Below are 576,716 nucleotides of genomic sequence, written 5' to 3' on the forward strand. Positions count from 1 at the left end.
AAGAAGAAGAAGAATGAAAAGAAGAAGAAGAATGAAAAGAAGAATGAGAAGAATGAAAAGATTCTTCTTCTTCTTCTTTTCATTCTTCTTCTTTTCATTCTTCTTTTCATTCTTCTTTTCATTCTTCTTTTCATTCTTCTTCTTCTTTTCATTCTTCTTTTCATTCTTCTTTTCATTCTTCTTCTTCTTTTCATTCTTCTTCTCATTCTTCTTCTCATTCTTCTTTTCATTCTTCTTTTCATTCTTCTTTTCATTCTTCTTTTCATTCTTCTTTTCATTCTTCTTCTTCTTCTTTTCATTCTTCTTCTTCTTCTTCTTTTCATTCTTCTTCTCCTTCTTCTTCTCATTCTTCTTTTCATTCTTCTCATTCTTCTTCTTCTTCTCATTCTTCTTCTCATTCTTCTTCTTCTTCTCATTCTTCTTCTCATTCTTCTTCTTCTTCTCATTCTTCTTCTTCTTCTCATTCTTCTCATTCTTCTTCTTCTTCTCATTCTTCTTCTTCTTCTCATTCTTCTTCTTCTCATTCTTCTTCTCATTCTTCTTCTCATTCTTCTTTTCATTCTTTTCATGAAGGAGAAGAAGAATGAAAAGAAGAAGAAGAATGAAAAGAAGAATGAGAAGAATGAAAAGATTCTTCTTCTTCTTCTTCTTTTCATTCTTTTCATTCTTCTTTTCATTCTTCTTTTCATTCTTCTTCTTCTTTTCATTCTTCTTCTTCTTTTCATTCTTCTTTTCATTCTTCTTCTTCTCATTCTTCTTTTCATAAAGAAGAAGCAGAAGAATGAAAAGAAGCAGAAGAATGAAAAGAAGCAGAAGAATGAAAAGAAGCAGAAGAATGAAAAGAAGCAGAAGAAGAATGAAAAGAAGCAGAAGAAGAATGAAAAGAAGAAGAAGAAGAATGAAAAGAAGAAGAAGAAGAATGAAAAGAAGAAGAAGAAGAATGAAAAGAAGAAGAAGAAGAATGAAAAGAAGAAGAAGAAGAATGAAAAGAAGAAGAAGAAGAATGAAAAGAAGAAGAAGAAGAATGAAAAGAAGAAGAAGAATGAAAAGAAGAAGAAGAAGAAGAAGAAGAATGAAAAGAAGAAGAAGAAGAAGAAGAAGAATGAAAAGAAGAAGAAGAAGAAGAAGAATGAAAAGAAGAAGAAGAAGAAGAATGAAAAGAAGAAGAAGAAGAAGAATGAGAAGAAGAAGAAGAAGAAGAATGAAAAGAAGAAGAAGAAGAAGAATGAAAAGAAGAAGAAGAAGAAGAAGAATGAAAAGAAGAAGAAGAAGAAGAAGAAGAATGAAGAAGAAGAATGAAGAAGAGGAATGAAAAGAAGAATGAAGAGAAGAAGAAGAAGAAGAAGAATGAAGAGAAGAAGAAGAATGAAGAGAAGAAGAAGAAGAAGAAGAATGAAGAGAAGAAGAAGAAGAAGAAGAATGAAGAGAAGAAGAAGAAGAAGAAGAATGAGAAGAAGAATGAAAAGATTCTTCTTTTCATTCTTCTTTTCATTCTTCTTTTCATTCTTCTCATTATTCTTCTTTTCATGAAGAAGAAAAGAAGAATGAGAAGAATGAAAAGAAGAAGAATGAAAAGAAGAAGAAGAATGAAAAGAAGAAGAATGAAAAGAAGACTGAAAAGAATGAAAAGATTCTTCTTCTTCTTTTCATTCTTCTTCTTTTCATCTTCTTCTTCTTTTCATTCTTCTCATTCTTCTCATTCTTCTTTTCATTCTTCTCATTCTTCTTTTCATTCTTCTTCATTTCATTCTTCTTTTCATTCTTCTTTTCATTCTTCTTTTCATTCTTTTCATTCTTCTTTTCATTCTTCTTTTCTTTCTTCTTTTCATGAAGAATGAGAAGAAGAAGAATGAAAAGAAGAAGAATAAGAATGAAAAGAGGAAGAAGAATGAGAAGAAGAATGAAAAGAAGAATGAAAAGAAGAATGAAAAGAAGAAGAAGAAGAAGAATGAAAAGAAGAATGAGAAGAATGAAAAGATTCTTCTTCTTCTTTTCATTCTTCTTTTCATTCTTCTTCTTCTTCTTCTTCTTCTTTTCATTCTTCTTTTCATTCTTCTTTTCATTCTTCTTCTTCTTCTTTTCATTCTTCTCATTATTCTTCTTTTCATGAAGAATGAGAAGAATGAAAAGAAGAAGAATGAAAAGAAGAAGAATGAAAAGAAGAATGAAAAGAAGAATGAGAAGAATGAAAAGATTCTTCTTCTTCTTTTCATTCTTCTTTTCATTCTTCTTCTTCTTCTTTTCATTCTTCTTCTTCTTCTTCTTTTCATTATTCTTTTCATTCCATATATAAGGAAGCAGCGGACGTCACGGTGTGATAGGCAGCTCCCTTCTGAAGACATGCGTGCGCACGAAAGGCATTAGGGGGAGCCTCATCACGCCATTGACGTCACGCCGCCGAAGCAACGTGGAGCTCCGGCGGCCATCTTTAATATCAGACGGTTAGTCCAGTGCACCTATATTTTACCACCTGTTTTTATTATAGCAAATTTGATGCATCAATCTTTTAAACAATACTGGAATAAAAGTTTTTCATTCAAATCGTACTACACTATGGGTATGTCCCTATTTTATCTCCCTGGGGGAGTTTTAATTTTCAGACACCTGGCCATCATATATCCAGAGAGGGGATCTCTCCAGGGAGCAGCACCCATGTAACCCCTTGGGGGCACTCTGGCAGATGCGGATCACCTTTTATCAGCCTTGGGATCCATTTGATGACAACCCTTCCCTTAGAGGGAAGACACCCGCCATTCTTGGCTTACTTTGATGTCCTTTTGGATTTAATACAGGCGCATTTTATATGTGCGTCCGGTGAGTGCGCATTCTCTATATCATTTGCACAGTCACCGATCCCAGGAAGCAAGCACCTTAAAAGAGCACTTTAGCACTTTTTGAACTGTTTATGAACTGGTATTACCATCATTGATTTGTCATTTTAGGTTAATTATTTATTCAATTATTTATCTATTTATTTTTAGCGCTGCACCTATCTTATATTGCTTATATTAGGGGTTCTTTGGTTACCTTTTGTGCATAGTGGCTTTCATTGATTTTTAGAGCGCTCACATCCCGTGTATAAATATTTAGGAGGACAACTTCTGCTTCCGATCGCCTAGGCGATCACAGCAAAAGTGGGAGCGGGTACCTGACAATTTCGGGTACCCACTCCCCCCAGCTCCCCAAAGGTGCCAATCCTTAATGGGGAGTGGGGGACCAATCTTTAAAGCAGAATTTCCCCTTTTGGGTGGAGCTACGCTTTAACTTTAAATGTGTCACATACAAAAGGAAAAAGAGAAGGACATGCAGCAGTTCATTAGACAAAGTGCTTTTATAATGTCCGTGTAAGGCTCCATGCACACTGGGCGTTTTAATGACGCTGGTAACGTTAGCTGTGTAGTCACATTAGAAACATGAGTTTTACAGCGTTTTATAGAGTTTTTGCATTAGCGTTTAGACACTTTTTTTGCATTTGCAGCATTTAGTATTTTTTTTGCTTAAATAACATCCAAAATTGCTGGTTTGCTGCATTTAAACCGCAATTTTCCACATTTGTCATTGTTTGAGCGTTTTACAGCTAAAAAAACTCCTCAAGAAACCCACTAGTTCTGGGTTTTTTTCCAGCCAAAAAACACTGATTACAGTCTATGTGTGCATGGACACATAGGATAACATGCTGGGGGGTTTACTGGCTGTAGAAAAAAACACCAAAAGCTAAAAACAGCCGCTGTAAAAATGTCCAGTGTGCATGAGTACTAAGTGTTCATGAGTACTAAGAGTTCATGCGTAGGGCCATTTTACAGGTATTCTATATACCGATCATAAATTTCCTATTGCTATCTTGCACCCAGGAAGCCACAGGAGCCGCGTACCACCTGACAAGTAAATGGCTGTGCACGGCCTCTGCGGCTTCCTGGGAGAAAAGTAAAACTGGGAAAATTACATGGACCTGGTAAAACCATTACTTTATCTAGTGAACTGCTGCATGTTCAATTGTATTTATTTTTTGTATGTATCATGTGCAAAGTTCAGCACGCATAACAGAAAACAGATTACTTGCTGTGAACTATTGCAATATACATGACGCTGCTCTTCCTAAAGCAAGGGTTTGTTTTATCAGGTGGACATTTGCGGAAGGTTCTGAAAGGGGACTGGCACACTACACATCAGCACTGATCTTGGTCAGATTAAACCGGGTCGCTAACACTATCTACCGCTGTCGTTTGCCGACCGCATAACTAATAGTAATGCATAAAATAGCTCCCCCTAGGCTTGTCGGAGAGGCGGAACCTTTTTACTTACGGCACCAAATTCACCAGTAGCCAGGTTAGCAACCGAGACGGTTTTGACAGCACACACTGAAGTGTCTAATAGGAGGCGCTGTTTGGAGAGAAGCGTACAGTATGGTGAGTAGTGGGGGGTTCAGAAGAGAAGTGTACAAGTCAGGAAGAGATTAGCGGCTCACTTACTAGTGACAAAATGAATGATGAAACAGGATTTAAAAAAAAAAAATGAAATGCTGATTTAGAATATTTTTATCTTTAGTGTGGATATATATGTGTGTAACTACTGAATGTCCTTGTTTTGACCTGATTTCTTCTGTCTCTCTGTTATACACAACTCTCATCATTTCCTGTAAGATGTCTGTACATTTTATGTTTGTAGAATATACCACATCAAAGTGAACCTGGTCATTGCCCAAGCAGAGAGAAGTAACTGCTTCACTTTAATGCTTCCTTTTAAAGTGTTACTAAATTCACAGCAGTAAAATCAGTCTGTATATGCAGTAAAGCATGCTTGTTATACTCACTGTGGAACCTAACAGGTTAATTCTCCACATTGTGTAAAAAGACCATTTGATCCTGATTTCTCTGCCCCTCCTCTTGTTCAAATGTCCACCTCTTATCTCCTAAGACAGACTGAACCCATAGCTACATGCTCAGTTTGGTGTGTATTGCTAGATAGGTTTTTTCTTTTGGAGAGTGCATGTGATCAGCGCAGGGCCAATCAGCACTGTCCAGACAGAGGTCTGGGGTTCTGCATTCTCCTAGAGCAGAAAGAATACTCCACCAACACACTTTAAACAGTGCTCTGCTGAAGTCACAAGACTGCTCTAACTGCTGATGGGAAAAAGTATTCAACAGTTTATAGTCACTAAAATAATTGCACTTCCATGTTCTGTGCACTGCGGAAGACCAGATATAGTGAATGCAGGATCCTGAAGTAACATTTTAAGGGCTGTTTCAAGAAACCATTTCTGCATTCCGGATGCATTACTGATGTGTTCCAATGTTTTTTGTTTTTTTTTTTCTTCATCTCAACTAAGGACATGTGCATTTTTGGTGTGTTTTGCTCGTCCCAGATTTGTTCCATACAAAAAAAATGTCCTATGTTCTATTTCTGTTGATTACACTGGAAAGACCTGCACTGATGTGAGCTAGCGTCATTGGAATCAATGTTAAACTCTGTCCACACATTTTTGATGCAGAATCCGGTCACATCGGGTGTGACTTGGAATGCGATTTGCATGTTATGCGACTTGCAAATCGAATGCCAAGTCGCGCCCTACTGTCCGCAATTACAGCGGTCATGTCGGTGCGGTTCTGACTTGGTTGGAGCTGTACCGGTTTCTAAAGTAGTACATGCACTACTTTTGGTGTGATTTGCATAGACCTATTCACTGTAAGTCGCACAATTTCGAAGTCAGGCTTAATGTGATCAGGGTATAAGTGTGAACTAGACCTTAATATTTACACCTGTAGGTGTATACTGCAAAATTTTCTCCAGGTGTTAAGAGGTTAAATAAAACGTAGGCGCACACAATAGTGATATTTTAGGTATAGCTTGAGTTGGCTTCCTTTACATGTTTCAGTGCCTCATATTGTATCCCCCATAATATAAAATAAGAAAACAGAGTTGGGCCTTCTTGGAATTGCTAGAGCATGTATACAGGCTAGGTAATGTAGAAACAAAAATCTCACCATTTGAGTACTTGCAAGAAATAAGTATTTGATGTGGTTTAAAGCAATTGTAAAGGCAAATTAACCACTTGAAGTCCGGACACTTTCACCCATTTCCAGTCCAGGCCATCTTTCAGTGCTGTCACACTTTGAAAGTCAATTGCGTGGTCATGCAATACTGTCCCCAAATTAATTTTTGGTGCATTTTTTTTAGACCGATAGAACTTTCTTTTGGTCGGTGTTTATTCACCACTGGGATTTTAATTTTTTTTGCTATATAAATTAAAGACTGAAAATTTTGAAAAAAATGTGTTTTTCTTATAAAATTTTTGCAAACAACCTTTCTTCATAAATCTTGGCCAAAATGTATTCTGCTACCTTTTTGGTAAAAACCATTGAGAATTACTTTGAGAGCTGTAATTGGTCACAGCTTATCACATGGTACAAGGCTGCTATGAATGGCCTTCTACCATGTGACCTCTGTGGTCATTCACAGAATTCACAAGTAGTAAACAATGATGTTCATTAGTGACATCTTGATTTCTACTGTTTATGTGATCACTGATTGGCTAATCAGTGATCACATGAATTGGGACCTCACTCAGCATACCAGAACATTGCCTGTGTGCTGCATGCTCCCAGGAAGTGCGCACAGGCAGTGGATGCGGGGGGATGTGTAGAAACGTCCGCCTGCGTTTATCGGCATGGGCCGGATGGGAAGAGATGAAAAAAAACAAGCAAAAAACAAAAACCAAACGTCATACTTATCAGCTCAGTGCTTCGTTCAGGAAGCCGCCCCTCCCCTCCTGAAGACTCCTGGGAAGTATGACATTCGACTAGAACCGGCAACCAGGACGTAACAAGAATTGTAAAAAAAAAGAAAAAGTTTAAGCTCCATGCACACTGTTCCTTGAAGAGTTTAGCGTTTTGCCTGTGGAAGAAAGTAAGGTGGACCTATGTGTCCATGCTCATTAGGTAGTCTAGAGACTCAGTGTTTTGAGACAGAAAAAAACCCCTTCTGTTTTGCGTTTTTGAGAGCCGGAAAAAACACTAAATGCTGCTTAACGCTAGTACAAAAACCCGCTCAAAATTAGCATTTTTTTAAAGCCAGGGTGCATGCAGCCTAAACCCAGGACCCTTCATTCACTACATCTGGTCTCCCACAGTACACCAAACAGAAATGCAACCACTTTATTAAATATAAACTTCTCTTTTCTCATTAGCAGTTTGAGCAGCTAAATACCTTTTCTCATCAGCAGTTAGAGCAGTCTTGTGACTTCTATCAGTGTCCAGCAGAGCACTGGTTAAAGCTTGTAGGAGAAGTTTTCATTCTCCCTTGATTGTCCTATGAGGCTGTAGGGCCCCTGACCCTCTGTCTGGACAGTTCTGGTTGACCCTGTGCTGATCACATGCACTCTCCTAAGAAATAAAAAATACTCTAGCAATACACACCAAACTGAGCATGTCCCCAAGGCTCTGTTCTATCAGCAGATGAATTTGAGACTGTGGAAGAGGGGGAGGATCAGAGAAGGCAGAATCAAACATCCTCTTTACACAATGCATAGGATTAACTCTTAGGTTCCACAGTGAGTATAACAAGCATGCTTTACTATATACAGCCTAATTCTACTGTTGTGGATTTAGTAACAATTTAAACAAGTAAATATAATATAACTTTTTATGTTATTGTTCGAGAGTACTGACCAATTGGAGATCCAGGGAGGCACCACCTGACGACTTGTTCAATAATACTCAGTCAAGAAGCAGCCAATCCTGGGTGAGCCAGAGGGGGTAGGGGGAGCAATATGTGAGGAAATGCTGTACACAACCACCATCTCTCATGCTCTTGGATGAGAACTACAGGATCTGTCAGTCACAGAAGCAGGGGCGTTACGGCACACATTTTTGGAATGTGTCGCTTTTTAACACTGCTGGAAGGCATAGAGGATTTTGGAGTGCTGGATGATCCTTTCTTGGCAAGAATGGGGACAGATGGCTTCTGCTGCTTTACTGTACTGTATAGGTAAACTGCTTATTTTACTTTTGAATTATCTCATCTTCCAGGACAGCCTGTGAGACATTGAGCTCCTCCAGGAGACACATTAGTTCATACTCCTTAAGAGGTGGTCCTCCAGGTCTCCCCTTCAGTTTTTGTGTTTCCTCCGGCCAGGAAGGAAGCATGTTTAGGAACCTGCTTGTCGAGCTCCATGTCTCAGGGCTATCCTTTGTGGTAGCTTTCCGGGAGTATCTTCTCCTTGCCTGGCGCGATCCCTCCGGTTAGGGTGGAGTGGGGCTGCGCTCCCTGTCACTGCCTGTGCTTGGGTAGAGAGAGGACTTCCTTTAGGTTGGCAGTGCCCGCCACGCTGCTTGCTGGCTCAGCTTTCCCCACTGGGCTTTCAAGGGCAGTCTTCTGATGGAGTGACCTCATTAGAGGGCACCAGAAACAGTGTTTCCAGTCTCAATTGGCGCAGCGGTAGGACAAGGAGGGAGAACGCTGCGCCTTCCCAGGCAGTGGACTCTGGTTCCTCAGGCACCAGCACCCCTCGGGTAAATGTGGGGAGGATTTCTGTTTGCTAACCCTTGGTGGTCTTTGATTTCCTACTCCCTGGGGTCTTTATTAGCCCAGCACAGTGGTGGTCTGGTGTGCAGAAGCCTGACTTTAATGGGGTCTGGTTGTTTGGCTTTTAAGTTAAAGCTCAGGACAGAGCCAGAGCCCAAGTGCAGGTTCCCAGAAGTAAGTATGCTGTATGTGCAGCAAAGTTAAGCTTATGTGCAGCAAAGTTAGGCTTATCTTGGGAAAAGCCCCTTAGTCTTGATTGTGTTAATAGCCTAGTAAAGATGAGTCAGTGACAGCATGTCACAAGATTCTCTCTTCAGTTAAAAATGACATTGCATCTACCTTCTAGTCTTGATAGATAGGATGCAGAGTACCCCGCAACCCTAACCCGAGCCTCCAGTATGTCAGCTGCTTTAAGATGGGGGGGGGGGGGGTGACAGTGATAGCCCACAATCTGGACGATCCTTTTCACCGCCAGGACTTATCAGTTGGAGATAGATCTTCAATTTGTGCAAGTTTTTCTGCGCTCTCGGGTGGCTTATCAACAGAGACAAATCTCATCTTGCAGAAGATGGTCTATCTAGGCTATACAATTTCCTTGGTGATGAGAAAGATCTTTCTTCCGGAGGAGATTAGGAAGATGGATCAGTCAGTTGCTTGTCTACAGACCAATGTAAGCGTCCCTGTCAGGGAGGTCATGAAGGTGTTTGGCTTTATGACATCTTTTTTTCCTGCCCACTGCAGCATTGTCTTTTGCGGTGCTGGAACAGGAGGTAGGATATGCTAGATCTCCCAATCCACCTTACTGCCAGGATCAAGAGGTTGTTATGGTGGTGGTAAGTCTGCCACAATCTTTGCAGGGTTCTGTGTGGGCCACACCAAGCCAGCTGATTGTCACGACCAACGCCAGTTCATTCGGCTTGGACGTGCACCTAGGCAGCAATCTGCCCCAGGGATCCAAGTTCACTCAGACAATATGCCAGTAGTGTCGTACATCAACAAGCAAGGGGGGACAAGGAGCCCATCCCTTCAGTTAATTGCAGACGATATTTTTGGGTGGACTGAGCAGAACCTGGCCTCAATATCAGTTATCCACCTGAGGGGGGCTCAAAATTCTCTAACAAACTTTCTCAGCCAGCATCAGGTAAAGCAGGATGAGTGGTCATTCAACCAAGGTGTTTTCAAGAGCATCACCCAGGAATGGGGCAAGCCGGAAGTGGACCTTTTTGCAGTGGGGGGCAACAAGGTCGCTCTGTTCTTTTCCCTGTATTCCCAGGATCGGGCCTTGGGAATAGATGCCTTTGCGAAGTTCAGGCTCTATTATGCATTTCCCCCAGTAAATAAATATAAAAAAAGTAGCGCTACTCACATAAATAACATAAAATTTAAACAAATAAAATACACATGTGAATAGTGACACACTGTGTAACATAAAAAACATATGTGAAATAAACTAAAAAATGCTCATTCAATGCCACAATAAATATATTAATAGGTGAAATACCTGTGAAATAATACACAATCATGCAATGTGACACATAATGTAATACCACAAATATTGTGTTTTACAGCTGGACCAAGAAGTGATGGTGAATAATAGTCCAGAAAAAAATAGATCTAAACCACTGCAAACTCAATAAAAAGCATAAACATGCAAAGACCTAGTGCATATATACAGCTGTGTTCAAAATAATAGCAGTCAGACATCACTTACCTGATCAATCACTGTTTTTGGTAGAAATTATATTTCTACATGGCAAATAATTTACTAGCAGGTGTAGTAGAGTAATAGAAATCCAACAGACCCAACAGTCAAGACATTCATGCTGTTGATTCTGTGTAAATGAATCACTAATTGAAAGGGGCATGTTCAAAATAATAGCAGTGTGGAGTTCTATTAGTGAGGTCATTCATTCTTTGAAAAACAGGTGGCAATTATTGTCCTTATTTAAGGAAGGCAGGCAGCAAATGTACATGCTGATTACAGTGCATTTCTTTCTGACATTCCGAGGAAAATGGGTTGTTCCAGACATTGTTCAGAAGAACAGCGTACCTTGATTAAAAAGTTGATTGGAGAGGGGAAAACATATAAAGAAGTGCAGAAAATGATAGGCTGCTCAGCTAAAATGATCGCAAATGCTTTAAAATGGCAACCAAAGCCTGAAAGACGTGGAAGAAAGCGAAAAACTACCATTCGAATGGATAGAAGAATAGCCAAAATGACAAGGACTCAGCCAACAATCAGCTCCAGGAAGATCAAAGAAGGTCTAAAGTTACCTGTGAGTACTGTTACAATTAGAAGACTTCTATGTGAAGCCAAGCTATCTACAAGAAGCCCCTGCAAAGTCCCTCTGTTGAAAAAAAAGACGTGCTGAAGAGGTTACAATTTGCCAAAGAGCACATTGACTGGCCTAAAGAGAAATGGCGCAACATTTTGTAGACTGATGAAAGTGAGATTGTTCTTTTTGGGTCTAGTGGCCGGAGACAGCTTGTCGGACTACCCCCAAACACTGAATTCAAGCCACAGTACACTGTGAAGACAGTGAAGCATGGTTGCGCAAGCATCATGATATGGGGATGTTTCTCATACTACGGTGTTGGGCCTATTTATCGCATACCAGGGATCATGGATCAGTTTGAATACATCCGAATACTTGAAAAGGTCATGCTGCCTTATGCTGAAGAGGAAATGCCGTTGAAATGGGTGTTTCAACAAGACAACGACCCCAAACACACCAGTAAACGTGCAACATCTTGGTTCCAGACCAACAAGATTGACGTTATGTAGTGGTCAGCCCAATCCCCGGATCTTAATCCAATAGAAAACTTGTGGGGTGACATCAAAAATGCAGTTTCTGAGAAAAAAACAAGAAATAGAGAAGAACTGTGGAATGTAGTCCAATCATCCTGGGCTGGAATACCCGTTCACAGGTGCCAGAAGTTGGTTGACTCCATGCAACACAGATGTACAGCAGTTCTCAGAAACAGTGCTTATACAACTAAATATTTATTAAGTGATTCAAAGGAAAGCAAAATCTTCAAACATTTTTCAGTTTATATAGTGAATGTTTGAGTTTGTAAAGAAGAATACAAACACTGCTATTTTTTTGAACAGTCTAATATTCACTTTTCTTCAATTTTTTTTAGAGGAACAACACAAATTTGATATATTTTTCTTCATGTTTTGATTTGGAATAGAATCTGTAGTGTTCCCAATGCATTTGTGTGTATGGAAATAAAAGCTATTAGAAGGATTTTCAGCTTTATTCACTTTTTTCAACACACTGATATTATTTTTGAACACAACTGTATATACAATAAATATCTAAAAGTGCCACAAAAAAATGATAACAAAGGACGTGCACCCCCAATAAGGTACAATATATATAAATATCTCAGTCAGTGCAATAAAAATACATAAAACAAAATAATCAGCATCCAATATTTGTGCAAATACTGTGCAACAACACACAAATTAGATCAAACTACAACGTCTGATACATGCTCAAAAAGTCCAACACGATGTGGATAATGCCACTTTATCCAATTCAAGATGACACTCGTGCTGATAATAACTGATAGTGGGTAACTGTTGGCATGTGACTTCCTCAGACCCTGAGGAAGGCGCATGGGATTGTGACGCAATGCATAGGCCTGACGTAGTGACGCACTTCCAGCGTGGACGCCATTTTGGCACACCTCATTCCTATACCCATGCATGAAAAGTACACCCAAAAGCATGAGGTTCAATGCTGATATATGCTGAAGATCTATGTGAGTGTGCATTTTATTATATTTTGCCCTCTCCGGTAAAATAAACACATTACACTATGGGAGGATGTGTTTGTTTTTGAATGAGATATTGGCACTTACCCCAGCCCTATCTGCGGAGGAGCCACTACCAGAGTGCTGACCCTCTGAGAGGGAGATTTGTTTGCGGTGAAAGCAGACCAGTGGAGAGGCTGCATACTTGAAGGATCTGAGGGTGTGATCCCACAAAACGCTTTGATCCTCACGGGTTGAAGTTTTGAGGTGAGAGGCTAATCTAGCCAGTGGTTGGATTGTTCTTCGCCAGCAGTTACCCACTATCACTTATCAGCACTAGTGTCATCTTGAATTGGATAAAGTGGCATTATCCACATCGTGTTGGACTTTTTGAGCATGTATCAGACGTTGTAGTTTGATCTAATTTGTGTGTTGTTGCACAGTATTTGCACAAATATTGGACGCTGATTATTTTGTTTTATGTATTTGTATTGCACTGATTGAGATATTTATATATGTTTTACCTTATTGGAGGTACACATCCTTTGTTATAATTTTTTTGTGGCACTTTTCGATATTTATTGTATGTATATGTGCATGTATATGTATGTATGTATGTATATATGTATATATATGTATATATATATATATATATATATATATATATATATATATATATATATATATATATATATATATACATATATATATACATGCACTAGGTCTTTGCATGTTTATGCCTTTTATTGAGTTTGCAGTGGTTTAGACCTATTTGTTCTGGACTGTTATTCACCATAACTTGTTGGTGCAGCTGTAAAACACAATATTTGTAGTATTGCATGATTGTGTATTATTTCACATGTATTTCACCTATTAATCTTTTTATTGTGGCACTGAGTGAGCATTTTTTAGTTTATTTCACATATGTTTTTTATGTTACACAGTGTGTCACTATTCACATGTGTATTTTATTTGTTTAAATTTTATGTTATTTATGTGAGTAGCGCTTCATTTTTTATATTTATTTATATCTACAGATCATGGGTATATGATTTAATGTTAGCTTCTCTTGGTAGGTCACATATCTAGGATTATTAGCGCAGGAGGTTCACACCACTATTTCCCCCAGTAAGGCTGCTGCCAGCAGTCCTTCAGAACTTTGTCAGAAAATACAAACCTCATTATAGTAGCTTCATTCTGGCCAAGGAGACCATGGTTCTCCCTGCTGAAGGATCTTTTCTCGATCCCTCTGTTTCTTCTTCCAGAGAGGTAGGATCTGGTCCAATTCTTCACCCTCAAGTGACATCCCTGAAATTGACTGCATGGTTTCTGAGAAACGGGGTTCTCAGAAAAGGTAATAGACTTTGAAAAGCTGCCTCAAACCCATAACAAGGGCCATCTAGGCTAAGATATGGAAAAGGTTCAACTCCTGGCTGAAGGAGCAGGACCGGGAGCCCCCAGATGTTCTGGCAGTCTTAGATTTATTCTTAACTGGGGCAGATCAGGGTCTTTCGGGGAGTACTTTAACCGCCTCCCGCCCACCATTTAAGGTAATGATTGGAGGGCTGCGTTCTCTCGTTCTGGCGTGCGGCGATCGGTGGTGCGCTGTGTCCCTGGGACACAGTGGATCACCGATTACTACAGAGCCAATGACGTTTGCTCTTTATCTGATCAGCTGTGTCCAATCACAGCTGATCACATGTAAGTAGGAAATGCCGGCAATCCGCTGAGAGCCGGAGCCAGCTGCTCCCGCCCCCTCCATAGCCCAGTGCTCCAGTGACAGTCACCAGCTCTCTGCTCACGGAGCACTGAGAGCTGAGCAATCAGCGTTCTTTGATTGCTCAGTTCTCAGTCTTAGAGCCGACGGGGGACAGGTAAGTATGATTTTTAAAATAAAAAAAAACTCAACTTCTCTTTTTAAAGTAACCTGTGTTTTGCCCATGCAGAGCAAAGCAACAGGTTTTTTTTTTTTTGCTTTTTTTTAAGCCATGTCCAGCTACACAATCTGTTGGGGGGGGGGGAAAAAAAAAACAAAAAAAAAAAAAAACAAAAAAAAAAAATATATATATATATATATATATATATATATATATATATATATATATATATATATATATATATATATATATATATATACACAAACTCATGCTGCAAAGGACCTCTGGTTGAACTGGTGACATCACAGGTCCTTCCTCTTTTCCACCATTGGCAGTAGTCTGTCCCATAGGCTGGCTACACACTTGTCTGCTTCAGTGTGTTGCGTTAACGTGTGTTTTATGGTTTGTATCTGAGCACACCACAACACATGGTATTACACTAAACAATTTAAGCCAAACTGCAACAGTTTTTTTTCCTTTGGGATAAATGTTTAATGTTGAAATTAAAGCTGTCATTGTAAGCATCACTGCACGTGGTAAGTGGTTTGTCTCAAAACTGTAAACTACTACATTAGCAGGAGAGCTTGTTCAAGATAACCATGGCTAGAAATGCTAGGGGGTGTATTTCAACGTGATTTCTCGCCAAAATAAAGTATGGAGACATGAATGGATGGGTGAGTTTGCTTTGAATATTAAAAATGAATTAAATGGTGTTTTCAGGGGAGGGGGGTTGAAGGACCTAAGCTATGAGGCTCGATTACACAGATTACAGATATTAACTCTGGAGAAGAGGTGCTTAAGGGGGAATATGATTACAATGTAGAAGTACAGTGCCTTGAAAAAGTGTTCATTTGAAATTTTCTTCATTTTGTCCTGTAACAACCAAAAACGTAAATGTATTTTATTGGGATTTTATGTGATAGACCACACAAAGTGGGACATAATTGTGAAGTGGAAGGAAATTGATAAATGGTTTTCCAATTTTTTTTTTTTTTTTTTTTACAAATATCTGAAAAGGGTGGCATGCATTTGTATTCAGCCCCCCTGAGTCAATACTTTGTAGAACCTTCTTTCGCTGCAATTACAGCTGCAAGTCTTTTTGGGTATGTCTCTACCAGCTTTGATTTAGAGAATGACATTTTTGCCCATTCTTCTTTGCAAAATAGCTCAAGCTCTGTCAGATTGAATAGAGAGTGTTTTGAGAACAGCAATTTTCAAGTCTTGCCACAGATTCTCAATTAGATTTAGGTCTGCACTTTGACTGGGCCATTCTAACACATGAAAATGCTTTGATGTAAACCATTCCATTGTGGCTGTATGTTTTAGGGCCGTTGTCCTGCTGGAAGGCGAACCTCCACCCCAGTCTCAAGTCTTTTGCAGACACTAACAGGTTTTCTTCTAAGATTGCCCTGTATTTTGCTCCATCCATCTTCCAATCAACTCTGACCGGCTTCCCTGTCGAAGAAAAGCATCTCCACAACATTATACAGCCACCACCATGTTTTACGGTGGGGATGATATGTTCAGGGTGATGTGCAGTGTTAGTTTTCCGCCACTGATAGCGATTTGCTTTTAGGCCAAAATGTTAAATTTTTGGTCTCATCTGACCAGAGCACCTTCTTCCACATGTTTGCTGTGTCCCTCACATGGCTTTTCGCAAACTGAAAACAGGATTTCTTATGGCTTTCTTTCAACAATCGTTTTCTTCTTGCCCCTGTTCCATAAAGGCCAGATTTGTGGAATGTACGACTAATAGTTGTCCTGTGGACAGATTTTCTCACTTGAGCTGTGGATCTCTGAAGCTCCTCCAGAGTTACCATGAGCCTCTTGGCTGCTTCTCTGATTAATGCTCTCCTTGCCAGGCCTGTCTGTTTAGGTGGACTGCCATGTCCTGGTAGGTTTGCAGTTGTGCCATACTCTTTCCATTTTCGGATGTTGGCCTGAACAGTGCTCCATGAGATGTTCAAAGCTTCGGATATTTTTTTATAACCTTAACGCTTCTTTAAATTTCTCCACAACTCTATCCCTGACCTGTCTGGTGTGTTCTTTAGCCTTCATGATGCTGTTTGTTCACTAATCTTCTCTAACAAACCTCTGAGGGCTTCACAGAACAGCTGTATTTATACTGACATTAAATTACACACAGGTGGACTATATTAATTAGGTGACTTCTGAAGGCAATTGGTTCCACTAGATTTTAGTTAGGAGTATCAGGGTAAAGGGAGCTGAATACAAATGCACACTACACTTTTCAGATATTTATTTGTAAAAATGTTTGAAAACCATTTTGTCATTTCCCTTCCAGTTGATAATTACGTGCCACATTGTGTTGGTCTACCACATAAAATCCCAATAAAATACATTTAAGTTTTCGGTTGTAACATGACAAAATGTGGAAAATTTCAAGAGGTATGAATACTTTTTCAAGGCTGATGCTTGGTTTGAACTTCAGCAAGTTGTCTTCACCACATCCAGTTGCTCAAAGTTCCACCACATCCAGTTGCATGAATTGCTGCCATGTTATTAGCTGATTAGCAATTTGTGTTAACAAGCAATTGAACAGGTATACCTAACAAAGTGGCCAGATACATACAGTATCTCACAGAAGTGAGTAAACCCATCACATTTTTGTAAATATTTTATTTTATCTTTTCATGTGACAACAGTGAAGAAATGACACTTTGCTACAATGTAAAGTAGTGAGTGTACAGCTTGTGTAACAATGTAAATTTGCTGTCCCCTCAAAATAACTCAACACGCAGCCATTAATGTCTAAACTGCTGGCAACAAAAGTAAGTACACCCCTAGGTGAAAATGTCCAAATTGGGCCCAATTAGCCATTTTCCCTCCCTATTGTCATGTGACTAGTTAGTGTTACAAGGTCTCAGGTGTGAATGGGGAGCAGGTGTATTATCGCGCTCTCTCTCATACTGGTCACTGGAAGTTCAAAATGGCACCTCATGGCAAAGAACTGAGGATCTGAAAAAACAATTGTTGCTCTACATAAAGATGGCCTAGGCTATAAGAAGATTGCTAAGACCCTGAAACTGAGCTGCAGCATGGTGGCCAAGACCATACAGCGGTTTAACAGGACAGGTTCCACTCCGCACAGGCCTCGTCATGGTTGACCAAAGAAGTTGAGTGCACGTGTTCAGCGTCATATCCAGAGGTTGTCTTTGGGAAATAGATGTATGAGTGTTGCCAGCATTGCTGCAGAGGTTGAAGGGGTGGGGGGGGGGGGGGGGGGGTCAGCCTGCAGGACTCAGACCATATGTCGCACACTACATCAAATTGGTCTGCATGGCTGCTGTCCCAGAAGGAAGCCTCTTCTAAAGATGATGCACAAGAAACCCCGCAAACAGTTTGCTGAAGACAATCAGACTAAGGACATGGATTACTGCAACCATATCCTGTGGTCTGATGAGACCAAGATAAACTTATTTCGTTCAGATGGTGTCAAGCGTTTGTAGTGGCAACCAGGTGAGGAGTAGAAAGACAAATGTGTCTTGCCTACAGTCAAGCATGGTGGTGGGAGTGTCATGTCTAGGGCTGCAGGAGTGCTTCCGGCACTGGGGAGCTACAGTTCATTGAGGGAACCATGAATGCCAACATGTACTGTGACACTGAAGCAGAGCATGATCCCTTCCTTCGGAGACTGGGCCGCAGGGCAGTATTCCAACATAACGACCCCAAACACACCTCCAAGACGACCACTGCCTTGCTAAAGAAGCTGAGGATAAAGGTGATGGACTGGCCAAGCATGTCTCCAGACCTAAACCCTATTGAGCATCTGTGGGGCATCCTCAAATGGAAGGTGGAGGAGCACAAGGTCTCTAACATCCACCAGCTTCATGATGTCCTCGTGGAGAAGTGGAAGAGGACTCCAGTGGCAATCTGTGAAGCTCTGGTGAACTCCATGCCCAAGAGGGTTAAGGCAGTGCTGGAAAAAAATGGTGGCCACACAAAATTCTGACACATTTGGCCCAATTTGGACATTTTCACTTAGGGGTGTACTCACTTTTTTTGTCAGCGGTTTAGATATTGACTGTGTTGAGTTATTTTGCGGGGACAGCAAATTTACCCTGTTATATAAGCTGTACACTCACTACTTTACATTGTAGCAAAGTGTCATTTCTTCAGTGTTATCACATGAAAAGATAGAATAAAATATTTACAAAAATGTGAGGGGTGTACTCACTTCTGTGAGAGATACTGTAGCACCATGCTTGTGAGCTGTCGCCACAAATGTCAGATCGAGGGCAGTAATTCAAGCTCTAGACGTCCTGTGTAAATATAAAGTGGCAACCTGTAAAGGCTTTTAAAGCATCACCTATGGATATTAAAAATGTACACAGCCCAAACTTTTGCAGACGCCATTTTTTTGTTTTCTGTTATTTTGAAATTGTAAATGATGGAAATAAAATATAACTTTTGTTGACATATTATAAGAATGTCTAATCTGTAATTTGATGCCTTTTGGAGATTTTTCCATCTTTCCTTGGCTTCTTTATGCACATTAATTCAAATTTTTAGCTGGGGTGCCCAAACAAAAAAATGGCGTCTGCAAAAGTTTGGGCACCCTGCAGAGTTAATATCTTGTACTGCCCCCTTTGGCAAGTATCACAGCTTGTAAACGCTTTTTGTAGCCAGCCAAGAGTCTTTCAATTCTTGTTTGAGGTATCTTTGCCCATTCTTCCTTACAAAAGTCTTCCAGTTCTTTGAGATTTCTGGGCTGTCTGTCACGCACTGCTCTTTTAAGGTCTATCCATAGATTTTCAATTATGTTGAGGTCAGGAGATTGTGAAGGCCATGGCAAAACCTTCAGTTTATGCCTCTTGATGTAATCCCCCGTGGATTTCGAGGTGCGTTTAGGATCTTTATCCATTTGTAGAAGCCATCCTCTCTTTAACTTCAGCTTTTTCACAGATGGCATCAAGTTACCATCCAAAATTTGCTGACATTTTATTGAATCCATTTTTCCTTCTACTCGTGAGATGTTCCCTGTGCCACTGGCTGCAACACAACCCCAAAGCATGATTGATCCAACCCCATGCTTAACAGTTGGACAGAGGTTCTTTTCATTAAATTCTGTGCCCTTTCTTCTCCAAACGTACTTTTGCTCATTCCGGCCAAAAAATTCAATTTTAACTTCTTCGGTCCACAGAACTTGTTTCCAAAATGCATCAGGCTTGTCTATATGTTCATTTGCAAAGTTCAAACGATGATTTTTGTGGTGAGGACGTAGAAGAGGTTTTCTTCTGATGACTCTTCCATGAAAACCATATTTGTACAAGTATCTCTTTATAGTGGAATAGTGTACCACAACTCCACTGTTTGCCAGATCTTTCTGGAGGGATCGTGCAGTCAAACGTGGGTTTTGAATTGTTTTTCTCACAATCCTGCGAGCTGTTCTGTCTGATATTTTTCTTGGTCTTCCAGATGTTGCTTTAACTCCCACTGTTCCTGATGACTGCCATTTCTTAATTACATTCCGAACAGAGGATATTGACACCTGAAAACGCTTTGCTATCTTCTTATAGCCTTCTCCAGCTTTGTGAGCGTCAACTATTTTCAGTTTCAGTTTTCTAGACAACTGCTTAGAAGAACCCATGGTGCTGACTGTTGGGGCAAGGTCAGATGAGTCTGGGCATTTAAAACCTTTGAGATTGACATCACCTGGTCTTCCCAGACGATGATTGAGAACAATCCATGACACTGGCAGGTCTCAGCTTTGCAAGGGGGCAGTGCATGCTATAAATTCTGCAGGGTGCCCAACCTTTTGCAGACGCCATTTTTTTTGTTTTCTGTTATTTTGAAAGTGTAAGTGATGGAAATAAAATATAACTTTTGTTGACATATTATAAGAATGTCTAATCTGTAATTTGATGCCTTTTGGAGATTTTTCCATCTTTCCTTGGCTTCTTTATGCATATCAATACAAATTTTTAGCTGGGGTGCCCAAACTTTCGATCCCCACTGTGTATATGTATATGTGTGTGTGTATATGTGTGTAATATATATATATATAATCTATATCCCTTTTATTGGTTGAACTAGATGGACTTGCGTCTTGTTCAACCACACTATCTATATACATTATATGTAACTGTATTTTTTTGTCATTTTGAAATCAATACATGTCCACTATGGCAGTGCCTTACCTCTCATGTTGTTTATATTTTGTAACTATAGATACCAGTGGGATTTACCGATATGTATGTGTATTTCAACGTTTAATGTTATTCAGCTTGTTTAATTTTCATTTGCTATTAAAAACTGCCTTTTTGTTTGTCCTTGTGTTTTGGCAGAAAACATGAAAGTAATGCCTTTGGACATTTGAAAACTAGACTGTGCGTTTCATAGATCTGGCATTCAGGGACATCCTACTACAAATATTGTTTGCAGCCTTCATAAGCAGATTGTTATCTCATGGTGGAAGGTTGTGTAAATCTGGGTAAAGGAAGAATGTAGCTTTCTACTTTTTAGCTGTATGCAGTCTGGTTGATGATAAGCCTTTACAAATAAGTTCAGAGGTCTTTGCTTAACTTTTCTGACATGAGCTACATTGGGCATTTTGAACTGTAGCCTTTAAAAAAAAAAAACATAATCCGTACAGTGTTTAAAACAAAATGTATCAAACTGAGAACCGAACCTTGTTTTTTGGAGTTTTTGTTGGAGCAGCAGGGGTCAGCTTTGCCTTGTTATGTTGGAGAAGATATGCAAAACCTGGCTACTTTCTTAGTTTGCAAGAAAAATGGGCCACTGCTATAGATGATGATACTCAAGACAATAAAGAAGCAGTCACAGTTCTACAGTGTCGACAGCTGCAAATCCTAGAAAAATTGGGCAGCTTACTAAAAAATGTAGAAGAGCTTAAAGAGGAGATCTGGTTTTTAAAAGAAACTATTGCAAAATTGGAAGAGCAAATCAAGGATGAACTTGGAGGAAAGAATGATGCTCGGAAGGTCAGTCCCCTACACAGAAGTCTTAAAAAGAAGAAGAGTGAGACAAATAAAGTGACAGTGGAATACCCCAGCTCTGAGGAAGCAGAAAGTGAAGGAGGGTAAGAAAAAAAAAATCTCTTTAAGCATGTTAAGTTGTAAAATTTGTATGCTATTGACTGACTAGGTATTTTTTTACATGTCTGTCAATTCATAGATGCTATTCTTACAGGAGGATAGTTAAGCATCCTGAACTGCAAGAAGTGAATGTAAAATGTTAATTACACTAATTTCTTTGATCTTGAAGCCCTTCTGATGAGTCCAGAATTTCCATTTTTATGCACCCAACAACTAATATGGGGGATGTCACAGAAAAAAACAAATGTTTAGAAATACATTTTTTAAAATGCAGTTTTATGTAATTTGTGTAAGTTGTATTAAATTAACCCCTTCAATGCTGGGCACTTTCACCCCTTTCCTGCCCAGGCAAATTTTCAGCTTTCATCGATGTCACGCTTTGAATGACAATTGGGTGGTCATGCAACACTACACCCATATGACATTTCTATAATTTTCTTTTAGACAGATAGAACTTTCAGTGGACACAGCGGGTGACGGATTGCACCGCTGTGCCTGGCCATGGGGTGTGAGTGAAGCTCGATCCCGAAAAGATGTCATATGACGTCCACCCAGGATAGCAGCGCTCCCACTCAGTCGTCATATTACTACAGGCCGGGCGGGTGGAGGTTAAAGATATTTCAGCTAAAGGGATTTTAAGACCTTTTATAAGGCATTAAAAAATTGACTTTCACTTCTGGCAATGGAAGATGAGAAAATATACAGTTCAGAGCCTGACACAATTATGAATTCTCATTCAGCCATCGTCTGGAATGGAACTTTTTTTTTTTTTTTGGGTCGGTGGCGGTGGGCATCGTGATTGACGTTGGATCTACTGCGGGGGACATTCTATTAGTTCTTTCTTTTAATAAAGGACTTGTCAAAGACCATGACCTGTCTTTTTTCACACTACACTTTTTGTTTTTTTGTGAATGGGTAGCGGTACCATGTACCCCATACTCATTCACATGGGGGGGGTGTGGGATCTGGGTGCTTCCAGATTCCGATAAGCGCCCTGCCCGCAGACCCCCACAACCACCGGCCAGAGTTGTGGAGAAGAGGCCCTTGTCCCCATCAGCATGGGGACAAGGTGCTTTGGGGGGCTCCCCCTTCCTCAACGCACCCCCCCCATGTTTAGAGCATGTGGCCTGGTATGGTTCAGGAGGGGGGGGCGCTCGCTAAAAGAGAGAGAGTTTTCTTATAGTTTATTTTCCCAACTTAAAAGAAACAATGTTTCCTTTTAGTTTCTTAAAAGAAACAACTTCGGGGAAGGTGACAGCTAAATCCTGTGAGCTATAGTGAAGAAAAAAAAAAAGTCGGCAATTGCATTTAAAAATCAGCACCAACATACACTGCGTATTGCGAAAAAAACTAGTAAACAATTCGTAACCGAGGCATTAATGGATTTTCATTCGTAATCCAAAAATTACATTAACCAAGGCTTTCGTAAATCGAGGTACCACTGTACAATTTATTTATTTATTTTTTTTTGCACACATTGTGGCTTTTAATTTAATTATGACTTATTGTGACTTTTATAGGTGCAGCGCTACAATGCACCACCGTCCTTTCACCTTGTACCACAATAGTCCGCAATTGGTAATGCTGTAAATTGATATCAAATGTTAAAAAATGTATAAGGTAGAGGAAGGTCTGTGGAGGTAGTATATTTAGATTTAATACACTACCCCATAAATGCTTAATTTACAAATCGGGGTCTTCTGGCATTGGTGATATTGTATGTACTTGTATAGAAAACTGGTTGCAGTAGTGTATTCAGAAAGTAGCATATTTTCTGAATGTTCTAGTGTTGTGGGCGTGATTGTCACGTACCTGATTGGAGACTGAAATGACGACGTCGGCCTCACTTGTGTCACTAGCCCTGACCCCACTGGAAGTGGAACAGAGGGTGTCTAGGAACCAGGGGGACAAGAGCGCCAGCAGATGTTGTCTTTGGAAGACTGATGAACCTCCGATTCAGGAACAATAGCAATATGCAGAGCTGGTATGGTAGTTCGTCAGGTGTGCACCAGAGTAAGGCAGGAAGCTGGGATGGGAGGCAGGAGCAATGTCATAGGAATAGCCGGGGTCATCAACAGGCAGACAATGAGGTACCAAATCATAAACAAGCCAAAGTCAGGAGCAAAGCCGAAGTCAGGAATAAGTATCAAGCAGGAGAGTAATCAGAGTCAGGTCAGGAACAAGCCGGGTCAGCAACAAGGAAATCACACAGGAACGAGCAGGAAACGAGGAACAGCTGAAGACCAGTCAGCACAGGTAGAGGCACCTTTTAAATAGTCCGTCTGGTGCCAATCTTCGACGTGCGTGTGAACATGCGTCTATTCGCCAGCCGTCTCACGGGAATTCCCTCACATTGCCCCCCCCCCCCTTAGGGGAAGCCTCCAGATGCCTACTAAAGCTTGTTTTTCAGAGTGAAGATGAAGGTAAGCTTGCACTAACCGTGAAGCATGGACATTAGCGGATGGTTCCCAGGAATTATCCTCTGGACCGTAGCCTTTCCATTTGATGAGGAACTGGGTCTGACCACCCCTCTTTCTACAGTCCAGGATGACTTCTACTTCATATTCCTCATTACCTTCGACAAGCAGTGGAGCAAGAGATTCTGGACCTCGATCCGGAAATAGACTTGGTTGGTTTTAATAAAGAGACATGGAATACCGGATGGATCTTCATATTCTTTGGTAACATTAATTCAAAAGCTACAGGATTAATCTTTCTTTTGATTGATTGTAAATGGCCCCAGGTAACTTGGACCAAGCTTCTTTGAAGGGCAGCTCAATTTCAAGTTTGTTGTGGATAGCCAAACCTTTTCTCCTGGTTTCAGATTCCCCCTTCTTTTTCTGTCAAAAAATCTCTTATTTGCCTGAGCCTCCAAAATAGTTTCTCGTAACATTTCACCATTCCTATTGAGGGAATACAGCCTTTCTTGTACTGCCAGGACAGCGGGTTCCCCTGGCATTTCAGGGAGGAAGGAAGGATGGTATCCATAGTTGGCATAAAAAGGGGACTGTTTGGTAGCAGAGTGGATGGAATTGTTATATGCAAATTCTGCCAATGGAAGGAGAGACACCCAGTCATCCTGTGAGTAAGAAGAGAAACATTGTAGATACTGTTCAAGTGTCTGGTTTGTCCTCTCAGTTTGCCCATTCATTTGTGGATGATATGCAGAAGAAAAGTGAAGTTTGATCTCTAGTGCCTCACACAGAGCTTTCCAGAACTTAGAGGTGAACTGCACTCCCCAATCGGATACGAAATTGCTGGGAATACCATGTAACCTCACAATCTCTTTAATGAAAGCAGAAGCAGTCTCAGCAGCAGAAGGAGTCCCTCTCAGAGGTATGAAATGAGCCATTTTTGACAGACGATCAACCACGACAAAGATGGTGGTGAACCCTTCAGATGGGGGGAGCTCTACAATAAAGTCCAGAGAAATCATACTCTGTGGTTTTTCAGGTACTGGAAGGGATTCTAATAGGCCCCAGGTTTTAGCTCTATCAGACTTGTTTCGGAGGCATACCGAGCAAGATCTAATGTAATTTTTACAATCTTTCATTAAGTTTGGCCACCAGAAGGAACTGGAGACCAAATTTGAGGTCTTGAGGATCCCGAAGTGACCCACTAAAGGATGGTCATGGCATCTTTTAAGAATGAGACTCCTGAGTTGTTCGGTATATAAATCTGTTCTTTATGTAGATACAGGCCATCCCTTAGCTGAAGATGCATTTCCAAGGGGGGTGGATGGTCATCAACCGCTTCCTTTATTTGTGATACAAGGTCTGCTTGCAGGAGTAAAAAGTTTTTAGCTGGCAGGATCGTGCCAGGTTCGGATGGTACTATTGAGTCATGATACATGTGTGAGAGCGCATCGGGTTTGCCGTTCTTTGATCCTGGATGGTATGTCAAGTGAAACACAGTGACAGAAGAAAAGTGCCCATCTTGCCTGCCGTGGCCTTAGGCGTTTTGCAGTTCTCAAGTATTCCAGATTTTTGTGATCTGTAAAAATGTAGATAGGGTGTGAAGCTCCCTCCAGCAAGTAGCACCATTCCTCGAGGGCCGCCTTGATGGTTAACAGCTCCCTGTCTCCTACGTCATAGTTCCTTTCAGGGGAGCTTGACTTTCTAGAGAAGATGGCAACAGGGTGAAGGAAGGACTTAAGTCCTTGTCATTGAGACAATATAGCTCCAACAGCATTTTCAGAAGCGTCCACTTCGAGAACATAAGCTAAAGCAGGATCTGGGTGCTTCAGGATAGAAGCAGAGGTGAATAAGGTCTTTAGTTGTTCAAAAGCTGCTTGAGCCTCGGGAGTCCATTAGAAAGCAACATGTTGCCTGGTTAACTGCGTGACTGGTGCAATGATACCAGAAAAATTCTTAATGAATTTCCTATAGGAATTAGCAAATCCCACAAAGCGTTGTGCCGCTTTCCTGTCTCTTGGGACGGGCCACTCTAATACAGAGGTCACTTTTTGAGGATCCATAGCAATGCCATCGGGAGTAATCACAAGTCTGAGGAACTGAATGGTCTGTTTCTCAAATTCACACTTTTCAGCTTTGGCATAGAGGTGATGTTAGCGTAACCTACCTATTATCTTCTTCACGTGGTCCTGGTGTCGTTCTATTAAGCTTCAGAAGACTAGGATGTCATCCAAATAGACAATGATCAATAAATCAAGATAGTCCCGGAATATATCATTAAAATGTTGGAATGTTGCTGGGGCATTACAGAGGCCAAATGGCATCACCAGGTATTCAAAGTGCCCAAAGCGTGTTCGAAAGGCCGCCTTCAATTCATCCCCTTCACGAATTCTGACTAAATTGTATTCACCTCTCAGATCTAGTTTTGAAAAGACACATGCCCCTCATAGCCTTTGGAACAATTCGGGAATCGGGGGAAGAGGATAGCGGTTCTTGACTGTTATCTTATTCAGATCACAAAGTCCACACATGGTCTAAGAGTGCCAGCTCTCGCTGGTGATTGTAGAGGGCCGAATAAACCCTTTTTCCAGGCTTTCATCTATGTAATTCCGGAGGACCTCTAGTTCCAATTCAGAGAGAGGGTAAATTCACCCAAAATGGATCTCGGCACCGGGTAGGAGTTCAATAGGACAATCATAGTGCCGGTCCGGGGGAAGAGCATTGGCACTCAATTTGTTGAATACATCCAAGTAATCATGGTAGGCAGCAGGGACAAGTTTCATCATCTCAGGATGGATGCTAAGAAGAGGAGTCACTGCGCACGGTTCCTTTGGAATGCAATGAGTCTGACAGTATTCGGAGGAAAAGAGGATTTCCCCAGAGAGCCAGTTGATGGATGGGTTGTGCGCCCTTAGCCAGGGCATGCCGAGGATGACCGGAAACATTGGTGAGGTTATGACATCCAGATGTAGAAGTTCCTGCTGTCCCTAGGATGAGTGGCAGAAGATTGACATAGTCTATTGCGTCACTGGGCCAGAACTGATACCAGAGCCATCAGCCAGATGGACCGAAAATCTTTGTTTCTTGGTACAGAGAGGGATATTGTATTAGCAAAGGTAGAATCCATGAAACAGCTACAGGCACCAGAGTCTATAACTGCTAAAACAGAAATAGTTATTTCAGCAAATTGCAAATGAAGGAGGAAGGAGAGGTGTGTTTGACTTGTTCCTTGGAACCAGCTAGGGAGGGCTTAGGAGGTCTCACTGGACATGTCAGTACATAGTGACCCGCATCACCACAGCAGAGGCAAAGGTTGAAGTTTTGTCGTTGAAGACGTTCAGCAGAGGATAAAGGTGGTCTCCAAAAACTTCTACGAGGAGAATTACGATGCCCCCTTTTGCTGGAGAGTATGTCTGATGTGACAGCAGTGGGTGAGGGGATAGGAGTCTCTATTTCATAGCAGATCAAGACACCCCTGCTAGCTCTTTCACCCTGCCTTTCCCGGAGCCGTCAGTCGATTTGAATGGCTAGGTTTATCAGGTCCTCTAGTCTGGTTGGTACCCCAACTCGGGCAAGCTCATCTTTCGAGATGTTAGAGAGACCAAGGCAAAACTGATGGCGGAGAGCAGACTCGTTCCATTGAGTGTCAGAACTCAGTGACATATTCCTCTATAGGCCTTAGGCCTTGCTGTAGCTTGCTAAGCATAGACTCTGTACTCTGGCGACGGAAGGGATCAGCGTAAAGTTGTGACATCGCTGAGAAAAAAGAGTCCGTAGAAGTCAGAGCCGGATCGTGTTGCTCACGAAGGTGGTGTGCCCAGGATTGGGGTTTATTCTGAAGGAGTGAAATAAGGAATCCCACTTTGATGCTTTGTGATGCAAAGGTTCTTGGTAGCAGAGAAAAATATAGCTCACAGGAGTTACAAAAGGTTTGGAACTTCCTGCGGTCTCCCGTGAAATACTCAGGTATTGGCACCCGGGGTTCCGTAGAGGAGAAGTTGCATGAATCATTCTGAGCTCTGTCTGGGTAGTTATGCCTGAGACTGCAGAGGGACCCATGGCTGTTGAGACATCTGACTTAGTTGGTAGTTGGTTTTCCATATGCTCAAGGTTTCTTTGCAAACTCTGCACCATGTAAGACAAGGCAGAGATTGATTGACAGATGTCCCCCATTGCAGAGGCCTCCCTTTCAGACTCCATCACTGGCTGACTGGTACTGTCACGTGCTTGATTGGAGACTGAAATGACGAGGTTGGCCTCACTTGTGTCACTAGCCCTGGAAGTGGAACAGAGGGTGTCTAGGGACCAGGGGGACAAGAGCGCCAGCAGATGTTGTTTGCAGCTGGAGACTTTGGAAGACTGATGAACCTCCAATTCAGGAACAGTAGCGATATGCAGAGCTGGTATGGTAGGTCACCAGGTGTGCACCAGAGCAAGGCAGGAAGCTGGGATAGGATACAGGAGCAATGTCATAGGAATAGCTGGGGTCATCAACGGACAGACAGCGAGGTACCAAATCATAAACAAGCCGAAGTCAGGAACAAGTATCAAGCAGGAGAGTAATCCGTGTCAGGTCAGGAACAAGCCGGGTCAGCAACAAGGAAATCACATTGGAACGAGCAGGAAACGGGGAATAGCTGAAGACCAGTCAGCACTCAGCACAGGCAGAGGCACCTTTTAAATAGTCCATCTGGCGCCAATCTTCGCCGTGCGTGATCGCGCATTTCTGTGCGCATGTGCACATCTATTCGCCAGCCATCTCACGGGAATTCCCTTACAGTGGTTCCCCAGAGCTTTGTTTTAGGACCAATTCTGTTTAACTTAAAAACAGGATATAGCAATTTCACAAGGATCTGAGGATCCTAATAGATCACTGGCTCAGCAATAGCATGCAATGCCAAGCTGCAGCATGCAAGGCCAGCAGAGTATTACCATGCATTAAAAAGAGGATTTACTCAAGAGATGACACTATCATTCTAAGAGCTTACAAAACTTGGTCACATCTTGAGTATGCGGTCCAGTTTTGGTCACCGATTTTCTGGAAGAATGTCCTTGAACTGCAGAGAGTCCAGAGAAGGGCAACAAGACGAGTAAGTCTTCCCGCTGATGTGGCGCATATATGCGGCCTCTCAGTGGTTGGGCCTTAACGCCAAGTGGCTGCAAATATGCGTCTATTGGTAAAAAAAATTTACCATGCTGATAGCATGCACACTGTTCACTCCAGACACAGCAACTAACATGTAGCCGAAAGTTCCCGAACTTACTTGTGATTGGGAGCTTTCCAATCATCTGACTGCAGCGAAAGCCATTCATATAACATTTTTGTAGCAATGGATTTTTTTTCTGGGCATATAGGAAATGATACCACAAAGTAAATTCATAAAATCATAAAGATTATTATACAAATATTAAAATTTTATATAGCACCACATCTAGTGTATGCAAAGTTAAGGTCACAAATCTTATTTCAATTCAACATCCACATGTTAGCTTAATGCGTTTCGAATGTTTCTAATAACTTCATCAGGAACACATTAACAGTACCCATATAGGAAAACCCAGTAGCTTAAAATCAAAAGTTTCCATACAGTTTGCTGGAGTGGAGATTTTCAAATCCAGAAGGGGACAGCCAAGGGACATGAAAATAATAGTCCAAAAAGTGTGATAGATCTCTACTATAGTCCTCAACTTTTTTACATAGAAAGCAAAGCGCTTCAAAGATGGGGCGCAAGATATTCAAGCAAGAATCCAAATCAGTTCTGGTCTGGAGTGCAAATCCTGCTGGCCATTGCAAGGTCCTGGTGGTACATCTGTTAGGTGTGTTTCTGAAATCTTTCTTGTAGAGAGTCCTTTTTTGTTTTGCACAAGGTTAAGGTGCTCTTGAGACTAAAACTTTCTTTCTTACCTAAGGTGGTCTCTTCTTTCCACCTCAAGGAGGATATTGTTCTTTATTCCCCTTCTCTTGCTCTTTGGCAAGAGAATGGGAATATGACAAGGAATATACCCTACATTGCTTGGATATTGTCAGGAATGTCTGAGTCTTTTTTTGTTTTGACTGTGGGACCTCTTAAAGGGCATCCTGCTTTCCACTATTGCTTGGTGGATTAGGCAACTTATCTACATGTCCTACACCTTTAAGGAGTTCTTAATTTCACTATCAGAGCCCATTCCACCAGGACTGTTTGTGTCTCTTGGGATTTTCAGCATCAAGCATCTGCTTCCCAGATTTGCAATGTCACCACCTGGTCCTCTGTTCACCTGTTTTCCAAGTTTACCAGATGGATGTTCAGGCCTTGGCTGATGTGATCTTTTTACCAGGAGGTTCTTCAAGCTGTTATAAGAGTGTTTTATTTGGTTTCTTTAACCTATGTTTTCTTGTGGGCATCTTGGCAGTTCTGTTTCCTGTGTTGTTGCCCACCCTCATTTTCTTGCTTGGGTACATCCATGGTATGTGAACACAAGTCCTGTACCCTGTACTATACAATTAAGATAACTAGGAATTTTTACTTACCTGTAAATTTCTTATTTTGGAGTACATTACAGGTCCCAGTACTGTACCCCTTTTCTCTGACTCATAATCACTCCTTATTGCTTGCTAAAAGAAAAAAATGGATTCTGATAGATCATAGGAGTACGCTCTAGGACAGGGGTGGGCAAACTTTTTGACTTGAGGGCCGCAATGGGTTCATATATTGGACCCGGGGGCCAGACCAAGAGTAGATGAATGATGTGTATGTGTCATCCATAGTAAGTATAGTAATATTCCCCCATAGTAAGCATAGTAATTAATCCCCCATATAGTAATTCATCCCCCATATAGTAATTCATCCCCCCTATAGTAATTCATCCCCCATATAGTAATTCATCCCATATAGTAATTCATCCCCCATATAGTAATTCATTCCCCATATTAATTCATCCCCCATATTAAGTCCCCAAGTCCCCCCTGTGTCAATTCACTTACCTTTGCTCCGCGCGTTCCTCTCGCCGTGTTCCCGCGCCATTCCGGTGTAGCATGAAAATCTGTCTTCTATGAGGATCTGTCCCCCTCGACGTATCTGCGCGTGTGCCAGTTTCAGGCATTAGCAGCCGATCGGCGATCTCCGGCACATGCGCAGATACGTCGAGGGGGACAGATCCTCATAGGAGACAGATTTTCATGCTACACCGTTCTTCAGGGCGGAGTGTGAGAGGAGCCTAGCTCCCCTAGCGTTCGTCACGCTGCCCCGCCTACACACATCCTGACAGTATCACGCTCCGCGGGCCGGATTAAAAGGTCCGTCGGCCCGTATACGGCCCGCGGGCCGTAGTTTGCCCATTGCTGCTCTAGGGGCTGCCCTAGCAAGTTTTTTTTGCCAGTGTCCAATCACATGAAGGTAGTCTGCATATAACCCATGGTCTACGAATACAAGTCCTGTAGTGTGCTCTGTAGTGTACTTTGCAGTTGTCCAAATCTCTATTTTTTTGTAGCAGTTTAAGCAATCCCGTATCCTGTCCCATATTTTGCCAGAGGGACTCTGATGTGAAGCGGGGACTTCCCCTGAGGTGCCAGTGAGAGAATAACCTCAACATCCAGTGCAGATGTCGGTGTCCTTTAGTCCATTAAATATAGAATATGCATCACTATTAGCCCCACCCTCTATTCCACCCCCTGCTGCACCCTCTGTCCTGTATTTTGCCAGAACAAAGGTGGCAACCTAGTTTGGGGATTGGAAAGATATACACTGTTAGACTTTTGCAAAATCATGACTTGTGGATTACTGACCCCTGTGATTGCAATCAATACAGATTTCAGTTGAAAGCTTAACTGATGTATAACTTACCAACAGTAAATAGTAAAAAAAAAAAAAAAACATGTTGAAAGCTTTATTACTACTCAGAAAGCTTTATTAAAGTGGTATTGAACTAAAAAAATTTAATATATTCCAACTTACCAATTATTATATGTATTGGCTATATTGGTTTTCTTTTTTTTTTTTTTAGGCTTTTTCCCTCTGTTTTCATATGGTAATTCAGTCAGTAACACACCTCCTGTATTATTGTGCAGAGCTACATAGACACCTCTAGACAGCAGCATTGTCAGTCTGGGGGAAGGGTAGTTTTAGATGCACTAGCAGATTTAGAAACACTAACAAATTGAAGCCAAACTCCAGATAACACTTTTTAAAGTGATATTAAAGGCATTTGTTTTAATACACACGTTATACTTACCTGCTTCTTGCGGTGGTTTTGCACAGAGCAGGCCTGATCCTTGTCTTCTCAGATCCTTCTCTTCTCTCCCACTCCGGTGCTACTGGCCCCTTTCTCCTGCCAAGTGCCTTCACAGCAAGCTGCTTGCTATGGTGGCACCTGGGCAGGCTCACTCTCAAGCTGCTGCTCTGCATGTCCATTCACACACAGAGCCATGGCTTGGCCCCACCCCCTCTCTCTCATCATTGGCTCACTGGCTAATGGCTCCCGCTGTTGTCTCAGCCAAGGAGGAGGGAGAGTCCCCAGAGAGCCGGGGCTCAGGTAGGTGTTTGGTGGGGCTGCTGCACACAGAATGTTTTTTACCTTCATGCATAGAATAAACCTTGAGCCTTTACAACCACTTTAAATAAAAATAGCTGAGCATTGTAAGCATCCCTGTCAGTGGTAAATAGTTTGCCTGTATCCCCTAACTGCTATTTCTGCAGCACAGCTTGTTCTCTTGAAAAACAAAAAACTGACAGGATCAACAGGTGAGAATAAAGGAAAAGAAAGTCTAAAAAAAGAAAACCACTGCAACCATCACATGTAAGACTTAATCTGCAATATAATAAATGTTTGGGATAATTCCACTTTAATGCTTTCTTGAGCTATTTTTTATTAGGTAGAGAACACAGGTATTATTAGGTTCTGAGTATCTCACTGCTATCAATATAAAAGGGGATACAGTAGCATCTAACACTTAACCACTTCAATTCTGACAATTTCACCACTTCCTGCCCAGGGCAATTTTCAGCTTTCAACAATGTCAAACTTTCAATGCCAATTGCTTGGTCATGCAACATACAATATTTTTTTTTCTTTTCAAAAGCAGAGCTTTCTTTTGTGGTATTTAATCACCACTGGGTTTTTTATTTTTTTGTTAAACAAACGAAAAAAAGACCAAACATTTGGAAAAAAAAGGGTTTATTTTTTTTAAATGTGCAAATAAGTAATTGTTCTTCACTGATGTGCGCTGATGAGGCTGCACTGATGGGTGCTGATGAGGCTGCACTGATGGGTGCTGATGAGGCTGCACTGATCAGCGCTGATGAGGCTGCATTGATGTAAACTGATGGGCACTGATGAGGCTGCACTGATTGATGGGGCTGCCCTGATAATCAAGCCACTGATGATCAGTGCCCTGATTATCAGTATAAACAATGTACTCGCTTTGCCCTGTCAGACTGGCCGGTGAGGAAAGGAAATGCCGATAACTAGCAAGTCTGTTTTTAGATGACCAGCTGATCACATTGTAAAGTGCCACTGTGATTGGCCCTTTACCACGATCTGTGATTAGCTATGTCCAAAGGACACAGCGGTCACAGAGTGCACCCTCGTGGGAGGGCGTCCATGGACAAGACCCCAAAACCGGAGAGCCACACTGTAGCCGTGTTTCGTCTATAGCATGGTTGGCAAGTGGTGAAAGCTGAGCCCCGGGCACAAAAACTTTCATCTAACTTTTTCCCTAATAGCTACAATTGATATAAATCCATTTTTTTTTCTCCATCAAATGCCTTTGGAAACCTAGATATTACCCTTTTAAAGTTGCAGTCACATCATCAGTGTGGTGTACATAGCCTGAGCAGAGCTGTGGAAGGGGCCCCACAGACTCTGCCCCCTTCTGTAGTTTTCTTCAAGCAGCCTTTAGTGGGTGGAGTCTGTGCTCTCTCTGTCAATGTGCAGGGTGACTGGTCTTGTCTCTGCCCCCTTCTGTAGTTTTCTTCAAGCAACCTTTAGTGGGTGGAGACAAGACCAGTCACCCTGCACATTGACAGAGAGAGCAACAGTGACCAGTCTATATTACAGGAAGTTCCTGCACAGAGGCAAAGTTTCGCACTGGATTACTGCACAGATCTTGAAGAAATGCACAACTCTTGTATTTAGACAATATTTGCTTATCCTGGAGTTCAGCTTTATGAAAGTACATTGGTTGTTTACAAAGAGAGAGTCATATTCTATACAATGAACGCTACAATTTTGTTATATGTTTATGCAGACTTGGCAGTTCATTATCATAGCCAAGATATAGCATACAGTAGATGTGCTAAATACTGTATATGTTTATTGGTAAAGAGTATTTATTCTAGGTTTTTAATACAAAAAATTAATGGAATAAAAATAATGGTTCCATTTTTACACAACTGTTTGACTTACACAACTGTTTGACAAAATAACCTAATATTGTTTTTAATGATAAAAAAAAAAGTAAACTAACAAATCCGCAGTAATTTTAATTAGATTACATACAGTTGTGCCCAATGTTTGCATACCCTGACAGAAATCGTGACATATGACTGATAATCACAAAATACTGTGTTTTATTTAACCCCTTGGCACTGAGTGTACGCAAATATGCAGCCCCACTGGACTGATTTTTTTTCCGCGGGGCCGCATATTTGCATATTTGTGTTTGTGCTGGGAGTGCGTCACACGTTGCACTCCCAGCACAGAGACCGGGGTCTCACCTAGAGCCCCAGGTCCGTACTAAAAATCGGGACCCAGAACTCCCGATCCTGGGACACCTGATCACTGTGATAGCCTCTGATTGGCTATCACAGTGCTTAGTCAGTGTGAAGCCCGCACTTGTGTTTCTCTCTCTGGTGTGGTTGTTTTAAGGAGTATAATACGATACTTGAACAAAAATGTGCTGCATGCCAGAAAGAAGCCTTTACTGCAACAATGCCACAAAAAGCCAGATTACAATATTATTATTATAATATACAGGATTTATATAACGCAGACAGTTTGCTCAGCGCTTTACATTTTGGGGGAAGACAGTACAGGAGACAGTACAGTAGCAATACGATTCAATAGACGAGGGGTTCGAGGGCCCTGCTCCTTGGAGCTTACAATCTAGGAGGGAGGGGATAGTGATACAGGAGGAAATAGCTTAGGGTTTGGAGTGGTAGGAAGAGTGGAGAAGTTCAGTAATTCGTTGAGGGCGGGGTAGGCTTCCCTAAAGAGAGAGGTTTTCAGAGTGCGCCTAAAGGTGAGCAGAGTAGGTGATAGTCTGATGGATTGGGGTAGGGAGTTCCAGAGGATGGGGGAAGCCCTGGTGAAGTCCTGGAGACGAGCGTGGGAGGAGGAGACCAGGGAGCTAGAGAGTAGGAGGTCTTGTTAGGAGCGGAGAGTACGTTTTGGGTGGTGTTTGGAGACAAGATCGGTGATGTAGTTTGGGGCAGTATTATGAACAGCTTTATACGTCCGTGTTAGCGTTTTGAATTTTATCCGTTGGGCAATCGGAAGCCAGTGGAGGGATTGGCAGAGGGGGGTGGCAGATACGGAGCGGTTAGTAAGGTGGATGACTCTGGCCGCAGCATTCAAGATAGACTGAAGCGGGGATAGCCTGCGGTGAGGTAAGCCGATGAGGAGGGAGTTACAGTAGTCGATGCGTGATATAATAAGGGAGTGAATGAGTTGCTTAGTGGTTTCCGAGGTTAGGAACGGTCGTATTTTGGAGATGTTGCGGAGGTGAAGTCTACATGAGTTTGTCAGTGATTGGACCTGGGGCTGGAAGGACAGATTGGAGTCTAGGATGACACCTAGTACTATGGCATGAGGTGTGGGACTGATGATAGTGTTGTTGGTCTTGATGGAGAAGTCGGGGGGGGGGGCACGGGCTGGGGGGAAAACTAGGAGCTCAGTTTTGGAAAGATTTAGTTTGAGGAAGTGGAGTGACATCCAATCCGATATGTCGCTCAGTAGGCTTGTGATACGGGCGGAGACTGAAGGGGTGAGGTGAGGGGTAGAGAGATTTGCATGTCGTCAGCATAGAGATGGTAGTTGAAGCTGTGGGAATGTATCAATTGGCCAAGGGAGGAGGTGTAGATGGAGAAGAGAAGGGGCTCGAGGACAGACCCTTGAGGGACCCCAACAGAGAGGGGGAGTGAAGAGGAGGTGGCAGCGTTATAGATAACACTAAAGGAGCGCTGTGATAGATAGGGAGAGAGCGGAGTCTCTGAGGCCAAGAGAGTGTAGTTTTTTGAGGAGGAGGGGGTGGTCAACCTTGTCGAAAGCCATAGAGGGGTCGAGGAGTAGGAGCACTGAATAGTGGCCATTAGTTTTGGCGATAAGCAGGTCGTTGGTGAGTTTGAGTAGGGCAGTTTCGTTAGAGTGTAGGGGGCGGAAGCCAGACTGTAGGGGATCAAGGAGGTTGTTGTCGGTGAGGTTAGAACTCAGGCATTTATAGACTAAGCGCTCTAGGAGTTTGAATGTAAATGGCAGCAGGGAGATGGGTCTTAGGTTGTTCAGGTCGGTGGGATCCAGGGTGGGTTTTTGAGTATGGGAGTGATGTGCGCCTGCTTTAGAGGGGAGGGGAAGGTGCCAGCAGAGAGGGAAAGATTAAAGATGTGAGTGAGGGAGCATAGGATGGAAGAAGAGGGTGATCGTAGGAGTTGAGGGGACAGGGTCAAGGGGGAAGGTGGTGAGGCAGGCTTCTGAGAAGACTATAGTGACCACTTCAGTAGTAGCGAGGTTGAAGGAGTGGAGTGTTGAGGGGGTTTTAGTGTGAGGAATGCTAGGTGGGGTGGAAGTCTGCGCAGTGGCGATGTCCCTACGAATTGCGTCGATCTTGTTTTTGAAGTGGTTAGCAATCTCAAGGGCGGTGAGTGAGGTACTGGGTGGAGGTGGGGGCGGAGAGAGTAGAGAGTTAAAAGTAGAGAAGAGCCGGCAAGGACTGGAGGAGAAGGTATTAATGAGGGTAACAAAGTAATCTTGCTTAGCAGCGTGAAGTGTATGTTAGGAGGGCAGTGTATGTTAGGAAGGCAGATTTATATCAGGTGAACGCTTGTTGGGATTTGGTTTTTCGCCATAGTCACTCCAGCACACGACTGCATCGTTTGAGATTTTTGGTGTGGTCAGTCTGCCAGGGTTGTCGGGGTCTAATGCTTCGTGTTGTTGGGGGTGCTAGCAAGTCTAGAGTGGCTGACAGCGAGTTGTTATAAACAGTAGTGGCCAGGTCAGGGCAGGACAGAGGAAGGATACTGTCGTAAAGTTGGTCAGCTGCAGAGTGGAGAGGGGCAGGGTTCAAGTTGCGGAGGTTTCTGCTGGTGATAGTTTGATGTTTGGAGGGATAGGTGTTTGAGGATGAGGAGACGGAGAAGGTAATGAGGTTGTGATCAGAGAGAGGAAAGGGGGTGTTTGTGAGGTTGTAGGGAGTGCAGAGATGAGAGAAGACAAGATCTAGGGTGTTCCCGTCGGAGTGGGTGGTGGACTGTATACATTGTGTGAGTGCAAAAGAAGAGGTTAAGTGGAGGAGTTGGGATGTAGCCGGGTTATCGATGTTGATAGGGATGTTGAAGTCTCCAAGGATGATGGTGGGTAGCTCGGAGGAGAGAAAGAAGGGAAGCCAGGTGGAGAAGTCGTCGAGAAAGCGGGACACGGGTCCAGGAGGCAGATAGATTACTGCAATCGTCAGAGAGATTGGAGAGAATAGCCGGATGCAGTGGGTCTCAAAAGAAGAGAAGAATAGAGAGGGAGGGCTTGGGAGGACTTGGAAGGTGCTCTGTGGTGACAGGAGCATACCAACCCCACCACCTTTCCAACTGCTGGTTCTGGGTGAGTGGATCCAGATGAGACCTCCATAGGAGAGTGCCGCAGGGGAGGCAGAGTCAGTAGCTTGGATCCAGGTTTCGGTGATTGCTAGGAGGTTGAGGGAGTGGGAGACAAAAAAGGTCGTGGATGGCAGTGAGTTTGTTGTAAACCGATCAGGCGTTCCAGAGTGCACATGAAAACAGGAGGGTGGTTTTGGGAAGCAGAGAGACAGGTATTAGATTGAGGGGGTTGCGGCAGTTCATGGAAGAAAGAGGATGCCTTGTGTGTGGGTGAGGTAGTGGAGGACTAGGGTTCAGGGAGATGTCCCCAGAGGTTAGGAGAAGAAGAAGGTTGAGAAAGGTGGCATGGGATCGGGATGTACATGACGCGTATGTCTACCAGTGATGGTGTTCAGGTCAGTGGGAGAGTGGAGTATCAAGAGGAGGTGATAAGAGCAGTAGTAGGGAGATGGGAACAGTGAAGTTGAGATGTACAGTTGTTTGGGTGGAGCAGAGGGATATAGAAAAGAGATTTTGGGAACGGAGGAGAGGAGTATGAGGAGTAGAGGAGGCATTTTAGGAAGGTATACGGAGTGGCGGTCAGGTGTGGTGGAATGTTTCTCAGGGTGCTTGATTGCAGATAGTCCAGCGTGCAGTAGAGTATCTCTTGTGTCTACCTGCAGCTAGAGTTCTTGTGCTTAGGTTCAGGATGGGTTGAGTTCAGTTAGATAACTTGTGGCCAAGGGTAGTACTGGCCCCAGGGGATCCATGGCCCCTGGTGCCGGTGCAGGGGGGTGGTAGCATGGTTGTAATCAAGCTACAAGTTCCAGTATGTGCAAGTCCCAGATTGTAGGATGAAGTTTGGTTTGAGGAGATGAGGGGTGGACGTCAACTGTAGAAGTGTTTCCCAGGTAGAGGAGATGAGATTTAGTAGAAGGTTGTGAGGGGTGGGAATCCGCTGTGGGAGTTGGGTGTAGTAGGGGGCTAGGGGACCATGGAATCAGCAGTCGGGTCCTCTCCCATGCTGGCTGTACTCACGGGGGGTAGACCGATGGGCTTCAGGTCTGGGTAGGGTCGCGTCGTGGTAGGCCTCACCAGGCCGAGATCATCTGCTGGGCTCAACTGCATGGAAATAGGCCCGCTTCGGTTCACTCTTTCCAGTGGCACTGGTCTCTTTCTCCTTCACCGGGCGCAGGTAGGGTCGGGGAAACCACCGGTGTCCTCCCCCTGCCCTCTACTACCCAGGAGGTTGAATTATATGGTGGGGGCTGAGTAGTGTGGTTGGCAGGCCTGGTGGCCTATGTAGCGGTGGGCCCTGCTAGGTTGGCGTGTGGCTTTGATGCGGGAGGCCGCGGCGGGCTCTGTCAGGACAGATGCCTAAAGTTGTGGGAGGCAGCGGAGTAGTGGGCGGTGGGGAGGCTCGGGCGGCCGCTCCCCCTTCTCTATGTGTATCCAGAGCCTGGCGGGCTTGGTGGTGGCAGGCCACGGCTCGGCGGGCCCTGTGTGGACGGACGCCGCAGCGATGGAGCTCTGGTGGTTTGGTAATGATGGAGCAGTGGAGAGGCTCGAATGCGGACGCTCCTCCTTCTCAGTGTGTATCCGGAGCTTGGCGGCGACAGGCCATGGCTCGGCGGGCCCTGGGTGGATAGGCGCTGCGGCGATGGGGTTCCGGGCTGCACGGCGTGAGGTCGGCTCGGCAAAGCTCCCCCCTCCTGCGGCCGCCGTGAGCCCGCTGCTCCCGGGGTTGGCGGACGGGAGTGAGAGGGAGTATGGAGGCGACTGGAGCTGTGATCTAAGCCCGGCAATACCTTGACAGGTCTCACAGCTTCTGGCACACTGTAATCTGGAGTGACAAGACAAAAATAGAGCTTTATGGTCCCAACAAAAGGGCTATATTTGAAGAGAGGTCAACAAGGCCTATAGGCACAAGAATAGCATCCCTACTGTGAAGCATGGTGGTGCCTCACTGCTGTTTTGGACTGTGTAAGCTCTAAAGGCACGGGGAATCTTACGAATATTGATGGCAAGATGACTGCAGCTTGTTATCAGAAAATACTGGCAGACAATTTGCATTCTTCTGCTGCGTGTGGGACACTCTTGGACTTTCCAGCACCACATTGACCCTAAGCACAAGGTCAAGTTGACCCTCCAGTGGTTATAGCAGAAAAAGGTGAAGGTTTTCGAGTGGCCTTCACAGTCTTCTGACCTTAATATCATGAAGCCACTCTGGGGAGATCTCAAACATGCAGTTCATGCAAGACTACCTAAGACTTTGCATGACCTAGAAATATTTTGCCAAGATGAATGGGCAGCTATACCACCTGCAAAAATTTGGGGCCTCATAGACAACTATTACAAAAGACTGCATGCAGTCATTGATGCTAAAGACGGCAATACATAAAGAACTAAGGTTATGCAGACTTTTTAACGGGTCATTTCATTTGTTTACTTGTTGCAATGTTTTGTTTTATGATGTGCCATTCTGTTATGACCTACAGTTGAATATGAATCCCATAAGAAATAAAAGAAACGTGTTTTTGCCTGCTCACTCATGTTTTGTTTAAAAATAGTACATACTGTATAATTACCAATTCTCCAAGGGTATGCAAACTTTTGAGCACAACTGTATGAAAACCTACAATAGTTCAGATTTCTGTATGACAGAAATCTGAACTATTATCTACTTTCTCCAAAAAAAATAGTTGGCTAGAGTAAGGATTTAACACTGGATACTGCAACTGTAATTTACACAATTCCTATCCCCCAGATCTGCCCACCCCTCTCCACCAACTGCTTTCATTGGTGCTTGCTCCTTGCATTTTGAGTCACAGTAGCTTAATACATGTTGTTTATATTTCTTCATTTTTATCAATGTTTTTGAGACAATAGGAGTTTTCCTTTTAAGCTCTGAGGATGTTTCTATACGGATGTAGTAACCCCGCACAAGTGAATTGCTTGTTTATACTGCAGGCTCCATGTTCAGACTGAAGTTCTGGACACAGGCACAATTTTCGTTTTTTCAGGTATTTACCAAAACATTTTCAAGCTATAGTTATATAATGGATATGGGCTTAAAGTTCACACTCTCAGGTTTAATTTGAGGGTATGCACATCCAAATTGGAGGAAGAGTTTAGGAATTACAGCTCTTAAGAGTAGCCACCCCCCCTTTTTCAAGGGACCAAAAGTAATTGGACAATTGAAACAAAAGCTTTTTCATGGCCAGGTGTGGGCTACTCCATTATTTCTTCATCAATTATGCGGGTAAAAGGTCTGGAGTTGATTCTAAGTGTGGTATTTGCATTTGGAATCTATTGCTGTGAGCCTACATCATGCTTTCAAAGGAGCTGTCCATGGAAGTCAAACAGACCATTGTAAGGCTTTAAAGACTAAACAAATCCATCAGAGGATAGCAGCAACATTAGTAGTGGCCAAATCAACAGTTTGGTACATTCTGTGGAAAGGAAAATGCACTGGTAAGCTCAGCAGCATAAAAAGGCATGAACGTCCACGGAAGACAACAGTGGTGGATGATCGCAGGATCCTCTCTATGGTAAAGAAAAACCCATTCACAACATCCAGACAAGTGAAGGACACTCTCCAGGAGGTGGGCTTATAATTGTCAAAGTCTACAATCAAGAGAAGACTTCAAGAGAGCAAATACAGAGGGTTCACCACAAGGTGCAAACCATCCATAAGCTTGAAGAATAGAAAAGCCAGATTAGACTTTGCCAAAAAACATCTAAAAAAAGCCAGACCAGTTCTGGAAAAGCATTCTTTGGATGGATGAAACTAAGATTAATCTGTACTAGAATGACGGGAAGAAAAAAGTGTGGAGAAGGCTTGGAACAGCTCATGATCCAAAGCATACAACGTCATCTGTAAAACATGGTGGAGGCAGTGTGATGGCATGGGCATGCATGGCTTCCAGTGTCACTGGGTCATTGGTGTTTATTGATGATGCAGCAGAAGACAGAAGCAGCTGGATGAATTCTGCAGTGTTTAGAGATGTACTGTCAGCCCAGATTCAACCAAATGCAGCAAAGTTGATTGGATGGCGCGTCACGGTACAGATAGACAATGATCCAAACCACACTGCAAAAGCAACCAGGAGCTTTTAAAGGAAAATATGTGGAATATTCTGTAATGGCCGAATCAGTCACCTGATCTCAACCCAACTGAGCATGCATTTCACTTGCTGAAGGCAAAACTAAAGGCAGAAAGACCCACAAACAAAGAACAACTGAAGACAGCTGCAGTTAGAGCCTGGCAAAGCATTAGAAAGGAGGGAACCCAGTCTTTGGTAAAGTCCATGGGTTCCAGACTTCAGGCAGTCATTGCCAGAAAAGCATTCTCAACAAAATATTAAAAATGAGCATTTTATTTATGATTATATTCATTTATTCGATTACTTTTGGTCCCTTGAAAAAGGGGGATGGCTACTTTTTAAGAGCTGTAATTCCTAAACCGTTCCTCCAATTTGGATGTACATACCCTCAAATTAAACCTGAGAGTGCACTTTCAGCCCACATCCACTATATAACTATAGTTTGAATATGTTTTGGAAAATACCTGATAAAATCTAAAATTGTGCCTGTGTCCAAATATATATAGACTTTACTGTATATACGTGTATGGTGTGTTTGGAGCACTTTTATAGTGCATTTTTTTGGCAGTATTTATCTTTTTTTACTAAGTTGTGTTTGTATACATTCGCAGAGCATTCACATGCAATCCAGTGTGAAAAAATGCAGCGTGCTGTAGTTTTCCTTTTAAACACAGGTGAGAGCATCATAATGGTACAAACTAGTCTTCTTGAAATACATTAATTTTGTTTTTACATATGTGCTTTTACTAAAAACCCATTCAACTGCATGTGATGTAAATTAGTGCTCAGAGAAAACCCTCCAAACTCCATACCCATGGTGCTTGCTGAGGAAATAAACCTAGGGTGCCTAGTACAGTAAGGTAGCAATGACCATTTAGTGATTCTGATCTTTTTCTTATAGATATATCACTGCTCAGACTGACACAGAAGTAGAATCAGAAGATGAGCCAGGAGTGGCAAGTGTTAAAGCAAAGAAAAGTAAAATTTTAGAAGAGGAAGCTGAACTACTTTGTCTCCTCCAGAAAGTTGATGCTAACCATAATGGCTCTGTATCTGAGAAAGAGGAAGGATTCAGGATGATGCTCAACATGCAGGATAAGGTACCTCTTTTACTGTACAGTGCTCTGATAGCAAATTCCACACTTTGTCACTAAGTGTTCTTGCATGGCAAGACCACTTACTGTTATCTCACATATATATTCTTATTATTATAGCCAAATTTACCACCCTAACTCCTCCCACAGTTTTTACACTACATAGACAGTAATATACCGAAACGTGCGGATTGTTCCCGATTGGTGTGCTATTACCTTGTGGAACGTTTCGCCGAATGGTTCACGAAATATCAGCGTTTTTGTGGTGAAATTGGTCCCATAGGAATGAATGGCGGTATGTTCAAAACTAGAGTGGGAGCTGACAAAAGCTAGAGTGTGAGAAGAAAAATCAGGACATGATTTCTAAACTGCCATCACTCCCTCATTTTCAAGCCCACCTACACAAATCTTATATCAAAACGTTCAGCTATCCCTGCTGCCACTAAGCCATAGTCCTGATAATTTTCACAATATGACTATTTGTTTGCAACACACGCCGCCCATTGACATTAATTGAAACTCCACTCTAGCCACCTCAAATTTGAAGGGCAATGTCTAAACTGCGACTGTGGCTTCATTTTTAATATTGCAGAGACATGCTATGCATCAAAATGTAGGTCTGGGTCTTGTGATTCTCACAATATAAAGCTCTTCGGTGCAAGATTTATAATTTTTAAACTACAACCGTTTGAAGATGGCAACCGCCAGTGAAGTGAGCAAGTTGGAGCAGTTTGTTTTTAACCACTCTTCTCTGCCCTTGCTGTAGAGTGTGTTGCCATAGGAACCCAGGTGTGTGAGCAGGCAGCAGAGTGACAAGCCACTCCACCCAGTTACTCCGCCCACTCCAGTTGTAGACTACTGGTGGAGACAAGAACACTTTACACAATTTCCCCAGAAATTGTAGCTTTTCTAGTTATAATGTGCATTTTCCTAATTACATTGCACCTGCAGACTATATACAGTATATACTGTATATATACACTGCTATAAAAAAAAGTATTTGCCCCTTCCTGATTTTTTTTTTTTTTTTTTTTTTTTTTTTTTGCGTATTTGTTACATTTAAATTATTAAGATCAGCAAAAAATTTTATTATTACACAAAGGTAATACAAGTAAATACAAAATGCAGTTTTTAAATGATGATTTCATTTATTAAAAAAAAAAGCTATACAAACTTGCCTGGCCCTGTGTGAAAAAGTAATTGCCCCCTAAAGCTTATAACTGGTTGTGCCACCGTTGATGGCAACAACTGCAATCAATCGTTTGCGATAACTGGCAAAATGGGTCTTTCACATTGCTGTGGAGGAGTTTTTGCCCACTCTTCTTTGCATAATTCTTTTTATTCAGCCACATTGGAGGGATTTCAAGTATGACTGGCCTGTTTAAGGTCATGCCGCAGCATCTCTATCCTATTTCGATCTCATGTCTGGGCTTTGACTAGGCCACTCCAAAACCTTAATTTAGTTTTTTTGATGTTTTGAGCCATTCAGAGATGGACTTGCTGGTGTGTTTCAGATCACTGTCTGTCCTGCTGCAAAACCCAAGTGCTCTTGAACTTGAGGTCACAAACTAATGGCCGTACATTCTCCTTCAGGATTTTCTGGTAGAGCGCAGAATTCATGGTTCCGCCAATTATGGCAAGTTATCCAAGTCCTGATGCTGCAATGCAGCAACAGGCCATCACACTACCACCACCATGTTTGACTGTTGGCATGGTGTTCTTTTTATGAAATGTTGTGTTAGTTTTACGGCAGATGTAGTGGGACACACACCTTCCAAAAAGTTTGCCCAAAAGTCTTGGGGATAATCAACATGTTTTTTGGCAAATAGGAGATGCGCCTTTGTGTTATTTTTGGTCAGCAGTTGCTTTTGCCTTGCCCAGTCTCTTTCTTATTGTTGAATCATGAACACTGACCTTAAAGTGTTACTAAGCCCAGGAACCTGCATTCACTATATCTGGTCTCCCACAGTACACAGAACATGGAAGTGTAATTATTTTAGTAAATCTAAACTGGTAAATTCCTTTTCTCATCAGCAGTATATAGCAGTCTTGTGACTTCTATCAGTGTCCAGCTAAGCACTGGTTACAGCTTCTAGGAGGTGTTTTCATTTTTCTCTCGCAGGATGCAGGACCCTTGAGCTCTGTCTGGACAGTGCTGATTAGCCATGTGCTGATCACATGCACTCTTCCAAGGAAACAAAATGCCTCTAGCAATGCACACCAAATTGAGCATGTGCAGAGTGACTCCAAACGATGTCTTATCTGGAGATAAGAGGGGAACACTGGAAGAAGGGGAGGATCAAAGAAGTCAGGATCAAAGAGCGTTTTTACACAATGCAGAGGATTAACCCCTTAGGTTCCACAGTTAGTATAACAAGCATGCTGTACTGCATATACAGACTGATTTACTGTTGTGGGTTTAGTAACACTTGAGGCAAGCAAGGCTTGCAGTTATTTAGATGTTGTTCTGGGTTCTTTTATGACCTCCTGGATAAGTCGCTATCATGTTCATGGAGTAATTTTGGTAGGCCGACCACTCCTGGAAAGGTTCACCACTGTTCCATTTGTGGATAATGGCTCTCGTTGTGATTCGCTGGAGTCCCAAAATCTTACAAATAACTTTGTAAACCTTTTCAAACTGATACATGATACAGACTGATACATGTCAATTACTTTGTGTCTCATGCATTTTTTTATTTCTTGTTCAAACAATTTTTATTAATAGTAAACCAGAGTAACATAAACTGGGAGACATTACCATTATACATTGGACATTGTAGAGATAGCAAAACAGAAGAAGTGAAGATCACGGTACAAATGTCCATACATTTCCGACAAAAACAGGTAGTTAAGAATTTATGACAAATAACGTTATATCTTTGGTCAATCAGGGTAATGGCTCACAAGGGCATTAAAGAGAGAGGGAAGTTTAGAGGGGGGTCAAACAGGGGAAGGGGGGCAGGGGAGTAGGAATAGTAACAATGACTCCATGAACTTTATCGAGTGTACGACAGCCCCTATGAGCTACGTATGAAGGGCTTTTAACAATACCCATGGGGCATAGCACACAAATCAAGGAAGGAGGAGTGATTCGTCAAAGTTAGGTGGAAGGAAGCGTTCTACCCAGGGAGTCCATATGCACAAGAATTTAGGGATCGTGTCAAGAATTGTGGCTTCCACCTTTGCATGTATCATGGCTTGTGTTAATTTGGTTTTGACAGCCGCAACACTTAGAGTGGGGGATTTCCAGGATTTCGTTATAACTTGCTTAGCCGCCGTTGTGACTTGCATAAGGAGCTTGAATTGCGAATTGGAGATGCCATGGGGGCGTTGATTGAGTAGGGCTGTTGTTGGATCAGGTCGTAGAGTGATAGTACTGAGTGTGGATAGTATGGTGAAAATTTCAGCCCAAAAGATTTGGGCTACTGGGCAGTCCCACCAAATGTGGTAATGTGTTCCTGGGTCCGCACAGCCTTTGAAACAGTTGGGTGAATAGCTAGGTGTAAATTTTGCAACTCTTGCCGGGACTAAGTACCAGCGAGTTAAGACTTTATAGTTCGTTTCTAATGCTATGATGTTCTGCGAAGATGATTTTGTATTGGCCCAAATGTGGTCCCAATCTGAGTCGAGTCCCTTGCCTAAATCCTTTTCCCACCTATGGGTGTAGGGAGGGGGGAGCGCAGTAACCGAAGTAGTGAAGAGTGAGTATAGGCATGAAATAAGACCACGTCTGTAAGGGTCTTTACAACACGCCCGTTCAAAGAAAGACATGGCATCTGGTTGATTGGTTACTGTTGCGAAAGGGGCATAGAAATGTTGTAGTTGTAAGTATCTGAATATCTCAGAAGCTGGAAGACTATGCGTTTCCCGCAGCGAGGCAGGATTTAAACTTATTCCTCTGTAGGAAATGATGTGTACGGAGCAGGTTAGCAGAGGTCCAGGCTTTGAATAATAGGGGTGTCTGCCAGGCCGGGGGAAAAGCTGGGTTTCGGAGAAACGAGAGCATGGGATTATGTGGCGATTGGAGGAGATAACGGGCTTTCAGTTTGTCCCCTAAGGATAAGAAGTGGGAGGTGATGGGGTTGGTTATAGAACAGCGGTCTATTGGCCTCAACCAGAGCAAGTTAGCTGTAGATAGGGGGTCGCACTCTATCGATTCGAGGGCAACCCATTGAGAGATTTCAGAGGTTGCATGATACTTAGGTAACTGAGCTAAGTGCGCTGCTTGATAGTACTTGCTAATATCAGGTAGGCCTAGACCTCCATTAAGCTTAGGATGATATAGGGTGGAGCGAGGTATACGAGGGTGAGTATTGCCCCATACGTAGGAAAAGATGCGATGCTGCAATGTGCGGAGGTAGTGAGGGGGGACTGGGACTGGGAGGACTCTAAATAGGTATAGGATTTTTGGGAGAATTGACATCTTAATAACTGTTATTCTGCCTAGCCATGCGAGGGGAAGGGAAGACCATTTGGTCAGAAGAGCAGAAAGATGGTTTAGCATCGGTAGGTAATTAGCTGCGTAAAGGTCTGATAACTTAGGTGTCAGCTTGATTCCTAAGAAGGGAATATGACACTGTGACCAAGGGAATGGTAGGATCTGCTTCAGACGTGCCAGCTCTGTAGGGGGGAGAGAGATGTTAAGAGCAGTTGATTTATTTAGATTTATTATTAAACCACAGAGCAAGCCAAATGCCTCGAGAAGCTGGAGTAGGGAAGGAGAGGAAGTCAGTGGGAATGTGAGGAAGAGCAAGGCGTCATCCGCAAAGAGACAACTTATGATGTGTGCCCCCTATCTCGAGTCCCCTGACATCCGGATTAGCTCTGATTAAGAGGGCCAGAGGCTCTATAGCCAAGGCGAAGAGCAAGGGGGACAGAGGGCAGCCCTGTCTCGTACCTCTGGAGATCGGGAACTGGGCTGACCTGTGCCCCAAATACCTAATTCTGGCCGAGGGCTCTCGATACAGCGAGAGAATCCAGGTTAAAAAGTGTGGGCCAAAACCCCAGCGGTGTAAAATGTAGTTGAGGTATGGCCATGAAACTGTATCAAATGCTTTCCGGATATCTAAGGACAGGAAACAGGCAGGAATATTGCAAGACTTGGCTAGATTTGCCAAGAGAGATGCACGTCTGACGTTCTCTCCTGCTTGTCTAGTTGGGATAAAGCCCACTTGGTCGTTATGGATTAGAGAGCCAATACACATATTAAGACGTATGGAAAGGATTTTGGCTAACAGTTTGATATCAATGTTCAGGAGAGAGATTGGCCTATAATTGGACCATTGCGTGTCATCGCAGTTAGGTTTTGGGATCATTGAAATGTTCGCTTGTACTGTTTCAGGGTTGAAGGCTTGGCCAGATAGCAAAGCATTAAAGGCATTAGTAAGGATGGGTGTAAGGAGATGGGCAAATTTTTTATAGTAAGTGGCTGAGAAACCGTCCGGTCCCGGGCGTTTACGCAGTTTTAGGCTTTTAATAGCATCCAGGGTTTCGGCTGGGGAGATGGGTTGCTCTAGTGTCGCTATTTGGCACTCTGAGAGTTTCGGGAAAGAAATGGAGGCTAGAAGGGTATCGGCTTGTGTGGAATCAAAAGGTGTGGAGGAAGAGTAAAGCTGTGACAGATGCTTTTGGAAAGTCTGTAATATGTGCTCAGGATTACTAGTGAGGTTACCAGAAGAGGTGCGTATCCGGATAGGTCTAGTGGGCTGGTTCAGCCTGCGAAGTGAGAGGGTTTATTTGCCTTAGTATAATACTTGTGCCTAGACCTACGAAGTGAGAGTTCTGCTTGGTCCGTGAGAAAGAGATCCAACGCCAATCTAGATCGCTCTAGGGCCTCACGGTTGGCAAGTGAAGGGGTCGCCTGGAAGGCTTGATGGGAACGATCATAGGTCCTCGCTGTACCGGTTTATGTGCTTCCCATAACAGGAGAGGAGAAATATCAGGCGATTGGTTAAGAGAGAAATAGTCCTTGAGGGCGGCTTCGATTTCTAGACAGTGCGCTGGATTTGCGAGCAGGTTATCATTAATGATCCAAGAGAATTCTGCGGGGGATGGGGCTAATGAGGCCATAGACGTGAGTACGGCGCAATGGTCAGACCAAGGGATTGGAATTATTTCAGATGTCAGGAGCCGGGGAGAGGAGGCGGTGGTAATGAAAATATGATCTATCCTGGAGAATGACTGGCGGGGGTGAGAATAGAAAGTGTGTTGGCGTTTAGCCGGGTTGAGTTCCCGCCACGTATCTATCAAAGAATGACGTTGTAGTATGGCTTGGAAGGTGTGTTTAGAGGTAGGGGCAGGGGAGGAATGAGGAGATTTGTCAAGAAAGGGATATATTACACTATTAGAGTCTCCGCTGACAAAGTACCGCGCTTATGATGGTCCATAACCGAGAGTATGTGGGAGAGGAATGGTAAGGGATTTTGGTTTGGGGCATTGTATGCAACAATAGTGACATCCACATCTAGGAGTTGCCCTACTAGCAGGAGGTAACGACCCTCCGGGTCTTTGATTTCGGTGTGTAGCGTGAAAGGTGTTGTGCGATGAAAGGCAATCCGTACCCCCCTACGTTTGGTGGTTGCAGAGGCTGTATAGACCTGAGGATAACGGGGACCGAAAAATTTGGGGGTGGAGTTGGGGGTGTAGTGTGATTACTGTAGACAGACGACGTGAGCTTTAAGTGTAGCAAAGGTTCGGAAAGCCTTGTTACGCTTCTGTGGGACATTAAGGCCCTGTACATTCAGGGTGAGGATATTTAGCGAGCCCATGGGGAGAGTGCGTAGTGGCTTGAGTAGCGTGGCATCACCAGCTGGGATGGAGCCTGACGATTACCGTGGGAGATGAGAGCGTTGCGGAGTATGTTGCGCAAAGTCATGGAGTCATGTTGGGGGGAGGGAGGGGGGTTACGGTATGGGAAGGGTAACATGGAAAAAGGGCTGTAGGAGGCCAGTTAAGGCCTAAAAGGTGTGTTCCCAAGGACACCCTGAGTCAGGGTGGGCGAGGGAGCAATAGTAGCCCAAGTGTTATTAAATAGCCAATAACACAGGGGCTAGGGTGGAGTGAGCAGGTACGTGGACCGTAAGGATGACAGCTATATGGTAAATAAATGGTGGTGAGGTCCCGGTAGAAAAAACAAGCACAAAAAACATCCGAGGAAATCAGGATGTCCTAGGCTCAGACGGCTCCAGCAGCGCTGGTGCGACCCCTCGGGCGTGGAGGTGCAACAGCGCACGCCGTCAAAGCCCGGGCTCCCGAATGCAAACCAAAATAGGGCCCAGGAAGGGAAGACCAGGACAATCCCCAAATTGTGTGGCAACCAAAATCCAACAGGGAAAGGGAGAGATGACATCAAGGGCACCAACCGCACAGACAGACAGGAGAGTACACCACTTGGCGTGTAGAATAAAAAGAGAAAGCGTAGGACATATTTCAGTCCATGGTGTCTTGTAAGGAGAGGCCCGGTGACGAAAAACGCCCTCTTTTGTGGAGACTGAGTTGGCCTTCAGATGCATGTGTGAGGCAAGACTTCCGCGGCGAGCAGGATGTGGACCTCCGCTTAGCGCTCTCTGGAGGCATCGCTGGGGAGAGTAGTTGTAGGATCCGCAAGGTATCTAGTAGGTCCTCAGGAGTCTTGCAGGTGTAATCCTGGGTTTGGTAGCGGAATCGCACAGCAAAGGGGAAGCTCCACCTATACGGTATGGCGTGTTGTTGAAGTACTTGTAGGTGGGGTTTCATAGCCCTGTGCTTGGAGATAGTTGTGGGGCATAAATCTTAGAATAATTGGTAATTATGCCCCTGGAATTGTAGAGATTCTGCGTTACGGGCAGCTTGTAGAAGTTGCTCCTTGGTACGGAAAAAGTGGAGCTTGGCTATGATGTCGCGTGGCAGGCCATCTGAGTGTCGTGGTGCTAACGCCCTGTGGACTCTATCCAATTCCAATCTTTCGATTGGGATAGCTGGGGCGAGCTCTTGGAACAGAGCTGTTATCGTTGATTGAACGTCGACGATCGTTTCTGGAAGGCCACGGATACGTAGGTTTGAACGCCGTGCTCGGTTTTCAAAATCCTCCAGTCGTGTCAGCAACGTTGCGTTTTCGTCATGCAGGAGGTCAAGGTCTTCCGTATGTGTCTGAAGTGAGGCGTCAAGACCGTCCACTCTCTGTTCTAGGTCCGCAGTGCGCTGTCCTAATTCACGGATTTCCCTAGATAGTGTGGCAGTGATGCGGTCCGAGGTTTGCTTCAAAGCTTTGTGTAGCATTTTTTCGAAGTGTGATAGTAGGTCAGGGGGCGTGAGGTCAGGCGTCAGGGTGGGTGTAGGGGCATCTGTTTCAGTGTCAGACTCACCCTCAGATGTGCAAGGATGGCTGGGCTGCGTATCTTGCAGGGCTGCATATGTCCTTGCAGCTTGCTTGCTTCCATGAGCTGGGGCGGCGGCCATCTTTGTGGAGGCCTTCGCCAGGGCCTCTTTAATTGTTTTAGTTGGAGGGGGGACCTGGTGCCGGGGTGCCCCTTTAACCATTTTGCTGCTTGTCAATGGGGGGGGGGGGCTGTTTTTCAGGTCTCAGCCCCCCTGTGCTCTCTGCAGCCTCAGATGTGTTGGCTTTCGTGGGCGGGCCTGCGGGTGACTCACTATGGGGACAGGGTCCCCTGTCGGATTTCTCCGACTTGCTGCATCTGATCCGCCGTTGGGCAGGGCGGATCAGACCCTGGGAGGGTCACCGTGCAGATCGGGTCCCCCTGGGCTGGATTGCGGGCAGGGACCCGCTGCTTCTCAGCGCTGTCACCCGACGGGGAGATGGAGCCTCTTCAGGACATGTCCGTCCCGCCGGCCACGCATGCGCACTCTCGCATTTTTTAAGATCGCAGCATGATGTGTTGGTTTTTTTAGTTCTTTCAGCATGCTTCACTTTTGCACATGCAATTCATATATATATATATATATATATATATATATATATATATATATATATATACTGTTTGTGGCAGCTATAACTTTCTCACAGACCAATACACTTATTGGGATTTTTTTTTTTTACCAAAGACATGTAGCAGAATACATTTATGACGAAATTAGATCTTTTTTTAATCTTTATAAGATGTTTTATAACCGAAAGTTTGAAATATTGTGTTTTTTCTGAAATTTTCTGACTTTTTTATTATTTTATATAATACAAAAAACCCAGTGATGATCAAATAAGAAAAAGAAGATTCTGTGTGAAAAAAAAATATAAATTTAATTTGCGACAGTTGTGCATGACCGTACAATTGCCCGTTAAAGTAGCGCAGTGCTGAATAGCAAAAAAAATGCTCTGGTCATGAAGGGGGTAAAACTTTTCTGGAGGTCAAGTGGTTAAGAACCACTTGTTTGAGCCTACTAGATCTCTCAAAATGTCTGAGGATTCCTTAAAAGCACCAGAACACGCTATATCTTCTGAAAGCAGAGACCCTGAAGAATAAACTATTAACAGTTGCGTTTTTTTAATGACCCAAGATATTAGTGCAACTGTTAATAAAACCCATATTTTCAGTAAAAATTACACCAAAGTTAACTGTAGGACATGTAAACATTACCCAATTTTTTTTTGTAAAATATAAAAGATGAAGTTGTAGTAAATAGCTTTCAGACATGTCATTAAAACTGCATGCATGTGTGACCCAAAATTGTCCATATGTGACACTTAAAAGCCTTTACAGGTCATTAGTTTAGAGTTACCATGCTCGAAGGCCCTAGAATTATTTACATGCAGGACAATACAGTAATATCTCGGTTTACGAATTTAATTAGTTCTGCAGGAAAAATTCATAAACGGTTTTCAATGCATTCCTATGGGAAACAAATTACTCCATTCCAGAGGTCAGAAAAAAATAAACGCTATTAAAATACTGCATGTGACATCAATGATGTCACATGGGGCAGAGTCACTCGAGTGATGTCCCCGTGTGGCCTCGCCCCTTACATATTTAAGAACTGTCAAACCACCAAAGCAGGCAGAAGGCTGGAAGCCATCTTCGGGAACGGAGCCTTTTTTAAAAACTATTTCCTCGGGTCGGTGGCGGCAGCAGCAGCAGTGACGGTGGGCACCATGATTGACATTGGATCTACTGTGGGGGGCATTGTTTTAGTTTTTTCTTTTAACAAAGGACTTGTCAAAGACCGTGTACTGTCTTTTTTCACACTTTTTGTTTTTTGTGGATGAGTACCCCATATTCATTCGCATGGGGGGACTGGGATCTGGGGGCCCCCTTGTTAAAGGGGGCTTTCAGATTCCGATAAGCCCCCTGCCTGCAGACCCCCACAACCACCGGCCAGGGTTGTGGGGAAGAGGCCCTTGTCCCCATCAATATGCACCCCCTCCCCAAAGCACCCCCCCATGTTGAGGGCATGTGGACTGGTATTGTTCAGGAAAGGGGGGGCTCTCGCTCGCCCCCCCTTTCCTGACTTGCCGGGCTGCATGCTCGGATAAGGGTCTGGTATGGATTTTGGGGGGGGGACCCCCACGCCATTTTTTTTTTTTTTAATTTTGCCATGGGATTTTCCCTCAAATTCCATACCAGACCCGAAGGGCTTTTTTTTTCTTCACTATAGCTCACAAATTCAGCTGTCACTTTCCCTCCCAGCTAAAAGAAAGAGAAAGTTTTCTTTTAGTTTTATTTCCCGGAGTTAAGAGAAACAATGTTTCTTTTTTGTTTCTTAAAAGAAACAAAGTTTTTATTAACTCCAGGGAAAGTGACAACTATTTCTGTGAGCTACAGTGAAGAAAAAAAAAAGCCAGCAATTGCGTTTAAAAATCAGCACCGATATACACTTTGTATTGCAAAAAAAATAGATTCGTAAAAAATGTATAAACTGAGGCATTATTTTCAATGGATTTTCATTCTTAAACCGAAAATTCCGTTAACCAAGGCGTTTGTAAACCGAGGTATTACTGTACCTTATATGTGAGGCACAATCTTCTTTATGCACTATGGGTGGAAGGAAAGGAAATTGCTTCATTCCCCATACACAGTCACTGTTAATGGGAAAATGCCTTCAGCAGTGCTATTGTTTTCTGCCGGCAGGGAGCCTTCCCTGTCAGCAGAACACAATGATTACTGTTGCTGGCTATAGCTGGTGGTACTAGTTGTTTGGGAAAAACCCGAGAGGCTGGTTGTACCCAAGCCAATCAATAGACTTCTTTGGGCGCCCATTCATGGATCAAAATTTCGCCTGCCCCTTCTGAACAGGACCAATTTCGATCTATGTACGGCCAGATTAAAGCGGTATTAAACCCAAAAGCAAACATTATATTGCAGCTTACCAATTCTTAGATGTGATGGCTGCATTAGTTTTCTTTTTTAGGCTTTCTTTCTTCTGTTTTCATCTGGCGATCCAGCCTGTAAGTCTGTTGTGTTTCAACAGAGCAAGCTGTCTTGAAGATGTAGAAGTTACTGGGATGAAATAAACAGGATGCGTGTTACTGGCTAGAACATCAAGTGAAAACAGAGTAGAAAAAAGAAAACTGATGCAGCCGCCACATCTAATGATTAATAAGCTACAGTATATTATAATTTTGGTTTTGGGTTTAATGCAACTTTAACAGATGAAAAGGTAGCAAATAAGCTGCATAGCCCGTCACATAGCTGTACCATCCTACCCTTTTAATCTTGAACCTTTATTCAGAAGCTCAGGGTGGGTTTAAACTAAGTAAAAGGAGAACAAAAAAATCAATAGCAACACATTTTGTGTGTGTGAGCATGCTTTAGACACCCTAAAGAATTTAAGCTGGTCTTAATTACCCCCAGTTACCTAATCTGCGAACTGGCCATAGTGACAGGTTCTTAAAGGGGCAGTAGTAAGAACCACCTGAATTTGTTCACACTTATCAGTATTGGTACCGGTGCAAATACTTGCCTGACCTAGACACCGGTAGTTTTAAAGGGAAGTGCTGCCAGACATTTGTTATATCTGCTTTATTGAAGTCCCTGAGTATGTACAAATGCACAGCAACAAGGTTGTGCTGAGTAAAAGTAAAGTCAAGTTATTGCCAGGGATGTTGCCACTAAGAGGAATCAAAGTTATAATTCTACACTGAACATGCTCCAAAGCTGGTAGCTGGCATATGCAGGTGTTTGTCCTTTACATGTGCTAAGAAAAGAAAGGAGAAGGGAAGCACCATCTAAATGTACCTTGTAGGAATAGATTTGGATAAATGCACTCACTTCTGAGTCATGATCAGCATTTGAATATATCCCTCTGAGAGATGCAGAGATTGGCAGGCAAATGACTGGTAGATGCAGAGGTCGGCAGGTTAGCGGCAGACCTCGGCTAAGAAGCTGCTGGATAGTAGATAGAAAGGATTGCAGTGCTTCCGGCTTCCTGAAGTCCTTGGCTGGCTCAGCTTGGATTGGAATGGCTGTTTGTCCCACTTTTTGATTTCTGGAGGCACTAGTGATGTAACCTCACAGATGCATCCTGGGAAGTTCCTGTCACATGTTCAAGGAGGCCAACCCAGAGTTTCAGGAAGTAAAGGGAGATGGGTCGATTTGCACCCTCACGCTCCAGCACCTTCCTCCTCCAGGCTTTGTGCCCTGTACATGACGGTGACCTAGGTGTAATTCAAGCTGCAGCTGCTTCCCATCACAGTACAGGACACAGAGCCTGGAGGAGGAAGCTGCTGGAGCAGGGGATGCAGATTGATCAATATCTCTCCTCTGGCCTCCAAGGCATCTGATGAAACTGAGATCCGTATGTTCAGATGCTTTCACATGCTGGTAACGGCTTATTTACAACAGACTGAAACTGGAAGTGATGAAATGCTCATTGCTTCCGTTTTCTTTTCACCATCAGCTCCTCCCATTGTGTGCCCAGAAGCCGATGCCCTCAGTAGCATCCTTACTGGGCTCCCCGATGGGACAGTAGATCCAGTTAAAGATTGCGGCTGGAGGGGGGCCTTTGGCCTCTTTTAAAATAAGATCCAGTAGCTATATAGCCACTAGGATCACTTTTATGTGATAGAGAATCGCCGGCTGAAAAGAACAACACCAGGATCATTACTGTAGATGCCGTTTAACCATTTCCTGTCCCTTCACTATTTATAAACAGTATTGGTCATGTCAACAGAGGACAAACTGCTGCAGGAGACAACTACTGTAAGTTCTTGCTACAATGAAAAGATGACTGCCTTGATTGAAAATAATGGCATGATAACCCAATTTTAAAATTACAATGCCAAGGCATGCAATAAACAATCTCCCTCTGTGTAATTACTTGTAATTTTAATTTTTGTGAACTTATTACTTCAACTTGTACAGAGAGAAATATGGAGGCTGCCATGACTCGCTGCAAAAGCTATCATGTTTTTTTTGGCTTTCGTAGCTTATTAAAGTGGACCTCCAGTCTTCGGCGAAACAAATAAGTCAGCAGCTACAAAAACTGCCACGCACCTGTCCTACAACCCAGCAGTGTCCTCACCGCATCCGGTTTTACCGGCTGTCCTGTGTCCCCGGCGCCAGCATTGCCAGAACTTTAGCTCTGTGAAAATAAAAACGTATATACTGTGCCTTATAAAAGTATTCATACTCCTTGAAATGTTCCAAATTTTTATGTGATAGACCAACACAAAGTAGCACATAATTGTGAAGTGGAAGGAAAATGATATATGGTTTTCAAAAATGTTGACAAAAATCTGAAAAGTGTGACGTGCATTTGAATTTAGCTCCCCCTGTGACGATCGCGCGTCAGACCCCTGACCTCACCAAACTCGTGACCGAAGGACTAGCCAATGTGAAACCGCGATGTCACGTGTGTAACAATGCCACGCCCAGCTACCCCCTGCACAACGATTTTCCAGCTCACTGGACCTCAAATCGATGTACCGGCAGCCTGAATGCGATGGTTACTGGGTCAGGTTAATTAAGCAATTAAACCTTCACTCTGCCACCGCCTCCTTTTTGTACAGTGAAAGAGGAAACTCGGTAATATCAGCTATAACACTATGATGGTTGAGATCATCTATATTACACGGTCACCGCAGACAGGTTAAACAGAGGGTTAAACAAACACAGTAGAGCTCTTTTAGATGCAGGAATTCGTAAGTTGCAATAAAGAGCTATAGAAACAGTTCAACACTTTCAGAAAGAAAGGAATATTTATTACTAAATGGTCAAAAGGGTGCAATAAAAATATTTACAGAGAAAAGATGTAACCAATATATACAGTGGGGATCGAAAGTTTGGGCACCCCAGCTAAAAATTTGTATTAATGTGCATAAAGAAGCCAAGGAAAGATGGAAAAATCTCCAAAAGGCATCAAATTACAGATTAGACATTCTTATAATATGTCAACAAAAGTTAGATTTTATTTCCATCATTTACACTTTCGAAATAACAGAAAACAAAAAAATGGCGTCTGCAAAAGTTTTGGCACCCTGCAGAGTTAATATCTTGTACTGCCCCCTTTAACAAGTATCACAGCTTGTGAACGCTTTTTGTAGCCAGCCAAGAGTCTTTCAATTCTTGTTTGAGGTATCTTTGCCCATTCTTCTTTACAAAAGTCTTCCAGTTCTTTGAGATTTCTGGGCTGTCTGTCACGCACTGCTCTTTTAAGGTCTATCCATAGATTTTCAATTATGTTGAGGTCAGGAGATTGTGAAGGCCATGGCAAAACCTTCAGTTTACGCCTCTTGATGTAATCCCCCATGGATTTCGAGGTGTGTTTAAGATCGTTATCCATTTGTAGAAGCCATCCTCTCTTTAACTTCAGCTTTTTCACAGATGGCATTAAGTTACCATCCAAAATTTGCTGAAATTTTATTGAATCCATTTTTCCTTCTACTCGTGAGATGTTCCCTGTGCCACTGGCTGCAACACAACCCCAAAGCATGATTGACCCAACCCCATGCTTAACAGTTGGACAGAGGTTCTTTTCATTAAATTCTGTGCCCCTTCTTCTCCAAACGTACCTTTGCTCATTCCGGCCAAAAAGTTCAATTTTAACCTCATCGGTCCACAGAACTTGTTTCCAAAATGCATCAGGCTTGTCTATATGTTCATTTGCAAAGTTCAAACGATGATGTTTGTGGTGAGGACAAAGAAGAGGTTTTCTTCTGATGACTCTTCCATGAAGACCATATTTGTACAAGTATCTCTTTATAGTGGAATAGTGTACCACAACTCCAGTGTCTGCCAGATCTTTCTGGAGGGATTGTGCAGTCAAAGGTGGGTTTTGAATTGTTTTTCTCACAATCCTGCGAGCTGTTCTGTCTGATATTTTTCTTGGTCTTCCAGATCTTGCTTTAACTTCCACTGTTCCTGATGACTGCCATTTCTTAATTACATTCCGAACAGAGGATATTGACATCTGAAAACACTTTGCTATCTTCTTATAGCCTTCTCCAGCTTTGTGAGCGTCAACTATTTTCAGTTTCAGTTTTCTAGACAACTGCTTAGAAGAACCCATGGTGCTGATTGTTGGGGCAAGGTCAGAGGAGTCTGGGCATTTAAAACCTTTGAGATTGACATCACCTGGTCTTCCCAGATGATGATTGAGAACAATCCATGACACTGGCAGGTCTCAGCTTGGCAAAGGGGGCAGTGCATGCTATAAATTCTGCAGGGTGCCCAAACTTTTGCAGACGCCATTTTTTTGTTTTCTGTTATTTTGAAAGTGTAAATGATGGAAATAAAATATAACTTTTGTTGACATATTTTAAGAATGTCTAATCTGTAATTTGATGCCTTTTGGAGATTTTTCCATCTTTCCTTGGCTTCTTTATGCACATTAATACAAATTTTTAGCTGGGGTGCCCAAACTTTCGATCCCCACTGTATATAAATATACAGAGAACAACAGAACAGCAAAGAGGTAACAGAAAGGAGGTTAAAGGGTTAAAGTACTTGCCAATCAGCCTTGGGTTAAGCAGATTAAGTTTCAGAGCGAAAGGGCACAATCTCCCACGGTGGTTCTGATGTTAAAAGGGACAATTCTTCAACTTCCTCTCTTAGGCCTGACAGCCTATTTTGTAGTCCCACAGCAGGGGGTGTTTCTAAAGCCAAGGACCAATGCTTCATTTAGGGAGGAATGGTCTGGGCGGAGACCTAAACTAGAGCCAAAATCTCTCATAGTTCATATTTTGACTCATAACTTTTCCTAGGCACAAGTGACATTCCACCCTCGGTAGATTACTCTGCAGACGCATCTGAGGAATGGTTAGATATGAAATACATACTCAAAGGGTTCCCAAACTGTCTTCTCGTGGGCAACCTGAAGATAGGCCTGGTTTTTATGTAAGTCTTTCATATTCCAAGATATGAGACATAGGGGAAAAAATAGATTTTAAAAGTGTTATCTATCTCTACTCTGGAATGTGTTTGAACTCAGGGGAAGGCTTGGGTTATCTTTTTAAGATGTGCTAGATTGCACAGGTTCTTTGGACAGCGAGGCCCTAGCTCCCTTGGGGTTTTTATAGCTCGGGGCTTCCTGCTGTGCTCTGGCCTCCTGTGACACTGCCAACACACAGGCCATATGTCACTGTGGCTGAACAGAGAGGAAGAATGAGGGGGATATGTTTGTACAAGATGGAGGATCGTTTGCCAAGATGGAGATTGGAGCCAAAATGGTTGAACCGCATCCATCTTTGTGGGCATGATTGCTTCACCTCCCCCCTTAGGTTGTTGCATAGGAGGGGACTGCAATTTCCCTCCTGACGCAACCCACTTCTGCCATGGGCTTGCCTGACCAGGGCACAGAGCCACTGTGCCCAGGGGTTCACCTTGGGGTGATATGCACTGCGGGAGAACCAGGTTCCTTCTGAAAAGGAAGCTGTTCTCCCCGGCAACACTGCTGTGCCAATCAAGTGAGTTGTCACGGGCTGCCACCAATCTGTCACAGGTGTCATGTGCTAACATATTAAGATGTAGCTTCTTGTCGAGGTAGAGAAGGAATTTCCCTCTCCCATCTTCTTCCTCAGGCCTAGGATGACATCTGACCCGAAGGTAGTGGCGCCTGTGGGTACCGGAACTGGACAGACGAATTCTGGAACTTGCCTCCCAGATGTGTCCACAGGTACCTTCATCCAAGATGAACAGTCCTCTTTACCTGCTAGCATCCAGGACACCAGTTCCACCACTTTCCGGTCTGCCAGGTCAGTCACAGGTCCAGCTGAGCCAGGATAGTTGCACCCAGGCGTCTTACCATAGCCAGCTGCACCCACTACTGACGTAACCTGCTTTTTGGCCTGGACAGTAGGCCAGGCCACAACTGCCTCAGTCTCCCCATGCCCAGACCTCTGGGGGTCTCTTCCTACCGGTGGTTCTCAAAGCTGAACCACTGACAGGCCCCTCTGACAGTTACCATTCTCGACTGTCAGACTAGGCACGGGCAGTTTGTTCCTGACTAGTGTCATGGGCCCAAGTTGCTCTGCCCAGACAGGGCCGAACACCGCAAAGCCCCTAAAGTGGGCAACTGCACCCAGTTCCACTCCGCATTGTAGGTGATTCCTGACCTCTGGGGAGGTGGTTGGTGCGTTCTCAACCCCAACTAGCTTTCCCGTGAATTCAGGTAAGCCATATGGGGTGGTGAAGGCTGACTCGTCCTGAGCCTCCTGGGTTAGAGATGGTGGCCCATACCCTCTGCTCAGGTCCATGATGGTTAAACAGCGGGCACCTTCCATTGGCTTCATTACCTCATGGCCCCTGGGCATGGGGTGTGCCACACCCACAGGGCTGGCGCTCAGTTTTCCAAGGTCCTCAAAAAGCCTGGTCATCTGATCCTGTTTGGGGATCGAAACTACCGGGGCAGCCCGGACTCGAGCTGACCCATGGATTCCTGACTGCACCATTCCCTCTGTCTCTTTGGCCCATTCAGCCTGCACCTCCTGGGAGATGAGGTTGGCGGAAGGCAGGAGGGAGACATAAACTCTGCCGTCTAACTCCTGAACAGCACGGTGAGCTCTTTCCGAGTTTTCCTGAACAATGACACCATCTACCATAGGCATTGCCAGCAGCTTCTATACCTGAGTGGAAAGGAGAGGTGCTGAGATCCGCTGATCAATTCCAATGAGGTCCCTCGCACTTCCAATGCAGGTGTACTGTCACTGCCTAGGACACACGTTTGTCTGCCTGGTGACACACCAGGTCAGATCAGATGACATGCTTTCAGGCTCCAAGCCCCCTGCTGATAGGCCATTTATTCCATCCTCCCTGTCAGGCCTTTGTTTACCCTTCTCAGCAGGGAAGCTCACAGCTAGCTGGCCTCTGAAGTTCATTTGTCTATCCCAGTGCTCCTTCAGTGTTACCTATAATGCTGCCACCTCCCCCTCTCTATTGGGGTCCCCCAAGGCTCTGTCCTCGGGCCCTTCTCTTCTCCATCTACACCTCCTCCCTTGGCCAACTGATACACTCCCACGGCTTCAACTACCACCTCTAAGCCGATGACACACAAATCTACCTCTCTACCCCTCGCCTAACCCCTTCAGTCTTCGCCCAAATCACCCGCCTACTGAACGACATATCAGATTGGATGTCACTCCACTTCCTCAAACTAAACCTTTCCAAAACCGAGCTCCTAGCTTTCCCCCCAGCGCGCGCCCCCCCCCCCCAACCTCTCCATCACGACCAATAATGCCATCATCAGTCCCACCCCGCAAGCCAAAGTTCTACGTATCACTCTAGGCTCCAATCTGTCCTTCCAGCCCCATGTCCAATCGCTGGCAAATTCATGCAGGCTCCACCTCTGCAACATCTCCAAAATACGTTCGTTCCTAACCCCAGACACTACTAAACAGCTCATTCACTCCCTTATTATCTCGACAACTTCAACTCCCTCCTCACCGGCTTACCTCATCACAGACTATCCCTGCATCAGTCTATCCTGAACTCTGCGGCCAGACTCATCCACCTTACCAACCGCTCCGTATCCGCCACCCCCCTCTGTCATTCCCTCCACTGGCTTCCGATTGTCCAAAGCATAAAATTCAAACTTCTAACATTGACGTACAAAGCTATTCATAATACTGCCCCAAACAACCTCACCAACCTGATATCCAAATACCACCCAACACGTACTCTTCGCTCCTCACAAGACCTCCTACTCTCTAGCTCCCTGGTCTCCTCCTCCCATGCCCGACTCCAGGACTTCTCCAGGTCTTCCCCCACCCTCTGGAACTCACTACCCCAATCCATCAGACTTTCACCTACCCTCCCCACCTTTAGGCACACCCTGAAAACCCATCTATTCAGGGAAGCCTACTCTGCCCTCACCTAACTGCTGATCTCCTCCACTCCTCCTAACACTCCATCCCCCACAGCCATTTCCTCCTGTACCACTATTCTCTCCCTCCTAGATTGTAAGCTCCAAGGAGCAGGGCCCTCAAACCCCTTGTGTATTGTATTGTTACTGTATTGTCTCATGTACTGTCTCCCACTATAATGTACAGCACTGAGCAAACTTTTTTGTCGCTATATAAATACTGTATAATAATAATTTGTGGATTGCTTTCCAGTGCTGCCTTATGCGTGGAACTACAAGTCCCAGCCGGCTGCCCAGTACCATGCGGCCAAGAGCTGGGCACTTATCAAGGCAGAATCTTCTGGGCCTGGGAAAGGAACAGGCCTATCCAGGCCATCCCTTTGCTCAGCCCCCAGAGATTGTACCTCTGCCTCCTTCACAGCACTGTGGGTGACCACCAACAATGAAAATGCATCATTTGTATCATCATGAGCATCATAGTCATCATTAGCATTACCAACATTATCATCAACATTACTGACATTATCAATATCAGCCTTATCGTCATCATTATCATTATCGTTATCAACAGTCACGTTTATAATATCAATGACACATGCGTTTGAAACCTCCCCAGGCAAGGGGATTTCTTATCGTTCTCCAGCTAATGGAGAATCCTGTTGCCCCACTCCATTCCCAGCCCCCTCCCTCTGTCCATCCACAGGTTGCCCAGACATTACTCCAACATCTGCACACAGTACCTTGGCATGTCTAGAGAGTTCCAGGGGGACCTTCTGGGTATTCTCGGCAGGGGCATAATAGGAAATAACAGTGCCTAGATCAGCACCCAATAAAACAGATGTGGGAATTTCATCCGAGACCCCCATCTCCCTCATCCCCCTTCCCGCACCCCAATCAGTGAATACCTTTGCACAGGGTATGCGTGAACGGGTCCCCCCAACTCCTGTGAGGGTAAGGAACTTTCCTGGGATGAGGTTCCTTTGCTCAATCACCTCTGGCTGGATCAAGTGACTTCTGCCCCGGTGTCCCGGAAACCAGTTACAGACCGATTGCCCACAGTGACTGGTTGCAAGTTGGTGGGGGTTAACCCCATCTTCCTGCGGACGAGCAGCACGGAAGAAGAGTTGCTGGCCGGCTGGCCAGATGATGTTGTCTGCTTCTGCTCAGGACACTGCGCCCTGAGATGTCTGGCTTTCCCACAGGTGAAACATCTGCGGTTGTCAGGCAGGGATGGCTTGGCTCAGTGCTGCAGGTGTGGGTGGACGGGAAGCTTGACTCACCGACGTAGGAGGGGTTGCTAGGGGCGATTTCCTTCCTTTCCAGCCATTCAGAGGAGCCTTGCGAGGGTCAGACACCCACGTAGGAACGTAGGTATCGGCCAAATCGGATGCAGCTTTAGTAGATGCTGGCTCTCTCTCCAAGACCAACTGTCTGACGTCTGTCAGGCATATATGCAGGAGCTGATCTCGTATCATGAGATCTTCTAAAGACTTGTAGGAGCCCACTTTCAATCCTTTAGTCCACTGCCGGAATGTGGTGCGTAAGCGACTCGCCACATCCATGTAAGAGTCCCCAGGTCCCTTTTGCAAGGACCTGAACTGCTTGCGGTACACTTCCAGGGTCATCTAGTACTTCCGGATGATGGCATCTTTTAAAACTTCGTAATCGTCGTCCTGCCCCTTTTTCTCAAAGGACAGTAAATACGTGTCAATGTCACTATCTTTTTCCATCACTGGAAACTTGGCGGCTGTGCCCACGGCCAGAGTGGTGTCCCTGTGTTCTAAGGACCCAAGGTTCTGAGCTTGTCGCTGCTGCTGAAGCCTGACCATCTCCAGCTCGTGCTGACGATCAGCTTCCGTCTGCTCCTGGTGTTCCTCTCTCTCAGCCGCTGCTTGGCGTTCCGCAGCCTCTCTGTCCACCGCTCTCTCAGCTTGGCAGTCAAGGAACTGCAAGTATGTCATAGGATCTGTCTCCATGATGCGTTTCAGGGCTTCCTGCATCTGAGGAGAGTCTCTGCTGGTTACAAGCACTCTGTTGCTGGCCCGCTCAGGCGGTGGTGTGACTATACCATTTGGTGATCCTCCAGTGTCAGTCTCTGTATGCCCATCCTGCGAGTCCGTCTCTGAGCCACTGGGAATGTAGGTAGCTGGAACCCCGTCATGGTCAAGTTCCCCTGAGTTCTGATCTGCTCGGCTATCATGCTCCTGTAGGTCCCAAATCAAATCTTCACGAGTTTTGCGACCCACGTCCATTCCTTGTGAGGTACATTCCGCACTCAAATCACTTTTGCTCATCTTCTTGTATTCTGCGTCACCAGGCATAATTGCAAGCAAAGATAGTATAGGAAGTAGAAAAAAGGAAGGAGCTGTTGCTATATGTCTGTCTCTTTCTCTCTCTCTCTCTCTTTCTCTATATACAGTGGGGATCGAAAGTTTGGGCACCCCAGCTAAAAATTTGTATTAATGTGCATAAAGAAGCCAAGGAAAGATGGAAAAATCTCCAAAAGGCATCAAATTACAGATTAGACATTCTTATAATATGTTAACAAAACTTAGATTTTATTTCCATTGTTTACACTTTCAAAATAACAGAAAACAAAAAAATGGCGTCTGCAAAAGTTTGGGCACCCTGCAGAATTTATAGCATGCACTGCCCCCTTTGCCAAGCTGAGACCTGCCAGTGTCATGGATTGTTCTCAATCATCGTCTTGGAAGACCAGGTGATGTCAATCTCAAAGGTTTTAAATGCCCAGACTCATCTGACCTTGCCCCAACAATCAGCACCATGGGTTCTTCTAAGCAGTTGTCTAGAAAACTAAAACTGAAAATAGTTGACGCTCACAAAGCTGGAGAAGGCTATAAGAAGATAGCAAAGCATTTTCATATGTCAATATCCTCTGTTCGGAATGTAATTAAGAAATGGCAGTCATCAGGAACAGTGGAAGTTAAAGCAAGATCTGGAAGACCAAGAAAAATATCAGACAGAACAGCTCGCAGGATTGTGAGAAAAACAATTCAAAATCCACGTTTGACTGCACAATCCCTCCAGAAAGATCTGGCAGACACTGGAGTTGTGGTACACTATTCCACTATAAAGAGATACTTGTACAAATATGGTCTTCATGGAAGAGTCATCAGAAGAAAACCTCTTCTACGTCCTCACCACAAAAATCATCGTTTGAACTTTGCAAATGAACATATAGACAAGCCTGATGCATTTTGGAAACAAGTTCTGTGGACCGATGAGGTTAAAATTGAACTTTTTGGCCGGAATGAGCAAAGGTACGTTTGGAGAAGAAGGGGCACAGAATTTAATGAAAAGAACCTCTGTCCAACTGTTAAGCATGGGGTTGGGTCAATCATGCTTTGGGGTTGTGTTGCAGCCAGTGGCACAGGGAACATCTCACGAGTAGAAGGAAAAATGGATTCAATAAAATTTCAGCAAATTTTGGATGGTAACTTAATGCCATCTGTGAAAAAGCTGAAGTTAAAGAGAGGATGGCTTCTATAAATGGATAATGATCCTAAACACACCTCGAAATCCATGGGGGATTACATCAAGAGGCGTAAACTGAAGGTTTTGCCATGGCCTTCACAATCTCCTGACCTCAACATAATTGAAAATCTATGGATAGACCTTAAAAGAGCAGTGCGTGACAGACAGCCCAGAAATCTCAAAGAACTGGAAGACTTTTGTAAGGAAGAATGGGCAAAGATACCTCAAACAAGAATTGAAAGACTCTTGGCTGGCTACAAAAAGCGTTTACAAGCTGTGATACTTGCCAAAGGGGGCAGTACAAGATATTAACTCTGCAGGGTGCCCAAACTTTTGCAGACGCCATTTTTTTGTTTTCTGTTATTTTGAAAGTGTAAATGATGGAAATAAAACTTACTTTTGTTGACATATTATAAGAATGTCTAATCTGTAATTTGATGCCTTTTGGAGATTTTTCCATCTTTCCTTGGCTTCTTTATGCACATTAGCATCCCCGTACTATCTGTCAGAGGGAGGGGGGCGGCTGCGGCTATGGAAACATGTTACACGTTCCACCCAAAAAAGGGTGGAACATGTAACATTTCCCCAAACGTGAACTTATCCTTTAATTAGGTACTTATTCACTTCATGCAATACTAATACAATTGACATTTTTGGTTAAAATATTCCTATCAAATAATACTAAACACCAAATCCAATGTAAAGTTTAATATGAAGGTTCATGAAAAAAGAGGGAAAAAAATAATCATCATGAATAGTTTGTTGTCTTTTGTTCAATTGGAGACATAGAACCTCAATAAATCATGCAAACTGGTATCGCGTCGAGTCGTCATCTCTTAGGCTGTCTGGTATAACTATACTACACCCCCCCCCCCAAATTTACAAGCTGGGAAAGTATGCTGTATGAACCTGTGAATGTTGCTGTTAAGGTCTGTGTTCAGAAACCTTGTATACTAATAGAATATACAGGAAAAAATGGCTTCCGTTTGAATTCTGTGAGCACAGAATAGTTCCGACTGCATCTGAGGTGCGGGCACCCGGCTGTGATAGCTTGCAGCTTCACAGCTGAGTGCCTACTGCGCATTCACGAGCAGTGCTGTGCATTGTGAATGGTCCCGCAGTCTTCTGGAACCTGTCACATGTCCCAGAATAATGCTGGGGTGGAAGAGGGGGAGGAGAACATCCGCTTCCGATAGCCTAAGCATTCGCAGCAAAAGTAGGTAACTGTCAAAATCAGCTATCAGCTCCCCAAAGGTGCCAATCCTTAACGGGGAGCAGAGGACAAGGCCTTAAAGCGGAACGTCCCCTTGTAGGTGGAGCGCTGCTTTAATGACCCAAAACAGACATGCTATCATTTAACTGCTTCCCCACCTCCCTATAGTAGAACTACTGCTACAGGGCATCAGGGCTGTGCAAAATCACGTACAGTGGGGCAAAAAAGTATTTAGTCAGCCACCAATTGTGCAAGTTCTCCTACTTACAAAGATGAGAGAGGCCTGTAATTTGCATCATAGGTAGACCTCAACTATGAGAAACAAAATGAGAAAAAAAATCCTGACAATCACATTGGCTGATTTGGAAATAATTTATTTGCAAATTATGGTAGAAAATAAGTATTTGGTCACCTACAAACAAGCAAGATTTCTGGCTCTCACAGACCTGTACCTTCTTCTTTAAGAGGCTCCTCTGTCCTGCACTCATTACCTGTATCAATTGCACCTGTTTGAACTTATCAGTATAAAAGACACCTGTCCACAACCGCAAACAGTCACACTCTAAACTCCACTATGGTGAAGACCAAAGAGCTGTCGAAGGACACCAGAAACAAAATTGTAGACCTGCACCAGGCTGGGAAGACTGAATCTGAAATAGGCAAGCAGCTTGGTGTGAACAAATCAACTGTGGGAGCAATAATTAGAAAATGGAAGACATACAAGACCACTGATAATCTCCCTCGATCTGGGGCTCCACGCAAGATCTCACCCCGTGGGGTCAAAATGATCACAAGAACGGTGAGCAAAAATCCCAGGACCACATGGGGGGACCTAGTGAATGACCTGAAGAGAGCTGAGACCAACGTAACAAAGGCTACCATCAGTAACACACTACGCCGCCAGGAACTCAGATCCTGCAGTGCCAGACGTGTCCCTCTGCTTAAGCCAGTACTTTTTTGCCCCACTGTATATATACGTGATTTGTATTTCCGGGTAGGGGGCACACCGCCATTGGCAGCTACAATGCAACCACTGGGTCCCGGCCGAAGATTCCCCGCCGGCACCTGGCGATTGCCGTGTAGAACTGACAGGTGAGAGACCTGTGTGTAAACAACACAGGTCTCTTTCCTGCCAGCAAGGACATGTTGCTGTGTATTTCTCTGCACAGCAGAGAAATACAAAGCAGCATGTCTCCCTAGTAAAACACACACGCAGCACATCATGTAAAACAGCACACTGTTAATAATTTGATCGCCCCAGATGTTAACCCTTTCCTGCCCAGTGTCATTAGTACAGTGTCAGTGCTTTTTATTAGCGCTGATCACTGTATTAGTGTAATTGGGATGTTAGTGGCAGTTAGCCAGTTCCCACCCAGTGTCAGAATGCAGCTTCTGTCCCACTATAAGTCGCTGACTGCCGCCATTACTAGTATAATGCAAATAATTCCAAATATATATATACCGCCATTTGTAGATGCTATAACTTTCACGTAAACCAATTAATGTGGTATTGGGATTTTTATTAGCAAAGACGTAGCAGAATACATTTTGGCCTTTATTTTTAGGAAGAAATTTGATGTTTTAAATTTTTTTACTGGATATGCTTTATACCAAAAAATGTTTTTTTTTTTCAAAATTGTCTTTTTTTTGTTCATAGTGCAAAAATAAAAACAGCGCACGAAATACCACGAAAGAAAGCTCTATTTGTGGAAAAAAGGCATAAATTTCATGTATGAACAGCGTTGCATGACCGCGCAATTGTCAGTTAAAGTAATGCATGGCCGTATCGCAAAAAATGGCATTGTCAGGAAGGGGGGTAAATCCTCTGGAGGGCAAGTGGTTAAGTCAGAATGAAGTCTACATCCTTGCCAATATACTTTTTCAAGTTCACTGAATCAGAAATTGTTGAAGCCATTGGATTGGTATGACAGCCAAGCATTTGGCATGTTGACAAGGAAAGTTTTCAGAATGAGAAGTCAGCAATTGGAGAATGTGTGTTTTTCTGGATTTATCCTCTCTTGAGAAGAGGAGATTAAAGGGGGATATGATCAACATGTATAAATACATCAGTGGTTCATATAGTAAACTCGGTGTAGAGTTATTCACCTTGAGGTCATCACAAAGGACAAGGGGGCACACTTTACATCTGGAGAAAAAGAAATTTAATCTCCAAATACGGAAAGGTTTCTTCACAGTTAGAGCTGTGAAAATGTGGAATAGGCTCCCTCAAGAGTTGGTTCTGGCCAGCTCAGTGGATTGCTTTAAAAAGGACTGGATTCTTTCTTGGATACGCAGAATACAGCAATACCTCGGTTTACAAATTTAATTTATTCTGCAGGACTTTTCGTATAGCGAAAAATTGGTAAACCGAAACGCCGTTTCCCACAGGAATGCATTTGAAAACCAATTAATCCGTTCCGGAGATCAGAAAAAAGTGAAAGCTACTAAAATACCGCATGAGTTAGTAAAGAAAGGTAACTGACGTCTGGCAATAATTGCAGTTTTGAAGTAGTCACTTTGTTGTTGGCCCTGGTCAGTTAACACAAGAGACCAATGGTCTCAAACCAACAGGTCTCAAAACAAGAGGTCATCAATGTATTGTGGTAGTCTAGTGCTGCCATACTCGGGCATCCAATTGTTCAGTACCTCCTTCAATTTGCCACTGTGTTTTGGAAGGGCTTGTAACCACCCCTGCACTAATTTGGTCCAGCAAAACTGCCAGCTTCCAAAGGTAAAGGCAAACAGGTACCACAAATCCAGATGAAATGGCACAGATAAGAAGGCATTGGATAGGACAATGACCATAAAATTTACACTGGAAGGTAGTATACCTCCAAGTAAGGTATGTGGATTTGGAACTACCGGCGTATCTGCAAAAATGATTTTATTAACTGCCTTAAGATCATGAACCATGCGGTATGTTTTAGGTTCCCCTTTAGCAGTTCTTGTGGCTATAGGGAACAGGGGGTCTGTTTACTGGTGAATTTTGTAATACAATGACCCCAGTTTCCAACAGCTGATAAATGTGCACCTTAATACCCGCCGTCTGAGCAATGCTAAGTGGGTATTGGCAATTTAGGCACTACTGCATTTGGTTTGATCTTTATTTGCACTGGTGTTACTGGCAGCAAAACCACTTCATATTTGTCTACTGCCCACAATGAAGATAGGACCCCAGGTAAATTCAAATCAGTTGTGGACTCAAAGGTATACAAGTAATTAATCCCAGTGGCAGCATTCAGAATTCCCTTAGTTTGCTAACCTTAACCCCACTCGGCGTGTAATCATTGTTGCCTAGTATGGCTTGGAGCATATCTGCCCCCAACAGGTCTATGAGCGCTGTGTCAGATACCAATATTTTCATGACTACTTCAATGTCTCAATGATGGGAGGGCAGTGGCTCTGTCATTCTGGGAGGAAGTCAAATGATGTCCTCCCACTCTAGTTGCACGTACGCGCCCCCCGGGGGTGCACGGCGATCAGTGGTGCGCTGTGTCCCTGGGACACAGTGGATCACCGATCGCAGTAAAGAGCTGATGACACAGGCTTTATCATGTGATCAGCTGTGTCCAATCACAGCTGATCACTTGTAAATAGGAAATGCCAGTCATCGGCAGTCCTCTTCCCACGCTGACAGCATGTGAGGAGAGCGGGGATATCTACACTGATGATCAGTGTAGCCCCATGAGTGCCACCTGTCAGTGCCTAGCAATGCCACATATCAGTGCACATCAATGCCACATTGATATGTGGCATTGATGTGCACTGATGGGCACTGGTGCCGTATTTTTCGCCGTGTAAGACGCACTTTTTCTTCCCAAAAACTGGGGGGGAAATGTCAGTGCGTCTTATGGAGCGAATATGGAGCGGCCGGTCCGGTATTTCCACCGTGGCCGTGTCAGAATACCGGGCCGGCCGCTCAGCTCTGCAGCGGGACCTTACCTGTTCCTCTATCCAGCGGCGTGCTGTCTTCCCGGCTTCTGTAGTGTGGGCACTGGGCATGACAGCCGGGTGCCAAGTGCGCATGCGCAAGAAGCGGTGCTTTTTGTGAATGGTAAGGCGGTACCTGGGACATATGACAGAAGCCGCCGGACCAATCACAAAGCGCAAGTGCTTCTCGCTCATGCGCACTGGGCACCCGGCTGTCATGCCGAGCGCCATTACAGAAGCCGGGAAGACAGCGCACGGCTGGATCGAGGAACAGGTAAGATCAAACAAAAACTCTGCGGAAGTAAGAGCGGGTACCTGTCAAATTCAGGTACCCGCTCCCCACCTCCCCAAAGGTCAGCAGTCATCTGTGCTGTCCGCAGTCTCTGGTCATCCCTGTGCTGTCCGCAGTCTCTGGTCATCCCTGTGCTGTCCGCAGTCTCTTGTCATCCCTGTGCTGTCCGCAGTCTCTGGTCATCCCTGTGCTGTCCGCAGTCTCTGGTCATCTCCTGTACTGTGTCTGCAGTCCATTAGTTCAGAATTTTTTTTTTCCTGTTTTCTACCTCTAAAACCTAGGTGCGTCTTATGGTCAGGTGCGTCTTATACGGCGAAAAATACGGTATGTGGCATTGATAGGCACTGACGGGTGCCTTTCAGTGCTGCCTATCAGTGCCAGTCAGTGCCCACTTGTCTGTGCCATATATGAGTGATGTCTTTCAGTGCTCACCAGTGATGCCTGTCAGTGCTCATCACTGCAGCCTCATTAGCGCACATCAGTGAAGGAGAAAAATTACTTATTTACAAAATTTTATAACAGGCACTAAGAAAAAACTTTTTTTTTCAAAATTTTCAGACTTTTTTAGTTTAGCAAAAAAATAAAAAACCTAGTGGTGATTAAATACCACCAAAAGAAAGCTCTATCTGTCTCAAAAAATAATAAAAATTTTGTTTGGGTACAGTGTTGCATGACCACGCAATTGTCATTCAAAGTACGACAGCGATGAAAGCTGAAAATTGGCCTGGGCAGGAAGGGGGTAAAAGTGCCCGGTAGGCAAGTAGTTAAACATGAAATGCCCCCAAGTGGAAATTGTAGTTCATCTAGAAAAAGGTTAACATAAGCTTCAGGACCTTTATTACAGGTTTTGATACAGGTTTTCCCATGTCCTAGTTTTGCTTAGGATAAACATCAGTCAAATATTAACAGGGACATAACCTTCTATCTTTGAGTAGTTGGGAGGTCCTGGAGTCTGCCCTCTCCTTTTGGGATGGGGGCAGTTCCTAGAAAAGTGCTCTAATCCCTGACAGTAGCAACAGACCACAGGCCCTGCCCCCTTGTTTCTATTTCCCTGCCTATTGTTTCCTTCCTTAAAATTGTTCTGTTGTCTACACCCTCTTCTATTTCTATTGTTAGTAGGGTGGACCACCATTAAGTTTGTGGGCTTGGTTTTTCCTTTGTGTTTAAAAAATTCTCTATAGCCAGGATTATGGGCAATAGGGCCTTTATCATCATTGTTCCTGCTTCTGGCCTACTAGCAAGCAACCTTTCCTTTACCTTTGGTCTAATCCTTCCAGAAATCTGTGCTTGGCTAGTTCTGTAGAAGCAACTTTCCCTTTATCCTTGCTTTCCTCATCTTCAATTATTACCAATCCTGCATCCTCTGCCACTTCTTTCAGTCTTTTCCAAAAGGCGCTAGCTAGCTCCCCCTTTGCTTGCACTCCTGCCATAAAGTCTGTGTAACCTACTTGAACCATAGATTGTGGGTAACTTCTCCTTTACACCCCATTCACATCAGTGCAACTTGGCATGCGATTTACATGCCATGCGACTTGCAAATCGCATGCCAAGTCGTGCCCTATTGTCCGCAGTTGGAGCGGTCATATTGGTGCAGTTCCGACTTGGTCGGATCTGCCCTGATTTCAAAAGTAGTACATGCACTACTTTTGGTGCAATTTGCATAGACATCTGTATCAGATGTCTTGCAAATTGAACCTGAAATTGTCGGGTCCCCCAACTTTGAAATTGTGCGACTTCACTGTAAGTCGCATGATTTCAAAAGTCGGGCTTGATGTTAACGGGGGCTTAGGGCTGTACAGAACGTATCTCTACCCCCCAACTCTGATATATCGCCTATAACGCCTTCCTTTATTTCACATTGCTTCATAATGGACATTGCCATTGCCTCTCCAACAGCAAGCTTTAAAATAGTTGCACAGTCCTTCACAAATGCATTGTATACTCCCTGCTTGATATCTGCAGTTATTGCGAAGCCCTGTGGACCTTTCTTAGTGTTCAGCAATCCTTTGAATATCAACCTGATCTCTTTCGGGGAGAACTAGACATGCCATCTTACATTCTCATCTGATGCTTCATCCTTTTTGTAAATATGCTGCACTGTAACTGGGTTAGTCTTAGAACTACTCACCTGTTCATTGGTCTCCAGCTGTGGGCATTCTACAGCTGTGTTCAAAATAATAGCAGTCAGACATCACTAACCTGATCAATCACTGTTTTTGGTAGAAATTATATTTCTACATGGCAAATAATTTACTAGCAGGTGTAGTAGAGTAATAGAAATCCAACAGACCCAACAGTCATGACATGCATGCTGCTGATTCTGTGTAATTGAATCACTAATTGAAAGGGGCATGTTCAAAATAATAGCAGTGTGGAGTTCTATTAGTGAGGTCATTCATTCTTTGAAAAACAGGTGGCAATTATTGCCCTTATTTATGGAAGGAATGCAGCAAATATTGTACATGCTGGTTACAGTGCATTTCTCTCTGAAATTCTGAGGAAAATGGGTCGTTTCAGACATTGTTCAGAAGAACAGCGTACCTTGATTAAAAAGTTGATTAGAGAAGGGAAAACATATAAAGAAGTGCAGAAAATGATAGGCTGCTCAGCCTAAAATGATCGCAAATGCTTTAAAATAGCAACCAAAACCTGAAAGACGTGGAAGAAAGCGAAAAACTACCATTCAAATGGATAGAAGAATAGCAAAAATGGCAAGGACTCAGCCAACAATCAGCTCCAGGAAGATTAAAGAAGGTCTAAAGTTACCTGTGAGTACTGTTACAATTAGAAGACGCCTATGTGACGCCAAGCTATCCGCAAGAAGCCCCTGCAAAGTCCCACTGTTGAAAAAAAGATATGTGCTGAAGAGGTTACAATTTTCCAAAGAGCACATTGACTGGCCTAAAGAGAAATGGCGCAACATTTTGTGGACTGATGAAAGTAATATTGTTCTTTTTGGGTCTAGTGGCTGGAGACAGTTTGTCAGACGACCCTCAAACACTGATTTCAAGCCACAGTACACTGTGAAGACAGTGAAGCATGGTTGCGCAAGCATCATGATATGGGGATGTTTCTCATATTACGGTGTTGGGCCTATTTATCACATACCAGGGATCATGGATCAGTTTGAATACATCAGGATACTTGAAGAGGTCATGTTGCCTTATGCTGAAGAGGAAATGCCCTTGAAATTGGGGTTCCAACAAGACAACAACTCCAAACACACCATTAAACGTGCAACATCTTGGTTCCAGACCAACAAGATTGCCGTTATGGAGTGGCCAGCCCAATCCTTGGATCTTAATCCAATAGAAAACTTGTGGGGTGACATCAAAAATGCAGTTTCTGAGGCAAAACCAAGAAATAGAGAGCTGTGGAATGTAGTCCAATCATCCTGGGCTGGAATACCTGTTCACAGGTGCCAGAAGTTGGTTGACTCCATGCAACACAGATGTACAGCAGTTCTCAGAAACCGTGGTTACACAACTAAATATTCATTAAGTGATTCAAAGGAAAGCAAAATCTTCAAACATTTTTCAGTTTATATAGTGAATGTTTGAGTTTGTAAAGAAGAATACAAACACTGCTATTTTTTTGAACAGTCTAATATTCACTTTTCTTCACTTTTTTTAGAGGAACAACACAAATTTGATATATTTTTCTTCATGTTTTGATTTGGAATAGAATGTGTAGTGTTCCCAATGCATTTGTGTGTATGGAAATAAAAGCTATTAGAAGGATTTTGAGCTTTATTCACTTTTTTCAACACACTGCTATTATTTTAAACACAACTGTACATTATGCCTGTCTCATGCTTGCCATAGCCTAGTATGGAACTCCTCCCTTCCTCCTGTGGCATCCAGTTTCCTTTCTATACACACTTATCTTTAAGCCCTTTTTGCTCACTAAAACAGCTTTTCCTTGCTCATAGTCATCCCTTTCTAGCAAAACCTGATATTGCAAACCCTTCAGGTTAATGTTTTGATATTTACTGTCAGAAGCTGATTCAGGATGTCCTCCCACCTTAATATCCCTTTTAGTGAGGGCAGCTGCAAAAGGTGTAAGGTGTTCATCGTCTGGAAGTATGCTTTCATCAGGCCGGGCCTAGAAGATAGTTACCTTTTTAAGATTACACATTTCAGTAAGTCTTTTTCCTGCCATTATCTGACCTTCCTTTAACCATATGTGGGCTTGTCACCAGGTGCCATCACTACAGAGCTGTAATCCATAATCTTGTATAAACTGCTCCCACCGTGATACAGCAAAGGTTCCCTCTATTCTGATTGTCTGATTCCTAGTCCACTTGACCCATTTAGAGTGACAAACAGCTAAGCCATGACGTGCCTTCATATAAGCTGCAGCTGTCATTTGTCTCTTGTTAGGAACATCCTCATAGGGTCCCTTTATGCCAGGTAAACGTGTTCCTCATTTTACGGCCTCTGAAGTCTAGTCACTATTACAAAGTCTCTGGTATCTCCCTTTCTCTCTTTCTTTTTTGCAGCCAATCAGGATAGATTTAAAAACGCTTATGTCTAAAATAGGTGAGTAGATACAGCACGCAAATCAGAGTAACTGTAACCGTACTGAAGTTTTATTCCGTCTTGCGCTGAATTTATAGTGGTGGGTTACATAAGCAATGTAGAGCAATAGCCTTCTTTAAGTTGTACAATCCTTACATCACATAAGTTGTGCATTGGTCATATCACAATCCTTGTGATATGCAGTACAATCCGTTCATAAATATCGATCTTCATTAATTTATGTACAGGGAAAGACTTTACATAAGCTATACAATGGTTTGTCCCTTTACAAATGTATCATGTGATGCTCAACCAGTCTATACATTTAATGAGTTATTCATGATGAGTTAACCATGCAAATTACCTTATAAGTAGCCTACACAAAGTGGGTCACATAGACAAGTCACAAGATAGTCTTGTTACTTCTTGAAAAAATATCTTTAAGAAACATATACTTTATGAGTTAGATACTAGGTGAAATGCCTCTAGCTGGGCTAACGACTGTATTAGATATATATTTAGATGCATTATACTTTAATCACAGTTTAATGGAACTCTAATTAATGTATATCTATAATTTCTTTAACACCAGCACCTTCAATGACTTTTCTGCCTGGCTACACTATGTTTTTCCCTCTGAAGTGCCCACTATCATCTGATTTTAGCAACCCTGTTAATTTTAACAACTCAACTTATCAACCTAACCTCATCAACTTACTTAACTCAATGGATACACACTTTTACTCCCTGATAGGCACACCCCACCCTTGACCGGTATTCTGCCAACTCTGCACTTCTTGCAGCTTCTCAAACACCCCTTTCCTCTCTCTGACACAATCTTATGCATTTCGATCTCTCCCCATTTTAACACCCTATCCCTCCAACCAGCCAACAGTTACTTGTAGAAACCTTTGCCACTTTAACCCTTTAACTCTTATTTTCTATGAAATAGATAAAATATCACCCTCTCATGTCCTGACCTTCCCCCTGCATGCTATAGCTCCCTCCAGAACAGTTTCTCCTGTTGTGCTCCCAACAGACCCATTTGGTCACGCTTATCAACTCGCTCTCTTTCAGTCTTTGCCAGCTCTTTTATACCTTCAACTCTCTACATTGTTCTCCACTTCCTCCACCCACTAACATACCCACTGCCCAGGGGACTGCCAGTCATTTCAAAAACGAGATTGATGCGATTCATGATGAGATCTCCACTGTCCAGATCTCTCTCACCTAATATTCTATGTCTACCAACACATTCAATAGCTACCACAGAGGAGGTGGCTGGACCTCTTTCTGATGCCCACCTAACCTCCTGCCTCCTGGACCCCATTCCACCTTATGACTACTGAGCTTCAATCTCTCCCTGTCTACTGGCATCTTTCCCACCTCTCTAAGACATGAACTGGTCACCCCATACTGAACAAAAATCCTATGCTGAACAACTCCTGCCCATACATCTTAAGACCCATCTCCTTGCTCTAGTTTACCTCCACAGTTCGTCTAGTCTAGGTCACTTTAAAGGTGGAAAAAGTTCTGAAATGATTTATCTTTGTCCCATTTTTTTACATCACTATCCACTACTGTATGCGCTGCTGTGCTCGTGTGTACAGCAGTGGTATTGTAAACACTAGTACAGTGTACAGACAGTGTACAGTCCAAAAAAATAGAAAATTTTGCACGTGGTTACGATATACTGCAATATACATACAGTGGGGCAAAAAAGTATTTAGTCAGCCACCAATTGTGCAAGTTCTCCCACTTAAAAAGATGAGAGAGGTCTGTAATTGGCATCATAGGTAGACCTCAACTATGAGAGACAAAATGAGAAAAAAAATCCAGACAATCACATTGGCTGATTTGGAAAGAATTTATTTGCACTTATATGATGTTGCCACCCCCATGCTTCACAGTAGGTATGGTGTTCTTTGGATGCAACTCGGCATTCTCTCTCCTCCAAACACAACGAGTTGTGTTTCTACCAAGCAGTTCTATTTTGGTTTCATCTGACCATATGACATTCTCCCAATCCTCTTCTGGATCATCCAAATGCTCTCTAGCAAACTTCAGATGGGCCCGGACATGTACTGGCTTAAGCAGGGGGACACGTCTGGCACTGCAGGATCTGAGTCCCTGGCGGCGTAGTGTGTTACTGATGGTAGCCTTTGTTACGTTGGTCCCAGCTTTCTGCAGGTTATTCACTAGGTCCCCCCCGTGTGGTCCTGGGATTTTGCTAACCGTTCTTGAGATCATTTTGACCCCACAGAGTGAGGTCTTGCGTGGAGCCCCAGATCGAGGGAGATTATCAGTGGTCTTGTATGTCTTCCATTTTCTAATTATTGCTCCCACAGTTGATTTGTTCACACCAAGCTGCTTGCCTATTGCAGATTCAGTCTTCCCAGCCTGGTGCAGGTCTACAATTTTGTTTCTGGTGTCCTTCGACCGCTCTTTGGTCTTCACCATAGTGGAGTTTAGAGTGTGACTGTTTGAGGTTGTGGACAGGTGTCTTTTATACTGATAACAAGTTCAAACAGGTGCCATTGATACAGGTAATGAGTGCAGGACAGAGGAGCCTCTTAAAGAAGAAGGTACAGGTCTGTGAGAGCCAGAAATCTTGCTTGTTTTTAGGTGACCAAATACTTATTTTCCACCATAATTTGCAAATAAATTTGTTCCAAATCAGCCAATGTGATTGTCTGGATTTTTTTTTTCTCATTTTGTCTCTCATAGTTGAGGTCTACCTATGATGCCAATTACAGGCCTCTCTCATCTTTTTAAGTGGGAGAACTTGCACAATTGGTGGCTGACTAAATACTTTTTTGCCCCACTGTGTGTCAATGGCAGGCTGTATTCTGAACTTGCGTTGTCTGGGCAGTAGAAATACAATGGTAGTGCTCATCAGTCTCAGCCTGCCTGTATATAATAGTCTGTAAGCTGATTACTTCCTGTACTTCCTGGGCTCTCTTGTATCTGTACTGCACTGTGATCAGTTTTTCTTGGCCCTTTTTTGAGTACTATAAAACAACTCTCTTTGGTGTACTTCCTGTTCTAAGTTACAGTTTTGTTTCTCCATATGATTTTTTCCTGATGTTTACATAAATAATTTTTTTATACTTTTAAAAAAATGCCTTCTGGTCCTGCCAGACCATGTACTGTATACATAGTAAAAATATTTTTTTTTTACAAATGTGTGTGTGTGGATATGCAGTATTTGGGGGCTTGCATGACAACATGCTGAGCTCTAGCAGCAGGACACGATACCACAACGATACACAGAAACGATAGAAGATCCAAGAAAGTTGACAACATCTGATGTCATAGATGATTCTATGTTTTCATTGGACAAGGAAAAAATGCCTCAAGGTTACAAAACATGCGTAAAATGTTTCAAAAACTTGTGTAGCGAGGCAAAACACAGCAAAAAATCACTTGAAACACTCTTTTCAGGTAAAAATACAGCTTGAGGGCCACAGCAATGACCCTGCTAGAGTAAGCCGGGAGGCTAAATTAAGTATTTGGAATCATTGCAAATAAGGGTAACCTGTTTTGTGTCAGACCAGAACTTTTTTGGAAAAAAAAGTGGGTGAGGAACTCAAAGGACAATTTGGCAAGTTCTTTACCTTTTGAAGCTCGTTGCCACAAAACCCATAGTAAAATTTTAACTTGTGCAGTGCTACTGTGAAAATCCTAGAAATTTGATAGGCTTTACTTCTATGAGCTAACTGTAATAGAGTGATTTGTGCCAGCTATATTATTAGCCTAACCTATACTTTATCAGAATCAGGGAAAAATTCTATTTTTTGAGTGTGTCTTTTTAATTTGCCTAATCCTTAAAGTGTATGTTACCCCAACATTTCATATTTCTGATATGTGTTAACTTGTACTTGTATTAAAAAGTATCCTTTTCTCTTTGCATTGTTTCCTTTGTTTGAAGTGCTTGGTGATCTTGCTAGTCTTCTTGCTTTTGTATTTCAAACTGACTACGCCAGGCACAGAAGCACATCCATCCCAGCTTGTTCAGCTGGCTTTTTTGCATTCTACTTGGAAGCACAGCCTACCTCTACTCTGGTGTTCACACGTCTGCCGACATGCCCCCTGCACAGTTATTTACTGGGAAGATCAGTGTACTGCTCTTTCTCTACCTCCTGCTGATGCCCCCTGCCCAGCTTCCTTCTGTGTGTTAATTTTACACTGGACGGTATTTATGCTCCGTTCAAGCTGCTGTTGTCATGTTCCCCCTTCATCTCTAAGCCCGTGTGCAGATGAAAACAAAGGTTGTGTGATTATGTAACACTTATGTACAAAAAAAAAAAAGTACATCTACAGAACGCATGTTTATGTGTGTGTTTGTGTGTGTGTATATATATACAGGACTCTGTGCAGGCCAGTCAAGTTCCTCCACCCCAAGCTCGCTCATCCATGTCTTTATGGACCTTGCTTTGTGCACTGGTGTGCAATCATGTTGGAACAGGAAGGGGCCATCCCCAAACTGTTCCCACAAAGTTGGGAGCATGAAATTGTCCTAAATGTCTTGGCATGCTGACGTCTTCAGAGTTCCCTTCACTGGAACTAACGGGCCAAGCCCAACCCCTGAAAAACAACCCCACACCATAATCCCCCCTTCACCAAACTTTACATTTGGCACAATGCAGTCAGGCAAGTACTGTTCTCTTGGCAACCGCCAAACCCAGACACGTCCATCGGATTGCCAGACAGGGAAATGTGATTCTTCACTCCAGAGAACATGTCTCCACTACTCTAGAGTCCAGTGGCGTTGTGGTTTACACCACTGCATCCAATGGTTTGCATTGCACTTGGTGATGTAAGGCTTGGATGCTGCTGCTCGGCCATGGAAGCCAATTCCATGAAGCTCTCTTTGCTCGGTTGTTGTGCTAATTTAATGGCCACACGAAGTTTGGAGGTCTTTAGCTATTGACTCTGCAGACAGTTGGTGACTTCTGCGCACTGTGTGCTTCAGCATGCGCTGACCCCGCTTGTCATTTTACATGGCCTACCACTTCAAGGCTGAGTCGTTGTTGTTCCCAGTTGCTTCCACTTTATTATAATACCACTAACAGTTGACCATGGAATATTTAGTAGCAAGGAGATTTAACCTATTGCACAGGTGGCATCCTATCACGGTACCACACTTGGATTCACTAAGCTCCTGAGAGCGACCCATTCTTTCACAAAAAAAAAGTAGAAGCAGTCTGCATGCTTAGGTGCTTGATGGATACACCTTTGGCCATGAAGGCGATTGGAACACCTGTATCCAGTGATTTGGAGGGGTGTCCCAATACTTTTGGCAATATAGTGTGTGTGTGTGTGGTGGGAGGTTGGACTTGTTTGTCAATGTGGCACATTCTTCAAACAAAGAGTGCAGGAATGTCAGTGATATGAAGTTCCATTGCTGTTTTGCATTATCTTGTTTGATGACTTCCTGTAAACCGTGTTCCCTAGGGATAGCTATGGTATGGTAAGTATGTATGTGTGTATAAGTGTGTGTGTGTGTAACAAACATTTTTCTTTGCATCTCTATTTTAAACTGGTTGTTTTGTAAATCAGATAGTAAGAGGCTTGTTAACCTTACATTTTTTATTTTTTGTCAGTTTGGAGACAAAGTGGAATTCCTGTGGAGGTTCGCACGGGCATACAGTGACATGTTTTATCTTACTAATGACACAGAAGAAAAGAAGAACTATGTTACTAATGGTAAGATTTATTTTTGTAAAAAAAATAAATAAAAGCTGCATTCCAATGACATAAGGACCATGGATTTTACTGGGCAAGCTCTGTAACCTCTGCATACATATATATTGTTCAGTATTAATTGCTTCATGACTAAATTTCCATTTGAAACTAGTAGCTGGCAGCAATTCAGGCCCCTAGTTTGTCATTGACTGCACTGATCTCGCATTAACATTCTCCACTGACAATGGAAGCTGCCAGGATGCAGCTGTTAAAGTAGAATATAGTCTGTAAAAGGAAATTAAATTCATTAAAAATTGAGAAAAAGAACTTGAAAACTCTTAAGTGCACAATACCTTTTTATACATTTTTGTCTAAATTTAAGTTTTAAAGACTTTCATATGTCCTTTTAAAAACAATGTAACAATTACTTAGGTGGGTGAATTGGTCATGGGGTTATTCTCAAGTTAACTGACACAAACTGGCACCAATCATTTTTGTGTGGGCATCTAGGCTCTATGTCCTCTGGTGGCAAATGGGTTATCAATATTGATTAGCCTCCTACTGCAACTATCACAGAGCAGGCTCATTGGAGTATGATTCTAAAAGCCTTCCCTGACATTGCTGAAAATTCTAATAGTTATGATGATTAACATGAGACTTGAAATTCAACCCACTGCCTCAGAAGGACCCAACATAAGTGGCTGTCTTTCAGATAAAAAAGTTGGGGCACAGTGGTGAGAAAGAGAGGGGGTTGCAGATGCATTGGCAATTGGTGCATTCATGGGTAGCTATCATTTGCAGCTCTAGATACCGGCATCAGTACACCCAGCTGGATGGTTAAACAGGCAGTTGGTGGCCAGAAATTAGAAGGCCGCATCACATTGCATTGCAGCCCCCCTTCTGTAGGAACTGCTCTAGAAGTGCTTAACTCTGGGTAAGGCTATTGTGGATGATGCTGGTCTACATTTAAATGTCTAATATATATAAATGGTACGATATCCGGTACATGTGTTGTAGCAACACAATGTTAAAAATGCTGCTACATTATTCCTAGCGTGTATTTAGCATTTAGTGACAGTGCTGTTGATTTCTTCTAATCTTAAGCAATCTTCACAGATAACAGCAAGTACCTACCAGCACAGACACCCCTCCCTTCAGTAATAATGTCACTTCCAGTCCGGGCACTTTTACCCCCTTCCTGTCCAGGCCAATTTTCAGCTTTCAGTGCTATCACACTTTGAATGACAATTGCGCGGTCATGCAATACTGTACCCATATGAATTTTTTAGCATTTTTTTTGAGACAGATAAAGATTTATTTTGGTGGTGTTTATTCACCACTGGGATTTAAAATTTTTTTGCTATGTAAATGAAAAAGTCCAACATTTTTGAAAAAAGTGTTTTTCTTATAAAATTTTGCAAATAAAAACTATTTTATCATAAATCTTGGCCAAAATGTATTCCGTTATCTTTATAGTAAAGAAAAAAATAACCCAAATTAGTTTATAACCAAAAATTATCATTTTTAAACATTTTTTTTATTAATTTATTTTTTTTAGATTATTTAGGTTTTTTTTTTTTACATACTGTCACCCTAGCAGTACAGTGTATCTGACACTAAATAGGGCAATAAGCAGACTGTCTGGCCAACTCATGCCAGTCTCTTGGGCCATTTTTAGCATTCTGGCTTTCAGAGTGCCATAAATTCCTTCTACTTTTCCACTACTTTGGGGGGTGATAGGGGGTATGGAACGCCAGAGTGACTCCTAATGCCGCCCATATTTCTTTGGTTACTGAAGCTGTGAAAGCGGGGCCCTGGTCACTCTCTATCACCTCTGGAAGTCCATATCTGCATACAACCTCAGTGAGGAGTTTCTTCGCAGTTGTTTTAGCAGTCATGTTGGTTACAGCAAAGGCCTCTGGCCAACTGGAAAACATGTCCACCACCACTAGGGCGTACTCAAACCGCCCACTCTTTGGCATCTGGATATGGTCGATTTGTATCCTTTGAAAAGGGTATAGGGGTTTGGCCAAGTGTTTCTGTGGTGTCTTCTCTGTGCGTCCCGGATTACATTTTGCACAGATGGCACATGTTTTGCAAAAATTATTTGTCAATGTGGTAATTCCAGGCGCTATATAGTACTTGTTGATGAGAGAGTTCATGAGGCTCTTTGACAGATGGGCTGCTTCGTGTGCCCACTGGACTACAGCTGGAAACATATTCTTGGGTAAACAAAACCTCTTGTTGCACTCAAACAGACCGTCTTTGAGAATAGCTCCTCTCCGTCTCCTGCTCTCTTTTTCTTCTGGACTTGCTGCTTCTTGGAGTTCCTTGAGGTAGTTTCTGTCCACAGGTAAGGTCTGTAAGGTGAATATTGGTTCCCACTCTCTGGTCGCCTCTCCTTCCATTTCTGGTGGTGCCATGGCCGCTCGTTTTACCGCCAAATCTGCCAGATTATTGCCTTTGGCTTCTGAGGAGTTTAATTTCCCATGAGCTTTACCTTCAGAATAGCCACTTGAATGGGTAGAAGGAGTGCTTCCAGCAATCGTCCAATGGCTGCTCCATGTCTTATGGACGTACCTGCCGCAGTCATAAATCCTCTTGCCTTCCATATGGGTCCAAAGTCATGGGCCACCCCAAAGGCATATCTGGAGTCTGTGTAGATATTGGCCCTTTTTCCTTCCATCATCTGGCATGCTGTTGTGAGTGCTTGAAGTTCAGCTCCCTGTGCAGATATTGCTGGCGATAGGGCTCTTGCCTGTAGGACTGGGTCTGCAGTAGTGACCGCAAATCCTGTATGATATTTGCCTCCATCGTCTGCATATCTGGAACCATCAACAAACAAGGTGAAGTCTGGGTCCTGCAGAGGTGTTTCACTCACTGTGGGAAGATGGAAGGTTTCCATTTTCATCACTTCAAGACAATTATGAGGCTCAGTGGCTCCATTATCCTCTCCACTTTCTTCATTACCTTCATTACCCCCCTCAGCAATTGGGAGGAGAGTGGCCGGATTCAGGGTTTGGCAACGTAGGAGAGTGACGTTATCAGGAAGTTGGAGGGAACATTGTAGTCTAAGATGCCTCGCTGTGGACAAATGTTTAGGTTGGACTTGGTTTAAAATGGCAGCAATGTAATGCGGCGCCAGAAGAACAAGTTCATGTCCCAGTACGATATCAGAGGTCTTATCCAGCAGAGCTTGAGCAGCGAAAATTGCACGCAGACACGACGGTGCTCCTCTAGCTACTGGGTCTAAACGGCATGAGTAGTAGCCTACGGGTCGTAGGCGGTCGCCATGGGACTGGGCCAATACTCCTGTGGCATGGCCTTGGCGTTCAGACACGAACAGTTTGATAGGTTTCTCTTAGTCTGGTAGACCTAGGGCTGGGGCTGAAGAAAGTAAGCGTTTTAGAGCCAAAAAGTTGGAGGCGGCCTCTTCGGACAGATAGAAGGGCTCAGACTTGAGAGCATCGTAGAGTGGTTGCATAAACCAAGAAGCATCAGGAATCCATGACCTACAGTAGGATATGAGGCCAAGAAAGGCATGGAGTGGCTTCTGGCCTAGCGGCAGTGGCAGATTTTGGATGGCCTTAACTCTTTCCTCCGTAAGATGCCTTGTTCCATGTGAGAGGCAGTGGCCCAAGAATACGACTGTTGTAGAGCACCATTGCAACTTCGGTTTAGAAGCCTTACAGCCTTGGTGTGCCAAATAACATAGTAAACTCTCTGAGGCTTCTTTAGCCGTGGGCAGGTCATCAGCACAGAGGAGAAAGTCATCCACATATTGAAGAAGGACCACTGCCGAATGTTACTTTTGCCACGTGCCCAGTATGGTGGTCATGGCTTTGGCAAACTGGCTCAGGGAATTTTGCGCCCCCTTGTGGCATAACTTCCCAGGTGTATTGCTGACCCTCATGGATAAAATGAAGAAGTATCTGCAAGGAGAATACAAGGGAACACTGGAGAATGCATTTGCCAGGTCCACCACGGTGAAATACTTTGCTGTTGGAGGTACCCCTGTGAGTAAAGTGTGGGGATTTGGAATGATAGGTGTCTCTAAGACAGTGGCTTCATTCACTGCTCGGGGGTCCTGTACCATCCTGTACTTCTCTGGTTCCCCCTTAGGTGTCTTCTTTTTCACCGGGAACAAAGGTGTGTTGCATGGAGAGGTACAAGGTATGAGTGCACCATTTGCCACAAGGGACTTGACCTGCTTTGAAATGGCCTCGGATTGCGCTGGTTTCAGTGGGTACTGTGGTTTCCTGGGTAGGGGGGCTCCTGGCTTCAATTCCACCATAATTGGGGGTACCCTTAAATATCCAATATCTTCGGGTCCTGTGGACCATAGGCAACTTGGGATTCTGCTCAGCACATCCTCTGGGATGGTGGTGGTAGAGATCTCTTGAAGTGCCATCAGAAGGGGAATGGAGCACAGTGCAGACATGTCCTCTACTTCTAGTGGTGATGAGATAACCACCTTGCCATCAGGAGTGAATGTGATAGAGGCCTGGAGCCTAGATAGCACATCAGCTCCCAGGAGATTCAGGGGACATGTTGAAGACACGACAAACCGGGCCAGCAAGTCTGGGAATAGACCAACCTGTAAAGGTCGGGTAAGAGGATTAGACTGTGGGGTTCCATCTACCCCCACGCAGGAGATATCTATATCAGAAAGGTATGAGTGGTCTAGGAGGTCTTCTGATCTGATCACGCTCCTGGCTGCACCTGTGTCAATTAGAAATGTCGTTGGGTGCCCTTCAATAGGTAAGGTCACTTTTGCTAACGGGCCCCCTGAACCAGCTGAAGACACTGCCAAGATAGGGGATGACACAGGCTTGCCCACTTCCTAGCGCAGAAGATCCAGGTGATTCGCACTGGGCCCAGGAGCTTGATGTTGCTGTTGTGACTGTTGCTGGTTGTATGCGTCCTGGTTCCACTGTGGCCGTCGACGTCTGGGAGGGGCTCTACAGTTCCTCTTGTAGTGTCCTGGGCGGCCACAATTGAAACAAATGGGCTTATTTTCTTCTGAGGCCGTTGGCCAGGTTTGTGTCCAGGGATCTGCTACCATAATAGGGGTGGACTTCTTGGTAGCTTGTGATGATTCAAGGCCTTTTGCCACCAACAGCAGAGTGTCTAGGGGCACCACACAATACTCAGGCCTAGCCATGATAAGACCCTTCCGTATTTTTTCCCTCAGCCCCGCAACAAAGGCTGATGACAGCATCTGATTATGGGCTTTGTTGTATGCGCTGAATCCCAGGTCTGAGAAGACCTGGGACAATCTGGTATAGAATTTTTCTACTGACTCCGCCTTATCTTGGGTAATATCTTGAAGGGTGGTGGCTTGATCGGCCAGTCTCTCTTTGGACCAGTCATGCAATTGCGTACAAAATTCCAGTCCAGAGGAGAAGGCTTTGTCATCGACAAGCCAGGTGTTGTTAAGACTTCGTGCCATTATTGGCCAGTATGAGTCTCCTGCCTTTATCTCACATAGGCTGACTAGGTCTCTCCAGGCTGCCGAGTATGTCTTCTGGATCTGAGCTATCCTGCGATAAAAGGGCATGGGCTGCTTTTCGGGTCTGGCAATGTGGTCACCAGGGAAGAGGCCTGGGACGGAGTAAAGATGACATACAGGACCGGTGCATCTGCCGGGGTGTGGAGTCTTCCTGCCTGAGGAGTCCTTCCTGTCACCTGTGGCCTAAGAGGGGCACCTGGAGAGGCATATGCATGTATGTAGGAAGTTCCGGACCTGCGGCCTCCTCATCCAAAGAAGATATGTCTGACCAGGTTGACCCTAAGTGCAAATGTTTACTTCCTTTTGGTCTATTGGAGACAAAACTGTCTCTCGCGGGACCAGCGGTCGTGTCAGGTTCAAGCACTGGCATAGTGGGGACACGCGGCACATCCGGCGGTACGTAGAATGTACCATCGGCTTGTAAAACCAGACACACTGGGTAGAGGCGGCTCACTTGAGGCATAGGCCCTCTGGAAATCTGATTTGGTGTACCAAAATGGCCACCTCCAGGAAGTGTACTGGGCTGGGCAGGAAATGACAGTGCAGGTGCAGCAAGATGGCTGCCATCAGGAAGTGCACTGGGCTGGGTAGGAAATGACAATGCAGATGCAGCAAGATGGCTGCAATCAGGAAGTGCACTGGGCTGGGCAAGAAGGACAGAGGAGAGGGTGGTAGATGAAGGGTGGAGCCCAGTGTCTGCAGACCAAATATAGGGCGGTGGGTGTTCCTTCACAATGTCAACACATTGGTGGTATACATAAACAGTTTTCCCTCCCTGTTGCAATACCTCTTCTGTCCACTGCTCTTTATGTATAGCTTTAGCTACATTGTACCAAGCTTCTGCTGTCTTCAATAAATTATTATCAACTAATACACCTTTCTTTTCTTCTTTTTTTTTTTTTTTTTTCCCGCCATTCTTCTGGCTGTAAACGACCCCCCTTATCTGTGATTCCACATACTTTCACTAACTTAACTAATCCCTTCACATACTGCTCCCCCTTCCTTTGTGCAACCAGGTCACATGCTAACATTCCTTTCTCCGATTTTATCAGCGTCTGACCCATCTCCTCCTGTCTCTGGTCTTCCTAAAAGAAACCCAAGACTCTTCACGGGCTGCTGCTCACTCTGTTCACAATCTTCCAGCTGTTCTAATTGGCAGGGGCACCTTTCTATACTGTGCCCCCCCTCTCTCGCCTCTGCTTCTATCTGCTGAATTGATTTCCCAATACCCCCCCTTACAGGGTAATGCACATTAAGGCGGAAAACTAACACTTCAGGCAAATCAGAAAACAGAGGATGACGTCCTAACAATTCCTGACTATATCCTATCTCTTTAACCCTTAACAAACCCCAACCGTCTTCATGAATGGCAAACATTAAACCAGACACACATTTAGGACATGACATATCAGTCTATCTTGGTGGGCTAAAGTACAGATCACTGAGTAACTCTTCGTAACCCACACAAACACGGTTACAGCACCCGCTGTCACACTACCGTGACGTGTACCCGACACCTCCTCTCTTGTGGTCAACACACAAGGTTACCACACACCCAAGAGAAATTGTGTCAAAACCCTCAGTAGGTCCACTCCTCTTCCACCTCAAGACTGATACATAAAAACACACAACAGAGACCCAGGTAACAGATAAGCACATGCAGGTATATTTAAATAAACTCCGGGCAAGCAAGGTTACCTGCTTTTAGTGACCTTTAGCAGCCGTACTAGGCACATGTATGAATCAACAACAAAGACAGGATAAGCAATGGTAAGATAGTAAAATATATCGTACCATGCTCCAGAGGTGATCAATCTCTGTCCCGTCCAGTTTGACTGACACTTAATGCCCTTTTAGGTCGGCTGGCTGCAGGTTCATTACCCAGAATTCCCGGGTTTCGGCACCAGCTGTTTTAGTTGAGGACTTAATCGTCCAGTGCTTATCTGTTCCTGTCCTAATTTATGATGCTGGCCAGCTTCTGGAATGTGCGCACATGAAGAAACTCACACTGACACGTTTGGTCTGTGAAAACTTCTCTCTAATTTATTGAAATGAAACCGTGAGTTTATATATGAAAAATGATGCGAACATCACGTGATAACAGCATAAGCATTATATTAGTCTTTGATTGGTCACTTTACACGAAAACAATCTCCGTCATGGTATAGGTGTGATCTTCTTCAGTCTTATCTTAAAGAGAGAAAAACATTCTTTTGTCTTCCAAATCACACGGTGGGAGGGGGTCTGTGCCCGTGAGCAAACATTTCTTAAGCAAGGATTTCTTAAAGTACCACAAAGCCCAGCAGGCAGAAAATATTCACACAACATATATATTCATGCTAAACATTTATAAATATGTGGAAAGAAATAGTATTAAAGTATAAAAGTAAATATGTAAAAAGATGTGTATAAAAGTGTGTGTGTGTGTATATGTATATGTATGTGTATATATATATATATATATATATATATATATATTTTTTTTTTTTTTTCAATTTGAAATGAAATAGACATTTTACCAAATCCATCACAGTGTCACTATGGTGACACTGTACTACTTGTGGGGGGTGATGAAGCCATTGAGAACTACTGTGAGCTGTGATTGGTCACAGCTTATCACATGGTACAAGGCTGCTGTGAATAGCCTTGTACCATGTGACCTCTGTGATCATTCACAGATTTCACACGTAGTAAGCAATGATGTCAGAAGTGACATCTTGCTGACTACTCTGCATGTTATAACTGATTGGCCAATCAGTGATCACATGATCGGGACCTCGCACAGAGGCCTTTCCGACGATCGGTGTTCCACTGTGTCCGGAGGACACAGCGGGCACCAGATCGCGGTGCTGTGCGCTCCCAGGGAGCGCGCACAAGCAGGGGGCGCGGAGGCCGTTTAGAAACAGCCACCCACCCCTGCACTGCCACTGTCCGGCCGTTTATATACAACGGCCGGACAGGAGGTGGTTAAAGCTTATACATACCACTTAAGCTACTGATAAGATCTGCTAATTCATTTTTAGTGATGGGAGACTTCCTGTGCCAGGATTGCTGGTATGTGCAGGGATTGGTGCAGGTTAGATGACATCAGCAGTACTATCACTAACTGCCAGGTCTCAGAGTGGGAATGAGAGGACGAGCTGGCCCTAGGTAAACTTTAAGGCAGAACAACAGTGGAAGGGTGGCTGAAACAGCATGGTAGTGGGGATGGGGGAGCAAAGAAAATTCTGTTTAAAGTCACTTAAAACCTATGGAAAGCACATGCTGCTCAATTTTGGGAAGCACCCTTCTAGGTCCTTATAGTCCATACATCTAGCCAGCTATGCAGAGCAAACTATTAACATTGTTCCTTTGCAGTGTGTTACTACATACACATTAATGTGCACTATTGTAATAGTTTAGTGACTATAAACCCTAACAATAAATTTCTCTTATTTGCTCTCTTTGGTCTGTTAAATATACTAGTGAAATCTTATGAGCTGATAACTTCCTGTGCTCTGTGGGCCTCTGGACTATTAGCATTTAGCATTTTCTCTTGTTATCTCTGAAGACTGCAAAACACCTCCCTGGTTATGAAGAAAAGAGGGAGGTGTTATGTAATCCTAAAACAGTGTTATATAGTCCTAAAGTGACAATACTGCTCAGTATGGGTGTCACCCTAGAACAGAAAGTGCGCTAATGACAGGATTACAAGGTTAAAATAAAAGAAGAAAGTGTGGAAAAAGAAAACTAATGCAGCCACTACATCTAAGGATCGCAATACTATAAATTTTAGTTCTTGGGTTTAGATACGTTTTTACTCAATCTATTTTTATTGAATTTTTAATGGACAGAAAAAAGTAGTAAAAAGGAGACTACAAAAATCTTTTAATATCCATATTTCCTATTCCTATTCCTTAAAGCTAAACATATATAAAATCTAATCATATGTATTTTCATACCTACCTACATACAGTATCTCTCCTCACTTTCTTATATAAATACTAATAATATTTTTTCTAAACAAAAAAAACAAACAAAAATAAGAACAGTAAGAGAGGCAGATCCAAATAGGGGGGCTTATTTCGCTTTACCACCTTAACCAGTTTCACACTCACACTTCCCATTCCCTTAAGTAGTACACCTTCTACGGTTGTTTTGAAAGTAATAAGAGAATGGGGAGGGTATTTCACCTGAAATGCATTTCTATTCAAGCATAGTGAGCTTATGATTTAACAGCTTGAGCGCCAGAAGATTTCACCCCCTTCGTGACCAGGCCATTTTAGCTGTTTGGCAATACACTACTTTACTGATAATTGCGCAGTCATGCAACGCTGTACGTAAACAAAATTTATATCATTTTTTTCACACAAATAAAGTTTTCTTTTGGTGGTATTCGATCACCACTGAATGTTTTATTTTTTGCAATATAAATGAAAAAATACCTGAAATTTTGAAAAACGGATATAAAATGTATCTAATAAAAAAATAAAGCTTATTCAAAAATTTGAAAATGTATTCTGGTACATGTCTTTGGTTAAAAAAAAATCCCAATAAATGTACATTTATTGGTGTGCGTGAAAGTTATAGCTTCTACAAACTATGGTATAGATACAGGAATTTAAAAAAAATTCATACTAGTAATGGTCATAATAATAATATTCAGTGACTTATAGGGGGGCCATCATTAGTGCGGTGGTCAGTCTGACACTGGAGGGGGGTACTAACTGCCACTGGCATCTCCAGTGACACCAATGCAGTGATCAGTGCTAATTATATACACTGTCACTGTACTAATGCCAGTAATGGCTGGGAAGGGTTAACATTTAGGGCGATCAAGTGGTTAAATGTGTGCCTAAAAATGTTTAGTGTGTGTTATGTGTGATGTTTTACTAAGCAATGTGCCGGTTTTTACTGCCTGCTTGCCAGGGAGAAAAAAACAGCACTTTGCTGCTGTCTGAAGAGAGCTCTGTGATGTTTACCACTGCAACACTGTACCCATATGAAATGTTTGTCTTTTTTGAGACAGAGCTTTCTTTTGGTGGTATTTAATCACCACTGGGTTTTTTATTGTTTGCTAAGCAAACAAAAAAAGACTGAAAATTAAAAAAAAAAAAAAAGTTTTCTTAGCTTTTCTTATAAAATGTTGCAAGTAAGTAATTTTTTTCTTCACTGATGTAAGCTGATGAGGCTGCACAGATGGGCACTGATAGACACTGATGAGGAGGCACTGATTGTTGTCATAGATAAAGGATGAAGAGTGATAATTACAATTGTTGTTGAGACGAGATTTTGCTAGCCAATATGGAATGCAAAACCTCTCTATCCAGGAAATTAATTTTCCCGCAGCAACTTGGTTCATCCAGAGAGATGCATTTATTAGGTTCATGTTTTAACTGAGAAAATGGTATCCAGGTCTTGGACTTTCAAACTTTTATATTCAGTAGGAGTTTTGTAAAATGTGCTCTGTTTTTATCTGCTAATATTGATTTTAGTGTATTTTCAGCAAACATTTTGCTTACATTTGCGCAAATATCGCGGAGCAATAAAAAACCAATAGCACTTTTTTTTTTTTTTTTTTTTTAATTCTACTGGTCATTTGTTTTCAGAAAATTTGGGGTTTGGGGGGATATTTTACAAATTTTTAAAGCTCAAGGTGAAAACTGAAACCTTCAGATTTTTAGAAAGATTTTGGTATTACGTTCGCTTTTCACCATTTTGCAAAAAAGCGCAATTTAAAATTGACAAATACTTGTTAATTATGAACTTAATACAGATTAAGCTTTTACAGTCAGGTCCATAAATATTGGGACATTGACACAATTCTAACATTTTTGGCGCTATACACCACCACAATGGATTTGAAATGAAACAAACAAGATGTATTTTAACTGCAGACTGTCAGCTATAATTTGAGGGTATTTACATCCAAATCAGGTGAACGGTGTAGGAATTACAACAGTTTGCATATGTGCCTCCCACTTGTTAAGGGACCAAAAGTAATGGGACAATTGGCTTCTCAGCTGTTCTATGGCCAGGTGTGTGTTATTCCCTCATTATCCCAATTACAATTAGCAGATAAAAGGTCCAGAGTTCATTTCAAGTGTGCTATTTGCATTTGGAATTTGTTGCTGTCAACTCTCAAGATGAGATCCAAAGAGCTGTCACTATCAGTGAAGCAAGCCATCATTAGGCTGAAAAAACAAAACAAACCCATCAGAGAGATAGCAAAAACATTAGGCGTGGCCAAAACAACTGTTTGGAACATTCTTAAAAAGAAGGAACGCACCGGTGAGCTCAGCAACACCAAAAGACCCGGAAGACCACGGAAAACAACTGTGGTGGATGACCGAAGAATTCTTTCCCTGGTAAAGAAAACACCCTTCACAACAGTTGGCCAGATCAAGAACACTCTCCAGGAGGTAGGTGTATGTGTGTCAAAGGCAACAATCAAGAGAAGACTTCACCAGAGTGAAAACAGAGGGTTCACCACAAGATGTAAACCATTGGTGAGCCTCAAAAACAGGAAGGCCAGATTAGAGTTTGCCAAACGACATCTAAAAAAGCCTTCACAGTTCTGGAACAACATCCTATGGACAGATGAGACCAAGATCAACTTGTACCAGAGTGATGGGAAGAGAGCGTATGGAGAAGGAAAGGAACTGCTCATGATCCTAAGCATATCACCTCATCAGTGAAGCATGGTGGTGGTAGTGTCATGGCATGGGCATGTATGGCTGCCAATGGAACTGGTTCTCTTGTATTTATTGATGATGTGACTGCTGACAAAAGCAGCAGGATGAATTCTGAAGTGTTTCGGGCAATATTATCTGCTCATATTCAGCCAAATGCTTTAGAACTCATTGGACGCCTCTTCACAGTGCAGATGGACAATGACCCAAAGCATACTGCAAAAGCAACCAAAGAGTTTTTTAAGGGAAAGAAGTGGAATGTTATGCAATGGCCAAGTCAATCACCTGACCTGATTCTGATTGAGCATGCATTTCACTTGCTGAAGACAAAACTGAAGGGAAAATGCCCCAAGAACAAGCAGGAACTGAAGACAGTTGCAGTAGAGGCCTGGCAGAGAATCACCAGGGATGAAACCCAGTGTCTTGTGATGTACTTACCGCCAAAGGCGACAACTCTGTCCTCCTTCTCCTGGACCTCTCCGCGGCCTTCGACACAGTTGACCACCCCCTCCTCCTTAATAAACTACTCTCCCTTGGCATCAGAGACACCGCTCTCTCCTGGTTCTCTTACCTATCCCGACGCTCCTTCAGCGTTTCCTACAACGGTGCCACCTCCCCTTCCCTCCCCCTCTCTGTTGGGGTCCCCCAGGGCTCCGTCCTTGGACCCCTTCTCTTCTCCATCTACACCTCCTCCCTTGGCAAACTCATACACTCCCACGGCTTCAACTACTACCTGTACGCTGATGACACTCAAATTTACCTCTCCACCCCTCACCTCACTCCCACATTCTCCGCCCGCATCACTCACTTCCTAAACGACATCTCAGACTGGATGTCGCTCCATTTCCTCAAGCTTAACCTCTCCAAAACCGAGCTTCTCGTCTTTCCCCCTGCCCGCGCCCCCCCCCCCATCCTATCCATCACTACCAACAACACCACCATCAATCCCGCAAGCCAAAGTCCTTGGCGTCATTCTGGACTCAAACTTTTCCTTCCAACCTCATGTCAAATCACTTACAAACACATGCAGGCTCCACCTCCGCAACATCGCCAAGATACGCTCCCTCCTTACCCCAGACACTACTAAACTACTCGTACACTCCCTGATTATCTCATGCCTTGACTACTGCAACTCCCTCCTCACCGGCCTACCCCAGTGCAGGCTCTCCCTGCTTCAGACCATCCTGAACTCAGCGGCTAGACTCATCCACCTCACCAACCGCTCCACCTCTGCCACCCCCCTCTGCCTATCCCTCCACTGGCTCCCTATTGCCCAACGCATCAAATTCAAACTACTCACTCTGACCTACAAAGCCATTCACAACACTACCTCACCAACCTGATTCCCAGGTACCACCCTACCCGTACCCTTCGCTCTTCACAGAACCTCCTTCTATCTTGTTCCCTGGTCTCCTCCTCCCACGCACGACTGCAAGACTTCTCCAGGTCCTCCCCCATCCTCTGGAACTCACTACCCCAATCCATCAGACTGTCACCTTCCCTCCTCGCCTTCAGGCGCTCCCTGAAAACCCACCTCTTCAGGGAAGCCTACCCCACCCTCACCTAACAGCCGTTCTCCTTCATTCCTCCTACCACTCCAACCCCCACAGCCATTTCCTCCTGTACCACTACCCCCTCCCTTCTAGATTGTAAGCTCGAAAGAGTAGGGCCCTCTAACCCCTCGTGTGCTGTTTGTAGTTGCTGTACTGTTTCATGTATTGTCCCCCCCTCTATTGTACAGCGCTGAGCAAACCCTTTGGCGCTATATAAACTCGATGTAATAATAATAATAATAATAATGTCTATGCATTCCAGACTTCAAGCCATAATTGACTGCAAAGGATTTGCAACCAAGTATTAAAAAGTGAAAGTTTGATTTATGATTATTATTCTGTCCCATTACTTTTGGTCCCTTAACAAGTGGGAGGCACATATGCAAACTGTTGTAATTCCTACACCGTTCACCTGATTTGGATGTAAATACCCTCAAATTAAAGCTGACAGTCTGCAGTTAAAGCACATCTTGTTTGTTTCATTTCAAATCCATTGTGGTGGTGTATAGAGCCAAAAATGTTATAATTGTGTCGATGTCCCAATATTTATGGACCTGACTGAATATTAAGTAGGAATTTAGCAGGAGTTTTGTAAAATTTGCGGTGTTTATATCTGCTAATAATGATTTTAGGGTATTTTTAGCAAAAATACTGTTTTGATAGACATTTGCGCAAATATCAAGGGGCCTTAAAAATCAATAGCACCTTCTGTTTATTCTACCAATTATGTGCTTTCAGAAAAGACATGGTTTGGGGGGTCTTTTATAAACTCTGAAAGCTGTAAGGTAAAAATAAAAAGCAATGGAAAAATTGCAAAAATGGTCTGGCCAGCTGAGTTTGAAAGTGCAGCACAGGGCCTGGCACTGCAAGGCTTAAAGGCTAACCTTCAAATAACTTAACTGTAGGGACCTCCCTCCCCATAAGAACTATACCACCCCATAAGAACTATACCAACTAGCCTCCCTGCACCCATGACTCTGAAATGTCCTGCTTCCTAGCACCCCTAGCCATGCCGGCAACACCCCAGACATGGCACTTTTCTGCCTTCCCAATAACCCCCCCTCCCCAATCACCCAACAAATGCCCTTTAAAGGGACATGTAGACAGCAGTTGATGTTGAGCCTGGAGCTTCCAGATTCTCTGCCCATTTGGTGTCTGGCTCCACCCACTTTCTCCTGCTGCTCACATTGCCTGCTCCCCAATGCAGCCTCTAGATGCAGATCATGTTTCAGAGACTCAACAAGATTTGCTTTAGCCGCAGGGAAACCTGACCTCCAATCCAGATCTCTCTCAAGTTTACTCTGTGAATTGGCACTTGACAGCTTTGCAATTGGTAATGATGGCAGGCAGGTCAGGCAGTCAGACCTCCGGTCTCTCAGGGGTACTGTGCATATTGTGTGTGTCCCATGGGAATGAATGTGGGAATTACATCTGGGCTGAGAGAAAGAAGTAAGCCAAACACTGAGATCGAACCCTATGGCTACGTTTAGACTTGTGTCTAAATCGCTGCTCTTCTGAAAAGCTATACAAAATCACATAGCGGTGACTATTAGTAGGCTTTATGGAGGCTGATACAGGAGTATATTAATGGGTATAGTATATAAAAACATCTGTAAGCCATATATGTGACAAGTTCCATATCATCAGACCAAAAAAAAAAAATATATAGATTAAAAAAAAGGAGGAGGAAAATAAGAGGAAGGAAGGAGAGGGTTTCATTATGACCTCTGTTTGTGTTGGTAAGGCATATGGCAACGATCACTGTGGAAGTGACTCTTATTAACCACTTAAAGACATAATCACATTGTTAGAAAAGCTGTTATGAATCAATCTGGTTCATAACAGCTTTGTTTCTCTTTCTAGTGGGCTGTGATTGGCCCACAGCTCTCACATGGTACATGGGCCAATCACAGCACCCTGTACCATGTGATTAGCTATAGCCAATCACAGATCACTATTTTGAACTGCCATGAACTTAACCCATTCATGACCATTCAAAGCAAGCATTGCATTGCAGGAGCAATAATCTTTTTGCTCCTGCAATGCAAAGTTTAAAAAAAAAAATCCCCCCCCCCTCAGAGTAGCACAATGTTATCTGATGAAAGTATTTTTTTGTTTAAATAGTAGAAAAAAAAAAGAAAAATGTTAAAAAAAGAAAAAATATTGAGATTTTTTTTTCTAACTACTTGCCGCCCAACCACCTGCAATGTGCGGGTAAGCGGCAGCTCTGGGCAAAGTGACGTACCCTTATGTCGCTTTTTCTTTCCGGGTGTGAGCGCATATGCACCCCCTGCTGCCCCCCCATCAGTCCAGAGAGAGAAGAGAGAGAACACAGTACTGAGTAAAAGCACTACATTGTACACACGTTAGATTAGCACATTTATCCCTTTTGATCGCCCCTATTAATCCTTTGATCACCCCGTCACCCAGCCAGTACTGTTAGTACAGTGTCAGTATGAAGAATTTTTCACTGATCACTGTATTACTGCCACTAGCGACATTAGATAGTGTTAGGGTTTGTAAGCCAGTGTCAGCTAGTGTTCAATTGCCCGTACACTATCGCACTCTGTAGGTTGCTGATCACCGCCATTACTAGTAGAGTGCCATTACTAGTATAGTATTTGTATGGATCAATATAATGATCACGAACAGAACTATACTAGTGCCCCCTTAGTATAGTGTCCCCAAAACTGCAGTGTTAGCAGGATCAGCCCTGTTCGCTGCCAGCACTAGTGTTTAGCCCCTCCGCTGTGTTTCACAGATTTATTTCAATTGATTGTGGGCCAAAGCAATTTATACACACAACAATACATCGAGGTCCACCAAAATTCAGCTCTTGCCAGACGATTCACATGGAAACCTATCACAGTTTCCAAATGTAAAGCTTTTTTGGGCCTAACCCTCAACATGGGCATTACAAAAAAAGAATGAATTGTGGTCAAATCAGTCCACAGACCCAATTCATCTCATTCCCTTGTTCTCAGCTGTTACATATACATATATACAAGAAGGATCAGCAACATACTTGTACATCACTGGACTTTGAGTGGTAATACCAGGATGATGCCTGCAGCTACGGGCATCATCCTGGTATCGATTTTTTTTTTTCAGCTGGCTGTCAGCTTTCATGTAAAAGCAATCCTAGCAGCTAATTGGCTGCTGTATCGCTTTTACAAAAGAAGGGATGACCCCGCCACCTAAGCAATATGATAGTGTGACAAGGACACACCTATCTGAAAAAGAAGGTTTCTAAATAATCCACGCGGAGTAATATGAATTCAAAGGAATTTTAACAATACTTTATTTGATCACATAGATCATAGGGAGGTTAAACATGAGCACGGTGTACATATGAAAAAAATAAAATCATGTTAAAAAACACTTAGCGTCTTCAATTTAGGGTCATCTTAGCCAACAGAGCACCATATAAGGCAGAGTTGTGTAATGATGAAATAGTTATTCTGGGTTTCCGTAGGTTTCCCGCTTTATATTTGAGTGAACCATGTATTCAATAGGTGTGTTCCCAGTATATGTCAGGGACCTCCTGGAATGTACAAGCTGGAACACAAAAATACATAGTATATGTATAGAAATATGGAACCCAAATCACATCCAAAATTTACCAGGCCTCCCTCCACAATAGTCAATGGATACTGCTGTTACCTTCTCAATAGTGAGACTATCATACCCGCTTCTCACGTGTAGGGACTTCCTGGATAGCCACCCCAAATGAAACAAGGTCCCCAGTACCAAATGATTCTGAGGATATATATAGAAAAAGATAATAAATGTATAGATCATGGGCATCAGGTGACCCCGAAAACAAAACACACATAAAATGTGGATATATTACCATCAATAAGGATCAAGAAGACTCCTGTCGACTTGAAATAAGATCAGGTCCTTGATGCTTTTTCAAAGATGCATATGGGGGTGAGGAACCAGGTATACACGATGCGTGGATTTCAAACACATATAATGTGTATGTAGCATATAGCAGTCCGTAGATACCTGAGTTTAATATACCCAATAAAGGGTTTCCAAAAATTGCTCAATTTGGGAAGGTTATTTGCGGTTTTATAAGGATGTGGCTATGTCACAGCAAAAAATACCTGAATAGGATAGCGTATATATATATATATATATATATATATATATATATATATATATGTATATGTGTAGATTCTCCTCCAAAGAGGATTTCCAAAGAATTCCCCGAGTATACAGGGTAAATTAGGCCCATAAAACATGCCCTATTAACACCATGTAGGCTCTGTAAATCTCAACAGCCGTAAGCTTTAAATAACTTGCCACCGGTGGAAGGTATGTTTCCCTGAGGGATTGCCATTTGCAAACCGCTGTGATAATAGCCCACTGGTAGTTCTCAGAGGGTCTTGGGCCTACCTAGCAGGGAGCTGTGACACCGCCGTTCCTTCCCGCCTCGTGGGCGCCGCACCCAGTGAAGATGCCGAGCGTAGTGACGTCAATACGTTGACGCGTTTTGTCCGCCAATCACCGCAGACTTTGTCAGAACTGGGAGGGGACTTCAATCCTTTGCCTTATATGGTGCACTAATTGCATACCAAAAAGTCTCCACCTCGCCATCTTGTGTTGAAAGAATATCACTACATTGGGAATATCCAAAGTGGATTAAAACATATATCTTGAATTTTAAAATGATTGCTGGATGTAGAAGAGGAGCCTAATTACTGTGGATCAAGTCATCTTCCAAGAGGATAAAAAGAGGAGATTATTATTAGCATATTTCATGTTCACATAGGGAAACATCAAAACCAGGTCCAGCTACCAGAATTTCAAAATCAATCCTATTATTCTATATGCTCACCACCCAATAGGAGTAGAGAAGATTGCATAGTTAGATTCATATTTTGTCCCCAGAGGCCCATATTTAATTCATATATATGATATCGCAATGTAGGTTATAACTCAGGGTATATAAAGAGTTCAAGGGAATTCATTTCAAAAATACCCCAAAGTTGAGTTCTGTATTTAGTCCAGATGGGACGAGTGCCCCTAGGGTATAAATCCAGAATTTTTCTTTTTGTAGGAGGACTTTGTCAAAGTCACCCCGACGAGCCGAAATATTCAGCAGAAAGATCCCTTTTACTTTTAGACCATCTGTTTTGCCCCCGTGTACTTCTTTAAAGTGTTGCGCCAGTGGGTTCTCTTTTTCTCCCTTTCTTACATTTCTATTTTTATTTCTAATGTCTCTCAGATGTTCACCGATCCTAGTCCTAAGGCTTCTTTTTGTTTTACCTATATATATCTTTTTACATGGACATTCTATCATGTATATCATTTTACTACTAGAACAATTAATGAAGCTTCGTATTTGAAATATCCTAGAGTTATCATTGTTGAAGAACTGATTGGACTTATGTACAAATGGACAAATCTGACAATGACCACATGGAAACATACCATATACGCCAGTCTTCCTAGTTAGCCAGTTTCTTTGTGGTGCCCTCTGAAATTCTGATTGTACTAATATATCATTTAGATTCCGAGTTCGTTTTGCCACCATATGGGGGCTCTCTCCTACCACTCTCGCTATCTGCGGATTTTGAGTTAGTAAATGCCAATGGGAGTCCAGGGCCTTCTTGACTTCATCCCATTGTTGTCCAAATTTAGTTATGAATCTTACCGGTTGGTTTTCAGTATTCGCAGCTGCCTTTGGTTTTGATTTATTAATTAGTTCCTCTCTTGTTTTACCGAGGGCTCTTCTTTTTGCTCTTCTTAGGGTTCTATGTGAATAGCCCCTCTCTCTGAACCTTTTATAGAGCTGGATAGATTCATGTCTATATTCTAATTCTTCTGTACAATTTCTTTTTATTCTCTGGAACTGACCAATAGGAATTCCCTGTTTTAAACTCCTTGGGTGATAGCTATTAGCATGTAGAAGTGTATTGGCCGCTGTTTCCTTTCTAAATGTTTTAGTGACCAGTTCATTTTCGTGGACAGAGATTGACAAATCCAAAAAAGTTATCACCTCTCTATCCACTGTGTAAGTGAGTTTGATATTTCTATCATTCTTATTCAAAAATTCCATAAAGCTTTTAAGCTCATCCATACCTCCATCCCATACCATTAGGACATCATCAATGTATCGTATCAATGCGATACATTGATGATGTCCTAATGGTATGGGATGGAGGTATGGATGAGCTTAAAAGCTTTATGGAATTTTTGAATAAGAATGATAGAAATATCAAACTCACTTACACAATGGATAGAGAGGTGATAACTGTTTTGGATTTGTCAATCTCTGTCCACGAAAATGAACTGGTCACTAAAACATTTAGAAAGGAAACAGCGGCCAATACACTTCTACATGCTAATAGCTATCACCCAAGGAGTTTAAAACAGGGAATTCCTATTGGTCAGTTCCAGAGAATAAAAAGAAATTGTACAGAAGAATTAGAATATAGACATGAATCTATCCAGCTCTATAAAAGGTTCAGAGAGAGGGGCTATTCACATAGAACCCTAAGAAGAGCAAAAAGAAGAGCCCTCGGTAAAACAAGAGAGGAACTAATTAATAAATCAAAACCAAAGGCAGCTGCGAATACTGAAAACCAACCGGTAAGATTCATAACTAAATTTGGACAACAATGGGATGAAGTCAAGAAGGCCCTGGACTCCCATTGGCATTTACTAACTCAAAATCCGCAGATAGCGAGAGTGGTAGGAGAGAGCCCCCATATGGTGGCAAAACGAACTCGGAATCTAAATGATATATTAGTACAATCAGAATTTCAGAGGGCACCACAAAGAAACTGGCTAACTAGGAAGACTGGCGTATATGGTATGTTTCCATGTGGTCATTGTCAGATTTGTCCATTTGTACATAAGTCCAATCAGTTCTTCAACAATGATAACTCTAGGATATTTCAAATACGAAGCTTCATTAATTGTTCTAGTAGTAAAATGATATACATGATAGAATGTCCATGTAAAAAGATATATATAGGTAAAACAAAAAGAAGCCTTAGGACTAGGATCGGTGAACATCTGAGAGACATTAGAAATGAAAATAGAAATGTAAGAAAGGGAGAAAAAGAGAACCCACTGGCGCAACACTTTAAAGAAGTACACGGGGGCAAAACAGATGGTCTAAAAGTAAAAGGGATCTTTCTGCTGAATATTTCGGCTCGTCGGGGTGACTTTGACAAAGTCCTCCTACAAAAAGAAAAATTCTGGATTTATACCCTAGGGGCACTCGTCCCATCTGGACTAAATACAGAACTCAACTTTGGGGTATTTTTGAAATGAATTCCCTTGAACTCTTTATATACCCTGAGTTATAACCTACATTGCGATATCATATATATGAATTAAATATGGGCCTCTGGGGACAAAATATGAATCTAACTATGCAATCTTCTCTACTCCTATTGGGTGGTGAGCATATAGAATAATAGGATTGATTTTGAAATTCTGGTAGCTGGACCTGGTTTTGATGTTTCCCTATGTGAACATGAAATATGCTAATAATAATCTCCTCTTTATTATCCTCTTGGAAGATGACTTGATCCACAGTAATTAGGCTCCTCTTCTACATCCAGCAATCATTTTAAATTTCAAGATATATGTTTTAATCCACTTTGGATATTCCCAATGTAGTGATATTCTTTCAACACAAGATGGCGAGGTGGAGACTTTTTGGTATGCAATTAGTGCACCATATAAGGCAAAGGATTGAAGTCCCCTCCCAGTTCTAACGAAGTCTGCGGTGATTGGCGGACGAAACGCGTCAACGTATTGACGTCACTACGCTCGGCGTCTTCACTGGGTGCGGCGCCCACGAGGCGGGAAGGAACGGCGGTGTCACAGCTCCCTGCTAGGTAGGCCCAAGACCCTCTGAGAACTACCAGTGGGCTATTATCACAGCGGTTTGCAAACGGCAATCCCTCAGGGAAACATACCTTCCACCGGTGGCAAGTTATTTAAAGCTTACGGCTGTTGAGATTTACAGAGCCTACATGGTGTTAATAGGGCATGTTTTATGGGCCTAATTTACCCTGTATACTCGGGGGATTTTTTGGAAATCCTCTTTGGAGGAGAATCTACATATATATATATATATATATATATATATATATATATATATATATATATATATATATATATATATATATATATACGCTATCCTACTCAGGTATTTTTTGCTGTGACATAGCCACATCCTTATAAAACCGCAAATAACCTTCCCAAATTGAGCAATTTTTGGAAACCCTTTATTGGGTATATTAAACTCAGGTATCTACGGCCTGCTATATGCTACATACACATTATATGTGTTTGAAATCCACGCATCGTGTATACCTGGTTCCTCACCCCCATATGCATCTTTGAAAAAGCATCAAGGACCTGATCTTATTTCAAGTCGACAGGAGTCTTCTTGATCCTTATTGATGGTAATATATCCACATTTTATGTGTGTTTTGTTTTCGGGGTCACCTGATGCCCATGATCTATACATTTATTATCTTTTTCTATATATATCCTCAGAATCATTTGGTACTGGGGACCTTGTTTCATTTGGGGTGGCTATCCAGGAAGTCCCTACACGTGAGAAGCGGGTATGATAGTCTCACTATTGAGAAGGTAACAGCAGTATCCATTGACTTTTGTGGAGGGAGGCCTGGTAAATTTTGGATGTGATTTGGGTTCCATATTTCTATACATATACTATGTATTTTTGTGTTCCAGCTTGTACATTCCAGGAGGTCCCTGACATATACTGGGAACACACCTATTGAATACATGGTTCACTCAAATATAAAGCGGGAAACCTACGGAAACCCAGGATAACTTATTCATCATTACACAACTCTGCCTTATATGGTGCTCTGTTGGCTAAGATGACCCTAAATTGAAGACGCTAAGTGTTTTTAACATGATTTTATTTTTTTCATATGTACACCGTGCTCATGTTTAACCTCCCTATGATCTATGTGATCAAATAAAGTATTGTTAAAATTCCTTTGAATTCATATTACTCCGCGTGGATTATTTAGAAACCTTCTTTTTCAGATAGGTGTGTCCTTGTCACACTATCATATTGCTTAGTATGCTGTTCTTTGGGTTTATGTATCCACACTTATACAAGTGAGTCGGAGATATGCTAATGACATCAGTAATTCGTGTCATTTTTGGTGGCCTGTTTTTGCTTTATTGTTGTGATGACCCCGCCACCCCCCTCCTTTCTCTGCTTTCTTGGGCTCTCCCGTCCGTCCAGGGAAACAAAGAATGCAGCCGGCAGTTCCACCAGCTGACTATAGAGCTGATTGGAGACCGGAATGGTTCCAATCATCTCTATGGTCTAAGCAACCGGAAGCTACGAGCATTTCATCATTTCGGTTTCGCTGAATATAAACAGCGCCATTTTAAAATTGGGAAAGCATCTGATCACACCAATCTTGGTGTGATCAGATGCTTTAAGGACAGAGGAGAGATTTAGAGTCTAATAGACCCCAGATTTCTCAGAAAAGAGTACCTTTCACTGCCTATTGATATTTACATTCCCTGTGATAACAATAAAAGTGATACAAAAGAAAATGAAAGTAACAGTGTAAAAATGAAATAGAAGCAAAACAAATAATTAAGAAAATAAAAAATTCCCCCCGCTCCCACCCCCGTGCTCATGCGCAAGGGCAAGCAAAAGCGTCTGTCCCGTGTTGGTATGTAAACAGAGATTGCACCATGCATGTGAGGCATCACCACGAACATCAGATCAAGGGCAGTAACTCTAGCACTTGACCTCCTGTGTAAATCTAAAGTGGTAACCTGTAAAGGTAAATAAATGAAGTGCAGCGCTAAAAAACACAACAAGCAGAAAGTTCAATCTAAAAAAATTGATCTATAAATACGTTATCAAATGTTCGTAAATATTTCAATCAGTATGAAAGCATAGTAGACACAGCTATGAGGGATCCGGAAGAAATGGCAGAAATGCGCACTCACCGACCGCGTATAGGAAATGCGCATGTGTTTATTAAATCTCACAAATGTTGTTCTCCCTCAGGAAGGGGTGTCATCAACCGATCTGCTGGGCTTACAGGGCCTCCTTAGGATCAGGATGAGTCAGCCGGGCAAAGGTTCCCTCCAGGTGAAGGCTTCCCTCCTCTGGATGTAGTATGTAGCTGTGTCTGCTGACCCCTCAATGAGGGGCAAAAAGTGGGAGAGTACCCATAGTGTAGTATGTCAAGTATTTTATTAATAAAAAACTCAGGGCAGGTTAGTAATGGTGCTGGCAAGTGCCAGAAAACACAGAATGAAGGAAAGTGTATTACTGACCTAGAAATCAGGTGGCCGCCAGACCTCCTCGTGGTCTGAGCGGCAATGAGGCGTCACAGGCTGTAAGTTCCTCCTGAGGCCTTTCGTGCTAAGGCACAACATCAGAGGGGATACTGACAGCTCTGTGACAGACGCCAAATGCTTAAATAATAAAAAACGGGAGTCGCGCATGCGCACTAACTCGCCGCCATTTTCGGAAAGACCAGGCAACTGCGCATGCGCGCACGTCAAGGCGCCATTTTACTGTGGATACACAGAACTGTCAGCCGAGGCACATTACACATCGTTGACAGAGCACACTGAAAGGCGCATTTGAGCCAGAGAAAGTGGCTCATGATCCCAAGGGAGGTGATTAAAGTAATAACTCCAATTCACATCAGAATATTATAACCACAAACCTCTTCCCAGATAGTTCAGCACCAAAGTGGTGATTGGTAAGGGGAATAATACTAACATACCCACGGCATAAAAAGGTGCTCCGGGTGCACAGGTCTCCAATTTGGTTTAAAATATTACATAAAATGTAACAAAAAATAATAATAATAAAAACATTATTACGTACAGTTATATTAGGGGCCAGGCAAAGAACGGGGATAATTACTAATATACAAAATTCCCCACCGCTATCGAAAAGGACCGGATTATCTGCATTTAGAGACACCATTTCTTTGCCAAGGAGATAAAAAAGATAGCTGAGGTATATCTATGCACAGCCATCCGAGCGTATACAAAAATGCTTGTGTGCCACAAATAGTGGCTCTCAGTCCCAGGGAGGTAATAATAATAGCAAATCCCCCTATTCAGTGATTTATCACCAGGATTGGTGAATTTGTGGGGGAAATGACACTAATTTATCCATGGCATGTGCAGGTGCTCAGGTGCAGCAATAAATAATTTATGTAATAAAAAAAAAATATACTCAGATGCATAAATATAAGAAAGGAAATATATCCTTATATAAAATAACCATTACTAATTCACTAAAAAATATATTCATAAAATAACTGGATCCCATACTGTATAAAATCTTGCCTGACAAACCGGAGATTATTTTCCGGAAAGCGACAGCAGGCACTTGGGTGGATCCCAACATTATTGTCGAGATCCCTGTACTGACTCTTTAACATCACCCGACAGCAAGGTTTAACCTGCTGTCGGTTGAATCTGGGTCACAGGAGTGCAAAACTAAGTGCATTGCAGTAACCCAAGTGAGAAGTATGACCAAAAGAGCTTTGGCCATACTTCTCCTTTAGCCACTTCAGCATCCCCCTTCATGACCAGGCAATTTTTTGCTATTGGGCACTGCGCTATTTCAGTGTTAATTGCATGGTCATGCAATGCTGTGCCCAATGCTGTACCCAGAGGAAATTTTATGTCCTTTTTTTCCACAGTAATACAGCTTTCTTTTGGTAGTATTTGATCAACATTGGGCTTTTTATTTTTTGTGATATAAATGAAAAAAGGCTGAAAATTTTGAAAAAACACCCAATATTTAATACTATATACTCGGTTATAAAAAATGTCCAATAAACTCAAAGTTAGTCATAAATTTAGGCCACAATGTATTCTGCTACATGTCTTTGGTGACAAAAATCCCAATACATGTATATTAATAATATTATGAATAAAGTGCAAAGTCTCAAATTTACAGTAGAGCTGTGAAAAAAAGTGAAATCAAATTACAAAAAATAAGTCCATTGCAATAAAAGTCCACAATGAATATGTGCAAAAAGTACTTCCTTCCTTCTCAACCAACAACTTTTCACCACATCACAAAGGGCTCATACAGGTTCTTCTCCCTTACAGTAAGACTCATCAACTCCCCGTGCCTTCTACTCTCATGGTCGGCATGGCTAGCTTTATATACTCGACATCTGCTCTCTGATCCTAGTTCTTCCACTTTAAACCTCCTTACTCTGCTCCACCAAGTACCATTACAATGAAAGAAAAAGATAAGCATCCAATGTTACAGTAACCAACATCACAAATATTTTATTAACATTAGAAAGCTACTCACAAAGTGTAAAAATGGAAATGCATTCATCTAAAATTCAAATGGATAGGCATCAAGTGCAGTATTGATACGATGAAGTCTCACAAACTTCAGAATATTCAGATCACGCTATTGCGTCACTTCCGGTTCCTGTCCTGACATCACATCCGGTCGCAGCACACCCACGTCCCGACACATTTCGTCACAGGGCTGCATCGCACGATGACCAGCAAAATATACCCTCCTCCTTACTTTAACTCTTCAATTCCCACAGTTACTAAGCAGACCAACAATAAAACTCGTGCCTGACTGTCCATCTGTGCATTTAGCCCATGTTATCATGGAAGGAATTAACCATCACTTAAATTACATTAGTTTAAATGCACCTAAAAAGATGCATAATGATGTTATGAACATATTCATAATCATGAGGGTATATATTGGCATACAAATGATATATAATACTGTAGTACGTAAATTAACTTACAGTCAACATATCAATAATGTTAAAACCCACCAAAAACATTAATATAAATCAAAATACGTACTAACTAAAAAATAGTTACCGTACAGCAGCCAAATAACGATAAAAATTTAAAATTTTAATATATTACACACACACGCACACGCACACGCACACACACACACACGCACACGTTGCTACTACTATCCTGGCATTTCAAGGCCAACATTAGAAGCTTATGCCACATATCACCCACTCTTCTAACCACTTGAAGACCAACACTGTTTACGTGAAAAGAAAATGTTTTTTTCTAGAAAATTACTTTGAACCCCCAAACATTATCTATGTTTTTTTTAAAGCAGAGGCCTTAGAGAATAAAACGGTAGATGTTGAAATTTTTTATGGCAAACGCAAATCTTTTGGAAAAAAAACACTTATTGACTTTTAATGCACAAAAACACAATATACAGTTGCAAGAAAAAGTATGTGAACCCCTTGGGATTACGTGGAGTTTTGCATGAATTGGGCATAAAATGTGCTCTAAACGTCATCTAAGTCACAACAATAGAATAACACAGTCTGCTGAACATAATACTACACAAACATTAGATGTTGCCATGGTTTAATTGCACATAACATGTAAACATTCACAGTGCAGGGAGGAAAAAGTATGTGAGGCCCTAGCTTAATGACTTCTCCCAGAGCTAATTGGAGCCAGGAGTGAGCCAACCTTGACTCCAATCAGTGTGATGATATTGGATGTGTTGCTGACAGCTGTCCTGCCCTTAAAAAAAACACCTGTTTTGGGTTTACTGGTTTCAAGAAGCACTGTCTGATGTGAACCATGCCTCGCAGAAAAGAGCTCTCAGAAGACCTACGATCAAGAATTGTTGACTTGCATGAAGCTGGAAAGGGTTACAAAAGTATCTCCAAAAGCCTTGATGTTCATGTGTCCACGGTAAGACAGACTGTCTACAAATGGAGAAAGTTTAGCACTGTTGTTACTCTCCCTAGGCATGGTCGTCCTGTAAAAATGACTGCAAGAGCACAGCGCAGAATGCTGCATGAGGTAAAGAAGAATCCCAGAGTGTCAGCCAAAGACCTACAGAAATCTCTGGCACATGCTAACATTTTTGTTGACACATCTACAATAAGGGAAACATTAAACAAGAATGGAGTACATGGGAGGACACCACGGAGGAAGCCATTGCTGTCCAAAAAGAATATTGCAGCACGTTTGAAGTTTGCAAAAGAGCACCTGGATGTTCCACAGCACTACTGGCAAAATATACTGTGGACAGATGAAACCAAGATTGAGTTGTTTGGGAAGAACACACAACACTATGTGTGGAGAAAAAAAGGCACAGCACACCAACATCAAAACCTCATCCCCACTGTAAAACATGGTGGAGGGAGCATCATGGTTTGGGGCTGCTTTGCTGCCTCAGGGCCTGGAAGGATTGTTGTCATTGATGGGAAAATGAATTCCAGAGTTTATCAAGACATTTTGCAGGAAAACGTACAACCATCTGTCCGCCAACTGAAGCTCCGCAGAGGAAGGGTGATGCAACAGGACAATGACCCAAAGCATACAAGTAATTCAACAAAACAATGGCTGCAACAGCACAGAATACGCCTTCTGGAGTGGCCCATTCAGAGTCCTGACCTCAACCCGATTGAAATGCTGTGGCATGACCTTAAGAGCGATTCACACCAGACATCCCAAAAATATTGCTACACTGAAACAGTTTTGTGAAGAGGAGTGGTCCAAAATTACTCCAGATCGTTGTGCAAGTCTGATCTGCAACTACAGGAAATTTTTGGTTGAGGTTATTGCTGCCAAAGGAGGGTCAACCAGTTATTAAGTCCAAAGGTTCACATACTTTTTCCTCCCTGCCCTGTGAATGTTTACATGTTATGTGCAATTAAACCATGGCAACATCTAATGTTTAAAAGATGAGAGAGGCCTGTAATTGGCAACATAGGTAGACCTCAACTATGAGAGACAAAATGAGAAAAAAAATCCAGACAATCGCATTGGCTGATTTGGAAAGAATTTATTTGCAAATTATGGTGGAAAATAAGTATTTGGTCAATATCAAAAGTTCATCTCAATACTTTGTTATATATCCTTTGTTGGCAATGACAGAGGTCAGACGTTTCCTGTAAGTCTTCACAAGGTTGGCACACACTGTTGCTGGTATGTTGGCCCATTCCTCCATGCAGATCTCATCTAGAGCAGTGATGTTTTCGGCTGTCGCTGGGCAACACGGACTTTCAACTCCCTCCAAAGTTTTTCTATGGGGTTGAGATCTGGAGACTGGCTAGGCCACTCCAGGACCTTGAAATGCTTCTTACGAAGCCACTCCTTTGTTGCCCAGGCGGTATGTTTGGGATTATTGTCATGTTGGAAGACCCAGCCACGCTTCATCTTCAATGCCCTTGCTGATGGAAGGAGGTTTGCACTCAAAATCTCACGATACATGGCCCCATTCATTCTGTCCTGTACATGGATCAGTCGTCCTGGTCCCTTTGTGGAGAAACAGCCCCAAAGCATGATGTTGCCACCCCCATGCTTCACAGTAGGTATGGTGTTCTTTGGATGCAACTCAGCATTCTGTCTCTTCCAAACACGACGAGTTGTGTTTCTACCAAACAGTTCTATTTTGGTTTCATCTGACCATATAACATTCTCCCAATCCTCTTCCGGATCATCCAAATGCTCTCTAGCAAACTTCACACGGGCCCGGACATGTACTGGCTTAAGCAGGGGGACACGTCTGGCACTGCAGAATCTGAGTCCCTGGCAGCGTAGTGTGTTACTGATGGTAGCCTTTGTTACGTTGGTCCCAGCTCTCTGCAGGTCATTCACTAGGTCCCCTTGTGTGGTCCTGGGATTTTTGCTCACCGTTCTTGTGATCATTTTGACCCCACGGGGTGAGATCTTGCGTGGAGCCCCAGATCGAGGGAGATTATCAGTGGTCTTGTATGTCTTCCATTTTCTAATTATTGCTCCCACAGTTGATTTGTTCACACCAAGCTGCTTGCCTATTGCAGATTGTCTTCCCAGCCTGGTGCAGGTCTACAATTTTGTTTCTGGTGTCCTTCGACAGCTCTTTGGTCTTCACCATAGTGGAGTTTGGAGTGTGACTGTTTGAGGTTGTGGACAGGTGTCTTTTATACAGATAACAAGTTCAAACAGGTGCCATTGATACAGGTAATGAGTGCAGGACAGAGGAGCCTCTTAAAGAAGAAGGTACAGGTCTGTGAGAGCCAGAAATCTTGCTTGTTTGTAGGTGACCAAATACTTATTTTTCACCATAATTTGCAAATAAATTCTTTCCAAATCAACCAATGTGATTGTCTGGATTTTTTTTTCTCATTTTGTCTCTCATAGTTGAGGTCTACCTATGATGCCAATTACAGGCATCTCTCATCTTCTTAAGTGGGAGAACTTGCACAATTGGTGGCTGACTAAATACTTTTTTGCCCCACTGTATGTTCAGCAGACTGTGTTCTTCTATTGTTGTGACTTAGATGACGTTCAGAGCACATTTTATGCTCAATTCATGCAAAACTCCACGTAATCCCAAGGGGTTCACATACTTTTTCTTGCAACTGTATATTGTGTTTTTGTGCATTAAAAGTCAATAAGTGTTTTTTTTTTCCAAAAGATTTGCGTTTGCCATAAAAAATTTCAACATCTACCGTTTTATTCTCTAAGGCCTCTGCTTTAAAAAAACATAGATAATGTTTGGGGGTTCAAAGTAATTTTCTAGAAAAAAACATTTTCTTTTCACGTAAACAGTGTTGGTCTTCAAGTGGTTAGAAGAGTGGGTGATATGTGGCATAAGCTTCTAATGTTGCCCCTGAAATGCCAGGATAGTAGTAGCAACACCCCCTGCTATGGTATGATATGTGTGTGTGTGTGTGTGTGTATATATATATATATATATATATATATATATATATATATATAATTTAAATTTTAAATTTTTATCGTTATTTGGCTGCTGTATGGTAACTATTTTTTAGTTAGTACGTATTTTGATTTATATTAATGTTTTTGGTGGGTTTTAACATTATTGATATGTTGACTGTAAGTTAATTTACGTACTACAGTATTATATATCATTTGTATGCCAATATATACCCTCATGATTATGAATATGTTCATAACATCATTATGCATCTTTTTAGGTGCATTTAAACTAATGTAATTTAAGTGATGGTTAGTTCCTTCCATGATAACATGGGCTAAATGCACAGATGGACAGTCAGGCACGAGTTTTATTGTTGGTTTGCTTAGTAACTGTGGGAATTGAAGAGTTAAAGTAAGGAGGAGGGTATATTTTGCTGGTCATCGTGCGATGCAGCCCTGTGACGAAATGTGTCGGGACGTGGGTGTGCTGCGACCGGATGTGATGTCAGGACAGGAACCGGAAGTGACGCAATAGCGTGATCTGAATATTCTGAAGTTTGTGAGACTTCATCGTATCAATACTGCACTTGATGCCTATCCATTTGAATTTTAGATGAATGCATTTCCATTTTTACACTTTGTGAGTAGCTTTCTAATGTTAATAAAATATTTGTGATGTTGGTTACTGTAACATTGGATGCTTATCTTTTTCTTTCATTGTAATGGTACTTGGTGGAGCAGAGTAAGGAGGTTTAAAGTGGAAGAACTAGGATCAGAGAGCAGATGTCGAGTATATAAAGCTAGCCATGCCGACCATGAGAGTGGAAGGCACGGGGAGTTGATGAGTCTTACTGTAAGGGAGAGGAACCTGTATGAGCCCTTTGTGATGTGGTGAAAAGTTGTTGGTTGAGAAGGAAGGAAGTACTTTTTGCACATATTCATTGTGGACTTTTATTGCAATGGACTTATTTTTTGTAATTTGATTTCACTTTTTTTCACAGCTCTACTGTAAATTTGAGACTTTGCACTTTATTCATAATATTATTAATATACATGTATTGGGATTTTTGTCACCAAAAACATGTAGCAGAATACATTGTGGCCTAAATTTATGACTAACTTTGAGTTTATTGGACATTTTTTATAACCGAGTATATAGTATTAAATATTGGGTGTTTTTTCAAAATTTTCAGCCTTTTTTCATTTATATCACAAAAAATAAAAAGCCCAATGTTGATCAAATACTACCAAAAGAAAGCTGTATTACTGTGGAAAAAAAGGACATAAAAGTTCCTCTGGGTACAGCATTGGGCACAGCATTGCATGACCATGCAATTAACACTGAAATAGCGCAGTGCCCAATAGCAAAAAATTGCCTGGTCATGAAGGGGGATGCTGAAGTGGCTAAAGGAGAAGTATGGCCAAAGCTCTTTTGGTCATACTTCTCACTTGGGTTACTGCAATGCACTTAGTTTTGCACTCCTGTGACCCAGATTCAACCGACAGCAGGTTAAACCTTGCTGTCGGGTGATGTTAAAGAGTCAGTACAGGGATCTCGACAATAATGTTGGGATCCACCCAAGTGCCTGACCGACAGCTGACTCATCCTCTCACACCCCCCCCTCCCCTGCCCACTGCTCCAGGGAGTGACAGTCACCTCTCTCTGCTCACTGAAGACAGAGAACCGAGCAATCTAAAAGTTGCCTGTACACACTGTGTGCTACAGTCTCTTTACAGACAGTGGCCTGCACCACTATGTGTAACTGCTCATTTGAGTGGTTATGTGTGACTAAAGCCTCTGTCCTTCCTGCTGCCACTGTACGCCCAGGGTTGGAGTTTTGAGCATCGGGGCAACCTGAGAATGCAGTTGGTGTTTCTGCTAGCTGACCATAGAGCTGATTGGATACCAGAATGGTGCCAATCATCTCTATAGCCTAAGAAATCGGAAGCATTTCATCACTTCGGTTTCACAGGATATAAACAGCGCCATTTCTAAATTGGTAAAGCATCTGATCACACTGATCTTGGTTTGATTAGATAATGTAAGGGCAGAGGAGATATCTAGAGTCTGATAGAACCCAGATTTCTCAAAAAAGAATATATGACAATGCCCATTGAAGTTATAGGGGGTATTTGCATTCCCTGTGATAGCATTAAAAGTGATCAAAAAAAAAATAATGAAGAGGACAGTGTAAAAATAGTAAAAAAAATCAAAATGCATTAGTGAGCATTGACCCTGTGCCAGTTTGGAAACAGTGGGTACACCTTGCATGTGAGGTATCGCCATGAACGTCAGATCAAGGGCAGGAATTCTAACACTAGACCTCCTCTGTAAATCTAAAATGGTAGCTTGTAAAGGCCTTTAAAACGTTGCCTATGAATATTAAAAACGTATGCAGTTTGTCGCCATTGCACGGGGCATGCGCATTTTTAAAGCATGTCATGTTTGGTATCTATTTACTCGGCATACCATCATCTTTTATACTTTACCAAATAATTGGTCAATATTTAGTGTTTTCATGCATTAAAAGTAAAAAAAAGTGTATTTTTTAAAAAAAAATTGTGTTTGAAAAATCACCATGCGTGAGTACTGTGACATAAAAAAATTGCAGCACCCACCATTTTATTCACTAGGGAGTTTGCTTTAAAAACATATATAATGTTTGGGGTTTACATTAATTTCCTAGCAAAAAATACTGATTTTTTTCATGTGAACAAAAAGTGTCAGAAAAGGCTTGGTCTTCAGGTGGTTAGAAGAGTGAGTGATGTGTGGCATAAACTTCTAATACTGGGCATAAAATGCCCCCACCCACCAAAATGACCCCTTTTTGGAAAGTAGACACCCCAAACTATTTGCTGAGAGGCATGTTGAATCAATAGAAGAATTTATATTTTACCACAAATTTTTGGAAAATGACAAACAAAAAATGTTTTCTTTTTTTCACACAAAATTGTCACTTAAATGATTTTTGCTCACACATGCCATGGGTATATGTGGAACTACTCCCCAAAATACATTCTGTTACTTCTCCCGAGTATGGGGGTACCACATGTGAGAGATGTTTTGGCAGTCTAGCCAAGTGCAGGACCCCAAAATCCAATAAGCACCATCAGGCTTTTAAAGGGCTTTATTTCCTCATTACACTTCCTGACTACCCATCACAGTTTCTGAAGCCCTGAAATGCCAGGATAGCATCTACCCCCCCCCCCCCCAAATGACCACTTTTTGAAAAGTAGACACCCCAAGGAATTTCATCAGAAGCATGGTGAGTATTTTGCAGATCTCATTTGTTGCCACAAGTTTTTGAAAATTGAAGAAAAAAAACAAAAACATATTTTTTCTTTTTCTATATTTAAAAACCTTGTGAGGAAAAAATTAGATCTGCAAAATACTCATCATGCCTCTTTTTAAATTCCTTGGGGTGTCTACTTTCCAAAAAGGGGTCATTTTGGGGGGGGTTGGTGCTATCCTGGCATTTCAGGGCCTCCGAAACAGAAAGTTATGCACCTTCAGGCTTTCAAAGTGGTCATGGGATTTCAGGCTCCTGTATGTGACTAGGCTCCCAAAAAGTCTCACGTGTGGCATCCCCATACAAGGTAGAAGTAGCAGAATGTATTTTGGGGTGTAATTCCACATATACCCATGGCCTGTGTGAGAAATGACAACTTTGTGTAAAAAAAAAAAAAAAAAAAAAGTTTGTCGTTTTCCAGAAATTTGTGGAAAAAAATAAATCTTCCATGGACTCAATATGCCTCTCAGCAGATAGCTTAGGGTGTCTACTTTCTGAAAAGGGGTCATTTGGGGGTGTTTGTACTATCCTGGTATTTTAGCACCTCAAGAAATGTGATGAGCAGTCAGAAAGTAAAAGCTGTGTAAATTCCATTATCTATACCATAGTTTGTAGATGCTATAACTTTCACACAAAGCAATCAATATACACTTTTTTGGATTTTTTTAACCAAAAACATGTAGGAGAATACATTTTGGCCTAAATTTATGACAACATTTTAGTTTTTTGGGATGACAGAAATGAGAAAATATTGTTTTTAAAAAAAAAAAAAAAAATTTTCTCAAAACTTTTTTTGTTTATAGCACCAAAAATAAAAAGCGCACAGGTGCTAAAATACCACCAAAAGAAAACTATTTTTGTGTGAAAAAAAGGACATAAATTTCATTTATGTACCGTAATGCATGACCACGCAATTGTCAGTTAACCATTTCAATACCGTGCAATTTTACACCTTCCTGCCCAGGCCATTTTTCAGGTTTCAGCGCTCTCACACTTTGAATGACAATTGCGCGGTCATACAACACTGTACCCAAACTAAAATTTTATCATTTTCTTCACACAACTAGAGCTTTCTTTTGGTGGTATTTAATCACCGCTAAATTAACAAAAAAAGACCAAAAATTTTGAAAAAAACCCACATTTTTCTTTGTTTCTGTTATAAAAGTTTACAAATAAATAATTGTTCTTCATAAATTTAGGCCGAGATGTATTCTGCTACATGTCTTTGGTGAAAATAACCCAAATTAGGATGTATTTTTTAGTTTGTAGGAAAGTTATAGAGTTCACAAACTATGGTATAGATCTGAATATTGATCAATCCTGAAGTACTGACAGCCAATCTAATTTCTTGAGGTCCAAGAATGTCAGAACAGTACAGATATCCCACAAATGACCCCTTTTTGCAGAGTAGACAGTCCGACGTACTTCATAAGAGGCATGGCGAGTTTTTTGAAGTTGTATTTTTATGTCATAATTTTTCGGAAAATTAAAAAATTAAAAAAATTATTTTCACTATTTTTTTTTTTACATACTGTCACCAGTGCAGTACAGCGTCATCATATAACTGGCATGGTGGTTAACAGGGACACTGACTGGTGACAGTATGGAAAAAAAAAATATATTTTTTTTTTAAACTTTTTTTTTATTTTTTTATTATATTTAATTTTTTATTACATTTTTTTTATTTTTTTTAAGATTTCTTTTTCATATTTTACTATGACCAAAGTAGTACAATGTTACCATAGTAACACTGTACTACTTTGGGGAAGTGATCAGTATTTTTTTTTTTTTTTTTTTTTTACACACAATTTGCTTATAGCAAAGAATTACTTTGCTATAAGCAAGCATTTACCTGAATGAAATCGATTCATTCAGCTTTTTTTTTTTTTTTTGTGCTTAGCTGTGATTTGGTCACAGCTAATCACATGACATGTGCATGTGATTAGCTGTGACCATTCACAGCTAGGCACTAGTATACAATGGATGGCATCATGAATGAAGGCATCCATTGTATACAACTGTCATGTGACCTGCTGTGATTGGTCACAGCAGGTCACATGGTACCAGCAACGGGAGCCGGTACTCGGATCTGTCATCGGCCGTGTCCGAGGTGCACGGCCCGTGACAGATCCCGCTGCTGCGTTGCTCTGCATTACCGCAAACGGCGCATGTGCGGGAGCACGCCAAATGGCGTGCACCCGGAATGAAGAGGCACATCTGAAGCCGCCAAACGGCCATTGATCGGGCGGCTAATGGTTAAACTAGTGCAGTGCTGTATAGCAAAAAAATGGCGTAAATTGCAATATCTATACCATAGTTTGTAGACACTATAACTTTCACATAAAGCAATCAATATACACTTACTGGGATTTTTTTTACCAAAAACGTAGCAGAATACATATTGGCCTAAATTTTATAGCTAACTTTGAGTTTACTATAAATTTTTTATAGCCGAAAGTAAAAAATATCGTTTTTTTTGTTTATAGCGCGAAAAAAATAAAAAGCGCACAGGTGATCAGATACCACCAAAAGAAAGCTCTATTTGTGTGGAAAAAAAGATGTAAATTTCGTTTGGGTACAGCATTGCATGACTGCGCAATTATCAGTTGAATGAGTGCAGGGCCGAGAGGCCTGGTCATTAAGGGGGTAAATCCTCTAGAGGGCAAGTGGTTAAAAAAGAAAGTAAGTAAACAAAAAAGAGGAATGGAAAGTAGGACACAAAATTGTAAGAGTGATGGTCCGCTCTAAGGGGTTAATTTTAAAACCTCAAGTCTGCATTTTGAGCTAGTATATCAAGCTCCATCTAAATACCATTTAACTCTTCACAGGAAGGAATGTTGCTGGGAAAGCAATCCAAATAGACAACTGTAGTGCTGCTGGTCATAGATGGTAAGTAAATGATTTAGAGAACAGTGCATAATTTCCGTAATTTGTATTTTCTACTGCATGAGGCATAACTGAACAAGCTAGCAATGGTCGTGAAGACAAGCAGCAGTATACAGTTGTTAAATGCCTGAAAAATGTTACAATGGTATTGTTTTTACCTACATGTTATGTTTTCTTTTACATCTTTATAATACAGATGTTAAAGAACATTAAATAATATCAATAAACTACTGTGTAACTACAAATGGTGCAAAGGGATCACCTGCTCATGTAACCATGGGGCCCAACCTTGACAATTTATCCTTCATACATTCTCTATTCTATGGTCTTACATTTGCTGCAGCATGTTTCTTGCTTCATTTTGTCATTTACAAGTTGAGCCTGTAGTAAGGTACCTAATGAATAGACTGAAACAAATTTTTATTAAGGCTAGGTTCTAATTTATGCAGGTTGCGGTTGATGCATTTACCAACACATTTTGCATTTTTTCACAAGCGTTTTTGATGCGTTTTAATGAGTTTTGCATTCCTGGGATGTATTAGAGGAGGCGTCTGTTGTCATGCAGAAAAACACATCAAAAATGCATGTACATGTGTTTTTCATACATTTTGTATGCTTTTTCATTGAAGTCTGTAGAACCAAAAATGCAACCTGCTGCGAGTAAAAAAAAATATCCTTGACCCTTTCCAAAATCGCACTGGTTGAAAATGCACAGATGTAAACTTGACTCATAGGAAATCATGTTAAATGGACTGTAGTGCATTTCTGCAAATCTGAAAAGGCACTGTAAAATGCATAGGTGTGAACCTAGCCTAAAGGCTGAAATGGCAAATGAAATAATGGAAAACAGAATGCTACACCCAGTGTAATTTTAACCACTGTGTGGTTTATGCGTTGCTTATGTGCAGTAAGTAATAATTTCTCATTATGGTAGTTTTCTTATTAAAACACACACACACACGACATCCTTATTTGTGTTATATGATTATTCTGTTACAATTAGCATACTTTCAATTCTATTTTACAGTATTCTGAGGCTGAGATGCCATCAGTACTAATGGGAGACACTCAAAATAGTAAGGCAGAGAGGAATTTTAATGATTGCAGTTTCAAGGTACAAATTGCATATGAATCACTGTAGCAGTGTTGCCAAGAGATCTGCACAGTTTTGACTAAAGGCAAAAGTACCTTCTAACACTTTTGCAGGTGTTGTCAAAATATTTGTATTTTTAGGGGAGCTGTTTGAATATCACTGAGCTTTTCTGAGGGTTAACTTGAGCACAGCGCTTTACATATATATTGTACATTCACATCAGTCCCTAACCCTCAAGAGGCTTACAATCTAAGGTCCCAAACTCACATTCATACATACATATACTAGGGCCAATTTAGACAGGAGCCAATTAACCTAGCAGCATATCTTTGGAATGTGGGAGGAAACCAGTGTACCCGGAGGAAACTCGCGAAGGCACAGGGAGAACATATATTCACCCTTAAAACAGTTTTTGTTCTCACACTCACACAGACTGCACCAGTGATGAGCAAATCAGACAGAATTTGATTTGTCCAGTGTCAAATTTTTTTTTTTTTGCAGAAGTCTTTTACGAATTGCATTTAAAGTGGTTGGAAAGGCTCAAGGCTGCATTCTATGCATGAAGGTAAAAAACCTTCTGCTGCACTGCCCCCCCCCCCTCCAATACTTACCTGATCCCCATCACAATCCAGTGATGTGCACGAGAACCTCGGATGTCCTTGGGTTTCTGCCTCCTCATTGGCTGATACAGTAGTCAATCACAGCTAATGAGGAGACAGAGGGGGTGGGGCCGAGCTGCGGCTCTGTGTGTAAATGGCTTGGGAGCGTGCCTGCTTGGGTGCACCCATAGCAAGAGCTAGGCGTGCCAGCCAGGGACTCAAGAAGGATCCAGGCAGCTCAGTGCAAAACCACTGCACAGAACAGGTAAGTATAGAGATGTTTGCTGTTTAAAGAAAAAAAAACTGAATCTTTAGTTTTGCTTTAAGTCAGTTGGTTATTTGTGATTAATTTGAGTGGGAGCCAATGGCTGCCACTGCTGTCTCAGCCAATCAGGAGGGAGAGTCCCCACAGAGCTGAGGCTCTCTCTCTCACACAGAATCCAAGCCAGAGATCTCCAAAAGGAAAGACTATTAGAGTCCTGGGAGCAGACCCCTTAAAGGGAAAGGCGCAGTTGACCTATTGTTTTTTGATAATAGGTCCACATCAGGGGCGGACTGACAACTCAAAAAAGCCTATGAAAGGTACCAGGGGCATCTCATGGGGCCCCTCACTGACTCCAGGCCCTTGGGCAGTGCCCGAGTTTCCGAATGGTCAGTCCACCCCTGGTCCACATGTTAAGGTGAGAGTATATTATGAATAGTGATGGGACTCACCTTTGGTATTAATGGTGGTGAAGGAGCAAGGAAGATACACTGATTGCACAAGATTTGGAGAAAAGCACACGTGAAGAGATTTATTTTGGTGGTCATTTGTGTTTTATTCATATGTGTACTGAATTTTAAGGATATTAAGGTTTGGACTATGGTTCACATTTTCACAATGTACTGTATGCACAATAATACACAATTTGTATCATTTTTTATTTTTATTATTCTTTTTCTTTGTGTTATCCATTTTTGTCTATAGTCCCTGAAACAAATGTTCATGGGTAATATTGCTGTATATAAAGAATAGACTCTATATAACATACTGTATGTTACAAATGCAAACCGACACAGTGGTGTTGCTTGGAACTTTTTATTTGTATATAATTTATTTATTTTAGTTAGAAAAAGCTTTTATCTTCTTGTAGTGACAGGGGCATTATTATTAAGTGGTACTAGGCCTGTACCAGCAGTCTGTAGTATAAAGGTGAAACAGGAAGGCGCTTCTAAGTGCAGTATTCCAGGTCAACGTTAATAAAAAGTGGTTAAAAACACTTACAATGTAGTAGTACAAACAGGCTCTAATGTAATCCGTCAGTAGCAGGGCTCTGTCCTCTGAGCGATGGAGCCACTGTGCCAGACAGCAGCTGCAGGGGGAGCTTGAGCAGAGGTCTTAAAGATGGCCGCCACTCTGTTCGGACTGCTGGAGAACACCCTGGAATACACGCTGTCCATGGACCGGAAGTGACGTGAGCATGGAGTGGTGACGCGTTTTGGAGCATGAGCAGAGCTCCTTCTTCTAGACCAATGTTCAGGCTTAGGGAGAGCCAGTTAAATAGGGTAAAGAGGCAGGAAAAGGGGTGGTCAGTGGGAAGGAAGGTACACGCCTCCCAAAGACCAAGCTAGATGTAAATACGGAGCGGACTGTTTGGTGTGAAACAATAGGAGACCGGGAAAGCAAGAAAATAAAAAACAAAGAGAAATAAAAACGGAACTATGTTTGTAAGGACTGAGTGGGGGTGTATAGCATATTGAAGATTAGTTAAAAATGGGATTTGAAGACCATGGACAGGGGGGGGAATTGGCTTGCCCGGATCTATATATACCTATTACCTTGCGGTGTTGCTTTCTCAAGCGCACAACTGGATAGCGGCTGATGAGACCAATGCAGCTGTGGTGTTGGAGGAAGCTTTCATGGGCTCTTATGAAGCCCATCGTAACCTACTATACAGGGGTCCGGCCACACAATTTCCCATTACGATGGCTATGAGAGCGGTCCTTAAGGCCTGGCCGTTGTACTTTCCTATAGAGCCCCTAGTTTGGTCACCCCACACTCCGTTATGGCTGAACTCCTCATTAAAAGAATTGTTTCTCTTCCCTGACCCCCGGGTTTGGGCATCAAAAAATGTAAGTATTTACAACAGATATGTGAGGGTGGCACGCTCAGAACATTTGATTCCTTAAAGGTTCATTATACTCTTCTAGAGGAAAGAGAGAGGTGCGCCAGACTAAGTGCAGTTAAATCATAACAGTTTATTGCACACAAGATATTAAAAACTCACAGGACGTGGGTAAATATCAGGTATAAGAAGGAGGACGTCATCTGAGCTGCACATCACGGGCGGATGGCTGCAGTGCCAGGGTATTCACAATGGCTGGCGCTCTAGGCGGGTCCCACAGGAAGGAGCGAGGACGGCAGGCGCAGTTACCGGGAGTTGTGGTGCTGGGAAGAACCGTGCTCAGGGCGGGCGCTGCTGGTCTCTCACATCAGCGTGGGTGATGGGGCCAGCTTGAGAGGCATCCAAGATTGCCGCCGAGCGGAAGTGACGTCAAGACGTTGCTGGGAGTCGTCCAAGGGGGCGGTGACGCATTTCAAGGCAACCAGCCTTTTTATCAGAGGTCTGATGAAAACCTTCAATACCACATACAAAGCCTACACTCTCACAACCCTTCCAGATATCTAATGGCACCAGACAGGTTTGCCCCTTGTCCCCCATAATTTTCACCTTATTAATTGAGCCTTTGGCATCTAAACTCAGAGATGATCCAACGTTCACAGGTATTAATCATCTTAAAACGGATCATAAAATTAGCCTCTTCGCAGACGATATTATCTTAATGGTTACTAATCCTTATAAATCGCTCCAAACTATACACATGCACCTCCGCAACTATTTAGAAGTCTCCTACTATAAGCTTAACGAACCTAAATCCTCCATTTTGAACCTTTACACTCCTCCTAAGATCCAAAATATGATGACCAAACATTTCCCTTATATATGGGCACAACACAGCATTCCCTATCTGGGAATCAAACTCACAACCGCAACTAACCAATCATACGAAACTAATTATAACCTACTACTCGACTCCATCCCACAGGAACTTAAGCAACTGCACACACCAACATTATTGACAATGGGTAGAATAGCAACCCTAAAAATGTGCATATTACCTAAAATTCTCTACATATTCCGTACTCTTCCTATTCCAGTTCCTAACTCAATTTTCTCCAAACTTCAAGCGATCCTAAATAAATTCACATGGAATTCAAAACAAACCTAGGTGCACAACTAGTTTACTAATCAGACCTTTCTCCAGGGGAGGAGCAGGTCTCCCACATTTAAAGTCCTAATACAACGCCACGCTCCTAGACCAGCTCTTTTGATGGCATCCCACCATAGACAAAACGTGGACCTATATGGAAATTCCCCTACAACTTCCACATACTCCAGACAAATTTCTATTTCTCCCTTTACATACCCAAAATCTCCCTCTATCCAAACATCCGTGTATAAAAGCCTCCTTACAGGCCTGGTCTGACCTCTTATCCCCTAATCGCCCAGAAAATGAACAACAAAAATCCCTACCCCACTTGCTATACTACACATCATTATTCCCTCTTTAAACCTGACACAATGGGAAAATCGAGGTATAGCCCATATTCGAGACTTGTACTCAAACCATAGACTAAAGTCGTTTGCTGATCTTCAAGAAAAATTTCACCTTCCTGACAATGAAAACTTCATGTATATAAGAATAGCTCACGCCATACGTAAAATAGACTTGCCTTTAGTACTAACAATCCCCTTCACTGTGTACCTCTTCTTCCACAGAACGCAATATCCTAAAAAGGGAATCTCAACCTTTTATACGATTATAAATAAAACTCAGTTTGATATCCATACCACTTCCCTAACTAACTGGGAAAAAATCCTTCTTCAACCGGTGTCTCTACACACTTGGGCAAAAACCTTCAATACCACATACAAAGCCTCCAAATGTAGCTCCCACTGGGAATCATACATGAAAACCTTACATCAGTGGTATTTAACGCCCGTTAAACTTAACCTTTACTACACCCAACATTTGCCCAAGTGCTGGAGAAAATACGGAGAATTAGGAACAACCCTCCATATACTCTGGTCATGTAAATCTCTCAAATCGTATTGGAATAAAGTATTCCAATTGATCTCCTCCATATCTGGAATCCAGACGACTCCAAGTCCTGCCTTAGCCCTCTTACACATAGGAATAGACAACTTTCTTCCAGTTTCACGTACTGTTATAATCCACGTACTAGCAGTGGCAAAAAGCAATATCACCAAATTATGGAAATCCACCACTACCCCCTCGCTCGCAACCCTTACTGCTGAGCTCAATCTCCATTGTGAGATGGAGAAGAGAACAGCAACTCAGAATTTCTCATACCACAAATTCTGTTCTCAATGGCCTCGGTGGCTTCAAGACCCTAACTGCTCCGTCAAGTGACACATATAATAACATAATATACTATAGCTAACGCATCTGACTGGTGCCTCCCTCCCCCTCCCCCCCCTCACCCCCTCCTCCCTCCACTGTTTATCACACTTCCAACCATAGTAGGTTCAAAAGGAACTGAGCATACCTCTCATATATCCGTGGCCTTGTTATATCGTCCCCAGCCAAATGGTGGGGACTCGTTTTCTTTAATATGTGTCTATTTTCCTGCTGATGCATTTCATTGTGAATACTGCTCGTTCCTTATTTTCTTTTCGGTCTGTCATAATATGTTTGTTGAAAAAGTTTCAATAAAAATATTTGAATATAAAATGGATTTGGGAATGGAATGGGGAAAATAATTATTTGATCCCCCTGCAGATTTTGTAAGTTTGCCTACTTACAGAGAGAAGACGGGTTTATAATTTTTTATCATAGATGTATTTTAAATGATGGGAGACAGAATACCAACCAAAAATCCAGAAAAAACACAATACAAATGTTATAAATTGAATTGCAGTTCAGTGACTAAAATAAGGATCAACCCCTACCAACCAACAATAATTCTGGCTCCTACAGACTGGCTATGTCCTCATGTGGTATACAGATTAGTCCTGTGATTTTAAGAAGGTGCTTCTAACGACAACTCTTTATGTGTATAAAAGACACCTGTCCACAGAATCTTTTTCTTCAATTCAAACCTCACCATCATGGCACGAGAACAAATAGCTGTCAAAGAACGTCGGGGACAAGACTGAAGATCTGCACAAGGCTGGAATGGGCCATCAGGAAGAAGCTTGGTGAGAAGGAGACAACTGTTGGAGCAATTTATTGCAAATGGAATAAATACAAAATACCCATTAATTTCCCTCGGTCTGGAGCTCCATACAAGATTTTGCTTCATAGGGTAAGGATGATCATGAGAAAAGTGAGGGATCAGCCCAGAACTACACGGGAGGAGCTTGTGAATGATCTCAAGGCAGTTGGGACCACAGTCACCAAACAGGTCATTGGTAACACAATACACATCCAATGATTTAAATCGTGCAGCGCCCGCAAGGTCCCCCTCCTCAAGAAGACACAAGTACAGGCCCTTCTGAAGTTGCCAATGAACATCTTAATGATTCAGAGAAGGATTGGGAGAATGTGCTGTGGTCAGATGAGACCAAAATTTAGCTTTTTGGCATCAACTCGACTCGCCATGTTTGGAGGAAGAACAATGCTGGCTATGACCCTAAGAACACCATCCCTACAGTGAAGCACAGAGGTGGAAACATTATGCTTTGGGGTTGTTTCTGTGCTAAAGGTACAGGTCGACTTGGCCGCATTGATGGGCCATGGGTGGGGCCATGTATTGTAAAATTGTATGTGCAAAATATTGCAAAAACAGCTTTGGCAGCGAAAGGGTTAACATGGGGCTTACAAAATAACACCATTACATGCCTACTAGCCTGCCAACCCCATCCATCACATGCCTATTTAGTCTTTTAATGTCCAGGTCATGTTATGACATGATCATGCGATTCCTGCATTTCAGTGATAACTAACAGTGCCCTCCCTGAGGTCATTCCAACTATGACAATCTATACGAAATCCACCCACTAATAAATTATTTTTCTAAGAGATTTGCTGATTAGATTAGATTTAACTTTGTCATTGTGCAAAGTACATGTACAGAGCCAAAGAAATGCAATTAGCATACAACCAGAAGTGCATAAATGGCCCATTTACAATAAATAACAGTATAACTAAAATAGGGTTATCAAATATACAGTAATACCATAATCGGTGCAATGAGTAGTGCATTAATGGATTAAATATTCAGTAATGCAATGGTGAATAAAATATACAGTAATGCAATATTGTCTAATAATTAGCTGTTCAATGCTTTAACAGTCACAGGGAAAAAAATATTTTTCAGTCTATTTGTACAGGCTCTACACCTGTATAATTTGCCCAATTTGTCCCTGACCAAAACCTTTGTGTGGTGGATCCCTTGTTTACTTCACTGGTCGGCTGGGATTCAAGCAGTAAATTCCCAGTAAAACAGCCAGGTATTGATGGAAGCTCAACAAGCTTTGTGAAAGAGCCACAGAATATGTGCATGCCTTCCGTGTGTACGAAGGAAAAGACTCCCAGCTCCAGCCCCCTGAGTGCCCCCCCTGAGTGCCCAACCTACATCAACACAAGTGGAAAAATTGTCTGGGACCTAGCATTCCTACTGTTCAAAAAAGGTTATCATATCTACCTTGTTAACTACTATACCAGTCTACCCCTTTTCCACCACCTGTACCATGAAAAACCTTGGCCTGCGGTACCACCCGAAATTGGCAAGTCTGAGGAACGACAATATCAAACAACTCATTATGCCTCATAGAATATACGTTGGGGTGTTTGCTTTTCAAAATGGGGTAATTTTGTGGGTGTTTCCATTGTGTTGGTGATCCAGGGCCTTCAAAAATGTGATAGGTAGTCAGGAAATAAATGTGTAATTTATGTCCCTAGAACGCTTGAATGTGCTACTTGGATGTTGGGCCTCTGAATGTGCCCAGGCTGTGTAAAAAAAAAAGTCTCACACATGTGGTATTGCTATACTCAGTACGAATAACAAAATGTGTTTTGGGGTGTAATTGCAAATATGCATATGCCGTGTGTGAGAGATAACTTAGTTATATGACAAAAACAATTAATTTCTTCATTTTCTCAAGAATTGTGGGAAAAAAATTACAACTTCAAAAAACTCACCATGCCTCTTATTAAATACATTGGACTGTCTACTTTCCAAAAAGGGGTCATTTGGGGGTTATTTGTACTGTTCTGGCTAAGGCTGAAACAACAAATCGACCTAATCTATTATCTTTGATTACGAAAATAGTTGGCTATTTTTATAACCGAGTAGTTGGTCAGCCAATTAGTTGGCCTGCATACAGAATGCATTATTTGTTTACATATCAGGAAATACAGTGCAGCTCAGTACACTATTCATACATGTCAGTATTTCACAGTGCAGGACACTTGTTGCAGTTACAAATGTTTAGGCATTCCCATGTTTATTTCTTTTGTTTGTATTGGTATGACAAAAAAAGTGAAGAAACAAAAAGCCAAATCTGACACATTCCACGCAAAGCCCCCAAAATGGACTGGAAAAAATTATTGGCACCTTCTCAAAATTGTAAGAAATAATTGCAAGTTTGTGATGCTCCTATAATTTGTAATTAAACTCACCTGTATCAGTTAACAGGTGCTGACAATATAGAAATAACACCAGCAACTAGTTAAAATGGTGAAAAACTGACAAACTTTCTGGTGTGTGTCTCTGTGTGCCACATTGAGTATGGAGAAGAGGAAGAGCAGCGAAAAATTTTGAGAACAAAAATTGTGCAAAAGCATGGATAATCTCAGGGTTACAACTCCATGTCCAGAGATCTTAATGTTCCTGTGTCTACTGTGCGCAACATTATCAAGAAGTGTACAGCCCATGGCACTGTAGCTAATTTCCCTGGACGTGGACGAAAGAGAAAAATTGATCAAAGATTGCAACAAACAATTGTTCGAATGGTGGCTGAAGAACCAATCAACTTCAGACAAATTTAAGCTGACCTTCAGGCATCGGGTAAAACTGTGTCAACTCGCAATATACATTGCCATCTGAATGAAAAGGGACGCTATGGTAGGAGACCCAGGAGGACCCCACTGCTGACATAGAAACATAAAAAATCCAGATTGGAGTTTTCCAAAACTTACCTGAGGAAGCCAAAATCCTTTTGGGAGAATGTGCTGTGGACAGACAAAACAAAATTACAGCTTTTTGGTAAAGCCCATTATTCTACTGTTTTCAGAAAAAAGCAATGAGGCCTTTAAAGAAAAGAATACAGTCCCTACAGTCACACATGATGGAGGTTCACTGATGTTTTGGGGTTGCTTTACTGCTTTAGGCACTGGATGTCTTGACCGTATGCATGGCATTATGAAATCTGAAGACTACCAAATTCTGGGGTGCAATGTAGAGTCCATTGTCAGAAGTTTGGGTCTTACAGCAGGACAATGAGCCAAAGCACACATCAAAAAGCACCCAGAAATTATTTTAAACAAAGTGCTGGAGAGTACTGAATTGGCCAGCAATGAGTCCAGATCTCAACCCCATAGAGCAGTGGTCTCCAAACCATGGCCCGGGGCCAGATGCAGCCCTTTGCTTGCCTTTATCTGGCCCATGGGGCGCTATTTCATCCACTGATACCAACAATCTGGCATAATTCCCCCCCTGCACCAATGAAGGGGGCACATTGCCTTCCAATGACAGCAGTGATGGGGCACAATTCCTCCCAATAACACCAATGATGGGGCACAATTCCTCTGACTGACACAAACCATAGGGCATTATTTTTTCCCCACTGATGTCGGGACCTTTTCTACTCTCACTGGCCACAGTCTGGCTAAAGTCTGAAGGACAATAAACTGGCCCTTTGTTTAGAAAGTTTGGAGACCCTTGCCATAGAGCATCAGTGGAGAGATCTCAAAACAGCAGTTGGGAAAAGGAACCCTTCCAATCTGAGAGACCTGGAGAAGTTGGCGAAAGAAGAGTGGTCCAAAATTCCAGTAGAGAGTAGTAATAAACTCATTGATGGATACAGGTAGTGATTGATTTCAGTTATTTTTTCCAAGGGGTGTACCAAATATTAACCAGCTCAATACAGGGCACTTTTACCCCCTTTCTGCCCAGATCAATTTTCAGCTTTCAGTGCTCTCACACTTTGAATGATAATTACTCAGTCATGGAACTCTGTACCCAAATAAAAATTTTGTCCATTTTTCACACAAATAGAGCTTTCTTTTGTTAGTATTTAATCAGCACTGTTTTTTTATTTTTTGCGCTATAAATGAAAAAAGACCGAAAATTTTGGGGAAAAAAATACACATTTTCTTTGTTAAACACTTTTTGGTATTACAGGCAATACACCTCGATTGGCTAACACTTTTTGGTATTACAGGCAATACACCTCGATTGGCTATTACTACATCATTGGCCGGCTGTATTCTGCCATTTCATCTGGTTCCTATACTATATGGTTAAATCTGGGACCCCGGTTGGATTGGGTGCCTGCATGCTAGCGTTTTTTTCGCTGGCGTGTTATGCAGGTTGTTCCCTTTGAGTACAACATCTTTAATTATTCTATCCCACTAATGTATGGTTGTTCTGCAGGCCTATTAATGTCTCAGCAATCCTCCATCTGTGATCTTCTCCATTTTTTTGTGGGTATAGGGATTTTATGTCCTTGCTGGAAGTAGATAACTTGTAGAATTACTGTGAGTACTGGCCAACTCAAACCATATTGGTTTTATTTATGCGACTTTGGGATGTCTATGTTACCTGTTGGTGTAGTCTTATATATTTCCTATTCTAGTATTTTTTCATACTACATTTGGCATTTGAGTCCTTTTTCGGCCCACCTTGTGCTCAGGCCCCCTATGCCCGCCCGCCCTCCAGATTTCCTTGCCGTTTATCCGCCTTCTCCATGTAAGCCTAGCTTGACTTTATATACATGTATTTTGTTTACTATATGTATATTTATTTTGTATTCTCTTATATATGCAGTGGCACTATTCTCCCTGATATTCAAGTTTAGGTCCTGAAGAAGCCAAATGCACAGGCAAAACGCTTTGACCGTTTTTTGATGAATGTATATTGCATATATTGTAGTTATGTGCTTAGTGATCTACATATATGCGAGGGAGGCACTGTGCTCATAATTATGATTTCTTTTCATCCCTTTTTTCAAGGGCATGTTTGTATTATGGGTCTTTCAAAGAGTATATGACTCTTTTATGTCAATAAATGGCTGTATATATTTTACTGTGTGGTCTCTTACTGTGCCCAAAGAATCCAATATTTTTGCCATACTTCGTAGTCCGTTTTTTTTCTTCTGTTTCCAGTAGGATTTGGCACTAGGAAGCTCTTTTGGTTATTTTACAAACAAGTAATTTTTCTTCACAAATTATGGCCAAAATTTATACTGCTATATTGCTTTGGTAAAAATAACCCCAATCAGTTTATATTATTTGGTCTGTGTGAACGTTCTAGAGTCTACAAGCTATGATACCAATCACTGAAAATTGATTACACTTGATCACAACTGATATACCAATGGCCTATTTCATTTCTTGAGACAAGCCAGGACAGTACAAATACTTGCTAAATTACCCCTTTTTTGGAAAGAAGACATTCCAAGGTATTTAGTGGGAGGCATGGTGAGTTTTTTGAAGCTGTAATTTTTTACCACAATTCTTTGGAAAATTAGGAAAGTAAATATTTTTTTTTCACACAATTGTCATATTAACAGGTTATTCCTCTCACACGTTATATGCATACTACACCCCAAAACACACTCTGCTACTTCTTCTGAGTATGGGGATACCACATGTGAGACTTTTTCACAGCCTAGCCACATAGAGAGGCCCAACATGCAAGGAGCACAGTCAGGTGTTCTAGGGGCATAAATTACACATTTAATTTCCTGACTACCTATTATACATTTTGAAGGCCCTGGAACGCCAGAACAATTGAATTTCCCATAAAATTAATCCATTTTGAGAAGCAAACACCCCATCATATATTCTATGAGGCATAATGCGTCTTTTGAACATGTCATTTTTTTCAACTAATTTTCGGAAAATGTCCCTTTATAAGATATTTCTAACAAACAGCATGTACATACCAAGAATTACACCCCAAAGTACATTTTGTTACCCCTCCTGAGTATGGGGATACCACATGTGTAAGACTTTTCCACAGCCAGGCCACATCCAGTGGCCCAACATTCAAGTAGTACCTTCAGGCTTCTAACACATAGCATGTACATATAAAGAATTACACCCCAAAATACATTCTGCTGAGAAAAGTGTAAACAAAAGATTACTTGTGGTTTTAGTAGTGCAGCTCTCCACAGCATTGGTCCAAGCAGCGGGCATTGACATGGTCAGCCACAGTGAAAGGATTCGCCCAGGCAGTAGGCAGGAATACTGTCCATATTCAGTACAGGCAGCAGGCAGAGATATTGCCAGCACAGCCAAAGCACTGCTCCAGGAAGCAGGCAGATATGTGGTCAGCTAGAGCCAAAGGATTTGTCCAGGCAGCAGACATGGTCAGCACAGCCAAAGTATTGGTCCTGGCAGTAGGCAGGAACATGGTCCATAAGCAAGGCAGTACAGGTAACAGGTAGTGGCATGTTCTGTTCAGGTGGCAGGCAGAGGCATGGTTGGTTAACAGGCCAGGGTCAGATGGCAGCAGGCAGAAATATCAGGCTTAGGGACTCGGTTAGGTACAAACTGGGCACAAGGGTAGAGGCTTCTTCCCAACCAAATCTCGTCGCAGCCTCTGGGATGCAGACCCTAATCTGAGAATTACAAAACCTGGAGAAAGCCAAAAACTTAGTTTTCTCCACTCCAAACCACTATCCTTGAGCCCCCTCACATACATGAGACCCCTGTGTTGTCTTGTATCCCACTAAAACAGTGGAAGGGCAAAAGATCATTTCAGGAGGCAGGCAAAAATCATGGTAGATTACCAGGCCAAGGCCAGTTCACATGGCAGGAAGAAACATGGTTGATCATTCAAGTGGCAGGTAGAGACATCATCAATAAACAGTCCAGGGTCAGTTCAGGCGGCAAGCAGAGGCATTGTCGATAAACAGTCCAGGTCATACAGGGAAATAGCAGATAGCTGATATCTTCCCTTCACATATACTTCACTAATAGTGTAGTGACATGTGATAGATCCGGAAGCACTCTCCAATACATAGGCCTGGCTAGGAGGGACATTGGGGACAGTAGTATCGAGTGTGATGGCAAATTCCGTTACTGGAACATACGCAACATTTTTGGGGGGGTTTGTGGCCTGTTTGGGTAAGAGGGAGGACATAGGGGAAATGCCTGTCATGGAGTCTGCTCACTGAATCCGAGCAAATTTATTCAGGGACATGGCCATGAGGATAGAGAAGGCCTGTAATAATATCCTCTTCGTATTTCAGGTAGGTTAGGGATCTTTGTGTGCACTTAGAAAAGATGACATGCAAATTGTACAGGGCTAACTGAAACAAGTAGATGGCAACCTTTTCATACCAATAGATTGATCTGCTGGTGGCTAAGTAGGACTGTAACACCTGGTCGTCCATATTCACCCCCCATGAACTTATGTGTATGCATTTTGGTTTCTGGATGGGACCTTGTCTTATTTGAAGTTCCACCGAGGTGTCATCATGAATGGAAAAGATATAGACATCTCTTCTATCTCTCCACTTTAGGGATAGTATCTCTTCATTCCGCAAACTGTTGTCCCCAATTTTAGTTTTGTGGTGACCAATCTTTGTGGAAAGCCCTTGTGGTTGGCCCTTGCTGTTTCATAGGCCACAGGTTTCTTTAGATGTAGATGTTATAATAGTGGGAGACTTGTGTAGAAATTATCTACATACAGATGGTAACCCTTCTCGAACGATGGTTCTATAAGTTGTCAAACAATTTTGCCACTTATAGGTAGTTTATCCGGGGGGGGGGGGGTCTAGCTGGCTATCCTTTCCCTAAAAATTTAGAAGTTGTAGGTATATCCTGTGGCCCTGTGGCATGCCTTGTAGAATTTTCCCCATATTTGGCCCGTTTACTAGGGATGTACTGTTTAATGCCAAGCCTTCCAGTGAAGAGGAGTAGGGATTCATCCACACAAATATTTTTGTCGGGAGTAAACATTTCCTTGGAGGCACAGCAAAAAAAGTTGATTAGTGGCCACATTTTGAATAGTTTTTCATAATCAAGATGATTTCGAGGAGGGCATTGGGTATTATTATTGAAATGGAAAAACCTTATTATCATCCTGTAGCTTGTTCTTTCTTGGCATGCAAGATGAATAGACTGGCATTTGACGTATAGGCTCGGTAGACTAGTAGGCATGGACTTCATTTTTTTTTTTTTTTGTCAGTCCCATGTTCAAAGTCAGCCCAAGAAAAATTTTAAATTCCTTCACGGTGAGGGGTTTCCACACAAATGGGCGGGCATATGACGAATTAGGATTGCTGACAATATATTTGCTGGAATACAGTTTCCACTGCTTCACAAGGTAATTTAATAGATCATCAGTAAAAATAAATGAAAAAAACAAACTGGGGCAACATTTTCTGCTTGTATCTGAGGGCCTGGCTGTGCTATAAAAGGGGGAATTGTAGGTTTTGCCGAATTAGCGGGCCGCCATATGGGATATAAAAGAACATCTGGGAGGCTAGTATGGGGCCTACCTCGTTGTTGTGAACGGGACACCCCAATACTAGTGCTTGGCCTATCATCTGGGAATGCGATCCTGCTTGTACTCGCTACTGCACCATGATTTGCAGTGCTACTGGTGGATGCCGGCCTAATTTCTTGGAGTGCTGCGCTGCATGTGCTCGCCACTACACTACTGTTTGGACTCAAAAACTGTTGCTGACCCACTGCTTCTCAAAATCTGCTACTTGGAATCTGATTCTGACAGAGAGAGTTCCTTGTTACTCTCGTCCGTTATACTCAGTATCTGGAAAGCCTCCTCACTGCTGTATATTTTTTTTAGGCATGTTGATGCTGCACTGCTGATGTTGATTTTCATGTTCATTGGTACACTGTGACAGATGTGGATTTGACACTTGTACACAGTGACAGATTTTGATCACTGGTACAGATGTGAATTTGACACTGGTACACTGTGACATATGTTGATCATTGGTACGCTGTGACAGATGTAGATTTGACACTGGTATTCTGTGACAGATGTCGATTTGGCATTGGTACGCTGTGACAGATGTTGATTACTAGTACAGATGTAGATGACCACTGGTACAGATGTGGATGGCCACTGGTACACTGTGACAGATGTGGATCACTGGTACACTGACAGATGTGGATGATCACTGTGACAGATGTGCGGGGGACACTATCTGGGTGATCAGTGTTTGTGTGTTTGAAAACTCACTGGATCACTTGATGGCAACACAGATCGGCCCTGCTTCTCCTCACTGGCAGGCTCTGTGTGAGGAGATGCAGAGCTGATCAACTGACAGGCAGCCATGTTTACATTATATGATGGCTGTGATTGGACACAGCCATCATGTTATCAGAAGAGCCAATCACAGAGCCCTTCTACCGAGCTGTGTAAAGCTCCCACCTGGCTGTTTCAGTGCAGTCTCCAGGTAGGAAGCGGTTAAATTGAGGGTGCCAATAGTTTTGTCCAGTCTATTTTTGTGGTTTTGTGTGGAATGTCAGATCTGGCTTTTTGTTTCTCCACTTTTTTGTGTCACACAATACAAACCAAAGATATAAACGTAAAAATGCTTAAACATTTATAATTGGAACTATTTTCTGGGTGAAGTGGTGCATTATCTGAAAGAAATGCAGGGGTGCCAATTTTTTTTAGCCACGACTGTACCTGTAGGCCTGTTGCGATACCCCCAAATTCTGTCTAAAAAACTGCCATTGCCTTGTGGCTAGGATGCACCAGCATCACAAGAAGAGCTCTCCCTTATGCAAAATCAGTGCACGTGCAGTGCACTCTTTTTCCCACTGTAGCAGCAGTGGCTGAGCTAAGCATTGTTGTCACAAGGGGAGATGAAGCACACTGTGCATGCGCACAGAGAGAGAGTGCTTTCTCCTGTGATACTTGGGGCAAGCTTTCTTGGCACACTGCAAAGCCAGTCTGGTGACCTGACCTTTCTCTGCTGTAGTTAATATCAAACCTCTGCAGACTAAGACAGGTAATTTCTGTCATTTTAGGAGTGTGTCTATGGGAATGTTTGACCATTCTTCCAGAAGCCCATTTGTGAAGTCAGGTACTGATGTCGGACGAGAAGGCCTGGCTCGCAGTCTCCACTCTAAATCAACCCTATCAAGGTCAAGACTCTGTGCAGGCCAGTCAAGTCCTGCCACCCCAAATTTACTCATCCATGTGTTTATGGACCTTGCTTTGTGCACTGGTGCGCAGTCATGTTGGAACAGGAAGGGGCCATCCCCAAACTGTTCCCACAAAGTTGGGAGCATGAAATTGTCCAAAGTGTCTTAGTATGCTGACACCTTAAGAGTTCCCTTCACTGGAACTAAGGGGCCAAGGCCAACCCCTGAAAAACAATCCCACACCATAATACCCACTTCACCAAACGTTACACTTAGCACAATGCAGTCAGGCAAGTACCGTTATCCTGGCAACTGCTAAACCCAGACATGTCTATCGGACTGCCAGACAGAGAAGCGTGATTCACCACTCCACAGAACACATCACTGCTCTAGAGTCCAGAGGCAGCGTGCTTTACACTACTGCATCCAACGCTTTGCATTGCAGTTGGTGATGTAAGGCTTGGATGCATCTGCTCGGGCATGGAAACCCATTCTATGGAGCTCTCTATGCACTGTTGTTGCGCTAATCTGAAGGCCACTCGAAGTTTGGAGGTCTTTAGCTATTGACTCTGCAGACAGTTGGCAATTTCTGCACACTGTGCGCTTCAGCACACGCCCACTTCTCTCTGTCATTTTCTATGTGGCCTACTACTGCATGGCTGAGTTGCTGTTGTTCCCAGTTGCTTTCACTTTGTATTAATACCACTAACAGTTGACCGTGGAATATTTAGTAGCAAGGAAATTTCATGGATGGGCTTATTGCACAGGTGGCAACCTATCATGGTACCACGCTTGAGAGCAACCCATTTCACAAATGTTTGCAAAAGCAGTCTGCATGTCTAGGTGCTTGATTTTACATGCCTGTGGTCATGGAGGTAATTGGAACACCTGAATCCAATGATTTGGAGGGGTGTCAATACTTTTGGCAATATAGTGAATGTGAATTGAGATTGAAAATTGTAGATCATACAACAACAATGTAAATAATTTTAGAGATGTTACAATGTCTTATGAAGTGACTGCAGTTCACAATAAATACATTCCAAGAAGATGTTTGGTTGACATGAAAGAATAAAGCAATCCCTATGTTTAAATTACATTTTAAGTTGCCTAAACCAGAACAACAGAGCCCTCTGCTGGAAAATGTGCACTATACAAATTCAATGATCTATAAGCCAGTGTTCCTCAACCTTCTCCAGTCAGGGTACCCTTGTATCTTCAGTCTCGAGGCACCCCAGTCTAAGGCTTGGTTCACATTACTGCATATAGAGGAACATGTGCAAAACTGTGTGCATTCCTGACACGCAAACAAATGTGTTGCTCTGTAGCAGACAAGCAGGGGGCCATTAAATCTTAATTGTAGCCCCGTGCATTGGCAAATATCGTGCATTTTCAGTGCAGCGCGTTTTTAAAAAAGGATCTGGGACTTCTTTCCCTAAATTTCTCAATGGGCTGTCCTACCCTTTACTTCCTGTCCAAAAGATCTTACAGAGAGTAGAGGCATTCTCTCCAAAGCGAGGGGAAATCCCCTCTTAAACAGCTGTCACTCAAACAGGTGTCTCAGATGGAAGATTTTCCCTCACCTCCTTTTCCTGAGGCAACCCCATTCCTGGTGTGTCAACAATGAACAATTTGAAAGAAAAAGAGAGTAGAGAAATGACCTGTCATACCTAATCTACAGTATATAGTTGGTAATCATCACAATGCAATCCAGCGCGAGTGTGCAAATGCACTGTTTGCTACCTGTACTTGGGAGGTTGTTAACTTAGCACTGACCCCCGCAGCAGCTTTCCTGCACTGCATTCACAAGAAGTGACAAGGATACTACATTCAACAGGTATATTTTTGTACTTGCTGAAAACGTTCTTGGGCTGAAAAGTAAAACAAATGCAGTTACTACATCTAAGGTCTAGTAAAGGCTGCCAAACATGTCTCGATTTTCTCTTGTGCAGCCTGTGGGATAAAGGATAAAAAGTCAGCTAATTCATCCATCTACATAACAGTATGCAAGAAGGCTCTCCAATAGCTGCTATGTACTCAGGCAGTCATGGTGTTGCCAAACACTGACTGCAGTGAAAAGCGAACAGTGACCATCTATGAAGGGCCTTGAACTGCAATATATTACATCTTTGTATTTGGGTTCAGTACTGCTGAAAGTTGAAATATAGAATTTAAATATTGTTGGTAAAGTTTAGCTCAGTGTCTATAACAAATCTGACACTGTATAACAAGGCAGGAGGATTAAAAAGACTTAAATTTAGATCAGTTTAAAACATATTTCACAGGCACAAACTCATGTGAACAATTGATTTGTTTGTATGTAGCTTGTCTGCAACCTGCACTGTAACTACAGAGAAGGAGAGCGTGGAGGATGGAAGGTGTTGCTTCACATACACTATATTGCCAAAAGTATTGGCGACACCTGCCTCTACACGCACATGAACTTTAATGGCATCCCAGTCTTAGTCTTAGGGTTCAGTATTGAGTTGGCCCACCTTTTGCAGGTATAACAGCTTTAACTCTTCTGGGAAGGCTGTCCACAAAGTTTAGGAATGTGTCTGTGGGAATGTTCTTCCAGCAGTGCATTTTGTGAGGTCAGGCACTGATGCCGGATGAGAGGGCTGCTTGCAGTCTCCGCTCTAATGGGTTGAGGTGCAGGCCAGTCAAGTTCCTCCACCCCAAACTTGCTCATCCTTGTCTTTATGGACCTTGCTTTGTGCACTGATGCGCAGTCATGTTGGAACAGGAAGGGGCTATCCCCAAACTGTTTTCACAAAGTTGGGAGCATGAAATTTAGTTCCCTTTACTGGAACTAAGGGACCAAGGCCAACCCCTGAAAAACAACCCCACACCATAATCCCCACTCCACCAAACTTTACACTTAGCACAATACAGTCAGGCAAGTACCATTCTCCTGGCAACTGCCAAACCCAGACACCTCCATCGGACTGCCAGACAGAAAAGCGTGATTCGCCACTCCAGAGAACACATCTCCACTGCTCTAGAGTCCAGTGGCGGCATGCTTTACACCACTGCATCTGACAATTTGCATTGCACTTGGTGATGTAAGGCTTGGATGCAGCTGCTCAGCCATGGAAACCCATTCCATGGAGCGCTTTATGCACTGTTGTCACATTAATCTGAAGGCCACACGAAGTTTGGAGGTCTTTAGCTATTGACTCTGCAGACAGTTGGCGACTTCTGCGCACTGTGTGCTTCAGCATGCGTTGACCCCGTTCTGTCATATTACGTGGTCTACCACTGCATGGCTGAGTTGCTGTTGTTCCCAGTTGCTTCCACTTTGTTATAATATCACTAACAGTTGACCGTAGAATATTTAGTAGCAAGGAAATTTCACGGATGGACTTATTGAACAGCTGGCAACCTATGACGGTACCACGTTTTGAATTCACTGAGCTCCTGAGAGCGTCCCATTCTTTCACAAAGGTTTGATGAAGTAGTCTGCATACCTAGGTGCTTGATTTTATACACCTGTGGTCATGGAGGTGTCTGGAACACCTGAATCCAATGATTTAGAGGGGTGTCCCAATACTTTTGGCAATATAGTGTACCTGTTTGATCCAATGTCTTTATTGCTGAGAAAAATAGGATAACATTCTTATACTGTAATGTGCACATCCAATAACTACAAATCACAAACTGTTCAAAGAAGGCTGCCCTTTCGTAAGTTAGTCCTCATTGCATATGATTTAGGTAACTGATAATGGGGAGCACGTTGCACAGCGTTTCTTAAATGTTTAGCAATATGAAATATACATAAGTTATATTACAATTTCTATGAGTCCACAAACTAAAAAAAACAAAAAAACCTGCTAATATTATCATTGTCATATTTACCTAGTATACACTGTATACTACTGCAGTGTTTCTTAACTTTTTTTCAGTCAAGGCACCCTTTAAAATTCTGCACAATCTTGAGGTACCCAAGAAACAAACCTAATAGTTTTACAAAATGCAGCAATATCTGCACATGTAGGACACCCAACGTTAGAGGTGATTTAGTCTTCCAAAGCAAATACACGTTTGCACACTTGTACTGACCATCATTCTATTGTTTCTCTTCTTCCTCACCCCTGATGTAGAGGGGAGGGGCAAACAAGGATGATGTGCTGGTGCCCGATGTCCTCCTTATCAACTGATAATGACATTGGTTATGTTGCCAGTGGCTATAGAGTTGTAATGGTGCACAATGAAAACCCGTGGAACTCAAAGGCAGGCTTTTTTTTTTTTAAATATTTTTTGGATTTTGTTATTACAAAACAACAAAGATCAAACAATGTGATGTAAAAATACATATCATTGCAGCGAAGATACTGCTAAGAAATTGGTTCTCTCTGGTTGATAGATAAGCAGTGAAGGGGTTAGTTTTGTTTTAAGAACCTTGAAAGTGTTACAGACTGAATTGAGCATGAATGAACAAGACATTTTGTGGCTTGAAAAGGAGAGTGTATGCTATGTCAGGGTATGAATACTGTATCTGCACCTCAAAGGTGCAATGACAGGCATGCTTTGATCCGAGAAACATGGGAAATCAAGTGTTGTGTATAGGGAAAAGTTGGGGGGGGGGGGAAGCCGAAGAGAGAAGGGAGAGAAAGAATAAAGGAAGGAGAAGAAATAAATTGAAAGAACTGAGGAGTTTGTCTAGTACTGGTTGCATTGAGATGGAGCTAGAGGCAGCATATGAAGAGGATGTCTCATGTCATGTGCCATTGGTGTATGGTTTGGGTCCTTGAGTAAGGTGTGACAGGAGAGCAATTTAAAGTTAAACATAGTACATATGTGACAATAAATATATATATATATTATTATTATTATTATACAGTGTTTATATAGCACCAACAGTTTGCTCAGCGTGTACATTATAATGGGAGACAGTACACGAGACAGCACAGCAGGAATACAATACACGAGGGGTTCAAGGGCCATGCTCCTTGGAGCTTACAATCTAGGAGAGAGGGAATAGTGGTACAGGAGGAAATGGCTGTGGGGGATGGAGTGGTAGGAAGAGTGGAGGAGATCGGCAATTAGGTGAGGGCGGGGTAGGCTTCCCTAAAGAGATGGGCTTTCATGGTGCACCTAAAGGTGAGGAGGGTAGGTGAAAGTCTGATGGATTGGGGTAGTGAGTTCCAGAGGATAGGGGAAGCCCTGAAGAAGTCCTGGAGACTGGCATGGGAGGAGGAGACTAGGGAACTAGACAGTAGGAGGTCTTGTGAAGAGCGGAGAGTATGTTTTGTGTGGTAAATGGATATCAGGTCGGTGATGTAGTTTAGGGCAGTGTTATGAACAGCTTTGTACGTCAATGTTAGTAATTTGAATTTTATGCGTTGGGCAATCGGAAGCCAGTGGAGGGATTGGCAGAGGGGGGTGGCGGATACGGAGCGGTTAGTAAGGTGGATGAGTCTGGCCGCAGAATTCAGGATAGACTGAAGCAGGGATAGCCTGTGATGAGGTAGGCTGGTGAGGAGGGAGTTACAGTAGTCAAGTTGTGATATAATAAGGGAGTGAATGAGTTGCTTTGTAGTTTCTGGGGTTAGGAACGGACGTATTTTGGACATGTTGTGGAGGTGGAGTCTACATGAATTTGTCAGCGATTGGACCTGGGCCTGGAAAGACAGATTGGAGTCTAGAATGACACCTAGTACTCTGGCTTGTGGGGTGGGGCTGATGGTGGTGTTGTTGGTCCTGATGGAGAAGTCAGGGGGTGGGGGCGGGCTGGGGAGAAAACTAGGATCTCGGTTTTGGAAAGGTTTCATTTGAGGAAGTGGAGTGACATCCAATCTGATATGTCGTTCAGAAGGCTAGTGATTCGGGTGGAGACTGAAGGGGTGAAGCGAGGGGTAGAGAGATAGATTTGCGTGTCATCGGCATAGAGATGGTAGTTGAAGCCGTGGGAGTGTATCAGTTGGCCAAGGGAGGAGGTGTAGATGGAGAAGAGAAGGGGTCCGAGGACAGAACCTTGAGGGACCCCAACAGAGAGTGGGAGTGAGGGGGAGGTGGCAGCGTTATAGGTAACACTGAAGGAGTGCTGTGATAGATAGGAAGAGAGCCAGGAGAGAGCGGAGTCTCTGAGGCCAAGAGAGTATAGTTTTTTGAGGAGGAGTGGGTGGTCGACCATGTCGAAGACCGCGGAGAGGTCGAGGAGTAGGAGCACTGAGTAGTGGCCATTAGCTTTGGCGGTTAGCAGGTCGTTGGTGAGTTTGAGTAGGGCAGTTTCGGTGGAGTGTAGGAGACGGAAGCCAGACTGTAGGGGATCAAGGAGGTTGTTGTCGGTAAGGTGGGAACTCAGGCGATTTATAGACTAAGCGCTCTAGCAGTTTGGATGTAAATAACAGTAGGGAGATGGGTCTAAGGTTGTTTAGTTCGGTGGGATCCAGGGAGGGTTTTTTAAGTATGGGAGTGATGTGCACGTGCTTCAGAGGGGAGGGGAAGTTGAGAAGTGAAGAGCATAAAAAAAAAGGATTTAAAATGCAATCAACAGCATAGCTTTCGCCAACTGTATGGGATCAATAAGTAACTAAGACATGGGTAAAACTTATAGCTCAGCTATCGAGCTTAGAGTCCTGTAAGAATGATTGTTGTTCCAATGTGGAGAGGTTTCTGGTGATATATAAATGCCATTTTTGAATGAAAGAGTCAGCTCTGCGAGTGCTAGATGATGATATTAGGTCGAGTCTGTCCACACGGAGAAGGTAGTTGAGATCCTGTTTAATGTCCGATATAGTTGGGGGTGTAGTTGAGACCCATTTCTTTAAGATACCTCTTCTTGCAACTAACCTACAGGTTGTCAGCCATGGTTTGTTTTTCCTGAGAAATGAGAGATGTATAGGGGAAGTGTCAGAGGGTGTTTGTTCCAGGTTGCCAAAGAGAAGATGTAGCAGGTCTTTAGTCAGTTGTACACTGGCGACAAATGTTGCAAAGCTGTTTACTTGGTCCCAAAAATTGGTATGAAAGGGCTGAGCCAGAATCTGTGCTTTAGAGTTGGCATATAGCACTTGCAGAGCGGGCAATGGGATATAGACGGATTAAGTTTCGAATAAGCACAAGGCATGTAGGCACAATGCATGATCTTGAGTTGTTTACGCCAGAATTCATTTGTTATGAAGGCACAAGTGGTGTTGAATCCCGTTAGTATTTGGTCTGTGATTGCATCGTGAAAGTCTTTGACCCAAAAAGTAGCTGAAGAATTTTCCAAGGGTTTCGTATAATGTAGATTTAGTGGGGTGTAAATATCTAATATCTTGTACTTGTGATTTCGCATTAGGGTGTCTATTAAAGATTTGCAAAACCTGATGGTTTTGTCTGGAGCAATGGAATTTACATAGTTCAGTACTTGGAGAACATACAGTTGTGTTCAAAATAATAGCAGTGTGTTCAAAATCCTTCTATTAGCTTTTATTTCTATACACACAAATGCATTGGGTACGTTACACATTCTATTCCAAATCAAAACATGAAGAAAATTATATCAATTTGTGTTGTTCCTCTAAAAAAAATTAAAGAAAAGTGAATATTAGACTGTTCAAAAAAATAGCAGTGTTTATATTCTTCTTTACAAACTCAAACATTCACTATATAAACTGAAAAATGTGTGAAGATTTTCCTTTCCTTTGAATCACTTAATTAATATTTAGTTGTATAAGCACTGTTTCTGAGAACTGCTGTACATCTGTGTTGCATGGAGTCAACCAACTTCTGGCAACTGTGAACAGGTATTCCAGCCCAGGATGATTGGACTACATTCCACAGTTCTTCTCTACTTCTTGGTTTTGCCTCAGAAACTGCATTTTTTATGTCACCCCACAAGTTTTCTATTGGATTAAGACCTGGGGATTGGGCTGGCCACTCCATAACGTCAATCTTGTTGGTCTGGAACCAAGATGTTGCACGTTTACTGGTGTGTTTGGGGTCGTTGTCTTGTTGGAACACCCATTTCAAGGGCATTTCCTCTTCAGCATAAGGCAGCATGACCTCTTCAAGTATTCTTATATATTCAAACTGATCCATGATCCCTGGTATGCGATAAAAAGGCCCAACACTAGTATGAGAAACCATGCAACCATGCTTCACTGTCTTCACAGTGTACTGTGGCTTGAATTCATTGTTTGGGGGTCGTCTGACAAACTGTCTCCGGCCACTAGACCCAAAAAGAACAAGCTTACTTTCATCAGTCCACAAAATGTTGTGCCATTTCTCTTTAGGCCAGTCAATGTGCTCTTTGGCAAATTGTAACCTCTTCAGCACATGTCTTTTTTTCAACAGTGGGACTTGCGGGTGCTTCTTGCAGATAGCTTGGCTTCACATAGGCGTCTTCTAATTGTAACAGTACTCACAGGTAACTTTACACCTTCTTTGATCTTCCTGGAGCTGATTGTTGGCTGAGTCCTTGCCATTTTGGCTATTCTTCTATCCATTCGAATGGTAGTTTTTCACTTTCTTCCACGTCTTTCAGGTTTTGGTTGCCATTTTAAAGCATTTGCGATCATTTTAGCTGAGCAGCCTATCATTTTCTGCACTTCTTTATATGTTTTCCCCTCTCCAACTTTTTAATCAAGGTATGCTGTTCTTCTGAACAATGTCTGGAACGACCCATTTTTCTCAGAATTTCAGAGAGAAATGCACTGTAGCCAGCATGTACAACATTTGCTGCCTTCCTTCCTTAAATAAGGGCAATAATTGTCACCTGTTTTTCAAAGAATGAATGACCTCACTAATATAACTCAATGCTGCTATTATTTTTAACATGCCCCTTTCAATTAGTGATTCAATTACACAGAATCAGCAGCATGCATGTCATGACTGTTGGGTCTGTTGGATTTCTATTACTCTACTACACCTGCTAGTAAATTATTTGCCACGTAGAAATATAATTTCTACCAAAAACAGTGATTGATCAGGTTAGTGATGTCTGACTGCTATTATTTTGAACACAACTGTATATGAAGTGGTGGGAGGTTAGGTTGAAGCTCCGCAGAGTATGGTAGAGAGGCTTAGGTGAACCAGAAGAAGTATCAAACAGTTGTATTAGATTTACAAGTTCATGGGTGACCCAAGTTGTATATGTTGCATATTGTTGCTAGAGAGGAAAAGAAGTGTTGTTGTGAATTGGAAGGTAACGGGATATCCATGTGGAGACCCCTAGCTTATGTCTGACCTCTCTCCATGTTATGAGGGTGTCACGTATAAGTGAGTTATGTTTTAAGTGAGGTGGAAGTGAGTTGCTATTTGAGTGTAATAAAGCCGTTCGACTGTATGGGTAAACCATATCTGTTTCAAGCTGGTAGTTGGAGTATTTGGATGACTGGGTTAACCAGTCTAAGCAGATTCGTAATAAGCAGGAAAGGTTGTAGATTCGGATATTAGGTAGCCAAGTTCCCCCTTTGCTCCGTGGAATAGAGTTTATGTAGAGCTGTGCGAGAGCAGCGGCCTTTCCAGAGGAATTTGGAGATTGTTCTATTTAGTTCTGTTATGTCTCCATGTCTGAGTAGGAGTTTTGAAAAGCTAACCATTTTAAAGAGATGTGATCTTCCAAGGAGCAATAATGTCAGATCTTTCCCCATCTCGAATTCCCCTATGATTCTATCTATTGCTGGTGTGAAATTTAGCGTGTATAATGACGAGGCAAGTTTCCCTATCTTTATGCCTAAGTATGTGATGTGACGTTTGGCTAATTTAAATAGCGAGGTCTGGGCCCAAGAGGGAGGTCTAGCATGGTATACAGGGAGTATTTCACTTTTGGAAAAGTTTATACGAAGACCTAAGCAGTGGTGAAAATCGGAGAATATATCGCGTATATAGGGTATATCCAGGGCCCGGATTTTAAATGAAGATTAATATGTCGTCTGTAAACAACGTGATACGTAATTTTTGTTGGCCTATCTTAACTCCATGAAGTTGAGATTTAAATAGTAAGAAACGTGCTAGTGGTTCCAGGGCTGGATTAAATATTAGAGGGGATGAGGGACAGCACTTGTCTCATCCCCTTGTGTAGGCCAATAGGGTTAGATGTGCATCCTGCTGCTATGACCTGAGCCATGGGTGTGGAGTGCATCGATTGGATCATATGCACGAAGGGGCCTGAGAAGCCAAATTTCTGTAAAATGAATTGAAGCCAAGGGAAGTTCACATTATCAAAAGCCTTCTCGGTATCGAGGGATATGAACGCTAGATCTTGGAGTGGGTTGTGTTTAGCGTGTTTAACGAAGGTTAGAACCTTGCGAATGTTGGAGGCAGCCGATCTTCCCTGAATAAAAGCTGCTTGGGATGGGTGGATGAGCGATGGTAAGATGGTGGCCAGTCTGTTTGCTATTATTTTGGACATTATTTTTGCATCTAGATTCAAGAGGGAGATCAGCCGGTAAGAGCCAAGTCAGTAGGGACCTTGCCGTTTTTTGCTATCAATTTTATATTTGCTTGGAAGACTGTAGTCGCCTCCTTCCTGAATTTTGTGGAATACTGACTGTAGGGTCGGAGTAAAGATTTTAGCTGTGAGTTTGTAAAACTCTTCAGTGTAGCCGTCAGGGCCAGGGGCTTTGCCATTTGCTAAGGATTGGATCGCCAAGGTGTTCTCTTTCTGTTTTATTGGGGCATTAGGAGATTGTAGTGCAGTTGGGTCTACTTGTGCAAGGGTAAGTTGTTCCAAAAATGCGTTGGCTTGTGTAATGTTTATTGGATCTGGGCCGTATAATTGAGTGTAAAATAGTTCCAGAATGGATATAATTCCTTCTGGTGTGTCTTAGAGGGAGCCCTGAGAGTCCCTCAAAGCTGTGAAATGGGTGGAAGTGAAGGGTTCTCTGCATAGGTGGGCCAATAGTTTGCCTGGTTTGTTCCCAAATTTGTGATATTAGAGGTTGAGGTATGATTGGTGTACAGATTCTTGGGCTGACGCCCAGGAGTCAAATTGATTTTTTGCTTCTAGCCAGATTTTCCTGTTTTCGTGTGAATTTGATTCTGTTTCTCTGAGCCTGTCTTAAATGGTTGCTAGCTTCTTTAAATTTTTGTAGGAGTTTTTTTTTGTAAGTAGATACGAAAGCGATTATTCTGCCTCTGAGCACTGCTTTGCCTGTTTAACAGAATAGATTCAGGGTGGTTTGGTGGGCCTCATTGGTGGTCATAAAATCTGCCCAGGTTGAAGCTAATATCTGGAATAGCTCTTGATTGTCTGTCAGGTAAGATGGGAAGCACTATAATCTAGGTGGGCGGGTTGTGTTTAGATGGTTCAATGAGATGGAGATCGGGGAATGATCGGAGATGGCCATATCATGGATGGTGGACTCTGTAATGTGGTTTATCGAGTTGCAGAAGAAATAGTCGATTCTGGATAATGTATGATGGACATGAGAGTAAAAGAGTGTAGTCTTTTCCATCTGGGTGAGATAAACGCAGATGTCTGTTAGTTGTAATACTTCTACGAAATTGGCCAATAATGTGGGAGCAAAGGGTGAGGAGGAAAGAGGTGACCAATGTCGGTCGTTACTTTTGGATTTATCTTCCTGCCAGTACATATAAGAATTAAAGTCTCCTCCTATAATGAGGGGGAGATGGATATAATTTGATATCTGTGAGGACATCGATTGAAAAAATTGTTTAGTGGGCGAGTTAGGAGTATATACAGTGAGGAACAGAAGTGTTTGAACACCCTGCGATTTTGCAAGTTCTCCCACTTAGAAATCATGGAGGGACTGCTTAGACCTGAAGAAGGGGACATTCCCTGAAAGCTTGTCCTCAAAATTGTATGTTAGTGCAAATAAGGTATCACGGACAGTTCTCAATTGTTCCTGTCGCAAATGCACTAATACGGCTACAATCGCCTCAAGCAAAATGGAGGGGTCTGCCATTCACATTGTAGGTACATTCCCACTCTGAGAGACAGAATTTTAAAAAAAAATTCAGGAAATCACATTGTATGATTTTTAAAGAATTTGTCTTGCACTGCTGAACATAAGTATTTGAACACCTGAGAAAATCAGTGTTAATATTTGGTACAGAATCCTTTGTTTGCAATTACAGAGGTCAAACGTTTCCTGTAGTTCTTGACCAGGTTTGCACACACTGCAACAGGGATTTTGGCCCACTCCTCCACACAGATCTCTAGATCTGTCAGGTTTCGGGGCTGTCGCTGAGCAACACGGAGTTTCAGCTCCCTCATAAGATATTCTATTGGATTTAGGTCTGGAGGCTGGCTAGGCCACTCCAGAACCTTGATATGCTTCTTACGGAGCCATTCCTTGGTTATCCTGGCTGTGTGCTTTGGGTCGTTGTCATGTTGGAAGACCCAGCCACGACCCATCTTCAATGCTCTGACTGAGGGAAGGAGGTTGTTGCTCAAAATCTCACAATAAATGGCCCCATTCATCCTATCCTTAATACAGTGCAGTTGTTCTGTCCCCTTCGCAGAAAAGCACCCCCAAAGCATGATGTTACCACCCCCATGCTTCACAGTAGGGATGGTGTTCTTGGGATGCAACTCATCCTTCTTTTTCCTCCAAACACGACGAGTGAAGTTTAGACCAAAAAGTTCTACTTTGGTCTCATCTGACCACATGACTTTCTCCCATGTCTCCTCTGGATCATCCAGATGGTCATTGGCAAACTTCAGACGGGCCTGGACATGTGATGACTTGAGCAGGGGAACCTTCCGTGCAATGCATGATTTGAAACCATGACGACGTAGTGTTCTACCGACAGTGACCTTTGAAACTGTAGTCCCAGCTCTCTTCATGTCATTGACCAGCTCCTCCCTTGTAGTTCTGGGCTGATTGCTCACCTTTCTTATCAGTGATACCCCACGAGGTGAGATCTTGCATGTAGTCCCAGTCCAAGGGAGACTGACAGTCATCTTTAGCCTCTTCCATTTTCTAACAATTGCTCCAACAGTTGATCTATTTTCACCAAGCTGCTTGGCAATTGCCCTGTAGCCCTTTCCAGCCTTGTGGAGGTCCACAATTTTGTCTCTAGTGTCTTTTGACAGCTCTTTTGTCTTGCCCATGGTAGTAGTTGACGTCTGACTGACTGTGGGGTGGACAGGTGTCTTTAAAGAGCTCAGACAGGTGCTACTAAGTTAGATTATTGAGCGGAGTAGAGGTGGACTTTTTAAAGCCACAGTAACAGTTCTTTGAGAGCCAGAATTCTTGCTGTTTCTTAGGTGTTCAAATACTTATGTTCAGCAGTGCAAGACAAATAAATTCTTTAAAAATCATACAGTGTGATTTCCTGAATTTTTTTTTAATTCTGTCTCTCAGAGTGGGAATGCACCTACAGTGTGCATTTCAGACCCCTCGATGATTTCTAAGTGGGAGAACTTGCAAAATTGCAGGGTGTTCAAATACTTCCTCACTGTATGTTAGATAGAACTAGATCATTAGTACCTATTTTGATGTCTATGGCAACGAAGCGTCCTTCGTCATCTGTTTTGGTGAATAATATTTCGGGGGCGAGTCGTTTGTGGATAAATATTAGTACTCCTGCTTTATTGTTAATCGATGGGGAGCCAAATACCTGGCCCACCAATAACTTTTTCATGCGAGTCAGATGAGTTTCTTGAAGTAGTGCTATGTCTCTTTAGGTGGCGTAATATAGCCATGCATTTGTGGGGTGATCTTAGGCCTTTGACATTTCAGGAACTTATGCATATCATTTTGATATAATATTTAAAATGTGTCGGTGGGCGTAAAAAACATAGTTTTGTGATATTTTTATCCCTGCCCTGACTCTAGCTGTCAGTATTGACTGGGGGCAGTGAAGCTCCTGTGGTGGCTTGAGTTCTCCAGAGAAGTGTGATAGGATAGAAAAGTAGAAGAGTAGAAAGAAAGGCACAGGAAAGGCCCAACAGGGGCCTGGTAGGTAATCAAAATATACATCAAACCAATGCAGTAGTCTGGACTGCACATTTTTCCGCATGATACTCCTTAACCAAGACCAGCGTAACCGGAGAAATTAAGATTTTAACTCGCAATGGGAGTTTGATTGTGTTGTGGTCGAGATCTTCCCATTCTTTAATTACAGTAATTTAGAGTGGGATCTAGGATTCCCAAATCTCATAGGTTGTATGATGTTCGGGGTATGGATGACCATGCAGATAGTGAAATCATAACAGATAATATATTAGGCTTATGCGAACAGTTTGAACAACATATAAAACGCTTAAGAAAACAACATGGGGTAGAAATGCGTCTTCTGATGCTGAATAGATAGCGTTAGTTGTCTCTTGTAGAGACGACGTAATGATTAAAGGCTAAGTGGCCTGGAGGTTTCTGAGAAGTGAGCTAGGTGATGGGGTAGAGGCCCGGTCATGGTGGCCGTAGTTTAGCAGAAGAAAGATTTACTCTTTGCCTCTTTGAAGGATCTTTACGAGGACTGCGTTGGTCCCTGGGACCTGTATCGTGATTGGGTTGTAGGGGATTTGACGAGGCATTTGTCTTGTTTAGGTGGGTCTGCAGAAATTGTAAGGCTTCCTCCGGGTGATTGAAGGTTTTTGATTCTCATGTATGAGTGGTAAGTCGAAGTATAGCAAGATGGTGAATTTAATGCCTTTTTGGGTATAAGGAGGCGCACGAGGGTGAATTTAATGCCTTTTTGGTATAAGGAGACGCAGATATGTTGAAAGGCTTTTTGTTTGCGTGACACCTCTTGTGAGTAGTCTGCAAATAAGAGCAGTTTATGTCCATCTATTTGTAATGAACGGGAGTTGTGGAATGAGTTGAGGATAGCCACTCTATCTGCATAATTAAGGTATTTGGCAATCACAGACCGTGGCATGCGTCTGTTGTTAGATGGTGCCCCAAAGTGGTGTGCTTTCCATTTGGCACTGTCACGCTAGGCCCAGGGTCTCAGGGATGCATAACTCTAGGAGGGCACCTGCTGTAGGATTCAGGGAGGCCTATAATGCTCAAATTGTTTCTGCGTGAGCGTTTTTCCAAATCGACCAATTTTTCCAAAATGGTTTGTTGCGTACACGCAACCTGATGTGCCCCCGCTTGAACAGAATGGACTTCATCCTCCAAGTCTGAGAGTCGCTGTTCCATTTCAGATAAACATTTTGCATGGTCACACAAATCTTTTCTAAGTTGCTGTATGCCCATTGATACTGCTCTGTCCACAGCTAGAGTAATAGTAGGTGAGAGTAAAGTGGCAACAGCCTGTGCTATTTTCTCATATTGATCTGCTGGGAAATGAGTGTCAGGTTCTGCTGAGACTGCTGTAGTCTGTGTCTCTGTAATACTTGTTTCCATGCCGTCAGCCATCTTGGCTGTAGGAGAGGGAGAGCTGCACACCTCAGGCCGTGGAGCAGGAACAGAGCCAGGGGGAGCCGGCAGCAAGTACCGGTCCATGCGGGTTGGGGATTGCCTGTGTGCAGGGGGAGCACTCGGATGGCTCGTGGCGGGTGTCCCAGAAGCAGGAGGCCATATTTATAGGCAGATGGGGCTGGTGCCGCGGGTCCCATGTCTGCTACAGGCGGTGCTGGAGCCGGAAGTCTAAAGGCAGGCTTTATCCACTTGCTGGCTTGTATACAATTTTTGGCCAATTTTTAGGCATTTTGCCAAGGCACCCTTGAAGAAACCTGGCAACACCCAAGGGTTGAAAAAGGCTGTGCTAGTGCACACAATATACTTTTTACCTGGTATGTTGAAAAGTCTCCAGCTAGCTAGTAGAAGTGACATTGCGTGTTTGTTAAAGCGGTAGTAAACTGCAACTTAAAAAAAAAAAAAATCCCCTGAAAGGTAATGTCATAATGTGCTAATATGCATCGCATAACTAGCACATTATGAAAGATTTACCTTAAAATAAAGCCCTCCAACGGCGCGCTGTCACTGCTGCCAGGGTTCCATTGTCACCCAGACTTCCTTCCTGGGTTTGCGGGCTCCGGCTATCTGACTGGCCAAGCCGCAATGATGTCACTCCCGTGCATGCGTGCGGGACTCTCCGCCACAGCACAGTGCGCCGGTTGTCATAAATAGCAAATATCTCCTAAATGGTTCACATTTAGGAGATACTCATTTACCTACAGGTAAGCTTTATTATAAACTTTTGCAGGCCATAGACGGGTCGTTTATCGGCCTGAATTTTCGTCCGCACAAAAATCGTCTGATATTCACACTGTTAGTGGGGCAATGCTGTCAACCGTTTTTTGTGGATCTTCTCGTTTCTTTTTATCAGTCATGCTGGAAAATCCACGAAAAATGTCCATTTTTCGTAGACATTGGTGGCCTCATCGGCAACGGCAAAGACCGATTTTTCGTTTATCGCCCGACAATTCGGCCCATCTATGGCCAGCCTTACCTGTGGGTAAAAGATACAAAAGTGGGGTTACTTCCACTTTAGTGCTGGAGCAAATTGGATCATGCTTTCTTGGTTTTTTACCTTACTCTGGATCAACTGTGGGTGTAGGATTATAACTTTTTTTTTTCTTTTATGGTTGAATTGGATGGACTTTTGTCTCTTTTCAGCCAGACTAACTATGTAACTATATATGACAACCTCTTCAGACCACACATCATAATAACCTTAAACTCCATCGGCCTTAAACAGTTTTAACTAGTCTCATTTATCTCCTTGTCATGCAAATAAAGCTGTGTTAGATAATCCTGTTCATTTTTCATTGCTTTCTTTCTAGTGCAGTCCATTTAGTTATGGTATGTTGATTTTACGTTATTAGTTTCTGCAGTGTAAGGTGATCAGTTGCAAGGTTTTCAACTAAAAAACTGATGTGATATTGTAAGTGAACCTTTAGTAGCTTAATACATTTCTTTATTTACCGCTGTTATAAAAAAAAATAACTGTACTGAAGGAGGAATTCCCTCTGTCTCCGCTCTGCAGTGACTAAACTATACAACATTGTAGCAGTGATTTCTGAGAGAGGTAATAAATATCCTTAGGTGTTAAACGTGCACATTACTTAGCATGCATTAGCATGAAAAATTATATCAGATGCTATGTCCAATTTACTAATAAAAATTATGAAGGGCCACGATAGAGTTTTTGGTGTCCTACTACTTCCAGTGCTTTACATCCCAATAAAAGAAGGCAGATAGCTTCTAAGGGTATCTGCATTGTAAAATAATACATTGGAGTCCCCTCCCCCCCATATCTGGGTTCCCAGAGTTCCCTCCCCCCCTTACATCTGGGTCCCCGGAGTCCCCCACTATCATCCGCTTCACTGAGTCTCCTCCCAGACTTGCGTCAGGTGCCCAGAGCCCCCTCCCTCCTTTACATCAGGGTCCCCAGAAATCCATTGCCCCCATACGCCAGGGTCCCCAGAAATCCCTTGCCCCCATACGCCAGGGTCCCCAGAGATCGCTTCCTCCCTTACGCCAGAGTTCCCTCCCTTATGCCAGAGTCCCCAGGGTTCCCTTCCCTTATGCCAGGGTTCCCTTACGCCAGGGTCCCCAAACTTCCCTTCCCTTACGCCAGGGTCCCCAGAGTTCCCTCCCTCATGTCAGGGTCTCCAGAGTTCCTTTCCCACCTTACAGTTGTGGCCAAAATTATTCAACCCCCACTGAAATTGAGTGTTTTGGCCAGTTTGACATTGCTTTTGATCATTCAGTCATCTTGCTTACATTTACATTAAAGAGGCACTTGTAGGTCAGACAAATATAACATAACAGTTATAATGAAATAACCACAAATGTCTTTTCTGTGCTCACAGCATTATCAGTTTTATTCAACCCCCAAGTGACATTCAATCTTAGTACTTAGTACAGCATCCTTTTACAGTTATAACAGCTTTTAAACGTGAAGCATAGCTTGACACAAGTGTCTTGCAGCGATCTACGGGTATCTTCGCCCATTCTTCATGGGCAAAGGCCTCCAGTTCAGTCACATTCTTAGGCTTGCGCACTGCAACTGCTTTCTTTAAGTCCCACCAGAGGTTCTCAATCGGATTTAAGTCTGGTGACTGCGATGGCCACTCCAAAATGTTCCAGCCTTTCCTCTGCAACCATGCTCTAGTGGACTTGGAGGTATGCTTGGGATCATTGTCCTGTTGAAAGGTCCAACGTCTCCCAAGCCTCAGGTGTGTGACGGACTGCATCACGTTTCCATCCAATATCTCCTGGTACTGAAGAGAATTCATGGTACCTTGCACACGCTGAAGCTTCCCTGTACCTGCAGAAGCAAAACAGCCCCAAAGCATGATTGACCCTCCACCATGCTTCACAGTAGGCAAGGTGTTCTTTTCATCATAGGCCTTGTTCTTCCTCCTCCAAACATAGCGTTGATCCATGGGCCCAAACAGTTCTAATTTTGTTTCATCAGTCCACAGAACACTATCCCACAACTTTTGTGGTTTGTCCACATGGCTTTTGGCATACTGCAGTCGACTCTTCTTATTCTTTGGAGACAGCAAGGGGGTACGCCTGGGAGTTCTGGCACGGAGGCCTTCATTACGCAGTGTGCGTCTTATTGTCTGGGCTGAAACTTCTGTACCCACATCTGACAAATCTTTTCTCAGTTCCTCAGCAGTCACACGGGGACTTCTCTCCACTCTACGCTTCAGGTAGCGCACAGCAGTCGAAGTCAGCATCTTCTTTCTGCCACGACCAGGTAGCGTTTCAACAGTGCCCTTTGCCTTGAATTTGCGAATGATGCTTCCTAAGGTGTCTCTTGGTATGTTTAACATCTTTGCAATCTTCTTATAGCCATTGCCCTTCCTGTGAAGAGAAATCACCTCTTCTCTTGTCTTCCTGGACCATTCTCTTGCCTTCACCATGTTTGTAACCACACCAGTAAATGTCTAGAAGGAGCTGAGTATCACAGTCATTTTAAAGCTGCCTAATTGGTGCTTATTATGCTTGATTGCTGCTCGGTGACATCCACAGGTGTTTTCAATACCTGATGGAAAGCACCTGTATGAACCTCTGTTCTTCAGAGTGGTAGTCTTTAAGGGGTTGAATAATTGTGGCAATGAAGAAACCACATAAGAACCATTTACTACTGTATTACATAAACAATTGATGTCATTTTAGTTGCATTTGGGTAGTTACAACGTCCTTGTAGGATTTGATTCTGAATACAATTCCAAATGTACACTATAGTCCCTAAACCCCTTTACAGCATTGGGGGTTGAATAATTTTGGCCACAACTGTATATCCGTGTCCATTCCGTTTGTGGTGTAGCAGGCAGCTACAGGTGGAAGCTGAGGGACAGGGCACTGGAAAAAGGTCTAGAGGAGGAAGTTTTGTACTCCTCCTTTAAATGCTGGTGCCAGGGGGCAGAGCAAGAACATGATTAGTTGCTATTAGCAACCAAGCACTAGAGACTGCAAAGGTGGTGGGTGGAACCTGAGTTGCAGATTTCTTCTCCTTTGTTCCAATAAATCACATGATCACATCACAATTCTAATACATTTTTTTCTTTATCATTTAGGAAAGCTAAGGGAGGGCTGTCAGTTTTGTTTGCCAACCGTGTCCCATTGGGGACATTTCACTTCACATTCTGTTTCATAGCCACAACAGGAAGTGAGAGGTGATCCCTTCAAAGTGAGGCAAATCCCTGATAGTCAACAAGGTTACCAGAACTAATGTCCCCATTGGAAGATTTCCCCTCAACTCCTGTTCTGTAGTTGTTCTTTCACTATCATAGATAAACAGTCACCAGGACAGATAGAGAGAGTGAATCTTCCTAACAGGAACACAGACAGCAAGAAAAACCTGGCAGGTGTTTAATCTCTCTCCACTCATATCTAAAACTAAAATAAAAGCGTTTGCCTTTAGTTATGCTTTAAAACTTATCTAAACCCCCAAACCAAAAATCCTATGTATTACAGGTTACTAGTCCTTAGATGTAGTGGCTACACTGGTTTCCTTTTTTTAGGTTCAGTACATTTTCTGTAAATACAGAAAAACTCCTTTTGATCTTGCTAGGAATCCAGTGTCCTTGTAGCACTTGTCCTGAACACTGAACTGAAATCTCAAACAATGTTCTTAGCCTTACCGGCTATCTTCTGTGAACTAAAAACTACCCACTGTCAAATGGAGATGAGGAGAAAAGGAGGTGTTTGTAGTCCAAATCAGGAGAGCTGCCTGAGGGTGACAACACCAATCCATACAGTACTGTGAGTGGGCGTTGTCACCCTAGTACAGAAAGTGTGCCACTGGCAGGATTGCCAGGTGACAATAAAGCCTGAATAAAGAAAACTAATGCAGCCTCCACATCCAAGGACTGGAAAATTGCAATATATTGGATTTTGTAATTTTAGTTACATAGTTAGTCTGGCTGAAAAAAGACAAAAGTCCATCCAGTTCAACCATAAAAAAAAAGTCATAATCCTACACCCGCAGTTGATCCAGAGGAAGGCAAAAAACCCAGCAAAGCATGATCCAATTTGCTCCTGCAGGTGAAAAAAATCCTTCCTGATTCCCCGAGAGGCAATCGGATATTCCCTGGATCAACTTTATCTATAAATGTTAGTAACCAGTTATGTTCTGTGTATCCAAGAAAGAGTTTATCTGTCCCGATCAGCATGTCTCCCTGCAGTACACACCCCTGCCTGTAGTAAAACACACCACTCACACAGTTAACCCTGTCATTGAATAAAAATGTTAACCCCTTCCTCTCCAGTGCCATTAGTACAGTGTCAGTATTTTTTTTTTGCACTGATCACTGTATTGGTGTCAGTGACCCCAAGTCAGTTCCCCCCAGTGTCAGAATGTCCGCCGCAGTCCTGCCATAAGTCGCTGATCGCCGCCATAAGTTGCTGATCGCCGCCATTATTAGTATAAATAAAAATTAAAAATCCCAGTATCTTTGCCGCCATTTGTAAACGCTATAACTTTCACGTAAACCAATTAATTTACACGTATTGTTTTTTTTTTTTAGCAAAGACATGTCGCAAATTACATTTTGGCCGAAATTTATGACGAAATTTTATTTTGACATTTTTTTACTGGACATGTTTTATAGCAAAAAGTCCAAAATATTGTTTTTTTTTTTCTCAAAATTGTCAGCCTTTTTTTTTTATAGCACAAAAAATACAAAAAGCACAGGCGATCAAATACCACCGAAAGGAAGCTCAATTTGTCGGAAAAAGAGGATGTAAATTTAATTTTGGTGCAGTGTTACATGACCGCGCAATTGTGTGTTAAAGTAACGCAGCGGCGTAACACAAACCTCTTCTGTAACCGCTTCCTGACCACCCTATAGCAGAAATACTGCTACAGGGCGGCATGGGTGTGCAAAATCACATATATATATATACATGATTTGCACTCCCATGGTTTTCACGCCCCTCCCAGATAGCATCAGATTGCTGGTCAGTACACCAGTCATCACATTTAACCCCTTGATTGCCAGGAGCACGCTCATGTACAATAAACCTCCATTGCTAGTATAGTGTCTGAACGGGTCAATATCTTTGATCAGGTCAGCACTATACCACCGTTCACATTAGTATAGCGTTCCCAAAAACGCAGCGTTAGCGGGATCAGCCCCGGCACCTGCCAGCACCTGCGTTTAGCCCCTACGCTTACCCCCCCTTCTCCCCCAGCAAGTGCAGTGTCAGTAGGTCACTGTCACTTGATACATTGCACACAAAACAGCAGTGTTGGCAGAATCAGGCCTGATCTCTGTTAGCACTTGCCGGTAAATTTTGATGACTCTCATATGCAGCAGAGTGTCAGTACTAGTGCCGCTCTACCTTTTGGTGAACTGGCGAGTACCAGCGGTCTAGTACATCTTGGTCTTTCACATACCTCCTTGATTTTTGGCGCTGTTTTTCACATAATATCTGTATGCGTTGATTGTGGATCAAAGCAATTTATATGCACAACAATTTATCGCCGCCAACCCAAATTCAAACCTTGCCAGACCATTCGCATGGAAACTCATTACGGTTTTCAAATTTACATTTTTTTGGGCCTAACCCTCAACATGGGCATTACTAAAAGAAATGAATTGCGGTTGTATTGGTCCGCAGACCCGATTCATCATATGCCCGTGTTCTCTGCTGCCATGGCCAGGCATAGATATGAGAGTATAGTGTGTTTTATGCATTTCAACGACAATACACTCTGTCACCCTCAGGGTAACCCTGAATTTGACAGGCTCCACAAAATTCAGCCCCTCGCAAATCACCTTAACCAAACATTTGCAGATGTCTATACTCCCCAGCAAAACATCTGTGTTGATGAGTCCCTCATTAATTTTTCTGGCCGCCTTGCATTCAAACAATTTCTCCCCTGCAAGCGTGCCAGATATGGGGTCAAGATGTAGAAGACCTGTGAGAGGACAACAGGCTATACTTATAAGTTTCGGATTTACGAGGGAAAAGATAGTCACGTGGAGCCCCCCGGATGCCCAGACTACATGGGGAGCAGTGACAAGATAGTTTGGGACTTGGTGTCATCATTTCTCCATATGGGGTACCACTTATACGTGGACAATTTTTATTCAAGCGTGCCACTATTTAGACATTTGTACAATCTTGGAACTGGCGCTTGTGGCAAATTGTGACCTAATGTGTGGCCACCATTAGAAGTGGGTGGATGCAGGGTGGTATATTCTAATGGTGGGCATACCACACACTTTTTCTGGCAGAGATTTTTTCTCATTTTGGTCATTCAGTCCACAGGCTGCATACAAAAACAAAAGAACATAGTATATATACCCAACAAGGACCAGCGACGTACTGGTACATCACTGGACTTTGGTTATACCAGGATGATGCCTACAGCTGCAGGCATCATCCTGGTAATTTTTTCAGCCGGCGATCGGCTTTCATGTAAGTGCAATCCTAGTGGCTAATTAGCTGCAGGATTGCTTTTACAAGCATTGGGAGTTGATGCCCCCCTCCCCCGCTGCCTTCCACGGCCTTCTCGGGCAGTTTTGTGCCATCGGGGGAACCTGAGAATGCAGCCGGTGTTTCTGCCAGCTGACCATAGAGCTGATTGGAGACCAGAATGGTGTCAATCATCTCTATAGCCTAAGAATTCGGAAGCTACAAGCATTTCATCACTTCAGTTTTGCAGGATATAAACAGCACCATTAGTAAATTGGGAAAGCATCTGATCACACCGATTTTGGTTTGATTAGATAATGTAAGGCCAGAGGAGATATCTAGAGTCTGATAGAACCCAGATTTCTCAAAAAAGAATATATGACAATACCCATTGAAGTTATAGGGGATATTTGCATTCCCTGTTATAGCATTAGAAGTGATCAAAGCAGAAAAAAAAATGAAAGGTACAAATGTAAAAATAATAAAAAAGAATCAAAATAACTAAAAAAAAAAAAAAAAATCGCCCCTCCCATGTGCGCACACCTATGTGCACAAGCCTTGACCCTGTGCCGGTATGTAAACAGCAGTTGCACCATGCATGTGAGGTATTGCCGTGAAGGTCAGATCAAGGGCAGTAATTCTAACACTAGACCTCCTCTGTAAATCTAAAATGGTAGCTTTTAAAAGCTTTTAAAGCGTTGCCTAAGGATATTATAAATGTTTGCAGATTGTCGCCATTGCACGGGGCATGCACAGTTTTAAAGCATGTCATGTTTGGCATCTATTTACTTGGCATACCATTATCTTTTATATTTTACGAAATAATTGACCAATATATTGTGTTTTTGTGCATTAAAAGTAAAAAAAAAAGTGTTTTTTTTTTTTTTTTAAATTTGCTTTTGAAAAATCGCTGCACGAGTACTATGTGCCATAAAAAATTGTAGTACCCACCATTGTATTCACTAGGGTGTCTGCTTTAATGTTTGGGGTTTAAATTAATTTCTTAGCAAAAAATACAGATTTTTTTCTTGTGAACAAAAAGTGTCAGAAAAGGCTTGATCTTCAGGTGGTTAGACGAGTGAGTGATGTGTGACATAAACTTCTAATGCTGGGCATAAAACACCCCCACCCCCCAAACCGACCCCTTTTTGGAAAGTAGACACCCCAAACTATTTGCTGAGAGGCATGTTGAATCAATAGAAGAATTTATTTTTTTACCACAAGTTTCTGGAAAATGACAAAAAAAAATTTTTTTTTTTTTTTACACAAAATTGACACTTAAATGATTTACTGCTCACACATGCCATGGGTATATGTGGAATTACTCCCCAAAATACATTCTGCTACTTCTCTCGAGTTTGGGGGTACCACATGTGAGAGACATTTTGGCAGTCTAGCCAAGCACAGCACCCCAAAATCCAATAAGCAACTTCAGGCTTTTAAAGGGCTTTATTTCCTCATTACACTTCCTGACTACCTATCACAGTTTTGGAGGCCCTGAAATGCCAGGATAGCAACTAACCCCCCCCCCCAAATGACCCCTTTTTGGAAAGTAGACACCCCAAGGAATTTGATAAAAAGCACGATAAGTATTTTTTAGATCTCATTTGTTGCTACATGTTTTTGGAACATATATTTCAAAACCTTGTGAGAAAAAATGAGATCTGCAAAATACTCACTGTGCCTCTTTTTAAATTCCTTGGGGTGTCTACTTTCCAGAAAGGGGTCATTTGGGGGGTTTGGTGCTATCCTGGCATGTTTGGGCCTTTGAAACTGTGATCGGTAGTGAGGAAGTGTAATGAGGAAGTTACGCACCTTCAGGCTTTCAAAGTGATTATTGGATTTCAGGCTCCTGTATGTAGCTAGGCTCCCAAAAAGTCTCACACACGTGGTATCCCCATACTCGGTAGAAGTAGCAGAATGTATTTTGGGGTGTAATTCTACATATACCCATGGCTTGTGCGAGAAATAAATCATTTAAATGACAACTTTGTGTAAAAAAAAAAAAAAAGTTTTGTCATTTTCCAGAAACTTGTGGAAAAAAAATAAATCTTCCATGGACTCAATATGCCTCTCAACAGATAGCTTAGGGTGTCTACTTTCCGAAAAGGGGTCATTTGAGGGTGTTTGTACTATCCTGGTATTTTTGCACCTCAAGAAATGTGATGAGCAGTCAGAAAGTAAAAGCTGTGTAAATTCCATTATCTATATATATTTTGTAGACGCTATAACTTTCACACAAAGCAATCAATATACACTTATTGGGAATTTTTCAATCAAAAACATGTAGCAGAATACATTTTGGTCTAAATTTGACAAAATTTTAGTTTTTTTGGATTTTTTTTATGACCGAAATGAGAAAATATTTTTTTTTTCAAAAAAAAATGTTTTCTTAAAAATTTTTCTGGTTATAGCACCAAAAATAAAAAGTGCACAGGTTATCAAATACCACCAAAAGAAAGCTCTATTTGTGTTAAAAAAAGGACATAAATTTCATTTATGTACTGTATTGCATGACCGCGCAATTGTCCATTAAACTAGCGCAGCGCAGTGCCATAGTTTGTAGACGCTATAACTTTCACACAAAGCAATCAATATACACTTATTGGGATTTTTTTTACCAAAAACATGTAGCAGAATACATTTTAGCCTAAATTTATAAGTAACTTTGAGTTTACTATATATTTTTTATAGCTGAAAGTAAAAAATATCGTTTTTGTACAAAATTTTTGGTCTTTTCTTGTTTATAGCGTGAAAAATAAAAAGCGCACAGGTGATCAAATACCATCAAAAGAAAGCTCTATTTGTGTGAAAACAAGGACGTAAATTTCGTTTTGGTGCAGCATTGCATGACCGCGCAATTATCAGTTGAATTAGTGCAGCGCCGAGTAGCAAAAAGAGGCCTGGTCATTAAGGGGGGTAAATCCTCAGGAGCTCAAGTGGTTAATCTCCTTTTCTCAAGAGAGAATAAATTCACTTCCTCTAATCTTTCCTCATAGCTGAGCTCCTCCATGCCTCTTATCAGTTTGGCTGCCCTTCTCTGTACTTTCTCCAGTTCCCCAATGTTCTTTTTGTGAATTGGTGCCCAAAACTGAACTGCATATTCCAGATGAGGTTTTACTAATGATTTGTACACGGGTAAAATTATATCTCTCTGTGTGGAGCCTGTACCTCTTTTAATACAAGAGAGGATTTTTCCTCGCTTTAGAAACCACAGCTTGACATTGCATGCCATTATTAAACTTGTGATCTACCAGAACTCCCAGACACTTCTCCACCATTGATTCCTCCAGTTGTACCCCACCTAGTATGTATGATGCATGCATATTCTTAGCCTCCAAGTGCATTACCTTACATTTATCAACATTAAACCTCATTTGCCACATAGTTGCCCAATTAAACAGTACATTGAGGTCGGCTTGTAAATTGGTGACATCCTGTAAGGATGTTATTCCACTGCACAGGTTGGTGTCATCTGCAAAGACTGAAATGGGAATGGTAATCTCAGACCCTATATCGTTTATAAATATATTAAAAAGTAAGGGTCCCAACACTGAACCTTGGGGTACACCAATAACAACCCTAGACCATTCAGAGTATGAATCATTAACCACTACTCTCTGAATGCAATCTTTTAGCCAGTTTTCTATCAATTTACATACGGATTTTTCCAAGCCTGTAGACTTTACTTCACACATTAGCCGTGTGTCAAAAGTTTTTGCAAAATCCAAGTGTACCACATCCACCGCCACCCATCTATCTAATGTTTTGCTCACCTCCTCATAAAAAGAAATCAGATTTTTTTTCTGTCTTTCATGAATTCATGATGTCTGTTGCTTAAAATATTTTTTTCCAGCAAGAACTCATCTATGTGGTCTTTTATTAAACTCTCAGGTATCTTCCCAACTATAGAAGTTAAACTAACAGGTCTATAATTATTTGGTGAAGATTTTGACCCCTTTTAAAATATAGGCGCCAATCCAGTTGTACTATGACAGTCATTAAAGAGTCCCTAAAAATTAGAAACAATGGCTTTGAAATGATAGAGCTCAATTCTTTAAGGACCCGTGTATGCCATCTGGTCCAGCTGCTTTATTCACCTTATTCTGCCTAAATATTTCTGGATCATATCAATTGTGAGCCAATGTGGATCATCTTGGGCTGTGTTAATACCATGCCCATTAATGGACAAGAGCTCCCCCGTGCTCTTTAGATACATTTGAAGAAAAAAAAAAAAGGATACAAAGTGCAGTGTAAATTGTGCTTTAACAGTAGGCCCAAAAGGTCTTCAGTGGGTGAGCTATATTTTTTAGTTTCCGTCCATCACTAGCCTCAGCATGCCTTATATGGCTATCAGCAATTCGCACGGGCGGCCTGACCATTTGGAAACTTGGGCACTGACCGAGGGCCCGGGGTCAGTAGGGGGCCCCATGAGATGCCCCTGGTACCTTTTTCATAGGCTTTTTTGAGTTTGGGCAAGGACACAGGGGCCCGGGGGCCCCATGAGTTGTCAGTCCGCCCCTGGCAATCCGTTCCCTTTTTTGTTGAATCTATGAATTAAACCTCTATTTTGCCAGAAGCGATAAAAATTGTTTCCATTATGCATGAATAAAAGTAAGAACAAGATGGCTCTGCATCGAAGAGCGTTATCCTTTGATATTCCCAGCTAAATTAATTCTCTAAACCTTCTGTATGCTCCACTGTATGCTTTCTCTTCGCTCTCAACAAGTTTGGGTATTTCCCCTCCCTCCAATGCAGTAGCTTCTTGTTCTTATTTATTTACCATGTTTGTTTGTAACACCATTTGATACTATCCAGGTATCATTACTCTCTTTTATTGCTCTCATTTGTCGTTTCCTGCATTGCTACTAGAAAATTGAAATTACCGGTATATGTTATCCATATATGATAAAAACTGTTATTGTATTTCTCATTGGAATATACTGAAAAACATGCGATTTTCTGTATTATCATATATTTTCAATAAAAAAAACTATTGAAACAAAAACAAGTAAGAACAAGAACTAGAGTCAATTTCTTTGTCCAACAGCACAGTGCCATCACAGTATTAGTGGGTAACACACAGAATTTGCTAGAGTTTGAGAAGACTGAGAGGAGGATGAGTAAGGTTCACTGGTGGGGGACCCGAGAAGAGGAAAGTTAAGTTCTTGTCAAAAACTGTGTGTGTTTTTATTCACCACTGACTTTTTTTTTGGTGAATGAGTAGGGTGCTTTGTATCCCTTACTCATTCACATTTGGGGGGGTAGTCGGGATCTGGGGGCCCCCTTATTGTTAAAGGGGGCTTCCAGATTCCGATAAGCCCCCTTCCAGCAGACCCTCACAACCATAGGGCCAGGGTTGTGGGGAAGAGGCCCTTATCCTCATCAACAGAGGGACAAGGTGCTTTGCCGGGGAACAGTCTCCCAAGAAAAGCACCCCTTCATGTTGAGGGCATGTGACCTAGTATAGTTTGTGGGAGGGGGGACATGTTCCTTCCCCTCTTTTCCTGGCCTGCCAGGCTTGCATGCTCATAAAAGGGTGTGGTATGGATTTTTGGGGGTACGTCACATCATTTTTTGTGGCGTCTGGTCCAAGTTGCCTGTGGATGGTGGGGGGACCCCCACAACACCTTTTTGTTTGTTTTTTTTTTTTTCTGTTTTTTTTTAACTGACAGACTCCTTTGTTTACATTCTGCCATCAGCTGGGACTCCCTGACTAACAGCAGAGATGAGTCACTAGTTGTCAAGATGTCAGTGGGTGCTGGCTCCTTAAATACTTCTACACTGGGCACTTTCACCCCTTTCCTGCCCAGACCAACTTTCAGCTATCAGCGCTGTAGCACTTTGAATGACAATGCGCGGTAATGCAATGCTGTACCCAAATAAAATTTTTATAGTTTTTTTGAGACATGTAGAGGTTTCTTTTCATGGTATTTAGCTGGTTGCTGACCAGCCACAGTACATTTACTGTGGCAGGGTAGTACCGCTGCGCAAAATCACTTGTATATATATGTGACTTTGCATATCTGGCAGGGGGCGCGCGCGTGGCATCAATCACCGGGTCCCAGCCGGTGGTTACCCGCCAGAGCCCAGCGATTACCGGCAAACACTGACAGAGAGGATGGCTGCAGTGTTTACTCTGCAGCTCTCCTCCCTGTCATTTTCCAGCACACTGATCCGGAGAGCAGAGCTTAGCTTTCTGGGGCAGTGTGTTCCTGTGAAGCACACCGCCCCCTAGTGAAACACTCCCCTCACACAGTTAACCCTTTGATTGCCTAAAAATGTTAACCCCTTCCTCCCCAGTGCCATTAGTACAGTGTCAGTGTTTTTTGTTTTTTTTCTTGCACTGATCACTGTATTGGTGTCACTGGGGATGTCGGTGACCCCAAGTCAGTTCCCCCCAGTGTCAAAATGTCCGCCGCAGTCCCGCCATAAGTTGCTGATCGCCGCCATAAGTCACTGATCACCGCTATAAGTCGCTGATCGCCACCATTATTAGTATAAAAAAATACAAATTCCAGTATATAGACCGCCATTTGTAAACGCTATAACTTTCATGTAAACCAATTAATTTACTACGTATTGGGATTTTTTTTTTAGCAAAGACATGTCGCAGAATACATTTTGGCATAAATTTATGACAAAATTTGATTTTTACATTTTTTTTACTGTACATGTTTTATTGCAAAATGTCCAAAATATTGTTTTTTTTCTCAAAATTGTTGGTCTTTTTTTTTATAGCACAAAAAATAAAAACCGCACAGGCGATCAAATACCACCTAAAGAAAGCTCAATTCATGGGAAAAAAAGGACGTAAATTTCATTTGGGTGCAGCGTTGCATGACAGCGCAATTGTCAGTTAAAGTAACGCAGCGACGTAACACAAACCACTTATGGAACCGCTTCCTGACCACCCTATAGCAGAAATACTGCTACAGAGCTACAAGGGTGAGCAAAATCACACGTATATATACATGATTTGCGCTCCCGTGGTTCTCTCGCCCCTCCCAGATAGTGTCAGATTGCCTGTCAGTACACCAGCAGTCACATTTAACCCCTTGATTGCCAGGAACATGCTCATACACAATAAACCTCCACTGCTAGTATAGTGTCTGAACGGATCAATAGTATAGCGTCCCCAAAAATGCAGCGTCAGCGGGATCAGCCCCGCCACCTGCCAGCACCTGCGTTTAGCCCCTACGCTTACCCCCCCTTCTCCCCCATCAAGTGCAGTATCAGTAGGTCACTGTCACTTGATACATTGCACAAAACCGCAGTGTTCGCAGAAACAGGCCTGATCTCTGTTAGCACTTGGCGGTAAATTTTGATGACTCTCATATGCAGCAGAATGCCAGTACTAGTGCCACGCTACCTATTGGTGAACTGGCGAGCACCAGCCTTCTAATACATCCTGGTCTTTCACATACCTGTTAGATTGTAAGCTCCAAGGAGCAAGGCCCTCCTAACCCTCTTGTATTGAACTGTGTTGTTGCTGTATTGTCTCCCGTTATATTATAAAGAGCTGAGCAAACTGTTGGCGCTATATAAATTCTGTATAATAATAATACCAGCGCTACAGTATCACTTGGTGATGTGGCGAGTCCCATAAGTGCAGTATAAGCTGGTGCAGTGACGAGCACAAGTATTGTTCCACAACCACCAAGAATTTGCACACAGCCACGTAGAGCCCCTAGTATCTTTCCGAGTGTGCTTGCAAATCCCGATTGGCAGCCCACATATTCTGCAGCACCCGTACTTCCCCCATTCACTGCCCAACCTGGAGTTCAGGTGGAAACAGCAAATTTACCTACTCCCCTTGATTTTTTGGAGCTATCTTTCATGGAAGATCTGTACGCATTGATTGTAGATCAAAGCAATTTATGTGCACAACAATTTATCGCCGCCAACCCAAATTCAAAAATTGCCAGACCATTCGCATTGAAACCCATTACGATTTCCTTATTTACATTTTTTTGGGCCTAACCCTGAACATGGGCATTACTTAAAAAAATGAATTGCGGTTGTATTGATCCACAGACCTGATTCATCATATCCCGTGTTCTCTGCTGCCATGGCCAGGCATAGATATGAGAGTATAATGTATTTTATGCATTTCAACAACAATACACTCTGTCGTCCTCTGGGTGACCCTGAATTTTGACCGGCTCCACAAAATTCAGCCCCTTGTAAATCACCTTAACTTTGCAGATATCTATACTCCCCAGATAAAAATCTGCATTGATCAGTCCCTCATTAATTTTTCTGGCCGCTTGCATTCAAACAATTTCACCCCAGCAAGCGTGCCAGATATTGGGTCAAGGTGTATAAGACCTGTGAGAGGGCAACAGGCTATACTTCTAAGTTTTGGATTTATGAGGGAAAAGATAGCCACGTGGAGCCCCCCGGATGCTCAGACTACATGGGGCGCAGTGGCAAAATAGTTTGGGACTTGGTGTCATCCTTTTCCATATGGGGTACCACATATACGTGGACAATTTTTATACAAGCGTGCCACTATTTAGACATTTGTACAATCTTGGAACTGGATATCGTATGTACTCTCCAGCGCCTCAGGAAATGCACAGCCAAAAGGGAAGCGAGGGGTACCAGGACAGCGACAACCAAAGGAAATGCTTCAGGGGTGCAGTCCTCCTCAGACGGGGAAATCAGCCACTGGATAGAGAGAAAACAGGTGGCGCACACACCTAGTACATTATCCAAGATGGCCGTTGTGGCCATTGTAATTTTTCTATGCTTTTTAGATACATGCTTCGTTTGTGAGTATGTTTTTATTATTCTTTCACTCCTACAATAAATCTTGGATAATGCATTAGGTGTGTGCGCCACCTGTTTTCTCTCAATCTTGGAACTGGAGCATGTGGCACCGTGTGACCTAATGTGTGCCTACCATTAGAAGTGGGTGGATGCAGGGTGGTATATTCTAATGGTGGGCATACCACACACTTTTTCTGGCAGAGATTTTTTCTCTTTTTTTCATTCAGCCCAGAGGCTGCATACAAAAAATAGAACATAGCATATGTACCCAACAAGGATCAGCGATGTACTGGTACATCACTGGAATTTGAATGGTTACACCAGGATGATGCCTACAGCTGCAGGCATCATCCTGGTATCATTTTTTTCAGCTGGTGATCAGCTTTCATGTAAAAGCAATCCTAGTGGTTAATTAGCTGCAGGATTGCTTTTACAAGCAATGGGAAATGATGCTCCCCCTCCCCTTCTGCCTTCCTTGGCCTTTTCGGGCAGTCCCGTGCCATCGGGGGAACCTGAGAATGCAGCCTGTGTTTCTGCCAGCTGACCATAGAGCTGATTGGAGACCAGAATGGTGCCAAACATCTCTATAATCTAAGAAATCCGAAGCTACAAGCATTTCATCACTTCAGTTTTACAGGATATAAACAGCGCCATTTGTAAATTGGGAAACCAGCTGATCACACCGACCTTGGTTTGATTAGATAATGTAAGGGCAGAGGAGAGATCTAGAGTCTGATAGACCCCAGATTTCTCAAAAAAGAATATATGACAATGCCCATTGAAGTTATAGGGGATAATTGCATTCCCTGTGATAGCATTAAAAGTGGTAAAAAAAATGAAAGGGACAGTGTAAAAAAAATTTAAAAAATCAAAAAATGTGTTGCAACCGTACCAAAGTACCATCGGACCTTTTTCCAAAAAATGCGCTATGCTGTGCTGCATAGATGTCAACGGGCACCACAGAGAATAATGTGATTTCCACTGTCATGTAATTCTGTGCGACTCAATTTGCATTTGAAATCACACTAGTATGAACCAGGCCTAAGAGGACATTTTAACTCACTGTGTGTGCTTTCCTTTTACTTTAGTTTCTCTCCTGTAGACACAACAGAAAGAGAAAGCTCCCCAGTTGAACACAAATGGTAAAATACTTGAGTTTTTACTTTTTCTTACTCTATGCAAAATGAAGAAAAAGGTTTTAGCTTTAGACATATGTTAAAGCGGAAGTAAAGGTAAAACCTAACTAACTCTAAACCTACTCTCAGCCACATTCTAAGCCAAATCTATCTAACCCTGTAAGGCTAGGTTCGCACCTATGCAGGCTGCGTTTGAGCTGTTTCTGCATTGCGTTTTGCATTTTTGCACTTGATTTTTTTTTATGCATTTTTGCCGAATTTTTTTGCGTTTTTTGCTGGTTATTTCCATTTTTTTATTTTTCCGGTAGCTAGGCACATGCAAAACGCATCAAAAACGTGGCAAAAATACATCAAAAATGCAATACATGCTTTTCCACAGCATTTCCATTGCAGTCTATAGAACCAAAAATGCAACTTTTTACATCCAAAAAAGTCCCTAACCTTTTCCAAAACACGCACTGGGTGAAAACGCTCAGATGAAAACATGTCCCATAGGAAATCATGTTAAATGGACTGTACTGCGTTTCTGCAAAACGCTGCAGAAAGCGCTTGGGTGTGAACCTAGGTTAAAGAAAAAAATCACCATACTTACCTGTTCTGCAGCTGCTCCGGTCCAGTCTAATGCTTAACTGTCAGTGGCAGCTTCAGTGTGTAGGAGTGTGTGGGAGAGGCAGCCGACAATAGAAGCCCCATAGTAACTCTAAGGATAGGTTCACATCTGTGTGGGTGGTGCCGCTGCAGATCCGCACAAAAATCCATGCAGCCACGCCACCCGCACAGAGGACTGCGGACCCGCGGGCGGGTGCCATTAGTCCTAATGGCATGCCGCCCGTATTGGAAACCGAGGTTCCCGTGCGGACTGCGTTTTCGGAAGAAGACCTCTTCCCTGCGTGTTACGGGCCACGGGAGTCCATTCACATGAATGGGCTCTCATGCCCGCGCAAAATGCGTCCCACACGGCCACATATATGTCAACCAGGGCTAAGGGTGACGTCACTTCCCAGGCATTTTCCAGCCATTGTCTGCTGTCTCCTGGACACAGAGGGCGCCACTGGAGAACGGAACTGGAGTGGTTGCAGAACAAGTAAGTATATAGATTTTTTTTCTTTACAGGGCTAGATTTTGGCTGTGTAGGTTTAGATGTAGTTAGGTTTTGCCTTTACTTCTACTTTGAGTATTACGTATTACTTGACTGACAAAATACTTTTCAAAACTGTACGTGGCAATCTCAAGGACCTCAAATTTTGTTTAGAAAATTAGAGACAGACCAGCCATTCACTTTTGCTATATAAAGCATTCCTTAATTGAAATAAAAAAAAACAAATACTCAACAAAAATGGAAAATATCAAGGCAATTTTTTCTTTTGTCTTTGTAAAGATGACACTTTTCCCTCTTTTGAACTTCGCTGGGACTTTTTTCTTCTTTTATACATTTGCCTTTATGTTCTTATTGCCTTTTAGTTTTCATTTTGACAAGCTTAAAACGGAGTTCCACTCAAAAGTGGAAGCTCCACTTGTTTGCCTCCACCCCCCCCTCCACTGCCATATTTGGCACCTTTTGGGGGGGAGGGGGATCGGATACCTGTTTTTGACAGATACCCGCTCCCACTTCTGGTTCAGTTCCCTGTGGCAAAGTGAGATGGAAGTTCAACCCCCTTTTCCCTCCTGCAGTCTCCGGGGAATTTTCACAGGTCCCAGGAGACTGCCGGACCAATTAGGAAGCACAGCAAGCTGTCACAGCCTGGTACCCACAGCTGAGATGCTGGCGCCGTGATGGGGAGAAGGGACCAGGGAGAGAACATAGCTGGACCCTGGGACAGGTAAGTGTGTGTTTATTAAAAAACAGCAGCTACAGTTTTTGTAACTGCTGAACTTTTAATAAACACTAAAATGGCTGGAGCTCCACTTTAATTATAGGCAAACCACAATCATCACCCTTCGGACTACTTCATATTTTTAAATGAAACCTGCTTCGTAATTGAAATTTTAGCATATAATGCATATAATAATTTGTTCCCCTCTCCCCTGATCACCATGGGGTTAACATTTTTCACAGGTCTTTCTGCTGGCCTTTGTTTCATAGCAAGCTTGGTTTGAGTGGGAGGGGCTGGCTGGCTTCTGTAAGCACCATAGTACCCTGCCTCACTTGACATATAAAAACTCCAGTTCCTTTTTTGACATGCATCCTTGCTGGACATAGGGTGCTGAAGAACTTTGCTGTGAAATCTACTGGGCAGTTGTTTCCTTATACCATAGAGGAAGTCGGGGATGTCTACTTCTAAATAAAGCTTAGAAAGAGCAGTCCTGTAACCTAAGATCACACCCACATGTAACAAGGGGCAAAAATTATTGAGGCAGATAAAGTGAGGAGCGCCAACACCATTAAGGATCAGGAGGAGAGATGATTGATGATGACTCAAGGTAGCTATGGCAGCTTCAAAGGGTGGTGAGACAAGTTTGCAGGAAATTGACAATATTCAGTTTTAACACCAGAAAAGAATTGCTAAAAATGTGAGAACAAATAACAAGGCTATAGTTCAGTTTTAAAAAAAAAGTTTTCACATTATTAAATATTTTATTCAACTCTCCAGAGTAACGATTGCACATAACACTTGTTCTAATTGTTTACCCCGTTTATGTTAAAACACATCTCTGTATGCTGGCTGAAGCACCACCCCCTTTTGAAGGCCAAATTATGGGTGTTCCTCTGGGTGGGAGGTATATCTAGCACAGAGTTTATCTGGTGTGACCTGAAGGGGGTGGTAACCTTTTGAGAAAGGGCAGGAAAAGCTAGTGAGGACTGCTGATTTCCCTTACTGAAGATGCTGGCACCTGAAGACGATTGGAGAATCGGCTCGGGTGAGGACATTGCTGGATCCCTGAACACGTAAATGTCCTTATATTAAAGTCAGTATTTGTAGCTGCTGTCTTTTTTTTTTTGTGGGGGGGGGGGGGGGGGAGCCTGGAGCTCTGCTTTAACCCCTTCCTCTTAGATCCACCAACCTAGCAGGTCAACCTAACAAAATAGCACACATATACACATTGTAACAGTTTAGTTGAACAAATAACACAGTTGACCTGATGAACCCCAAAGCATGAGCCAGTCCAAAGGAAAAAGAAACTTCAACCCTTTGCTGGAAGAACCTGTGTACACGCTGATAGACACACATAACCACGGGGAGGAGTTGTCATCACTGGTCTCTAGGGTGGCCCCTGCTGCCACTAACCAGAGCTGTCCATCACAAACCTGTCTCCTTATTAGCAGCGTGGTTGGACACTTGGGGGGGAAAGGACACTTGTCTGACCACACTGCTTAGAATTTAAGGGATGGTTTTGAACAGGACCTGTTTAAGTGCTATATGCATGTGGTTCCTTGTGGCATTCAAACATACCGTACTTTATTTTAAAGATCTTCTCTAAGGAGAATTTCTTAAAACCATGCCTTTATGTCAAAAGTTTTTCTAAGTAATTTTATGCTTTACTTGTTTATTGCTCATATGGGACAACTGCCCCTGTAGAACTTTTAAAGGGTTATTGACTTTTATTGCAATACTGCTGTCCTAATCACCAGTTCATTTTTTGGTCTAAGCCTATGGATTTATCCCTGATGCAGAAGTGAACATCCTTTGCATTGATGCTATAATGTTGTGACTTTTTAAATAATCCAACTGGGATATTTAAAATTCATAAATCATAAGCCAGGTCAGATCCAAACATGTACAGTCAGGTCCATAAATATTGGGACATTGACACAATTCTAACATTTTTGGCTCTATACACCACCACAATGGGTTTGAAATGAAACAAACAAGATGTGCTTTAACTGCAGACTGTCAGCTTTAATTTGAGGGTATTTACATCCAAATCAGGCGAACGGTGTAGGAATTACAACAGTTTGCATATGTGCCTCCCACTTGTTAAGGGACCAAAAGTAATGGGACAATTGGCTTCTCAGCTGTTCCATGGCCAGGTGTGTGTTATTCCCTGATTATCCTAATTACAATGAGCAGATAAAAGGTCCAGAGTTCATTTCAAGTGTGCTATTTGCATTTGGAATCTGTTGCTGTCAACTCTCAAGATGAGATCCAAAGAGCTGTCACTATCAGTGAAGCAAGCCATCATTAGGCTGAAAAAACAAAACAAACCCATCAGAGAGATAGCAAAAACATTAGGCGTGGCCAAAACAACTGTTTGAAACATTCTTAAAAAGAAGGAACGCACCGGTGAGCTCAGCAACACCAAAAGACCCAGAAGACCACGGAAAACAACTGTGGTGGATGACCGAAGAATTCTTTCCCTGTTGAAGAAAACACCCTTCACAACAGTTGGCCAGATCAAGAACACTCTCCAGGAGGTAGGTGTATGTGTGTCAAAGTCAACAATCAAGAGAAGACTTCACCAGAGTGAATACAGAGGGTTCACCACAAGATGTAAACCATTGTTGAGCCTCAAAAACAGGAAGGCCAGATTAGAGTTTGCCAAACGACATCTAAAAAAGCCTTCACAGTTCTGGAACAACATCCTATGGACAGATGAGACCAAGATCAACTTGTACCAGAGTGATGGGAAGAGAAGAGTATGGAGAAGGAAAGGAACTGCTCATGATCCTAAGCATACCACCTCTTCAGTGAAGCATGGTGGTGGTAGGGTCATGGCGTGGGCATGTATGGCTGCCAATGGAACTGGTTCTCTTGTATTTATTGATGATGTGACTGCTGACAAAAGCAGCAGGATGATTTCTGAAGTGTTTCGGGAATATTATCTGCTCATATTCAGCCAAATGCTTCACAACTCATTGGACGCCGCTTCACAGTGCAGATGGACAATGACCCAAAGCAGACTGCAAAAGCAACCAAAGAGTTTTTTAAGGGAAAGAAGTGGAATGTTATGCAATGGCCAAGTCAATCACCTGACCTGAATCCGATTGAGCATGCATTTCACTTGCTGAAGACAAAACTGAAGGGAAAATGCCCCAAGAACAAGCAGGAACTGAAGACAAGGAGGCACATATGCAAACTGTTGTAATTCCTACTCTGTTCACCTGATTTGGATGTAAATACCCTCAAATTAAAGCTGACAGTCTGCAGTTAAAGCACATCTTGTTCGTTTCATTTCAAATCCATTGTGGTAGTATATAGAGCCAAAAATGTTAGAATTGTGTCGATGTCCCAATATTTATGGACCTGACTGTAGCTCTTCTGTGGAAGTCATCTGTGTCTGTTTAATACGTAGCAACTTAAATAGCTTATGTTATTAAAGGGCGGTTCTGGGTAAATATATGGGGATAAAGCTGCAGTCTGCCTGGCAGAGGGTACTGTCTAGAACCAAAGAACACACAGGCTTTGATTTTGCCACCTATAGTTCAGGAATAATGTGATTGTTTTTTTTTCCAGGTATGCAATAATGTGTGGTTATATGTCTGAATTTGACAGTGTACAGAATAAAATCAAGAATGGCTACCTCTTTAAGGTTTGTTTTAATCTGTTTAATAGGCAAAATAGGCTTAAGGTCTCGGATTTATTGTATAACTAAACGCAAAACTTTTTTTTAGTTTTGGACATAGTGGAGAGTTATTAGAACCCCTGTCAGGTTTTTATTGCAATCTGTGCCCCCATTAAGGAGATTCATCCTGTCTATTTGTCCTGCTTACTATTATAATGTAAAGTGAAAGTAAAAGAAAATCCCAAATTTTGGTTTGTCCCTAGAAAAGTAATCGAGGGTGAACCTTCCAATGGGGACACTAGTTCTGGAGACTTGGGGGTCCCCAAGGAATTCCCTTAATTTGCCGGGATTTCCTCTCACTTCCTGTTTGGCTATGGGACAGAAAGTGAAGGGAAATCTCTCCAATGGGACCCAGATAGCAAAAAAAAAAAGCCTGACAGGGATTATAACCCTCCCTTGCTCTGTCCAATATGGAAAAAAAGGTTTTGCCTATAGTTCTACTTTAAAATGTAAAAGTAAAGTGGGTTGGTTTACGTATGCTAATTACTCATATATTTGCTGGGATTGGTTGTCCTGGGGTCTGTTGTATTTATTTGTATGATATTTCTGAACATTCACTTTTGTTCATTATTTATACCTTATGTTATACAATTATTAAATATGTTAGAAATGTGGCTGCTTCTACCGACGGCCAGTTTCTTCTGCATCCATTTTTATGCAATAGCTATTCAGTATTTGTTAGCACAATATAAGTAAAAAACACTATCTCTAGTTAGCATCTTCCCGCTGAGTACAACTTTTATGTAATATTCACAAATTTCTACTTTATATGTGGATTACCCCAGCTAGGAACTTGTGTTTCATTAAAACATGAATTTGCAAAAATACATATTCATAATGCATAAACCAAAGGAATTTTTGTTTCTTTTCCTCAGCCTCCTGCAATTCCAGGCCAGTGAATATGGCATTCCTGTGGGCAGCCATGTACCAGTAGGTTAGGCTTGTTTGGCTTTTAGGAAAGGAGATTGCTGCACTAAGCTATATTCCCCAACCACTCATATTGATACTTACCATTACAGTACATTGCTTTTGATACAGTTGGTGTGATACACAACATACAGTGTCCAGTAAATAATCAGTCCAGAAAGTGAAAAAATCTCACACATGGTATTGCCACACTCTGGATGTGTTTTGGTGTGTAATTCTAAGTAAGACCATGCTGCGTGGGAGAAATATCCTATTAAATTGTCAACTTTGTTTTAAAAAATTTTTTTTCATTTTCATTCTGCATTTTCCAAAAACTTGAGCCAAAAAAAAAAAAGATGATATCAAAGACTCACTATTCGTCTTAGAAAATGCCTTGAAATTTCACTGTCCTGGTGCTCTAGGGCCTCCAAAATGTGATGCATAATTTATGCACCTGTAACCCCTGAAAGTGCTCCTTGGATTTTGAACCCCTCTGTGTGGCTACGCTGTGAAGAAAAATCTCAGCAGCTACCACCATAAGAACCTTTCTTGACCCACCCAGCCATGGCTCAGGCACTGGGAGACACACAGCTGTAGCTGGACGCTATTTTGCCTGCTTCTCCCTCTCCGCCAGCAGCACAGCACACACATACAATGGAGGCTACTGCAGCCACTCATCTCTCCACTGGATCGGCATTATCCTCTCCACCTTTCTCCACAGCTGCCTCTCCTCTTCATCAGGATTCTGTCAGTAGAGCTGACCCAGTGATCTTCCCAGCTCCCTCATAGGGATCTCTTTGCTCTTCCTGCTTGGAAACTTTACAGGGAGGAAGGGAACCTGCTACAATGAGCTACTGCATTGTCTCCCCACCAGCTCCCTCTCATCAGGGCTCAACTGTCCTTCTCTGCCTTATACTCATTGGCACCTCCTTCCTCTGAGCATCCCTACCTTGCTGCAGACATCGGGAGCAATTTATCCACTGCTGCAGCATTCTGTTATAATGGACTCGCAAATGTTCTCTTCTGCTAGGGCCCTGCTGGACAGTATGGAAGCCACTGCCTCCCCTCAATCTCTGCCACTTCACCTCTCCCAAGGTTGAATGTCTCCACCAGTATGGCTGACAACTTCCTCCTCCTTGTCAACCACCACAGCCACGGGGGTGTCATTCCCCCTCACCAGCTGCCACAGGGACATCGCCTACCACCATGCCTGCACCATTGATCTCCCCTCCTCTGACTGTACTTCAGGACACTGTGAGTACCCTATCAGGGATATTACCTTCTGCTTCCTCTCCATCCATAGCTTCTGGTTGCATCCAGGGCAACCCCTTGGGGATTGGTCCATCTACCCCTTCCACAAGTGGACCTCCTTCCTCACAGGTCTCTCATTTACAACACCTAGCTCTACAGATAGCATTAGCTCTTTTTTCTGACTCAGACTTAGGAATGATCAAGTCTTCTACATGGTAAGACTTTGTGAAATATATTCCTATAAGGAGAGACTTTCATCTTTTAATCCAAGAAGTTAAAGAAACAAGCCAAGCTGAAATTGGTATGTTGTGTGGCTGACACCATAATTGATGAACTAGTGAATGTGTGGTCAACAAATATATATTTAAATAAATAAACAAAACGTGACACAATAAATAAGTCCCAGATTAAATGTAATTGTCCCAAGAACAACAGACTCGGTGAATCTTCAGCACAAGCCGTGAGACCAGTGGTGTATTTAGGTTTTGTGCTGCCCTAAGCAACACCGAAATTGTGCGCCCCCCCGCTTTCCCAGTGAGAGAGAGACAGAGAGAGAGGTTGCATGGTGACAGTAGTAACTAGGGTGTAAAGGGTGGTGACAATGAAGAAGGGGTGCATACAATATATTATGGGGCATGATGGTTGTATACAGGGTAGGATGGGGGAGCCATAGTTGTAGGAAGGGTGTGATGGGTGTGAGAAGGAATAGTGAAGTGTGATGGGTGGTGAGAGGTGAAGCAGGGTTTATGTGACTGGTGTTTGCAGAGTATAGTAGGGTGGGATCTGAGATGTGCTGGCAGGGTATGTGGGGTTTTGATAGGTGTAATGGGGAGTGTCGGGTGACTTCAGATCTGTGCACGGAGTGAATGGGTGTTTGCAGGTATGGTGGGATGTAAATTCCCTCCAACTCACAGACTGAACCCCCCAGAGTGATCTCCCCCCCCCCCCCCAGAGACTGCCCTCATATACACTGATCCCCCCCCCCCCCATAGACTGCCTTCATATACACTGATTGCCCCTCCCAACAGACTGCCTCCATATACACTGATCTCCTCCCCCAACAGACTGCTTCCATATACACTGATTTCCCCCCCCCCCATACACAGACTGCCCCCATATACACTGGTTTCCCCCCCCCAAATACAGACTGCCCCCCGTATACACCGACCCCCCAACACAGACTGCCTCCATATACACCGATCCCCCCGAAACACAGACTGCCCCCATATACACTGATGTCCTTATAAGGCTATAGCCATAGATCTCATTCACTTCCTTGTAGAAGATCTTTGTTACACCAGTTGGGTATACATGGCAATCGGTACCTTGTAATGGTGGGCTTACATGTTGTGGTTGCAGTTTGTAGAAAGGTACTGATTGCCATGTATACCCAACTTGTGTAACAAAGTTATTTTACAAGGAAAGTGAATGAGATCGATGGCTATATCCTTATAAGGAAGGACATCTGAGTTATGCCTGTGAGTGCTTGCCATTTTTTACCAGAAAGGAGTCCTTGTTTTGTTTATTACTGAGGTCAACTCTCACTGAGATCATCATTTGAGTGTTTTATATGCCTTTTGACCCCTGGCAGGTCGCAGTCGGAAGGTGAGCGTTCACGCTAGCTGGTGGAGGATTGTCTGTTTGCAGCGACCACAGGATGTCTCACGGCTTGTGCTGAAGATTCACTGTGTCTGTTGTTCTTGGGACAATTACATTTATTCTGGGATTTATTTATTGTGTCATGTTTTGTTTATTTATATACAGTCAGGTCCATAAATATTATTGGGACATCGACACAATTCTAACATTTGTGGCTCTATACACTTCATGGAACAGCTGAGAAGCCAATTGTCCCATTACTTTTGGTCCCTTAACGAGTGGGAGGCACATATGCAAACTGTTGTAATTCCTACACCGTTCACCTGATTTGGATATAAATACACTCACATTAAAGCTGACAGTCTGCAGTTAAAGCACATCTTGTTTGTTTCATTTCAAATCCATTGTGGTGGTGTATAGAGCCAAAAATGTTAGAATTGTGTCGATGTCCCAATATTTATGGACCTGACTGTATATTTGTTGACCACACATTCACTGGTTTATCAATGATCCTTTGAATACACTTTGTGGCTATGTGAATGGTTTATATTAGGTAGTTTTGGTCACGTTTTTACATCTGTTGCTGTTCCGTTGTTGTTTTATTATTTTTCCATCTTCACACTTGAGGATGGGGTATATTTCATCTTAACACTTCATGACATTCAATACATTTATGTATATAAAACAAAAGAAAAATATTCCTAGATTATGTGGCTGGTTTTCATCATCAGGCTGTCATGGGCTTAATAAATGTGCCTTTTACAAGCTGTTGAAATGTGAGTGGCCTGGATTTTGTCTTTTGGTATAATATTGATGTGGCAATATTACACTATATAAGTTTTTTCTTTGATGATATGGTGGAGCAAACTAGGAAGCCACGGTGAGGACCTGAAAGAAGATCTTAACTTGGAGGGGCAGGCTATCATTGAGCTGATGAAAAGAGGGTTTAGGATTCCCCAAAATCCTTAAAGGCTTTTCACTCACCAAAATCTGGTGAGTGTATTTGATGTTGGTGTGCACGGGTGATGGGTGGAAGGCTATAAACATCTTTGGAATCTTCAGTTTTCATCACAAGGGACTTTATGGTGTTTTTTCTGAAGATTTTTTTATATAAATATGCACTAATTAAGATGGGACATTTATATTGTGTGATTTATTAATATTTGTATTCAGGTCTATTTTGCGCTGTTTATCTATATATTTAACATTTATGGATATGTTTATTGTTTATTTTTTTATGCACTGAGAAGCGCAGCACCAATCCACTATTAATTTATCGGTTTCACTATTTGGAATATAGTTAGGTGTCTGCGGCCACTTGGTGGGGGTTACAGCCATTTGGCAGCTCAGGAGGATTGTTTCTTTTTTCTCTTTTTAAATGATGAACTGCAGCTGACTAAGCAATTGGCCTCAGCCCTACATGTGCTAAATTGAGTTTGATGGTGCTGTATGAATTTATCTTGGATCAATCTTCAGCACAGACAAGCTTTACAGCCTTTGATAACTATGCTACGTGATTATTCTATCTCATATTAGTGGGATTTCTAGTTGACCTAATGGCTCATCATGATTTATTATTTATTATTATTATTTATTACATAGAGTTTATATAGCGCCAAAGGGTTTGCTCAGCGCTGTACAATAGGGGGGACAATACATGGCACAGTACAACAAAAACAGACCGCGTACGAGGGGTAAGAGGGCCCTACTCTTTCAAGCTTACAATCTAGGAGGGAGGGGGTAGTGGAACAATAGGAAGTGGCTGAGGGGAATGAAGTGGCTGAGGGGGATGAAGTGGTGGGAGGAATGAGGGAGGATGGCCGTTAGGTGAGGGTGGGGTAGGCTTCCCTGAAGAGATGGGTTTTGAGGGAGCGCCTGAATGTGGGGAGGGAAGGCGACAGTCGGATGGATTGGGGCAGTGAGTTCCAGAGGATAGGGGAGGACCTGGAGAAATCCTGCAGTCGTGCATGGGAGGAGGAGACCAGGGAGCAGGATAAAAGGAGGTCCTGTGAGGAGCGAAGGGTACGGGTAGGGTGGTACTTGGGGATCAGGTTGGTGAGGTAGTCAGGGGCAGTGTTGTGAACGGCTTTGTAGGTCAGGATTAGAAGTTTAAATTTGATGCGTTGGGCAATCGGGAGCCAGTGGAGGGAGAGGCAGAGGGGGGTGGCAGAGGTGGAGCGGGTGGTGAGGTGGTTGAGTCTGGCCGCTGAGTTCAGGATGGTCTGGAGCGGGGAGAGCCTGCACTTGGGTAGGCCAATGAGAAGAGAGTTGCAGTAGTCAAGGCGTGAGATGATGAGGGAGTGTACAAGAAGTTCGGTGGTGTCTGGGGTGAGGAAGGCAAGTATCTTGGCAATATTGCGGAGATGGAGCCTGCATGTGTTTGCAAGTGATTTGACATGAGGGAGGAAGGAGAGGTTCGAGTCAAGAATGACGCCAAGGACTTTGGCTTGCGGGGCGGGAATGATAGAGGTGTTGGTGGTGGTGATGGATAGGCTGGGGGGGGGGTGTGGGCAGGGGGAAAGACGAGGAGTTCGGTTTTGGAGAGGTTAAGCTTGAGGAAATGGAGCGACATCCAGTCTGAGTTGTCGTTTAGGAGGTGAGTGATGCGGGCGGAGATAGTGGGGGTGAGGAGAGGGGTGGAGAGGTAGATTTGGGTGTCGTCAGCATAGAGGTGATGATGAAGCCATGGGAGTGTATGAGTGTGCCCAGGGAGGAGGTGTAGATGGAGAAGAGAAGGGGTCCAATGACAGAGCCTTGGGGGACCCCAACAGAGAGGGGGAGGGAGGGGGAGGTGGTACCATTGTAGGTGACGCTGAAGGAGCGTCGGGATAGGTAGGATGAGAACCAGGAGAGAGCGGTATCTCTGATGCCAAGGGAGAGTAGTTTATTAAGGAGGAGGGGGTGGTCGACTGTGTCGAAGGCCGCAGAGAGGTCCAGGAGAAGGAGGACAGAGTAGTCGCCCTTGGCTTTGGCGTTTAGTAGGTCGTTAGTGATTTTGAGGAGGGCAGTTTCAGTGGAGTGTAGGGGACGGAAGCCGGACTGTAATGGGTCAAGGAGGTTATTGTCAATAAGGTGGGCGCTTAGGCGATCGTAGACTATGCACTCAAGGAGCTTGGAGGTGAGTGGCAGCAGGGAGATGGGTCTGAGGTTGTTGGCGTCCGCGGAATCCAGGGAGGGCTTTTTGAGGATGGGGGTGATATGTGCGTGCTTTAGGGGGGAGGGGAATGCGCCAGTAGAGAGGGAGAGATTGAAGATGTGGGTGAGGGAGCGGATGAGGGAAGAGGGGGGTGACCGGAGGAGTTGAGAGGGGATAGGGTCCAGGGGGCAGGTAGTGAGGCGGGCTTCTGAGAGGACCTTGACGATTTCCTCAGTAGTGACAGGGCTGAGGGAGTGCAGTGCAGGGGGGGTTATGGTGGGTGGGGCCTTGGGAGCGGTGGAGGGCAGTGCGGTTGTGAGGGCAGAGGAGGGGGGAGAAGAAGGGGTGACGGGGGTGGGGAGGCTAGGTGGGGAGGTAGATTGCGAGTTGACAATGTCCTTACGGATAGTGTCAATCTTGTTACGGAAATGGGAGGCAATCTCGTGGGCGGTGAGTGAGGTACTGAGTGGAGGAGGGGGGGGAGAGAGCAGGGAGTTGAAGGTGGAGAAGAGTCGGCGAGGGCAGGAGGAGAGGGTGTTGATTAGGTTAACAAAGTAGGCCTGCTTGGCGGCGTGGAGGGAGGAGGTGTAAGTGAGGAAGGCAGATTTGTAGAGGGAGAATGCGTGAGGGGACCTGGTTTTGCGCCACAGTCTCTCCAGTGCGCGACTGCGACGTTTGAGGCGTTTAGTGCTGTCATTCTGCCATGGTTGAAGCAGTCTGGGTTTGATGATGCGTGTGGTTAGGGGTGCCAGAGAGTCTAGGGCAGCTGACAGTGAGTCGTTGTACAAGGTGGTGGCTATGTCAGGACATGACAGTGAGAGGATGCTGTCGTGTAGGCGGTCGGCGGCTGAGTGGAGGGGGGCCGGGTTCAGGTTGCGAAGATTGCGGCTGGTGATGGTTTGGCGGTTTTGGGGGGGGGGGGGGAGTTGGGGGAAGGGGAGATGGAGAACGTGATGAGGTGGTGGTCAGAGAGAGGGAAGGGGGTGTTAAAGAACTGGTTGAGGGTACAGAGGTGGGAGAAGACGAGGTCCAGGGTGTTCCCTCCGATGTGGGTGGAGGATTGCGTGTGCTGTGTGAGCGCGAAGGAGGAGGTTAGGTGGAGGAATTGGGAAGTGGCCGGGTTGTTGTCGTTGATGGGGATGTTGAAGTCCCCGAGGATTATGGTCGGTAGCTCAGAGGAGAGGAAGAAGGGGAGCCAGGCGGCAAAGTTGTCCAGGAAGTGGGGTATGGACCCAGGAGGTCTGTAGATCACTGCGATCCTTAGGGGGGTGGGTGAGAAGAGTCGGATGCAGTGCGCCTCAAAGGAGGGGAAGGATAGAGAGAGTGGGTTAGGGAGGACCTGGAAGGTGCTCAGCGGTAAAAGGAGCAGGCCGACACCACCACCTCTGCGATCGCTCAGTCTTGGCGAATGGGTCCAGATGAGACCTCCATGGGTGAGTGCCGCAGGGGAAGTGGAGTCGGTGGCCTGTACCCAGGTTTCGGTGACTGCTAGGAGGTTTAGGGAGCGGTAGCTGAAGAGGTCGTGGATGGCGGTAAGTTTGTTGCAAACCGAACGAGCATTCAGGAGTGCAACCGAGAGAGGGGGGATAGGTATGGGGAGGAGGGGTACATGTATGAGGTTGAGGCGGTCACGTCGGCTGGCGTGAGCAGGGGGGGTGAGGTGGTGAGGGGCCAGGGTTCGGGGAGATGTCCCCAGCTGATATGAGAAGGAGGAGGGTGAGGAAGGTGGCATGGGAACGGGAGGTGTAGGAGCGTGTGGGTCTGGACGTGGTGGCAAGTGGGTCAGCGGGGAAGTGGAGTAGCAGGAGGAGGTGGTGGGTGCCGTAAAGCGGAGAGGGGAGAAGCGAGGGGGCGATATAGAGCTGCTTAGTGGGGGTGGGCGGGTAGAGGGAGGCGGTTTTAAGGATGGAGGAGAGGAGGACGAGGAGGAGGAGCGCGGGCGGGGTGCTGGAAAGGTCAGGGGGGTGAAGGGGTGCTGGTCAGGGATGGCAAAGCGAAGTGTCCGAAACGCCGTGGGAGGTGAGGGGGTGCAAGTCCGGGATGGTGAAGCAGAGCGTCTGAAGCGCTGTGGAGGAGACTATTGAGTTCTTCTGGGAGGGGAGAGGGAGAGTGGAGGGCAGCAAGGATAGCAGCTGGTTGGTAGTAGTCTGCGGGTGAAGTAGGTTGGTGTCCGTGGGTGCGGCGGCACGTCATCAGTGGGTGCGGTGGTTCGTTGAGCGGAGGGGTCGTAGGGCGCGACGTCTGGGGTGCAGTAGGCGCGGCATCTGGTGATGCTGGTGGCTTGGAGACCGGAGAAGTTGAGGCCAGGTGTTGAGGGCTTGGCGTCGGGAGGCGCTGAGGGTGCTGAAGGATGGAAAGTCTACATATTTACATAGTAAGGCTGTCCATCTAGTTCAACCAGAAAACCAAAAAATATATTGAAAACCCCCATATACACAATCCTGTACCCACAGCTGATTCAGAGGAAAGCAAACAAAACTTTATAAAGCATGATCCATTCACTCCAGCAGGGGAAAAAAGATTCCTTCCTAATCCCCCTGGATGCAATCAAATATTCCCTGGATCAATTACCCCTGGTGTTATTACCTCTAAATAATAATACGAAATTATAGTACGTGCATTTAGGAATGTATCCAGGCCTTCTTTTTAAAACAATCTACTGAGCTGGCCAGAGCCAGTTCTTGAGGGAGTCAATTCCACATTTCACAGCTCTTGTGAAGAAGCCTTTCCATATGTGGAGGGTAAATCTCTTTTACTCCAGAAGTAGAGAGTTCTCCGTTGTCCTCTGTTATAACTTGAAAGTGGTAGGTGTGTAAGATTGCCATGATTGCATGGGCATTTAGGACAGCAGGGTTCTGACTGGATACCCATTCTATGAAAATGCAGCAGGGTATAATGCACTCTGAGTAGAATATATAGTTGTGACAATTTTTGAGACACATTAAGAAAACAAGTGGTAACCGCTTCAAAGGCCTCCTCCCATTGATCACCTAACATGGGGCCCAGATCTCTTTCCCACAGTGCCAAAACCTTTAAGGGGTATTTCTTAAGGCATTCAGTCAAAAGCATGGAATAACAATGCAAAAAAAAAAACCCTAGGAGGATTAGCCAGTAAAGATCAAGTTAAAGAGTGATGTAGGGGATTAATGTCAATCAGCAGTATCTCCCATCACCCTGAAGGCGTGCTGTAATTGTACATAAAGTACATACAGTTGCAAGAAAAAGTATGTGAACCCCTTGGGATTACATGGAGTTTTGCATGAATCGGGCATAAAATGTGCTCTGAACGTCATCTAAGTCACAACTGAACATAATACTACACAAACATTAGATGTTGTTGTCATGGTTTAATTGCACATAACATGTAAACATTCACAGTGCAGGAAGGAAAAAGTATGTGAGGCCCTAGCTTAATGACTTCTCCCAGAGCTAATTGGAGCCAGGAGTGAGCCAACCTTGACTCCAATCAGTGTGATGATATTGGATGTGTTGCTGACAGCTGTCCTGCCCTTAAAAAACACACACCTGTTTTGGGTTTACTGGTTTCAAGAAGCACTGTCTGATGTGAACCATGCCTCGCAGAAAAGAGCTCTCAGAAGACCTACGATCAAGAATTGTTGACTTGCATGAAGCTGGAAAGGGTTACAAAAGTATCTCCAAAAGCCTTGATGTTCATGTGTCCACGGTAAGACAGACTGTCTACAAATGGAGAAAGTTTAGCACTGTTGCTACTCTCCCTAGGCGCGGTCGTCCTGTAAAAATGACTGCAAGAGCACAGCGCACAATGCTGCATGAGGTAAAGAAGAATCCCAGAGTGTCAGCTAAAGACCTACAGAAATCTCTGGCACATGCTAACATTTTTGTTGACACATCTACAATAAGGAAAACATTAAACAAGAATGGAGTACATGGGAGGACACCACGGAGGAAGCCATTGCTGTCCAAAAAGAAGATTGCAGCACGTTTGAAGTTTGCAAAAGAGCACCTGGATGTTCCACAGCTCTACAGGCAAAATATACTGTGGACAGATGAAACCAAGATTGAGTTGTTTGGGAAGAACACACAACACTATGTGTGGAGAAAAAAAGGCACAGCACACCAACATCAAAACCTCATGCCCACTGTAAAACATGGCGGAGGGAGCATCATGGTTTGGGGCTACTTTGCTGCCTCAGGGCCTGGATGGATTGTTGTCATTGATGGGAAAATGAATTCCAGAGTTTATCAAGACATTTTGCAGGTAAACGTACGACCATCTGTCCGCCAACTGAAGCTCCGCAGAGGATGGGTGATGCAACAGGACAATGACCCAAAGCATACAAGTAATTCAATGTAATGTTTACATGTTATGTGCAATTAAACCATGGCAACATCTAATGTTTGTGTAGTATTATGTTCAGCAGACTGTGTTCTTCTATTGTGACTTAGATGACGTTCAGAGCACATTTTATGCCCAATTCATGCAAAACTCCATGTAATCCCAAGGGGTTCACATACTTTTTCTTGCAACTGTATATTCAGGTAGCTGAAATTAATTTTGCAGTTCAGAGAAGGATAGTAAGACCCAGCTTTAAAAATGTGGTGCTGATGGGTAATTCCAAAGTTTTTTCCACTTGGTGCCCTGCTGCAGTTTAGCAATCTCAAAATAAAAGGCATTTTGCCATATTGGGCTATATTTAGTAATTCCCGTTACTCTCTGCAGGTACCTAGCCTTATTCTAAATCTTCTTCATCAAGTTGTAAGCAGGGAAGCATTTATTGGGTTTAACAAAAGCCTGAGATTCCAGCCCCTCAGGAATCGAGTCCCTGTGGGTATATGAAAGGGCTATCCTGGCAGTAGAGCTAATACATGAGAACGCCTCAATTACAGTCTGTGCATCCCACCAGATGTTGCAATTGTGCTGCTAAGTAATAAAGCCAAGGACTGGGAAAACGAGGCCTCCATCATCCTTGGGGCGCTGGAGATGTTTCAGTCAGACCCTCGAAGGACAGTCATTTCAGAGAAGGGAGGGGAAGATGGAACTCACAAGTCTAAAAGTTTTTAATGGGATCACAACAGTGGTGTTGTGCAAGAAGTAAGGAAGCTGCAGCATGAGAATCATCTTTATCAAATTTATTTTACCTACTACAGACACACTATGTTGCCAAAAGTATTGGGATACACCTACAAATCATTGGATAATGGTGTCCCAATCACCTCCATGGCCACATGTGTATAAAATCAAGCACCTAGGCATGCAGACTGCTTCTACTAACATCTGTGAAAGATTGGGTCGCTCTCAAGAGATCAGTGAATTTAGGCTTAGTACCGTGATAAGTTGCCACCTGTGCAATAAGTCCATCCATGAAATTTCCTTGCTACTAAATATTCCACAGTCCACTGTTAGTGGTATTATAACAAAGTGGAAGTAACTGGTAACAGTCACTCAGCCATGAAGTGGTAGGCCATATAAAATGACAGAGCAGGGTCAGCATATGCTGAAGCGCACAGTGCGCAGAAGTTGCCAACTGTCTGCAGAGTCAATAGCTAAATACCCCCGAACATGTGGCCTTCAGACTAGCACAACAGTGCATAGAGCGATTCATGGAATGGGTTTGCATGGCTGAGCAGCTGCATCCAAACCTTACATCACCAAGTGCAATCAGGGCGTTGGATTCTGTAGTGCAAAGCACGCCACTACTGGACTCTAGAGCAGTGGAGACGTGTTCTCTCAAATGATGATTCACACTTCCCTGTCTGGCAATCCGATGGACGTGCCTGGGTTTGGTGGCTGCCAGGAGAACGGTACTTGCCTGACTGAATTGTGCCAAGTGTAAAGTTTGGACAAAAAATGGAAAGTGCAGCGCTATAGAAGAAAACAGATAAATTGCATCACCCCTACTGGAGACGTGTATTGACACGAAACGCGTCTAGGAGGAGCCTACGCACGCCTTGACGTCACGCCACCGGATCAGGAGGTCCGGCAGCCATCTTTTGATCTGTACTGGTTAGTGCTTTAGGTGTTTTTACTGACGATTTCATTCATCTACAGGCTACAGGCACATTAATGTATGTGTTTTCTGCACAGTGGTTTTAATAAACTTGTATTGAGTAATACTACACTATAAGCACTTCTATTTTTTACATCTGGCACTGAGCCTTCATACCTCAGCCCCAGCATTTCAGGCTTCTGTGTGTGGATCTGAGGAGCTATGTGATCTGACCAGTCCGGTACCCCCATACCAGTGAGGAGCCATCAGTGTATCTCCAGGCAGTATCCATACAGGACCTCGGCTACACATGATCTTTACATGCACTTTAAGATTGCGCTTCTGGTAAGTGGGCAATCTTTCTATTCCTTTCGTATTGGGATATTGGATGACATCAGAGCTGTCTGAAGCTGTTTTCTGGACCACTCATTTAATTTGATACGATTATATCGGACATTTACTGTTTGTCATTTTAAAAGGACAATTTATCTGTTTTCTTCTATAGCGCTGCACTTTCCATTTTTTTGTCCAATTTATACAGAAAGGTCTTGTGGTTCCTTTTAGTGCAATTAGCTGCTTATGAAAGTGTGCTCACTAATCTGCTTATATACAAGTGTAAAGTTTGGTGGAGGGGGGACCATGGTGTGGGGTTGTTTTTCAGGAGTTGTCCTTGGTCCCTTAGTTCCAGTGAAGGGAACTAAATTTCAAGCTCCCAACTTTGTGGAAACAGTTTGGGGATAGCCCCTTCCTGTGAGGTGGGGTGGAGGAACTTGACTGGCCTACACAGAGTCCTGACCTCAACCTGACAAAACACTTTTGGGTTGAATTAGAGCGGAGACTGTGAGCCAGGCCTTCTCGTCCGATATCAGTGCGTGACCTCACAAATGCGCTTCTGGAAGAATGGTCAAACATTCCCATAGGCACACTCCTAAACACCTGGCTCGCATCTCCATCCAATGACATTAGGGTGGATTTGGTCCAATTAATATTTAGGCCTGAAAAGGTTTCAAAGTTAACTATAGTTCCCATAGCTGCTTGTAAGGATGATGTGTCTCTAAGCATCAACATCATATCATTGGCATATAATATGATTTTCTCATGTTAAGGCCATAACGAAAGCCAATGATGTCAAGATTAGAGTTAATAGGAGCAGCCAGCAGCTCAATGGCAAGGGCAAATGAGAGGGGTGGTAGCAGGCAGCCCTGCTGAGTTCCTCTATCTAAAGTAAATTGATCCGAGATTCTGCCCAATATGCTAATTGTAGCCTGAGGGTTACAGTATAGTAAGCAAACCCAGGAGGTAAAAACTTCACCAAACCCGAATTTGCCTAGTACTGCCCACAAATCAAAAGCCTTGTTGGCATCAAGTGATAGCAGAGCCCTCTGTCCCATGTTTTCGGAGGGGGTTTGCATATTCATAGAGATCTCAGATTGACAGCAGTGGATTTGTGCAGCATAAATCCCGCCTGGTCTAGGTGGACAATTGAGGAATGGAGCTAGTACTTTGGCAATTATCTTAATGTCACACTGTAAAAAAGAGATGGGCTTATAAGAGCCAGGTTCTAAAGGATCCTTTCCGGGTTTTAACAGTAAGATAATTTGTGCTCTATACATCGTAGGAGGAAGACACTTGGTGGCATGGGTTGCATTATATACCTTAAGTAGAAATGGCAGAATTTGTTCCTCATAGCGAGCAAACACCTCCATTGGTAAGCCATCATCTCCAGGTCCCTTGCAGTTTTGGAAAGAGCTGTCTTCTGTGTATCAGATTGAGTAGGGAGGGAGATATTCTGTAAGTACCGTGCAGTGTCAGGCAAGGACCGCTCACAATGGAATCTGTACAGATTCTCAAAAAGCTGTTAATTCAGCAAGCACTTTGGTCTGGTGCATTTACTATATGGCCAAGTTTGGATTTAATAGCCCCTATTGTAGGGGAGACCTGGTGTGAGTGTACAAGTCTATCTAAGAGGCAACCAGTCCTCTCCCCCTCCTCAAAAACGTCAGTTTGCTACGAAAAAAAAAAAAAAGCTAAGTTCAACTGCGGAGGTCGTCAGGTGATCCAAAGCGGACTGAGTCGACATCCACACCTCACGTGCAGCATCTGAAGAAGTAAAGATATATTCCAGCTCAAGCTGATGTACCTGTTGTTCCATTTGTGCATGTAGTTCTGAGGAAGAACATTTAAAGTGATCCTAGACCTAAAAATGTTTTTTACCTCAATGCATTGATTGCTTTAAGGTAAAAAATGTTTTTAGCTTCCCCATGTGAAGGAGAAGAGAGTGGAGAAGAAATCAGAGCTGTGCCTGGCTGCATCTCTTCTCCCCTCACTTCCTCTTCACACATGGACTCGAACAGCAGGAGGAGTCATTGCTCTTGCTGCTCTCAATCAAATGCTGTGAAGAGGAATTGTGGGGGGCTATGTCCCCGTTGTGTGTGTCTATGGAGCCCAGCTCCATAGACACACAGGTCAGGAGCAAGCACGCAGCATGTGTCCCCATAGCAAATGGTTTGCTATGGGGACACACAATGAAGAGAAGGAGCCAGGATTGCTGGTGGGGGAACCAAAAAGAGGAGGATCAGGGCCGCTCTGTGCAATATCACTGCAGAGAGCAAGTGAGTATAACAGGTTTGTTATTTTAATTTTTTTTTTTTAATTGCCTTTAGTAACACTTTAACCCTATTAATTTCTGCTATAGGAACACCTTGTAAAAAAAAGGTTTTAAACTCCTCCCACACCAGTAGATTGTCGGTATGGTGTTCATGAATTTGGCAATAGGAGGAGTTTTGTTGTGAAATCTGGTCATGTGAGGGGAATAATTGTAACCAGTAAGCATTACATTTCCAAGGGGTTTTAAGTAATCCAGTTGATGGCTAGGCAGTAACCCAGACCATCAGTGGAGAATAGTCAGATACCCTACGGGGATATTCAATTTTAGACAGCATCGACCCATAGATAGAGTACCCACACATATATCTATTCTGAAAAGGGATAAATGTGTCTTGGAAAAACATGAAAATTGTTATGTCAGAGGATGCCTATGCCTCCAAAGGTCTTGCAAACCTTCTAGGAAGCAGGACAGAGTAGTATCCTGAGGATTCCCCCCAGGTGGTACAGGGGGGGTGCCTATATAAAGTGGGGTTGACATATCCTTTAAAATCCCCCACAATCAATACCAGAACATCAGGGTTGTCAATCAGGTAGGTCAGCAATGCATGAAGCACTATTTTGGAGAAGGGTGGTGGTATATACTGTATGTATATAAATATATATATATATATATATATATATATATATATATATATATACACACATACATGCAAGAACAAAAGTAACAACAGCTTAGCGGCAATAGAGGACAACATATCTATCCTCAGAATCTAATAGGGAGTGGTATACTTGAAATTCCAGAGCAGCCTAGTTCTTTAAATTGATTCTTAAGAAGCCTCCACCTGCCATTTATTCTGTCATTGGTTCCAAAATAGACCAAGACAGCTGGGTCACAGTAATTTATTAACTTGGGTCACTACATGCCTAACCCTGGCACAAGGGAGACAGCAAACCATTCGGTTCAGGCCGTCCTAGCGACAATTTTTTTTGTCAGTCCTTCTGATTATAGGATCCTCTATTTCCACCAACTGTCTAGGCCTACCCACAATACCCTCACTGCCCCTACTAGATGTGCTGTTAGAGGTAGCAGTGACATCCAGGGCTGCCACCTCCATATCTTCATTCAACTTGGCAAATTTGTTTTGGTCCTTCAACACAAAGCTATCCTTCCATTTCTGTGAGTTCCTACGACTCCCCTCTAGCTACACTAACCCATCTTACTACCTGACTTACCCCTCCACCCCATACATCAGCCCCATTGAGCACCTACTCAGTGAGGAGAAGGCTGCTTTCAAGGTTGTCCTTTCTGCTCCGTGTTGCATTTGTGCTTCTCCAGATCTCTAATGGCAACCTGCCCACATCTGTCACAGAAGTATTCATTCTAGAGAAGTTGCACCATTTTTGCATACGTGTGGCAGTTTCTGAGAGGACATACTACGGATCTCAACTTGACCTGCCCAAAAATCGCGGATTGGGATCCATAGATGTCCAACCATCATGTAATTTTCCATTATAAGCTTGGAAAACCATCAATTAATTCAGCAAAAATGCTTATTGATGGTACCAGGCTTGTTGCGTTTCCTGGATAAAATCCACTTCCTCAGGAGCTAAAACATGGGTGACAAGACTTTTCTAAATAAAAAAATATCATATGCAAAATATACATAGAATAACAATTGCCTGGTATTGTCTTAAGTGCTCATGCACTTGCATAGCTGTGGTTACCTGAAACACAATAGGAAAGAAGGAATGAAACTCTCATGCCAGAATGAGGCCCACAAGGAAGTCCATATACCAAGGGTTAAAGCCACCTTGGACAGCACACCACCTAGACATATCTACCATATTTGATACTGTAGTTGACTTGTATAGTCTGTGTAAAAATAATGTAGGGAAACATTTGATAGAGTCCCTCCAAGCACTTATAATGCGGGTCTATACCTTTTTGTATCTAACATAATCTCAATTCAAATTCATACATGGGGCAAGTTGCAATTACCTTTGCTAAAATTCTCCAATGGGTTAAACAACTTCCAAACAACTTCCAAAGCTCAAACAAAATTCAGAGACCCGTGATCTATAAGAGGAAAGAAAAAAGGGCTGTAAGGAGTTTGCTGTTAGACCAGGGAGCTTACATCAGGACAGCAACTCCAAACCAATGTGCATACTGTATATCCTGTCTCATACCTGAAAAGGATGTGGTCTCTAGATCTCAATACTATGCTGCTCTGTCAGTGTTGCCGGGGTCTGGCTCTGGTGCCCAGCCTAGGCCACCAGCAGAGGGGCTCCCCCAATCGGCCACACATGAATCCACGGTTGTGCATTACAAAAACAATATGTTACAACACTTACACATATTAAAGCAGAACTTTACCAATAACAACTTGGTAAAAAATAATTTTCTTAAGCAAGGAACATACATTCCACATTAATAATTATGCTACCAAAATTACAGTGTGCTGTAAATTGCCTCCAGCATTGTTCCTGTTTCTTCTTGCTGGAGGTTGCCATTTTGCTAAAGCCCATAGTCCTAAGCAGCATTAGTGTGTTACTAGACCCACAACAGTAAAATCAGTCTCTATATTCAATAAGCATGCTTGCTATACTCACTGTGGAACCTGAGGGGTCAATCCTCCGCATTGTGTTAAAAAAAATGTTTGATCCTGTCTTCTCTGATCTTCCCCTTCTACTGCCCCTAAACCATCTCCTGATGGAACAGAGCCTTGGGAGTAAGCTGCACATGCTCATAGGGGAGAATGAAAACTCCTCTTACAAGCTTTACCAGTGCTGTGCTGGACACTGAAAGAAGTCACAAGACTAATCTAACTACTGATGAGAAAAGGTATTTAGCAGTTTATATTTACTAAAATAATTGCGTTTCCACATTTTTGACTCTAGTAGAGAAAATGCCTTAAAGTTTTGAATATCTTGGTCTAAATATGCTACAGCGGGCCTAGTGTGTAATATAGAATTAAAATACACAACCAGTTAAACTGTAAGGTGAAACCCCAAATCTGCATGTAAGGACCATAGGTCCGTAGATTGGTTTAAAACAAATTAAATTGTTTAAACCTAATGGAGCAGTAGCCTTAACATACTCTATCTACCTCCTGTTCAGGTACAGTCAGGTCCATAAATATTGGGACATCGACACAATTCTGACATTTTTGGCTCTATACACCACCACAATGGATTTGAAATGAAACAAACAAGATGTGCTTTAACTGCAGACTGTCAGGTTTAATTTGAGGGTATTTACATCCAAATCAGATGAACGGTGTAGGAATTACAACAGTTTGCATATGTGCCTCCCACTTGTTAAGGGACCAAAAGTAATGGGACAGAATAATAATCATAAATAAAACTTTCACTTTTTAATACTTGGCTGCAAATCCTTTGCAGTCAATTACAGCCTGAAGTCTGGAACGCATAGACATCACCAGACGCTGGGTTTCATCCCTGGTGATGCTCTGCCAGGCCTCTACTGCAACTGTCTTCAGTTCCTGCCTGTTCTTGGGGCATTTTCCCTTCAGTTTTGTCTTCAGCAAGTGAAATGCATGCTCAATCGGATTCAGGTCAGGTGATTGACTTGGCCATTGCATAACATTCCACTTCTTTCCCTTAAAAAACTCTTTGGTTGCTTTTGCAGTATGCTTTGGGTCATAGTCCATCTGCACTGTGAAGTGGCGTCCAATGAGTTCTGAAGCATTTGGCTGAATATGAGCAGATAATATTGCCCGAAATACTTCAGAATTCATCCTGCTGCTTTTGTCAGCAGTCACATCATCAATAAATACAAGAGAACCAGTTCCATTGGCAGCCATACATGCCTACGCCATGACACTACCACCACCATGCTTCACTGATGAGGTGGTATGCTTAGGATCATTAGCAGTTACTTTCCTTCTCCATACTCTTCTCTTCCCATCACTCTGGTACAAGTTGATCTTGGTCTCATCTGTCCATAGGATGTTGTTCCAGAACTGTGAAGGCTTTTTTAGATGTCGTTTGGCAAACTCTAATCTGGCCTTCCTGTTTTTGAGGCTCACCAATGGTTTACATCTTGTGGTGAACCCTCTATATTAACTCTGGTGAAGTCTTCTCTTGATTGTTGACTTTGACACACATACACCTACCTCCTGGAGAGTGTTCTTGATCTGGCCAACTGTTGTGAAGGGTGTTTAAACATCAGGGAAAGAATTCTTCGGTCATCCACCACAGTTGTTTTCCATGGTCTTCCGGGTCTTTTGGTGTTGCTGAGCTCACCAGTGCGTTCCTTTTTTTTAAGAATGTTCTAAACAGTTGTTTTGGCAATGCCTAATGTTTTTGCTATCTCTCTGATAGGTTTGTTTTGTTTTTTCAGCCTAATGATGGCTTGCTTCACTGACAGTGACAGCTCTTTGGATCTCATCTTGAGAGTGGACAGCAACAGATTCCAAATGCAAATAGCACACTTAAAATGAACTCTGGACCTTTTATCTGCTCATTGTAAACGGGATAATGAGGGAATAACAAACACCTGGCCATGGAACAGCTGAGAAGCCAATTGTCCCATTACTTTTGGTCCCTTAACAAGTGGGAGGCACATATGTAAACTGTTGTAATTCCTACACCATTCACCTGATTTGGATGTAAATAACCTCAAATTAAAGCTGACAGTCTGCAGGTAAAGCACATCTTGTTCGTTTCATTTCAAATCCATTGTGGTGGTGTATAGAGCCAAAAATGTTAGAATTGTGTGGATGTCCCAATATTTATGGACCTGACTGTATGAGGCAGGATACACTTACTGGCCACTTTATTAGGTACACCCGTTCAATTGCTTGGTAACACAAATTGCAAATCACATGGCAGCAACTCAATGCATTTGGGCATCTAGATGTAGTGAAGACGACTTTCTGAAGTTCAAACCGTGCATCAGAATGGGGTGGTGCCAGATGGGCTGGTCTAAGTATTTCAAAAACTGCTGACCTACTGGGATTTTCACACGCAACCATCTCTAGGGTTTACAAAGAATGGTCCAAAAAAGAGAAAATATCCAGTAAGCTTTAGATGAAAATGCCTTGTTGATTTCAGGGGAGAATGGGCATTCGATTCCAGCTGCGACATTCAGATGGTAAGGTCAGAATTTGGCGTAAACAACATGAACGCATGGATCCATCCTGCCTTGTATCAACAGTTCAGGCTGGTGGTGGTAATGGTGTGGGGTATATTTTGTTGGCATTAGCAAGGTGTACCTAATAAAGTGGCCGTTGAGTGTATATGCACATTGGTTTGCAGTTGCTGCCTTGATGTTAGCCCCCTGGTTGGACTGCAAACTCCTTACAGCCCTTTTCTTTTATATTTAGATCATGGGTCTCTGAATTTTGTTTTGGAATTTTGCTTTGGAAGCAGTTTAACCCCTTAGAGTATTTTGGCATAGATAACTTCAACTTGCCCCATGTATGGATTTGAATTGAGATTGTTAGATATAATGCAGGTCTATACCATTTTGTGAGTGCTTGGAGGGACTTTATCAAATGTTTCCCTAAGTTCTTTTTTACACAGACCATAAAAGGTCAACTACAGTATCAAAGGCGGTAGATATCTATGGTGTGCAGTCTGGTGTGGCTTTAATCCTTATTGTATCGACCCTGTAATGGGCATCGTTCTGGCATGAAAATTACATCCCTCCATTCTTATTGTGCTTCTGGTAACCACAGCCGTGCAAGTGCATGAACACATAAGGCAATACTAGGCAAGTGTTATTCTATGTATATTTTACTTATGATGTTTTTTTTTTTTTTGTTTAGAAACATCTTGCCACCCCTGTTTTTACTCCTAAGGAGGTGGATTATATCCAGGAAATGGATCAAGCCATGCACCATCAACAGGCATTGCTGAATGAATGTGGTGGTTGTCCACCAAGCTCATAATGGAAAAGTACACAGGGGTTGAACAACCTGTGTTCTAAGAGATTGTATGAAAAAGTGTGGTTTTTTTAATGCGTATTTTTGTACTCATGGTTTTAAAAGGCTAACAATAATTAAAAAATAATAGTTGACTCTTATTGTAAATGTGAAAGATGTGCCTCAAAAATCCCACCAATACTTGTATGATTTTATCCGAATGATTTGTTGTAATTTAGGGGTGTGCCAAAGAATAAGTAAGTTTTGATTATAATAAAATTACGGTTATCCTTTAGTTTATATACTGGCTTATTGCTTCAAGCAATGTATGAATGTCTTAATTAAATTAAAGGAAGAAACTGGCTATACATGTGAAGATCAGACTCTCTTAACCTGACACCGAATTGGCCACAAGAAGCCTAGGCCTTCAGATTTGGCCTACAACAGGGTTTGCCATTTCTGGACAATCCAGACATTGTGTGTTAAAGCATTTTAAGGTGATAATAGTGAGGGCTGCATTGTGACTGTAAACATATGTAGATGTCATGTTACAGATTTCTCCTTTTGTCTTCAAAATATCTTAAGCACCTGATCATTGAGCATTGAGTTTGTACATTTGAGGAGTCCCTTGTGATACTTTTGACTGGAAAGAACATTTAAATAATGACTATAGTTGTGGTGTTTTTAGGTAGTGCCCTAAGACTAAGCAATATAACTATACATTAGTGGCAATGATGGCAAATTGGGATGCAAATGGCTCAAGGTTTTCAGTAAAGCACTGTGAAAAAGTGTCAATTCTATAAGTATGAATAATGTAACTAAAAAGCCAATAGGTATGTATTTGTGATTTTATTGTTGGTGAGCAGTGGTTCTGAATTCCTTCTGTTTATCTTTTAGGAGCATTTGGACAAAGCAATTCAACTCTATCCTAAGGATCCTCTGCAGTACTACCTTCTAGGCAGGTGGTGCTATGCTGTAAGTAGTCCTCAGTTCTGTATATAGAATTTTATACATTTGTCAGTGCCTTTGAGCACATAGAGACTAAAAAAAAGTGGATTAGTTACTCTTTTCAATCAATCGAGTGTTAAAGCCCATCTCCAGGCACAATTTATGGTTGTAGTGAAGGGGGAACCTAGAAATCAGCTTTTATCTTACAAAGATGCAAATATTAAAGAGGATATCCTCTCTTTACATAAATGTGTTAAATAAAATATTGCACTTTGTAAAGCAGTAAACTTTACTCAACATGCATGTGCACTATGAAGGCCCTCACACCTATGAAAAGCAATCAAATCAGTGAAAACAAATAATAATGTATACACTTCGCTAATGACTAGAATAATGAATACATACACTATGAAGACACTCATACCTATGAAAGGTGATCAAATCAGTAAAAATCAAAAACCAGTGACATGTTATCCATGCATACACACAGTAAAGTCCATATGGAAATAAAGTTCCGCAACCAGTAATAACGCTGTATTTCAATGCCGTAAATGTAGTGTTGATATCGTGGGTAGTATTCCTTCAGGTATTCACCAACATGTGCACCACCACCAAATAATTAAATGGAGGCTTACCAGAAGCAGAGACCCCTTATTTATAGGGGGCCTCAACCAGCATTGCAAAATGGAATATTATCCAATTCTCCATGTCATGCCCAGATCAGGGATTTTCTAAACCTAAGAGCCAAAATGTGAACTCCAGAACGGTGCCAAATTATATCATAAAAGAAAAAACATGCCTCTCACAGTGCAAAACGTATAACAATCCTATATTTGCGCAAGTAAAAAATCCTACTTACAGGCTGTAGAATAATATAAAACATTCAAAAAGACCGCTTCCAAGATAGCTGACAGCGCAATGATGTCAGAGGGAGGCTCTTTCCGACGTGTTTCATTATCAAAAGACGTCTCCTAGGGGCTATGGAGCCGCCCTCTGCCACTGCGCTTAAATAGAAAATAACCAAGTCTCAATTTCGAGCATAATCTGCCTGAACTGATCGTAGGAAGTGGGTAACACAAGAAGTGAATCCAGTATATGATACTGGAAGGAGTCGGTTCACAAGCCAGACCTCGATTAGAATGCAAAGAAAGAGAAACAGAGTTATACAAACGGCCAGGTCCACATCTCAGGGGCAAGAGAACCCACTTAAAATTGCTTTCTATTGGTACTATAGAAACAATTGAGTACTGTCCGTGATACTTTTTTTATTTGCACTAACATACAATTTTGAGGACAAGCTTTCGGGGTATGTCCCCTTCTTCAATGTCTAAGCAGTACTATTACAAATCACAAAGTTTAAGCAGAATGTTAGAAGGGATTGAAAAAAAAAAAAGGCTACAGATAAGATACAGCAAAAGCGAGGGGGGGGGATACTACACTCACACAGAGGGGGTCAAGCTTTAGCTAATAGATAGTCATAAAGCACATATTGGTACTATAAAAATTTTAATATGTTTATTAATTATCTGGATCAAGTTAAAAAATGTCAATGCTCCAAAATCTACAGAATATATAAAAAAGATTCACACATATACACCGCCATCTAGTGTGCATAATTGAAAATTCACATAACTCTTAATAAAATACATAATGTATGAACGCACTGGCACTGGGGAGTTATCTACTCTCACTGGCCACAGTCTGGCCCCGCTAAGGTCTTAGGGATAGTAAACCAGCCCTTTTTTAAGAAAGTTTGGAGACCCGTGTCCTACAGAATAAATTTGTGGTACTTCCAGTTTTTTATGTAACATGATCCTAGCTCAGCAAGTGTATAAAATACAAAATGTTTGTCCAATAGTCCTCTATGTGATAGCATATAAATGACAGATCCTGTTTGTGGGGGTGGGGGGCGCACACCCGGCGATCTCCGTGATTGCTGTGTCCTACGGACACAGCTGATCACGTGATGACGTAAAAGGCCAGTCACAGCAGCCTTTTACCATGTAATGCCGCCAGTCAGGGCTATCAGTCAGCGCCGCACATCAGTGCCGCCTATCAGTGACCATCGTTGCTGCCTCATCAGTGCCGCCTCATCAGTGCTGCCTATCCATGCCACATCATCAGTGCCCATCAGTGTTGCCTATCAGTGCAGCCTCACTAGCGCACATCAATGAAGGAGAAAAAATACCAGTTTGCTAAATTTTATAATAGAAACAAAGAAAAAAAATGTTGCTCTTTTTTTGTTTATAATGCATAAAATGAAAAACTCAGTGGCGATTAAATACCACCAAAAGAAAGCTCTATTTGTGTGAAAAAAATGCTAAAAATGTCATATGGGTACAATGTTGCAAGACTGCACAATTGTCATTCAAAGTGCGACAGCGCTGAAAATTAGCCTGGGCACGAAAGGGGTATAAGTGCCCAATAGGCAAGTGGTTAAGGATGTTTCAGTGTCATGTCTTTGGTTAATCCGGGACCATTTACATTTCAGGTCTTGTTATTATTGAAACATAAAATGCAAACAGAATTATGATTCTAGTACACAACATTGCAAAGTTATTTATAAATGAAATGAAGGGGTTAAATAGGAACGCTTATTTTATTTTACTGCTAGGGTTAATGTTCTATTGTATATTTGAATGATGTTTCTGAGCAGTGTTTACATTTGTATAAAGTAATCTATATCAGTGGTAAAGATCCACGTGTTATCCTCCAGACTTCCTTGGTAGCACTTCTTATCGTCATACTGTCACACCCCCCTGCTCTGCACTCCAGCTCTGGGTCTTTACCTCTGTGTGCAGCCACTGGCTTTCTGCCTACGCCGGCACCACAGCCAGTCACAGAGGGGGCACTGTCTTAAAGGGCTAGCATGCGGGTTGCTCATTTTTCAAATATATGCTAGCAACCAGCCCCCCCCGGTGTTCCTTTAAACCTAAATTTGTATCAGTGTCCCCAGCATTCTCCAGTGTTGTCAGTGCCTGCATCAAGCCTAGCGATCCCTGTGTATTTTAGCCTGATTCCAGCATAATGATCCCTGCGTATTCCAGCTTGTACCTGTAATCACGATCCTGGTTATGTGTTCCCCACTCTGTATCCTGTTCCAGTGACCCCTGGAAATCCTGCCAACATCCAGTATTCTTTCACCACTGTGTCTCCCTCTGGTGCAGAGGAGCAGGTAGCTGGTTGGAGTGCAGTGTGCTTCCCTGTGAGTTCCAGTCATCTTCTCATTAAAAAGCACATGTGCACTCCCAGTCTGTGTCTCCTCTCTGTTCCTTTTTGTGCTTTCATGCACTCCTGCTCTGGTGATTCAGAGGACTGCAATCTGGGAATTGACTGCAGTGTAACATGTCCACTGTGACAGGATGAACGGCGAGGTGATAGAGGGACGCTATGTGTCACCTCGCATATGCTCATACCTGACAGTTTAGGTGGAGTCCACTCCAGGTTTTCGGGGCCACAGTTAAGTAGGTGGGTCCGGACCAGAGTTTGGGCTCCACTGATGACCACCAACAGGTGATACAAAAAGGGCAGGGCTGGAGCAAGGAGTCGCTCGTGGCCTGGGACTCAGAGAGGTATTCTGAGAGAGCTGTATGTGTGTACTATACCTACAAGAAAAGGTTTGCTTTTGTTTTGTTTTGGGTGACAGGGAGAAGCCCTTCATCTCTGAGAGAGGAAAGTATTCTGTTTAGTTAGTGCCTGGATGGCAAGGGTTTATTTTGATGTTTTGTTTATTTTGATATTTTCTGCAAACCTTTTAAATAAAACTGACAACCAGTCAGATTTTGACGAAAGCCTGCTGTGCGGTCTACCTTTTTCCCAGGGAAGGAGATCCCCACCTGAGCTAACACCACATATGGTGGAGGATGCGGGCAACTTCCTGAGCAAGTGGGAAGATGGAGGAAATAATAAGAGCCTTGCTGCAGGCCAATGCAGCACAACGGGGAACAAATCGCCAGTTTGCGGAGGCCCAAGAAGCAGACCGAGAGCTCCTTAAGCAGGTGGCCCAACACCTATTAGAATTAAAGAAGGAATCTGCAGATCCGCTGCCAGTGGAGCAGAAAATGGCATGGGCCAGCTATGTTTTGCAGAAGATGACACCTGCGGATGATGTGGAGGCCTACCTCACAACTTTTGAAAGGGTTGCTGTTCGGGAAGGATGGAAAAAGGAGCAATGGGCAGGACTGCTTGCACCATTTTTGACAGGTGAATCCCAAAAAGCCTATTATGACCTGGAACCAGGGGATGCCCAGGACTATGAAAAACTGAAGGCTGAGGTCCTTGCACGCGTGGGTGTCACCATAGCAGTCCGGGCTCAGCGGGTGCATCAGTGGCATTACAGGGCTGACAAACCACCCAGATCTCAGATGTTCGATTTGATACATCTCTCCAAAAAGTGGCTCCAGCCAGAGGTATTGTCAGGCCCTCAGATTGTGGAGCGTGTGGTCATGGACCAATATTTGCGTGCACTCCCTGCCACTTTGAGGAAGTGGGTCGGCCGTGGAGACCCTAAATCTGCAAACGAGCTGGTGGACCTGGTGGAGAGATATGCAGCCGCTGAGGATTTTTTTAATTCACCTGGGCCGTACCCCAAGGTCACTAGGGGTCGAAAACTATCCGGAGGATCCGGTAGGACTGTTCCATGGGCCAAAGGCTCAGGAAAAAATGATAAAGACTATTGTGTCAGATAATGAGACTGTAGGCTTAGGACCTAGAGACTGGCCAAATAGGTCAGGAAGGTCCCCAAAGCCGTTTAGAGGTCTAAGCACTGAACATATAATATGTTATCGTTGTTATGCGTTAGGTCATATTGCTGCAAACTGTCCGTTAAATGATGAACCTATGCAATGTGAAAATGCTTATCTAGGAAAACGCATGTCTCTTTTTGCACAGGTGGTATGTACTGCAGCATGTCAGAAACGCATGGAAAAGCAAATGTGTGTGATTGCCATTGATGGAAAGCCAGTAACTGCTCTGCTAGACTCAGGTAGTGTTGTGACCTTGGTTAAGAGTGATTTGGTAAACCCTGCAAGCTTACACCCTAGCACGATTGGGGTTATTTGTATTCATGGTGATACACGTAATTACCAGACTGTTATGGTGGAGATTGATACCACCTGGGGCCCTGTGACCCATTCAGTGGGGGTGGTGCCCTCTCTGCTTCATGAAGCCATATTGGGGAGAGATTTTCCCCATTTCTGGAAGTTATGGGATAAGGAGGGGAGTCAGGAGGACCGAGCTCCCCCTGCTGGGGAAACACTGAAAACTCCTGAACTCACTCCTGACCCCTTTGACTGCCGAGTGGAAGTGGAAACTGTGGATGTGTCCGAGGAAGGCGTAGATCTTTTCCCTTTCTCTGTAATGGCTGGGGAGCAGGAGGAGTTGGATCCAACCCCAGACACTGAGGATGTAGAACAAGAGATGATCGCTGGCTCTAGTAAGAGTGGACAGAATGTGGTGCCTGACCTAGAGGTCAGAAAAGAGGATTTTTGTATGGAACAACTGAAAGATTCCACACTTAATAGAGCCCGTGAAAACATTAAAATAATTGATGGGGAACCAGTTGAAAATGACGTAGCGGTGTCTTTTCCCTACATGGCTCTTAACAATAACTTGCTGTATCAAGTGGTAAAGCAAGGGGAGGAGGTGGTAGAACAGTTAGTGGTCCCCAAACCCTTTCGCCGGATGGTACTAGATTTAGCCCATGGGCATATAATGGGTGGACACCTGGGTGTAGAGAAAACAAAGGAGAGAATAACCCAGAGATTCTTTTGGCCAGGCTTACATGGAGACGTCAAAGCGCATTGTGAGTCATGCCCGGAATGTCAATATTCTGCGCCCTCACCCCATTTTCGCAGTCCGCTAGTACCTCTACCCATAATTGAAGTACTGTTTGAAAGAGTGGGCATGGACCTAGTGGGTCCAGTAGTAAAGTCTTCCCAGGGCCATCAGCACATACTGGTTATACTTGACTATGCCACCCGGTATCCTGAAGCCATCCCCTTGCATAATATCTCAGCTAAAAATATCGCCAACGAGCTTGTCTGGGTGTTTAGTCGTGTAGGTATTCCAAAGGAGATATTAACGGATCAGGGCACGCCATTTATGTCTAGAGTTATGAAAGAATTATGCAAATTGTTCAAAATCTCCCATCTCCGTACCTCGGTCTACCACCCCCAAACCGATGGGCTTGTGGAAAGGTTTAACAAGACCCTTAAGAATATGTTAAAAAAGGTGGTGGACAAAGATGGGAGAAATTGGGATTTTTTGCTACCATATCTCATGTTTGCTATACGAGAAGTACCTCAGGCATCTACAGGATATTCACCTTTTGAATTACTGTATGGTAGACATCCCAGGGGATTGCTAGATGTTGCAAAAGAAACCTGGGAGACAGAGCCCACGCCCTATAGAAGTGTCATCGAGCATATCTCACAGATGCAGGATAGAATCGCAGCTGTCATGCCACTTGTTCGGGAACACATGGAGCAAGCCCAGGAGGTCCAGAGAAGGGTTTATAGCCAGGATCCGTACCTTCAACCCTGGGGATAGAGTGCTGGTGCTAGTCCCCACCGTGAAAAGTAAATTCCTCGCAAAGTGGCAAGGTCCCTTTGAAATTAGGGAGAAAGTGGGGGAAGTAAATTATAAAGTTTACCTGCCAGGAAAAAGGAAACCCGAACAAATCTATCATGTTAATCTCTTAAAACCTTGGAAAGACAGGGAAAGTTTGTTGGCAGTACCAAGCCCCCAAAAGGACGTGGTTCCCGTGGCCCCTCAGGTACCTATAACGGAAACCTTGTCAGTAGCCCAACAAAATGATGTTAAGGAGTTTGTGAGGAAAAATGGAGATTTCTTCTCTCACCTACCTGGACTGACGATGGTCATACAGCATGACATAGTTACCCAGCCCGGGGTCCGCGTAAATGTCAAGCCCTATAGAATACCCGAGGCCAGGTGGGAGGCGGTGGCAAAGGAAATAAAGGACATGTTAGAGTTGGGAGTGATTGAGGAATCTCACAGTGAGTGGTCGAGTCCCATAGTGTTGGTCCCAAAACCAGATGGAACAATTCGTTTCTGTAATGATTTCAGGAAACTGAACAGTGTGTCTAAATTTGATGCGTACCCGATGCCTCGGGTGGATGAGCTCATTGACAGGTTGGGAACGGCTCGGTACATAACCACCTTAGATTTAACCAAAGGCTATTGGCAGATTCCTTTAACGGAAGCTGCAAAAGAAAAGACGGCATTCTCCACCCCCGAGGGGTCCTTTCAGTATAAGCGGATGCCGTTTGGTTTGCATGGGGCTCCTGCATCATTCCAAAGGATGATGGACAAAACGTTGAGACCACATCGCCAATATGCAGCTGCCTATTTGGACGATGTCGTCATCCACAGTCCAGACTGGGAATCTCATTTATCCCGCTTGCAAGCGGTCGTAGATTTGCTGCGGGAAGCAGGTCTTTCCGCCAACCCCAGAAAGTGTGCCATAGGCTTAGAGGAGGCCAAATATCTTGGCTACATCATTGGTCGAGGTCTCATTAGGCCTCAGATCAATAAAATTGAGGCAATTCAAAAGTGGCCCCAACCTGTAAATAAAAAGCAAGTCCGGGCATTTCTTGGAATCACGGGATACTACAGGCGGTTTATCCCCAATTTTGCCACCATTGCAGCCCCACTGACAGATTTGACAAAAGGTAGGGGGTCGGTCATGATTAAGTGGAATCCTGAGGCGGAGACCGCATTTTAAAGGCTGAAACAAGCTCTCTGTGCTCAACCTGTGCTTGTGACCCCAGATTTCACAACAGAGTTTGTGGTACAGACTGATGCCTCTGACGTGGGACTAGGTGCTGTCCTGTCCCAAATCAGAGAAGGGGAGGAGCACCCTGTGGTCTTCCTAAGTAGAAAGCTCAACAAACATGAGAGAAACTATGCCATTGTGGAGAAGGAATGTTTGGCCATCAAATGGGCCTTGGAGGCCCTGAAATATTACCTGTTAGGAAGACCATTCAAGTTGGTTACTGATCATGCCCCGCTCAAATGGATGTGTGATAATAAGGAGAAAAACAGTCGAGTGACAAGGTGGTTTCTCGCGCTACAAGTGTTCAAATTCACAGTGGAACACAGAGCGGGGGAACTGCAAAGTAATGTAGATGCCCTTTCCCGGGTCCATTGCCTGGTTGGGACAGTTGCTCAGCCGCAGGGGCTTGAGCAGAGGGGGGGGATATGTGACAGGATGAACGGCGAGGTGATAGAGGGACGCTATGTGTCACCTCGCATATGCTCATACCTGACAGTTTAGGTGGAGTCCACTCCAGGTTTTCGGGGCCACAGTTAAGCAGGTGGGTCCGGACCAGAGTTTGGGCTCCATTGATGACCACCAACAGGTGATACAAAAAGGGCAGGGCTGGAGCAAGGAGTCGCTCGTGGCCTGGGACTCAGAGAGGTATTCTGAGAGAGCTGTGTGTGTGTACTATACCTACAAGAAAAGGTTTGCTTTTGTTTTGTTTTGGGTGACAGGGAGAAGCCCTTCACCTCTGAGAGAGGAAAGTCTTCTGTTTAGTTAGTGCCTGGATGGCAAGGGTTTATTTTGATGTTTTGTTTATTTTGATATTTTCTGCAAACCTTTTAAATAAAACTGACAACCAGTCAGATTTTGACGAAAGCCTGCTGTGCGGTCTACCTTTTTCCCAGGGAAGGAGATCCCTGGAAAGGAGAGCTAACCCCACACCACCCTTAGGAGCACCAGTGAAGACATGGCAGTTTTTTAGACCTTGCGCCTCAGCCCTTCTTATGGCTCTCATTACAATTGAGTGGAGACGTCAGACTCTCTGTTTCTTTCTCTTTAGCAATCACCACTGTCTTCCCCAGCTACTGTAACCAAGCCCTAGTTAGCTAGGCTGACGGCGGATCCAAACAATTGTCTCTACCAAAGACTTTCTGCCTGTGAGGCCACCCGAGTTCAGATGCTGCATCACCTCTGTCACCAATCACCTGGATCAAATTCAGGCCTTCTTGCCTCACCTCTGCCACATCCTGCCCAGCTGACAGTGCTTCAGTGGTGTCCACCCTGCATCTGTTGCCATCTTCTTGCATTTATGGAGAGCCGAGATCCTAACTTGGCTTTGTGAGCTAATGTAGCATTCACATTGAACTACAGTCACAGATTTTTCTTTCTGACCCTGCTAAGGTGGCATATGTGGTGTCCTTGCTCACTGGGGATGTGTTGGTCTGGGTTGTTCCACTCTGGGAAAAGATCGATCATTTTACTAGTAGCATCACAGCATTGCTGGATCTCATCAGGAAAGTCTTTGATGAACCTACTGTGAAGCAAGTGCTCCCTTTAGGCTCTGTCATTACGGTGGGGTAGTTTAGCATTCAATTTCACACACTTGCAGCAGAGCTCTCCTGGATCAATGACATTCTCACAAATACTTTCTTGCAGGGTCTAGCAGAGCATATCAAGAGTGAACTGGCAGTGAAATTCCTACCAACTTGGATGCTTTGGTCTCTCTGACCATCCAGATTGACATCCATTTCCAAGAGCATACCCGCAGGACCCTACATGCTTCATTTGGCTTCAAAGTTCCAGTGAGCCTTGGAACCACCTAAGGTCATTCACTTGTCTCCCCAAGAGAAGCCTATGCAATTGGGCCACTCACACCTTCCCTTAGAGGAAAGAACCAGATGCCAGTTTCAAGGCCTCTGTATTAACTGTGGCCAAAAAGAACATTTCTTGTAATATTACCCTACAGCAACTGAGAGCGTACCCCATCTAGTGTGTGTTGAGAAGGGCACACTAGACTGTCAAACCAATTTTTTCTTTCAGTGATGTTCCATTCTTCTGCAGTTGCTCTTCCCTACTTCCATTACTTCAATCCACAGACTGTGGTGCAGCTGGAAATTTTGTCTCATTCTTGTTTCTAAAGAAACTTGCCTGGATCACTGAACCCCTTCCACAAATCTTATGAGATTCAGCAATCAATAAATCTATTCTAGCTTCCATGCCTATTTGCTCCTATACCATCCCCATCCAGATGATACGGGGGGAAATCCTCCAAGAGACTATATATTTGGCTTCAGCAGCATTCTCTGGTGTTATATTTGTCCACTTCTCATCTCTTGCCCTAGGGTCCATATTGCCACTTCAGGTGCCTTGTCGAGGTGAATTCAGTGAAACCTTCACTTTTTGTTACTTCTAAGGTTTCCAGCCTAGTATTTGCTACTTACCCGACTTCTTGGATGTTTTCTTTAAACACTCAGTAGACCAGCTACCATCCCACAGACCATATTATTGTGCCATCAACCTGTTTCCAGGTTCCAGCAATCCATGAGGTCAGGTGTATCTCCTCAGCCTACCAGGGACCAAGGCAATATCAGAATCATTGCAGAAAATCTTGAAAAGGGGTTAATTTGTAAATCCTTCTTTCCTTTTTCTACAGCAGAGATGGACTGCACCTAATTGGGGAGGGTGCAGCTCAGTTGTGGAAGAAGTTGGTCAGACACTTGGAGGAACTTTTAAATGAGGAATGTGGGTAGGGGGGAGGGAATTGGTGAGAGGTATACTGCACACTGTACAAGGGTCAAAGTGAACACTGAATGCAGATATGGGTCCAGGACCAATGCTAGTAGGTTTGCTGAATCTACCTGTAACCTAAGAGTGGGCAATGTTAAAATATTATGCACTTATACACAACTATGTACACAAGTGCTATTAGTCTGGTAATAAAATTTAATAACTGAAACTTCTGATACTTGAGGAGCATATTGACTTTTTGGGAATATCAGAAACTTGGTTTGACAGCTCACATGAATGGAGATACAGGGTAGATGGAAGTATTTGAGTAATCTTCCTGGCTAAAGTGTGTGAATCATAAAAGTGAATGGGCAGAATTACAAATAGTTTTGGAGAGAACAACGATACATATTGTATGAATGTGCAGTGCTGTGAAAATGAATATGCCCTCTTCCTGATTGATTTTTTTTTTTTTTTTGTTGCATGTTTGTCACACTTAAATGATTCAGATCATGAAATAAATTTTATTTTACACAAAAATAACCCAAGTAAATACAAAATGCAGTTTTTAATTGATAATTTCATTTATTAAGAAAAAAAATTGTCCAAAGCTGCCTGGCTCTATGTGAAAAAGTAATTTTCCTACTCCTTGCTAAATCATGAATGAACTGTGATTAACAACAAAGTAGTTGACATGTATCAGTCTGGAAAGGTTTACAAAGCCATTTCAGTGAACCACAGTGAGAGCCATTATCCAAAAATGGCGAAAACTTGGAACAGTGGTGAACCTTCCAAGGATTCAAAATTACTCCAAGTGCACAATGACGACTCATCCAGGAGGTCATAAAAGAAACCAGGACAAGATCTAAAGAACTACAGGCTTCACTTGCCTAAATTAAGGTCAATGTTCATGATTCATCAATAAGAAAGAGACTGGGCAAAATTTGCATCCATAGGAGAGTTCCAAGGTAAAAATCACTGCTGACCAAAAAGAACAAAAAGCTCATTTCACATTTGCTAAAAAAAAAATTGATTATCCCTAAGATTTTTGGACAAATATTCTGTGGACTGATGGAACAGATCTAGTGTAAATTAACACAGCATTTTATACAAAGAAAATCATGCCAACAGTCAAACATGATGGTGGTAATGTGATGGTCTGGGGCTATTTTGCAGCTTAAGGACCTGGACAACTTGCCATAATTGATGGAACCATGAATTCTGGGCTCTAATGAGAATGACTGGCCATCAGTTTGTAACTTCATGCTTAAGTGCACTTGGGTTATACAACAGGACAATGATCCAAAGCAAACCAGCAAGTCCACCTCTGAATGGCAAAAAAAAACAAAATTAAGGTTTTGAAGTGACCTAGCTAAAATCTGGAATTAAATCCGATTGATATGCTGTAGCATGACCTGAAACAAGCTGTTCATGCTCGATGTTCTGCTCCGCGTTATTGAACTGTTGTATAACACTAGTCAGACAGTCTAACAATAATTCAGAAGTCAAGAAACGTGAGACATCAGATCTGTATGTATTCTTTGTTCTGAATAACTTTGTAAAACTACAACATAAGCACAAACAAAACATATGTGTCAGTACATTAAACATTATACAACAGCTTCATCCCATCAGTGAGTGTACTCACAGACAATTCCACCATAAGTCCAGGAATAGCTTGGAGCTCCACTGTATGCTACTTGCTAGTTTCAGAAGCAGTCACGAAATGGAGGACAGGAACTTCCAGGTTGAAGGTTACTGTATGTGAAAATTACCACTTCCTGACTAATCCTGATATAACTAGGTATAATAACTCTAACCAATAGATGGCAGCAACATCACATAACATTACAGTATATTACATATATTATTTTCAACAATATGGGCAGAACACTCCCTGTCTGGCATAATTTATTATTCCACTACCTATGTAACAACTGCTATGTAGAAAAAACACACAAACAGGAAAATGGAATCCTAGCTAATATGAGACTAAAAACTATAATGTCATAGTTCAACCATTATCCCACGAAAAACGGAGTATATATACGGTATACCAGCCTTTCTCAACCTTTGGAAGTTCGGCAAGAGACAAACGTCCACCCACTCTCAACAACCCATTCTTGTCTACAAAGGGGATGAGCTTCCTAAGACGGCTTTGTTTTGGGAATGTCTTTTGTTTTGTGATGCAGTCAATTTCCTTCTGGAAATGTTTGTTTTGAACAGAAGAAATTATAACAGACTTTGCCTGTGAAAGTTCTTCTAGATTGACCTGTTCATGGAAACTTTCCCACCTTCTGACCTGATCGCTATTGGTTTCCCTCTGGAAGGTTTTAGCAACGTGGATGAGTCTGGCTAGGGTTTTCCCAGCAAGAAAATCTCTCAAAGCAATGTGAATGAAGTGCTTCAGAAGCTTTGGTACTGAAACTTGTAATTTCCGATCTGATTTCAGGGTCAGCTTCGGGCTCTGTGAGTGGATAAACATTAGCAGTGTCTCTATCCTTACAGTGTGGTTGGTACAGAAAGGATGGGCCTGAGAACCATATAAATTTCTGCAGGCATGCTGCTTGAGTAGGTCTAGTAGCAAAATCTGCAGGGTTTTGCTCTGTAGATACATAGAACCACTGATCTCGGTGTGTAGATTGCCGGATTCTATTCACTCTGTTGGAGACATACAGATAGAATCTCCTTGTGGTGTTGCAAATGTACCCCAGGACAGTCTTGCTATCAGTGAAGAATTTCACAGCATTAAAGTCAGTGTCTAGTTCATAAGTGATTAGTTCAGACATTTCGACTGCAAGTACAGCAGCACACAACTCTAAACGAGGAATTGTGTGGGCTGGTTTAGGGCTTAGTTTGGACTTTCCTATAACAATTCCAACATGGCACACATTTTCTGCATAAATTACTTTCAAGTAAGCCACTGCACCTATCGCTATGGTGGATGCGTCTGAGAAAATGCACAGTTCTCTCCTGCGAGCTGTTGATAGAGATATGGGAACATAACATCTGTCTATCTTTAGGTGCTCTAATGCTTGCAAGGATTCTGTCCATTGAACCCACTCACATAGTCTCCCTTCTGGAAGCAATGCATCCCATTCACTTTTCCCAGATGACAGTTCCCAAACTAAGGCCTTACCCTTTATTGTCACAGGTGACACAAACCCTAGGGGATCATAGAGGCTATTTACGGTGGATAGAATTCCTCTACGTGTAAAGGGCTTTTCCTCTGAAGAAACTCGGAAAACAAAACTATCTGTTTCTAGATCCCAACTCAGGCCTAGGCTTCTCTGCAGAGGAAGGGTGTCTGTACCTAGGCAAAGATCTTTAAGGTCCTTAGCTCTGTCTGCTACAGGGAAGGCTTCCATTATTCTTTGGCTGTTGGAAGCGATTTTATGAAGACGCAGATTGGATTCTGCCAGTATTTGCTTTGCTTTACTGAGGATGGAAATTGCATCTTCAGGAGTGCTAGCAGAAGCGAGTCCATCATCTACATAGAAATGCCTCAATACAAAGTGTTTGACTTCTTGTCCATAGAACTCCACATTTTTCTGGGCAGCCTTTTGCATGCAGTATATAGCGACAGCAGGAGAGGGCCTGTTGCCAAATATGTGCACTTTCATTCTGTACTCGACAATTTCCTTGTCTATGTCATTGTCTTCGTACCAGAGAAAACGTAGAAAGTCTCTATGGTCTTCTCTGACAAGAAAGCAATAAAACATGTGTTGCACATCTGCTGTGAAAGCAATAGGTTCTTTTCTGAAGCGCACCTAGCAAAGTATTGTTTAGGTCAGGGCCACTTAACAGTACGTCGTTTAAAGAAACTCCTTCATACTCTGCGCTGGAATCAAAAACTATTCTGACTTGGTTAGGTTTGTGTGGATGGTAAACACCAAACATAGGTTGATACCAGTGTTCCCTGTCTGTCTCAATTGGTCCTGCAACTTCAGCGTGATCATTGTCCAGCATCCTTTTAATGAATTCAGTGAAATCTCTTTTCGCTTCTGGCTTTCTCTGTAGTGTTTTGCTGAGTGAACGCAAACGCTTCATGGCTTGCTCCTTGTTACAAGGCAAAACACGTCTGGGTGTGCGAAAGGGTAGAGGGGCCACCCAACTGTGATTGTCATCTTGGTAGGCCTCTCTATCCATAATCTGTAAGAAGGTCTGATCCTCTATAGAGAGGGCCTGTTTATCATCATCTTTAGTTTTCTGGAACACTGTAATCCCTAGATTATCTGTCTCAATGTCAGAATTTTGCCTCTTCTTTGTGCTATGACAGGTTTCTTAGCTGCTATCTCCTGCATCATCATGGCTTCTTTTTCTGCGTACTGTAGCTGGACACGGGCAGCTTCTGCCTTGGCACGAGCTCTAACTGCTGAAAAACTTGCTGAGGACATCTTACTAGATCGTGTAGATCTGGACACATGTGACTGTGCATCGTCTTGCTTGGCACTGGGGATGTTATCCCTACCTCGCTGTGTCGGCAGTAGTGTGTCATCAGCCTGATACTTTGTTCCTGATCTTAGACTCATGCTGCAGTAATGGCGTCTCCGTTTATTCCAGACTGCCACGTGGGTGTCCTTTTACTGTTCTGCTTCGCGTTATTGAACTGTTGTATAACACTAGTCAGATAGTCTAGCAATAATTCAGTCAAGAAACGTGAGGCATCAGATCTGTATGTATTCTTTGTTCTGAATAACTTTGTAAAACTACAACATAAGCACAAACAAAACATATGTGTCAGTACATTAAACATTATACAACAACTTCATCCCATCAGTGAGTGTACTCACGGACAATTCCACCATAAGTCCAGGAATAGCTTGGAGCTCCACTGTATGCTACTTGCTAGTTTCAGAAGCAGTCACGAAATGGAGGACATGAACTTCCAGGTTGAAGGTTACTGTATGTGAAAATTACCACTTCCTGACTAATCCTGATATAACTAGGCATAATAACTCTAACCAATAGATGGCAGCAACATCATATAACATTACAGTATATTACATACATTATTTTCAACAATATGGGCAGAACATTTGAAAACCCTCCAATATGGCTGAATTAAATAGAATGTGAACTGGTGCACCCAGTGATGTGCCTCCATCCTTTCATTAATATACACATACGACCAATTAATAACTCGTTTCCAAAATTGTTTAATAAATAAACTTCTCGTTACATACAGAGGATAAAATGGTAACAAGCTGTAATGAATCCATATTAATGCATTTCATACCTAATTAAGTATACTGTTGACCCTATACAATCATAATACATAGAGTAATTCCAACCTCAAGGGTCAAACCAGCTAAGAATAGATATGACAGTTTTTCCAAATGGTGTTCGCCAGGGGAGTCTCACCCGGGATCTGTGGAAGTGTGACTCAGCGAAAACCCAAGGGGGAAACTGGAAGCAGATTCAACATGGGTAGACAATCCATGATGTCACCCAAATTAGTTGCTATAGAAAGAGGTTTAGGTATGGACTATAATAATAAGTGAATAATAAAGTCAAAATGGGTGATCAACAAAAATAACGTGCAAAGCTGGTTGCAATATAGCAGTAAATAGGGGAAAACTATAGGGGTTGATTTACTAAAATTGGATAGCGCAAAATCTGGTGCAGCTCTGTACAGAAACCAATCAGCTTCCAGGTTTTATTGTCAAACCTTAATTGAACAAGCTGAAGTTAGGAGCTGATTGGCTACCATGCACAGCTGCAACCTAAATTTTTACACAGACCCAGGCTAATAACCAAATCGTCATGATAAGATTAACAAATCAATGGCCAAAACACCATAGCCATAAAAGAATACGCGATTAAAGGCAATGATATGCCCCCCAGAGGTGAACCAGATCATTACACCTTTTGGAAAATGTAATTAATGAAATAAGTTGATCAAATCATTATCGTATCATGAAAATAAGCGATTAAAGGCAATGATATGCCCCCAGAGATGAACCAGATAATTACACCTCCTGGAAAAACTCATTAATAAAATTAAAAAAAAAAGTTAATCATATCATTATAAAGCAAATTAAATGAAAAATTATCAATTAAAAAATGTATTTTTTTTTATCAAAGACCATCCGGCTGTCTCAGTACTGATCCATGCAAAAACAGAAATTAAATATTAAGAATAATAGTGCTAATTCTTATTAATAAAACAATTAATATCCCAGTCAACATTCAAACTGTATGGATCATAGGTCTTAAAGTAATAAATCCACTTGACCTCAAGATGGGATATCTCTCTCTTGGCGTTACCTCTACAATGGGGAATGTACTTATCAATGGCGAGGAAAGCAATTCCTTCAGGATTCTTATTGTGGGAAAGCGCATGGTGACATGAAACACTATGCCATTTAAAAGCCTTCCTAGTGTTCCTAAAGTGCTCATTAAGACAAATGTGTAATTCCCTAGTAGTACGTCCAATGTATTGTTTACCACAAGTACAGATAAGCAAATATGCTAAATTTTTAGTATGGCAGGTAATAAAGGAGTGAATAGCATAAGTCCTCAAAGTTTGAGTAGAGTGAAAAGTACATATTTTTTTATCTCCAGGTTTATTGAGCTTACACATATTACACTTCCTACAAAGAAAGAAACCTTTATAGTCATGAAAGAATGTTGGACATAAAGGGGGATCGTAAATATTAGGAGCCACCCTATTTCTAAGGATTTTCTGGTAAGATAGGACCCAGTAAACAATAATTTTTTTAATACTGGCCAGTGCTTCTTGATAATTTGTTTAACCTTATAATGTTGTTCAGAAAAAGAAGTAATAAGTGAAAGACCAGAAGAACTGAAATCAGCAGGCACCTTCGGTCTTTCAACCAGTAGAGAGTTCCTTTCAATTGCAGTCACCTCCAATATAACCCTATCCAGATATAGCCCTCTTCTATAAATCTGGATTTAAGGAATTTAGCCTGCTCCAGAAAGTCTTGAGTGCGGGTGCAGTTACGCCTCAAACGCAAAAACTGGCTCTTTGGCACCAAGGCCAACCAAGAGGGATGATGACAACGCCCCTTTGGTATGAGGCTATTCCTATCAGTAGGTTTAAAAAAGTGGAGACGTTAATGGTTTCACTCTGTATACTAATTTGAAGATCCAGGAATATCAACTGATTGGTGCTAGCCTCGTAAGACAAAGATATACCCCTATCATTAGCATTAAGAAGATCTATATAAGAACTTAATGAGTCCAAATCACCTTCCCAAGATAACAGTATACAGTGATGTAACATCAGCTGTGCCTAAAATTTAGCTAGATTTCCACTGTATTTCTCCCAGAATATTAATTACGTTTCTAGTATCTTTCAAATAGGCGGGGGCATCAAGCACTAGCAGTTGTAAATAGTAATCAATATATCCCCCAGATTGGGATGTGATGGAATCTATCCCGCTAATGATGGGTCTATGGGGGGGGGTGAGTTAGAGATTTATGTATCTTCGGCAGGCTGTACATCACTGGCACCCTGGCAGCTAAGGGCACCAGGAATGCTTTTTCTTTCTTATAAAGAATACCTTCCTTGAAACCTTTATATACCAGAGTTTTAGGTCCTTCGTATACTGAAAGTGTACTGTAAAGACACTTACAGTACTGAAGCTTTTTGATGTGCTTTTTAGCACATACTGTACAGTACTGTACTGTACATCCCTGTGCACACTTGCTGTAAAACGTTTTTGTGTGCTTTTTAGTACATACTGTACCGGACATCCAGTATGGCTCCAAAGAAAATTCAGAGCAAGCATCGTGGTAAGAAGAAAGTGCAGAGTGGTAATGAAGGTGACGAGAATGTGCAGAGCAAGCATGGTGGTAAAAAGAAAGTGCAGAGCAGTAATGAAGATGAAAAGAAAGTGCAGAGCGGTAACGAAGGTGACAAGAACGTGCAGAGCAGTAACGAAGGTGACAAGTACGTGCAGAGCAGTAACGAAGGTGACAATGTGCAGAGCAAGCATGGTGGTAAAAAGAATGTGCCGAGCGGTAATGAAGGTGACAAGAAGAATGTGCAGAGCAGTAATGAAGGTGACAAGAATGTGCACAGCGGTAGTGAAGGTGACAAAAATGTGCAGAGCAAGCATAGTGGTAAAAACAAAGTGCAGAGTAAGAATAAGGTTTTGAAGAAAATAACCATTGAGTTGAAGAAGGAAATTGTAGAAAAGCATGACCGTGGTATTCGTGTGACTGATCTGGCCTCGGAGTACAAGATGGCAAAGTCACCAATCTCCACTATTTTGAAGAAGGAAGCTGCCATCAAAGGAGCTGATGTGGCAAAAAGAGTAACGATGTTAACCAAGCAGAGGACACAAGTGCTGAAAGAGGCGGAAAAACTTTTGTTAGTGTGGTTGAATGACAAATAGCTGACAGGTGATAGTATTGGTGAAGCTATGATCTGTGAAAAAGCCAGGAAATCTACAAGAGCAGCAAGTGAAGAATTTAAAGTCAGTAGAGGGTGGTTTGAAAAATTCCACAAGAGAAGTGGCATCCACAGTGTGACAAGACATGGTGAGGCTTCTAGTTCTGACCAGGCCGCTGCAGAAGCCTACAAGAAAGAATTTGCCGAATTAGTGACGGCAGAAGGATACATCGCTCAACAAGTTTTCAACTGTGATTGAAACAGGGCTCTTCTGGAAAAAGATGCCGAACAGTACCTATATCACGCAGGAGGAAAAGGCACTTCCGGGGCACAAGCCCATGAAGGAGATCTCCCCAGTGTCCTTATGGTTATAGAGGGAGACTCCCCTCCGAGCAATAACCGCCTCCCACCCGCCTTTCTGTCCTCTAGAAGTCGTCTCAAGCAAGGTTAGTGTTCTCCCTCTTCATACTGTACTATACTGTACTTTGTTTCATGATTTTGTGTTTGAAAAACTAAAAAAAAAAATAAAGTTCAGAACGGATTAACCTTATTTACATTGAACCTTATAGGAAAGTTTGATTCGGTTGGCGACCACGTTCGTAGAGGTCAGAATGAATTAACCTGATTTACATTGAAACCTATGGAAAAATTTGCCTCGGAAGTCATGGAACAAATTAAGTTCCTGAACCGAGGTATTACTGTATATGAAAGGTGCAAAAGACTGCACCTAGTGGTATAAGGAAGGAAAAGACACTTATGTATCAAAGTCCAGTCCACAGAAAGAGGAATGTGCCAGTAAAAAGTAATATTATTATTATTATACAGGATTTATATAGCGCCAACAGTTTGCTCAGCGCTTCACAATATAAATAGAACACCAAGTACCCAGAGTCGAATGTAGAAACAAAATATAGGCAGCCAAAGAATGAACCACCATGAGTCGAGAGCTCCCATTATAATATCAAATTAATATTTGCGTCAGAATAATAGATAAACAACAAAAATACAATTAAAATGCAGCACTGGTTGCAGTCTAGCAGTAATTAAAGGAAACACATGGTGAGTTTATGAAAAGTACAAAAACAATTGAGTACTGTCCGTGATACTTTTTTTATTTGCACTAACATACAATTTTGAGGACAAGCTTTCGGGATATGTCCCCTTCTTCAAGGTCCAAGCAGTACTACTCACAAAGTTTTAGCAGAATATTAGAAGAGATGTGGGGGATGAGAAAAAAAAAGGCTAAAGATAAGACACGGCAAAAGCACAGACTGGGGGGGGGGGACAACACTCACATCACAGAGGGAGTCATGCTTGAGGTGATAGTCATAACACTGTTGGATAATGATTGAGGAATCCCATGTCCAAATTAAGGCCGTTATCTCTTGTGTCAAATAGAATTATCATTCTTAGTTCAAAAGTTTTTCTTTCCTGAATGGATTTGAACTTTCCTTTAAGAACTAAAATATTTAGGTCTCCCATTGTGTGGTCTGGTTGTGCGAAATGGTGTCCCACAGGTGTGCAAAAGTCATCTTCTTTATGTTCCTTGATGGTATGTCTGTGCAAATTCATCCTTGTTTGCAACTTCTGTCCTGTTTCACCAACATAAGATCCTTTGCTACATTTTCTGCACTGGATAAGGTACACAACATTACTGGAGGTGCAGCTGTATGATCCGGAGATATTGAAGATCCCTTTTGAGTGTCTGACACTTTTTGATGGATTGATTTGGTTGCACAGTTTGCAGCGTTTTTTATATCAGGGTTTGCTTCCATTATTTGTGAAATCTTGATCAGAAGGACGTTTCCTACCGATTAGTTTATTTCTGAGGTTGGGGGGGTTATCTGAAGGCCAGTATTGGTGGTTGCTGGAATATTTCTTTCAGAGTTCCATCCTCTGTTATGATGGGTTGTAAATCTTTGATTATTTTTCTTATTCCTTCTAGTGCTGGGTTGTATGTGGTTACTAGAGGTACACGGTTGTTTGTTTTTTTTCCTCTTTGTACTGAAGTAGATTTTCTCTTGGGGTTTTCAAGGCTGTGTTTATGCTGGTGTTGATAGTTTTGTCCTTGTAACCTTTCTTATGGAAGGAGTCAGCTAGTGTCCCGAGATGTTTATCTCTGTCTCTTGGGTCAGAACATATTTGGTGATATCTAATGGCCTGACTGTGTATGATGGCACGTTTCGTGTGTTGGGGGTGGAAGCTAGAACTGTGGAGGTAGTTGCATCTGTCAGTGGGTTTCCTGTATATTGAGGTGTGAAGCCTATCATCCCTGATGTATACTGTGGTGTCAAGGAAGTTGATGTGTGTGTTTGAGTATTCCATTTTTAGTTTGATTGATGAATTAAAAGTGTTGATCAATGAGTAAATTGTTTTCGGTATTCCTCACCTTCTGTCCATATGATGAAAATATCATCAATATAGCCATAGTATCTGTATAGTTTTTGTCCCATGCTGTTCAGGAATATTTCCTCCAGGTCAGCCGTAAATAAATTGGCATATTGGGGTGCCATTTTACTTCCCATCGCAGTACCCATACATTGAAGATAGATATCTTTATTGAAAGTAAAGTAGTTGTGTGTAAGTATGAATTCAATGACATGTAATGTCATTGAATGTAACATCCTCAGCAGTGTATTTGTGGTTTGGTGAGGATGATAAAGATCTGTGACATGCAGCTAATCCATCCTTGTGAGGGTTATTACTATGCAGGGATACTACATCCATAGTCACTAGAAGTGTATTAGATGGTATTTGCTCTATGTTGTTGATCTTGTTTAGAAAGTCAGTTGTGTCTTGCAGGAAACTAGTAGTATTCTTTACTAACGGTTTTAAATTTTTTTCTACAAAGCCTGAGATTTGTTCGGTGAGTGTGTTCATACCTGTTATGATGGGTCTGCCTGGATTTCCTGGCCTGTGGATTTTGGGCAGCATGTAGAAGTCCCCGATTTCTGGATGATCCGGAATCGCATTTATAAGTTCTGAATGTAGGTGGGCTGAAAGTGTTTTAACCACTTGAGCTCCTGAGGATTTACCCCCCTTAATGACCAGGCCTCTTTTTGCTACTCGGCGCTGCACTAATTCAACTGATAATTGCGCGGTCATGCAATGCTGCACCTAAACGAAATTTACGTCCTTTTTTCACACAAATAGAGCTTTCTTTTGGTGTAATTTGATCACCTGTGCGCTTTTTATTTTTCACGCTATAAACAAAAAAAGACCAAAAATTTTGAAGAAAAACAATATTTTTTACTTTCAGCTATAAAAAATATATAGTAAACTCAAAGCCGGTTATAAATTTAGGCCAAAATGTATTCTGCTACATGTTTTTGGTAAAAAAAAATCCCAATAAGTGTATATTGATTGCTTTGTGTGGAAGTTATAGCGTCTACAATCTATGGTATAAATACTGCAATTTACGCCATTTTTCTGCTATACAGCGCTGCGCTAGTTTAACGGACAATTGCGCAGTCATGCAATACGGTACATAAATGAAATTTGCATCCTTTTTTTCCCCACAAATTGAGCTTTCTTTTGGTGGTATTTGATCGCCTGTGCGGTTTTTATTTTTGCGCTATAAAAAAAAAGGCTGACAATTTTGAGGAAAAAAAAACAATATTTTGGACTTTTTGCTATAAAACATGTCCAGTAAAAAAAAAAAATGCAAAAATCAAATTTAGTCATAAATTTCTGCCAAAATGCATTCTGCGACATGTCTTTGCTAAAAAAAAAAACCCAATACCTGTAAATTAATTGGTTTACGTGAAAGTTATAGCGTTTACAAATGGCAGGAAAGATACTGGTATTTTTAATTTTTATTTATACTAATAATGGCGCCGATCAGCGACATATGGCGGCAATCAGCAACATATGACGGCGACCAGCGACTTATGGCGGGACTGCGGCGGACATTTTGACACTGGGGGGGGAACTGACTTGGGGTCACTGACATCCCCAGTGACACCAATACAGTGATCAGTGAAAAAAAACCACTGACACTGTACTAATGTCACTGGGGAGGAAGGGGTTCACATTTTTAGAATTTGCTGTGTAAGGGTAGTGTTTTACTAGGGGGCCGGGGTGTGTACTGGACGGGGGGAGGGAGGGGGGAGCTGATCGAGGGAGAGAAACTCTTCTCTCCCTCTGCAGCTTGTCGGCGAACTGTCACAGAGCAGGGCTGTGTGTAAACAATGCAGCCCTGCTCTGTGTCAGTGATCACCGCTCATCGCGGGAAAACGGCCGGTAAAAACCAGCCGTGACCCGGCGGCGGAGACCCGCTGCTGACACCCGCGGGACAGGTAGGGCGGGCGCGCGCCCCCTACCTGTTTTGAAGGCAGCCATTTTAAAACGTGCTTTTGCCTACGAGCGCCGCCCTGCCGCCGTTTATATGCGGTAGCTGGGCGGCAAGTGGTTAATGAGACCTTTTAATTGCTTTGTAAAGTCCTGGGTCGGATCATAATCCAGTTTTTTATAGTAGATGGCATTTTCCAGCTGTCTCTGGCCTTCTTGTATGTATTTGTTTGTATCCATCACAACAACTGCTCCCCCTTTATCCGCTGGTTTGATGGTGGTGGCCTGATTATTGCACAAATCGTGTATAGCTCTTTGCTCTAGTGGTGAAAGATTGTACAGAATTTTCTTTTGCTGGGTGGATATCAGGGATGTAGCTCGCAATCTGAAGCTATCAATATAGGTGTCCAGTTTGGGGTTGCGTCCTTGTGGAGGTTTGAAGCAGCTGTTCTTTTTTCTTTGTGTAGCACTCCATTGTACTAGGATTCCTATCATTACTGTGGAAATATTCTTTGAGCCTTAGTCTCCTGAAGAAATCCTCCATATCTGACAATAATTGTAAATGATCCAATTTGGTGGTTGGGCAGAATGTAAGGCCTTTGGAAAGGATGGTTAATTCTGGTTCAGAAAGTTTATGATTTGACAAGTTGATGATTCCAAGTTCCTCTGTTATATCCACATTTTCAGTTAGGTTAGCACTTACACAAGGGATACCTTGGGATTCCGGATTGGATTCCAAATTGAAATTACAATTGAAAAGTACAAAAAACTGTACCTGGTGGTATGAAAAAAGAAAGAGAGGCATCCAAGTCTCAGAGTCCAGTCCAAAGAAAAAGGAATATATTAGTGAAAAGAAGCAGACCACCAAGCACCGAAAACCAAATGCAGAAACAAGAGCTATAAGCTAAAGTGTTGCTTCTCAGTCCCTCCAAACACTATGTGTATGCAATCAAAGAGGAGAGGTGCTCAACAAGTGTGGCTACTCCGTATCCTCATGGAAAAAAACACCATCTACTTCCACTATTTATCCCCAAGGGCTAGTCACCGGCCCTCCCAACACCATGTGTGTGCAGTCAGAGGGGAAGCACTTAACAACAAGATGGTGCCCACCATCATGCAGGCAAAATGATGCCGCAAGCGCAGTACCCCTCAACACTGCAGCAAGATGGAACAAGGCGCACCAGTGTTATGATGCCACAGTTGAGCTGACATCACACACTGAGCGCAGACATGGTGCCAATGTGGCGCAAACCCCGCCTGTCTCGTATGAGCAGGCATGGACAGCAAAAAGAGGAATGAGCCTCCTCAATGCATTTCAGCTACTGAGATAAGGCAGACCCAAAACAGAAATGTCATATTGATGTAGTTTACATAATCTGTGCAGTAATACAATAAAATCTAGTCAATATATCACAATGTCATTATTATACATTTGAGGAGTATTGCGCTTGTGGCGCCATTTTGCCTGCGTGGCAGTGGACACTGGCTTGTTAAGCGCTTCCCCTCTTTGACTGAGTCTATCTCATATATTAGTTTCAACTTTTAAATTGCATTACTGAAATAAATGAACTTTTGCACAATATTCTAATTTTTCGAGTTTCACCTGTATACATGCATCTACTATTGAAGAAGTGAACAAAGAGTCACGAAACGCATCAAGGTTTTGGATGCATTTTTATTGACATCTGGATTGTACTTGGATGAAATGCATTAATATGGATTCATTACAAATCCGCTTGTTACCATTTTATCCTCTCTTTGTATGTAATGAGATGTTTATTCATTTATTAATAAAAAATGTTGGAAACTAGTTATTCATTGGTTCTATGTGTTGTGCCTCATTTAAAGTCCCAGGACAAATAAATTGGTTGTATGAATGTGGCTGAATTAAAACAATTATGCAAAGAAGAGTGGGCCAAAATTCTTCCACAGCAATGTGAAAGACTTATTGCCAGTTATCGCAAACGCTTGATTGCAATGTTGCCGCCAAGGGTGGCACAGTCAATTATTAGGTTTAGTGGGCAATTACTTTTCCACATAGGACCAGGCAGGTTTGGATAGCTTTTTTTTTTATCCCTTATCCACTTGAGCTCCGGAAGGTTTTACCCCTTCATGACCATGCCAATTTTTTCTATTCAGCACTGCACTATCTTAACTGGTAATTGCATGCCATAGTGTACCCAAACAATTTATACCATTTTTTTTCACACAAGTAGCACTTTCTTTTGGTGGTATTTTTTCACTACTGAGTTTTTCCTTTTTGGAAGAAAAAAGGCCAAAAGTTTTGAAAAAATACAATATTTTCGACTTTCTGTTATAAAAAAAATATCCAGTAAACTCAAATTTTGTCATCAGTTTATGTCAAAATGTATTCTGCTACATGTCTTTAATAAAAAAAATCCAAATAAGTGTATATTGATCGGTGAAAGTTCTAACGTCTTCAGACTATTTTATACACAGTAAATACTGAAATTTACGCAGCTTTTAATTTCTGGCTGTCTATCACATTTCTTTAGGTGCTAAAATGCCAGGGCAGCCAACCTCAGAAATGACCCTGTTTTGGAAAGTAGACACCCTAAGGAATTTGCTGAGAGGCATGCTGAAGATTGTAATCTTTTTTTATAAACTTTGTGCCAAAAAAAAAATTTTAATAAAATATTTGTTACACATGCCTTGTGTGTATGTGGAATTACACCACAAAGCACACGCTTCTACATCTCCCGAGTATGGGGATCTCACATGTGTGAAACTTTGTAGGGGCCTAGCTGCGTATGTGGGCTGAAAATCAATGACCACCTTCAGGTTTTCAAAGGCAGAAATTTCATCATGTAGCTTCCTCACTACCTATCACATTTTTGGAGGCATTGAAATGCCAGGATAGTAGAAACATCCATTCAAATTACCCCATTTTGGAAAGTAGACACCCCAAGGTATTTGCTGAGAGGCATGTTGAGTTCATGGAAGGTTTTCTTTTTTGCCACAAGTTTTTGAAATATGACAAAAACTTTTTTTTTACACAAAGTTGTCACTTTAATTAGATGGGTATATGTAAAATTACATCCCAAAACACATTATGCTACTTCTCTTGAGTATGGGGATATCACTTCTGTGATACTTTGTGGAAGCCTAGCTGCATTGGGAGCCGAAAACCAATGACCACCTTCAGGCTTTCAAAGGGTGTAATTTCCTCATTTCACTTTCTCACTACCTTTCACAGTTTTGGAGGCCCTGGAATGCCAGGATATTATAAACTCCACCCCCCCCCCCTTCAAATGTCCCCTTTTTGGAAAGTAAAGACTCCAAAGTTTTTCTAAGAGGTATGGAAAGTCTTTTGAAAAAGAATGTAAGTGGAAATAGCGCCAAAATAGTGTTCTCATCAATCAATTAACATAAACTGCTAAACCTTACCCTTAAAATAAAGGTTACAATCATAAAACAAATAAAGGTAGCGCTAATAAATTAAATGTTCAAATTAATTAGTGATAAAATTAAACAGTGAAAAATTATATTGTGAAAAAAAATAGTCTTTGAAAATTTCTTTTTCTCTTTTTCCATCAACAGTGAACAGTGTCCATCACCACAAAAACAGATTTGTGCAAATCCACCACCAACAGAAATGAATAAACTCACCAGAGCAAATTGCCAGTTAAATTATAAACCAGCAATTGTACTCTTTTGCTCTGGGAGCAATACTCTGCAGGCAGACACAGCAGTGACCAGCTTTTCAAAATATTCCTCTCTCAGCTTGTAGATGTAAAATCTGTAGGTCAGGGAGACCCAGATATCCAGACACTTTTCACGTACCTGGATAGTTAGCCTGACGTGAAGAGGCAGGCCTCCCGTACAACTCCGGCTTAAGGACTGCTGATGGTGAGACAGCGGTCACAGGGGCACGGTGGGGTATGAGTGCCTGTGCTCAGTCCATTAATAGCTGAAGAGCTGATGAGTTGTAGGCAGGGAGCAGGGTTCTGATGTAGCCGTGCTGGATGGATGGATACTTGAGAGCTGCGTGCTGAGGATGCAGGGTCAGACAAGCCAGGTTCGGTATCCTTTAGGCAGATCAGGCTTAAAGCGGAGGAAGAGTAGTCAGGTCACAGGCCAGGTCAGCAACGGAAGATCAATCAGACAGGAACAGAGACAGAAGAATAATCCAAGACAAGCCAGAGATCAGGGCAGGAAGCAGTCAAGTGGAGATCAGGAACAGGCTGGTTCGATATCAGGAGTCAATCACAAGAATCACTAGTGTCGGCCATGACACTGTTCCATGTGAGTGGATTACGATGTATGGATTAACGTGTCGTACGGTATCACACAATTGTTTTTTTTGTTTTTCTTTTTTTTCTGAGCCTGTGCATGAAGTTCTTGGATTTCGGTTTGGAAGTTTTCGCTGCTGAGTTATAGATCTGCAGAGTATTGCTCCCAAGGAAGATAAATTAAGTGTCTGGATATCTGGGTCTCCCTGACCTACAGAATTTTACATCTACAAGCTGAGAGGAATATTTTGAAAAGCTGGTCACCGCTGAGTCTGCCTGCAGAGTATTGCTCCCAGAGCAAAAAAGTGCAATTGCTGGTTTATAATTTAACTGGCAATTCGCTCTGGTGAGTTTATTCAATTCTGTTGGTGGTGGATTTGCACAGATCTGTTTTTGTAGTGATAGACACTGTTCACTGTTGATGAAAAAAGAGAAAAATAAATTTTCAAAGACTATTTTTTGTCACAATATAATTTTCACTGTTTAATTTTATCACTAATTAATTTGAACATTTAATTTATTAGTGCTGCCTTTTTTTCTTTTATTGCAAGTCTTTTGCAGATCTTGCTTGTTAGATTTGGAAAATAAAGAAAGTATTCTGTATTTCAGAACCTTGTAACAAAAAATGAGATGTGCAAAATACTCACCACATTTCTTATCAAATTCCTTGGGGTGTCTACTTTCCAAAAAATGGGTAATTTGGGAGGGTGTTGGTACTATCCTGGCATTTCAGGGCCTCCGAAACTGTGATAGGTAGTGAGGAAGTGAAATGAGGTAATTGTCCCCTTTGATAGCCTGAAGGTGGTCATTGGTTTTAGGCTCCCAAAAAGTCTCACATTTGTGGTGTCCCCATGCTCAGGAGACATAGCAGAATGTGTTTTGGGATGTAATTCCACATATACCCATGGCATGTGTGAGGAATATCTCATTAACCACTTGAGCTCCTGAGGATTTACCCCCCTTAATGACCAGGCCTTTTTTTGCTGTTTGGCACTGCACTAATTCAAATGATAATTGCACGGTCATGCAATGCTGTACCCAAACGAAATTTACGTCCTTTTTTTCACACATATAGAGCTTTCTTTTGGTGGTATTTTAACACCTGTGCGCTTTTTATTTTTTGCGCTATAAACAAAAAACACACAAAAATTTTGAAAAAAAACTATTTTCTACTTTCAGCTATAAAAAATATATCGTAAACTCAAAGTTAGTCATAAATTTAAGCCAAAATGTATTCTGCTACATGTTTTTGGTAAAAAATCCCAATAAGTGTATATTGATTGCTTTGTGTGAAAGTTATAGCGTCTACAAACTATGGTATAGATACTGTAATTTATGCCTTTTTTTGCTATACAGCACTGCACTAATTCAAATGATAATTGCGCGGTCATGCAATGCTGTACCCAAACGAAATTTACGTCCTTTTTTTCACACAAATAGAGCTTTCTTTTGGTGGTATTTTATCACCTGTGCGCTTTTTTTTTTTTTTTTGCGCTATAAACAAAAAAAACACAAAAACTTTGAAAAAAAACATTATTTTCTACTTTCAGCTATAAAAAATATATTGCAAACTCAAAGTTAGTCATAAATTTAAGCCAAAATGTATTCTGCTACATGTTTTTGGTAAAAAAAATCCCGTGCATTAGCGGGCAAACTGGCGCTATATGGGAGAGGCGCTAACACTATCGGAAGTCACCAGTGACACTAATACAGTGATCAGTAAAAATCTGTTCACTGTAATCAATGACACTGGTGACAGGGCAGTGAAGGGGTTAACTGGGGGGGGGGGGCGATCAAGGGGTTAAATGGGATTACTGGTGTACTGGCGGGCAAACTGGCGCTATCTGGGAGGGGCGCTAACACTATCGGAAGTCGCCAGCGACACTGATACAGTGATCAGTAAAAATCTGTTCACTGATCAATGACACTGGTGACAGGGCAGTGAAGGGGTTAACTAGGGGGGGGGGGGGGGGGCGATCAAGGGGTTAGATGGGATTACTGGTGTATTAGCGGGAAATCTGGCGCTATCTGGGAGGGGCGCTAACACTATCGGAAGTTGCCAGCGACACTGATACAGTGATCAGTAAAAATTGGTTCACTGATCAGTGACACTGGTGACAGGGCAGTGAAGGGGTTAACTGGGGGGGGGGGAGAGATTAAGGGGTTAAATGGGATTACTGGTGTACTAGCGGGCAAACTGGCGCTATCTGGGAGGGGCGCTAACCCTACCGGAAGTCGCCAGCGACACTGATACAGTGATCAGTAAAAATCGGTTCACTGGTGACAGGGCAGTGAAGGGGTTAACTGGGGGGGGGCGATCAGGGGGTTAAATGTGACCTAGAGTGTTCTAACTGTAAATGTGTAGTGTTTTACTCACTTTTACTGTTTCTTCTTCTCTATCTGGAACAGAATGTGTCCAGGCAGAGAAGAATGACATCATATCCTGTCCTGTGTAAACTTCAACACAGGACAGGATAGGACAGGGACCGAGCATCTGATTTCAGCCAGACATCACTGGCTGAAATCTAATGATTGATCCCTCCGGGATCGAATGGTGTCATCCGCGGGTCGGCGGGAGCACGTGCCGGCGAAAACGTCAGGAGCGCGGAACCCGTTTTAAAACGTGGTTTTGCGCCTGAGTGCCGCCCTGCACACATATATATACAGTGGCAGGGCGGCAAGCGGTTAAAGTGAAAATTTTTTTGTGGAAAAAATCTTGTTTCAAAAAATAAAATGTTCCATGAACTCAACATGTGTCTCCTCCTGCTGCTTGTAGAAGCAATCTAGTAGCTAATCAGCCGCTAGGATTGCTTTAGCAAGAAAACCGATCGCCGACTGAAAAAAAACAATATTGTAATAACCACTCAGAGTCCAGCAATGTACCTGTACGTTGCTGGTCCATGTTAGGCATACATGTAATGTTCTTTTTTCAGGCACCTCATGGGCTGAAAGAAAAAAGAAACCTAACAGATTCCTCCATTCACATCGATGTGAATGAAGAAATCTCTGCCAGAAAAAGTGTGTGTTATGCCCATTCAAATCTACTGCCCTGCATCCACCCACTTCTAATGTTGGGCATACATATAATGTTCTTTATTTGATTTAGAAAAAAAAAATACATATATGCCAAAGCATAGAAGCGATCCACCACTGACCACCCCAGGCCCCTCATGTTTGGATTTTTTTTTTTTAATTTTAACTGCGTGCAAGAAATCTCCTCCTGCAGCGCTGAACACACTGACGTATATATTCTGAGACCAATACCCTGTTCCTGTCAAAATAAACAGATCGGTGCTGCAGCTGATTGGTATTTCTGCAAAGCAAACAACAACGGTTAACAATAAAACACAGTAACAATATAACATTAACTCGATAAAACAACATTATTTTTGACTTGTTAAATTTTTTTTGGTTTATTTTTTCTTTAACTTTTTTGTAACTTATCAGAACCATAACCATAAATCTAAAACCTTGGAGACCCTTGTGTGTGAATTATATATATATTATGCCCTACACTGTGTTGTGCTGTACCCCATACTAATACTCCACTAGTGTGTGGTAGCGACAGAAGCAGTCCTTGAGGCATAGACCAGGTTGGCCAGGACAGGAGGGACAAAAAAAAGTGGGGGGCCCAGCTATGGTGGGTGATGAGGGAAGAAGGCTGCAGGTGCGGTAGGTGGTAAAGCAAGGAGGGCTACAGGCACAGTAGGTGGTAAGAGAAATAGGCCCACGCATGATGGATGGTAAGGGAAGGGATCTGCAAGTGTGGTGGGTGGTAAGGCAAGGGGAGCTGCAGGCACAGTACAGTGAGGGAGGGGATCACAGGATCAGTGGGTGGTTAAGGAAGGTGGGGCTATAGAGAAAATTTTAATGTAGCATACAGGGCAAGGGGCTTCATAATCCAGGGCCCACCAAAAAAAAAATGCTCGCCACAATTCTCAGTACCAGGCCCATAATGCTCTTAATCCAGCCCTGGGTGGAATGCTTTGCGAATCCTAATGAATAGAAATGAATAAACGCATATTTTTTTACCTGCAAAAAAGATGTGCATTTATTTATATATCTTAAAAGTGAACTTATCCTTTAACATCCTTCCATAACTGTTTTATTCTTTTCAGGTTTCTCAGCTATCCTGGATTGAGAGAAAAGTTGCTGCTGCTCTTTTTGGAAATCCACCCACTGCAACTGTGAACGAGGCCTTGCACCATTTTCTTAAGGCAAATATTTATTGTTTGTTTTTCAGTACTATTGACATAAACATGTGACATAATTTTATTAATTGGACACATTTTTAAAACCCAACTCTAGCCAAAACCTGTTTCTTTATTGTACATCATGGGACACAGAGCAGGCTATTCATGACTATGTGGGTTACAGGCCACCTATAGGTGAATGGACACTGACCGACTAATCGCAGAGGAAGTCCTCCCCTATATAACCCCTCCTATACAGGAAGTACCTCAGTTTTCTTGCCAGTGTCTGTAAGGTGAATGGTCAATGTAAGTGTTGCTGTGCTCTTGGAGCATACCTGAAAGTCCAGAACAGTTCCATTAGAGAATCAGGGACTTTAATCAGATCCATTCAGAAGACTATGAGCAAACATGGATGCTACCCAAGCCTTGCTGGATAAGGAGAAGAATCCTCAAGGTTTTGCCTGTAATGCAGCCTTACGGCACTGGACCCCACGCAGATGAAACCCTGTGCATTTGTAAATCTAACCAGCGGGGTGCTATACGGGTCCAAGGCAGTAGCCCCTCAGCATGGGGACTAAGTCCTTGAAGGTCTGTATGACAGTGCTCACTGTGATGGGTGAAGGTTGGTGCCTGATGGAAGTCAGAGACCTGCGACAGGACTGGTAAGATATCTCTATTTTCTCTCTGTAAGAAGAAAAAAACAAAAGCTGTAATTTGGAGGGAAAAGGAGAGGTGTTGTGACTGAGTTTCCACCAAGGGGAGTGTTCACTGTTGTTCTCGAGATGTGCTTGCGGTGTTTGTTTTCTGCTACTAGAGGGAGTGTGGCTGGAAACAGAAGTCAGCCATATTTTGTTTATCTAGAGGACAGGACACAGAATGGGCTATTCAGTAGGGGAATGTGAGTAATCCCCTGAGGGGGAAGCATGGACCAGTCAGTCAGGAGCTGCCCTAGGTGGCTCATAATTCAGCATGTGTTAATAGTAGAGCTGCACAGGTTTGCACTATCTGAAGTGATGTCTTCCAGAAAGCAGAGTGGGGAGGTGCAGCAGGAAAGGGCACTAATGCACCACCACCAGGTCCTGAGGAACCTAGCCGAAGGTCCGCTGTAATATCCTCTCCTGACAGGCCAGAAGCGACTGGGCAGTCTGAGCCGCTCCGTCTATCTGACATTGTGACTACTACTGGGGCTTCTGCCCTAGCGTATGTAAACAAGGATGATCTTGCTTCAGCCGTAGTGGGTTTAGAAGATAAGATCGCTGGGATGATTGTATCAGTTTCTCAGGGGACTATGAAGTGGGATAGATCCTCATCACTAGAACCACCAATCCTGGAGCAGGAATGGTTGGAGGATGAGGAAGAGCTGGAGGAAGGTCAGGCAGTAGAATTGGTCTGAGGAGTCACAGCCTGAGATGGAGCAGGAGGTCTCTGCATCTTAGTCTCAGAAATTTTTAGTCCAGGGCCTCACTGATATGGTACCATCTGTATTCAGGCTACTTCCGATAGAAACATCTGAGGTTACTTATTCTTCCCTGGGATCTTTGAAGCCTTCACAGAGTAATCAGGCCTTTCTGGTGCATCCTCTTCTGGAGCAAATTATGTATTCTGACTGGTATCACTCAGTCAGGGTTTTTTTTCCACCAAAGAGGTTCTCTTTCTTGTACCCCATGGAACAAATGTTTAAGAATTGGGGGTTGCCTGTATTGGATGCAGCTGTTTCATCCCTGAATAAATCTATAACATGTCCTGTGGATAATGTACAGGTTTTCAAGCACCCAGCGGATAAGAAGCTGGAGTCTCTCCTTAACCCCTTAGCACCGGTGCCTCCCGGCCCTTTAAGGGTTTCAGAAGCCAGGAGGTGGGGCAGGGTTTTAGGTCATGTGATGGCGAATCATGGTGGTCACATGATCGGGAAAGGTCCCAATTGAAAGAGGAGATCAGGATCTTTCCGTGAGTACCAGACGTGTGCTGGGAGCGCGCAGGGCACGCGCTCTCAGAATATATGTTTTTCTTAATTACACACAAATGTGCGGCTGCTTGGCGTCTAGGCCCAGACGCTGGGAGGCCACACATTTGTGTGCGGCCGGCGTGAAGAGGGTAAGGCATCCTTCTCCCTGACAGGTTCTACTGCATAGCCAGCTGTGGCAGCTATTGGCATTTGCCAGAGTGTTTCTCACCGTGTCAAGCAGTGGATTGGAAGACCATCAGTGCAGGGTAAATGCTCGGCCGAGGATTTGGAGGATGTACCGCGTGCTTTGTGTTTCGTAGTTGATGCTCTTAAGGATTCAGTTCAGCAAATTTCTCGCTTGGCCCTCTTATTAGTGCACATGCGCAGGGTTTTGTGGCTGAAGAGTTGGTCAGCAGAACTGCCATGCAAAAAATTGTTGGCAGGTTTTCCTTTTCGTGGGGAACTACTGGTTGGGGAAGATTTGGACATAATATATCTAAAAGATTTCAAGGGGTAGAAGGTGTCGTTTTGCCACACACAGGTCCCAGCCTCCCAGGGTAGATCTCAAAATCAAAATCCAAGGTGGCCCTGGTTGCAAAAGTCATCTAAGACAGTTCCAAAGTCCGCCTCCTTATGAAGGGGTGCCCCCGCTTGTTCGGGTGGGGAGAAGGCTTTTGAATTTTGTGGTCGCATGGAGGGCTCTAATCCAAGTCAAATGGGTCATTTCCACGATTTCTCTGCAGTACAGACTAGAATTTCTGGTATTTACCTCTCCCCGTTATCAAAGATCAAATGTACCAACGAATCCAGAGAAAATAAGAGCTTTATTTCAGGCACTCAATTGCCTTTTGGCTCAAGGAGTAATCACGGAGGTTCCAGTGGATGAAAGGTTTCAGGGGTTTTATTCAAACCCGTTTACAGTCCCAAAACCAAATGGGGATGTAAGACCCATTTTGGACCTCAAGCGGCTAAATCAGTTCCTAAATGTCCAATCCTTTCATATGGAATCGGTTTTGTCAGTAGTGGCTTCCTTACAGGAGGGAGATTTTTTAGCGTCCATAGACATCAGTGACACATACCTGCATGTACCAATATTCATTCCTCACCAAAGATTTCTGCGGTTTCTGGTAGGGGCTTAGCATTTCCAGTTCATAGCACTACTGTTTGGGCTGGCCACGGCTCACAGAGCTTTCACAAAAAAAAGTTCGGTGTTGGGGCTACACAGGACTCGGGGAGTATCGATCACAGTTTATCTAGACGATCTTTTGCTCAGAAATTGGTCGGTGCCAATCTGAAGCAGGATGTGGTCCTTTCGATGCAGATCCTGGAACAGCTGGGCTTGGTGCTCAACCTCAAGAAGTTGGCCCTGGAACCAGTGCAGACCCTGGAGTATTTGGGGATGGTCTTCGACACGGTTCAGGCAAAGGTATTTCTGCCTCCAGGGGAACGTTGCCCTGAGGAACAAGATTTGCAGTTTGAAGGCCAAGAAGTATCCTTCATTTCGCATCTGTATGAGGTTGCTAGGTAAGATGGTGTCCACATGCGAGGCATTCCCTATGCTCAATTACACTCCAGACAGCTGCAAAGGTACATTCTGTCTGTTTGGAACAAAATGATTCTGGCCCTGGATTACTGCATATCTCTGTCTCCAGAGCCTGGTGGATAACTCACAATTGGAGAAGGGAAGATCCTTTTGGCCATTGGTGTGAAAGTTGGTAACCACCTATGCAAGCCTTTCATGTTGGGGGGCTGTTTCTGGAGGAGGCCACAGTTCAGGGAACATGGCTTCTATGGGAAAGGGTTCTTCCCATCAATTTCCTGGAACTTCAAGCAGTGAGGCTAGCTCTGACGTATTGAACATCCAGGCTTCAGGGTTGACCTGTAAGTATTCAGTCCGACAATGCCACTGTTAAGGACCTGCTGGCAGTAGCCTCTAGCGTTCCACAGAGCGGAATTCCTCAAAGCATGGAATCTAAGCCCCGACCTGCTTGTTCACCAGGGCCCCTGATGGTGGGGATGGACTTGGAGCAGGCCGAAACCAGGTCGCGGCCCCTGGGTGCACCCAGCTGTGGTAGAAGCACTACTGGAGGTGTATAGCAGGTGAGAGCCTAATGTAAGGAGGTAGAGAGAGCGGCGTCGGGCAGGCCGGGTCGGTAGTGGTGGAGGCAGAACGGTGCAAAAACAGTAGACAGAAGGATAAACTGGTCACAAGCCGGGTTTGGTAACAGGAGATCAAAACGTGCAGGATTAGACAGGAGAATGGTCAGACAAGCCAGGGATCAGAGCAGGAGACAGTCAGCAAATCAAGGTCAGGCAGGGTTGGCAACAAGGCAATCTAATTCAGGAAACACAGGATACAGGTAAGACCATATGGCAACTAGAACATAGACCTGACCTGTTTAAATAGGGCGCCATGCACCCTCATTGGTGCCAGGTGCGCCTCTGCGATTGCGAGTGTGCATGCGCGACCGCTGCTGCCGTCGCGGGTGCCCAGGTCCTAATGCTCGCATGCTAGTGCAGCCCGGCATACCGCGCATGCGCAGACCCATACGCCGCGGAAAGATCTGGGGTCCCTGACAGCCACAGCAGCCTCATACATCAACCACCAGGGCTGTACCAGGAGTCAAGGTGCTCAGAAGGAGGTGAACTACATTCGGACCTGGGCACAGAGATATGTTCCAAGTCTGTCAGTAGTGTTCATTTGAGGTGTGGAAAATTGGCAGGCGGATTATCACAGTCACTGGTAGTTGATTCCAGGGTAATGGGCCTTGCATCTTGATGTTTTCAAGAAAACCAGGTTGCCCGGATGTAGATCTATTGGCATCCAGGTTCAACAACAAGGTCAGTCTTTTTGTGTCCAGGGTAAGGGACCCTCGCGCAGCAGGGGTAGAGATTCCACTGGTCCTGTTGACTAGTAAAGTGTTGTTTTTAGTGGCAATCACTTCTGCGAGAAGGGTGTCAGAGCTGGCAGCTCTATCTTGCAGAGAACCATTTTTGGTTTTGTGTCATAAGGTGGTGTTGCAACCTCATCCGTGCTTTTTACCAAAGGCGGTTTCTGGTTTTCATTTCAATCAGGACATAGTTCTGCCTTCATTCTTTCCTAGGTCTCAGTCAGCAAGAGAAAGATCTCTGCATACCTTGGATGTGGTTCGTGCTGTCAAGGGTCTTGTTGAAGGCAACAGCACAGGTCAGGAGGTCAGATGCTCTATTTGTGCTGCCAGAGGGGCCTGCGGCATCCAAGGTGACTATTTCTCATTGGATCCGCCAATTGATCATTCAAGCCTATGGTTTGAAAGGTAAAGTCCCACCCTTTCAGGTGAAGGCACATTCCACCAGGAGTGTGGGGGCATCTTGGGCAATATGCCATTAGGCGTCAGTGGTTCAGGTTTGCAAGGCCGCTACAAGGTCTATAGTTCACACATTCACAAGGTTCTACCAGGTGGATGTCGGAGCCACAGAGGATTCTGCCTTTGCCTGCAGTGTTTTACAGATGGCTGAGTAGGTCCTGAGGGATTGACGGTGGCTATCATGGTGTCACCCTCCCCTCAAATTTCTTATTGTTTTGGGACATCCCACATAGTTATGAATAGCCTGCTCTGTGTCCCTTGATGTATGATAAGGAAAATTAGATTTTTTTTCTACATACAAAAAAAAAAGTGAGGAGAAATTTAAACCCCTATTAGGTTTGTGTATACATGAGAAATTTTAATTCCAGTCCTACTGACAGGGTCCCACAAGTACATTATGTAAAATTAACTTTCCAATGGGGGACAGCAGCATGTGTTTTTCATATGAGTGGGGAAGGGATAAAACCTCATACCAGGTCTGAAGTGTTATCCGATGCTTTAAGTTCTACTGACACCCAATCCATTTCTTCTCCTGGTTTTACATGGGGGAAATAGACACAAATGAAAACATTCAATGCACTTTAACTAACTAACTAAGCTAAAAATAATGCCATAACTGAAGTTGGAATTTGAAACAAATCTATGCTCCTAACCCTATTTTGCTATCCTTGAGTTCTAAAACTGATTTACTATGCAAATGTAGTAATTGCAAAAGATCTTACTTTCTGTGCTCATATGGTCTATTTAGAGGTCCCTTTTAGGTCACTCTTTAGAGAGCACCTCAAGTGTTAACAAGGCTTTAGGGTGTATCTCACCAAAAATGTAATTCCTACAGCAGAGGATGTCTGAAGTTTTATTGCATCTTGGTGCGGACATCTCAGTAAATCAGAGCGCCAATCACAAAAGCAGAAAATTAGATTTGTAGGGGCTTCCCATACACTAACGGTGTACAAAACGCCTTCAGGTTGCCATATTGCATTACATTTTTGTAGTTTTTTCATTAAAAATATATTTAAGTGAAAATTACAGTGGCTGCAGATTGAAATGGACAGTATTTTCAATAACATTAAATTACAAAACGACTTGTAGCAAATATAGCAATTCTATATGCTATGTTTTTTTTGTTTTTTTTTTACAAAAGTCAAATTCCCCTTTAATTGAATATACACTAACCCACCCATTTCGACAATTTTATAATTTAATCCTCCAATTTCTAACCTACCTCAGGAAAACTGTTGCAGGCTTTCATAAAGAAGCATCTTTCTTTACCACCTATGTTCTTTTCAAAAAGCTGTGCATTTCCCAAGCTAATACTACCTTTAAAGAATAAGTTCAACTCTGGGAACATGTTACATGTTCCACCCATTTTTAGGGTGGAACATGTAATATGTTCCCGATCCTACAGCTCCCCCACACAGCCTCGTCATTCGTTCACAGTGTTCTGTGAATGAATGGACTACAAGTCCCGACAGTCTTAGCGGTTGTCAGCTTGTAGTCCTCCGTGAACTACCACGGTGCTGAGAGCACTGTGTAGTTCATTGAGTCTTCCTGTCAGCAAGTATCGGTACAGGATGTACAAGTAAGCATATACATTGACAGTGTGCAGGAGACCTGCATAGCATCAGCGATCTGCTGATCACTGGTGCAATGCGTTACAGGCTTCTAACACAAAAATAATAAATGCAAATCTTTTTACCTGCAAAAAATGTGTGTTTATTATATTTGTGGAAGGGTGAACTTATCCTTTAAGGGTATACTGTATATGTAAAGCAGAGAATGTGGAGTTTTTTTTTATGAGAAGGGAGTGATCCATTATGTCAAAGGTGGCAAAGAGGTTCAGGAGTAGGAGTACAGAATAGTGTCAATTGTTTTTAGCCATTAGTAGATTGTTTGTTAGTTTTAAGAGAGCAGTTTCCGAGGAGTGTTGAGAGCAAAATCCAGACTGACAGGGATCAAGAAGGTTACTCTCAGTAAGATGGTTGCCCAGTCGGTTGTAGACCAAACATTCAAGGAGTTTGGAGGAAAAGAGGAACAAGGAAATGGGGCGCAGGTTGTTAATGTTCAAAGGCTTTTTAAGTATAGGGGTGACTAGTGTGTGTTTCAGAGAGTTGGGGAACATTGAAGAAGAGTGGGAGAGATTGAAGATGTGAGTTAGAGAGTGTAGGCTAGAGCCAGAGGGTGACCATAGCATTTGCGAGGGAACAGGGTCTAGAGAGCAGGTGTTCATTAGAAAAAAAGTTTATCAACCTCATCTATAGTAGCAGGGTTGAACAAGGAAAGTGTTGAGTGTACCTTTTGGACATAGGGTGTTAAGTAGAGGAGATATGTGTACAAAGGAGATCTCATCACAAATCGTATCAATCTTATTTTTGAAGTCAGCAATGTCCTGAGCAGTGAGTTAGTTGGTAGGTTGAGGCAGTGAAGGACAAAGTAGAGAGGAGTTGACGGGGGGCAGACTGAGAAGGTGTTAGTGACAGTGATAAAATAGGTCTGCTTGGCAGTGAGAGGGCAGACATGTATTGGTTGAAGTCTTTCTGAGACTTAGTCTTACACCACAGGTGCTCAAGAGCATGGGTACATTTTTTCAGACTTCTGATATCATCTGTTTGCCAAGGTTGTAGGGGTCGGAGCCTGATTCTGTGTGTAGTGAGGGAGCAAGCTTGTCTATGGAGGATAACGATTAACTGTTGTAAACAGAAGTGGCTAGGTTGGGGTAGGACAGGGATGAGATTTTGTCATAGAGGTGGTCGGTAGCAGAGTAGAGCCTACATATAACTGTTTGGCAGGGAGCGGAGGTGTAAGACAGGGAGAGAGTGAAACTACTAAGGTGATCAGTGGGAGGGAAAGGATTATTGGAGAGGTTGCATGGAGTGTAGGGGAATACAAGGTCAAGGGTGTTGCCATCAGAGTGAGTAGAAACGTTGCTTCAGGTCAGGAGAGGAGGTTAGACAAGTGGGTGTAGAATTATCAGGAGTTGGTGAGTGCAGTAATAAGGAGACGATAGAAGTGATGGTGATATCTATAAGCTGTGGGGTGGAGAAAATGGGTTAAGTATAGAGGACACAACATTCACAGTCATAGTGAGCGCATGTTACAGAGAGGAAAGAGAGCTGGATGAAGAAACAAGGTCACCTGCAGCCTGTTCTGTGTTTTTCAGAGCAGATTGCTGTGTATTTTTGATTTGTACATTCACTCAAGTGCAGAGCCTGAAGTGCATATCACTTGTATAAAGAATCATTATTGGAATGAATCCCAACAATGTGCTCCCCCCCATAAAGGTGGTTTAGCTTTACACTGTGAAGGGTGGGGATGGCTGTTTGTCAATTAATTAATCAAGAGTTAATAAAAGCATGCCTGGCTAGCAAAGCATACCTTTCACATCTGAATAAGGCTTGCAAGAGGGTATAATTGTAAAAGTAAGATCAGCCCATAATTTAGGTAAGACACTACAGAGCAACATAAATATCATAATGATGCAGACAGGGCTACTTATGTGAAGGCAGAGAAAGCAATCAGTCAGTTTTTAGTTTTGGATGGAGGAAAGGCAGCAGCATACCAAAGCACTAAGACAGAGAATGCAATCAGTACATTTTCGGTTTTAGGTGGATGAAAAGCAGCAGCATACCAAAGCACACAGAGAAAGCAATCAGTCAGCTTTGGGTGGCTGAAAGGCAGCAGCATATCTGTTGAGGGACAGATGAGCATATCACTTGTATAAAGAATCAATTATGAAAAGAACCCCAGCAGTGTGCCCTGAGCCATGAGCTTCAATAAGGGAAACTTGCTCATATACAGTATGTCACTATTCTATTTATCCTCGAGCTGTCCATTGTGTACATGTTGCACGCTGTGCACTGAGCAAAAACCTTTATCCTTGCTAGCACCCAGTATTCCATTTACAGTATTAAAAGAGACGTTTGGCCAAAGCTTGTTTATTCATACTTGTCATGTGGGTCACAGGCATGAACTTGATTTCTCTTTTGTTCACTGACGGACACAGCTTCATGTTCTTATTATTCTTGACCACAGAATGTAAAGCGCCACCTGCAGGAATATGATATTAGGCAGAAAAGAAATTTGACACAGCCTATGGGCAGTCCTAGTTGGTATAAACCCCTCTCTGCTTTCAGCAAACCAGTTATTTCTGCCCAGTGTTTCAGGAGCAAGGACCTTGTTTCCCGCTGGGACCTGTGGTTCCATAGTCTAAATCAAGTGGTCACCCCAATCTGGCTATTGAGCACTTGCAGACATTTAGGTACAAACTGGGTCAGCTGCAACAACCCGGTGGCCATTTTCTCTGAGCCATATGACGGTGGCTCCTCCCCCATGCGGTTTGAACTGCATCCAAACCACATGACATGTGAAATAACATTGCTTCCTATGATGCCTTTTCGCATATGTCCAGCACACGGCTGATGCGGATTCAGTGTGGTTTTAAAAAGAATCATGTCTGATTTCTGAGCAGTGGCCTCAGGTTCAGGTGCAGATTACAGGCTATTGACTTCTATGTGAACCGTTCCTAAACTGCATATGTGTGAATAGGATAAGATCCTGAGCTAATCCTGTCCTGAACCTGATGTAAACCTGACGTGAACCTGTGAACAGCTACTGTATCAATTAGCTGTGAAACCTGAGTTTCAATCCGCAACGCATATATGTGAATCAGCTCTAAGTGTTCCACCCCTTTAACAGTTGCTGTTCATTGTCAAGTTTAGAAGACGGGACTTGTGCTTTAGCATTGCTTGTTATATTCCCAACCTTCCATGTTGCATAATCAGACCTGAGATAAAGCGGGCTATTTACTAAAACTGGAAAGTGCAAAACCTGGTGCAGCTCTGCATAGAAACCAATTTTATTGCCAAAGCGTAACTGAACAAGCTGAAGTTAGAAGCTGATTGGCTACCATGCGCAACTGCACCAGATTCTGAGTGCACAAGTTTTAGTAAATCTCCCTCAAATTGTGGTCCTGCTTTACATTGCCCCACTCTGCTGCACCAGGTAATGTGTACATTCAATATCTGGCTTTTCTTCTAATCTCTTGGAGGCGCGCGGCGATCGGTGGTGCACTGTGTCCCTGGGACACAGTGGATCACTGATCACTGTAAAGAGCCAATGACGTCGGCTCTGTCATGTGATCAGCTGTGTCCAATCACAGCTGATCATATGTAAATCGGAAATGCTGGTTATTGGCAGTCCTCTCCTGCTGACAGCTCGTGAGGAGAGGAGAGCCAGTAGTTGGCATTCCTCATAGGGGACATGTAGACTGATCATCAGGGCACTGATGATCAGTGCCCTGATGATCAGTGTAGCCCCATCAGTGCCACCTGTCAGTGCCCATCAATGCCACCTGTACGTGCCACATACCAGTGCCCTTCAGTGCACATCAATGCCACATATCAGTGCCCATCAGAGCTGTCTTTCAGTGTCGCCTATCAGTGCCACCAATCAGTGCCACCTATTAGTGCCTGTCAGTGCCGCCTAAAAGTTCCAATCAGTGCCGCCTACCAGTGCCCACCAGTGCCATATATGAGTGCTGCCTTTCATTGTCCATCAGTGATGCCTGTCAATGCCCACAAGTGACGCCTGTCAATGCCCATCAGTTCCTCCTATCAGTGCCTATCAATGCCCATCACTGCAGCCTCATTAGCGCACATCAGTGAAGGAGAAAAATTACTTCTTTACAAATATTTATAACAGAAACTAAGAAAAAACTTTTTTTTAATTAAAAAATTTTCAGTCTTTTTTAGTTTGTTTAGCAAAAAATAAAAACCCCAGTGGTGATTAAACACCACCAAAAGAAAGCTCTATCTGTCTCAAAATAATAATAAAAATTTTGTTTGGGTTCAGTGTTGCATGACGACACAATTGTCATTTAAAGTGGGACAGCGCTGAAAGCTGAAAATTGGCCTGGGCAGGAAGGGGGTAAAAGTGCCCAGCAGGCAAGTGGTTAAAGCAATCTACTGAGCTGACCATAACCAACTCTTGAGGAAGTCTTTTCCACACTTTCACAGCTCTTACTGTGAAGAAAACGTTTATTCAAATATTTTGAGATTAAATCTCTTTTCCTTCAGATGTAAAGAGTGCTCCCTTGTCCTCTGTGATGACCTCAGGGTCACAGTATGAATGGACAGGGATATCTCTGTACAGAGCTTCCTGTTCATTCCTTAGCAGAAGCATAGTAAACACAGTTTACTACACTTCAGTTATGAATGGACACCAATTGGTACTGATCACTGACTCTCCATTCAGAAAAGGAAGGGGCTGGTAAATGACATAATTACCAGCCCATTCCCTGCTCTCCATCTCGACAGTATCCCTCGCAGCAGCCGGTGGGAGAGGGTAACATGGCAGCACTGTGGGGGAGGAGGGGGGCTCGTGAAAGAGTTTGGGGGAGAGGTCACCTGAGAGCATGGTGGGGCAGCACAAAGAAGCTGGATAGGAGGAGCGATGGGGGCAGCTGCATATAGAGTAATCAATCTCTACATGTTCCACCGGCAGCGTTTAAATGCCGGCCTCTCACCCTCTCCCTCTCTCCCTCCCGCAGACATTCAGTGGCATGGGGTCCCTGCAGCATGGGGCCAGGTCGCAATTGCGACCCCTGTGGGTAAGCCCCTGATTAAATATTTCTTAGCTCTTTGTATCCTTGCCACCTCCACTGTCCCAGAATAACCTGCCTCAATTTTAGTGGATCTGTTTCCTGGACACAGATTTTGACCTCTATTCCTCCTCTGTAAGACGTTCTGTGTGAAGAGCTCAGCTCCTATGCTGCTGCTTTTTAAATTGGTGCTAAATGCATTATGGGGACAGATTTCTCTGTGTCTCATTCACCTCTATGGCTATGACCATATTTTTGTTTTTGTGATTTTGTTGCTAAATATGAAAGTATCAATAACCACCATTTGTGAGTCAAAAGAATAACTGTCCAGTGCATTTTGAATGTGTTGTTACACATTTCATATCATCAATACATTCTTTAAAATGAAAGATTCGAGCTTTAAAGCTCTGGACACCCTGATTCTGCAATGTCTCAAATTCAGTTTCCCTGAATAACAGGCAAATGTATTAATTTTTGAGTATGGTGGTTGATAATGGAATGGCAAGTCTAACAGACTCAGCATCCATTCAAAACCTAAGTGGCAGAGGGATACTTGGTTTTTCATTTAATGGGAGGCCTTAAGCATTGTGCATAGAGGACTATATTTGAAGCAAAAAGGGAAACGTCACACTGCAGTCATGCAGTCTATTCACATCACACCCAATCTTCCGTCTCCCTCAAACACTTCACTTTCCATTTCTCTTCACTTCACTTTCAACTTTTGATCGTGCAGAGGCTCAGAATGGCCTGGAACTTTACTGAAGACTTAAGGTACATCATTAACATTATATTAATAACATCTTGATCAACACTCTTGCAACTTGAACAACAACAACTCTTCAGTGGTTGATGCACTAATTGGCTGCTTAGCTGGTACAGTATTTCTCCATAGAAGTCTCTTTAAAGCTCCCAGAGGATAGCTCTTATTCTCCACACGCCCCCCCATCCACAAATTAGAAGCCCCATTGCAGACTGCCATGGCTGATTTTGATCCCTCTCTCTACTAAAAAGAAGATATTTTTTGCTCAGCTGCCTCCAAGAAAAGACATTCACATCTAATTTGGCTTGTGATTAGGCAAAACGTTTTACCAGAGAACTAAACTTTTGGTACTATACTATGGTGGCAAATGTAATGATTCTGTTACACCTCCTTATACAGAGGTGTACATAGCTCAGCAGCATTACTTGCCCATAGTACTGGCTGTAGTGCAATCAAAAGGTATGTACTGGGAATAAAGGAAATAGATGATACAGGGTTCTGCAAAGTCTCTGCAATCAGTCAGGTATGAAGGAACCTTGAATAACAATCTGTAGGGCCAGTATGGTTTGTGACATGTATCACCCTTTCATGTGCTCCTTGCTGCAAGAGCCAGATACAGATTGGGGTGGTTGCCATTTGTTTGTACTGTTGGTGAATCGCTGAGGGGATGCACTGCATACCTTTGCTGCCATTGTGCTATTGCTGAGTGTCCAAATCGTTCCTATACCTTTAAGGAGGGGTTGGCTCCCTCTAGGCATACGTGCCCTCAGTCTGTACATTATTATATACTGTATGTGCTCTAACTTTGGAGTCTCTCAGAATTTATAGAGTTAGGACATCAGATACACTTGGTTGCCATGAAGTGGCTTCTGCAGCGTACGCATGTATTTGCAAATGTGTACAAACTAAACCACTTGTTTTAACGTGAACTGTTAGACAGGGTAATTCAGTTTGTTGCAGGCTGGCTGGTAAGTGAGCTGGGAATTTTTGTTTGTTTTTTCATTATGGTTCTAGACCTAATGAGGTAGCAGTGAGTGACAGCTCTTCATAAAACTTGCACTGTCACCTACAGTATGTCAATGTCTTGTAGTGCTTATCTATCAGTTGTGCTTGGCACACCCATAATTGGCAGTTTGTCTGTTCTATTTTATTGATGATGATCTACTACATGCCACTTCATTCTGTTCTTAACAAGGTTCCGCTCTACACACTGTGCTGTATGTTCTATACAGTACACCCCTCTGCATTGAATGTTGCATTCTACTTTCCTTGGTACACTGTGCTGTGCATTATACACTTAAATAAAGTTGTAAAGGCAAATTATTTAAATAACAAAGAGGCTTATAATTACTTGCTCTGTGGAATGATGTTGCACAGAATGGCCCTTTACCGCCTCTTTTGGATGTCCCCGATGGCACTTTCTGTTCCTCCTTTCTTCCATGTGCCCCCATAGGAAAGCTGTATGCTCTGGGGCACATGTGCATGTATGCTCCTGAGCTGGGCTATGTGCGTCCATAGACACAATGCGTGGCTCAGCCCCGCCCCCTTCTCACAGGATTTGACTGACAACAGTAGGAGCCAATGGCTGCCACTGCTTTCAGTGAAGCTTGTGAGATCAGGGAGAGAGGAGAGAAGAGCTGCAGGCGGGCACAGCGCTGGATCAATATAGGAATCAGGTACTGTAAGTGTTTAGGGAGGGGGAGGAGAAGGAGGAGTAGCTAGTTGAAGGTTTTTTGTTTTTTTTTACCTTAATTAATAAAATGCATTAAGGTAAAAAAACTTTAACTTTGGAACCACTTTATGACCTTTGTATTCTATACACACACTGCCCTACTCTGTACTACTGTTTTGTGCTCTTTACTTAAGATCATTTCACTCTTCTGTATACCACTCTAGTATATACCCTGTCATTTGTTGTCCCCCCTCACTGTCACCAGACAGTAGATTACATTTATTTTCACCAACCTTTCCTTACCCAGAACATTGTTGGTAGTGGTTACATTCATTGACCCATACCTTTTATTTGCTCAAAACACTTGCTAGTAATGTTTGATACATTGTATTGCCATATTGTTACCATGTCATGTTTATTTTTTGTGCCTAATATTACAGGCGGAAGAGATGCAACCTGGTTATTCAAAATACAATTATGTGTTTCTAGCAAAGGTAAATAATGCAATTCATTTTAGCATCTGTTCATCAGCACCATATACATCAGTGCCTAAGTTATAAGTTAAAATGTAACTGTCATAATTGTTAAAAATATTTATTGTCGGGCAAACTATATAGACTGCAAAGGTTACAACAAATGCACATTTGCCTTCACATGTCAATTTTAGACTGACTGATGGAATGAGAGGGTCAGCTTTTTTATCACCACTTGAGAAATCTCAGTGTTGTAGGAAAAATCACACTATCTTTATTATTTTAACTATAAAGAATAGAAAACATGGCATTTGATATATTGTAAAGAAGTAATGTATACTTTTGGGTCGTTTTAAAATCAGAGCAGCTGCAGATTAAAATTTAAAGAGAATTTTTAGTAGTAATTTGAAAATAGCACTTATATACCTTATCTTTTTTAGTGGCAGCATTGAAGATTTCCTTTAAGTCTATGAAATGTTATTACTTTAGATTTTGTTGATTTATGGTAGCCACTGGCACCTTATATATCTGGTGACAGCAGACTTCCATACTCTGCCCTTTCTTTTTGTTAATACAAACCAAGCACATCTTATATTTTTCAACTTGTCTGGTAATGTTGTGTGTTACTTTTGTAGTAGTTTTATTTTCATGCTGTATGTTTATTCCTAGTGCTATAAAGATCTTGGACAGAAAGCTGTAGCTTTGAAGTACTGTGATGATGCAACAACAATGCCATCGGTTTCTAAAGAGGTGAGCAGTCTGAATATTGTGCAGTATAACCTACTGTGTAAGCCTTGTTCACATAGAAAATTGGTGAGTCTGGGTGCATTGCCAGGTCTAAAATGAATGGGTTGCCTTAACGCAACACATTGTGTCAAGCATTACGGTGCATGTGATAACGTACCATAGCCTACCGCAAAGTGGACCAGAATAACATTTATAAAACACATTTTCCAAAAATACCTGTATAGGAATTTTTTTTATTTCTGAAATTAAAATGGCTAGAATATGGGAAAATGTTTGCTCTACAATAATTCCCCTGTGCTCTGGAAACCTATTTCATTTTACAACTCATTTGCTGCTGGCCACTGATGTCAAATTTTATACCTTCAACCCAATTTTTAATAAGCTGACATTTTTTTTTTGTAAATCCTGAATTACACATGAAAAACTAGGAACAAACTAAAAGCCTAGTTCCAGGCACCTTGATTTTTACACTATCAGGCGCCTACATATTTTCTACCTCTTCCCTGTAAACAAGTGTTTGCTCACACAAGAAATCCTCTAAACTCTGCCTTTAGCTTGTAATAAACCTAAAATGTACACGTAACGTATAATGGATAAAATCTTATTGATTTTATTCGGTATACTCCAGCCGCCCCATCCTGTCATCCGCTCCGCTGCAGGTCTCTGCTGTCAAGGTTCAGAGAGTTTGTGGATGCCACTTCGGAGTCATCCCCTTGGAAGTAATTGCATATTTTTGAGGCTTAGTCACCTATACTACACTACCATTATTCATGTGAGTGGATGTTTTGTTTTTAAGTTCTTTTTAAACTACCTTTTTATTAACACTGTTTGCACCTTCTCTTCTTCTTATATGGGTACCCTAAACATGGGAATCACAAATAAAAAGAAAAAATTAACTCTGCCTGTGTTGGTCCACACACCCAATTCACCATATATCATTATACTCCTCAGTTATGTTCAGGACATGCTATAAAATAATCACAAGCAGGGGCGGACTGACAACTCATGGGGCCCCCGGGCAATAGGGGATCATGGGGCCCCTGTGTCCTTGCCCAAACTCAAAAAAGCCTATGAAAAAGGTACCAGGGGCATCTCATGGGGCCACTCACTGACCCCGGGCACTCGGGCAGTGCCCGAGTTTCCAAATGGTCAGTCCGCCCCTGATCACAAGATTCTTGCATTTCAATGACAATTCCCTGTGCCCTCCCTAAAGTCACCCCGCATATGTTAGGCTCCAAAAATTTAGGCCACTTTTTTCATGTCCCCAAAATTTTCTGAAATATATAACCCCACAAAAATGTCTGTATTGATGAGTCCCTCATACATTTCAGAGTTAAACAAACTTTGTGAAAGGGCCACAGGTTACATACTTTGCCTTGAAAAAGTATTCATACCCCTTGAAATTTATTTTATTGGGATTTTATTTAATAAATAAATAAATGTACCTGTCTGATTCTATGTGCTAACACAAATAAAGCCCTGACGCCAAAATATATACTTTCTCACCCGAAAGTCCAAAATGCACAGTCCAACTTTTAATCAGCGTCTTCGTATTCTAAACACCTAGTACTGCCAATATCTTCCTCCACTTACTGCCCTCAAAGAAATATAAATCGCATATAGTGCATTATCTATAACGCATGGTATCCAACACACAAAAACAGTGCTAATACGTGCAAAAATGACTCCACCATTTGTGCACTTTTAACCATCCTTCATCCTTACTCTTACCCTCTCACAAATTTGAAAAAGCTTCCACAAAATCCACCTTCCTTCATGGTTGGGATCCTAGATCCGTCCACTTTTGTATAGGAAATATACCTCCTAAAGAATTACATATAGTATCATATCTTCAAAACAGTACTTTCATTCTATTCTTGCTTCCCTTACAACATAGACTTACAGTGCTAGTGAACACACTGATCGCCACCTCCTTACCAGACAATAAAGTCCACTTGCATAGAAAAGAGGGCTCCCCCTGTGAAGAGGCTCTGCAGCATACACATGTGTTTGCAAATGTGTGCTAACTAAACCCCTGTTTTTAACGCATACTGGTAGACAGGCTAATTCAGTTTGTCTGTAAGCTGGTTGCCTCAGATGAAGTCGGAAGTGACGAAATGCATCAGAAATTGACGTCGGGCGTAAACTGGAAGTTACGGAGCGGCCATTTCGGAAAAGGTTTTTCATACTGCTTGCCATTTGTATACATGCTGAGACACCTTGTCTTTCTTGTAAGTGCAATTTTATTATTAAATAAGTCATATCCTTATCATTGCCTACTACACTATTTTGGTTGTATTTTGCTACATGTTATGATGCCAATGAGAACTGGATGATCTGTAGAGTGAGAGGAGCCCTCTTTGCTATGCGAATGGACTTTATCGTGTGGTAAGGTGCATAAGATAGGAGGTGGCGGTCAGTGTGTTCACTATCACTGAGAGTCTATGTTGTGAGGGGAGCACAAATAGAGTGAAAGTACTGTTTTGAAGATATGACATTATATGTAATTCCTTCAGAGGTATATTACCTATACAAAAGTGGACGGATCTAGGAGCCCAACCACGAAGGAAGGTGGATTTTGTGGAAGCTTTTTCAAATTTGTGAGAGGGTAAGAGTAAGGATGATGGATGGCTAAAGGTGCACACACGGAGGAGTGATTTTTGCACATATTAGCACTATTTTTGTAAGTGCGTTTTTGTGTTTTGGATACCATGCGTTGTAGATAATGCACTGTATACGATTTTTATTTACTTGAGGGCATTAAGTGGAGGAAGAGGATTTTTATCACTTGTGGAGGAAGAATATTCATTAAGAAGATATCGGCACTACTGGGTGTTTAGAATACGGAGGCGCAGATTAAAAGACGGTGTTCATATTGCAGCTATATATATTTATATATATAATTTTATTTCTTACCACACCCCCCCTCCTGCCCATTACTACCTGAACTATAAGACTCCTCCACCATTTGAACTATTCAAGCTGCAAAACCCTTCCTGAACTACCATATACTTTATATATTTTTCTCTCCCCACCCTCCCTTTTTTTCCCCCCCGCGGTCGTATGGAGAAGCCTATAACTGAATTTTTTACACACCTCTTAAGACTCTTTATAGTCCGCATACCCACTACTACCTCTCTCGTGCCAATACACACTTTTGTTTTGATTAAAAGTTGGACTGTGCATTTTATTTAATAGACCAACACAAAGTGGCACATAATTGTGAAGTGGAAGGAAAATGATAATACTTTGTAGAACCACCTTTCACTGCAATTACAGCTGCAAGTCTTTTTGGGTATGCCTCTACCAGTTTTGCACATCTAGAGAGTGAAATTTTTGCCCATTCTTCTTTGAAAAATAGCTCAAGCTCTGTCAGATTGGATGGAGAGCGTCTGTGAACAGCAATTTTCAAGTCTTGCCACAGATTCTCAATTGGATTTAAGTCTGGAATTTGACTGAGCTATTCTAGCACATGAATATGCTTTGATCTAAACAATTCCATTGTAGCTCTGGCTGTATGTTTCAGGTCGTTGTTCTGCTGAAGGTGAACCTCTGCCCCAGTCTCAAGCCTGACTCTTAACAGATTTTCTTCTAAGATTGCCCTGCATTTGGCTCCATCCATCCTCTCATCAGCTCAGACTAGCTTTCCCGTCCCTGCTGAAGAAAAGCATTCCCACAACATGATGCTGCCACCACGTTTCATGGTGGGGATTGTATGCTCAGGGTGATGTGCAGTGTTAATTTTCCACCACACATAGCGTTTTGCTTTTAGGCCAAAAAGTTACATTTTGGTCTCATCTGACCAAAGCACCTTGTCCCCCACATGGCTTCTCGCAAACTGCAAATTGGACTTCTTTTGGCTTTCTTTCAACAATCGCTTTCTTCTTGCCACTCTTCCATAAAGGCCAGATTTGTGGAGTGCACGACTAATAGTTGTCCTGTGGACAGATTCTCTCACTTGAGCTGTGGATCTCTGCAGCTCTTCCAGAGTTACCATGGGCCTCTTGGCTATTTCTCTGATTAATGCTCTCCTTGCCCAGCCTGTCAGCTTAGTTGGATGGCCATGTCTTGCTAGGTTTGCAGTTGTGCCATACTGTTTCCATTTTCGGATGATGGATTGAACAGTGCTCCGTGAGATGTTCAAGGCTTGGGATATTTTTTAATAACCTAACCCTGACCTGTCTGGTGTGTTCCTTGGCCTTCATGATGCTGTTTGTTCGCTAATGTTCTCTAACAAACCTCTGAGGGCTTTACAGAACAGCTGTATTTATACTGAGATTAAATTACACACAGGTGGACTCTATTTACTAATTAGGTGACTTCTGAAGTCAATCAATTCCACTAGATTTTATTTAGGGGTATCAGAGTAAAGGGGTCTGACTACAAATGCACACCACACTTTTCAGATATTGATTTGTAAAACAATTTTGAAAACCATTTATCATTTTCCTTCCACCTCACAATTATGTGCCACTTTGTGTTGGTCTATCACATAAAATCCCAATAAAATACATTTATGTTTTTGGTTGTAACATGACAAAATGTGGAAAATTTCAAGGGGTATTAACATTTTTTCAAGGCACTGTATGTATGAAGGAAGAGAAAGCCATCTGGAGCCCCTGAATGCCCAATTTATTTGGGTAGCAGTGGAAAGATAGTGTGGAACCTTATTTCAGCCTTATTCCATCAGTGATACTGCCTCTTTATTTACAATTTCTGTTCCAGTGTGCCACTTTTCAGACATCTTTTGATGCAGCAATCTGTAGCTTGTGGTACAATGCTACCAAATCACAAGGACGTTCTGCAAAGATGGATAAGCAGGATGTCTATATCCTTTTATCCTTCCAACAAGACACCTCAGTAGAAATGAAGGTCCAGTCTGGTCTAAAAGCCTCTTTGCATACATGGATAGAATTTATACAAGTGTAGATTTCAATGACCAGATGCTGAAGCCCTACCTAGGAATGTGAAGACCCGTTTACTGGTATAAAAAAGTTGTTTTCAATTGTCCACGTACAACACATTTGCCATCTATAAGTCCGCAGGAAGACCTGGCTCCTTCCTAAACTGTCAAGAAGGAATTGTAACAACCCTAATTTACCAAGAAGGCCCTGCATCTGAAAACCTTTGATCTGAAGCAGTCAGCATCCTTTGACTGTTTGCTAACCACATCTCTGCCTGCTGCCTGTACTGACCCTGGCCTGTTTAACTGCTTCCCCTCTGCCCACAGCCTTTAAACAGCAGACGGGAAGAAGTGCCAACAAGCGGGTTAAATGTACCCATACATCAGCCCGCATTGGAGGCTCCTGCACGGCTCACATACTTCCCCATACTCAGAGGAAGTATCTTAATGTATTTTGGGGTATGGATCTAAGTATACCCATGCTATGTGTGAAAAATATCTTATTAATTGACAGCTTTGTTTACAAAATAAATAAATACATTTAATTTATTATTATTCATTAAGTCTTTAACCACCTCCCGTCCGGCCGTTGTATATAAACGGCCGGACAGTGGCAGTGCAGGGTCAGGTGGCCATTTATAAATGGCCTCCCCGCCCCCTACTCCCTGGGAGCGCGCAGCACTGTGATCCGGTGCCCGCTGTGTCCTCCGGAAACAGTGGAACACCGATCGTCCGATGGGACCTCTGTGTGAGGTCCCGATCATGTGATCACTGATTGGCCAATCAATGATCACATGCAGAGTAGTAAGGAAGATGTCACTTCTGACATCATTGCTTACTACGTGTGAAATCTGTGAATGATCACAGAGGTCATATGGTACAAGGCTATTCACAACAACCTTGTACCATGTAACAAGCTGTGACCAATCACAGCTTGCACAGTAGTTCTCAATGGCTGCAAGAATGCAGCCAGAGAGGAGGAGAAATGATTGCTTTTACAGCCTTTATGGGTGTAAAAACAGTCAGTGTAAAAAAAAAAAATCTTCATCACCCCCCACAATTAGTACAGTGTCATCATGGTGACACTGCTAGGGTGACAGTATGGTAAAAAAAAAAAAAAAAAAACATAAATAATATAAAAAAAAATTTTAAAAAAAAAGTTTAAAAATTATAATTTTTGGTTATAAACTAATTTGGGTTTTTTTGTTTTTTACTAAAAAGATAACGGAATAAATTTTGGACAAGATTTATGATGAAATATTAGTAAATTTGCTAAATTTTATAAGAAAAACTTTTTTTCTAAATTTTTGGACTTTTTTATTTACATAGCAAATAAAATAAAAATCCCAGTGGTGAATAAATACCACCAAAATAAAGCTTTATCTGTCTAAAAAAAATGCTAAAAAAATTCATATAGGTACAGTGTTGTATGACCGCGCAATTGTCATTCAAAGTGTGATAGTACTGAAAGCTGAAAATTGGCCTGGACAGGAAGGGGGTAAAAGTGCCCAGACTTGAAGTGGTTAAACGACTCATTTTTCCTTTTAGAAAATACCTCAGGGAGTTTAATCACCAAAATGTGGTAATATTGTGTCCTGGTATATCAGTGCCTCCAAAAATGTGATAGGTAGTAAGCAAATGAGATGCATAATCTGTCCCTAGAATGCCTGAAGGTTTTCTTTGGATTTTGGGTCCCTCTATGTGGCTGTGAAAAAGTCTCATGCATGTGTATTTCCATACTCGAGAGACGTAGCAGAATGTGTTTTGAAGTGTAATTCTAAGTATGCCTATGCTGTATGTTAGAAGTAGCTTAACCACTTGCCCTCCTGAGGATTTACCCCCCTTCCTGACCAGGCCTCTTTTTGCTACTCGGCGCTGCACTAATTCAACCGATAATTGCGTGGCCATGCAATGCTGCACCCAAAGGAAATTTACGCCTTTTTTTCACACAAATAGAGCTTTCTTTCGGTGGTATTTGATCACCTGTGCGCTTTTTATTTTTCACGCTATAAACAAAAAAAGACCAAAAATTTTGAAGAAAAACGATATTTTTTACTTTCAGCTAGAAAAAATATATAGTAAACTCAAAGTTAGTTATAAATTTAGGCCAAAATGTATTCTGCTACATGTTTTTGGTAAAAAAAATCCCAATAAGTGTATATTGATTGCTTTGTGTGAAAGTTATAGCGTCTACAAACTATGGTATAGATACTACAATTTACGCAATTTTTTGCTATACAGCGCTGTGCTAGTTTAACGGACAATTGCGTGGTCATGCAATACGGTACATAAATGAAATTTATGTTCTTTTTTTCACACAAATAGAGCTTTCTTTTGGTGGTATTTGATCACCTGTGCACTTTTTATTTTTGGCGCTATAACCAGAAAAAGTTTTGAAGAAAAAACATTTTTGAAAAAAACTATTTTCTCAATTCGGTCATAAAAAATATCCAAAAAAACTAAAATTTCGTCATAAATTTAGGCCAAAATGTATTCCGCTACATGTTTTTGGTTAAAAAATTTCCAATAAGTGTATATTGATTGCTTTGTGTGAAAGTTATAGCATCTACAAAATATGGTATAGATAATGGAATTTACACAGCTTTTACTTTCTGACTGCTTATCACATTTCTTGAGGTGCTAAAATACCAGGATAGTATAAACACCCTCAAATGACCCCTTTTCGGAAAGTAGACACCCTAAGCTATTTGCTGAGAGGAATATTGAGTCCATGGAAGATTTATTTTTTTCCCACAAGTTTCTGGAAAATGACAAAACTTTCTTTTTTTTTTACACAAAGTTGTCATTTTAAATGATTTATTTCTCGCTCAAGCCATGGGTATATGTGGAATTACACCCCAAAATACATTCTGCTACTTCTACCAAGTATGGGGATACCACGTTTGTGAGACTTGTTGGGAGCCTAGCCACATACAGGAGCCTGAAATCCAATGACTACTTTGAAAGCCTGAAGGTGCGTAACTTCCTCATTACACTTCCTCACTACCTATCACAGTTTCGAAGGCCCTGACATGCCAGAATAGCACCAACCCCCCCCCCCCCCCAAATGATCCCTTTTTGGAAAGTAGACACCCCAAGGAATTTAAAAAGAGGCATGGTGAGTATTTTGCAGATCCCATTTTTTCTCACAAGGTTTTGAAATATAAAAAAAGAATAGAACAAAAATATGTTTTTGTTTTTTTTCTTCATTTTCCAAAACCTTGTGGCAACAAATGAGATCAGCAAAATACTTACCGTGCTTTTTATCAAATTCCTTGGGGTGTCTACTTTCCAAAAAGGGGATCATTTGGGGGGGTTAGGTGCTATCCTGGCATTTCAGGGCCTCCGAAACTGTGATAGGTAGTCTGGAAGTGTAATGAGGAAATAAAGCCCTTTAAAAGCCTGAAGGTGCTTATTGGATTTTGGGGTCCTGTGCTTGGCTAGACTGCCAAAACGTCTCTCACATGTGGTACCCCCATACTCGGGAGAAGTAGCAGAATGTATTTTGGGGAGTAATTACACATATACCCATGGCATGTGTGTGCAGTAAATCATTTAAGTGAGCATTTTGTGTAAAAAAAAAAATATATATTTTTTTGTCATTTTCCAAAAACTTGTGGTAAAAAAAATACATTCTTCTATTGATTCAACATGCCTCTCAGCAAATAGTTTGGGGTGTTTACTTTCCAAAAAGGGGTCGTTTTGGGGGGAGGGGGTGTTTTATGCCCAGCATTAGAAGTTTATGCCCACATCTCTCACTCTTCTAACCACCTGAAGACCAAGCCTTTTCTCACACTTTTTGTTCACATGACAAAAATCAGTATTTTTTGCTAGGAAATTAATTTAAACCCCCAACATGATATATTTTTTTAAAGCAGTCACCCTAGTGAATAAAATGGTGGGTACTACAATTTTTTATGGCACATAGTACTCGTGCAGCGATTTTTCAAAAGCAAATTTTAAAAAAAAAATACACTTTTTTTACTTTTAGTGCACAAAAACACAATATATGCAATGGCAACAAACTGCAAACTTTTTTAATATCTCTCGGCAACAATTTAAAAGCCTTTAAAAGCTACCATTTTAGATTTACAGAGGAGGTCTAGTGTTAGAATTACTGCCCTTGATCTGACGTTCACGGCAATACCTCACATGCATGGTGCAACCGCTGTTTATATACCGGCACAAGGTCAAGGCTTGTGCACACAGGTGTGCGCGCATGGTAGGGGCGATTTTCTTTCTTTTTTTTTTTTTTTCTTTTTTATTATTTTTACATTTGTACCTTTCATTTTTATTTTTTTTTTTTATCACTTTTAATGCTATAACAGGGAATGCAAATATCCCCTATAACTTCAATGGGCATTGTCATATATTCTTTTTTGAGAAATCTGGTGTCTGTCAGGCTCTAGATATCTCCTCTGATGTGATCAGATGCTTTCCCAATTTACAAATGGCGCTGTTTATATCCTGCGAAACTGAAGTGATTAAATGCTTGTAGCTTCCAAATTCTTAGGCTATAGAGATGATTGGCACCATTCTAGTCTCCAATCAGCCCTATGGTCAGCTGGCAGAAACACCGGCTGAATTCTCAGGTTCCCCCGATGACACGAGACTGCCCGAGAAGGCTGTGGAAGGCAGCGGAGGAGGGGGGGCATCATCTTCCGCTGCTTGTAAAACCAATCCTGCAGCTAATTAGCCACTAGGATTGCTTTTACATGAAAGCCAATTGCCGGCTGAAAAAAACGATACCAGGATGATGCCTGCAGCTGTAGGCATCATCCTGGTATAACCATTCAAATCCAGTGATGTACCAGTACGTCGCTGGTCCTTGTTGGGTATATATACTATGTTTTTTTTTTGTTTTTTTTTTTTGTATGCAGCCTGTGGATTGAATTACAAAAATGAGAAGAAATCTCTGCCAGAAAAAGTGTGTGGCATGCCCACCATTAGAATATACCGCCCTGCATCCACCCACTTCTAAAGGTGGGTACACATTAGGTTACACTTTGCAACAAGCACCTGTTCCAAGATTGAACAAATGTCTAAATAGTGGCACGCTTGAATAAAAATTGTCCACGTAAAAGTGGTACCCCATATGGAAAAAGGATGACACCAAGTCCCAAACTATCTTGCCACTGCTCCCCATGTAGTCTGGGCATCCAGGGGGCTCCACGTGATCTTTTCTGTCCTAAATCCAAAACTTATAAGTATAGCCTGTTACCCTCTCACAGGTCTTCTACATCTTGACCCCATATCTGGCACGCCTGCAGGGGAGAAATTGTTTGAATGCAAGGCGGCCAGAAAAATTAATGAGGGACTCATCAACGCAGATGTTTTGCTGGGGAGTATAGACATCTGCAAATTTTTGGTTAAGGTGATTTGCGAGGGGCTGAATTTTGTGGAGCCGGTCAAATTCAGGGTCACCCCGAGGATGACAGAGTGTATTGTCGTTGAAATGCATAAAACACATTATACTCTCATATCTATGCCTGGCCATGGCAGCAGAGAACACGGGATATGATGAATTGGGTCTGTGGACCAATACAACCGCAATTCATTTCTTTTAGTAATGCCCATGTTGAGGGTTAGGCCCAAAAATAATTTAAATTCGAAAAACGTAATGAGTTTCCATGTGACTGGTCTGGCAAGGTTTGAATTTGGGTTGGCGGCGATAAATTGTTGTGCATATAAATTGCTTTGATCCACAATCAACGCATACAGATATTCCGTGAAAAACAGCTCCAAAAATCAAGGAGGTATGTGAAAGACCAAGATGTACTAGGCTGCTGGTGCTTGCCAGTTCACCAAAAAGTAGCACAGCACTAGTACTGGCACTCTGCTGCATTTGAGAGTCATCAAAATTTACCGGCAAGTGCTAACAGAGATCAGGCCTGATTCTGCCAACACTGCGGTTTTGTGTGCAATGTATCAAGTGACAGGGACCTACTGACACTGCACTTGCTGGGGGAGAAGGGAGGGTGGGGTAAGCGTAGGGGCTAAACGCAGGTGCAGGCAGGTGCCGGGGCTGATCCCGCTAACGCTGCGTTTTTGGGAACACTATACTAATGTGAACGGTGGTATAGTGCTGATCTGATCAAAGATATTAACCCGTTCAGACACTATACTAGCAATGGAGGTTTATTGTACATGAGCGTGCTCCTGGCAATCAAGGGGTTAAATGTGATGACTGTTGTACTGACGGGCAATCTGACGCTATCTGGCAGGGGCGTGAAAACCATGGGAGCGCAAATCATGTGTATATATATATATATATATATATATATATATATGTGATTTTGCGCACCCATGCCGCCCTGTAGTAGTATTTCTGCTATAGGGTGGTCAGGAAGCGGTTAGAGAAGAGGTTTGTGTTATGTCGCTGCGTTACTTTAACTGACAATTGCGTGGTCATGCAACACTGCACCCAAATTAAATTTCCGTCCTTTTTTTCCCACAAATTGAGCTTTCTTTCGGTGGTATTTGATCGCCTGTTCGTTTATTTTTTGCGCTATAAATCAAATCAAATTTCATCATAAATTTCGGCCAAAATGCATTCTGCGACGTCTTTGCTAAACAAAACCCCAATAAGTGTAAATTAATTGGTTTACGTGAAAGTTATAGCGTTTACAGATGGCGGGAAAGATACTGGGATTTTTAATTTTTTTTTAAACTAATAATGACGGCTATCAGTGACTTATGGCAGGACTGCGGGACTGCGGCAGACATTCTGACACTGGGGGGGAACTGACTTGGGGTCACTTACATCCCCAGTGACACCAATGATCAGTGCAAAAAAAAAAACACTGACACTGTACTAATGGCACTGGGGAGGAAGGGGTTAATTTTATATTCAATGAAAGGGTTAACTGTGTGAGGGGAGTCCAATTGATGATAGAAAGAAGAGAAAGTTGGGTGGAGTTGAATCTAAATTAGGAGAGTTGAGGAAAAAAGTGGAGGTATATAAGGATCAAAAAGAATATAATGAATTAATGAAAGTATTACATGAGCAATTGAATAAAAAGGATATTGAGATTAAATAGAAAAAACATAAAAAATTTCTCAGAGATATGGGGGACTATCAATGTAAAAAAATTTATAAATGGCAGGATGTAGTGATGCCACAATGTGTTTCAGCAGAATCCTCACCTGCCAATTCACCGATAGGGGGGAAAGAGGACAACAGGCACCCCCCTATTATGAGTGGTATTGGAAAGAAGGATCCCCCACCGTATAAGGGGAAACAAGGAGAGGGGAGATCACCCTATAAAAATCATGGAAGAGGGTATCAGAAACCGATGAGCCCATATAGACAAATGTATAATGTCCCTGTATTTAATAGATTCCAGCCCTTTGAAGGATGAAATGGGGGTTATAATAGTCCGAGAGATTATAGGAATATGGAAAATTTTCAAAGGGGTGACAGAGGACGGCCCCCGTGGGGTCCGCCTCCCCAGAGGAACTTTTACCATCCACCTTATTGGGGGAAAGGAGGACAAAGATACCCACCAAACTTTTACAAAGAAAATTGGGGAAGACCCCCAATGGGAATCCCGAAAGTTTAGAACAGGGGAGAGGGAACGAAAACAAAAGGAAAAGGAAAGAAACATAGGAGAAGGAATATACAATCTGAGTTCATTTCCCCTGACAGATAATGAGATTAAGGTATTGGATAATGGCTAAAGTTTGCTCCAAAGGCTAATCTGAACAAATTTGAAACTTATATTGATATCAATAAATATATTAGAAAATTGAATATCAAAAAATATTTTGCGTCTTTACCGGGCCCTTCCCAGTCGGCTAATCACAATAGTAGGTCAATGTATGTTCATAGCGATTTAAGAAATAAATCCACATTTAACCCTTCGAATTCAAAAAATCAAAACTTGGAGGTCTTTAAACAGATGGTTGTGGACGATCTCTATAGTTTGAATTATCGTAAATTCAAAGAGGAGGAAACTTTTCATCAAGGGTTGCTATCACTTAAGAAAAATAAAAATATTGTGATCAGACCGGCGGACAAAGGTGGAGGGGTTGTTGTTATGGATAGAAGTAGTTACGAAGAAGAGATGAAGCGAATTTTAGATGATAGTGAGACCTATAAAAAAATAAAGAAAAATCCTCTTTGTGAATACAAAAAGCAGCTGAAAAAGATAATTAATAAAGCCAAAGAAGATTCCATTTTGAATGAAAAGGAAGTGAAATATCTTATTGCCACCTGTTGTAAAACACTGTTTATTTATATATTGCGCAAAATTCATACGAGTCTTGAAAAAACCCCTGGAAGGCCTATTATAAATGGTATTGATTCTATACATTCTAGAATCGGAGAATATGTTGACTTTTTTTTCCAACCAATAGTTAAAAATATGCCCTCATATTTAAAGAATAGCCAGGATGTAATTGACATACTAGAGGGATTAGAGGTATCGGAAGAGACTAGTCTTGTTACTATAGATGTGAACTCTTTGTATACCAGCATTAATCATAATGATGGTATCGCAGCTATTAAATGGGGTTTGAAAAATTATACGGACTTGCAAAGGAAACAGAGAAAATTAATTATTCAACTGTTAGAATTTAGCATGGGAAAGAACTATTTTTGGTACCAAGGTGAATTTTTTTAACAAATAAAAGGCGCAGCAATGGGCGCAAAGAGAAATGTATGGAAAACAGTGGGAGGGTCTTAGAATCTGGAAAAGATATATCGATGATATATTGGTGGTATGGGATGGTACAGCTGAGAATTTGGATATGTTCCTGGATTATATAAAAAGAAATGAATTTGGTTTGGGTTTTTCAGAAATTAGTAGTAAACAATTGGTAAATTTTTTAGATTTAAGTATTTTTTAATTTAATAATAAATTATTTTTTAAAACTTATTTTAAAGATACTGATAGAAATGGGTTTATCCCAACGAGCAGTTGCCATCATCCACAATGGATCGAAGGTATTCCGAAGGGACAGTTCTCAAGGATTATGAGAAACTGCTCCAGACTTGAAGATTACATTGTACAATCTGATATCATCAAGGAAAGATTTATTCAGAAGGGATATGATCCTAGTAAGCTAGAAAAAATAAGGTATAAAATTAGCTTAAATTACTTGGGTGAAGGAAAAATTAAAAAAGAAAATACTGTTAAAAAAAAGGATAATAAAGATAATAGATAATAAAGATAATAGATAAAGATAATAAAGCAGCGTTTGCATTAATTTCCCGTTTTAACTGCCATTTTAAAGATATAGAAAATATTTTTAATAATTATTGGCCCATTTTAAGGAAAGATGCTATTCTGGGACCCCATCTTCCTAAAAAACCACCTTTTATATATAGGGGAAACAATAATTTGAGGAATAACTTGGTGAAAGGGGCTTTATCACCTCCCAACTTAAAAGGTATGAAAATGTCTGATCTAAAAGGGTTTTACCCCTGTAAAAAATGTAAGATATGCAGAACCACCAATATAAAAAGTAACAAAATCTCTAGCTTTGAATCATCTGAGACAAAAGAAAAGTTTGAAATAGAGAAATTTATTACTTGCAGCACGAAATATGTGACCTATTTGTTGTAATGCCCGTGCAAGCTTCAGTATATTGGTAGAACTAAAAGACCACTTAGTGAAAGATTAAAAGAGCATGTTGGAAATATTGTGAAAGGGAAAAAGGACCACAGTGTATCGAGACACTTTAAGGAATTTCATGGTTCGGATCCGAGTGGTTTAAAGTTCTGCGGGATAGATACAGTAGAAGCACATTGGAGAGGTGGGAATAGAGTTCAGATGCTTTCTAGAAATGAGACATTTTGGATATATCAGCTGCGTACTTTGAGACCTAGAGGTTTAAATATAGAATTAGATCTAAATTGCTTCATCTCGGATTGGTAATAAGAGAAGAGTATCATACCCCTGTGACTGTGGGTGTTACCCTAGCTAGAGTACAGGGGGATATGATGGTTTGTATTTTAAAGGGAATTAAATTTAATGGATTAACTGAAAGATTTTAAAATATTATGTTTTATTTATTTTATGTTATTTTATTTTTATTTAAACTAGTTATTTGTAAGAATAAAGAGTATTTATATAAATGGGAATGAGATTTATACATAAGTAACAATAGAGAGGTATTTAGTTGAGTGACCATTAGAGGGTGCTCCTATTACCTAGTACAGTGGTGGGCAACCTTTTTTTTCAACTGAGCCAAATCTCGCCAAAACCACGATTGAAATTTATTTTGAGAGCCACATTTTTAAAACTGAAAATACATCCCCCATATAGTAATTCATCCCCCATATAGTAATTCACCCCCCATATAGTAATTCATCCCCCATAGTAATTCATCCCCCATAGAGTAATTCATCCCCCATATAGTAATTCATCCCCCATATAGTAATTCATCCCCCATATAGTAATTCATCCCCCATATAGTAATTCATCCCCCATATAGTAATTCACCCCCCATATAGTAATTCATCCCCCATATAGTAATTCATCCCCCATATAGTAATTAATCCCCCATATAGTAATTCATCCCCCATAGTAATTCATCCCCTATATAGTAATTCATCCCCCATATAGTAATTCATCCCCCATAGTAATTAATCCCCCATATAGTAATTCATCCCCCATAGTAATTAATCCCCCATATAGTAATTCATCCCCCATATAGTAATTCATCCCCCCTATAGTAATTCATTCCCCATATTGTGTCAATTCACTTACCTTTGCTCCGCGCGTTCCTCTCACCGTGTTCCCGTGCCTTTCCGGTCTTCAGGGCGGACTGTGAGAGGAGAGGAGTTCGTCACGCTGCCCCGCCTACATCCTGACAGCCAATGTTTGCCACGCTCCGCGGGCCGGATTAAAAGGTCCGCCGGGCCGTAGTTTGCCCATTGCTGGGCTAGCTGCAGAGTCCTGACTTTTGGGGCGGCCGCCCGAGAGGAGGGAGGGGAGCGGGCGCCTGGCACACAGAAGAGCCGCATTAAAGTGTGCAAAGAGCCGCATGTGGCTCGCGCGCCGCGGCTTGCCGACCACTGACCTAGTATATGTATATTTAGGATTGAGATAATTTTATATTTTTATTTTATTAATGATTTCCATTTAGTGTTTATTATATTAATTTCAGATAAGAAGTTCATTTTATTTGATTTTATGTTATTTTGATTATTTTAATGGTGGGAGTAATAAAAAGAATATTATTAATTAATAATTGTTTTATGTTTAGAGGGATGTTTAGTAATGTGTATCGTTGTGTAGGGGACTAGAATGTGTATGGAGATATGATTTTATAATGCCTAGTAGTTTTAATAATTCATGTCTATAGCCGTTCTGTTAATGAGATCGCACATTGGTATTTGATGCCCATATTTGTAATGGCCGTCTGGACGTCTGGATCCCTTAAGAAAAAGTCGGAAGTGACGAAACGTGTCAGGGTCGTGACGTCAGACGCAAACCGGAAGTAATATCGTGGCCATTTTGGATGTGGTCTGCTAGTGGTTGGATAGTCCTTTATGTAATGTAAGCAGATACTATTTTTATTAAATTCTTGTATTCTACTCCGCTGAGTTTCTCTCTTCTCTATTTTGTGAGGAATGGTGAGACTTCGTTGTACTCCCCTCTAAAGAGGAAAAGCCACCTGTTCTGCGAAAATATGAAAATGCCTGCTTAATTTGAATGAGGGTAATAGTGTGTGATCTTAACACAGAGTGTGGGCACTCATTTTCTTTAAGTGCACTGTGTCACTGATTGCATTTGTGTGATGTGTTATATTATACTTGGAGTAATTAATTCACTTTATCACCAGTGTGGATTTTGAATTTGAATTTCACATTGTGTTTTAACACTATACAATATAAATTTATTTCATATTTTTTTTTATTTTTTTTTCTCTTTTGTGCTGTTATATTCTCACTAGTGTTTGTGCATGATTTCACAGAATTTTATTCAATTTTAAAGGGTAATGCACTATATTTAGTTTATATTTTGTTTGAGGTATTCTGGATTGGAATGAAGATTTGGACATCATTTTGGAAGATTTGATATTTGTGGACACTTTGGACATTTGTGGAGATTTTTGTTTTTTGAAAAGGTTTATACTAATGTGTGAGGGGAGTGTTTTACTAGGGGGCGGGGGTGTGTACTGCACGGGAACACGCTGATCCGGAGAGATAAACTCTTCTCTCCGGATCAGCATGTCAGGAGCTGACAGGGAAATGACAGAAAGCAGAGGTGCAGTGTAAACACTGCAGCCGTGCTCTCTGTCAGTGATTGCCGCTAATCGCCGCAGGTAATGACCGGACTTGACCCGGCGACTGACACCTGTGGCCGTGATCGGCGACGCAGGTAAGGCGGTGGCGTGTCTTGCGCGTGCCCCCTACCTGTTTTGCAAAAGCACATGTTAAAATGTGGTTTTGCGCAGCCATGCCGCCCTGCCACCGTATTTCTACAGTGGCTGGTCGGCAAGAAGTTAATAATTGACAACTTTGCGTACAAAAAAAAAAAAATTCTTTACATTTTGCTAAAAATTTTGTCATTTAGTGGGTGTTTCTACTGGGCCTCAAAATTTGTGCAAGGTAGTCAGGAAATTAGATGCTTTATGCCCCTAGAAAGCCTGAAGGTGCTCCTTGGATGTTGGGCCCCTCTCTGTGGGCTTGGCTGTTAAAATGTTGCACATATGCGGTATCCCCATACTCGAGAGGAGAAGCAGAATGTGTTTTGAGGTGTACTTCTAACTATGCTAATGCTTGGTGTACGAAATATCTTATTAACTGCTTCCTGACCACCCTATAGCAAAATAACTTCTACAGGTCAGCAGGGCTACCCAAATCACGTATATATATGCGATTTTGCATTTCCGGGTAGGGGGTATGCACCACCATTGGGGCTACTGATATCGATCACCAGGTCCCGGCCAGAGATTCCCCACTAGCACCCGGCGATTGCCGAGTATTGCTGACAGGAGAGAGACGTGTGTAAACAATACAAGTCTCTCTCCTGCCAGCAGTAACATGCTGCTGTGTATTTCTCTGCACAGCAACATGCTGCTGTGTATTCCTCTGCACAGCAGAGAAATACACAACAGTATGTTTCCCTAGTAAAACACACACATCACACTTAGGTAAACATAACACAGTTAACCCTTTGATCGCCACAGATGTTAACCCCTTCCTGCCCAGTGTCATTAGTACAGTGTCAGTGCTTTTTATTAGCACTGATCACTGTATTAGTGTCATTGGGATGTCAGTGGCAGTTAGCTCCCTCCCAGTGTCGGATTGCCCACCGCAGTCCCGCTATAAGCCGCCGATCGCCACCATTGCTAGTATAAAAAACAAATTCAGTATATATACCACCATTTGTAGACGCTTTATCTTTCACATAAACCAATTAATTTTTTTTTATCAAAGACGTAGCAGAATACATTTTGGCCTACATTTATGTAGAAATTAGATTTTTTTTACATTTTTTTTACTGGATATGTTTTATAGCAAAAAGTCAAAAAAATTGTGTTTTTTTTCCAAAATTGTCATTCTTTTTTGTTTATAGTTTGAAAAATAAAAACCGCACAGTTGATCAAATACCAAAGAAAGCTCTATTTGTGCGGAAAAAAGGACATAAATTTAATTTATGTACAATGTTGCATGACCGCACAATTGCCAGTTAAAGTGACACAGCGCCGTATCGCAAAAAATGGTTTGGTCAGGAAGGGGGGTAATCCTCTGGAGGGCAAGTGGTTAATTGACAACGTTGGTTTTTTACGGACATGTGGTCAAACAAACAATACGTTGTCATGTGTTTAAATATTATCCTAAAATGGCCCCCACAGGCTTCATGCGCAGTGAGTCATGACATCATTATGCTTGCAGTTGACATGCATAATGCAATGATGTCACTACGATGGCACAATCTTGAGAAAGGAAGGAAGTTTGTGGAAGAATAAGGAAGGACTGTGGTCCCATCAACCACTGCACCACCAAACGGCCACCGGGGGCCTCCAAAATTAAAGCAGAGCCATCATAAAGGCAATCCACTCACAATCCACCATATTAAACACAGCATTTTCCATATTTACTTTTTTGTTTAATACATTTTAACTTAAAAAAAAATAATAAAATAAAACTAATGATAGTCATGGGCTATAACGACATCGACTGTTGAGCACTCCTCCTAAGAGGGAAAAACATAATTTCCTCCACATTAAAGAACTCCACCTTCCAAGAACACCCATGGGCCCCAAAAAAGTAATAGATCACAATACAATATCTAAAAATATTGATATCTGTCAGATCAATCTAAACTACTTCTTTTTATGATAAAATCCTATCCTAAAGATCACCAAATGTATAGCAACCAATCTCCATATAATATTTCAGCCCTCAACATAAATATTCCTCAGCATTTAAGCTTATATTTATTCTTTATTTGTTCTCTCTCATTTTTGTTCTACTTATCCCTCCAACTTTGGAAACAAGAAAGAGAAAATAAAAAATTAAGGTAAAAAAGCAGCTAAACTGATACTTCTAGACCAAGTGGTCTGGTGGCATCACATGCCCAGATCTACCTGGTCTCAGGCTGCAACAACATTTTGTCAAAGTTGCCGTCCCTGGCATTCTGGGGGACAACATCATCCACCCAACATCTCAGACAGGATGGATCCCTATTGTGCTCTGAGCATGCATGGTGAGCCAGAGGGGCCTTTAGATGATATGTATTAATTTCATAAACATGATCCTGGAAACATCTAATGTCCATATAAAAGAACATCTGGGTAGCAGTGACCATAACATGATTTAATTTATTGTTAGTTGTAAACAACAAGCACACATGTGAAAAATAAAAATGCTCAACTTTAAGAGATCTCATTTTCCAAGGCTGAGAGCTGCTTTCCAAGACTTAGACTGGGAGGGAATATTGGCATCGATGAACACAACACAGAAATGGGAGTTCTTCAAAAAGTCTGTATGTGAACACTCTGCAAAATATATTCCCATGGTTTAAAATGCTAAAAGTCAAACTTATGTGGCTTATGGCCAATATTAAAAAAGCTATAAATAATAAGAATATATAAAATTACCCCCAGTGTCAGAATGCCCGCTGCAGTCCCACTATAAATTGTTGATCGCCGCCATTATTAGTAAAAATAAAAAAGAAATTCCAGTATCTACTGTATACCGCAATTTGTTGACGGTATTACTTTCACGTAAACCAATTAATTTACATGTATTGGGATTTTTTTTCAGCAGAGACATGTAGCAGAATACATTTTGGCCTAAATTTGATAAAATTAAATTTTTTACATTTTTTTTACTGGAGATGTTTAATAGCAAAAAGTCAAAATATTGTTTCTTTTCTCAAAATTGTCGGTCTTTTTTTTATAGTGCAAAAAATAAAAACCGCACAGGTGATCAAGTACCCCCCAAAGAAAGCTCAATTTTTACTTTTTAATATATTTATAAACGATATAGGGTCTGGGATTAAAAATACAGTTTCAGTCTTTGCAGATGACACCAAGCTTTGTAGTGGAATAACGTCCTTACAGGATGTTTCCAACTTACAAGCCGACCTCAATGCACTGTTTAAGTGGGCAACTATGTGGCAAATGAGGTTTAATGTTGATAAATGTAAGGTCATGCATGTGGGGGCTAAGAATATGCATGCATCATACATACTAGGGGGGGTAAAATTGGGGGAATCAATGGTGCAGAAGGATCTGGGAGTTCTGGTAGATCATAAACGTAATAATGGTATGCAATACCAAGCTGCGGTTTCTAAAGCGAGTGAAATCCTCTCTTGTATTAAGGGAGGTATAGACTCCAGACAGAGAGATAAAATTTTCCCCCTGTACAAATAGTTAGCAATACCTCATCTGTAATATGCAGTTCAGTTTTGGGCACCAATTCACAAAAAGAACATTGGGGAACTTGAGAAAGTGCAGAGAAGGGCAATCAAACTGATAAGAGGCATGGAGGAGCTCATCTATGAGGAAAGATTAGAGGATCTGAATTTATTCTGTCTTGAGAAGAAGAGATTAAGGGGGGATATGATCAACATGTATAAATACATCAGTGGTTCATATAATGAACTCGGTGTACAGTTATTCACCCTTGGGTCATCAAAAGGAGCACTTTTTATGTCTGGAGGAAAAGAGATTTAATCTCCAAATACGGAAAGGTTTCTTCACAGTAAGAGCTGTGAAAATGTGGAATAGACTCCCTCAAGAGTTGAATCTGGCCAGCTCAGTGGATTGCTTTAAAAAAGGCCTGGATTCTTTCCTAGAGACACACAATATAACTGGATATTAACATTTATAGGTAGATTTTGTCCAGGTTATATCAGATTGCCTCTCGGGGGATCAGCAAGGAATGTTTCCCCTGCAGGAGAAAATTGGATCATGCTTTGCTGGGGCTTTTTTTTTTGCCTTCCTCTGGATCAATGGTGGGTATAGGATTATAACTTTTTTTTTTTTGGTTGAACTGGATGGACTTTTGTCTTTTTTCAGCCAGACTAACTATGTGACTATGTAACATCTACATACTGAGCAAAAGGTCTTACCAACGTAGAAGGAACCACAGCTGCATGTAATAACATATACCACACCGGCGGTATCACAGATGACCTTCTGATTGCACCTGAGGGTCCTGAGGGTTGGGCAAGACCAAGCAATCCATTTTTATTATATAGGTACCATAATCACAACAGCCACGTTTAGTCATGCCAACATTTCTCACACGTGTAGGGGATTTCCATGTGATGTCACTATGCACCAAAAGATCCCTTAAAGACCGTGCTTTCCGATGTATGATCTTTGGCTTAGACTAATTTCCCTGCTGAGGGGTCATCCGACAATAAGTGCCAATTCCTGTCACGTTTCCTCCACTCTACCAGTGAGTTCTGTATATTGAAAACACAGTTTTACCCCTCCAAATTCATCTTGACATTTTGACTTCTTTTGATTAACCGGTTCCCGCCCAGCCAATAGCACAAAGGCGGCTGGCAAAACAACTCGCCCCTCCGGGTGGACGTCATTTGGCGTCCTTTCAGGCATGCGCAGGGGCGGACTGACCATTTGGAAATTTGGGCACTGGCCGAGGGCCCGGGGTCAGTAGGGGGCCCCATGAGATGCCTCTGATACCTTTTTCATAGACTTTTTTGAGTTTGGGCAAGGACACAGGAGCCCCATGATCCCCTATTGCCCGGGGACCCCATGAGTTGTCAGTCTGTCCCTGGCAGTGCGCCTGCCCGCAGGGCCGCTCTGCGGCACGATCTGTCACTGGCCATGTACCTCGGACATGGCCGATGACAGATCTGTGTACCGGCCCCGTTGCCAGTACCATGTGACCTGCTGTGACCAATCACAGTAGGTCACATGACAGTTGTATACAATGGATGGCTTCCTTTCATGCCATCCATTGTATACAAGTGTGTCTAGCTGTGAATGGTCACAGCAATCACATGCACAAGCTGGGCCAATCACAGCCCAGCTGTCATGTGATTAGCCGTGGCCAAATCACAGCTAAACAAAAAAAAAACCCTGAATGAATGGATGTCATTCAGGTAAATGCTTGCTTATAGCAAAGTAATTCTTTGCTATAAGCAAATTGTGTAAAAAAAAAATAAAATACTGATCACTTCCACAAAGTAGTAAAATGTTACTATGGTAACATTGTACTACTTTGGTCATAGTGAAATATGAAAAAAAATCTTAAAAAAAAGAAAAAAATTTAATAAAAAATTAAAACTAATAAAAAAAATATATATTTTTTTTTTCCGTACATTTACCAGTCAGTGTCCCTGATCACCTCCATGCCAGTTATATGATGACACTGTACTGCACTAGTGACAGTATGTAAAAAAGAAATTGTGAAAATGTTTTAATTTTTTTCATTTTCCGAAAAATTATGACAAAAAAATTACAACTTCAAAAAACTCGCCATGCCTCTTATGAAATACGTCGGACTGTCTACTTTGCAAAAAGTGGTCATTTGGGGGATATCTGTACTGTTCTGACATTCTTGGACCTCAAGAAATTAGATTGGCCGTCAGTACTTCAGGATTGATCAATATTCAGATATATACCATAGTTTGTGAACTCTATAACTTTTCTACATACTAAATAATACATCCTAATTTGGGTTATTTTTAGAGATGAGCGAATTATTCAAAAATTCGGTTCGGCTGATTCGCCGAATTCGCCGAATAAATTTGCTTCGAGCCGAATATATTCGCTGCGAATTTAACTTATAAAAAGGGTGTTTCTAGGCTTCAGAGAGCCTTTATATTAGTGCAGAACACTGTACCTTTAATTTAAATGCCCTTGGAGTCTGCTGGGGAAGAGAAATAATACTGTCAGTCAGTATGACATGCAGATGAGTGCCGTCGATCTTAGAATCACCGCACACTTCACTCATTTGGGCAGTCACGGGGCCAAAACCAGAGTGTGGAGCCACAGTGTGGCGGTGGAGGCAGCAGCAATGGGAGGCCATACAGCACCCTATGACAAAATGGAACCCACCAGCAGTGTGAGGAGACCTGAAAGTGGCACATGGCAGAGTGTGGCGATGGAGACAGCAGCAATGGGAGGCCGTACAGGGACCCATGACACACTCTGGACCTGGCAGCAGCATGAGGAGGCGGTAGAGGGGCCCATGACAGATTACGGGCCTGGCAGCAGCATGAGGAGTCGGTACGGGGGCCCATGGCAGATTACGGGCCTGGCAGCAGCATGAGGAGGCGGTACAGGGGCCCATGGCAGAGTGGCGGAGCGTAAGCAGCTAAAATTGAAGGCCATACAGAGGCCTATGTTAAAAAGTCCCCCCAGCAGCAGCGTGGGGAGACGACTATCAAGAGTCCAATGGCAGAGTGCCGGAGCAGAAGCAGCTTCAATTGAAGGCCATACACAGGCCTAGGTTTAAAAGTCCCTCACAGTTAATTCCAATAACGAACTCTACTCCTCCGTGCAATCTACTTACGAGACCCTGGGCAGGTCTGGGTCCAATTTGTGGTAGAGACTGGTTTTGTTCAGCCATGCTTGAGCGAGTAATAACAGGTCTGTGCTGCCCTTTGGTGTCTGGCTTAATGCGCACAACACTGAACGTCCCAGCGTTTGTCAACGATTTGCCGTTAAGTGATGCAAACCCGCTGAACCACGTTCATGAGGAGCCGGTACAGGGGGCCATGAATCAGTATGGACCTGGCAGCAGCATGAGCAGACGACAGAGGCACATGGCGCAGGGTGGCGGTGTAGGCAGCATTATTCTGAAGCCATACACAGGCCTAGGTTAAAAAGCGGAAGCCGTCAGCAGCGTGAGCAGACGACAGAGACACATGGCGCAGGGTGGCGGTGGATGCAACAGTATTCGGAAGCCAAACACAGGCCTCGGTTAAAAAGCGGAAGCCGTCAGCAGCGTGAGCAGACGACAGAGGCACATGGCGCAGGGTGGCGGTGGAGGCAGCAGCAATGGAAGGCCATACAGCACCCTATTACAAAATGGAACCCACCAACAGTGTAAGGAGACCTGAAAGTGGCACATGGCAGAGTCTGGCGATGAAGTCAGCAGCAATGGGAGGCCGTACAGGGACCCATGACACACTCTGGACCTGGCAGCAGCAAGAGGAGGCGGTACAGGGGCCCATGGCAGAGTGGCGAAGCGTAAGCAGCTTAAATTGAAGGCCATACAGAGGCCTATGTTAAAAAGTCCCCCCAGCAGCAGTGTGGGGAGACGACTATCAAGAGTCCAATGGCAGAGTGCGGAGCAGAAGCAGCTTCAATTGAAGGCCATACACAGGCCTAGGTTAAAAAGTCCCCCCAGCAGCAGCGTGGGGAGACGACTATCAAGAGTCCAATGGCAGAGTGGCGGAGCGGAAGCAGCTTCAATTGAAGGCCATACACAGGCCTAGGTTAAAAAGTCCCCCCAGCAGCAGCGTGGGGAGTCGACTATCAAGAGTCCAATGGCAGAGTGGCGGAGCGGAAGCAGCTTCAATTGAAGGCCATACACAGGCCTAGGTTAAAAAGTCCCCTCAGCAGCAGTGTGGGGAGACGACTATCAAGAGTCCAATGGCTGAGTGGCGATCCGGGAAGTCAGCGTTGTGATTGCAGATGCAATGCAGAGATTCTATGAGGTGATGCCGTGGGTGCGAAGAAGATCATATACCGTCGTACTTCCATCCATAAGACGGAACAACCTGCGAACCGGGAGCTTTATTGCCCTGACCCGCTGAGCAGCTTCTGGGATACCCAAGAGGCCCATGGCAGAGTGGCGGAGCGTAAGCAGCTTCAATTAAAGACCATACAGAGGCCTATGTTAAAAAGTCCCCCCAGCAGCAGCGTGGGGAGACGACTATCAAGAGTCCAATGGCAGAGTGGCGGAGCGGAAGCAGCTTCAATTGAAGGCCATACACAGGCCTAGGTAAAAAGTCCCCCCAGCAGCAGTGTGGGGAGACGACTATCAAGAGTCCAATGGCTGAGTGGCGATCCGGGAAGTCAGCATTGTGATTGCAGATGCAATGCAGAGATGCTATGAGGTGATGCCGTGGGTGCGAAGAAGATCATATACCGTCGTACTTCCATCCATAAGACGGAACAACCTGCGAACCGGGAGCTTTATTGCCCTGACCCGCTGAGCAGCTTCTGGGATACCCAAGAGTTTGGCTTCTGTGGGGAATATGGTTGAAAACTGAAACTTAAAGGCATGTTGACGGAAGGGCACCAGTGTCAGTGCTCCGGAGGGAATATAGCTTCAAAGCTGACACTTAAAGGTATATCAACGGTCAGAGACCACAGGAAGTGGAGCTTGCGTCTTAAATCGACTGAATGTGGCAGACGTGAAACGTCTACGGGCCGTATATGAAACGGGTTGTTCCTCTTTCTGGAATAAGTGTTGGAAATGGCCACTCTTTTTGGTGTGGCGTTTTGTCTATTTAATTCCGATAACGGACTCTACTCCTCCGTGCAATCTAGTTACGAGACCCTGGGCAGGTCTGGGTCCAATTTGTGGTAGAGACTGGTTTTGTTCAGCCATGCTTGAGCGAGTAATAACAGGTCTGTGCTGCCCTTTGGTGTCTGGCTTAATGCGCACAACACTGAACGTCCCAGCATTTGTCAACGATTTGCTGTTAAGTGATGCAAACCCGCTGAACCACGTTCATGAGGAGCCGGTACAGAGGGCCATGAATCAGTATGGACCTGGCAGCAGTGTGAGGAGACCCGAAAGTGGCACATGGCGCAGGGTGACGGTGGAGGCAGCAGTATTCGGAAGACATACACAGGACTAGTTTAAAAAGCGGAAGCCGTCAGCAGCGTGAGCAGACGACAGAGGCACATGGCGCAGGGTGGCGGTGGAGGCAGCAGTATTCGGAAGCCATACACAGGCCTAGGTTAAAAAGCGGAAGCCGTCAGCAGCGTGAGCAGACGACAGAGGCACATGGCGCAGGGTGGCGGTGGAGGCAGCAGTATTCGGAAGCCATACACAGGCCTAGGTTTAAAACTGGAACCCAGCAGCGTGAGCAGACGACAAAGACGCACATGGCAGAGGATGGATCTGGCAGCAGTATGAGAAGGCGGTACAGGGGCCCGTGGCACAGTGTGGTGATGGGGGCTACAGCAACTGGATGCCAGAGAGTGGCCGATAGGGCTATATACTGCATGGAATTATAAAGTTGTAAAGACAGCGGCCTATAAGGCTATACACACTATAACAATCATGACTTGATTGACCATTGGCCTATAAGGCTATACACAGCATGAATATCATGACTTATTCTGAGAGTGGTTTGGAAGGCTATATACAAAAAGTAATTCATGAGCTGTCCGGACAGCGGACAATAAGTACATATATACAAATCAATTCATCAGCTGTCCAGCCAGCGGCTTCAAAGGCGACACATATAGAAAGCAATTCATGAGCTGTTCAGACAGCGGCCTCTAAGGCGACAGATATACAAAGCAATTCCCGAGGTGTTCAGGGAGCGGCCTGAACGGCTAGGTTATTACTAAATATATTTTTGTGGCCAAACATCGGCCTATAAATAGATGTCTACACAGTGACAAAAAATTATGTCGCCAGACAGCGGCCCCTAAGGCGACAGATATACAAAGCAATTCCCGAGGTGTTCAGTGAGCGGCTTGAACGCCTAGGTTATTACTAAATATATCTTTCTGGCCAAACATCGGCCTATAAATAGATGTCTACACAGTGACAAAAAAGTAGGTCGCCTTACAGCGGCGTATCCTACAAATTGACATTATAAGAAATGGTTTAGACCAAAAAAAAAAAAAAAAAACTTTGATGCGATGCTATACCTTAGTAGATTGTGGAAAGTCGACAAGTCAAGCGTAACTGTGTACATTACAGAAAATCTTAACAAGACAACCAAACGTGGCCAAACCGTGACCGATACAACAAGTTAACAATGTAAGAAACAGGAGGGGGCCAAACCGTGGCCAATAAATAAACAGTCCACCTCATTGATGAGATGGACAACACGTGTCAAATAAATATTTAAAAAAATTGCTATTCCATCGGTCTGGAACTGGTCGACTATAAATAATTAAAAAGTTTAAATTCATGTGACAGTCGTCCAGCGACATATAAATAATTTAAAAACACCAATTCATGAGGGGCCCGACCAGCAGAGTATAAGTCATTAAAAATGTGCAAAACATGAGTCGGCCGACCAGCAGCCTCTCAATAAAATATATATACAAATGTACGGATCAGGTGGAGGTCTTCCATTTGTCCCTAATAACATGTTTGGGGCATGATTCATGGCGGATTTAGTCAGTTGTGTCAGGAACTGGTGGTTTGAAATCCAGACTAATCCACGCCTGATTCATTTTCACAAACGTGAGTCTCTCCACACTTTGGGTGGACAGTCGTGTCCTTCGCGGAGTTTCAATACCTCCTGCCGCACTAAACACGCGCTCTGATGCCACGCTACTGGCCGGGCATGACAGCCTTTCAAGGGCAAATTCAGCTAGTTGGGGCCAAAGGTCAAGTTTCGTTGCCCATTAGTCAAGGGGATTGTCTACCTCAGTTGGCAGGGTGCTGTCCAAGTAGGCCCAAGCCTGTTGTTTGAGGTCCTGCTCCAGGTCCACCTGATGCTGCTGCTGCTGCGGCTGGTTAGTAGTTTCCTCACTGCGCTGGTGAAGAAAGCTACTCATCATCGACTGCAGACTGAGGAAGCCGCACAACAATAGTGGTTGTGAAGCAGAAAGTCAGTTTATTTAGCACAATCGGTCAATTGCAGCTTGCCGTTGGCTGGAAACTGTACGTTTATGTCACTGGAATGCACTAATCACCCAAAAAATATTACCGCCACCCGGCGTGTAAATGGATCTAACTCTTTGAACGTACAATAGTGGTTGTGAAGCAGAAAGTCAGTTTATTGTACACAATCGGTCAATTGCAGCTTGCCGTTGGCTGGAAAATGTACGTTTATGTCACTGGAATGCACTAATCACCCAAAAAATATTACCGCCACCCGGCGTGTAAATGGATCTAACTCTTTGAACGTACAATAGTGGTTGTGAAGCAGAAATTCAGTTTATTGTACACAATCGGTCAATTGCAGCTTGCCGTTGGCTGGAAACTGTACATTTGTGTCACTGGAATGCACTAATCACCCAAAAAATATTACCGCCAGCCGGCGTGTAAATGGATTTAACTCTTTGAACGTACAATAGTGGTTGTGAAGCAGAAAGTCAGTTTATTTAGCACAATCGGTCAATTGCACCTTGCCGTTGGCTGGAAAATGTACGTATATTTTCGATTCTTTGATAGCTGTGGCCCTAAGTAACGATTCTGTGTCCCTGAGTAACGATTCTGTGTCCCTGAGTAACGATTCTGTGGCCCTGAGTAACGATTCTGTGGCCCTAAAGTCTCTGTGGCCCTAACTCTGTCTCTTAATACACACAGGTCTGTCTCTCTTGAATGACCGGAGGCTAATGGAGAATTCTAAGATGGTCGCGATTTATAGCTCCACCATTACACAGTGCTGGCTGGCTGCTGATTGGCTAATGCGATCACATGTCATGAATGCATTATGGGTCAGCGCGCCTTGTCTGCGCGCCTTCCCAGAGATCCCCGCCCCATCTTCTCTGTCCATTTTCTCCGTCGCCACACATGTCGCCGCCATTTTTGGGAAAATTCGATTCGTGCATCCGAAGTTTGCTAATCTTCGGATTCGTCGCGAATAGAATTTTTCCAAATCTTCGGAACGAATTCCACTTCGTCATGTTCGATTCGCTCATCTCTAGTTATTTTCACCAAAGACATGTAGTAGAATACATCTTGGCCTAAATTTATGAAGAACAATTATTTATTTGCAAACTTTTATAACAGAAACAAAGAAAAACGTGTTTTTTTTTTTTTTAAATTTCAGTCTTTTTTTGTAAATTTTTCAAAAAATAAAAACCCCAGTATTGATTAAATACCACAAAAAGAAAGCTCTAGTTGTGTGAAGAAAATGATAACATTTTTGTTTGGGTACAGTGTTGTATGACCGCGCAATTGTCATTCAAAGTGTGAGAGCGCTGAAACCTGAAAAATGGCCTGGGCTGGAAGGGGGTAAAGTGCCCTGTATGGAAGTGGATAAATAGCAGGTTCTCACGGTCGCTTTCCCTGACCCGTTTGTATGCAGATGTCAGTCATTTGTTCTTATAGCCTCTCCTACAGAATCTCTGTTGTAATTCTTTTGTCTCTTTTTCAAAGTCTCCCAGGTCAGTGCAGTTCCTCTGGGCTTGTAAGTATTGCTCCTTATGGATGCCCCTGACCAGGGCACATGGATGAAAGCTACTAGCATGTAATAAGTTGTTGGTTGGTTAGGAAAGCAGTATGCTTTCTAAACAAGGTAGTCTTTATTGTATACTGTTCTGTCAATTCAATCGATAAATCCAAGAAGGTCACCCTTCTGGAATACCAGTTACTCATGAACCGTAGGTTGTATGGATTCACCCTTAGCTCCTTAGCTTAGTGAACTTCTTTCATCCAGTACCAGTCCAAAACACAAGGAGTCTGCCGAAGTACCAGGATAAAATCTTGGACAGGAACACTGATGACACCCCCCCCCCCCTGCAAATAGTCAGGACTCCCAATCACCAAGGTAGATGTTGGCATAAGCCGGGGCACATTTTCTGCCCATGGCTCTACCTTGGGCCTGACAATGTTACTTTCCATTAAATTGGAATTTGTTATGCATCAATAAAAATCTCAAAGAGTGCCACATAAATTCATTGTATGCTTTTTTATCAATGGGCTTGCTTCGTAAGTTCTTTTCAATTACCTGTAGGCCCTTGTCGGGAGGAATTGAAGACTATAATGCTTCAATGTCTAGAGTAAGCAAAATTGTATCAACAGGTCACATCATGTAAAAGGATTAACACGTGTAATGTGTCTTTCAGATATGAGAACTGATTGATTCCGAATGGTTGTAATATTTTATCTATATACTCACTGGTAGATTCAGTGACTGACCTATTACCCGAAATAACAGGTCTTCCTGGTGGGTCAGTCACTGACTTATGTACCTTAGGAAGCGCATAAAACACCAGTATCCTAGGGTGCTCCGTCTTAAAAAACTCAACAGTTTCTTTGTCTATAAGATCATTACCATAGGCCTCATCAGTGATACCATATAGCAGGGGTGGGCAACTGTGGCCCTCCAGCTGTTGTAGAACTACAAGTTCCATGAGGCATTGCAAAACTGACAGTTACAAGCGTGACTCCCAAAGGCAGAGGCATGATGGGACTTGTAGTTCACCAACAGCTGGAGGGCCACAGTTGCCCACCCCTGCCATATAGGATCCTCTGTTCCCTGTCCAAGTTAACAGATGGAATTGGTGTGTACCAATCAGAATTTTTAAGAATGCGCTTGCACATTAAGATGTATTGTTCTGTCCATCAAGATAATATTTCCTCCATTGTCGGTGGTCTTCACAACCACCTCTGAATTTAAACTTAACTCCTGTAGTGCAGTCCTTTCAGCTTGACTAAGATTATCATGTACTAAATAATCCCTTCTCAGACATTTCATTTCATTAGTGATTGTTTTCACAAAACAAGAGATGGCAGGAACTGCTGACAAAGGAGGAAAAGTTCTAGATCTCTTATAGAGCTTGGTCTCTTAAAGGCACCATTTCCACTGTACACTTTTCCAGATATTCCCCACTCACCTCTAATGCCAAGTCTAACATCAGTCTAGTAAAGTCATCATCATCATTCCCCTGATCCATGTGCCCCACTGTCACATAAAGGCAGTGGTGTTATTCTTACGACTGTGCAAAATACACAATATCAGTTTCCTTGCAAACAAGTATATATCCTTATCAACCTCAATGGTACTTCCCTTGAGAGTAGGGCAAAAGGACAGGCCCTTGCTTAATAAAGACAATTGGGCTTTAGTCAAATTCACACTGGATGAATTAATTACTTTTAATTCCTCCTGTCCCCCTTGTTGAGGACATAATCGACCAGTCCATACTGTCTCTTGGGGAGAGGGGTTAGAGGTGCTTGTTGACTGTTTGTACCCTGTGTCACTGTATCCACTAGATGCCTCGATGGCTTGTTCTCGTTCTATTCAAATTCTCTATAGAGCTCCATCTATATGCTTTCTCGATGGTGTTAAGCGTACCTGTCCCTTTCCAATGTTGCCTTCTTATCACTAGAAATGTATCTATTTAATTTTTTCACTGATTGACAGATGTCCTTTTCTTTTTGTGTGAAGGACTGATTTTATCGAAGAGGTGAAAGAGAGTTCAAAACTTCCTGCAACTCTTTATTTATATCTGTCATGTGATGTTCATAATGATTCACCAATCGAACAATCATTACTTCTAGTTATCCTCGCATTTTTTCTTAAATTCTAAATCTACTTCACGAATTTTAGGAAAGATCTGAATTCTCAAACCTGTTGGGTATATCTGTTCTTCTAAATGTTTTTTGTCTGGAACAGAAATGCACTGGAACAGACTGCACTGGTGTGAATTGTGCCATTGGAACCCATGTAACATTCTTTCCATCTTTTTCCTTATGTTGCATAGTTACTGAAAAATGACAACGGTCCATCCATTTCAACGAAAAAAAAAAAGTCCTAATCCTATACCCACAGTTGATCCAGAGGAAGGCAAAAAAAAAAAAAAACTCAGCAAAGCATGATCCAATTTGCTCCTGCAGGGAAAAAAATTCCTTCTTGACCCCTCGAGAAGCAATTGGATATTCCCTGGATCAACTTTACCTATAAATGTTAGTATCCAGTTATATTCTGTGTATCCAAGAAAGAATTCAGGCCTTTTTTAAAGCAATCCACTGAGCTGGCCAGAACCAACTCTTGAGGGAGTCTATTCCATATTTTCACAGCTCTCACTGTGAAGAAACCTTTCCGAGTTTGGAGATTACATTTTTTTTCCTCCAGATGTAAAGAGTGCCCCCTTGTCCTCTGATGACCTCAGGGTGAATAGCTCTACACTGAGTTCACTAAATGAACCACTGATATATTTATACATGTTGATCATATCACCGCTTAATCTCCTCTTCTCATTTAAAATGTACCTTCTTTATATAATTAATACACTATATCAATACCCCACTATATTTTGTATAACAAATATAAACAGATTTACCCCTACTTGATGTGAATAATACCTTAAGGATACTAAACATCTAAATCCAAATTTAATAATCACATAGCGACAACAGAGAGAATTGTATTTCATAAAGAAATTAACACCCCTTTGAAAAAAAAAAAATCTCGCCACATTATATAAAATAGGAGCTGCAAAAATTGTTGTTTATACTTTTTTTTTTGGTGGGCTAGTATGCTGCACTTGTATTAGCAATTTTGCTCTAACCCTTAGCTGGATCTGTATCTGCAGCATTGCTTAGTACTTCGGATGTAGCAAGGCTCATAACCTGTTGGAAAACTGCTGTAGAGTTTACCAGTCAAGACAGGGCTGGAAATCTTTATTAAAACAGGAGCACACAAGACAAAATGAGACATTGCAAGGAAGAGCAAGAGCATTACTGTAACACCACCACCTAGTGGTAGAACTACTAAACACAGCACATCATATGACAATGCTTTTGCACTTACAGAGGTTAGACAAAAAATGAAAACACTACATGATTTACAGGTGTGAAAGTGACAACATGTTTTACATTGAAAGGGGAAGTGATGTAACATTCTTTTTCTTCCTCTGTGTGAGGAGACACCTAGCTGACAGGTGGGAAGCCTCTCTTTCATCATTCACTGCATGCAGTACTAGTGATTTAGAGTCGTGTCAGAGCTTACTGAGCTTTAGAAAGGACAAATTGTTGATGGCCGTTTAGATTGTGACTGAGGTTTTCAACATATTTGCTATGTTGCAAGGTACAGTATCAAAGGTTTACATAGTCTGGCTGAAAAAAGACAAAAGTCCATCCAGTTCAACCATTAAAAAAAAAAAAAGTTATAATCCGATACCCACAGTTGATCCAGAGGAAGGCAAAAAAACCCCAGCAAAGCATGATCCAATTTGCTCCTGCAGGGAAAAAAATTCCTTCCTAATCCCCCCGAGAGGCAATCGGATATTCCCTGGATAAACGTTACCTATAAATGTTAGTATCCAGTTACATTCTGTGTATCTAGGAAAGAATCCAGGCCTTTTTTAAAGCAATCCACTGAGCTGGCCAGAACTAACTCTTGAGGGAGACTATTCCACATTTTCACAGCTCTCACTGTGAAGAAACCTTTCCATGTTTAGAGATTGCATTTCTTTTCTTCCAAACATAAAGAGTGCCCCCTTGTCCTCTGCGATGACCTCAGGGTGAATAGCTCTACACCGAGTTCACTATATGAACCACTGATGTATTTATACATGTTGATCATATCCCCCTTAAGCTCCAATCTTTATCAAGCTCGTGCAGACTCCACCTCCGCAACATCGCCAAAATACGCACATTCCTAACCCCAGAAACCACTAAACAGCTCATCCACTCCCTCATCATACACGACTCGATTACTGTAACTCCCTCCTTACTGGCCTGCCTCGCCGCTGGTTATCCCCGCTTCAGTCGATCCTGAATACGGCTGCCAGACTCATTCACCTTTCCAACCGCTCCATTTACGTCACCCCCCTCTGCCAATCCCTCCACTGGCTTCCGATTGCGCAACGGATCAAATTCAAAATCCTAACACTGACTTACAAAGTCGTCCACCATACTGCCCCAAATTACATCACCGACCTAATATCCAAGTACCACCCAGCACGCACACTCCGCTCCTCACAAAACCTCCTTCTCTCTAGTTCCTTGGTCTCCTCCTCCCATGCCCGCTTCCAGGACTTCTCCAGGGTGTCACCCATCCTCTGGAACTCCCTGCCCCAACCCATCAGATTATCAGCTACTCTCCTCTCTTTTAGGCGCACCCTGAAAACCCACCTCTTCAGGGAAGCCTACCCCACCCCCTGCTAACTTGCCAACCTCCTCCACTCTTCCTACCACCCCATCCCCCACAGCTATCTCCTCCTGTGCCACCATCCCCTCCCTCCTAGATTGTAAGCTCGAAAGAGCAGGGCCCTCGATCCCCTCATGTTTTGCATTGTATTGTTGTTGTTCTGTCACATGTTCTGTCCCCTTTGTAATGTACAGCGCTGAGCGAACCATTGGCGCTTTATAAATACTGTATAATAATAATAATTTGCCACATAGTTGCCCAGTTAAACAGTGCATTGAGGTCAGCTTGTAAGTTGAAGACATCCTGTAAGGTTGTTATTCCACTGCACAGCTTGGTGTCATCTGCAAAGACTGAAATGAGATTTTTAATCCCAGACCCTATACCGTTTATAAATGTATTAAAAAGTAAGGGTCCCAACACTGAACCTTGGGGTACACCACTGACAACCCAAAGCCATTCAGAGTATGAATCATTAACCACTACTCTTTGAATTCGATCTCTTAGCCAGTTTTCTATCTATATATGGATTTTTCCAAGCCTGTTGACTTTACCTTACACATTAGCCATGTGTGGGGAACTGTGTCAAACGCTTTTGCAAAATTCAAGTATACCATGTCCACCGCCATCCCTCTGTCCAAGGTTTTGCTCACCTCCTCAGAAAAAGAAATCAGATTTGTTTGACAACTTCTGTCTTTCATGAATCCATGCTGTCTGGTGCTTAAAATATTTTTTTCCAGCAAGAACCCGTCTATGTGGTCTTTTATTAAACTCTCCAGTATCTTCCCAACTATAGAAGTTAAACTAACAGGTCTATAATTACTTGATAAAGATTTTAACCCCTTTTTAAATACTGGCACCACATTAGCCTTACGCCAATCCAGTGGTACTATACCAGTCATTAAAGAGTCCCTAAAAATTAGAAGCAATGGATTTTAAATGACAGAGCTCAATTCTTTAATGACCCATGGGTGTATGCCATCTGGTCCAGGTGCTTTATTCACCTTTATTCTGTCTAAATTTCTGTGTTCCTTATCACCGCCACACTAGTCGCAGTGTCACCAAGTCAGTGTAAGCCAGCAACGGTGTCCCTGATTGTTTGCAAAGACAAAGAAAAAGAAAGTGCCATCTGAGTGCAGTATGTTTAAAAATGTTTAATGCAACAGTGGTGATAAAGATTAAAGGCACACTCATCATGTTATTAAGAAGCCTCCTTTCTGATATCCTGTGTAGTCCGCCTGTAGCGATGGAGTGACTGTCAGCATCCCGACATGGAGCCGGGGATGCTGGAAGGGATCCCAGGAGAATCTGTGCCCAGTCTGTGAGGTGCACACACGAAGGGCAGAAGTGGCGTCAATCACAGAAAAGAATCTGACAGGAAGGTATAGCAGGCCACATGTTTGGAGCTACAGCTGCTCCTTGTACTGACCAGAAAAAGCGTCTCCGGCCTCATGTGCTGCTGACAGCCGCTCCATCGCTCCAGACGGACTACAGCAGCAGTGTTCCTGATTGCTACCACACTACTCCCCATTGTCACCAGACCAGTATAAGTGAAAAACAATGTTCTTGTTTGCTGCCACAACAGTCCCAGTGCCACCAGACCAATGCAGCCAGCAACAGTGTTCCTGATCACCAGCACACCAGTGCAGTGTTGCCTCTACTTTATAGCCTTACTGACACTGGCTTGTTTATTGACCACATTTTTGCCTGCTGCTTGGACTGATCTTTTTCCTGTTTGACCACATCTCTGCCTTCCATCTCTGCCTGCCTGCTGGTCCCAACAATCCCATGTGAACAATTGCATTCCTGGAACCACGTTCTTCAGCCTGCTGTACTTCCTGGCCAGTAAACATGGCATTCCTGGAGGCTGCCATGGCCCATTAGGCTAGGCTTGCTTGGCTTATCGGATTGAGGACGGCTATAGGTAACACTACACTAAATCATGTTACCTGACTGCTCCCATTACAGTACATTGGCATTGATACAATTGGTTGATTTGTGTTGCATAGTTAACCACTTGCCCTCCAGATTTACCCCCCAGGCCATTTTTTGTGGCGCTGAGTTACTTTAACTGACAATTGCGTGGCCATGCAATGGTGAATAAATGAGTCTCCTGTAAGAAGAGAGAGAGGGTTAAATAACTGCTGCAGATGGGGACAGAGATGGATCAAGATCAGGCTATTTTCAAAAGACTTGCTATGCCTTTCAGAAGATACCTTTCCAAAATATGGCCATTTTGTGGGTGTATCCACTGTATTGTTGCTCCAGGGCCTCCAGAAATGTGATAGTCTGGAAATTAGATGCACAATTTTTGCTCTTTGAAAGCCCAAAGGTGCTCCTTGAGTTTTGGGCCCCTCGAGGCTGTGAATAAAGTTGCACACACATGGTATCCCCATATGCAGGATAAGTAGCAGAATGTTTTTTGGGTGTAATTCAGGGGCAGACTGGGCCAGGTGGCAATTGAAACCCGGGCACATTCAGAATGGACTGCACCGGGACCGTTGGCAGGGCACCAGTGGCACTGCTCTGCATCTCACTCGGGGTGTTTGGATCCCACTCAGCCTTCACATCTCTGCAAGCCTGTATGTCCCCCCCCGCCGACTGCTTGTCTTACAGCAGAGCAGACCAAAGCTGCCTCATCCCCTTCCTTGGCTCTGTTTACATGTGCCATTATCATGTACCTGGTGTTGGAGACCAAGGGTGAGAGGGTTTCCCTTGCTGCTAAGTTCCAGACTTCCCTGAAGGTGGAGGAGGCTCAGGTTCCCTGAGGAGTCAGCCTCAAAGAAGCATGGGTCACCTACTGGAGATACTTGCAGTCATGTTCTGACTGGAATGTTGTCAGAGGAAACCTCCAGGTTTCATACTAGCTGAGGCACTGGTATCGTATCTGCAGACAGGTGGTGCCTATGGGAAATGTCTCAAGCAGAGTAGAGATCAGGAGAGAAGTTGTTTCAAAGCCAAGGTCGGGTACCAAATGTGGACAAGAGCAAGTGTAACCAGGTGGATAGCCAGGGTCACAGGAAAGCAGAGAAAGACAGTCTGTTTAACAAGTTGAGGTCAGAACAGGAGGCAGGCAGAAGACAGATCCAGTGGCAAGCCGACCTGGTAACTGGTATCCACAGATGCAAGAGTTTCACAGGAACAAACGTAAAAACAAACACCCAATCCGGGCTGGGAGCGTGCATTGTTGTGCACCAGTGCACATGCGTATTCCAGCACACATCTGTGCACTAGTGCATATTTGTGTGTGTCTTTGCACATTTGTTGTGTGTTATTCCACATTCCTGAGACCATGTAAAGTACTGGAAGGAATGCCATGTGCCTCTGCTGCAGACAGTACCTCAACAGCCATGCTCATCTGAGGTCTGCAGTGAATAGAGTACAGTATACATGAGACTAGCAGTGGAGGGAGACACAGGGAAGGGGGGTGAGGTGGACAAGTTAAAAAAGATGTACACTTGGAGGACTGATGGGAATAGTGGGGGGGGTTAGATATGCACAGGGGGGAAGAGAACTTATGCTAGAATTGGGGTTTTTAGCCCCTTGTTGTCCTCTTCTAGCAAAAGTTCTCTCCTCTTCCAAAGCACCCCCCAGTATATATCAAACCCCAATGCTAACACAAGTCCTCTCCTCTTCCCCAGCACCCCCTCAGTACATATCCAACCCCCTTCCCCCATGATAATACAAGTCCTCTCCTCTTCCAAAGTGCCCTCCCTTAGCACATATCCCCTTACCCCCACGCCCTAAAATCAAAGAGATGCCGGCTTCCACAGAGGGGATGACAGTGGCATATGAGACCCCAGGCACCTCCCAAGAGATGCAAGGCAATAGCCGCATGCTAGCACCCCCCCAGGTTAGTGGGGCCAAGTACCGGGACTTGTTCAGGCACTGGGCTCCAGGACTCAGTCCAGATTTGTGGGATGCTGGGATTTTGTTTAAATCTCAGGAAAGGCCCATGAAAACCAGGACCTTGAAGGATTTTTGTTGAAACTGGGGAGACGACTTGTGTAAGAGGGGTTTGGGAGAAAGAGGATTTGTGCTGGAGAGGGGGAGGAGGATTTGTTCCAGGATGGGGGGATGTTGTACTGGAAGTGGAAATCTGGAGGAGATTTATGTTTGAGAGAATTTGGTGGTGGGGTATTTTTGCTGGAATGAGGAGTTATGCTGGAAGGGGGGGGTGGGTGGGGGTTGGGGGCTGGAAGAAGATTAGAGCTGAGAAGGAGGATTTCGTGGGAGAGAGTTTCTGCTAAAAATAGGATGGGGGTGGGAGGAGAAGATTTGTACTAGAAGAGGGATTGATGGAGGAGGGTATTTGTACTTAAAGGGGAATACAATTTTGCTGGGAGAAGACATATCGGGGGATTTGAAGTGCTGGGAAAGAGGATTTGGGGGGTTTGGAGAGGGAATCAGGTGGGGGAGGATTTTTACTGGAATGAGGGACTGTGCTGGGAGGGAAGATTTGGTGGGTGGAAGAGGATTTTGAGGGATATTGGGGGGGGGGGGGGGGATTTGTATTATGGGATGGAGGTCGGGAGGAAGCAGGGAAGAGGGAGAGAGGTAGGAGGGTTGATTTGCTGCACCTTGGGCCTCTGGGTTGTACTTGCCTCCTTGTCAGCTCCTGGTGTAACTGTATGCCTATGCTGTGTGTGAGAAATAACTTGTCAAAATGACAAAAAATATTAATTTCTTGATTTTCCCCCAAAAATTCCAAAAAAACTCACCATGCCTTTTACTAAACGCCGTGGACTATTTACTTTCCAAAAACTAGTCATTTGGGAGGTATTTTTCTGTCTTGACTTTTTAGGGCCTCAAGAAATGAGATAGCCAGTCATTACATCAGGATTAATAAATGTTCTATTTCTATTATATGTTCCACAGTTTGTAGATTCTATACCTTTTGCACAGACTAAATATTTTTTCCTTTGAAAGAAATGTAGCAGAATAAATTCTGTTACAAATTTATGAAAAATAATGTCATAAATCGAGTAATTGTCATACACAGTTAACCCTTTGATCGCCCCTCATGTTAACCCTTTCCTGCTCAGTGCCATTAGTACAGTGTCAGTGCTTTTTTTTTTTTTTCATTTAGCACTGATCACTGTATTGGTGTCACTAGGGATGTCACTGACACCAAGTCAGTTCCCCCCAGTGTCAGAATGCACGCTGCAGTTCCGCTATAAGTCGCTGATCGCAGCCATTATTAGTAAAAAACAAAAAAAATTCCACTATCTACACCGTCATTTGTAAACGCTATAACTTTCACGTAAACCAATTACTTTACACGTATAGGGATTTTTGTTTAGCAAAGGCATGTAGAAGAATACAGTTTGGCCTAAATTTGACGAAATTTGATTTTTTAAATTTTTTTACTGGACATGTTTAATAGCAAAAAGTCAAAATAATTTTTTTTTCTCAAAATTGTTGGGTTTTTTTTTGTTTTTTATAGCGCAAAAAATAATAAAAAGAACAGGCGATCAAATACCACCAAAAGAAAGCTCTATTTGTGGGGGAAAAGAAGGACATAAATTTCATTTGGGTGCAGTGTTGCATGACCGTACAATTGTCAGTTAAAATAACGGAGTGCCCTAACACAAAAAATGGCCTGGTCAGGAAGGGGGGAAAATCCTCTGGATGGCAAGTGGTTTAACAGACCAAGTGGTCCAGACAAAGTAGCAGTTAGAATTTAGTCAAACTGAGGTGCTTATAATAGTCAGCTTTTGTTGATTTATGTAAAACCTTTATCCCAAAAGGAAAAAAGCTGTTTGCTGTAACTGCTTATAAGGTGTTAGCTGGAGTTTATTATGTATTTATTACAGGTACTTATATAGCGATGTCCATTTATGCAGTGCTTTACATATATATTGTAAATTATAAAAAGTATGGTGCGGCGCTACCCTAAATATTGCCATGACTTATAGCAAAAAAACAATTATAATAATACAAAACGGTATTAAAACCCAATATAACTCATCCCAAATATATCTTAATGGTGACTAATCATTATCCTTAGTGCATACAGTGGATAAATATGCCACTCACTCACCAATCATGAAGTGAACTGATCCACTAGGGCAGGGGTCTGCAACCTTTAAGACATAAAGAGCCACTTGGACCCGTTTCCGAAGGGAAAAAAAAGACTGGGAGCCGCAAAACCATTGCAACATTTAAAACAAATCCGACACTGCATATATTGTTTCTTACCTTAATGCTATATACAGGATCGTACAGTTAGCTGTCAATCTGAAGAAAAAAATAACTTTTTCACTTAACAATGTAAAATATATTTTTGCACATTAATAGCTAATTAAAATATTTAATTTATCTGGTTAATGGGATTTTTTCTCCTGAACCTCAGTGCACAGTGTCTGCACATCAGGGCTGTAAGACGTCACCTTCATTTTCACACAGGCTTGCAAGCTGTCATCTGTGAGGCGTGATTGATGTTTGTTTTTAATATAGTTCATGTTGGAGAAGACCTGCTCACATACATATGTGGAGCCGAAGATCGACAGCACTCCAAATGCATACTTTTTATTTTGAGAGCCACATTTTTAAAACTCCCCCATATAGTAATTCATCCCCCATATAGTAATTCATCCCCCATATAGTAATTCATCCCCCATAGTAATTAATCCCCCATAGTAATTCATCCCCCATAGTAATTCATCCCCCATATAGTAATTCATCCCCCATAGTAATTCTTCCCCCATAGTAATTCATCCCCCATATAGTAATTCATCCCCCATAGTAATTCATCCCCCATATAGTAATTCATTCCCCATATTAATTAATCCCTCATATAGTAATTCATCCCCCATAGTACTATTCCCCCCCAAGTAGTAAGCCAAGTCCCCCCTGTGTCAATTCACTTACCTTTGCTCCGCGCGTTCCTCTAGCCGTGTTCCCGCGCCGTTCCGGTCTTCAGGGCGGACTGTGAGAGGAGAGGAGTTCGTCACGCTGCCCCGCCTACATCCTGGCTGCCCCGCCTACATCCTGTCAGCCAATGTTCCACGCTCCGCGGGCCTGCAGAGGCCTGACTTTTGAGGCGGCCGCCCGAGAGGAGGAAGGGGAGCGGGCGCCCGGCACACAGAAGAGCCGCATGTGGCTCGCGATCCGCGGCTTGCCGACCACTGAAACCCTATTGCCTGTCACCTGGTGGGCAGTGTGCTCCGGAGCCGCAGCAAAGATGAAAAAGAGCCGCATGCGGCTCGCCGACACCCGCACTAGGGGATCCATAGTGAGACGGAAAAGTGAATAAATGTTGAAAATAAACGCCAGTGAAGGAGAAAAAAAAAGTCCTGGTGGGACTACAATAAAGTGAAGGATATTAATAAATAAATGGTGAATCCGTAATTGTGGGATCAATTATCACTCTGACAATACTGGTGACCACAAAGGCTATATATTTGCCAAATAAAAGTGAAAAATAGCTGAAAATCCCTAAATATGGGATTAATTATCACACAGTAGTGACAAGTGCAGTGATTGAATGACAAAAATATGATAAAAAATAAATATACATAATAAAAAGATATCACCAGAAATGATTAACCAAAAAAACTTTTAAAAAAAATTGTCGCATGAAATAAGTCCAAAGAAAAAAGTTCAAAGGTGCATAAACACCAAATATTCCAATGTCTTCAGAAAGAGCAGGTGATAAAGTGAATATGCATGACAACCAATAGGAAATAATCCATAAACGGCTGAATTGCCCCCTCACCTCCTTGAAGCAACCCAAAAGGGCCAAAACGCCTGTTAAGAGACAAAAGTGACCTTCCACCATTTGGTCCCCCCTTTGAGGATAATATAATTGATCCCACATTTAGGGATTCACCATTTTTTATTTATTAATATCCTTCACTTTATTGTAGTCCCATCAGGACTTTTTTTCTCATTTATTCACATTTATTCACTTTTCCGTCTCACTATGGATCCCCTAGTGGATCAGTTCACTTCATGATTGGTGAGTGAGTGGCATATTTATCCACTGTATGCACTGAGGATAATGATTAGTCACCATTAAGATATACAGTGAAGGAAATTAGTATTTGATTTTGAATGTTTGCCCACTCACAAAGAAATCTAAAAATCGAATAATAGGTGTATTGTAACACTGAGACAGAATAGCAACAAAAAATTAAAAAGAAATGAAAATCTCTAAGTCTAACAAATTATACACTGATTTGCATGTTCATAAGGGAAATAAGTGTTTGATCCCCTTTGCAAAGCACGAGTTAGTACTTGGTGGCAATTTCCTTGTTGGCAATCACAGAGGTCAGATGTTCCTGTAGTTGGCCACCAGATTTGCACACATCTCAGGAGGGATTTTGGCCCACTGCTCTTGGCAGATCCTCTCCAAGTCATTAAGGTTTGGTGGCTGACGTTTGGCAACTCGAACTTTCAGCTACCTCCACAGATTTTCAATCAGATTAAGGTCTGGAGACTGGCTAGGCCACTCCAGGACCTTAATTTGCTTCTTCTTGAGCCACTCCTTTGTTGCCTTGGCCGTGTGTTTTGGGTCATTGCCATGCTGGAACACCCATCCATGACCCATTTTCAATGCCCTGACTGAGGGAAGGTTCTCATCCAAGATTTGACAGTACATTGCCCCGTCCATCGTTTCTTTGATGCGGAGCAGTTGTCCTGTCCCCTTAGCAGAGAAACACCCCCAAAGCAGAATGTTTCCACCACCATGTTTGACAGTTGGGATGGTGTTCTTGGGGTCATAGGTAGCATTCCTCCTCCTCCAAACATGGCGAGTTGAGTTGATGCAAAAGAGCTTGATTTTGGTCTCATCTGAACACAACACTTTCAAGCAGTCCTCCTCTACATCATTCAGATGTTCAGTGACAAACTTCAGATGGGCCTGGACATGTGCTTTCTTGAGCAGAGGGATCTTGCGGGCACTGCAGGATTTCAATCCTTGTCGGCGTAGTGTGCTACCAATTGTTTTCTTGGTGACTGTGGTCCCAGCTGCCTGGAGATCATTGACAATATCCGCAAGTGTAGTTCGGGGATGATTCCTCACTGTTCTCATTATCATTGACACTCCACCAGTGTACTTTGAAGTTGCTCTTTAAATTAGATCAAATCACACCACTTTGCAGCATCGCATTCAGTGTGAACCAGAACTAGGAGTGAAATACTGTTATATTAGTTATCTTGTAGTCACAGGGTCCCTTTACAATGAATTAACAAATTCCCATATTCAGGGTAAACATGTAAAATAGCCTATTATCACTAACCGCTTGTTCTTGTACAACAGCAAAGAATGTGAATAATAGTCCAAAAATCTATATTGCCAGTTTACCAATATGAAAAATCACTATAAGCACCTTGCTACCACGTTAAGGCGCAGAATCAATGGTTGGCTAGTTCATATGTAATTTCAAAAGTCATTCAAGTTGGCTCTGATCATGTGTATTTAAGTGATCCAGTTTCTTGTACAGAGAGCATTATCCAAGGTTGAGACAAACCATTTAACACTGATGTGACGAACTAGGAGCGCAGAGAGAGAGCACACGGAGACAGATTGCATGGAACCAGACATGCGGGCGTTTATTGGGGGGTTTCTCGGGGTGCACACAATTGAACAGCTAGTCCACAGAACAACACAAGACACAGCGTTACAGGGTGGCGATATGGGGCAGCAGGGTTCCGGGTTCAATAGGCCAGAGCGGCTGGGCACCACAGGGGTTGGAGTCCGCGGGCAAGGGTTTCGAGTAGAATCGGCCTAAGTCCACACTGGGCAGAAATCCAGGTACAGAGGGAATTAATCCAATCATTGGATGCAGGGCAGAGAGGGTTAAGTCCATGCAGGGCACATAAATACAGATACAGTGGGGTTAACTCACTCACCAGCTAGCAGATCAGGGCACCAAGGGTTAAAATCCACACAGGCAGATCCAGGCACAGCAGGGTTAAAGTCCACACAGGCAGAGAGATCCGTAGCAGGCTCGTAGTGGAGGAGGCTAGTGAGAGGAGGCGGGTCAGTGGGGGGGCTGGCTGAAGCTCAGACCTTGCTCACACCATGCAGGGTAAACAGCCAGGAACCACAGGACTGGGCCTGCTCTGGCATTATGGAGCCGGGCGTGTTCTCATTGCCGTGGTACCCCAAGACTTGGTGAATCCACATGCAGGCACAGCAGGGGAGTAGACTTTCTGGCCTTCGACCAGAGGAGCAGGATGCTGCCTCGGCAGGGGGGCAGATTCCTGTCGACAGCAGAGCGAGGGGATGCTGAGGGGTGGAGGGGGGTGACAAGCAGGAACCGGGGGGATGGTGGGGAGACTAGCTCTGTGACAACTGACAAGAGTGGTTACAATGGTCAAATTTTATCCATTTATGTACAACCATTTATCCAAAACCTTGGGTTCATACATATATGGATTTCATTGCATTTTCCAGTTTGCAGAAACGCACTACAGTCCATTTAACATAATTGGATCTTGTTCACATCTGTGCACTTTGAGCCAGTGTGATTTTTCGAAAGGGTCAGGGAATCTTTTCCCTGCAGCAGATTGCGTGTAATAGACTTCAATGGACGCGCACCAAAAACTCAATGCATTTTTGATGCGTTTCACAGTTTTTGGGGGGATTTTTGCGAATAGAAAAGTATGACAGTTCTGTTCATGTAATGCAATTTTGATGTGACTTTACACTCTCTGGCGCTCAAGCAGCATTGAAGTTGCACTATATGAACAGAACTGTCATACTTTTCTATTAGCAAAAAAAATCAAAATGCAGCAAAAAGTTATGTTCAAAATGCATCGGAAAAACCCATCAACTGCAATCTGCATAGATGTGAACCCCTAACCAAAAGGGAAAAAAAAATGTTTTACCTGCTTAAACACAATGACAATACCCTCCCCACGAGTTGACAACGCTGTTGCCTAAGTGTAACTCCATTGTTTTGCCATAGAGTGGAGCCACCCTAATACAAGATGTGTGTTACTGGCTAGATAACCAAGTGAAAAAAAGAAAATTAATGCAACCACCACATTTAAGCATTGGTAAGCTGCAAGAAAGAGTGGTGAAGACAGGTGGGCAGATTCAGAAAAAATGTTGAGGGCAGGAATGGGTCATTGGGTGGGGGGAAGAGTACTTAGGGCGGGGGGGAAAGTGTTGAGGGCAGGGAGAGTGTTTGGGGAAGGGGTGGTGGGAATTATGAGGAGGGAAGAGGTTGGTGGGGGAAGACTAGTGAGAGCAAAGGTAGGTGGGTGGGATGAAGAATATTAAGAAATGGGGTGGATGAGTGGTGGAAAAGTGATGAGGTTAGAAGGTGGTAGGCCTGTGCATTAGGTATTTGAATACATATACACAAAGCTTTTTCTTTTATTTTTACTTTCCTTTTGTTTAAAAGTAGCATTTTTGTTTGCAGAAGTCTGTGATATTATTCCCCCAGGTTTCATTTATTGTTTCAGACATATTTATTATAATTTGCTTAATTTTGACTTGGAATTTTTGCAGTGCTTATCTGTGTCTTTTAATCAATTTATCAATGTACGATTGAAGTAATCCTAATGCAGACATAATTTTTCTTTCATTTCTTTTCATTTATTTTAGGATCTTGATGCCCAACAAGAACTTGAATCTTTAATTCCATCGTTAAGGCCATAATAATATGTCCAAGGAAACAGTAATTTATCTCCTGGTCCAATAAAATAAACCCTTCACACTATGCAACAATTACAGACTGATATGAATTTTTCTAGCATGGCCCATAATTATTGTTTATAATTGAAGTAATTCTTGAGCATTATTGCATACAAATTGACTACATTTTAGCTATGGGTTTAATGCCAAGGAAACCACATCTGAAATACCATTCAGACTGTTGTGGGTATGATTTGTTTCTGCTTCCATCCTGATGTTTCTTGGGTGATTCAGTATATTGTGTTCCAACATGGTACAACAAGGAACCTACAAAAGGAGGAATAATAGCTTTATGTGTACAAAATGCATAGGCCACCCATTCTTTTCTTTAGACAGAAGGTAATGAATGTAGCTTGTAAATCCAAGTTCTACACAGAATTCTTCACCAAAAATGTAATTCTTCTTTTATTATGTTATTTCTGGCATTGTATTGCAGTATATTAAAAGATGTTGTAGAACAATACAATGTTACAAAATTTGCATGTCCACACAATTACTTTCAGCATTATACTTTGTATAATGTATTCATTGTGTATATACTGGTAAATTCCAAGACTAAATGAAAATCTTGTACTGTATAAGCAATACCTGCAGAGCTTGTATTGAGTTAACTAAATAAAATATTTTTAGTCTAAACAATCTAGTCATGTTTTGCTTACGGCTTGTACGTGATCATATTATTCTGTTTATACAATTGTAGATTTATCACTACTCTAATGTTCTGATGAAGTTGGCTTTGATTCACAAAACATATTGAGACGTTCTTATCCACCTGGTGGATCACAGCTGAGGAAAGTTTTTATTTGCCTGGTTGATTACAGCTGATAACTAATGAATGTCTATGTATTGACAATAAAATAATATATGAATAAAGCATGAGAGGTAACATTTAAGGATGTACTGTATATTGTAATCAGGTCCTAAATAACCATCCTTTTTTTTTGTAAATTTTTTAGGATTGTGATTTATAGGCCTATTTATTAATAAAAGGATATCTTAACCTATAAGAAAAACTAAGTATATGCTCTTCTCTGGGCTGTCTTCAGTTCAAGGACATCCTTTCTAAGGATTGGTGACCACAAATGATGTGGCTGAATCAGTTTTGTAAAGTGGTAGAATTATAGTTTTATCTCTTGTGTAATTACCCTTTTTAAAGCATGGTAATAGTCTGCTAACCTTGTTTGCTGTAGCTTGGCATCGCATGCTATTGCACAGTCTATAATCTACAAGGACCCCCAGATCATTTTCCATCTTCCATTCTTATAGAAAGTAACTCTGGGACACACCACTCACAACTCTAGATGATTTAGAAAGTAAGCCATTAATCACTACTCCCTGGATGTGCTAACTGTAACCCATTTTTTATCCAGGTACATGCAGTATCATTAATACCAAAATCATTTAAGAATAACTAAAAGGCAAAACTTTTTTTTTTTAGTTTTGGATGGAGAGGAGATAGGTTTGAATACCTATCAGTTTTTATTGCTGTTTGTGCCACTGTTAAGGAGATTCACCTTCTCTATTTCTCCTGTTCATTGAAAGCGAAAGTAACAAAAACCTCAATTTTTGTTTGCCCCCTAAAAAGTAATAGAGGGGAAATTTTTCCAATGGGGACAGGTTCTGGAGACCTGGGGTTCCCCAAGGAATTTCCTTAATCTGCAGGGATTTTCTCGCACTTCCTGTTTTGGCTTTAAAACAAGAAGTGAAGGTAAATTTCCCCAATATACAAGCTATAGTCCACAAGCCTTCTATGAACCATTTAACCTTATAACAAACAAAGGTACATTTCAGTATACATCAGGCAATGTAGTTTACAGAAGGTAGACCGTCAATATGAGATCTGTACACAGCATTCACATTTGCAGTGATATGAACAGATCAGTAAAATAACAAGACACCCCCAATCTACCTTGTGCTAAGGAAGGGGAGAGAGGGAAGGTGGTGGTGGAGGGGGGGGGGGGGCAAGAGAGCAGCCCTGGTGAGGGCAGGTGGATAAGGGAATCAAGGGGTTACAGCATAGATCATGGATAGTCATAAGAACCATCCTGAAATTAGCATTATCAGAGAAGGAACAATAGCAAACTGTCAGACCTTGAGCATCAATCCAGGTGCTCCAGATCTTATCAAGCTGACAGGGGCAGTTTCTGCTAGCATAAGTAAGTTTGTACAGAGGCAGGGAAGCATTAATGGCAGCCTTTCAGCCTAAAAGTATGAGCGAGGAAGGAGATTTCCATATGAGAAGTATTTCCTGTCTGTTTTTTATGCATTATATTATGCCAAACAACCTAATGTGCTTGGGTAAAGTAAGCATATCCGTAAGATCTAAGGGTAAAATTAGGGGGTCCCTAGGTGAAGACAATATATTGAGAGCATTGATAGTATTATAACCACTCCTTGCAAGTATGGATGTAAAACATTATGTAGTAGATACCTATATCTAAATCATAACAGAGGCATGTATTCTACCTATTAGGATATATTACAGCAAGTTGTGGGGTATAGTAAACCCTATGAACAAATTTTAGTTGTATCGGTCTCTTGCTGATATAGTGGAAACCAAATGTAAAAGACAGTCCTCCTAGTCATTCACAGTCAGAGAGGGAATATCAGTATGCCACCTATCAAATAGTTTCAACATTTTAAGGGTGGATAGTGGGTACAGTTGTGAGTATAAGGAAGATAGTGGATTAGGGAGGTCCTGGCACAGGAGCATACAGTGGATATAAAAAGTCTACACACCCCTGTTAAAATGTCAGGTTTATGTGATATATAAAAATGAGACAAAGATAATTTCAGAACTTTGTCCATTTTTAATGTAACCTATAAACTGTAAAACTCAATTGAAAAACAAACTGAAATATTTTAGGTGGAGGGAAGTAAAAATAAAAAGCAAAAATAATATAGTTGCATAAGTGTGCACACCCTTAAACTAATACGTTGTTGAAGCACTTTTTGATTTTATTACAGCACTCAGTCTTTTTGGGTATGAGTCTATCAGCATGGCACATCTTGACTTGGCAATATTTTCCCACTCTTCCTTGCAAAAACACTCCAAATCTGTCAGATTGTGAGGGTATCTCCTGTGCACAACCCTCCTCAGATCACCCCACAGATTTTCGAACGGATTCAGGTTTGGGCTCTGACTGGGCCATTCCAAAACTTTAATCTTTTGGTGAAACCATTCCTTTGTTGATTTGGATGTGTGCTTGGGTCATTGCCGTGCTTAAAGTTGAAGTTCCTCTTCATGCTCAGCTTTCTAGCAGAAGCCTGAAGGTTTAGTGCTAATATTGACTGGTATTTGGAGCTGTTCATACGTCCCTCTACCTTCACCAAGGCCCCAGTTCCAGCTGAAGAAAAACAGCCTCCAAAGCATGATGCTGCCACCACCATGCTTCACTGTGGGTATGGTGTTCTTTTGGTGATGTGCAGTGTTGTTTGTCTTCTCCTGACTGATACCTTTTAACAATGAGATCCCTCTGATGGTTTGTAAGCTGTCTGCGGACCATGGCTTTTGCCAAACTACTGCCTGGATAATGACTACGCACTTGTTTGCTGTCTGCCTCGACCTACACCTGGATTATAACCTCCCTTTTACTTGCACTCTCTCCTCATCATCATCATCATCCTGTTCCTGTGATCACAGAGTGGGCTGATCCTGAAGGCAAAGATCAATAAAGAAGTGCATTTGTAAACCTCATAATTTGAGACCAAAATAATTTATACCATCATCATGTGTGAAAAAAACAAAGTGACACTGTGCACAAAAAACACTCTCTGTTCAAACCATCTATATTATCTGCAGCCAGTGTTGTTATTTAGTATCTATAAATAGAAACAGTATCTTAACCACTGCCCACAGTACATTTACTTTGAGCAGCAACTAAATGCTGAGTAGTGTTCTGGTATATCACTCAGCATATAGGCACTGGCGCAATCCCATAACCACTGTGTGTAGTGGATCACAGTGAGCAGCTGGGGTGTCGTGATCGCTATGACCAATCATAGTGATCATAGATGTGTAAGCAAAACTATCATGAATTACTTTAATTTATGAAATTTTGCTTACTACTGTGTGATACAGAGATTGGTCACAAGTGATCACATGGTTCCTGGGTTCGCAGCACCCTGTACTATGTGATCACTTTTTACCAATCACAGCATCACAATAGTAAACACTAAGTCACAAATGAAAGCCATTCATGACGGGAGGAGCCTGAACATGGCGGCGAGGGAGAGTGTGGAGTAAGCATTCTCCGATAGCCCCCTTCCTACCCTCCCTAAGTGCCCTCATAGCTGCAGAAGATGACCGCTGGTGACCTACCTGTGTGAGAGGGGGTCTCGGCGGCTGTGTGGTGGCCCGAGGGAGATGAGAAGGTAGTGAGATGTCCATCGGCTGCAATGGCTTGACGGCAACAATTCCTGGAAGGAGAGCCTTGTTGCTGGGAGACGGAGGGATGTGGTGACGACCACGTGGTCTGCCGCGGAGGAGCACTGAGAGGAGGAGAAGCCGGCTGGCATCCGGAGGGGAGAGAGAGCTGTTGTTTAGCTCTCGGCTTGCACCCGGTGGATGTGGAGGAATGTACGGAGAGAGAGACCCGGAGGAATCCCCCCAGAGAGAGGACACAGTAAGGAGAAATTCGGCCCCAGAAGGAAAGCCTGAAGCCTGCCTCACAGAAGAGATAAGGAGGGGGGAAGGTGAGTGAGAGTGGCTGGGCTGGACTGTTATTTGATATCTAGAGTACACTGCACAGCATGCAAGCAGTTGGGGGGGACTCCCAGGGGGTGTGAAGGTGCAGAAGATACAGAGTGGAACGGGGGGACCTAGGATACATAAAAATTAAGGGAAAAGGACATCCAAAAGGAGTAGTGGGTCAACAAATATTATTAACGTACCCCAGTGCCTTAAACAAGAGAATAAAGTCTCACCAGTCGCATGAAAAATAAAAATGTGAAAGGAAGTAGGCCTAAGGGGTCTCAAACAGGTACAATTAAAAAATACACTTTACAGGGGAATGTGACACCAGAAAGATCTCAGGGAGTAAGTGAAAGAAATGAAATGGAAAATAGTATGGAAAACTCCCCTAGACTATCCCTGGGAATGGTTAATAGCAGCCAACAAACGATAGAGAGAACGGTGGCGAAAGAACAGGAAGAAGACCTACATATGCCAAATAAAATAGAAATAGCAGAAATGTTTAAAAATTTTGAAAAATCAATAAAGTAGGAAATGGAGATAATACAGAAAGATTTGGGGCATCTGTTATCTAGAGTGGAAGAAACGGAGGAAAAAGTTAAAAATCAAGCCCAAATTATTTAGAAACTGGAAAAATGGACAATAGAAATGAGGAAAGAACAAAGATGGAGGATCAAGAAAATAGGGATAAGAGAAACAATCTAAGGATACGAGGAGTACCAGAGATCTCACAGGGGGAAGACCTAAGGGGAACAATATTTAAAATAATACTATAATGGATAGATCTGCCTCAGAGTTGCTGAAATTGGATGGTGTATACAGAATAGGAAAGTTCCAACAAGAAAGAGATAAAGAGAAACCGAGAGATATAGTTGTGCAATTGGAAGAAGATCAAAGGAAGAATGAGTATTAAATATGGAGAGATAAATATTCAGATTTTCTCGGATTTAGCAGTCGGAACGTTATTGAGAAGGAGATCTTTGAGGCCATTACTGGAACAGATGAAAAGACAGAATGTGCAATATAGATGGGGCTTTCCGGCATGTTTAATAGGATGGAAAAATGGAATTACAGCAACTCTGAGATTCCCTGAAGATATGAGAGATTTTTGTGACAGACTTGAACTGCAGAGAATGGAGATACTTGGATGGGAAGGACGACAAATTTGGGCTATGGGAAAAAAGGACTGGCAGCTAATTAGAAGGAAAAAATAGAGAGTGGAGAGGGTGGGAGGAGAGGTATGGAGGAGGACTGTTTTTTTTTTTCTCTTTCTCCGTCCATCTCCTTCCAGACTCCCACTCAGAGTTTGTAAGAAATATTCTGATTTAAGATAAATAGAGGGTTACTGGGGAGGAGGGGAGTCGTACAGGGGCGGAGCTCTACCTCAGGGTTAGAATCAAAGGTGGGATTAGGCCCATAAATGATTCATAGGCAAATTATACGCCTAACAAGGGGGAGGGGGGAGAGGGGTATGGGAAGAGGGTAGTTAGGTTAACACTCTGTGATCTGAGAGGAGATACATTAGTAAAGAGAGAAGGGGAGAGGGGACGGAGGAGAGAGGAGGAGGTAAAAGAAGAATGGAAGAGATACAGTTTGTAACTTATAATGTAAATGGGTTAAATAGCCCCGGGAAGAGATTCAGGTTGTTTAAGGAGTTACAGCATAGATTATCGGCAGTGGTTTTTTTACAGGAGACACATCTGGAGATAGAGACTAATGTGAAATTAAATTCTAGACAATATCCCTTATGGTTCTATGCAGACCCCCAATTAGAAGAGCAAAGGGGGTGGCAATAGGGTTCGCAAAGACGGTAAGGTTTGAACTGGAGGATAGAGTGACAGACCCTGAAGGGAGATTCTTGTTCTTAAAGGGTAAATTACAAGAAATAGAGTGTACACTAGCTAATATATATTGGCTAATAAAAAGCCAGAGATATTCCTGAAAAATGTCTTGAAAAAATTGATGGATTTTAAAAAAGGTGGTTTGATCGTGGCAGGGGATTTTAACCTTTGTATGGATTTGCAGATGGATGCAACCTCTCCTGTGCAGAGGGAGGAAAGTAGGTCTCTGAGATCATTGAAGAAGATGATAAATGAATGTCAATTAGTTGATACATAGAGAATTAAACATATGAAGGATAGAGACTATACTTTTTTTCTCACATGCACATGAGAGGTACTCGAGATTGGATTATATATTAATAGAACATTGACTTATAGGCCCTGATTCACTATTGGGCGTGGGCGCATATTTATGGGCTTAAGCCCAATTTTCATGGGCGTCCGTCATTTTTTACCCTGCAACCTAATTCACTATTGAGCAGAGCCCATAAGCAGATGCCCAATCTAATTCACAAAAAGACACACGCCCGAAATCAGACTCACAAAACAGACTTGCTAAGAAGCAAGTCTAAAACCATGAAAAATCACTGCAGAGACATGTTCACTTAGAAATTTGCTTTGCCAAATATCAGGACTTCACTTTAAACAATATCTGCTATTTCCAAAAAAATTAAAAATGTGTTAAAAATCGTTTTTTTCAAGGAAATCGACACAGTAAAAATCTAGAAGCCCGTGCAGTGTCTTTGGCAGATACAACTGAGCATGTGCAGAACACATTTTAGACTTCTGCCATGGGCGTTTGCTTTTTAGCCACTGACTAATAGTGAATCTGATTGTGGATTCCTCTGACAGCCGGTACTCGCTCGCGACTATTGTGTTTAATAAACAGCACTCGGCATATCTTCATGTAATCTAACTAGATTTCCTTAGTTCTAGTGATTCTATTTTTGTTTCTTATCCTTTATAATTATTTCTGTAATGATTTTACTTATTTCAAAGGTCTAGATAATATTTATTTTGACAGCTGAATGTAAAAATAAAGGTCCACAATAAAAAAAAAAAAAAAAAAAAAAAACAGCGTGGGTCCCCCCTCCCATCCATACCAAGCCCTTCAGGTCTGGTATGGATATTAAGGGGGAACTCCACGCTGAAATTTAAAAAAAAAACAGCGTGGGTCCCCCTCAATATCCATACCAGACCCTTATCCGAGCATGCAGCCCGGCAGGTCAGGAAAGGGGGGGGACGAGCGAGCGCCCCCCCCCCTCCGGAACCATACCAGGCCACATGCCCTCAACATGGGGGGGTGCTTTGAGGCAGGGGGGCTCCCCCCCCCAAAGCACCTTGTCCCCATGTTGATGAGGACAAGGGCCTCTTCCCCACAACCCTGGCCGGTGGTTGTGGGGGTCTGCGGGCGGGGGGCTTATCAGAATCTGGAAGCCCCCTTTAACAAGGGGGCCCCCAGATCCCGCCCCCCCCCTACGTGAACGAGTCTGCGGTAGATGCTCCCGCAGACTCCTTCACAAAAAAAAAAGTGTGGTGTAAAAAAAACACAGTACAGGGTCTTTGACAAGTCCTTTATTAAAACAATGTCCCCCGAAGTAGATCCAACGTCAATCACGGCGGCGGCGGCGGCAGGGACCCGAAAAAAAAAAAAAAAAAAAAGGTTCCGCTCCCGTCGGAGGCTCCCAGCCTTGTGAAGAAGAGGCTAGCTGACAGTTCTTATATAGCTATGGGGCGGGGCCAGCCGGGGACATCATCCGAGTGACCCGCCCCATGTCACATGCTTGCTGTTCCCGGCTGGCCCCGCCCCATAGCTATATAAGAAATGTCAGACTGTCTCCTGCATTCAGCTAGTTAGCCTCAGCGGAGAGACAGGGTGACATTTCTCAAATAGGTAAGGGGCGGGGATGATGTGCCCGGCTGGCCCCGCCCCATACCTATATAAGAACTGTCAGCTAGCCTCTTCTTCACAAGGCTGGGAGCCTCCGACGGGAGCGGAACCTTTTTTTTTTTTCTTTTTTCGGGTCCCTGCCGCCGCCGCCGTGATTGACGTTGGATCTACTTCGGGGGACATTGTTTTAATAAAGGACTTGTCAAAGACCCTGTACTGTGTTTTTTTTACACCACACTTAGTTTTTTTGTGAAGGAGTCTGCGGGACCATGTACCGCAGACTCGTTCACGTAGGGGGGGGGGCGGGATCTGGGGGCCCCCTTGTTAAAGGGGGCTTCCAGATTCTGATAAGCCCCCCGCCCGCAGACCCCCACAACCACCGGCCAGGGTTGTGGGGAAGAGGCCCTTGTCCTCATCAACATGGGGACAAGGTGCTTTGGGGGGGGGAGCCCCCCCTGCCTCAAAGCACCCCCCCATGTTGAGGGCATGTGGCCTGGTATGGTTCAGGAGGGGGGGGGGGCGCTCGCTCGTCCCCCCCCTTTCCTGACCTGCCGGGCTGCATGCTCAGATAAGGGTCTGGTATGGATATTGAGGGGGACCCACGCTGTTTTTTTTTTAAATTTCAGCGTGGAGTTCCCCCTTAATACCCATACCAGACCTGAAGGGCTTGGTATGGATGAGAGGGGGGACCCACGCTGTTTTTTTTATTATTTATTTAATTCACGGAAATAATTTAAAATTCAGCTGTCAGTGGGAAACCCCGATGACAGCTGAAACATTCCTTCTGTCCCTGCAGAGAGCTCCGCTATTATATTTGACATTAAAAAGTATAGAGACTGCAACATTGTATCCATTTGTATCCATTCCGGATATAGATGTTTTTATTCGGATACAAATAGATACAATGTTGCAACCTTTATACTTTTTAATGTCAAATATAATAGCGCAGCTCTCTGCAGGGACAGAAGTAATTACTTCGCTATTATATTTGCAGGCCGTAGATGGGGCGAAAATCGAACAATTTTTTTGCCATTGGTGGTAACGTCAGCCCATTGAACAACCGATTTTTTTTTTTTAAAACGGTCAGTTTTCGCCCCATCTAAGGCCTGCATTTTTCTTTTTTTTTATTCTTTTTCTTGCAGGTCATGGCTCATGTGCAGATTATTTATCTGTTAAAAGATCAGCCAATTTGCAGATCATTGCAGCTAAAATCGGCCGATCTGCAAAATCGGCCAATTTTTATCCAAATTTACCAATTAAAAAAAGTTGCAAAATCCCCAAAAATGGCTGACCAATTAACCCACTAACGGGCTGAAAATCAGCCGATTTTTTTTGCGGACGATTTTAGACCCATGTAAAGCAGGCCATAGATGGGTCTAAAATCGGCCGATTTTTCTGCCGAAAAGAAAATCGAACGATTTTCGGGCCGTTAGTGGGTTAATTGGTCAGCTGTTTTTCGGGATTTTGGCACATTTTTTTTATCAGTAAATTTGGAACAAAAAATTTTCAACTTTACTGGTAAACAAAATATGCTAAAATCCCAAAAAATGGCTGACCAATTATCCCAATAACGGAAGAGGCCCTTGTCCCCATTAACATGGGGACAAGGTGCTTTGGGGGGGAGCCCCCCTTCCCCAAAGCACCCCCCCATGTTGAGGGCAGGTGGCCTGGTATAGTTCAGGAGGGAGGGCGCTCGCTCGTCCCCCCCCCTTTCCTGACCTGCCGGGCTGCATGCTCGGATAAGGGTCTGGTATGGATTTTGGGGGGATCCCCAAGCTGTTTTTTTTTATTTCAGCGTGGAGTTCCCCCTTAATATCCATACCAGATCCGAAGGGCTTGGTATGGATGGGAGGGGGGACCCCACGCTTTTTTTTTTTTTTTTTTTTACATTCAGCTGTCAGTGGGGAACCCCGCTGACAGTTGAACATTAACACATGGCTGTCGCTCCTACAATCCCGCATGAGTTATGTTATCAACTCATGCAGCATTTTAGTAGCGAAAACCAATGCAGCGCTCATGTTTCAGCTGTCGGCGGAGTTCCCCACTGACAGTTGATGTAAAAGTATTGCAGGGAATTATAAACAATTTGTAAAAAACCCGGCGTGGGGTCCCCCCTCCCATCCATACTAAGCCCTTCGGGTCTCGTATGGATGTTAAGGGGTAACTCCACGCTGAAATTAAATAAAAAACAGCATGGGGTACCCCCCAAAATCCATAACAGATACTTATCTGAGCATGCAGCCCAGCAGGTCAGGAAAGGGGGGGGGGGACAAGCGAGCGCCTCTCCCCCTCCTGAACCATACCAGGCCACATGCCCATACCAAATTATTCAAACATTTGTAAACAGACCAATTAACTGAAATGGTTTGGCATTTGTACCCCAAATATGACGTTCCCTGAGGCATTGGTAAACCGAGGTACGCCTGTATTAGTATTGCAATCCTTTGTATTGGGATACATAGAACCATCATACATGTGAATTGGCAACATAGCACAACATTTGTGTCACATTGGAGATATCTGGTAGTTACACTGAACTTGCCCAGGGACCTAAGATTGATTCACAGCACAGAAATACAGGCTGGATTAGCAATGTAGCTCCGTGGATTAGTGGTTAGCACTACTGCCTCACAACTCTAGGGTTGTCGGTTTGAATCCCAACCACGGCAAGGAAGTAGTATGATCTCCGTGTGTGGCTGTCTTCAAATAGATGTTCTGGCAACATCTTTGCTTTCTGTCTAAGTGATCCCTAAAATGTGAATTAGAATGAGGCCTTGTCTGTTGAAACACCTTCAAAGCTGCACCTTATGTGAATGTCATACAATGGGGTAAGATAAGAGCCTGGAGCACTAATAGATTTGATAATGATGGTTTACACTCAACCCACTTTTGTGAAGGATTTGGCAAGCAAAGAGCTGACAGAGAGAGAGAAGAGCGAGCCAGTGAGATGAAGAAGAGTGAGCGAGAAAAACATACTGAAGAGTGATAAAGAGAGACATACAGAAGAGTGAGCAAGAGAGAAGAGCGAGCCAGTGAGACAAAGAAGAGTGAGCGAGAGAGAAAAGACTTGGTTGGTGAATCCACACATCAAACTTGTCACAAATACTGGTATGGATTTTTCCACCAAATGCAAAGCAGACCGCACGCCTTCAAAGATTTATTTCCTTTGTTAATTCTCCTGCTTCGTTCACACTATATGCAAATGAAAATTACTGTTTAAGTTGCCAATTTTACTGTGTTTTCTAGAGAATTACTAACTAGTTGTGTTTTCAATTGTGTGTAGCATTGCGATTTCTATTTGAGTCTAGATGTTAAATTGCTAATAAATGGCCAAAATCTTCAAATACCTTTGAACTCTCACTGCAACAAATGGCGTACGTTAATACACTCACATTCACATTCATTATATCCAATATCAGGTACCATGTCAATTCACAAATCGCACCTGAAATTGCACACCCTGGATGCGACTTGTCATGCGATTGGCATGGCCAGCAACTTGCCCTTTGCATGGCAAATTGCACACAATGTTACTGGGGGCTAACACCACTGTCACATCTAATCCGATGCGGCAATTGCCCAACTTACAGTGAAGTTGCACGAGTTCACAATCCAATTGGATGTGAACAGAGCCTACAGTGGCCAATAGGGTGCGACTTGGTCTACGATTTGCAAGTCGCCTGTAATGCCAATTGCATGGCAATCGCAAACAATGTTACTGGGGGCTACCCGGTCACATTAAAGCAGATTTCTAAGTGGTGTTATTGACACCACAGTCACATCATGTGACTTGCATAGAAGTTGCATGATTTCAAAGTCGGGGTACATGGTGATTTCAAGTGCAATTTGCAAGACAATCGACACCGATCTCTCAGCAAATTGCATGAAAAGTAGTTTATTCATTACTCTATTATTACTTGCGGCTCCAACCAAGTTTGAACCACAACAATATGAACGCTCCAATAGCGTGCTCATTGAGTGGGACTTGGCATGTGATTTGCACAACATGCAAGTTGTAAATCGTCTGCAAAGTCGCACCCTATTGTCTGCTATTAGAGTGACCACATGGGTGCGTTTCAAACACTGATTTCTATAGTAGTACATGTACTACTTTAGTGGCAATTTGCATAGAGATCTGTGTCAGATGTCTTGAAAATTGCATTAAAATGGTCAACTTTACTGTAAGTCGCAGGATTTGTAAATCAGCTTTGCCCAGAGTGTAATGTTTGGTGATGTTTGATTTCTGGAGTGTTTTGCCAATTGATGGGAAATTTACCATACTAGTCAAATCGATTTGTCATTTTCAGTATTGCATACAAGATGTGGTCATGTGACTGTCTTAACTCATGCGAGAATCTGGAGGGAATTGTGACCATAGTAGCAATAACGGTTCCAATTGGGGTTCCCTTTCACATCCCTGCTCAATGTTCTGTTGTATGCTGCACACGTACATTTCACTGTATATATCTTTCTGATTTGTGGGGCCTGTATACCAAGGGTTAATGCAGGTAGGAAGAGGATTCATCAGGTGAAAACACTTTCACTGACCAAACTAAGGTCAGTGGTGGGTGTGGCTTCATTGGGTGTGGGGCCTTGTTTGGCGTGCTCCAAATACAACCTAGCTTATATAAAGACGTGCAGTAGTGAGTGATTTGGCCTGTTACTAGGCCGGGTGGTTTGTGACTAAGTCCTTGCTTGTAGTGGTTTGGGGGAAGAAGAGATTTTGTGCTGAATTGCCCCAGACACCACCCAGGCTGTGTTTGGAAGTGGGCTGGAAATGTTTGCATATTTTTGGCCTTGTAAAGTGTGTTTGTGTGTTATTGCACAATGATTGTGTTTTTTCTCTTTGCATTGAAAGCCTCACACATGTCAATCGTTTTGTTTAAAATCTGCTCTTGTTTTAATTTTGCTTGCTTATTTAGACTCAAATGCATTTTTCTGACAAACCTGCTGACAAATGTATGTGTAGGGGATTTGTAGAGGTGGGAGGGGATTTGTAGAGGTGGGAGGGTTTTTTTTCACATGCTTTGTTTTCTTGATATTTTGATCTGAAGACTTTTTTTTTTGAATGGATCTTTATACTACGTGATTGTGTAAGTAAATCCTATGTGCATGAAAATGTTACTTGATTCATCTTCCCCTTTGTTTCCTGCTATAACCTGAGCACACACAGTTCACTAGAAGTATCTTTAGATTGTAAGCTCTTATGAGCAGGAGTGTTTTATTTTTGCCACATCAATCCTATTTTTGTGACTCACCAAGATATTGACTGTACCTACTTGTTCCTGCTGACCAAATAAATGACGATATATTTGATCAATAAATATTTGACCGATGTTTTTGTGTTTATTTTATGTTCAATATATGAACAACCTTAATAGTTACTTTGTATACTTATATAATCTGCTCAAATGTAGCTTGTAAGAGCGTGAATATGCAAGTGGGTGCAAACTGGCTTTTTCAAAACCAAAAAAAAAAAACCCACTTGCACCACAATATTATGTACTAATGAATGTCACATTCACTGTGCAGCCAGCTACAGGTTTTCTACAATTCGATTTACAGTAATAAAATAGTCCACATTTTGTTGATTTTTGGCCTTTGGCAACAAATATTAGCCAAGGTTAAAAAAAACAAATCAATAAGAAACACACATTTGCGAAAGCTATCATAGCCGCACATAAAAATGCGCGATTGCAAACAAATAAGCACCAAACAGGTGTCCGCATGGCGCATGAACGGCTATCCTGGAAGTCCGTCATCACGTGCGCGTGCACCCGGAAGTGGTTGTGGGGAGTGTAAGTGGATGAGAAGTGGTTGGAGGTTTTGTGTTGGTTGAAAATTTTGATAACCTTATTAGCATTTGGACATGGCGAGAGCACAGCTCTCAACTGAGGAGATGATCCTTATATGTACAGTAAGTGTGGCCATTGCAAATATGTTTATAACATGTGAGGGACAGGTAATTGCAATTTTGTGGGTGGGGCCTAGCAGAATCTCACTTGGTGCACATGCTACTTATCTGTACATTAGCTCCTGGGTATTGATGGGTCAATGATATTAACCACTTGCCTACTGGGTACTCCTACCCCCTTCCTGTCCTGGCCAATTTTCATCTTTCTGCACTGTTACCCTTTGAATGACAATTGTGCGGTCATGCCACATTGTACCCATCTTAAATTTATATCAGTTTTTTCAGACAAATAGAGCTTTCTTTGGGTGGTATTGACTTGCTGCTGTGTGCTTTACTTTTTGCTCGATAAACCACAAAATAGCTCATAATGAATAAAAGTCTGTTTATATTATAACATTTGGTAAACTGGTAATTTAGCAACACTGATGTGCGTTGATGAGGCAGCACTGGTGGGTGACACTGCTGGCCACAGGTGGGCGTAACTGTTGGGTGGCACTGGTGGGCACTGATCATCGGGGCCGACCCCTGCTTTGATAACTGCTGGTTCTCGGCAGTACTTTCCACACATTCTGATAGCATGATGAAAGTGCAGCCAAGACCCGGCAAATGCATTTCCCGGTGATCAGCGTGTCATTGGACATGGCTGATCACATGGTAAAAAGCCGCTGTGATTGGCCTTTACCACATCACGTGATCAGCTGTGTCCTTAGGACACAGCAATCACGGAGAGCGCGTTCTGCCAGGATGTCATATGACACCCTCCCAGAGCTGCCTGGATGCAGTGTAGCGTTATTCGGCTATCTGCGGTCGCCCAATAGGTAACCAGCTAGGCCTTCATGGCTAATCTTTGAATATCTGGACATGTATACTGCGTATAATGCATTACATTCTACAATGTGTTGGTGTACATGGTATTACAGTGTGCAATGCGTTGCTGGATTCTGCATGACAGTGGACAGCGTATCACAGTGTGCAATGCGTAGCTCCATCCTGCATGACAGTGTACAGTGCATTACAGTCTACAATGTGTGGGTGTACACGGTATCACAGTGTGCAATGCGTTGCTCCATCCTGCATAATAGTGTACAGTGCATTACAGTCTACAATGTGTGGGTGTACACGGTATTACAGTGTATTACAGTGTGCAATGCGTTGTACACTGCAGTGTGCACTAAAGCATTTTACATTCATGCACTGTACACACTAAAGCATTTTACACTCATGCACTGTACACACTAACGCATTTTACACTCATGCACTGTACACACTAACGTATTTGACATTTTTAGTGTGCAATGCGTTAGTGTGCAATGCCTTGGACAGTACAATACATGTGCATACCCTGAAAAAGGGTCCTGCACATTTTTGGCCCGGATGCGGTGCAATTTGAGGTGTGCAAAATGTTTGTCTCTAATTGCAACGCACATAAATTGCATGTGATTTGCCCAGGAGTGCGGTGTTAGACCACAATGCATGTATGTGAAGCCAGAATAAAAGGATGTGGATTTTGTCTACTTTTACTTGCGCATGTTAACATTATGTAAGTGCATTTTTTTTCTGTTTAACATGCTATAGAAATGCAACATGCATTTGGATGGAGTGTTTTTGTATGTGCATTTTGGAAGTATTCTAAACACACATTGACCCTAGGGCCACACCATATCTTATGCAGGCCATAGATGGGTCGACAATTGGCCGATTTTTCGTCCGAAAATAAAATCGGCCGATTTTCAGATCGTTAGTGGGCTATTTGTTCGGCCGTTTTTTGGTATTTTGGAAGATTTTTTTTTTCGGTAAAGTTGGAAAAAAAAAAGGCCGAATTTGCCGATCGGCCGATTTTCGCGGCAATGATGGGCAAATTGGCCGATTGTTTACTGATAAAAAATCTGCACATGAGCAGTGACCTGCAAGAGGAAGACAAAAAGAAGAAAAAGAAGAAGAGGATGAAGAAGAGGGTGATGATGAAGAAGAAGAAGAGGATGATGATGATGAAGAAGAAGAAGAGGATGAAGAAGAAGAAGAGGATGATGATGAAGAAGAAGAAGAAGAGGATGATGATGATGATGATGAAGAAGAAGAGGATGATGATGATGATGAAGAAGAAGAGGATGATGATGATGAAGAAGAAGAAGAAGAGGATGATGATGATGAAGAAGAAGAAGATGAAGAAGAGGATGATGATGAAGAGGATGATGATGATGAAGAAGATGATGATGAAGAAGAGGATGATGATGATGATGAAGAAGAAGAAGAGGATGATGATGATGAAGAAGAGGATGATGATGAAGAAGAAGAAGAAGAGGATGATGATGAAGAAGAAGAAGAAGAGGATGATGATGATGAAGAGGATGATGATGAAGAAGAAGGATGATGAAGAAGAAGAAGAAGAAGAAGAAGAAGATGATGAAGAGGAGGATGATGATGAAGAAGAATAAGAGGATGATGATGAAGAAGAAGAAGAAGAGGATGATGATGATCAAGATGATGAAGAAGAAGAGGATGAAGAAGAAGAGGATGAAGATGATGAAGAAGAAGAGGATGAAGAAGAAGAGGATGATGATGAAAAAGAAGAAGAGGATGATGATGAAAAAGAAGAAGAGGATGATGATGAAGAAGAAGAAGAAGAAGAAGGATGAAAAATGAGAAGAATTCCAGTATGGCAAAAAGTGTCCCTGCAGAGAGCTCCGCTATTTCTTTGACAGTTCCTTGACATTTACAGCGGTTGCAACATTGTATCTATTTGTTTCCGAATAAAAACATCTGTATCCTAAATGGATACAAATAGATACATTGTTGCAACCGCTGTAAATGTCAAGGAACTGTCAAAGAAATAGCGGAGCTCTCTGCAGAGACACTTTTTGCCGGCTGTAGACGGGATGAAAATCGGCCGATTTTTTTTTTACCATTGCTGGCAACGTCGGCCGCTTGAACAACCAATTTTTCATTTTTTAAAAGAAAAATCGGCCGTTTTTCTCCCCGTCTATGGTCTGCATAAGCATTAGTGTGCCTGGGGGAGGGGGGGGACCTTTGGCCTTTCCAAACACAGTAGATGCTCCAAGAATGTTTCCTTGAACTCTTGAAATGGTTAAAAAGGAAAGACACTCTAGATAGCCTGCACTGAGAATTGACTGTCATGATGACGTGTCAATGATTATTTGCTCTCATTTTTCAGGAGTGGTACTGCTTGCGGTTGAAGCTGGTAGAAATCCACCTTCACGTCCTCCACTCACCTTCACTCGTGGCCAGTGGATATTTTGTGGCTGCAGGCAAGAACTGGCATCGAGGACCTGCATAATGACCCTGGCATGCCAGAGGTGGTTTGGAAGCAGCACAGCAATTTGACCATCCCTTTCCTCTATGTTGGTTTTAGGGGTGCAGAATTGCTTCTCGTTCGTGAACGGACTGTCGCTGGATATCAGAGTCCCCATATTTTCAAGATATGTTTTAGCCATGTTGGCTTATTTTTATGTTATTTTCCAAGTGTGTCGCACCTAACCGCACAGTAGTGTGGTGCCATGCGTATTTGTGGCTGTGAATGGGGCTGTTTTTAATAGACGTGTGTAGGTGCAACAACGTTTTCATCATGGTACCTGTGCACATCTACATAGGGCATTGCATTTCTTTGCTGTGCTGGAAAATGTGTGTTCTTGCATGCGTTTCTGCACCACCAATGGTGTGAACAAGTCCTAAGGGCTGGTTCACACTATAGAAACAGTCTAGATGTGTTCCTGATGGGTTTTTTTCATGCCCTTTTGGCATGCATGTTTAGTGTGTTCCAGTACATTTTGAATGCGTTTTGGACATGTTTACATTGCATTTTTATATCCCTTCCACTTATTTTTTTCTATTTTCTTTGTATTCAATGTAGTTAGGGACATGTGCGTTTTAGTACATTCAAGGACGTTTCAATGTGTTCCAGTACAGTTCTGTGCAGAAACAATGCAGCGTGGTCAACTTTGTTTACAGCACCTGCAATGCACTGAAAATGCAAGTGCTGATGTGAACTATGACATTGACAACCATATAACCTTCTTTCTGTGCGTTTGTGATGCCGAAAAAGCAACTGAAACACATGTAGTGTGAACTGGCCCTAAAGTTTATTAGAGGTCAGGGAACGGGACTGACCAGGAATTGTGAATTCAATCAGACTAGTGGTGAGATACAATCAGCAATTGTATAATAATGTGAGATCTGAGCTGTAGCTGATAGAAAATGAGACACATTCACTTGATCAGTAAATAGATAGTTAAAGAGTGGGGCGGTGATCCATAGATTTGCATATGGGACAGGTGATGGCGGGGTGGGGGAGGGGGTCAAGTTGTATAAGGAGACAGATTTAAAAGAGAAAAATGTTACAATGAAATATACACGGCATGAAAATGGCACATTTCCTAATTGGCAGAAGAGTACATTCATCCACTTTCTAGTCATTAGGCAAAATCATAATTGTTTGATCAATATTCCTGGCACTGACACAACCCAGAAAATTGATCTCCATTTTTTAGGATGTAGCCATGACCGGGATTAGAACCCATGACCCAAGTGCTGTAAGTTCTGAGCTCTAACCACTAAACCACTGTGGGAGACACAGTTTGAGCTATAATGTAGAATAGTTCCATTGTTTGAAAATGATAGAGCGAGCGCTGGTCACATGATATAGACTACTAAAATGGTATTACACAAGATAAATATAACCACGAACAGTAGTGCATGAACTCGTGAAAGGTCATCCACCCCTGTGACAGTGTACTACACTATTGAGCACCTTTCTGGCTCCTGTGGCTGAGCTAATTCCTCCCCAGGACCATTTGGGCACCCACCCTGATGGATGGATGGATGGAGCTGGATGACTAACCCATAACTGCCAGCATACCGCTGCACCCCCAGATGTGTGGAGTGTATAACCCATACACATTAATACTTTTGTTCTGGTGAGTGTAGACCAGTCCCAAGGGTGGTTTACCTTTCACGAGTTCATGCACTACTGTCCGTCACGGAGAGACCACACGTGCCATTCATAGGCACTCTCTGAGTTGGTACTCTCACACCAAGGACATTCCATTATTCAGGAATGATTCTATGAACTTATTTTAGCACCATTTACAATATTACATCATTGTTGCAATTCTTTGCACTTTTTGGTTTTTACATGCGTTCATTATTGATCACATGCATTTATAGCGCTGCACTTGTCTTTACCATAGAATAGTTACGTGATTAAAGAGAATGAAGATATATAATTATATTGGGAAATTAGAAGTATATAAATTATTTGAGATATAAGTGTGTAAATGTTTAACATTTGAGTACAGAATGTATGACATTCATTAGTAAATGCATTAGTTTCCTGATCATTTTGGAGACACAGCAAGAAAATAAATAGAAGAAAATAGAAAATTCTAATACAGGTGTATTTATAACATTCTAAGAATTCTTTTGCCATCATGAAAACGCCAATGTAAATAAAGCCCGCGCTTGTGCGCCATCTAGCGAACATATCCGGTATTGCACCTAAAAATGTGCCAGTGATAGCAAAGTAGTCAATAGACGCTCGTCAATGAGCTTGCTAGACGCTGGTCAGACGACTGATTGACTGACCGGAGTCTGCCTGAATGGTCAGTCTCTGCTATTACACTCACATCTTAGTGAATCAGGGCCATAGAGTCTTTGATCAAAGTAAGAATTGAAGCAATATCAATATCGGATCATGCTCCTGTTACGATGAAAATTAGTATGGGGAAAAGAATTGAAAGGAGGAACAGTATGGAGATTGAATGAGGCACTTCTCCTGGATCAAGAGATTGATGAATGCACTGGGGGGAGAGATGGAAATGAGATGAGAATCCCTACAGGCACATGTGGTCCTTATTCATAAAGAAGGAAAGGATGTCACTCAATGTTCAAGCTATAGACCGATTTCCTTGTTGAACACAGATACTAAACTATATGCGAAGGTCCTAGCAAATAGGTTGAAAGATTTAATGCCTAAATGGATACATATGGACCAGGTAGGTTTTGTTCCAGGGAGAGAGGGTAGAGACAATGGGCTTAGAGCTTTGCTCCTCATACAGTAGAAAAGAGAAAACCCCGGTGGTAGTGCTTTCAATTGATGCCAAGAAGGCATTTGATAGAGTGGATTGGGGATATATGATGGATACTTTGGAAGTACTGGGCTTGGGTGTCAGAATGAGAGAGTGCATAAGGAAGTTATATAGTGTGCCCTCTGCAGCAATCATGGTCAATGGGGATTTATCAGACTATTTTGGGATGGTAAATGGAACAAGACAGGGATGCCCATTGTCCCCATTATTGTATGTTTTGTCATTGGAATCTTTGCTGTCTACAAAAAGGAATAATACAGACATAAGAGGAATATGGATAGGAGACACAGAGCATAAGGTGGCAGTTTATGCGGATGATCTGCTGTTTTATGTGGGGAACCCCAGGATAACATTGCCAAATTTAATGAAAACACTGAAAGAATACGGGGAGATATCAAACTTAAAAATTAATCCAACAAAAACTGAGATTTTAAATATAAACCTCCCAAATAGCGAGAAAAATAAGATACAAGAGGAATTTTCCTTCGTCTAGAGAGAAAAAGAACTAAAATATCTAGGAATAAAACTAACAGCCTCTTATAAGAATTTATATAAATTAAATTATATTCCATTGTTAAACGAGATTAAGGAGGAATTAAGGAAATTAGGAGGAGGAAACCCGTCATGGATAGGGCGTATAAACCTGATAAAAATGGTAATTGTCCCTAAAATCTTATATACATTTCAAATGATACCAATTAAGCTCCCGGAAGAATATTTTAAAATAATCAAAAAAATTATAAGATATATTTGGAGGAATAAAAAACCTAGAATAGGTTATGAAATATTAAGTAGAAATAACGAGAAGGGTGGACTGGGAGTCCCAGATTTTAAAAGATATTATAAATCAGTGATAATGACGAGAATTTTTGATTGGACGTATAATTCAAAAGGGAAAAGCTGGGTTAAAATTGAAAATGCACTTAGTATAACAAATTTAAGTAGGATTGTATGGGTGCCCACACAATATCGAGGATTAGGAGATAGCACAAGTTTGTACATGTTAAACTTTTTAAGAGTGGGGGATGTGTTACACAGACAGAAGGGATGGGAATTTAATTCACTGTTAATGCCACTAGGAGGCACAGAGTTTTTTTTTCCCCCGGGGAAAGAAGGTATCACAAGGAAGTGGTTTGAGAGGAGGTGGAGCCTGACTATGGCGGCTCGGGAGTGTGTGTAGCAAGCACTCTCCGTTAGCCTCCCCTCGTTTATCCTCCCCATGAGGCCCCGTAGATAGAGAGACCAGCAGCATGGAGAGGGATCAGCAACTCACCTTCTGAAGAGAGATCGCGGAGGTCCGGGGACGGTTGGGCTGCTGAGACCCAGGAGAGCGCCAGAGAGAGAACCGGAAGGAGGACGCCTTGGGGTTATCCCCTGACGACCGCCGGCGCCTGCAGAGGAGGTGTGGAGTTGTCGGGGAGACAGTCGGAGCCTGGACCCAAGAGAGAGCTGGGAGAAGGACACCTCGTGGCTTCCCCTGCTGTCTCGCGGTGGCCTCGGAGGAGGAGTAGGGTTGCCAGTGAGACGGCCGAGGCATTGGAGCGGCGTTGACACGTGGGAAGCCGCAGAGGAGCTCTGGGAGCTCCGAGTGTGAGAAAGAGAGAGGTGCCCGACATCTGAGCAAGTGGGTGAAGAGATGCTGGGTAAATATTGTATTGCCCCCACAATATAATATAATATATTACAAATATTTATAGTTGCCCACCATCGTCCTGTCTCCTCTATTCACCCACACCTCAACACTACCTACAGTTGCAAGAAAAAGTATGTGAACCCCTTGGGATTGCGTGGAGTTTTGCATGAATTGAGCATAAAATGTGCTCTGAACGTCATCTAAGTCACAACAATAGAAGAACACAGTCTGCTGAACATAATACTACATCAAACATTAGATGTTGCCATGGTTTAATTGCACATAACATGTAAACATTCACAGTGCAGGGAGGAAAAAGTATGTGAGGCCCTAGCTTAATGACTTCTCCCAGAGCTAATTGGAGCCAGGAGTGAGCCAACCTTGACTCCAATCAGTGTGATGATATTGGATGTGTTGCTGACAGCTGTCCTGCCCTTAAAAAACACACACCTGTTTTGGGTTTACTGGTTTCAAGAAGCACTGTCTGATGTGAACCATGCCTCGCAGAAAAGAGCTCTCAGAAGACCTACGATCAAGAATTGTTGACTTGCATGAAGCTGGAAAGGGTTACAAAAGTATCTCCAAAAGCCTTGATGTTCATGTGTCCACGGTAAGACAGACTGTCTACAAATGGAGAAAGTTTAGCACTGTTGCTACTCTCCCTAGGCGTGGTCGTCCTGTAAAAATGACTGCAAGAGCACAGCGCAGAATGCTGCATGAGGTAAAGAAGAATCCCAGAGTGTCAGCTAAAGACCTACAGAAATCTCTGGCACATGCTAACAATTTTGTTGACACATCTACAATAAGGAAAACATTAAACAAGAATGGAGTACATGGGAGGACACCACGGAGGAAGCCATTGCTGTCCAAAAAGAATATTGCAGCACGTTGAAGTTTGCAAAAGAGCACCTGGATGTTCCACAGCACTACTGGCAAAATATACTGTGGACAGATGAAACCAAGATTGAGTTGTTTGGGAAGAACACACAACACTATGTGTGGAGAAAAAAAGGCACAGCACACCAACATCAAAACCTCATCCCCACTGTGAAACATGGCGGAGGGAGCATCATGGTTTGGGGCTGCTTTGCTGCCTCAGGGCCTGGACGGATTGTTGTCATTGATGGGAAAATGAATTCCAGAGTTTATCAAGACATTTTGCAGGAAAACGTACGACCATCTGTCCGCCAACTGAAGCTCCGCAGAGGCTGGGTGATGCAACAGGACAATGACACAAAGCATACAAGTCATTCAACAAAACAATGGCTGCAACAGCACAGAATACGCCTTCTGGAGTGGCCCAGTCAGAGTCCTGACCTCAACCCCATTGAAATGCTGTGGCATGACCTTAAGAGAGCGATTCACACCAGACATCCCAAGAATATTGCTACACTGAAACAGTTTTGTGAAGAGGAGTGGTCCAAAATGACTCCAGATCGTTGTGCAGGTCTGATCTGCAACTACAGGAAACGTTTGGTTGAGGTTATTGCTGCCAAAGGAGGGTCAACCAGTTATTAAGTCCAAAGGTTCACATACTTTTTCCTCCCTGCACTGTGAATGTGTACATGTTATGTGCAATTAAACCATGGCAACATCTAATGTTTGTGTAGTATTATGTTCAGCAGACTGTGTTCTTCTATTGTTGTGACTTAGATGACGTTCAGAGCACATTTTATGCCCAATTCATGCAAAACTCCACGTAATCCCAAGGGGTTCACATACTTTTTCTTGCAACTGTATATACCATATCATATCAGCTCTGCAGTTCAATAGTTTTATATTATCACCTCCTCAAAACGGCTAAAACCTCCAACTTCCACATTACTCCTGTTTTTTCATTATGTTATCAACTTGTGTACCACCTTCAATTTAAGGAGACATGTGATGAGAAGACAAGCTATTTGAGGTATATGAGACCCTTAGGAATCCCTTCAAGAGGACATTAAAGGACACAATTACAGAGGAGGAACGCTCCTGGAGCTCCAGCGTGGAGGGTGAGTGATGACCGCTGGTCTTCCTGCAGGTCCTCTTTAATACTCTATATACATTGGACTTGTATATCAGACTTATATACACATTGAGTTTCCGCACTAGATTCCTATGTGCCTAAAATAAGACTTTGCATTAAAAATTTAATCTGAAGAAATAGGGGATTCCTAGGGCGGGTCTGAAGATTGGGAGGTGTAAGAGAACAGGAGTTCCTTGAAATAAGAGTAAAAAGTTCCAAAAACAACATGAAAGGTAAAAATACCAAAGGGAGTGGGCCTAAGAACACCCAAACTGGTACGATTAAGAAGTATGTGTCACAAGGAAATGTTACCCCAGAAAGATCTCAAGGAATAAGCGAAAAAAGTGATTTGAAAATAAGCTTGGATAATAGCCCGAGACTCTCCCTGGGCCCAGTATATAATAGTCAATTGGAAGGCATTGAACCGAGAGAACTTGAAAGAGATATGCAAATACCTAATAAAAAAGAAATGGCGGAAATGTTTAAAGGCTTGGAAAAATCAATAAAGCAAGAGATGGGGATGATCCGAGAAGACTTGGGACAATTATTAACTAGGGTGGAGGAAATAGAGGAGAAGGTTCATGCCCAAGACCAGGCCATCCCTAAATTAGAGAAGTGGATAATGGAAGATAGAAAAGAACAAAAGAGATTGCTTTATATGATGGAAGAACAACAAAATAGAGAAAGGAGAAATAATTTTAGAGTAAGAGGAGTCCCGGAACTGACACAGGGAGAAGATTTAAAAGAACTAACTGCCAAAATTTTGATCTCTATAATGGATAAATCGGAGGAGGAGATGCTTAAATTGGACGAAGTATACAGGATTGGGAAGTATCAACAAGAAAAAGGGGTTGAAAAACCAAGGGATATAATTGTTAAACTTCATAACTACAGAGATAGAGAAGAAATATGGAAAAAGATTAAAGGAAGAACAAATATTACATACGAAGGAAAAAGTATCCAAATTTTTGCAGATTTAACAGCAGAGACTCTGAGAAGGAAGAGATCACTGAAACCCCTTCTAGAAGTGATGAAAAAACATAATGTGAAATACAGATGGGCCGGGACACAAGTTTAATTGGGTGGAGGGATGGAACTACAGCTATATTGAGATTTCCGGAAGATATGGAAGAATTTTGTGATAAATTGAGACTGCAGAGACAAGAGATACCTGGATGGGATGTGGGGGAGGGAGTGCTGGACAGTGGTGGGTCAAGAAAGTGGCAGCTGGTTGAAAGAGGAAATAGAGAAACAATAGATAAGGGGATACCGGGGAGGAGGGGGGGAAGGTGAGCGGTCATTGTCAGAGTCGAACCCTTATAGAGGGATCAGAGGTGGAAAATGATCCGTGGGCACAGGAGGCCTGGGGGGGATGGGGAGAGGGGAGGTTGGGTAGGAGGGAGATTTCAGGGGGGGAGGGATAGGGAGGATGGGGTTTTTAGGGGTAACACTCTGTATAATGGGCGAGAGAGAGATAGGAAAAGAGAGAAAGGATAAGACATGAAAGATGGAAGATCTCCGATTTATAACTTATAATGTAAAGGGACTGAATTGCCCTGGGAAGAGATTTAAATTATTTAAGGAGCTACAGTATAGGGAGGCTTTGGTGGTATTCCTGCAGGAGACACACCTAGAGATTAAGTCAAATATAAAGTTGTACTCTAGAAGTTACCCTACATGGTTTTATGCGGATTCCCCAATCAAGAGAGCTAAGGGAGTAGCAATAGGGTTTGAAAAAAATTGTAAGGCTGGAGATAGATGAGAGAGAGGTTGATCCTGAGGGAAGATTTCTGTTTTTAAAGGGTAGATTACAAGTAGAGATGAGCGAATCGAAGTATCCGAAGTGGAATTCGAGTCGAATATCGGAAAAATTTCGATTCGTGCCGAATCCGAAAAATAGCCTAATTCGGACGCGCGAATCGAAATTTTTCAGAAAATGGCGGCTGACATGTGCGGCGACGGAGCGGGGATGTCTGTGAAGGCACGCAGACAAGGCGCGCTGACCCATAATGCATTCCTCAACTACATGTGATCGCATCAGCCAATCAGCAGCCAGCCAGCCAGCCAGCACTGTGTAATGGTCGAGCTATAAATAGCGGCCATTTTGGAATTCTTCATTTGCCTGCAGTTATTGAACAGAGGCAGACCGCTCTGTACTAGGGACAGGGACAGAGTTAGGGCCACAGAAACGATAATTGGGGACAGAGAAAAGTTACTTAGGGACAGAGAACCATTACTCAGGGACACAGACTTGTTAATGAGGGCCACAGAATCGTTATTTAGGGACAAAGAAACGCTAGTTAGGGCCACAGAATTCATAATCAGGGACAGGCAGAATTGTTACTCAGTGCCAGAGAATTGTTACTTAGGGCCACAGAAACGTTATTAGGGCCACAGAATTTTTACTCAGGGACAGACAGAATTGTTACTGAGTGCCAGAGAATTGTTACTTAGGGCCACAGAAACTTTACTTAGGGCCACAGAATTTTTACTCAGGGACAGACAGAATTGTTACTGAGTGCCAGAGAATTGTTACTCAGGGACAGACAGAATTGTTACTGAGTGCCAGAGAATTGTTACTCAGGGCCCCAGAAACTTTACTTAGGGCCACAGAATTTTTACTCAGGGACAGACAGAATTGTTACTGAGTGCCAGAGAATTGTTACTCAGGGACAGACAGAATTGTTACTGAGTGCCAGAGAATTGTTACTTAGGGCCACAGAAACTTTACTTAGGGCCACAGAATTGTTACTCGCACAGACACAGAATTGTTACTGAAGGCCACAGAACTGTTACTTAGGGCCACAGAATTGTTACTCGCACAGACACAGAATTGTTACTCGCACAGACACAGAACTGTTACTGAGGGCCACAGAACTGTTACTTAGGGCCACAGAATTGTTACTCGCACAGACACAGAATTGTTACTCAGGGCCACAGAACTGTTACTTAGGGACAAAGAAACGCTAGTTAGGGCCACAGAATTCATACTCAGGGACAGACAGAATTGTTACGGAGTGCCAGAGAATTGTTACTCTGGGCCACAGAAACTTTACTTAGGGCCACAGAATTTTTACTCAGGGACAGACAGAATTGTTACTGAGTGCCAGAGAATTGTTACTCAGGGACAGACAGAATTGTTACGGAGTGCCAGAGAATTGTTACTCAGGGACAGACAGAATTGTTACTGAGTGCCAGAGAATTGTTACTTAGGGCCACAGAAACTTTAATTAGGGCCACAGAATTTTTACTCAGGGACAGACAGAATTGTTACTGAGTGCCAGAGAATTGTTACTCAGGGACAGACAGAATTGTTACGGAGTGCCAGAGAATTGTTACTCAGGGCCACAGAAACTTTACTTAGGGCCACAGAATTTTTACTCAGGGACAGACAGAATTGTTACTGAGTGCCAGAGAATTGTTACTCAGGGACAGACAGAATTGTTACGGAGTGCCAGAGAATTGTTACTCAAGGCCACAGAAACTTTACTTAGGGCCACAGAATTTTTACTCAGGGACAGACAGAATTGTTACTGAGTGCCAGAGAATTGTTACTCAGGGACAGACAGAATTGTTACTGAGTGCCAGATAATTGTTACTCGGGGCCCCAGAAACTTTACTTAGGGCCACAGAATTTTTACTCAGGGACAGACAGAATTGTTACTGAGTGCCAGAGAATTGTTACTTAGGGCCACAGAAACTTTAGTTAGGGCCACAGAATTGTTACTCAGGGACAGACACAGAATTGTTACTGAGGGCCACAGAACTGTTACTTAGGGCCACAGAATTGTTACTCGCACAGACACAGAACTGTTACTGAGGGCCACAGAACTGTTACTGAGGGCCACAGAACTGTTACTTAGGGCCACAGAATTGTTACTCGCACAGACACAGAATTGTTACTCAGGGCCACAGAACTGTTACTTAGGGACAAAGAAACGCTAGTTAGGGCCACAGAATTCATACTCAGGGACAGACAGAATTGTTACGGAGTGCCAGAGAATTGTTACTCAGGGCCACAGAAACTTTAATTAGGGCCACAGAATTTTTACTCAGGGACAGACAGAATTGTTACTGAGTGCCAGAGAATTGTTACTCAGGGACAGACAGAATTGTTACGGAGTGCCAGAGAATTGTTACTCAGGGCCACAGAAACTTTACTTAGGGCCACAGAATTTTTACTCAGGGACAGACAGAATTGTTACTGAGTGCCAGAGAATTGTTACTCAGGGACAGACAGAATTGTTACGGAGTGCCAGAGAATTGTTACTCACGGCCACAGAAACTTTACTTAGGGCCACAGAATTTTTACTCAGGGACAGACAGAATTGTTACTGAGTGCCAGAGAATTGTTACTCAGGGACAGACAGAATTGTTACTGAGTGCCAGATAATTGTTACTTAGGGCCACAGAAACGTTATTAGGGCCACAGAATTGTTACTCAGGGACAGACAGAATTGTTACTGAGTGCCAGAGAATTGTTACTTAGGGCCACAGAAACTTTAGTTAGGGCCACAGAATTGTTACTCAGGGACAGACACAGAATTGTTACTGAGGGCCACAGAACTGTTACTTAGGGCCACAGAATTGTTACTCGCACAGACACAGAATTGTTACACAGGGACACAGAACTGTTACTGAGGGCCACAGAACCGTTACTTAGGGCCACAGAATTGTTACTCGCACAGACACAGAATTGTTACTCGCACAGACACAGAACTGTTACTGAGGGTCACAGAACTGTTACTTGGGGCCACAGAAATGTTAATCAGGGACACAGAATTGTTACTGAGGGCCACAGAATTGTTACTCGCACAGACACAGAATTGTTACACAGGGACACAGAACTGTTACTGAGGGCCACAGAACCGTTACTTAGGGCCACAGAATTGTTACTCGCACAGACAGAATTGTTACTCGCACAGACACAGAATTGTTACTCGCACAGACACAGAATTGTTACTCAGGGACACAGAATTGTTACTCAGGGACACAGAATTGTTACTCAGGGACACAGAACTGTTACTGAGGGCCACAGAACTGTTACTTAGGGCCACAGAATTGTTACTCGCACAGACACAGAATTCTTACTCGCACAGACACAGAATTGTTACTCAGGGAAACAGAACTGTTACTGAGGGCCACAGAACTGTTACTTAGGGCCACAGAATTGTTTCTCGCACAGACACAGAATTGTTACTCGCACAGACACAGAATTGTTACTGAGGGCCACAGAACTGTTACTTGGGGCCACAGAAACGTTAATCAGGGACACAGAATTGTTACTGAGGGCCACAGAACTGTTACTTAGGGCCACAGAATTGTTACTCGCACAGACACAGAATTGTTACTCAGGGACACAGAATTGTTACTCAGGGACACATAATCGTTTAATTAAAGAGTATGTCAGACAACATGCAGAGGAGTGGCAGAGGAGGCAATGTTTTAGGAGCGAGCAGACGTGGCAGCAGAGGAAGGGGTCGAGGCAGCACTATTCGCAGCCAGAGGCCAGTGCTCCCGGTGTCATCCAGCGGTCGTGTCTCCACCGACAACCCTGCCGTCATCGATTGGTTGGCTTGGTCGTCTTCCTCTTCCCAGGTCACCTCTGACACCTACAGCCAACGGTCGGTGGGTACGTCAGACACAACCGTTAGTTGGCATGGCCCGGGACCAAGCCCACTGAAATCACGTGTCCTCTACCTGCCCCTGTCCTTTGGTGTTCCCTCACCAAGCGAAGTATCGCATGCTGTGGGCTCAGCCCCACTGTACAGTGAGGAAGAGCTAACAGAGGGCGGTCAGGAATGGGGGGAGACATCCGCCTTTTCAGCAGCTAGGCGAAGAAGTAGTGGCGAGGAGAGTGGCCCGGTAGCCGGTCTAGAGACAGGTCTGTCTCCTGACCCAGACGCAGCCGAGGGGGCTAGTAGTGAGGCGGAGACCCTACTTGATGATGAGGAGGTTGATCGCACTTGGCAGCCTCGTCGTCATCAGGCAATTTCTTCCGCATCATCAGGAGAAGAGGGTGGCAGCTTGGCAGTGAGCGAAACAGTCGGTGGGTTGCCCAGGAGACAGCAGCAGGGTCGCAGCAGTGTCAGTGGAAGCAGTGTCAGTGGAGCCAAACGGCCACGGAGTAGAGCACCAGCTCCACTGCAGCCTACCACCACGGCCAGTAGTGGTGCCGGTGTGCACGGAGGAAGCAGCAGTCAGCCAGTGAGGAGTATCGGGGGCAAAGTTTCCTACTCGGCGGTGTGGCAATTTTTCGTCAAGCCGCCCGAGGAAGTAAACGTAGCCGTATGTCGACTATGTGGCCAGAAAGTCAAGCGTGGCCAGGGGGCCCATGTTGGGACTACAGCGTTGCGGCAGCATATGCAGCGTCGCCATTTGGTGGCCTGGGAAAACCGTGATAAAGATACGGCGGTTCTGCCCGCCCCAGCCCCCGCTCCGTTACTTGCTCCGTCACCCGACGTCAATCGCCCTCCATCAGCCAGTCAAGGCTCCAACACCTCTGCTGAGGGGAGTTGTCGCTCGTTGGCATCTTCCGCTCGTTCAGATGCTCCTTCTCCTGCTACTCCTCTTCACGGATTCCGTCAGCAGTCTTTCTTGGAATCCGTTTCCAAGAGACAACAGTTTGCGAGCACGCACCCGACGGTGCAAAAGCTGGACGTCCTCCTGTCCAAGTTGCTGGTGCTGCAGTCCCTCCCTTTCCAAGTGGTGGACTCAGCACCTTTCAGAGAAATGATGGCTTGTGCCGCGCCGCGGTGGAGAGTGCCAAGCCGTCATTTCTTCGCCAAAAAGGCAGTGCCAGCCCTGCATTCACATGTAGAAGACATGGTGGGCCAGTCTTTGAGCATGTCGGTCTCTGCCAAAGTGCACGGCAGCGCCGACGTGTGGAGCTGTAACTATGGTCAGGGACAGTACATGTCATTTACGGCCCACTGGGTGAACGTGGTGCCGTCACAGCCGCACCAGCAACTTGGACAGGTCACGCCGCTTTTGCCTCCACGTTTGCACGTCCTTGGTCCGGCAAAGATGTCCGCCTCTACCACCTCTTCTTCCGCCGTGTCCTCAGCCGCCACCCCCGTGCCAAGTCCCATTACCCGACCGGCATATCACATGTGCAGGGCGCAACGGTGTCACGCTGTTCTGCACCTGGTATGCCTTGGCGAACGTAGTCACACAGGGGAGGAACTTCTGAGTGTAATGAACAGAGAAATCGACAGATGGCTGTCTCCGCGCAAACTGAAAATCGGAACCATGTTGACCGACAACGGAAAGAACATGGTGTCTGCTCTGCGTCAAGGAAGGTTGTGCCATGCGCCATGCATGGCTCACGTGTTCAATCTGGTTGTCAAGCGGTTCCTAAAATCCACCATCCCACTGCAAGACATCCTTAAAATGTCACGTAAACTTTGCATGCATTTCAGCCATTCCTACACCGCAAAGCACACCCTCCTTGAGCTGCAGCGGCAGAACGGAATTCCACAGCATCGCCTGATCTGCGACGTTGCAACAAGGTGGAATTCAACCCTACACATGTTAGACCGCCTTTACGAACAGCGAAAGGCCATCACCGATTTCCTGATGTTACAAGCGGATAAAGGAACTCCCCTGTGTAACTTCGATGTCAGCCATTGGCAGCTCATGCGTGACACCTGCCGCTTGCTCAGGCCCTTTGAGGAGGCCACGCTATTCGTGAGTCGGCAGGACTATGGGATGAACGACGTCATTCCTCTGTTGCACGTCCTTGAACAAATGCTGTTAACAATGGCTGGTCAGGGTGCGGTAGACGTGGCGCACAGATCTCAACACCACATGACCTCTGTGGGGGCAGGACAGGAAGAAGAGGAGGAGGTAGAGGAGGACATTTGTGCTCAGGAATTATTGAGTGAAATGGGTGGTTTTTCCACTCAGCGGACAGGAGTGGAGGAGCAGGAGCATCTGGTAGAGGAGGAGGAGGAGGAGACAGAGGAACCAGACGCACCGTGGCAGTATGCTGTGGAGATGGAGGCAGGGAGTCCCTCGCATTCCTTGTCACAAATGGCCCATAGCATGCTCGGTTGCTTGCGTAGCGACAGCCGAATAATAACCATCAGACAGAGGGATGACTTTTGGCTGTCCACCTTGTTGGACCCTTGCTACCGTTCCAAAATGGTGGCCTTTTTCACACCTGCTGAGAGGGAGGCCAAAATAACGTACTATAAAAACCACCTATGTAGTCAGTTGGTCTCTGCCTTTGTGCGCCAACGTCCATCCTCAGACACTGTGGGCCCTGTGCGCTCGCGTTCCGCTGCCATGGCAGCAGGGGAGGGGTGGGGTGGTAGGAGCAGTGGCAGCTCCACCAGCAGCGGCTGCCTCAGTCTGCAGTCGATGATGAGTAGCTTTCTTCACCAGCGCAGTGAGGAAACTACTAACCAGCCGCAGCAGCAGCAGCAGCAGCAGCATCAGGTGGACCTGGAGCAGGACCTCAAACAACAGGCTTGGGCCTACTTGGACAGCACCCTGCCAACCGAGGTAGACAATCCCCTTGACTACTGGTCAACGAAACTTGACCTTTGGCCCCAACTAGCTGAATTTGCCCTTGAAAGGCTGTCATGCCCGGCCAGTAGCGTGGCATCGGAGCGCGTGTTTAGTGCGGCAGGAGGTATTGTAACTCCGCGGAGGACACGACTGTCCACCCAAAGTGTGGAGAGACTCACGTTTGTGAAAATGAATCAGGCGTGGATTAGTCTGGATTTCAAACCACCAGTTCCTGACACAACTGACTAAATCCGCCATGAATCATGCCTCAAACATGTGCCACTTTGAGGTCTCCTCACACACTGCTGGTGTGTAGAATTTTTTGACATAGGGTGCTGGCAGATTACGGGCCTCCCATAGCTGCTGCCAGGCCCCTAATCTGCCATAGGCCCCTATATACCGCCTCCTCATGCTGCTGCCAGGTCCAGAGTCTCTCATGGGTCCCTGTACGGCCTCCCATTGCTGCTGTCTCCATCGCCACACTCTGCCATGTGCCACTTTCAGGTCTCCTCACACACTGCTGGTGTGTAGAATTTTTTGACATAGGGTGCTGGCAGATTACGGGCCTCCCATAGCTGCTGCCAGGCCCCTAATCTGCCATAGGCCCCTATATACCGCCTCCTCATGCTGCTGCCAGGTCCAGAGTCTCTCATGGGTCCCTGTACGGCCTCCCATTGCTGCTGTCTCCATCGCCACACTCTGCCATGTGCCACTTTCAGGTCTCCTCACACACTGCTGGTGTGTTGAATTTTTTGACATAGGGTGCTGGCAGATTACGGGCCTCCCATAGCTGCTGCCAGGCCCCTAATCTGCCATGGGCCCCTATATACCGCCTCCTCATGCTGCTGCCAGGTCCACAGTGTCTCATGCCATGTGCCACTTTCAGGTCTCCTCACACTGCTGGTGTGTTGAATTTTTTGACATAGGGTGCTGGCAGATTATGGGCCTCCTATAGCTGCTGCCAGGCCCCTAATCTGCCATAGGCCCCTATATACCGCCTCCTCATGCTGCTGCCAGGTCCAGAGTCTCTCATGGGTCCCTGTACGGCCTCCCATTGCTGCTGTCTCCATCGCCACACTCTGCCATGTGCCACTTTCAGGTCTCCTCACACTGCTGGTGTGTAGAATTTTTTGACATAGGGTGCTGGCAGATTACGGGCCTCCTATAGCTGCTGCCAGGCCCCTAATCTGCCATAGGCCCCTATATACCGCCTCCTCATGCTGCTGCCAGGTCCAGAGTCTCTCATGGGTCCCTGTACGGCCTCCCATTGCTGCTGTCTCCATCGCCACACTCTGCCATGTGCCACTTTCAGGTCTCCTCACACTGCTGGTGTGTAGAATTTTTTGACATAGGGTGCTGGCAGATTACGGGCCTCCCATTGCTGCTGCCAGGCCCCTAATCTGCCATGGGCCCCTATACCGCCTCCTCATGCTGCTGCCAAGTCCAGAGTGTGTCATGGGTCCCTGTACGGCCTCCCATTGCTGCTGTCTCCATCGCCACACTCTGCCATGTGCCACTTTCAGGTCTCCTCACACTGCTGGTGGTTTCCATTTTTGTCATAGGGTGCTGTATGGCCTCCCATTGCTGCTGCCTCCACCGCCACACTGTGGCTCCACACTCTGGTTTTGGCCCCGTGACTGGCCAAATGAGTGAAGTGTGCGGTGATTCTAAGATCGACGGCACTCATCTGCATGTCATACTGCCTGACAGTATTATTTCTCTTCCCCAGCAGACTCCAAGGGCATTTAAATTAAAGGTACAGTGTTCAGCACTAATATTAAGTCTCTCTGAAGCCTAGAAACACCCTTTTTTAAGTTAAATTCACAGCGAATATATTCGACTCGAATCGAAATTTTTCCACGAATTCGCCGAATCAGTCGAATCGAATTTTTGAATACTTCGCTCATCTCTAATTACAAGAGCAAGAATGTACAATTGTAAATATCTACTGCCCAAATAAAAGACCAGAAGTTTTTCTGAAGGGTGTCCTGAGAAAACTGATGGCCTTTAAGAAAGGACGTTTGATAGTGGCAGGTGATCTGAATTTTTGTATGGACTCGCAAATGGATACGACATCTTCTATGCAAAGAGATGGAGGTAGAGCTCTGAGAATCCTGAAGAGGGTGATCCAGGAGTGTCAACTGGTGGATATTTGGAGAGTGATTCATGGAAAAGAGAGAGATTATACCTTCTTCTCTAAAGCACACGAGATGTACTCCAGATTGGACTATATATTAGTAGATCATCAGCTTATAGATTTGGTGGATAAAGTAGAAATTGAGGCGATGTCTTTTTCGGATCATGCCCCTGTTTCATTGAAAATGAGGTGGAGTAGACGATTGACAGGAGGGATAGGTTGGAAGTTGAACGAGGCTCTCCTCCTGGATCAGGAAGTGGATCGAAAAATTAGAGAAGAGATTGAAAGATATTTTCGAGAGAATGAGACAGGGGAGGTATCGATGGCTACAGTGTGGGAGTCCCATAAGGCTTATATAAGAGGTATCCTGATTGCGTCTGGGGCAAAAAAGAAAAGGGAAAGAAGAGAAAAATTTACTGGGCTGTTAAAAGAAATAGCTGAGTTAGAGCAAATACATAAAAATAAAAGATCAGAAAAGATAAAACAGAAGGTGATAAAAAAGAAAGAAGAACTAGAGCTATTGCTGGAGGAGGAGAAGAGAAGAGTCTTTAATAAAGTTGCAAGTGAGAGATATAAATGGGGAGATAAACCAGGAAAATATTTAATGAGAGCTTTGAGGAAAAAGAAAAATAGAAATTATATTGAGAAAATAAAAAACCCCAAGGGGGAAATGGTTTACTCTACTAAAGAGATCATCGAGGTGTTTAAAGAATATTACAGCAAGCTATATAATATCGCCTCCCAAGACCCAGTAAATATAAATGGAAATGAGAGAAGAGAGAAAAGAAGGGAATATTTAAAAAATGCAGGTTTACCGAAGTTAAAGTATGATCAACTGAATTCCCTTGACTTGGAAATTACACAGGAAGAAATAATAAGAGCATTAAAGGACACTCCGACGGGGAAAAGTCCGGGCCCAGATGGATATACAGTGAGATACTATAAAAAATACAGTGACCTGTTAATACCCAAACTGAAGAGATATATGAACGCCCTGGGAGGAGAGATGGAGGTGAGAAGGGAATCTTTACAGGCCCATGTGGTGCTGATACAAAAGGAAGAGAAGGATCCCTCTCAGTGCTCTAGCTTTAGACCGATATCACTTTTAAATATAGACATCAAGCTATATGCTAAGGTCCTAGCAAATAGACTAAAAGATCTCATGCCAGAATAGATTCAGGGGGACCAGGTGGGTTTTGTACCGGGGAGGGAGGGCAGAGATAATGGCCTAAGAACTCTGTTGCTTATCCAAAAAGCTAGAAAGGGGAAAACCCCGGTAATAGTACTTTCGATCGATGCTGAGAAGGCATTCGATAGAGTAGATTGGAGTTTTATGATGGATACCCTGGAAACTCTAGGAATAGGAGTAAGAATGAGAGAATGGATAGGAAAGCTGTATAGAGAGCCCTCAGCGATAGTAATGGTTAATGGAGAGAGGTCGGAACCTATCAGAATGTCAAATGGAACTAGACAGGGATGCCCATTATCTCCATTGTTGTATGTATTGGCATTGGAACCATTATTGGCAACTATTAGGAAGAACTTAGATATAAAAGGAGTGCAGATTGGGGAAGTCGAACATAAAGTAGCTGCCTATGCGGATGATCTTTTGTTTTATGTGGGAAATCCTAGGATAACACTCCCAATTCTAATGAAGAGCTTAAAAGAGTATGGGGAGTTATCAAACTTGAAAATTAATCCAACCAAAACTGAGATCTTGAATGTAAACCTTTCAAACAGTGAAAAAGAAAAAATACAAAAAGAATTCCCCTTTATATGGAAAAATAGAGAGATAAAGTATTTGGGGGTGAAACTTTCTGCCTCATATATAAACCTGTATAAATTAAATTATATCCCACTCTTAAATGAGATTAAGAAGGAACTAAGGAGATTCGAAGGAGGTAACCCATCCTGGATAGGCCGTATAAACCTGATAAAAATGATAATTGTACCAAAAATCCTCTATAAATTTCTGATGATTCCAATCAAAATTCCGGAGGCCTTTTTTAAAGTAATAAAAAAGATGTTAACAAAATATATATGGAAAAATAAAAAACCCAGAATATCATATGATTTGTTAAATAGAAATAAAGAGAGAGGAGGCCGGGGAGTGCCAGATATTAAAAGGTACTATAAAGCAGTAGTCTTAGCGAGAATCTATGATTGGACACATAATTATGAGGGGAAAAAGTGGGTTCAGATTGAGAATGAACTAAGCGGAGTTACCTTGAAGAGAACTATTTGGGCACCAGCACAATATAGAGGGTTAAAAGATACCACGAGTGTTTTTACATTAAATGTTTTTAATGTTTGGGACAAATTGCATAAATTTATGAAATGGGATTTTAACTCACAACTAATACCACTGAGGAATACGGATTATTTTCCCCCAGGCAAGGAGGAAAGTATAGGGAAATGGATTAGAAAAGAAGATACCCAACTGAGAGACATAATGGATGGACAGGAATTGAGAACACTTGGTGATTTGGAAGGGGATAAAAGGGAACTTTTTATTAAAATGGATGAATGGAAATATTATCAACTAAAACACTTTGTCAGAAACCTCCCAAGACCGTTCAGATCGAGAGAGGATTGGAACGGCTTTGAGAGGTTGTTAGAAACACGAGGTGATGGTAGGCGAGGCACCGCAAAAATTTATAAAATCCTCACTGAGTTAGACACTTACACAAAACCAATGTATATAGGTAAATGGGAAAGAGATTTGGGAATAGAGATTGACGAGGATAAGCAAAGAAAAATATACAGATTAATACACGAGAATATAAGTATGAGAGAGGTGGAGGTAAATTACAAGTGTTTAACGAGATGGCACATCACACCGAACATTGAGTATAAGATATGTGGGGAAAATTCACTAGAGTGCTGGAGGGGATGTGGAAAAATAGGCACCTTATATCATATATGGTGGGAGTGCCCAAAAATTCAAGGTTTCTGGGAGATGATCGTTCAATTAATTGAGAATATCTCGGGGATAAAGATAGGACTGAACCCAGCAGTATGTCTCCTACATAGTACAGAGTTATCAGTAAATAACTACAAGGATTCGGGTATATGGTGCTATCTAAATGCGGCGAAGGGGTTGATACCTAAGTTTTGGCATAAACCAGAGGTGCCGAAGATAGAGGACTGGGTGGAAAGAACTAATCAAATTTATAAGATGGAGAGACTGTGCTATATGCAGGAAGACAGGATGGGGTTGTTCTATAAGAGGTGGAGAACATGGGAAGAATTCATGGTGAAATATATGAAATAACTATGTGAGAAAGATAGAAGGATTCGTACCCTATATTCGCGTATGAAGAGAGATAATAGAATTAGGCAGAGTGGGTGGGTTTATTTTGGGGGAGGGAGGTTTTTTTTTTTTTTTTTTTGGGTGGGGGGAAATTAGATAGTGTGGGGGTGGTAATTGGGAATAAAGATTGATAGAAATGTTATTAAAGATATGCAAATTTGTTTGTATGAGAACAATGATGAAATGTGCAATATACAGTTGCAAGAAAAAGTATGTGAACCCCTTGGGATTACGTGGAGTTTTGCATGAATTGGGCATAAAATGTGCTCTGAACATCATCTAAGTCACAACAATAGAAGAACAAAGTCTGCTGAACATAATACTACACAAACATTAGATGTTGCCATGGTTTAATTGCACATAACATGTAAACATTCACAGTGCAGGGAGGAAAAAGTATGTGAACCTTTGGACTTAATAACTGGTTGACCCTCTTTTGGCAGCAATAACCTCAACCAAACGTTTCCTTTAGTTGCAGATCAGACCTGCACAACGATCTGGAGTAATTTTGGACCACTCCTCTTCACAAAACTGTTTCAGTGTAGCAATATTCTTGGGATGTCTGGTGTGAATCGCTCTCTTAAGGTCATGCCACAGCATTTCAATCGGGTTTAGGTCAGGACTCTGACTGGGCCACTCCAAAAGGCGTATTCTGTGCTGTTGCAGCCATTGTTTTGTTGAATTACTTGTATGCTTTGGGTCATTGTCCTGTTGCATCACCCATCCTCTGCGGAGCTTCAGTTGGCGGACAGATGGTCGTACGTTTCCCTGCAAAATGTCTTGATAAACTCTGGAATTCATTTTCCCATCAATGACAACAATCCGTCCAGGCCCTGAGGCAGCAAAGCAGCCCCAAACCATGATGCTCCCTCCGCCATGTTTTACAGTGGGGATGAGGTTTTGATGTTGGTGTGCTGTGCCTTTTTTTCTCCACACATAGTGTTGTGTGTTCTTCCCAAACAACTCAATCTTGGTTTCATCTGTCCACAGTATATTTTGCCAGTAGTGCTGTGGAACATCCAGGTGCTCTTTTGCAAACTTCAAACGTGCTGCAATATTCTTTTTGGACAGCAATGGCTTCCTCCGTGGTGTCCTCCCATGTATTCCATTCTTGTTTAATGTTTTCCTTATTGTAGATGTGTCAACGAAAATGTTAGCATGTGCCAGAGATTTCTGTAGGTCTTTAGCTGACACTCTGGGATTCTTCTTTACCTCATGCAGCATTCTGCGCTGTGCTCTTGCAGTCATTTTTACAGGACGTCCCTGCTTAGGGAGTGTAGCAATAGTGCTAAACTTTCTCCATTTGTAGACAGTCTGTCTTACTGTGGACACATGAACATCAAGGCTTTTGGAGATACTTTTGTAACCCTTTCCAGCTTCATGCAAGTCAACAATTCTTGATGGTAGGTCTTCTGAGAGCTCTTTTCTGTGAGGCATGGTTCACATCAGACAGTGCTTCTTGAAACCAGTAAACCCAAAACAGGTGTGTGTTTTTTAAGGGCAGGACAGCTGTCAGCAACACATCCAATATCATCACACTGATTGAAGTCAAGGTTGACTCACTCCTGGCTCCAATTAGCTCTGGGAGAAGTCATTAAGCTAGGGCCTCACATACTTTTTCCTCCCTGCACTGTGAATGTTTACATGTTATGTGCAATTAAACCATGGCAACATCTAATGTTTGTGTAGTATTATGTTCAGCAGACTGTGCTCTTCTATTGTTGTGACTTAGATGACATTCAGAGCACATTTTATGCCCAATTCATGCAAAACTCCACGTAATCCCAAGGGGTTCACATACTTTTTCTTGCAACTGTATATGGAAAATAAATAAAAATTTAAATAATAAAAAAAAAAATATACTTTTAAGTTATTCCTAATTATCATGAGCCTTTTTGTGTTAGTCTGTATTACCTATACAGTATATATTTCAGTTGCAGGGCTGACTCTTACGGATCTCAGTGGCCATCAGGGCACTCCACAGCAGCTCCCTTATGGGAGTTTTTGTACAGGGACTCTCCGCCATCTGGGTTTAGTGTGGGTCAGCAAGGATCACTTGTTTTTATTTCAATGGCTTTGCTTGCTCAAAAATGCTCTCTGAACAGTAAGTTGTTTACAGAGTTTTTGTATTATGATAATCTGTATATATATATATGCCATGTTTTGGACCACCGTTAATAATATTTATTATGTTCTAGAGATTGTATATTCTTAAACCCCTGAGGAGAGTGTTTTATCTCTATAACACGTCGTGTGAATGGAGCTGTGCTACAAGTTTGTTTCGATCATTGATAGCATGCTATATTTGGTGTATCAGAAATTGGGGGGCAAGCCATTTCTTGTTCTTTTTTTTTCTTGTTCTTTTATGTAAACACTGTACAATAAAGATGTTATTTTAAAAAAAAAAAAAAATCACAAGGAAGTGGTTTAAGAAGGAAGATGCACAATTAAGGGATATAATGGTGGGTGAGGAAATGGGTACACTTAAGAAAAAGGGAGAAGTTTTCACAAGAATGGATGAGCGGCGTTATTATCAATTGAAACATTTTGTAGGGAGGCTTCCGAAACCTTTGAGAACTAGAAAGGATTGGAACCCTTTTGAACGGCTATTGAAAACACGAGGAGATGGGAAACACGGAAAATATATAAGATTCTCACTGAAATAGGCACAAATATAAGGCCATCGTATATAGAAAAATGGGAAAAGGACATGGGTGTAATAATAGATGAGGAAAAACTGAAGAAAATTTATAGATTAACTCACGAAAATGTAAATATGTGGGAAGTAGAAATGAACTACAAATGTTTGGTAAGATGGTACATTACACCAAGTGTGGCACACAGGGTGGATAAAGAGAGTTTGCCATTGCGTTGGCGGAAATGTGGAAGTAGAGGTACTATGTATCACATACGGTGGGAGTGTTCAAAAATACAGGAGTATTGGGAGAAAATAGTGCATCTGATTCGGAAAATTACTGAAGTGGATATTAAATTAGATCCAGAAACTTGCCTTTTTCATAGCACATAGATGTCAGTTAACAAGTATAAAAAAATCGGGTATATGGTATTATTTGAATGCAGCAAAGGGTCTGATACCCAAGTTTTGGCGGAGATGGGAGGTGCCGAAAGTAGAGGATTGGGTTGTTCTGGTTGACCAAATATGAAAAATAGAAAAACTGTATCATATGAATGAAGATAAGATGGAGAGATATTATGTGAGATGGAACAGATGGGAAGAATTCAAAGATAAAAAGTTAAAATTAAATGAGGATTGTATGAGGGTATAATTTAAAACAACATGAGTATGTTTCGCTCTTCTCATTTGAGGTCCCAGGAAGATTAGGAAAATGCAGAGTGGTGGGGGGGGGAGGGTAGGTGAGGGGAGAGGAGGGGCGGAGGGTGTAGATAGAAAGAAAGGTGGAGGGGGGTTGGGGGGGGGGGGGTAGGGGAAATATAAGTGGAATGATATATGTGATATAAATGTGTTAATGTTTTTAAAAAGAAAACATTTGTATAATATATCGGCTTGAAAATAAATAAATATTTAAATAAAAAAAAAAAGAAAGCCATTCATGACAGTTCAAATTATTTCTCATAACAGTGATCATCACAGTTGAAAGCAATAACAGTGTTAAAAAAAAAAAAATCCCTGATCACCTCCCCAGAGTAGTAGTGTCACTACAGTGACACTGAACTATTCTGATGACAGTATATTAAAAAAAAATTGTAAAAAAAAGTAAAAAAACTTTAAGCAAAAAAAAAGTTGTTTTTTTTAAATATACTGTCACCAGTCAGCATCCCTGATCACTGCCACACCAGTCATATGATGATGCTGTACTGCACTGGTGACAGAAAAAATAGTGGAAAAAAAATGTCCTTGCATTTTAGGGCATCAAGAAAGGACATAGACCGTCAGTACTATCAGGATTGATCAATTTTCATATATATATATACAGTATACCATAGTTTGTAGACTCTATAACTTTCCCACCAACTAAATATTATACACTGCTTTTCATTATTTTTACAAAAGAAATGTAGCAGACTGGCCTATATTTACGAAGAAAGATTATTTGTTTGAAAAGTTGTATAAGAAAAACTTCATTATTTTTTCAATTATATAACAAAAAATTAAAACCTTCAGTAGTGACTAAATAACACCAAAAGAAATCTATTTGTGTGAAAAAATTATATAAATGATCCAGATCCACTGCATGCACGTGTTTAACCTCCCTAGCGGTATGATTATTTCAGATTTGTGGTGCTGAAAGCGGTACCATTTTTTTGCATGGAAATATGTATTTTTTTTATTGTAGGCCTGTAATTTAGGAATAACTCACTGAAATCTGTCCGAACAAGAGTCTAGTAAACATTCCGGATATGATAAAACTTGAAACGCAAAATCTTAAATTATAATTTAATAAATAATCATAAAACATATAAATATAATAATAATAAATTTAATTAAATAATATAATCAAACGAAAAACACTGAAATTTGAAATATAGCACCAAGTTCGCACATCGCTGAGCAAAGTCGCAGAATCGTTTTCAGTGTCTGATGATGAATTTCCCCACAAATCATCACTCAATTCTGCAAGTGGTTCTGATTTACTATCGCTGTTCTCAAGCCGGTCTAAAACCGCTTTTGAAATAAAGGGACGCTTTTTGGACGCCATGGACTTTTCTAAGTTTCCAGGCAGAAAAAACAGTCAAAATGCAGGCAGGGGACCGGACAAAATGTATGTGAAATGTTTTGAAACAGCAATGTTTTACTATGTAATAATAATTTTTTAAAAAAATGAATTTTTTTAAAAAAATTCAAATTTCCCGCCGGTTCCGGCACCTGTACGTCCCGATGTCACAGGGACCGGAACACGGAAGCTGGATGCCGGCATCGGCCGGAGGAGATGGCCGGGGACACTGCAGGGGATGCATCGCGGGAGCGAAGGACAAGGTAAGCGCTGCAGGGACTCCCTATGCAACGCTGCATGGTAAGCCCGAGTGTAGCTCGGGGTTACCGCTTTTGGTACTGAAACTTTACCCTGAGCTACAGTCGGGAATACCGCTAGGGAGGTTAATAGTGTCACTCCATGTGTGTACCATATGGTTTTATAAGAATTTACTGCACTATGGCCTCTGTATGATATTTCTTGTATGGGAGCCCTGTAGAGAATCTGGAGTTAAGAAAGGGACTATTGAAATTGGAGGAGTTTGGTGGAAAGTGATTTGAAAGGCACCATTCTGGTAAGATGCATAGAGTGACACTATTAAACACTTGCATTGCATGTGGTGGATTTGGATCATTTAAAGGGATAGGCACTATTTTGTTGGTATGGAAATGTGAGTGGTTTTAAAGTGTTACTAAACCCAGGATCCTACATTCACTATATCTGGTCTCCCACAGTACACAGAACATAACAGTTCAATTATTTTAGTAAATATAAACTGCTAAATACCTTTTCTCTGCAGCAGTTAGAGCAGTCATAGTTACATAGTCTGGCTGAAAAAAGACAAAAGTCCATCCAGTTCAACCATTAAAAAAAGTTATAATCCTATACCCACAATTGATCCAGAGGAAGGCAAAAAACCTCAGCAAAGCATGATCCAATTTGCTCCTGAAGGGAAATAAATTCCTTACTGATCCCCCGAGAGGCAATCGGATATTCCCTGGATCAACTTTACCTATAAATGTTAGTATCCAGTTATAGTATGTGTATCTAAGATAGAATCCATGCCTTTTTTAAAGCAATCCATGGAGCTGGCCAGTACCAACTCTTGAGGGAGTCTAATCCACATTTTCACAGCTCTCGCTGTGAAGAAACCTTTCCGTGTTTGGAAATTAAATTTCTTTTCCTCCAAATGTAAAGAGTGCCCCCTTGTCCTCTGTGTTGACCTCAGGGTGAATAGCTCTACACCGAGTTCACTATATGAACCACTGATGTATTTATACATGTTGAATAGATCCCCCCTTAATCTCCTCTTCTCAAGAGAAAATAAATTCAGTTTCTCTAATCTTTCCTCATAGCTGATCTCCTCCATGAGTTATCAGTTTGGGTGCCCTTCTCTGTACTTTCTCCAGTTCCTCATTGTTCTTTTTATGAATTGGTGACCAAAACTGAATTGCATATTCCAGATGAGGTCTGTCTAATGATTTGTACAGGGGTAATATGATATCTCTCTGTCACGGATCCCCCCACAAACCACGCCCACAGTGACTAGCTAACCAAGGCGCGCACGTGCGGCCTTGACTTGGGGGTACGAGGGAATAAAGGGGACTTAACTTTGATTATACAGTTGCAAGAAAATGTATGTGAACCCCTTGGGATTACATGGAGTTTTGCATGAATTGGGCATAAAATGTGCTCTGACCATCATCTAAGTCACAACAATAGAAGAACACAGTCTGCTGAACATAATACTACACAAACATTAGATGTTGCCATGGTTTAATTGCACATAACATGTAAACATTTACAGTGCAGGGAGGAAAAAGTATGTGAACCTTTGGACCTAATAACTGGTTGACCCTCCTTTGGCAGCAATAACCTCAACCAAACGTTTCCTGTAGTTGCAGATCAGACCTGCACAACGATCTGGAGTAATTTTGGACCACTCCTCTTCACAAAACTGTTTCAGTGTGGCAATATTCTTGGGATGTCTGGTGTGAATCGCTCTCTTAAGGTCATGCCACAGCATTTCAATCGGGTTGAGGTCAGGACTCTGACTGGGCCACTCCAGAAGGCGTATTCTGTGCTGTTGCAGCCATTGTTTTGTTGAATTACTTGTATGCTTTGGGTCATTGTCCTGTTGCATCACCCATCCTCTGCGGAGCTTCAGTTGGCGGACAGATGGTCGTACGGTTTCCTGCAAAATGTCTTGATAAACTCTGGAATTCATTTTCCCATCAATGACAACAATCCGTCCAGGCCCTGAGGCAGCAAAGCAGCCCCAAACCATGATGCTCCCTCCGCCATGTTTTACAGTGGGGATGAGGTTTTGATGTTGGTGTGCTGTGCCTTTTTTTCTCCACACATAGTGTTGTGTGTTCTTCCCAAACAACTCAATCTTGGTTTCATCTGTCCACAGGATATTTTGCCAGTAGTGCTGTGGAACATCCAGGTGCTCTTTTGCAAACTTCAAACGTGCTGCAATATTCTTTTTGGTCAGCAATGGCTTCCTCCGCGGTGTCCTCCCGTGTACTCCATTCTTGTTTAATGTTTTCCTTATTGTAGATGTGACAACAAAAATGTTAGCATGGGCCAGAGATTTCTGTAGGTCTTTAGCTGACACTCTGGGATTCTTCTTTACGTCATGCAGCATTCTACGCTGTGCTCTTGCAGTCATTTTTACAGGACGACCACGCCTATGGAGAGTAGCAACAGAGCTAAACTTTCTCCATTTGTAGACAGTCTGTCTTACCGTGGACACATGAACATCAAGGCTTTTGGAGATACTTTTGTAACCCTTTCCACCTTCATGCAAGTCAACAATTCTTGATCGTAGGTCTTCTGAGAGCTCTTTTCTGCGAGGCATGGTTCACATCAGACAGTGCTTCTTGAAACCAGTAAACCCAAAACAGGTGTGTGTTTTTTAAGGGCAGGACAGCTGTCAGCAACACATCCAATATCATCACACTGATTGGAGTCAAGGTTGGCTCACTCCTGGCTCCAATTAGCTCTGGGAGAAGTCATTAAGCTAGGGCCTCACATACTTTTTCCTCCCTGCACTGTGAATGTTTACATGTTATGTGCAATTAAACCATGGCAACATCTAATTTTTGTGTAGTATTATGTTCAGCAGACTGTGTTCTTCTATTGTTGTGACTTAGATGACATTCAGAGCACATTTTATGCCCAATTCATGCAAAACTCCACGTAATCCCAAGGGGTTCACACACTTTTTCTTGCAACTGTATAAAACCGTATATAAGATCAGCCGTGATATCCTTCCACAGCCCGCACTACCTCTGGCCACCACCGGATTGAGACTCCACTCCAATCCAGCTGGTCGACCACACACTGGCAGATGCAAATCTTATATACAATCTGGTGCACTGACTAGGGTTGAGGACCAGCTTAGTAATTACACACCCTTCTAGGATCCCTAAAGCTTGAACCCCGGTGTTAATCACTCTTCCACTGTCCACACACCCCCCCACACCAGACACACCACAAAAGGTAGCCTGCCACCACCCAACAGTTTATCCGCAGAATGGTCTGCTGGGACACCCCACACACACAGATCTCAGTCTGGCCGATCTGTTACCTTTTACAATCTGCACGCAATCTGTCCACACACAGTGCAATTGCATACAGATTGGCAATGAGCTTGACCGAGCGTTTAAAGGCACTAAAATACAATACAATCTAATCTGATCCAATCTAATCTCTTCAATCTAATCTCTCCAATCCAATCTCTCCGAAGATATGAGCACGTGCTTAAATACAAAGAAGTCACTAATTAATTTTAAGATTTCATTTCCCGAAAGTGGGCAGTGCATAAAATATGTACAAAATATAAAAAGTTACAGAAATACAAAAAATACAAGAAGACACACAAATGACTATTCACTATAAAATAAAAAGGGAATAAAACTTTTACCAAGATCTATCCTGCGACTGGAGCAAGCCAGAGTGTCAGCAATCTGTCAGTCAAATCGAACTGGCTCCATACGAATCACAAATGTTCCAATGCCCGGGTACCCTATTTATGGGGATATGGACGTAGGCGGGACATTAGTCCTTGGCCAATTGACCAGGGGGGCTGCTCCTGTACCTGCCCACAGGATGTTCTGGGTGCTGGCCTGCCCAAGTTCAATCGGATTAAGACCGGCTTGAAACACCAAGTCGGGGATTGGATTTCCGAGACCAGTGCATCGGCCCGATCGCGACAGTACCAAACACTGTTCGACTGTCGCGATCCAGCGCCACCTAACCATTTCCTGCATTTTCCTGACCTTCTACCTAATCCACAAATATGGTTTTTATATGCTGATGTAGCCTACAGAGTGCCCAAACAGAAGGGAGCATGTTCATCTCTCTGCAACTAATATTTTAGCTTTTATGAGAGATGAAACATACTTCTTTGATGTATGTACAGTGGGGCAAAAAAAGTATTTAGTCAGCCACCAATTGTGCAAGTTCTCCCACTTAAAAAGATGAGAGAGGCCTGTAATTGGCATCATAGGTAGACCTCAACTATGAGAGACAAAATGAGAAAAAAAATCCAGACAATCACATTGTGTCACGGTGTAAGGTCAGGTTCAGAGACCAGTTGCTATAGCAGTAAAAGGCTTACCTGGAACCAGCAGGATAGGTACACCAGCAGATCCCCCTGGGAATGACGCAGGCTCACCTGAGGTGCGGGGTCTAAGTATTAACCGGTATTCACCAGAGCTCCTAATGGTGGAGATGGATTGGGCTGCGTGTTAATACCAGGTCGCAGATCTCAGGATCACCCCACCAGGGAATGAGCAGACTGGGAACCAATAGCGGATCAACAGGTTAGGGATCAGACGAAAGCAGAGTCGGTCACAAGCCAAGGGTCGGTCACAAATGGTAGCAGATCAATCGTGGTCAGGAACAAGCCAAAGGTCAGTAGCGGAGGTGTAGACAGCAGCAGGAACAGTAGCAGGATATTGGCTGGAAAGGCACAATAATCTGGCAAGGAGGAAGTCCAAGGACATGGCTTATATAGGAAGTTCATGGGAGGAGCAAGGAGTTCAAGGTTCAAGAGCAAACAAGGCACAAGGCAGGATTATCCAATAGATGAGGCAAAGTGTTGTCCAGCATCCTAGGTAGCTCAGTGAGTAGAGTTACTGCCTGACACAGTAGAAGTCCCAGGTTCAAGTCCAGACCCTGACACATTGGCTGATTTGGAAAGAATTTATTTGCAAATTATGGTGGAAAATAAGTATTTGGTCAATATCAAAAGTTCATCTCAATACTTTGTTATATATCCTTTGTTGGCAATGACAGAGGTCAAACGTTTCCTGTAAGTCTTCACAAGGTTGGCACACACTGTTGCTGGTATGTTGGCCCATTCCTCCATGCAGATCTCCTCTAGAGCAGTGATGTTTTGGGGCTGTCGCTGGGCAACACGGACTTTCAACTCCCTCCAAAGGTTTTCTATGGGGTTGAGATCTGGAGACTGGCTAGGCCACTCCAGGACCTTGAAATGCTTCTTACGAAGCCACTCCTTCATTGCCAAGGCGGTATGTTTGGGATCATTGTCATGTTGGAAGACCCAGCCACGTTTCATCTTCAATGCACTTGCTGATGGAAGGAGGTTTGCACTCAAAATCTCAGGATACATGGCCCCAATCATTCTGTCCTGTACATGGATCAGTCGTCCTGGTCCCTTTGCAGAGAAACAGCCCCAAAGAATGATGTTGCCACCCCCATGCTTCACAGTAGGTATGGTGTTCTTTGGATGCAACTCAGCATTCTCTCTCCTCCAAACACGACGAGTTGTGTTTCTACCAAACAGTTCTATTTTGGTTTCATCTGACCATATGACATTCTCCCAATCCTCTTCTGGATCATCCAAATGCTCTCTAGCAAACTTCAGACGGGCCCGGACATGTACTGGCTTAAGCAGGGGGACACGTCTGGCACTGCAGGATCTGAGTCCCTGGCGGCATAGTGTGTTACTGATGGTAGCCTTTGTTACGTTAGTCCTAGCTCTCTGTAGGTCATTCACTAGGCCCTCCCGTGTGGTCCTGGGATTTTTGCTCACCGTTCTTGTGATCATTTTGACCCCACGGGGTGAGATCTTGCGTGGAGCCCCAGATCGAGGGAGATTATCAGTGGTCTTGTATGTCTTCCATTTTCTAATTATTGCTCCCACAGTTGATTTGTTCACACCAAGTTGCTTGCCTATTGCAGATTCAGTCTTCCCAGCCTGGTGCAGGTCTACAATTTTGTTTCTGGTGTCCTTCAACAGCTCTTTGGTCTTCACCATAGTGGAGTTTGCTTGAGGTTGTGGATAGGTGTCTTTTATACTGATAACAAGTTCAAACAGGTGCCATTGATACAGGTAATGAGTGCAGGACAGAGGAGCCTCTTAAAGAAGAAGGTACAGGTCTGTGAGAGCCAGAAATCTTGCTTGTTTGTAGGTGACCAAATACTTATTTTCCACCATAATTTGCAAATAAATTATTTCCAAATCAGCCAATGTGATTGTCTGGATTTTTTTTTCTCATTTTGTTTCTCATAGTTGAGGTCTACTTATGATACCAATTAAAGGCCTCTCTCATCTTTTTAAGTGGGAGAACTTGCACAATTGGTGGCTGACTAAATACTTTTTTGCCCCACTGTATATTCCTTTTAGCTTCCCAGACAGATCGAGCCCAGCTGCTGTCGTGAAGCCGAAATGTCTCAAGCCACTTCCTCCAAACCAGTTTCCCCAGAAGGTGACAACCTTATTAACACAAAGGTGTCACATGCAGGAAGCCAGGCTTTTCAGCCGCTAATTGATGAGCCTCTGTGTCTGAGTACATTTCCCCCAATGACAAGGACTGAATCTACATCTAATCTACTCCAATCTGTACATTTATGTCACATGTGAATGCACTAGGGTTATGATTACATATTGCTACTGATCACATCTTATCTACTCAAATCTGTACATTTATGTCACATGTACGTTAATTCATGTCACCTGTACGTTACGCTCTCGCTCTAGAGTCTATACCTCTTTTAATACAAGAGAGGATTTTGCTCGCTTTAGAAACCTCAGCTTGGCATTGCATGTCATTATTAGGCTTGTGATCTACCAGAACTCAAAGATCCTTCTCCACCATTGATTCCCCCAATTGTACCCCCCCAGTATGTATGATACATGCTTATTCTTAGCCCCCAAGTGCAGTCTTGTGACTTCTATCAGTGTCCAGCTGAGCACTAGATAAAGCTTGTAGGAGGAGTTTTCATTTTGCTCTAGGAGGATGCACAACCCCTGACCTCTGTCTGGAAAGTGCTGACTGACCCTGTAATGATCACATGCACCCTCCCAATAAAAAAAAAAACAAACTACCAATACACACCAAACAGAGCATGTGCAGAGTGACTCCACACAATATGTCTTATCAGGAGATAAGAGGGGGACAGTGGAAGAAGGGGAGGATCAAACAGCGATTTTACACAATGCAGAGGATTAACGCCTTAGGTTCCACAGTGAACATATCAAGCATGCCTTACTGCATATACAAACTAATTTTACTGTTGTGGGTTTAATAACACTTTAAGTTTACTTTTCAAGTGTTGTTTATAAGCGATATCACACTATATCAATCTTTATCTTTTGAGGACCATTTGCACACTTGAAAAAGAGCAGGAAGAAGGTGGAATGATTTATTAAAAGCACGGTTAATTGAAAGTTCTGTAAGGAGCTTGGAGTATCTTTGCCGAGGTAATACAGTTGGTGGATCCTTCTATGGGTAATAATGGGAAATGCACTGTTAATATATTATAATGTGAGTGGCTTTCTATTGAAAGAGATTTTTTAAAAACAGTATTGCACTATATTGGCATTTTGTATTTTGGGTAAAACCGTTTCTCTTCATGTGAGAAGATTGATCATTGAAGTACCAGACACAAGGAGACAGATTTGAAGTGAATTTGAGAATAACTGATTGTATATATGTCAAGTATATGAAGGGTAAGTGTGAATAAATAACACTGGTGAACAAATACACATACAGTTGCAAGAAAAAGTATGTGAACCCCTTGGGATTATGTGGAGTTTTGCATGAATTGGGCATAAAATGTGCTCTGAACGTCATCTAAGTCACAACAATAGAAGAACACAGTCTGCTGAACATAATACTACACAAACATTAGATGTTGCCATGGTTTAATTGCACATAACATGTAAACATTCACAGTGCAGGGAGGAAAAAGTATGTGAGGCCCTAGCTTAATGACTTCTCCCAGAGCTAATTGGAGCCAGGAGTGAGCCAACCTTGACTCCAATCAGTGTGATGATATTGGATGTGTTGCTGACAGCTGTCCTGCCTTTAAAAAACACACACCTGTTTTGGCTTTACTGGTTTCAAGAAGCACTGTCTGATGTGAACCATGCCTCACAGAAAAGAGCTCTCAGAAGACCTACGATCAAGAATTGTTGACTTGCATGAAGCTGGAAAGGGTTACAAAAGTATTTCCAAAAGCCTTGATGTTCATGTTTCCACGCTAAGACAGATTGTCTACAAATGGAGAGAGTTTAGCACTGTTGCTACTCTCCCTAGGCGTGGTCGTCCTGTAAAAATGACTGCAAGAGCACAGCTCAGAATGCTGCATGAGGTAAAGAAGAATCCCAGAGTGTCAGCTAAAGACCTACAGAAATCTCTGGCACATGCTAACATTTTTGTTGACACATCTACAATAAGGAAAACATTAAACAAGAATGGAGTACATGGGAGGACACCACGGAGGAAGCCATTGCTGTCCAAAAAGAATATTGCAGCACGTTTGAAGTTTGCAAAAGAGCGCCTGGATGTTCCACAGCACTACTGGCAAAATATACTGTGGACAGATGAAACCAAGATTGAGTTGTTTGGGAAGAACACACAACACTATGTGTGGAGAAAAAAAGGCACAGCACACCAACATCAAAACCTCATCCCCACTGTAAAACATGGCGGAGGGAGCATCATGGTTTGGGGCTGCTTTGCTGCCTCAGGGCCTGGACAGATTGTTGTCATTGATGGGAAAATGAATTCCAGAGTTTATCAAGACTTTTGCAGGAAAACGTACGACCATCTGTCCGCCAACTGAAGCTCCGCAGAGGATGGGTGATGCAACAGGACAATGACCCAAAGCATACAAGTAATTCAACAAAACAATGGCTGCAACGGCACAGAATATGCCTTCTGGAGTGGCCCAGTCAGAGTCCTGACCTCAACCCGATTGAAATGCTGTGGCATGACCTTAAGAGAGAAATTCAAACCAGACATCCCAAGACTATTGCTACACTGAAACAGTTTTGTGAAGAGGAGTGGTCCAAAATTACTCCAGATCGTTGTGCGGGTCTGATCTGCAACTACAGGAAACGTTTGGTTGAGGTTATTGCTGCCAAAGGAGGGTCAACCAGTTATTAAGTCCAAAGGTTCACATACTTTTTCCTCCCTGCACTGTGAATGTTTACATGTTATGTGCAATTAAACCATGGCAACATCTAATGTTTGTGTAGTATTATGTTCAGCAGACTGTGTTCTTCTATTGTTGTGACTCAGATGACGTTCAGAGCACATTTTATGCCCAACTCATGCAAAACTCCACATAATCCCAAGGGGTTCACATACTTTTTCTTGCAACTGTATATGGATATTTATTATAAATGTGAGCACATTGGACAAGATTTGAGGTATACTACACTATATTATATTTCTTTTTTTGGAGATTAATGCATAGGAAGATTGGATTCACAGGAAAAAGTTGATGGATTTATGACTTCTCATCTTTAGTTATACAGAGACAATATTGAACTTATCATTTTGAGAGCGCTGGTCACTTCTATCATTCCACATGAAAGCAAACTGGTCCTGACACTCTGACCCTGATTTACTAATGTGCTTAGACACATTTCCGTGGGATAAAGTCTACTTTTCAATAGTATAAAAAGAATAAATAATTATCCGCGCTCTAACATTACCTTGCCTATGCTATATATTGTATATTACCATAGCAATACCATTAATTCATATATACTGTGGTGCTATCATCTAATCAGCTTTTTGCCTGAATTACCTAGATTAGTCTTATTATAGTATCCTAGTGTTTAATAAAACTTAAAAATATATAATTAAATCAAATTATGATATTTGTACAATGTGATTATTTCATTAAAAATAAGTAAATGAATTAATAAAATTCACTGTGCCAGTGTACAAATAAACTAAATATAAATAAATAAAAATAATTTTTTTTTTTGTGTAAATTCATATAATCCAATGTGCAAATGATGCAAAGCAAACTATAAATTGTATATATATTAATGAAATATAAATAAATACAAATAATAAAGATAATTAAAAAATATATCAATTCATAAAGTTCAGCAGCAAAAAATGTGCAAAAAAAGAAAAATGTGCAAAAAAGTTTTTAGGATTCCTTGTGGTGCAACACGTTGGGGAGGGGCAGTGACGTCACCACGTACCGGACTGACATTACGGCGAGTACTGACAGAGTGTGATCACACTTCTGAGAGGCTGAGCATGACCGGAGCTAGCGGTTATATTCTTATATGCGTGTTGTTTACTAATACCATGTGAGTGCATAATGGGAGCACATTAAACAGTGTTTGTTATACCTTGGATAAGGCACCATATCTTTTTATCTTCTTTCTTCCATGGGTCATATGAGGAGACATTGAGCATTGAAGTGAGGAGAGGCTCTAGGAGGGAGAAAATCTCACATCTACACAGACTCAGAAGATAGTCTGTAGGCTCTCATCTGCATCAATATAAGCAATTTGAAAAGGAGAGTATATCACCAATATCTTCTTCCTGCTGAATCCTAAAAACTTTTTTGCACATTTTTCTTTTTTTGCACATTTTTGCACATTTGTTGCTGCTGAACTTTATGAATTGATATATTTTTTAATTATCTTTATTATTTTTATTTATTTATATTTCATTAATATATATACAATTTATAGTTTGCTTTGCATCATTTGCACATTGAATTATATGAATTTACACAAAAAAAAAATTATTTTTATTTATTTATATTTAGTTTATTTGTACACTGGCACAGTGAATTTTATTAATTAATTTACTTATTTTTAATGAAATAATCACATTGTACAAATATCATAATTTGATTTAATTATATATTTTTAAGTTTTATTAAACACTAGGATACTATAATAAGACTAATCTAGGTAATTCAGGCAAAAAGCTGATTAGATGATAGTACCACAGTATATATGAATTAATGGTATTGCTATGGTAATATACAATATATAGCATAGGCAAGGTAATGTTAGAGCGCGGATAATTATTTATTGTTTTTATAGAGTTCACATCTTATGAGAGTGAGAAAAATTCCAACGATCTAATATATAGATTTCTAACTCCAGTGGCTCACAAGTTCATCCCAATACTACTTTTCAATAGTGTCCATCTACTTTTAGACGGCAAAGACATTTACTAAAGAAAGAGTCTAACAAGTAGACTCGAAAGCGAATTTACTAACTAGGCACAATTCAGGAATAAGTCTAAGAAAGCAGACGTGCTAGGTGCACATCTAACGCAATGAAAAATCACTGCAGAAACATGTTCACATTGAAATTTGCTTTCCCAAATATCCTGACTTCACTTTAAACAATATCTTACATTTAAAAAAAAAATTTTCAATGGGTAAAAAATAGTTTTTTAAGGGAATTCATGACAGTCAAGAACTAGACGCTTTTCCAACATCTATGCAGGAATAGAAATGAGCATGTGCAGGACACAATTTAGCCGTCTGCTGTAATAGCTTTCTTTTTAGACGCTGTTTAATAGTAAATCTCTGTGTGGAGTCCTCGGCAAGACAGCAATTGATCACGTCTACTGTGTTTAACAAACAGCACTATTTGTACCTAGGTATATCTTTATGTATTCTAATTTGATTGCCTTACTTCTATTGATTCTGTTTTTGTTTCTTATCCTTTATAATTATTTCTGTAATGGTTTTACATATTTCAAAGGTCTAGATATATTTTGACAGCTGAATCTAAAAATAAAGGTCGGCAATTAAAAATACAAAAAAAAACGGCATGGGGTCCACTCTTCCCATCCATACCAAGCCCTTTGGGTCTGGTATGGATCTTAAGGGGTAACCCCATGCCAAAAAAAAAAAAAAATGGCATGGGATCCCTCCAAATCCATACCAGACCCTTATCCGAGCATGCAGCCCGGCAGGTCAGGAAAGGGGGAGAACGAGCGCCCCCCCGAACCATACCAGGCCATATGCCCTCAACATGGGAGGGGTGCTTTGGGGCAGGGAGGCTCCCCCCCAAAGCACATTGTCCCCATGTTGATGGGGACAGGGGCCTCTTCCCTACAACCCCGGGCGGTGGTTGTGGGGATATGCGGGCAGGGGGCTTATCAGAATCTGGAAGTCCCCTTTAACAAGGGGGCCCCCAGATAACCCGCCCCCCCTACATGAATGAGTATGGGCTACTCATTCACAAAAAAACAAAGTGTAGTGTAAACAAAGAAAGGACATGGTTTTTGACAAGTCCCTTAATAAAAGAAAAATCTAAAAGAATGTCCCCCGAAGTAGATCCAACGTCAATCACGATGTAAGCCGCCGGCGACCCAAAAAAGAAAAAAAAAAAAAAAAGGTTCTGCTCCTGATTATGGCATCCAGCCCTCTGCTGTGAGCTGGGTTGACAGCTCTTAAATATGTAGGAGGTCCCTTACATTTTTAAGAACTGTCAAACCACTGGAGCTGTCACACCGCAGGAGCCAGCGTCGGGAACAGGACCTTTATTTATTTTTTTTTAATTTCGGGTCGCTGGCGGCTTACATCATGATTGACGTTGGATCTACTTCGGAGGACATTCTTTTAGATTTTTCTTTTAATAAAGGACTTGTCAAAGACCTTATCCTGTCTTTTGTTACACTGCACTTTGTTTTTTGTGAATGAGTAGCGGTACCATGTATACCATACTCATTCACATAGGGGGGGTTTGGGATCTGAGGACCCCCTTGTTAACCGCTTGCTGCCCTGCCACTGTGTATATACGTGTGCAGGGCGGCAGTGGAGAGCAAAACCACGTTTAAAAACGGGTTCCGCGCTCCCGAAACTTTCGCCGGCAGGGGGCGCGCGCTCCCGCCGACCCGCGGGTGACACGATTTGATCCAGGAGGGATCAATCATTAGATTTCAGCCAGTGATTTCTGGCTGAAATCACATGATCGGTCCCTGTCCTATCCTGTCCTGTGTTGACATACACACAGGGCAGGATATGATGTCATTCTTCTCTGCCTGGACACATTCCGTTCCAGACAGAGAAGAAGACATCCAAAAAGTGAGTACACAAGCACTACACTACAGTTAGAACACTCTAGGACACATTTAACCCTCTGATCGCCCCCCCCCAGTTAACCCTTCACTGCCCTGTCACCAGTGTCACTGATCAGTGAACCAATTTTTACTGATCAGTGTCGCTGGCGACTTCCGATAGAGTTAGCGCCCCTCCCAGATAGCGCCAGTTTGCCCGGCAGTACACCAGTAATCCCGTTTAACCCCTTGATCGCCCCCCCCCCCAGTTAACCCCTGCACTGCCCTGTCACCAGTGTCACTGATCAGTGAACCAATTTTTACTGATCACTGTATCAGTGTCGCTGGCGACTTCCGATAGAGTTAGCGCCCCTCCCAGATAGCGCCAGATTGCCCGCCAGTACACCAGTAATCCCGTTTAACCCCTTGATCGCCCCCCCCCCTCCAGTTAACCCCTTCACTGCCCTGTCACCAGTGTCACTGATCAGTGAACCAATTTTTACTGATCACTGTATCAGTGTCACTGGCGACTTCCGATAGAGTTAGCGCCCCTCCCAGATAGCGCCAGTTTGCCCGCCAGTACACCAGTAATCCTGTTTAACCCCTTGATCGCCCCCCCCCCCAGTTAACCCCTGCACTGCCCTGTCACCAGTGTCACTGATCAGTGAACCAATTTTTACTGATCACTGTATCAGTGTCGCTGGCGACTTCCGATAGAGTTAGCGCCCCTCCCAGATAGCGCCAGTTTGCCCGCCAGTACACCAGTAATCCCGTTTAACCCCTTGATCGCCCCCCCCAGTTAACCCCTTCACTGCCCTGTCACCAGTGTCACTGATCAGTGAACCAATTTTTACTGATCACTGTATCAGTGTCGCTGGCGACTTCCGATAGTGTTAGCGCCCCTCCCAGATAGGGCCAGTTTGCCGCCAGTACACCAGTGATCCCGTTTAACCCCTTGATCGCCCCCCCCCAGTTAACCCCTTCACTGCCCTGTCACCAGTGTCACTGATCAGTGAACCAATTTTTACTGATCACTGTATCAGTGTCGCTGGCGACTTCCGATAGTGTTAGCGCCCCTCCCAGATAGCGCCAGACTGCCCGCCAGTACACCAGTAATCCCGTTTAACCCCTTGATCACCCCCCCCCAGTTAACCCCTTCACTGCCCTATCACCAGTGTCACTGATCAGTGAACCAATTTTTATTGATCACTGTATCAGTGTCGCTGGCGACTTCCGATAGAGTTAGCGCCCCTCCCAGATAGCGCCAGTTTGCCCGCCAGTACACCAGTAATCCCGTTTAACCCCTTGATCGCCCCCCCCCCCAGTTAACCCATTCACTGCCCTGTCACCAGTGTCACTGATAAGTGAACCGATTTTTACTGATCACTGTATCAGTGTCGCTGGCGACTTCCGATAGTGTTAGCGCCCCTCCCAGATAGCGCCAGTTTGCCCGCTAGTGCACCAGAAATCCCATTTAACCCCTTGATCGCCCCCCTCCCCCCCCCAGTTAACCCCTTCACTGTCCTGTCACCAGTGTCATTGATTACAGTGAACAGATTTTTACTGATCACTGTATTAGTGTCACTGGTGACTTCCGATAGTGTTAGCGCCCCTCCCAGATAGCGCCAGTTTGCCCGCTAGTGCACCAGAAATCCCATTTAACCCCTTGATCGCCCCCCTCCCCCCCCCAGTTAACCCCTTCACTGTCCTGTCACCAGTGTCATTGATTACAGTGAACAGATTTTTACTGATCACTGTATTAGTGTCACTGGTGACTTCCGATAGTGTTAGCGCCCCTCCTAGATAGCGCCAGTTTGCCCGCTAATGCACGGGATTTTTTTTTACCAAAAACATGTAGCAGAATACATTTTGGCTTAAATTTATGACTAACTTTGAGTTTACGATATATTTTTTATAGCTGAAAGTAGAAAATATTGTTTTTTTTCAAAATATTTGTGTTTTTTTGTTTATAGCACAAAAAATAAAAAGCGCACAGGTGATCAAATACCACCAAAAGAAAGCTCTATTTGTGTGAAAAAAAGGACGTAATTTTCGTTTGGGTGCAGCATTGCATGACCGCGCAATTATCATTTGAGTTAGTGCAGCGCTGTATAGCAAAAAAAGGCATAAATTACAGTATCTATACCATAGTTTGTAGACGCTATAACTTTCACACAAAGCAATCAATATACACTTATTGGGATTTTTTTTTACCAAAAACATGTAGCAGAATACATTTTGGCTTAAATTTATGACTAACTTTGAGTTTACGATATATTTTTTATAGCTGAAAGTAGAAAATATTGTTTTTTTTCAAAATTTTCGTGGTTTTTTTGTTTATAGCGCAAAAAATAAAAAGCGCACAGGTGATCAAATACCACCAAAAAAAAGCTCTATTTGTGTCAAAAAAAGGACGTAAATTTCGTTTGGGTACAGCATTGCATGACCGCACAATTAACATTTGAATTAGTGCAGCGCTGTATAGCAAAAAAAGGCATAAATTACAGCATCTATACGATAGTTTGTAGACGCTATAACTTTCACACAAAGCAATCAATATACACTTATTGGGATTTTTTTTACCAAAAACATGTAGCAGAATACATTTTGGCTTAAATTTATGACTAACTTTGAGTTTACGATATATTTTTTATAGCTGAAAGTAGAAAATATTGTTTTTTTTCAAAATTTTTGTGGTTTTTTTGTTTATAGCGCAAAAAATAAAAAGCGCACAGGTGATCAAATACCACCAAAAGAAAGCTCTATTTGTGTGAAAAAAAGGACGTAAATTTTGTTTAAGTACAGCATTGCATGACCGCACAATTATCATTTGAATTAGTGCAGCGCCAAACAGCAAAAAAAGGCCTGGTCATTAAGGGGGGTAAATCCTCTGGGGCTCAAGTGGTTAAAGGGGGCTTCCAGATTCCGATAAGCCGCCCGCAGACCCCCACAACCACCAGCCAGGGTTGTGGGGAAGAGGCCCTTGATCCCATCAACATGGGGACAAGGTGCTTTGGGGGGGAGCCCCCCTGCCCCAAAGCACCCCCCCATGTTGAGGGCATGTGGTCTGGTATGGTTCGGGGGGGTGCTTGCTCATCCCCCCCTTTCCTGACCTGCCAGCCTGGTATCTGGTATAGATTTGGGGGGGACCCCACGCCATTTTTTTATTTTGGGGTGGGGCTTCCCCTCAAGATCTATACCAGACCCGAAAGGCTTGGTATGGATGGGAGGGGGGACCCCACGCCTTATTTTATTTATTATGGTGCTGTTTTTTAAATGTAATTCTGGCTTTTTTTTTCTTCACTATAGCGCAGAAATTCAGTTGTCACTTTCCCCCAGCTAAAAGAAAAAGTTTTCTTTGAGTTTATTTCCCTAAAGGAAACAATGTTTACTTTTAGTTTATTAAAAGATACAAAGTTTTCTGTAACTCCTGGGAAAGTGACATCTAAGCTTGTGAACTATAGTGAAGAAAAAAAAAGGCTGGCAATTGCATTTAAAAATCAGCACTGACATACACTTTGTATTGCGAAAAAAATTATGAAAAAATGTGTAAACCCGAGGTATTATTTTCAATGGCTTTTCATTTGTAAACCGAAAATCACGTTAACTGAGGCGTTGGTAAACCGAGGTACTCCTTTATTAGTATTGGATCCTTTGTATTGGGATACAAAGAACCAACATACATCTGAACTGGCAACATAGCACAACATTTGTGTCACATTTGAGATATCTGGCTAGTGACCTTGTCCAGGGACTTAGGGTTGATTCACACCACAGAAATATAGGCTGGATTAGTGTGATCGCTCCGTGGATAAGTGTTTAGCACTGCTGCCTCACAGTGCTAGGGTCGTCGGTTTGAATCCCAACCACAGCAATGAAGTTGCATGTTCTCCCTGGGCGGCTGCCATAAAATAGATGTGCTGGCAGCATCTTTGCTTTCTGTCTAAATGATTCCTAGAATGTGAATAGAATGATGCCTTGTCTGTTCAAGCACCTTCAAAGCTGCACCTTATGTGAATGTCAAACGATGGGGTGAGATAAGGGTCTGGACTAATGATTGATTTGATAATGCTGGTTTGCACTCTGCCCCTTTCTGGGAAGGGTTTGTCAAGTCAAGAGCTGAGAGAGAAGAGCGAGCGAGAGAGAGAGAGAAGAGTAAGAGAAAGAGAAAAGGATTTAAAAAAAAGAATTAATAAAATAATTGCTTGGGTTCCCCCCCCCCCCCCCGAATCCATAACAGACCCTTATCCGAGCATGCAGATACCGCATGCCTTCAAAGATTTATTTCCTTTGTTGAATCGCCTGCTTGATTCACACTAGATGAGATTAAGAATTGTGCTTTTTGTCGGCAATTTTACCATGTTTTCTGTAGATTTACCAACAAGTTATAGCGTTTTCAGTTGTGTTTTGAATTGCGATTTCTAATGTACTCTATATGTGAAATCGCTACAAAATGCAGAAAAAGTTAGACAAGAACTACTTTTGAAATTGTGCTGCAGCAAATCGCGTATGTTAAGACATTCACATTCATTAGATCCGATATCAGGTACGATTTCAATTCCCAAATCGCACCTGAAATCGCGCACCCTGGATACGACTTGGCATGCTATTTGTATGCCCTGTGACTTGCAAATTGCAAGCCAAATTGCACCCGATGTGACCGGGGGCTAACATCACAGTCACATCTAATCTGATTTGGAAATCGGGCAACTTACAGTGAAGTCGCACGATTTCAAAATCAGATTGGATGTGAACGGAGCCCATAGTGGACAATAGGGTGCGACTTGGCCTACAATTTGCAAGTCGCCTGTCATGCAAATCGCATGCTAAATCACACCTGATGTGACTGGGGGCCACCCCGGTCACATCATGTGACTTACAGTGAAGTCGCATGATTTCAAAGTCGGGGGACATGCTGATTTAAAGTGCGATTTGCAAGACATCTGACACAGATCTCTCTGCAAATAGCATGAAAAGTAGTGTATTCATTACTTTATAAATCGTTGCGGCACCAACCAAGTTTGAACCACACCAATATGAACGCTCTAATAGCAGTCAAATTGAGTGCGACTTGGCATGTGATTTGGATGACATGTGACTTGCAAATCGTATGCCAGGTCGCACCCTATTGTCCGCTATTAGAGCGGTCACATGGGTGCGTTTCTGACACTGATTTCTAAAGTAGTACATGTACTACTTTTTTGGCGATTTGCATAGATATCTGTGTCAGATGTCTTGCAAATCGCAAGGACAACTTCACTGTAAGTTGCACGATTTCTAAATCGGCTCTGATGTGACCGGGGTGTAAGATCTTTTTACGTTTGATTTCCGGAGTGTTTTTCCGATTTATGGGAAATTCCGCATACTAGCAAATGTGAATTGACATTTTCAGTATTGCATGCGAGATGTGGTTATGTGACTGCCTTAACTCATGCAATAATCTGGAGTGAATTGTGCCTATAGTGCCAATAAATGTTGCCATGGGGTTCCCCTCCACATCCCTGTTAAATTTTCTGTTTTGTGCTGCACAGGTACACTTGGCTTTCTTTCTGACTCTGATTTGTGGTTCCTGTATACCAAGGGTTAATGCAGGTGAGTAGAGGATTGGCGCTGGATAATCAGGTGCAAACACTTTCTCTGACCAAATGAATGACAGTGGTGAGTGTGGCCTTCATTGGGGGTGGGGCCTTGTTTGGTGTGCTTCAATTGCAACCTATGTTATTTAAAGACCTGCAGTAGTGGGTGATTTTTCCTGTTACTAGGCCAGGTTATTTTCAGCAAGTCCATGCTTGTGGTGGTTTGGGGAGGAAGAGAAATTGTGCTGAATTGCCCCCAGACCTCACTCAGGCTGTGTTTTGATGTGGACTGTAAATGTTTTTAATTTTTTTCCTTCTAAAGTGTGTTTGTGTATTATTGTACAATGATTGTGTGTTTATTATCTTTGCATTGTAATCCTAACACATGTCAATTGCTCTGCTCTTGCAAATCTGCACTTGGCTATAGTTTGCTTATTGAACTGAAATGCAGTTTTAGGACAAACCTGATGAGAAATGTATGTGTGGGGGATTTGGGGAGGTGGGAGGCATTTGGTATTTTGGCACTGTCTTATGTATTTTTATATTGATATTTTGATCTACAGCCTGTTTTATGGATAGGTAATCCTACTAAGCGATGGTGTGTTAATTTTATTGCCCTGAAAACGTTGCTTGATTCATATTAATCGTTTGTTTCCTGCTGTAACCTGTGAAAGCACAGTTCATTAGAAGTAAAATCTTTAGATTGTAAACTCTTATGAGCAGGACTGTTCTATTTTAGCAACATCAATCCTGCTTTTCTTTTTTTCCCACCAAGAAGTTGACTACCTACTTGTTGCTGCTGTCCAAATGTGGAATATGTATTTTTTGGGGGGTTATTTAAAGTTCAATATACTAGCACCCCTAACACTTATATTTGCGAGCTATATAATATGCCCAAATCTAGCTTGTTAGAGCGCACATATGCCAGTATGTTCAAACTAACAAACCAAAAGCCCCCTATTGCACCACGAGACCATGTTATGTACCAATAAATAGGTCATGTTCAATGTGCAGCTAGCTATTCTTTTTCTACAATCCTCTTAATAGTAATAAATTAGGCCCCCAATTTATGTTGACTTTGTGCCTTTACCGGCAAACATGTATTCACCAATGCCATATACACAATAGAGCTGCAAACATATATTCACCAATGCCAAATACACAATAGAACTGCAAACATATATATAATGGAGCCGCGTGGAAAATTGCTATGGTGCACAAATAAATGCCAAGACAGCTGTTGGAGGAGGCGCTAGAGCAGCTGTCATACCGGAATTATGTCATCACGTTTGAGGAAGGACGTTTGCACACTTCTGGAAGTGGTGGATGAGAGTGTAGTTAGGAGAGTTTAGTGGTCATTTGCAAGTCTATTTTTTTGCTTTGGGAATTGTTCTTTTGTGGAATTCCAGACCACATCTGGACATCGCAAAATCGCTGTTCTTGACCGAGGAGCTGATCCTCATTTGCAGGGGAAACATTCACTAATAATTGTTGTATTTTCAGTTGAAAACATATCCAATTCCTAGATACATTGAGGTACATAGCAGAGGTTCAAGCTATTCCATAGAAGAAGTTATTGTTCTTCCTAACTATACAGGTGGCACAGACACAAGCATACACCCAGGGCCACTGTTAGATATCATGGGGCCCTGTACAGCATACCTGACAGCCTCCCACCGCCAGAGAAAATATCCAAATTATATTTATGGTAAAAATACACTAAAAACATTATTAATGGACACAATCCCAACCAAATTCCTGTTAAATCTAAATGATAAAACTGTACTTCACTTTATTAACTGAGTTAATAAATACAGCTGTGTGTGTAATTGAGGTCTTGGGGCTCATTCACATGAGTGCTGTGGCCTGTATCGTGTGGACCAGTGGTTTGTTTTTGTGGCCGTCGCCGTTTGCAGGCAACCTATGTTACACTATGAAAATGCTGCAGGTCCTAATTTGACAAGCATATGGGTTCAGGTGTACAGCCCTGTACATGTACATGTGAATGTACAGTGAGCATTCAGGGCCACGTCCCCACGCCTGCACACCTGTCAGATTAAAACCTGTGTTCATACAGCTGCTATGTCCCCATAGTGTAACAGGTGGCTCCAGCCACATGAACAACCCACTCATTTATGCTGTACAGGACAGAGGACCTGTGTGAATTTGGCATGTTTGACTTTTTTTTTTCCTTAGCTTATTAATTTCAATGGGCTGCCTACCGTGTGGGAACATGCAAAAATCCTGCAGGCATATTATTTTAAAAGTGTGTTGCACCGAACCGCACAGTAGTGTGGTGCCATGCGTTTTGGTGGATATGAATGTGTCTGTGTTTACTAGACGTGTGGAGGTGCAATTAAGTTTACATCATGGTACCTGCGCACATCTGCAAAGGGCATTGCATTTCTTTGCTGTGCAGGAAAATGCATGCTCTTGCATGTGTTTCTACACCACAAATGGTGTGAACAAGTCCTAAGGGAAACACAGTCTAGGTGTGTTCCAGATGCGTTTTTGCATGCAGTTTTTTTATGCATATTCAGCATGTACCAGTGCATTTTGGATGCGTTTTTGATGTGTTCCAGTGCATTTTTTATGCATTCCAGTTAATTTTTTCCCCTCTCTTTTTCTTCAATTTAATTAGGGATGTGCGTTTTAGTGTGTTCAAGGGTGTTTTAGTGCGTTCCAGTACAGTTCTATGGATAAACAATGCAGCCTGTTCGACTTTTTTGGCAGCACCTGCAACGCAATGGAACTGCAAGCGCTGATGTGAACTATAACATTGACAACCATATAACCTTTCTGTGTGTTTTGGATGCAGAAAAAACAACTGAAACACATGTAGTGTGAACTGGCCCTAAAGGTTATTATAAGTAAGGGAACTGGACTGACCAGGAATTGTGAATTCAATCAGACTAGTGGTGAGATATACAGTAATTAGGAATCTTCTGATAATGTGAGATCTGAGCTGTAGCTGATAGAAAATGAGACACAATAACTTGATCAGTAAATAGTTAAATAAAAAGAGTGGGGCGGTGATACTTAGATTTGCAGATGGAACAGGTGATGACAAGGGAGGAGGGGGAGGAGGTCAAGTTGTATAAGGAGAGAGGTTCAAGGGCTCGTTCACACTTGACTTTATTTCTAACTCTTGCCAAAACTACCCTATACCGTTTGACAGGCATTTGGGAAGTGGTTTTAAACGCCCTATGCATGGTTTTGAGGCATTTGACAGGCGTTTGCCCAATGTTTAAACTGCACCACAAATGCCTATAATGAAGTTAAAAGGTATTAACACTCCACAAACGCCTCGCAACTGTGTCACAACCGCACCACAAACGCCTGCCAGGTGTTTGAGGAGTGGCACAATAGACTTGAATGGGAGGCTTCAACTCCTCCTGACTCGACATGAGGCGCTAGTTTTGCTGTGATGCAGCGCTAACGCTTCAGTGTGAACAGCACTGTGTGCTGCCATGTGCAGAATTTTCATAGGCGTTTGAGAAGTGTTACTTGTCAGAAGAACAGAACGCAGGTAAGATTCACTCCCTTTCCACTTTCTAGTCAGTAGCCAAAATCTTAATTGATTGATCAATATTCCTGGCACTGACTGGTTGGCAGAAACACACCCATGCAGAAAAAGCATGCAAATTCCAGACGTGCAGCTATCACTGGGATTAGAACTCATGACGCAAGTGCTGTAAGTTCTGAGTTCTAACCACTAAGCCACTGTAGGAGACAGATTTTGAGCTGGAATGTAGAATAGTTACATGATTAAAGAGATTGAAGATATATAATTATATTGGGAAATTAGAACTAGACATTCAAATTATTTGAGATATAAGTGTGAAAATGTTTGACATTTGAAAATAGAATGTATGACATTCATTAGGAAATGCATTAGTTGGCCGATCATTTTTGGAGAAACATCAACAAAAAAAAATTATGATATAGGTGTGCTTTTTATTTTAAATTATAAGTATTCTCATATGCAAACAGTTAAACGCCAACGAGACAAAGCCCGTGGTTGTGCGCCACCTAGTGAACATATCTGGCATTACATCTAGAAATGTGCCCAACGTCATTACGTATTTACTAACAGGAAAGAGTCTAGAAAGTAGACTCTCTTTAATCAGCTTGCTGGGCGCCTTTCTGAAGACTGACAGGTCTTGATTGATTGAATTGAGTCTGCCTGAATGTTCAGCATCTGCTGGTAGACTCAATTCTTTGTAAATCAGGGCCTCTGAGTCTATCAAAATCAAGAAAAAGGCATTAGCTAGTTCTATCACAGCATATTTTCCTGCCTCCTTTGCAACTTTCTCACTGATGGAGGTCATTTCAGGTAAAGCTAACTTCAACAGAGGTGTCACTTTGTTTAGACTTCTGAAATCCGCAGTCATTCTCTATGTCCCATCAGGTTTCTTTACTGGGAACAACAGAAATGAGAAAGGACTTACAGCAGGTCTAAGGTTCTCTACAGTTCTTGAATAGTCTCCCCAGTTTCTTTGTGGCTTCCAGGAAGTCTGTACTGTTTGAGACAGACTGGCTTCTCTAGTGGAGGAATGTACACAGGGGTCCATTTTGCATGACCTCTGAACACAGCCGTCACTGAACTTACCAGATACGATTTATCAAGATACTTGAGTGTGAATATACCTCATTCAGTCTGAATTGACTGACCTTGAAGTACATCCATCTCAAGATCTCAAGAATATTTTCGAGTATCTCTGATACCAAAACATTTGTCCAAACTCCTTGTCCCTTAATAATAGCCAATTTCACCCATATCCTAACTGCTGATGTGGTTTCTCCTCCCAAACCTTCTACATGAATCACTTCTTTATGATTGGAAAGATTTCCTTGCAAAAGCGTAATTTTAGCTCCAGTAGCAACTAAAGGCTTCACATGTGTAGGAGAAGATGACTTCCCCCACCATACAGTTACAGGTGCATATGGGCATCAAATTCCTGCTGTCACTGTCCTCACTGTTAATACCTACCTTCCCTTCATAAAGAATAAAGAACCTCACAGTCCACCTTTCTGAGTCTCTCTAACTCCTCTTCAAGATAGAGGAATTTGGGTTTAGGTTAATATGCAGTTTTGGAGAATTGGTTTGGAGCTAACAGGAGGGGTTTGTTCTGTTTCCTCTAAATCTAGGGTGATGTTATCTTCACTAGGAGTAGTGTTTCTAACCCTGACTTTTCCCACTGTTTCCACCTCTTCAGCAGTTCTGCTGTAGAAATCCCATCTACCTCATCTTTAGGTACTCCTGCCTTTAATAGGTCCACCCACATTTGTTTTCTAGAGGTAACTAGCCAGGTTTTTGCTTCACCTCCTGTCTTCTCTACCAAATTCCCTCTCTTCTCTGTTCTTTTCTGCTTATTTTCTTTCTGTCTGGCCTTGACCTTATCTACTGCCCTGACAAGTTTTGTTTGTCTCCTCTAGCTTCCTCAACTGGCTCAAAGGGGTAGTGGCTTCATGAATCTTGCTGTTTAAACCCAGGCCTCCCAGCAAGCACAATAAAAGAGCCCTTAGATTAAGGGATGCAGACTTTGTTAGCTTAGAGCACAGAGCAAATGTAAAAGGTTCCATATCTGGGCCCATCCATTCTGGAAACTTAGTTAATCCATTTCTAAAACCATCTCACATAATCTGACAATACCTTCTATTATTCTCCAGGAGTAGCTATTTTCCAGGTCACTAGGATTAGCATATACGCAGACTACCTAGTCTCTCACAAGGTCTAACAGTGAAAAATTCAAAGTAAACTCTCTGGCATTTTGCATGGCTTGACACAATTGTGGATCAATGGTTAACACTCCCACAGCCACTACTTCCTTGCCTGACAAAATAACACTGTCTGCCCCTTTATCCCACAAATGTAAGAGCCAACTCTATAGGGGTTCCCTGGACCACTGTTTATATTGTTTTGCCAGCTCATGGAGTTCGGTTTTTGTAAATTACTTCAAATTACACATCTCTGGGGTTGTGGTAATGCACCTCCCCATCTGTCATATCCTCTTTATCATGTTGCCTTTTTCTGTGTTTAGTAATGAGAGGTCTGGCACACTTTTTCTTTTCCACTAGAAGATCATAATCAGAAATATCAAATACTATCTCCTTATCCTCACTATTATTTGAGGAGAGCACACCTTCACAATCCCAATTTTGGGATGTGACAATGGCATGTACACAGGCTTGACTAACAGATTTATGGACCTTCATTTTCCTTAAGGCATCACTTGATTTGGTCATGAGGGCTGCACATCGCTCTTGCAAATCATCAGTCCAACTAGCAGTAGAGTTCATACACTCTGAAGCAACTGCTAGCTGGTCTTTTAATACCTCCTCCCTCCTTCGTGATTCAGTATAGAGAGCAAAAGATAGTACCAACCAATTATGGACACTGTCTTTTTCTCTGCTTTACTTAAATCAAAACCTTCAAGGCTAAACTCTACAAAATGATCTGAGACTTTATCGTCCCAAGTCTTATTCAAGGTAGAAGCATTCCTTGCAAATTCCTTAGCAATAGGCTCCCACTCATTTTCTCTGGCCCAGGTAGGCAGGTTGTATACTTCCTCGACACCAGAAACCTCTGCAGCCTTGCTTTTCCTAGCAGCCAAACATTTTTCTACAAGTTATTTACAAAATATGCATACAATGTACACATACGCGAGCTGTCCTTCCTAAATTAGCATGGCTAATGTATAAATGAGGGATATGCAAAAAGCTATTTAGCTTGGGTTGTAGATTTAGTATCATCCCTACATAATGTTCCTAGTTTCAGTCTTACTTTATGACCGAGTCATCTTCCAGGATCTCTCTGCTTTTTGCTTCTCTGAAGTCTTGCAAACAACTGTCCCTTTTTTTCTGAGCACATGGCTTGTTCAAAGTCCTTTCCCCTCCCCCTACTTCCTGTACATCATTTTCTGCCCTGAGCTTCACAAACCAGTCTGAGTTCAATTACATATCAATGGGGGATGCCTGGCTTCTAAAATCAACACATGTAACTAAAATGTTCCTCCATAATAATGATACAAAATTCATTATACACTATCATAGCAACACACTCTTGTATCTCTTTTCCTTGTTTTCACAGTGGCAGGACCTTGCACTGCTACATATCCCCCCCCCCCTTTGTTTTGCACCAGAGGGAGAAACACACAAACTCCTCACTTTTGCATCCCTTTCTGCTTTTCACCACCTTCCCTCTTACTTTTAAAGTGGAACGCTGATCTACAGATTTTTAATTAGACCTTTCCAAATAAATTTTTCTGGTGTGCTTCCACAAGCACTTTTTTCTGACAACTTAACAGGGGCCTACTGGTCCTTCTACGAAGTCTTCTACCTTGCTGTGTTGGGCTCCTGGGCACACACTCACTTTTTTGGTGTAATCTGGCTTTCCTGACTCTTCTCCTAAAATGACTGTTGTAAAGCTGCAGAGGGCCTTCTTCTTCTGTAACTTTAACCACTTCCCGCCTGGCCTATAGTAGGATGATGGCCAGGTAGGCTTCTTGTCCCTCTGGTAGGGCATCATATGACGTCCTTCTCAGATCGTGCCTTGCGTGTGCCCGCAGTCCCACGCTGTGGCGAGATTTGTCACTGATTGTGTACCTTGGACACAGCCGATGACAGATCTGTGTACCGGCCCCGTTGCCAGTTCCATATGACCTGCTGTGACCAATCACAGCAAGTCATATGACAGTTGTATACAATGGATGGCTTCCTTTCATGCCATCCATTGTATACAAGTGTGTCTAGCTGTGAATGGTCACAGTGATCACATGCACAAGCTGAGCCAATCACAGCACATCTGTGTCATGTGATTAGCTGTGGCCAATCACAGCTAATCACAACAAAACCTGAATGAATCGATTTCATTCAGTTAAATGCTTGCTTATAGCAAAGAAATTATTTGCTATAAGCAATCAAATTGTGTAAACAAAAAATATGCTGATCACTTCCCAAAGTAGTACAATGTTACTATGGTAACATTATACTACTTTGGTCATAGTGTAATATGAAAAACAAATCTTAAAAAAAGAAAAAAAAATTTAATAAAAAAAAATTAAAACATTTTTAAAAATTTAAATAAAATATAATTTTGTTTTCCGCACAGTCACCAGTCAGTGTCCCTGACCATCACCACACCAATTATATGCTAATGCTGTACTGCACTGGTGACAGTATGTAAAAAAAAATTGTGAAAATAATATTTTACATTTCTTCATTTTCTGAAAAATTATGACAAAAAAATTACAACTTCAAAAAACTCGCCATGCCTCTTATGCAATACGTCGGACTGTCTACTTTTCAAAATGAGTCATTTGGGGGATATCTGTACTGTTTGGACATTTTTGGGCCTCAAGAAATTAGATTGGCTATCAGTACGTCAGGATTGATCAATTTTCAGATATATCCCATAGTTTATGAACTCTATAACTTTCCTACAGACTAAATAATACTGGAAATACTGATTTTGGTTATTTTCACCAAAGAAATGTAGCAGAATACATCTTGGCCTAACTATATGAAGAACAATTATTTATTTGCAAACCTTTATAACAGAAACAAAGAAAAATGTGTTTTTTCTTTCAAACTTTTTGGTCTTTTTTTGTTAATTTATCAAAAAATAAAAACCCCAGTGGTGATTAAATACCGCCAAAAGAAAGCTCTAGTTATGTAAAAAAAATTATAAAATTTTAGTTTGGGTACAGTGTTGCATGACCACGCAATTGTCATTCAAAGTGTGAGAGCGCTGAAACCTGAAAATTGGCCTGTGCAGGAAGGTTGTAAAAGTGCCCGGTACTGAAGTGGTTAAAGGGACCACACTGTATATTTTTGCTACCAGCTTCAGCAATATGTCTTTTAGGGTTACCAACCCCTTCTCAGTTACTCTTGGCAACCAAACCATCAGAGTGTAGCAACAAATTATTCTGTTTATCATCAACCGCAATATTCCACACTGGATAACACACCTCATTATTGTCCAGATAATCAGGACCTCTTTTCCCAGTTTTTGGTAGGACAGTGTCTGAGGAGGGACCATACACAGGCAAGCAGTTAGTCCCCACAGGAACTTTCACTTCGTCTGTCGTCCAACACTCTACAAGCAATTGTCCTACCAACTGACATTTTTCGGTATAACTTATTTTCAACTCCCTACTCTCTTCCCCCCCACCCCCACCCAGTACCTCACTCACCGCTCAAGAGATTGCCAATCACTTCCAAAATAAGATCGACGCAATCCGTAAGGACATCGCCAATGCTCAACCTACCTCCCCACCTAGCCTCCCTCCCACTATAACCCCATCAACTCTCCGCTACTCTGACCTCGCAACCGCCCTACCCCCCACCACACCTAACATCCCGCACACTATAACCTCCCCAACACTCCACTCCTTCAGCCCTGCTACCACCAAAGAGGTCACTAAGGTCTTCTCAGAAGCCCGCCTCACCACTTGCCCCCTTGACCTGTCTCCACACAACTCCTCCGGTCACCCTCCTCCTCCATCCTACGCTCCCTCACCCACATCTTCAATCTCTCCCTCTCTACTGGCGCATTCCCCTTCCCCCTAAAGCACGCGTACATCACCCCCATACTCAAAAAACCCTCCCTGGACCATCACCGATCTGAACAACCTTAGACCCATCTCCCTGCTGCCATTTACTTCCAAGCTCCTTGAGCGCTTAGTCTACAATCACCTAAGCGCCCACCTCACTGACAACAACCTCCTTGATCCATTACAGTCTGGCTTCCATCCCCTACACGCCACCGAAACCGCCCTACTCAAAATCACTAATGACCTGCTAACCGCCAAAGCTAATGGCCACTACTCGGTCCTCTTACTCCTCGACCTTTCTGCGGCCTTCGACACAGTTGACCACCCCCTCCTCCTTAATAAACTACACTCCCTCGGCATCAGAGGCTCTGCTCTCTCCTGGCTCTCCTATCTATCCCAATGCTCCTTCAGCATTATCTATAACGCTACCACCTCCCCCTCTGTCCCCCTCTCTGTTGGGGTCCCCCAATGCTCTGTCCTTGGGCCCCTTCTCTTCTCCATCTACACCTCCTCCCTCGGCAAACTACTCCCACGGCTTCAACTACCATCTTTATGCCGATGACACGCAAATTTACCTCTCCACCCCTCGACTCACCCCTTCAGTCTCCACCCGTATCACCCACCTACTGAACGACATATCAGACTGGATGTCGCTCCATTTCCTCAAATTGAACCTTTCCAAAACCGAGCTTCTGATTTTACCCCCCAGCCCGTGCCCCCCCCCACCCTCTCCATCACGACCAACAACGCCACCATCAGTCCCATACCGCAAGCCAAAGTCCTAGGTGTCACTCTAGACTCAAACCTGACCTTCCAACCCCATGTCCAATCGTTGGCAAATTCATGCAGGCTCCACCTCCGCAACATCTCCAAAATACGTACGTTCCTAACCCCAGACACTACTAAACAACTCGTTCACTCCCTTATTATCTCACGCCTGGACTACTGCAACTCCCTTCTCACCAGCCTACCCCAACACAGGCTATCCCCACTTCAGTCTATCCTGAACTCAGCGGCCAGACTCATCCACCTTACCAACCGCTCCGCTTCTGCCACCCCCCTCTGTCATTCCCTCCACTGGCTCCCGATTGCCCAACGCATTAAATTCAAACTACTAACACAGACATACAAAGCCATTCATAACGCTGCCCCAAACTACCTCACCAACCTGATACCCAAATACCACCCTACCCGTAATCTTCGCTCCTCACAAGACCTCCTACTTTCTAGCTCCCTGGTCTCCACCTCCCACGCCCGACTGCAGGACTTCTCCAGGATTTCCCCCATCCTCTGGAACTCACTACCCCAATCCATCAAACTGTCACCTACCCTCCTCACCTTTAGGCGCACCCTGAAAACCCATCTCTTCAGGGAAGCCTACCCCGCCCTCACCTAACAGCCGATCTCCTCCACTCCTCCTACCACTTCATCCCCCACAGCCACTTCCTCCTGTACCACTATCTCCTCCCTCCTAGATTGTAAGCTCGAAAGAGCAGGGCCCTTGACCCCCTCGTGTTTTGTTTTGTTACTGTATTGTCTCATGTTCTGTCCCCCACTATAATGTACAGTGCTGAGCAAACCTTTTAGCGCTATATAAATACTGTATAATAATAATATAATAATTTTCAGAATAGCTACCCCATTCTCTTTAACCACTCCCATGTCCTCTGGTACTTTAACCAATACCTCTGTCCTGTTCAACACTGTTCCGGGGTGCCTCTCATACACAAAACTACTGGGAAGCAACCCAGCAATGCACTGTGAGACAATTTTCAACATCATCGACAAACAATGCTTCAAATGATTCCAGTAGCAGCCATCTTTATCCAGTACAGCCTGTAATACCCAGAAGTACTCTGCAGTACCTGCTGTCCTGACTAAGGAATTACATTACAAGTTACGTCCATCCAGTTCAACCAAAAGAGGAAAAAAAACATACAGATAGAAAACCTCTATATACAGTCAGGTCCATAAATATTGGGACATCAACACAATTCTAACATTTTTGGCTCTATACACCACCACAATGGATTTGAAATGAAACAAACAAGATGTGCTTTAACTGCAGACTGTCAGCTTTAATTTGAGGGTATTTACATCCAAATCAGGTGAACAGTGTTGGAATTACAACACTTTGCATATGTGCCTCCCACTTCTTAAGGGACCAAAAGTAATGGGACAGAATAATAATCATAAATCAAACTTTCACTTTTTAATACTTGGTTGCAAATCCTTTGCAGTCAATTACAGCCTGAAGTCTGGAACGCATAGACATCACCAGACGCTGGGTTTCATCCCTGGTGATGCTCTGCCAGGCCTCTACTGCAACTGTCTTCAGTTCCTGCTTGTTCTTGGGGCATTTTCCTTCAGTTTTGTCTTCAGTAAGTGAAATGCATGCTCAATCGGATTCAGGTCAGGTGATTGACTTGGCCATTGAATAACATTCCACTTCTTTCCCTTAAAAAACTCTTTGGTTGCTTTTTCAGTCTGCTTTGGGTCATTGTCCATCTGCACTGTGAAGCGTCCAATGAGTTGTGAAGCATTTGGCTGAATATGAGCAGATAATATTGCCCGAAACACTTCAGAATTCATCCTGCTGCTTTTGTCAGCAGTCACATCATCAATAAATACAAGAGAAGCAGTTCCATTGGCAGCCATACATGCCCACGCCATGACACTACCACCACCATGCTGCACTGATGAGGTGGTATGCTTAGGATCATGAGCAGTTCCTTTCCTTCTCCATACTCTTCTCTTCCCATCACTCTGGTACAAGTTGATCTCGGTCTCATCTGTCCATAGGATGTTGTTCCAGAACTGTGAAGGCTTTTTTACATGTCGTTTGGCAAACTCTAATCTGGCCTTCCTGTTTTTGAGGCTCACCAATGGTTTACATCTTGTGGTGAACCCTCTGTATTCACTCTGGTGAAGTCTTCTCTTGATTGTTGACTTTGACACACATACACCTACCTCCTGGAGAGTGTTCCTGATCTGGCCAACTGTTGTGAAGGGTGTTTTCTTCACCAGGGAAAGAATTCTTCGGTCATCCACCAGAGTTGTTTTCCGTGGTCTTCCGGGTCTTTTGGTGTTGCTGAGCTCACCGGTGTGTTCCTTCTTTTTAAGAATTTTCCAAACAGTTGTTTTGGCCACGCCTAATGTTTTTGCTATCTCTCTGATGGGTTTGTTTTGTTTTTTCAGCCCAATGATGGCTTGCTTCACTGATGGTGACAGCACTTTGGATCTCATCTTGAGAGTTGACAGCAACAGATTCCAAATGCAAATAGCACACTTGAAATGAACGCTGGACCTTTTATCTGCTCATTGTAATTGGGATAATGAGGGAATAACACACACCTGGCCATGGAACAGCTAAGAAGCCAATTGTCCCATTACTTTTGGTCCCTTAAAAGGCGGGAGGCACATATGCAAACTGTTGTAATTCCTACACCGTTCACCTGATTTGGATGTAAATACCCTCAAATTAAAGCTGACAGTCTGCAGTTAAATTACATCTTGTTCGTTTCATTTCAAATCCATTGTGGTGGTGTATAGAGCCAAAAATGTTAGAATTGTGTCGATGTCCCAATATTTATGGACCTGACTGTATACTATCCAATACCCATAGTTGATCCAGAGAAAGGCAAAAAACAGCTCTTGAGAGTGTCTAGTCCACATTTTTCACTGCTCTTACTATGAAGAAGCCTTTCCGTATCTAGAGAATAAATCTCCTTTCTTCCAGCCGTAAAGAGTTCCCCCTTGTCCTCTGTAATGACCTGAAAGTGAATAACTCTAAACCAAATTCACTACGTGGACCACGTATGTATTTATACATGTTGATCATATCCCTTCGCAAGAGAAAATAAAATAAATACAGTTCAGCTAATCTTTCCACATAGATGAGCTCCTCCATTCCTCTCATTAGTTTCTGCACTTTCTCCAGTTCCCCAATATCTTTTTGTGAACTGGTGCCTAAAACTGAACTGCAGATGAGGTATTACTAATGATCTGTACAGGGGCAAAATTATATATTTCTCTCTAGAGTCTATACCTCTGTTAATACAAGAAAGGATTTTGCTTTTTTTGAAATCTGCAGCTTGGCATTGCATGATATTATTAAGCTTCCTGGGGTCCTTCATGTTATTGGATATCTGGCGAGACACATTTAATGATGTCCTAGAGGTTATGTTTCTTAAAGGAGCTTCCTGCTTACTGGAGGTACCCGATACAATAACCTGGTGCTCTCTCAGAGGGCTGCCAGGTAAAGGATTCACCAAAAATCTCTCAGGCTCAGTGACAACGATCTGTTTCAGGTCTTTTCTAGGGATAATGTCAGTTTGGTATCCCACACCATTAACTTCTTTATAGGTTGTGTGCAAAATGCCTGCTGTGAGTTCATCCTCATTTGGTCCTTCTGCCTTGAGAGGGTTAACCGCAGCCCATGCACCCTCAACTACAGGCTGTTCTGCAAACCCACCATTTAGCACAGCAGTAACATTGTCCACCTCACTATTACCTACAGAAGCCTTGTTGAGCATTGCCATTAGGTTCTTGGCCCAACTATCCCATTCCATTGTGCTCCAACTGCCAGCGCTCCACAGCACTATCTGCCCAAGGAGACACAGACAGACCAAGGAGCGCAACAGCATCAGACACATTGCACCTGTCAGTTTTAACATCACATTGCAATACCACATTCTAACCAGTGTGTACTGTTGGCATTTCATTCCCAACATAGGACTTTGCATTTTCAGCCTTAGAAGCCTGCATAACCCCCTGGTCACATCAAAGCCAATTTTGAAATTGTGCAACTTACAGTGAAGTCGCATGATTTCAAAATCGGGTCACCTGCCGACTTCATTGCGATTTGCAAGACATCTAACACAGATGTCTTTGCAAATCGCAACAAAAGTAGTGCATGCACTACTTTAGAAATCAGTGCAGCTCCGACCGAGTCGGAACCGCACCAATATGACTGCTCTAATAGCGGACAATAGGGTGCCAAATGGCATACGATTTGCAAGTTGCAAGGCATGCAGATTGCATGCCAAGTTGCACCCGCTGTGACTGGGGGCTTAACCACTGTCATCTTGAGTCTTTTTGTTATCAGTATTCCACATTATGTTTACACCAGCGTCTTTAACTCTTGCCTCCCCATTAAACACATTCTACAGTGACAAGTTTCTTTCAAGATGACATTCAGTAGGTTTTCCCACTGAAGTTATTCCATTGCCACAGTGGACAGTCTCACAGTCAGATTTAGCATTCACTGCAGCACAGATGGTGTTACCCAGTTGGTTAGGCTGATTCGCCATCTTCCTAGGCTTACGCTGTTCCACTTCACTGCTACTGGCCACTTCACTTAAGTGGCCATATGGTGATACAACAGACTGTGTGCTCTCTGGTACCCCCTACAGGCACAACAGGCTTTACTTCTCTGTTGCCAAGGGCAATAGCACACCCATTTACAAAAACACCAGGGCAGGTAATTTATATCCCTGTTCCCTGGTGCAACACCCAGAGCCTGGGAATATTATGGCCCAAGTAAAGTGATATTTATGACACATAAAGTTCAATTAAATTTCAAGGTGGAGTCCAAGGAAAACACTCCTATGGTCTGCTTCAAACTTGTGGTTGCTATCTGTCAGGGCAGGGCTGTGGAACGGACAGGTAGGCCTAGTGGCAGGGTAACGCACTGGCTGACGACAACCACCACCAACAGACCGAAGTCCCTCAGGGCGCGGAGTCTAAGTCCCAGGCTGCCCTTCACCAGGGCCCCTGATGGTGGGGATGGACTTGACGCAGCCAGGAACCAGGTCGTGGCCCCCGAGACACCCCGGCTGCGGTAATGGCAGCCGCCAATAGCGTGTAGCTGGTCAGAATGACAATAGCGTAGTCAGGCAAGCCAGGTCAACAACAACGGGACAAAACGGTACAGAACAGTAGACAGAGAATAACAGGTCACGGGCCGGGTTCAGCAACGGAGGGTCAGATCGAAGGAAAACACAGAGAATGGTCAGGTCACAAGCCGAGTCAAATACCAGAAGAGTCATGAGCATATACACAGTGCTGTAGCAAGACCAAGACACAAGACACAAGTGCAAAGAGCATGTGCGGGCCACAAGCTTATATGTCATCAGCCACACCCCTCTGAGGGATGGACCTCAGAGACCTGAAGGCATAAAAGGATTCCCACCATGCACAGCAGAATCCAAGATGGATGCCAGCACATGGAGTAACATAACCTCAGGGAAAAGGTAGGACCTTGACAGTACCTCCTCCTCAAGGGCCCCTCCCCCTCCGCGGCTCAACAAAAGGTTTCTGAGGAAAGCGGGTATGAAAAGCGTGGAGGAGGGCAGGAGCATGGACATCCACGGAAGGAACCCAGGAACGCTCCTCGGGACCATAACCGTGCCAATGAACCAGGAACTGTAATCGACCGTGCACCAATCGAGAGTCCAGGATTCACCTTGCGGAGAATGCGAAAAGGACCGACAAAACGGGGTGCTAGTTTGGGTGTGGGCACCCGAAGATTGAGGTTACGGGTAGACAACCACACCCGATCGCCGACCTGGTATGAAGGAGCGGGCAACCGTCTGCGATCAGCCTGGAACTTCTGACGCTGAGCCGAGTCCCTCAAAGCCCTCTGGATCTGCCCCCATGAAGAACGCAGGGCAGCAAGATGGTTCTCCACAGCCGGAATGTCCTGTGGTGAGAACCTCTCAGGTAATACCGCGGGTTGGTACCCATAGTTGGCCATGAAGGGAGACATCCCGGAGGAGGAGTTGACCGCTGAGTTCCTGGCAAACTCTGCCCAAGGCAGGAGATCGGCCCAATCGTCCTGATGGTCCGAGATATAACACCGAAGGAATTGTTCTAAGGCCTGATTGGAACGCTCCGCAGCCCCATTGGACTGCGGGTGGTAGGCTGAAGAAAAGGAGAGACTAATACCCAACTGGGAGCAGAAGGCGCGCCAGAATCTGGACACGAACTGACTCCCGCGGTCTAAGACAATCACCTTGGGCAACCCATGCAGGCGAAAAATCTCCCTGGAAAAGACCGTGGCCAGTTCTTGTGCTGTTGGTAATTTCCTGAGTGGAATACAATGGCACATTTTGGAAAAACGATCGACGACCATGAGAATGACCGTATGACCCCGAGACACAGGGAGGTCTACAATAAAGTCCATGCCCAGGTGTGACCAAGGACGCTCCCCATTGGGAATGGGTTGCAGAAGACCCATTGGAAGATGCCATGGAGATTTATTCTGGGCACAGATCGAACATGCCACTACATAAGAGGCGATGTTGGCACGGAGAGTAGGCCACCAGAACAACCGAGAGACGACCCAAGACAACTGGTTCCTCCCCGGATGCCCAGCAGTTTTGGAGTTATGGTAGGTACACAGCAGACGGGTGCGCAACCCCTCGGGTACAAAACATCTACCCTCCGGTCTCTCGGGAGGAGCGTCAGTTTGAGCCGCCAAAATCTGCTCCCCAAGGGGAGAAGTCAGACTGGTGCGAATGGCAGCCAGGATCTGATCCGGAGGTATGACCGAGGTTGGCTCAGAGTCCTCCCTGGACAACTCAGAGTATTGCCGCGATAATGCATCAGCCCTGACATTCTTGGAACCAGGCAAATAGGAGACCACATAGTTGAACCGCGGCAAGAACAAGGCCCATCTGGCCTGACGGGGTGTCAATCTCTTGGCCTCCGAAAGATAAGTCAGGTTCTTATGATCGGTAAGAATGAGGACCGGAACCGCGGAGCCCTCGAGCAGGTGCCTCCATTCCTTAAGAGCCAGAATGATTGCCAACAACTCCCTATCTCCAATCTGGTAGTTGCACTCTGCAGAGGAAAGCTTCCTGGAGTAGAACCCACAGGGAAGTAGGGGTCCATCGGGTGACCGACGTTGAGACAGGAGAGCGCCTACTCCCGTCTCGGATGCATCAACCTCAAGGACGAAGGGCAATCCAGGGTTGGGATGAGACAGTATCGGAGCCGAAGCGAAGGCGGATTTCAGAGCCTTGAAAGCTACGATGGCCTCGGATGGCCACTCGTGAGGATTACTGCCCTTCTTGGTTAGGTCTGAGAGAGGCTTTGCCAGCGTGGAGAAGTTCCTGATGAACTTCGGATAGTAGTTAACAAAACCCAAAAAGCGCTGAATGGGCCGAAGACCATTGGGACGAGGCCACTGCAGAACCGCCGAAACCTTCTGAGGGTCCATGGAGAATCCCTCCGCAGAAATGATATAGCCTAAAAAGGCAACTTGGGATCGATGGAATTCGCACTTCTCAAGTTTACAAAAAAGTTCGTTCTCACGTAATCGTTGCAGCACCTGCTTGACCTCCTGGATATGGGACTCCATGGAGGCAGAGTAAACCAGGATGTCATCCAAGTAAACTACCACGCACTGCTGCAACAAGTCACGAAGGACATCATTTATGAATTCCTGAAAAACTGCGGGCGCGTTACACAACCCGAAGGGCATCACCAGGTATTCGTAGTGACCGGTTCTGGTGTTAAACGCGGTCTTCCACTCATCCCCCTGTTTGATCCGTACGAGGTTGTACGCCGCCCTAAGGTCAAGTTTGGTAAAGACTGTTGCCCCCTTAAGGCGGTCGAACAACTCAGTAATCAAGGGAATCGGGTAGGCATTCTTAGTGGTGATTCGATTAAGACCCCTATAATCAATGCAAGGCCTCAATTCACCACCCTTCTTCTTTACAAAGAAAAAGCCCGCTCCTGCTGGGGAAGTAGACTTACGAATGTGCCCCCGAGAAAGCGCATCCGCAACATACTCCTCCATGGCCTTACTCTCCGCAACCGAGAGAGGATACACCCTGCCACGCGGAGGAGTGGCACCGGGTTGCAAGGATATGGCGCAGTCGTAAGGACGATGAGCAGGTAAGGCACCAGCACGTACCTTATCAAACACGTCCTGGTACTCCCCATAATCAGTGGGCAACGCAGAGTCCGAGGAGGCACCCAACACCTTAACCGGCCCACGGATGCACCCGGCCCCACACTGTGGAGACCACGAGAGAATCTCGGCAGTTTGCCAATTGAAGGTTGGATTGTGCATCTGGAGCCAGGGATACCCCAAAACCACCGAATAGTGAGGGGAAGAAATCACCTGGAAACAGGCCAACTCCCTGTGAACAGCCCCAATAGCTACTTCAACTGGCATAGTCTCGTGGGTAACCTGCGGTGGTTGCAGGGGCCTGCCATCTATCGCCTCAAGAACCAATGGGGTAACTTGAGCCTGCAGGGGAATGGAGTGCTGGGCAGCAAACGAGCTGTCCATAAACAACCCGCCGGCCCCAGAATCTACCAACGCCTGGGCCGTCACCGAGCCCTCCGCCCAAGAGAGGACAACGGTGATCAGTGGCTTATCTCTGCGGAACGCCGGGGGCGAGGAGACTCCACCCAAGATCTGTCCCCGACAGGATCTCAGGTGCGAGCGTTTCCCGGACGGACCGGACAGGACTGCCGAAAGTGCCCACCAAGGCCACAGTACAGGCAGCGACCCTCCCGACGCCGAGCGGCCCGCTCTCCCTCGGAAAGGCGAGCAAACCCCAGCTGCATGGGCTCACCACCAGACAATCTAACCCCAGGAGGCGTGGGAGGAACGGGTGGGACAGAAAACGCAGGTGCCAGTCGATTGGAAGACCGCAGGCGTTCCCTGAGTGAAGGCCTCTCCCTGAGCCTGGTATCAATCAGGATCAGGAAGGAAATTAGTGCTTCCAGCTCCACAGGCAATTCCTTGGCTGCGATCTCGTCCTTCAATGCATCAGAAAGACCCTGAGAAAACGCAGCCACTAGAGCCTCATTGTTCCAACCCACCTCTGCTGCCAGGGTACGAAACTCTATGGCGTACTCGGCAACGGTCCGTGAACCCTGATGCATAGACATGAGAAGCTTGGAAGCCGAGGCAAAGCGAGCCGGTACATCGAATACCCTACGGAAGGCATCGACAAAACCGGAAAATGCGTGAATCACTGGGTCATTCCTCTCCCATAAGGGATTCGCCCAGGCCAAGGCCTTGTCTGAGAGTAGCGATATTAGGAAACCCACCTTTGGCCTCTCAGTCGGAAAAGCGTGGGGTATTAATTCGAAGTAAATCCCCACCTGGTTCAGAAACCCATGACACTGACTCGGCTCACCCCCAAAGCGCTGTGGAAGAGGGGCAGAACCAGTCATACCACTGGGTGCCGCGGGTGCCGCAACAGCCGCGGCGGTGGGCGCAACAAGCGGAACAGCAGCGGGAGCGACCACCGGAGTGACAACCGGCCTAATGACACCAGGAGTAAGGTGCGCGGTGCGTGCAAGTAGAGTTTGCAACGCCTGAGCGAACTGATCCAACAGGAGATCCTGTTGATCCAGTCTGGCGACCAACAATGGAAGCGAAGGCATACCTGCAACGTCAGGGTTCATGGCACTTGTGTAATGTCAGGGCAGGGCTGTGGAACGGACAGGTAGGCCTAGTGGCAGGGTAACGCACTGGCTGACGACAACCACCACCAACAGACCGAAGTCCCTCAGGGCGCGGAGTCTAAGTCCCAGGCCGCCCTTCACCAGGGCCCCTGATGGTGGGGATGGACTTGACGCAGCCAGGAACCAGGTCACGGCCCCCGTGACACCCCGGCTGCGGTAATGGCCGCCGCCAATAGCGTGTAGCTGGTGAGAATGACAATAGCGTAGTCAGGCAAGCCGGGTCAACAACAACGGGACAAAATGGTACAGAACAGTAGACAGAAAATAACAGGTCACGGGCCGGGTTCAGCAACGGAGGGTCAGATCGAAGGAAACCACAGAGAATGGTCAGGTCACAAGCCGAGTCAAATACCAGAAGAGTCACGAGCATATACACAGAGCTGTAGCAAGACCAAGACACAAGACACAAGTGCAAAGAGCATGTGCGGGCCACAGGCTTATATGTCATCAGCCACACCCCTCTGGGGGATGGACCTCAGAGACCTGAAGGCATAAAAGGATTCCCACCATGCACAGCAGAATCCAAGATGGACGCCAGCACATGGAGTAACATAACCTCAGGGAAAAGGTAGGACCTTGACACTATCCAAGAGTTAGAAATGAACACTAGAAACAGAATGCAAATGGAAAAAGGGAAGCGCCATCAAAGTGCAGCAAACCAACAAATGTTATTAAGTTCATAAATTGGCAACTCACATGTTAAAAACTGCCACTTGCTTTTAAAAAGGGTAAGGACCGCTGTCATCCTAATCCCAATATCTTGCTCTGCAACAGGCAGCCGTCACTGTATGAATATTGTAGCAACCAGAGCCAGGAAATGGAAGAGTATTGCAATCCAGCTTGGAGCGCACTGCCAACCCAGGGGCAGGAGTGATGTCAGTCCAAGGACACAGAGCGGTGTGTAAGCATGGCTACTCTTTATATGCGGGCACCTTCCTCAGGCCAAGACACAATACAAGGCAAGTTGCTATATATACAAAACATGGGGAATGGGCAATGTGGCTGGCCTGAATGAACACAAAAGATTTTTACACATTTAAAGGGACTGCACATGAAAAATAACTGCTGAACAACAATATATATTATATTACTAATATAACCATATACTTGCTACTGAGTGTTCACTAACCCAATGAAGACCATAAGGGTCGCCCTAAAGGTAAAAACAGATAATATCTACCTGCAGATGTTCATAATATTAGAAAACGGTCACATCAGCCATATAGCTAAAAAGATACTTGTCTTGTACTGTCTTATGGCCTGAGGAAGGGGAATGCATGCTCCGTAATGTGTAACCACGTTCACACACTGCTCTGTGTCTCTGAACTGACGTCACTTTGTGCTAGCAGTGCGCTCCAAGGATTGCAGTACTCTTCCACTTCCTGTCTCTGGCTGCTACGATATTCATACAGAGACACAATGATTGCTGTCTGGTGGACAGATGGATCCTGAGACCTGAGATGACAGCGTTGCTTTCCCCTTTGATAAGTGAGTTGCAGTTTTTAACATGTGATTTGCCAATTTATGAGCTTAATAAAACGTGTTGGTTATTTTTAAGAACTTCTACTTGACGACGCTAATCCTCCAATCTGTCACAGTTTTTACATATTCTAAGGAATTGGCCTTTGGGTATGTTTTTAAGCCAAAGAGGGTGATGACAACTATCCATAGGGATATATATCTATTCCTATCAGTGGACTTAAAAAAAGGTTTGGTGACAATACTTGTTCCCTCATTGACCAAAGTCAAATCCCAAAAATGTACTTCCTTAAGGCTATATGTATAAGATAACTGTATATTAAGATTGTTATTGTTTAAAGTAACAAAGAATTTAATGTTTCTTCGCTACCTCGCCATAAGAGGAACACATCATCAATATACCGCCAATAAAAACAGTTCAGGCCACTCCTTTGAATAGATGATGTCTTCTTCCCATCTTGCCATGAACAAATTTGGCAAACTGGGAGCTCCCATAGCTGCTCCCATAGTTTGCAAGTAAAACAACGTATCAAACCAAAAGTAATTATGATTCATGGCAAATTGCAAAAGTTTGGTCTACCAGGGGGGTGCTGTTGGTCCTTATGAATTCATAAGGACCAACAGCACCCCCCTGGTAGACCAATAGTTAGTGGTATTGGCTCCCTTTGTTCCCAAATTGGTGTATATATAGATTTTTCTTCTGCAGCCGCTGGTCCTGACCACTCCCTCTTTTTTGGGAGATACCAAGCAAGTTCTTAATGGTGTTAAAAATGTCAGAGTTGACCACTCCACTTTTTTGGTTACAGCAGATGTAGTCTCTTTGTATAGCAATGTAGGGCATGCTGATGGATTGTATGCCATTGATTACTATCTTAATGGGGCTTAGGATATCTCAGACCGCCAAATACGGTTTATACTAGAACTTTTGGAATCTTAGAGAACATCTTTATAATATCAAGAAGGGATTTAAGGAACATTCTGTTTCCAAACATTTTAGGGATTGTCACTGTAGGAACCCTTCTGGTATAAAGTTCGTCGGGATAGATCTAGTTTGCCCTCATTGGAGAAGAAATAACAAACGTAGGGCAGTTCCTATGCTTGAAACAAAGTGGATTTATGAGATGCAGACTTTACCCCCTTTAGGACTTAATATTGATATAGAAATTAACTGTTTTATCGATAACAGCTAATATACTTGAAATAGTCACTGACCTTATTGGGGTGGTTTGTATCTAATATACCATTTGGGTCCATCGGAGCCTTAAGTTTACCTGGTTAGGATACACCTATAAAATATGTGGATTGTTACTTTTTATACCTCCAATGGTTGTTTTTGGATGTTTTTAGTATGTGCCTATTGCATTTTATTTATTCAGATTTATGTGATGTAATATGCCTTTTAAATAGTCTGCCCCCCCCCCCCGGTTTTCATTAATTTCTGATTTTTTTTAATTCTCCTTTTTTCCTTTATTTATTCTTTTTATTATTTTATTTTTAATTTCCCTTTCAATTTTACATTGCTGTAGCTGGGGCTTTTCATGTTCTTGTTTATGAGCTTGTTTTAAATGTAATTTCATTCCGGTCTACTACAAATGGTGCCCATCAATATTTAAGAGGTGTACAATGATGGCGTCAGTATGAGGTAGGTCCCTTTGAGAATGTGCGTGTGCACAAAATGCGTCAGGGAGGAGCCTACATGCTGACGTCACGTCACCGAGTCCATGGTTATGGTCTGGCGGCCATATTTGTAAGTGCGGATGTTTTTTATTTTTCCATGTGGATGTGTTTGTTCCTTTTTACAATAAATGACTACACTATGTACCACCATTTCTGGGCTCTGGTTTGTGAGCTCTTCCTTAGGATTCATCTGTGCAAGACCGGCATGTCATCCCTATAGCGAAGGAGTTGCATGGTTCTGTTCACAGCCTGATTCATTTTATTTCTGGTGAGTGCATATTGGTGAAGAATTGTCACAGAAGTCTTTTCCATACAGATATCAGTTCACCTCATGATTGTAAACATAGTTGTAGTTCAAGGATCATTTGCTACACTTAAAGTGAAGTTCCAGCTGAAAAAAAAAATAAAAGTCAGCAGCTACAAAAACTGTAGCTGTTGACTTTTAAAATACAGCCACTTACCTGTCCCTTGGTCTAGCGGTGTCCTCACCACCACTGGTTTCACTGGCCGTCTTCTCTCCCTGGCGCCGGCATCTTTAGTGTGGGCACCTGGCTGTGACAGCTTGTGGCTTCACAGCTGGGTGCCCACTGCACATGTGCTGCACTTTGTGAATGGTCCCGTAGTCTTCTGGTACCTGTCACGTGTCCCTGAAGACTACGGGGAGGGAGGGGCGGGAGGACAACTAGGCGATCGCAGTGGGAGCGGGTACCTATCAAATTCGGGTACCTGAAACCCCCCGCTTCCCAAAGGTGCCAATCCTTAATGGGGAGCAGGGCACAAAGCATTAAAATGGAACTTCCCCTTTTGGGTGGAGCTCCGCTTTAAGGACCCTTCACTTCAGACTTTTTTTTGATTGTTCAATATTATTTGTTCATACATGATTATTACTTTGACAGATGTTTACACTTACATAATGGCATATATATAGCGCTGCACTCTTTATGATTGTATGTTGATTTGTGGTTTTAGTGGGTTTACTGTGCTAGCTGCTTTCAGTTTTTCCTAGTGCTCACTTGCTTTGACACTATTTCATACCGGAATTTGCATGGATCAAAAAGAATTTTTTTGGGAGAACTGTCTCTTTAAGGACTGCAATGCACAATGCATATTTCCATTGCAGGTATACCACCTGCTGCACACACTTCAGAGCATAAACAGTTTTTGGAAAAACTGTTCTTGCATGCAAGGATCCAGAATCATTATGCCTGCATCCTCTGCCAATTTGTGATGGTTTGGGGATTGTTAGCTGAATGGTAGTGCTTTCCAGTGAGTTCAGTACACTCCAGAAAAGATCTTTAAGGGCTTGTTGGTCCACTTTTATTAATAAAACTGAAAAAGTTCATGCAGAACATCAGTTGCCCACATAGGGGTTTCCACTATCAATACAAATATAAACAACATTCAGCCTTGAGGCTCTCTCTAGGAGCACCTCTGCTCATGCCTGTTGCCTTGGTCCTCCTGACCATCAAACACTGCACCTCCGTTCTCCTGAACACACTCTGTACCTCGGCTCTCTTTCAGCTCCTTGCTGCTCTGTCATTGTCTGCACATGCACTGTGCAGGCATACATGCACTGGCTGCCTCGTGCAGCTCCTCTGACTCCAGGGGAAGGATTGGGGTCCTCCTGACCCCTCTGCCGAGACCTCCTGTCTCTTGGGTAGAGCATTAAACTGTTGTTGGGTCCTAAATTATAAAGGTTGCGAACACCTGTAGACTCAGACTGCTGGTTACTGACAAGACCCAGACACAGGATTGGAGACTCCAGTTCTTCCAAAGCACTTCAGAGTCTCGAAGCTCCAGCCCAATTTAGGAATTACAAAACCAGGAGAAAGATGAAAAACCTTCTTTCTCTGCTCAGAGCTGACATTCTGGAGCCTCACAGTCTGCATATTTGCAAACCCTGTGTCACTTTGTCCTATGCTTTCGCAGTGGCAGGGACTCGCACTGCCACACTCTCAACGTTTCATCACCCTTGATTTTTTCAAGAAAGTGTCAGGAGTAATGAAATGTTGAGATTTTTGACATTCCATCAGTTTGTGAATTACGTTTTCAGAGATTTTCTTGATGTGTTTATGATCAGGCACCTGGAGGCTATCATGATCTTCTTCTACTCTATGGAAGAGCACAGAGTTCACATTAAATAGGTCTTGAGCTTTGGCAGTGTCCCTATGGGAGGCACATAGAGCCATGGTGCGAGGTCACATTATCCAGTTGGCTGTGGTCTGGAAGTGGAATAAGGAACGTCGCCTCTCTGAACTCCACTCTCTTCTACCTACCGCTGACGCTCGCTGGAAAGCGAATCTGACCGCTGCTCACAGACGAGCCCATGGCACTTTAGCTGCAAATCTGGATCTGCTTGCTTTATTCAAAGGCTGAATGGGCTTTAAGTTGGGCCAAACATAAATACTACTCTTGTGCGAATAAACCTGGCCCGATGCTGGCCATGAAGCTTAACTCTGTGGGGAAACCCTTCAGGCCTGTCCAGTTACGGCTTCCTACTGGAGATTGCACTTCCAATCCCCAGCAGATCGCATCATGTTTTGCGGACTTCCTCTCCTGATTGTATTCTAAACCGGACCCTTTCCCGCTGGACCAAGCAGAATCTTTTTTCAGGGATTTGGCACTCCCAGAATTGCTGCGCGAAGCCCTCAATGCAGGCGTAATGGCATCGGAGGTCCTCCAGACTATTAAAACCTTACGTCCCACTACAGCTCCGGGCCCTGATGGCTTTTCTGGCCTCTGCTATAAGAAATTTGCAACACTGCTGGCTCCTCATCTAGCTGGCTACTTTAGTGTACTTCGGAGAGGTACCCAACTATCTCCCGATGCACTTCGGGCCCACATATCGATGATCCCCAAGTCCACGGAAGCTGTGCTGGAACCACAGGTCTTTCGGTCAATCTTTCTCCTTAATGAGGATCTAAAGATCCTGGGCAAGATTCTGAGCCTTTGTATCAACAAACATTTACAACGTTTATTCCATAGAGACCAAGTTGGCTTTGTCCCTGGGAGACAGGCGGGTGACAATGTCCATAAGGTGATCCATCTTATTCATCTACTGCATCAGCACAAAATCCCGGGTTTCTTGCTGTCACTAGATATCTATAAGGCGTTTGATTCCCTGTCCTGGGACTATTTGCGGTTTGTGCTGTCCCATTGGGGCTTCAGTGACTCGATTCTCTCTTGGATTGAGGCCCTGTACTCTGCCCCCTCGGCCTCAGTGAAGTATGCAGGATACTTCTCCGATCCCTTTTCAATTAGGAGGGGGATGAGATGGGGTGCCCCTTATCCCGGGCACTCTTTGTCCTAGTGCTCGAGCCACTGGCCATGGCGCTCTGCTCGAATTGCAATATAACAGGCGTCCCCTATGCAGGCCAAGAATTCAAGCTGAATCTTTTTGCGGATAACGCCTTGCTGACTCTGACTAATCCAGTGGCCACTCTCCCTAATTTACAACAAATTCTTGCGCACTTCACCTCGATATCGGGTCTTCGTATCAATTTGGATAAAACTGTTGCTCTTAATATTACCTTGGCCCCAGATCTGGTCACATGTCTTCAGTCCCATTTTCCGTATAAATGGGCCTCCTCCTCTTTTGAATACCTGGGCATTCATCTGACCCCTTCTTACTCTTCTTTATTCGCTACAAAGTACTACCCCCTGCTCCGTGCCCTTTCCTCACTCATGCAATCATGGCAGTTTCCACACCTGTCTTGGATAGGTCGGGTCAATTCGGTAAAAATTACCATCTTGCCCAAACTGCTGTATTATTTTCAGACTTTGCCAATGCGGCGGGTTCCGCCGCACTTCCTCCGGCTAATTCAAGACAAAATTTTGCACTTTATCTGGGCTGATAAACGCCCCAGGATCTCCAGAACCACCCTCTTTATCCATAGATTACAGGGAGATCTTGGGGTTCCCAACGTGACCAAATACTATCAGGCGAGCCAAATTCCCTCACTGCCCTTGCTACTCTCCACCATCAATGTGCCCCTCTGGGTCCTTATGGAGCTGCCTAATTGTGGCCCCATTGCGGTATCTATGCTTCTATGGCTCCCCTCTAACCGGCCACACTGAGTCCTCTCGTTATTATTATTATTATACAGGATTTATATAGCGCCAACGGTTTGCTCAGTGCTTTACATTATAGTGGGAGGCAATACAGTAACAATACAGTTCAATACAAGAGAAATTTGAGGGCCCTGCTCCTTTGAGCTTACAATCTAGCATGCTTCATAGCCTGCAAGTCTGGGATTCTTTGCGTTATTCGGTCAATCTGATGTCACCTTTTTTGCCTCTGCTCCCGATTACCAATAATCCTCTGTTCCCGTCAGGTTTGGATCAGCCACAGGTGATCTCTTGGTGGGTAGCCCATGGATTCTCCCATGTCCAGCATTTTTTGACCTCCAGGTCCTTCTTCACCTGGACCTCTCTTCGGGAGACTCATAATATCCCTCAGACGGAGTTCTTCCATTACCTACAACTGTACCACTGGCTGACTTCCTTATGTGGCACTTCTACTTTTCCGTTTCAGAAGTCTGCCTTTGAACAGATTTGTATCCATCACCCTGGTTCGCATGGCCTTATCTCTCTTCTTTATGCTTCTTTAAAAAGATGCCCAGCTCATACCATGCCGTCATATGTTGTGCAATGGGATCGGGATCTGGCAGCAGCTATAGACTTGGAGGACTGGAGTAGGGCCTGGTCTTTTGTGGCTAAATGCTAATTTAACACTACCATGTTGGAGGCGGCGTATAAGGTGATGGCTCGTTGGTATTGACTTCTGGCCTGTATTCACTGGGCGAACCCGTCATACAGTGACCACTGTGTCAGGGGATGTGGTCATCGAGGGGATGTTTTGTACATATGGTGGTCAGGTCCACAATTAGTCCGATTTTGGTCCCGCGTACTTGGCCTCCTCCACACTCTTTTTCACTTGACTATACGTAGGGAGGCCCGGTACACTCTTCTCCATATTTGCTCATCAGCAGAAGTTGGCCTCCTATCTGTTTTTGTCAGCTACTAGAACAATGGCCCACTCCTGGAGAAAGGCCACTGTCCCCTTTCAAGGTGTGCATGATCGTATGACTGCTGTGCTGCTTAATGAACAGATGTCAAGTATTTGCAATGATTCCCAGCGTAAATTTCTCAAAGTATGGGGACTTTGGCTGATGTACCTTCCCCACCATTCCCCGGCTGGTTTGGTCCTAATTTGACAGCTGGTCCGGACACTCCCGAATACCTGCTCTGGCCTTGGCCTCCATTACCCTGCTTCCCCCCCTCCTTTTTGTTTCCTTCTTCTTTCTCTTCCCTATTTTTGCTTTCCTCCTCTTTTCGGTTGGTAATTGATGTTCATGAGGTCAGTTCGCCTGACCTTCGTTCTAGTTTCACTTGATATATGTAGCCCCTGCGTGGGTGTGATTTCTGCTAATGTGTTTCTGTTTTGTACCACAAATTTTTTTTTTATTTTGAAAATTAATGAAACTCGTTGAAATACAAAAAGGCCTTGAGCTACCTTCACATACACAGACTGTACGCCAATACACATTGCTCAAAACAATTAAAGGAACACTTTTTAATCAGAGTATAGCTCTGTATTAAACTCCTCAGATATTGATCTGGTCAGTTAAGTAGCAGAGGGGGTTGTTAATCAGTTTCAGATGCTTTGGTGTTAATGAAATTAACAACAGGTGCACTAGATGGGCAACAATGAGATGACCTCCAAAACAGGAATGGCTATACAGGTGGAGGTCACTGACATTTTTTCCCCTACTCATCTTTTCTGACTGTTTTTCACATGTTTTACATTTGTCTAGGGTCAGTGTCACTACTGGTAACATGATGTGATACCTGGACCCTACAGAGGTTGCACAGGCAGTCCAACTCCTCCAGGATGGCACATCAAAATGTGCCATTGCCAAAAGGTTTGCTGTGTCTCCTGGCACAGTCTCAAGAGCATGGAGGAGAGTCCAGGAGACAAGCAGTTACTCAAGAGAGCTGGACAGGGACGTAGAAGGTTCTTAACCCATCAACAGGATCGGTGTCTGCTTCTTAGTGCAAGGAGAAACAGGATGAGCACTGCCAGAGCCTTACAAAATTACCTCCAGCAGGTCACGGGTGTGAATGCCTCTGACCAAACAGACCAAACAGGGTGGCTTGAGGGCCTGATGTCCTCTAGTAGGCCTTGTGCTCACTGCCCAGCACCATAGAGTTTGATTGACATTTGCCAATTGAACACCACAATTGGCAGATTCACCACTGATGCCATGTGCCTTTCACAGATGAGAGCAGGTTCACCCTGAGCACATGTGACAGATGTGAACAGGTCTTGAGAAGCCGTGGAAAATGCTATGCTGCCTGTAACATCATTCAGCATGACTGTTTTGGTGGTGGGTCAGTGATGGTCTGGGGAGGCATATCCATGGAGGGACACACAGACCTCTACAGGCTAGACAATGGCACCCTGACTGCCATTAGGTATCGGGATGAAATCCTTGAACCCATTGTCGGACCCTACGCTGGTGCAGTGGGTCCTGGGTTCCTCCTGGTGGATGACAATGCCCGGCCTCATGTGGTGAGAGTATGCAGGCGTATTCCTGGAGGATGAAGGAATTGATATTATTGACCCCCATGCTTGCCTGACCTAAATCCAATAGAACACCTCTGGGATATCATGTTTTGGTCCATCCAATGACGCCAGGTTGCACCTCAGACTGTCCAAGAGTTCAGTGATGCCCTGGTCCAGATCTGGGAGGAGATACCCCAGAACACCATCCGCCGTCTCATTAGGAGCATGCCCTGATGTTGTCAGACATGCTTACAACCACGTGGGGGCCCATACAAGCTACTGAGTACCATTTTGAGTTGCTGCAATGAAATTTCAGCAAAATGGACTAGCCTGCTGCATAATTTTTTCACTTTGATTTTTGGGGTGTCTTTGAATTCAGTCCTCTGTAGGTTGATAATTTTCATTTCCATACAACGATGGGGCATCCTTATGTTCCTAACACATTGCCCAGTCCATATCAGTATAGATATCCAGCATATGTTTCCCTATTTTGATCTGATGTGTTTTCAAAGTGTTCCTTAAATTTTTTTGGAGCAGTGTATATAAGTGTAATTCATTCCCAGTGATCAAGCACCTCTGTGCTCTGACACTTTGATGCCTTTTTCTTATGGAATTTGAACTCACCTAAGAAGAATTATGTAATCAGGGACAGAGAATTGTTGATGATAACGACTAGCTTTGCTGACCTGGAGTTGTGCAACTTGTTGGAGGATGCATTCTCATTTTTACTGACCATAAGAATCTTGAACACTTGAGGATTGCTTAATGACTTTGATGATGGCAAGCAAGATGGGAGCTCGCGTATCTTTCATTTTGACCTTATGTCTCAGTTCCAAAACTGGGAAACCTGATGCAGTATCCTACATATTCCCCTACAATCCTATTCCTGCTCCTCCCAACACCATCCATTCTAAGAAGAACATCCTAACGATGACAACCTATTTTCCTTGCCCAGATCAAAGAGGCTTGTCTGACTGTTTCTGAACTAGACCTCTGTCAGTCTATTAGGTTGTTGATGCTTGAGGACAAAATATATGTTTCAGAAGATCTTTGTGGTATCTGTTCTTAAAACCTGCCACATTTTGGTTTCCAAAATGCAGGGTCCAATACAAAAGACCTTGTGGTGGCCTGATCTCACCAAGGACTTCATGAAGTTTGTCTTCATCTGTTCCGACTGTGCCAATTCCAAGAGTAGTAGAGCCAAACCCAGGGTTTTACATAGGCCTTCTAAGGAGAATGTTACTGATGCACTATGTTATGAACCTTCCCAAGTTGGAAGGATGTAGCATTGTTCTAGTGGTCATTCATAGACTTAACAAAACAGACCATTTTATCCCAATGAAGGGAGCTCTTGCTGCAGCCACTACTGAAGAAGTTTTTCTATGGTGTTCCTGAAGACTCCATGTCTGACAGAGGGATGTAGTTTACTTCAGAGTTTTGGCAGGAACTCTGTAGGAAACTACAGATCCATTCTACTGAACTTGGGATATGACCTTCAGCCAATGACCGGGCTAAAAGGACAAATTAGACCCTGGAGCAATATCTGAGGTGTGTTCCTTTGATTCCCAGAACAACTGGGTATTTCTGATTCCTATGGTAGTTTATCATAACAACATTGCACAGTTTGCCACCTCTTAGCCCTTGTTTTTTGGCAACTACAGATCAAAAGACACTACAGTATTTTCTGTCTGAAAATCAAACCACAGCCAAACAAAAGAGAAAGGATTGCCTTCCTTTCAAGCCTGCTGAATTGGTATGGCTTTTCAACTATGTTGCCAATCAATGAAATAGTTTTTTTAGTGCATTGGCCCATTTCTTTTTTATAAGGTCATTAATCTGGTGGCTTTTAGGCTCACTCCAGGAGTCTCTTAAGGTCTGCCCAGTATACCATGTGTGATTCCTGAAGCCTTTGTCAAGTGACTCTGGCAGCCCCATTCCCCTTACCTCCAACCATCTTGGTGAATTGCAGTGAAAAATTTGAAGTGGAGGCAATTCTGGACTCTGCAAAATCAGCAGGGCACCTTCAAAACCTTATCAATTGGTAGGTTGGAGTCTGCAAGTAATGCCCATGCAATCAGATTGATCTAAGCTTTTCATTGTGCTAAACCCAAGAAGCATGGCCCTAGGGGCATCTGAAGGCTGCTTTGAAGGGGAAGGCAATGTTATAGTACCTTCAGGACCAACATGTGTACATCCAGAGGTATGGCCCATCTTGCCTCCTTGCAGCGTGTCATGTGAACATGCACCAGATATTGGTCTTTTACCTATGGCCATTGGCTGTATGCATTAGCATACATTGGTTTGCATCTCTGATGCTGGGTGTGTTCATAGGCCAAAGAGGGCATAATGGCTCTTTCCCTCTTGGTGGCCTGTGCTGTGAGTTACCATGTGCAAGAAATTAATGTTGTTCCTGTTTTGTCTGCCGTTCACCCAGATTGTCTGACTCTGCCTAATCTATTTCTTTTACTCTCTTGCCTGCCTCAACCACTGTCTGGATACAGACTACTCTCTTGTCTGCCACTGGCCTCAACCTTTGCTTGGATACTGACTACTATCTTGCTTGCTGCTATACATTCTAACGTCTTGTTACTCATACTCTGTCTGCCCATTTCAGCCATCCTGTTCCTATAACCTCCCTGGTTGGGTGATCCTGAACTTTTGAGCAGTTAACTATTTTCACACTCTATTCACTCGAGTAAAGTTCCCTTTTTATAATTAGAATATCTTTTTTGATGCTATGGTTTAATGCTTTTTAGCATAGATTTCTAAATGGATCTTTAAGCAGAACACCATGCAAAAATGACATTTAATCCATTTACATCAAATAAAAAAATCATTATAAATGTTTTACATAGACTAGTGTTTAGGATTAATTCAGCTACGTAAACAAAATCTACTGCTGCAAAGATGGGGGGCTATTTTCTAAAGTTTTTACTTTCACTAGTTACCATAAGGAAACCCCTCTTTTTTATATAATCTTTAATTTTTTTTATCACACATATTACATAATAATACACATTACACATATTAATACCACAATTACAAAAATCAACCACAAAGCCATAAACAGTAATCAAAATAAAAAAATTCTACACTAAAACAGGGTAATCATACGCAGCCCCTTTCACAACAGCTTATTATAGCTATATTAACCCATATTAGTGCATCTACATAACCAACCATCAACCACAACAACCAAATAAGACAACCAAAAGAGAGTGAGAGAGCTCCTGGGTCATCCTGCAGTGGCAGAAGGGGATTTCCACTCTACTAGAGTCCTACCATCTATATACATTTCTGTATCCCCTAGGGCCATCAACCATTCATCACCCTCTGCTTCTAGAGGATATAAAGTGCTTTCAAGTTGCCCACTTTTGTTTAAACCTCTTGGATCTGTCCCGGCAGGCATGTACCTGTTCCCCTGCTTCCATAACAAAATTAACCTGTTTAAGCCAGTCCTTGATTGAAGGGATTTGTGTTTTCTTCCAATATAAAGAAAGCAAACCTTAAGTGGCATTTAAAAGGTGGGAAACAATACTTTTCTTATATGTCTTACTTGGAATAGGCACCTTATGTAACAGACATTGTGCTGGGTTGTCGTTAATTTGTACTAAAGTAAGATCTGTTTTCTTACCTCCACCCAAAATGGTCTCAACCTAACACATCCCACCATAAACTGTATGAATATACGAGCCCTGCTGACCACAACCCATCCCACTCCCGTCTAAGATGCATGGGTACATCAGGGCTACCAGCTTTGGGACCCAGTACCACCTTGTTAAGATTTTATAATTCATCTCCTCTGTCTTTGCACAGATAGAAGAGGTATGAGTCATGTTCAGAATAGTACATCTTTGCATCCGAACTCCCAGTCCCTAAGGATTCTAAGACCTTACACCGTGGTTAAATGGTTAGCACTTCCCCCTAGCAGTACTAGGGTCCTTGGTTTGAATCCCAACCATGGCACCACCTGCCTGGAGTTTGCATGTACTCCCTGTGACTGCGTGGGTTTCCTCCGGATACTCTGGTTTCCTCCCACATTCCAAAGACATGCTGGCAGGTTAATTGGCTCCTGTCTAAATTGGCCCTAGTATGTTTATGGATGTAAGTTAGTAACCTTAGATTGTATGCCCCTTGAGAGTTAGGAACGGATGTGCATGTACAATTTATATGCAAAGTGCTGCATAAAATTGACGGCGCTATATAAGTACCTGTAATAAATAAATAAAAATAAAATAAAGGCCACAATAGTTTAATACCTTATAAGAGATGGACAAATAGTCCCCTGTTTGCTGGCAACTTAAGCCAGAGTTTCAAATCCTGTAAGGGAGTCATCCCTTCTAAGCCCTTTCAAGTGCAGAGCAATAAAATCTTCTAGCTGTTAATATCGCCAGACATCTAGGGAAACTGTCCATACTCCCTCTCTAGGTTTTCTTAATGGCTGTCATTTCCTGGCATTCATCAGTCATCAGTCGGGTTTGCTTTGAGAGATCCAGCATGGCTGTAGATTTACAGTACTGTGCCAAAGTTATAGGCAGTTGTGAAAAAATGCTGTAAATTACACAGGTCTACAAAAAAAGTTTTTTCAAGATCTGCTTTGGTTATTCCACATAATCTTTATGTTTTTTGGTGCGCTGAATCCGAAAATGACCCCCATTTTGTCATAGGACATCACGTTTCCTGACAATATAGGTAACTATGTTAAGCAAGGCAATACCTCAAAATAAATGGAAATATACTTATAAAATTAAAGTTTTATTACAATTTTTTCATGAAAATCCTTTTTTGAACTGAAATGAGCTCACCTACACACACTAAACGTGATTCTTCTTCCCTGTGAGGCTCCTCTTGGTGCATTTACGCTTGTGAGTAGCATCTGGAATGTCTCTCTGAAGCATCCAACGGTAGTCTGCCATCATTGTAATGCTCCATTTTCCCTGGTATCTCCTTTCCATCTCTTTAATGTCTTGGTGCAATCGTTCACCTTGTTCCTCACTCACAGCTCCCACATTTTCAGGAAAGTAGTCAAGGTGGGACTGGAGGAAATGCACTTTCAAACTCATCAGGCAACCTAAAGCTTGAAATGCTTTCAGCATTCGTCCGACGATCTTTTTGTAGTGAGGATCTCTGTTATTGCCTAAAAATTTCTGTACGACTTCTTTAAATGCAATCCACTCTTCTTTTTGAGGATCCATCATGGTATTGACAAACTCTTGATCAACTATAAGCCTTCTAATGTCTGGTCCGACAAACACACCTTCCTTCAATTTTGCCTCTGACAGGCCTGGAAACTTAGTGACCAAGTATTTGAAGCATTCTCCATCTCTTGGAAATGATTTTACGAATTGCTTCATCAATCCCAATTTTATGTGGAGAGGCGGTAGAAGAACTTTATGGGAAGGTACCAAAGTTTCTCGGAGGACATTTTTATCACCGACTGTTAGCACCCTTGGCTGCCAACTCTTCTTGGTCCAGTGATTTTGTCAGTCTCGACTGTCCCATAGACACAGAAATCAAGGGTATTTGGTATCCCACCCATTGGATTCTTCAGGAAAGATTAACCCCTTCTACCATTAGAAGCACAGACTCAGGGCTGAGGCTTACACATACAGCATGCTGCTGAGTATCCCAGTAGTCAGACATGTCACTCAGAGCAGCACTTGTATTCACCCCCTTTGCAGGGGGGGAGGGGCAGAGATTGTTTACCTGCAAATAACAACAAAGGGCCAGAAGAGAACTAGGGAAATGAAGAAATATAATTTTTTTTCCCTAAAACTTGCTTAGCGTGTGTATATATTGCTGACCATCAGATTTACAGTGCTATATTTTTTTTTACATAACTCAGACCTTTAAGGTTTTTTTGGCATTTTATATCTTAAATGCACTTATGTGAATTATTTAATAGTAATTTTGACTTTAAATTTGGTTAAAAACCCATAATATAAAAAAATACCAAAAATGTAAACAATTTGATAAATTTGAAGACAATTTTGCATTTTGTGGTAAATTATGACGTCTAGGAGTTTTTTCAAAATTTTATTTGTTTTCAGCACACCAAAACACATGGAAAATAGATGAAAATAATCAAACAGCTTTTTAGTCGCAGACCTGTGATTATAAATGCTCTCAGAAATAGAAGTTTTCCTAGTTTATTTTCATCTATTAAAAATGGAAAGCAAATGAACAGAAGAGAAATCCAAATCAAACCAATATTTGGTGAGACCACCCTTTGCCTTCAAAAAAGCATCAACTCTTCTTGGTACACTTGCACATATTTTTTTCAGTTTTTGAAGGAATGCAGCAGGTAGGTTGTTCCAAACATCTTGAAAAATTAATTACACATGTGGATGTAGGCTGCCTCAAAACCTGTATCTTCATGTAATCCCAGACAGACTTGATAAGTCGATGATGTTGAGATCAGGGCTCTGTGGGGGCCAGGATTCCTTTTTCTGAAGATAGTATTTAATTACATTGGCTGTATGTTTGGGGCCATTGTCCTGCTGAAGAATAAATTTGGAGCCAATCACATAGCTCCCTGATGGTATGGATAGGTATCTGCCTGTATTTCTCAGCATTGAGGACACCATTAATCCTGACCAAATCTCCAACTCCATTTACAAAAATGCAGCCCCAAACTTGCAAGGATCTTCAAACATGCTTCACTCACTGTTGCCTGTTGACATTCATTGTTGTACTGCTCGCCAACCCTTCAGTGAACACAGTCCCTCCTGCTATTGCCAAATATTTAAAATTTTGGCTCATCAGTCCAGATCACCTGCTGCCATTTTTCTGCACCCTAGTTTCTATGTTTTTTGTGCATAGTTGAGTCACTTAGCCTTGTTTCCACATCAGAGGTATGGCTTTTTGCCCTCAATTCTTCCATGAAGACCACTTCTAGCCAGATTTCTCCGGAGAGCAGATGGGTGTACCTGGGTCCCAATGGTTTCCACCAGTTTTGAGCTGATGGCACTGCTGGAAGGGAAGTAGCAATGTTGAAGGGAAGTAAGCATGATGTGTCTTTCATCTGCTGCATATGTTTCCTTGGCCAACCACTGTGTCTATGAAACTCAACATTGTATGTTTCTTGGGGCTTCTTCATGAGCCTGATTAATTGAATTGATGCTGGTTTGAAACCACAGAGTAGTCACACCAAATATTGATTTGATTTTTCTTGTGTTTGCTCACTTTACATTTTGTAAATTGATAATAAACAATTAAAAGACATTTTTTTAAAGCATTCTTACTTAATAGTTTTTCTTTACACCTGCCTATAACGTTTGCACAGTAGTGTACTTCAGCAAAGTTAAAATGCACCTGTGCCCAGATTATGAAAATTGCACTGAATTTAGGTCACACTAATTAAGCTGCAAATCCAATTTTCAGTGTGATTTTTGTAGTGCGGCTCCGGTGTGTTTTGGCACATATTGTATGCATTTTTCATGCCGCTGCATTTTTTTTGTAGAACAAAGAGACGGCTCAGTTCACAGATGCTAGTTGTTAGGGCATCAGAGGGTGTAAGCTCCTTGACAACAAGCGACTCATCCCCACTCTCATCTGGGGATTCCTGACTGACAGCAGCATGTAAACATAGGAGGTGTCATTTAAAAAAAAAAAACGACGTGCGAGTCCCTCCAGAGTTCATACCAGGCCCTTCAGGTCAGGTATGGACTTAAAAAGAAACCAAAAATAAATGGCACAAGGTCCCCCCCCCCCCCCCCAAATTCCATAACAGACCATCATTAGAGCACGCAGACTGTCATTAAGGGAAAAAGAGGGGGTAATGTGCGAATCCCCTCCTGAGCCATACCAGGCAACATGCACACAACATAGGTGGGATACTTTGCCAAGAGGGGACTGGTGGTCGTGGGCATCTGAGGATGGAAGGCTTATTCCAGAATCTGGTAAAAATAAAAGCACAACATAGTTTTTGACAAAATCTTTATTAAAGCAAAAATTCCCCTGATGTACATCCACTCACTCACAATCACGTCGTCCAGAGATGTACAGTGAAGGAAATAAGTATTTGATCCCCTGCTGATTTTGGATGTTTGCCCACTCACAAAGAAATGATCAGTCTAAAAATTGAATGGTAGGTGTATTATAACACTGAGAGACAGAATAGCAACAACAAATTCAAAAGAAATGCATGTCTAACAAATTATGCACTGATTTGCATGTTCATGAGGGAAATAAGTATTTGATCCCCTATCATTCAGCAGGATTTCTGGCTACCAGGTGTCTTTCATACAGGTAACAAGCAGTCTCTTAAAGGGAGTGCTGTTAATCTCATTTTGTTAACTGTATAAAAGACACCTGTCCACATGAGCAATCAAACAATCAGATTCCAAACTCTCCACCATGGCAAAGACCAAAGAGCTGTCCAAGGATGTCAGGGACAAGATTGTAGACCTACACAAGGCTGGACTGGGCTACCAAACTATCGCCAAGCAGCTTGGTGAGAAGGTGACAACAGTTGGTGCAATCATTCCCAAATGGAAGAAACAGAAAACAACTGTCAGTCTCCCTAGGTCTGGTGCACCATGCAAGATCTCACCTCGTGGAGTGTCAATGATCATAAGAACAGTAAGGAATCATCCTAAAAGTACACGTGAGGATCTTGTCAATGATCTCCAGGCAGCTTGGACCACAGTCACCAAGAAAACAATTGGTAACACACTACGCCAACAAGGATTGAAATCCTGAAGTGCCCGAAAGGTCCCTCTGCTCAAGAAAGCACATGTCCAGGCCCATATGAAGTTTGCCACTGAACATCTGAATGATGCAGAGGAGGACTGGTTTAAAGTATTGTGGTCAGATGAGACCAAAATCGAGCTCTTTGGTATCAACTCAACTCGCCGTGTTTGGAGGAGGAGGAATACTGCCTATGACCCCAAGAACACCATACCAACTATCAAACATGGTGGTGGAAACATTCTACTTTGGGGGTGTTTTTCTGCTAAGGGGACAGGACAACTGCACTGCATCAAAGAGACAATGGATGAGGCAATGTACCGTCAAATCTTGGGTGAGAACCTTCTTCCCTCAGCCAGGGCATTGAAAATGGGTCATGGATGGGTGTTCCAGCATGACAATGACCCAAAACACACGGCCAAGGCAACAAAGGAGTGGCTCAAGAAGAAGTACATTAAGGTCCTGGAGTGGCTTAGCCAGTCTCCAGACCTTAATCCGATTGAAAATCTGTGGAGGGAGCTGAAAGTTCGAGTTGCCAAACATCAGCCACCAAACCTTAATGACTTCGAGAGGATCTGCCAAGAGCAGTGGACCAAAATCCCTGCTGAGATGTGTGCAAACATGGTGGCCAACTACAGGCAACGTCTGACCTCTGTGATTGCCAACAAGTGCATAATTTGTTAGTCAAGCATTTCTTTTTAATTTTTTTGTTGCTATTCTGTCTGTCAGTGTTACAATACACCTACCATTTGAATTTTAGATTGTTTGTGGGCAAACATTCAAAAAAAGCAGGGGATCAAATACTTATTTCCTTCACTGTAGGTCCACGTCAATCACAATGAATGACACCTGCTGATTGATCCCATCGCTTGCCTTACATTGATTAAATATCAATATATGGTCAGTGATGTTACTAGGCCCCTTTTTTTACTTAAGCAGCATTGTCATTCGGCGCACAGAAAGAGACAGGATTGGTCAGGTGTCGGCAGGTGGTGTTTTGTTGTTTTTTTTTTTTTTTGTTTTTTTCCCATACATGTCAGCAGCTGTCATTCATTGTGACTGACATTGATCTGCATCGTGATTGATGATGGATGTACAAGAAGGGACATTTTGAAAATGTTTTATTTCCCACTGATTTTTTTATGTGATTGTGTAGGGGTACTATGTATCCCTTACTGATTCACATGAGGGGGTGGGATCTGGGGCACCCCCCTATTTTTAAAGGGTGCTTCCAGATTCTGGTAAGTCCTCCGCCTGCACACCCCTGCAACCACTGGGTCAAGATTGTGGGGAAGAGACCCTTTCCTCATCAATATGGGAACAAAGTGCATACCGGGTTGCAAGGGGGCCTGGTATGGATTTCGAGGGGGGCCCTCATGCTTTTTTTTTAATTTAATTAAAATTTGAATGACAAGACTTCTTTGTTTACATTCTACTGTCATCCAGGAATCCCTAGGTGACAGCAGTGATGAGTCAGCTGTGTTCCTAACAAGCAACACAAAATGAAGGCAAAAAAGCACCATAAATGCATGTACATGTGTTTCTGGTGCGTTTCCATCTAAGTCTATTGGCCCAGAATTGTGCAGCAACTGCACCAAAGTGCAAAATGTGGATGCTGTGCTTCATTGATGTAACCGAGCACTATAGAAAATAATGTAATTTCCATTGCTGTGCGATTCTGTGCGACACAAGACTCATTGAAAATCACACTAGTGTGAAACCAGGCCTGAGAAAATTACAGCGTTTACTTATTCTTGACAATATTCTTTTTTTACTCCTTGCAAAGAATATATAAACAGTGTGAATTTCAGTCTGGGCGGAGAGCTTAAGAAAAAACATCTCGACTCCTCTAGCTGGCTGTAAAGGCTCTCATTTTTTCAGGTCACAGTATATCAGTTAGTAGTTATTTATATTCACCTGGACTTGTTCTGTAATGTTGAAGATGTGCCATGGCTGGTCCAAGCCATTTCTTCAGTTCTAATGATTATTTTAAGGTGTACAGTATGAAACTGGTTCAAGAATCAAGGTGTTGGTACTACCTGCTTGGATGCTGGGGTATTTTTCTGACACTCATTAGAAATGAAGAAGTGGCTTGAACATGCTTCTAAATATCTTCAATATTCCAGAACAAGTCCAGTTGAATGTGACTAACTGCTACTGTCTCGCTCTAGTTTCTTTTAATGTAAGGTATGTGAAGTTCTCGAAGACCCTCAAAAATCACAAAAAGACTGTGTGCATTTTTACACTGATCAGTTTTTGGTCAGTTGTTCAAAGCCAGACAGAAAATGCATCCCTTTAAATCCTATGGAACTCTTCACGTTGGTCCGTTGCATTTCCAAAAGTCCTGATTGCTGCACTTTTGGTGCATGTTTGGTGTGGTAAAAAAAAACAAATGCACCTCTTCATTGAAATGAATGGAAATCGCAAACAAAATTCATAAAAAATGCAGCACGCCTGTGGGAAGCGCTTTATCCAGTCAAATGTCCAAGGGAAAAACAACGCATATGAGGCAAAAACGCATAAAATATGCATTATGCATTGCCTTAAATATAAAGTACCACGGCAAAAATTTGGCGTTTTTTATGGGTTTATGCAACAAGGCAGTGTGAAAGAGCCCTAACATTTGGATTCTTTTACCTATCAGAATTAGAAACACCTGCTGGTTGTTTACATTACAGGGCTGGCAGGCTGCCCTATATTGACATAATTCAGCATAATTTTGCGCTAAGGAATCCCAGGTGCACATGCACAGCTGTAGTCATGGCCTGTACAAAGCAATGACAGACAAACTGTGTACGGAGCTGCTCATCTGTCTCTATGCATGTGCGTACAGCTGTGGCATCTGTCAGCCTGTCATTGATTTGTACAGGCTCATGGCCATGGCTATAAAGCAAACACTTGTGACTAACAGGTACAGAAATACATTGAATTTTAAGTATGGCTCTCTGTGCCTTTATAAAGCTCTAAGATTTTAAAGCCTGTGCTATGAACTTTGAAAATAATTTCTCCACAATGCTTATACTGTAGCTACAGATATGAATAAGAGCTTGTTTAAAGTGTTGTTTCTGCTTTTTCAGAATAAGTAAATACGGTGATTAATCTAGGCACAGGTTCACTTTAAGTTAAACCATATTATAGTACTTATTTAATCAATTATTTAATTTTATTTTATGTATGACCTGCTTAAGCTTTACTGCTAGAATGATGTTAATTGTGTTAGTTCTTATAGTAAGCTTTGATTGTTTTAATATTATTATAATTTTTCACAACTAATCATGTTTGTGTGATGTACTAAAACCAATGGGGAGAGTTAAAGGGACACATCCTACTGACTGTAAGTTATGTCCCTTTATGCTGGTTTTTCTGTTTCTTTTATTTTAGCTACACTTTAACTTTGTGTATATCTTGCTTGGAAACTAATGGTAGTTGTTGAGAAACACAATGATAATCCATAACTTTCAGCATGTCATCAATAAAAATATTTTCCAGTGCTTTTACATCGCCATTATTTTTTGTTTTTGACTCCTAAAATGAGTCATGTCGGTATCCTCCAAAACTATGCAGTAATCACATCACAAGAATAAGAGATCTGCTATGTTTGGAAATATGCTAGAACATATAAATTATTTATCATTATACACCATTTTGTTTTCTGCTATTAGACCAATAAAGAGACATTTGCCATTTTTCCCTTCTTATTTAATAGTTAACACAATTAATTGTTAACACTGTATTGTCCAGTAGATCCATATTACCATCCCGAAGGCTCATGCTGATTGTAAATGGCTTAGGCTTGATACTTAGACCATAATCACATTGCTGGTTGAGATTCTCTGATGGGTTGGCAGTAAATGCGCACTGATGCACCAAAATAGATGCAAATAGGAACAGCTGCATCTTTGATAGTTCTTCTCCGATACATCTCCGCTTACCCACAGAGAAGATCATTACCTTACTAATGGCGTCTTTGTTTAGAAACCCTTTATCATCTAAAAATCTGTTTGGGTCGAACACTTCTGGATTGGACCATTTCAAAGAATCATGATTAACTGACCACTGATTGACAAACACCACTGTATCTTTGGGAATAAAATAGCCCATCAGGGTTGTATCTTTCGTTGTAGCGTGAGGGATTGTGACTGGAACAAAGCTGCTGAAGCGCATTAATTCATAAATAAACGCCATGACGTAGGGCAAGTTGGGCAGGTCCTCAATGCAAGGCAATCGATCTCTACCAACAAATTTATCCACTTCACACTGCAACTTCTTCTGAACCTCTGGATATCTGTTAATGAGGAGAAGACAATTGTATAGGTTATACAAAACAACATTTTTATTAGTTGATAAAGCACACAACCAGCTTACACAAATTGGATTAAAGTGGTTATAAACACTCACCTTGTAAAACAACCCATTTAGTTTAACCGCCTCCCACTCGCCATACAAGGAAATGATGGGCACAAGGCGGTTCTCTCATTCTGGGAGGACATCATATGAGCTCAAAGCTCTATCTGTCTCAAAAAAAGGATAACAATTTCATATGGGTACAGTGTTGCATGACCGCGCAATTGTCATTTAAAGTGTGACAGCGCTGAAATCTGAAAATTGGCCTGGGCAGGAAGGGGGTATAAGTGCCCTGTAGACAAGTGTTTAAAATATAAATGAAAGGCAAAACGTTTGTGTATACATCAGGGGTGGACTGACAACTCATGGGGCCCCCGGGCAATAGGGGATCATGGGGCCCCTGTGTCCTTGCCCACACTCAAAAAAGCCTATAAAAAAGGTACCTGGGGCATTTCATGGGGCCCCCTACTGACCCTGTGCCCTCGGGCAGTGCACGAGTGCTCGAATGGTCAGTCTGCCCCTGGTATACATATAAAAAACAGGGAAAAAAGGTATTTATAATATTTTTTTATAAGTGGTCACATTCCCTCTGTTCTCAGCTGCATAAGAGCTAGGGGAGGAGAAACTGCAGCACACGGAATGTCCCAGTGAAAGGCTGTGCAGGTGGGGGGCATGTTAGGACAAGTCTGATCATTGAAAGAGAGCAGGCTGAGTTCCCAACACATTAGAGAACTGATCATGGTGTGTTCTGCTGCTTAGCGTGGTCAGTTTTTAATAGGAAAACAAACGTAGTGGCAGGAACACCAGAGATTTCACATAAAGGAAGAACAGGATACTTTTTCATACAAGTACATGGTAAAGCAGGCACATATCAGGAATATGAAATGTTGGGTTTACAAATTCTTTACGTTTAAAGAATGATGACTAGTTTCAATAATTAAAAAACAAAAAGTAATAAAGTATTAGCTTCACTCTGACCACTGATACCACTAAGGCCTCTTTCACACAAGTGGACCGATGGGGTCCGATCCATAGACTTCTATGGACCAGGCAATAGTCCGCTTACACCCACCAGCATCCAATCCGATCCAGCAGATCGAATGACAATCAGGTGGAAACGGACAGGCGGTCTGTTTCCATCCAACTGTCCCATTGAAATCAGCGGGCAGTGTCTGTGTCCACTCTGCAGCAGCGGAGTGGACAGAGACCTGTCATCCGCCTGCTCAGTGGGGATCAGAAGAGAGATCCGCCCCATCAGAAAGGGGTGTAAGGGATGGCATGGATAAAAGCTAGGGTGCTTTAAACACTCATTAAATGTGGTCCTTAGATAAATTACACATTGTGTATATTTATTTACAGCATATCCAATATAAGAAGCAACAATTAAGGTGGTCATAGGCAGGAGATTATAGGCACTCAAATCTATTTTCGGCCAGATTAGGCAGCCATCTCATGTATATGTAACTGTACTGTAGCAAGCAGACACTTGGGTGCATTTTTGTCACAATAGTGGCTAGATTGCTGTAGCCCCTAATACATACCCTTAAACACTAGTTACTAACCCCTAACTCTTAAGACCCTTTCAGCAATGTACATTTTTTTGCATGCATTTATGTTTGTTTTTGTTTGAACACATGCTTGTACACATGGTGAAGAAAGGTTCTGAATGGTGCAGGCATGTTAAAAAGTATATTGCAGTATTCTTGTGCATTTGCTATTCATTTCAATGTACCCACTTTATATGCGTAAACAGAAAATATAATGCAACGCCCTAAATTAATAAATAAAAAGCACTTGGCTAAGACCATAGATGGGAACTAGTCACTAATAGTAATATAATTATTATTATTATTAATAATAATACATTGGAAAAATATTAATACATAGTAAAACATTGCAATAAATAGTATGTCCAACTGAATTTTATTTAAATACAAAATGCCTTTTATTTCAGTAAATAGGACAAAACTAGGTCTTTAAGGAATCTTTTCCAACCTTTATGCTATGGTAGGACCCATATGTTGTAGAGTTCCCCTTTAAACGCTAACACTTCTAGCAGCCTGTGTTTGTAGAAGCAAGGTTTTTGACTGTGTACGGGTCTGCAGCTGGTATTTTCTTATCTCTAGTTGCTGGCCAGGGGTGGACTGACCATTTGGAAACTCGGGCACTGCCCGAGGGCCCGGGGTCAGTAGGGGGCCCCATGAGATGCCCCTGGTACCTTTTTCATAGGCTTTTTTGAGTTTGGGCAAGGACACAGGGGCCCCATGATCCCCTATTTCCCGGGGGCCCCATGAGTTGTCAGTCCGCCCCTGTTGCTGGCCAAGGTTATTCTGTAAAGTTTAGGAAGCCTTTTGAGTGTATAGAAAATAGGAAAGGAATGTATGCCTTGTGACGTAATCGTTGGTATATACGCTTGTAAGAAGTTTTCTACAACTCGCTTAGCAGATGAGAGCGGCTTGTCGTCTGCTGGGTCACTACAGCTTTGTTTTTAATAAATGAGTTGCTTCCTGCAGAAGTCAGCGTCTGGAGTTTTATCTGGTTTTGTGGAAACTGCTGCTACATTTTTGGTGCATTGGCCGGGAAACCAGGTGTAACTATCGAGACAGGTGGTTTTCCCACCCTGACCTGCGGGGACCGGTCCGGAGCTGGCTCCTAGGATCGCCGAGCTGTCTCAGGCGCTAGACATTTGTTTTGGAGACTACGCTGCTTCTTGGCCGCCTGCTCCGAGGATCAACCCGCTGGAGTCCAAAGAACCCGGACTGGGGAACCAACTGCTAAATAGTGAAGCTTCACACATCGGGAACAGGTGAGATCTTTGCTTTTTGGGTTATAACAGTTGGGTTGTAACAGTCAGGACCTCTCGACGGTATTCAAGGGAAGGGGAGCCCGATCACCTCCCGAGGTGTCCTTGAATTGGATTGTGCATCCTTGGGCCATACCTCCAGGTAGTCAGTCATTTTGGGTTGGAAAGTCTAGTGTGTATGTGAGTGAATGAGATGTTGCTCAGCAGCGAAGTCAGAGTTGACCCTGTGTAGGTGCAGTTCTTGGCACCAGGGCTGATTATCATTCTGTACCGAGTCACCGATAAGGGGAAGCGTTTGTCTTTTAACCCTATTGTGTTGAGAACTTTGGACTCCTTTACCAGGTTCTCAATCCAATTCCCTATCCCTCTGTGTCTGTCTTTGTGTCTCTAAAGAAACAATATGGGTGGTAATCAGTCAGTCCAGACCCCCTTGGAGTGCCTTAGAGTGCATGATCAGTACTTTCAGGAGTGGGTTTTGCAAGACCTGCAAACTGAAACTCAGTTCTAAAAGGTTAGAAACACTGTGCGAGAAAGGCTGGCCCCGTTATGGAAAATGTTGGCCACTCCAGGGTACGTTTGATTTATAGAGACCAGTGACCGATTGTAAGAAATATTAGGTGTATAGAACACTAAGGAGATGTATATAGGACAGTATAAATAATACGCACATATATTGTGTACACGGATCTCTCAGGACACATAACCTGTATATTACATTGATGGAATGTATAGATAACATATGCGTTGTGCAGGAGATGTACAGAGGATAGGAAAAGTACAGCTGATATACACTATGAAATGTATAGATGACAAAGATAACACTACAGCCTAAAAAGTAACAAGTGTATCTTTTCTCAACCTGAGGAGACAGATCTGCCTCCTCCATATGTACAGGGCCATACCATGGGTGAACAAGGGATAGATTCTGACACCCCTTGTTGTGCCACTCTCAGTACTAGCAGTATGAAGGGAATTGGAGGCACAGCAACAACTAATGGGCTCACAGGTCAGGTGTTCACTTCCACCCCGAAGGACTCCAGTGCCAGAAATCAGACTCTTGTCCTATCCTTCAATTTACCCATGCAAATGCCCCTAAGGGAGCAATTGATAGGAGGACACCGGACTCTAGTCTACACTCCCTTCACCACAACTGATTTTCTGAACTGAAAGACCTACAACCCTTTTAATAGTAAGAAACCACAGGCTGTAACAGACTTTCTCCGTGTGATATTCCAGACGCATAACCCCACCTGGTCTGACTGCCAGCAATGTCTACTGACTCTCTTAACACAGAGGAAGGACACAGAATAACCCAGGCAGCTTTTAATTATGCCGGAGAGTTGGGAAAAGACAGAGCTGACTCCCAGACCTAGGTGGAGGGACATTCTCTGAAAACCGATCCCTAGTGGGGTCTAAATACAGAGGGGAATATGGAAAAGCTTGAATTTTATCAGACAGCTATTATGGAGGGGATGAAAACAGCTGGCAAGAAGCCCACAAATCTCAGTAAGACACAGAAGTTCTTCAACAGCCCAATGAAAGTCCAGGACAGTTTTATGAGAGACTATGTGAAGTTTTTAGGCTATTACCTCGTTTGACCCTGAAGCAGCTGACAATCAGATGTTATTTAACACTGTTTTTGTCTACGAGGGATATTAAGAGAAAAATTGTAAGAGTAAGAAGGATTCACTGGAATGTTAGAAATAGCTATGAAGGTGTTTGTCAATCGAGATTGAGAAAAAAAAAGAGTGCATACTGCAAATAGGAAGGACATTGGAAATGAGAGTGTCCCCAAAGAGGACCTGGGAGACGAGGACTGGAACCCATGAGAAGGGAGCCATGAGAGGGACAAGTTCATAATGGATGATATAAAAAGAAAATGGCAAAAAGACAAATATGCTGATTTTGTGGGTCTAGTAGGCTCTGTTTATCCAGATGAGGATCAGTACTGAGACTGACAGGGCTCTATCCCGCTAGGCACCTGGGAGCCCATGGTCACTGTTACAACACTGTGGGAGGCAGGCTATAAGGTATCCAGGAAAAAGGCTCAGTTGTGCCAAAAGACTGTAAAATACCTGAAATTCAGAGTATCAAAAGGCCAGAGACAGTTGGGAGAGGGCAGGAAAGAGGCTATTTGCCAAATCCCTACACCAACAACCAGGCATCAAGTGTGTGAATTCCTGGGAGCAGCTGGATTCTGCCAGATCTAAAATACCAAGCTTTGCCACAGCAGCCAAGCCCTTCTATGAATTTACAAAGGGGGGAGAGAATGAACTGTTCCTATGGGAAAAACAACAAGACCAAACATTCCAGGACATTAAGATTTCCTTAATGCAAGCCCCTGTTCTCGGCTTACCAGACTGTAAAAAAACTACTGAATCTGAATGTCAGTGAGAAACAAGGGATAGCAGTGGGAGTGCTGACACAATACTTGGGGTCATAGCAATGCCAGGTGGTGTACCTTTTCAAACAACTGGAAACTGTAGCTCAAGGTTGGCTACCTTGCCTGCGGGCTATCAGAGCAACAGCCCTCTTGGTGACCGAAGCTAACAAGTTGTCACTGGGTCAAAAGATCTATGTCAGAGTTCCACACCACATTCAGGCATTGATGGATTATAAGGGAAATCACTGGTTTACTAACAGCCAGATGGTCAAATACCAGGCAATGTGAAAATCCTCAAATCCATTTAGACTGTTAACACTCTGAACCTCGCCACCCTGCTACCCACCTCAAAAGAACCCCTAATACATGACTGCCTCCAGGTAATGGATGAAGTCTATGCAAGTTGGCCAGACTTGAGATACAGTCCCTTAGGAAAGCCAGATGTAGAATATTACACTGATGGAAGCAGTTTTGTAAAGGATGGAATCCGCTATGCCGGTTATTCAGTGGTCACACAGGAAACGGTGATTGAGGCAACAGCCCTACCATAGGGGACCTCTGCACAAAAAGTGGAACTAATTACCCTGACCCGAGTATTACAACCAGCTGCAAGTCTGAGACTGAATAATTATGTGGACTCTAAGTATGCTTTTCTGACTCTTCATGCTCATGGAGCCTTGTATAAAGAAAGAGGACTCATCATGTCCGGGGGAAAGAGCATCAAGTATGGGACAGAAATACTAGAACTTTTGGAAACAGTAAGGGCCTCAGCAATGGAGGAATTGTGACCCGTGTATCGAGATTATTAGAGTAGGATCTGTAATCTCTAGAATGTTACTATGGCATTCTCATTATCAATGTGAAGGCACAGTTGCTGATACATATGTACATAATGAAACAATTTATTCAATGTGCACTGTATGGAGCCAGGTAACCTGTTATGATCCCACCTATGGACCCACTAAAACCTGGTTGACCATGTAGCAATCGTGCACACAGAGATGGATGCAAACCTCCAATTTGGCAAAGGCCTCCATTTTCTATCATTTTCTACTCCCAAATCAGCTTCCCTCATCCCCCCTCCCTCTCTGTTGAGTGACACGTGGTCCCTGGATGCTGAGTTCAAAAAGGCATCAAGGCCCAGCGGGAGAGCTCATGGCTATAAACCCCAATTAGCCTGGCCCCCGTATGTCTGCGAGACTCTTGCTGGAAAAGGATCGTAAAGCCATAAACCAAGTCCTCACTGAGCTTCAAAGACATTCCAGCTAGCTGTGAAACAGACTTACATTTAAAAAACCCACTTTTCCATATAATGTTATATTTTCAAATAGGAAAAAATTACATAAACATGAAGCACATATTCGGATGGCTCACTTTAATACAAGCCGCCTGATATATTACACCCCTTAGCTGACATCTACAGGAGAGCAGAAAATGATATCTCCTTAACTGTCCCAGCAGATATGTCATATTTCATATCTAGTCATTCAGCAGATGATTCTGCGTATTAATCTACCCGTGGATAGAATGTTACATGTACCTAGGAAAAGTTATTGACCATAGTATAATTTGGGAGGGATTTGGTCATAGCCTGAGCTCCCCGCCTACAATACCCCTCCCCAAATGAGGCGATTGGTTCTCTGCTTTAAGGAGACACCCTGCTGAGTTCCTAGAAAAAGGCTGTTATGCTTGAAGCTAAGCTAAGCTGAGTTGAGTTGAAGAAGCTCCCTTTTAACATCGGAACTAGCTTTGGGAGAAAAGGCCACTTGAAAGCTGCTTAATCCAGGACTTTTGGCAAGTACTTTATCTTTATAAACTTCTTTCTGTTATCTCTTTGCTGTGTATTTGCTCTCTGTATGCTTATATATATATATATATAGGCTACATCTTTTTCTGTAAATATTTTCATTGCACCCTTTTGACCTTTTAGTAATAAATCTTACTTTCTAAAAGTGTTGAACTGTTTCTAAAGCTCTTTAATGCAAACTAAGAACCTCTGTCTCTGAAGACCACTACTGTATGTTTTTAAACGGCTGCATACATCTGTCTGCGGTGACTTTGTGTATACAAACGATTATTCAAACATCATAGTGTTATTGCTGATATTGCTGAGTTTCCTCTTTCTCTGTACAAAAAGGAGGTGGTAGCAGTGTGAAGGGTTAATTGCGTAATTAACCTGACCCAGTAACAATTGCTCCCAGGCTGCACGTACACAGATTGTGGTCCATTAGCTGGAAAATCTTTGTGCAGGGTGCAGCTGGGCGTAGCATTGTTACGCACGTGACAGCACGGCTTTAGATTGGCTAGTCCTTCGGTCACGAGTTTGGTGAGAAGGGCTGGGATCTGACGCCGCGATCGTCACAGACCATACGGAGCTACGGCTTCCCAGGCAAGCTGATAAACCGTATCCTAATAGTTAATCCCAATGCTGCAGCGAGCCTGATCTTTGATGTATGCTCTGCTATTAACCTAAACAATTCCCCCCTGGAAAGGGTGCGGGGGGTTAGAATGGGAATGGGAGTACCTGGCAAATGATAAGTATATTTGCTCAGGGAAGCTAGGAAGGCTGCAATTCATGTAATGGCCATGTGGAAATATCAACCCCTAGTTGTCCAAGATCAGCTAGACAGCCCTTAGTCACTTATGATTTGGGTGGTTAATTGGTGATTGTGAATCTTTCCAACTTACTTGTAAACACAGAGTGCATAAAATAACAAACTTCAATGCATATTAACTGCCTTAGGCCTTGTTCACATCTGTGCAAAAGAGCCCTGCTTCGTGCATCTTCGATATGCTTTCATCAAAACACACACTCTATAGAGTTCAACACATGTAAAATGCAATGATATAGTAAATAATACTTTGTTATAGTAAGTAAAAATATATTAAAATTGTATGTCTAACACTTCGCAAGTGTATTTAAAGAGCCATTCACACAGTATACATATGATGCCATAAACTAAACATATTATGATGCAGTAATTAAATCGTAAGAATTATCCCTCGTGCAGGACTGTATGTATATATAACCACTTGCCTGTATGTATATATAACCACTAGTGGATTTACCCCCCTCATGACCAGGCCTCTTTTTGCTACTCGGTGCTGCACTAATTCAACTGATAATTGCGCGATCATGCAATGCTGTACCCAAATAAAATTGATGTCCTTTTTATCACACAAATAGAGCTTTCTTTTGGTGGTATTTGATCACCTCTGTGCTTTTTATTTTTCGCGCTATTAAAAATAAAAAAAAAAACGAAAGTTTTTAAGAAAAATAGTATTTTTTACTTTCGGCTATAGTAAACTCAAAGTTAGTTATAAATTTAGACCAAAATGTATTCTGCTACATGTTTTTGGTTAAAAAAATCCCAATAAATGTATATTGATTGCTTTGTGTGAAAGTTATAGCGTCTACTAACTATGGTATAGATACTGCAATTTACGCCATTTTTTGCTAAACAACGCTGCACTAGTTTAACTGACAATTGCTTGGTCATGCAATACAGTACATAAATAAAAATTTTTGTACTTTTTTTCACACAAATAGAGCTTTCTTTTGGTGGTATTTGATCACCTGTGTGCTTTTTATTTTTAGCCCTATAAACAACAAAGTTTTGAGAAAAAAATGATTTTTTTAAAAAAACAATATTTTCTCATTTCTGTCATAAAAAATATCTAAAATAACTAAGGTTTCCTCATAAATTTAGGCCAAAATTTATTTTGCTACATGTTTTTGGTTAAAAAAATCCCAATAAGTATATATTGATTGCTTTGTGTGAATGTTACAGCATCTACAAACTATGGTATAGATAATGGAATTTGCACAACTTTTACTTTCTGACTGCTCATAACATTTCTTGAGGTGCTAAAATACCAGGATAGTACAAACACCCCCAAATGACCCCTTTTCAGAAAGTAGACACCCTAAGCTATCTGCTGAGAGGCATATTGAGTCCATGAAAGATTTATTTTTTTTCCAAAAGTTTCTGGAAAATCACTAACACTTTTTTATTTTTTTACTCAAAGTTGTCATTTAAATGATATATTTCTCACACAAGCCATGGATATATGTGGAATTACACCACAAAATACATTCTGCTACTTCTACCGAGTATGGGGATACCACATGTGTGAGACTTTTTGGGAGCCTAGCCACATACAGGAGCCTGAAATTCAATGACCACTTTGAAAGCCTGAAGGCTGTCTACTTTCCAAAAAGGGGTCATTTGGGGGGGTTTGGTGCTATCCTAGCATTTCAGGGCCTCCAAAACTGTGACAGGTAGTCAGGAAGTGCAATGAGGAAATGAAGGTGCTTATTGGATTTTGGGGTCCTGTACTTGGCTAGTCTGCCAAAACTTCTCTCACATGTGGTACCCCCATACTCGGGAGAAGTAGCAGAATGTATTTTGGGGAGTAATTCCACATATACCCATGGCATGTGTGAGCAATAAATCATTTAACTTACAATTTTGTGTAAAAAAAAAAATATATATTTTTATCTGTCATTTTCCAAAAACTTGTAGTAAAAAAATAAATTCTTCTATTGATTCAACGTGCCTCTCAGCAGTTTGGGGTGTCTACTTTCCAAAAAAGGGTAGTTTTGGGGGGTGGGGCATTTTATGCCCAGCATTAGAAGTTTATGCCACACATCATTCAAGCCTTTTCTGACACTTTTTGTTCACATGAAAAAAATCAGTATTTTTTGCTAGGAAATTTAAACCCCAAACATTATATATTTTTAAAGCAAACACCCTAGTGAATAAAATGGTGGGTGCTGCAATTTTGTATGTCACATAGTACTCGCGCAGCAATTTTTCAAACGCAATTGTTTAAAAAAAAAAACACTTTTAATACACAAACACACAATATATTGGCCAATTATTTGGTAACATATAAAAAAAGATGATGGTATGCCGAGTAAATAGATACCATACATGACATGCTTTAAAACTGTGCATGCCCCATGCAATGGAGACAAACTGCATACGTTTTTAATATCCATAGGCAACGTTTTAAAAGCCTTTACACGCTATCATTTTAGATTTACAGAGAAGGTCTAGTGTTAGAATTACTGCCCTTGATCTGATGTTCGTGGCGTTACCTCACATGCATGGTGTAACTGCTGTTTCTATACTGGTACAGGGTCAACGCTCACAAAGTTATTTTGATTTTTTTTTATTATTTTTACACTGTCTCTTTAATTTTTTTTTTTTTTAATCACTTTTAATGTTATCACAGGGAATCGAAATATCCCCTATAACTTCAAAGGGCATTGTCATATATTCTTTTTTGAGAATATCGGTGTGTTCAGATGCTTTCCAATTTACAAATGGTGCTGTTTATATCCTGTGAAACTGAAGTGATGAAGTGCTCATAGGTTCTGATTTCTTAGGCTATAGAGATGATTGGCACCATTCTGGTCTCCAATCAGCTCTATGGTCAGCTGGCACTGGCTGCATTCTCAGGTTCCCCTGATGGCACGGGACTGCCCAAGAAGGCCGTGGAAGGCAGCAGGGGAGGGGGGCATTGTCTCCCGCTGCTTGTAAAAGCAATCCTGCAGCTAATTAGCCACTAGGATTGCTTTTACATGAAAGCCAATTACCAGCTGAAAAAAATGATACCAGGATGATGCCTGCAGCTGTAGGCATCATCCTGGTATAACCATTCAAAGTCCAGTGATGTACCAGTACGTCGCTGGTCCTTGTTGGGTATATACAGTATGCTATGTTTTCTTTTTTTTATATGCAGCCTGTGGACTGAATGAAAAAAAGAGAAGAAATCTCTGGCCAAAAAAAAAAAAAAATGCGTGGTATGCCCACCATTAAAATATACCACCCTGCAGCCACCCACTTCTAATGGTGGGCACACATTAGGTCACACGGTGCCACATGCGCCAGTTCCAAGATTGTACAAATGTTTAAATAGTGGCACGCTTAAATAAAAATTGTCCACTTATAAGTGGTACCCCATATGGAAAAAGGATAACACCAAGTCCCAAACTATCTTGCCACTACTCCCCATGTAGTCTGGGCATCCGGGGGGGCTCCACGTGACTATCCTTTCCCTCGTAAATCCGAAACTTATAAGTATAGCCTGTTGCCCTCTCACAGGTCTTCCAATTCTTGACCCCATATCTGGCATGCTTGCTGGGGAGAAATTGAATGCAAGGCGGCCAGAAAAATTAATGAGGGACTCATCAATGCAGATTTTTTGCTGGGGAGTATAGACATCTGCAAATTTTTGGTTAAGGTGATTTGCAAGGGGCTGAATTTTGTGTAGCCAGTCAAATTCAGGGTCACCTCGAGGACGTCGGTGTATTGTCGTTGAAATGCATAAAACACATTATATTCTCATATCTATGCCTGGCCATGGCAGCAGAGAACACAGGCATATGATGAATCGGGTCTGTGGACCAATACAACCGCAATTAATTTTTTTAAGTAATGCCCTTGTTGAGGTTTAGGCCCCAAAAAAATATAAATTCGGAAACCGTAATGAGTTTCCATGCAAAAGGTCTGGCAAAGTTTGAATTTGGGTTGGCGGCGATACATTGTTGTGCATATAAAATGCTTTGATCCACAATCAATGCATACAGATCTTCCGTGAAAAACAGCTCCAAAAAATCAAGGGGAGTAGTTAAATTTGCTGTTTCCACCTGAATTCCGGGTTGGGCAGTGAATGGGGGAAGTACGGGTGCTGCAGAATTTGTGGGCTGCCAATCAGGATTTGCAAGCACATCCGGAAGGATAATAGGGGCTCTGCGGGTCTGTGTGCGAATTCTTGGTGGTTGCGGGACAATACTTGTGCTCACCACCACACCAGCTTGTACTGCACTTATGGGACTCGCCACGTCGCCAAGTCATACTGCAATGCTGGTATTATTATTATTATACAGGATTTATATAGGGTTAGGAGGGCCTGTTCCTGGGAGCTTACAATATAAGAGGTATGTGAAAGACCAGGATGTACTAGGCCACTAGTACTCGCCAGTTCACTAAAAGGTAGCGTGGCACGCTATCCTACAACTCCGCTCCAGTCCTGTGTCCTGGCTACAAACCTGGCTCTGCTGTGCATCTGGCAATCCTGTACCTGCCTGGTCTATTGCTACAGTACCCAAATCAGAGGATATCCTGCCTACCAAGGTCATCATCTGCAAGAGCGGCAAGCAAACCTCTGGCGGTCTTGTCCCCCTGGCCCCTAGACTCCCTCTGTTCCAACTTCAGCGGGATCAGGGCTAGTGACACAAGTGAGGCCAACCACGTCAATTCAGTCTCCCATCAGGTACGTGACAGTACCAGTCAGCCAATGATGGAGTCTGAAAGGGAGGCCTCACAACTGGGGACATTTGCCAAGCTGTGACTTCTTTGTTCAACGTGATACACGACCTACAAAGAAATTTCAAACACCTGGAGAGTAAACTGCGAACCGATTCTAATGTCCTCCCAGACACAGCAACCTTTGGTACAGCTACTCAAACAGAGACTAGTATGTTCCTTGAAACCTCTGTCCTCCCGGAACCCCGGGTACCTATGCCTGAGTTCTTTACAGGAGATCGCCAAAAGTTCAGGACTTTTCGTAGCTCCTGTGAGTTATATTTTTCCCTACTCCCCAGGACCTTCTCCTCACCAAATACTAAAGTGGGGTTTGTCATCACCCTTCTTAGAAATGAACCCCAGTCCTGGGCATATCATCTTCGGGAACAGCATGATCCGGCACTAACCTCTGTGGATTCTTTCTTTTCAGCAATGGCACAGATCTACTTAGATCCCTTCCGGCGCCAAACTGCGGAATCTATGATCAGTAAGCTACAACAAGGCCAAAAGCCTGTGGAGGATTATGTCACGGACTTCCATATCTGGAGCTCCGATACTCAGTGGAACGAGTCTGCTCTCCGTTATCAGTTCTGCCTTGGTCTGTCTGACACCCTGAAGGATGACCTGGCCCGAGTGGGGGTACCAACAAGATTGGAGAGTCTGATAGACTTAACGATCCATATTGACCGCCGGATCCGGGAAAGGTCGAACGAAAAGACTAGTGGGAAACTTCTGTTATGCCCTGAAGTTGGGCCTGCTATAGATGTTGTCTCGTCTGAATCGCCCACCAATCAAGCTAGAAGGAGCTTTTGGAGACCACAGTTATCCGCAGCAGAACGCCTCCGATGGTAGAAGTCTAATCTCTGCCTCTATTGTGGTGAAGCAGGACATTTCGTGGCTACCTGCCCGATTAAACCTCACAAACCTTCTCCCAACTGCTTCTACATGATGCATCCTCAGGGAACAAACCGGACGCACCTTTCTTTCCATCTGGAACTACAACTGCCCGACTATCACGGTCCCGGCCATCATCGACTCAGGTGCCTGTAGCTGCTTTATGGACTCTCATTTTGCTACTCAGAATCAGATTCCTCTCCGCACTAAACTCAAAGGCTTGCAGTTCATCTGGCAGACGGGTCTGTATCAGTTCTGGTCCGGTAACACAAGAAACCTTGCCAGTATTTTGCTATTCTCTCTCAGGACACCAAGAATTCCTATGTTTGGATATTATCAGCTCCCTGATTTTTCCAATTATCCTTGGTATGCCTTGGTTAAAAGCACATAACCAAACCAATCAATTGGTTGTCTTTCCCTTCGGAATATTGCCGGACTCACTGCACTTTCAAGGAGGCAGGTGTGACAAATCCTCTTCTCGGTATCCACTCTCATCCTGAAACCATGAAGCTTGTCCCTACGGCATACCACGAGTATCTGGATGTGTTCAACAAAAAGAGTGCCAACACCCTTCCTCCGCATCGCCCCTATGACTGTCCAATTGAGCTCCTGCCTGGCGCCGAAATTCCTTTCGGTAGAATTTACCCTCTATCCGAAGTCGAATTAAAAGTCCTCAGAGGGTATATAGATGAAAGCTTGAAAAAAGGGTTCATTCGGCCATCTACTTCACCAGCAGGACCCGGCATATTCTTTGTGGAAAAGAAGAATGGCACTTTGAGACCCTGTATAGACTATCGGGACTTGAACAAAATCACAGTCAAAAACCGTCATCCCCTTCCTTTGATCCCCGAATTATTCCAAAGGTTACGAGGAGCATGTTTTTTCTCCAAGTTAGATCTGAGGGGCGCTTACAATCTAGTGAGAATTCAGGAAAGGGACGAATAGAAGACAGCCTTCTGAACCAGATTTGGGCATTTTGAATATTTGGTAATGCCTTCTGGTCTTTGTATCGCCCCAGCAACTTTCCAACACCTGGTAAATGAAGTATTTCGGGACTACCTGCACCTATTTTTGATCGTTTATCTGCATGACATCTTGGTTTTTTCATGTTCCATTGAAAGTCATCGTGACCATGTGAAGAAGACATTAGATAGACTACGCCAGCATCACCTCTACGCAAAAGCCGAGAAATGCGAGTTCGAGAAACAATCTATCCAATTTCTTGGGCTGGTGATCACTCCTGAAGACATCTCTATGGACCCTCAGAAGGTATTAGAATGGCCTATCCCTAAAGATAGGAAAGCAGTGCAGCGCTTTATAGGATTTGCGAACTTCTATAGGAAGTTTATCAAGGACTTCTCTGGAATCCTAGCACCAGTGACACAGCTCACCAGGCAACATGTTCCCTTCAAATAGACAGCCCTAACAGCCTTTGAGCAGTTGAAGACCATATCCAAGACCGCACCCATCCTGAAACATCCAGACCCTGTTCTGGCCTTCATCCTTGAAGTTGATGCTTCGGAGAACGCGGTAGAAGCCATCTTGTCACAAAGGCAGGGGCCCAAATCCCTCCTACATTCTGTTGCTTTCTTCTCTCGGAAATTGAGTATTTCTGAAAGGAATTACGATGTGGGAGACAGGGAGTTACTTGCCATCAAGGCAGCACTAGAAGAATGGTGCTACTTACTAGAGGGAGCAACCCATCCTATTCTTATCTTTACTGATTACAAAAACCTAGAGTACCTGAGAACAGCAAAGCGATTCAGGCCACGACAAGCAAGATGGGCACTATTTTTCTCACGCTACGTCTTCCATCTGACTTACCTTCCGGGATCAAAAATGGCAAACCCGATGCACTCTCCCGCATGTTTCCTGACCCAGTTGTGCAGTCTGAACCTGACACGATCTTGCCTGCCAAGAACGTTCTACTTCTACAGACCGATCTCGTAACTCAGATAAAAGAAGCCATGGACAAGCTTCCACCTCCCATAGATATGCAACTGCAACCTAAGGATGGCCTGTACTTCCACAAGGGACAGATCTTTGTGCCCGAAGAACTTCGAGCACTCATTCTCCAGAGATGTCACGACCATCCCTTAGCAGGTCACTTTGGGATTCGCAAAAATCTGATTTAGTCTCTCGCTCATTTTGGTGGCCTAACGCAGTAAAGGATTGCCAGGATTATGTGAGATCTTGCACAGTCTGCCTGAGGAACAAATCTGATAGAGCCAAGACTTGGGGCCTGTTGGAATCCTTGCCCGTACCAGAAAAGCTTTGGAGCATGATCTCCATGGATTTTATTGTGGAATTCCCCCCATCTGAGGAATTCACCACTATTTTGGTAGTAGTTGATCACCTGTCCAAGATGACCCACTTCATTCCCTTGAAAGGGACTCCTTCTGCTACGTAAACTGCTTCCGCTTTCATCAAGGAGATTGTAAGGCTACATGGCGTTCCCTTGAATATCGTGTCTGATCGGGGGGTGCAATTCACCCAAAATTTTGGAAAGCTCTGTGCGAGGCATTAGAAATCGAGTTACGCTTCTCCTCCACCTATCATCCACAGACAAATGGACAAACCGAGAGGACAAATCAAACTCTGGAGCAATATCTCCGATGCTTCTCGTATTCACAGGATGACTGGACATCATTTCTTCCTCTAGCGGAATTTGCATATAATAATTCCATCCATTCCGCCACCAAACCATCCCCCTTTTACTCTAACTACGGATACCATCCCTCGATCTCCAAGGCGCAAGTGAGTGGCATTTGAATTGGAACTACCAGCTAACTTGAAGATCCACCCGGTATTTCATTGTTCTCTATTAAAACCACACGTCCCAAGTGGGTTTCCCAACTGGAATTCAGAGGCACCTGCTCCACTGCTGGTGGAGGGAAATTAAGAGTACGAAGTAGAGGCTATCTTGAATTGTAGAAAGAGGGGCGGACAAACCCACTTCCTCATCAAATGGAAGGGTTATGGACCAGAGGATAATTCCTGGGAACCGTCCACTAATGTCCATGCCCCACGGATAGTCCAAGCCTACCTCCGTCGTCATCCTGAGAAACAAGCCCTAGTGGGCATCCGGAGGCTGCCCCTAAGGGGGGGGCAATGTAAGAGAATTCCTGCAAGGAGAATCATGATTGGGAACGCGCATGCGTGAAAGAGATCCCGCAGAAGAATTGCCGGTCATGCGCAGGCGCGCAGGAATGCGTGATCATGCACGCACACGCACGGTAAAGATTGGTGCCAGACGGGCTATTTAAGGTGCGCCTCTGCCCAGATTCAGTGCTGACTGGTCTCCAGCTCCCCCGTGTCCTGCTTGTTCCTGTGTGATTCCTTTGGTGCTGACCCGGCTTGTTCCTGACCCGACTGAGTACTCTCCTGCCCCCGGTTCCTGACTTTGGCTTTTCCTCCTGATCCTGTACCGTGCTGCCCGACTGTTATGACCTTGGCTATCCTACGACTCCGCTCCAGTCCTGTGTCCTGGCTACAAACCTGGCTCTGCTGTGCATCTGGCAATCCACAGTACCTGCCTGGTCTAATGCTACAGTACCCAAATCAGAGGATATCCTGCCTACCAAGGTCATCATCTGCAAGAGCCACAAGAAAACCTCTGGCGCTCTTGTCCCCCTGGTCCTTAGACTCCCTCTGTTCCAACTTCAGCGGGGTCAGGGCTAGTGACACAAGTGAGGCTGACCTAGTCAATTCAGTCTCCCATCAGGTACGTGACAGCAGGTGCTGGGGCTGATCCCGCTAACACTGCGTTTTTGGGGACGCTATACTAATGTATACGCTGGTATAGTGCTGATCTGATCAAAGATATTGATCCGTTCAGACGTTATACTAGCAATGGAGGTTTATTGTGTATGAGCGTCTTCTTTGCAATCAAGAGGTTAAATGTGGTGTACTGACAGGCAATCTGACGCCATCTGGGAGGGGCGTGAAAACCACAGGAGCGCGAATCACACAAATATATATATGTGATTTTGCACACCTGTGCCGCCCTGTAGCAGTATTTCTGCTATAGGGCGGTCAGGAAGTCATTACATAAGAGGTTTGTGTTATGGTGCTGAGTTACTTTAACTGACAATTGTGCGGTGATGCAGTGCTGCACCAAAATGAAATTTATATCCTTTTTGTCCTACGAATTGGGATTTCTTTTGGTGGTGTTTGATCGCCTGTGCGTTTTTTATTTTTTGTGCTATAAAAAAAAGTCAGACAATTTTGAGAAAAAAAAACAATATTTTGGACTTACTTTGCTATAAAACATATCCAGTAAAAAAATTTAAAAATCAAATTTAGTCATAAATTTCAGCCAAAATGTATTCTGCGACATGTCTTTGCTAAAAACAAAATCCCAATATGTATACATTAATTGGTTTAAATGAAAATTATTGCGTTTACAAATGGCAATATAGATACTGGATTTTTTTTACTAATAATAGTGGCGATCAGCGACTTATGGCGGCGATCAGTGACTTATGACTGGACTGCAGCAGACATTCTGACACTGGGGGGGAACTGACTTGGGGTCACTGCCATCCCCAGTGACACCAATACAGTGATCAGTGCAAAAAAAAAAAAAAAACACTGACACTGTACTAATGGCACTGGGGAGGAAAGGGTTAACTTTTGGAGCCAATCAAAGGGTTAACTGTGCGAGGGGAGTGTTTTACTAGGGGGCAGGGGTGTGTACCTCTCTGTTACACACTGTTTCAGAAGGCTGAGCTAAGCGATCCCGGAACAGTGTGCTGAAAGCTGAAAGGGAAGAGAGCTCCATTGAAAACAATGCAGCCTTCCTCCCTGTCAGTGTTTGCTGGCAATCGCTGGGCTCTGATGTGTAATCACCGGCTGGGACCCGGTGATTGACACCCGCGCCACGATCAGTGCCACGGGTAGGGCAGGCATGCACCCCCTACCCTGGAATGCAGGATCGCGTTTATATACGTGATCCTGCGCACAGGGGCTGCCTTGTAGCAGTATATGTACTGCGGGCAGTCCCCTAATGGTTAAAGGACCTTGTGCCCTATATTGACTATGTTAAAAGCATGTAAGTGTAAAACATGCATAGCCTATTTAAAGGGTCATATACCCCCCCCACCTACTATATGTGAAAACTCATACTTCTCCATATTAATAATCCTCAATGAAGCAATTTCTGTCAAATTCAACATTTAACCCTTTGGGTGCCAATGTTTGCATATTGTAAATTCGTTTGGATTCCTTTTAACTGAGTAGTCTCACCTTTATGGCTTCCAACGTTTCTTATATTTTTCCATGCCCCAAAAGGATAATAGAGATCGGCCTAGGGCTATTTAAATGGGTAGAGCTTGTAGAGTCTCCTGCAAACAAAAGGAAGTCCTTTAGGCATCTCAAGAAAGAGCGCTCTAATTTCCCATTCCTAATGGAACTAAGGGACATCATGTTGGATGAGTGGAGCAAGGTCGCAAGAAAGACCACCATTCTGAGCAAGATGGCCAAGCTCTATCCATCTAAGTGAAGTATGTCACTCTTCCTTTGTAAGATGCAGTGAATGGCCTGTAAGCCAGCCTTGACATTTCCACGATACACAGGTGGTCCAGCCAGGCGTCTGGCTCGTTTAAAGATGCTTGCTTTCATGTGCCCATTGCAGAAGACTTCCGCAAGTTCCATCGAGACCATCTCCAGCAAACTTGTCTAACATTCAGGCTTTCAACATCACCTTGTGTGTTCTTCAAAGTCTTATTGGCCATTATAGCCTTAATCAGAACAATGGGCATATGCCGGCATCATTACTTGGATGACCTTTTCCTACACACACACAGAGCAGCTGCTATAGCACAGAGCTCAGGTACTTTAAATGCTCCTCGAGTTCGGCTGGTTACTGAATCTGGGAAAGAGCCAACTTGAGCCCACTCAGGCTCTTGTATACCTTGGGGCTCAGTTCAGTACATTCAAGAGCACCATTACTTTGCCTCTGGAAAAGATCCTGGCTATCCAGAGCAGAGTACTTTTGATCCTGTCTTCTTTCTTTCTGAAAGCCTGTCTAAAATTACCAGCACTTTGAGGTCTTCGGCTCTGATGGTTAAGTGGGCACTCTGGAGATGTGGTGCTTCCAGAAGGAGTTTTTCCAGCAGTGGCAGCCCGGAAGCAGAATTCAGGTCATCTACATAACCTCAGTCTTTTCTTTTGGCTTCAAAGCAGAAATGTATTCAGTTGCTATTCCATTGCCCCCTTTTCCAGGATCACAGTCATGTCTGATGCCAGCAAAACGGGATGGGGGGAATACTGCGTGTCAGATAGCTCAAGGCATGTGGGGCTTTTCACTCTTACAAGATTGTGTTGAATATTCTGGAGCTGGAGCTATCTCCAAGCCTTCGGGACAGATGCCCTGGCAGATCATTGAAAATTCAGCGGGGCCTGTTAGTTTCCTCCAGTTCCAGTCATCCTCAGGTTTCTATGAAGACTCAGAACAGAAGATGAGGTAGTGACAGTGTTGCCATATGGGCCAAACAGGCCATGGTTCCCCTTGCTAGTACAGTTCAGCTACCGGGACCCAGTGCCCCTTACCCTTAGGCCGAGCCTTCTGAACAGGGTGCAAATTCTTCATCCATATCCAGTATGGTTGCATCTGATGGTCTGGTTCTTGAATAGGGGAGGTTGGAGGCTGTTCCTCCATAGTCATCTCTGCTCTCATGAATATTAGGAGAGTGAGTACAAAGTTGAATCTGGTCAAAGTTTGTAGAGTACTTCTCTGCTGCTGACTGCTCATGTAATGATCTAGACTTTCAAGATATTCTGGGCTTCTCCAGTCAGTTTTAGATCTGGCCCTATCAGTCAGTTCCTTCAGAGTACAATTGTCAGCCTTATTGGCCTTCACAGGTGCATGTTGGGTTAGGCATCTTCTTGTCCAACAATTATTCAAGGAACTAGGCTCAACCTCAGAGAAAGCCGAATTTTCCCAAATGGGACATACTGTACCTCTTGTCCTCAATTCCATCTCAGGAATTGGAGTGGAGTGTGCTAGGTCTGTCTCCATTTAAGACCTCTCAACAAGTCCACCTTTCTTGTGGCCATCATGTTGGAGTAAAGAGCCTCAGAAATCAGAGCAAGTGGTTATAAAGATCCTTTCTTAACATTATTTCCAGAGTAGTGGTGGTGCTGTTACCTAAAGCTTGGCTCAAATACCAGGGTAACATCAGTCTTCCATGCAAACCAGGAGATTGGCCAATGTTTAGATCCTTTGGGCGTACCAACATTCACCCACTGGATGTGGGGGAAACTCTAAAGCTGTACCTGCAAGCCCCAGTCTCCTTCTGATGGTCTGACCATCTGTTCATTCTCTTTTATGGAAACCAAGAAATGGTTCTACCAACCTTTAGAGTGCCTGGGGGTACTAACATGCATTCTTTAGACATGGGAAAGATCGCGCTGTGACTTGGTTGGCTAAAACGCATGTCTAGTAAATAGGGAATCTTGAGTTTTACTCTCAATAAAGTCTTTTTTTTTTTTTGGTTCAGTTTCTAGAATCAGGAGGTTCTAGGGATTGCTCTGAGACTATGAAGTTGTATCTACAAGCTACAGCTTCCTTAAGGCTTTCAGATCACCTGTTTATTCTTTTGCTGGAAAAAAAAAATGGAAATGTACCTCATCTAGGATGATTGTTGCACGGAGCTAAGGGCTTGGGTCCTCTAGAGGCAGCAGCTGTTCACTCATCCAGGAATGTGTCTATGTCTTGGGCGGCTTCACAACATGTGGCTTCGATGTAATCTGTAGGTCGGCCTCATGGTCCTCGATCAACACCTTTATGGCTGATTATTGTGTAGAGCCTGCCTCTTTATCCTCTGTTAAAATTTTGTTTATAAGTCTTGTCAGTTGACAGTGCAAATTAAAACCTTTTGTTCAGCAACTGCCCACCCCTGTGTGTATGGGTAGTTATTTCCCATACGTATGATGCCATCAAATATTTACTGTGATTTTCCTTTCCTGATAGACTTCATGGCATCAGGAGTACCCTCCTAATGTCATGAGTAGGCTAGTTATGGAACGCATCCTCTGGCTCTGAGCAAAGATTTATGGGAGTGGGTTCCTACAGGACTGTAGAGGGCGGAGCTAAACCTCATACGTATGCCACCATGGAGTCCATGGAATTACAGTAAGCATTTGATAGTAAATTTTCCATTGCTTCTACATAATACAACGTGGCACTGTTTTATATGTAACTTTAGTTGTCTGTGTGCCTTAGTACGAAGCCTCAAAAGACCCCGTTGTTTGGAATGATTCCTTCATATATGTGCTGTCTATCAATTTTTGGGATGTGGCATCGTACGTTTCTTTTTCAAGACCTGCCAAGGAGTTTTCATTCATTCATGAATGTGGTGTAGTTTCACTGTGAAAAGAATACCCAATCACATGAAAGGAACATTTAAAAAAAATGCGTTTTTGCTTGCACATGATTTGATGATAAAAACCAGCAGAGTGTCACTTTATTCAATAAACTCTGGAGAAGATTCCCTTGCAAAGTGAACATCCTACTTGACTTTGGTAAATCAACCCCATAGTGTTAATGTGTTGGAGCTAGTATGAGAGCAAGAAATCAGGAAGAGATGCCTGCAAATGTTCTCATTTATCCAGATCTAGAAATTAGATATAATCAATTGGACTTTGTCACGTACCTGGTCCAGGTCACGCTAATGAGAGGGCTTCCCTTACACCTCTTGTCCTGTTTTCCCTGAGGATGGTAACAGGGTATAGCATGAACTTGAGCATGGGTTTCGTAACATTGCCCCCTCCCCCCTATGGGCAGCCTTTGAATGCCCATTCGGGACCTCCTTACTGGATGTGTAGCAGCAAAAGCCTGCAACAGGTCAGAAGCATACACATTTTCTTCGGGTTCCCAAGAATTTTATTCCAGGCCAAAGTCTTTCCACTTGATCAAGTACTGGGTGCATCACCCTCTGGTTCTGTGGTCCAAGATGGCTTCAACTTCATACTCCTCAGAGCCATTTATCATAATTGATGGTGGAGGTCCTGAGTCCCAATTTCAAAAAGGATTTGGAACAGCAGGTTTCAATAACGAAACATGAAAGACTGGATTAATCTTATAAGACACAGGCAAATTCTTTTCCTGACTGTAAATGGACTAACATATCTGGGTCCCAATTTTTTTGATGGGTATGGCTACATAGTTAAATAGTTAGTCTGGCTGAAAAAGAAAAAAGTTATAATCCTATACCGACAGTTGATCCAGAGGAAGGCAAAAAAAACCCAGCAAAGCATGATCCAATTTGCTCCAGCAGGGAAAAAAAACTCCTTCCTGATACCCCGAGAGGCAATCGGATATTCCCTGGATCAACTTTACCTATAAATGTTAGTATCCAGTTATATTCTGTGTATCTAAGAAATAATTCAGGCCTTTTTTAAAGCAATCCACTGAGCTGGCCAGAACCAACTCTTGAGGGAGTCTATTCCACATTTTCACAGCTCTTACTGTGAAGAAACCTTTCCGTGTTTGGAGATTAAATTTCTTTTCCTCCAGACTATTTTAGATTCATGGTAGACAGCCAGAACTTGTCTCCTGATTTAGAAAACAGATCCCCCTCCTTTTTCTGTCAAATACATTCTTGTCATTCTCTGAAACAGCAATTTGTAATTTCTTGTTCTTTTCCAAAAAGAAACCCAGCCTGTTCTGTACTGGGGAGTCTGGAACACAGTCAAGCAGAAATGACTGGCAAAAACCATAATTAGCAAAGTATGGAGCTTGATCAGTGGCACTGTGTACAGATAGGCAGCATGAAAGGTCAAACGAGATGCCCAATCATCTTGAGAGAAGGAAGAAAAATATGTTAGGTACTGTTCCAGTGTTTGATTTGTGCACTCTGTTTGCAGGTGGTAAGCAGAAGAGAAGCTTAACTTTACATCCAGAGCCTTGCAGAGTTCCAGACAGAATTTTGAGATGAACTGGACCCCACGGTCCAACACAATGTTGACAGATACTCCATGAAGTCTCACCACTTTCACTATGAAGGCCAGAACCGTTTTAAAAGAGATGCAAAAGCCAAGGGTGTACCCTTCATAGTCAATTCATCCACAATCACAAAGATGGCAGTATACTCATCAGAAACTGGCAATTCCACAATAAAATCCATGGAAACCATTTCCCATGATCTATTGAGAACTGGAATTGGTCTCAAAAGATGCCAGGACTTAGCTTTATTATTCTTACTTCAGGTGCAGGTGACACATGATTTCACATAACTCTTGCAGTCTTTTCTTAGTTTAGGCCACCAAAAGGAACACTGAACTGGATCAGCTGTGTTTTGCACACCGAAATGCCCTGCCAAGGGGTGGTCATGACAGGAGTCTCTGACTTTCCAGTATAAAAATGTTATCTTGGAATAGAAAAAAAATGTCTTTTTTCTGTAAAGCCACCTCTTAAGGAAGTGACTCCTGCCTGGATGCTTGCTTAACACAGGTCATAACATCTGTTTGAAGAAGCAGGAAATTCTGAGCTGATAAGATGGTGTCAGGTGGGGATGCTTCCTCTTCTTCATCATGGAACTTGGGATAGAGCATTTGCCTTGACATTCTTTGATCCTAAGCAAAATGTGATATGCAGCACAAATCAAGAAAAGAATACTGCCCACTTGACTTGACAAGGGTGCAGTCTCTTGGCTGACCTCAGATATTCTAGGTTCTTGTGATCCGTACAGATCAGGATCAGATGGAATGCACCTTCCAATAAATATCACCATTCCTCGAAGGCAGATTTAATCGCTAATAAGTCTTGGTCTCCCACATCATAGTTCCTTTCAGCTGGAGTGAGTTTTTTGGAAAAGAAAGCCAAATGTTGCATAAAAGATTTGGAACCTCTTCGCTGTGACAGAATAGCCCCACCTGAATTTTCAGAGGAATCAACTTCCAGAACATGTGGTAAAGCAGGATCAGTATGTCAAAATATAGGCACAGTTGTGAACAGAAGTTTCAGCTTGTCAAACTCATCCTGCCCCTCTGGTGACCACTGGAAGTGGTAAGTTGTGTAATGGCTTAAAAGTCTTTGATACATTTTCTGTAGAAGTTAGCGAAGCCCATGAACCTTTGTACTCCTTTCCTATCAAGTGGTACCGGCCAGTCCAGTATGGCATCCACTTTTTGGTGGTGCATGGCGATGCACTCAGTCAAGAGTATGAATCCCAAAAATAAGATTTCTTGTTTCTCAAATTCACATTTTTCTGCTTTTGGCGTAACATTTGTGCTTTCTTAGACTGAGCAACACCTTCTTAACATGAATGCAATAAAGCTCCAAAGAAGACGAAAAGATTAGGATGTCATCAAAATACACAATCATGAACAAGTTGAGGAAGTCCCAGAAAATGTCACTTATAAAGTGCTGGAAGGTAGCTGGAGCATTGCATAACCCAAACGGCATTATCAGTTACTCGAAATGTACACAACATGTTCTGAATGCTGTTTTCCATTTGTCCCCTTCTCTGAAGCAGATAAGGTTGTAAGCTCCCCGTAGATCTAGTTTGGTAGATTTTTGTTGTCCTGAATCTCTTCGGACAGCTCAGGGACCAGTGGGAGTGGGTAGTGTTTTTCGATAGTAATTTCGTTTTAGTCTCTATAATTCAGAGGTGCAGCACATAATTCTTATTTTTAAGGAAAAAGATACCGGCTCCAACAGGTGAGGTAGAAGAATGAATGAATCCTTTCTCCAAGTTATCAGAGACATATTGACAAAGAGCATCCAATTCAAGTTTGGACGGTGGAAAAATTCACCCAAACGGTATTTCTGCTTCTGCCAAGAGTTCAATAGGGCAATCGTATGGCCGCTGAGGTGGTAAACTGTTGGCCTTCTGCTTGTCAAATACAGTGGGGCAAAAAAGTATTTAGTCAGCCACCAATTGTGCAAGTTCTCCCAATTAAAAAGATGAGAGAGGCCTGTAATTGGCATCATAGGTAGACCTCAACTATGAGAGACCAAATGAGAAAAAAAATCCAGACAATCACATTGGCTGATTTGGAAAGACTTTATTTGCAAATTATGGTGGAAAATAAGTATTTGGTCAATATCAAAAGTTCATCTCAATACTTTGTTATATATCCTTTGTTGGCAATGACAGAGGTCAAACGTTTCCTGTAAGTCTTCACAAGGTTGGCACACACTGTTGCTGGTACATTGGCCCATTCCTCCATGCAGATCTCCTCTAGATCAGTGATGTTTTGGGGCTGTTGCTGGGCAACATGGACTTTCAACTCCCTCCAAAGGTTTTCTATGGGGTTGAGATCTGGAGACTGGCTAGGCCACTCCAGGACCTTGAAATGCTTCTTAGGAAGCCACTCCTTTGTTGCCCGGGTGGTATGTTTGGGATCATTGTCATGTTGGAAGACCCAGCCATGTTTCATCTTCAATGCCCTTGCTGATGGAAGGAGGTTTGCACTCAAAATCTCACAATACATGGCCCCATTCATTCTGTCCTGTACATGGATCAGTTGTCCTGGTCCCTTTGTGGAGAAAAAGCCCCAAAGCATGATGTTGCCACCCCCATGCTTCACAGTAGGTATGGTGTTCTTTGGATGCAACTCAGCATTCTCTCTCCTCCAAACACGACGAGTTGTGTTTCTACCTAACAGTTCTATTTTAGTTTCATCTGACCATATAACATTCTCCCAATCCTCTTCTGGATCATTCAAATGCTCTCTAGCAAACTTCAGATGGGCCCGGACATGTACTGGCTTAACCATTTCAATACCGTGCAATTTTACACCTTCATGCCCAGGCCATTTTTCACGTTTCAGCGCTCTCACACTTTGAATGACAATTGCGCGGTCATACAACATTGTACCCAAACTAAAATTTTATAATTTTCTTCACACAACTAGAGCTTTCTTTTGGTGGTAATTAATCACCGTTGGGGTTTTTATTTTTTGCTAAATAAACAAAAAAAGACCAAAAATTTTGAAAAAAAACATGTTTTTCTTTGTTTCTGTTATAAAGGTTTACAAATAAATAATTGTTCTTCATAAATTTAGGCCGAGATGTATTCTGCTACATGTCTTTGGTGAAAATAACTCAAATTAGGATGTATTATTTAGTTTGTAGGAAAGTTATAGAGTTCACAAACTATGGTATATATCTGAATATTGATCAATCCTGAAGTACTGACAGCCAATCTAATTTCTTGAGATCCAAGAATGTCAGAACAGTACAGATATCCCCAAATGACCCCTTTTTGCAGAGTAGACAGTCCAACGTACTTCATAAGAGGCATGGCGAGTTTTTTGAAGTTGTATTTTTTTTGTCATAATTTTTCGGAAAATGAAAAAATTAAAAAAATAATTTTCACTATTTTTTTTTTTACATACTGTCACCAGAGCAGTACAGCATCATCATATAACTGGCATGGCGGTGAACAGGGACACTGACTGGTGACAGTATGAAAAAAATATATATATTTTTTTTTTTTTTTTTTTTTTATTAAATTTTTTTAATTTTTTTTAAAGATTTTTTTTTCATATTTTACTATGACCAAAGTAGTACAATGTTACCATAGTAACATTGTACTACTTTGGGGAAGTGATCAGTAATTTTTTTTTTTCTTTACACAATTTGCTTATAGCAAAGAATTACTTTGGTATAAGCAAGCATTTACCTGAATGACATCGATTCATTCAGGTTTTTTTTTTTTTTTGTGCTTAGCTGTGATTTGGTCACAGCTAATCACATGACATGTGCATGTGATTAGCTGTGACCATTCACAGCTAGGCACTAGTATACAATGGATGGCATGAATGAAGCCATCCATTGTATACAACTGTCATGTGACCTGCTGTGATTGGTCACAGCAGGTCACATGGTACCAGCAACGGGGGCCGGTACTCAGATCTGTCATCGGCCGTGTCCGAGGTACACGGCCGGTGACAGATCGCACCGCTGCGCAGCTCTGCATTAGCGCAAACTGCGCATGTGTGGGAGCACGCCAAATGGCGTGCACCCGGAATGCCAAAGCACTTTTGAAGCCGCCAAACGGCCATTGGCTGGGCGGCTAATGGTTAAGCAGGAGGACATGTCTGGCACTGCAGGATCTGAGTCCCTGGCATAGTAGTGTGTTACTGATGGTAGCCTTTGTTACATTGGTCCCAGCTCTCTGCATGTCATTCACTAGGTCCCCCCGTGTGGTCCTGGGATTTTTGCTCACCGTTCTTGTGATCATTTTGACCCCACGGGATGAGATCTTGCGTGGAGCCCCAGATCGAGGGAGATTATCAGTGGTCTTGTATGTCTTCCACGTTCTAATTATTGATCCCACAGTTGATTTGTTCACACCAAGCTCCTTGCCTATTGCAGATTCAGTCTTCCCAGCCTGGTGCAGGTCTACAATTTTGTTTCTGGTGTCCTTCGACAGCTCATTGGTCTTCACCATAGTGGAGTTTGGAGTGTGACTGTTTGAGGTTGTGGACAGGTGTCTTTTATACTGATAAAAAGCTCAAACAGGTGCCATTGATACAGATAATGAATGCAGGACAGAGGAGTCTCTTAAAGAAAAAGGTACAGGTCTGTGAGAGCCAGAAATCTTGCTTGTTTGTAGGTGACCAAATACTTATTTTCCACCATAATTTGCAAATAAATTCTTTCCAAATCAGCCAAAGTGATTGTCTGGATTTGTTTTCTCATTTTGTCTCTCATAGTTGAGGTCTACCTATGATGCCAATTACAGGCCTCTCTCATCTTTTTAAGTGGGAGAACTTGCACAATTGGTGGCTGACTAAATACTTTTTTGCCCCACTGTATAGAGAAAAATCCAAAAAACACAAACTGGTGCCGTGTGGTGTGCGCAACAAACAAATCCTCACCTCCTTTCAATGACCCTATGGGCCAATACGCTTTTCGGATCACACCAGGATCCTACAGCACAGATCTCATTATTCGGCCTCCACAAACAGGGTTCTGCATACAGCATAAGAATATTTCCCCTTCCTGGACAGGTAAGGAGATGGCCTTACAACCTCCAACTTACTCAGTAAGACCTTGTGTGGCTCCCAATAAGATCATGTGCAGCTCATAAGGAAAGAGAGAAACACTTCCATAGTGCAATAATGCTTTTAATTAAGTAAATACAAGAAAAAACGCCAGTGTATGCACTCACATTTGTGTAGTATTAATCAGGCATTTACACCACATGTTCTGGGTGTATTCACATGTATCCAGGTGTACCAAGATGGCTGCTGCCATAATGACGTCACCGCGTATCGATGCGTTGCGTCACGTATCCCACGTGACTTCTTCAGGATAACGCTATTGGTGACTGGTGTTCCTTTATATAGGCTGCCTAGATGTCAATCTCCCAGCCATTGGCGGATCACCTGTGGCCATTTTGTTGTAGTCCGCCACGGTTGACACACACCCGAGGCCATTTCATTGTAGCCCGGCGCAGTTAACATATACATTAACCGCACTACTAGTGCCACCAGGGAAAAACAAGGAAATATCATTATACAGGTAAAAAATTTATTATATTACCTGCTTGTCCAAGTTATCAGACGAAGAAGGAGGGAAAAAACGGATGACATACAAACGATGTCATATCCAACATCCACGCTACTGCCCGGGCCACGCCCCCATGAGCAGAAGCATATACTAGTATGCAGACAAGTAATAACAAAATATATATATGCCTAAAAGCCTGGTCTTTATTACAAAGTGACCAACAAAAATAAAATAGGCATATATAAATAATTAATAGATGATATTTAAAATTATAAATAAATGAGGAACCTAATGCTAAATAACAGGTCAGGAAAATTTTAAATAAAAAATGTAAAATGTATAAAATAAAACTTAAAAAATGTAAAAATCGTAAAAATACTATTAGGAGACACGCAACTACACCTACAACACGTCTACACATCATATAATCACTAATCATATCAATATGCAGATAAACTAAAATATGTTAAAATATATATACCATCCAATGTGTAAAATTAAACTTAATAATTAGATACAATTCATATTTAAAAATTATTTAAAAATCATTAATAAAACAAGATCAAACTCGACATTGAGACCCATAGGCACCTGTGTTTGCATCCAAAAAATCTATTTGGATTCAGCCTGACTTAGTGATCTAATCTTGCGGCTACCTCTCCAGTGTTTCTCATATCTTTCAATGCCCCAGAACTTCAAACTAGAGGGATCTTTATTATGACACTTCGCAAAATGTTTGAACACTCTATGCTTAGGGAAACCCTTTTTGATGTTTTGGACGTGCTCTCTCAGACGTACCCATTATGGCTTTTTTGTACGCCCTACATATTGTAGCCCACATCTACATTGTAGTCTATAGACCACCCCTTCCGTCCTGCAAGAAATGAAATCCTTTATTGTATGAGTTGTGCATGAGCACTTCTCACTTTGTTATTTGATATATGATTATCCCAATACTGGGATCCACCTTGTTTACACGTTTGGTGTGTGAATACTATCCCAATTTTGGGATTGGGAAGTTTATTGTTTTTTTCACTTTGAATAAGGGTCCTATTCTGTGACCTATTGGTTATTTTTCACCATTTGCAGTATATGGCACTTTATTATAGATCCCTGTAGGATCTCTTATAGTTTCACAAATACCGTGTTTTATATATATATATATATATATATATATATATATATATATATATATATATATATATATATATATATATATAAATAATTTATTTATTTTAGAGAAAATTATTTAAGTATTTAGCGATGCACCATATTATATATTTTATGTTATTTATTCTTTTGGGTAGAGTTATATTCATTTAGCGCAGGAGGAATTACTACATATTTGGTTAAGGACTTTAATTAGGACTTTTTCACATCAAAAGTCATATTTTGATATTTAGTTTTATTGGTTTATTCACTATATGATATTTTGCGCTAATGAACCACTTTAAGTTGTTCCTTTTTTGGTCACATTGATTAGAAGTGGCAGCAATGATTTGAGCACCAATTGTATTTTTTGGCATGTTAATTTAAGCGCAGTTTTGTTTGTTTTTGTATATGCTAATTATTTACTAATCACCAGTCGACCTGGTGATTTAGTCAGCCACCAATTGTGCAAGTTCTCCCACTTAAAAAGATGAGAGAGGCCTGTAATTGGCATCAAAGGTAGACCTCAACTATGAGAGGCAAAATGAGAAAACAAATCCAGACAATCACATTGGCTGATTTGGAAAAAATTTATTTGCAAATTATATTGGAAAATAAGTATTTGGTTGTGGACAGGTGTCTTTTATACTGATAACAAGTTCAAACAGGTGCCATTGATACAGGTAATGAGTGCAGGACAGAGAAGCCTCTTAAAGAAGAAGGTACAGGTCTGTGAGAGCCAGAAATCTTGCTTGTTTGTAGGTGACCAAATACTTATTTTCCACCATAATTTGCAAATAAATTATTTCCAAATCAGCCGATGTGATTGTCTGGATTTGTTTTCTCATTTTGTCTCTGATAGTTGAGGTCTACCTATGATGCCAATTACAGGCCTCTCTCATCTTTGTAAGTGGGAGAACTTGCACAATTGGTGGCTGACTAAATACTTTTTTGCCCCACTGTACATACACAATACAATACAATATAATAGATATAACCTATCCTATAAAGTTACACCCAACCGATGCTTGAATTCGTATAGCGAGTACAGTTTGGGTGAAGACACCAGATGAATTCCAACATGTTTCAGAAAAATATCCTTCAGGGGAAAGAATATGGGTATCTCTACAATATAACATTTCACAGAATAACAACAAAGAAAAGCATGGATTTCTCAAGCATGAAACAGTACACATGTGCAAAAACAGATTAGGCCGTGGGTGCTTACTTACATTTGAATATATATATATATATATATATATACCGTATTTGCCGGCGTATAAGACGACTTTTTGACCCTTGAAAATCTTCTCAAAAGTCGGGGGTCGTCTTATACGCCGGTACACATGTTTAGGGGGGCTGCGGCATTAAGTACAGGGGTTTGCAGGGGCTGATGTCTCTTACCTGGATCCAGTCCCAGGACGATCCGGTCCAGGAAGCGCGGCGTCTCCTTCAGTTCGGCCACTGGATGTTCGTGCGGCTGCTCGGCTCCGCCTCCTCACCGGTGATTGGCCGCCAGAACTGTAGCTCAGGAAAGGCACACAGGCGGCCAATCACCGGCGAGGGGGCGGAGCCGAGCGGCCCCGCAAAAATTGAGTGCCGGAGCAGCAGGTAAGTGGTCTGTGTAGAGGTGCTGCTGCAACCACATATGCTGGCTGCAGCAGCACCATACGAGAACAGGGTCAGCAAGTCTCAGTGGGAGGAATAGTGCCCCATCATTGGTGTCACTGATACCAATGATGGGGCACTATTCCTCCCACTGACACCAACGATGGGGCACTATTCCTCCCCCCCACTGACACCAATGATGGGGCACTATTCCCCCCCCCCCACTGACACCAACGATGGGGCACTATTCCACCCCCCACTGACACCAATGATGGGGCACTATTCCACCCCTCACTGACACCAATGATGGGACACCATTCCTCCCACTGTCACCAATGATGGGGCACTGTTCCTCCCACTGACACCAATGATGGAGCACTATTCCTCCACTGATACTAATGATAGGGCACTATTCCTGCCACTAATGCCAATGATGGGGCACTATTCCTGCCACTAATACCAATGATGGGGCACTATTCCTCCCACTGACATCAATGATGGGGCACTATTCCTCCCACTGGTGTGCATTGGAAGAGGGGTAGTCTTATACGGCGAGTATAGCCCAAACACTACATTTTAGCAGGAAAAGTAGGGGGGTCGTCTTATACGCCCAGTCGTCAAATACGGTATATATATATATATATATATATATATATATATATATATATATATATATATATACACACATACACACACACACACACATACATATATATGTATGTATATATATGTATATAGTTTTCTAGACAACTGCTTAGAAGAACCCAACGTGCTGATTGTTGGGGCAAGGTCAGATGAGTCTGGGCATTTAAAACCTTTGAGATTGACATCACCTGGTCTGCCCACACGATGATTGAGAACAATCCATGACACTGGCAGGTCTCAGCTTGGCAAAGGGGGCAGTACAAGATATTAACTCTGCAGGGTGCCCAAACTTTTGCAGACGCCATTTTTTGTTTTCTATTATTTTGAAAGTGTAAATGATGGAAATAAAATCTAACTTTTGTTGACATATCATAAGAATGTCTAATCTGTAATTTGATGCCTTTTGGAGATTTTTCCATCTTTCCTTGGTTTCTTTATGCACATTAATACAAATTTTTAGCTGGGGTGCCCAAACTTTCGATCCCCACTGTATGTATATATATATATATATATATATATATATATATATATATATATACATACATACATACATATACACACACACACAGTTGTGTTCAAAATAATAGCAGTGTGTTGAAAAAAGTGAATAAAGCTCAAAATCCTTCTAATAGCTTTTATTTCCATACACACAAATGCATTGGGAACACTACACATTCTATTCCAAATCAAAACATGAAGAAAAATATATCAACTTTGTGTTGTTCCTCTAAAAAAATTGAAGAAAAGTGAATATTAGACTGTTCAAAAAAATAGCAGTGTTTGTATTCTTCTTTACAAACTCAAACATTCACTATATAAACTGAAAAATGTTTGAAGATTTTGCTTTTCTTTGAATCACTTAATTAATATTTAGTTGTATAACGACTGTTTCTGAGAACTGCTGCACATCTGTGTTGCATGGAGTCAACCAACTTCTGGCACCTGTGAACAGGTATTCCAACCCAGGATGATTGGACTACATTCCACAGTTCTTCTCTATTTCTTGGTTTTGCCTCAGAAACTGCATTTTTGATGTCACCCCACAAGTTTTCTATTGGATTAAGATCCAAGGATTGGGCTGACCACTCCATAACGTCAATCTTGTTGGTCTGGAACGAAGATGTTGCACGTTTACTGGTGTGTTTGGGGTCGTTGTCTTGTTGGAACACCCATTTCAACGGCATTTCCTCTTCAGCATAAGGCAGCATGACCTCTTCAAGTATTCTGATGAATTCACACTGATCCATGATCCCTGGTATGCGATAAATAGGCCCAACACCGTAGTATAAGAAACATCCCCATATCATGATGCTTGCGCAACCATGCTTCACTGTCTTCACAGTGTACTGTGGCTTGAATTCAAAAAGAACACTCTTACTTTCATCAGTCCACAAAATGCTGCACCATTTCTGTTTAGGCCAGTCAATGTGCTCTTTGGCAAATTGTAACCTCTTCAGCACGTGTCTTTTTTTCAACAGTGGGACTTTGCGGGGGCTTCTTGCAGATAGCTTGGCTTCACATAGGCGTCTTCTAATTGTAACAGTACTCTCAGGTAACTTTAGACCTTCTTTGATCTTGCTTTAGCTGATTGTTGGCTGAGTCCTTGCCATTTTGGCTATTCTTCTATCCATTCGAATGGTAGTTTTTCGCTTTCTTCCACGTCTTTCAGGTTTTGGTTGCCATTTTAAAACATCTGCGATCATTTTAGCTGAGCAGCCTATCATTTTCTGCACTTCTTTATATGTTTTCCCCTCTCCTATCAACTTTTTAATCAAGGTACGCTGTTCTTCTGAACAATGTCTGGAACGACCCATTTTCCTCAGAATTTCAGAGAGAAATGCACTGTAACCAGCATGTACAACATTTGCTGCCTTCCTTCCTTAAATAAGGGCAATAATTGCCACCTGTTTTTCAAAGAATGAATGACCTCACTAATAGAACTCCACACTGCTATTATTTTGAACATGCCCCTTTCAATTAGTGATTCAATTACACAGAATCAGCAGCATGCATGTCATGACTGTTGGGTCTGTTGGATTTCTATTACTCTACTACACCTGCTAGTAAATTATTTGCCATGTAGAAATATCATTTCTACCAAAAACCGTGATTGATCAGGTTAGTGATGTCTGACTGCTATTATTTTGAACACAACTGTGTATATATATACAGTGGGGCAAAAAAGTATTTAGTCAGCCACCAATTGTGCAAGTTCTCCCACTTAAAAAGATGAGAGAGGTCTGTAATTCACATCAGAGGTAGACCTCAACTATGAGAGACAAAATGAGAAAAAAAATCCAGACAATCACATTGGCTGATTTGGAAAGAATTTATTTGCAAATTATGGTGGAAAATAAGTATTTGGTCACCTACAAATAAGCAAGATTTCTGGCTCACAGACCTGTACCTTCTTCTTTAAGAGGCTCCTCTGTCCTGCACTCATTACCTGTATCAATGGCACCTGTTTGAACTTGTTATCAGTAAAAAAGACACCTGTCCACAACCTCAAACAGTCACACTCCAAACTCCACTATGGTGAAGACCAAGGAGCTGTCGAAAGACACCAGAAACAAAATTGTAGACCTGCACCAGGCTGGGAAGACTGAATCTGCAATAGGCAAGCAGCTTGGTGTGAACAAATCAACTGTGGGAGCAATAATTAGAAAATGGAAGACATACCAGACCACTGATAATCTCCATCGATCTGGGGCTCCACGCAAGATCTCACCCCGTGGGGTCAAAATGATCACAAGAACGAGTAGCAAAAATCCCAGAACCACATGAGGGGACCTAGTGAATGACCTGCAGAGAGCTGGGACCAATGTAACAAAGGCTACCATCAGTAACACACTATGCCGCCAGGGACTCAGATCCTGCAGTGCCAGATGTGTCCCCCTGCTTAAGCCAGTACAAGTCCCTGCCCGTCTGAAGTTTGCTAGAGAGCATTTGGATGATCCAGAAGAGGATTGGGAGAACGTCATATGGTCAGATGAAACCAAAATAGAACTGTTTGGTAGAAACACAACTCGTCGTGTTTGGAGGAGAGAGAATGCTGAGTTGCATCCAAAGAACACCATACCTACTGTGAAGCATGGGGGTGGCAACATCATGCTTTGGGGCTGTTTCTCCGCAAAGGGACCAGGACGACTGATCCATGTACAGGACAGAATGAATGGGGCCATGTATCGTGAGATTTTGAGTGCAAACCTCCTTCCATCAGCAAGGGCATTGAAGATGAAACGTGGCTGGGTCTTCCAACATGACAATGATATCAAACATACCGCCCAGGCAATGAAGGAGTGGCTTTGTAAGAAGCATTTCAAAGTCCTGGAGTAGCCTAGCCAGTCTCCTGATCTCAACCCTATAGAAAACCTTTGGAGGGAGTTGAAAGTCCGTGTTGCCCAGCGAAAGCCCCAAAACATCACTGCTCTAGAGGAGATCTGCATGGAGGAATGGGCCAACATACCAGCAACAGTGTGTGCCAACCTTGTAAAAACTTACAGGAAATGTTTGACCTCTGTCATTGCCAACAAAGGATATATAACAAAGTATTGAGATGAACTTTTGATATTGACCAAATACTTATTTTCCACCATAATTTGCAAATAAAGTCTTTCCAAATCAGCCAATGTGATTGTCTGGATTTTCTTTCTCATTTTGTCTCTCATAGTTGAGGTCTACCTATGATGCCAAATACAGGCCTCTCTCATCTTTTTAAGTGGGAGAACTTGCACAATTGGTGGCTGACTAAATACTTTTTTGCCCCACTGTAATATATATATATATATACAGTCAGGTCCATAAATATTGGGACATCGACACAATTCTAACATTTTTGGCTCTATACGCTACCACAATGGATTTGAAATGAAACTAACAAGATGTGCTTTAACTGCAGACTGTCAGCTTTAATTTGAGGGTATTTACATCCAAATCAGGTGAACGGTGTAGGAATTACAACAGTTTGCATATGTGCCTCCCACCTGTTAAGGGACCAAAAGTAATGGGACAGAATAATAATCATAAATCAAACTTTCACTTTTTAATACTTGGTTGCAAATCCTTTGCAGTCAATTACAGTCTGAAGTCTGGAACGCATAGACATCACCAGGCGCTGGGTTTCATCCCTGGTGATGCTCTGCCAGGCCTCTACTGCAACTGTCTTCAGTTCCTGCTTGTTCTTGGGGCATTTTCCCTTCAGTTTTGTCTTCAGCAAGTAAAATGCATGCTCAGTTGGATTCAGGTCAGGTGATTGACTTGGCCATTGCATAACATTCCACTTCTTTCCCTTAAAAAACTCTTTGGTTGCTTTTGCAGTCTGCTTTGGGTCATTGTCCATCTGCACTGTGAAGCGGCGTCCAATGAGTTCTGAAGCATTTGGCTGAATATGAGCAGATAATATTGCCCAAAACACTTCAGAATTCATCCTGCTGTTTTTGTCAGCAGTCACATCATCAATAAATACAAGAGAACCAGTTCCATTGGCAGCCATACACGCCCACGCCATGACACTACCACCACCATGCTTCACTGATGAGGTGGTATGCTTAGGATCATGAGCAGTTCCTTTCCTTCTCCATACTCTTCTCTTCCCATCACTCTGGTACAAGTTGATGTTGGTCTCATCTGTCCATAGGATGTTGTTCCAGAACTGTGAAGGCTTTTTTAGATGTCATTTGGCAAACTCTAATCTGGCCTTCCTGTTTTTGAGGCTCACCAATGGTTTACATCTTGTGGTGAACCCTCTGTATTCACTCTGGTGAAGTCTTCTCTTGATTGTTGACTTTGGCACACATACACCTACCTCCTGGAGAGTGTTCTTGATCTGGCCAACTGTTGTGAAGGGTGTTTTCTTTACCAGGGAAAGAATTCTTCGGTCATCCACCACAGTTGTTTTCCGTGGTCTTCCGGGTCTTTTGGTGTTGCTGAGCTCACCGGAGCGTTCCTTCTTTTTAAGAATGTTCCAAACAGTTGTTTTGGCCACGCCTAATGTTTTTGCTATCTCTCTGATGGGTTTGTTTTGTTTTTTCAGCCTAATGATGGCTTGCTTTACTGATAGTGACAGCTCTTTGGATCTCATCTTGAGAGTTGACAGCAATAGATTCCAAATGCAAATAGCACACTTGAAATGAACTCTGGACCTTTTATCTGCTCATTGTAATTGGGATAATGAGAGAATAACACACACCTGGCCATGGAACAGCTGAGAAGCCAATTGTCCCATTACTTTTGGTCTCTTAACAAGTGGGAGGCACATATGCAAACTGTTGTAATTCCTACACCGTTCACCTGATTTGGATGTAAATACCCTCAAATTAAAGCTGACAGTCTGCAGTTAAAGCACATCTTGTTCGTTTCATTTCAAATCCATTGTGGTGGTGTATAGAGCCAAAAATTTTAGAATTGTGTCGATGTCCCAATATTTATGGACCTGACTGTATATATATATATATATATATATATATATATATATATATATATATACACACACATATACATACATATACACAGTGAGGAACAGAAGTATTTGAACACCCTGTGATTTTGCAAGTTCTCCCACTTAGAAATCATGGAGGGGTCTGAAATTCACATTGTAGGTGCATTCCCACTCTGAGAGACAGAATTTAAAAAAAAATCAGGAAATCACATTGTATGATTTTTAAAGAATGTATTTGTCTTGCACTGCTGAACATAAGTATTTGAACACCTGAGAAAATTAGTGTTAATATTTGGCACAGAAGCCTTTGTTTGCAATTACAGAGGTCAAACGTTTCCTGTAGTTCTTTACCAGGTTTGCACACACTGCAACAGGGATTTTGGCCCACTTCTCCACACAGGTCTCCTCTAGATCTGTCAGGTTTCGGGGCTGTCGCGGAGCAACACGGAGTTTCAGCTCCCTCTAAAGATGTTCTATTGGATTTAGGTCTGGAGACTGGCTAGGCCACTCCAGAACCTTGATATGCTTCTTACGGAGCCACTCCTTGGTTATCCTGGCTGTGTGCTTCGGGTCGTTGTCATGTTGGAAGACCCAACCATGACCCATCTTCAATGTTTTGACTGAGGGAAGGAGGTTGTTGCTCAAAATCTCACAATAAATGGCCCCATTCATCCTCTCCTTAATACAGTGCAGTTGTTCTGTCCCCTTCGCAGAAAAGCACCCCCAAAGCATGATGTTACCACCCCCATTGCTTCACAGTAAGGATGGTGTTCTTGGGATGCAACTCATCCTTTTTTCTCCAAACACAACGAGTGAAGTTTAGACCAAAAAGTTCTACTTTGGTCTCATCTGACCACATGACTTTCTCCCATGCCTCCTCTGGATCATCCAGATGGTCATTGGCAAACTTTAGATGGGCCTGGACATGTGATGACTTGAGCAGGGGAACCTTCCGTGCAATGCATGATTTGAAACCATGACGGCATAGTGTCCTACCGACAGTGACCTTTGAAACTGTGGTCCCAGCTCTCTTCATGTCATTGACCAGCTCCTCCCTTGTAGTTCTGGGCTGATTCCTCACCTTTCTTATCATGAGTGATACCCCACGAGGTGAGATCTTGCATGGAGCCCCAGTCCAAGGGAGACTGACATTCGTCTTTAGCCTCTTCCATTTTCTAACAATTGCTCCAACAGTTGATCTATTTTCACCAAGCTGCTTGGCAATTGCCCCGTAGCCCTTTTCAGCCTTGTGGAGGTCCACAATTTTGTCTCTGGTGTCTTTTGACAGCTCTTTGGTCTTGCCCATGGTAGTAGTTGGTGTCTGACTGACTGTGGGGTGGACAGGTGTCTTTAAAGAGCTCAGACAGGTGCTACTAAGTTAGATTAATGGAGTAGAGGTGGACTTTTTAAAGGCACAGTAACAGGTCTTTGAGAGCCAGAATTCTTGCTGTTTCTTAGGTGTTCAAATACTTATGTTCAGCAGTGCAAGACAAATACATTCTTTAAAAATCATACAATGTGATTTCCTGAATTTTTTTTTTCTGTCTCTCAGAGTGGGAATGCACCTACAATGTGAATTTCAGACCCCTCCATGATTTCTAAATGGGAGAACTTGCAAAATCGCAGGATGTTCAAATACTTCTGTTCCTCACTGTATATATATGTTGTACAAAAAATTATTGTTAGATGTTCACAAATATATGCTGGGGTTGGCTGTGGGGCTCCCAGGTATCACACAGACAACCACAAAACCTCCCAAAAGGCACGGGGGGGGGGAGAGGGGGGGTGGCAAGTTAATTGGTATCCTTCAACTGAAGTGCCCCCAAGCAATCACAGTGGATTCATCGCATGGGTTGATTCCATCCATTGGACCGACCCCACCTCACCCCAAATTTTAGGTATACATCCAGGGGATTGGCAAGCAGTGCTTGTTTTGACATGTTCGCCCTTCTAATATAGTTCTAAATGGTTATTTGCTCTTACACATTTGTACTGTTCTTGATATATATTATAGACTTTCCATACCCCCCCCCCCCGCCTATCCTTGTGGTTGTCTGTGTGATCCTTGGGAGCCCCATGGCCAACCTCTGTATATATTGGTGAAGCCCCAGCTAACAATTTTTTTTACATATACTATATACTCAAATGTAAGCACCCATGGCCTAATCTGTTTTTTGCACGTGTACAGTTTCATACTTGAGAAATATATGCTTTTCTTTGTTATTAATTTGTGATATGTTATATTGCAGGGATACCCATACCCACGTTTTTACCCTGAAGAAGGATATTTTTCCAAAACATATTGGGATTTATCTGGAGTCTTTACCCAAATTGTCAAGAATCAGTTGGGTGCAACTTAATAGGATGGGTTATATCTATTATTGCATTGTATAATGTATATTAATACTGTGAAAAAACCATGATGCGGTTTTACTTTTTGGAGATATATGGTCTTCCATGATTTTATGTCTTTTTTCTAAATATAAAAATTGGTAATTTGCCTTTTAAATTAATTTTATGTGTGGTTCTGCCTTTAAAGTCCCAGGGGTTTTTTCCCTGCCTGACTTGATAGCTTGAGTAATTGAGCACAATGTAGTTTTGGATCTTGATCCTTTTGCTTAATGCCTTCACATCCAGTACTAGTCTGAAGTCTGTTTTTTTAATAACAACAAACGGAGAATAGAAATGTAAGGGACCGCCCGGCGGTACCACTAGCACTCCACTGATCGGATGTTCCCAGCGCACGGAGTCTAAGCCCCAGAGTACTTGTTCACCAGGGCCCCTGATGGTGGGGATGGACTTGGAGTACCCCAGGACCAGGTCGTGACTACTGAGGACACCCGTCAGTGGTAGGGGTATTCCCCAGGGGCTCCCACGGGAGAGAGCCAGGTATGAGGAGGTCTGGAGACCCCGTTGAGAGGGACGGATTGATGGATGGATGGCTGAGCAAGTGCAAGGTCATACAAGCCGGGTCGGTAACTATGAGGATGGTGCGGTACAGAGCAGCGGGCAAAGAATAGTCGGGTCACACGCCAGGTCAGCAACAGCAGGTCAGATCCAATAGGGGGCATTCAGGAGAGAGGTCAGGCAAGCAAGGGTCAAGAACAGGAGAAAACAGCAAGGTCATGGCACAATCCGGGTCAGCAACTTACTTTAAACAGGTTCACAGGATACAAGAGACCAAAAGGCACTGAATGACAGCTCAGGGTCGTTTAAATATCCCACCCTGCGCTGTCATTGGTGCCAGGCGTGCGCCCGTGGGCTCTACTGCGCATGCGCGAACCTGGTTGCCGCGGTCGGCCAAGTCCCGGCGCCCGCGTACAGGGAGGTGTACTGCGCCTGCGCCGAGCCCAGCGGCGTGGCGATCTCCGACAAGAAATTTTAAATCTTTCATGGACAGGAACTGGACAGATGGCTCTCTGTTATAATAACACCATACAGACAATCTTTGCATAGAACCTGGAGCTTTGATTGGTCCTTGGTGGGAATGAAGTGTGTTGGAGGTGGGGAAAGAAAAATCCCAACAATGTCCTTATTGAACTATAAACAGGACCCATGGATCCTGAACATGCCCTGCCAAATTTGCACAAACTCCTGCAACCTGACACCTACTAGACAAGTCTGGGTGGAGAAACCCTTGAAAGCCCTTTCCTGCTCCTAGGAAGGAGCAGACATGGATTTAGGCAAAGAAAAGATGGTCATGATTTTTTTTTCATTCCCTTCTGTAGCTTTTCTCCAATCTCCACTAAATATTATGTGTTACTAAACCCACAGCAGTAAAATCAGTCTGTGTATGCAGTAAAGAATGCTTGTTATATTTACTGTGGGACCTAAGGGGTTAATCCTCTGCATTGTGTAAAAAGACCATTTGATCTTTTCTTCTCCACCCCTCCTCCTGTTCAGATGCTCACACTGATGATCCCCTGCTCTTTTGCACATGCTCAGTTTAGTGTGTATTGCTAGAGAGGTTATTCTTTTTCTTGGGAGAGTGCATGTGATCAGCACAGAGCCAATCAGCACTGTCCAGACAGAGGTCAGGGGATTTCCATCCTCCTAGAGAAAACTCCTCCTACAAGCTTTAACCAATGCTCAGCTGAAGTCACAAGACTGCTCTAACTGCTGATGATAAAAGGTATTTAGCAGTTTATATATATTAAAACAATTGCATTTCCATGTTCTGTGTACTTTGGGAGACCGGATAGAGTGAAAGCAGGGTTCTGGGTCTAGTAACACTTTAACTTTTACAAACCTGTTGGCCATTCGCAACTAACATAAGGGATTTTTCCCCAATTAGATAGTGATGACTCCATCCTGTACCTGAACAGCTGCATCTGATTTAGAAGAGATGTCTGCAGTCTGTGGCTTACGCCATAGGGCCCGTGTGACCATAACAAAGTACAACATGGCTCTAGAGGAACAGCATATTGCATCTGCATCTCCGGATGTCTTAAATTCACCCTGGGAATGACGTATCTGGCCAGTCTGATGAAGACTCCTTGGCCAACTAATTCTGAGCTAGAAGTGGACTTTAACCTGTTCCCGACCACGCTATAGCCGAAAGATGGCTACAGAGTGGTTGGCTAGTTATGGGAGGGCGTCCATGGACGTCTTCCCAGAACCATGCCCCTGGGATGCACACTGCGTGCGATCTGTGATTGCTGTGTCCTTCGGACACAGCTGATCACATGGCTAAGGAACGGGCCAATCGCAGCCACTTTTACCATGTGACCAGCTGTATCCAATCACAGCTGATCACTGGATAAATAGGAAATGCCGGTTATCAGCAGTGCTTTCTTCAAGCTGACAGCGCGTGAGGAGAGGAGAGCCGGTAAGCATTTTGCAGGGTGACATCTACACTGATCATCAGTGTCCTGGTGATCAGTGTAGCCCCATCAGTGTGTCCAATAGTGACCATCAGTGCCCATCTGTGCTGGCAATCGGTGCCCATCAGTTCATCAGTGCTGCCTAACAGTGCCCATTAGTGCTGCCTAAGTGCTCATCAGTTTTTCTCCTTCATTGATGGGCACTGTTAGGCTGCACTGATGGGTGGCACTGATGGGCACTGTTAAGTGAACAGTGCCCATCGGTGCCACCTAACAGTGCCCATCAGTGCTGCTCATCAGTGCAGCCTCATCAATGCCCATCAGTGCAGCCTATCAGTGCCCATCAGTGAAGGAGAAAAATTACTTATTTACAAAACTTTATAACAAAAAAACTAAGGAAAAGCTTTTTTTTTTTTCAAAATTTCTGGTCTTTTTTAGTTTGTTTAGCAAAAAATAAAAACCCCAGTGGTGATCAATACCACCAAAAGAAAGCTCTATTTGTCTAAAAATAATGATAAAAATTTAGTTTGGGTACAGAGTTGCATGAACGCGCAATTGCCATTCAAAGTATGAGAGCACTGAAAGCTGATAAATTGGTCTGGGCAAGAAGAGGGTAAAAGTGCCCGGTAGGCAAGTGGTTAAACAGATGCAGCTGCTTGACTAGGCTTAGTTTCTGACAATTATTTCAGTTACTTTCATCAATGTGAGAATATCTGCTTTCTTTGCCTCCTTGCCCACTGCTGCATCTTTCATGCAAACTTGGCACATGTATCTTGGCCCTCCGGCCAAGCTAGCTAATCACAATCACAAGACCACTCAAAATCTGAATGATCATTGTAGTGCGAGGTGTTCTTTTAGCCCACCTACGATGGTGGTAGTTTGCATGCACAGCAGTTTCTTCAGGGCTTAAGAGGACTTGTGTTTTTAGAAGGAATGAGTTGCCCCTCATCCTCTTGAGGAGTGGTGCTGGCATTGAGGGCTGGAAAGATTTACAAGCTCTTATGCCCATAGTGTGCGCTCTTTTTTTTTTAGGACTGTACCTACCTACCTGACTCCCACCTTAATGAACAGGTGTGCTCATGGCTGCTTACCTGAGTTGAAGGACTGTAGGCATAATACCTCTAAGTACTGGCTAGGACATTAAAGTGTTACTAAAGCCAGAAATGCATTCACTATATCCAGTGTTTCATAGTACACAGAATATGGAAATACAACTATTTTAGTAAATAAAAACTGCTATTGTAAATAACTTTTCTCATCAGCAGTATATAGCAGTCTTGTGACTTCTATCAGTGTCCAACTGAGCACTGGTTAAAGCTTGTAGGAGGAGGAGTTTTCATTCTCCTCTGACTTTCCTATGAGGTTGCATGACCCCTGACCCTCTGTCTGGACAGTGCCTTGTGCAAATCTCATGCATCCTCCCAACAAAAAAAAAAACCCCTCTTTAGCAATACACACTACACTGAGCATGTGCAGAGTGCCTCTTAGGGCTGTGTACTATGGCACATGGATTGGGGACTGTGGAATAAGGGGAAGAGCAGAGAAGATAGGATAAACAGTCTTTTTACAAAATGCGGAGGATTAACCCCTTAGATCCCACAGTGAGTAAAACAAGCATGCTTCACTGCATACACAGACTGATTTTACTGTTGTGGGTTTAGTAGCACTTTAACAGTAATACAGTACAAGTGGCAATCCATACACTCAGCTGCAGAATACTGAAGGGTTGGTGCACAATCTTCAGTGCACTGGTGGGACCTTAGCCCCACTTACAACCGAAAAAAGGTGCTGTGATCACTGGAGCACCAGACTGTGGAGGGGGAGGAAGTGGCTTACTTAGGCTCTCAATAGCATGCTGAGAGGCTGAGCCAGCTGCCAGTCAGGAATCTGGGTGGATCCCAAAATTGTTGGGATGCCTGCACCGGCTCTGTGACGTCAGCCAATAGCAGGCATTAGCTTCTATTGGCTGAATCTGGGTTACAGGAGTGCAGAACTAAGTGCACTCCTGTGACCCACAGGAGAAGTATGGCCAAAAAAGCCTTTAAATATCCAATATTCAAACACTTAGCATAAGTGGGTAGTGCTCCTACATTAATAATACAATGTGTAAATCAAACACTTCATGTATATCCCCACCTTGTATTTTTCACACATAATGTAGTGAGAAATGATCATACTATGCTGACAAAGAGTGGGGAGTGGGGGGTGCACATCTCAATGCTTTTTGCAGGAAAGCTTCTTCAGGAGGCACCTTGGTGCTAACTAATTATTTAAAAACAATGTAATATGCGGATTCCTAAATTACTAACTAATTTCTATGAATCTTAATCAACACCATAATAACCAATTTCTATTCTTAGTACATTGTTTGCAACTCCGCAGGAACTCATATATGACGACAGCAATTTCTAGATATCTAGATTCACATCACATCTACATGCGCATTGGGTACCCGGCTGTGAAGCCGCAAGCAGTCACAGCCGGGTGCCCACACTGAAGTTGCCGGCCTCCAGTAATACAGGACGGCTGGTGAAATGAGCTGCAGGGGACACACCGTGGGACCGAAGGACAGGTAAGTGCCTGTTTTCTAAAAGTCAGCAGCTACAGTTTTTGTAGCTGCTGACTTTTATTTTTTGACAGGGTGATCGGAATGCCGCTTTAAGTGACTTTGGGCTGGTCTGAGTATTTCAAAAAGTGCTGGTCTACTAGGCTTTTCAGACACAACCATCTCTAGGATTTAAAGAAAATAAATAATAGCGCCTATGGCAAATAAAAACTATATAACTCACTTATAATGTACCAGCTGCAAAAAATCACCATAAATAAAGTGTAACAATTAATGCAATAAATAATTTGCGCTAGTGAATATATATATATGTATGAATAATAAAAAAAGTTCAAATAATAAGTCCAAAATTAAAATGCCAATACCACAAAAAAATGTGCAAAAAAATTGTGCAAAAAAAGTGTCTAAATGTGACAAAACACCACCAAAAAACCTTAGTAATATGATGGCAAGTCATCCATAGGTATATCTTCAGGAAACGAAATTCTGCAGAACACTGATCCACATAGACCAAATATCAAAATGAAAGAAACTTTTCAATTTATCCCGGAAATCCACTTCTCCAAAAGAAAAAAACACCTTCAATCGTATCCAAGGAGGAAGATGCCAGGCACTCGAGAAAAACAAAGAAACTTCATGGCGCAGTATTATGAAAACCAATTCCTTTATTAGGTACTCATTGCACTTACTCAGGAGGTGTCCCAGCCGACACCAGCATCAACAGCATAGCAGCAATCACATATAACGAGCCTAGCTACTCAGCACATGCGCAGTAGCTCGTAGCCAAACGTAATGACGTCACATCAATCAAGCTCCGCCCTACGCGTTTCGTCATCGACGTCCTCACGGAGCGGATGGATGTGAGACGTCACAACCTCATTAAATATGCACTTCACAGGAACCGAACAGCTGACATCAATGGGGAATCACGCAGGCAAGCCGCCCCATGGATGACAGGTGTCCACAGAGGGTATACAATATATATAATATATTTGCCATCAAGAACAGTAAAAAAGGGGGGCAAATAAAGAGGAAATAAAGAAGAATAAATAATAATAAATAAAACAAATAAATAAAACAAATAAATACATTAGCGGGCCAATACCTTCCAAAGGTTTCCACCAAAACTTATTTCAAGGAAGTGGACAAAAATAGCTACATACCTACATCTAGTGGACATCATCCAAATTGGTTATATAGTACTCCAAAAAGTCAGTTTACCAGATTAAAGAGAAATTGTAGTGATAATAAAGATTTTCTTGATCAATCTGAGGTGTTAATTGAGAGATTTATAGAGAAAGGTTATGATAGGACTTTTTTGATCAAAGAAAGAAATTCGATAAGTAATAGAGACAGGGAGACACTCCTTGGAAATAGAAAGGCTCATTTGGGATTTGAAAATAATGTACCTTTTATTACCAACTATAATATGCAATATAAGAACATTGAACGAATTTTTAAAAAATATTGGCCCATTTTATTAAAAGATGATATATTGAATACATTTTTACCTAAAACCCCGAAATTTATTTATAGAAAGAATAGGTCTTTAAGGACGAGATTGGCCCAAAATGTCATCGAACCCCCGAAAAAGTTCGATCTGTTTCCAAATTTAAATGTTTTTTTTCCTTGTAGGAAGTGTAAAGTTTGTAAGACTGTAAAGGTTGTTAATAATAAAAAAAGGAAGTCATTCTGTTCTTCATCTTCTAAAAAAGAATATGATATTAAATCTTTAATTACATGTAATTCTACACATGTGATTTATGCTTTAGAATGTCCGTGTCAGTTGAGATATATTGGTAGAACTGGGAGATGTTTAAAAACAAGAATAGGTGAACATATAAGAAATATAATAAAAGGATTTGATAAACATAGCATATCTAAACATTTTAAATTGGTACATAATTGTGATTCGAGCTTACTTACTTTTTATGGGATTGAGATGGTGAAACCCCATTGGAGGGGCTCGGATTTGGTTAATGAAATATCCAAAAAAGAGACGTTTTGGATTTATGAGTTAAATTCCTTACAGCCTTTTGGGTTAAATTTTGATATAGATTTAAATTGTTTTCTCACAAATTTTTAATTATTTAAAAAAATAAAAAAAATAAAAATTTATGTATTTGTTTGTTAATGACGATATATAAGAGTATTGTATGTTTTTTGTATAATTTTTGCATATTATTAGAGTTCCCCTTTATTTTTGTTTTAATGTGCTACTGGCCCTTTAAGGTTTTTTTTTTTTTCCCCCGAGATACAGCTTTGGAAGGTATTGGCCCGCTAATGTATTTATTTGTTTTATTTGTTTTATTTATTATTATTTATTCTTCTTTATTTCCTCTTTATTTGCCCCCCTTTTTTACTGTTCTTGATGGCAAATATATTATATATATTGTATACCCTCTGTGGACACCTGTCATCCATGGGGCGGCTTGCCTGCGTGATTCCCCATTGATGTCAGCTGTTCGGTTCCTGTGAAGTGCATATTTAATGAGGTTGTGACGTCTCACATCCATCCGCTCCGTGAGGATGTCGATGACGAAACGCGTAGGGCGGAGCTTGATTGATGTGACGTCATTACGTTTGGCTATGAGCTACTGCGCATGTGCTGAGTAGCTAGGCTCGTTTTATGTGATTGCTGCTATGCTGTTGATGCTGGTGTCGGCTGGGACACATCCTGAGTAAGTGCAATGAGTACCTAATAAAGGAATTGGTTTCATAATACTGCGCCATGAAGTTTCTTTGTTTTTCTCGAGTGCCTGGCATCTTCCTCCTTGGATACGATTGAAGGTGTTTTTTTCTTTTGGAGAAGTGGATTTCCGGGATAAATTGAAAAGTTTCTTTCATTTTGATATTTGGTCTATGTGGATCGGTGTTCTGCAGAATTTCGTTTCCTGAAGATATACCTATGGATGACTTGCCATCATATTACTAAGGTTTTTTGGTGGTGTTTTGTCACATTTAGACACTTTTTTTGCACAATTTTTTTGCACTTTTTTTGGGGTATTGGCATTTTAATTTTGGACTTATTATTTGAACTTTTTTTATTATTCATACATATATATATATTCACTAGCGCAAATTATTTATTGCATTCATCTCTAGGATTTACAGAGGTCCGAAAAAAAGAAAATATCAAGTGAGCAGCAGTTATGTGGACGAAAATGCCTTGTTGGTGTCAGAGGAGAATAGCCAGACTGGTTGCTGCGTCATTCAGATGGTATGGTCAGAGTTTGGCATAAACAACATGAAATTATAGATCCCTCCTGCCTTATATCAACGGTTCAGGCTGGTGGTTGCGGTGCAATGGTGTGGGGGATACTTTGTTGGCACTACCAAGGTGTACCTAATAAAGTGGCAAGTGTAAGTGGACATTTTAAGATTCAAATTCACAGCACTACTGAAACAGTTAATATAATAGCATACCTTCTGTGCACATATCAAAGCAGTCATGTGTGCAGAGTTCTGCAAAAACATAACCAGTCATTTCAGGGTTCAATTGGAACTTCCCAATATACTAACATAAAGGCAGGAGCTCTAGGACAGCAGAAAAGAACAAATAGTACTTTATATTGGACAATTGTCTGTGTGTATCTCCCAAGGTGATCGAACCAGCAATTAGGACCTGGGACTCAATGCCTGTATATACACTATTATATTGCCAAAAGTATTGGGATGCCTGCCTTTACACGCACATGAACTTTAATGGCATTCCAGTCTTAGTTTGTAGGATTCAATATTGAGTTGGCCCACTGTGGTGGCTATTTTGGGCCTATAATAACTTCTGTTCAGGGTCTCAATGTATGCAACATATTTACCATCTGTTGTATCACCTCAACACACCTATGTATGTTACTGTGACTGTGTGTGTGTGGGGGGGGGGGGGGATTACACAAAAGACTCAATGGAGGTGAGGGGGAAGGCAACTGCTTCTTTGTGTACCTTGCTCTGAAGCCCACCCATTGGAAGATAACTTGGGTGGGTGGTTCTTGGGATGGTCTTTTGTAAAGTGCATAAAACACCTTGGACAAAGGATAAGCCCTCTCTTTATCGTGTGTGCCTTCCAGGAGCCAGACCTCACAACATCAGGGTGTCTGTAATGTATAAGCCATGCTCTATCTTTTATTTTCTATAACTTCCTTTCTTATAGTCATCTCTCTATACTGTAACATCTAATATTTTATTTCATGTAACATCAATTGATTGACTATATTAGTAACTATTTGTCTGCTGTGTAAATAAATTAGATCTTTATTTTTTGCACAGTGGTTATCCTTTAATATTTACACTATTGGCTAAATTCAGGTATAGACAAAAGGTTATAATCACTTATTACGGTTATAATCTGCATAGAATCAAGTAAATAAGTGTGGGTAGGAAAACCGCCAAAACACCCACCCTTTGCCAGACAGAGAAGTGTGATTTGTCACTCCAGAGAACAGGTCTACACTGCTCTGCGGAGGTGTGTGCAGTGTGCTTTACACCACTGCATCCAACCCTTTGCAATTGCACTTAGTGATGTAAGGCTTGGATGCAGCTGCTCGGCCATGGAAACCAATTCCATGAAGCTCTATACACACTGTTGTGCTAATCTGAAGGCCATACGAAATTTGGAGGTCTTTAGCTACTGACTCTGCAGACAGTTAGCAACTTCTGCGCACTGTACGCTTCAGCATGCACTGACCCCGCTCTGTCATTTTGCCTGGCCTACCACTTCGTGGCTGAGTTGCTGTTGTTCCCAGTTGCTTCCACTTTGTTATAAAACCATTACAGTCGACTGTTGAATATTTAGTAGCAAGGAAATTTCAAGGGTGGACTTACTGCACAGTTTGCAACCTATCACGGAACCACGCTTGAATTCACTGAGCTTCTGAGAGCGGCCCATTCTTTCACAAATGTTTGTAGAAGCAGTGTGCATGCCTAGGTGCTTGATTTTATACACCTGTGGCCATGGAGGTGATTGGAACGCCTGAATCTAATGATTTGGAGGGGTGTCCCAATACTTTTGGCAATATAATGTATATTTGGAATCATGGGTAATAATAAGTGTATTGGTAGAGATTAGTCTCTGTCTTTTCTCAAGAATGAGGGATTCTCTGGTCCTATTTTTGGATCTCTAGAGGGTCTTAAAGGGACACAAAGGTGTGCATCAGAAGATGAAAAGCGCCTAATTAAGGGCATCTATTTTGTCAACAAGGGTGTCAGAGGAGGAGATGCTGGATAGAGAGGAAGTAACAGAATTTGCAAATTTATACTGATCAATTTAGCCCAGTTGCAATAATTAACAGATTGAGACAGGGAGGTGTTAGGAGTTGCTAATTCCAGATTGAAAAGAATAGTTAGGTGGTCAGATAGTCCTAAATCAAGGGAAGAGCAGTCAGAGCCAAAAGAACCATTAGCAAGGATAAGGTCCAAGGTGTGTCCTTTGATATGCATTGATGAACAGTAACAGATGAGGGGGAACAGACCTTGGGAACAAGGCTTTCAAATGAAGAGAAAGTTAACAGAGGAAAAAGTGTACAACAAGCTGTAAATAACAAATCTACCTCCATTTTTTCCCAAGAGACATGGGAGGTCAAGCAAATCGTACCGTGGAGAGGTGAGTTGGTTGAAAAGGATGCCAACATTTTGTTTGTGCCAGGTTTCAGTTAAGCACAAGTGCTCCAACTTATTGTTTACAATAAAGGCCAAAATAAGTAGTGCCTTGTTATTAGCAGAGCGAGTGTTCAGGAGCACTGATCTGGCATTCTTTGGAGGATCCATGGGAATCAGAGAGGAGACAAAAGCATGTTAGTGAAAGTAGGCATTTGAGGTCAGCATCAGTGCGAGATGGTCTTGCAGCTTTACGCTGATAAGCAGGGATTGAGACAGCACAGGAGATATTATGCACCTTTAGCCAAAAAATACACCGCTCAAAGAAATTAAAGGAACATTTTGAAAACACATCAGATCTCAATGGGGAAAAATATGATGCTGGGTATGTATACTGATGAATTGGGTAATTAAAATTATTAATTGATGGAAATTAAAATGATCAACTTACTGAATTCGAAGACACCCTGAAAATCAAAGTGAAAAAATTATGCAGCAGGCTAGTCCATTTTGCTGAAATTTCATTGCAGCAACTCAAATAATTGGTACTCAGTAGTTTGTATGGCCCCCACATGCTTGTATGCATGCCTGACAACGTCGAGGCATGCTCCTAATGAGACAACGGATGGTGTCCTGTGGTATTTCCTCCCAGATCTGGACAAGGGCATCACTGAGCTCCTGGACAGTCTGAGGTGCAACCTGGCGACGACGGATGGACCTAAACATGATATCCCAGAGGTGTTCTATTGGATATAGGTCAGGCAAGCATGGGGGCCATTCAAAGGTATCAATTCCTTTATCCTCAAAGAACTGCCTGCATACCCTCACCACATGAGGCCAGGCATTGTCGTGCATCAGGAACAACCCAAGACCCACTGCAGCAGCGTAGGGTCTGACAATGGGTCCAAGGATTGCATCCCAATACTTAAAGGCAGTCAGGGTGACATTGTTTAGCCTTTAGAGGTCTGTGCATCCCTCCATGGATATGCCTCCCCAGACCATTACTGACCCACCACCAAAGCAGTCATGCTGAACGATGTTACAGGCAGCATAATATTCTCCACACCTTCTCCAGACCCGTTCACGTCTGTCACATGTGCTCAGGGTGAACCTGCTTTCATCTGTGAAAATCACAGGGTGCCAATGGCAGACCTGCCAATTCTGGTGTTCAGTGGCAAATGCCAATCGAGCTCTATGGTGCCGGGCAGTGAGCACAATGCCCACTAGAGGACGTCGGGCCCTCACGCCACCCTCATGAAGTCTGTTTCTGATTGTTTGGTCAGAGACATTCACACCAGTGGCCTGCTGGAAGTAATTTTGTAGGGCTCTGGCAGAGCTCATCCTGTTCCTCTTTGCACAAAGGAGCAGATACCGATCCTGCTGATGGGTTAAGGACCTTCTACGGCCCTCCAGCTCTCCAAAAGTAACTGCCTGTCTCCTGGAATCTCCTCCATGCTCTTGAGACTGTGCTGGGAGACACAGCAAACCTTCTGACAATGGCACATATTGATGTACCATCCTGGAGGAGTTGGACTGTAGAGTCCAGGTATCGCCTCCTGCTACCAGTAGTGACACTGACCCTAGCCAAATGTAAAACTAGTAGTAGTCAGAAAAGATGAGTAGGAAAAAAATGTAATTGGCCTCCACCTGTAAAACCATTCCTTTTTTTGGGGGGTCCTCCCATTGTTGCCCATCTAGTGCACCTGTTGTTAATTTCATTAACACCAAAGCACCTGAAACTGATTAACAACCCCTGTCTGCTATTTAACTGACCAGATCAATATCCCAGGCGTTTAATTGACTTGATGCTATACATAAAGTGTTCCTTTAATTTTTTTGAGCAATGTAGTTCTATTTTAGTTACAGGAGTTGCAGTGCAGTTTATCTAAGCAGAATGACTGAGAGATCTGGGTACAGTACGGGGAAAAAAATGTCCAGTTGTTCACAGTGCAGTGCAAGGAAGTAAGTCCAGAAAAAAAACATTTTCCCCTGCAAGACAAAAGCATAAACTTTTTTTTTTGGCACAACACGTTGGTGCACTACAATGCATGTCCATTGCATGTTGCTTTCGGATGCCATTCAAAATCAATGGCACTGCATTGCACCAGCACATGTTATCACAACACCATAGTGTGAACAGGCCCTACATTTCATGCAGACATCTACAGTTGTGTTCAAAATAGTAGCAGTCAGACATCACTAACCTGATCAAGCACTGTTTTTGGTAGAAATGATATTTCTACATGGCAAATAATTTACTAGCAGGTGTAGTAGAGTAATAGAAATCCAACAGACCCAACAGTCATGACATGCATGCTGCTGATTCTGTGTAATTGAATCACTAATTGAAAGGGGCATGTTCAAAATAATAGCAGTGTGGAGTTCTATTAGTGAGGTCTTTCATTCTTTGAAAAACAGGTGGCAATTATTGCCCTTATTTAAGAAAAGAAGGCAGCAAATGTTGTACATGCTGGTTACAGTGCATTTCTCTCTGAAATTCTGAGGAAAATGGGTCGTTCCAGACATTGTTCAGAAGAACAGCGTACCTTGATTAAAAAGTTGATTGGAGAGGGGAAAACATATAAAGAAGTGCAGAAAATGATAGACTGCTCAGCTAAAATGATCGCAAATGCTTTAAAATGGCAACCAAAACCTGAAAGACGTGGAAGAAAGTGAAAAACTACCATTCAAATGCATGGAAGAAAAGCCAAAATGGCAAGGACTCAGCCAACAATCAGCTCCAGGAAAATCAAAGAAGATCTAAAGTTACCTGTGAGTACTGTTACAATTAGAAGACGCCTATGTGAAGCCAAGCTATCTGCAAGAAGCCCCCGCAAAGTCCCACTGTTGAAAAAAAGACATGTGCTAAAGAGGTTACAATTTGCCAAAGAGCACATTGACTGGCCTAAAGAGAAATGGCGCAACATTTTGTGGACTGATGAAAGTAAGCTTGTTCTTTTTGGGTCTAGTGGCCGGAGACAGTTTGTCAGACAACCCCCAAACACTGAATTCAAGCCACAGTACACTGTGAAGAGAGTGAAGCATGTTTGCGCAAGCATCATGATATGGGGATGTTTCTCATACTACGGTGTTGGGCCTATTTATAGCCAGGGATCATGGATCAGATTGAATATATCAGAATACTTGAAGAGGTCATGCTGCCTTATGCTGAAGAGGAAATGCCGTTGAAATGGGTGTTCCAACAAGACAACGACCCCAAACACACCAGTAAACGTGCAACATCTTGGTTCCAGACCAACAAGATTGACGTTATGGAGTGGCCAGCCCAATCCCCGGATCTTAATCCAATAGAAAACTTGTGGGGTGACATCAAAAATGCAGTTTCTGAGGCAAAACCAAGAAATAGAGAAGAACTGTGTAATGTAGTCCAATCATGCTGGGCTGGAATACCTGTTCACAGGTGCCAGAAGTTGGTTGACTCCATGCAACACAGATGTACAGCAGTTCTCAGAAACATAGCTTATACAACTAAATATTCATTAAGTAATTCAAAGGAAAGCAAAATATTCAAACATTTTTCAGTTTATATAGTGAATGTTTAAGTTTGTAAAGAAGAATACAAACACTGCTATTTTTTTGAACAGTCTAATATTCACTTTTCTTCAACTTTTTTAGAGGAACAACACAAATTTTGATATATTTTCTTCATGTTTTGATTTGGAATAGAATGTGTAGTGTTCCCAATGCATTTGTGTGTATGGAAATAAAAGCTATTAGAAGGATTTTCAGCTTTATTCACTTTTTTCAACACACTGCTATTATTTTGAACACGACTGTACATCAGGTCCAGATCAGCAAATCAGTGAGTGAACAGGTTCAATGCATGTCAGTCACAAGGAGACCCTACTACGCACAGAGACCAAGCCTATGGACACTTCCCTGTTTTCCTTTGGTGAGAAAGCTAGTAGGCCTGAATTAGGTACATTTTTAGAGAGATTTACAAAATATAACAATGTAAATTTTATAGAGAAGAATCCAGATATCAAGTGATTATTTAACTCTGATATTGGGTTACAAATAGGTGGGATGCTATGTCAAGCTGCTTTATGAATTTGTGCATGTAAGAAGCTGATTGGTTTTCTATGGAAAATTGACCAGAGTAGTGCAGAACTGGGATTTCCTGTCTCACCACTTTAATCCCTTCACAGCAGCCATAAAATGTTACCAAAATGCATTTTTGGAAAAGTAGTACTATATTTTATTTTCTGTTAGTTGTAGATTAACGTACCAGTTGATGTCAGCCTAATTCAGTCCAAACACAACTCTGGACCAATCTGTACATTAACTAGACCAGTTCTTTCAGTGAACTGGTAAAGCAGTTCAGTTCACTTTACAGAAAACACAGATCCCTGCATTCAAACTGGTGTAAATACTGTCCAAGATGCATATTTTCCATCTATCCACATCCCTGCTTCAGATTAGGGGCACTGGGAAGGCACTACGCGCATCTCTTGCTAATGCTGGCCATTCTACTAGTCCGGTCTGCTCTCCACCACTTAATCTCCAGCTGCAGGGCGAGAGGCAGGGGTGGGGCCAGTGTGAATCTGACAAAAAACCCCCGAACCAATTTTTCATGCAGCTTCCTCCTTCACCCATAGCATGATAAACAAAAACAAAGTGGAGTGGCCAGTAAGGGTAGGCTATAACTGGAAGAGTCTTCTAGCAATCAACCCCTACAGCCTATCACTTTCTTGAGGGGATTGGAAGTGACCTATCATAAAACTAACAAAATCCTTCAGTTTTGTCTCTGTGGTTTGTAGGGCAATTAAATCCATTAGGAATACATATTTTGCCATAAAATGTCTACCCAGAACTAATGCGTATCATAAAACAGCAGTCAGGCTTGAGGCGACCTTGCAAGACCCTTGCCCAATTCACAATTCATAAAGGAGGAGCGGATACAGCCAGGAAACTTAGGCAGATATGTGTGACAGCTCTGGGAAGGGGAAATTAAACTTTACTGCACCTTGTGGGACTCATCCTGCTTTCAGCCAAACCCAGCATCCGCTTCCCCACCACTGAGGGGCCCAGGCCCCTTATAGTAGGGCTCGCTGTACCTCTCTATAAGTTATTAGAAACCTGACTTTCTTTTAGCCTGTACAGTTTTTTGAAACATCATTCTAGTCATAACTCAGACATTATTGAGGAAGGGGGGTGGGGGGTGTCCGCCTCTCTCTTTAGCGAAAGTGATTGTAAAGCTTGTTTTTTTTTTTTTTTTTAAATTAAAATAACAAAGAAGTTACACTTACTTGCTATGTGCAATGTTTTTGCACAGAGCAGTCCCAATCCTCCTCTTCTTGGGTCCCCTGCTGGAGCTCTGGGCTCCAACCCCCTGCTGAGTGCAAGCCACTTGCTATCGGGTCACTCGTGCATGCTCGCTGTATGAGAGCCAATGAGGGGGCGAAGGAGCTGAGAGAAACTCCGCTCTCATGCACATTACTGGATCAAGATCGGGCCCATGCATGTATTTAGGGAGGGCTTCAGGGAAAGCTGCATGCAGAAAGTTTGTTTTACCTTACTGCATAGAATGGTTTAAAGGCAGAAGGATTTTTACCTTACTGCATTTTCATTTTTTACACTAATCTGTGGCAATGTTTTGGTTATTCATATCTAAATGACATAGTACATTGTCCATAGATTACACATGGAAACAACCAAAATTTGAAAAACATCAATTACATGACATCATAATTTAAATTATGTTGTGTAGGTTAGTTTATCCAGGTTCTTTGTTATCTTTACATCAGAAATTGTATGGATGTGATACTGCATGTTTTCAATCTATTCTTTGGTTTATTTTCTTAATGGAATTTTGTTGTCCGTTTTGAAATTTTTAGTTTTCGTATGTTTGAAAACAAAATAAAAATATTTATTGAAAAAAAAATAAAACCCAATGTAAGCACAATAAATCAATAGTATATGTTAGGTACATTGTTTTCCCACACCTAATGTAAAATGTCAACAAATTAAATTTGAAGGGTAAGCTCGCTTTAACCTAAAAAATCCTGCAACTCAATTCCCATCAAACTTCTAGTTAGTAGTAGTACAGTCCGTAGTCAGTTAGATGGAAGTTTTAACTGCCCCACTGGCCTGCCTTTTTGCTCCTGTATTGGAGATTACAGAGGACTGTAAACTTCGGTCTGCTCATGAAGTTTGTACAACTATTTAGGAATTTTATGAGGAGAATATGTGTATTCACAATTTTTTTACTCTCAAATACAGTGGGTATGAATCAGAACCCCTGTTGGATTTTAATTCTTTTTGGGGCTCTTACACAGTCATGGACATTCACTGTCATGGTAACAACATTGTTCTGTCTGTGGTGGTGTTGGAAATTTTCTCACTTAGGCTGGCCATACATTATACAATTTTCTGCCCAATTTCCTTTAGATTTACCTTCAACTGTGTAGTGCAAGGGCATGTCTAACTGGATACAACTGAAAGTGTTGTTTAGGTTTGTCCTCCTATTATATGGTTTTTGGTAAATCTAAACCAAAAATCTCCAGATAATTGTATAATGTATGGCCAGCCTTACTGTCTGATAAATCCATTGTCACAATGATAATAAGTGTGTGTGTGTGTGTGTGTGATCTGTAAAACTCACACAAGGGTTCTAATCCTTTCCCACTCTACCTAAAGCACAAAACGTTTTGGCTGGACATACAAACCTCAGCTATTTTACTATGGCAGTATCAAAGCACAGTATTCTGGTCTTTAAATAAAGCATTACAGATTTTGTATTCCCCACCCTTGGATGACTTACCTGATAAGGAAGAAGATAAGCCACTGAAGAGAGGTGGACAGAGTATCTTGACTGGCTCCAAATATATCACATACTGTAGATGGCACATGCTCTATATCCAGCAGGTGACTTCCCAGAAACCCATTCTTGTCCGGACTTCCCATTACATTCTTTTCAGTCACACCAATCAGTATATGGATGAAAGCATCCATCATGTCCCTTGTCACCCCCCAAATGGCTGTCTTGCAATGTTGGAGAAACTTGCTATGCACAAATTCATAAAACTCCTTGTTGACTTGTTGGAAATCACAGAATACTGTCCTCACAGGGTTGGGAAAATATTGGAGCCAAGGCATGACATCTACCAGGCTACCTGCCCCCACAGTCTTACCGAACTTATCATTGTTGCTGAGCAGAGCTTGGAACTCTAGGTCCATATGACTGTAGCGGCGACCGAAGCACACAGCACACATGACATTTGCCACTGCCACCACCAAATGTCTTCCAGGTTCAAAGTATTTTCCTCCTTCTCCAAGGCTAGAGAAGAAGTTAATAAGTTCCCGAGTTTCACCCAGCACATGCTGTCCTAGGCTTTGCTTGGTGTTCGGGTTGCCAGTTGAGAAGGCTCTGACTGTAGAGTGGGCAACCTTGCGGTGGGCTTTCCATGTTTCATTATAACCTCCAAAAGCCAGGCTGCGACCGCCTGATACAAATCTGAATGATGGAAACCCAGGCCGACCAGCAAAATCTGCTCCCTTTTGCAGTAAAGCATGACGGATGACTTTATCTCCATTTAGCACCACTACTCTCTGGCTGCCCAACTTAATCTGGAATATTTCACCATACTGCTTTGCCATGGCTACAAAGGCTAGGTGGGGAGAGCTACCTATCTGCATGGCATTTCCTAATAGTGGCCATGGGAATGGACCAGGTGGTTGATGTGCTCCAGCCCACCTGGGGAAGATCCAAAGCTGGAGCCACCTATAAGTGTAGACAACACCTAGCGTGAACAGCAGAGATAAGAGGAAATTGTGCATAAAAGATGAAGACAATTCTTCATATATCTTCCACATCACGATACAGAACCTGGTCCATGCAAAGAAAAGCATAAATTAGCATACTTGCATGCAATAAACAAAACTACTTAAGAAGATCAACCTAAAGTTATTTGTGTGTATTCTGCTAGTCCAAACCCCAATTTTTGTCTATTATAATAAAAAATGGCACCAGACCCTCGCAAGTTTTTAAAACTTATAGATAATAATATTTTCCTGATGCTACATGGAAAATTGATAGAATAGCTATTGAAATATACACACGTGTACTATCTAGAGGTAATTGTATTTGTAAAGTGCAGACACTGAAGCCTGCAAAGCAAACCTGCAGCCCAAGAAAGCCATAACTGTTGTATAGTTGATGGTAGCAGATTCAACAGTAAACTGCTCTCATTCCAGCACATACATTTCTATACAGTTAAGGATCATCAGATAAAAAAAAAATATATATAATAATGCCTCACATACATATAGCATGCTCAGATCTACCTAGAAAGGCAATTCCTCCAGCTACTTGAACTCAGTGTTGATGACACTGAGTTTTGGAGATGACACTTCAAATAATTCGACTTGGTAGGTTCTGGTATTTATCTGGTTCCTCTTTTTAGCACCACCGTGTTTAGTAGATATTCTTGTGTGGTGCTTGCCAGTGATGTTAGATGACTATTGATATTTGCTCTCCATTTCCTGAGCATGACCCTTTTATATGAAGCCCTGAGTTGTCCAGCGGTGTGACTGCTTTGGTCACCGCCCAGTTGCTCACCATTGGACCTTTGCTATTTGGCACTCATTCCATATAGTCCAGAAATGAACAGATCCTGGATCGCGGTGCTGAGAATTTCCTCTTTTCCCTGCTGATTCATGTGAAGTTAGTGACTGACTGCATCCGTAAATCTAACTTTACTGGAAGAGATTCCTCTTGGAAGACACGCTTCAGGTTTTAACCCTTGCGTGACTCCGGTGAGGATTAAGTAGCTTGGCGTGTAGACCCTGCATAGCGGTGAGAGGAGATGTGTGGTAATGCTGTTCCCTCCGTGTGGCTTTTCTGTACTGCAGGACTGGCGCTCTTCATAGGATGGTGGCTGTCGCCAGGCAAGCGGGCAACTACCGGGTGTGGTGGTCGTGGGGGGGTTACGGTTGTGTGGAAAAACTGCTGAAATGTGATTCTGTTTGAAGTGAAGGGTATGAAAGGCTCAGTTCAGAAGTTGTTGCCTGTTTAGCAGCTATTTACGTAGCTATTTGTTTCAGGATAGAATAAAAATCTTTATTAAAAAACAAACAAAACAACATGGTTATTTGCAAACTCAGATAAAGGTTTGAAGTTTGTATATATCAATGTATTCCATGTACTGTATAAAAAGTGGATCCTCACCCCTGTAGTGGTGTGTATACATGTACTCTATAATATGTACTCTAAATGTATAGCCACAATTGTAATGGCACCCCAAAATACTCATAGTAAAAAGAACTGCACAGCTACAGGAATATATGTAGTAATGCACATGGCACCCCTATAATGTATCTATAATAATCAATTTAGCCTCCCATACTCCTACTATTGTATAGCCCAGAGGTCACTATCATGGACACCTGCCCTGACATCCTGCATAGGTGTGAACCTAGCCTGAACCACATTGTGTATGTGCAGTAATCCTTGGTGAGCCCGATGATGTTTTCCCAGGACAGCTAAAGAAAAAGCAGGAATGCCCTAGCAAATCTGAGACAGTTTGTAAGTATGACATATGTCTTTGTACCCCCAATAATCCTTAACCCTTCATTATAACTAGCAAAATACTTTATTGTATTAAAAGAGATATAGACTCCAAAGAGAGGCATCATTTTGCCACTGTACAAAATTATTAACACCTCATCTGGAATACGCAGTTCAGTTTTGGGCACTAATTCACAAAATAGATATCGGAGAACTGGAGAAAGTGCATAGAAGTGTAACCAAACTGATAAGAGGCATAGGGGAGCTCAGATATGAGGAAAAATTAGAGAAACTGAATTTATTTTTTCTTAAGAACAGGGGCGGACTGACCATTTGGAAACTCGGACACTGCCCAAGGGCCCAGGGTCAGTAGGGGGCCCCATGAGATGGCCCTGGTACCTTTTTCATAGGCTTTTTTGAGTTTGGGCATGGACACAGGGGCCCCATGATCCCCTATTGCCCGGGGGCCCCATGAGTTGTCAGTCCGCCCCTGCTTAAGAAGAGATTAACCACTTGTCCTTCCGATTTACCCCCATTCCTGACCAGGCCATTTTTTGTGATACAGCACTGCCCTAGTTTAACTGACAATTGCGTGGTCATGCAACGCAATTAAATTTATGTCCTGTTTTCTCACAAATAGAGCTTTCTTCCGGTGGTATTTGATCGCCTCTGCATGTTTTTTTTGCACTATAAACAAAAAAAGACTGAAAATTTTGAAAAAAACCCCAATTTTTTGACTTTTTGCTATAAAACATATCCAGTAAAAAAAATTAAAAAATCGAATTTTGTCATAAATTTAGGCCAAAATGTATTCTGCTACATGTCTTTGCTAAAACAAAGTCCCAATACCTGTAAATGAATTGGTTTATGTGAAAGTTATAGCATCTACAAATTGCGGTATATATACTGGATTTACTTCTATTTTTATATACTAGTAATGGCGGCGATCAGCGACTTATAGCGGGACTGCGGCGGGCATTCTGTGACTAACTACCACTGACATCCCAATGACACTAAGTGATCAGTGCTACTAAAAAGCATGACTAATGACACTGGGCAGGAAGGGGTTAACCTCTGGGCGATCAAAGGGTTGACTGTATGCTGTTTTACTTTGTGTGCTGTGTGTGTTTTACTAGAGAAACATGCTGCTTTGTATTACTCTTTTATGCAGCATGTCCGTGCTGACAGGGGAGAGATCTGTGTTTACACACAGACCTCTCCCCTTTCACTGTTCCTCGGCGTTCACTGGTGCCTGTGGGGATTCTCCGTCTGGCACCTGGTATTGACATCAATGGCAGCATGGCAGTTCTGCTATAGGGTGACGGGGAACTGGTTAACGAACATATAAACCCAACATTTTATATTCCTGATATGTGCCTGCTTGTACCATGTACTTGTATAAAGAAAAGTATCCTGTTCTGTTTGTATTGCTTCCTTTGTGTGAAATTCCTGGTGCTCCTGCTAGTCCCTTTGCTTTCCTATTAAAAAAACTGATCACACTAGGCATGAGCGCACAGCGTGGTTAGTTATTTAACTATGCTGAGAACTCAGCCCGCTCTCCAATGATCAGATTTGTTCTTACCCCCCCCCCCCCCCTCACTGCTCAGCCATTTACAGGTATCACTAGTGTACAGCTGCTTCTCCTCCTCCAGCTCTCTTAGCTCCTTCTGCAGCTGAGAACAAAGGGTATGTGATCACTTATGAAAAAAAAGTTGGTTATATTGTTTTTTAAATCTTTACACAAATGCTTTACCTTACATTTCTATTTTAAACTGAATGGGTTGTTTTACAAGGTTTACAATCACTTTATGATTACTATGTATAAGTGGTCCATGTAGTGATCTAGGTGTGGAACTATTCAATCCAAGGTAATCACAAAGGACAGGAGAGCATGCTTGACTGTGACCTTTGGCCATGACTGTTAATATTCAGTTATATTTTGTGCATTTGGGAATGCATTGAGCTCTTTTTTAAAACAATTTATTGAGCTGGCCAGAACTAGTTCTTAACCACTTGCCTACTGGGCACTTATACCTCCTCCCTGCCCTGGCCAATTTTCAGCTTTTAGCGCTGTTGCACTTTAAATGACAACTGCGTGGGCATTCGGCACTGTACCCAAATGAAATTTTTATTCACACAAATAGTTCTTTCTTTTGGTGATATTTACTCGCCGCTGGGAGTTTTATTTTTTGCGCTACAAACAAAAAAAAAGCAACAAATTTGAAAAAAAAAAAGTTTTTCTTTATTTCTATTATAAAATTTTGCAAACGGGTATTTTTTCTCCTTCACTGATGTGTGTTGATGAGGCTGCACTGATGGGCACCACTGATGGGCACTGATAGGTGGCACTTATGGGCACTGATAGGCAGCAATGATGAGGTGGCATGGATAGGCAGCACTGATGGGCACTGATAGGCAGCACTGATAGGCTGCACTGATAGGCTGCACTGATATGCAACAATGATGGGCACTGATAGGCGGCACTGACTGGTGGCACTGACTGGCGGCACTACTGGGTGGCACTGACTGGCGGCACTGCAGGGTGGCACTGCTGGGCACTGACGGGCAGCACTGCTGGGCACTGGTGGGTGGCACTACTAGGCACTGATGGGCACAGGTGGGTGGCACTGATGGGCACTGATCATCAGTGCCCTGATGATTGGTGCCGAACCGTCCTCTGACAATTGCCGGTTATCAGCAGTACTTTCCTCACGCTGTGGCAGTGTGAGGAAAGTGCAGCCTATAACCGGCAACTGCATTTACCCGGTGATCTGCTGTGTCCACTGTGATTGGCCTTTTACCACATCACGTGATCAGTTGTGTCCGTAGGACACAGCGATCATGGAGATCGCTGGGTACGGTCCCCCGGGGGTGCGTGGGAGGGCGCGTTCTGGGAGAACGTGATATGATGCCCTCCAGAACTGGACAACTGCGCTGTAGCCATCACTCGGCTATAGCGTGCTTATAGCCGTGGAGGTTAAATCTCTTTTCCTCTAGAGAAGAAGAGAGATTTAACTTCCACATACGGAAAGACTTCTTCACAGTAAGAGCTGTGAAAATGTGGAATAGACTCCTTTAAGAACTAGTTCTGGCCAGCTCAGTAAATTGTTTTAAAAAAGAGCTGAATGCATTCCCAAGTGCACAAAATATAATTGAATATTAACAGTTATAGGTCAAAGGTCACAGTCAGTGTGCTTTAGATTAAATAGGTTTTTTTTTTGTGTATCATTGAAGGCCTCATTCACACAGGTACTGTGGCCCATAAAGTGTGAATGAGCTGTTTGTTTATTATTATACAAGATGTATATAGCGCCAACAGTTTACTCAGCGCTTTACAATATAACGGGAGACAATACAGCAACAATACAGTTCAATACAAGAGGGGTAGGAGGGCCCTGCTCCTTGGAGCTTACAATCTAAGAGGGAGGGGCTAGTGGTACAAAAGGTAATAACTGTGGGGGATGGACTGGTAGGAGGAATAGAAGATTACAATTTTAGCTGAGGGCAGGATAGACTTCCCTGAAGAGATAGGTTTTCAGAGATCGCCTAAAAGTGAGCAGAGTAGGCGATAGTCTGATAAATTTGGGTAGAGAGTTCCAGAGGATGGGGAAAGCTCTGGAGAAGTCCTGGAAACGAGCATGGAAGGAGGAGACAAGGGAGCTAGAGAGCAGGAGGTCATGCGAAGAGCAGAGAGTACGGTTTGGGTGATATTTGGAGACAAGATTGGTGATGTAATTTGGGGCAGAGTTATAAATGGCTTTATATGTTATTGTTAATGTTTTGACTTTTATCCGTTGGGCTAGTGGAGGGATTGGCAGAGAGGGGTGGCAGATATGGAATGGTTAGTAAGGTGGATGAGTCTGGCAGCAGCATTTATGATAGACTGAAGAGGGGATAGCCTGTGATGAGGTAGGCCAATAAGGAGGGAGTTACAGTAGTCAAGGCGAGAGATAACCAGGGAGTGAATAAGTTGCTTAGTAGTTTCAGAGGTTAAGAACGGGTGTATCTTGGAGATGTTGTGGAGGTGAAGTCTACAAGATTTGGACAGTGATTGCATTTGGAGCTGAAAGGACAGATGGAAGTCTAGGATTACACCTAGTACCCTGGCGTGAGGGGAGGGACTGATGGTTGTATTATTGATCTTCATTGGAGAAGTCAGGGGAGGGGGCACGGGTTGGAGGGGAATAGTATGAGCTCAGTTTTGGAAAGATTGAGGAAGTGGAGTGCCATCCATGCCGATATGTCACTTAGTAGGTTAGTAATGTGAGAGGATACTGAAGGGGTGAGGTGAGGAGTAGAAAGATAGATTTGTGTGTCATCAGCATAGAGATAGTACTTAAAGCCATGGGAGTTTATCAAGTGACCAAGGGAGGAGGTGTAGATGGAGAAGAGAAGGGGTCCATGGACAGAACCTTAAGGGACCCCTACAGAAAGAAGGAGTGGAGTGGAGTGGAGTGGAGGAGACAAAGTTATAGGTAATTCTGAAGGAGCACTGTGATAGGTAGGAGGAGAACCAGGAGAGAGAAGAGTCTCGGAGACCAAGAGAATGGAGTTTTTTTTCGGAGGAGGGGATGGTCGTCAGTATCAAAAGCCGCAGAGAGGTAAAGTAGTAAGAGTACGGAGTAGTGGCCATTGGTTTTAGCAGTTAGTAAATCATTAGTGAGTTTTAGTAGGGCAGTTTCAGTGGAGTGTAGTGAGCGAAAGCCAGACTGTAAAGGGTTAAGAAGGTTGCTGTCAGTGAGGTAGGAGCTCGGGCGATTGTAGACTAAGCGTTCTAATAGTTTAGAGGTAAACGGGAGCAGGGAGATGGGTCTTAAGTTGTTCAGGTTGGTGAGGTCCACGGAGGGCTTTTTAAGTATGGGAGTGATGTGTGCATGCTTTAGAGGGGTGGGGAAGGCACCATTAGAGAGGGAGAGATTGAAGATGTGAGTGAGGGAGCATAGGATGGAAGAAGAGGGTGACCGTAGTAGTTGTGAGGGGACAGGATCCAGGGGGCAGGTGGTGAGACGGGCTTTTTAGAAAACCTTTGATAGTAGCAAGGTTAAAAGAGGAAAGTGTTGAGGGAGGTTTAGTATAATGTATGCTAAGTGGTATGGATGTCTGTGCAGTGGAGATGTCCCTACGAATTGCACAATCTTGTTTTTGAAATGATTTGCAATCTCGTAAGCAGTGAGTGAGTAGGGTGGAGGTGGAGAAAGGAGGGAGTTAAAAGTAGAGAAGACGACGAGAAGTGGATGACAAGCTATTGATGAGAGTGACAAAGCAGGCTTGTTTGGCAGCATGGAGGGAGCAACTGTAGGTTAAGAAAGCAGATTTATATAGGATGAAAGCTTGCTGAGATTTGGTTTTACGCCACAATCGCTCCAGCGCACAACTATGTCACTTAAAATTTCTGGTGTCATCAGTCTGCCACGGTTGTAATGGTTGGGCCTGATACTTCTTGTAGTTAGGGGACCAAGTGAGTCTAATGTGGATGAAAGTGAACTGTTGTAGACAGCAGTGGCCAGGTCAGGGCAGGACAGGGGAGAGATTCTTTCATAGAGGTGGTCAGTTGTAGAGTGGAAAAGAGAGGGGTTAAAGTTGTGAAGGTTTCTGCGTGTAATTGTTTGCTGCTTGAAGGGATAGGTGTTTGAAGATGAGGACACTGAAGGTGATGAGATTGTGATCAGAGAGAAAAAAAGGGGTGTTTGTAAGGTTGTAGGGAGTGCAAAGATTGTAGAAAACAAGGTCTAATGTATTCCCATCAGAGTGAGTGGAGGACTGTGTCCATTGTGTTAAGGCAAAAGATGAGGTTAGGTTGAAGTGTTGGGATGTAGATGGGTTGTTCACATTAATGGGGATGTTAAAATCTCCAGGAATGATAGTGGATATTTCAAAGAAGAGAAAGTAGGGTAGTCAGGCAGAGAAGTCATCAAGAAAGTGAGTCACTGGTCCAGGAGGCCGATAGATCACTGCAATCCTCAGAGAAATGGGAGAAAACAGCCAAATGCAGTGAGTCTTGAAAGAAGAGAAGGATAGAGAGGGAGGGTTAGGGAGGACTTGAAAGGTGCTCAGTGGGGATAGAAGCAAACCAACTCCACCACCTTTCCGACCACGGGGTCTGGGTAAGTGGGTCCAGAGAAGGCCTCCACAGGAAAGTGCTGCGGGAGAAGCAGAATGCAGCTGGACACACAGGCAGGCAGCCTGTGGGACATAGAGGCAGTTTGGGATACAGAGGCTGTACAGAGAAAGCTGCACCTCCTATTTTTACAGGCATGCGGGTGTGCAAACCTGAATGTGCACACTGCATTCAGGACCATGCGGCCTGTCAAATTAGAATGTGTGGCTGTGTCCATACAGTAACATAGGCTGTCCGTACACAGCTGCAGGAAGTTCCAGCCCCATAAACAAATTACTCATTCACCCTGTACAGGCCAAACCACCCATGTGAATGGGGGCCTTAGTGTGTTTAGATAGAATTAAAAAAAAGCAAAAAACGCACTATTGTTTCTTAGCCCCATTACTGGTAAAAACAAAAAATAATGTACACATATGTGGCATCACCACGAATGTTAGGTGTAGGGAAAATGTTTGAGGGTATATATAACTCTGTTACACTAAGTAGTGAGATTATAAGTAGTTGAGATTTTGTAGAAACACCTGCCACCGTTGCAAAACTGGGATCAGGTGTTAACCACTTCAGGCAAATGGACGTACCCATATGTCCTAAGGTTTAAGTGGTTACTTCAGGATTATGGTTGCAACCGGCAAAATTGTTCACTCTTTTTATATAAAAGAAATTGAGCACCCACACTTGGATACAGGGTTTTTCCTTGCAATAACCTTTCGTATCCAATATTTTTATTGAAGATAAATAAATGGTGTAAAAGGGTTACAAAGAGCATGACAATATAGCACTTCACACATAACAGACAGCATAATGGCAAATAAAATGTTTGCTTATCTGATCTTTTGATCATGTTCCTCTTGTTATCTGGCTATCAGCAATACTTGTGGGACATGAGGGGAGCCCTTGTAACATGGCTTACTCAACACTATCGTGATCCTGGTAAATACCAGCGTACCTATAACTTGGGGCAAGTACCCAACAATGAGGTAAATAACTTCATGAAAATATTATATATATAACCTTATAAACAAAATGGGAGATAACCAAGTAGGCACAATATACACAAAACAGCCCAATCATATCAGGCTATCTTCTCTACATTTAGGGAACATACCATAAATGTGCTGTAGTAAACATTATCCCTGAGTTTGTTTTAATACAGCTTTATGAATGAAGAAAAGGCAAGAGTGCCTTGAAAAAGGAAGTCATGAAAGAGAAAAAGAAGGAGGGGATAGATAAATCTTTTTTCAGATTTTCCTAATCAGGAAAAACCCGAGGGTTGTTCATTAAGTATTTAACCCACGGGTCCCACACCTTTTCGAAGACTTTCATTCTATCATTCATAAATTCTGACAACTGCTCGTTTATTATTATTCAGAAACGTCTGTGTTTGAGCTGGTCAAAAGGTATTGCTTGCTTCCAGTTTTTGGCAATAGTAATTTTTGCTGAAACAAATATGAAGGCAATAAGCCTTTTTTGATGTTTGGAGGCTTCCTTCACCTTGCATCCCAGTATGGCATTCTTCATGGTCAGGTTTACTTGGGTGGGTTAAATATGAACTTATACACTCAAATCCAAAAGCACCTCACTCTGGGACATCTCCACCATATGTGGTATGCTGTACCTTCCTGGCCACAACAACAAGCATAAGGGAGACACACCCGGGACATAGGTGGCCAATCTAGCTGGTACCATATACCACTTAAGTAGCACTTTATAATTGGCTTCAATGATGGAAGTATTCACGATAGACCTTTAGGTCCCTTGGGCTAATGGGTGCCATTTGTCTAGCTCAAAGGTTTCATGGAGATCCATTTCCCATTTCTGTATGTAGCCTAGTTTAACTGTAGCATCAGTTGAAATAGCATAAATTGCTGAGATATGACTTCAAATTTTATCAATTCTGTGACATAAATATTCCATGGAGGACATGGATGCAAGATCAGATCTGTGAGACAAAGCTTTTTAAAAAAAAATCAGATTCTGGCATACGGTACTTCTCTATTAAAGTTTGTTTCTACAGAATTCCTCTATGATCACAGAGATCAGCTATATGCAAAAGACCCTTGTTAGTCCACCAATCAAAAGTATTGGTGGTAAGACCCTGAGTGAACTCTTTATTGTAAAGTGGGGCTGGTGGACTGTGAGGGGACTTAAATTTGTAAGGCTTGGAAAGTCTATCCCAAATTCCCAGGGCAAGGGAAAGGGAAGGACATAAGATTGGAGGCTGTTCCTTTGCTGATAGCCATAAAATGTGAGAAATTGGCCTAGATAAACATGAACTGGATTCTATTGCCATCCATAACAGATGGGGTTTATGCCAGTGAAATTTATTTATCTGAGCAGCATAAAAGTATTTAAGTAAATCCGGAACCCCCTGTCCACCTCTCCTTTTCAAAGTAATTAGAATAGGCTTGTTCAACCTAGGCCACTTATCTCCTCAGACAAACAATGTTACATTTTTTTGAAAAGCCAGCAAATCAGAACAAGTGCTACCTACTGATAAAGTGCAAAATAAATATAACAGGTGTGGGAAGATATTAATTTTCAGTGAATGTAGTCTGCCAAACCATGACGGAAGGTGAAGTAGCTACTTGGCCATATCAGCAGTAAGTTGTTTGTATAGTGAAGGATAATTTAAAGAATAAAGAGTGTGCAGAGTAAGCGTCAAATTGATCCCCAAGTACCGGAGGGCCTCAGACTGCCAATAAAAATAATATGATGTTTTTAAAACTTCTACAATATTGTTGGACAAGGAAATATTCAATGCTTGTGATTTATCATGATTTATTTTGAGGCCAGAGATTTTAGGAAAGGGCTGAAGGATGGCATAGAGGCTAACCTTCCTAAGAAGAGTAGTGACAGGCAACGACAGCAAGAACAAAAGGTCGTCCGGAAAAAGGGTACATTTGTACTGTCTGTCTCCACAGGGTGTCGCCTTGATATCTACTCAATTGTGGATTTTGATAGCCAATGGTTGTAAGGCCAGTGCAAAGTGCAGTGGGGAAAGAGGACACCCCTGGCGAATCCCTGTGTGGATAGTAAGGGGGCCCGGGACATATCCCTTCACTATTAGGGATGCAGTAGGTGAGCTATATATGACCTGGAGTATTGACAGAAAACGCTGTCCAAACCCATATCGTGATAGGGTATTAAAAAGATAGTTCCAGGACAGGGAACCTTATGTATGTCCATTGAGAACATCCTCTGTCGGGACCCCCGTCCATTCCAATCCGAGTGTTTCACCGAGATAACATCTATAATCCTCTTAGTTTGATTGGACACCTTGCGATTAGGTACAAAACCCGCTTGGTCTGGGTGGATGTATTGAGCCAGTAACGAGTTTAGCCTGGAATCAAGTACTGTAACTTGGACAATATTTTTATATCTGTGTTTATTAAAGATATGGGGCGGTAATTAGCACAGTCCCCGTGGTCTTACCCAGGTTTCAAGCAATAGCCTTTAAATAGTTTTTCTTTTAAAGTAAAAAAAAAAATGATCAAGCAGCTATACAACTGCTTGATCATTTTTACACTTTTACAGGGCATGGAAGCCCATCCTTGTTTCCAGGCTCTCTGGTGTGATCGGGGAGCCCAGGACTGCTGCACTTGTTTGGGCCAGCTGAGTACAGAGGAGAGAAAGGTACATCCATATTCTCTGCTCATCAATTATGAATGAAACCAAAAATGACAAGGATTTCAACACTTCCAATTTGTTGTTTACAAGTCGTAAAGCATCAGGTCAAACCGATCTTGGTTTAATGTAATGCTTCTAAAGGAAAGAGTTGAGATCTGGGGTCTATTAGAAATTGTAAAGAGTATTTGTCACTGCCCTTGCTTTGACAAGGGATGTTCTTCTTCCCTTGTGATAGCAATAAAGTGGATAAAATAATAATAATAATAAAGAGACAGTGTAAAAAAGAAATTTTAAATTAATAATAAAATTTAAAAAAAATGAAGTGCCCCCTGTGCTAGCAAATGCAAACACATATGTGGGTCCACCTCATATATGCAAAGAGCAATCGCACCACACTTGAGATATTGCTGCGAATGTCATAGTGGACTCAATTCACAGAGTGGTATTTTTCTCTTTAGAATTTGCAGTAAAATAGCTCATAACGTTTTTAAAAAAATCTTTGCAATTCACAAAAAGGCTACTAAAATAAGACGTGGTATTTCATTGAAATGTGCAATATTTATCTCATGAAACCATTTTGTATTTTATTTCTGTATTTTAACCCGTCAGTTAGAGGTAAAATGGTTTAAACCATAGAAATATGCCAACTCACTAAGTCACTGCGGTGTCTGCAGCATATTTATTAATACGAAAAAAAAGTTGATTAGAATACCACTCAAAGGGAAGCTGCTTTCACTGGACACATGTGGTGTATCAAAAGCTACTGGGTTAAATTAACCGTTTCCCTAAAACTGCTATAGGGCAGGCTTCCTGTGCAAAATCATGTATATATCTGTTCTCCCGACGTGTTCACCAGCAGAGAGCGCTCGCTGATGTGCCCACCGGCCCAGCAGTGCTGTGAGTCGGTACAGCAACGGTCACTCATCAGATTCAGGCCAATGATGTCGGCTGTACCAAATCAGAGGTCTTCCTGTGCCTGTGTTTACATTACACAGGCACAGAAAATGATGCAAACTTCTCTCCCTGAAGCACATTCCGCTCCAGAGAGAGAAGAAAGCAGATCTACGTGAGTAAAAGCAGCACACTTTACACTAAAACACCTATTTAGGTGACATTTAACCCTATGATTGCCCCCAGTTAACCCTTTCACTGCCCTGTCACCAGTGTCATTAGTACACTGTACAGATTTTTTCTTCCCGATCACTGTATTAGTGTCTTAGGCACCTTCAGATAGCGGTAGCGTCCCTCCCAGATAGCATCAGATTGCTTGCCACTACATCATTTATCACATTTAACCCTTTGAAGGAACATGCTCATATACACAATAAACCTTTATTGCTAGTATAGTGTCTGAATGGATCAATATCTTTGATCCAATCAGAACTTTACCAGCATTCACAATAGTATAGGGTTCCCAAAATTGCAGCGTTAGCAGGATGAGCCCTAACACATGCCAACAACTGTGTTTAGCCCCTACTCTTAACCCCACACCCCACCCCAGCAAATGCAGTGTCAGTAGGTCACTGTCACTTGATACGTTGTACACAAAACTGCAGGGTTAGCACGATCAGGCCTGATCTCTGCTAGCACTAGCAGGTAAATTTTTTTTGTAACGGTTCAAGCAGTCTGTGACAGCCAGGTGCTCTTTTTCCTGTGAGTCGCACTAATTACCTATAAATTTAGTGGCCAAAATGTACGAAAGGTACAATAGTGAAGAGGCCTACAGGATTATATCTGAGTATGTCAGATGACAGAGAAGGGGAAACCTCACTGACAAAATCAGACTTAGAACACAAACCTGTAGACAGCGGCACCTTGACAAGTAGCTCAGAAGATGGAGTAGAGGCCCCTGCTAAGGTCAGGCATACCCAACCCTGTGCCCAGGTTGCTCAGGTGTTACAATTGCGTGATGATTCTCATATGCAGTAGAGTACCAGTACTAGTACATCCTGGTCTTTTATATTCCAGCACTGCAGCACTTGGCAATGTGGCGAGTCCCATAAGTACAGTACAAGCTGGTGCAGTGGCTAGCACAAGTAGTGTTCCTCAGTCACCAAGAATTCAAACACAGGCCCGTAGAGCCCATAGTGTCCCCCTGGAGGAGTTTGCAATTTCTGATTGGTAGCCCACAAGTTCTGCAACATCCATACTTTCTCCATTCACTGCTCAACCCGGAATTCAGGTGGAAACAGCAAATCTAACTACTCCCCTTGATTTTTTGGAGCTGTTTTTCACAGATGATTTGTATGATTTGATTGTAGACTAAAGCAATTTATACACACAATTTATCGCCGGCAGCCCAAATTCAAACCTTGCCAGACCATTTGCATGGAAATCTACTACGATTTCCAAATTTAAAGTTTTTTTGGGCATAACCCTCAACATGGGCATTAAAAAGAAACAGTTGCGACTATATTGTCCACAGACTCGATTTATCATATGCCTGTGTTCTCTGCTGCCATGGCCATGTATAGATTTGAAAATATATTGCGATATATTGCATTTCAATGACAGTACACTCTGACATCCTCGGAGTGGCCCTGAATTCGGCCCCTTGTAAATCACCTTAACCAGAAATTTGTAGATGTGTTTACACCCCAGCAAAACATATGCTTTGATGAGTCCCTCATTAATTTTTCTGGCCGCCTTGTATTCAAACAATTTTAATGTAATTTTTGTATTTACAAGGGAAAAGATAGTCACGTGGAACCCTCAGATGGGGACTACATACATGGGGTGCTCCAAGATGACAAGATAGTTTGGGACTTGGTGTCACCCTTTTTCCATATGGGGTACCACGTATAGGTGGACAATTTTTATACAAGCGTGCCACTATTTAGACATTTATACAATCCTGAAATTGGTGCATGTGGCACTGTGCAAACTAATTGCCAGGGCTTCCGCCTAACGGCTTATAAATATCCAACTTAGAAAGGGGAGAAAGCCTGCTTGAAAAATGATGAGCTCGCAGTTAAGTGGAAGGACAAATGGGATATTTTCGTCCTGTCTTCCATTCACGCTGACACGACCGTCCAAATTTCCATGGTAGCTGGTGTTGAGAAGCCCCTCTATGTCCACAACTATAACCTTGACATTGGAGGGTGGACTTCAACAACCAGGTGATGAAGTGCTTTTTCAAAGCAACTGGACGAAGTGGATACTTCCAAAACTGTCAGGAAAAGATCATCACGCCCCTTTTATACCCAGAAGGTGCTGTGTCCCAAACCCCCAACCCAGATGCAGTGAACTGGCTGCATGAAAAGCATTTTCCTGATGCCATTCCTGGTACCCCCACCCAAAAGTCACCCCAAACGAGATGTCAGGTCTGTAGCAGACACAGAATTAGGCATGAAGCCTGCTTTTTTGTCCCTCCTTTCCTGGCCAACCTGATCTCTGCCTCAAGGGCTGCCTCCATTGCTACCACACACTAGTGGAGTATTAGTATAAGGTACAGCATGGCACAGTCTAGAGCCAGGAACATTTTTAATATGGGGCAAATGGGGCAGCTGCCTAGGGCCCAGTCATTGTTGTGCCCAAGCATGGGGGCCTGGGATGGCCAGTGGGTGGGTGCTTCGGCATATATTTATTTTTCATATTTTTTGGCAGTTTTCAATAAAAAAAGTTGTTTTATTGAGTTACTGTTCTATTGTCACTGTTTTATTGTTAACTGTTGTTTTCTTTGCAGGAATGCCATTCAGCTGCAGCACCAATGTGTTTTTTTCTGCCCGCAACAGGGTGTGCTCTCAGAATATATGTCTAAATTCTTAAGAAACATTCCAGCGCTCAAACTAGGGTACTTCAAACAATATCTCAGTGTGAAATGCTTCCTCAGGTGCAGCCCTCCACAAATTGGGGAATTTCCAGAAAACTGTAAAAACACACACAAGAGGGTGCAGACTCCTTGTGCCTTGTTTTACCTTAATAAACACATTTGACTGCACGATCCCTCCAGAAAGATCTGGCAGACACTGGAGTTGTGGTACACTATTCCACTATAAAGAGATACTTGTACAAATATGGTCTTCATGGAAGAGTCATCAGAAGAAAATCTATTCTACGTCCTAACCACAAAAATCATCGTTTGAACTTTGCAAATGAACATATAGACAAGCCTGATGCATTTTGGAAACAAGTTCTGTGGACCGATGAGGTTAAAATTGAACTTTTTGGCCGGAATGAGCAAAGGTACGTTTGGAGAAGAAGGGGCACAGAATTTAATGAAAAGAACCTCTGTCCAACTGTTAAGCATGGGGTTAGATCAATCATGCTTTGGGGTTGTGTTGCAGCCAGTAGCACAGGGAACATCTCACGAGTAGAAGGAAAAATGGATTCAATAAAATTTCCGCAAATTTTGGATGGTAACTTGATGCCATCTGTGAAAAAGCTGAAGTTAAAGAGAGGATGGCTTCTACAAATGGATAATGATCCTAAACACACCTCGAAATCCACAAGGGATTACATCAAGAGGCGTAAACTGAAGGTTTTGCCATGGCCTTCACAATCTCCTGACCTCAACATAATTGAAAATCTATGGATAGACCTTAAAAGAGCAGTGTGTGACAGACAGCCCAGAAATCTCAAAGAACTGGAAGACTTTTGTAAGGAAGAATGGGCAAAGATACCTCAAACAAGAATTGAAAGACTATTGGCTGGATACAAAAAGCGTTTAGAAGCTGTGATACTTGCCAAAGGGGGCAGTACAAGATATTAACTCTGCAGGGTGCCCAAACTTTTGCAGACGCCATTTTTTTGTTTTCTGTTATTTTGAAAGTGTAAATGATGGAAATAAAATCTAACTTTTGTTGACATATTATAAGAATGTCTAATCTGTAATTTGATGCCTTTTGGAGATTTTTCCATCTTTCCTTGGCTTCTTTATGCACATTAATACAAATTTTTAGCTGGGGTGCCCAAACTTTCGATCCCCACTGTATATACACATACATACATACACACAGTGGGGCAAAAAAGTATTTAGTCAGCCAAAAATTGTGCAAGTTCTCCCACTTAAAAAGATGAGAGAGGCCTGTAATTGGCATCATAGGTAGACCTCAACTATGAGAGACAAAATGAGAAAAAAAATCCAGACAATCACAATGGCTGATTTGGAAAGAATTTATTTGCAAATTATGGTGGAAAATAAGTATTTGGTCAATATCAAAAGATCATCTCAATACTTTGTTATATATCCTTTGTTGGCAATGACAGAGGTCAAACGTTTCATGTAAGTCTTCACAAGGTTGGCACACACTGTTGCTGGTACATTGGCCCATTCCTCCATGCAGATCTCCTCTAGAGCAGTGATGTTTTGGGGCTGTCGCTGGGCAACACAGACTTTCAACTCCCTCCAAAGGTTTTCTATGGGGTTGAGATCTGGAGACTGGCTAGACCACTCCAGGTCCTTGAAATGCTTCTTACGAAGCCACGCCTTCATTGCCCGGGCGGTATGTTTGGGATCATTGTCATGTTGGAAGACCCAGCCACGTTTCATCTTCAATGCACTTGCTGATGGAAGGAGGTTTGCACTCAAAATCTCACGATACATGGCCCCATTCATTCTGTCCTGTACATGGATCAGTCGTCCTGGTCAATTTGCGGAGAAACAGCCCCAAAGCATGATGTTGCTACCCCCATGCTTCACAGTAGGTATGGTGTTCTTTAGATGCAACTCAGCATTCTCTCTCCTCCAAACACGACAAATTGTGTTTCTACCAAACAGTTCTATTTTGGTTTCATCTGACCATATGACATTCTCCCAATCCTCTTCTGGATCATCCAAATGCTCTCTAGCAAACTTCAGACGGGCCCGGACATGTACTGGCTTAAGCAGGGGGACACGTCTGGCACTGCAGGATCTGAGTCCCTGGCAGCATGGTAGCCTTTGTTACGTTGGTCCCAGCTCTCTGCAGGTCATTCTCTAGGTCCCCCCGTGTGGTCCTGGTATTTTTCCTCACCGTTCTTGTGATCATTTTGACCCCACGGGGTGAGATCTTGCGTGGAGCCCCAGATCGAGGGAGATTATCAGTGGTCTTGTATGTCTTTCATTTTCTAATTATTGTTCCCACAGTTGATTTGTTCACACCAAGCTGCTTGCCTATTGCAGATTCAGTCTTCCCAGCCTGGTGCAGGTCTACAATTTTGTTTCTGGTGTCCTTCAACAGCTCTTTGGTCTTCACCATAGTGGAGTTTGGAGTGTGACTGTTTGAGGTTGTGGACAGGTGTCCACAAATACTTATTTTCCACCATAATTTGCAAATAAATTCTTTCCAAATCAGCCCATGTGATTGTCTGGATTTGTTTTCTAATTTTGTCTCTCATAGTTGAGGTCTACCTATGATGCCAATTACAGGCCTCTCTCATCTTTTTAAGTGGGAGAACTTGCACAATTGGTGGCTGACTAAATAATTTTTTGCCCCACTTTATTTGCAAATTATGGTGGAAAATAAGTATTTGGTCACCTACTACAAGCAAGATTTCTGGCTCTCACAGACCTGTACCTTCTTCTTTAAAAGGCTCCTCTGTCCTGCACTCATTACCTGTATCAATGGCACCTGTTTGAACTTGTTATCAGTATAAAAGACACCTGTCCACAACCTCAAACAGACACACTCCAAACTCCACTATGGTGAAGACCAAAGAGCTGTTGAAGGACACCAGAAACAAAATTGTAGACCTGCACCAGGCTGGGAAGACTGAATCTGCAATAGGCAAGCAGCTTGGTGTGAACAAATCAACTGTGGGAACAATAATTAGAAAATGGAAGACATACAAGACCACTGATAATCTCCCTCGATCTGGGGCTCCACGCAAGATCTCACCCCGTGGGGTCAAAATGATCACAAGAACGGTGAGGAAAAATACCAGGACCACACGGGGGGGACCTAGGGAATGACCTGCAGAGAGCTGGGACCAATGTAACAAAGACTACCATCAGTAACACACTACGCTGCCAGGGACTCAGATCCTGCAGTGCCAGACGTGTCCCCCTGCTTAAGCCAGTACATGTCCGGGCCCGTCTGAAGTTTGCTAGAGAGCATTTGGATGATCCAGAAGAGGATTGGGAGAATGTCATATGGTCAGATGAAACCAAAATAGAACTGTTTGGTAGAAACACAATTCGTCGTGTTTGGAGGAGAGAGAATGCTGAGTTGCATCCAAAGAACACCATACCTACTGTGAAGCATGGGGGTGGCAACATCATGCTTTGGGGCTGTTTCTCCGCAAAGGGACCAGGACGACTGATCCATGTACAGGACAGAATGAATGGGGCCATGTATCGTGAGATTTTGAGTGCAAACCTCCTTCCAACAGCAAGGGCATTGCAGATGAAACGTGGCTGGGTCTTCCAACATGACAATGATCCCAAACATACCGCCCGGGCAATGAAGGCGTGGCTTCGTAAGAAGCATTTCAAGGTCCTGGAGTGGCCTAGCCAGTCTCCAGATCTCAACCCCATAGAAAACCTTTGGAGGGAGTTGAAAGTCCGTGTTGCCCAGCGACAGCCCCAAAACATCACTGCTCTAGAGGAGATCTGCATGGAGGAATGGGCCAACGTACCAGCAACAGTGTGTGCCAACCTTGTGAAGACTTACAGGAAACGTTTGACCTCTGTCATTGCCAACAAAGGATATATAACAAAGTATTGAGATGATCTTTTGATATTGACCAAATACTTATTTTCCACCATAATTTGCAAATAAATTCTTTCCAAATCAGCCAATGTGATTGTCTGGATTTTGTCTCTCATAGTTGAGGTCCACCTATGATGCCAATTACTGGCCTCTCTCATCTTTTTAAGTGGGAGAACTTGCACAATTGGTGGCTGACTAAATACTTTTTTGCCCCACTGTGTATGTATGTATATATATATATCAATTGTATATGTATCTGTACCCATATGATAACTAAATATATGTGTACATATCAAAAGAAAAGCGAGGGGCACACCTTATATGGACTTCAGTAGTGTGCTGCTTGTCGGACAAGATCAGGTGTGTGCACAGACTCTTTTACAAGATTCCCATTTGTACCAATGGCACACAAAAATCCAGCATGAGTAGATATGCACCAACTTTATGTCAGGCTGTGGCGCTGTGTGGCTTGGTATGATTTTGAAAAGGGGTCAGGGATTTTTTTTCACATTTTTCCTACACATGACGTACATTTTTATCCACCTTGTCAGTACACCTTTACATCCTAAATTTCCCTGCTAACCTCTGCACCCCAAACCTCCCCTATCTTCACACTAAGCTTCTCCCCACCTTAACTCCACATGCCTCCTCTGCTCATCCTTACCTCTGCAGATCCCCTCTTTAGTCACCTGTGCACCCTAAACTATAATTCTTTTTCTGCCTACCTCTACAGCTTTCCCCCCACTTTCCTTACCTTTGTAGAACAGACTGATGGTAGGCTCAGTGACCACAGGCAGAACTTTCAAGCATGCCCCTGTTTACCTCAGCAGAGATGATGGTGGCTGGAACCTTAGAGGGGCTTATATACATATGAATGCTGCCGCTATTTACATATGAATGCCACATTGTTGTTGATATTTACATATGAGTGCCAGTTATTTACATGTGAATGCTAACATAGTTTGCACATTTGGCAATAGGTCAGAGTTGGGCAGCATAAGTGACACCACTTCACACTGAGACATCAGGGCACAGCCCTGGACAAAGACTTCAAGGGACAAGGTTATATAAACTAGGACAACTAGGTAAAAAAATCTGCATTTATTATTTTTTTTATGTTTCTGTAGCCTCTAAAGCATTGCACCAGTGATATGCAGACCTGTCAGTGTATCTGTGTGCCCATACATTGTACGTGCAAGCACATACTGACAGGAAGACTCAATGAACTACCACAGTGCTCCAGAACACACACAGGCTGCCAGGAGTTTTCTCATTCACAAAATACTGTGAATGAGTGATGCAGCCAGGCAGGCAAAACCCCGAACAGCTGCATTTTTTTTTAACCACTTGAAGACCAAGCATTTTCTGGCACGTTTTGTTTACAAGCTTAATTCATTATTTTTTGCTAGAAAATTATGTATAACCCCCAAACATATTATATATATATATTTTTTTTTTTTTTTTAAGCAAAGACCATAGAGAATAAAATGACCATCATTGCAATTTTTTTATGTCACATTGAATTTGTGCAGCAGATTTTTTTTCAAATAAATTTGTATTGGTTTTTCGATGTTTTAAGAACAGAATATAAATTGAACTGCTTTCAATGACAAAAACAGGATTATAACTATAAACAATAATCAACAGCGGCATTCCATGTTTGAGGTACAGCTAAAATAGGTAACAAATTAGTCAGCTTGCCCAAAAACAGAACTAGAACAGGCATTTTGTGTCGGACAGGTAAACAGTGCATTGGTAGGTAGTTAGCTTATAGTTCAGTGACCAACATCAGTTAGAACTATAGCGGTGGAAATATGCTAAAATGTGAGCAAAATAAGAGGTATGTAGATTTCGCAAGGTTCAAGGAATGCCCCTTCGGAAGAGCCAAGAAATGGAGGAAAAAAAAAAAGAACGAAGAGTGAGGACTAGTTAGGAACGGACGGACAAAATACCTGAATGCAGTTTGTGAAGTGTGGTCAGTTCATAGTGAAGTAATATTATGAACTGAAATTTCCAGGTGGGCATATTGAATCCATAGAGTCCAGGTTTTAAGGAAGCGCTCGTGGGTATCTGAGAGTATGCTAGCCAGTTTTTCATTTATTAAAAAGAAATCAAGGCAATGGTGCACTTCTGCGAAGGATACAAACTGCTGTTTCCAGGCTTTCGCAATAGTTTGTTTGGCCTCCAGTAGTACGTGAGTGGCTAGTTTGTATTTGTGAAGAAAAATAATTGTATATAACTTGCAAGCCAAAAACAATAAGCTTCTATGGATCGCTAACATTTAACACATACTCCAACTGTGCAATTAATCCATATATCAGTAAATTTTGCGCTCCCAACTACCAAGATAAAATATATAATGAGTGACTACAATCAAAAACTAATTAATCAGAATAAATATTTACAGATAATATAATACAAAATTGTGTGATCGTGATTTAATAAAGAAGAATCAAAATAATAGTCCCATTATTCAAATAATAGTCCAATAATAGTGATGAAGTGATCTAAAACATCAAATAGTGACTTTCCGTGAATCCTTCAATCAATTAAGATGTACGCTCACCTCCTTCTATGCCTAATAAATAGGCTTGATACACTTTTGGTTCACATATCCTGGAACCTGCCAAAATTGCTGCAGTGTAGGATGGATGTAGAGTACTTCCTGTAGACACCACAATGCTTTCCCCTTTGTGCGCTGAATATCCCTGCAGGGATTTCTCCCTCCTTCAGCTGCTCAAAAAATCCCTTGCATACTCCTCCTTAAACGTTCCCAATCTCCAAACCTCAAATGCAACCTTTCTTCCAGCCTCTTCTAGAGGAACGGGGCTGAAGGGAGAAGAGGCCGGAAGAAAGGTTGCATTTGACCACACCACCGTTAACTATTGTTAACCACGGTTTTTAAGCTTATGATTACTTCACACATGTGAGTGTTTCTACATTTAGACTTGAATTAAAAGACTTATTGCACTTAGAGGCGCTTCTCTCCTTTTTCTCAGCTACAGAAGTTGCTACAGCTTATTTGGAAGCCTTGCCCTCAGTGCCACACGGAATCCTACGCTCTTCATACAGTAGCCACTAATACCACGATCACCCCATACTACCATTTCCCAGGAATTTTGCAGTGTTTGCGCTGTTACAACCCTTCCTCATTTTTTCTGAATCATTTGTGCTCATATAGCAGTACCAGCAGCATCCACTCACTTAGTCCTCCACATGTACATGCCTGTGCATGGGTTGGCAAACATATGTGTGTTTAATGTGCATATATGTGTACATGCATGTATACCTAGACATTTATTTGTAGTATTTAGTTATTTAGTCGTTTTCTGTAATTTGTTTCATCTCTTTAATTTGATCATCATTATTATTTAGTATTTTTTTTTAACTCGTATTACCGACACTATTTTATCCATTCACTACTCCATAACTAACTAATTATTAATTAACCACTCTCTCTTTTTTTTCTCATAAACAATTTTTATACAATATATTTGACACAATTCAATCATTTTTCAATTATTTTAATTTTTTTTTTAATCAAATGTTTTTATCAAATTTTTTTTTTTCTCCCTCTCTCATACACTACTGAATACTTTTCCATCCAGTCACCTTCATCATGGAGCTACTCCATGATATTGAGGCAATCAGATATGATATCCTAGACAATTTCTTTGCCCTCTTTCCATCTGATTTATTTTCTGATCTTGTCATATTACCAAGGAAGACACGTTATCTCTTTGGGGGCAATTTTAAAAAATTAGAAAGACTCATTTCCATCGCCAACCACCAATGGTGGGACAAATTCTTCCTCAATCAATATCTTACATACAAGATTACCCCTAGAGGCCTGAGAATCTTAAAGGCCTGCCCCTTCTTGGATCCTACAAACCACAAAAATTGGCAAAATCTTTCTGAATTTTGTACCACCAAGTGGATAGAAGTCATCATCTCCCAAAGAGAGACCAAATTCCAACAGCATACACATCACATCCAAATCATGTTACAAGAATTCCTAGACAGCGGACACAAATTACCCACACAGTGGCTAAAAACTCTAAAAAAGAACACCAAACATCAAGAGAACCTCATAGTATCAACAAAATTGCCAAATTTAAAAGAGATCTAGAAGACTATAACCACAATAGAGTTTTCACTTGGAAAAATCACAGCATCCCCGCCCTCATGGATTTAGTCCTCCCCCGCACATCTAGAACATCACAACAACATACCACACCAGGACAACCCATCCCCCCTCTCATTCCAACACAATTCACCAAATCATATCCCACACAACACGCCAATCACTTCAACCACAAAAGCTTGCATAATAAAGACACACCCAAGTCTTGCCCCAACACTAAAACACCTCCCAATAACACTTCCAAAAACCAACAACAAAAAAACCCTATAAATATACCTCAGACCATCACCACCCCTATATCCATAACTGGTGACACCACACCAAATGGCACTCAGATTCCCATCACCCACACAAACACCCCTCAACCCATATCCCCATCCACTGATGCCCATACTGTCATCACCCTTGGCCTTCCGATTCCAAACAATCATCACAACCCCACTCTCATTTCTGCTCACCACTCCCCCACCAACACCTCACCGTCTTTTTTAGGTCAAAATCCCCCCCACGGAAAAAGAAAACACACAGAGGCTGTGGGGGGGGGGGACGAAATAAACACCGCAACACACACCAAACACAAACACCGCAAACTGTAAAAATCTTCAACTTATCCAACCATCAACTATCACAAACTGAAATCTCTCTGCTCAATCACGGTCTAAACTTTTCCCCCACTTCCCCACCCAACCTATTCACACTATTCAAAGACCTGAATAAATTTATACGCAATCTCACCTTAAAAAGATTCTTTCACATTCAATCCAAAAAAACTCAGCCTACAGCCATTTCACCTGACACAGACAATATCAACCCCATCTGACTCAGACGCCTTAGACATATTAGAACAATTATTTGCTGAGTCTCACCCTGATGACGGCCCACCTTTAGATTTTACACTCACTTCACATTTTTTATACCCCCCACACTACGCTCAGACCCAAATCAGTATTCAATCCCACACATTCTAAGGGCCCCTTTATGCAATGGCCAAGTCAATCACCTGACCTGAATCTGATTGGGCATGCATTTCACTTGCTGAAGACAAAACTGAAGGGAAAATGCCCCAAGAACTAGCAGGAATTGAAGACAGTTGCAGTAGAGGCCTGGCAGAGCATCACCAGGGATGAAACCCAGCGTCTGGTGATGTCTATGCGTTCCAGACTTCAGGCTGTAATTGACTGCAAAGGATTTGCAACCAAGTATTAAAAAGTGAAAGTTTGATTTATGATTATTATTCTGTCCCATTACTTTTGGTCCCTTAACAAGTGGGAGGCACATATGCAAACTGTAGTAATTCCTACACCGTTCACCTGATTTGGATGTAAATACCCTCAAATTAAAGCTGACAGTCTGCAGTTAAAGCACATCTTGTTCGTTTCATTTCAAATCCATTGTGGTGGTGTATAGAGCCAAAAATGTTAGAATTGTGTTGATGTCCCAATATTTATGGACCTGACTGTATATAATTAGGAAACAGTCAAAACATGAAGTAATGTTCAATGGCCTAACCGGAAGAAAAGAGAAAAACGGGAGAAAAACGGATGTGGGGGGGAGGAATAGAGGGGAAAAAGGAGAAAGTATAGAGAGAGGGGAGGAGGGTTGAGAGGGCAGGAGGATATGGGAAGTAAATATGAATAGGGGTGCAGTCTTGCAAATATTTACAATAACAGAGAGAAATACCATTAAGTAGAATAAAAATGAGGCGTCAACTGTGGAGCAGGGAAAGCCATGATTAACAGAATTAAAGGGCAAGCGCCCTCTTATTGAAAAGGGTATGGTGTTATAGAGGCTTCCCAAGTCCCGACCATGGTGGCAGGCCCCCAATCCCAGGTGGGATAGAAGAAAGAAAAGAAAATGGAGAATAGTAGATAGAGGTTTGAAGGTACAATTGAAGAAATCTCAACAGGACATGTCAGCTCTGGGGTGGGTGGACCCGTTTAATACTGGGCTGTTAGGAAAGAGAAGAGGAACAAGGGTCAGTCCTCCTCCGGAACATCTGGTTGGGAGACCTGTTTATTTTGTCTCTGTGCCGGTCATCGACTTCGGGGGAGAGGTTCCCAGAGGGGAGTAAGACGAGGAGACTTGTGATGAGAGGTTTGCAAAGTCTGTGAGCCAGTGGAGGATGGTAGCATAAGTTATAGCCTGGTAAGGACCTCCTGGGCTTCGTCAGGCATGGAAAAAGCATAGGGTGATCCTGGAAGGAAAAAGTTAACTTGAAAGGGAAGTTCCAGTGGTATCTGATGCGTTGACTCTGTAGTGTCTGGAAGAAGGGCTTCAATTCTGTGCGTCTCTGAAGTGTGGTGGGGCGAGGTCAGAGAATATTTGAGAATTGTGAGATTGAAAGGTCAAGTCTCTCTTTGACCAGGCTGCCTGCTTGACCACTTCTTTCATTTTGTAGAAAGTGGGTTTAATGATAGTCCTCTTTTGATTCAGGGAGGCCTCTGATCCGAAAGTTGCCTCTCCTACTGCTGTTCTCCAGATCTTCGAGTTTTTGCAGAGCAGAAGAGAGGTCTAGTTTGATTGTGTCAATGTCTTGCTCGTGATTATCGATTACGAGGATGGAGTCGTCCATTATGTGTTAAAGTCATCTATGCAAGACCCTATGTCCCTGATTTCATGAGTTATCTTAATACTAAGTTGTTCCTTTTGAAGAAGGACTTTGAATTTCTCAAGTAAGACTGAGTCACGGATCTCCGTTTCAGTAGGCTCTTCAGTCTGGGTGACTAGGAGGCCACCGTTGGGCGAGTCATCTAATTGGGAGCTGGGCTCTTGGAAGAGAGATGGGTATTCAGGCGAGGATTGAGGGGAAGTCATTTTAGATTGAGATCTTTTGGCATGATTGATAGAAGTTTTACTGGAACTAGTTGTTGATTTGGTCAGCTTGGCCATTGTGGCTATGGAGTGTTTTCCCCGTGATGGGCGGCATGTAGGAAGGGCTGTGGCAAATTGGTCTTTCCTCCTCAGGTCTACTGTTTATCCCACGTGTGGAAGGGGTTCGTCAAGCGAAGATGAATAGAACGCCAGATGGATTAGAGGAGCGAAATGATTGAGAAGCGGGTTGTAGGGCACTCCGCCACCAGCTGTGGATATGGCTTGGGGTCAAGAAGGCAGCTGGGGGAGATAGTATGCCCTAGTAAGGGTGCTTGATGCAAGCAAGAGGCCCTGCAGAGGCAGCAGGTCCCCCCTGTCCTCTCACAGCTATGACCAGACCCCACTTAGGGTGTCACCTCCTTCATTGAGCCCAGGCCCTGTGCGGCCTATCAGGCCTCTGATGCCCGGGAGGCCTGGGGCTGGAGTAGGGGCACTCACTGAAGAAGAGCAGCGGGGTCTTCCCCTATAAATACGATCCGCCGCAGTGGACTGTAGCGGCTCAAGTCTGGGAGAGCCCCAGGGCTGTGTGAAGCGGCCAGTGTCTGCAGAGCGGAGGTGCTGAACAAGGAGGCGGGCGTTGGCCGTGGAAAGATGGTGGCTGCCGATACACTGTGGGCCGGTCCAGATAAGGGAGAGTAATGCCACGATCTCCTCTTGTGGAGCAGACCTGCTGGTCCTGTGAAGTGTCAAGGGTAGAAGAGAGGGAAATTCTGGTGGGCAGGTTCACTACTGTGCAGTTCAAAAAGGGTTGTTTCCCTGGGAGGTGAGGAGCCGGATCAAGGAGCTGCCATATCTCTCGGCTGCTACGTGCAGCAGTTTTTCAAACGCAATTTTTTTGGGAAAAAATACTCTTGAATGAATTTAAAAAAACGAAATATATACCCCAATTTTTTTTTAAATATGAAAGAGGAAATTGCAGCGAGTAAATAGATGCTGAATCGTGGAATGGAGACAAACTATTGTACCTAAAAATCTCCATAGGTGACTCTTTAAAAGTTTTGTACAGGTCACCTGTTTACAGAGGAAGTCTAGTGCTAGAATTATTGGTCTCACTCTACTGTGCGGCAATACCTCACATATGTGCTGTGAACACCGTTTGCATATGCGTGAACAACTTACAAATGCTTTCACTTTAGCGCACAAGCACGGAGGGATGGGGGTGATTTCATTTTTTTTTTATTCTTATTTACAAGGAATGAAAACATCCCTTGTAATAGAAATAAGCATGACAGGTCCTCTTTAAGGAGAGATCTGAAGTCGAAACCCCATCTCTCTTCTTTACCTTTAAAAACAAAAGATCAAAGAATGTTTTTGATCTTTTGCTTTAAAAAAAGAAAAAAAATTGTTTACATCTGCCCCAAATCATCACTCAAGTCCTCCAATGCCTTAGAGACGAATAGAGATGATATGACCAGCCAGTCACACCATCGGATCGTTTCTTTTAATGGTTACCCCAAAAAAAACAGAGGTGGGGGGTCCCCTCCTACTGCTACTGAAAGCAATCCAGTGGCTATTGAGCTGCTTAGACCGCTTACATTAGAAAGCTGGCTGCGGCAGAGAAAAAAAAGACAAGGCAAGAAAACATCCAGTGGCCGCACATCCAATAAAATCACCTTTGTTTAGAATGCAGCTGCCTATTCTATTTGTCCTTTCAGGTTTTTCCAGTTAAGGATTTGTCTTGTTCATATATTTACATATACATGTACCTGTGTGTGACAATTTATTGTGAGCTATGACTAAGCGATGATGGAGCGTGAAACACGTTAACTGGAGTACTGTGTTCCCGTTTTTTAGAAGTGGTTTATGCAAAGAATTTTGTAATATACAGTGGGGAAAAAAAAGTATTTAGTCAGCCACCAATTGTACAAGTTCTCTCACTTAAAAAGATGAGAGAGGCCTGTAATTGGAATCATAGGTAGACCTCAACTATGAGAGACAAAATGAGAAAAAGAATCCAGACAGTCACATTGGCTGATTTGGAAAGAATTTATTTGCAAATTATGGTGGAAAATAAGTATTTGGTCAATATCAAAAGTTCATCTCAATACTTTGTTATATATCCTTTGTTGGCAATGTTATATATCCTTATATATGCATAGGATCATCAGGCTGGGTAGGGTCATCAGGCTGGATCGGGTCATCAGGCTGGATCGGGTCATCAGGCTGGGTAACGTACACTGGGTCATCAGGCATCAGGGCACCAGGCTGAACAACAGAAGGCAGGTTCTCAGACAGCAGGCTGACCGGTTTCGATACTGGTAGGATGGTACTGGTTGGAAAGAATTTTCGCTTCTTCTTGGGTTTAGTTACTGGGGCACTGCAAGTAAATGCAGGTCTCTAAATGGATGGAGTAGCTGGGGACAGAGAAGAGCTGGAAGATGGAACAGAGGAGGGAATAGTTGTTACAGCTGCCTTTTTTACAGGGTTAAAGGCAGGATAGGTGCAGTGAGTGGGAACAGGGTACTGACATGTGGTAGATAGCAGGGTTTATTGGGCTGTAACTGGGGGTGCTGTCGGGAATGCAGGAATAGAGCTTTGAGCAGAGGAATGATTAGAAGCAGGACGGGTTTGTTGCAAGCTGACTGAGGCTGGGTGTAACAAGTCTGCCCAGGACTGTAGTATTGGTTGAACAAAACTCAGCTTACACATAGCCTGTCTGACCAAAGACTGCACTGCGTTTATACACTCCACTAGCACATTTGGTGAACATGCTGAATAATGTTCCCAGAAGCAATCCGGATCATCCTCCAAGAACCATACCAGTGATTCTATTGATCCACACTGAATGGTGGAAGAAAGTCATCCCTGCTTTCAGGGGTACTAGATGAAGCCAACTCAACACAAGCCTGAATCAATGGTTGCACCTCAGAGAACTCTGTGCCCAGATCTACTAGGGAATGAGCGACCCGTATGCATTCTAGCAGCTGATCCCTGGTATACTCCTGCAGAGTCTGATAGGCATATTCTCTGTCATCTAAGACTAGCAGACACAAGTATATAACCTCTTCCGGATGCATCCTTCACAACAACAAGCCAAGATGGCTTCCCTGTGCAGCCACTTCTGGTCAGGAATGGCCTTGGTGTAATGTCAGGGCTTCGGGTATGACCAGAGGTGTGTGGACTGACACAGGGAAACGCAGGCTTCAGGTATAGTGTAAATAAGACAATTTATTAAGACTAAACAACACAAACACAGTGCAAGGTAAACATAACACAGTGCAAACAACCCAAACTCCAACAGATAACCATATATACAAATCAAACGTAGTCGGGCAAGCCAGGTCTGTAGCAAATGGGCAAACAGGGTACCAGGAGCGAGTGGAAGAGTGGTCAGGAATAGCCGAGGTCAGGACAGGCGGAGTTCGTTCAGAGTCAGGATCAAAGCAGAGTCAGGATCAGGCAGGAAGCAGACAGGATGCTGGTACAGGGGCTCATGGGAAACATACACCAAGGCACTGACTGCAGGTCTGGCTGTTCCTTAAATACACCTCCTGCAATCAGCCTCAGGTGATGGCTAACTGCAGGAGTGAGCTTCTGGTTGCTGAGAGCACCCGCTGGCCAGCCCTGGTACTGCAGCCCACACGGCAGGTGAGTCCCACCACTAATGGTGAGTCCATTCCTGACACGGTGGAGTTTTACAACCACCTTTTGCTGACTGTGTCTTTAAATGCTTCAGATGTGCCACTGAAGGGGAGGGGTGTCTGGAGGTTGAATTCGGCTCTGCTGGATGATGAGGAGGTGAGACGATCCTTTGAGGATTTTTTTCAAGCTCAGGAGACCATCCTGGATTTTTGCGGGAGTAAGTTGGAATGGTGGAAGCTTACCAAAGTGCGGATTGGCAGGTTTTTCAAGGCCCTAGGTAAGAAAAAAACAGTTTGATAAGTACATTGCCTACCAACGGTTACGGAGGAAGCTCGATCGCCTTGTCTCTGATGGTGGAGATTCTGGGGCAATCTCAGAGGTTAAACTTCTACTCAGAAAATATCAGTACGATCGGCATGCCTCCTTGGTTCTGGAGAGGGATTATGGGAAGTACCATTCGCCTGACCCTTACCAGAACTGCAAGCAAGGTGTAGCGATTAAAACGATCACCGGTCTGAGAGAGAGTACGGGATCCCTGACAAAATCCAGGTCAGGAATCTTGGAGGTCTCAAGGGCGTTCTTTGAAGATCTTTTGGGGGAGAAGCACCAGGCAAGGATGTCGAGCTTCTTGGAGTCTACTCCAGGTTTGGAAAACAACATTCTGCCCACAAGTTTGACAGGTGAGATCACAGTTGAAGAGGTAGTCAAAGCCATAGATAGTCTGGCCATTAAGAAGACGCCTGGACCAGACGGCTTGACAGCAGAATTCTTTAAGATTTTTAAGTCCAGCTTTGCACCTCGCCTTGCGGAGCTCTTTAATAGCTGTCTGGATGAGGGTTCACTCCCTCCCTCCATGAGGAAATCGGCTGTGATCTTGTTGATGATTGAGAATTGGCGCCCCATCGGCCTTCTCAATATCAATAGGAAGATTCTGGCCAAGATCCTTTTCTGGCGCTTGTCGTCAGTGGCAGACGGGTTGCTTTCACGGCATCAGCACTGTTCGGTTCAGGGCAGAAGTACACTCTCAGCAGTGTTAGCTGTCTGGGAGGTTCTGGAGCGATGCAGGGCTGATGGCAGTGGGAAGTATTTGCTGGCACTGGATCAAGCCAAGGCCTTTGATCGGGTGGACCACAAGTACCTCTGGCATCTCCTTGACCGGTTTGGCCTGGAGGGGAGGTTTATTGGCTGGTTGAAGACATTGTACGAAGGGGCGGAGAGCTTCATGTTGGTCAATGGTTGGGTTGGGCGGCCTTTCGAGGTTGGCTCGGGGGTGTGTCAGGGGTGTCCACTGAGTCCCTTGCTCTATGCCTTTGCTATTGACCTTTTCGTTAGAAGGCTAGATGGCGGGGCGTTGGGTGGGGTGCCAGTGGGCACTACTGGTGGGCCGACTTTGAGGTTCGTGGCCTATGCTGATGATGTGTCTGTTTTCATCTCTGGGACTGATGAGGTGCAGGAGGTGGTCTCAGAGATGGAGCAGTATGCAGAGGCATCAGGCTCCAAGATCAATCATGACAAGTGTGAGGTTTTCTGGATGGGTAGGGAAGGTGAGAACTTCTCGCTTCCGGATGCCTTCCCAGTGCCCCAGCCAAAGATCAAAGTGTTAGGCATTACATTTGGGCCCCATGATTATGGTAAACAAAACTGGGAATCCAGGTTGTCTGATGCTGAGGTTAAAGTAAGATGCTGGAAGGGGTGGTGGCTCTCTTTAAGGGAAAGGGTTGATCTGATCAAGACCTACCTGATTCCAGTGTTTTTGTACGTCAGTTACATTTGTCTCTTGCCAGAGTCTCTCTATACGAGGGTCTACAGCTGTTTCTTTCAGCTATTATGGGGGAACAGGCTGAATCTCGTGAAGCGGAATTTGACCTACCGATCCAGGCAGGAGGGTGGCCTAGGGATGGTCAACCCGATTGTTTGTTTTCTTCTCTGTTATGTTTGTAAAACATAATTTTGGTAATATGCTGAAAGAGAAGCCACCTGCATGGGTAGGTTTGTTCTGTACTTGGTTTAAACCCTTTTTGAGCTGTTTGGAGAGTGGCAGGCCAGTGAGAAGCCTGAGAGTTAAGCACGGTAGGCTCCTGGCTTATGTCACCCAGAGCTTAAAAATACTTAGGTGGTGGTGTGTGACGGTGGAGGAGGTCAGATCGCTTCCTGGGAAATTTCTCAGGGAGAGGATCGTGGCCACCTCCTTTCACGCACCTCTGGCCTTGAAGGATTGCCCAGGCCATAGTCTGCGGGAGGGTTTGAGATTGATAAATATGGAAAGGATTCCCTTAAAGTTTAGGGACCAGGCCTGGCTCGCGTTCCATCGCAGACTATATGTGAGAGGGAACTTGAAGTACCGTTCTCTGGATAACCGTGGTTGTCCGAGGATGGAGTGTGGGGGTGAAGTGGAGACTATGGACCACTTCTTGCCCTTTCAATATAGAGGTGTACAAAGAGGTGGGGAGGGCTCTAGACATCCCCTTCCTGCACTGCATGTCTTATGCAGAGTGGGTATATGGGGCATTGGAAAGACGTGTGGGTTTTGATTTTGACTCTCTTTTTCTAGTTTGTCTAGTGGTCCGATACTTCACTTGGAACGCACGGTGTCAGGTTTCCATTCGGCAGAAAGTCCTTCCTGTCTTGGTGGTGGTGTATGACATTCTTGGTGAAGTTGGGAAAGTTCGGGGTCTTGAGAAATACAGACTGCGGCAAAGGGCCTGGATAGAGGCGAGGAGGAATATCAGGTCTGTAGCCGCGGTCTGTTGATCTCTGGGTGAGGATGCTGTTCTTCTTTTCCTCTGTGTTTTTCACTCCCTTTTTTGTGCTTCCAGAGGCCTGAGAAAGCCAGGGGCTAGATTTGCTCTGCCTGCCCAGGGAGGATGAGTGGTCCTGGGCAGAATCCCGGTGGAGGGAGACCCCCTGAGGGCCCTAGTACCGGCCTCATACCAACATCTATTGAGGACCTGGGAATAGGCCCAAAGAAGGATGAAAGTTACAGTATGTACAGAGACCGTGTGGCAGCTCATATTGGCCGCCTTGGACGTGAGAAGGAGAAGCTGAATGCATGGAGGTTGGAGCTGAAGCGTTTTAGATGTTCCTATGACCGTGTATGGAGCACCAAAAGGCAGGCTATGAAGCCTGAGCTGGAGACACTTGAGCACAAAGTGCACGAGCAGACCCGGTTGGTAGCCTCTCTGAAAGCCGCCAGTGGCCTGCTCAAAGAAAAATATCAGAATGAGAAGCGTTTTAAGCTTGCCAGGAGCAAGTCCCTGGCTGCTGCGAGGGGCCATGTGGAGGTGGGGTCATCATCCTTGGAAGACCTGTCGGAAGGACCGGCTAAGGAGAAGAGGAGTGAGGGAGTGCAGGAGTCTGCTGTATCTGTGGGATCTACACAGCAGGTTAAGGGTCCCCCAGGGAGTGAAGTAGAAGAATCTATCCCTATCCCCCCACGACAGCCGCAGAGGAGCCAGGATTGGGGGTCTCAAATGGAGGAGGCTGAGTGTGCCGGTTCCCTGGATTTTGTGGCTGAAATGGAGTCCCCTCTGCAGGGGCGGCAGTTCCATTTCACATCAGAGGATTCTGACAGTGAAGATGAGAGCCCCGAAGCCGGTGAAGCCGAAGGAGACGGAGAAGCGTTGTACATGCAGCTGTGCAGGCTCTCCAGTGAGCTGGAGGGTGGTGTGAAGTTAGCTGTCAGTGAGCCTGTGATTACTGACATGAATCTGCAGGTGGGCAGGATGGAGCCTCGTGCACCGGCATGTGCCGTGAGTATGGACTCTAAGGACATTGTGCTGTCTGATGATTGTATCCCTATGTGTACAGGTACCCCCGGTGTTACTGATCCTGCTGCTATGGTCCCCCCCGCGGCTCCGTTCCCCCCCCCCCCCGGCTCTGGCCCCTCTTGCAGTTTCCATCCCTCCTGCGGCTCCTATGCGTCCTGCAGCTCCCATCCCTCCCGCTTTTCTTATCCCTCCTATGGATCCCATCCCTCCTGCAGCCTCTGCCCCTCTTGCGGCTTCTATCCCGCCTGCACCTGGTATATCTCCTTCCCTCCCGGTATTAAGACCAGCCTCGGCTCCTGCTGCTGGTACATTGAGCTATTCAGCAGCCCCGAGAGGAGGTCAGGGTGTTGGTAAGCCTGCTGAGATGCATGTGAGGGGGTCACCTACTGCAAACAGCAGAAGGAATGTGGTGCAACTAAGGTGGATGGGTGAGGGCCCCCCACCAAGCAGGAAGGAAGTTGTGGATAGGGTCATTGGGATGGGCTTTCAGGTGGCAGATATCTTTTCGTTTATTGCCCCTGTGGGTACAGGGGAGTATGACATCTCCTTTGTTAGGGCAGACAGCCTGGACATATTCTGGCAAAGATATGAGACATATTGTATATCGTCCCCTAGGTGGGCGGGGCTTCTCCCTAACGTCGTTTCTCGCCAGCCCCTGATAAAGAATGTTACCATTTTAATTAGGAATGAGTCCATACCAGCAGCGGACATATTGATGTGGTTGGGGAGGTATGGAGACGTCTTAGGACCCCTACGTAAGATTCTGGATGACAGGGGGATATGGACGGGAGGTTGGACGGCCACAGTGAAGCTGAGGGTGGTGGGAAACGTAATACAGCATGTTCTCTCTTCAGCCTTTTTGGGAAGGGACCACCTGGTGGCATTCTATGCAGGGCAGCCCAAGCTCTGCCATCATTGTGGCAGTAAAGGCCACTTTTCAGCGTCATGCGTGGTGTTCAAATGTTCATTATGCCAGGAGGTGGGACATTTGGCAAGGGATTGCAATCAAATTAGGTGCAATATTTGCCTAAATCTGGGTCATGCCTACAGCAAGTGCCCTGAGGCACTGCATAATCAGCCAGAACTAGTAACTGAGCTTGCTAGGATAGAGGCGGAGGAGGCAGCTGCAGATTCAGCCCCTCAGGTAGTGTCCGCTGCAGTGGCCACCGCAGCGGCTGCTGAAGACACTTCATCCCCAAGTGTTCCCCCTGTTGTATCCATACCCTCCTTGTGTGTTGAGTCTGTGGGTGTCAAGTCTGTGTGTGTGTCTTCCCCTTCCCTAGTATCATCTGCGTCCCCTGCTGTGTCTGTTCCCCAGGCTGAGGCTAAAAAGAAGGGGATAAGCAAGGCGGCTGAGGGGGCTGGTCTGGCTGGGCATTCTGTTGCCCCTTCACCAGCCCTTCTCCCACTGTGTCACCGTAGCAAGACTGTGGAAGGTCAGGAGTCTGCTGGGGGTGGGCCGGGTGAGGGGGAGGATTGGTCGGTGGTTGGGAAGGGAGGCAAGAATAGGACGGTCCTCTCTCCTTCAACTTCTATTTCCGCTCTGGAGGTTGATGAGTTAGCTTTAAGTAATATGTTTGAGACCTTGTCTGGGGATGGTGGGGGACCGGTTGACTCCCCCTCCCCGATGGAGGAAGAGGAGGCTGGGGGGTCCCTGAAAAGGGCCAGGCCCCCTTATAAAAAAGGCAGGACAAAGGCTAAGAAACACCAGTCTTAATGACCCAAATGGCAGTTTCCACTCCGATTAAGGTGGCAACCATTAATGTTGCCAGCATAAAGTCTGTAAGCGCTAGGAGTACAGCCTTATTTTTGCTCAGTGGTATTGGAGCTGACATTTTATTTTTGCAAGAGACCCGGCTTAGCAGCCTTGCCGATGTTCATCTGGCTAAAAGAGAGTGGAGGTGTGGTCCCTCCTTCTGGTCTCTTGCAGCTGAGCCTTACAGCGGAGTTGCGGTACTTTTTACCGGCATGGTAACGTGTCAGCGGGTCATTGAGGTGGAGATTGGAAGATGTTTGATCTTGGATGTCCTTGTGAGGGAGCAGGAACTGTGCCTTGTTAATATTTATGGACCGCAGTCCAGGTGGGACAGGAAATGCCTCTTTACAAGGATCAAGCCTTTTCTTTTTACGTCCCGGCAGGTTGTCTTTGGAGGTGATTTTAACACCATGACTAGGCCCAAAGACAGGAAAGGCTCCAATGACAGGCTATATGATAGCGTTTTTCTAAATGCAATAGTCAGGGAAGCAGGTCTGGTGGATGCCTTAATTAAGAGCAGCCCGGACAGCACTGGTTTCACGTTTAGGAGAGGTAACTGTCAGAGTAGGATAGACAGGTTTTTTTTGAAGGGGGACTCTGCCTTTTCAGCACCTGAGTGTTGGGCGGTGGAGTTTTCTACCACCTTTTACTTACTGTGAATTTGAATGTTTCAGATGCGCCACTGAGAGGGAAGGGCATCTGGAGGATGAATTCAGCCCTGCTGGACGATGAGGAAGTAAGACGATCTTTTGAGGAATTTTTTCAAGCTCTGGAGACCATCCTGGATTTCTGCAACAGTAAGTCGGAGTGGTGGGAGCTTACCAAAGTGTGTATTGCCAGGTTTTTCAAGGCCCTAGGAAAAAGGAAGAAACTTGGTAAATATATCGCCTACCAACAGTTGCGGAAGAAACTCGACCGCCTCGTCTCTAGCGGTGGAGATTCTGGGGCAATCTCGGAGGTTAAGCTTCTCCTTAAGAAGTACCAGTATGATCGGCACGCTTCTTTGGTTCTAGAGAGGGATTATGGGAAGTACCACTCACCTGATCCCTTCCAGAATTGCAAATAGAGTGCAGCGATTAAAACAGTCACCGGCTTGAGGGATAGTAATCCAGGTCAGGGATTCTGTAGGTCTCTAGGTCTTTTTATGAGGAACTTCTGAGTGAGAAGCACCTTGACCGGGCGAGGATGTTCAGCTTTTTGGATTCTACACCAGGTTTGGAAGGTAACATTCCGTCTGCAAGTTTGACGGGAAATTACAGCAGAAGAGGTAGCCAAAGCTATTGATGGTCTGGCCATTAAGAAAACTCCTGGGCCAGATGGTTTGACAGCGGAGTTCTTTAAAACCTTTAAGTCCAGCTTGGCACCTTGCCTTGCAGGGGTTTATAATTGCTGTCTGGATGAGGGGTCACTCCCTCCCTCTATGAGGCAGTCTGCTGTAATTCTGCTGTCAAAGGGTAAGGACCCTTTGGCTATTGAGAACTGGCACCCCATTAGCCTTCTCAATGTTGATAGAAAGATCCTGGCTAAGATCTTGTTCTGGCGCTTGTCGTCAGTGGCAGATGGTTTACTTTCACACCGGCAGCATTGCTCGGTCCAGGGCAGGAGCACCTTTACAGCAGTGTTAGCTGTCCAGGAGGCTCTGGAGTGATGTAAGGCTGATGATTGGGGGAAGTATTTGCTGGCAGTGGACCAGGCAAAGGCTTTCGATCGAGTCGATCATAAGTACCTCTGGCTACTCCTGGACAGGTACGGCCTAGAGGGGAGGTTTATTGGCTGGCTTAAGGCTTTATATAAGGGGGCTGAAAGCTTAATGTTGGTGAATGGCTGGGTTGGGCAGCCCTTTGGGGTTGGCTCTGGGGTGCACCAGGGGTGTCCACTGAGCCCCTTGCTCTACGTCTTTGCCATCAACCCGTTCGTCAGGAGGTTAGATGGTGGAGCGTTGGGTGGGGTGCCGGTGGGCATTGCTGGTGAGCCGCCTCTGACGGTTGTTGCTTACGCTGATGACGTTTCTGTCTTTATCTCTGGGACCGAGGAGGCGCAAGAGGTGGTCTCATTGATAGGACAGTATTCCGAGGCGTCAGGCTCCAAGGTCAACCAAGACAACTTTGAAGTTTTCTGGATGGATAGGGAAGGTTAGAGCTTTTCACTTCCGGATGCCTTCCTGGTGCCCTCAGCAGAAAGTAAAAATTCTAGACGTCGAATTTGGCCCTGCTGATTATGGCAAGTCAAATTGGGAAGCTAGGCTGGCCGTTGCCGAGGTCAAAGTGAGATGTTGGAAGTGGCGGCTCTCCTTAAGGGAAAGGGTTGATTTGATCAAGACTTTCCTGATCCCCATCTTTTTGTATGTCAGTTTCATTTGTCTCTTGCCAGAGTCTCTCTATACGAGGGTCTACAGTTGTTTCTTCTAGATGTTATGGGGGAACAGGCTGAACCTTGTCAAGCGGGATGTGACCTATTCATCCAGGCGGGAGGGTGGCCTAGGTATGGTCAACCCAATTGTGTTCTTCTCTCTGATGTTTGTTAAACATAATTTGGTAGCATGTTGGCAGAGAGACCGCCTGCATGGGTAGGCCTGTTTCGGGCCTGGTTTAGACCCTTTCTGGACTGTTGGGAGAGAGGCGGGCCAGTGAAAAGCCTGCGTGTTAAGCACGGTGAGCTCCCGGCTTACGTTGCCCAGAGCTTGAAGATACTTAGGTGGTGGCAGGTGACGGTGGAGGAAGTCAGATCCCTCCCTAGGAAACTTCTGGGTGAGAGGATTGTGGCTACCGATTTTCATGCACCACTGGCCTTGAAAGATTGCCCAAGCCATATTATGCGGGAGGGTCTACGTTTGATTAATTTTGAGCGGATTCCCTTGAAGTTTAGGGACCAGGCTTGGCTCGTGTTCCATGGCAGGCTCTATGTGAGAGGAAACCTGAAGTACCGTCCTCTGGATGACCGTGGTCGGAGTGTCGGGGTGAAGTGGAGACTATGGACCACTTTTTGCTTCGGTGTCCTTTCAACATAGAGGTCTATAGAGAGGTGGGTGGGGCTCTGGGTGTTCCTTTCCTACACTGCATGTCTTATGCAGAGTGGGTGTATGTGTCATTCAAAAGTCGCACGGGTTTTGATTTGGACACTCTTTTCATAGTCAGCTTAACGGTCCGTTATTACACTTGGAACGCATGGTGTCAGCTCTCAATTCGGCTAAAAGTCCTACCCGTCCAGGTGGTGGTGAGTGACATTCTTGGTGAGGTTGGGAAGATTCGGGGTCTTGAGAAAGACAGATTGCGGTGAAAAGCCTGGATGGAGGTGTGGAGGAACATTAGGCTCGTAGCTGCTGTCTGTTCATCTCGGGTGGTGGTCCCTGTCTCTTTTTTTTACTCCTCTTTTCACTCCCCTAGATTTTACATGTAAGTATGGTTTTTGATGAAAGGCTGCATTCGCTGAAGGTCTAGGTTTCTTAGTCTTTGGTGGGTATAGTTTTTGTATAGCTGTAAGTTTTCTTGGGTTTAAAGCCTGAGAGTTGTATGATATTGGGCCATAAAGGCCAGCATCTTTCTTGTATGCTATGATGCCAGGCCATTGTCCTTTCATGAGTATTATGAGGTCAGGCTCTAAAGGCCTTTCTTTATAGGTAACCCTTGATGCTAGGCCTGTAAGGGTTTTTTTTTATTCTTCATACTAATGTGGTAAGGCCGAAAAGGTCTTTTTTTGTTCTCTGAAGCCTTGTTATTTGGGCCATAAAAGCCATTTGTGTTTCTCTCCCTTTCCTTTCTACAGGCTATGGACTAATGCTACAGCCATAAAGGGCTGAATGTTTATATCCATGTTTGTTTTATTATGAAGTATTTTGTATATGATTTAGGCCAGAGGAATGGTGTTGTATTTATTTATTTATTGTTGCTTTAATTTTTTGTAATTTTGTAAAAAAAGCTTTTTGTTTGCTGGTTGCAAGCTCTCTTGAAATAAAAATTTCCAGCTATCCTACAAGCCAGCTCCACTTCCTGGGTGGGGCTTACTGCAAGCAGTGTGGTGAGAGTGCTCTGCTACTCTTGGAGGCCTCATTTGGGCCTGGAGCTAAATATCTGGGCTTTGCCCAGCAAACTATGGCTGATCCCGGCCATGATCCGGGTTGGGCCCCCCCGGAGGGGCCTAGTACCGGTCCTCCTTTGACACCCATAGAGGACCAGGAAAAAGCCCCCAAAAGGGGTGAATCATATGCCTCATATAGAGGTCATGTTGCGGCTCATGTGGCCATGATTGGAAGGGAAGAGGAGAAGCTTCTGAGGATGAAAGGAGACCTAAACAAGTTTAAGGCCAACTATGACCGGGTATGGAGTTCAAAGAGGCAGGCCATGTGGCCTGGGCTGGATAGTATGGAGTCGGCGGTCTGCCAGCAGAGTGGCCTGGTCTCCTCCCTAAAGGCAGCAAGCGGAATCCTTCAGAAGTACGCCAATGAGGATCGTTTTTAGCAGGCTCGCGACCGCTCCATGGCAGCAGCGAGAGGGTAGACTGAGGAGGACATGTCCTCAGGGGATCAGTCTGATCCCTCCGGAGTAGAAGGTGAAGCCATTGTCAAGCAGCAGGCTAAGGAGTGTGTGTTAAAAGAGGACGGAGGAGAGCTGGGATCCATCCAGTCCCAGCAGGAGCAGCAGCAGCCACCGGGAGGAGAGCTGGGATCCATCCAGCAGGAGCAGCAGCAGCTGCCGGGAGGAGAGCCAGGATCCATCCAGCCTCAGCAGGAGCAGCAGCAGCCGCCAGACTGGGGATCCACAGTGGACCCAGGAAAAGCTGTTGGAGCTGGTGTTATGCAATTTATCTCAGAGCTGGAATCCCCCCTAGGAGGAAGGCAATTTTCGTTTTCGTCGGATGACAAAGAGGATGAAGATGACACATGCCCGAGAGCTGCCAGGCAGAGGGAGAAGGAGAGATCTGTGTTTGTCCGCCTGGAGAGATTGCCCAGCGAGCTGATACAGAGAGTACAGAATTCTGAGGGAATAGCGGTAAAGCCGCGGGAGAGCACCCACCCCCCGAAAGGGACAGTGACTAAAAGTGCAGAGGACGGTGTTGGTGTTAATGTTAATGTTGTCTGTACTAAATCACCTGCATTAGGGGTATCAGTCCCGGCTGGCTCTATGCCATCGGCAAGCTTGAGACCAGATTCATCTGATGTATCGGTCCCGACCAGTGATGTGTCAGTAGCTGCGGCTGGGAATGCTGCGGATCCCGTGGAGGTACCTGTCCCACCCGGTGTGACAGCCGGAGTAAGAGTAAACCCGGCACCTGCTGTCCGTGTCATGAGTTACTGCGGGTTGGGCAGACTGCGGTGAGAGTGCTGGAGGTGTGGGTAGGAGGATCTGTCCCTTCCATTAAGAGAAGGAACGTAGTTCAGATAAGGTGGGAGGGGGGAAGCTCCCCCCCGAGCAGGAGGGAGGTGATAGATCGGATACTGGACATGGGGTTCAGTGCCTCTTATATATTCGCTTTCATAGCCCCAGTGGGGACTGGAGAGTTTGATGTCTCGTTCCAAAGGGCAGAGAGTTTAGACCTGTTCTGGACGAGATATGAGAGAGAGTGGAGGGGGATCCCAAGGTGGGAGGGGTTTGCGCCTAAGGTGATATCTAGGCAACCCCTGGTCAACATTGTAACCATACTGGTTCGAAACGAATCCATTCCTTCAGCAGATATAGCAGTGTGGTTGGGGCGTTTTGGGGACGTGCTAGCCCCCCTGAGGAAAATCCTCGATGACAGAGGTATATGGATGGGGGGGATGGTCGGCAACTGTTAGGTTGCGTATTAAGGGGAATGTCATTAAACACCTCCCTACATCAGCCTTTATTGGCAAGGATCGATTGGTCATTTTTTATGCAGGCCAAACAAAGGTTTGCCATAGGTGTGGCAGTAAGGGCATTTTGCAGCAACATGCGAAGTGCTAAAGTGCTCTTTGTGCCAGGGCATTGGGCATGTAGCACGTGAATGTAGTCTTATTCGGTGCAACCTCTGTCTGCAGCTGGGACACTCCTACAGTCAGTGCCCCGAGGCATTACACAATTTGCCTGGGATTGAGGAGGAACTAGAAAGAATGGATGCAGAGGAGAAGGGTGAAGACCCATCTCCTATTGATCCAGCAGTCCCTGGTGCTCCTGCACCAGCGGCGCCGTGTGTACCCCCTGATGTGGTCGTGTCTCCTACTGTTGTGAAGTCCACCCCAGTTCCCATGTCTCCCCAGGTGTCGTCTGCCTTCCCTAGTGTGCCTTTCCCCCTGGTTTGCAAAAAGTGCAGTAAAGCGACAGGTGGGTCCCAGAGGCCCTCGGTGACCCCCCCTCCAGTTTTTCTCCCACGTCCCCGTAAGGGCTCTATGGTTTCTGGGGGTGGGGTGGAGGTTGGGCAGGTGGTTTCTGGCCCAGGTGAGGATACGCCTGGCAAAGGTGGTGAGGGGGAAGGGTGGTCTTTAGTGGGGAAGGGAGGTAAAAGTAAGATAGTGTTGTCTCCTTCCTCCTCTCCATCATCATTTGAGGTGGATGAAATAGAATTAGAAAATAAGTTTGGGGTACTCTCAGGGGATGAAGTGGACTCTGGGGAGTCCGTCTCTCCTATGGAGGATGAAGAGGCTGGGGGGTCTCTCAAGAGGGCTAGGCCCCCTGCAGAGTAGGGAGAGTAAGGTTAAGAAACGTCCACCTCGATTATCTTGATGGCAGTTCCCGCTCCGATAAAGGTGGCAACCATTAATGTTGCCAGCATAAAATCTGTTAGTGCTAGGAGTACAGCCTTATTTTTTCTCAGTGGTATTGGTGCTGACATTTTATTTTTGCAAGAGACCTGGCTTAATTGCTTGGCTGATGTTCATATGGCAAAGAGGGAGTGGAGCTGCGGTCCCTCTTATTGGTTTTTTGCGGCTGAGCTTTACAGCGGAGTGTCGGTGCTTTTTACCGGTATGGTAATTTGCCGGCGGGTCATCGAAGTGGAGATAGGAAGGTGTTTGGTCCTAGACGTCCTTGTGAGGGGGCAGGAAATGCGCCTTATTAATTTTTATGGACCGCAGTCCTGGTGGGACAGGATATGCCTCTTCACAAAGATTAAGCCTTTCCTTTTTACGTCCCGGCAGGTTGTCTTTGGAGGCGATTTTAACACCATAACTAGGCCCAAGGACAGGAAAGGCTTCAATGACAGGCTAGGATATGACAGCATTTTTGTGAATGCAATAGTCAAGGAGGCAGGTCTGAAGGATGCCTTAATTAAGCGCAGCCCAGATAGCACAGGATGCACTTTTAGGCAAGGCAGAAGTGAGAGTAGAATAGACAGGTTTTTTTTAAAGGGGGACTCTGCCTTCTCGGCACCTGTGTGTCAGGCGGTGGAGTTCTCTGATCACCTTATATTAACTGTGTCTTTGAATGTTTCAGATGCATCACTGAAAGGGAGGGGTATCTGGAGAATGAATTCGGCCCTGCTGGACAATGTGGAGGTGAGACGATCCTTTGAGGAATTTTTTTCAGGCTCAGGAAACTATCCTGGATTTCTGCAACAGGGAGCTTACTAAGGTGCGGATCAGCAGGTTTTTCAAGGCCATAGGTAAAAAAAGCAGCTTGATAGGTACATCGCCTACCAGCGGCTGCGGAGGAAGCTTGACCGCCTTGTTTCTAGCGGTGGAGATTCTGGGGCTATCTCAGAGGTGAAGATTCTCAGAAAGTACCAGTATGACCGGCATGCTTCTTTGGTTCTGGAGAGGGATTATGGGAAGTACCATTCACCCGACCCTTACCAGAACTGCAAACAAAGCACAATGATTAAGACGGTCACTGGCCTAAGGGATAGTACGGGAACCCTGACAAAATCCAGGTCAGGGATGTTGGACGTCTCAAGGTCCTTTTATAAGGAACTTTTGGGGAAAAGGCACCTCGACCAGGCAAGGATGTTGAGCTTTCTGGATACTATGCCAGGTCTGGAAAAGAACATCTCGCTTGCAAGTTTGACAGATGGGATCACGGCAGAAGAGGTAGCCAAAGCCATAGATAGTCTGGCCATTAAAAAGACACCAGGGCCAGACAGTTTGACAGCTGAGTTTTTTAAGACCTTTAAGTCCAGCTTGGCACCTCATTTCGTGGAGGTCTTTAACTGCTGTCTGGAGGAGGGTTCGCTCCCTCCCTCCATGAGACAGTCTGCTGTGATTTTACTGTCAAAGGGTAAGGATCCTTCGATGATTGGGAATTGGCGCCCCATTAGCCTTCTCAATGTCGATAGAAAGATTTTGGCTAGGATCTTGTTCTGGTGCTTGTCGTCGGTGGCAGACAAGTTACTTTCGGGCCAGCAGCACTATTCGGTCGAGGGCAAGAGCACGTTCACAGTGGTGTTAGCTGTCCGGGAGGCTCTGGATTGGTGCAGGGCTGATGGTTGTGGAAAGTATTTGCTGGCATTGGACCAGGCAAAGGCCTTTGATCGAGTCGATCACGAGTACCTCTGGCATCTTCTTGACAGGTATGGCTTGGAGGGGAGGTTTATTGGCTGGTTCAAAACTTTGTACAAAGAGGCGGAGAGCTTTATGCTAGTGAATGGTTGGGCAGCCCTTTGGGGTCAGCTCTGGGGTGCGCCAGGGGTGTCCTCTGAGTCCCTTGCTCTACGTCTTTGCCATCGACCCCTTCGTCAGAAGGTTAGATGGTGGAGTGTTGGGTGGGGTGCTCGTGGACATCGCCTTTGAGGGTCGTGGCTTATGCCGATGGCGTTTTTGTCTTTATCTCCGGGACTGAAGAGGTGCAGGTGGTGGTCTCGGAGATAGAGCAGTATTCCGAGGCATCAGGCTCCAAGGTCAACCAGGACAAATGTGAAGCTTTCTGGATGGGTAGGGAAGGCGAGAGCTTTCCACTTCCGGACGCCTTCCCAGAGCCTCAGGAAAAGATCTAAATTCTTGGCATTGAATTCGGCCCAGATGACTACAGCAAATTTAATTGGGAGGCCAAGCTGACCAATGCCGAGGTCAAAGTAAGATGCTGGAAGGGGTGGTGGTTCTCCTTAAGGGAAAGGGTTGATTTGATCAAGACTTACTTGATCCCCATTTTTTTGTATGTCAGCTTTGTTTGTCTCTTGCCAGAGTCTCTCTATATGAGGGTCTACAGCTGCTTCTTCCAGATGTTGTGGGGGAACAGACTGAACCTTGTTAAGAGGAATGTGACCTACCTATCCAGGCAGAAGGGTGGCTTAGGTATGGTTAACCCAAACGAGTTTTTCTCTCTGATGTTCTTGAAACATAACTTTGGTAGGATGTTAGAGAGACCGCCTGCATGGGTAAGCCTTTTCCAGGTCTGGTTTAGTCCTTTTCTGAGCTGCTGGGAGAACGGTGGGCTAGTGAGAAGCCTGAGGGTCAGACATGGTAAGCTCCCGATTTATGTTGCTCCGTGCCTGAAATTACTTAGGCGGTGGTGTGTGATGGCAGAGGAGGTCAGGTCCCTCACTAGGAAGCTCCTGGGTGAGAGGATTGTGGCTACTGCTTTTCATGCGCCCAGGCCATATTATGAGGGAGGGATTACGTTTGATTAATTTGGAGCGGATACCCTTGAAATTTAGGGACCAGGCCTGGCTCACGTTTAATGACAGACTCTATGTGAGGGGGAACTTGAAGTACCGTTCTCTGGATGACCGTGGTTGTCCGAGGATGGAGTGTGGGGGTGAGGTGGAATCTATGGACCACTTCTTGCTACAGTGCCCCTTCAACATAGAGGTGCATAAAGCGGTGGGGAGGACTCTGGATATCCCCTTACTGCACTGTATGTCTTATGCAGAGTGGGTATATGGGACATTAGAAAAAGAGTGTCAAAATCATAACCAGCATGGCATTCTAGTTTGTTTAGTGGTCGATTACTACACATGGAATGCACGGTGTCAGGTTTCCCTGCGGCACAAGGTCCTTCTGGTCCAGGTGGTGGTGTGTGACATCCTTGGTGAGGTTGGGAAAATTCGGGGTCTTGAGAAAGACAGGTGGCGGTAAAGGGCCTGGAGAAATATCAGGCCTGTAGCTGCCATTTGTTAATCTCGGGCGTTGGTTTCTTTCCTGTTCTTCTCCTTTTCACACCCCTAGATTTTGATGTAGAAATACTGTTTTTTTGAAGAAAGGCTACAAGTGCCTGAAGATCGGGTTTCTTAACCTAACAAATTGTATTATGTTTGATGTTTCCCCACTAGGGGGTAAGGTTGTGCAGAGTATCATGTTATGTAGGTTATTACGCGGCCATAAAGGCCTTTTCCCAAACTGTAATGTGGCTGTAAAGGCCTTTTCTCCCATATATACTGGTCGAGACCATAAAAGCCTCCCCTTTATACTTTTGATTTTCTTATATGATGGTTTTTTTGTTGATGATGTGGCTATAAAAGCCTTATTCTGTATGTGATATGTATTCTTAAGGCCATAGAGGCCTAAAGCAATTTTGCTATGATGTGTTTGTTCATATAATTTCTTTAGGAATGTGATCCTGTTTTTGATTTGTACCAGAGGAATGGTCTATGTATTTATTTATTTATATTTTGTATTTTTGTAAGGAAATGTTTTTCTTTGTGGCTGGTTGCAAGACCTACTTTAATAAAATATTTCCAGCTATCCTACAAGCCAGAACCCCGGTGTTAATCACTCTTCCACTGTCCACACCCCCCCCCCCCCCCGCACCAGACACACCACAAAAGGTAGCCTGCCACCAGCCAACAGTTTATCCGCAGAATGGTCTGCTGGGACACCCCACACACACAGATCTCCATCTGTCCGATCTGTTACCTTTTACAATCTGCACGCAATCTGCCCACACATAGTGCAATTGCATACAGATTGGCAATAAGCTTGACCGAGCGTTTAAAGGCACTAAAATACAATACAATCTAATCTGATCTAATCTCTCCAATCTAATCTCTCCGAAGATATGAGCACGTGCTTAAATACACAGAAGTCACTAATTAATTTTATGATTTAATTTCCCGAAAGTGGGCAGTGCATAAAATATGTACAAAATATAAAAAGTTACAGAAATACAAAAAACACAAGAAGACACACAAATGACTATTCACTATAAAAATAAAACAGAATAAAACTTTTACCAAGATCTATCCTGCGACTGGAGCAAGTTAGAGCGTCGGCAATCCATCAGTCAAATCGAACTGGCTCCATACAAATCACAAATGTCCCAGTGTCCGGGTACTCCTTTTATGGGGATATGGATGTAGATGGGACATTAGTCCTCGGCCAATTGACCATGGGGGGCTGCTCCTGTACCTGCCCACAGGATGTTCTGGATGCTCAACTGCCCAAGTTCAATCGGACTAAGATCAGCTTGAAACACGAAGTCGGGGATTGGATTTCCGACACCAGCGCATCAGTCTGATCGCGGCAGTACCGAACACCATTCGACTGTCACAATCCAGCGCCACCTAACCATTCCCTGCATTTGCCTGGGATTGTACTTAATCTACAAATATGCTTTTTATATGCAGATGTAGCCTACAGAATATCCTACAAGAAGGGAGCATGTTCATCTCTCTGCACCTAATATTTTAGCTTTTATGAGAGATTAAACATACCCCTTTTGATGTATGGATATACCTTTTAGAGCTTTCAATGTCAGGCAGACAACCTGTCTGGGTCACTTCCTCCAAACTGGTTTCACCAGAAGGTGACAACCTTATTAACACAAAGGTGTCATATCCCCGAAGCCAGGCTTTTCAGCCTAATTGATGCTAATTGATGACCACTGTCTGAGTATCTAATTTTCCCAATGACAAGAACTGAATACACATCCTTAATGACAATGGAATGTCCCTACAGTTACAATTACATATTGCTACTGATCACATCTTATCTGTACATTTATGTCACTTGCACGTTACATCATTCACATGTATGTTAGATCTCCCCTATTCCAGATGACACATAGCTGAGCCTAAACGGGTCAGCTAACGCGTCTGCCAGGAAGGTTCCCTAGGTTAGGAGGGGGGGAAGTTCTCCCAACTAAAGCTTGACACCGCTGACAGCTCAGCCCGTCCCCCTGCCGATGGGAGAGGGCTTCTGTACAGCTCTCTGACTGATCCTAAAGGCTTTGGGCCACCACTGGCCAGCAGATCCCCCCGCGGATCCATTTCATCCACTGGCCACCAACTATCTACTGGACAGGCACAGGCAAACCTGTCATTGTGTGCTGTCATCATTTCCAGCCACTGGCCAGGGTCATCTGGTGGTTCTCTATTAGCTGCAACACCCAGATGCCTGAGCCTGGCATAAGGTTGTTCCTGGGTGATCTGGACCTTGTTCCATAGCTTGGATACCAGAACCTCCACCCTCTGACCTGTCTCCCACACTTCTGCTTTAGCCAGAGACTGGTCAGTACAACCCCTGAGTTCCTCCGGGCTGACATGAAACCTATCAGCCTGCGAGAATACAGTGTTGTCAGATATAGCCTCTGAGAAAGCAGATTCAGAGGGGGTCAATGTTCCCCCATCATCCTGTGATCCTTCCATTGCTGTACACAGCAATGAATCCTCAATCATGATACTCATAGCTGTGGGGACAAAGGATAAATCCACAGAAGACTTTATTCCACCAGGGGTCATCCTCTGACCTGTGCCACACCCTTCTACTCTGTCCTCCTCAGCAGAACATCTGTCAGCACCACACCTGAGCTCCTCCGGGCCAACATCAAACCTATCAGCCTGGAAGTACTGATGTCAGCTGCTGAGGTGAAAGACACTGATTGGGCTGAATTTGCCCCAACATCCTGCAGACTGCCCTCTGCATCACACAGAAATGAGTCTGCACTGGCAGCACTCGCAACTGTAGTGACAGAGGGGAATACAGAAGAAAGGATTTCACTAGGGGTTGTCCTCCGACCCACGTCACACACACTTCTACTCTGTCCTCAGCAGGGCATCTGTCGGCACACCTGAGTTCCTCTGGGCTGGCATCAAATGTAACAGCCTCTGGAAACTCAGTGCCATCAGCCACAGCTACTGAGGGGGTAGAGTCAGAATGAGTCAGACTTAAACTCTCACCCTGTGGTCCCTCCTCTGTGCTCCACAGCCCAGGATCCAAAATAGCATGACTGGTATCTGTGGGAACAGGGGAGCAGACAAATGAAAACTTCATCCCACAAGGGGAGAGAGGCACACAACACTGGTCTTTACCAAGACTTACTGAAACACAATATGCCTTTTCCCTGGGGACTTCAGAAGAACATTCTGTTTCTTTACATATGGGTACGAAACCAAATTCCTTTTGCCCATGCAACCCCATCCTGCCATCTGTCACGATCGCGGCGTCAGACCCCAGACCTTCTCACCAAACTCGTGACTGAAGGACTGGCCGATCTAAAACCGCGATGTGACGTGCGTAACAATGCCACACCCAGCTGCACCCTGCACAACGATTTTCCAGCTAATGGGTACCGATCGATGTGCCAGCAGCCTGAATCGATTGTTACTGGGTCAGGTTAATTATGCAATTAACCCCTTCACACTGCCACCACCTCCTTTTTGTTCAGAGAAAGAGGAAACTCACAATATCGCTATAACACTATAATAACTGAAATAATCGTCCGCATAACCCGGTCATTGACCAGTTATACAGAGAGTTAAACCAACAGTAGCGTCTCTTTAAAGGCAGGGATTCATAAATTGCAATTAAGAGCTATAGAAACAGTTCAACGCTTTCAGAAGAAAGATTTATTACTAAAAGGGTCAAACAGGCGCAATAAAAATATTTACAGAGAAGATGTAATTTATATATATATATATATATATATATATACATAGAAAACAGCACAGCACAGCAAAGAGATAACAGGGAGAAGTTAAAGAGTTAAGTTACTTGCCCTTAAGCATGGATGGAAGCAGATCACGTTTTCAGAGTGAAAGGCACAGGTCCCCCCAGGTGGTATATTGATGTTAAGAATTGGGAGATGTTTTCAACTTGACTTCCTTAGGCTTGGCAGCCTGTTTTAAAGTTTCCCAGCAGGGGGTGGTTCTGAAGTGAAAGACCAATCCCCTGTTTAGGGAGGGATCAGCTCGGCACCAGCTAGAAGTGCCTTGCCCGGCCAGTGACCCATAAACAGTACACATACACACACTGGCCAGATGTCTCCTCTCAGTGAGAGGGAGGGGTGGAAAGCTGAGGGGAGAAAATGGAGATGCCTAACAAAATGGTTGAACCGCGTCCATCGCTGAGGCGCACGTTTGTGACACCATCCATCGCTGGCAGTCCTTCAGCCAGACCCCTGAGATCCTCTGGGCTGCCATCAATTTTAACAGCCGCAGGGGACCTAGAGCTAACTGCCACAGGTGCTAGGTGGACAACAGTCTGAGGAGAACTTAGGCCCTCTGGGTCAGGTTCACAAGGGTCCAACCCAGCTAGATTGGGCCCTTCCACAGACAGTTCCTCTGTAGCAGTGGGCAATGACTGGTCTGGGGCCACCTGGTGGGCACCCCGAGTCACCACTGCAGCAGAGGGAAGGTCTGCCTTGCACATGTCATTACATTTGGCATCACATAAAACATTACTCCAGGCCTTGACTCCAGACATCCACTAGAGCCAGGCCCTGGTATGCAGTCCTTCACCTCCTGACCCTCCCCAGAATTCCCAGTGTGCACTGAGTCACTCAACAGTACATTACGTGAATCCGAGGCCTTAGGTGGAAATGTAGACTTCAGGGGTGTTGACTTTGACTTCTGGGTTACCAACCGCCCCAGGTCAGTACCCGATAGTATGTTAGTGGTATCTGCTATGCCCACTTCTCTCACTTTGCTTCTGGATTCTTGTGGCAAAGCAACAGAAGCTGTAGGTAGTACAGGGGTGACTCCTCCAACCCCTATGATAACTGTGGCTTTCTTTGGGACCACATCCTCACGACTCCTCCATCCGGGAAGAGCTAGGACATCCTCGGGTCCTTTATCTTGGAGTCCAGCTAAAACATTGTTGCCTGCGGTAACTGGCTGCAGGCTATCCACATGGCCTCCTTCATTAGTGGGATCTGCTCTTCCCAATTCTTTCACTTGACTTCCAGATCCCTGGATCAAAGAAACACAAGCCATAGGCACAGCAGGGAATGCTCCTCCATACCCTGTGACAGCCATGGCTTTCACTGGGATCACATCCTCACAGCTCCTCAATTGTGGAAGAGCTAGGACATTCTCTGATCCCGTACCTTGTAGTCCAACTGTAACGCTGTTACTTGCAGTAAATAGTGGCCAGTTATCCGCTCGGCCTCCTCCATTTTCTCCAACAAGAAACACAGTAGGGGTACATTTTCCACTTTTGCTGGTGGGTTAGATATCCTCAGGTTTGGACAGGGCCGTGCGTAATGTCCCACTTGGTTACAGATAACACACTTCCAGGTCTCCATAAATGTAGGTCTGGCTCTTGTAGTTCTTGATGCAGATGGAGGTAACAATGCATTACCCTGCTGGATTTGGGCCCTCTCGGCTTTGTGCCTTCTCTCAGTTTGCTCCACCCACTGTTGGTGCTTTCTCTCAATTTGTAGTAATGTGGAAATGAGCTGAAACTGCAACTCAAGGTCATCACTTCCCAAAAGCTTTAGGGCTGTTCCCAGAGAAAGATCCTCTGATTTCTTGTGCTGAGAGGGTTTGAGAACAGATTCACATCGATTCATACAGTCATCTGGAGTGGCACAGTTGCAAGGTTTCACCGACATGGTGCGCTGTTCTAACGCCATCTCTATCAGAGCACCTAGGAGCTGGTACCTCGTCTTGCCAACTGTATTGATGCCCTTTAGATCACAGAGGTCAATCAGTCTCATCGGGTAGTCTCAGGTACCAGCGTATTAACTTATCTTCCTGGGTTACCATCTTAACGTTTTTGCCCAAATAAAAGATAGAAAAAGAAAAACAAAGAGGGGGGAGAAAATAGCCAAGTATGTCTTCTACAAAACAAAAATCATGCACTGAGTGAGCTTCTGTAGGTCAGTCACTTCTACCAAGCTTTCAACCTTTAGTACACGGGTTAAATGAATAAACCATGCACTAATGTACTAAGCAGTTCCCGCACGCTGCCGCCAATCTGTCACGGATTCACCCACACGCCACGCCTACAGCGACTAGCTAACCGAGGCGCGCACGTGCGGCCGTGACTTACGGTATGAGGGAATAAAGGGGACTTAACTTTGAATATGTAAAACTGTGTTGCCTTCACAGGCTAATTGAATTATAGTTACTTATATGGGATATGTAGTGTACCACTGCCATCTAGTGGCAAACATGAATGGCAGTTCTCCTTTGGGTATGTAAATTCTCAGACAGGAAATGACTTTTGGTTTAGGAAGTTCTTCAGCCATTTTTAGATTGCCATTCACTGTGGATGCATGTGCCCGATTCTCTCCCAAGGGGCTTGAGAATCATCACCTGTAAGTGCCTTTCTTCTGTGTCATCTGTCATTTATGCTACACTAGTTATTCTATGTATACTGATATGCTGTCATTGTATTGTGTTTCAGTTTCACCTATAAAATAAAGTTGGATTCTTTGGTAGACAACACAATCAGTGGGCTTCTGTTTGCTGGAGATTCTGACAAGGGTTTAGCTGTCCGTTTAGAGCCACACATAGTCAGTGTTTTGAGAACGGAACAGTGAAAAGGTGCAGCGCAACAAGCCTGGAGATAGGAGTCACTGCACAGACAGAGTGGCCCTGATTTACTATTGGGCGTGGGTGCATATTCGTGCGCGGACGCCCAATTTTTTTGGGCGACCGTCTATTTTTACCCTGCAACGAGATTTACTATTGAGCAGCGCCCATAAGCAGATGCCCAATCTAATTTACAAAAAGACACACGCCCGGAATCAGACTCACAAAGCAGACTTGCTAAGAAGCACGTCTAACACCATGAAAAATCACTGCAGAGACATGTTCACTTAGAAATTTGCTTTGCCAAATATTAGGACTTCACTTTAAACAATATCTGCTATTTCCAAAAAAATTAAGAACGTGTTAAAAATAGTTTTTTTCAAGGAAATCGACACAGTAAAAATCTAGACTCCCGTGCAGTGTCTTTGGCCGATATAACTGAGCATGTGCAGAACACATTTTAGGTGTCTGCCATGGGCATTTGCTTTTTAGCCACTGCCCAATAGTAAATCTTACTGTGGATTCCTCTGACAGCCGACACTCGGTCGCGTCTACTGTGTTAAACAAACAGCACTAAGCATATCTTTATGTATTCTAATTTGATTTCCTTAGTTCTAGTGATTCTATTTTTGTTTCTTATCCTTTATAATTATTTCTGTAATGATTTTACTTATTTCGAAGGTCTAGATAATATTTATTTTGACAGCTGAATGTAAAAATAAAGGTCCACAATAATAAAAAAAAAAAAAAACAGTGTGGGTCCCCCTCAATATCCATTCCAGACCCTTATCTGAGCATGCAGCCCGGCAGGTCAGGAAAGGGGGGGGGGACGAGCGAGCGCCCCCCCTCCTGAACCATACCAGGCCACATGCCCTCAACATGGGGGGGTGCTTTGGGGCAGGGGGGGCTCCCCCTGGCCGGTGGTTGTGGAGGTCTGCGGGCGGGGGGCTTATCAGAATCTGGAAGCCCCCTTTAACAAGGGGGCCCCCAGATCCTGGCCCCCCCCCACGTGAAGGAGTCTGCGGTACATGGTCCCGCTACTCCTTCACAAAAAAACAAAGTGTAGTGTAAAAAAAACACAGTACAGGGTCTTTGACAAGTCCTTCATTAAAAAAATGTCCCCCAAAGTAGATCCAACGTCAATCACGGCGGCGGGGACCCAAAAAAAGAAAAAAAAAAAAAAGTTCCGCTCACATCGGAGGCTTCCAGCCTTGTGAAGAAAAGGATAGCTGACATTTCTTATATAGGTATGGGGCGGGGCCAGCCGGGGACATCATCCGAGTGACCCGCCCCATGTCACATGCTTGCTGTTCCCGGCTGGCCCCGCCCCATACCTATATAAGAAATGTCAGACTGTCTCCTGCATTCAGCTAGCTAGTTAGCCTCAGTGGAGAGACAGGGTGACATTTCTCAAATAGGTAAGGGGTGGGGATGATGTCTCCGGCTGGCCCCGCCCCTAACCTATTTAAGAAATGTCAGCTAGCCTTTATTTCAGACGTCTGGAAGCCTCCGACGAGACCGGAACTTTTTTCTTTTTTTTTCTTTTTTCGGTTCGCGCCGCCGCCGTGATTGACGTTGGATCTACTGCGGGGGACATTGTTTTAATAAAGGACTTGTCAAAGACACTGTACTGTGTTTTTTTTTACACCACACCTTTTTTTTTTTAATGAGTCGCGGGACCATGTACCGCAGACTCATTCACGTGGGGGGGGGGCGGGATCTGGGGGCCCCCTTGTTAAAGGGGGCTTCCAGATTCTGATAAGCCCCCTGCCCGGAGACCCCCACAACCGCCGGCCAGGGTTGTGGGGAAGAGGCCCTTGTCCTCATCGACATGAGGACAAGGTGCTTTGGGGGGAGGGGGAGACCCCCCTGCCCCAAAGCACCCCCCCATGTTGAGGGCATGTGGCCTGGTATGGTTCAGGAGGGGGGGGGGCGCTCGCTCGTCCCCCCCCCCCTTTCCTGACCTGCCGGGCTGCATGCTCGGATAAGGGTCTGTTATGGATATTGAGGGGGACCCACGCTGTTTTTTTTTTAAATTTCAGCGTGGAGTTCCCCCTTAATATCCATACCAGATCCGAAGGGCTTGGTATGGATGGGAGGGGGGACCCACGCTTTTTTTAAAATTATTTTTCAATAAAGGAAATTATTTTACATTCAGCTGTCAGTGGGGAACCCCGCTGACAGTTGAAACATTAACACATGGCTGTCGCTCCTACAATCCCGCATGAGTTATGTTATCAACTCATGCAGCATTTTAGTAGCGAAAACCAATGCAGCGCTCATGTTTCAGCTGTCGGCGGAGTTCCCCACTGACAGTTGAATGTAAAAGTATTGCAGGGAATTATAAACAATTTTTAAAAAACCCGGCATGGGGTCCCCCCTCCCATCCATACTAAGCCCTTCGGGTCTCGTATGGATGTTAAGGGGTAACTCCACGCTGAAATTAAATAAAAAACAGCATGGGGTACCCCCCAAAATCCATAACAGATACTTATCCGAGCATGCAGCCCGGCAGGTCAGGAAGGGGGGGGGGGACGAGCGAGCGCCTCCCCCCCTCCTGAACCATACCAGGCCACATGCCCATACCAAATTATTCAAACATTTGTAAACAGACCAATTAACTGAAATGGTTTGGCATTTGTACCCCAAATATGACGTTCCCTGAGGCGTTGGTAAACCGAGGTATGCCTTTATTAGTATTGCAATCCTTTGTATTGGGATACATAGAACCAACATACATCTGAATTGGCAACATAGCACAACATTTGTGTCACATTGGAGATATCTGGCTAGTTGCACTGACCTTGCCCAGGGACCTAGGATTGATTCACAACACAGAAATACAGGCTGGGTTAGCAATGTAGCTCCGTGGATTAGTGGTTAGCACTACTGCCTTACAACTCTAGGGTTGTCGGTTTGAATCCCAACTATGGCAAGGAAGTAGCATGATCTCCGTGTGTGGCTGTCTTCAAATAGATGTTCTGGCAACATCTTTGCTTTCTGTCTAAATGATCCCTAAAATGTGAATTAGAATGAGGCCTTGTCTGTTGAAACACCTTCAAAGCTGCACCTTATGTGAATGTCATACAATGGGATAAGATAAGGGCCTGGACCACTAATAGATTTGATAATGATGGTTTACACTCCATCCACTTTTGTGAAGGATTTGGCAAGCAAAGAGCTGACAGAGAGAGAGAGAAGAGCGAGCCAGTGAGACGAAGAAGAGTGAGCGAGAGATACATACTGAAGAGTGATAAAGAGAGACATACAGAAGAGTGAGCAAGAGAGAAGAGCGAGCCAGTGAGACAAAGAATAGTGAGCGAGAGATACATACTGAAGAGTGATAAAGAGAGACATACAGAAGAGTGAGCGAGAGAGAAAAGACTTGGTTGGTGAATCCACACATCAAACTTGTCACAAATACTGGCATGGATTTTTCCACCAAATGCAAAGCAGACCCTTATCCCAGCAGGCAGGTACCACACGCCTTCAAAGATTTATTTCCTTTGTTGATTTACCTGCTTCGTTCACACTAGATGCAATTGAAAATTACTCTTTAAGTTGCCAATTTTACTGTGTTTTCTAGAGAATTACTAACTAGTTGTGTTTTCAGTTGTGTGTAGCATTGCGATTTCTATTTGAGTCTAGATGTTAAACTGCTAATAAATGGCCAAAATGTTCAAATACCTTTGAACTCTCGCTGCAACAAATGGCGTATGTTAATACACTCACATTCGTTATATCTAATATCAGGTACGATGTCAATTCACAAATCGCACCTGAAATTGCACACCCTGGATGTGACTTGTCATGTGATTGGCATGGCCAGCAGCTTGCCCTTTGCATGGCAAATTGCACACAATGTTACTGGGGGCTAACACCACTGTCACATCTAATCCGATGCAGCAATTGCCCAATTTACAGTGAAGTTGCACGAGTTCACAATCCAATTGGATGTGAACAGAACCTACAATGGCCAATAGGGTGCGACTTGGTCTACGATTTGCAAGTCGCCTGTCATGCCAATTGCATGGCAATCGCAAACAATGTTACTGGGGGCCACCCGGTCACATTAAAGCAGATTTCTAAGTGGTGTTATTGACACCACAGTCACATCATGTGACTTGCATAGAAGTTGCATGATTTCAAAGTCAGGGTACATGGTGATTTCAAGTGCAATTTGCAAGACATTTGACACCGATCTCTCAGCAAATTGCATGAAAAGTAGTGTATTCATTACTTTATTATTACTTGTGGCTCCAACCAAGTTTGAACCACAACAATATGAACGCTCCAATAGCGTGCACATTGAGTGGGACTTGGCATGTGATTTGCACAACATGCAAGTTGTAAATCGTCTGCAAAGTCGCACCCTATTGTCTGCTATTAGAGCGACCACATGGGTGCGTTTCAAACACTGATTTCTATAGTAGTACATGTTCTACTTTAGTGGCAATTTGCATAGAGATCTGTGTCAGATGTCTTGAAAATTGCATTGAAATGGTCAACTTTACTGTAAGTCGCATGATTTGTAAATCAGCTTTGCCCAGAGTGTAATGTTTGGTGATGTTTGATTTCTGGAGTGTTTTGCCAATTGATGGGAAATTCACCATACTAGTCAAATCGATTTGTCATTTTCAGTATTGCATACAAGATGTGGTCATGTGACTGTCTTAACTCATGTGAGAATCTGGAGGGAGTTGTGACCATAGTAGCAATAAAGGTTCCAATTGGGGTTCCCTTTCACATCCCTGCTCAATGTTCTGTTGTATGCTGCACACGTACATTTCACTGTATATTTCTTTCTGATTTGTGTGGCCTGTATACCAAGGGTTAATGCAGGTAGTGTTTTAGTCACGGACTGAAATCGTCTGGTGCTTATCTGTTCCTGTCCTAATTTATGACGCTAGCTTTGGAATGTGCGCACATTGGAAGGGACTCAAGCTGACACACAAGTTCAGTCTATGAACACTTCTAGTTTATTATAATGAGAAAATGAACTTCTATATGCAGAATGATGCGAGAGTCATGTGACAACAGCATAAGCATTGTATTAGTCTTTGATTGGTCATTTCCACACGAAAACAATCTCCGTCATGGTATAGGTGTGATCTTCTTCCATCTTATCTTATAGAGAAGAAAAACATTCCTTTGTTTCCCAAATCACACGGTGGGAGGGGGTCTGTGTGTGTGAGCAGACATTTCTTAAGCAAGGATTTCTTATAGTACCACAAAGCCCAGCAGGCAGAAAATATTCACACAACATATGTATTAAAGTATAAAAGTAAATACTTATAAAAGTTATAGAAATAGCGTATATATATATTCAATAGGAAACGAAATAGGCATTTTACCAAATCCATCACAGTCCCCCCTTAAAATGACTATTTTTACTCTGTCCTTATAAGACCTAGCTCATCTGTCCTTATGTACCTTGGAACTCTTTTATGCTGTACGTTAGACAGGTGATGACTATTTCATCACCCCCCTTGCCACAGGCTTTGTACATAAGGAAGTCAGATGCTATCCCTACAAAATTGTGAAATTACTATTGGCGGAGAGGGACCGTAATGGGGTATAAGATTTTTCTTCATCTATCATATGGAGATCCTCTTGCTCCTGGTTCAGGAAGGTAGGTGTTCTGTTGTCTACAGCTTTGCTCATCAATTTCCTCACACATGGTATAACAACATACAACCAGGGCCAGGAGAATCAGAATTATTAATACAGTTACCCCTATTTGGGCAAGTATCTTTTGCCACCCACTCATCCAACTGAAATATTGATCTCACAAGTCTGTGATCCCTGAATTCTTTTTCAACTCAACTGACAGATCTTCCAATTTCTTTATAGACAGAGTAACCTTACCATTCGAGCCAGCATTGTCAGGAATATATGTACAACATGTTCCGGTTCCTTCTATCATTTTACAGACACCTCCTTTTTCTGCTAAAATCATGTCCAGAGCCATCCTATTCTGGAATGTCATGTAGGATGTAGGGGGTAGCTGCTCAACGATTCCTTGGAGGGCATCCCTGGAGTAATACACAAACCTCTGTTGGTTGTAGTATATGTAATTTATCTAATCTACATTTTTATTAACAGTTATCATGGGAATCAGGGATTCGAAGCCTGCTTTACTTGGTCTCTGGCTTTAAATTTATTAGGCACCCCCCCTTGGGACTCCAATAGCATCTATACACATGTGGGTCAAAACTGCAAGAAGGAGCTTTTCGTTTCCTCCTACGGCCAGGCATTGGGTCATGAGTAGAGATGAGCGAATCGAACTCGGCGAAGTGGAATTCGTTTCGAATATTAGGAAAATTTCGATTCGCGTCGAATCCGAAAATTAGCAGACTTCGGATGCGCGAATCGAAATTTTTCCAAAAATGGCGGCGACATGTGCGGCGACGCAGCAGGGATCTCTGGGAAGGCGCGCAGACAAGGCGCGCTGACCCATAATGCATTCATTCATGACATGTGATCGCATTAGCCAATCAGCAGCCAGCACTGTGTAATGGTGGAGCTATAAATTGCGGCCATCTTACAATTCTCCATTTGCCTCTGGTCATTCAAGAGAGACAGATTGTCTTGGAAATTCGCTTTAACGAATTTCTCCTTACCGTGAGTACTCGCAGTTGGATGCGCAGAAATCCCCCATAAAGCTGTGCGAATCTCGCTTACCACGACTGCAGCTAAATTACACGATTCCTGCCCATCCAAATACTTTGGTTCTGTTGAAATGTGGGGGTGGAGCTCCGTTACCCTAGAATGATCAAACGACACTCAGGATGCTGTTGCAACTCACATAAGGGCTGATTTTAGACCCAGCTCTCTGTTTTATTAAAAATACACACATGCCCCCCACATGAATAAAGTCAATCCCCTCCCACCGAACAATGCAATGGGGATTGCCTATACAGAGGATGTACATTCCAATTGGAGCATAGCCTTTGCTATTATCTATCACTGGTCCTCCCCCATGAGTCTTCTGAGGTCAGCAGACTTCCTCCCCTTCCCCCCTATGAGCCATCTGAGGTCATATTTCCTGTCCTACTAGCTTCTATTGGTATGCAAAATTCTCTGCACAAGCACTCCCTAAAAATATCAGTCTGTACCTGGATGGGCCCGATACGATCTTTATTAAAACACATCCATCCGAGATACAGTTCAGATTAGTAATGGGTTGTAAGATATGCATAAGCCTACACGTGGAGTTCACACCGCTTGCGCATTGCGTTATGAAGCCCATGTGGTACCATGCTGCTGATATGTGGATACAGGCCCACGGTCTACTGACAGCAGCATTCGCATGGAATGCCGTGGTGGTATACACGCCGGTCTATAAGCGCAGATCTGCCATCTCATCCATTACCAAGCTGAGTACTGTAATACATACATTGTACATGCGCATGGCCCAATTGCAGCCTTCAGAGCTTTAATTAAGCCACACGAGAGACATATGAATAACACGAATATATGACACATTTAAAGTTCGACCAATAATACAAAATTTCCATGACATTCCCTCCTGTTTTATCATATTCTCCTCGTGTCCCTTCTTGATCTTCTTCAGCTTGATGGGTGTAGTCTCAAACTTCAAAGAGTTCCTGTAGTTGTCCCTGAGAATAAAGCTCCACGGGGTACCTGAAACAACAAGACCCGACGCAGACTCGACGCAAACAGGCTTGATTGAAGCGATGATCCTCAAGAGCGTTGGAACCTTCACTACAGGAAGGCTCTTGCAAAAACCACAAACAGACTTGTGGTATGAATAAAGCTTGTGATCCCACGGTGGTCTGGGGAGATCCAGCAATAGATTCTCAAATTGCCCCTGCAGACGGGGCCACACAAGGCTGGTCTCGACCCAGACAGTTTTCCAAATCGCAGACACAAACAATGATGAGGCTTGAAGCTTGCTTGAAGGTCTTGGAGAATGTGGTCTTCAGAGAGATAAATTAGAGGGAAGCCAGGATGTAATCTGTAGAGAAGGTGGTTGGTTGGTGAGGTCTTCCCCCGATCAGTGGTTGGAGTGGGATCCCCGGAGCGGGCATGGAGATGTGGTCGTCTGCCCGAGCTTGGCTTACACGGTCGATGAGGCAACAGGAACATCTCACCGCGGCATATAAAAGGCAGATGAAAAAGAGAAGCATCAGGATATACACTCCCACTTCCTTCAACCAAGATCCGATGGAGAACAGGAAATCTCCCAATCCTCCCAAACCCTTGAACGGATTCCAACCCTCACTAGCTATAGCTCTAGCTTTTCCCTGTAGTTCACTAACTTTGTCCATATGGGCCTGGACCTTGTCATCGGTGTCTTCTATCCAAGTACAACAATCCTCTCCGATGAACTCACAGAACCCCCCTTTGGCGGCTAAAAGATAATCAAGGGCCATCTTCTCCTGAAGCACTAAAATTCCCATCTGCCGTTGTTCTTGGGCAATTTCTCTGACAGCCTCTACGGTCTCGTTAAACATACTATCCACGATGACAGAAAAATTGTTCAGGCGCTTCATAAGTTCTATTCCCCATCCTGTCCATGAGGGGAACCAAGCCCATGCCTGGTCGCCCTCAGAGAACAGTTCCCTGCGAACTCTCCCTGCCATCCTTACCTTCTTGTGGACCATCAACTCTTCATGGTCCATCACTACATAGGATGCGGGGACTAGCTTTATGAGGGCACACGAACCTTTCGCGTTCTAGGGGAATGTTCTATAGGCTGCCGAACCACACAGAAAATAGTATGGACCTGTCAGAGCAGAGCAGGAAGAGTTCCTCGTTCGGCCTCTGGCACTGAGCAACAGTTGCACAGACTGGGGGATTGCTCCCTCAGTCTGCACATCACATCCGTCCTTCCAACACACGTGGTCTGGTCGGTCAGTGTGGTTACTCAGAAAGGAAGTCTGGTTATTCAGATTGACAGTTATACCTCCCTCGCAGGTGGTAGTCCCAACAAACTTGTTACCTGTGCCAAAGCTGATGTTAAAGCACACCTGAGGGCTGCCTAGCTGTCCAGTTACCCATAATGGACTGACGAGGGTCCTACAGGAGCTAGAGCTAATATTGGTGCTGAAACTGATGTTACCTGCTAAAAATGTGTCATTAAGTTCTACCGATAAATGTCTACGTGGGGGCTTACCAGGGGTCCCTTGCTTTTTCATGCCGACGCGGATGTCATATAGGGCATGAACAGCGGCCATTGCGGACATGTGATGACTGGGTGGGGGCTTAGAGCATACCCAACAGTTGGTTTTGTTGGCGGTTCTGGCTAAACGCAGGTGCATTTTAAATAAAAGGTTGGGGTATCTGCCGTCTTTTCCTCCGTTCACACACATGTATGACATACAAACAAAAAGAAAAAGGAAAATGACACCCCTCATTCTCTGGTGTAGCTGAAAAGCTTCTTGCAGTGGCTTGCGTGCACCCAGTTGTCTCGTCCCTCGAGTTTGAGTGAGGTAGGTGTCGTCAGCTGGACTTGGTATGGTCCGGTGAACCGTGGCTCGAGTCCGGTTCTTTGATGTTTCTTTAGGACGACCCAATCACCTGGCTCAATAGAAAGAACACCTGTTATTGTATTTGGATCGGGGAGCGATTCGCGAACCCGATGGTGTATCTTCTGCAGCTCCCGTTGCAGAGATTGCACATAACCTGTAAGCTGTGAATGCAAAGACGACAACTGTTGAGGAAAGTACAACCCTGTTTTGGGAGGTCCCCCAAACAACACCTTGTAGGGTGACAGCCCATGTGGTTGCCGAGGGGCATTCCGGATGGAATAGGGGGCAATGGGGAGACACTCAGGCCAAGGTTTTTGGGTATCGGAAGACGTTCAACCTTACCGCTACTCTCGGGGTGATATGGGGTGTGTCGCCGCTGACTCCAGTTCCACCAAAGAGATGCAGTCGTGTCCTTTGGAAGAGAGATTAGTAGTGGACAAAGAAGACATGTTAGCAGAAGAGGTGTTAGTATTGTTAGTCGTGTTGCAAAATTCAGCACTGTCATTGTTGTCCTCCCCCCCCCTTCTCATCTTCCGACACAGGAAGAAGAGAAGCTGGGTTAAGAATAGTGCATCGTTTGATAGTGAGGTTAGTAGGGGTTAGGAGGGTTTTCCCCTGAGAGGGGTACCTTGCCTTGGATGTCCTGTTTTCGCAGGACCGTTCTTGCTGCACTGGTGTCGGTGAGGCAAGGGAGGGGATATTTTAATTCCTCTAGAAAAAGATGGATCTGGGCCGACACCGATTTGTCAACTTCCTATGAGAATTCATAGGAGTTACTTACCATGGTGGTCATAGGGGCGGAGGACTCATCAGGAATGAACTGCCACCGACCTTTAGGTAATTGGGGACAGCTCCTCCTCATGTGCCCCGTTTGGTGGCACTGGAAGCACCTGGGTGGGGGCCTATCCTTCCTGTGACCCAGATCCCTTGGTTTTTCGTGTGGGGTCTGGGACATAAGAACTTTGGCCTTGTCTTGTTTTCTTCTATCCATTTCCCTCTCTATTGCCGCAAGAGTGGAAAGGATAGCAGGGATAGACATCTCATTATATTCGGGTCGGGCCAGAACCAGCCTTTCCCGAATTTTAGTATCGATGCCTTCCAAAAATTTGGCCCGCAACAGAATGTGCGTCGCGGTCACCTTTACCCCTTCAGTTGGAGCATCAGGTCCAACTTCCAGATCCGCATCCAGTGCCGTCTGCTTGAGACGGCGCCAGAAGCAGGCGCTTTCCTCATTAGGACCCTGGGTGAGCTTCATCATGTCCGTAGTAGAGGTAGCACCATACATTTCTGGAAGCTTTGCCTTTAGCTGTGTACAGAACTCTTTGCCCCCTGAAGTCATCTCCTCATGCGTGGTTATAGAGCACCCTGCAATCACTGTACTGGCCACTTCCATGCCCACCTTTGCCCGTAGGATCTGTGCACAATCTGACCCGCTCATACCATAGCTGAACTGGTTTTGTCCAAACATTCGAGCAAATCCTCTCGGATTGACTCGATAGTCCGGGAGCTCAGCCAGAATAGTGCGGATCTCTGCCGGGGTGAAGGGGACATGCCAAACTACCCGTTCCCCTAAAGTCCGTTCCCCCTGTGCATTGGGAGGACCTTCAAATTGCTGCACCCTGACTGGATAGGCCTCGGTTCGGGAAGAGTGCAAGGGCTGACCCAGCATCATCGGTGGGCTTAGATTAACCACCTCGCTTACTGCACCTTCAGGTTTGAGGTCCCTCAGATCAGGGTATAGCTGGGGGGCAGGGGTCTGATCAGTGGTTCGTAGCGCTTTGATGCAATCTGCCCTGTTTTTTAACCGGGTGTCTATTCCCCTTGATTCACAGATAGTCTGCAAATCGGTTGTTGAGTAGGCTTCATAGTTGGAAACAGAAGGAGCTGGGGTGAAGCAGGGAGAAGGGAGAGGTAGAGGCAGAGGCTGAGGCATAGAGACAGAAGACACAGAAGGTATGTCAAGAGTGACGTCACTAACAGAAGAGACAGGTGCAGTTATACTTATCTCAGCCACTGTTGGTTGTTGGGGAACCCCAGCAGACCCTGATCCTGCCTGCCTTAGTAGAGTCAGCCCTGAAAGAGCTTCCTCCACCTCTGACACCGGATCTTCCTGTTTTATTCCCTCTGGAGGCCAGGTATACATCACCTGGTTCTTCCGGACAGACACCAGTTTATGTATGCCCTGCTTCCCTAATCGGATTGACCTGTGAAGCCATAGCTGTGCGATCTCTAGTTCTGACGCCTGCATCCGTGGTTCAAATTCAGAGATGAATTTTTCCCACCTCCATGCGTCAAATGTACCTTCCCAGGGAATTTCCCATCTGGTACCCTTCGACCATTTATTCCACCTTTTGAGGGGTTCTGTAGACTTCCCCCCCAAACTCACCTTCATCAGTTGTGCAGCTGTCCTTACCCTGAAGAGGGCTGGTTCCCCCTCTCTCTTCATGGACTGACTACTGCCCATCGTGACTAGTCACTGGTATATATCCCGCGTCCGGGTACCTGTTTACCCCCTGGAGCACTCGGTGGGATCCTACCGAGAGGCCTGATTCCACCACTTTCCCAGCACAGCGTAATTTATGTGATACTTATCGATCACCCGAAGCGCATCAAGTGGCGGTCAGACTGAGAGCACACCTCCCACTCCCACAGCGCAATTTGTGTGATCCTGACCACCCGAAGTGTTTGTGGTGACCAGGCTAAGTGTTATACTTCCCTGGACCGCCCACTCACACAGCGTAATTTATGTGGTTCTCATCACCCACTGTGTTTGGCAGGCCACACCGCACAATGATGAAAGTGGCTTTTCTCTCCCTGCACACAGTAGCTAACACAAGTCAAAACAAAAAGAGGGGTTCTTGGATGTTACTTAGGGGTCACTGGTTGGGCAGAAACCTGCTAACTGACCTTTAGGAAATTTGTGTAAAGAAAAAAACTTTCCTAATACACACAGAAAAACCCTTTTTCAACCTGAAAAACTGTTAAAAAGGACAAAGTGGATCCTTATGAAAAACACGGGACGTTTCACAGTAAAACAATTACACAGAGGTAAACCGAAAAACTGCGCCAAAAGTAACCTTGTTGCTGACGCAAAAATCACTCCTATCAGCACCGCTAAACGATCCACGTTATACACGCAATCTTTGCTGCAACCACCTATAACCGTTTACACAAAAAGTCTGCTGGACGTGAAACACGCGACACAGCAGCTTAAAACAAACCCGCTTTACAATAAGGAACTACTTTTAACAGGAAAAACACAAGAAAAACATAATCACTATACAAGAAATCTATGTGCAAAAACCCAGACTACACCGCGCTCATTAAATGTGGAACACGTGAAGGGAAAACTCGCTTAATACACTTTAAATTGGCTGGCAATACGCAAATTTAAAGCTAAAAGCAAACAAATGAAACTGTAAAAAATTTGGATTAAAAACACAATATGGGTCAAATGCATATAGGAAACTTCATGCACATTGCATAGAGATTACTGCACATATGGTAGCCAACAAAATGGCCACCAAACAAAAGGAGTCCATGTGGTTTAGTCAAGAAAATGACCCCCCACAGGGAAGCACATGGTAGATACTAGAATGACCCCCCACAGGGAAGCACATGGTAACACTAGAATGACCCCCCACAGGGAAACACACGGCAGACTCTAGCCTCAAAATTGCCTCTTACATAAAACAGACTTTTAGACAGAACATACACTGGACAATTACACAACAATATGAAGTACACATACAACACAATTTGGGCACAATCACAGAACGGACATAAAACACCAACATATCACACTAACATGCACATGTAACAGAAAGGACCCCCTGCTGCATGCTTGCTGGGAGCAGTAGTACCACAAAACATTGTACAGACCACATAACACAGATCTTACAACAGTTAACAATTAACCTAAGCCTTTCAGCACTGTAATAATTACCTCACGTGGAGGGGGGTAGAGCAATTACCACAGTACCTACAGCCCACAAATACTTACCTAACACTATGCAACAACTTTTACCCACTAAAACATATACCCGTTTAATTTTTGGTTGGAAGATTTTTAAACTTGACCAAATCCAGCCAACCAAACCCACCCCCCTGCTGCTCTCAGCACAGACAAACCCTCGTCTTTCACCCACAAATCAAGAGTTTAGGACAAAAAATGAGGTCCTTGCCAAGCGGTATTTCTTGTTAGCTAACAGAGAGCGAAATCAGCCACACGAACACGCAAAAAGCGATCCTCTTAATGGCAGAGAGACCTGAAATGTGCCGGCATACTTTTTGCTAGTTCATGATAGTTCATTCCCCCCCTCGTTCTTGGTTAACTACGCAAGAATACGCGTTAGTATCCACCAGGCTCGCCAAACTGTCTTGGAAATTCGCTTTAACGAATTTCTCCTTACCGTGAGTACTCGCAGTTGGATGCGCAGAAATCCCCCATAAAGCTGTGCGAATCTCGCTTACCACGACTGCAGCTAAATTACACGATTCCTGCCCATCCAAATACTTTGGTTCTGTTGAAATGTGGGGGTGGAGCTCCGTTACCCTAGAATGATCAAACGACACTCAGGATGCTGTTGCAACTCACATAAGGGCTGATTTTAGACCCAGCTCTCTGTTTTATTAAAAATACACACATGCCCCCCACATGAATAAAGTCAATCCCCTCCCACCGAACAATGCAATGGGGATTGCCTATACAGAGGATGTACATTCCAATTGGAGCATAGCCTTTGCTATTATCTATCACTGGTCCTCCCCCATGAGTCTTCTGAGGTCAGCAGACTTCCTCCCCTTCCCCCCTATGAGCCATCTGAGGTCATATTTCCTGTCCTACTAGCTTCTATTGGTATGCAAAATTCTCTGCACAAGCACTCCCTAAAAATATCAGTCTGTACCTGGATGGGCCCGATACGATCTTTATTAAAACACATCCATCCGAGATACAGTTCAGATTAGTAATGGGTTGTAAGATATGCATAAGCCTACACGTGGAGTTCACACCGCTTGCGCATTGCGTTATGAAGCCCATGTGGTACCATGCTGCTGATATGTGGATACAGGCCCACGGTCTACTGACAGCAGCATTCGCATGGAATGCCGTGGTGGTATACACGCCGGTCTATAAGCGCAGATCTGCCATCTCATCCATTACCAAGCTGAGTACTGTAATACATACATTGTACATGCGCATGGCCCAATTGCAGCCTTCAGAGCTTTAATTAAGCCACACGAGAGACATATGAATAACACGAATATATGACACATTTAAAGTTCGACCAATAATACAAAATTTCCATGACAAGATCTCTCTGTATTAGGGACACAGAATCGTTACTTAGGGACACAGAACCGTTACTTAGGGACACAGAACCGTTACTTAGGGACACACAATCGTTACTTAGGGACACACAATCGTTACTTAGGGACACAGAACCGTTACTTAGGGACACAGAATTGTTACTCAGGGACAGACACAGAATTGTTACTCAGGGACAGACACAGAATTGTTACTCAGGGACAGACACAGAATTGTTACTGAGGGACACAGAATTGTTACTCAGGGACAGACACAGAATTGTTACTCAGGGACAGACACAGAATTGTTACTCAGGGACAGACACAGAATTGTTACTCAGGGACAGACACAGAATTGTTACTCAGGGACAGACACAGAATTGTTACTCAGGGACAGACACAGAATTGTTACTGAGGGACAGACACAGAATTGTTACTGAGGGACACAGAATTGTTACTGAGGGACAGACACAGAATTGTTACTCAGGGACAGACACAGAATTGTTACTCAGGGACAGACACAGAATTGTTACTCAGGGACAGACACAGAATTGTTACTCAGGGACACAGAATTGTTACTCAGGGACAGACACAGAATTGTTACTGAGGGACACAGAATTGTTACTCAGGGACAGACACAGAATTGTTACTGAGGGACACAGAATTGTTACTCAGGGACACAGAATTGTTACTCAGGGACAGACACAGAATTGTTACTCAGGGACAGACACAGAATTGTTACTCAGGGACAGACACAGAATTGTTACTGAGGGACACAGAATTGTTACTGAGGGACACAGAATTGTTACTGAGGGACAGACAGAGAATTGTTACTCAGGGACACAGAATTGTTACTGAGGGACACATAATTGTTACTGAGGGACAGACACAGAATTGTTACTGAGGGACACAGAATTGTTACTCAGGGACAGACACAGAATTGTTACTGAGGGACACAGAATTGTTACTGAGGGACACAGAATCGTTACTCAGGGACACAGAATCGTTACTCAGGGACACAGAATTGTTACTCAGGAACACAGAATTGTTACTCAGGGACAAAGAATTGTTACTGAGGGACACAGAATTGTTACTCAGGGACACAGAATTGTTACTGAGGGACAGACACAGAATTGTTACTGAGGGACACAGAACTGTTACTGAGGGACACAGAATTGTTACTCAGGGACAGACACAGAATTGTTACTGAGGGACACAGAATTGTTACTGAGGGACACAGAATTGTTACTCAGGGACACAGAATTGTTACTCACGGACACAGAATTGTTACTCAGGGACAGACACAGAATTGTTACTGAGGGACACAGAATTGTTACTGAGGGACACAGAATTGTTACTCAGGGACAGACACAGAATTGTTACTCAGGGACAGACACAGAATTGTTACTGAGGGACACAGAATTGTTACTGAGGGACACAGAATTGTTACTCAGGGACACAGAACTGTTACTCAGGGACACAGAATTGTTACTCAGGGACAGACACAGAATTGTTACTGAGGGACACAGAATTGTTACTGAGGGACACAGAATTGTTACTCAGGGACAGACACAGAATTGTTACTGAGGGACACAGAATTGTTACTCAGGGACACAGAATTGTTACTCAGGGACACAGAATTGTTACTCAGGGACAGACACAGAAATGTTACTGAGGGACACAGAATTGTTACTGAGGGACACAGAATTGTTACTCAGGGACAGACACAAAATTGTTACTGAGGGACACAGAATTGTTACTGAGGGACACAGAATTGTTACTGAGGGACACAGAATTGTTACTCAGGGACACAGATCTGTTACTCAGGGACACAGAATTGTTACTGAGGGACAGACACAGAATTGTTACTGAGGGACACAGAATTGTTACTGAGGGACACAGAATTGTTACTGAGGGACACAGAATTGTTACTGAGGGACACAGAATTGTTACTCAGGGACAGACACAGAATTGTTACTGAGGGACACAGAATTGTTACTCAGGGACACAGAATTGTTACTCAGGGACACAGAATTGTTACTCAGGGACAGACACAGAATTGTTACTGAGGGACACAGAATTGTTACTGAGGGACAGACACAGAATTGTTACTGAGGGACACAGAATTGTTACTCAGGGACACAGAATTGTTACTCAGGGACAGACACAGAATTGTTACTGAGGGACACAGAATTGTTACTCAGGGACAGACACAGAATTGTTACTGAGGGACACAGAATTGTTACTGAGGGACACAGAATTGTTACTCAGGGACAGACACAGAATTGTTACTGAGGGACACAGAATTGTTACTCAGGGACACAGAACTGTTACTCAGGGACACAGAATTGTTACTCAGGGACAGACACAAAATTGTTACTGAGGGACACAGAATTGTTACTGAGGGACACAGAATTGTTACTCAGGGACACAGAATTGTTACTCAGGGACACAGAATTGTTACTCAGGGACAGACACAGAATTGTTACTGAGGGACACAGAATTGTTACTCAGGGACAGACACAGAATTGTTACTGAGGGACACAGAATTGTTACTGAGGGACACAGAATTGTTACTGAGGGACACAGAATTGTTACTCAGGGACACAGAATTGTTACTGAGGGACACAGAATTGTTACTGAGGGACACAGAATTGTTACTGAGGGACACAGAATTGTTACTGAGGGACAGACACAGAATTGTTACTCAGGGACACAGAATTGTTACTCAGGGACAGACAGAATTGTTACTGAGGGACACAGAATTGTTACTGAGGGACACAGAATTGTTACTCAGGGACAGACACAGAATTGTTACTGAGGGACACAGAATTGTTACTGAGGGACAGACACAGAATTGTTACTGAGGGACAGACACAGAATTGTTACTCAGGGACACAGAATTGTTACTCAGGGACACAGAATCGTTGAATTAAAGAGTATGTCAGACAACATGCAGAGGAGTGGCAGAGGAGGCAATGTTTTAGGAGCGAGCAGACGTGGCAGCAGAGGAAGGGGTCGAGGCAGCACTAGTCGCAGCCAGAGGCCAGTGCTCCCGGTGTCATCCAGCGGTCGTGTCTCCACCGACAACCCTGCCATCATCGATTGGTTGGCTCGGTCGTCTTCCTCTTCCCAGGTCACCTCTGACACCTACAGCCAACGGTCGGTGGGTACGTCAGACACAACCGTTAGTTGGCATGGCCCGGGAGCAAGCCCACTGAAATCACGTGTCCTCTACCTGCCCCTGTCCTTTGGTGTTCCCTCACCAAGCGAAGTATCCCATGCTGTGGGCTCAGCCCCACTGTACAGTGAGGAAGAGCTAACAGAGGGTGGTCAGGAACGGGGGGAGACATCCGCCTCTTCAGCAGCCAGGCGAAGAAGTACTGGCGAGGAGAGTGGCTCTGTAGCCGGTCTAGAGACAGGTCTGTCTCCTGACCCACACGCAGCCGAGGGGGCTAGTAGTGAGGCGGAGACCCTAATTGATGATGATGAGGCTGATCGCACTTGGCAGCCTCGTCGTCATCAGGCTATTGCTTCCGCATCATCAGGAGAAGAGGGTGCCAGCTTGGCAGCGAGCAAAACAGTCGGTGGGTTGCCCAGGAGGCAGCAGGGTCACAGCAGTGTCAGTGGAGGCAAACGGCCACGGAGTAGAGCACCAGCTCCACTGCAGCCTACCACCACGGCCAGTAGTGGTGCCGGTGTGCACGGAGGAAGTAGCAGTCAGCCAGTGAGGAGTAGCGGGGGCAAAGTTTCCTACTCGGCGGTGTGGCAATTTTTCGTCAAGCCTCCCGAGGAAGTAAACGTAGCCGTATGTCGACTATGTGGCCAGAAAGTCAAGCGTGGCCAGGGGGCCCATGTTGGGACTACAGCGTTGCGGCAGCATATGCAGCGTCGCCATTCGGTGGCCTGGGAAAACCGTGATAAAGATACGGCGGTTCTGCCTGCCCCATCACCCGCTCCGTTACTTGCTCCGTCACCCGACGTCAATCGCCCTCTATCAGCCAGTCAAGGCTCCAACACCTCTGCTGAGGGGAGTTGTCGCTCGTTGGCATCTTCCGCTCGTTCAGATGCTCCTTCTCCTGCTACTCCTCTTCATGGATTCCGTCAGCAGTCTTTCTTGGAATCCGTTTCCAAGAGACAACAGTTTGCGAGCACGCACCCGACGGTGCAGAAGCTGAACGTCCTCCTGTCCAAGTTGCTGGTGCTGCAGTCCCTCCCTTTCCAAGTGGTGGACTCAGCACCTTTCCAAGAAATGATGACTTGTGCCGCGCCGCGGTGGAGAGTGCCAAGCCGACATTTCTTCGCCAAAAAGGCAGTGCCAGCCCTGCATTCACATGTAGAAGAGATGGTGGGCCAGTCTTTGAGCATGTCGGTCTCTGCCAAAGTGCACGGCAGCGCCGACGTGTGGAGCTGTAACTACGGTCAGGGACAGTACATGTCATTTACGGCCCACTGGGTGAACGTGGTGCCGGCACAGCCGCACCAGCAACTTGGACAGGTCACGCCGCTTTTGCCTCCACGTTTGCACGTCCTTGGTCCAGCAAAGATGTCCGCCTCTACCACCTCTTCTTCCGCCGTGTCCTCAGCCGCCACCCCCGTGCCAAGTCCCATTACCCGACCGGCATATCACATGTGCAGGGCGCAACGGTGTCACGCTGTGCTGCACCTGGTATGCCTTGGTGAACGTAGTCACACAGGGGAGGAACTTCTGAGTGTAATGAACAGAGAAATCGACAGATGGCTGTCTCCGCGCAAACTGAAAATCGGAACCATGTTGACCGACAACGGAAAGAACATGGTGTCTGCTCTGCGTCAAGGAAGGTTGTGCCATGCATGGCTCACGTGTTCAATTTGGTTGTCAAGCGGTTCCTAAAATCCACCATCCCACTGCAAGACATCCTTAAAATGTCACGTAAACTTTGCATGCATTTCAGCCATTCCTACACCGCAAAGCACACCCTCCTTGAGCTGCAGCGGCAGAACGGAATTCCACAGCATCGCCTGATCTGCGACGTTGCAACAAGGTGGAATTCAACCCTACACATGTTAGACCGCCTTTACGAACAGCGAAAGGCCATCACCGATTTCCTGATGTTACAAGCGGATAAAGGTACTCCCCTGTGTAACTTAGATGTCAGCCATTGGCAGCTCATGCGTGACACCTGCCGCTTGCTCAGGCCCTTTGAGGAGGCCACGCTATTCGTGAGTCGGCAGGACTATGGGATGAACGACGTCATTCCTCTGTTGCACGTCCTGGAACAAATGCTGTTAACAATGGCTGGTCAGGGTGCGGTAGACGTGGCGCACAGATCTCAACGCCACATGACCCCTGTGGGGGCAGGACAGGAAGAAGAGGAGGAGGTAGAGGAGGACATTGGTGCTCAGGAATTATTGAGTGAAATGGGTGGTTTTTCCACTCCACAGGAGTGGAGGAGCAGGAGCATCTGGTAGAGGAGGAGGAGACAGAGGACCCAGACGCACCGTGGCAGTATGCTGTGGAGATGGAGGCAGGGAGTCCCTCGCATTCCTTGGCACAAATGGCCCATAGCATGCTCGGTTGCTTGCGTAGCGACAGCCGAATAATAACCATCAGACAGAGGGATGACTTTTGGCTGTCCACCTTGTTGGACCCTCGCTACCGTTCAAAAATGGTGGCCTTTTTCACACCTGCTGAGAGGGAGGCCAAAATAACGTACTATAAAAACCATCTATGTAGTCAGTTGGTCTCTGCCTTTCTGCGCCAACGTCCATCCTCAGACACTGTGGGCCCTGTGCGCTCACGTTCCGCTGCCATGGCAGCAGGGGAGGGGTGGGGTGGTAGGAGCAGTGGCAGCTCCAACCAGCAGCGGCTGCCACAGTCTGCAGTCGATGATGAGTAGCTTTCTTCACCAGCGCAGTGAGGAAACTACTAACCAGCCACAGCAGCAGCAGCATCAGGTGGACCTGGAGCAGGACCTCAAACAACAGGCTTGGGCCTACTTGGACAGCACCCTGCCAACCGAGGTATACAATCCCCTTGACTACTGGGCAATGAAACTTGACCTTTGGCCCTAACTAGCTGAATTTGCCCTTGAAAGGCTGTCATGCCCGGCCAGTAGCGTGGCATCGGAGCGCGTGTTTAGTGCGGCAGGAGGTATTGTAACTCCGCGGAGGACACGACTGTCCACCCAAAGTGTGGAGAGACTCACGTTTGTGAAAATGAATCAGGCGTGGATTAGTCTGGATTTCAAACCACCAGTTGCTGACACAACTGACTAAATCCGCCATGAATCATGCCCCAAACATGTGCCACTTTCAGGTCTCCTCACACTGCTGGTGTGTTCCATTTTGTCATAGGGTGCTGGCAGATTACGGGCCTCCCATTGCTGCTGCCAGGCCTGTAATCTGCCATGGGCCCCTGTACCGCCTCCTCATGCTGCTGCCAGGTCCACAGTGTCTCATGGGTCCCTGTACAGCCTCCCATTGCTGCTGTCTCCATCGCCACACTCTGCCATGTGCCACTTTCAGGTCTCCTCACACTGCTGGTGTGTTCCATTTTGTCATAGGGTGCTGGCAGATTACGGGCCTCCCATTGCTGCTGCCAGGCCTGTAATCTGCCATGGGCCCCTGTACCGCCTCCTCATGCTGCTGCCAGGTCCAGAGTGTCTCATGGGTCCCTGTACGGCCTCCCATTGCTGCTGTCTCCATCGCCACACTCTGCCATGTGCCACTTTCAGGTCTCCTCACACTGCTGGTGTGTTCCATTTTGTCATAGGGTGCTGGCAGATTACGGGCCTCCCATTGCTGCTGCCAGGCCCGTAATCTGCCATGGGCCCCCGTACCGCCTCCTCATGCTGCTGCCAGGTCCAGAGTCTTTCATGGGTCCCTGTACGGCCTCCCATTGCTGCTGTCTCCATCGCCACACTCTGCCATGTGCCACTTTCAGGTCTCCTCACACTGCTGGTGTGTTCCATTTTGTCATAGGGTGCTGGCAGATTACGGGCCTCCCATTGCTGCTGCCAGGCCTGTAATCTGCCATGGGCCCCTGTACCGCCTCCTCATGCTGCTGCCAGGTCCAGAGTGTCTCATGGGTCCCTGTACGGCCTCCCATTGCTGCTGTCTCCATCGCCACACTCTGCCATGTGCCACTTTCAGGTCTCCTCACACTGCTGGTGTGTTCCATTTTGTCATAGGGTGCTGGCAGATTACGGGCCTCCCATAGCTGCTGCCAGGCCCGTAATCTGCCATGGGCCCCTGTACCGCCTCCTCATGCTGCTGCCAGGTCCACAGTGTCTCATGGGTCCCTGTACGGCCTCCCATTGCTGGTGTCTCCATCGCCACACTCTGCCATGTGCCACTTTCAGGTCTCCTCACACTGCTGGTGTGTTCCATTTTGTCATAGGGTGCTGGCAGATTACGGGCCTCCCATTGCTGCTGCCAGGCCTGTAATCTGCCATGGGCCCCTGTACCGCCTCCTGATGCTGCTGCCAGGTCCAGAGTCTCTCATGGGTCCCTGTACGGCCTCCCATTGCTGGTGTCTCCATCGCCACACTCTGCCATGTGCCACTTTCAGGTCTCCTCACACTGCTGGTGTGTTCCATTTTGTCATAGGGTGCTGGCAGATTACGGGCCTCCCATTGCTGCTGCCAGGCCTGTAATCTGCCATGGGCCCCTGTACCGCCTCCTCATGCTGCTGCCAGGTCCACAGTGTCTCATGGGTCCCTGTACGGCCTCCCATTGCTGCTGTCTCCATCGCCACACTCTGCCATGTGCCACTTTCAGGTCTTCTCACACTGCTGGTGTTTTCCATTTTGTCATAGGGTGCTGGCAGATTACGGGCCTCCCATTGCTGCTGCCAGGCCTGTAATCTGCCATGGGCCCCTGTACCGCCTCCTCATGCTGCTGCCAGGTCCACAGTGTCTCATGGGTCCCTGTACGGCCTCCCATTGCTGCTGTCTCCATCGCCACACTCTGCCATGTGCCACTTTCAGGTCTCCTCACACTGCTGGTGTGTTCCATTTTGTCATAGGGTGCTGGCAGATTACGGGCCTCCCATTGCTGCTGCCAGGCCCGTAATCTGCCATGGGCCCCTGTACCGCCTCCTCATGCTGCTGCCAGGTCCAGAGTGTCTCATGGGTCCCTGTACGGCCTCCCATTGCTGCTGTCTCCATCGCCACACTCTGCCATGTGCCACTTTCAGGTCTCCTCACACTGCTGGTGTGTTCCATTTTGTCATAGGGTGCTGGCAGATTACGGGCCTCCCATTGCTGCTGCCAGGCCCGTAATCTGCCATGGGCCCCTGTACCGCCTCCTCATGCTGCTGCCAGGTCCACAGTGTCTCATGGGTCCCTGTACGGCCTCCCATTGCTGCTGTCTCCATCACCACACTCTGCCATGTGCCACTTTCAGGTCTCCTCACACTGCTGGTGTGTTCCATTTTTTCATAGGGTGCTGGCAGATTACGGGCCTCCCATTGCTGCTGCCAGGCCCGTAATCTGCCATGGGCCCCCGTACCGACTCCTCATGCTGTGACGTTGCAACAAGGTGGAATTCAACCCTACATATGTTAGACCGCCTTTACGAACAGCGAAAGACCATCACCGATTTCCTGATGTTACAAGCGGATAAAGGTACTCCCCTGTGTAACTTCGATGTCAGCCATTGGCAGCTCATGCGTGACACCTGCCGCTTGCTCAGGCCCTTTGAGGAGGCCACGCTATTCGTGAGTCGGCAGGACTATGTGATGAACGACGTCATTCCTCTGTTGCACGTCCTGGAACAAATGCTGTTAACAATGGCTGGTCAGGGTGCGGTAGACGTGGCGCACAGATCTCAACGCCACATGACCCCTGTGGAGGCAGGACAGGAAGAAGAGGAGGAGGTAGAGGAGGACATTGGTGCTCAGGAATTATTGAGTGAAATGGGTGGTTTTTCCACTCAGCGGACAGGAGTGGAGGAGCAGGAGCATCTGGTAGAGGAGGAGGAGGAGGAGACAGAGGACCCAGACGCACCGTGGCAGTATGTTGTGGAGATGGAGGCAGGGAGTCTCTCGCATTCCTTGGCACAAATGGCCCATAGCATGCTCGGTTGCTTGCGTAGCGACAGCCGAATAATAACCATAAGACAGAGGGATGACTTTTGGCTGTCCACCTTGTTGGACCCTCTCTACCGTTCAAAAATGGTGGCCTTTTTCACACCTGCTGAGAGGGAGGCCAAAATAAAGTACTATAAAAACCACCTATGTAGTCAGTTGGTCTCTGCCTTTCTGCGCCAACGTCCATCCTCAGACACTGTGGGCCCTGTGCGCTCGCGTTCCGCTGCCATGGCAGCAGGGGAGGGGTGGGGTGGTAGGAGCAGTGGCAGCTCCACCAGCAGCGGCTGCCTCAGTCTGCAGTCGATGATGAGTAGCTTTCTTCACCAGCGCAGTGAGGAAACTACTAACCAGCCGCAGCAGCAGCAGCATCAGGTGGACCTGGAGCAGGACCTCAAACAACAGGCTTGGGCCTACTTGGACAGCACCCTGCCAACCGAGGTAGACAATCCCCTTGACTACTGGGCAATGAAACTTGACCTTTGGCCCCAACTAGCTGAATTTGCCCTTGAAAGGCTGTCATGCCCGGCCAGTAGCGTGGCATCGGAGCGCGTGTTTAGTGCGGCAGGAGGTATTGTAACTCCGCGGAGGACACGACTGTCCACCCAAAGTGTGGAGAGACTCACGTTTGTGAAAATGAATCAGGCGTGGATTAGTCTGGATTTCAAACCACCAGTTGCTGACACAACTGACTAAATCCGCCATGAATCATGCCCCAAACATGTGCCACTTTCAGGTCTCCTCACACTGCTGGTGGGTTCCATTTTGTCATAGGGTGCTGGCAGATTACGGGCCTCCCATTGCTGCTGCCAGGCCTGTAATCTGCCATGGGCCCCTGTACCGCCTCCTCATGCTGCTGCCAGGTCCAGAGTGTGTCATGGGTCCCTGTACGGCCTCCCATTGCTGCTGTCTCCATCGCCACACTCTGCCATGTGCCACTTTCAGGTCTCCTCACACTGCTGGTGTGTTCCATTTTGTCATAGGGTGCTGTATGGCCTCCCATTGCTGCTGCCAGGCCCGTAATCTGCCATGGGCCCCCGTACCGACTCCTCATGCTGCTGCCAGGCCCGTAATCTGTCATGGGCCCCTGTACCGCCTCCTCATGCTGCTGCCAGGTCCAGAGTGTGTCATGGGTCCCTGTACGGCCTCCCATTGCTGCTGTCTCCATCGCCACACTCTGCCATGTGCCACTTTCAGGTCTCCTCACACTGCTGGTGGGTTCCATTTTTGTCATAGGGTGCTGTATGGCCTCCCATTGCTGCTGCCTCCACCGCCACACTGTGGCTCCACACTCTGGTTTTGGCCCCGTGACTGCCCAAATGAGTGAAGTGTGCGGTGATTCTAAGATCGACGGCACTCATCTGCATGTCATACTGACTGACAGTATTATTTCTCTTCCCCAGCAGACTCCAAGGGCATTTAAATTAAAGGTACAGTGTTCTGCACTAATATAAAGGCTCTCTGAAGCCTAGAAACACCCTTTTATAAGTTAAATTCGCAGCGAATATATTCGCCTCGAATCAAATTTATTCCTCGAATTCGCCGAATCGAATTTTTGAATACTTCGCTCATCTCTAGTCATGAGTATTTTCTGCTAGGATGTGGAGAGGCATAATGGCCTTTGCAAGAGCATACTCATCAGTCCAAATCCCTTCCAATCTGGTTCTAATCTTTTGGTCCCCAGTAATCATCCATGACATATATGCATACCAGGTCACTACTATCGGAACATGCTCGTTGTGTCAAGATCATATAGATTATGGTCATAGCACCACATGGGATCTATACTACAGAAATCAAAGGTGAAAATAGCTACATGAGTGTTGGATGAGTTGTACCAAAATATAGTGGTGTCACCTATTTCGGTGATATCCACCTGTTGAGCCTCTGTCAGACTCATAAAAAAAGAATATACAACATAGTTGTCATGGTGTAGATCAGTGTTTTTCAACCTTTTTTGTGCAAAGGCACACTTTTTTCATGAAAAAAATCACGAGGCACACCACCATTAGAAAATGTTAAAAAAATTTACCTCTGTGCCTATATTGACTATATATAAAGTAATTCTCTTGAATAGGAATCAAACACAAAGAAATTATTTTATAATTACTTTATTATGAAATAATAAAGTATTTTATAATTGGACCCGGGGGCCGGACCAAGAGTAGATGAATGATGTGTATGTGTCATCCATAGTAAGTATAGTAATATTCCCCCATAGTAAGCATAGTAATTAATCCCCCATATAGTAATTCATCCCCCATAGTAATTAATCCCCCATATAGTAATTCATCCCCCATAGTAATTCATCCTCCATATAGTAATTCATCCCCCATAGTAATTCATCCCCCATAGTAATTAATCCCCCATATAGTAATTCATCCCCCATAGTAATTCATCCCCCATAGTAATTAATCCCCCATATAGTAATTCATCCCCCATAGTAATTAATCCCCCATATAGTAATTCATCCCCCATATAGTAATTCATCCCCCATAGTAATTCATCCCCCATATAGTAATTCATCCCCCATAGTGTAATTCATCCCCCATAGTGTAATTCATCCCCCATAGTAATTCATCCCCCATAGTAATTCATCCCCCATATAGTAATTCATCCCCCATATAGTAATTCATCCTCCATATAGTAATTCATCCCCCATAGTAATTCATCCCCCATATAGTAATTCATCCCCCATAGCAATTCATCCCCCGTATAGTATTTCATCCCTCGTATAGTATTTCATCCCCCGTATAGTATTTCATCCCCCGTATAGTATTTCATCCCCCATATAGTATTTCATCCCCCATATAGTATTTCATCCCTCATATAGTATTTCATCCCCCATATAGTAATTCATCCCTCATATAGTATTTCATCCCTCATATAGTATTTCATCCCCCCATATAGTATTTCATCCCTCATATAGTATTTCATCCCCCCATATAGTATTTCATCCCTCATATAGTATTTCATCCCTCATATAGTAATTCATCCCTCATATAGTATTTCATCCCCCCATATAGTAATTCATCCCTCATATAGTATTTCATCCCCCCATATAGTATTTCATCCCCCCATATAGTATTTCATCCCTCATATAGTAATTCATCCCTCATATAGTATTTCATCCCCCCATATAGTATTTCATCCCCCCATATAGTATTTCATCCCCCCATATAGTATTTCATCCCTCATATAGTAATTCATCCCTCATATAGTATTTCATCCCTCATATAGTATTTCATCCCTCATATAGTATTTCATCCCCCATATAGTATTTCATCCCCCCATATAGTATTTCATCCCCTCATATAGTATTTCATCCCTCATATAGTATTTCATCCCCCCATATAGTATTTCATCCCTCATACAGTAATTCATCCCTCATATAGTAATTCATCCCCCATATAGTATTTCATCCCTCATATAGTATTTCATCCCCCCATATAGTATTTCATCCCTCATATAGTAATTCATCCCCCCATATAGTATTTCATCCCCCCATATAGTATTTCATCCCCCCATATAGTATTTCATCCCTCATATAGTAATTCATCCCTGATATAGTAATTCATCCCCCATATAGTATTTCATCCCCCCATATAGTATTTCATCCCTCATAAAGTAATTCATCCCTCATATAGTATTTCATCCCCCACAGTACTATTCCCCCCCCCCCTTCTAGTAAGCCAAGTCCCCCGTGTCAATTCACTTACCTTTTGCGTTCCTCTCGCTGTCTTCCCGCGCCGTTCGGGTCTTCAGGGCGGACTGTGAGAGGAGCCTAGCTCCCCTCCCCTCACGTTCGGCACGCTGCCCCGCCTACACACATCCTGACAGCCACATCCGCAAGCCGGATTAAAAGGTCCGCGCGGACTTTTGGGGCTGCCAACCGAGAGGAGGCAGGGGAGCGGCCGACCGAGAGGAGGGAGGGGAGCAGGCGCCCGGCACACAGAAGAGCCGCATTAGACTGGGTAAAGAGCCGCATGTGGCTCGCGAGCCGCGGCTTGCCGACCACTGAATCATTAGATTCTAATGATTGGTCTATTTGTGAGCCGAAGCCACATGTTACAGATGAAATTGGAATTTTTCCCACGGCACACCAGACAATATCTCACGGCACACTAGTGTGCCGCGGCACAGTGGTTGAAAAACGCTGGTGTAGATGACGCCTTTTCCTCAGGGTTTGGGACTTTCTTGCATTGGGAGGCGTGTATCCAAGTGTTCTTCCTGGCCACCTTGTCAGAAGGGGCTGTGGTCAGCAGAACTTGGAATGGACCATCATATCTTGGCTCAAAGGAATGTTTCCTCATAAATGTCTTTACTAATACCCAATCTCCGGGTAATAGGCTGTGAGTTCCTGTATCTGACTCAGAATCTGGAATGGAGAAAACACTTGGACATGGATACGGGTTAATTCACGTAATAATACAGTCACATAATCAGTTAACACATCAAATTGTAATTGCAAGTGTTGTGGAAAATAACAACCAGGTCTGGGGGCTGAGCTAAACAAAATCTCATAAGGGGATAGGGAGTGTTCTCCCCTTGGTGTGTATCTGACACTAAATAGGGCAATAAGCAGACTGTCTGGCCAACTCATGCCAGTCTCTTGGGCTATTTTTAGCATTCTTTCTATTTTCCCACTACTTTTGGGGTGATAGGGGGTATGGAATGCCAGAGTGACTCCTAATGCCGCCCATATTTCTTTGGTTACTGAAGCTGTGAAGGCGGGGCCCTGGTCACTATCACCTCTGGAAGCCCATATCTGCCTACAACCTCAGTGAGGAGTTTCTTCGCAGTTGTTTTAGCAGTCATGTTAGTTACAGCAAAGGCCTCTGGCCAACTGGAAAACATGTCCAACACCACTAGGGTGTACTCAACCGCCCACTCTTTGGCATCTGGATATGATCAATTTGTATCCTTTGAAAAGGGTATAGGGGTTTGGCCAAGTGTTTCTGTGGTGTCTTCTCTGTGCGTCCCGGATTGCATTTTGCACAGATGGCACATGTTCTGCAAAAATTGTTCGTCAATGTGGTGATTCCAGGCGCTACATAGTACTTGTTGATAAAAGAGTTCATGAGGCTCTTTGACAGATGGGCTGCTCCGTGTGCCCACTGGACTACAGCTGGAAACATATTCTTGGGTAAACAAAGCCTCTTGTTGCACTCAAACAGACCGTCTTTGAGAATAGCTCCTCTCCATCTCCAGCTTTCTTTTTCTTCTGGACTTGTTGCTTCTTGGAGTTCCTTGAGGTAGCTTCTGTCCACAAGTAAAGTCAGTAAGGTGAATATTGGTTCCCACTCTCCAGTCACCTCTCCTTCCATTTCTGGTGGCCGCTCGTTTTGTCGCCAAATCTGCCAGATTATTGCCTTTGGCTTCTGAGGAGTTTAATTTCCCATGAACTTTTACCTTCAGAATAGCCACTTGAATGGGTAGAAGGAGTGCTTCCAGCAGTCGTCCAATGGCTGTTCCATGTCTTATGGACGTACCTGCCGCAGTCATAAATCATCTTGCCTTCCATGTGGGTCCAAAGTCATGGGCCACCCCAAAGGCGTATCTGGAGTCTGTGTAGATATTGGCCCTTTTTCCTTCCATCTGGCATGCTGTTGTAAGTGCTTGAAGTTCAGCTCCCTGTGCAGATATTGCTGGCGATAGGGCTCTTGCCTGTAGGACTGTGTCTGCAGTAGTGACCGCAAATCCTGTGTAATATTTGCCTCCTTCATCTGCATATCTGGAACCATCAACAAAGAAAGTGAAGTCTGGATCCTGCAGAGGTGTTTCACTCACTGTGGGGAGATGGAAGTTTTCCATTTTCATCACTTCAAGACAAATATGAGGCTCAGTGGCTCCATCATCCTCTCCACTTTCTGCATTACCTTCATTAACCCCCTCAGCAATTGGGAGGAGAGTGGCCGGATTCAGGGTTTGGCAACGTAGGAGAGTGATGTTATCAGGAAGTTGGAGGGAACACTGTAGTCTAAGATGCCTCGCTGTGGACAAATGTTTAGGTTGGACTTGGTTTAAAATGGCAGCAATGTCATACGGTTCCAGAAGAACAAGTTCATGTTCCAGTACGATATCAGAGGTCTTATCCAGCACAGCAGGAGCAGCAAAAACTGCACACAGACACGAGGGTGCTCCTCTAGCCACTGGGTCCAAACGGCATGAGTAGTAGCCTACGGGTCGTAGGCAGTCTCCGTGGCACTGGGTCAATACTCCTGTGCCATGGCCTTGGCGTTCAGACACGAACAGTTTGAAAAAATTTCTCGTAGTCTGGTAGACCTAGGGCTGGGGCTGAAGAAAGTCTTAGGGAATTTTGCGCCCCCTTGTGGCATAACTGCCCAGGTGTATTGCTGCCCCTCATGGATAAAAACGAAGAAGTATCTGCAGGGAGGATACAAGGGAATGCTGGAGAATGCATTTGCCAGGTCCACCACGGTGAAATACTTTGCTGTTGGAGGTACCCCTGTGAGTAAAGTGTGGGGATTTGGAACGATAGGTGTCTCTAAGACAGTGGCTTCATTCACTGCTCGGAGGTCCTGTACCATCCTGTACTTCTCAGGTTCTCCTTTGGGTGTCTTCTTTTTTTATCGGGAACAAAAGTGTATTACATGGAGAGGTACAAGGTATGAGTGCACCATTTGCCACAAGGGACTTGACCTGCTTCAAAATGGCCTTGGGTTGCGCTGGTTTCAGTGGGTACTGTGGTTTCCTGGGTAAGGGGAGCTCCAGGCTTCAGTTCCACCATAATTGGGGGTACCTTTTAAACGTCCAATATCTTCGGGTCCTGTGGACCATAGACAACTTGGGATTCTGCTCAGCACATCCGGTGCCATGTAGAATGTACCATTGACTTGTAAGACCGGACACACTGGGTAGAGGCGGCTCACTCGAGGCGTTGGCCTTCCAGTTGTCTAATTTGGTGTACCAATATGGCCGCCTCCAGGAAGTGTACTGGGCTGGGCAGGAAGGGACAAAGCAGGAGCAGCAAGATGGCTGCCTTCAGGAAGTGTACTGGGCTGGGCAGGAAGGGACAAAGCAGGAGCAGCAAGATGGCTGCCTTCAGGAAGAGTACTGGGCAGGGCTGGGGTGGTGGGCATAAAGTGGGCGTTAGATGAAGGGCAGGGCTGTTCCTGGCCTCCTTTGTTCTGAATTCTATCATCATAGGGCGGTGGTTTTAGCACACTTCCATTTTCACTTTTATGCTACACATACATTATACAATCGCCATTTTATTGAATTTCTTCCAACCATCCTTCTTTATGCAACGCTTTTACAGTTTTTTTTGTTTTTTTTTTACCAAGCTTCTGTCACGTTCAGTAAACCTTTATCACATAAAATTCCTCTCTGTTCCTACAATAATTTATGCCAGGCAACGCTGACCTTCAGCTTACAAACTTTCGCTACTTTAGATAACTTTTTTAACTGCTTCACTTACTTCACACCTCTTCACAATATGACATGCCAGTAATCCTTTTCAATATTTTAACACATAAACAGTTTTTTTTTCCCGTAGCAATACCTGTTCTGTCCACTGCTCTTTGTGGATAACTTTGGCTACATTATACCAAGCTTCTTGCTATCTTCAGCACATGTTTGTCAACTAAGACATCTTTCTCCTCTTTTTTTTTTTTTTTCTATACCTCCTTATCTTTAATTCCACATACTTTTCCTCTTCTCTCTCTGCAACCAGGACACGTGCTAACATTCCTTTCTAGGGGTCTTATCAGCGTCTGACCCATCTCCTCCCCCCTTCCCTGTCCTTCCTAACAGGAATCTAAGACACTTCACAGGCTGCTGTCCAAACTTTCCTTAACCCTTAACAAACCCCAACCTTCAGTTATGAATGGCAAACATTAACTTACAGACACACATGTAGGACATAACATAGCAGTCTATCTTGGTGGGCTATGAGTACAGATCACTGAGTAAATCTTCCTAGCCCCAAACATGGCTAAGACACCACGCTGCCACACTAAAGTGACGCGTAACCCGACACCTCCTCTCTTGTGGTCAACACACAAGGTTACCACACACCCAAGAGAAATTATATGTCAAAACCCTCAGTAGGTCCACTCCTCTTCCACCTCAAGACTGATACATAAAAACACACAACAGAGACCCAGGTAACAGATAAGCACATGCAGGTATATTTAAATAAACTCCGGGCAAGCAAGGTTACCTGCCTTTAGTGACCTTTAGCAGCCGTACTAGGCACAGGTATGAATCAACAACAAAGACAGGATAAGCAATGGTAAGATAGCAAAATATATCTTACCATGCTCCAGAGGCGATCAATCTCCGTCCCGTCCAGTTTGACTGACACTTAATGCCCTTTGAGGTCGGCTGGCTGCAGGTTCATTACCCAGAATTCCCGGGTTTCTTGGCACCAGTTGTTTTAGTCACGGACTGAAATCGTCCAGTGCTTATCTGTTCCTGTCCTAATTTATGACGCTAGCTTTGGAATGTGCACACATTGGAAGGGACTCACGCTGACACACAAGTTCAGTCTATGAACACTTCTAGTTTATTATAATGAGAAAATTATATATGCAGAATGATGCGAGAGTCATGTGACAACAGCATAAGCATTATATTAGTCTTTGATTGGTCATTTCCACACGAAAACAATCTCCGTCATGGTATAGGTGTGATCTTCTTCCATCTTATCTTATAGAGAAGAAAAACATTCCTGGGTCTGTGTGTGTGAGCAGACATTTCTTAAGCAAGGATTTCTTATAGTACCACAAAGTCCAGCAGGCAGAAAATATTCACACAACATATGTATTAAAGTATAAAAGTAAATATTTATAAAACTTATAGAAATAGCGTATATATATATATATATTCAATAGGAAACGAAATAGGCATTTTACCAAATCCATCACAGTAGGAAGGGGATTCATCAGATGCAAACACTTTCACTGACCAAATTAAGGCTTAATTGGGTGTGGGGCCTTGTTTGGCATGCTCCAAATACAACCTAGCTTATATAAAGATGTGCAGAAGTGAGTGATTTGGCCTGTTACTAGGCCGTGTGGTTTTTGACTAAGTCCTTGCTTGTAGTGGTTTGGGGGAAGAAGAGATTTTGTGCTGAATTGCCCCAGACACCACTCAGGCTGTGTTTGGAAGTGGGCTGGAAATGTTTGCATATTTTTGGCCTTGTAAAGTGTGTTTGTGTGTTATTGCACAATGATTGTGTTTTTTCTCTTTGCATTGAAAGCCTCACACATGTCAGTCGTTTTGTTTAAAATCTGCTCTTGTTTTAATTTTGCTTGCTTATTTAGACTCCAATGCATTTTTCTGACAAACCTGCTGACAAATGTATGTGTAGGGGATTTGTAGAGGTGGGAGGGGTTTTTTTTTCACATGCTTTTTCTTGATATTTTGATCTGTAGACTTTTTGTGAATGGATCTTTATACTAAGTGATTGTGTAAGTAAATCTTATGTGCACGAAAATGTTATTTGATTCATCTTCCCCTTTGTTTCCTGCTATAACCTGTGCACGCACAGTTCATTAGAAGTATCTTTACATTGTAAGCTCTTATGAGCAGGAGTGTTTTATTTTTGCCACATCAATCCTATTTTGTGACTCACCAAGATATTGACTGTACCTACTTGTTCCTGCTGACCAAATAAATGAAGATATATTTGATCAATAAATGTTTGACCGATGTTTTTGTGTTTATTTTATGTTCAATATATGAACAACCTTAATAGTTACTTTGTATACTTATATAATCTGCTCAAATGTAGCTTGTAAGAGCGTGAATATGCAAGTGTGTGCAAACTGGCTTTTTCAAAACCAAACAAAAAAAAAAAAAACCCGCTTGCACCACAATATTGTCATGTACTAATGAATATGTCACATTCACTGTGCAGCCAGCTACAGGTTTTCTACAATTCGATTTACAGTAATAAAATAGTCCACACTTTGTTGATTTTTGGCCTTTGGCAACAAATATATATTAGCCAAGGTTAAAAAAACAAATCAATAAGGAACACACATTCGCGAAAGCTATCATAGCCGCGCATAGAAATGCGCGATTGCGCACAAAAATGCACGATTGCAAACAAATAAGCGCCAAACAGGTGTCCCCATGGAGCATGAATGGCTATCCTCCTGGAAGTCCATCATCACGTGCGCGCACACCCGGAAGTGGTTGTGGGGAGTGTAAGTGGATGAGAAGTCGTTGGAGGTTTTGTGTTGGTTGAAAATTTTGATAACTTTATTGGCATTTGGACATGGCGAGAGCACAGTTCTCAACTGAGGAGATGATCCTTATATGTAAAGTAAGTGTGGCCATTGCAAATATGTTTATAACATGTGAGGGACAGGTAATTGCAATTTTTTGGGTGGGGCCTAGCAGAATCTCACTTGGTGCACATGCTACTTATCTGTACATTAGCTCCTGGGTATTGATGGGTCAATGATATTAACCACTTGCCTACTGGGTACTTATACCCCCTTTCTGTCCAGGCCAATTTTCATCTTTCTGCACTGTTACCCTTTGAATGACAATTGTGCGGTCATGCCACATTGTACCCATCTTAAATTTATATCAGTTTTTTCAGACAAATAGAGCTTTCTTTGGGTGGTATTGACTTGCTGCTGCGTGTTTTACTTTTTGCTCAATAAACAACAAAATAGCTCATAATGAATAAAAGTCTGTTTATATTATAACATTTGGTAAACTGGTAATTTAGCAACACTGATGTGCGTTGATGAGGCAGCACTGGTGGGTGGCACTGCTGGCCGGCACTGGTGGGCACTGATCATCAGGGCACTGATCATCGGTGCTGACCCCTGCTCTGATAACTGCTGGTTCTCGGCAGTACTTTCCACACATTCTGACAGCGCGATGAAAGTGCAGCCAAGACCCGGCAAATGCATTTCCCGGTGATCATCGTGTCATTGGACATGGCTGATCACATGGTAAAAAGCCGCCTTTTACCACATCACGTGATCAGCTGTGTCCTTAGGACACAGCAATCACGGAGAGCGCGTTCTCCCAGGATGTCATATGACGCCCTCCCAGAGCTGCCTGGATGCAGTGTAGCGTTATTCGGCTATCTGTGGTCGCCAAATAGGTAACCAGCTAGGCCTTCATGGCTAATCTTTGAATATCTGGACATGTATACTGCGTATAATGCATTACATTCTACAATGTGTTGGTGTACATGGTATTACAGTGTGCAATGCGTTGCTGGATTCTGCAGGACAGTGGACAGCGTATCACAGTGTGCAATGCGTAGCTCCAGCCTGCATGACAGTGTACAGTGCATTACAGTCTACAGTGTGTTGGTGTACACGGTATTACATTGTACAGTGTATTACAGTGTGCAATGCGTTGTACACTGCAGTGTGCACTAAAGCATTTTACACTCATGCATTGTGCACACTAACGCATTTGACATTTTTAGTGTGCAATGCATTAGTGTGCAATGCCTTTGACAATACAATGCATTTGCAGTATTGGTGTATGTTTATTAAGCACAGATAATTAATCTGATTTTAGTTATCAAGGAGAAGTCTTCTCTGTCCCCCTGTTTATGAGGTGGAGGACAATTGTTTTCCGAAGAAGAGAGGAGACATTTTTTCAAGGAGATCTGTATAGATTTCCAGAGATATGTGTAGATGGTTGAGGGGCTGCATGTGATCTCCGGAGATAATTGTGATTAACGATCACTTGAGTTAAACCAGTGAATGAAAAGTGTAAAAAAACATGGATTGAAAATAATCTGCACTGACCACTGTGCTTTGTCAAGCCACATATTGGCACATTCTGGTTTCACACAGATGCGATGTGAAATTTGCAGTGTTTTCTGTGCAAGCGCTGCACCGCATCACAACCGCAACCCCTTCATGCCACCTGCTGCGGCTTTCTAGGTGAAGTTAACAACACACCAAAATTGGTACACAAAGCGTATTGCGATTTGCCAAATTGGATCGCATGCCTATTCACACCCATGTGCATACCCTGAAAAAGGGTCCTGCACATTTTTGGCCCGGATGCGGTGCAATTTGAGGTGTGCAAAATGTTTGTCTCTAATTGCAACGCACACAAATTGCATGTGATTTGCCCAGGAGTGCGGTGTTATACCACAATGCATGTATGTGAATCCAGAATAAAAGTATGTGTATTTTGTCTACTTTTACTTGCGCATGTAAGTGCATTTTTCTTCTGTTTAACATGCTATAGAAATGGAACATGCATTTGGATGTAGTGTTTTTGTATGTGCATTTTGGAAGTATTCTAAACACACATTGACCCTAGGGCCACACCATATCTTAAGCCGCGTTTGTCAGAAATGCTGTACAGTACATTTAAAGCGGATTTACACTCCACCTATCAAAAAATAACAGTTATTATCTACAAAAACGGTAGCTGCTGACTTTTAAAAAGCAGCCGCTTACCACAGAGCAGCCAAAATCATCCATTTAGCTGCTCCCATGCCAGCATTCCTTGGCCCCTCTCTCCTGTCCATTGCTCCCCGAACAAGCACCTTGTTTTGGTGTGATCCCAAGAACACTCCTTCATGAGCCACGTAGACCAGAGAGGCAAGCTTTTCAAGCACATCATGAAATCAGGATGGGGCTCCACTTCAAGTAAGCATTAGTGTGCCTGGGGGAGGGGGGGACCTGCGGCCTTTCCAAACACAGTAAATGCTCCAAGAATGTTTCCTTGAACTCTTGAAATGGTTAAAAAGGAAAGACACTCTAGATAGCCTGCACTGAGAATTGACTGTCATGATGACGTGTCAATGATTATTTGCTCTCATTTTTCAGGAGTGGTACTGCTTGCGGTTGAAGCTAGTAGAAATCAACCTTCACGTCCTCCACTCACCTTCACTTGTGGCCAGTGGATATTTTGTGGCCCCAGGCAAGAACTGGCATCGAGGACCTGCATAAAGACCCTGGCATGCCAGAGGTGGTTTGGAAGCAGCACAGCAATTTGACCATCCCTTTCCTCGATGTTGGTTTTAGGGGTGCAAAATTGCTTCTCGTTCGTGAACGGCCTGTCGTCGGATATCAGAGTCCCCATATTTTCAAGATATGTTTTAGCCATGTTGGCTTATTTTTATGTTGAGTCAATTAAAGACTATTTTTTGTTACCTTAAAAAAGTGTCAGATCCTCTTGATTGTATTCCCGAGACTTAAGATGGCCAGATAATATGCAATATGAGGAAAAGTCAGTGCAATGTCCTCCACAAGTAGCTAAAGTCTGTCATAGGAGGACCTACCAGAACAATGCATTCATTTGGAGTGGGCCAGGCCCATACATGGAGGCTTGCTATGAAGGAACATTCACGTTTGGATACTTGAGCTCATGTGGTTTGTTTCCAAATATTTCTGCCCATTGCAGCGTATTGACTATTGCAGCTCAATAAAGATCAGGCATACAGAAAAGTGTACCTTGTTCATAGAATAGCCACTGGGAGGTCCTATCTGGGCACACAGATCTGGCCTATGCATAATTGTGGAAAATGCCAATTTGGTCTGCTTTATAATATGAAGGGGTTAGTTCACGCTTGCTTCAGGGGAAACATTACAACAAATTTTTTTATTTTTCATAGGAAAATGTGGCCGATCCCTAGATGCATTGAGGTACATAGCAGAGGTTCAAGATACTCCATAGAAGAACTTATTGTTCTTCCTAACTATACAGGTGGCACAGACACAAGCATACACCCAGGGCCACTGTTAGATATCACGGGGCCCCATACAGCATACCTGACAGGCCCCCACCACCAGAGAAAATATCCAAATTATATATATGGTAAAAATACACAACATTTTCTTCATGGACACAATCACAAACAAATTCCTGTTCAATCCAAATGATAAACCTGTACTGAGTTAATAAATCAAACGTTGTGTAATTGAGGGCTCATTCACATGGGTGCTGTGGCCTGTAGAGTGTGAATCAGTGTTTGGTTTTTGTGGCTGTCGCCATTAGCATGCAACCTATGTTACACTATGTGAATACTGCAGATCCTAATTTGACAAGCATATGGCTGCAATTGTACAGCCCTGAACACAGACAGTGAGCATTCAGGGCCACTTCCCCACGCCTTCACACTTGTCAGATTAAAACCTGTGTTCATACAGCTGCTGTGTCCCCATAGTGTAACAGGTGGCTCTAGCCATATAAACAACCCACTCATTCATGCTGTACAGGCCAGAGGACCTGTGTGAATGTGGCATTTTGTGTTTGTTATATTTATTTTTTCCCAAAGCCCATTGAATTCAATGGGCTGCTTAACATGTGGAAACATGCCAAAATACTGCAGGCATGTTATTTTCCAAGTGTGTTGCACCTAACCGCACAGTAGTGTGATGCCATGCGTTTTTGTGGCTGTGAATGGGGCAGTTTTTAATAGACGTGTGTAGGTGCAATAACGTTTTCATCATGGTACCTGCGCACATCTACAGAGGGCATTGCATTTCTTTGCTGTGCTGGAAAATGTGTGTTCTTGCATGCGTTTCTGCACCACCAATGGTGTGAACAAGTCCTAAGGGCCGGTTCCCACTATAGAAACAGTCTAGATGTGTTCCTGATGGGTTTTTTTCATGCCCTTTTGGCATGCATGTTTAGTGTGTTCCAGTACATTTTGGATGCGTTTTGGACATGTTTACATTGCATTTTTGTATCCCTTCCACTTATTTTTTTCTATTTTCTTTGTATTCAATGTAGTTAGGGACATGTGCGTTTTAGTACATTCAAGGACGTTTCAATGTGTTCCAGTACAGTTCTGTGCAGAAACAATGCAGCGTGGTCAACTTTGTTTACAGCACCTGCAATGCACTGAAAATGCAAGCGCTGATATGAACTATGACATTGACAACCACATAACCTTTCTGTGCGTTTGTGATGCCGAAAAAGCAACTGAAACACATGTAGTGTGAACTGGCCCTAAAGGTTATTAGAGGTCAGGGAACGGGACTGACCAGGAATTGTGAATTCAATCAGACTAGTGGTGATATACAATCAGCAATTGTATAATAATGTGAGATCTGAGCTGTAGCTGATAGAAAATGAGACACATTCACTTGATCAGTAAATAGATAGTTAAATAGTGGGGCAATGATCCATAGATTTGCATATGGGACAGGTGATGATGGGGTGGGGGAGGGGGTCAAGTTGTATAAGGAGACAGATTTAAAAGAGAAAAAAGTTACAATGAAATATACACGGCATGAAACTTGCACATTTCCTAATTGGCAGAAGAACAGTACATAGGTAACATTCATCCACTTTCTAGTCATTAGGCAAAATCATAATTGATTGATCAATATTCCTGGCACTGACACAACCCAGAAAATTGATCTCCATTTTTTGGGATGTAGCCATGACTGGGATTAGAACCCATGACCCAAGTGCTGTAAGTTCTGAGCTCTAACCACTAAACCACTGTGGGAGACACAGTTTGAGCTATAATGTAGAATAGTTACATTGTTTAAAAATGATAGAGTGAGCGCTGGTCAAATGATATAGACTACTAAAATGGTATTACACAAGATAAATAAAACCACGAACAGTAGTGCATGAACTCGTGAAAGGTCATCCACCCCTGTGACAGTGTACTACACTATTGAGCACCTTTCTGGCTCCTGTGGCTGAGCTAATTCCTCCCCAGGACCATTTGGGCACCCACCCTGATGGATGGATGGATGGATGGATGGAGCTGGATGACTAACCCATAGCTGCCAGCATACCGCTGCACCCCCAGATGTGTGATGTGTATAACCCATGCACATTAATACTTTTGTTCTGGTGAGTGTAGAACAGTCCCAAGGGTGGTTTACCTTTCACGAGTTCATGCACTACTGTCCGTCACGGAGAGACCACACGTGCCATTCATAGGCACTCTCTGAGTTGGTACTCTCACACGAAGGACATTCCATTATTCAGGAATGATTCTATGAACTTATTTTACCACCATTTACCATTTTACATCATTGTTGCAATTCTTTGCACTTTTTGGTTTTTACATGCGTTCATTATTGATCACATGCATTTATAGCACTGCACTTGTCTTTAACATAGAATAGTTACGTGAGTAAAGAGAATGAAGATATATAATTATATTGGGAAATTAGAAGTATATAAATTATTTGAGATATAAGTGTGAAAATGTTTAACATTTGAATATAGAATGTATGACATTCATTAGTAAATGCATTAGTTTCCTGATCATTTTGGAGAAACAGCAAAAAAAAAAAAGAAAAAAAAATAGAAAATTCTAATACAGGTGTACTATTTATTACATTCTAAAGATTCTCTTTTGCTATCAGAAAAACGCCAATATTAATAAAGCCCGCGCTTGTGCGCCATCTAGCGAACATATCCGGTATCGCACCTAAAAATGTGCCAGACGGGATACCACATTTACTAATAGCAAAGTAGACGCTCGTTAATGAGCTTGCTAGACGCTGCTCAGACGACTGATTGATTGAACTGAGTCTGCCTGAATGGTCAGAGTCTGCTAGTAGACTCACATCTTAGTGAATCAGGGCCAATGAGTCTAAGATCAGGAAGGCAGTATAAGGCTGAAGATCGGCCACCCGGGACACATCAAGGCAGGGAGAGCATGTCAAGTGTCCAGCAAGATGATGCACGCTCACACTCGTCTAGATCCGCAAGGTCCAATCAGATTTCATCAGCAAGTGCCAGAGCTCGCGCCAAAGCAGAGGCAGCTCGTGTTCAGCTAGAATTAGCTGAGAAAGAGGCCACCGTTATGAAGGAAATTGCTGAAAAAAAAGAAGCCGCCGCTGCAGCAGCAGAGGCCGCCATTATAAAGGAAAGGGCTGAGAAAGAAGCTGCCACTGCAGCAGCAGAGGCTGCCATTATGAAGGAAAGAGCAGAGAAAGAAAAAGAAAAATCAGAACAAGAAGCAAAGTTGCATATTCTTCAGTGTCAGTGTGCAGCCGCCGCAGCAAAGGCCGCAGCTTATGCCGAAATGGAACGGTATGAAAGTGGGTCTATCCACGAAGGCCCATATGTGCCTGAGAAACCCCTCTCCTCAGTAGAACACAAAAGGGAGTATGTCCAAGAACTTTCAAGCAGCAATGCAACAAAACAGTTCCCCAATCCAGAGTCAGCTGAATTTAAACCAAGACCAGCAGAACCTCTGAGTGTACGAAAACAAACCCATGAGGCCAGCAGTACCAGAGCGATTAAAAATGAATCCTTACTACAGCAATCCAAACACCAGAGTACACAAGATGTCACTAAATATCTTATCCGAAAAGAAATGGTTAGTTCGGGCTTTCTCAGGTTTGATGACTGCCCTGAGAATTACTGGGCATGGAAGTCTTCTTTTCTGTATGCAGTCAAAGACTTAGACTTATCAGCAGCCGAGATGCTGGACCTGATGATAAAATGGCTTGGGATGGAGTCAGCAGAACATGCAAGAAGGATGCGCAGGACACATATATTTAACCCTCCAGCAGGACTTGATATGGCCTGGCAAAGGCTAGAGGAAAGATATGGATCACCAGAGGCAATTGAAGGTGCTCTAATGAAAAGACTTGAGTCTTTCCCCAAGCTAAACAGCAAAGACAACTTGAAACTGCAAGAGCTGGGTGATATTCTTTGGGAAGTCCAGTGTGCCAAAAAAGAAGGGTATCTAAGAGGACTTGCACATTTAGATACCGCCAGCGGTACTAAGCCAATAGTGGAGAAACTACCTCACAACCTGCAAGAAAAATGGGTGAGTGTTGGAGCCAAATACAAAGAAGAACATGATGTCCCCTTCCCCCCTTTCTTTGTGTTTTCTAGATTTGTACAGCAGCAAGCAAGGATCCGGTGTGATCCCAGCTTTTCCTTCATCACCAGCAGTCAACTGCCAAAGGCAGAAAAGCCACTTAGATCCTACAATAGGACTTCAGTGATCGCTCACAAGACAACTGTTCTCTCTGAGGACCCAGGCTGTCCAAGCAGCTACAAGGTAAACACCTTTGAAGGTCCTGACAGACTTTGCCCACTTCATAAAAAGCCCCATCCTCTAAACAAGTGCAAAGGGTTCAAAAGTAAACCCATCAAGGAAAGGATAGCCTTTCTTAGACAAAACGGCATCTGCTTCAAGTGTTGTGGATCCACTAAGCATGTAGCAAAAGACTGAAAAATACAAGCGGATTGTTCAGAATGTGGCAGTAACAGACACATCACAGCTTTACACCTTGATACATTGCATTAACCACTAGAGGTCGCTGAAGAGCGGAAAGATGAGGGCAGGGAGCAAAAAGGATAATTCAGCTACCCCAGTAATGTCCAAATGCACTGAAATCTGTGGTGACAGTACAAGTCCACGCTCATGTGCCAAGATCTGCCTAGCAACAGTGTACCCCACAGGGAAAAAGGAGAAGGCAGTTAAGATGTATGTAATTCTGGATGAACAGAGTAACAGGTCACTGGCAAGGTCAGACTTTTTCGATGCCTTCAACATTACATCAAGTGTTATCCCATACACCCTAAAGACATGTGCAGGAATGATAGAAACTTCAGGAAGAAGAGCTACTGACTTTACTATTGAGTCTCTTGACAAGAGAGTCCGTCTCTCACTTCCCATTTTGATAGAGTGTGATATGATACCGGGTGATAAAACAGAGATCCCTTCACCAGAAGTAGCCCATCATCATCCTCATCTCAATTCAATATCTCACCTTATTCCAGCTATCCAGACAGATGCCTCTATTCTTCTACTTCTTGGGAGAGACATTCTACAAGTACATAAGGTATGCCAACAAATTAATGGGCCCTTTAATGCCCCCTATGCTCAAAGACTTGACCTAGGGTGGGTCATAGTAGGAGAAGTTTGTCTAGGAGCAGTACATCGGCCTGACAGTGTCAATACTTCAAAGACATCTGTGCTATTTAATGGGCGCACATCCCTTCTAAGTCCATGCCAAAATGGCTTTGTTGTGAAGGAAACCCTTAACATCCCAAAACTATACTGTGACTTTCCTTCTAGTTACAATAGAGACATTAGTAGTGGCATGGAGTCTGACACTTTAGGGAACAAAAGATGATGACAAACAAGCAATGTCTATAGATGATCAAGCTTTTCTCCATATCATGGATAAAGAGACTTTCCAAGATGAAAACAACAATTGGGTAGCTCCCTTACCCTTTCGCACACCAAGGTGTTATTTACCCAGTAACAGAGAGCAGGCCTTGAAGCGCCTGAACACACTACGTAAAACCTTGCAAAGAAAGCCAGAAGTGAAAAAAGACTTTACAGAATTCATCAAAAGGATGCTTGATATAATAATCATGCTGAAGTAGCACCGTCACTGGATGAAGGTAAAGAACACTGGTATCTGCCAATGTTTGGCGTTTACCATCCACACAAGCCAGACCAAATAAGAGTTGTGTTCGATTCCAGTGCTCAACATAAAGGTGTTTCATTGAATGATGTACTACTGAGTGGCCCAGATCTAAATAACACACTTCTGGGTGTCCTCTTACACTCCAGGAAAGAGCCTATTGCTTTCATAGGTGATGTGCAACAGATGTTTTATTGTTTCATAGTGAGAGAGGACCATTGTGACTACCTGCGTTTCAGGTGGTACAAGGATAACGACATAGCTAAAGAGGTGGCAGAGTACAGAATGAGAGTACATGTTTTTGGTAACAGCCCGTCTCCTGCTATTGCCATATACTGCATGCGCAAAGCTGCCCAGAAAGGTGCAGAATGTTATGGTCAAGATAGCAAACACTTTGTGATGAGACATTTCTATGTAGACGATGGACTTGCTTCAGCTAACACACCTGAAGGAGGAGTCGACATTCTCAACAAAGCAAAACAGATGCTGGCGGAGTCTAATCTGCGACTACATAAGATTGCCTCTAACAGCAAACAAGTCATGGAAGCTTTCACCGCAGAAGATAGAGCTAAAGATCTCAAAGACCTGTGCCTGGGAACAGACACCCTTCCTTTACAGAAGAGTTTAGGCCTAAGCTGGGATCTAGATAAAGACTGCTTTGTGTTTCAGGTTTCTTTAGCAGAAAAGCCATTCACAAGAAGAGGGATCCTATCCACTGTAAACAGTCTCTATGATCCTCTCGGGTTTGTAGCACCAGTCACCATAAAAGGTAAGGCCTTAGTTCGTGAACTGTCAAGTGGAGAAAGTGAGTGGGATGCCTTACTTCAACAAGAAAGACTCCATGAGTGGGTCCAATGGACAGAGTCTTTACAAGCTTTACAATGTCTTCAAATATCCAGATGTTATTTTACCTGTTTCATTGTCACAGGCCTGCAAGAGAGAACTGTACATCTTTTCAGATGCCTCTGTTATAGCGATAGGTGCAGTCACTTACTTGAAGGTAAACAATGCAGGAAATGTCTGTCATGTTGGATTCGTAATGGAAAAATCCAAACTGAGCCCTAGGCCGGCCAATACAATTCCACACCTAGAGTTATGTGCAGCTGTACTAGCGGTTGAACTGTATGAGCTAGTGAGAGACGAGATAGACCTGAGCCTAGATGCTGTGAAATTCTTTACACACAGTAAAACAGTTTTAGGCTATATCTGCAACACTACAAAGAGATTCTTCTTGTATGTCTCCAATAGGGTGAATAGGATCAGACAAACAACCTGTCCAGAGCAGTGGTTCTACGTACCCTCAGAACAAAATCCTGCAGATTATGCTACCAGGCCTACACAGATAGCTTGCCTTCAGAACTCTCTATGGTTCTCAGGTCCACCTTTTCTGTATCAGACAGCTGTAGATAATCCTGATGACAACAATGTTTATCCTTTAGTGGATCCTGAAGCTGATCCTGAAATTAGGTCAGAAGTAGTAAACTTCAGTACTAAAGCCTTTGACACCAGACTACGGCCGCATTGTTTCGAAAGATTTTCCAACTGGAAGAGACTAAGCAGGGTTATAGCAAAATTAATTCATGTTGCCAAAAGCTTCCAGAAGAAAACCAATGATGATCAACCCGGAAGCTGGGGAGTTTTCTATGAAAGAGTCAGTTTAGAAGAACTTTCACAGGCCAAAACAGTTATAAATTCTTCCGTACAACACGCATGTTTCAGACAAGAATATGACTGTATTGAACAACAAAAGACACTTCCAAAACAAAGCCGTCTTACAAAACTGAGTCCCTTTGTAGATCAAGATGGACTATTGAGAGTAGGTGGCCATTTATCCTTTGCCACGCTGTCAGATGAGGAGAAGCATTCCTGTCATCATTCCTCATGATCACCACATTGCTACATTGATCGTAAGATATTATCACAACCAGATAGTTCACCAAAGGCGTCACATAACAGAAGGTGCAATCAGAGCTGCAGGTTTCTGGATTCTTGGTGGAAAACATCTAGTGTCTGCAATCATTCACAAATGTGTCGTGTGCCGTAAGCTCAGAGGGAGATTGGAAAGCCAAAAGATGGCAGAGTTGCCTAAAGATAGAGTCAATCCTGAACCTCCCTTCACTAGTGTGGGTGTTGATGTGTTTGGCCCCTGGGCAGTTGTAACACGACGAAGTAGAGGAGGCAGTGCTGACAGCAAACGTTGGGCTGTTCTTTTCACTTGTCTTTCTACAAGAGCAGTGCATATAGAATTGGTTGAGCCCATGTCAGCATCCAGTTTCATCAATGCTCTAAGAAGATTCTTTTCTGTTCGTGGTCCAGCTAAGTTGATTCGCTCTGATAGAGGTACTAACTTTGTAGGAGCATGCAAAGAGCTGCATATATGCTCAAATGATGCAGATGTCTAGACTATCTTCAAGACAAAGAATGCACATGGATCTTTAACACTCCACACTCATCTCACATGGGAGGTGCTTGGGAGAGATTAATAGGTGTAGCTAGGCGCATTTTAGATGCAATGTTACTCCAAGCTAAACCTACTCATTTGACTCATGAGACTTTGAGTACTTTCATGGCAGACGTTATGGCTATCATTAATGCAAGACCTTTGGTACCACTATCTACAGATCCTGATAATCCTACAGTTCTTACGCCTGCCATGCTCTTGACCCAAAAGGTAGACTCTTTTTCGGCCCCTTGTGGGGACTTTAGTACAACAGCAATGGAATGTAAAGCAATGGAAACAAGTCCAATGCCTGGCTGATATGTTTTGGAAGAGATGGAGGAGAGAATACCTGTGTACCTTACAAAGTCGCCAAAAATGGACTGAGACCAGTCCCAACGTCAAAGATGGAAATGTTGTTTTATTGAAAGATAGTCAAGAAAGCAGAAACAACTGGCCTGTGGGAATTGTCACAAATACATTGCCAAGTAAAGATGGTAATGTCAGAAAGGTTGAAGTCAAAGTGACGAAACAAGGGACTGCTAAAGTGTATACTAGACCAGTTTCAGATGTCATTGTTCTCCTTTGAATAGCATTTCTGTTGTGTAGCTGGCACAATACATAGCAGAGAGCTCCTCACTGATAGCGTTCAGGCGAGACATTCGCCATTGAGTTAAATTTCATCCTGTGGATTACAATTGAGGTTGGAGATAGTTTGGCCTTGGGCGGCTTCTCCAATCCGAAGATGGGTTTATGGACTAAACTATTTCTTCATGTGGGCTATCAGCTTGAAGTACCATAGCCAAAAGACCCTGATATGTTGTGGACTCATGTTTTAGTTTATGTTACCAATCTAGGCCAGAATGTATTTTTTTATTATGTGTTTTCCCTGTACAGTAGCTATGTATAGGTAGTGATATAATATATTATATCAGGCAGGGAGTGTGTTGCCTTCACAGGCTAATTTAATTATAGTTACTTATATGGGATATGTAGTGTACCACTGCCATCTAGTGGCAAACATGAATGGCAGTTCTCCTCTGGGTATGTAAATTCTCAGACAGGAAATGACTTTTGGTTTAGGAAGTTCTTCAGCCATTTTTAGATTGCCATTCACTGTGGATGCATGTGCCCGATTCTCTCCCAAGGGGCTTGAGACATCATCACCTGTAAGTGCCTTTCTTCTGTGTCATCTGTCATTTATGCTACACTAGTTATTCTATGTATACTGATATGCTGTCATTGTATTGTGTTTCAGTTTCACCTATAAAATAAAGTTGTATTCTTTGGTAGACAACATAAGCAGTGGGCTTCTGTTTGCTGGAGATTCTGACAAGGGTTTAGCTGTCCGTTTAGAGCCACACATAGTCAGTGTTTTGAGAACGGAACAAAAACCGTATATAAGACCAGCCGTGATGTACTTCCATAGCCCGCACTACCTTTGGTCACCAGAGGGAGACTCAACTCCAATCCAGCTGGTCGACCACACACTGGCAGATACAAATCTTATATACAATCTGGTGCACACTAAAGGTTAAGGAGCAGCCTAGCAATACACACACCCTTCTAGGAATCCTCCAGCTATCCTACAAGCCAGAACCCCGGTGTTAATCACTTTTCCACTGTCCACACCCACCCCACACCAGACACACCACAAAAGGTAGCCTGCCACCAGCCAACAGTTTATCCGCAGAATGGTCTGCTGGGACACCGCACACACACAGATCTCCATCTGGCCGATCTGTTATCTTTTACAATCTGCACGCAATCTGCTCACACACAGTGCAATTGCATACAGGTTGGCAATGAGCTTGACCGAGCGTTTAAAGGCACTAAAATACAATCTAATCCGATCTAATCTCTCCAATCTAATCTCTCCGAAGATATGAGCACGTGCTTAAATACACAGAAGTCACTAATTAATTTTAAGATTTAATTTCCCGAAAGTGGGCAGTGCATAAAATATGTACAAAATATAAAAAGTTACAGAAATAAAAAAAATACAAGAAGACACATAAATGACTATTCACTATAAAATAAAAAGGGAATAAAACAGAATAAAACTTTTACCAAGATCTATCCTGCGACTGGAGCAAGTCAGAGCGTCAGCAATCCGTCAGTCAAATCGAACTGGCTCCATACGAATCACAAATGTCCCAGTGTCCGGGTACTCCTTTTATGGGGATATGGACATAGGCGGGACATTAGTCCACTGCCTATTGACCTTGGGGGGCTGCTTCTGTACCTGATCACAGGATGTTCCGGATGCTAAACTGCCCAAGTTCAATCGGACTAAGACTGGCTTGAAACACTAAGTCAGGGATTGGATTTCCGACACCAGCGCATCAGTCTGATTGCGGCAGTACCAAACACCATTTGACTGTCGCAATCCAGCGCCACCTAACCATTCCCTGAATTTTCCTGGCATTCTACCTAATCCACAAATATGTTTTTTATATGCAGATGTAGTCTACAGAATACCCTACAAGAAGGGAGCATGTTCATCTCTCTGCAACTAATATTTTAGCTTTTATGAGAGATTAACCATACCCCTTTTGATGTATGGATATACCTTTTAGAGCTTTCAATGTCAGGAAGACAACCTGTCTGGGGCCACTTCCTCCAAACTGGTTTCACCAAAAGGTGACAACCTTATTAAGACAAAGGTGTCACATCTCCGAAGCCAGGCTTTTCAGCCTAATTGATGCTAATTGAGGACCACTGTCTGAGTATCTCACTTCCCCAATGACAAGGACTGAATACACATCCTTAATGACAATGGAATGTCCCTACAGAATATACATCTTTAATGACAATGGAATGTCCCTACAGTTACAGTTCACATGTAAGTTACACTCACAATGCCTCTTTTTAAATTCCTTGGGGTGTCTACTTTCCAAAAAGAGAAAAAAGAGTAATTTGGGGGGGGGGGGGGTTGGTGGTATCCTGGCATTTCAGGGCCTTCGAAACTGTGATAGGTAGTGAGGCAGTGAAATGGGGATGTTACGCACCTTCAGGCTTTCAAAGTGGTCATTAGATTTCAGGCTCCTGTATGTGGCTAGGCTCCCAAAAAGTCTCACACATGTGGTACCCCCATACTCGGTAGAAGTAGCAGAATGTATTTTGGGGTGTAATTCCACATATACCCATGGCTTGTGTGAGAAATATATAATTTAAATGACAACTTTGTGTAAAAAAAAAAAAAAAGTTTTTGTCATTTTCCAGAAACTTGTGGAAAGAAAATAAATCTTCCATGGATTCAATATGCCTTTCAGCAGATAGCTTAGTGTGTCTACTTTCCGAAATAGGGTCATTGGAGGGCGTTTGTACTATCCTGGTATTTTAGCACCTCAAGAAATGTGATGGGCAGTCAGAAAGTAAAAGCTGTGTAAATTCCATTATCTATACCATAGTTTCTAGATGCTATAACTTTCACACAAAGCAATAAATATACACTTATTGGTATTTTTTTAACTAAATACATGTAGCAGAATACATTTTGGTCTAAATTTATGACGAAAGTATTAAATTGCAAGTCTTGCAATTTTACTCTAGAATGATAGCATTGCTTGGTCCTCTGTTCCACTGGTTTGAAATCCTGTTTAGCTTTTTCATAAGCAGTCTCTAACTGGTGCTTCAGCCTATCCACATACCCATGATGTGTTGAAGAGGCAAGGTGATCAGGGGCTTTATCAAAGGCTAGATCTAGTGGTAATTTTACCTACCGTCCGAACATTAATCTGTAAGGTAAGTAACCCGTCACTTAATTTTCATTGCTGTTGTATGTGTGCACCACTGCAGTGATATGCTGACTAAACTGTTGCTTCTTCTCCAGGGGCAAGGTACCAAGCATGTTTAGAAGTGTTCAGTTAAACCACTCCAGTTGAGGGTCACCTTGAGGGTTATAGGGAATAGTTTTAGATTTTGTTATACCCAATAGGGTTAACAGTTCCCTTATCAGCTTGCTTTCAAAGTCTCTGCCATAATCGGAGTGAATCCCTTATGGAAGTCCATAGTGCACAACAAATTTCTCTACAAAAACTATGGCTACTGTGAAGGTCTGTTGATTTTTTGTAGGGAATGCCTGAGTGTTTCTAGTGAAGTGGTCAGTTACCACTAAGACATTTCCCCATCCACTGGAATCTGGCTCCAAGCACAGGAAATCAATACATACCAACTCCATTGGTCCCCGACTGTGGAGGTGGCCCATCGAGGAGGCCATTTTGGGCAAGGTTTTCCTCTGTATACAGCTCATGCAGAAACAAAAGTTTTCCTCTACTTCCGACTTAATTTGAGGCCAGTAGAAATTATTTCTCACCAACAGGGAAGTCCTCTCTGGTTCTAGATGCCCATTCTCATCATGCAGAGATTTTAACATAGTTTTCCTAAACTGGGAAGGCAAAAAGAGTTGCCATGGATCATCACTTCGGTCTGAGGGGCCCCTGATGATCTCTGAGGCATGCAGTTGAATTTGAAGAATCTCAGCAGGCTGATGAAAGCAGTCTTTGCTCTGTCTTCAGGATGCATTAGGATTTGGTAATACCCACTCTTCATATCCAAGACACTAAACCATCTGGTTCCCGACAAACACTGCAATGCATCCTCAATTTAGGGGATGGTGTATTGATCTGGAATGGTTCGTTTGTTTAGGGCTAAATCAATATACATTCGCAGAGTGCCATTCTTCTTCCGCACCACTACAATGGGAGAAGCATGATTCCGTCTCTCTTTAGCTCCTCCAATTGATCTTGAAGGTCTTCGATCTCCTAAGGGCACCTTTGCTCTCCTTTTCCACTCTTCTGACAAATGGGAGTCTTGCAGGCCAAAATATCCTCCAGTGGAGTCATCGGATGAATTGGGTACATTAACTGGGGTGGCAGCGGTCATTCGTCCCGACAGTGCTCTGGATTTCAGTGTGATCTGCGCTTACGTGTTATTCCAGACTCTAACAAGGGCATTACCATTACTGTGTTACAGACCTCTCATAGTGATCACTTCTGGGACTATTTCCACTTCGTCTGTCCCTCTTTTAGAGTCTGTCTCAAGAACAAAGATTGGCCCTGGTTGATCCCATGTCAATCTGACTCTGGTTTTCATACAAGTAACCTCCCTGGGCTGGAGAACTTTTTCTTCAGGCTCACTCTTCCAGATTCTCCACACTTCCTCTGCAGGAGCCCTCAGCTCCCTGACAACTTGCTGGTAGACATGATGTAGCTGCATGTGGACACTCTCCATGGGCATGGCATTCTGCCAGGCCAATGGAGATAGCAACCTGCGAACTAGGTTGGTGCTGGTTCCGATTAGTAGAGTGCACTGCTTTACTTCAGGAGGTCGTGGGCAAACTACTGCAAAGGTATCAAAGGTTTTGGCTCTTCCCCCAAGGGTTGAGCTGAAGACCAGGCAGACAGGTATGTAACCTTCATATGAACACTTCTGAGTTCTGATTCCCCATATTTCTAACTCTTCTAGCTTCTGCAGAGGTATGTGCTTATTTTAAGTCTCTATACAGTAGAGTCACCTGTGCTCCTGTAGCCATCAAAGCTTTGGTGTACACTCCCTAAACTTGAATAGAGACTACAGGTGATGGACCTACCAGCTCATCTAGAAGTCTATCTGAGAGAGGCTTTGCACTTCGAATCCTGGCTTTCCCTGCCTGAGTTGTTTGCTTCTTTGAAAACCTTTTTCCAGGATTTACAGACTGGTATGTGTAAGGAAATATGTCTTATTAACTGGCATCCATTTTGTATAATGCCTCCATTTCTAGATGTGTGAACAGTTAGTTTCGATTTTGTAACTTCTCTCTCGTTTCCTTAGACTAATTTCATTTCGATAAAAGGAACTACCTTATATGGTATCCCTCAACTATTTGCAGTCTCTGTTCTTCACGTAACTATATTGATAAGAATGGAATGTTTCATTGGTCATCCTGAGATTAAGCAATGCCTACCGAGTTCTGTATAACTGTTCTTGTCATGCATTAAATTTTCAGAGATTTAGCTTGCAGACTTCGGTGTCTGAGCATTATTTTTCCCAGGCCTGGTGGGGAAAATAACGAGGACAGGGGGCTACAGACATAGGTTAAATCCTTGCAATCTGGTGTCAGGAAGTGGGATTAAAGGCGTGGATGGTCAGGTAAGCTGAGCCAGTCTTAGTTTTACCTGACCCCTTTAAAGACTCAGGGACAGTCGCCCAAGTTTCCATTTGAGATTGTTTGATCTCACGGAGGGTCTTTGAGGTGGGTCCCCAAAGGGAAAAAAATTGTCTAGGCAGGTATAATTGAATTCACAGGTGTCCTCGTTTATTTTTGCCATTTTAGAAGTATAAGTGCTTATTTGCTGTATGTTAAGAAACTGTTAAGTAGTAAATTGTATTACAGTGTAGGGATATGACGAGGTCCGTACTTTTAAGTGTTAAACTCCTGAAATGTTGAGAAGGCTTTGTCAGCGTTACAGCCTCAACACTTCAGAGAATAAGTACTGACATTGTAATATTTCTTGTTTTGCGTCAAAGACGGGTAGAATCCAAAGGTAAGGGATCTCTATCCAAACATTAAGTTTGTGCATAAAATGTTAAGTGATATTGCTGAAAAAAAAGGAAAAAAAAAGAAAAAAGACAATATATCCTGAATTGTCTAGGTTAACTTGTAAGGAATATGTGATAACGGTATTGTTATGGGATACAGTATCTGAAAGCAGGATTTCACTGGCTGAAATATGCATCTGGTTACATTCCAGAGCACAGTAGTTTGGATCTCCACTCTTAACCCCCCCACGTTCTGCTCCAACAAGTTATACAGAAGTATATTCAGCTTTGCCTAAAAGAGAGGATGTTTTTTTTCTCCTCAGACCTTCAAGGACAGACCATCACAATCTCCCTTAGTTCAGGCAGAAAAACACAGAGTCCTGATAGTACAGAAGAGAGGAATAGAGAAGGGAGGGGTAGAAGAGGAGGAGGAGAAGAGAGCCATATGAGACAGTGTTCACAGCAGAACATGAAATTAATAATTGATGGAATTATGGGATATGATATGGACTCAGGGTTTAACTGGACAAAGGTGTCTACAATATATGTTCTAGTTGATCCTGGAACCCAAACAGCCACTCATGTATGGCTGAAAGAAGACATTTAGATAAAGGTGTGATAGTAGGCGACAGCCGAGATGAAGAGAATATGGAGAGTCTGAAATCGGTAGCAACTCCTGTTGTTTGTAAGCAAGGAACAAAAAAAGACAGTGACACAGTATGTGAAAAGATTTAGAAAAGTTTGGAAGGAAGAAGCTGGGATGGATATGGTTAGTGCAGAAATGGGCACTATATATATCCAAACCTTGATGGCGGGATACATGTTTGAAATTTTGCTGTTGGTAAGACAGCCTATTTCAAACTGGACAGAGATGGATGCAGGTATGTTTGAAAAACAAGTGATGGAGAAAGACGCTGCTGGATGTTTTGAGGTCTCCAAATATACCAAAAAAGCAAATTTTCAGGGGTTACAACATAGTTATAATCCTAGAGAGAGAGGTAGCAACAGAAATAGGGGACAAGAGTAGAATGTGAACCTTCAGATGGTATCATTGGGACATGTGCCAAAACCTGGGAAACACCCCCTTTGAGTATTTCAGACTCTCATGGGAAAGGTTCCATAGTGAAACATTCTTTCAAAATCTTATCAGGATGCCCTGTGAATTTGCTAGGCAGAGATTTGTTGGGAACATTCAAGGCCACAATCAGAGTAAGTGAGAAGGGAGGGGTGCACATGGAGTCATCTCACTGTTTTGTGAGTATGAAAGATTTAGACAAAGTGAAGTCTGGGCCAACAGTAAGCTAGATGTAGGGTATATTCTCTGTATACCTTACAAGGCCAGACTCAAACCTGGAGTTGGTCCAGCATATCAAAAGCAGTATCCTTTGTCACAAGGACATTGATGGTACTTACTGTTTATTGCAAGATCTCAGGGCCATTAACAATCTCATTATTCCAAATTGCACCCATCGTCCCAGATGTGCCTTCATTGATTACCTCCATTCCACACGATATACAGTATTATACTGTGATCGATTTAAGCAAAGCTTTTTCTATTCTGTCCAAGTTGACAAAGAGACACAACTACTGTTAAGTTTTACTCTGGCCAACAAGAGTTAACCTGGGCCAGATTGCCCTAAGGCTACGTGAATTCTCCAGCTGTATATTCCATGGCCCTCCAAGAATCCTTAAAGGGTTGGGCACCCCACCATGGTTCCACGTTGCTCAAGAACGTGGATGACATTACTTTGTTCACCCAACAGGGAGGTTTGTAGGCAGGACAGAATCTGTTAAATTTTCTGGGTGCAAAGAGACATAAGGTGGCAAGGCATAAGGTACAATGGTGGATTACTTGGGTTTCACTTTGTTACAAGGCACCAGAATGGTGAGCCAGTCCAGTGTCCTAGCCACTACAGGTCTGCCCCACCCAAAAACTAAAATGGAAATGCTCTCCTTCCTTGATATGGTCAACTATTGTCGCCAAGGGATTCCTGACTGCTCCCATTATGACAACATACTCAGGCAGCACACTAAGACTGAGGCTTCAGACCTCATTAAGTGGGATCAAGTATCCACCAATACCTGCCATATCTTGAGGTCCTCACTAGTTTCCTCTCCTGCTCTGGGTTTTGATGGTTTGATGTTGATTTTCATGTGTATGCTCGTGATAATTGTAAAACCATGATGGCTGTGGTCGCTCAGGATCATGGAGGACACATGAGGCCAGTAGCCTATTTTTCAAAAGTAGTGCTAAGTCCGGTACAGGGGATGCCAGCATGTCTGAGAGCCCTGGCCGTCTGTGCCATGGCGGTGGAGGACTCAATGAGTGTGACCCTGGTACATAAAACCATCCTTCACATTGCACATCATGTACTGCATGTCCTTAAGAATCTTACTACGCAGCACATGACAGCATAAAGGGAAAGTGGTTATGAAGTGATTTTGACATCAACTGCTAATTTGGAAGTGAAATATGCAGGTTCTAATTCAGGTCCCTTAAGTATGTTAAATTGTTTGCTAGGGATAAAGGGTGAAACTGATAATTCCCCTGAGGAACATGACTGTGTTCAGGTAATACATGAGGATACCACTCCCAGAATAGATATGCAACAAAAAGGGTTGACATTAGATGCAAATGATCTAATACCAAAAGGGAAGTATAACAGGACTCCCATGTCACAGTGCACAGTTCTATGGCATAGGACATTGGGTTTGACAGGTAGTGAGAGATGAAATAAAGAAAATATTTTTTGCAAAGGATGTCATCCTTCAATGGGGATGTCTGGTAAGTATAGACTTGGACATAGGACCAACATTTATTTCAAAGGTTACACACGAGGTAACCAAACTGATGAGTATTGACTGGAAGTTCCACATATTCTACCATCCACAGAGTTCTGCTCGGGTAGAATGGACCCTGAAGGAGAAACCAAGGAAGCTAACAGGTGGGACATTTAAGGGATGGGAGGTGTATCTGCCAGCTGTTTTGGCTGAGATGAGGATGACATCTAATAAAGTCACCAAATTTTCTTTTTTGAAATTTTTATGGGCAGGCCATTCCCCACCCCCTGGACAAAAGGTCCTTTATTAGTTATGCCAGGTGATTTAGATATATCTAGGAATTGATTAGGGTGTCGAATGGTGTATACGGTGATGTCTCTCTTTTGTTTTCTTTTTTTCTACAGATAATCCAACCCACACCATACAAGCCAGGAGATCGGGTAGTGGTTAAGGCCCTTCACAGACACAAGACCACAGATCCGCCATACGGGAAACCTACCATAGTGACGGCTGTGATGAGAACTGCAGTTCTGACTGATGATTCCAATGTCTGGATTGCGGAACCACCAAAGAACGAGGAGCAACAGATGGAACAAGGAAAGGAGACAGCCCTATAGACACCCTACAATTTCCAGGATGCTGTCTCATGCAGAGACAGCCTGGAAGAATTTTCTTTTGATCGGGTTATCTCTCAGTGATAACTTTTTCAGTGGCTTACTGGGCTAGCTACTGCTACTATCACCATGAAGAATGGCCACCAATCTGTGGCCACAACAGTAAGACTATGAATGACACTGAACTAATAAAAAAGAGCAGAAAAGATCATTGACTGAAAATATGTCACTATTGAAATTTAAGTATAGGTATGCAAAGCTCTTAGGAATTGGGAGTTGTTGGTTTTGCAGTATGCTCCACCCTGAAACCATGAACATTCTTTTGTATGCTGCACCAAAAAATGTGACATCAATGTTTATTGGTAATCTGAGTATCATCCTTAGAAATGTTACTACAAGGCCTATATTTAAAGTTATTGAGAATCATAGAGCCCAGATCAATGTTTTACAAGCTTGATGGATTAAGAAAGTAGATATGCTGATTTTGTTGTTTTTACTAACATATATATTCTATGTTGTTGCTAAACTTTGCATGTACATTTGTAACATGTTTTTAAAGAACTCGAATTCATATTGGAAAAAATAACTGTGAAACTTGATGTGCTGTCACTATGTGACAAAAGAGAGGAACTGTAAGGAAATATGTCTTATTAACTGGCAGCCATTTTGTATAATGCCTCCATTTCTAGATGTGTGAACAGTTAGTTTCGATTTTGTAACTTCTCTCTCGTTTACTTAGACTAGTTTAATTTCTCTAAAAGGAACTACCTTATATGGTATCCCTCAACTATTTGCAGTTTCTGTTCTTCACGTAACTATATTGATAAGAATGGAATGTTTCATTGGTCATCCTGAGATTAGGCAACGCCTACCGGGTTTTGTATAACTGTTCTTGTCGTGCATTAAATTTTCAGAGATTTAGCTTGCAGACTTCGGTGTCTGACCTTTATTTCTCCCAGGCCTGGTGGGGAAAATAACGAGGACAGGGGGCTATAGACATAGGTTGAATCCTTGCAGTATGTATCTCTGTGTCCGAGAACCAGTCAACAGAGTTGGGAGGTGAACTGGCTCTAGGGAACAAGGAGTCAAAATGTCTGAGCAGTTTTGGTCTCCAAAGTCTGCATCCCTTGGGAAGTGGAGCTCACGGAAATGACTGGATGTGTCCCAGTTCTCCACACTGGAAGCAGCGCCAGGTAGACCCAATACCAGATTCTCCCTTGCCCACAGCCATTGCGGTCACTGCCTGCCCCATTTCCGACATGGCCTACTGCATAGCAATGTGGGCCTCCATGAATTGCCCTATTGTCATTTTGGACTTCGCAAAAGGACTGTTGACTCATGGCCTGGGCTTGGACTAACTGTGACCAAGTCTGTACTATACAGTATTATCTACTGGAACCGTAGTCTGCACTTCAAATGGTTCCTCCCTAGATGAGATAGTTTGAGTAACACAGGAGGAGGCCCTCAGTATGGTTCAGCTCTGGACTTCAGCTGCAATCTAGGCCTCTTCTTCCCATATAGTCTTTAAGAGTTTTGAATATGTCACAGCGTCATAAGGATAATTGACCCTGAGCTTCTGCACAATTGTATCTAGGAATTGAGCCCCTTTCTGTACTTGGGCCCAAAGGACCTTGCTGGCACCTTCTGCTTTCATTCCTCCCTGTACAACCACTTTATGCAAAATCTTATCCAGCCTTTGCACATAGTCGGACAGCCTTCACGCAGATATGAGTGCTTGAACAAGTATGTCAGCTCTGTACAGTTCTCGACTCACGAACACTTCCCACTAGGCTTCAATGCACTCGTGCTGTGCAACCTGGTTTGTTTCATTTTATGTTCCGCACAATCCAAGTGTTAAAGTTGTCCTCCCCAAGGTTGGGTGGGTGCCTTGACAGAGAAGAACCTTAATCTCTGGTAGTATTAACTGGTGATTAAAGTGGAGTTTTTTTAATAGAGTCTCTATGAACTTTCCTAATTCAGCCAAGCTAGTAGCAGTTATTCCCCCAGCAACTTCAGCCGAGGTGGAGGGTTCAGAAGCAGATTCACCCCTTCTAAGACTCTCTGTTTTTGCATTGGAGGAGCCAGGTCGCAATAGCTGTGCCTTCACTGTTTTAGTGAGATATATACTTCTGCCTTCTAATGGAAGAGGGACCACTTTCTTCCATTCTGTCAACACCAGCATACAGGATGCTTCTGGACCACCTCACATATTGAAGATGCTCATTCTTTGATCAGGAATCTGGGTAGTCAGCATCCATTCAACCTGCCCTTCAGTCCAGTCCAGGGGCGGACTGACCATTTGGAAACTCGGGCACTGCCCGAGGGCCCGAGGTAAGTGGGGGCCCCATGAGATGCCCCTGGTACCTTTTTCATAGGCTTTTTTGAGTTTGGGAAAGGACACAGGGGCCCCATGATCCCCTATTGCCCAGGGGCCCCATGAGTTGTCAGTCCGCCCCTGGTCCAGTCACCCCCTGGAAGGCTCAGGACTACACACAGATCTGGTCTCCCACTTTCCTCCTGACACCATGCAGTGATTTTTGAGGGTTCCATGATTTCTTCTTGAGACTCACTCACTCTCTGTACAGGGATATCCTGGACAAGTCCCTGACATGTAGTTCTACCCCCTTAGGAGCCTCTTCGTATTTTGGGGCTCCCTGTCAGTTCTGAGCCTGTTTTGGAAGTGCAGCCCCAGCTGACACCACCATAAAACCTTGTCCAGGAGGACTCCCTGGCTTTGAACCCTAAAATAAACACACAGTTTAACCACTTGAGCTCCTGAGGATTTACCCCCCTTAATGACCAGGCCTCTTTTTGCTACTCGGCGCTGCACTAATTCAACTGATAATTGCGCGGTCATGCAATGCTGCACCTAAATGCAATTTATGTCCTTTTTTTCACACAAATAGAGCTTTCTTTCAGTGGTATTTGATCACCTGTGCGCTTTTTATTTTTCACGCTATAAACAAAAAAAGACCAAATATTTTGAAAAAAAACTATATTTTTTACTTTCAGCTATAAAAAATATATAGTAAACTCAAAGTTAGTTATAAATTTAGGCTAAAATGTATTCTGCTATATGTTTTTGGTAAAAAAAATCCCAATAAGTGTATATTGATTGCTTTGTGTGAAAGTTATAGCGTCTACAAACTATGGTATAGATACTGCAATTTACGTCATTTTTTTGCTATACAGCGCTGCGCTAGTTTAACGGACAATTGCGCGGTCATGCAATACGGTACATAAATGAAATTTATGTCCTTTTTTTTTAACACAAATAGAGAATTCTTTTGGTGGTATTTGATCACCTGTGCACTTTTTATTTTTGGCGCTATAACCAGAAAAATTTTGAAGAAAAATTTTTTTTTTTAAAAAAAACAATATTTTCTCATTTTGGTCATAAAAAATATCTAAAAAAACTAAAATTTCATCATAAATTTAGGCCAAAAAGTATTCTGCTACATGTTTTTGGTTAAAAAAATCTCAATAAGTATATATTGATTGCTTTTTGTGAAAGTTATAGCGTCTACAAACTATGGTATAGATAATGGAATTTACATAGCTTTTACTTTCTGACTGCCCATCACATTTCTTGAGGTGCTAAAATACCAGAATAGTACAAACACCCTCAAATGACCCCTTTTTGGAAATTAGACACCCTAAGCTATCTGCTGAGAGGCATATAGAGTCCATGGAAGATTTATTTTTTTTTCCACAAGTTTCTGGAAAATGACAAAAACTTTTTTTTTTTTTTTTTACACGAAGTTGTCATTTAAATGATTTATTTCTCGCACAAGCCATGGGTATATGTGGAATTACACCCCAAAATACATTCTGCTACTTCTACTGAGTATGGGGATACTACATGTGTGAGACTTTTTGGGAGCCTAGCCACATACAGGAGCCTGAAATCCAATGACCACTTTGAAAGCCTGAAGGTGCGTAACTTCCTCATTACACTTGCTCACTACCTATCACAGTTTCGAAGGCCCTGACATGCCAGGTTAGCCCCAACCCCCCCCCCCAAATGACCCCTTTCTGGAAAGTAGACACCCAAAGGAATTTAAAAAGAGGCATGGTGAGTATTTTGCAGGTCTCATTTTTTCTCACAAGGTTTTGAAATATAAAAAAATAGAATAAATATGTTTTTGTTTTTTTTCTTCATTTTCCAAAAACTTGTGGCAACAAATGAGATCTGCAAAATACTTACCATGCTTTTATCAAATTCCTTGGGGCGTCTACTTTCCAAAAAAGGGTAATTTGGGGGGGTTAGGTGCTATCCTGGCATTTCAGGGCCTCCGAAACTGTGATAGGTAGTCTGGAAGTGTAATGAGGAAATAAAGCCCTTATTGGATTTTGGGGTCCTGTACTTGGCTAGACTGCCAAAAAGTCTCTCACATGTGGTACCCCCATACTCGGGAAAAGTAGCAAAATGTATTTTGGGGAGTAATTCCACATATAACCATGGCATGTGTGAGCAGTAAATCATTTAAGTGACAATTTTGTGTAAAAAAAAATATATATTTATTTTTGTAATTTTCCAAAAACTTGTGGTAAAAAAATAAATTCTTCTATTGATTCAACATTCCTCTCAGCAAATAGTTTGAGGTGACTACTTTCCAAAAAGGGGTCATTTTGGGGGGTGGGGGCGTTTTATGCCCAGCATTAGAAGTTTATGCCACACATCATTCACTCTTCTAACCACCTGAAAACCAAGCCTTTTTGTTCACATGAAAAAAATCAGTATTTTTTGCTAGGAAATTAATTTAAACCCCCAAACATTATATATTTTTTTAAAGCAGACACACTAGTGAATAAAATGGTGGGTACTACAATTTTTTATGGCACATAGTACTCGCGCAGCGATTTTTCAAACACAATTTTTATTTAAAAAATACACTTTTTTTACTTTTAATGCACAAAAACATAATATATTGGCCAATTGTTTGGTAAAATATAAAAGATAATGGTATGCCGAGTAAATAGATACCAAACATGACATGCTTTAAAACTGCGCATGCCCCGTTCAATGGCGACAAACTGCAAACATTTTTAATATCCATAGGCAGCGCTTTAAAAGCCTTTAAAAGCCACCATTTTAGATTTACAGAGGAGGTCTAGTGTTAGAAATACTGCCCTTGATCTGACATTCACGGCAATACCTCACATGCATGGTGCAACCGCTGTTTACATAACGGCACAGGGTCAAGGCTTGTGCACACAGGTGTGCGCGCATGGGAGGGGCAACTTTTTTTTTTTTTTATAGTTATTTCGATTTTTTTTTTATTTTTACATTGTACCTTTCATTTTTTTTTTTTATTCACTTTTAATGCTATAACAGGGAATGCAAATAACCCCTATAACTTCAATGGGCATTGTCATATATTATTTTTTGAGAAATCTGGGGTCTATCATACTCTAGATATCTCCTCTGCACTTACATTATCTAATCAAACCAAAATCGGTGTGACCAGATGCTTTCCAAATTTACAAATGGCGCTGTTTATATCCTGCGAAACTGAAGTGATGAAATGCTTGTAGCTTCCGAATTCTTAGACTATAGAGATGATTGGCACCATTCTGGTCTCCAATCAGCTCTATGGTCAGCTGGCAGAAACACCGGCTGTAGTCTCAGGTTCCTCTGATGGCACGGGACTGCCCGAGAAGGCCGTGGAAGGCAGCGGGGTAGGGGGAACATCATCTCCCACTGCTTGTAAAAGCAATCTTGCAGCTAATTAGCCACTAGGATTGCTTTTACATGAAAGCCGATCACTGGCTGAAAAAAACAACACCAGGATGATGCCTGCAGCTGTAGGCATCATCCTGATATAACCATTCAAATCCAGTGATGTACCAGTGCGTCGCTGGTCCTTGTTGGGTATATATGCTATGTTCTTTTTTTTTTTTGTATGCAGCCTGTGGACTGAATGAAAAAATGAGAAGAAATCTCTGCCAGGAAAAGTGTGTGGTATGCCCACCATTAGAATATACCACCCTGCATCCACCCACTTCTAATTTTGGGCACACATTAGGTCAAACTTTGCCACAAGTGCCAGTTCCAAGATTGAATAAATCTCTAAATAGTGGCACGCTTGAATAAAAATTGTCCACGTATAAGTGGTACCCCATATGGAGAAATGATGACACCAAATCCCAAACTATCTTGTCACTGCTCCCCATGTAGTCTGGGCATCCGGGGGGCTCCACGTGACTATCTTTTCCCTCGTAAATCCGAAACTTAAAAGTAGAGCCTGTTGCCCTCTCACAGGTCTTCTACATCTTGACCCCATATCTGGCACGCTTGCTGGGGAGAAATTGTTTGAATGCAAGGCGGCCAGAAAAATTAATGAGGGACTCCTCAACGCAGATGTTTTGCTGGGGAGTATAGACATCTGCAAATTTTAGGTTAAGGTGATTTGCGAGGGGCTGAATTTTGTGGAGCCAGTCAAATTCAGGGTTACCCCGAGGATGACAGAGTGTATTGTCGCTGAAATGCATAAAACACATTATACTCTCATATCTATGCCTGGCCATGGCAGCAGAGAACACGGCATATGATGAATCGGGTCTGCGGACCAATACAACCGCAATTCATTTCTTGTAGTAATGCCCATGTTGAGGGTTAGGCCCCCAAAAAATGTAAATTTGAAAACCGTAATGAGTTTCCATGCGAATGGTCTGGCAAAGTTTGAATTTGGGTTGGCGGCGATAAATTGTTGTGCATATAAATTGCTTTAATCCACAATCAACGCATACAGATATTCCATGAAAAACAGCTCCAAAAATCAAGGAGGTATGTGAAAGACCAGGATGTACTAGACCGCTGGTACTCGCCAGTTCACCAAAAGGTAGAGCGGCACTAGTACTGGCACTCTGCTGCATATGAAAGTCATCAAAATTTACCGGCAAGTGCTAACAGAGATCAGGCCTGATTCTGCGAACACTGCGGTTTTGTGTGCAATGTATCAAGTGACAGTGACCTACTGACACTGCACTTGCTGGGGGAGAAGGGGGGGTAAGCGTAGGGGCTAAACGCAGGTGCTGGCAGGTGCAGGGGCTGATCCTACTAACGCTGCATTTTTGGGGACGCTATACTAATGTGAACTCTGGTATAGTGCTCACCTGATCAAAGATATTGACCCGTTCAGACACTACACTAGCAATGTAGGTTTATTGTACATGAGTGTGCTCCTGGCAATCAAGGGGTTAAATGTGATGACTGGTGTACTGATGGGCAATCTGACGCTATCTGGGAGGGGTGTGAAAACCACGGGAGCGCGAATCACGTATATATATATATATGTGGTTTTGCGTACCCATGCCGCCCTGTAGCAGTATTTCTGCTGTAGGGTGGTCAGGAAGCGGTTACAGAAGAGGTTTGTGTTACGGCGCTGCGTTACTTTAACTGACAATTGCGCGGTCATGCAACACTGCACCCAAATTAAATTTACGTCCTTTTTTTCCCACAAATAGAGCTTTCTTTCAGTGGTATTTGATCGCCTGTGCGTTTTTAATTTTTTGCACTATAAAAAAAGAGGCTGACAATTTTGAGGAAAAAAAAACAATATTTTGGACTTTTTGCTATAAAACATGTCCAGTAAAAAAAAATCTAATTTTGTCACAAATTTCATCCAAAATGCATTCTGCGACATATCTCTGCTAAAAAAAAATCCCAATACGTGTAAATTAATTGGTTTACGTGAAAGCTATAGCGTTTACAAATGGCGGGAAAGATACTGGGATTTTTAATTTTTTTTATACTAATAATGGTGGCGATCAGCGACATATGGCGGCAATCAGTGACATATGGTGGCGATCAGCGACTTATGGTGGGACTGCGGTGGACATTTTGACACTGGGGGGGAACTGACTTGGGGTCACTGACATCCCCAGTGACACCAATACAGTGATCAGTGAAAACAAAAACCCACTGGCACTGTATTAATGGCACTGGGGAGAAAGGGGTTAACATATTTAGGGTTTACTGTGTGAGGGGAGTGTTTTACTAGGGGGCGGGGGTGTGTGCTGGACGGGGACAGGCTGATCGAGGGAGAGAAACTCTTCTCTCCCTCTTCAGCTTGTAACGAGCTGACAGGCAACTGACAGAGCAGGGCTGTGTGTAAACAATGCAGCCCTGCTCTGTGTCAGTGATCACCGCTCATCGCGGGAAAACGGCCGGTAATAACCGGCCGTGACCTGGCGGCGGAGACCCACTGCTGACACCCGCAGAACAGGCAGGGCGGGCATGCGCCTCACGCGCGCCCCCTACCTGTTTTGCAGAACCACGTTTTAAAACGTGGTTTTGCCTGCAAGTGCCGCCCTGCAACCGTTTTAATGCAGTGGCTGGGCAGCAAGTGGTTAAGGTGAGGAAATATTCTAGTTGTATTGAGATCAGAATAAAGAGAATGCAAGTGCAAGAAGATGCGCGTAAGTCTTCATGCACACTGGACGTTTTTACAGCTTCTGTTTTTGGCTTTTGCCGTTTGTTTTCTACAGCCAGTAAACTCCCCAGCATGTTATTCTATGTGTCCATGCACACATAGACTGTAATCAGCATTTTTTGGCAGGGACGTTTTTTGGCTGGAAAAAACCCAGAACTAGTGGGTTCCTAAAGGGGTTTCTTAGCTATAAAAACACTCTAACGCTGAAAAACATAGTAAAACGGGGCAAACCAGCATTTTTGGACTTTTTTTCAGCAAAAAAATAATAATTTTGAGGGGGGTAAAAAAAATGCTAAAAGTGGCAAAACGCTGCTGCAAAAATGCTAAAAAACTTTGAAAAATGCACGTTTTTAACGTGACATTACACAGCTAACATTACCAGTGTTATTAAAACACCCAGTGTGCATGAGGACTAACAGTTAAACACTCTAAGTCCTCATACACACTGGACATTTTTACAGCTGCTGTTTTTGGCTATTGACATTTTTTCTCTACAGCCAGTAAACTCCCCAGCATGTTATCCTGTGTCCATGCACACAGGCTGTAATCAGCGTTTTTTGGCAGGGGCGTTTTTTAGTTGGAAAAAACCCCCAGAACTAGTGGGTTTCTAGAGGAGTTTTTTAGCTGTAAAAATGCTCTAACGCTGAAAAACGTGGCAAACTAGCATTTTTGGAGTTTTTTGAGCAAACGCTAAAAACGGCAAACGTAAAAAAATGTGGCAAAACGTCGCTAAACGCTAATGCAAAATGCTAAAAATGATGAAAAACTCACATTTTTAACATGACTTTCCACAGCTAACATTACCAGCGTTATTAAAATGCCTAGTGTGCATGGAGCCTAAAAGATCTAACAAAATAATGAAGCTCAGTGTAACTTTAACAAACAAATCTCTTCCAGGATCAGAATTTAAACATCAGTTCCAGCTCATGAGATATCTCTCCTCAAGTGAGCTGAAGTGAACTATCAAAATGCCAGACTAATGAGCAGGGCCCTCTGAGTCCTCCTGTATTGAATAGTACTGTAACTCTACTGTCCACCCTCATGTTGTAAAGCGCTGTGCAAACTGTGCGCTTTATAAAGATACTGTATTATAATAATAATACTAACAACTCACTTTTGGGTTCTCAATAGCTGGTAACTGGGTTTAACTCTGGAGATAAATACTTTTGTTATAAGCAGTAAAGTCCCTTTTTGTATCTCATTAACGAATGGTGAAACATCTTCTGCGCACTTGATGGAGCCTTAGTTGGTGCACGTTAAGGTTCAGATCCCTTCTTGTGTATAAGCAAGATTTCCTCAAGATGACATAGCCTCAGGAAGATTCCCCCTTTGAGTGATGTTGAAATTGGGTAAGGTGTCTTTAACACAAAGGATGAAGGCAAGGATTGGCTAAAACTGAAGAAAGGGGAGAAAAGCAAACTTCAACATCGGTTGAACTCCTAAGGATGGTGAACTAGTCTGGTGAAGCAAGTTCCTTTGGAGCTGGAAGAGGCTTGAATGTGCTGTAGTCAGAGTCCTGCTGTTTCAGGATAGTAGTGAGACACTAAAGAAGTAGGCTGTAATACTGAATGGGATAGGCAATCTGTGTCTCAATGTGATAGTCTGTGGTGTAAAGTGTACTGAACTGAACAAATGAAATTAACACAGTCACTTACAAATTGTGATGATCTGGGTTATGGAACCTTCTCCCCTGGATTGTAGTATTTGCAGCGTGAGCGGTAGTCTCTCTGTTGGGAGACCCCCGTGTTCTCTTGGTCTCTCTGTTAAGAAGTGATGCCGATAGCAGCACTACAATCTGCCTGCCTGCAGAATTAACAGTCCTGCTCATCAGCAATACTAGTGGTCTTTTCTTCTCCGCGAGGCAGCCCGATCCACCCCCGAGTCCTGCATGGATATAAAAAGATATGCAAAGCCTTGAATATGCCAGTCACCACTGTTCAATCACCTATTAATAAGCTGAAAATTCAGGGATCTCTTGAAATCAAGTCAAAGTTAGGTAGACCAAGAAAGATTGCAGCCACAACTGCCAGAAGAATTGTTTGGGATACAAAGAAAAAACCACAGGTAACCTCCGGAAAAATATAGGCTGCTCTGGAAAACAATGGTGTGACAATTCTGACAATTAATTTACAATATGACAATACTTGGAAAAAATTATCTGCAGGGTCGAGTTGCCAGGAAGTAGTTTATTGTCAGGGTCCAGTCCACAGCAGAAGTTCTGGAAGATCTGGCATTTCTGCCAGTACTCTGCATGGCCGCAGAAGTACACATCAGCCTCAACTTGGTGCCAGACGGCCTTTATAAGGAGGCTCATCACTTCCTCAAGTTGCTGGATGATCTCTAGCTCCCCGTGCCCTGTTCCTGTTTCCTGTGATTCTGACCTGTGATTTCCTGTTACTGACTCGGCTTGCTCCTGGACCTGTCTACTCTGCTTTACCCCTGATCTGACCTCGGCTTGGCTTATGGATACTCTCTTGCTCCTCTGTGTATGACCTCGGCTATCCCATCTGACTACATCTGCTCTGATTCCCACCTGGTACCTGACCTTGGCTTGAACCGACTACCCAGTAAACATCTAAATCCCAGAAGGGCTTACATACCACGCACAGGGGCCTCCTGTCTGCAGACCTATCCCCGTGCACCAGCTGTGCTTCTGAGTGGACCACCAACCAGCACTCCTACAGGCAACCTGTGCAACTTTGGGCCAGACTGCCGCTGTCCCACTCTCAGGGAAGTCCAGAACTTAGCCGCAAGGGAAGCCCTCTTGGTCTCCATCACCAGGTACAGTCAGGTCCATAAATATTGGGACATCGACACAATTCTAACATTTTTGGCTCTATACACCACCACAATGGATTTGAAATGAAACAAACAAGATGTGCTATAACTGCAGACTGTCAGCTTTAATTTGAGGGTATTTACATTCAAATCAGGTGAACGGTGTAGGAATTACAACAGTTTGCATATGTGCCTCCCACTTATTAAGGGACCAAAAGTAATGGGACAATTGGCTTCTCAGCCGTTCCATGGCCAGGTGTGTGTTATTTCCTCATTATCCCAATTACAATGAGCAGATAAAAGGTCCAGAGTTCATTTCAAGTGTGCTATTTGCATTTGGAATCTGTTGCTGTCAACTCTCAAGATGAGATCCAAAGAGCTGTCACTATCAGTGAAGCAAGCCATCATTACGCTGAAAAAACAAAACAAACCCATCAGAGAGATAGCAAAAACATTAGGCGTGGCCAAAACAACTGTTTGGAACATTCTTAAAAAGAAGGAACGCACCGGTGAGCTCAGCGACACCAAAAGACCCGGAAGACCACAGAAAACAACTGTGGTGGAAGACCGAAGAATTCTTTCCCTGGTGAAGAAAACACCCTTCACAACAGTTGGCCAGATCAAGAACACTCTCCAGGAGGTAGGTGTATGTGTGTCAAAGTCAATAATCAAGAGAAGACTTCACCAGAGTGAATACAGAAGGTTCACCACAAGATGTAAACCATTGGTGAGCCTCAAAAACAGGAAGGCCAGATTAGAGTTTGCCAAACGACATCTAAAAAAGCCTTCAAAGTTCTGGAACAACATCCTATGGACAGATGAGACCGAGATCAACTTGTACCAGAGTGATGGGAAGAGAGAGTATGGAGAAGGAAAGGAACTGCTCATGATCCTAAGCATACCACCTCATCAGTGAAGCATGGTGGTGGTAGTGTCATGGCGTGGGCATGTATGGCTGCCAATGGAACTGGTTCTCTTGTATTTATTGATGATGTGACTGCTGACAAAAGCAGCAGGATGAATTCTGAAGTGTTTCGGGCAATATTATCTGCTCATATTCAGCCAAATGCTTCAGAACTCATTGGACGCCGCTTCACAGTGCAGATGGACAATGACCCAAAGCATACTGCAAAAGCAACCAAAGAGTTTTTTAAGGGAAAGAAGTGGAATGTTATGCAATGGCCAAGTCAATCACCTGACCTGAATCCGATTGAGCATGCATTTCACTTGCTGAAGACAAAACTGAAGGGAAAATGCCCCAAGAACAAGCAGGAACTGAAGACAGTTGCAGTAGAGGCCTGGCAGAACATCACCAGGGATGAAACCCAGCGTCTGGTGATGTCTATGCTTTCCACACTTCAGGCTGTAATTGACTGCAAAGGATTTGCAACCAAGTATTAAAAAGTGAAAGTTTGATTTATGATTATTATTCTGTCCCATTACTTTTGGTTCCTTAATAAGTGGGAGGCACATATGCAAACTGTTGTAATTCCTACACCGTTCACCTTATTTGGATGTAAATACCCTCAAATTAAAGCTGACAGTCTGCAGTTAAAGCTCATCTTGTTCGTTTCATTTCAAATCCATTGTGGTGGTGTATAGAGCCAAAAATGTTAGAATTGTGTCGATGTCCCAATATTTATGGACCTGACTGTACGTGATACCTTTACTGTGCCAATGCCACAAAAAAGCCCAGTGAGGCATGTTAAGGTGTTGTCGGGGATATTGTAACAGGGCCTTTTTGTGGCATTAACTCAGTAAAGACTTCTTTCTGGCAACTCAGCCATCCAGATCCTTTTTGTTCAAGTATTGTTGCATTGTGCTTCTTGAAAAAGCATGTATTTCTCTTGAGGTTACCTGTGGGTTTTTCTTTGTATCCTGAACAGTTCTTCTGGCACTTGTGGGTGCAATCTTTTTGGACTACCTGACCTTGACTTGGTATCAAGAGATCTGTCAGGGCTCTGGCCACGGCAGAGGTCCACGGAGACCTGGCATTCCTGCCAGTACCTTGCTTGGCCGCAGAAATGCACACTGGTGATCATCTATGTGCATTGGTGCACAGATGCGAGCTGGAACACGCATGTACACTGGTGCACAGTTACACATGTATTAGCCCAGTTTGGCGCCAGACGGCCTTTATAGGGAGCCCATCACTCTCTCAAATTTCTGGTTGATCTCTGGCTCCCCAGTAACTTTGTCCCATGTTTCTCTGCTCTTGTGATCTGCTTGTTCCTGGACCTGTCTTCCCTGCCTGTCTCTTAATCTGACCTCAGCTTGGCTAATGGATATTCTCACTTACTCTCCTGTGTATGACCTCAGCTTGGCTAATGGATATTCTCACTTGCTCTCCTGTATATGACCCTAGCTTGGCTAACAGATATTTTCACTTTGCAAAAATTATGAGTGCAGCGCTAATTAGTATCTAATAGAACCGTAATACACTATATACTCAATCCCCAAAATAAATCCAAGATACTCAATACATACAGTATACAGTGTCATGCATGTATTCCCTCAAGGGGAATATCTCGTGCAAAAACGTGAAAATAAAGTAATATATACTATAATAACATATATACTAATAATAAACAGTGCCACACAAAAAGTGCACAAAGGAATAAACAATGGTTGAAATACAAGAAAAGTCCAAAGTAAATAATAATAATACTGATGATGATGTACTTAATGATGAACTTCACACTCCACTCTTCATGCAAAATTATGTGCAGTGTACGTGATTCACACGTGACAATCCTTAACAGCCAAAATGCCCCCTCACCTCCTTCCTTAGACCCCAAGGGGCCAGCACGCTTTCAGGATCACACGATCCTATCAGTATGGATCACTCTCTAGAAAATATCTTCCTCCTCCAGCGTCCACCAGTTTAGCAGCCAGCTCCTCCCAGGGTCATAGTAAGACACAAGCAGAGACCCTCCATAGTGCAACCAGTAATTTTATTGGTAATAGGTATAAAAAGTAGATTTCCACTCACAAAACAATGAATCTTCCAGCCTCCTACCACATGCTATGGGTGTACTGCATGGGTAATACACAGGGTGTTCCAATATGGCCCCCACGCCGGAAATGACGTCACCACGATTACAGGAAGCTCCTCCCCACGTACCGACTAGTTGCGTCACGCCCAGTTCGCCACAGACCCTGATGAAGTCACGAAGTGGGCGTGACGCAACTAGTCAGTACGTGGGGAGGAGCTTCCTGTAATCGTGGTGACGTCATTTCCGGCGTGGGGGCCATATTGGAACACCCTGTGTATTACCCATGCAGTACACCCATAGCATGTGGTAGGAGGCTGGAAGATTCATTGTTTTGTGAGTGGAAATCTACTTTTTATACCTATTACCAATAAAATTACTGGTTGCACTATGGAGGGTCTCTGCTTGTGTCTTACTATGACCCTGGGAGGAGCTGGCTGCTAAACTGGTGGACGCTGGTGGAGGAAGATATTTTCTAGAGAGTGATCCATACTGATAGGATCGTGTGATCCTGAAAGCGTGCTGGCCCCTTGGGGTCTAAGGAAGGAGGTGAGGGGGCATTTTGGCCGTTAAGGATTGTCACGTGTGAATCACGTACACTGCACATAATTTTGCATGAAGAGTGGAGTGTGAAGTTCATCATTAAGCACAGCATCATCAGTATTATTATTATTTACTTTGGACTTTTCTTGTATTTGAACTATTGTTTATTCCTTTGTGCACTTTTTGTGTGGCACTGTTTATTATTAGTATTTATGTTATTATAGTATATATTACTTTATTTTCACGTTTTTGCACGAGATATTCCCCTTGAGGGAATACATGCATGACACTGTATATGTATTAAGTATCTTGGATTTATTTTGGGGATTGAGGATATAGTGTATTACGGTTCTATTAGATACTAATTAGCGCTGCACTCATAATTTTTGCACTGTTTATTCACTTATTTTGGGTATAAGTTTAGTGTCAGCAGCTTATGGTTATAGGGTAGGAGTCCTTGTGAGCGCAGGAAGTTTTTTGTAATTATCTAGATATTTTCACTTGCTGTTCTTTTTATGACCCCGGTTATCCATCTGACTACATCTGCTCTAATCCCCACCTGGAATCTGACTCTGACCCAACTACTCTGTCCTCTACTACTCTGAAGGCCTGCTATCTCTCACGGGCACTACCTGTCTGCAGACACCCATCCAGTGAATCATCAGTGCTCCTGGGTGTACCTCTGACAAGCATCCTCAGTCAGATCATCTCTACAAGCACTCCTGCAGGCAACCTGTGCTACTTTGGGCCTGACTCCTTCTGTCCCATCTCCAAGGGAGTCTGGAACCTAGCCGCAAGGGAAGCCCTCTCTACATTGGCCTCCAGCACCAGGTATGTGAAAAGATCCCTCAATTTTCTTGTTAATAAGTGATTGAACAGTAGTGACTGGCTTTGGATATCATTTTATATCCTTTTCCAGCTTTATAAAGTTCCATTACCTTGTAACGCAGGACTTTTGACAGTTCTTTTCTGCTGCCCATGGCTCAGTATCTAGCCTACTCAGTGCATCCACGTGCTAACAAACTCATTGACTATATATACACAGACACTAACTGCAATTTAAAATGCCACAGTTGTGGGAAATTAACTTTTAATTGCCATATTAACTGATGTGTCACCTTGTGTGTTTGTACCAAGGCCAAACATTCCAGGGTATGTAAACTATTGATCAGGGCCATTTGGGTGATTTTTGTTATCATCATGATTTAAAAAGGAGCAAAATGTGATAATAAATTACTTCATATGATCACTATCCTTAAATAAAAGACAGTTTTTATTTATTACAGGTACCTATAATATTGTAGCAATGTTTTCTTCAAAAACAAGTTTATTGAAAACAGCGCTGTTTTGACCTAGAGACGGCCCATGCTGCTCTCATCTGCTAGGTGAATTGTATACCCTCCTTACAAGTGTATATACTAGAGATTACGTCATAAAGCATATATTTTCCTCTTGACATTTCTTGTAACCGTGAAAAGCAACATACAGGGTATTTGCGGTTTCTGCTCAGACTGTCACCAGCTAAATTAGAGCAACCAGGAAATGTGGGGAAAAAAGCTTAGCTTAACTCTGCAAGCTAAAACCTTACATATGTAAGGGGAAATCTGCACTAGCTGGGTGCTACCACATTGGTCCATATTAACCTCCCTGGAGGTCTGATTATTTCAGATTTTTGGTGCTGAAAGCGGTACCATTATTTTGCATGGAAATTTGGCGTTTTATATTGTAGGCAAGAGTCTAGTAAACATCCCGGGTATGTTAAAATTTGAAATGCGAAATCATAAATTATAATTTAATAAATCATAAAAATAATAATATAATAATAATAAATTTAATTCAATAATATAATCAAACCAAAAACACTGAAATTTGAAATATAGCGGCAAGTTCGCACATCACAGCAAAGATGCAAAATCGTTTTCAGTGTCTGATGACGAATTTCCCCACGAATCATTATCACTCAATTCTGCAAGTAGTTCTAATTTACTATCGCTGTTCTCTAGCTGGTCTAAAACCGCTTTTGACCTAAAGGGATGCTTTTTGGATGCCATGGACGTTTCTCAGTTTCCAGGCAGAAAGAACAGTAAAAATATAGGCAGGGCACAGGACAAAGCACTAGGGACAAAATGTATGTGAAATGCTTTGATACAGCAATGTTTTACTATGAGATTTTAGTGAATGTCACCTTTTGTCATTTTCAAATTTCCCGCCGTTCCGTCCCCCGTACATCCTGACGCTTGCAGGGGACGGAACCCAGATGACAGATGCCGGCATCTGCCGGATTACATTGCCGAGGACACTGCAGTAGGGACATCGCGGGAGCGCAGGACAAGGTAAGTGATCGAGGGATTCCAGAGCAGCGCCGCATGGTAAGCCTGAGTGTAGCTCGGGGTTACCGCTTGTGGTACTGAAACTTTACCCCGAGCTACACTCGGGAATACCACCAAGGAGGTTAAAGGGGAACTCTGACATTGCTGCCTCAATAAAGCACTGACAAGTTACACAGCGCTTTACATATACAGCATATTCTACATTCACATCTGTCCCTGCTCTCAAAGGAGCTTACAATCACATTTTTGTTATGATCAGTCATATTTTCAAAATAAATGCCAAATTTCACGATTTCTGCCAGGGTATGCAAACTTTTGAGCGCAATTGTGTGTGCAATTTAAAGTTGCTGCAACTTCAAAGTAGTTCATTCACTACTTTGGTCCAACTTTCATGCAATTTGAGGGCCATAGATTTCAAAGTTAACCCTCAAAAGTTTCATGAAAGTCGTACCTGAATAATTTTACATGCAACAGTGGGTCCGACTTTGCAGAGGGACAAGTCACATCCAAGTGGCACTCATCCAAAGTTGCACCAAAGTTGCAATCCAAGGTCGCACAAGTAGAGCCTAAATCCTTTGAACAGCCTCATTTGTCTTAGCAGTTAAGCAGTTTCATTTTTTGCTTCTGACATGTTTATCCTTACTATTGGAACACATGGCATCATTTCAGGTTCATGCTTTGGTTGTGACATATGTTTCTCCTTTATTGTGGAACATTTTTCGCTCATTTCTGGTTTATGCTTTTCTGGTGGCATATGTTTTTCCAGTATTGTGGAAAATTTATGACTCATTTCTGCATGTTTATATCTTTTTAGCTGTACACTTCTGCAGTGTCCTTCTCTGCTTAGTGCACACAGGGCTCATACTTGTTTCTCCAAAAATACCCATTGTAAATGTTCAGCCTTTCTTCCCCATTTGTTTGGTCTTGTAAAACATGCCCCAACATGTTTGCTGTGCAGTTATTTGATATGGTTTAAAATTGGCAAACTTAATCAGCACAAACTACATTTAAACTTACCAAGATTTTTAAATTTGTACAGCTCCAAACATCCAACTATGAGGCAGATCTTTCAACAGCAGAGGTAAATATATACATGCTAATGTATAACATTTGTTTTTTGTTTTCTTTGTTGTCAACATACTAAGCATTGTATTATTTCCTTTT

General features: G+C 43.2%; 2 protein-coding genes across 7 annotated transcripts; one reads left to right on the forward strand and one right to left on the reverse strand.

Annotated features, from left to right (window-relative positions):
* Nucleotides 1-4,300: 4,300 nt before the first annotated feature.
* Nucleotides 4,301-288,836, forward strand: RMDN2 (regulator of microtubule dynamics 2). 6 transcript variants are annotated; one of them, XM_089681783.1, is made up of 13 exons: nucleotides 4,302-4,406; nucleotides 20,468-21,222; nucleotides 42,420-42,618; nucleotides 80,893-80,995; nucleotides 117,527-117,587; nucleotides 167,233-167,286; nucleotides 172,674-172,749; nucleotides 195,036-195,113; nucleotides 226,620-226,718; nucleotides 241,454-241,507; nucleotides 242,156-242,236; nucleotides 271,831-271,861; nucleotides 288,108-288,836. In XM_089681783.1, coding segments are annotated over exons 2-13 (1,272 nt in total). In that variant the 5' UTR covers nucleotides 4,302-4,406; nucleotides 20,468-20,788; the 3' UTR covers nucleotides 288,110-288,836. The 6 variants fall into 6 exon arrangements, with proteins under 6 accessions (XP_089537911.1, XP_089537912.1, XP_089537909.1 ...); XM_089681782.1 differs by lacking the exon at nucleotides 271,831-271,861; XM_089681784.1 differs by lacking the exons at nucleotides 167,233-167,286; nucleotides 271,831-271,861 and having other exon boundaries at nucleotides 4,303-4,406.
* A 103,117-nt stretch (nucleotides 288,837-391,953) lies between these two features.
* LOC149458753 (cytochrome P450 1B1-like) lies at nucleotides 391,954-451,141 on the reverse strand. Its single transcript, XM_089681754.1, has 2 exons — nucleotides 450,090-451,141; nucleotides 391,954-392,561 (listed from the first exon to the last, which is right to left on the reverse strand). The coding sequence occupies exons 1-2, from the start codon at nucleotides 451,139-451,141 to the stop codon at nucleotides 391,976-391,978; spliced, it is 1,638 nt and encodes a 545-aa protein (XP_089537880.1). The 3' UTR covers nucleotides 391,954-391,975.
* Between the last annotated feature and the right edge of the window lie 125,575 nt (nucleotides 451,142-576,716).

This window comes from Staurois parvus, unplaced genomic scaffold (genome assembly GCF_062004578.1).
Source record: "Staurois parvus isolate SC_StPar_1 unplaced genomic scaffold, SC_StPar_1.0 ptg000277l, whole genome shotgun sequence".
Lineage (NCBI taxonomy): Eukaryota > Metazoa > Chordata > Amphibia > Anura > Ranidae > Staurois > Staurois parvus.

Excerpts from the sequence above, each read along its gene's own strand:
- RMDN2 (XM_089681782.1), top strand. The coding sequence starts at position 20,789 with ATGTATCAAACTGAGAACCGAACCTTGTTTTTTGGAGTTTTTGTTGGA. Across the intron at positions 167,287-172,673 it reads TCCCCAGTTGAACACAAATG|GTATGCAATAATGTGTGGTT; the intron begins GTAAAATACTTG and ends TTTTTTTTCCAG. Across the intron at positions 241,508-242,155 it reads ATTATGTGTTTCTAGCAAAG|TGCTATAAAGATCTTGGACA; the intron begins GTAAATAATGCA and ends GTTTATTCCTAG.
- LOC149458753 (XM_089681754.1), bottom strand. The coding sequence starts at position 451,141 with ATGTGGAAGATATATGAAGAATTGTCTTCATCTTTTATGCACAATTTC. Across the intron at positions 392,562-450,089 it reads CTTATCTTCTTCCTTATCAG|ATATCCAGAGGTTCAGAAGA; the intron begins GTAAGTCATCCA and ends CCTCATTAACAG.